Consider the following 415,085-nt stretch of genomic DNA (forward strand, 5'->3'; position numbering starts at 1 on the left):
GGGGGACCAGTGCACTAGAAATGCTGGCTCCTCCTACGTCCAAATGGCTTGTATTGAACGTTTTTGACATGGACGTCTTTGGTTTCAAAAATCGCCAAAAGTCAAAGATGTCCATGTCTAAGGACGTCCATCTCTAAGGACATCCAAATCCAAGGACATCCTTGGTATTTTTGAAATGAAAGATGACGTCCATCTTTTTTCGAAAATATGGTTTTCCCCGCCCCCGGATTTGGACGTTTTACAAAGACGTCTAAATCCCAACTTGGACGTTTCTTTTGAAAATGTCCCTCCACGGAACTTTGAAAATACACCGCCTGGTCTACTATGGTTTCAATTGCAACCTTGCTATTGGGATGGTCTACCTTCCCTGTTTTGATGATACCTTTTAAAGATACCTTGTTCTGAACCATACATTTTTGAGTGACTGTCGGTCTTTCCCCAGTTTCTAGTTTAAAAGCTGCTCTATCCCTCAGTTTCTAGTTTAGAAGCTGCTCTATCTCCTTTTTAAATGTAGATGCCAGCAGCCTGGTTCCATTCTGGTTAAGGTGGAGCCCATCCTTTCAGAACAGGCTCCTTCTACCCCAGAACGTTGCCCAGTTCCTAACAAATCTAAACCCCACATCCTTGCTCCATTGTCTCAACCACACATTGAGACTTCAGAGCTCTGCCTTCCTCTTGCGTCCTGCATATGGAATGGGGAGCATTTCTGAAAATGCTACCGTGAAGGATCTGGATTTCAGATTTCTATCTAGGAGCCTAAATTTGGCTTCCAGACCTCCCTACCACATTTTCCTATGTCATTGGTACCCTCCCCAGCACTATCTAAACTTATCTAGGTGATACATGAGGTCCACCACCTTTGTACCAGGCAGGCAAGTGACCAGGCAATCCCTCATGTCCATCAGCTATCTACATGCCTAATAATTGAATTCCCGGCAGAAGCTCCTGGAGACACATCCTCAGTGCAAGAGGATATTGCATTCCCTGGTGGGCTGGTCCTGACTACAGGATTACTTCCAACTTCATGAGGGTGATGCTGTTCTTTTAGGAGACCTCCTTCCTCCAAGGCAGCACAGGGGCTGCCAGACGGGAGGTGGGATTTCTCTACAATGTCCCTGTAGGCCTCCTCTATGTACCACTCTGTCTCCTTCAGCCCCTCCAAGTCTGCTACTTTAGCCCCAAGAGAACAAACTCATTCTCTGAGATCTAGGAGCTCCTTGCATTGAGCACACACATATAACCTCGCACCAACTCTGGTAAGGTTTGTCTCTTTGCGGATGATACCAAACTCTGCAACAGGGTGGACACACCGGAAGGTGTGGATGACATGAGGAAGGAAGGACATAGCAAAGCTTGAGGAATGGGCCAATATTTGGCAACTAAGATTTAACGCTAAAAAATGCATGGTCATGCACTTGGGTCACAAGAATCCGAGGGTACAGTACAATATAGGGAATGAAGTGCTTCTGTGTAAAAAGGAAGAGCAGGACATGAGGGTTATTGTGTCTGATCTTAAAGTTTCCAAACAGGTAGAAAAAGCAATGGTCATAGTCTGAAGGATGCTTGGATGCATACGGAGAGGGATGACCAGCAGGAACAAAGAGGTGATAGTGCCCTTGCATAAGTCTCTGGTAAGGCCCCATTTAGAGTACTATGTGCAATTCTGGAGACCGCACCTATGGAAGGATATAAACAGGATAGAGTCAGTCAGTGGTCTTGGACGTAAAACATATAGGGACAGGTTTATGAACCTCAACATGTATACGCTGGAAGAGAGGAGGGACAGAGGAGATATGATAGAGACATTTAAATATCGAAGGAGTATTAATGTACAAGAAGTGAGCCTTTTTCAAATGAAAGAAAACTCTGGAATAAGGGGGGCATATGATGAAGCTAAGAGGAAATAGGCTTAGGAGGAATCTAAGAAAGTATTCGTTCATGGAAAGGGTGGTGGAAGCGTGGAATGGCTTCCCGGTGGAGGTCGTGGAGATGAGGACTGTGTCAGAATTTAAGAAAGCATGGGACAGGCACATGGGAATCCTTAGGAAAAGGAAGTGGTTATGGAGGATTGGCAGACTAGATGGGTCATTTGGCCCTTATCTGCCATCATATTTATATGTTTCTACCAACTGGGAGATAATCATACATGTGACACTCAATGCAAAAGACTGGATAGCACCCCTTTTGCTGCTGGACTGCTGTCTGAATCTTAGTATTATAGAGTTGCTTAATTAAAACGTCTTAAGGTACTAAGGATATTAGATGAATATAAAGAGCTTTAAGATTATATGGTATAATGTGTAATTTTTTTTACTGTTTGCTTCTCAGAAACTAATTAAATGTAATTAAAACTCTAATGAAAACTCTCCTCTTGTTATCCTAATTAGAGTAACTGACTATAAATGAAGAGATGTGCTAGGGGTGGATGGGAATAAAGATTGAACTAGGCCCTGCTATGCCTTATAGAGGCTATCTGTTAATGTTGTGTGGCAGAAAGTTCAGGTTCTAAAACTATGGGGAAAATGGTATGGAGATTAGTTAATAAAGTTTGCTTTTTGTTGTTGTTGTTGTTGTTAAAATTCTGTCTTTATCAATAAACTGCCATTCCTGTTTTAAACCCTAATCTTTAAGTTACCAAAACACAGAACAAAATAATGTTCACTTACCCAGAGAAATGTCCTCTTCTCTTGGAACTTCTCAGCATTACCAACTTGACATTAAAAGCCAGACTCTGGCTAAATTCAACTTTCATGTAAAGGCCTGTTGCCCTTTAGGCCTCAGACTTGAATTCAGACAAGAAGGACACTGCCAGACATTGCCAAGGTTGCAGGTGGACAAGAAGAATAACATAGTAGATGACGGTAGAAAAAGACCTGCACAGTCCATCTAGTCAGCCCAACAAGATAAACTCATATGTGCTACTTCTTGTGTATACCTTACCTTGATTTGTATCTGCCATTTTCAGGGCACAGACCGTAGAAGTCTTGCCCAGCACTAGCCCTGCCTCCCAACCACCAGCCCCGCACATTGTTTGTTGCAACCAGGGGCTTATCTGAAGTTCGGCGGTAGGGGGGGTTTGGAGCCAGAGTGAGGGGGCACATTATAGCCCCCTGCCGCCGCCACCGCCGCCCCCCCGGCCACCACTGCCGACCCCCCCCTGCCGCCGTCACCTACCTTTGCTGGCGGGGGACCCCAACCCCGCCAGCCAAGCCAAGGTCTTAAGTTCTTCTTCGTCCTCCATGTCCGACCATGCTGTTCAAAGGAGCTGCTGAATCCAGTTCGGAGTCTGACGTCGCTGCACATTGTACGTGCAGGACGTCCTGCACGTACAACGTGCAGCGACGTCAGATTCCGAAACTGGATTCAGCAGCTCCTTTGAACAGCTCGGACACGGAGGACGAAGAAGAACTTAAAAGACCTCGGCTCGGCTGGCGGGGGTTGGGGTCCCCCGCCAGCTGAAGGAATATTTTTAAAAGCAGCCTCAGGAGGAAGCGGACCTCAGCTGGCGGGGGTTGGGGTCCCCCGCCAGCAAAGGTAGCCCAGGCGACGGCGAGGGAGGGTTGACAGCAGTAGGGGGGTCCAGGGCGAAATCTGCGGGGGCCCAGGCCCCGTGGCCCCACGCAGATACGCCCCTGGTTGCAACAATGACTTAATGGTTGAAATGACCCTGCAGCACGACGCAAGTGGCACAGTGCTTTGGTTCCCCCAAGTCATAACATCATGGATCAACAAACTTGTGCTAGACTTTAAGGCTCATTTTCACCCAAGAAATTGTATAAGAAGCCTCTGTAAACAAATGAAGTTATGTGGATGTTTTCTGGAGCGGTTATCCAAAGGGCTGCTGACAGGGGAACAGACCAGATCCCAGCTGCTGGGCCAAGGAGATATTTTAAGCTCATTAAACACAGCCCTGCCTGCACTTGTCCGCACTTTCTGTCAACATCCTGAAAGACAGCACTTGACAGCTCTTGAGCGTTTGTCTTCTCTTCAGCTCCAGTTTTCAGGAGAGAGAATAAGAGGGCCCTTCTTCATTGGTCAGGTTGTAAACTGTTTTTTATCATAGTACTGGGGAAGTTAGTGGCCCACACTTCAGGACCTAGGGTACTAAATTGTGCATTCTCTTCACCTCGTCTTGATAGGTACATAACTACTCATTGCTCTACCATCAGTTTAGGTATTTTAGCATCTGTGCATTATCTCTGACTTATACTGTTTAAACTGCTGCCAATAGTAAATTGTCTTTCATTTTTATAATATCTGAACCTGCTACAAGTATCACTAACAAGCTAAGTATATGTATTTTTGTATTAGAGAATACTTTAGTGAAATTGAGCATGTGCAAAGCTCGTGCATGCTCGATTTCACTAAAAACGACCATGCTCACGGGGGGGGGGGGGGGGGGGGGGGGGGGGAGGAGGAAAAGCAAGGCATGCAGTGTAGCAACAAATATCACCACAGGAAAGTTTCTGCTGGTGGGGCTTAAGGATCCCTGCCAGCTATACCAGCAGACTTTGGGTGGGCCATGAACCCAAACTGAGGGGGAGGGCACAGGCCCCCAAGGCTAGGCCACTGCTTTGAACACAGCTTCTGGAGGCATATTTTTGAAACCAACAAAGACATCATACACAGCACAAAGTGGGAAAGTTATGTGAAAGATAAACATAATGCTCAGATAACATCACAATTTTATTATTTTGAAAAGCATTCTCAACTCAGAAAGCCAGCTTCAGAGTTGCATCTGTTTAAAAGAAGGGCACATTTCAGCAGATATAAGAACTTAAAGCCATAAATCCAGTGTTTAAAAAAAATCACAGCAGAATCCAGTCAGCTAAATTCCGGTCGCCACCCGTACAGACCAGGCTTTGCTGGAAACATGTTCCTAAATATGACTACCCCCCTCCTCCCCCCCTAAACAAAATTGCCAGAATCAGTCGTCCTGAGCTGTTAACTTTAACACAATTCACAGTTTACAATATATTTAAGTAGCACTGGCTAGACAGAATTTCAGAAATTGTTCACTTTCTGGATGTGTTGTAGTGATGCTTTCATCACCGGTTACAGGATGATGGAAAAGACAGTCCTCAGGGTCCCTAGGAAAGCCTGTAGTGGGTTGGTCTGCCAGAGGTGCTGCCATAGCTGAGATGTTTGTTTCACTGTTTAACACCTGGCGTATGACAGCACTTGGTTTAAGCATTTACTGGCTAAGGCTAGGGGATGAGGGAGACTTACAGAGCTACATGGAAATTTATCTACTCCAAGACCCACCAGGACAGTTGTAGTACGGCAGCTGCTGTCTTCTGCATATATTAAATGCCTTGTGAAACTGAATAATTATTTCTTTGCAGACTGTCTTTTCCTACTAGTCCATTGTAATATATGGTTCCATCTGGTTGAATTGACATCTTAGGAAGGAATAAGAAACACCAAAGTGCTGGTTGGTCTAGCCTCAGTAGCTAGTGTTGAGGTTTGTCCTGGTCACAGCCTGGGTGGCTTGTTCTGGTACCAGAGTGGGATCAGATAGAATAGATGTGGAGGTGCTCAGCTGGCGAAGTGAACTCAAGACGGCTGAAACACAGAATAGATATTAGTAAGCATCTTTTCCCTTTTGGGCATGAATTACTAAGAATCATGCCTCGCCTGAGGATGAGTTCATATTTTCGTGTTCTTCTCTACAGTTTTAGGAGTCTGTGTGGTTTTTTTTTTCGAATGAGTTTCATTGTGTTTACAGAAAAATCTCCAGAAAACAATCTATTTTTTTTCTTATTTTATTTAAAAGATTTATATCCTACACGATCTAAAAAAAATCCTTATAGGGAATGAAATACAAGCACAATTCTCTTAAATGACACAATTCTCTTAAAAATAAAACAAAATACATTTAAGACAAATAAGAACATTATAAAACAAACAAAAAACAAAAAGCATTCTCTTCCCCCATCTCTTCCTCATTATCCTATCACTTCCTTAAAATCAAAACTCTTATATTACATATGATTTATTTCATCAAGCTTACTATGCACCAAAGGCTTGTTGGAAAAAGAATGTTTTTAGTTATTTTTTAAACTCTTCCAAATTCCATGTTACACATTATGGTTCCAGAGCTTTGGATCAGCAATCGTACGGATAATGGCATGACATTTAACAGAGGGAACTTCCTTCAAGGCTATACTTGATGATCACAGTGCCTTGAAGGTAGACACACTCTTAATTTTGAAAAAATCATAATGAATACATTATTATTTAAAACTTTGAAAACCAACAATAATACTTTGAATTTTATTTCTACTCAATTAGAAGCCAATGTAGTTATATCCAGATAGGTGACACATGGCCATAGCGAGATAAGCCAGCAGCAAGACTAATATTCAGAAAAAAAACGCTTCGAAAGTGCACAACCACTACTCCAAAAACTACATTGGCTCCCAGTCAAAGCATGGATATCCTTCAAGATATGCTCGCTCGCCTACAGAATAAACTTTGGCCTTGCACCAGAATACATGACAAACCTAATAGAACTACAGATACGCAACACAATCAAAGGTGCTAGAACCTATCTCACCCTGCACTTTCCTAAATGTCAACCAACTTCACATACATCTGTCCCAAAATATGGAGCACACTACCAAAGGCCCTCAAATGCATGAACAACTACTTAGCATTCCGAAAACACATGAAAACCCACTTCTTCAAACAATCCTTTTCTGATGACCCCTCATAAACTAACCGAGTCACGACAACACATGATGGTACCGGATCTCGAACAGGAACTGAACCAGACAAGCGCCAACACATAACAACTATGTAACTTGCATAAAAGTAACTTGTAAGCCACATTGAACTGATTCCCTATTGGAAAATGTGGGGTACAAATGCAAAAAATAAATAAATTAATTAATTAAATACACGTGCTGAGCATCCTGTGCAATTTGAAGTGACTTTAATAGACATGTTGGTAGCAGCAAAAACAGACTGTTACAGTAGCTGAAATGCGGAATATCTATACATTGAATGACAGTCCTGCAATTATCAGTAGTCAGTTAATCTCTAAAACATCTGACAATTCTCAGCTTATGAAATTTAATACTTATTACTTTCTGAACTTGAAATCTTAATGTCAGCATTGAGTCAAGAATAACTCAGAGATTTTGAATTTTCTCAACAATCGGAATTGAAAACGTTATCTATGACAAACTTTTTCTGAACATTAGTTGAAGAAAAGTCAGAAAGAAGTGAAATCTGTGTCTTGGACATATTCAGTGTCAGGTGATTTGCTTTCATTCTCTGGTTAACTATTTGCAAGCACAAGAAAAGAAAATCAAGGCATCCTATAACCAATTTACGTTAAAGAAGAATTGTATATCATCTGCATAAAGGGCTGAATTGAAGGTTGAAACAACTGAGTAATTCAAACAGCGGTAACAAGAAGATGTTAAGCATCGCAGAAAGAGTGGAACCCTGTGGAACATCAGTGGGAGCTTCACAAAACTGAGATTGTTGTAAATCCTTAAAAACACAAAACTTTCTACAAAACAAGAAAGCAGAATTTTATGTGTTGTAATCATAGGCATTGTTACAGGCAAGAGCCCCCCCCCCCCCCCCCCCGCAAAATAAAAAGCTTGCCACCCCAGTTTGACAGGTGCATAGATTGGGAGCAAAGTAGCAGAACAGGGTGCCTCACTCCTTGTCCAGCATCTTTCAAACTCTTCTCGCCCTGAGGTCTGCCAACTTTTTTTATTCCCTTCCTCTTCCCACCTGACGCTCTTCCAACCTTCTTATTCAGCACTGAAAGTGTCGGTGATCAAGGCACGTCAGTCCTGGAAGTTTTCTTTCTGCAACACCCAATAAGAACATAAGCATTGCTGTACTGGGATAGACCGAAGGTCCACCAAGCCCAGTATCCTGTTTCCAACAGTGGCCAATCCAGATCCCAGCTAGTCTGACACAACTTCCTTTCCCCGTGTAGGTGGGTGCTGCGGAAAAAAACTTCAGGGACTGGCCTTCCTTGATCACCGGTGCTGAATGAGAAGGTTGGAAGAGCATCAGGGAGGGGGGAGGGATGAGGAAGAGAATAAAAAGTTATTGGACCTTGGGAAGGGTACAGTGAATGATGCCAGCTCTCAAAGGGGTGGGGGTGGGGGGGTAGAAGGTGCCTGACCTTGTTGGTGGTGGGGAGCACAGTGGGGCAGGGTGGGAAACAAAGATGCATGACCATGGGGCAGGCAGGGGAGAGATGCTAGGGGGATTTGGCCTGGAGAGAAGAGAGAGATTAGATAAGGCAGTGGGGAAGACAGTGGGAGAGAGGCTGAAGTCATGAAGGGAATGGGAAAGAGAGATGCTGGGATGTGGTGGAGAGGGAGATGGGTAAGCAGAGGAAAGAGTGGGAAAGACACTAAACTCAAAGATGGAGAGAGAAAAAAATGAGAGAGATGCCTGCCCTGGGATGTGAAGTAAAAGCTGGCCATGAGAAGGGGCAGGGACCCAGGGGGAGGGATGGGGACACAGTGGGCAGGTGCTAGACAGGACAAATAGAGACAGAGGGAATTGATGGTGGACATGGAGAGAGAAGAAATGTCAAATGTAATAGAGACTCTATAAAGAGCAGACGATGGGACTCGGGTGGGGGAAAACAGTAGAAGATGGATGGAACTAGAGGAGGGGGCTAGGGGAACATAGTAGAAGATGACTGGGAATTAGTGATTGAGTTGGGGAGTGTTTGGGGGGAAGATGGATGGGAGAGATGGATAGAGACTTTTGAGGTGATACTGAGGATCTGGCAGTTAGTAAGTAAAAGTGGAAGTGTGTTGATGGGTTGGGAGAATGATGGCGTGAAATGGGGGGGGGGGGGGTAAGGAGAGGTGTAAGAGAGAGGGGAAGATGAGGGGGGGAAGGCTGACACACAATGTGAACGATGTGGTACACTAAAATGGATGAGAATGAGAGGCACTGAAAAGGGATGGGGGTCCTGAGGAGGTGTACTGGAGAATGGGGATAGGTCTCTGAAGGGGTTGAGTAAGGGTGGAAATGGGGATAAAAAGGAGATGAAAGAGAGGTAATATGAATAGGGTAGAGAGTAACAGATTAAAAGAACAGACTGGAGAGGCAAGGGAAGAACAGAGAGGCAGGAATGGAGCTGGAACTGATGAGGGGATGAGATGCAGTGCAAGGTAGGGAGAATATTTAGCAGACTGCATGGACCATTCATGTTTTTATCTGTCATCATCCACTATGTTACTACGAAATGGAGGCTTAGGAAGAGAGTCAGGAGCGAGGGGAGTACTGGAGAGGGAGATGGGAAAAGCCGGTAGGTAGATGAGAGGTAAAAAGGAGGAAATTAAAAAGAGGGTGAATCAGAGTAAAATCAAACTAGTGGATATAAAGGCAAAGAAGAGAAAAATGGACCCCCCCCCCCCCCCCCCATAGACGAATGTAGAAAAGGAAAAGAAGACACAAGAAGAGAAAAGAAATGGAAAGGCAAACCTGGGAAATAATTTAGGAGAAGACTGACAAAAGGAAAATGGAAGAGAGACTGGAATCAGCCCAATTAGAAATAAATGCCAGACAACAAGGTTAGAAAACACAAATATTTTAAAGTATTTTTTGAGGATTGGGATGTGTCCACTTTGGGAAATGTTCATCTTTTCTATTTCTGTATATTGCTGAGTACAAGAGAAAACGCATTTTTGTTTCTCTATTACCAGCATGACACTACTTATAGAATCTGGCTTTCTTGGGCAGAGGGAAGGGGGGTGGGTCTCCATTTCAGTTTTTGTGGTTCTCTATTCTGTATCAAGTAAAGGTGTGTCCATGTTCTGTATATGCGATTGAGTTGCTAGCAAGTAGTGTCTGGGTAAGAATCTGTAACAGTACAACTGATTTTAGTTGCCCAGTAGTAGGTTTATTGGTGTTCTAGGGCCAAGTGTAATATTACAGCACTGTCCTTTCTTAGGTGGGTTAGGGCTGTTGTGATTTGGTTAAGTTTGCTATATAGGTTTTAAATGTCGTTTTGCAGGACCACGATTTCCATATGTACCTACGACAGGAGTAGCTGGATTATGTGGCTGAGAATGATATTCAATCAGTGGGGTCTCGAATCTGAGGTAAAATCGTTGCCTACAATGCATCCATACACAAATGCAGAGAGCAAGACTTTTGTGACAGCAGTTCAACTGAGAGATTCGCGGAGACTATTTATTCTCAACCCCTCAGAGCACATATATAAGGCTCACTATGTATCGTTCCATGGTGCGACCGCACCTCGAATATTGTGTTCAATTCTGGTCGCCGCATCTCAAAAAAGATATAGTAGAATTAGAAAAGGTGCAGAGAAGGACGATGAAAATGATAAAGGGGATGGGACGACTTCCCTATGAGGAAAGGCTAAAGCGGCTAGGGCTCTTCAGCTTGAAGAAAAGGCGGCTGAGGGGAGATATGATAGAGGTCTATAAAATAATGAGTGGAGCTGAACGGGTAGATGTGAAGAATCTGTTTACGCTTTCCAAAAATACTAGGACTAGGGGGCATGCGATGAAGCTACAAAGTAATAAATTTAAAACGAATCGGAGAAAACGTTTCTTCACTCAACTTGTAATTAAACTCTGGAATTCGTTGCCAGAGAATGTGGTAAAAGCGGTTAGTTTAGCAAAGTTTAAAAAAGGTTTGGATGGTTTCCTAATGGAAAAGTCCATAGACCATTATTAAATTGGACTTGGGGAAAATCCACTATTTCTGGGATAAGCAGCATAAAATGTTTTGTACTTTTCTGGGATCTTGCCAGGTATTTGTGACCTGGATTGGCCACTGTTGGAAACAGGATGCTGGGCTTGATGGACCTTTGGTCTGTCCCAGTATGCCAATACTTTTGTACTTATGCAAGAGGCAAATGCAGAAACTGCTCGATGCCCGTGCACCATAGTGTTAAACTATATGAATATCATTTGTATCAATGGGGTAACAAGACTGGAAAGCTACTTGCTTCCTTGGAGAAACAAAGATCAGCAAAAAGTTACATTAGCAAAATTAGGGACGCTTCCGGGGTCTCACACACCTATACAGAGACGATAAAATGGGAATTTGTTCAATTCTAATCCTCTCTTTTTGACAGGGGATCTTTCTCCAACGCAGGCTGTGCAGAATTCTTTGCCAACTTAGATTTATCATTTGCCTTCCCTGACATCAGAACAGACGACACATCTCAATGCACCTTTGCAGGGGCGGGAAGTGCAGAGGGTTATTAGAAGGTTGAAACTGACTAAAGCGCTAGTACTGGACAGCCTGGGTACTTCCATGTGTGATGATCTGCGGGAGACCCAGGTCATGAGTCCCTCGTTGAACCATGTCTATTTCACAGTTCTCTTAAAGCCGGTGAAGGATGTGGAATTAGTGGGTTCCTACTGCCTGATCTAATTGCTCAATCAGGGTGTTAAAATCATGGCAGCAGTGTTGATATCTAGGCTAAACGAGTTTCTTCCCTGGCTAGTACACCAGGATCAGGTAGGCTTCGTACTGGGTAGATTCGCTTCTGCTAACACCCTAAAGTCGCATTCTTCACGAGGTGAGTAAGATTCAGGGGATAAGATTTTAGCAAGTCTGGAGACAGAGAAGGCCTTTGATAAAGTAGCGTGGGTACTGCATCAGTTTGGCATCTGGGGTGTATTTTTGTATTGGGATGAGCCCTTTTTTGACCCTGGTGGGTAATCCAAATTTCCCTGCTGGTTTGGAGTCTGTGGTATTCGGCCAGTGGAGAAGAGGAGGGTGTCGATATTTGGAACATCTGAGGATGTTGGGGATGAAGGCTTCCTATCCTTTAATCAAATCAGGCGTGCGTGGAATGTCCCCAACTCATCCTTTTTTGCCTACCTCCAAGCGAGAGACTATGTCTTTGCCTTCGAACGACGCTGGCTCAGGTTGTTTTCACACTGTTAGATCAGTTATTTTTTACACCTTCCTCCTACTCTGAATAAGTTATCCCAATGGTATCAGCTAATCTGAGACACTAGGAAAGCCCCATCTTTAAAACAACTAGCTAAGGAATGGAGTTTGGACTTGGAAGAGGATGTATCGGAGGTTCAGTTGGGGGGGGGGGGGGTATTTGAGGAACTTCACATAGTAACCCCTAACACAACCTTACAGGATATTCAATACAGAGTTTTGCACAGGGTGCGTATCACTAAACAGAGGGGTAAAGCTATATGAGCTTGTGGGATGATGATACATGTGTGAAATGCAAGGTGTTTTCAGGTTGTTTTCTCCACTCATTTATGGAATGCCCTGCCTTATCTGCCTTTTGGTCTCAGGATCGGGGGGGGTCATTGAGTACACCTTGCAGTGCATTTTTGATTGGTCCTATTCAGTCTTGCTACTGGGAAGTGCGGCTTCACTGCGGTGTCATGCAGTGCAAATTTATTTTATTGGCCACTTTTCTCATTAAAAATTGCATTTTCAAGTCTTGGGTTGATGCTGCATTTCCCTCACTCATTATCTAGCATAACTATATGTGTGAAATGGCAGGCTGGCTGCTCACTTCTCTTAAATTTTCAACTTCTCTGGGACATCGTCAATATCGTGATTTGTGGAACAGGTATATTTCATCGTATGTAGCAGTGGACAATGTTGGGGATGCTTCTCACTGAGTGTATTATGGATAGACAGAGGGGGAGGTTGGGGGTTCTTGCTATTCTATAAAAAATGGGTCAAGGGCGGGTTGTTTATGTACTGTTTGACTGAATACCTTTATATACTGTGCATAAGGGGTTGGTTGTTGTTACTCTTCGTGACAATTGCTCTGTTGTGTTATGGGGATATATTCTCTGCTTTTGTTGTGATCCTTACCCTGGCTCAATAAAGATATTACAAAAAGAAAAAAAAAAGAATATCAGTCTCTGGTTGATTGACGGGCAAGTGAAGGTAATAGTAAATAGAATTCACTCTGAGGAGAGAAAAGATGAGTAGTGGAGTCTTTCAGGGATCTACCCTGGGGCAGCTCTGTTTGATATCTTTGTGACTGATAATGCACAAGAAGAGTTAGAAGGAAACATTTATCTTTTTGCAGATGACACCTCTGAGGGAACAGGCAAAATGAGAAGTGATCTAGTCTAGAACAGTTGTTGAATGCTTGGCAGTTAAGCTTTGATGCAAAAAAAAGTGTGTGATGTATTTGGAATGCAGAATTCCAAATGAATGAATTTTATGTGATAGAGGGAGGAGCGTAACGACTGTGCAGGGATCAGGAGAGACAGCTCAGTGACAGTGTCTGATGATCTCAAAAGAGTGTTATAAAGTGGTAGCTACACTCAGAGGGATGCAGAAAGGAGGTGGGGATAATTTCCCTGTACAGACTGTTGGTAAGGCCTCACTCTCCTGGAATAGTATGTTATAATGCTGTTGTATCGCTCCATGGTGCGACCGCACCTTGAGTATTGTGTTCAATTCTGGTCGCCGCATCTCAAGAAAGATATAGTAGAATTGGAAAAGGTGCAGCGAAGGGCGACTAAAATGATAGCGGGGATGGGACGACTTCCCTATGAAGAAAGACTAAGGAGGCTAGGGCTATTCAGCTTGGAGAAGAGACGGCTGAGGGGAGACATGATAGAGGTATATAAAATAATGAGTGGAGTGGAACAGGTGGATGTGAAGCGTCTGTTCACACTTTCCAAAATACTAGGACTAGGGGGCATGCGATGAAACTACAGTGTAGTAAATTTAAAACAAATCGGAGAAAATTTTTCTTCACCCAACGTGTAATTAAACTCTGGAATTCGTTGCCGGAGAAAGTGGTGAAGGTGGTTAGCTTAGCAGAGTTTAAAAAGGGGTTGGACGGTTTCCTAAAGGACAAGTCCATAAACCGCTACTAAACGGACTTGGAAAAATCCAAAATTCTAGGAATAACATGTATAGAATGTTTGTACGTTTGGGAAGCTTGCCAGGTGCCCTTGGCCTGGATTGGCCGCTGTCGTGGACAGGATGCTGGGCTCGATGGACCCTTGGTCTTTTCCCAGTATGGCATTACTTATGTACTTATGTACTTATAGTATGTTCAGTTTAGGAAACTGTATTTCAGTATGGATATGAGTAAAGACCACTAGGCTTTCCCAGAAAGCTTTGGGTGGACTGGCACCAAGCAGAGTCAGTGAGCCAGCTTGTCTTCAGAGAAATTCATTTACCTCCATAAGGCTGACATGCGTGGGTTAACTATTTTTACCTGTACAAAAATGACAAAGAGCCTGATTCATTGAGATCTTCCGTATCCTAGTCCAATCCCTAGTCCTAACAAAATTTGATTACTGCAACTCTATTTATGCAGGGCTTAAAGGGGATCTCCTAAAAAAACTACAAACCGTTCAAAGCACTGCACTTCGCCAAAGCAACCTCCCTTGTGTATGATTTGCATTGACTGCCAATAAAAGATAGAATATCATTCAAGCTATGTACCTTCATTCACAAATCTACCTTTCTACCCCTGATATCTCACCTTGCATCGAAACCAAAGTTTCAGCGTGCTTGTCTGACATTGCTGCCTGGATGTCTCAACGCCACCTGAAATTAAATATGACCAAAACCGAGCTTCTCATTTTCCCCCCCAAACCCACCTCCCCGCTCCCCCCATTTTCTATTTCTGTTGATGGCTCTCTCATTCTCCCTGTCTCCTCAGCTCGAAACCTTGGGGTCATCTTTGACTCTTCTCTTTCCTTCTTTGCTCATATCCAGCAGACCGCCAAGACCTGTCGTTTCTTTCTTTACAACATTCGTAAAATCCGCCCCTTTCTTTCCGAGCACTCTACCAAAACCCTCATCCACACCCTTGTCACCTCTCGTTTAGACTACTGCAATCTGCTTCTTGCTGGCCTCCCACTTAGTCACCTCTCCCCTCTCCAGTCGGTTCAAAACTCTGCTGCCCGTCTCATCTTCCGCCAGGGTCGCTTTACTCATACTACCCCTCTCCTTAAGACCCTTCACTGGCTCCCTATCCGTTTTCGCATCCTGTTCAAACTTCTTCTACTAACCTATAAATGTATTCACTCTGCTGCTCCCCAGTATCTCTCCACACTTGTCCTTCCCTACACCCCTACCCGTGCACTCCGCTCCATGGATAAATCCTTCTTATCTGTTCCCTTCTCCACTACTGCCAACTCCAGACTTCGCGCCTTCTGTCTCGCTGCACCCTACGCCTGGAATAAACTTCCTGAGCCCCTACGTCTTGCCCCATCCTTGGCCACCTTTAAATCTAGACTGAAAGCCCACCTCTTTAACATTGCTTTTGACTCGTAACCACTTGTAACCACTCGCCTCCACCTACCCTCCTCTCTTCCTTCCCGTTCACATTAATTGATTTGATTACTTTATTTATTTTTTGTCTATTAGATTGTAAGATCTTTGAGCAGGGACTCTCTTTCTTTTATGTTTGTGCAGCGCTGCGTACGCCTTGTAGCGCTATAGAAGTGATAAATAGTAGTAGTAGTAGTCTCTTGTAACCAGAGCTAATATTGTGATGTCATAATGCCTCAGTCCACCAATAAGAGCCAACCTCATCAGTGATGTCACAATGGCTTGATTGTCCTATACTTGGCTCACTTTTATTACATAGCTCTTTGAGCAGGGACTGTCTTTCTTCTATGTTTGTGCAGCGCTGCGTACGCCTTGTAGCGCTATAGAAATGCTAAATAGTAGTAGTAGTAGTAGTATACACGAACAACCTCATTGAATTACCCTTACATAATGTCTCTAAATCATCTAGAGAATATCTTATCCTACGTTTCCTGAATTGTAAGAAAGTAACCTAAAAACAATCCATACTGCTAACTTTTCAAATCAAGGCACTAAAATTTGGAACTCCTTACCTAAAACCATCAAATGCACCGATGATTATTTGTTATTCTGAAATCTATTGAAAACTCACTTCTTCAGTCTAGCCTTTTAGGAAATAAGCACTCTTCTTAAATAAACTCACGGCATTAATTTTTACCTCAACCCGCCTCCCACTACTCCTGTCTATCCTAGCTCTTACCTTTTTCCTCCATATCTCAATTATCTAGCTTAAATCACTAAGTATTTCATTACATCTTCTTGTAACTCAAGTTTTACTGATCTAACATTATATGATGTATTTTACTTTCTGTTAATATATTTTGAACATGTTCATGCTTTGTTACGTAAGCCACATTGAGTCTGAGTTCTACTCAGGCTAATGTGGGACATACATGTCATAAATAAAATCTTTTCTGCTACCCACAGAATTGGAGCCTTAGTGAATATTTACCTGCCACTTTTCTACGAAACAAATGCTTCTCAAAACAAAATTTTTCAAACAAAACTTTCAATGCATTGTTGGCTAGGGGAGGCTCACCAAGACGATGGAGGAACTTAAAAGGGCAATTCTGTAAGTGCACATGGGCGCATAAAAGCAGCGTTAATTGGCACTTAAGCTCGTAAGTGACCTAGGTTCTATTCTATAAGGTTGTGAGTAAGTGCTACAGCGCATAAGTGCAAAGGGGGTGTACATGGGGGGTGGAGCATGAGTGGGACATGGGCCTGCGTCCCACATATACACCCAACTTAGAGAACTGTCAGTTGCACAGATTGCTTTCTGCACTAAGGTGTGCCCATCGATGCCTGCCAGTGACTGGGCAAACATGGGCATACCTATATTCAGGCATGTCAATGCAGGTTGTGACAAGGCAAGCCCAAGAGATTCCCCAGTGAAGCAGTTGAGCCCAGAACTAGAAGTCCTTGCAAGAATGAGAGAAGAGAGTAGTCCTAAAAAAATGGAATGGATTCCCAGCCCCAGCAGGGGGAGCAATGGCTCGAGGCAGGGTGAGCCTGTTACTCCCTTCCCCACTAGAGGGAGAGGGAAGGATGAAGCTCAGTTTCCCTGGCTTTGCCATCAGTATATCATTCCCCCCAGCTGTGAGAAGGGGAGAGCAGATTTCCTGGAGGCTCTCAGTCACCAGGAGAGCAGGGAGACGAATGGAAAGAGAGATTCCATGCAGTATGTGGAGGAAGGAAGTAGCCTGCCACTAGAGCTGCCTAAGGGAGAAGAGCCAGCTACCATGGAGGGGGAGAATTCAAAGGTTGCCCTGCCCAGCCCTTGAAATGTTTGTACGTTTGGGTAGCTTGCCAGGAGCCCTTGACCTGGATTGGCCGCTGTCGGGGGACAGGATGCTGGGCTCAATGGACCTTTGGTCTTTTCCCAGTATGGCATTACTTATGTACTTATGAAAACCCACCTTTTCACTGCTGCTTTTAGCCACAATTGCCCTCCCCTTGTCCCTTCCTCCCTTCTCACCCATTACTTCCCTCACCCGTAACTGTCTTGTTTGTCTGTATTACTTAGATTGTAAGCTCTTTTGAGCAGGGACTGTCTCTTTGTATCAGGTGTTCAGCGCTGCGTGCGTCTAGTAGCGCTATACAAATGTTAATAATAATAATAAATATTTATGAGGCCACACCGGGCGTGGTGCTGGGAGGTGGGAGAAACTGCCAACCCTGCTCCTTACAGGGTTCCCTCAGTGCTGTGAAAAGGCAGGTGATTTGTGGTATTGGTTTGATGTGCAAAGACTGAAGATTTGTTCTGAACTGTTGTGCTATATTGGAAGTGTGTTGAACTCTTACTAAACCCTTCTGAAGGAGGGGGAAGGGAAAGCTAATGCCCTAATAGAAGACCTGAACATTTGCTGAGGGATTTTGGGACCTGGACTGTACCTTTTATTTTTCTTTTGAAGATTATCTTATGAGGACTGTACCTTTTTCTTTTGAAGACTGTATTAAGAGGGCTGTACCTTTTGTTTTGAAGAATATATTATGATTTTTGGTATGAGATTGCCTTGATAATAAAATACTTTGGCCCTGAGTCCCAGTATCAGCAGCATTCTGTCCTGGAACCCTGGGAGCCCCGCAGGCTTGCTGGCTGTACCCAAGAGGAGGAAGCAGACCCCCCCTTTACAAGGTTTGTACTAGTATTGTAGAATGGAATTTGGGTGCCCCTTTACAGAATTGCCACCTAAGTGCTCACTGAATCCGGAAAAGTCAACATGAAATTCACTGTATAAGTCGTTGGTGAGGCCCCACCTGGAGTATTGTGTTCAGTTTTGGAGGCCGTATCTTGCTAAGGATGTAAAAAGAATTGAAGCGTTGCAAAGAAAAGCTACGAGAATGGTATGGGATTTGCATAGGCGCCCGGTATAAGAGGCTTGGGGAGGCTAAGCCTCCCCAGCCCAACCGCTGCCCCCACCCCGCAAGCTGCAGACTTCCCCGTCTGCCCTCAGCTGCCATTTCCTGCCTTCTTCCAGCCCCACCGATCCCCCGACCCCCCTGTCGCCGTCGTCAATCATCTGACATCAGCCCGATGGCCCTCGTTCCCGTCCTGCCCTCGCCCTACCTTAAAATAGTGTAATTCTCCTCGAGTGGGCGGTGCCAGCATTGCAAGCAGCAGCAGGCTCCAGTGTTCTCTCGCATTGCTCCACCCTCTTCTGATGTGTTTCCGCAAGGGCGGAGCCATGTGAGGGAACGCTGGAGCCTGCTGCTGCTTGCAATGCCGGCGCTGCCCACTTGAGGAGAATTACACTATTTTAAGGTAGGGCGAGGGCAGGACAGGAATGAGGGCCATCGGGCAGACATCAGATGATTGACGACGGCGACGGGGGGAGCAGGGGTTGGGGGATCGGTGGGGAGGGGGCTGGAAGAAGGCAGGAAATGGCTGGCAGAAGGGAGATGGGCTGCTGGATGCAGGGGAGGGCAGGGGAGAGAGGAGGGTTGCTGGACATGGGTGGATGGAAGGGAGAGGAGGGTTGCTGGACATGGGTGGATGGAAAGGAGGGAAGAGTGAGGAAGGAGATGAGACAAGGGAAAAGGAAGAGAGAAAAACTGCACATGGAGGAAGAAAATAGGCAGAAGCTGAGGACCAGAAATGAAGAAGAAAGGAGGAAAGGAAAGAAACAAATGGAAAGGAAGCCCTGGAAACGGAGTTAAGAGGACAGATAGCAGCAGAATCGGATACTAGGCCAGCATGATCAGAAAAACAAAGTCACCAGACAACAAAGGTAGAAAAGATCATTTTATTTTCATTATAGTGTTTGGAATATGTCCACTTTGAGAATCAGGTGCTCAACATTAAAAGTTTATATTTATTTACTTATGTATGGCATTTTATCCCACATTAAACATGAATTAGGATGTTTTGTGGCTCTACATGAGAATTGTGATATTATGATCCTTGTTTCATATTGTTGACGGTCTGCATTTTCCCTATGGGTGGTATATTGGTGTATTAGGTTCTGCCCAGTGTAATATGTATGGTACAGTAAGGTTCTGAGTGTGTTTTTGCACAAAGTTGTGCATAGTGTTTTGTAGTTATGATTGTGGTTAGTATATGCTTTGAGCAACCACTTTATTCTTTGACATATGATACATATCTAATATCTAAATTTAATAAAAGGTATTAATTGTGACTTTTTATTTATTTTTTTTTTCTGTGTGTTATCAGACAACTAGTAAAAAAGCCCCGTTTCTGATGCAAATGAAACGGGGCTAGCAAGGTTTTCTTCTGTGTGCATGTGGGAGTGTGTGTGTCCCTGCCCTCTGCCCTCTCTCCCTTCCCCTGTGCTGTCTGTCCTCTCTGTCCCCTCCCCCCCTCGGAGTCGAGTCCTTCAGTGTTAAGTTTCCTGCTGTGCTGTTTGTGTTACAGAGATAGTGAGGGCTTCTGCCCTCTCTCCCCTCCCCTCTCTGAGTCCTTCACTGTTACAGAGAGAGCGATTTGATTTCGTGCTTTGCTGTGTTTTCCTTCACTGTTTGTGTTACAGAGAGAGCGAGGGCGGGGCAGACACTCATGGGGAAACCGGATATCTCTCCCCCTTCACACTTCCGGCTGGAGGCTTCATTTAGAACGTTGGTGGTGCCTTTTATATATAGATTATGGATTTAAGCTCTTAAGGTTATCAATAGAAATCAAACAAAATAAAAAATGGAAAATAAGATGATACCTTTTTTATTGGACATAACTTAATACATTTCTTGATTAGCTTTCGAAGGTTGCTACAAAAAAACTACAAAAAAAGCAGTATGCAAAAACTTTTGATTTCCCTGTTCAGGGAGAAAGACGGCCATTAAGAGAAGTGCACTTTCGGAGAGAAAGACGGCTATTAAGGGAAGTGCACGTCAGGGACGGCCATCAAGGGAAAATGCAGGGCAGGGACTTTTTTCATTTGTATGAAGTCTTTCTTGAACATTTCTCAAAACAGTATCACAAAATACAGCACCCCTGAACAAGTAAGTCATAACATAACTGATCAGCAAGATCTAAACATCCAGAAGTACCAGTGCACTACGAATGCTGGCCCCTCCCACGGCCACATGCCTTGGATTTGGCCGGGTTTGAGATGGCCGGTTCCAGTTTCCATTATCGCTGAAAAACAAAGTCGGCCATCTCAAACCCGGCGATCTGTGGCATTTGGCCGGCCCCAACCGTATTATCGAAACAAAAGTTGGCCGGCCATCTTTTTCGATAATACGGTTCCAGCCAGCTGTTGCGGCGCCGCCAAAATAGATCGCCGGCGATCGATTTCGCCGCCACCGTTTGATTATGCCCCTCCACATTACTAAGTGAAACGTTAAGAGGAGAAGCTCAGATTGCATAAACCTAGTGGGAAAGACAGCATCAGACCAACTTTCCCCCACTTTTTTTTTGTTGTTGAAAAAGTAGCAAGTGATGGGTTAGTGAACTTACTGGGCCGAAGTGCTGGAAGGGAACAGTACTGCTCCAGCCAGTCCAGGGAAGTACGGCTCAAGTCGTCAATGCTGGCTGTGGAGACTATGCCATTGAAGGATTCAAACAGAGGTCGGATAATTATGCTGAACTGAGGGTGTCAGAATGGTTAAGGAAGACAAAGACAGGAACAGGAGATACACTCTGTGCATATCAAGCCATGAACTAGTACAGTTTTCGTGCATGCATGGGGGTGGGGGGGCTCCCCCACACATGCTCAGTTTCACAAAAAAACAAGTATTTGTGGGGGGAGTGGCTGGTGTGTCAGCAGCCCAGGAAAAGCACCACTATGCTAGGCTGCGGATGGTGGAGGGCTTCTGCTGGAGGAGATTGGAGACCCTACCAGCTCAGGTATGTGGGGTCATAGGGGGGGTGCGTGCGTGTATAGAGAGTAGCAGGGGCGGAGCTAAATGTTTTGCCCCCACCTACTTTGGCTCCGGACCCCCCAAAATCCGGGATCTGGTTTCCATTAACTTACTCTTCACTGATAGACTATCTGGGCCTATAGTTCCCAACCTCTTCCTTACTTCAGCTACTTGAGCATAGGCTTTCACTTTAACTTGTGCAGCAGTTGTATACCAGAGCAGAAAATTTAGAGGATTGTTGCTGTAACTACTAGTCTAACTGTGCAGGGAGAGTATATAAAATAGAGGAGAGGGTAGTTGCAATGAAGCCTCAGAGGGGCCTGTATTGACTGAGCTGGAACTGCAAAGCAGCAGAAGGAAACCTCTCAGCCAAGTAAAATAAATACATAAAAGAGACAGAAAGGATTGGCTTGAGTCGATTATTGTTGAAGGGAGGCGGCAGCTGTTAGATCAGAGAGGATACAACCCAAAACTTCCAGTTCTGTAGGGTGCGAGATTGGACATAATCATCAAACATTTTCCGCATCTGGTCGAAGCGCTGGCGTGTGATAGGAACTCCGGTGGCAGGCAGCTGTTGCTGGCACAGGCTGTAGAAAAGCGACAAAATAAAATGGATCAAGTTTTCGATTATTGTAGGAAGCAGCCTTTTGACTTTCATTGGATAAACCCATTTCTCTCCTCCCTTTCCCACCATCCTGTGGTCCTTTGTTTTTTCCTTTCTTCAGTTTCCTTCTTTCCTTAATTCTTCTCCACCACATCTTCACACACATCATCCCCTCTCCCTACCTTTTTCACCCTTTTGCCAGCCTTCCTCCTACAATGTATTCTCCCCCTTTTTCCTGCAATTCTCTTTTCTTTCCCAAATTCTCCTTTTTATTCCCCAAGCTTCTCTTTTCTCTCCCTCAGCTTTACTGCTGATATCATACTTGATTGTAACATTGAGCTCTTCAATCTCCTCTCGCAGTCGCTGGGCCTCGTCCTGCATCTGGGCCCTCTCTTGCTGCAGCTTTGAGATGTAGTCTGCCGTCTTCTGTAGCGTTGTGGCTTTGCTGACCTACATCCAGGAAATCGGTAAGAAACATTATATTCACTGCACTGCATAGTCTCTCTCCTCACTCTTTCCTATTCATCTGTCATAAAAGACCTGTCATACATTGCTTTTCACTATCAGCTTTTAGAAAAATTACAGAAATATAGTAGATGATTGCAGATTACAGAGAAATCACTAGAGATCTTTCTCTCTCAATCTCTTCCCATATACATGCAACAGTTCCTCTGTTTGCTGAGAGAACACAGGATAGTTTCATTCTACTGTCAGTAGGCAGTTCTGTAAAAGGAGGACTTGAAAATAATTTATTTGTAGCACTTGATACACTGCAATTGATCCCTGAGGTGATTATGTGGTTTACAATTTCTATTACAGGAACTCTGCACTGTCCCTAATGGGCTCATAATTTAAGTTATATATTGAACCTGGGGCAATGGAGGGCTAAGTGACTTGCCCAGGGTCACATGGAGCTGCAAAGGGAACTGAACCTGGTTCCCCAGGATCTTAACCCATTGCTGAGGTAGCAGTGGGAATCAAACCCAGTTCCCCAGGTCAGCAACCTGCTACACTGACCGTTAGGCCACTCCTTCACTCCCTGTATTGCTTATCTCCTAGGACAGGATTAGCAGGGTGATGTCATCTGATGAAGCTGAAGATTGAAGCAGTCTTTACAAAGATGTAGAACATTCTGGAGTGATCTACTTCGGAAAGTCCCACACAAGTGCAATCACCTGGGACCACCTCAGTTCATAATATAACTAAAACAAATAGAAGCAACTCCTTGGGAGGCATGTGGGTTTTGTGAGCATTGAGAACATTGATACAGAAAAATAACACACAAGTATTTCCTTATATATTAGCTGCACACTGCCTTTTAATAAATAAGGGGAAAACGAATGCCAATGGGTAAACATGTTTTTGTTGGTAACAGGCTATTTTAACATGCTATGTTTTTTTTTGTTTGTTTTTTTTAGAAGGCACCCAGAAACAGTAAAAAAAAATAAAAATTAAAAAAGTCTGTAGAGGGAATGGACTTGGATTCGTCTCTGCAACAAGACCTTGAAAGACAGCCTAACCAAACTTATTACCATGTCTGGAGTGCTTTTCTAAACGCAGAGATGTGAATATGCGGACAGATGGCAATCCTGCCTCTTTGCATATCTGTTCAATTGAGGTTCATCTCAGGTGAGCCACCGACTACCATGGCTCTAATACTGGAAGCCTTGACCAGTGAGACCAGTTTGAGCATAACAGAGAGTCATGTGATCTGGTATCCAATTAGACAATGTGGGGTAATTCTATAACCCTGAGCCTACTCTATGAAGGAAAGTAGACAGCTAATTTCATGGTATAAAACAGGCCACAAATTGGTTTATTGGTGATAACTATAGAACCCGAGTTAAAAAACAAGTGACATTTTATTTATTTAGAACCAACAACCTGACTACCTACTATTTCAAAGCAAGGAGTCATAGAGGGGCATAATCGAACAGAAACGCCTATCTCCATGGGCGTTAATCTCCGAGAACGGGTCCGTGAAGGGGTGGAGTGAACCGTATTTTCAAAAAAAAATAGACGCCCATGTTTTATTCGCCAAGGTGTGAGCTGGGCGTTTTTGCTTTTCAGCGATAATGGAAAATGAAATCGCCCAGCTCAAAAACGAATAAATCCAAGGCATTTGTTCGTGGGAGGGGCCAGGATTCATAGTGCACTGGTCCCCCTCACATGCCAGGACACCAACCGGGCACCCTAGGGGGCACTTTTACAAAAACAAAAAAAAAGGTAAAAGAGCTCCCAGGTGCATAGCACCCTTCCCTTGGGTGTTGAGCCCCCCAAATCCCCCTCAAAACCCACTGCCCACAAGTCTACACCATTACTATAGCCCTAAGAGGTGAAGGGGGGCACCTACATGTGGGTACAGTGGGTTTGGGGGGGGTTGGACGACTAAGCATTAAGCAGCACAATTGTAACAGGTAGGGGGGGATGGGCCTGGGTCCACCTGCCTGACGTCCACTGCACCCCCTAACAACTGCTCCAGGGACCTGCATACTGCTGCTTGGGAGGAGGGTATGACATTTGAGGGTGAAAGTAAAAAGTTGTGAAACATCATTTTTTTGTGGTGGGAGGGGGTTAGTGACCACTGGGGGAGTCAGGGGAGGTCATCCCCGACTCCCTCTGGGGGTCATCTGGTCATTTAGGGCACTTTTTGGGGCCTTATTCGTGAAAAAACAGGGTCCAGGAAAAGTGCCCTAAATTCTAGCTACAAACGCATCCATTATCGGCGAAAGGCGCCCATCTCTGTTCGGGTGATAACCACGCCCCAGTTCCGCCTTCACCACGCCTCCGACACGCCCCCGTCAACTTTGTCCGCATCCGCGACGGAGTGCAGTTGAAAGCGTCCAAAGTTCGGCTTTCGATTATACCGCTTTATTTGTTTTTGTGAGAAAAACGCCCATCTCCCGATTTAGGTCGGAACTTGGGCGTTTTTCTCGTTCGATTATAAGCTGGATAGCCAACTAATGTAAACACAATTTTTTTTACCCACCATAGTAGCAAGGCTAAAAATTCTAGATAAAGACCATCACCTCCTGGTGAACATTGAGGCCCTATCCACAAGGACCTCCTTCTGCACAGGTTCTAACTCAGGTACCCCCCCCCCCCAACTGTGACAAAGCAACTACTAATACCAGACAGAATAATAACGACAAGGGGTGAGGAAGGGCAGGTAAGCAAACCATCTCTGAGGAGCAGGAAGGATCCTGGTCCTTGGAGGGAGGGGAACAATAGGCCATAGCCTGCTGAAGCCACACCTTCCAACTCAGTTCCTTATATTGGCACCAATGCTTCTTCCCTTTATCCCCTGTTCAAATTGGAAGGCAGTTCCCGCTGAGCTAATTTTATGTTTAAACTAGGAAAAAATGCCCGTTTCTGAGTGCAATGAAACGGGCGCTAGCAAGGGGCCCCCTCCCTCCGTCCCTCGGAGCTACTTGCGTTACTTGTTCAGGGTTCGCGTTCGCCTCGCATTTCGGCCCTTGAGTGTTATAGCTCCGCCCTCGACGTCATGACGTTTTGACGCGAGGGCGGTGCAGACACTCCAGGGCACACCGGATATCTCGGGCGCCTCAACTTCCGTGGAGGCTTCAGAACATTGGGGTTGCCTTTTATATAGAGAGATCTTTTTTATTAATAGCAACAGAGCTTGTACAGATTATGCAATGAAAGGAGACCAATACAAATAATCAATGTTATAACTCAAATCACCATATAATTGTTAATGTTTTATCCCCCCCTCCTACCTCCCTCCCCTTACCCACCTCCCCCCTTAAGTTTATTAACGAGAACCATCTTTGTAGAATGCAACAACATGTATGATATGCTGTTCAGGGTATGTGATAATAAGAAAGTCTCATCAGAACAACCAACATCCTTTCTTATGAGGCAGTAGCTTAATGACACGACCTACTGCAAAGGGCCTTGTTTCTTATCCTTCATCTAATACCACCACCTCTTATATGAGTCTTACAGCTTTATTAATGATATCAACACCCTCAAGGAATAAAACAGACTCCACAATATCAGTTATCAGCGGTACTCATCTCAGAGTTAACCCCAAGCCTACCCCCTCTCACCCACCCCCTTCTCCCCCCCCCCCTCATTACTTCCCCCTGCCTCACCATTCACTCTAAACTCCACATTCATCCCCATTCACCCCAACTCATTCAACACCTGACTTCTAGCTCTGGGAGCTACTACATTCAAATATGCTGTCCATGTTTTAATAAAGTGCTTCCTCCGTTTCGGTGTAAATCGGGCACCCCTGGCCTCCCATATCATAAGCGCGTGCAACTTGTTCCTACAGTACCAGTAGGAGGGCGGTATGTCCATTAACCAATGATTCAATATGCATTTCTTCCCCAGAATGCAGGACTTACTCAGGAACAACTTCTCTTGTTCCCACCGCCCACACTCTTGGCGAGCTAAACATGACACGTTCAAATGTAAACTGTATTCTACAACCCAAGATCTTCGATACAAACCGGGCGAGAGCCGTCCAGAAACCCCGAATACGCTGACACTGCCACATCCCATGCTCCAAAGAAGGCATGCCCATTCCACACTTCCTGCATCTATCAGCCTCCACTATCCCTGCATGCCATGCTTGCTTACCCGAGAAGTATGCCCTGTGAATTGATCTAAAATCTGCATGTACTTTATGTGCAAACACTTATGCCAGCCATAGACCTAGTATACTGTATGTGCTCATACCTAAATGCCAGACATATGCACTTATGTCCTAAACCTATATATGGCACTTAAAATTGTATGTGCAAATAAGAGCACGTATCCAATTTGCACGTACAATTTAATTGATCAATGATTCAATTAGCACTGACAACTAGGTGCTAATAATCAGCTATCTGTGCTAATTGGCATTACTACTACTACTACTACTTAACATTTCTAGAGCGCTACTAGGGTTACGCAGCGCTGTACAATTTAACAAAGAGAGGCATTAATTGAAATTTGCACGTATATCTTTAGGCACCGGGATCTGTGTGTACATTTTATGAGTGGATCTGAAAAGGGGGCACAGCCTTGGGAAGGGCATAGGCGGATCAGGGGCATTCCTGGAATTTATGTGCAGTTTTGCTGAATAGGGGGAGATCTGCACATAATTTAGGCGCAAGAATTTACACCAAACACTGTTCTAAAAATGGTGCCCAATTCTGAGCGCTGTTTACAGAATAGGACTTAGCGCTAATTTTTATTGGCAATCCAGACGTGGCCGGTTCAAATCCCACTGCTACTCCTTGTGATCTTGGGCAAGTCACTTAACCCTCCATTGCCTCAGGTACAAACTTAGATTGTGAGCCCTCCTGGGACAGAGAAATATCCAGAGTACCTGAATGTAACTCACCTTGAGCTACTACTGAAAAAGGTATGAGCAAAATCTAAATAAATATTTGAGATTCTAGATGGAATGTTGCTACTATTGAGATTCTGTTGCTACTATTTGAGATTCTACATGGAATGTTGCTATTCCATGAGCAACATTCCATGTAGAAGCCTACCCTTGCAGATCAGCAACGCGGCTGCGCAGGCTTCTCTTTCATACGTGCAGGACGTCAGACTCACAGAAACAGAAGCCTGCGCAGCCGCATTGCTGATCTGCAAGGGCAGGCTTCTACATGGAACGTTGTTAGTGGAGGAGTAGCCAAGTTGAGTTTGATTCCCACTGCAGCTCCTTGTGACTCTGGGCAAGTCACTTAACCCTCCATTGCCTCAGGTACAAACTTAGATTGTGAGCCCTCCTGGGACAGAGAAATATCCAGAGTACCTGAATGTAACTCACCTTGAGCTACTACTGAAAAAGGTGTGAGCAAAATCTAAATAAATATATAATATATAGTATTCTATAATTTATGCATGTAAATCCTGCCCAGATTCCACCTACTTGTATATCCACATCTGCACATATTTACAGAGTAGCCCTTAGGTATATTTTTGGCATTTACAAATGTAAATGGTTTTTAATATCTTCTACATTTTATTCTCTAATCTTAGAAGCCACTATCTAATTTTCGAAGTTAGTGATGGTAGGTGATTTTAACTTACATTTAAAAGTTGATAAAGATAATACTGTTTGCTAGTTTTTATCCTTATTACAGTTTATAGAATTTAATCTGCAACCAATGACTCCTACTTGACTTATCTTTGATCCCTTTTTGTAAATGGGAACATGTGATCTGGTCTGATCATTACTGCTGTTACTTTATGTCGAATGTTAAAATTTTAAACATTAGGAGTATCTGTTTCAGGAACAATAGGTTAAGAAGGGGGAGAGTTGATAAATCTGATTACTGGTCTAGGGTTACTCCATTGTTCATGATGTCAAAAATAACACCTGATGTTTGTTAGGTTGATCGTGAGCCCTTGGACCTAGGCTGAGTCCTAGGACAGACCTAGGCCAAGGCCTAGGGCAGACCAAGCTCACGCTATACAGAAACAATGGGCTATGAGGCCCAGCACACTCAGGGAGACCAGCGAGCACCACTAGAAAGGGAACTAGACCATTCATACGGGCTGCAAGGCAGAAGTGGAACCCAAACACGCTAAAGGGAAGGGAAAAAGAACAGAGCGAAGTCCAGGAAGGGGCTGGCACTTGGGCCACCCACACTGTGCCACACACAGATACCAATGATAGGTCACCAGACCAAACACACAGATACAGACAATAACCAGAATAAGGGAACTCAAGCAGAGAGGCAACCCAAGCTGTGGCACACAGCTAAACGAAGGAGCGGCCTACACAGGATCCAAACAAGAGCTAAAGCAAGAATAGGGTAAAAGGGAAACCACACAAAAAGACTATAAGAGCAACACAGCTAGATAAGGAGCAGTCCTTAGTATAAGCAAACAGCAGGTAAAGGGTAAGGCAGACTACAGAGAGAGAGACTGCTTCAAGCTACACAGCTCAGACGAGGAGAAGTGAACATAAGAACCAAGCAATAGATACAGCAGGTAAAGGGTTAAGGCAAACTAGAGAGAGACTGCTTCTAGCTACACAGCTCAGACCAGGAGCAGAGATGACAGATACAGCAGGTAAAGAGTTAATAGGGAAACCCAAACAAAGGAAATAAGCTTCAACCAGGACTCACCCAGAACACACAGCAGTAAAGGGAAAGGCAAGGTAGCATACACAGAGAAGCTGAACAGCAGCAAGGCAATCAGAAAGGGAGCTAACTCATACAGATTCACAGAACAAACACAGACAAAGAGAGTAATGGCAACCATACAGCAAAGGATACACACTATGCGGAAGCAAGGTAAGCTCACAGCTGAAGGCGATAACACTAGAGCGTCCTGTGCAGGCAGACGTTTGCTTAAATAGGGTCTGGCATCTGACGTCAGCTGCCTCAGACGTCAGCCCAACCCCTGACATGGCCAATCAGGAGTCAGACCCACTGTCAGACTTGTGAGTTCTTGTACCAAGTAGAGCGCTGCTGAGCCCTGTACTCGGACCAGGTTCTGCTTGGCGGCTAGACAACCCTGGGATTCACCTGCACTGACCGCCGACCTGCGGGCGACCTGCAGGACTTACGAGACGGAGCTGGAAACGGGGTGATGAATGTATCGGCCAGGCAGGCAGCAGGTCAAGAGAGTAATCCAGGTACAGAAGAAAGTCAGTAGGTAGGCGGCAGGCAAGAGAGTAATCCAGGTACAGGCGAAAGTCAGTAGCCAGGCGGCAGGCAAGACAGTAATCCAGGTACAGGCGAAAGTCGGCAGGCAGGAGAGTAATCCAGGTACAGGCGAAAGTCTGAAGGCAGGTGGCAGGCAAGAGAGTAATCCAGATGCAGGCGAAAGTCAGTAGGCAGATGGCAGGCTAGAGAGTAATCCAGATGCAGGCGAAAGTCAGTAGGCAGGCGGCAGGCCAGAGAGTAATCCAGGTACAGGCGAAAGTCAACAGGCAGGCGGCAGGCAAGAGAGTAATCCAGATGCAGGTGAATGTCAGTAGGCAGGCAGCAGGCAGAAGGGTAATCCAGGTACAGGCAAAGTCAGCAACGAGGGACCAATAGATAAGAAATAGACTACAGAGTTAGAAACACCTATCAAAATAGAAGCCGAAGTATGGGGTCTAGGGAGAGCTCAGCTGATAAAGTGCTGGTGTCTGACATCAGTAGGGAGAAGGGGCACAGCCATAGGACAAGAGCAGGGGAAGGAGGAACCGGAAGACCAATAGGAGAGAAGCAATGGAAGCCAGGTAGAGGAAGAGCAGACCCAGGTGGGTGGAAGCAAAGCAATCAAGGAGCCTGGAAGCCAAGCAGAGAGAGTAGAAACAGGTGCATGGAAGCAAAGCAATTAAGGAGCCTGCAACCACCGCTCTGTGAACAAACCCAGCGAGGACTACACACACATGGCTCAGGCAGTACCAGTCAAGTGTGCGTATCCACGGGACCCCGCAGCCCGAGGACGCCGCTTGCGTTGAGGTAGGGGACATGACACCCAGTAGGATCATAACAATGTTTACTTTATCTAATTGGAATTGTGTAACTTTTAAAACATTAAATGAAATGGCTCCTGAAAATGAGGTTAAATCATCCAGGAAGAAGAGTTCTCCTTGGTGTTCAGAAGAATTGTTGGTGCTTAAAATGAGATTCAGGAGACTAGAACGTAGCTGGAGTAAATCCAAGAGTGAAGCTGAGAAGATGTGCTGGAAGAGTGCTCAATTTGAGTACAAAAGGAGTTTAGATTTTGCCAAAAAGACATTTTATTCTCAACTGGTGGGAATTGAGAGGCCAAATTTAAGAAGGTTATTTGGTTTAATAAAAGTCCTGAATATGACATCACTGGGGCCGACCGACACTGCCTCTCTCTGAGGAACTCCCAGCTGGGCCTCTCCAACTCACAGCTACAGCCACTGCTTCTCTCTCCCAACTCAGGGCAGGAGTGGCATGCTCATATGTGTCTTCAGCCAGCCCCGAATATGACGAATATGACGAAAATGATGTCACTGGGGTCGACCAACACTGCCTCTCTCTCAGGAACTCCCAGCCGGGCCTATCCAGCTCACGGGTACAACCACTGCTTCCTCTCCCCAATACAGGTTTATCATTAAGAAAATTCTCCAAATGCACAGGATTCAAAACAAAAAAAAAAACCTTATTATTTCCATATGTGATCAAACATGTACATGAAAAGCTGAGAAAAAAAAGAGGCACCCACAGCCAAGACTTTGGGCTTTAACAATTTAAGAGCCTTCTGTCTCCGCTGTGTCTACTACTACTACTATTTAGCATTTCTATAGCACTACAAGGCATACGCAGCGCTGCACAAACATAGAAGAAAGACAGTCCCTGCTCAAAGAGCTTACAATCTAATAGACAAAAAATAAATAACGTAAGCAAATCAAATCAATTAATGTGAACGGGAAGGAAGAGAGGAGGGTAGGTGGAGGCGAGTGGTTACGAGTCAAAAGCAATGTTAAAGAGGTGGGCTGCCTAGCTATATCAGGGAAAATGTTTATTGGTTGACCACAAAAGGAAACTTTTTTCTCTAAGGAAAATACAGTTTCAAAATTATTTTCTTTTCTACCTCAGTGCCAGGTGCACTAAACTTAACCAGCCCTGACCAATTTACTTCAATTCTTTGAAGGAGTAAACAAACATGTGGACAAAGGGGAGCCGGTTGATATTGTGTATCTGGATTTTCAAAAGGCGTTTGACAAGGTACCTCATGAAAGGCTACAGAGGAAATTGGAGGGTCATGGGATAGGAGGAAATGTCCTATTGTGGATTAAAAACTGGTTGAAGGATAGGAAACAGAGAGTGGGGTTAAATGGGCAGTATTCACAATGGAGAAGGGTAGTTAGTGGGGTTCCTCAGGGGTCCGTGCTAGGACCGCTGCTTTTTAATATATTTATAAATGATTTAGAGATGGGAGTAACTAGCGAGGTAATTAAATTTGCTGATGACACAAAGTTATTCAAAGTCGTTAAATCACGACAGGATTGTGAAAAATTACAAGAGGACCTTACGAGACTGGGAGGCTGGGCGGCTAAATGGCAGATGACGTTTAATGTGAGCAAGTGCAAGGTGATGCATGTGGGAAAAAAGAACCCGAATTATAGCTACGTCATGCAAGGTTCCACGTTAGGAGTTACGGACCAAGAAAGGGATCTGGGTGTCGTCGTCGATAACACACTGAAACCTTCTGCTCAGTGTGCTGCTGCGGCTAGGAAAGCGAATAGAATGTTGGGTATTATTAGGAAAGGTATGGAAAACAGGTGTGAGGATGTTATAATGCCTTTGTATCGCTCCATGGTGCGACCGCACCTTGAGTATTGTGTTCAATTCTGGTCGCCGCATCTCAAGAAAGATATAGTAGAATTGGAAAAGGTGCAGCGAAGGGCGACTAAAATGATAGCGGGGATGGGACGACTTCCCTATGAAGAAAGACTAAGGAGGCTAGGGCTATTCAGCTTGGAGAAGAGATGGCTGAGGGGAGACATGATAGAGGTATATAAAATAATGAGTGGAGTGGAACAGGTGGATGTGAAGCCTCTGTTCACGCTTTCCAAAAATACTAGGACTAGGGGGCATGCGATTAAACTACAGTGTAGTAAATTTAAAACAAATCGGAGAAAATGTTTCTTCACCCAACGTGTAATTAAACTCTGGAATTCATTGCCGGAAAATGTGGTGAAGGCGGTTAGCTTAGCAGAGTTTAAAAAGGGGTTGGACGGTTTCCTAAAGGACAAGTCCATAAACCGCTACTAAACGGACTTGGAAAAATCCAAAATTCCAGGAATAACATGTATAGAATGTTTGTACGTTTGGGAAGCTTGCCAGGTGCCCTTGGCCTGGATTGGCCGCTGTCGTGGACAAGATGCTGGGCTCGATGGACCCTTGGTCTTTTCCCAGTATGGCATTACTTATGTACTTATGTAAGCCCTTAACGAGCCATGAACGAGCAAGTAGTAAACCCTGGCATGCACTAAATACTTTTTTTGACGTAGCAGCTAACGAAAACGGAATGCAGATGAGCAAATTGTGTAGAAACCCCTATTGTGATAAGATGCACTAACCTTTTCCGATTGCCTTAATGTTGGAAAACGGTGGAAAACCTAACGAGAGGTCTGTACCTCTCTTTGGGGCTGCGCGGGATTGGAAAACTTCATAAAATGTAAAAAAAAAAAAATCGAGGGGGGGGGGGGGCAAAAACGGCCAAGTGCTCATCATGGACGGCCATTATGGGAGTGCTCCACCCGAAAAACAGCCCAAGTGCTCATCAGGAGCGTCCTTTATGGACGTTCTTCACTATATAAAAAAAAGAAATCAAACAGGCTCCGATGCTGCAGGCTCTTTTTTGGACCCCGGAATAATAAAAACGTCTTTTTTGGCTGTGCTTCACTCAGCTGAGAGTCTTGGAAATCTCTGAGCCAATCACAGCGTGTTTAACTCGGCTGAACGCGTTGTGATTGGCTCAGGGACTTCCAGGTCTCAGCTGAGCGACGCACTGCCAAAAAAGACGTTTTTATTATTAAGGGGGCCAAAACTGGCCTTTTGTTTTTGGATTGGCGCCCATTTTGGCCGCCTTCCCCCTTTGCAATAATAAAAACGTCTTTTTTGGCAGTGCTTCACTCAGCTGAGACCTGGAAGTCCCTGAGCCAATCACAACGCGTTCAGCCGAGCTAAACGCGCTGTGATTGGCTCAGAGACTTCCTGGTCTCTCAGCTGAGTGAAGCACGGCCAAAAAGGACATTTTTATTATTCCGGGGTTGAATGATGTCCAAAAAAGAGCCTGCAGCATCGGAGCCTGTTTGATTTTTTTTTTTTTATAAAGCTTCACTTAAAAAAAAAAACGTACATTTTGGGCGGCCTCGCCCACCCCACAATAATAAAAACGTCCTTTTTGGCCGTGCCTCGCTCAGCTGAGAGACCTGGAAATAAGGGAGGGACATCCAAGTAAGCAGAGTTGTGGCCGAGTGGGAGTGGTTAGAGCACTGGTCTTGTAATCCAGCGGTGGTGGGTTCAAATCCCACTAATAGTTTTGTTAAAAAAATTAAAAAGGACAAGCACTTGGATTTTTTTTTCCACTTTTTTAAGTTGTTTGAAGTCTTTATTGAACATTTATCAAAACAGCATAACAAAATGCAGCACTCCAGAACAAGTAAGTAATAGCATAACTGATCAGCTCCAGGTCTCTCTCAGCCAATCCCAGCGCGTTTAGCTGTTACCAGTATCAGCTAAATGCGCTGTGATTGGCTGAGAGAGACCTGGAGGGAGGGACGTCCAAAAGGTTTTGATTTGTGTCCTCTCATGTCCCGATCCTGGGGGCGCAAGCTGAAAACTGCTTAAGCGTCGCTTGCCTTTGTGTCAGGCTGAAAGAAAATAAAAAGCAGCTTTTCTGGGCTGGAAGGCTCCTCCGTATCGTCAGGTTAGTTTTTATTCTCTTGCCTCTGAACTGTACATTAGCTTGTAGCCTGTAAAAAGAACGTCTTTTAAGAGGGAGGTTTTTTTATAGTGAAGGACATCCATAAAGGACGTCCTTGGCATGCGCAGAACAGCAAGCATAATGCTTGGCTGCTCTGCGCATGCTCGACCGGCCGATTGTTTAACGATGGAATAGAGAATGCAAGTGAGCTACAACGAGCAGCTGATTTGCATTCCTATTCCTTGATGCATGCCCGTTCCTTACCGATTCGCTAAGGGAATCGGTAAGGGAAGGGCTCTAACGATTGATTAGTGCATCTAGCCCTTAGTCTGGAAAGTAACTAACAAGGTAGATTGTGAAGTGATAACATTTTATGAAGACCCAAGAAATTGAGAGATATCAAGGTTAAAGATTATCTGAGTCCCCCTAGGTAGACAGAATATATTAGCCAAAAGAGATAATATCAGCTTGAGGATATTGAAGGATATCCTTCAAGTATATTTTAAAAAGTTCCATCGGGGTCAAGTAGTGACTGATTGGAAAATTAAAAGCCTCATATTTCTTGCAAGTGAAAGATTTTCAATGGATTGCAAATGAGAATAAATCATGAAATTGTCCTTTACTTCTGATGTTACCACAGATTTAAAAATTGGTAACAGCCTTAGTAACCTGTGCATCAAGCTTAATTAACCTTTCCTCATGTTTATAGTTTAATAAAACTTGAAATACCACTCTAACAGCTGTGTCTTGAGAACATTTACCAAGTTCAGCTATATGAAAAACAGCTTGCTAAAAATGTTGTACAGTAGCTTGTCTTTTCTGAGAGGTAGAATCAGAATTAGACTGTGAAAAAAATCCCAGAATTGATTTGAACTCGAGTGGGAATATGAGCCTTAAAAGGGCTACTAGGTGGGAACTGAATTAGTACTCTTGTTCAAAAGCTCTGGAGAAGGTGGGTTAAACGGTAGGGAAGATGCCATACCATCCAGTAGAGTTTCCCCAGGTTGAGGAGGAGGAGTTGGTGTGTGAGGAGATAGGGAGAGTTTGGATGACAAGGTACTCACAGACATAGGGGAAGTAGCAGCTGATAATGGTCGCACTTGTTAATCCATTGGGCCCCTAACAGGTGGAATAGTGCATTTCCTTCCTTGTTTCTTCTTTCCCATAATAAAGTCAATAGAAGTTGATAATGGTCATGCCTGTTTGGTCACGCCCCTTCGGGCACATGCCCATGGCCACATGCCTGCAGCCGCATACTGTAGAAGAGCATCCACTAATGAAGCATCTTCAAGGACCACTCAGCTGGTGTCACACACCTCAAGGGTGTCTGTGGTAGTGCCTGCTCCACTCCAGCACACCAGGAAAACTAGCAGCAAGATGACTCCAGTCACACCGCGGAAGAGCGTCCACTAATGAAGCACCTCAGAGGGCCACTCAGCTGGTGACTCAAGGATGACTGCAGTAATGCCTGCTCTGCTCCAGCACAACAGGTGAACTTCACAGCAGCAAGATGACTCCAGATTATAGGATTTTGTAGTAAATATGCATCCTGTCCACGTTCCACCCATGTGAATACCCACCCACAAAGTTCACACTATCACATCTAGCTGTATACTTCTTAAATACCAGTATTTACGCACGTTATTCCCCCTTATCACGAGTCCATTCTTATCTCCCCCCTCTCCCCTATGGTCCTACAAACTTGTGTATGTGGAGGAGTGAACTCAGAACCAGGAGAACTGGGCTTGATCCCCAATGCAGTTCCTTGTGAACCTGGGCAAGTCACTTAACCCTCCACTGCCACAGGTACAAAATAAGTACCTGTGTATAATATGTAAACCAGTTTGATTGTAATCACAGAAAGGTGGTATAACTCACACACACACACTCTCTCACGGTATGGGGGGAGTGGAGAGATAGGAAGAAACAATGGATACACTGGACCCCTGAAAGGAGGGAGAAATAGGGGCAGAGCACAGAAAGGGAGAGGTATTGGTTAGGATGCAGGTGGAAGAGAAGAGAGGGGAGAAGCTGAACATGGGGAAAGAAAGACACAGAGAAGAGATGCTGGCAGAGAGGGCTCATTGAGACAAGGACACAGAGGAGCAATGCTGGGAAAAAAGGGGATAAGGACACAGAGGGGAAATGTGTAATGCAGAGGGGTGATAAGTACACCAAGGGGCAATGCTGAACATGGGGAGGAATACGGATGCTGAGAGTGCAGCTGCTGAATATGGGGGGAAGAGTTGGGACAGAGAACAGATGCTGAACATGGGGGGATTATATGGACAGGAACACAGAGGGGAGATGCTGGACAGAATGGATAGGAACACAGAGGGATGGATGGTGGACATGGAAAGAAAAGAAATGTGAAATGGACAGGAGACCCTGGAAAGGGAGTTAGGAGGAAAATGGAGAAAGTGAAAAAGAGATATTGGAACCAAAATGAATGGAAAAATAAAATTCTCAGAAAACAAAGGTAGAAAAAAGTATTTTATTCCTATTTATTAATTAGAATGTATCAGCTTTGGGGAGTATTTCAGTTTCTATGTCTCTACTATTGCTGTACATGCAGAGTCTGCTGCTAGAGGTTGCATATCCAGTTTGAGACCAGAGCTGCAATGGGCAGGAGTGAATGAGCATCAATCTTGCTCTTATGACCCCCTAGACCACCAGGACTAAAGAATATAGGCCTGGAGGAGCCTACAGAGGGTGAGGGGTGGAGTTCTAGTCAGGGCTTGTTATCTTTGGGGGATCAGGTGGGAGAGAGGGTATCTCCTTCCCCTTAAGCAGGGTCCGGCCGATATTCAGCCGGGGCCAACATAATTGTCTTATGTGGGTCCCAGCTGAATATTGGCTGGGACTGCATCCGATCCTGTGGCCAGCACATTTCGGCATAGCCCTGCATATTCAATGTCCTTTCTTGGACATGGCCCAGCATTGAATAGCGGGACTTAATTCTGCCTGTGGCAGTCAGCAGTTATAAAATGCAGACTGCAACATTCTTTTTTTCTAACTTTGGTTATGGTTTATTGATCTTAACATACTGCTTTTTCTAATACAATCAAAGCCACTTGACATTAGAACAGTTTCTGGTATACCACCAACTTAAATAACTACCCTCCCCACGGCAGACTATGGCCGTACAAAAAAGAAAAAAAATTCAAGAATCCTGCCAAACTCGATGGAAAACCTAAGCAATTTCTAAGTTGAAGAGGTTATCAATAGAAATCAAACAAAATAAAACATGGAAAAGAAAATAAGATGATACCTTTTTTATTGGACATAACTTAATACATTTCTTGATTAGCTTTCGAAGGTTGCCCTTCTTCCTCAGATCGGAAATAAGCAAATGTGCTAGCTGACAGTGTATATAAGTGAAAACATTCAAGCATTACTATGACAGTAAAATAGATACCATTGGAGATTCTACATGGAATGTTGCTACTATTGGAGATTCTACATGGATTGTTGATATTGGAGATTCTACATGGAATGTTGCTACTATTGGAGATTCTACATGGAATGTTGCTATTCCACTAGCAACATTCCATGTAGAAGGCTGCGCAGGCTTCTGTTTCTGTGAGTCTGACGTCCTGCACGTACGTGCAGGACGTCAGACTCACAGAAGCAGAAGCCTGCGCGGCCACATTGGTGATCCGCAAGGGCCGACTTCTACATGGAATGTTGCTAGTGGAATAGCAACATTCCATGTAGAATCTATAGAAATCAAACAAAATAAAACATGGAAAAGAAAATAAGATGATACCTTTTTTATTGGACATAACTTAATACATTTCTTGATTAGCTTTCGAAGGTTGCCCTTCTTCGTCAGATCGGGTTCTACATGGAACGTTGCTACTCTTTGAGATTCTGCTGTGGAATCTTGTCACTCTTTAGCATTCCGGAATCTTGCTATTCTTTGGGGTTCTACATGTAGAGAGGTGTGGTAGCCATGTTAGTCCACTCTTAAGGTTATCAATAGAAATCAAACAAAATAAAACATGGAAAAGAAAATAAGATGATACCTTTTTTATTGGACATAAGGTATCATCTTATTTTCTTTTCCATGTTTTATTTTGTTTGATTTCTATTGATAACCTTAAGAGTGGACTAACACGGCTACCACACTCCTCTACTTAAGTTGAAGAGGACATCAAACCAAGGTGGCAAAATGACAATATTTACAAATTTTAAAATACACACACACACATTCTGCAAAAAATTAGCAACCATTAGCCTCTACAGGAAAAAAAATGAGGTGGTCCCATGTGATTGTACCTGCATGGCATGTTCTGCTCATGCTTAGTAGAACACTCCAGAAAGCTCCATAACTTTGTCAGCCCTACTTCAGCTCCATTGTGTGTTATCACCCATATCATAGTAAGAACAATCAGATAACACTATTTGTACACCTTCAAAACCCATGAACTCAGAAGCAGCTAAACTGAGAATGAAACTCAAGTCTCTAGTTATGAGGCTGTCTCAAACTTCTGGACCTCAGATACAAACTAATTCTTCACCAAATCGTCTGTCTTACTAGAAAAGCTTTGCTATTTTTAAAGCTGACACCTGGATTACAATATGAGGGTTAGGGAGGAGTGGGTTGGATGGGTTGAAATTGGGATTTTAATGGGATTGGTGTTGGGCTGTGGTACATATTGCAATCTGCTCCATGCTGTTGAAAAACTGAAAGAGGTGGAATACACATTTGGAAGTTAAATTAAATTTGCCTTAAGTCTGGATGCACTGGGCAAGAGTATAACCTGGTCACTTGCATCTTGTTTCTCTCAGGAGCCCTTCATACAGGCTTCTCAGATGACTGTCCTTAGAAATGTCTCACTTTCTGCCTCTCAAGGGGGCTCTTCTTTTTCAGATCTCTCCATCAGTGTGGTGCATTGCCCTTATTTTCACATCCCCTATAATCCTCCATCTACTGCCTCTTCTTTTGGGTAATTTACTTATGTTATGATAGAGGTATATAAAATAATGAGTGGAGTGGAACAGGTGGATGTGAAGCGTCTGTTCACACTTTCCAAAAATACTAGGACTAGGGGGCATGCGATTAAACTACAGTGTAGTAAATTTAAAACAAATCGGAGAAAATTTTTCTTCACCCAACGTGTAATTAAACTCTGGAATTCATTGCCGGAAAATGTGGTGAAGGCGGTTAGCTTAGCAGAGTTTAAAAAGGGGTTGGACGGTTTCCTAAAGGACAAGTCCATAAACCGCTACTAAACGGACTTGGAAAAAATCCAAAATCCCAGGAATAACATGTATAGAATGTTTGTATGTTTGGGAAGCTTGCCAGGTGCCCTTGGCCTGGATTGGCCGCTGTCGTGGACAAGATGCTGGGCTCGATGGACCCTTGGTCTTTTCCCAGTATGGCATTACTTATGTACTTATGTTTTCCCTCCATGCTGGAGCCTTCCAGTTAGCCAAAGATTTGTGTTATCCACACAGTTTTATCCCTCCCCCCACTCCACCCCAGATACCGGGAGTTACCTTAATACTGGGTTGGGAACTCAGGGTAGTCACTAGGCTGTGCAATGTATCAAAGCCCAGTTTAATGTTGAATCGTCTCTTTTGCTCTGCTGAGATATGTGTGATCCGGCGGTTTTCCATCTAAAATGGTAATCAGAGACCATCCTTGACATCGCTATCTTTACCATAGACACAGCAAATACTATGCAGTTGTAATTCTATGCTGATTTCCAGGGCTTTATTTATAGTTAGAAAGGAAAAATTCTATGCACTGAATTATTGAAACATGGCTACTTCTTTGATCTGGAGAAGAAACAAGAGCACCTTCAGAACTTCAACCAAGGTTTCATCTAAATGACTCAACACAAATAATTTTATGACAACTAGAAAACTAGGTAAACATGATATATACAAATGGGAAACTTAAAGGGAACTGAAAGCCTGGTTAAGCATTATTAACCCCTTTTCACTGGTCTACTACTACTATAGCGCTACAAGGCGTACGCAGCGCTGCACAAACATAGAAGAAAGACAGTCCCTGCTCAAAGAGCTTACCTTTCTTGATTCTGGCCTGCCTCGGCTGGGCGTGGAGGGAGAGGGCCGACGCTGTGGGACCAGCCCCACAGCAGTGACTGGGGAGACTTTCCCACAATTTTGCCTCTCAATATCTGAAAAATAGGAAATATTACTGGAGGATTAGAGAGCAGGTATGAGTGAAGAGCTCATATCCCAGCTCTTCCACATCCCAGTTCAAACTAGATCCATCCTTTTCCCCAAATTGATATATATCCACTGCAGAAATCTTTTTTTTTTAAATCTATTAGCTCTATGACTGAATTCCTAAATGGAGGTGTGGTCATTCTCATCGAAAACGAAAGAGGGGCATAACCGAACGTCGCCGGTGAAATAGATCGCTGGTGATCTATTTTGGTGGTGGCGCAACAGCTGGCTGGAACCGTATTTTCGAAAAAGATGGCCGGCCATCTTTTTTTTTTCAATAATACGGTTTAGCCCAGCCAAATGCCAGAGTTCGCCTGGTTTGAGATCGCTGGTTTTGTTTTTCAGCGATAATGGAAAAAAAATGCCGGCCATCTCAAACCCAGCGAAACCCAAGGCATTTGGTCATGGGAGGAGCCAGCATTTATAGTGCACTGGTCCCCCTGACATGCCAGGACACCAACCGGGCACCCTAGGGGGCACTTCTAAAAATGTTTAAAAAATACACAAATAGCTCCCAGGTGTATAGCTCCCGTACCTTGGGTGCTGAGCCCCCCAAATCCCCACAACCCCCCTCCCCACAACTCTACACCATTACCATAGCCCTTATGAGTGAAGGGGGGCACCTACATGTGGGTACAGTGGGTTTTGGGGGGGGTTGGAGGGCTCAACTCTTAGCACCAAAAGTGTAACAGGTAGGGGAAGGGGATGGACCTGGGTCTGCCTGCCTGAAGTTCACTGCACCCATTAAAAACTGCTCCAGGGACGCATGAGCCTGCCATGAGTGGGAAAGCGCGGGGTACAAATGTAACAAAAAATAAAATACTGCTGTCAGGGAGCTGAGTATGACATTTGAGTCTGGCATACAGGCTGGTAAAAAAAAGGTTTTTATTTTTATTTTTTTAGTGTAGGAGGGGGTTGGTGACCACTGGGGGAGTAAGGGGAGGTCATCCCCTATTCCCTCTGGTGGTCATCTGGTCAGCTGGGGCACTTTTTTAAGGCTTGGTTGTGAAAATAAAAGGACCAAGTAAACCCGGCAAAATACTGATGAACGCCGCTTTTTTTTCCATTATCCGCAAAAGCCGGCCATCTGGTAGCCACGCCCATGCCCGCCCATGTCCCACCTTCGCTACGCCGCCAACACGCCCCCTTGAACTTTTGCCGGCGCGGTGACAGGAAAGCGGCGATGGTGTCAAAAAAGCCGCTGTCGATTATACCGATTTCGCCGCTTTTGAGAGATCGCCGGCCATCTCCTGATTTATGTCGGAAGATCGCCGGCGATCACTTTCGAAAATAAGCCTGATGATCATATTAGCTCATGCACTTAGATTTAGATTAGATATAGATATAGATTTATCATTTCTAATCCGCCTTTGCCCAAGTATATGCGACTTTATACTCTAAGTCGCATATATAATAAAACAAATAAAAACAATTAACAACTTCCAAGACTACTCATTGGGTAAATTAAAGCTAGGATTTGAACCTAAAATTATATGAGAGAATACAAAATAATACGTATTCTTCTTATCATTACAGGGGGTGTTCCTTGAGACAGCTCCATGGCGAAACATAGGCTATGTTGGACTAAATAATCCCCAGATTGGAGTACAGCCTAAGATGAGTACTATTTCATAAGTACATAAGTACATAAGTAATGCCATACTGGGAAAAGACCAAGGGTCCACGACAGCGGCCAATCCAGGCCAAGGGCACCTGGCAAGCTTCCCAAACGTACAAACATTCTATACATGTTATTCCTGGAATTGTGGATTTTTCCCAAGTCCATTTAGTAGCGGTTTATGGACTTGTCCTTTAGGAAACCGTCCAACCCCTTTTTAAACTCTGCTAAGCTAACTGCCTTCACCACCTTCTCCGGCAACAAATTCCAGAGTTTAATTATACGTTGGGTGAAGAAAATTTTTCTCCGATTTGTTTTAAATTTACTACACTGTAGTTTCATCGCATGCCCCCTAGTCCTAGTATTTTTGGAACGCGTGAACAGACGCTTCACATCCACCTGTTCCACTCCACTCATTATTTTATATACCTCTATCATGTCTCCCCTCAGCTGTCTCTTCTCCAAGCTGAATAGCCCTAGCCTCCTTAATCTTTCTTCATAGGGAAGTCGTCCCATCCCCGCTATCATTTTAGTCGCCTTCGCTGCACCTTTTCCAATTCTACTATATCTTTCTTGAGACGCGGCGACCAAAATTGAACACAATACTCAAGGTGCGGTCGCACCATGGAGCGATACAACGGCATTATAACATCCTCACACCTGTTTTCCATACCTTTCCTAATAATACCCAACATTCTATTCGCTTTCCTAGCCGCAGCAGCACACTGAGCAGAAGGTTTCAGTGTATTATCGACGACGACACCCAGATCCCTTTCTTGGTCCGTAACTCCTAACGTGGAACCTTGCATGACGTAGCTATAATTCGGGTTCTTTTTTCCCACATGCATCACCTTGCACTTGCTCACATTAAACGTCATCTGCCATTTAGCCGCCCAGTCTCCCAGTCTCGTAAGGTCCTCTTGTAATTTTTCACAATCCTGTCGCGATTTAACAACTTTGAATAACTTTGTGTCATCAGCAAATTTAATTACCTCGCTAGTTACTCCCATCTCTAAATCATTTATAAATATATTAAAAAGCAGCGGTCCTAGCACAGACCCCTGAGGAACCCCACTAACTACCCTTCTCCATTGTGAATACTGACCATTTAACCCCACTCTCTGTTTCCTATCCTTCAACCAGTTTTTAATCCACAATAGGACATTTCCTCCTATCCCATGACCCTCCAATTTCCTTTGTAGCCTTTCATGAGGTACCTTGTCAAACGCCTTTTGAAAATCCAGATACACAATATCAACCAGTTCCCCTTTGTCCACATGTTTGTTTACTCCTTCAAAGAATTGAAGTAAATTGGTCAGGCAAGATTTCCCCACACAAAAGCCGTGCTGACTCGGTCTCAGTAATCCATGTCCTCAGATGTGCTCTGTAATTTTGTTTTTAATAATAGCCTCTACCATTTTCCCCGGCACTGACGTCAGCCTCACCGGTCTATAATTTCCTGGATCTCCCCTGGAGCCTTTTTGAAAAATCGGCGTTACATTGGCCACCCTCCAATCTTCCGGTACCACACTCGATTTTCAGGATTAGTTGCATATCACTAGCAGTAGCTCCGCAAGCTCATTTTTCAGTTCTATCAGTACTCTAGGATGAATACCATCCAGTCCAGGAGATTTGCTACTCTTCAGTTTGCTGAACTGCCCCATTACGTCCTCCAGGTTTACCGTGAAGTCAGTAAGTTTCTCCGACTCGTCCACTTGAAATACCATTTCCGACACCGGTATCCCACCCAAATCTTCCTCGGTGAAGACCGAAGCAAAGAATTCATTCAGTCTCTCCGCTACGTCTTTGTCTTCCTTGATCGCACCTTTTACCCCTCAGTCATCCAGCAGCCCAACCGATTCTTTTGCTGGCTTCCTGCTTTTAATATACCGAAAAATTTTTTTACTATGTTTTTTTGCCTCTAATGCTATTTTTTTTTCGTAATCCCTCTTGGCCTTCTTTATCTGCGCCTTGCATTTGCTTTGACACTCCTTATGCTGCTTCTTGTTATTTTCAGACGGTTCCTTCTTCCATTTTCTGAAGGCATTTCTTTTAGCCCTAATAGCTTCCTTCACCTCACTTTTCAACCAGGCCGGCTGTCTTTTGGACTTCTGTCTTTCTTTTCGAATTTGCGGAATATGTATGGCCTGGGCCTCCAGGATGGTATTTTTGAACAGCGTCCACACCTGTTGTACAGTTCTTACTCTCTCAGTTGCCCCCCTAAGTTATTTTTTTACCATTCTTCTCATTTTATCATAGTCTCCTTTTTTAAAGTTAAACACTAACGTATTTGACTTTCTGTGTACAGTTACTTCAAGGTTGATATCAAAACTGATCATATTATGATCACTGTTATCAAGCGGCCCCAGTACCATAACGTCCCTCACCAGATCATGCGCTCCACTAAGGACCAAGTCTAGAATTTTTCCTTCTCTCGTCGGCTCCTGCACCAGCTGCTCCATAAAGCAGAGGAAGGAATTGTACCTCTGTAGCGTGTCCCGATGTTACATTTACCCAGCCTATATTTGGATAATTGAAGTCATCCATTATTATCACATTGCCCATTTTGTTCGCGTCTCTGATTTCTTTTATCATTTCTGTATTTACCTGCTCATCCTGGCGAGGCGGACGGTAGTACACTCCTATCACCGTTTTTTTCCCTTTTATACATGGAATTTCAACCCACAATGATTCAATGTGTCCTGCTGAATTTGTAATCTATCTGAGTCAAGGCTCTCGTTAATATACAATGCTACCCCTCCACCATTCCGGTCCACCCTATCACTACGATATACTTTGTACCCCGGTATGACAGTGTCCCACTGGTTATCCTCCTTCCACCAGGTCTCAGTAATGCCTATTATATCCAATTTTTCATTTAGTGCAATATATTCCAACTCTCCCATCTTATTTCTTAGACTCCTAGCATTTGCATATAGACATTTCAGAGTATGTTTGTTGTTCCTATTTGCATGATGCTTAGTACCTGACACTATTGATTTGCCATCTTTTGTCTGATCTTTAGTTGTATTTAAGAGCACCTGGCCTACCACGGTCTGTTGTGCAACCTCACTATCCAGAAACCCTATCTTCCCTGTTTGTGAGGTATCTTGGCAAGGTACCTTTTCCCCGACCCTCAAGTCACTTCATTGGCTCCCTATCAGTTTCCACATACAATTCAAACTCCTCTTATTGACTTACAAGTGCCTTTACTCTGCAGCTCCTCAGTATCTCTCCACTCTTATCTTTCTCTACACTCCTCCCCAAGAATTCCGTTCATTGGGTAACTCTCTCTTATCTGTACCCTTCTTCTTCACTGCCAACTCCAGACTCTATTCCTTTTTTTTTTTTTTTTTGAATACAAAATATCTTTATTAAACACGTGTGCTTCAAAACCTGCTCACGTGTATTTAAAACCTTTATTCACAAACAATATTCTCTTATATCTTTCATGCTCATTCACACCTTATAGTACCTGCATAGAAAATCTATAACTAGGAGGATTTATATATACATGACTTTCTTGAATATCATTACACACTGTGTCAAAGTTCATGATATCTTGTCTCTCAAAGAGGCATCACAGAATTAGAAAGAAGAAACCTTTGCATATGTCCATTCACTCTGCTCTTCCGGTTTCCAGTTTCACATGAAGTTTCATGAAAGTTCAAGACAAACCCTAACACACTTCTCTGGGGGTAAACAACTCCACTTGCAATAGATTTCAGGCACTACATTAGCGGGATGAGACTTTTCAATCTCATAACTGCTGTTACTCTAGTCCTTAAGCAAGCATCGGCTCCTCATTTTTAATCTAAACCAGCGTTTTTCAACCGGTGTGCCACAGCAATTGAGGGTCAATTATTAGTTTGGCCAGATTAATTTGGGCCGGAACGGAGTGTACCTTTTTTTTTTTTCAATTTTAAAGTTTTTATTGAGAGCTTAACAAGCATAACACCACAAAATACTGAACACGTATTACATTCCTTATTGAACATTATTCCTCCAAAGTCAACATTTACATATATGGGTGCATAGTTCTCTTTTCAACCTACCCACTCTCCGTTTTTGACTCTATTCCTTTTATCTTACTGTACCATATGCCTGCAATAGACTTCCTGAACTGAGGCTGTATTTAACTCCTAATTCCTATTCACTTGTTCAGTACCCATGTCTGTTTTATCATTCCCACCTTAAGTAATTCGCTTTATCCTTTATTTGTCCTGTTTGTCTGTCCTGATTAGATTGTAAGCTCTGTGTCAAACAGGGACTGTCTCTTCATGTTTGTTTTTTTCTTCAAATTTATATACCTTTACAAGTATTAACTTTTACAAGTATTGCACTTGTTACAAGCAATACAGATATAAGTGAAACGCATATACAAAATGAATCACATTCATAATTAAAGAAACAGTATTAAATCACCATATCTTCCTTAGACCACAACTAATGGGGAGGAATCTAAATGATTCAGGGAATCTAAATTAAAGACATTTGCAATAAGAAAGGCATAGCCCTGTCTACCACCCATTAATACACTAAACTGGATTCATGACTTGACAAGCTTTTTCATATTTATAAATTCTCTCAATTGAGTCGGAACAAAAAACACATACTTTGTACCTAAATATTTTACAACACACTTGCAAGGATAAGCAAGTAAGAATGTTGCCCCCAAAGACCTGGTTTCCTCTCTCATTTCCAGAAACTGCTTTCTCCTCTCCTGAGTGGTCTTAGTCACGTCCGGGAATATCCACAATTTTTGACCACAGAATGTTTGCTGAAAATTTTTAAAGTATAGTTTTAATACTGCATCAAAGTCTTGCTCAAATACAAAGGATCTTAGGAGAGTAGCCCTAACTGCTACCTCAGAAAGTGAGTCCTCTAATATCAATGAAATGTCCTTCAGTTCTTCAACTTTCTCCAAGTTTTCAGAAACACCTTCTCGATCCTTCCTTGTGGGTAAAAAGTAAATCTTGTTAATCGGCGGAATATTTTGTAGACTGTCTCTTCATGTTCAAGTGTACAGCGCTGCGTACGTCTAGTAGCATTGTAGAAATAATAAGTAGTAGTAGTAGGTGTAAGTCCAGCGCCTAACTGCTATTCTATATAAGGCATGCACCCTTTATAAATTTTTTAAGTGCTCAAATTTCAGCGTCATTTATAGAATTTTCCCCTAAATGAATTGGTACGCTAGATCACAAATAACGCTATCCTAACTACACCCTACAAAAACTTGACATCTTACCACAGTTGATACCAGGTCTAATCTGCCTTCAAAGGCTTCAGCAAATAGCACAGTTTAAGTTGTGGCTTGAATTGCACAGTGTCAGAAAGAAGTCTGAGATGCCTTGGAAGCTTGTACCATTTATAGGGATCAGCAATAGAAAAGTCTGAAGATCTTGGTTCAGTCAAATGTACATGACAGGTATGCCAATAGTACAATAGTTTTGTGTGAATGATGTGGAATAGGAGCCAACTTTTCAAAATTATTGGGGGTGCTAAACCCAATGAAAATAATCCCTCCGTGGACACATACAAGGAACTTTCTTAATATTGGGGGTGCTCAAGCACCCACAGAGTCGGCTCCAATGATTACCCAGATGGAGGATCTGCATTTTGATTTTAATAGGTTACTATCATGCACTGATAATTTGGAGAGTGAAATGGAATCTCTTTTGGGTAAAATTGAAGTCCTGGTAAACAGTTCCGGCTGGAATAACTAACGCATATGCGGTGTCCCAGAAGTGGAGGGGGCCAAAAAGTGATCTGAGTTGTTTCAAAAGATTTGCACCTCAAAACAAATCTTTAAAAATATTTTTTGCCAGCCTCAAATGCCATATTCAGGTCCATCGCAGCAGTATGCAGGTACCTGGAGCAGTTGTAGTGGGTACTGCAGTGTATTTCAGGCAGGCAGACCCAGGCCCATCCCCCCTACCTGTTACACTTGTGGTGGTAAATGTGAGCACTCCAAAACCCACCAGAAACCCACATGTAGGTGCCCCCCTTCATCCTTAAGGGCTATGGTAGTGGTGTACAGTGTGGGTTTTGGGGGGGGGGGGGTTGGGGGGCTCAGCACCCAAGGTAAGGGAGCTATACACCTGGGACCTTTTACTGAAGTCCACTGCAGTGTCCCCTAGGGTGCCCGGTTGGTGTCCTGGCATGTCAGGGGCACCAGTGCACTACGAAAGCTGGCTCCTCCCATGACCAAATAGCTTGGATTTGATCGTTTTTGAGATGGGCGTCCTCGGTTTCAATTATTGCCGAAAACCAGGGACAACCATCTCAAAAACGACCTAAGGACGACCATCTCTAAGGTCGACCTAAATTTCGTGATTTGGGCGTCCCCGACCGTATTATCGAAACGAAAGATGGACGCCCATCTTGTTTCAATAATACGGGTTGCCCCGCCCCTTTACGGGGCCGTCCTGCGATGATGCCCTCATGAAAACATGGGCGCCCCATTCGATTACGCCCCTCCACGGCAGATATTTTAGAAGCCCTATGCACAATTTGGATATGCAAAAACCTGCATTTAGATGGGTATATCCCACACATGTTTAAATCCCAATTTCACAAAGCTAAGCTATATTCATTCAAATCACAAATTTGTGCATATGTCAAGGGGGCATGGTCCGGGTGTGTTTTGGCAGGACTAGGGTGGGGAAAAAGTATGCATGCATTTTAGAAGAGGAACACACATTTATGTTCTCCAAGATCAATGTGGAGATCTACAGATCCCAGGGGTGTCTAGGTTGGGCCTGTGGCTATAGTGAGAGCTGGAGTGTGCGTTGGTGGCCTGTGGCATTGGTTGTGCCTCTTAATGTACATGAATGGCTGCCTGGGAGTACAGATGAATCCAGAAACTGATGGGTTGTGTCCATCTACCAGAAGGTGGAGATAGAGATTACCAAACTGAAGGCAGTGGTACCAGATGGCCAGCCCCTCCTTCACTCAGTATATGATGCAACACAAAGCAGAACCAGGCTTATTGATTACCAGTTGCATTGTTCTACACCTATATTTTGTGATTTCCAACTGTAAGTGTCAGACCTCTGAAGCAGACGATTGTTTAGTCGAAACACGGCCCCGTGTCAGGTCGAATACACATGTGGTGCTGAATAAAATAGTTTTTTATTGACTTCAGACTGTGAAGAGTTCTTGGTCCACCCCTACTTCTTGGATTTCTGCTTGGACTACACGTAGGGTTTTTTTTTAACCTTTACCTTTGGTTTGTCTCAGTGGCATAGCCAGACCTGACATTTTGGGTGGGCCCAGAGCTAATATGGGTGGGCACTATGTATACAGGTATGAATAGTGTTTCTTGGGATAATGCCTTTGAATGCACTTGATGATTGAATTACTACTACTACTTATTTCTATAGTGCTACTAGACGTACACAGCGCTGTACACTTGAACATGAAGAGACAGTCCTTGCTTGACAGAGCTTACAATCTAATTAGGATAGACAAGACAAACAAGAGATAAGAGAATATTAAAGTGAGGATGATAAACTATGGATTCTTAACAAGTGAATAAAGGTTAGGAGAGTTAAAAGCAGCATAAAAAAGGTGGGCTTTTAGCTTAGATTTGAAGACGGCCAGAGATGGAGCTTGACGTACCGGCTCAGGAAGTCTATTCCAGGCATAAGGTGCAGCAAGATAAAAGGAATGGAGTCTGGAGTTAGCAGTGAAGGAGAAGGGTGCAGATAAGAACGATTAACTCAGTGAACGGAGTTCCCGGGGAGGAATGTAGGGAGAGATGAGAGCGGAGAGGTACTGAGGAGCTGCAGAGTGAATGCACTTATAAGTCAATATACACACATATATTCAATCCTACTCTATTTCAGAGAACTCAGTTATGAATTTCATATAGAAAAGGAACAGCATAGTTACTCCCATCATCAAGGAATTCAACTTCTGAAGTCTAGGGACATGTAGAAAATCCTTTAATTTTCTATTTTGAAGAAATGTCTTTCCTTCCCTGTACGTTTTGTTTGATAGCATCATAGTCCCTGAATACATATGGTTTTGCTGACGTGATCTACAGTTATATCCAGGCATGGCATAATTTTACATTTTGACATCAGTTACCTCATTAAGCTTTGCACAAACCAGTTTTTTGGTTTAAAAGAACACCTGGAGAGCATCTGAATTTAGTACCCACACCAAAATAACCAAATAAAATCATTTTCCGCTGTATTTGTTTTTAATCATTTGCCCGTTTTCACGGTACAGAATCTTCTTTTGTATTTGAAACAAACTATTGGAAAACACTATGAACAAGTGACGTCCAGAGCCAAGTAAACAGGGCCTCTTTCCTGACCTGTTTCTCCCGGTACTTTCACCTCCACAACACCACATCGGTCCATCAAGCACCAAATAAAACAGTAACCGGGCCTGGAGATCCACGTGGAAACGCTTGACTCCCCCACCCCATCAAGAGCAGCACAACCCGGCGAGGCCTTACATTACAAATACGTCCATCACCCATTCTGCCCACTCCAGTCACTACTTACAGGGTCCGTATGCGCATCTTGGTGTCCCTCCTGCTGGCTGCTGCTTGTGCTTTTGCTGAGGTTCGACATGTTCGGCGGCTTTGGAGGGGAGACAGGGAGGGAGAGGAGGCGGCCGTGTACAAATCCGCGCGTCTTTTGAAAGGGAAAAGGACGGCGCTGAAGCCCAGGGAAGAAGAGGCGACGCGCTGCTGAGAAACCGTCCTGAGGACTGAGAGCGCCGCCTATGACAGTGAGTGCCGGTGCTGCGGGAGCAGAGCGGGCAGTGTTGAGGTGCGCGGCGCGGGGCCCTATGCGGCCCTTGGCCTAAGACCGGCCCTGTCCACCACAGCCCGCGATAGCAGCGATACTGCTCTGGCAGAAGCCGGAAGACTTTCCTGTGCGCCATGGTGGCGCCTTTCTGTGCATGGGGAGGGGGAGGGGGGTTCAGGCTGCATGTGGGTGAGCGAGTGAGCCACAGCAAGAAAAGCTGTGTACTCCCTCTGTTAACCTGCGCCTATCAGCATAAATTGGGCGGGCCTGAGCTCAGATTGGGTGGGCCTGGGCCCACCTAGGCCCACCCGTAGCTACGCCCCTGGTTTGTCTTTGATATAATATAATGCTCCAGATAGACAGAAAGCTGAGAAGCCACTATTCCCTCCATAAGCTTACAGAACAGAGTCACTGAGGCAATAGGTCTATAATGTGCTAATAAGTGGCTAAGCTCTTTATTATTCTTAATAAAGGGCATAATAATAATTTCTCCCAAAAAGAAGGGAAAGCTCCAGAATCTAAAGAAGACTATAACTAATTCAACAGCAGCACTTTGAATTTACTGGATGCTGTTTTTATGATATAGGGAGGACAAGAGTTGAAAGCACAATATGAAGTAACATATTTTTTAAACAACATATTTACTGAAGACCGTGAGACAATTGAAAACTCTTTCCAAATCCTATCTACGGAAACAGAGGTAGGAACAATACCCAGGAAATCCTGCTGTAATCTACTACTTTTGAATAAATCTCTAATAGTGGTAATTTCGACATTAAAATATGTTGTCAACTGAGAAGATGATGGTTTTTGAACATTAGAGGTTGTATATAATTCAGTATTTGTAAGTTTGCAAAGAATCTTAAAAAGCATCCTGGTATCCACAGTCTTACTATTAACCAATTTAGAATAATATTCCTCTCTCTTTTATTTTATTAAGGACTTGTAGTCCTTATTGACAGATTTACAGTTCTCCTTATTTTCCTTGCATGGATGTTTTTGCCAACTTCTTTCTAATGATCTACATTTTCACTTTAGTACAAACAACTCAGAGCCAAACCATTTATCAGAAGATCTGACTATTTTCACCTTCGTTTTTTGTAGGGCTAGATAATCCATAATTTCCTGGCTTACCTTTAGCCAGTTCTTAGCAAAATCTAGTGGAGGGGAGGGGAGGAAGAGATGGTAGACTGAGTGTGTGGGCAGAGAGGGAGGGCGATTAACCATTAATCATGATTAAATTTCTAAATCGCGATCAATGATAATGTGTTAATCGCAGCCCTAGTTTTTTGGCCCCTCTCTGAAAGCATTACTGGCAAACTGTAGTTTAGAGACCTGTAGATGTGCAGGGCCCTAAAATGACAGACATACATAGCTATGTGCCAGCACACAGATGTGAATCTTGCCCATTTGCCTCTGTTGATGTTGTAGGTGTATAGCTCTACATAGCTGGCAGAAACATGTGTATTCCTGTATGCTCACTAGTGTGAGCGAATTGGTGCTAGCATTCAGTTACGTGATACTGGTTTGTGTATAACGTGTATTAAACCTGTTGCTATACTTGGAAAGCTAGATTGTTTTCAAACATCCAGCAGAAGATTCCTGAAGCAGGCCACTGAGGCTGAAACACGAAGACCAAAAAATATTTTGCATATCGTCTAGCTTCCACTTTTTTGTCACCTTCGCTGTGTTTGGTGTGAATTTGTGACTGCGAGGGCTCCTGTTCTTCTGTTCACATTGTTGGTGTAGGAACAACCTCCATATCCCCTGAACAATATACGCTCTCTTTCCATGCAGATACCCTGTCACCTGTTCACAGTGCTTTTTTTGTACAAAAAAAGGTGCCGGTACTCATTATGGGCGGGATCACCATATATAACCCCACCCCTATGATAGCCACACCCACATTACCCACACCCCTTATACCAGCCATGGCACATATAAACAGACATAATTGAAAATATTATACCAGTATAGGAGAAAAAAAACAACATAATTTTTTTCATTATAAATAATTTCTGTAAGCTGTTACAGCTTCAGTATACCAAGTGCAAAATAATACAACAGATGTAAGTTCTCAAATTGGACATATTCCAAAAACTAAAATGAAAATAAAATTATTTTTTTCTACCTTTGTTGTCTGGTGACTTTGTTTTTCTATCCATATTGGTCCCAGTCTCTGATTCTGCTGCTCTCTATCTGTTCCCTTAACTCCATTTCCAGGGCTTCCTTTCCATTTATTTCTTACTTTCCTCCTTTCTTCTTCATTTCATGCCATACATCCATAAGTAAAAGCTGAGTCCTCCTCCGTGGAATTGACTGGAGGAGGTATAACGTGGATCCAGCTTTTGCCTATTTTCTCCATTCATGTGCAGTTTTTCTCCTCTCTTCCCTTTCCCTCATCTCCATCCATGTGCATCATCTTCTTTTTTCTTTCCTCCCCTCCATCCATGTCCAGCACTTCTCCTCTTTCCTCCCCTCCATCCATGTCCAGAATTTTTCCCTCCCCTGTATCCATATAAAGCAAAAATTCTCTCTCCCCTCTCCTCCATCCAAGTCCAACATTTCTCCTCTCTCCCCGCTAACCCCTCCATCCATCCATGTCCAGCAATTCTCCTCTATCTCCTGCTCACCTCTCCATCCATTTCCAGCAATTTTCCTCTCTTCCCTGCCCTCCCCTCCCATGTCCAGTGATTCTCCTCTCTCCCCTTCCCCCCCTCTCATCCATGTCCAATGATTCTCCTCTCTCCCCTGCCCTCCCCTTCCATCCATGTCCAGCGAATCTCTCTTCCCTGACCTCCCCTCCCATCCATGTCCAGTATGTCTCCTCCTTCCCCTGCCCTCCCCTCCCATCCTTGTCCAGCGATTCTTCTCTGCCCCTTGTCCTCCCCTGCCATCCATGCCCAGCGATTCTTCTCTGCCCCCTGTCCTCCCCTGTCATCCATGTCCAGTATGTCTCCTCCTTCCCCTGCCCTCCCCTCCCATCCTTGTCCAGCGATTGTTCTCTGCCCCTTTTCCTCCCCTACCATCCATGCCCAGCGATTCTCCTCTTTCCCCTGCCCTCCCCTCCCATCCATGTCCAGCGATTCTCCACTCTCCCATGTCCTCCCCTCCCATCCATGTCCAGCGATTCTCCTCTCTCCCATGCCCTCCCCTCCCATCCATGTCCAGCAATTCTCTCTTCCCTGCCCTCCCCTCCCATCCCATCCATGTCCAGCGATTCTCCTCTCTTCCCTCCATGTCCAGAAATTCTCTCATCCCTGCCCTCCCTTCCCATCGATGTCCAGCAATTCTCTCTTCCCTGCCAGGGCCACTGAGGGGGGGCAAGGGGGACAAAATTCCCCGGGCCCGGGCCTCCAAGGGGGGCCTGGCACCGCAGTGCTGTTCACCCACCCCTCCTCCGTCCACCACCGGGCCGGGCCCCCCTGAATTCAAATCATAGCGCCTCACCTCGACCTCGCTCCGTGTGAAAGAAGCGCAGCAGCAGCAGTCTGCAGATCGCCTCCCTTCGGGCCTTCCCTCCCTGTGTCCCGCCCTCATCTAAGTAACTTGCGCGAGGGCAGGACACAGGGAGGGAAGTGATCTGCAGACTGCCGCTGCTGCGCTTCTTTCACATGGCGCGAGGTCGAGGTGAGGCAGTATGATTTGAATTCAGGGGGGCCCAGCCCGGTGGTGGGCGGAGGGGGGTGGCGATGGCGATGACCTTGGGGGCCCCGGGGTTATCCTTGCCCCGGGCCCGGCCCATCTCTCGGCGGCCCTGTTCCCTGCCCTCCCCTCCCATCCATGTCCTGCGATTCTCCTCTCTTCCCTCCATGCCTAGCAATTCTCTCATCCCTGCCCTCCCCTCCCATCGATGTCCAGCAATTCTCTCTTCCCTGCCCTCCCCTCCCATCCATGTCCAGTGATTCTCCTCTCTCCACTGCCCTCCCCTCTCATCAATGCACAGCGATTCTCCTCTCTCCCCTGCCCTCCCCTCTCTCATGTCCAGCAATTCTTCTTCCCCCAGCCTGTCCTCCTTCTCCACTGCCTGCCACCGAAGCGATAGAAAGGCTGCCAGCGTCTGACTCGGCAGCGCGAACAGGGCAGCGATTGAGAGAGGCTGGCAGTGTCGGAGCTTCCCTCTACGAGTCCCGCCTATGTAGAAACAGGAAGTTGAAACAAAGTAGGCGGGACTCACAGAGGGAAGCTCCGATGCTGCCAGCCTCTCTCAATCGCTGCCTGCACCGTTTGCACTGCCGAGTCCTAGAAAAACAGTAAGTAGGGGAGTGAGAGGAAGGGTGCAGGACTCATGTGGGGGGGGGGAGGTGCTGGTACGCTGTACTGGTGCGTACCAGCACAAAAAAGCCCTGCCTGTTCTTCTGCGGCAGTGGCTGCACTTCAAGAAGAGGCAGTAGAAATGTGGAAGGAATGTGGAATATGCTAACAGGACATAAGGTTATTTATTTATTATTTATTTATCCTCAGTGCTCACTATACTGCAAGTTGTCCATGGAGGCAGCTATGCAGTTTACAATTCTAAAAACAGATGAGGGAATGACTAAGAAACATAAGGGAAGAGGTAACACAATCAGGAGGGAGTATTAAAAGCCTCTGTGAAAAGGAAGGATTTTAGCAAGGACTTACATTTCTGGTAAGATGTTTCAAGGCAAAGATGAGGTGGAAGACAGTTCCAGAGAGAAGGTCCCTGAAAACTGAAACTAGCCTCTCTAGAGATAGTAAGACGAAGCGAAGGAAGAGAGGAAACTAATAGAAAGTTTTCAGATGAAGAACAAAGAGAATAGAAGGGTGTGTAAGGGGTAAGCACAGATGAAAGATATTTGGGGGAGACTTAAAGACCAAACAAATCTCTTTAAATTTAATCCTGGAAGAGACTGGCAACCAGTTTTCAGTGCGGAGAAGGGGAGTAACGTGGTCAGAGCAGTGAGCTGAGTGAAGAACTTTGACAGCGGTTGATTGAACAAGTTGAAGACGCTTTAATGAGTAAACAGGAAAACCAATCAAGAGAGGATTATAGTAATTTGAACGAGAGACTACGAGAGAAAGAAGCAGAGTGCGCAAAAGAGAGGTGTCAAGAAAAGGACGCTCCGGACAACTGAATCAATTTGGGGCTTGAAGCTGAGGCGCGATTACTGAATGGTGTGGTTCAATATTAAAACAAAGGAGGAAAGGGCTTACTCAAGATTGAAGGTCCTAGATTTAAAAAAAAAAAAAAACTAACTTTGCCAAGATGGGAGAATTTCTCAAGGAAGAGTTAGCTGGATGGGAGCAGATGAAGGAAATAGATCAGCAGTGGGCAAAACTGAAAAGCTATTTTAATAATGAGGCTATAAAGGCACTTAGCATTGGTAAAGCCCCTGGTCCAGATGGATATCCCAGTGAATTTTTATAAAATCTTTCATGATGACTTAGTGAACCCTTTAATAATGTTCTATAAGGAGTTGGGAAAGAACATTAATTTTCCTAACAGATTTAATGAAGTTATTATTACAGTTCTGCCTAAACCAAATAAAGATTCAACAGAAGTATGCAATTACAGGCCCACTTCTCTATTAAATGTGGATTACAAAATCTTTGCAAAAATTCTTACCAAAAGGCTTACTAAAGTTGTTCCCACAATTATTCATCCTAACCAAGTGGACTTTATGCCTAACAGACTTATTTCGGACAATGCCCATCCCTTTCACCATATATCTAACCAGGCCAAGTTAAATCAGGATCCAGTTATTGCTGTGTCAATAGACGCCGAAAAAGCTTTTGACAGAGTGGAATGGTGGTTCCTTTTCCATACACTACAGTGGTTTGGGGCCCCTTTAGATTTCATTAACAAGGTTAAAATCTTATATAATAACCCAACAGCCCATATTCTTGTTAATAATACAGTTTCTGAAATAGTTTTTCTTCACAGAGGTACTAGGCAAGGGTGTCCCCTTTCCACTTTATTATTTAATATAGCTTTGGAATCTTTTTATTAACGGTTCGTTCTTCCCGGGATATATCAGGAATCAAATTTTCATCTCTAGAATTTAAAATCTCAGCTTATGCTGATGATATTATGCCTTTTTTTTTTTTATCTAACCTGAATCTTCTCTATCCCATTTTTTAAAATTAGTCGATTTGTATGCATCTTTCTCTGGATATAAAATCAATATCTTCTGAATATATTAGCTACTCCTGATATGATAGCTCCATTCGGTCTTGCCTGGTCATCCTGTAAAATAAGATACCTAGGAATAGATCTCGCTTCTTCCCTAAAGGACACCATGGAAATTAATTCAAAAAAATTGCTGGACATGGTTCAGGCCCTTCTTAAAACCTGGTCTCCTCTTTACCTGTCCTGGTGGGGTCGGCTGGAGTCAATAAAAATGATGATATCCCCAAAAATCACGTTCATTTAAAGTATGTTACCGATCTTATTTCCCCCTTACTTTTATAAAAGTATTGACAAAATTTTGAGTAAGTTCTTGTGGTCTGGGAAAACTCCCCAAATTGTGCTTTCTACTCTTAAATCCACTAAGGAGAAATCTGGGGTTTTATTCCCAGATTTTCTCACTTATCATAGAGCCTTCATATTACAGCAAGCATCCAAGTGGTTAGTAAGTGATCTGGCCTATTCCCCTTCATGGTTGCAAATTGAAAAAAGTAAATGGTTTCCCTTAGACCTTAATTCATATCTACCTTTAACGCTCATGGACAAATTAAAACAAGACCCCTTGATTTCCGCTGCGTTTTCATCTTTACTAAAACTAGATCATCTTATGCCCATTCCACCTGACACTTCATTGACGTCATCCTTATGGTATAACCCTAATATTCGCATAAATAATCATCCTCTCCAATGGAAAGAATGGTTTCACAGTAACATTTGGTCTGTTGAAGATATTTTTTTCAAATAACAAATTAAAACCGTTCTCAGCACTTCAAACTCAGTTCAATCTGCATTCTACCCAATATTTCCATTGGATTCAGCTGAAGCATTGTTTTGACTCCATCCAGACTTATCATCCTACGACTGGCTGCTCCTTCACATCAAAAGGTCATGTTGCCTCTAAATTTTATAAGTTCATGATTACTTCACTCAACAGTGGAAAAGCTAGTCTGGGACAAGAACATGGGATCCCTGGGAAAAGGAGGAGTTAGTGGTTACTGGGGATGAGCAGGCTGGATTGGCCATTTGGCCCTTATCTGCTGTCATGTTTCTATGTTTCTAAAGATAAAACTGAGAATTTTCATGGTTTCACGGTATGGAAGCTGGTGGCCATCAAGAATTGGAGGGGAAGGAGGCAAAGAAGATGAGGAAAGAGAAAAATGGATAGCCCACATTTTGAGGAACTAAGAAATAAGTGGTTTGATTCAAACCAGGAAGAGACATTAGATAGGTAAGAATTAATAGCAGCCTCTAAAGTGGTAGGATCTGTTGAGCGACAAAGAATTTGGATGTCGTCCGTGTAATAAAATGGGACACAATATTGCTCCTGAATGATTGTGAAGAGGGGGAGAAAGAAAAAGGTTAAAAGAGTGGGGGCAAGAATAGATCCTTGTGGCACAACTGGAGAACAAGAACTTTTGTGGAATAGTTGAAAGGTGCGATCTGTGAGATATCTGGTAAACCAGGCAAGGACCGTTCCTCGAATACCTAAGGAATGAAGGCGAGGAAGCAGAAGGGAGTGAGAGACAATATCAAAGGCTGTGGAAAGGTCAAGAGAAACAACTATAACAGAATAATGTTGGTCAAGAGAAGTTCAAATATAGTCATTCAGCGCTAAAAGAAGGGTTTCGGTACTGTGGCAGCGAAAAAGGAAAAACAGGGGCATGAAGATCTATAATCTTTTGAAGGGAAACATTGAGCTGTGTCGCTTGGGACATCAAATTGACTGAGGAAAAAGTGACTGCGAGATCAGAGCGAATCAGTTCTAGAGCAGAATTGGTAAAATAACGCATAGGGGGACATACTGATGGAGGGGCAGGGATAGTGATAGAAAAGGAAATAAAAATGTGATCAGATCAAGGGACAGGAAGAGCTGCTATTGTAGATGGCAACAGAGAAAGACATGGGTGTCACAACTGTCAGAAATGGTGAGCCCTTGGAGCAAAGCTGGAGCTTTGGCAGACAAATCACCTGGGCTGGCACAGGCAGGAATCAGAACAGACTGGACTAGGATAAACTAACAGACTCAACAAGGCAGGACACAGGTAACTAAACACAATGGACAACACAAGAATCAGAGCCAGACGACGCAAGAAAAGAAGGCAAAGGGTCAGAACTGGAACCCAGACAGGACAAGGCAAGACTCGGAACTAGATTAAAACTGGGACTGGGACCCAGAAATGCAAGACAAGGCAAAACACAGAAGTAGATTAAAACTGGGTCCAGAAAAGGGCAAGACAAGGACAAGGCAAGGACTGGATCCGGATAGGAATAGACTAAAAGAGACAAGGCAAAGCACAACTAGACAGGCAAGATAGGGTAGGAGCTAGGCAACAAGAATAACAGAAGCAAGACAATAAACAAGGATTCTCAAACAGGCTTGACTGGAACAGGATTCAAGATTCAGGACTCTCAAACAGGCTTGGCTGGAACAGGATTCAGGATTTTCAAACAGGCTTGGCTGGAACAGGATTCAGGATTCTTAAACAGGATTAAGGATTCTCAAACAGGATTCAGGCTTGGCTGGAACAGGCTTGGCTGGAACAGGATTCTGGAACGGGCTTGGCTGAAACTGGATTCTGGAACAGGATTCTGGAATGGGCTTGGCTTGGCTGAAACAAGCTTCTGGAATGGGCTTGGCTGGAACAGGCTTCTGGAACGGGCTTGGCTGGAACAGGCTGCTGGAACGGGCTTGGCTGGGCTTGATTGGAACAGGATTCTGGAACGGGCTTGGCTGGGCTTGACTTGGACAGGATTCTGGAACAGGCTTGGCTTGACTGGAATAGGATTCTGGAACGGGCTTGGCTTGAACAGAATTCTGGAATGGGCTTGGCTGGAACAGGATACTGAAAGGGACTTGGCTTAAGAGGGAACTGGTACAGAACTAGCTCAAACATAGAGCAGGAGCAGAACCTGGCTCAAACACAGACAGGAACAGAACTTGGCAGAAACAGAGCTCAAGAGCCAGGAAGCAAACATAGCAGGCAAAGGATTAAGGAGACTAGGGGAAGACAAACAAACAAAGAAGCAATGTGCTTAATAGCACCCACAGCTGGAAAGGGAAAGGCCAGGCAGACTGAGAGGCAGCAGACACAGGCGCATAACAGTGAAGTAATCAGGGACAATGCTGGCTTCTACAGACTCTCAGAATTAACAGACAAGAACTACACACACAGGAAACAGAACAGGGAAAACAGAAACAGAGCTTGGCTAAACACAGAGATTGGCTTAAACACAGAGCTTAACTATAGCAAGAGTCAAAAGCAGGACTAGACTAAAAGCAGGAGCCAAGGGTAGAGTCAAACAGATACAGACACCAAGGGCAGGGTGTGGCTCTAGAGCCAGGCTTTCAGGATCAAGGTACAAAAGTAAACACACAGAAACAAAGCAAAGCATTGAAACACAAGACTCAAAGAAACACAGAACAGACATTCAAGAGCAAGATTCTCAGGAACAAAGCCAAGCAGGGAAATGATCTAAACAGGTAACAGAAGATTAAGAGACCTCTTGCAAAGGCAACGTAGGAAAGCTCCCTGGGTCCTTATAAAGGAGTAGGCTGATGATGTTACAAGGGAAATGAAGCAGAAACAGGCAGACCAAAGCGAGGCTTGGCTTCAGGGACACCAAAGCGAGGCTTGGCTAACAGGAAGAACAACAACAGGAAATGAAGCAGAAGCAGGGAGACCAAAGCGAGGTTTGGCTTACAGGAAGAACAACAATAGGAAAAAAGGCAGACTGGAGAGGTCACAGAGCTAGATACAGAGAAACAGTAGGTCTGAACATAAGGGCATGGCCACAACTGTGACAATGGGTTAGTAAAGACTAACTCTTGGGTGATCCCAGCAGAATGTGTGGAAAACGTAATATGCCGTGTACGATCCAAAGCAGTGGTAAGAGAGAGAAACGAGTTGGCAGAATCAGAGGGCGGAAGGTTGAAGCCTCCCAGTAAAAGTAGTGGGGAATGGAGGGAAGTACATTTGGTGATAAAGGAGTGCAATTCATCCAGGGCTGTCACAGAGTAGGAGGGTGGATGATAAAGAAGAACTAAATAAAAAGAGGTACTAGAAGAAGAAACCTGAAGACTCAGAGCTTCAGAGAAAGCGAATTTCTTAACAGAACAGGCAACAACACAAAGGGAAGAGAAGAAAAAACAAGCAACACCTCCCCTGCGACGCACAGGATTCAAGGAAAGACATCAAAACACCAGCTCTTAGCCAGGTTTCAGTAATGCAAAAGATATCAATGGAATTTGTAGAGAACAAGTCAGCATTTAATGAGCCCTTGTGTCTGATTGATCGAGCATTAAAGAATCCAATTTTATGTTTAAACGTTTTTATTGGTGCTGCAGTAACTTACACAATGTTGTACAGATCTTGCATATGCATATAACATTCATCAACCTTGATGTAACTATACAACAAATTGCTAACTACGATTCAACATTGTAGAATCTTATATGTTAACATGTTAACATTTTCATTTTCCATTTTCTCCATCAGGTGTACCTATCCTCCCTCCCCCTCCCCCCACCCCTTCTTCTACCCCCCCCCCCCCAGACCTGGGAAATTATTCAGTAACAGCCTGTGGAGTTCATCCTGGATTTAGAAGTAAACTGCGACCTCTGTGGCTTAGGCTTCGCAGATAAGGGCCCCACATAGCCAAAAACGTGACTCTCTTTTTCTTTGAAAACCTGGATTCTCTAGCCTCCCAGGATACCAGCTGATGTAACTGGTTTCTCCAGTGCCAATATGCTGGAGGGTCCTTGACCATCCAATATTGTAAGATGCATTTCCTGGCCAATAAACTCATCTTATGAAGCAGTAGGGTTTCAAATCGATTCTGACCTCTAAATGACCCCGGGATATCTAAGACCAGTTGTTCTGCTGTGCCCAGGATCCGAAGCCCCAACTGCTCCCCCCAAAAACCTCGAACCTGCCTCCAAAATCTTTACAAAGTTGGGCAACTCCAGAACATATGCAGCATTGTACCAGGATTCTTCCCACATTTGAGACAGTCTGGATTGCTATCCCCTCCCATATGTGCTAACTGAGCTGTAGTTACATATCCCCTGTGAATACAACGATAGGCACATTCTCTCAAGTGAGCATCTGATACCAACAGGGGTATACGTGCTGTCGATTTAGTAATATCCCAGGATGCTATTACAAATCCCAATTCCTTTTCCCAAGCCCTTTTCAACTGGCTATAATCCCTGGGGGGGCCGCCATCCTGATATTGTCTTATGGAGTAAAGATATTGTGAGTTCACCCTCTCCCATAGAGTAAAAGAAATCCCGTACTTTATCCCCCACCTGAGTTCTCAGAGGGTCTCCAGGCAGAGATTTAACGTAGTGTTGCACTTGTCTGATAGCAAATCTATTACCCCAGGAGTCACCTGTCTTTCTCATTAGTTCCTCTTCCGTAAGGGGCTGCCCATCTCCACCCGCCAGGTGTGCCAGACTGAAAATCCCCCGTTTTGCCCATTCAGCAAAATATCGGCTTGACAAGCCCGGTAAAAATTCACAGTTCCCACGTATTGTTAACATATCTGTTGCTGCTGGGTCTCCCCCCAGCTGTCGTATAAGCACCCCCCACACCTGTCGGAGCGGACGCAACAGCACACTTTTGCCTAGCCCTTCTGGTAACCCACCTGTTTTGTGGTGCAAAAGCGAGAAAAAGGTTCCCAGAATGCCGCCTCTAGTGTCCTAGGTGTGTATCGTTGTGTACCCAAGCACCAATCTCCTAGGTAACGCAATTGCCATGCCTGGTTGTATAGCTCTAAATCTGACATACTCACCCCTCCCCGGCTCCAGCTTCCTATTAAGCGTGAGAAGCGGATCCTAGGCTTCTTGCCCCTCCAGCAAAACTTTGATGCTAATTTGTAAAAATGCTGCAAATCCTTCCGTCTTAGCCAAATCGGAATGGTCTGCAACACATAAAGCCACTTGGGGAATAACACCATTTTAATCAGGTTTACTCTGCCTAGCAATGATAACGGCAAATCCAACCATCCTTGTAGCACTGTTTGGGTCTCCTCTAGCAACCAGGTAATATTAATGTCATGCAGCCCCTCAGTATTCATAGGCATCAATATTCCTAGATACTTAAAGGAGGTTTGTGCCTTCCTCAGGGGAAACTCGCCCCTCCATTGTCTCCAAACTTCTTCCGAAGAGGCCAAGGCCTCCGACTTCTCTAAATTCAAACTTAGGCCTGCATAATCTCCGTATTCGGAGAAGATCTCCAGTAAAGCTTCCAAGGATTTTTGTGGGTCTGTCAGATGAACCAAAATATCGTCGGTAAAGGCCGCCACTTTAAAAACCTCTTTCCCTATTGCTATCCCTTTTACTGCCTGTTGTTCTTCAATATCTCTCAATAAGGGATCCAGCGTCAACACAAATAGTAAAGGCGACAGAGGACAACCTTGGCGGGTTCCCCTACTTATTTCAAAATCTTGTGTTAAGATCCCATTGACCGATATTCTGGCCTTCGGCTTTGAATACAATGTTTTTATCCCTGATAAAATCTGTCCGTGAACCCATACTTCTGAACAACATCATAAAGAAAATTCCGTTTTACTCTGTCAAAAGCTTTTCAGCATCAAAGCTTATTAACAAAGAAGTTTTATTCCTCCGACTTCTGGCTTCCAAGGAGGTCAGGACCCTGCGAACATTCTTAGTAATTGTCCGTCCCCTCACAAACCCCACTTGGGAGTCATGTATAAGCTTCGGCAGGATTCTCGCTAATCTGTTTGCTAAGATCTTAGCCATCAATTTTACTTCATAGTTTAAAAGTGAGATAGGTCTATATGATTCAGCTAATTCCGGATCCTTCCCTTTCTTGGGTAATACGATGATACAAGCGGTGTTTACATCCAAGGGCATCCTTTCCTGCTCTATTAAGGTGTTAAACAGTGCAGCTAGGGGCTCGGTGATCTCTTCCCCCATGATCTTATAAAATTCCGCTCGGTAACCATCTACTCCCGGTGCCTTAAACAGTGCACTCTGCTTAATAGCCAAAAATACCTCATCTGCAGTGATAGGGGTGTTAAGCCATTGCACCTCTTGCAGGGATAATTTCGGTAGTCTCATCTGATCTAAGTAAGAGTCTCCTGACAGACCCTCGTCGGGTGGGGCCTCATATAAACTTTTATAATACTGATAAAAATTCTCCCCAATTTCCTGATCCGTATACACTCGTTTTCCCTGCCTTGTCTTCATAGTCAGGATCCTGGCTTTACTTTGTTTAGTCACAATCAGACGTGCCATCAGTCGACCACCCTTATTCCCATGTTTATACAATTGGTATTTGTAATATGTTTGTGATTTCACTGCCTTATGGTGAAGAATTTCATTTAATGTCGTCTGCAGGAATATTAAGTGCTGTCTATTCTCTATAGAGGCCTGTTGTCCATATCTTCTCCTAGCTTTGCACACTAATTGACTCAGCCTCAATATCTCTCTATTCCTAGCCTTACATTTATGTGCCATGTAACTGATAATTTCTCCCCGAAATACAGCCTTAGCCGTCTCCCAATACAGAACCGGGTCTTCAACATGTATTGCATTGTGTAACCTATAGTCCCGCCAAGTCTGATGTATGGAGGCCCTAAAACCCTGATCCCGATATAATTCCACAGGGAACACCCAGCTCCTTACCCCTCCCCTCTCCCCTTTAGGCTCCCAGCTCATTTCTACCCAGGCATGATCTGAGATCACCGCGGCTCCTATGGCCGATTTCGTCACTGAACTGAATATCCGTTCCGAAATCAACAGATAGTCAATACGTGCCTGTGTACCGTGCGCACGCGAGAGGTATGTGTAGTCCTTCCCCTGTGGATTGAAAATCCTCCAAACGTCCACTAGCCCCACCTGTTGACAAAGATTAGGCAGCCCCCGTGACTCCTGTCTTAACTCGTGCCTCCGGGTCCCTGTACTATCGATCAAAGGGTCCATCACCATATTGAAGTCTCCCCCTACTATCATGGGCAAAGATTTACTTGTTATCAGCCTCGAGGTGATCATCTTATAGAACTTCCTTTCATATTGATTCGGGGCATATACATTTCCGAACAACAGGGCTTGGCGCTGTATATGGGCCTCACAAAGTAGGAATCTACCACCCGGATCAGTAAAATGCACCTCCAATTTATCCACTATCCCTTTTCGAAACAGGATGGCAACCCCCCCCCCCCCTTTTTTCCCCTGTGCTGCTGCGGATACACAGTTCCCCACCCACCAAGTTTTTAGTTTAGCATGTTCCCCAGCTGATAAATGGGTTTCCTGTAGCAGAGCTATGTCTACTCTGTGAAGTTGTAAGTGCTGCAGTATTTTAGAACATTTAATAGGGGACGTGATCCCTCCTACGTTCCATGTTACTACTTTCAGGGGTCCCAGTTCACATAGGGTATCCAGTCATAAGGTACATTCCGGTCTTTCAAGGAAGAGGGATGTCCCAGCCTCCACCCCTCCTCATATTTCAGCCTAGGCCACTTTGATTCCTTCCTAAACCCCACTAGCCATGTCCCCCAGGTCTCCATCCCCCCCACCCCCCTCCACCCCCCTACCAATCCTCTCTAACCCCATTACCCCAATCCTCCCTTCTACAAAACCCAGGTCTCTGAGTGAGACCATCACGTATAACACCTCTTACCCCCTTCCCTCTTGCAAATCTAATAGCACAAAACTGCTCTTCCTCTCCATTCCCCCCTTCAATGCCTCTCCGGCTTATAAATGCAAAAATTATCAAATTAGTCTAAACAACAACAATAATATACTTCAAAACAACCTGGTTCCAAAATCTTCAGTCGGTCTCTCTGGTCTGTAAAAGGGAATCTCCAAGTCCCTCTCTGGTGAAGTTTCTGAGGTGTCTCTAGCAATACCAATCTCGTATGTGTCCAGTCCGCTTTATCAAAATCAGCGTAGGTCCTTGAAACGAGATGTGCCTAGGTTCTCTGCAATATTCTGCCCAGTGATCCCATTCAGTCTCTAAGGTACACTTCACGACAGGCACTCCAGGGATTCACGTTGTCTGCCAATGCCTCCTGGGCTTTCTCCTGTCGTCATGACATCTTTGTCAGGTCCCCATCTCCAATTTAGCAATTGAATGTTGAGATCCTCAAACTTAAATTATAATCCAGTGTCTGCTGTAGCTATGCCTTCCTCGACCCCTCCTTCCATAGGCGTCTGGTCGATCAGCAGTGCTCCAGGGAATTCAAAAAGGCCTGGGCTTGTTCTGTCGTAGTGTAAACCTGCGTGGCCTCCTGATAGGTGACTCTTAACTTAGCGGGATATTGCAATGCAAAACGGATTTTCATTTCAAAAAGTTTTGTACATATCGGAGAAAACTTCCTTCTTTGCATCGCCACCCCTGCGGAGTAGTCTTGGAAACATAAAATCTTTTTATTCCTATAGTGCAGCTCCTGCTTCTTCCTCAATGCCTGCAGTATTGCCTCTTTGTGTGTAAAATTTAATATTCGGCAGATTACCACTCATGGGCGCGTGGTTTCTGTGCGCTTGGGGCCTACTCAGGGCGCTCTTTCTATTTGGAGGACTCCTAAGTCTTCTGGGAGTTGTAGTTGCTCTGGCAGCCATTTTTCCAAAAACGCTCGCAAATATGCAGTTTCCAGTGCCTCAGGCAATCCTACAAACCTTAGATTATTCCTCCAAGATCGATTCTCGAGGTCTTCAAGCTTTTCTTCATAGCCTTCCACCATGGTTTTAAGCTTGGTATTTTCCTCCTCTAATTTGTTCACTTTGTCTTCGAGGGCCCCATGGCGCTGCTGATATTCTGCCAGGTCTTTATTGAGCTGCCCCAAATTCTCTTGCTGTCAATAGGTCCCAATCGACGATCCAACAAAGGCTCCATGGCTGCCGTCACCTCCGCCGCCACCTCCGCCACCCACGCCGAGCTCAGGGTAGTTGCGGCTGGGCTCGGCGGGGCCGCCATTTTGTCTTCGCCAACTCGTGTCTTCTCTTTATCTCTGCGGATGCCCTTCGCCGCCATAGAGTTCCGCTGCAAGTACCTCAGATTTTGCGCCTTAACTTCTTGTGCTGGGATGGTGTTTCAGCGGTCTGTTTCCAGGGCGATATCCGCGATTTTGAGGGTTTTGCGGGTAAGTTGGCCAGAGCGGAGATCTCAACAACCGCTCCTGGTCATGGCATCATGTGATCTCTCAAGAAGAATCCAATTTTAAAAACAGGAACAGAGGATAACAAAATGGGAGCAAAAGTAGATACCAGAACATAGGAGAGAGTCCTGTGAACCGAGCAGGAATGAGAACAGGGTGGTAAACGAGGACGAATTAGAATATGAATATGTTGGGGAGAAGAAGGGACTTCAAGAGGAGAAAAAGAATCTGGGGACATCATGAATTGAAAAGCAAGATTAGAATTTAGAGTAAAAACAAGAAAGACAATAAAGAAGAAGTAGGGCAGCCGAGAACTGCACCAGGAGACGTCCCAAAGAGTGTAAAGAGCAAGACCTGCTCCTTGGTTGCACTCCTTCGGCGCAAGCGCCTGAGAGTGATGAAATTTAAGTCCTGGGCGGTTGACGATGTCACCTTGAGCGGGGCAGCACAGCAGGAGATCAGCACACAGAGCAAGAGTAGCAGGGAAACAGCCAGCAGGGTTAATGATCATACTAGCTGTTTTATAGCCCTGAACTAGACAAAGCCCATGTGGAATATTAATGTATGGATCTTTGTTGGAATTTCTCTATTAAAATCCTCATTTAAATAACAATACAATGCAATATTAATATTCTGCTGCATACCTATTAGGCTCTGCGTGGATAACAAAAACAATACTAGCCAATTCTAGTGAAATTACAGCAAACCCATGTTAAAAATTAATTTAAAATTTACTAAACAAAGAAAGTTTTCAAGTTTCCTGATCTCAGATAACACTGTTCACATTTACCCCTTCTATAAAAGTCGCCAAAAACTATGTGTGCAAATTTAGGCACAGTTCTGATTTTTATGTGCAATTTAATTGAATAACGAGCCAACTAGTACCAATAATTGGTTTTTTTTAACAAGCAATTATTGGCACTAATTAGATTTAATTGGGTGTTACATGCTTAAAGCTAGGCACAGGATCCGAGCCTAAAATTTACGTGCGGCCCGAGAAAGGGGGTGCAGAAATGGGTTCAGCCTGAATACTTTGGGAAATTTTATTGATGAAAAGACTCAACACGACACCATCTTCAATGTAGGTAGCTTATAGCAAAAGAACGTTAAGTAGAGGTCTATACAATACATGGGAACAAATATGCAATCTCTAATATATTGTAAGGATTATGGAGAAGAAGAAAGGCTAGGGATGAAGCCCAGCTCCAAAGGGCCGAAAGAAGCTCCTTTGAGGGCGCCAGGGGGGGAGAAAGAGGAACCTAGGAGGAGAAAACTACAACTCCCAGAAAGCCCCGGGAGAGCTAGGATAAGGAGGCGGAATAGGCTGCTCCCCCATGAAGCTCCAGTAGAGGGCCAACAGGGAAAAGAAAAGGTTGAGTCACCTCCCTGGTGGAAGAGGTGGTGGCACAAATGGGCGGGGAAAGAAAATTACCCAGGCCCATTTAAGGAGAGGGAAGTGATTCAACAAGAGGAAGGGGAAGGAGGAGAGAAAATGGACTGGGCTCCAGAGATAGAGGAGCCAGAGGGGATGGAAGTAGGAGAACCGGAACCCATCTCAGAGGAACCCATGGAACTCTTGGCTCTCAGCAGACCAGAGCAGGAGGTATAGTGGGGCTGCCCGGGTCAAGCGGGAGGAGGTCAGAAAGTAGAAGGCTGACCAAGAGGGTGGGACCTGAGGCTTTAAGCCAAGCAGTGCTGAACTGTGTTTAAAAGCTGGGCTAATTGAACTTTGCTAGGAGAAGCCAAGCAGTGCTGGACTATGGTTAAAAGCTTGGCTAATTGACCTTTGCTAGGAGAAGCCCAGCACTATTGGACTGTGTTTAAAAGCTGGGCTAATTGAACTTTGCTGGGAGAAGCCAAGCAGAGCTGGACTGTGTTTAAAAGCTTGGCTAATTGAACGTGGCTCTGAGAAGCCAAGTACTGCTAGACTGTGTTTAAAAGCTTGGCTAATTGAACTTTGCTAGGAGAAGCCAAGCAGCGCTGGACTGTGTTTAAAAGCTTGGCTAATTGAACGTGGCTCTGAGAAGCCAAGTACTGCTGGACTGTGTTTCAAAGCTGGGCTAATTGGCTAGGAGAAGCCAAGCAGTGCTGGACTGGGTTTAAAAGCTGGGATAATTGAACTTTGCTCTGAGAAGCCAAGCACTGCTGGACTGTGGTTAAAGGCTTGGCTGATTGAACTTTGCTGGGAGAAGCCAAGCAGTGCTGTACTGGGTTTAAAAGCTGGGATAATTGAACTTTGCTCTGAGAAGCCAAGCACTGCTGGACTGTGGTTAAAGGCTTGGCTAATTGAACTTTTCTAGGAGAAGCCGAGCTGGAAAGGACTGGTCTTAACACAGCCTGACTTTATTGAGCAGGGCGGAAACAGACCCGCTTGGCGGGGCCAAGTGGCTCGAGCGTTCCGCCCGGACTGATACGAAGATTATTACAATATAAAGCGGCAAATGTGTGTTCCAAAACACAATAAGTAATTGCAAACTCAAAATCTCTCTATATAAAAGGCAACACTAACGTTCTATGAAGCCTCCAACCGGAAGTGTGAAGAGGGAGAGATATCCGGTTTCCCCATGAGTGTCTGCTCCGCCCTCGCTCTCTCTCTAACACAAACAGTGAAGGAAAACAGCAAAGCAGGAAATCAAATCGCTCTCTCTGTAACAATGAAGGACTCAGAGGGGGGAGGGGAGAGAGGGCAGGAACACACACACTCCCACATGCACACAGAAGAAAACCTTGCTAGCCCCCGTTTCATTTGCATCAGAAACGGGGCTTTTTTACTAGTATAAAATAACAAGCATGTGTTATATTCCAAAGAAAAACATAACATCAATAATGTACTATGTATGAAAAAAGGAATGCAAGGGATAAAATACCATGTAGGTTATAGTACAAGGAATGTTAGATGCTCACCACAGGCTGAAGAAGGGGAGAGCCGCTCCGTCTTGGGGACCAGAAGGGAGTCAGGATGAGATGGGACACCGGGAGCCCCCACCAGAGGGAATGGAATGGAATTGGAGGGACTGGATCCCGGAGAAAGCAATGGGTTCACTAGCATCTGCTGTGGCATTCTGGGTGCAAAGCTTGATGAGAAGTTAGAAACTCCACCTTTCTGTCAATTAACAAACACATCGGAAATAAAGGCATTTCTTAGCAATTCTTTGCAAAAGAATCTCCTCTTATTTCAACCTCAGAGCCAGAAAATGAATCAGTGGAAGGGAGTGATCTTTAAAGGAACAAGCCAGCTATAAAAATCATTGATTTCACACACAGATCCCTGCCAATACAGTCCAGTCCTCACCTGCAGCAGCCCCTCGGATTCTAGTCCTGCAACCCCTGAAACATCTTTGCTGACTCTCATCAGTCATGACATACAGCATACTCTGCTATTCCAGTACTAAGACCCACGTTGTTACAAAAAAAGTGGGAGAGCGACCAAGGATGCCAGAAACTGGAGGATGTTGAATGATAAACAATTTTATTGATAAATTTGAAGACTCGACACGTCGTGTTTCGGCCGTCAGGCCTGCATCAGGAGTCTCTGGGACAAAATATTACAAAATAACGTTGAAAATAATTGTTCAGACGTTACGAACAGCGCACGCAGCGCATCAGACGGCCACTTTTTTCTAAACACAGTCTTTTTAAAGACTACAACGTTACGTCTGAACAATTGTTTATCATTCAACATCCTCCAGTTTCTGGCATCCTTGGTCGCTCTCCTACTTTTTTTGTAACATTGTTTTTACCGTGGGGTGTTTGAGTTCTCCGCTTTTCTGGCGGATCTTCTCCCACAGTACTAAGACCCACACCCATCTCTGCCACTGTACCCCAATCCTGCCTTGCAATACACCCTATTATTCCAGCACTGTAATCAAAATGACTCTACCAATTCACCTCAATCCTAATTTTCAGTTACAACTACCCCTCATATACCAGTATAGAGTCCTACTGATGGCCCCTAGTTCTCATGCACAGCCCTGGATACACTGCAGTCCTTAATCTGTAAATGCCTACCTCCTCCCTCTACTGCAGCACTGCCACATACTATGGGCTCACCTGTGCCCCCTTATTTTCTTGCACTTACCGGCGAATCTGGTGATCCTGGAATCATCGTATGAGTGTGAGCAGTGGACTCCAGCTCTGGCTCTGGTTTAGCTGCATAAAAAGGCAGGCGCAATTCAATTAAACAAGGGGATGAGACATCAATATCAACTACCATATTCCATGTCACCGAGCCTAGGTACTGACTGCATTCTCTCCGTTGCCCCGTTAAGTGCTCCAAAATCCACTGCATTAAATGGAAATACTCTTGCAGGAATCCATACAGACAAAACAAAGCGTCAACAGCATGGTAGAAAGGAAAAACCTGTCCAAACTGCCCGAGACCGACCCATACCTCCCCCAGAACCTGGCCAGAGCTGTCCCCAGTTCCAGGCTGGAGATTTTGGGAAACTCCTGGATTTCTGACCACTCCATCCTAGTGCATTATGGGATATGCAGCATGAGTTTCAATAGTCAGGATGAGTTCTCCATGGAAGTGGATGAACACAAAATCCCATGAGGTAAAAGTCCAGATAAAGAAGTGGGAAGTGGACCAATGACTTCAGGACACTGAGACTGCAGTGGCGTTCCTAGGGGGGCTGACACCCGGGGCGGATCGCCGATGCGCCCCGCCCCCCAGGTGCAGCGCCCCCCCCCGGATGCAGTGTGACCCCCCCCCCCCGGCGAAAGGACACCCCCCGCGAAAGAACCCCCCGCCCGGGTGCACGCCGCTGGGGGGGTGCCGCGCGCGCCTGTCCGTCGTTCGTTCCATGCTCCCTCTGCCCCGGAACAGGAAGTAACGCCGCTGGGGGGGATGCCGCGCGCGCCTGTCCGTCGTTCATTCCATGCTCCCTCTGCCCTGGAACAGGAAGTAACCTGTTCTGGGGCAGAGGGAGCATGGAACGAACGATGGACAGGTGCGCGCGGCACCCCCCCAGCGGTGTGCACCTGGGGCGGACCGCCCCCACCGCCCCCCCCCCCCTAGGAATGCCACTGTGAGACTGTGTTGGTATATACACAAGTAAACTTTACTTGTGTATATACCAACATAGTCTCAACATCCTGAAGTCATTGGTCCACTTTCCACTTCTTAATCTGGCATGGGTTTCAATAAGCAGGATCAGGCACTATAAATCCCACACTGCTTTGGAATGTAAGTGCAAACCCAGGACTGGCAAAAGGTTCCCAGCTTAGAGCTAGGTAACTTGGCATCTCTGCGTGGCATCAAGAGTGACCAGGGTATGATCAGTGCTTGGAGCCAATCAGAGCAGGAGTACACAGAATGACCAGTGTTTGCAACCTGTCCCATTCTGCCAGGTTGTACAATATGTAAGCCATGCTCAGTGAATAGCAAATAGCACAGATGAGAAGGAGTTGGATAAGCTGCATTCAGACTCTGTCAAAGACTACTACTACTACTACTACTTAACATTTCTAGAGCGCTAATAGGGTTACACAGCGCTGTACAAAATAAAAATAAACAAAGAAGGACGGTCCCTGCTCAAATGAGCTTACAATCTAAAGAACGAAATGTCAAGTTGGGCAGTCTAGATTTCCTGGGTAGAGGTGTAGAGGTTAGGTGCCGAAGGTGACATTGAAGAGGTGGGCTTTAATAAAAGATTTGAAGATGGGCAGGAAGGGGGCCTGGCATATGGGCTCAGGGAGTTTGTTCCACGCGTGGGGTGAGGCGAGGCAGAAAGGGCGGAGCCTGGAGTTGGCGGTGGTGGAGAAGGGTACTGAAAGGAGGGATTTGTCTTGAGAGCGGAGGTTACGGGTAGGAACGTAAGGGGAGATGAGGGTTGATAGGTAAGGAGGGGCTGCAGATCGAGTACATTTGTAGGTTAGTAGCAGAAGCTTGAATTGAATGCGGTACCTGATCGGAAGCCAATGAAGTGACTTGAGGAGAGGGGTGATATGAGTGTATCGGTTCAGGCGGAAGATAAGACGTGCAGCAGAGTTCTGAACGGACTGAAGGGGGGAAAGGTGGCTAAGTGGGAGACCAGTGAGGAGTAGGTTGCAGTAGTCAAGGCGAGAGGTAACGAGAGAGTGGATGAGAGTTCGGGTGGTGTGCTCAGAGAGAAAAGGGCGGATTTTGCTAATGTTATAGAGGAAGAAGTGACAGGTCTTGGCTATCTGCTAGATGTGCGCAGAGAAGGAGAGGGAGGAGTCGAAGATGACACCGAGGTTGCGGGCAGATGAGTCGGGGACGATGAGGGTGTTATCAACTGAGATAGAGAGTGGAGGTAGAGGAGAAGTGGGTTTGGGTGGGAAGACAAGAAGTTCGGTCTTGACTACTTCCTTAAACTGAGATCAAGGAATTCTAAATGATACGGATTGCTGAAGGGCAAAAATTATGTATCCCTGTTCCATAGTTCTGGCATCAAGGGCTCCAAGATCTTTTTAAACTGTGCTTGCTACTCCCAGGTAAATTCTGCATATGGATCTCTCTAACACACTGTCACACTTCCAGAAGAACACAAGCCTCTTTGGGTAAAACTGGATGTATGGTAACCCTAATCAGGCATGTCCTCTTTTTGAGGACACAGCGGGCAACCGGGCGGGTTTTGACAGCCTGCCTTTTTGTCCGGATCTGCGGACAAACGGGCAGGCTGGCGGGCAGACAGGTAGGCGGGCCTCAGGGTGCTCTATCCTCCCCTCTCCTCCTTTACCTTAGTGTAGTGCCCTGGTGGTCTAGTAACCTCTTCGGGGCCAATTCAAAATGGCTGCTGAGAGTTCAAGCGGCGGCCTCGCGAGACTTCCGCAGAAGTCTTGCAAGGTCATTGCTTGAACTCTCGGCAGCCATTTTGAATTGGTGACGGGAAAAAGACAGTCTGCAGATGCACTGGGCAGGAAAGAGGGGGCTCTTTCCTGCCCCAAAGAGTTCACTAGACCACCAGGACACCACACTAAGGTAAATGAGGGAAGGGGTAGTGAATGGAGTCATGTGGGTGGAGGGAGGCTGGAAAACTGGGGAGGGGATCTACATGGGGAAGAGAGAGGGAATCTGGCTTTCTTTGGAAGGGTCAAAGTGGCAGGAGGCAGGACGGGGTGTGACAGGGCGGGGTATGTGTTCTCTTTTTTTTTTTTTTAGGGCAAAGAGTCTTTGATATCACAGTGAAAATCATTTCTGTTATTTTGGACATTCACATCTATTTTACCTGACAATGAGCAGTGAGATATGGCGTTCTTCTGCATTTGGAATTCTGGGTAGGAAACCAGAAGCCACAGGGAGAGTACAGACATGTCTACAGCAACAAGTCAGTACACTGTGCAAGTAACTGCACAGATTTCAGGCAACACTACTGTCATGCGTGCAAACAGAGTTTGGATGGATCGATGTACTGGCACCGTTTTATAAAATAATAAACAGCACAGCATAGCAGTTAGAATAGCTAGCAAACACAAAACTTCTAGAACATACATCTCATTTAGTCCTGGCCAGGAAACAAAACTTGAAAGATGTGGCTTACCATTCATCAGGAGCTGTGAAAGGCAGTCACTGACAGCTGGCATGACCCCTGGCCTCTTCGACTTGGCAGTGCCAGGCTTTGTCCGTGGCCTGCAGCCAGATGACAGGGGCTGCACCTTGGGTACAGCAAACCTGGCACAATTTTGCTGCATGGTGAGTGGACGCTGGGTACTGGGGGGACCAGGATATCCTGTTGCCAGGAAGTCCATGGTATAGGCCAATCCTGCAGCCTGCTGGTTGAAGCATGGTGTAGATGGTGGTGCTGCAGTGTGAGCAATAACTGAAGATGTGGCAGCTCTGCTAGGATATTGAGGCACCGAAACCATTGGGTAAAGTGGAGCCGGGCCACTCATGGTGACATTGGGAAGTGGCCCTATGCTAGGAGGGTAGGGCGATGAGTCAAAGGCGCCCATATTCAAGCACTCACTGGGAGAGCTATAATGTAAGAGAGTTTTCTGCTTGGAGTCGATGCACAGACTTTCATGGGTGTAGGGTGTAGAGTCTAGTGGGAGCGTAGAGCTGGGGAAATCTGTGGCCAGGAACGAACTGGTTGGGCCATCCAAGTCGAGCCTGGGTGAGCAGCTGCTCCTAGTCTGAAATAAAAATACAAAATTAATGAAAAGAAAATGATAGAGGGTCCATAAGAAAACAGCGAAAGAAGGTGGAACTTAAGGAAAAAAATAGAAAAGGACAGCAAAGACAGAGAAAGGAAGATGGAGAGGTTCAATGACAAAGAGGAGGGAGAGAATAGAGGAAGGGCAGAAGAAGGAGAGAGAAGACAAGAGACAAAGTTGTAAGGAGGCACCAAAAAGAATGAAGGAAAGATAATGTCTTACATTTTGCACACACCCGATTCAGTATTTATTTATTATTTATTAAGATTTATTTACACCTTTTTGAAAGAATTCACTCAAGGTGATATACAGTAAAAATAAATCAAACACAAGCAATATTCAAATAACAATACAAAGTATGGCACGGTATATTACTTACATTCTCAACACAATACGTAATAGAACATTTTAATTGACAGTGAAGGGTATAAGCAAAGATGGAACATATAAATAGGTAAGAGAGTAAGAGGAGTTAGAAAATAAGGTGACTAAGAAAGTTGCACATGAGGTCAGAGAAATGGTTATGGGCTCTGTATACTAAGCTGTGCTGTAGGTGCGCAAACACCCAAAGGAATATAATGGTTGTCACTATCATTAACATGCACTAATTTTTAGCACACACTAAAAAGTTAGCGCGCCTACAGTGCGGCTTAGTAAACAGGGCCCTAAATGTTATCTCATTTAGGGTAGGAGTGGAATAACATGTCCTGCTGTAGTATGTGCAGCCTGTGTCACTGCTTGTGTGTGTGTGTGACTAAGAAGCAGTGCCGTAGCGAGGGCGGCTGACACATGGGGCGGGTCGCTGCTGCGCACCCCCCCCCCCCGGGTACAGCACGTCTCCCCCCCTCGGCGCGCACCCTCCCCCCTCCGGAGCGCATTCTTACGAGAATTAGGACGCGAGGGGTGGGCGAGAGGGCCGATCCGCCCCCGAGTGCACATCGCTGGGAGCTGCGTCGGCTCCGCTGGTTCCCTGCTCTCTCTGCCCCGGAACAGGAAGTAACCTGTTCTGGGGCAGAGGGAGCAGGGAACCAGCAGAGCCGACACCCCCCCCCCCCCCAGCGGCGTGCACCCTGGGCGGACCGCCCCACCCCCCCCCCTTCCTACGCCACTGCTAAGAAGTTAGTTACTTCTTCCATTAAAGGCTTGGTTTAAGAGCCAAACTTTCACATGCTTCCTGAAGTAGAGTCTTATGTTAAGCGAAGCCTTTATGTTCATTCCAGAGCGTGAGGACTACTCTGGAGAAGGCTCACTTGTGGGTATTACATCATGTAATATCTTTTGGAGAGGATGTGGTTAGGGAATACCCCTTGGGAGGACCTCAGTGTCCTTGGAGGTGTGTAGAGGGTCATCCTGTTCTTCAAGTACTTGGGGCCATTTCTTTTAAGGGCCTTCAAGATCAAACATAGAGTTTTAAATTTACTCTTGTACTGTACTGGTAGCCAATGAAGTTTTTGCAAAAATGGTGTGATGTGGTCACGTCACTTGCAACTTTCTATGAGTCTTGCTGCAGCATTCTGAATCAATAGGAGACTGTGCGGACCCTTTGTAGTCAGACCATTGTACAGTACATGCATTACAGTAATCCAGTCTTGATGTTATGGCATGCACAACTGGGATAAGATTTTCCTTCTTTACGTAAATTTCCTCTCTGAGAGGAAGGGGACAACCAGTGGTCAGCCGCCAATGGCCAGCGTTTTATCCCCTGAGCAGCAAGTGCGGGACCGCTGCGCGATGAACTGCCCATAGATGAAAGGGTTGGCGAGTCCTTTGATTAGCACCGGCGAAGGAGCGCTGATGCTCTTGGACCTGGGAAAAAACAACTCCATCGCTCCCGAATTATTCAACCACCATGTCCAAAGGAGTGGAGGAGTGAGTTAGAGGTATATGCTGAAACGGAGGACGTTTACATCAGAACCCGAATCAGTGGAACCACTCCTAAACACCTATGAGAAATCAACTTGGAGTTTTTGGCTCCCGTGGAGGTTACATTGAATACCATCTGGAAGGCGCTTCGGGACCTAACGGTGGCAGTAAATAATTTTGTTTCAGATATAATTTTATTAGAGAGTTACATGGACAATTCAACTGAACCCTTTGAGAGTAAAAAATTGATATAACAAATGATTCTACATGAGCAAGAAGTGGTTATGATTTTGAAAATGATAATAGACCAGAAATTTTGAATAATAAAATGAATATTATTATAGATGAGTAATATTATAGATGATTAATATCGAGATTATTGTTTTTCCCAGAGTTCCGGGTATGACTCCTAAAGTTTTCCTCAGAAATATTTCCTCAAATTATTACTTTAAAAGGAGTGAAGCCTGTGAAAACTGGGATTACTTTAATCAGTAGGATTTGAATTAGAGACTTAGTATATGTATTCTTAAACAACTTCTGGTTTTTAAAAGAGAAAGAATGTAATCAGATGTATTATTTCTAACTAATATTGGACAATGAGTATGTTTTCAATGAAATGATTTGACTATACACCATATTGGCCTTGAAGAAGCCAACCAGATGTTCAATGTGGAATAATGAATTAGACGAGTAATATCTGGGGATAATCAGGTTAAAACCACGTTTTTTTTGTCTGTTTACTGTTTAATTGATCTCCTTATCTTGTTTCACTCTCCCTATTTAGTGGTCTAAGGAAGACCTGCCTAGAATTACCTGCCTGAAATAATTCCTACATATTACTTTCTCTGTATTTCCAGCAAGTTGTTTTATTGCTTGTAAAAATTTAAATGGTTATAAATAAAAATTAAAAAAAAAAAAGATTTTCCTTCTCGATGTAAGGAGAGAGGCAGCGTAGTTGTCGCAAATAGTAGAAGCAGCTCTTGAAGGTTGCTTGGATTTGGAGAATCAGAATAAGTGTTGAATCTAACTGTATTCCAAGGTTCCTGACTTGTGATTTGAGGGGAGTTCGTACTTCCCAAAAGATGTTTTGATGTCAGGTACTTGTCAGGTATTTGTGTTAGGAAGCCAGAGAAGCTCAGTTTTACTTGGGTTCAGGCAATGTTTGTTGTGCTTAGCTCATTCTTCCTGTTACAGAAACTAATTCACTGAGAAGAGGAATGGCAAGGACCAATTGCAAGCTTCCAGCACATATGAAAGTCCCAATTACAAGTCTCCAGCCCATGTGCAGCACCTATGATTGGTCCAGGGTAGAGAAGAGATGGATGCTCACCACAGCCTATAAAACCACGCTGCAGACAAAGAAACTCTGAAATAGTCCGGATGGCAGGAGAGTTTCATATCCCTGCCAAAGCCTATTTCCAGGGGGGGGGGGTATTCTTCCCCCCCTGATAGAAACTAATTCTCTATAACTATGAATCTTTCATTTATTCTTTCCTTCTCTGCTTTCTCTCTGTTCTGTGACCTTTGTGTGAGGAACAAACTTTCATCTTCCTTTCTATCTAATTAGTCTAATTACTTATAATTACCAGAGGTACAGATGTTAGACTTTGTAAGTTTGTTATAACTTGAAACTGATGTCTGATGCTATGATGGTGGGTGAGTAATTAAAGACTTTCAATTCTCTCTCTAAGTCCTGTATAATGTTTTCTATAATATTTGATAGAATTCGTAAGTGTTTTAGCGAATAGCAAACCAAATTGTGCAGCCTAGAACAAAATGGTGACCCACGATGTCTACTAAAAATTCTATCAGCTCTTCAGAGAGAACATTGTAGTTTAATTTATAGAAATCTATTTTTAATGATTGTCCTAAGTACTGCAGTGGAGATCAGGAATTGTCCTGTGTATGAATATAAGAGAAGAGAAAAGAGTCTGATCAGCTCTATCCAAAGCCCAATTTTTCTCCTTATTGTCACCAAAATCCATAATTAAATAATTGCTATTCTGATACAGAATATATATTTTTATTTTATTTGAGCTCTTCTTTGTTCCTAACCATGCTTCCTTTTTCTGCTCTGAGTTTTCTGATTACTAAATCTACAGTCCTTTATAAAAAAAGAAAAAAAGGCACAGGATTGCTAGACAAAATTATTGTTGACCACAAGAAGCTTCTCTACATCCTTGGTTTTTTTTTTAAATGGTTGATTTCATAGCTTTAAAACACTGTAACTAGAAATATATTTTACTTAGTTATAGTCAGATACAACTATCTAAATTAGTAAAATTCTGTGACTCAGCATTGTTTCCTTTGTTCTGGACTGCATGGTTTGCCTAAATAAATTATAGGTGTCTCTGTTTGTCATGTTTACTTAGCAACATTCCTTTGTAAATAACTTTGTCTTCAGTTAAATGATAGACTGTTTTTTCCAGTCTTGTTATCTCCTTCTCTGTGTGAGCTCTGGAATCCTGCATTCCAGCAGTACTGGTAAGGATTAAATTACTTTTTGTATTTAGCCTGAAGCAATTAACTGAACACATTTGCTGACTTAGCACTAATTTTGCATCATAAAGGAGGAAAAAAAACCCAGTTTGCTAGGTTTACCCTAATCTTTTCAGTTTTAATTCTACTGGCTTAAATTTAATATTTATTTGATACAATTCTATGTTACTGTTTCCTTTGTGTATATGATTTCCAAATAGCAATTTTGTTTTCCTGATAAGTTTGCTAAGAATTCTACAGTTTTATTTTCAGGATATTTAAAACTAGTAAAAAAGGCCCGTTTCTGACAGAAATGAAATGGGCGCTAGCAAGGTTTTCCTCAGAGTGTGTATGTTTGAGAGAGAGTTTGTGTGTGAGAGATGGAGTGTGTGTGTCAGAGAGAGAATGAGAGAGGCAGAGACAGAGTGTGTGTGTGTGTTTGTGTGAGAGAGTGTGTTAGAGACAGAATGTCTGTGTGTGTGTGTGTGTGTGTGTGTGTGTGTGTGTGTGTGAGAGAGAGACAGACAGACAGAGAGACTGTGTGTGTGTGTGTGTGTGTGTGTGACAGAGAGATAGAGTGTGATAGGCAGAGTGGTCTGTGTGTGAAAGAAAGAGAGAGAGAGAGAGAGAGTGTGATACAGAGTTCACTCTCTGTGTGTTGTATTTTTTTTTCTGTTGTGTTGCACCCCGTTGTCCTTTGCCTCTCAGTCTTGATTGATGTCTCTTTCCGGCTCACGGGCTCCCTGCCATGTAATTTTCCTGAATTATAATAATGTCACTGTTTGTGTTTTTTTTCTATTCTGTTGTTTCCTGCTTTTGTGTGACATAGTGAGAGAAAGAGAGAGTGTGTAACACATTGTTTGTGTGTGTGAGTCACATTGTGTGTGTGTGTGACACAGAGACAGTGTCTGTGTGTGTGTGAGAGAAACAGTCTGTGTGTTTGTGAGAGACAGAGTGTGTGTGTGTGTGTGTGTGTGTTTGAGACTGGAAAAGAGAGTGTTTGTGTGTCTGACAGAGACACAGTGTGTGTCTGTGTGTGAGAAAGCAGTGTGATAATTACCTATTGATAGGATAACTGGACCATCGTCTGACGCAGGTTTAAAAAAATGTATGTCAATATTTTTACCTATTAAATAATTCTAACATTCTGCAGTGACAGAAATTAAACCTCAAACAGATTTATTAATTTCAGTCTACCCTGCAATGCTGGAGTGCTGTATAGCTGCAGCTCCACTTCCTGGTTGCCTATGATCAGCTGACTTTCAGTGACTCTGATCTCATGACCTGCTTCCCCACCTCTCTGTCTGAGTCTGGTTCCTTCAACCAATCTTATGAATCTTACAGCCGGTATGGTGGGGATGGAAGGAGCCAGCAAGGAAGTTTAAGCAAGGGTGTTGAATTCACCAGTAGCCGATGTCATAAAGCTGAAGCCAATTTGGTTAGTCACTGTTTCCCATTCCCCGCGTGCAGGCAGAGAAGGAAATCTTCTAGTTAAAATTAAATTAGAGGTGATGATATCTTTATTTACATAAGTACTCTCAGTTTTGAAACACGCAGTGTCTTTACCTGAAGACTTCAGTAAAGCTAATGGAGGCCGCTCCTTTTTCTTAATTGGGATTATGTAATTATGATCGTTGAAGTTATTGTGAGCTTTGGGGAAATGGAGAGGAAGGAGTGCCAATAAATACAGTAGCTGGGCAGCATTTGAAAGGAAAACCCTCTAAAACTCGTTTTATTATTTAGTGGTGGCTGTTTCTTAAAGTTTTTACCTGCTGCTGCGCCAGCAAAAGTGAAGGGGAGCATTGACGGACGCTGCTTCAGAGTGCCTTCCCTTTCGCTTCAGTGTCAGCTGTTTGAGGGGCTGAATCTCGAGTGCTGTAGTGGCGAGAGCAACGTCTTTGTTATTGTGGTCGCGCGCTTCCTGCCTCCCTGGTAGTCGCCTCCCTGCTGGACAGTGACGTCAGGAGTTGTCTTATTCGAACGTTGGAGGAGCATGACGTTGAGGGCGGAGCGATGCGATTGGTTGAATGTCATTGCTCCGCCCTCGACGTCATCACGTTTGACGCGTGGGCGGGGCAGACACAAAGCGATCTCACCCCCTTCACTTTTAGAATGTTGGGTAAGTGAGGCTTCATTAGAACGTTGGAGGTGCGTTTTATATAGAGAGATAGTAGGAATATTTGGTCCATATTCTAGTATGAAAATTTATGGTATTTTCCCTTGCTTCTTTTGAGAAACTATAATCAAACATGTACATGTGTATCCTAAAAATGACATAGCTAGACCAGTGGAATATAAAGAAATATTTTCTTTTTTAAAATCATTTCAATGCACTCCACCGAGATTTCTGATCAGCTGCAGAGATACAGAATCTCAATGGAGCATTTAAACAGTAGTATTGTACATTTTTTCCTACTTCTGGAGTAGCTATGCCATATTATTAAACATAAGAAGTACTTCTAGCCCTAGGACACTGTTTTGGTAAGTTATCATACATACTTGTGTGTAACACCATGTTTAATTTAAACGTTATGCCCAGTACTGAAATTCAATAGCATGATCTAATTATCAACCTCTTAATTCTTTGTCTTTTATTTGTTAGTCTATCTCTATGTTACCCCTTACATACAATCAGTATAAGTGATCACTTCTGAATTTTTTCAAATTTTGTGAGTAATACAATCAGTATATATAAAACGTTTCTCTCCTGAATACAAATCAGTTGTGTATGCAGTATATCATAAATCATACCAAATCATGCACACCTGGGCAGACTCATTCCAGCTAAAACTCAATGCAGAAAAAACTCAATGCAGAAAAAACTCAATGCCTAATACTTACCTCCCAGTACAACACAAGCAACTACTCCACCATAACCACACCATACTGCACTCTTCCCATTTTAGAAAATCTGAAGATTCTTGGAGTCACTATCGATCGAAACCTCACACTTGGTACTCACGTGAAGAACACGACAAAAAAGATGTTTTCCTCGATGTGGAAACTCAAAAGAGTGAAACCTTTCTTCCCGAGAAACATTTTCCGCACCCTGGTACAGACACTGGTAATAAGTAATTTGGACTACTGTAACACGTTGTACGCTGGCTGCAAAGAGCAGACTATTAAAAAACTCCAAACAGCTCAAACTCATATTTGGAAAAACTAAATATGAAAATGCAAAACCCTTAAGAGAGAAACTACACTGGCTCCCTCTCAAGGAACGCATTGAGTTTAAGATCTGCACGACCGTACACAAAATCATACACGCAGATGCCCCACTCTACATATTAAACCTAGTGGACCTGCCACCCAGAAATGCCAAAAGATCAGCCCGCAAATTCCTCAATCTGAACTTCCCCAGCTGTAAAGGGCTTAAATATAAGCAGGCATACGCTACTACCTTCTCGTACAGAAGTACACAGCTATGGAACGCACTACCCACAGCCTTGAAAACCATGGACAATCTAACCAACTTTCGCAAATCTTTGAAGACACATCTCTTCAACAAAGCTTACAAAAAGAACCCTTAATGACTTAATTCCACCCAACCCACTCAAGGATTAAAATACACCTCTTACACCACCCTACCTAATCACTTACCTCTCTAATTCTTCATACATCTTCTGATTACTACCGATTGTATCTTAGATCCTGTCATGACTTTGTCATAACAACACTCTGTAAGCCACATTGAGCCTGCAAATAGGTGGGATAATGTGGGGTACAAATGCAATAAATAATAATAATAATAATAATAATATATGTCTATAATTTTTAGCTATAAGCTATACAGTTTTATTTCAGGTATACTGCACTATTTCCCATCCCCATCTCTCTTTTTCCTTTCAGCCACATGAAGGAATTTCTGGCTGGTCACATCATGCTCTGATGGGGTCTCATGTTGCTAAGGCAACTCAGATACCTAGTATATCCTGTTAAAAAACTACTTCACTGAGAAAAGGAATGACAAGGACCAATTGCAAGCTTCCAGCACATATGAAAGTCCCAATTACAAGTCTCCAGCCCATGCGCAGCACCTATGAATGGTCCAGGGTAGAGGAGAGATGGATGCTCACCACAGCCTATAAAACCACGCTGCAGACTAAGAAACTCTGAAATAGTCCGGATGGCAGGAGAGTTTCATATCCCTGCCAAAGCCTATTTCCAGGGGGGGGGGGGGGGTATTCTTCCCCCCCTGATAGAAACTAATTCTCTATAACTATGAATCTTTCATTTATTCTTTCCTTCTCTGCTTTCTCTCTGTTCTGTGACCTTTGTGTGAGGAACAAACTTTCATCTTCCTTTCTCTCTTCTTTATCTAAGTTTGTTATAACTTGAAACTGATGTCTGATGCTGTGATGGTGGGTGAGTAATTAAAGACTTTTAATTCTCTCTAATTCTTGTATAATTTTTTCTATAATATTTGATAGAATTTGTAAGTCTTTTAGCGAATAGCAAACCAAATTGTGCAGCCTAGAACAATGTAGAACTGAGTATCCTAACATCCTATCATTATAACAGTCTTCACAATAAAGGTGAAATGATGGAGGTTTAATTGGGTTTCAGATTTATTAAATTTTGCTATATCACCCTAGAGAGGGGGATTCCTTCAGAGCAGTTTACAACCATTATTAAAATATATCAAAATAAAAATTGCGAATGACACAATAAAACAAAAATAAGAAGGGAAAGATGTTGGGTAAGATAAGAACTCCAATAGCATAAAGGAAAGAAGAAGAGGACATTTCAGGGGTAGGGTAGACTTGTAAACTTGTTTGGGGATCAAAGCTCAGTTGATCTCTGAGATAATGAAAAAAATTAAGGGTCATATTTGTCATGAAACAAAAAGGTTTTGAGAAGAGAGCAAAAAGATTGCCAGGATTGTTCATGGCAGAGGTGAGTAGGAAGGACATTTCAAAGGGATGGGACAGAAATACTGAATATCCTGGATCAAACTGAATCAAAACAAATTTGACAATGGGATGGAATGACTAAAGTATTTGTTTGGGAAGATCTAAGGGTTCTTGAGTGGTTGTAGGGGATGAAATATCAGAACAGATACAATGGAGTTCCAATGTGGCAAATTTTATGGACTAATGTAAGAATTTTGAATGTAATGAGATGAATAATGGGAGCCAATGTTCATCTTTGAGAAGCGGGGTTGTGTGGTCAAATTTCTTTGAACCTGTTAATAGCTTTATTGCCATATTTTGGACTAATTGTAAGCATTTATGACCATAAGTACATAAGTACATAAGTAGTGCCATACTGGGAAAGACCAAAGGTCCATCTAGCCCAGCATCCTGTCACCGACAGTGGCCAATCCAGGTCAAGGGCACCTGGCACGCTCCCCAAACGTAAAAACATTCCAGACAAGTTATACCTAAAAATGCGGAATTTTTCCAAGTCCATTTAATAGCGGTCTATGGACTTGTCCTTTAGGAATCTATCTAACCCCTTTTTAAACTCCGTCAAGCTAACCGCCCGTACCACGTTCTCCGGCAACGAATTCCAGAGTCTAATTACACGTTGGGTGAAGAAAAATTTTCTCTGATTCGTTTTAAATTTACCACACTGTAGCTTCAACTCATGCCCTCTAGTCCTAGTATTTTTGGATAGCGTGAACAGTCGCTTCACATCCACCCGATCCATTCCACTCATTATTTTATACACTTCTATCATATCTCCCCTCAGCCGTCTCTTCTCCAAGCTGAAAAGCCGTAGCCTTCTCAGCCTCTGTTCATAGGAAAGTCGTCCCATCCCCACTATCATTTTCGTCGCCCTTCGCTGTACCTTTTCCAATTCTACTATATCTTTTTTGAGATACGGAGACCAGTACTGAACACAATACTCCAGGTGCGGTCGCACCATGGAGCGATACAACGGCATTATAACATCCGCACACCTGGACTCCATACCCTTCCTAATAACACCCAACATTCTATTCGCTTTCCTAGCCGCAGCAGCACACTGAGCAGAAGGTTTCAGCGTATCATCGACGACGACACCCAGATCCCTTTCTTGATCCGTAACTCCTAACGCGGAACCTTGCAAGACTTAGCTATAATTCGGGTTCCTCTTACCCACATGCATCACTTTGCACTTGTCAACATTGAACTTCATCTGCCACTTGCACGCCCATTCTCCCAGTCTCGCAAGGTCCTCCTGTAATTGTTCACATTCCTCCTGCGACTTGACGACCCTGAATAATTTTGTGTCATCGGCGAATTTAATTACCTCACTAGTTATTCCCATCTCTAGGTCATTTATAAATACATTAAAAAGCAACGGACCCAGCACAGACCCCTGCGGGACCCCACTAACTACCCTCCTCCACTGAGAATACTGGCCACGCAATCCTACTCTCTGCTTCCTATCTTTCAACCAGTTCTTAATCCATAATAATACCCTACCTCCGATTCCATGACTCTGCAATTTCTTCAGGAGTCTTTCGTGCGGCACTTTGTCAAACGCCTTCTGAAAAACCAGATGGTTTTATTAAAAAGAAAAAGACTTACAATAGTCTAGATTGGTAATGACTAAGGAACGAACGAAGATACAGAGAGCATGCTTTGAAAATAATTGATACATTGAGGAAATCATTTTTAATTTATAAAAACATTGCTAAACAGTACTAGAAATGTGGAAATGAAAGAAGTTGAAAATGACACCTAAGATTTTCAAAGTTGATTCAAAACAAACTACAGACCCTGCAACAGTAATAGGACATTGGAGAGATAGAGAACCTGTCCTAGTAAGTAAGAGACCGCGTAGGGTTAAGTTTTACTGCCTCCGGTTTCTCAATTAATAAACAGAAAATAGCAACAAAAATATTGAAGTAAAGATCAACACAAGCCATAGGGAAGAACGTTTTGGGGCATGTTTGCTAAATGTTAGCATGTGCTAACAAGCTATTATGGCTGTGATATTCCTATGGGCATGTGTAATACATGGGATTGAAGGTCAGCTAGGGATGGAATGAGTGGAATGTTTTGGCTGTAATTATGTGTTGATATTCTCTGTTATGGGAAACAGGCTAGTTGTTTAAGGGATGCCAGCACCTTTGGGAAAGGCACCTTCAACCTGTGCAGGTCTGGGGGAGTTATTCTCTGTTATGGTGGTTGTTTAAGGGATGCCAGCACCTCTGGGAAAGGCACCTTCAACCTGTGCAGGTCTGGGGGAGTTATTCTCTGTTATAGTGGTTGTTTAAGGGATGCCAGCACATCTGGGAAAGGCACCTTCAACCTGTGCAGGTCTGGGGGAGTTATTCTCTGTTATGGGAAACAGGCTGGTTGTTTAAGGGATGCCAGCTTGTGCAAGTCTGGGAAAGGCACCTCTGTTTCACACTATAAAAGAGGCGAGAGCACCGGACTTGCTTTAGAAGCTTGCCTGAACGTAAGGGACGCCTGGTTCAGTGATGTCCCTGCAATCTCTGAGGAAGAGCTAGTGCTTCCCTGGTGGTCTTCCCAGATGCTGACTGAATTGCAGGTGCTGTAAGTATCTTGGTGTATGTGTTCACATATGTATCACCAATAAAAGCGATATACCGCATATTGTGTCTGGTGGCTTTTGTGTTGTCATAAGCACAGCGCCCCCTAGTGTTACAATTTGGCGTAGTCGGCAGGATATCGCATTGTTGTTACGGTGATTACATTTGTGAATATATACTTGTTTTATTGTTTTATTGTTTTGTGAATATGTTGAAGAAAGGGAAGAAGAGCAAATCTCATCAGGAGGCTGTGCAGGCACAGCTTCCGCAGCTGTTTGCAATTCCTGGATGGGATAAATACCCATATCAGGCATTGGCAACAGAATGGGCGACAGATACGGGGTTGAGTGAGAATTGGGAGGTATGTTTAGGAGAGGGAATGTGTGAGGATGTGTTGAAATGTTTACAAAATGCCCCTGTGGTTAAAGGGAAAGAGTTAAGAACTGTGGGTCGGAGAGGGTGGATTTTGTTGTCGGCATATCGCCTGATGCACCAGCAGAATCTGTTATTACAACAGAAGCTGTTGGAATCACAGGCTGAGATTCTGACATTGAAAAGCAACTTGGTAATGTCACAGTGTCAGGGCAAATTGATGATGGATAAGTGTACGGGGTACCAGCAAATTGCTGAGCGGGCGGCGGTGCGAGTAGCGCAGTATAAGTATCGGAAAAGGAGAGGGCGTGTGAGTAAGGTAAAGGTTGCAAAGGTGATGGCTACTGCCACACAGAATCCTAACGGATGGGATCCTGAGACGTGGGATGGGGATATCTGGTCTTCCACACCCGAGAGTGAGTCAGGGGGTGAGGAAAGTGCTGCTCTGGAAATGAAGCCGATAATTCGGCGACGAGCACAGTTGGGTGGGGCAGCGCCAGTGCGCATGGATTTAGCAGAAGACTATACGCAACAAGAAATTCTCAATATCATGCAGCAATTCCAGCAGCGTCCAAATGAATCCCTTATTGCTTGGTGTGTAAGGCTGCATGATACTGGGGCAATGGGGATACGGATGGACAATGAGGACTGTTTGAAATTTATACCTTTATCTCGAGATGCTATAATTCAAAGTGCATTTCGGGAACATAGTTTAGCAATGCCTGATGGGAATGGGTCAGAGGCTACTACTCTGATTGAGTTAGTGGGAACAGGGTGTCGTAGAAAGTACCCTTTAGAATCAGATTGGCCTGGGGATGACAAGCCTTGGTATACTTTGAAAGATTGTATCCAGCGATTAAAGGAAGAGGCAATGAAAGTGTGTATTGTCACAGGACAGATGGATACACTTACCCAAGTGCCTATGTCAGCGGCAATTAGAAACAAAGTAATTAAAGGGTCTCCTCCAATGTATAAACAAGTTATTTTGACACTGTTGATGAATGAAACAGATAACCCGTTGGAGGGCATTATGGATAAAATCAAGCAATTAGGAGATTTGGGGGATTGGAGTCTGAAGGTAACAGATAGGAAAAATAATGAGGGGCAGAGAAGTGGAGAAGGGCCGAAGGGGCAAGGTTCAGAGGTAGAGCGAGTATCTCGTAAGGATATGTTTGCCGCTCTACTACAAGCGGGGGTGGCTCGGGAGAAAATAGATGGAATTCCCACTGGAGAGTTATGGCAGCAATATAAAAAATTAGGATTGGATAAGAAAGGGATGAAACCGGTTCGGAAAACCCGGACAGTGGGAAAAGAAAAACTTCCTTCAGCCCCACCTGTGGAGGGTCCGGACTATTCAGATTTGTATCATGAGGTCCGTACTCTCCTGCAGAGAATGACACTTCCATCTACTACTACTCTGCCCCCATCTAAAGCAGAAACCAATCCGTTTAGAGAGGATTGACTAGTACGGGGATGCAATGTAAAAATTGATCCGCGTCCCTATATTGATGTTGTAATACAATGGAGTCCGGGAAATTTTCAACGAGCTTTGATAGATACCGGAGCAGAAGCAACGATTATAGCTGGTAACCCTTCTAAGTTTAAAGGACCAAAGTGTAATATTGTAGGACTAGGGGGGAAGAGTATTCCTGCAGTGGAAACACAACTGGCTATGCAAATTGGGGATTTACAGCTCCAAAAGTATGCTGTAATGATTACGCCAGTGCCAGAATATATAATTGGTATGGATATTCTGAGAGGTTTAAAACTTACTATTGAAGGGGGAAGTTGGCAATTTGGAACGTCTCCCGCAGTTCCCCGGCGTTTGAAGTATATTTCCACTTATAATATTCACGCAGTATTAGTGGGAAAAATTGTTGATGAGCCTCTCACCATACCAGCCGCCACTCAATTAGTTGCACAAAAGCAATATCGGATTCCTGGTGGTATTGCAGAAATTACGCGAACAATACAGGAATTACAAGAGGTAGGGGTTATTGTCCCAGTTACTACCAAATGGAATAATCCAGTATGGCCAGTGAAGAAATCTGATGGATCCTGGCGGATGACAGTAGATTACCGTCAATTGAATAAGGTTACACCCCCGTTGCATGCTGCAGTCCCCGACATTGTAACTTTAATTGAGAACATACAAAATAGAAAAGGAAAATGGTATGCAGTGATAGATTTAGCAAATGCCTTCTTTACAATAGCCTTAAAAGAGGAATTTTGGGAGCAATTTGCATTTACGTGGCAGGGAAGGCAGTACACTTTTACACGGTTGCCACAGGGATGGTTGCATAGTCCTACAATTTGTCATAGGGTGGTAGCGCAACATCTAGATGCACTATCGTTGCCACCAGGTCTAGAGTTAACCCACTATATTGATGACATACTAATCCAAGGGGATACAGAGGAGTTAGTGGCCTCTGGGCTAGAACAACTAGTACAACACATGAAGAATAAGGGTTGGGAAATTAACCCAGCAAAAATCCAGGGACCCGCCCAGACAGTGAAGTTTCTGGGAATTAATTGGAATAAGGGACACCAGGAAATTACTGAGAAAGCACTAAACAAAATAGCAGAATTTCCAGTACCGGTTACCAAACAGCAAACACAGAAATTTATTGGGTTGTTTGGATTTTGGCGTAAACATATCCCACACTTGGGGCAGGTGTTACAGCCATTATACAGAGTAACACGAAAGAAATGTGTATTTCAGTGGGGTGCTACAGAGCAACAGGCTTTTGACCAAGCCAAGTTAGTAGTACAACAAAGTGTCAGTCTGTGGCCAATACGTGCCAATGATCCAATTGAATTACAAGTATCAGTGCATGCAGAGTATGCCAATTGGAGCATGTGGCAGAAACAAGATGGGAAACGTTGTCCGTTAGGATTTTGGACACGTAGATTACCCGATGCAGCTCAACGATATATACCCTTTGAGAAACAATTGTTGGCTTGTTATTGGGCTCTTGTGGAAAGTGAACAACTAACTTTGGGGCATGAAGTAATTTTGAGACCAGAAATTCCAATTTTAACTTGGATTAATAGTGAACCACATACCCATAAAATTGGCCATGCACAGGAGGCATCTATTATATGTTTAAATCTGTTTATTAATTTAACACAGAGAATAAACAGCTTTCATCATCTTTCATTCATTAATAATACATCAATAACAGAACTAATGAAACAGGCATCTGTCGGTGTTCCTTCCGACGTCAAATTATTTTTGATTTTCTCCCCATGCCATCCCCCCCCCTCCCTCCCTTAATAAACATTTATCCATTCTGTAGTACAACATGGAGTATAACACTATTAGACTGACTTATAAACAGTGATGAATTCCAACCCCATTCCCCCTTTAAGACACCTTTGAACACATAACGCTACCGCTTACCCAATCATCCCGCCCCCTCCCATTGAGACAAGCTTCCTTAACAGATATTTATCCTACAGGCCCCATACCTTATCTTCCCACCCTTCCCTCCCTCCCCCTCCCCCCAAACCACCAATAACTAATGAAGCTAAAGTGAAAAAAAAAAAAAAAAAAAAACTTCAAAGGCGATTCAAAACAAAACTGCGAGCCTTGGCTGACAGAGTTTGAATATATTGCTCCCAGATCTTCAAGAACGCCTTCCGTCTTCTAGGGGAGCATCCCACCAGCCTACGTTCCTGCATCATCAGCTCATGTAAGCGGTTCCTCCAGTGCCAATAGTCCGGCAGCTCCTCCTGCATCCACGCCTCCATAATAAGTTTTTTCCCTATAATTCCCGCCTTGCGAATGAACTGCCGAGTCCCCCCCTTATACTGCCCAAAGACTTCATATCTATCAAGCAGGAATCCCTCTGGGGAAGAAAGAACACCTCCCTGTAACACTGATTCCAAATACTTAATTATATCCCCCCAATAACGTTTTATTTTTGGGCATTCCCATAGCGAGTGAAACCATGTACTCTCTCCCAGTCCACATTTCATACAGGTCGGATCTTGGACACCTCCAAATCGGAATACCTGACCCTTGGTCATGTATGCTCTATACGTGATTCTAAATTGACATTCACGCAGTGTCGCATTACCCGACAGCGTGGGAATGCGTGCAATTAATTTCTGAAAATCAAGACTCAAATTAGGTCGTTGCAGATCTTGGGCCCAGCGTTGCAGTATGTTCCCTGTATCCCTCCCCCTACTTTGCTCCCCCAAAGCTCTCTGAAGACCCGAAACTGATAGGTGATCCCCCGGCACTGATCGAAAAAATGCTCTAAGGCGCCGTCCATGTCCACCCCCCAACTTCCCAGGCTCCAGGGACCTAACATAATGTGCAAGTTGACAATGTGCAAACATGGAGCTGGTCTCTATTCCTAACCCCAAGGCCCCCAACTCCAGCATCTGACCTCTAGATCCCAAAACATGTTCTAGCCTTGTGATTCCCATTTCAGCCCACCTACGGAACACTATATTGTCCATCCCTGGTTTGAAGCTCAGATTGCCCTGAATGGGCAACAGGTCAGAGCTATCCACCGCCAGACCCCAACTATGAACTAAGTCCCGCCATGCCTCTCTCAATGGGCTCAACAGTACACTGCCTCTCATTGGGCTCGGCAACACTTTCTTTGGGCACTGTAGCAGGTAGTATAAGTGGTATGGTTTAAAATATTCCTGCTCTAATCTTCTGTACGTGAAATCCTGTCTGTCCATAAACCAGTCCCCTAAGTGCCTTAGTAAGCACGCTTGGTTATAGCGACGTATACCTGGGAGACCCATCCCCCCCTCCTTCCAGGGCCCCATCAGTAACTTTAACGGCAATTTAGGCTTCGAAGCTCTCCATATAAATTTCCTTATCCCCTTATTTATCAGATTTAAATCTTTGCCCCTCAACCGCAGTGGGAGGGTCTGCAACAAGTAGAGCCACCGCGGGAACTCCACCATCCTATACAGATGTATCCTCCCGTGCAAATTAAGTGGCAAGACTCTCCATGTTTTTAATTGCTCTTTCTGCGCCTCTAGTCTTCTACTAATATTTAACTGATAAAGTGCTGTGGTACGCATAGGGATTCGCACCCCTAAATACTGAAGGGATTCTGACGCCCATTTCAGAGGGAACGCATGCCCCCACAGGCCTCTCACTCGTGGATTCCCTGTTAAAGCCTGGGATTTGGGATAATTGATTTTTAGACCTGCGAAATCTCCATATTCCTGGAACAGCTCTAGCAGCGCATTTAACGATTGTTTAGGCTGAGTGATATGCACTAAAATGTCGTCCGCAAAAGCGGAGATCCTGAATGAGGAAGACCCCCATGTTATGCCCCCAATTTCTGGATGCGTCTCAATTTCCCTAATCAATGGGTCTAGGGCCAGTACAAACAGCAGGGGAGACAAAGGGCACCCCTGCCACGTGCCACGACGTATGGGAAATAGGCCCGACTGCTCCCCATTTATCCACATATAGGCCTGCGGGTTCCTATATAACGCCCCCACCGCACTCCTAAATAAACCCTCTATCCCCATCTGCTTCATCACAGCAAACATAAAACCCCAGACCACTCTATCAAAAGCCTTCTCCGCATCGAAGCTGACTAGCAGTGAAGGCTCTGCTCTCATCTCTACAGTCTCTAACGAAGCTAGGAGTGCTCTGATGTTCTTTGTCACTGATCTTCCTTTCACAAATCCCACCTGCGGAGTTGCTATCAAAGTGGGGAGCACCCTTGCTAATCTATTTGCCAGGATCTTCGCATATAACTTTATATCACAATTGAGTAGTGAAATGGGCCTATAAGACTCAACACTTAACTCGTCTTTACTAGGTTTTAATAGCACTATCACCTTCGCTAAATTCAATGCATCTGGCATTTCTCCTGATGTAGCCATAGCATTATATAGCTTCAGGAGTGGAGGTATAACTTGCTCCTGTAGCAGTTTATAAAAAGCTAGGCTGAACCCATCTGGCCCTGGAGCTTTATGTAATTGACTCTGCTGTATAGCCACCAATAATTCCCCCTCCTCTATTTGACTGTTAAGTGCTTCCCTCTGCGCCTCCGTTACCCTTGGCAGAACCTGATTCTTCAGGTAAACCTCACTTTCCTCCATAACTTCCACTGGATCCTTATACAGGTCTTCAAAATAGTCCCGAAAGCGCTTCAATATATGTGGAGTTTCCCGTAGGAGCTTGCCCCCTCGGTCCCTGATTTGTACTATCCTCACCGATTTCCTAGTTCCATTAATTAACCTCCCCATCAAGGCTCCTGCCTTATTCCCATACATGAAAAGTTGGTGTCTATAAAACGTGTGTGACTTCTGGGCCCTCTGATGAAGCAGCTCATTTAATTGTCTCTGGGTGGTTAACAATTCCTTTTTATTTTCTGCCGAAGTTACCTTTCCAAGTCGCCTCCTCTGTTTACAGACTTCTTTTTCAAGGCGAATAATTTCCTTATCTCTAATCTTGCTCGCTCGGGCTCTGTATGCAATGACTTCTCCCCTCATTACTGCTTTTGCTGTTTCCCAGTATAAACTTGCTTGTTCTGTATGAGCACTATTGTGAATTGCAAAGTCCTGCCATTTTTCCCCCATGTGTGCCTTAAAGTTCGGATCACGGTAAAGATCCATTGGGAATCTCCAGCCACCCCCCCCTTCTCCCCTCTCCCTGTAGCTGTATCTGCACCCAGATTATGGAGTGGTCCGAAATTTCGCACACATCTATCTCTGCCGCGTGGACTTTGGGAAACAGTTCCTGTGATATTAGAAAATAATCTATGCGGGACTGGGAGAGATGTGCCCTTGATACATGTGTATAATCCCTTTGCGTCGGGTGGAGCACCCTCCACACATCAATCAAAGTTAAGGTGTCACAAAGAAAAGCCAGCCCCCCCCGGGACTGATCCTCACTCCGTCTCGAGGTGCTGCTCCTGTCAACACTGGGATCATATGTCATATTGAAATCTCCTCCTAGTATGATGTTACCCCCTTGGTAGGGACTCAGCAGCTCAACCAGCGCAGCCATGAACTTGGGATCATATACATTGGGTGCATATATGTTACAGAAAATGTAAGTATTTCTGCCCCTCTCCACCTCCACTAATACAATCCTGCCCTCCGTACTTCTTTTAACTGTCTTTATGCCTACCTGTAGGCCCTTGCGGAACAGCATCAATACCCCCCCTTTTTTCCCCACCGCCGGAGACCCCTCTGCTATTTCTACCCAGCCTTTCTTAAATTTATTATGCTCCGCCGTTGTTAAATGCGTTTCTTGCAGGAATGCCACATCTACCTTATGCCTCCGCAGGGCCTGCAGTACTTTGGTACGCTTTATAGGCGAGGAGATACCCCCAACATTCCAAGAGATTAACTTAAGAGCACCTTACTCTTCAGTTTTACAATGATACTCCCCGACATATGTGTCCTTAAATGTGGGGTCCACTCCCCAGCCCCTGAATGGACCCCTCTTTTCCAATGCTCCACCAAGCTATCACGATATAGAAAAATAAAAAAACAATTATAATAAAAACACAAACCCTCAAAAATTTTAACACAATGTAGCAACCCCCCATCTCCCCCCCTCCCTCCCCCAATCCCCCCCCCCATTTCCTATCAATCGTTCTCACAAGAGTACCAGTCACGCCTCCGCTCCGCCCCTGCCTGTCCAGCACCCACCTATGTCGTATCCTAACAAACCCCCATTTCAATGGATGTAATTTCACTTAACATTAACAGCAGTGAACAAACTTTACAAACACATTTTTACTCCCTTTGGAACTTAAGCCCCCCAACTGATTCCTCCTCTCATACCTATAACCCTCCCTGTGGTGGAGCTATATACCTCTCCTTAATGAACTTTACTTTAGTCTTTTATGTCTTTGACCACTTCTACGCCTGACATCCCTCTTTTCTGGTCTTCATCTCTATTCCCTCTGCCGCTGGTCTTCTCAGGTTTGCTGCGGACTGTCTGCCCTTGCTCCCGTCTGTCCCGCCTCTGCGCTCCTGCCCATACGGTTTACATATTGTTGGGCTTCCTCATGTGATGTGAAGTAATGTTGTCTGCCTTCGTGTAGGATTCTCAGCTTAGCAGGGAACATCAAGGCAAAGCGCACTTTTTTGTCATACAGCAGCTTACATATCTCCGTGAACTGCCTGCGCTGGGCTGCTACTGCAGCCGAAAAGTCTTGAAAACATAAAATCGTATGTGCCTCATACTGCACCTTTCCCTTCAAGCGCCATTCTCGTAATATCTCCTGCTTGTGCTTATAGTTCAATATTTTACATATTACCACTCTTGGGTTTTCAGTCTCCTGTCTTGTTCGTCCCAATCTATGGGCCCTCTCAATTTGTAGGCTATTTTCCAGCCGTTTGAGGTTTAAAACTTTTGGCATCCAAGACTCTAAGAAGTCCCTCAGATCCACCTCACGAATGGCTTCCGGGAGACCGACGAGACGGAGATTGTTTCTTCGCGACCTGTTCTCTAGGTCTTCAACTTTTGCACTCAGCTCATCCAGTTTCCCCTGCATGGCTTTCTGACGGCTTTCATATTGCAGGCATTGATCTTCCATGTCTGAAAGCCGCTGTTGAAATACCGCCAAGTCCGCATGCAGTCCTTCAAATTTGCCATCAAGCTGCTCTATTTGATCCGATATTTTTTGTAGCTTCCTGTCCACTGATGTTTCAAGGAGAGCAGAGACCTCCGCCGCTATTTCGGCAGCCCAAGCCGAACTCACTGATTCTCCCGCGGGGCCGGCCTCCGCCATCTTGCCTTCGCCCACGCGGCTCCGCGCTCCCTCCTTACGGCTGGATTTTGTGGTCATAACTTGATTTTTCCTCCGTTTCCGTGCCAGCCGCTTTCGCTGGGGATCTTCCGCTAGCGATTACTGCTTTTGCGTGTTGTATACGCTAGCTGTTCTCGGCACTGCAGGCTAGATGTTGAATTGGGGCCTCGGAGCTGTCGGATGCGGCGTCCTTCTTTCAGCCAAGCATCACGTGACCCTAGGAGGCATCTATTATAAAGTGGAAGTGGTACATCCAAAATAGGCAGACTAAAAGTGGTCCCAATGGGGTCTCGCAATTACATGAACAAATTGCTCAGATTCCCGTAGGTGAGGGGGAGGAAGTATTAGTGTCTGGGAGTGGTAGTGGTAGTGCCACCCATCGTGTTGCTAAATGGGGAGTACCTTACGACCAATTAAATATTGACCAACGTCAGTATGCCTGGTTTACTGATGGTACAGCCAAGTATACTGATGGTAAGCGGGCATGGAAAAGTGTGGCCTACAATCCTCATACACAACAGATATTGCAGAGCACGGGCCCAGATGGGAGTAGTCAATATGCTGAATTATATGCAGTCTATCTGGTACTTAAACAAAATGCGCCAGAGGCATACATATATACTGATTCATGGGCTGTGGCAAATGGATTAACAACCTGGTTACCTACATGGAAACAGAATGATTGGTATATTCATACTAAACTGGTTTGGGGATCACAGTTATGGCAAGAAATTAGTGAATTTTTGCAATCTACTTCTGCCTATGTCTATCATGTTGATGCACATGTTTCCCCTATAACCTCTGATCATATTTTTAATCAGACAGCAGATTCCTTAGCTACTATTCACACGAATGTCATCTCTGGAACAGATGATTCTACTATTCATCGGGGTGAAGAACAGACCGGTATTGCAAGCTGGGCACATCAAAAAAATGTGGACATCTCGGAGAGCAAGCCACCTATCACTGGGCGCGGCAGCGTGGGTTAGCATTGTCTTTTTCTACCATTAAAAATGTTATTGCTCACTGTCCTGTTTGTCAACATTTGACTAAACGCCCTATACCACACCCAGTCAAAGGTACACTTGCTCGAGGTAAGTTACCTGGTCAAATTTGGCAACTAGATTATATTGGCCCTTTACCAATTTCGCAGGGATGTCAATATGTCTGTGTTGCCGTGGATACTTATTCCGGATTTTTGCTAGTCCACCCTTGTCGTAGAGCTACAGCTCAGCAGACTATTGTTCTTTTGGAATCCATATGTAGACATTATGGCGTTCCACTGCAAATTCAAAGTGATAATGGCTCTCATTTCAAAAATCATCCTGTTACTGCCTTTTGCGCCCAATTTAACATTGAATGGGTTTTCCAAATTCCCTATTATCCACAAGCTGCTGGTCTTGTGGAACGTATGAACGGTCTGTTGAAAACACAGATCCGGAAATTAACTCCTACTCACACTCTTGCGCAATGGCGCAAATATTTGTACCCAGCAGTTACTATCCTCAATAATCGTCCAATAGGGGAGAGTGAAACACCATTGATGCGTATGTTGACTCCTCATCTTCAAGTCTTGCCCAGTACACATGTCACCCTGGGAGTTAAGCTCTTACACCCGAAAGCTGTTATACCGCTCCGTCATACGATTGACGCTGCTGGTTTTGATCTTGTAGCCCTCTTTGACACTCTTTGTGCGTCCCGAGTGGTGACAAAATTTCCAGCCGGGTTTGCTTTATCTCTCCCAGCTGGCCATTATGCTCAGATTGTGGCCCGTTCCAGTTGGGCTCTTCGTGGCTTACTTCCTGTGGGAAGTGTCATTGACAGAGATTATCAGGGGGAGGTCATAGTCCTTCTGATGAATCACACTGAGGAGGATGTAATGGTGCAGGCTGGGGATAGGATAGCACAATTGTTGATAATTCCTGTCAATTCCTCCTCTTTTACTCAAATTTCTGATTTTGTGGGAGTCACTGAGCGAGGTACACAGGGGTTTGGATCTACTGGGAGGGGTGTGGGTGGTCGGGTATGGCATCAGGACCCTGCACACCCAGGTCCTCCTCAACCTGCTGAAATTATAGCCCGAGGGGAGGACAATACTGTTACAGTAGTTCAGCCAGGACAACAGAGTTGGACGAATGTTCCTGCTGATCATTGTTATTTAAGGGAATAGGATTTATATGTGTTTCTCCATTTCTTTTTGTTTCAGGGCATACTGTTTCTCTGTTTGGGTTGGGAACTCGATGCCCGTACTCCCGGCGAGCGGGTGCTGGGAGTGACCTCGCGTGTCCACTATTGGTGGAGCAACAAAAATAACTCGACCTTACAGCAAGATAATTATACATGTCATACTGCATGTCCGGTATTGAACGTAACTGCTTCCCAAGCTGTGTTTCATAAAACTGAACAGCGCTTTGTAGTCGTTTCATCCAGTTTTGTGAATGTGACTATCCATAATGCTACGTCCTGGGTTATGTGCATCCAGCCTATGGGATTCCGGGACCAGATATGGAGACTATGGAATCGGACACGCAAAATGCAGTTCCTCCAAACTTGTAACAGCTCTATAGTAAATATTACTTTGAATCGAACTGCTGAATGGATTTTCACTAATGCTACACCAATTGCAAACCGTTTTACACCCTGGATGGACTTCTTGCATGTGTTGCTTGCTGTTAGTAATATGACTAATCCTGCTCCACTGTCACGCATTCCCACTACATGCAAAAATATGTCTATGCAGTATAGAAAGACAGTATTAACTTACAATGTTACATTTCCACACTTGCCTCGCTGTACTAGGATACGGCGAGCATGGTATGATACTATTTTGGGGGGTGCGGGAACTGGACTGGGAATTCTGAATACTGTAGATACAGATACTCTGTTTAGTAAACTACACTATCTAGGTAAGGACTTGCATACTGAACTGAATATTTTAGCCAATTGGTTACCTGCCATTCCAGGAACAGGACAATTAATGGTGCCTGCGATAGCAGACATTAATAATTTATTAGCCCAAACTTTTAAGTTTGAAAATTATACTGACATTACTTTGACAAAAGCATTGAATTATACTTGGTGTTCATTACAGACGTTGTACGCTTTGCATCAGCGGGACAGAGTCCAGATGGCTCTACAATTGGGGATGCATACCCAGTTGCAGACCCTTTTCGCTGGATATATTCCGGTTGATGAGTGGTTGTTCCCACATTCAGAGAGTACAGTCTGTACTGATCGATTCTGTACAGGGGTTTTATCTTCATATAAGATTTTCCATACTCATATAGTATGTAAGTATTATATATCTCCAGTATTAGTGAATGTTTCTGGTATCGTAACCTTTTGGGCCCCGCATATGAATGGGGAGTATATAACTGTATATAATGAGACATATAAATTGGATATGTGTAATGAGCAGGGAAATCGCATGATTTGTCCTTTCCAGCCACCACAATTTGAACCTTGCTTATCCCCACGTTTTGGGGAATGCACATTTACTGTTTTCCCTGCCAACTATGAGTTCTTTGTAGAAATTAGTCCACGGACATTATGTATTTCCACTGCTAATTCACAACTTTGTCAAATAATACCTTCCTGACCGATCTGTCAGGAGTCAGTTCCTGTTTTACTAGCATATCAGTATTTTGGTGGAAAGGACAAAAATATGTATTATATCCAGATTTATTTAATTCTGCTTTCATACAGTACAATTATACCTTCTTTACGGAGCCAATTTTAGCTGTAAATTATAGTAAGTTGACCCACATGTTGCATATATCCTCTCTTATTAATGAGTATATTCAAGGTGTGAATCACACCTTAAGAGTCATGCAAGTAGATGCTAAATTTGACAATCACACTGTTCGTATAGTGGCAGAAAATATTCGAAGTAAATTACATCATAATTGGTGGGATCCATTATTGGGACATTCTCCTAGTGCAGATGCTTTCCTAAAATGGATCACTCATCCTTTACTTGTAGTACTATTAGTTAGCATCCTGCTAGTGATTTGGAATTGTATTTTGACTTGTAAAATTTGGAAACGACCTACGGTGGTCCATAATACTATGTATACTTCTGTCTCCTCATAAGCAGAGAATATCAAGGGGTGGAATGTAATACATGGGATTGAAGGTCAGCTAGGGATGGAATGAGTGGAATGTTTTGGCTGTAATTATGTGTTGATATTCTCTGTTATGGGAAACAGGCTAGTTGTTTAAGGGATGCCAGCACCTTTGGGAAAGGCACCTTCAACCTGTGCAGGTCTGGGGGAGTTATTCTCTGTTATGGTGGTTGTTTAAGGGATGCCAGCACCTCTGGGAAAGGCACCTTCAACCTGTGCAGGTCTGGGGGAGTTATTCTCTGTTATAGTGGTTGTTTAAGGGATGCCAGCACATCTGGGAAAGGCACCTTCAACCTGTGCAGGTCTGGGGGAGTTATTCTCTGTTATGGGAAACAGGCTGGTTGTTTAAGGGATGCCAGCTTGTGCAAGTCTGGGAAAGGCACCTCTGTTTCACACTATAAAAGAGGCGAGAGCACCGGACTTGCTTTAGAAGCTTGCCTGAACGTAAGGGACGCCTGGTTCAGTGATGTCCCTGCAATCTCTGAGGAAGAGCTAGTGCTTCCCTGGTGGTCTTCCCAGATGCTGACTGAATTGCAGGTGCTGTAAGTATCTTGGTGTATGTGTTCACATATGTATCACCAATAAAAGCGATATACCGCATATTGTGTCTGGTGGCTTTTGTGTTGTCATAAGCACAGCGCCCCCTAGTGTTACAGCATGGTGGCAGACAGTGCATACAATGTTTAGTAACAATGTCCCTTTATTGGACTAATTTAATATATCTGGCCCTGGGAGTTAAAATATGCACTAAACATTTCTGTAAATTTTACTTTATTCACAAAACCACATTAATGTCTGATGAAACAAGCTAGTAACATTCTAATGCATGGGGCTAATAAAAAAAGCACACTAAAAATGTGCTTTAAAACCAGAGATAAGATGATTGCTAAGCTTAGCATATATTTTTACAGTGGCCTGGTACAGTAAAGTTACTACCATTTTTAAATTTAAAAAATTGGAGGTGCAGATCCAGTTCAGGATCTCCACGCCACAGAGCAGATCAGGGGTGGGCAACCACAGTCCTCGAGGGCCATGACCCAGTCAGGTTTTCAAGATGTCTACAATAAATATTCATGAGATCTATTTGCATACAATGGAAGCAGTACATGCAAATCAATCTCATACATATTCAAATCTTAAAAACTCTTGGTTTTGGCCATTGAGGGCTGTGGTTGCCCACCCCTGGATTGGACAATGTCACAACCCCCTCCTTAACACATCCTGATAAGCCCAGCAGCCCACTTATCCTAATCCCTAATGCACCACACTAATTTGCCCACCCCTTAATGAACTCCTATAGGGGGTAAAAGTCCCTACCTCAATATAACTAATGTATTACAGAGATTGACCAAGCTATACCTGATATAGATCATCGAAAGTGCAGTGCTCTGTTCGCCAATAGAAAACCGTTTGCTATAATTAAAAATTGCATAGTCATGCCCTCAGTGAAGAGAGTACCTGTGACCCTAGCTGATACAAGACAAAAGAATGTGGGTACTGTGAAAGGACTCCTGGTCATATTGACCCCTGCCTGAAGCCTAAATTCAGAAAAACCTCCAGACATTCCTGTGGTTTTTCAAGCCATAACTTAAAGGGCACAGCCAATCACCTTGTACAATGCTATCATATCATCAGAAACACTGCTGATATCAAAATGATATGAAAGGGCATTTGCCATGACAAGAGATGAATATTCTTACCTTACCACTTAACTCATCAACTCATCTTATCAACTGATCATCAGAGTGAGCACTGCCTGGGATGACCACTTGCTGTTCCAGCCATTCCCAAGAAGGAGGAAACTTACATCACCTACTCAGGTTGTGTAAGTCAAACTCTGTGATCACTTTTGGGTAATGAACAGGAAGTGTTTTATCACAGGGAGTGTGTGTGTTTTCTGACAAGTGTTCATTTCTGGCATTTAAAATGCTTTTCTTTTGAACTTTATTCCGAATTTTATTCTGTCACATTTTGAACTTTTATACATCTTTTGAATCCTAATTGTTTCTATTTTCATTCTTGTTTCCATTTCATTTATGCAAATAAATATTTCATTGATATTGAACGATTGTACACAAAATCATTCACACAGATGCCCCAATATACATGCTAAACCTCGTGGACCTACCTCCTAGAAACGCCACAAGATCATCCCGCAAATTTCTCAACCTGCACTTCCCCAGCTGTAAAGGACTAAAATACAAGCTGATGCATGCCACTACCTTCTCTTACATGAGCACGCAGTTATGGAATGCACTACCTACAGACCTGAAAACAATCAACGAAATAACCATCTTTCGTAAAGCCTTGAAGACATACTTCTTCAACAAAGCCTACAATGAGAACCGATAACCTCACTAATCCACCTCACCAACCTACTCAGTTATGAAAACCCACCTTCTATAACTACCCTAATCACTCCCTTCCTCTTCTCTCTTCCCTACTTAATCTCGGTACAATACTAACTGTATGTGATACCCTAGAATGACAATGTTATTAAAACTATATAAGCCACATTGAGCCTGCAAATAGGTGGGAAAATGTGGGATACAAATGCAATAAATAAATAAATAAATAAAGTAATGTGTATTTTTGGAACTTTTCATTATATATTTTGGGGGGTTAGAGAACAAGGTCTGCCGAATAGGTGGCATGGTTTTTATCATTATTCCAGAGTATGAAACAGTTATTGTACTGTCTGTCTTAACACACTGGGTGGTGAATTACTGGTACTACACCCACACTTATATATAGAGAAATTATTTAAAAACCTTTCCACCAATTTACTATGGCAAAAACAAAAATGAAATTAGGAAGGATCAGTTTGTATAACAAGATCAAGCTTCTTAATTCAATACATTTTAAACACTACCTTTTAACTACATCAATTTCCACTACATAATGTGTAAGAGGGACATCAGAATGAATGTGCAGGGATTATAGGCCCTCTTATAGCCGTAGCTATTACAAGTCCAGACCTCAAATCAATGTCTCAATCACTTTTACCCCCACTAATAAAGTGATACACAACCACAAAATGTGCAAACATTCATTAATTCCTCAAATTCTGCTCATTTAATCTTCAGATTATAGCATATGGAAAAATGAATGATAACCTAACAATTTATTTTTATAGACTACAATACCTTGCAGTTCAATGTGGATTACAAACAAGAAGCTGGACAAACTAAAAATATATAATATAAAAACACTAAAAAAAATCAGTTAAAATCAATACATTCAATTCCTAACAAATTTGAAACTAGCATATCACTTATCTTGCTTATAATTTCCTCAGCACTGAGCCATTCAAATCACTCGATGCCCACCAGCCTCATACATTACTAATAACTGAACAAACTGTTCAGGCAATGGTGTTTCAGTAGCCATACAAGCCTGCTTCTGGGGTGATATCCATAAGTACATAAGTACATAAGTAATGCCATACTAGGAAAAGACCAAGGGTCCATCGAGCCCAGCATCCTGTCCACGATAGCGGCCAATCCAGGCCAAGGGCACCTGGTAAGCTTCCCAAACGTACAAACATTCTATACAATCAAGCCATTGTGACATCACTAATGAGGTTGGCTCTTATTGGTGGAATGAGCCACTATGACATCACAATAGGTTAAATCACTGCTCTATGTAATAAAAGTGAGCCAAGTAGAGGACATAAGTACATAAGTAATGCCATACTAGGAAAAGACCAAGGGTCCATCGAGCCCAGCATCCTGTCCACGACAGCGGCCAATCCAGGCCAAGGGCACCTGGCAAGCTTCCCAAACGTACAAACATTCTATACATGTTATTCCTGGAATTGTAGATTTTTCCAAGTCCGTTTAGTAGCGGTTTATGGACTTGTCCTTTAGGAAACCATCCCACACAAAGCACATTGATTCACATCTTCTATTTTTTTTTAAGTAACAGCAAAGGCATGTCCATTATTCAACACTTTCAGCTCCTATAACCTAATCCACTCACTCCGCCCCCCCAAACCACTATCACATCAAACTGACTCCCTAAACACTTTTTTGGGGGTGGGAGGAAGTGAAGTGTGTTAAGGATTTAGAGGTGTTAATGAGGTACAACAGTGTGCTTGGAGGGGGTCAGATTATGACCCCTTAAATCTGATTATGTAGTGCACTGACTCTCAAACCTAGAAACATATGAGATCCACTAACGTACCCCTCTTCTCCCTCATCTCAATTACTTAACCCATTGACCCCTAGACTAACTGATCTACCCTAGTATATAACCTGACCCACTACTGATCCCCATGTATATCCCTAACCTATTAACGCACCTCACTGAGCCCCTCTCCCCCAGGAGATTGGTTAAGAAGTCAATCTAGTATGGTAGTGGGTTGGGGGATCAGTGGTTAAGTATAATAGATGGAGGTGAAATAAGTGGATGGCTGGGCTGAGTAGGGTGCATTGAGGAGGAAGGCTTAGTAGGTCTGGAGGCTAGATTAAGAGGTTGAGACATGTTCTACTCCCTGGCTCAAAGATACTATGGCAGATATGGCAGATGGTCTCTGGCTGAGGAGTTCCCTGCCAGAGAACCTCTGGTTCAAGGCTCCGGGGTATTTGATGTTCCTAATTAGGGATCTTCTGTCCAGGGGTGCTCAAGTTGGGGAGCCCAGGCCTGTAGATGGTTTATTAATTTATAATAATTTCTTTCTATTTAAGACAATAGAAATTAAAAAAATTAACTTCATTTCTAGGACTACAGATGAAGTGAAAACAGTGTTTGAATCATGACACACTTTCCTGAAATGAACTTGATTCGATATGCAGGTCTTTTTGTATCATTTGCATGGCGAGTGCTTTAAAACTAATGCACATTTTAGAGTTCTAAATTCTTCCTGCATCAGAAATCATTTTAGCGTTAAGTATGTACTACTACTACTACTATTTAGCATTTCTATAGCGCTACAAGGCGTACGCAGCACTGCACAAACATAGAAGAAAGACAGTCCCTGCTCAAAGAGCTTACAATCTAATAGACAAAAAATAAATAAAGTAAGCAAATCAAATCAATTAATGTGAACGGGAAGGAAGAGAGGAGGGTAGGTGGAGGCGAGTGGTTACAAGTGGTTACGAGTCAAAAGCAATGTTAAAGAGGTGGGCTTTCAGTCTAGATTTAAAGGTGGCCAAGGATGGGGCAAGACGTAGGGGCTCAGGAAGTTTATTCCAGGTGTAGAGTGCAGCGAGACAGAAGGCGCGAAGTCTGGAGTTGGCAGTAGTGGAGAAGGGAACAGATAAGAAGGATTTATCCATGGAGCGGAGTGCACGGGAAGGGGTGTAGGGAAGGACGAGTGTGGAGAGATACTGGGGAGCAGCAGAGTGAGTACATTTATAGGTTAGTAGAAGAAGTTTGAACAGGATGCGAAAACGGATAGGGAGCCAGTGAAGCGACTTGAGGAGAGGGGTAGTATGAGTAAAGCGACCCTGGCGGAAGACGAGACGGGCAGCAGAGTTTTGAACCGATTGGAGAGGGGAGAGGTGACTAAGTGGGAGGCCAGCAAGAAGCAGATTGCAGTAGTCTAAACGAGAGGTGACAAGGGTGTGGATGAGGGTTTTGGTAGAGTGCTCGGAAAGAAAGGGGCGGATTTTACGGATGTTGTAAAGAAAGAAACGACAGGTCTTGGCAATCTGCTGGATATGAGCAGAGAAGGAGAGAGAAGAGTCAAAGATGACCCCAAGGTTTTGAGCTGAGGAGACAGGGAAAATGAGAGAGCCATCAATAGAAATAGAAAACGGGGGGAGCGGGGAGGTGGGTTTGGGGGGGAAAATGAGAAGCTCGGTTTGTATGTGTGCTAAAACTGTACATAAGTACATAAGTGTTGCCATACTGGGACAGACCGAAGGTCCATCAAGCCCAGTATCCTGTTTCCAACAGTGGCCAATCCAGGTCACAAGTACCTGGCAATATCCCAAAACAGTGCAATATATTTTATGCTGCTTATCCTACAAGATGTGGATTTTCCCACATCTTGGGGAAAATCCACTGCTTATCCTACAAATAAGCAGTGGATTTTCCCCAAGTCCATTTTAATAATACCTTATGGACTTTTCCTTTAGGAAGCTATTCAAACCTTTTTAAAACCCCACTAAGCTAACTGCTTTTACCACATTTTCTGGCAATGAATTCCAGAGTTTAATTACATGTTGATTGAAGAAATATTTTCTCCGATTTGTTTTAAATTTACTACTTTGTAGCTTCATTGCATGCCCTCTAGTATTTTTGGAAAGAGTAAACAAGCGATTCACATTTACCCATTCTACTCCACTCATTATTTTATAGACCTCTATCATATCTCCCCTCAGCCATCTTTTCTCCAAGCTGAAGAGCCCTAGCCGTTTCAGCCTTTCCTCATAGGGAAGTTGTCCCATCCCCTTTATCATTTTTGTCGCCTTTCTCTATACCTTTTCTAATTCCACTATATCTTTTTTGAGATGCAGTAACCAGAATTGCACACAATATTCAAGGTGTAGTCGCACCATGAGAGTGATACAAAGGCATTATAACATCCTCATTTTTATTTTCCATTCCTTTCCTAATAATAACTAACATTCTATTTGCTTTCTTTGCCACCGCAGCACACTGAGCAGAGAGTTTCAAAGTATCGTCAACAATAATTCCTAGATCCTTTTCCTGGTCGGTGACTCCTAATGCGGAACCTTGCATCTCATAGCTATAGCTTGGGTTCCTCTTTCCCAAATGTATCAGTTTGCACTTGCTCACATTAAACACCATCTGCCATTTGGATGCCCAGTCTCCCAGTCTCGTAAGGTTGTCTTGCAATTTTTCACAATCCTCTTGCGATTTAACAACTTTGAATAACTTTGTGTCGTCAGCAAATTAAATTACCTCACTAGTTATTCCCATATCTAGATCTTTTATAAATATGTTAAAAAGTAGCGGTCCCAACACAGACCCCTATGGAGCCCCATTATTTACCCTTCTCCATTGAGAATACTGACCATTTAACCCTACTCTCTGTTTTCTATCCTTTAACCAGTTTTTAATCCACAATAGAACACTACCTCCTATCTCATGACTTTCCAATTTCCTCTGGAGTCTTTCATGAGGTACTTTGTCAAATGCCTTTTGAAACCAGATACACAATATTGACTGGCTCACCTTTATTCACATGTTTGTTCACCCCTTCAAAGAAATGAAGTAGATTAATGAGGCAAGATTTCCCTTCACTAAATCCATGTTGGCTTTGTCTCATTATTCTATGCTTTTGACTATGATCTGTAATTTTGTTCTTTATAATAGTCTATACCATTTTGCCTGGCATGGAAGTCAGGCTCACCAGTCTGTAATTTCCTGGATCACCTCTGGAACCCTTTTTGAAAATCAGCACTACACTGGCCACCCTCCAATCTTCCAGTACCTTGCTTGATTTTAAAGATAAATTACATATTACTAACAATAGTTCTGCAAGTTCATTTTTCAATTCTATCAATACTCTGGGATGTATACCATCTGTTCCTGGCGATTTGCTACTCTTCAATTTGTCCAATTGCCCCATTACATCTTCCAGGTTTACAGAGACTTGATTCAGTTTCTCTGGCACCAGAATCTCCCACATTTTCCTCAGTGAAGACCAAAGCAAAAAATTCATTTAATATCTCCGCTATGGCCTTGTTTTACCTGAGTGCCCATTTTACCCCTCGGTCATCTAGCGGTCCAACCGATTCTTTTGCCAGCTTCTTGCTTTTAATATTGTAAAGAGTATGTAGGAAAGGCCCCAAAGGAACCCTGGGATAGGCCAGAATACCCCCGTTATAGGCAGGCATTCCCCAGGAAAAAACTAGAAATAAAGAACTACAACTCCCAGCATGCCCCAAGGGAGACCAGGGATAAGAGAAACTATGTGCATTCCCAGGGGTCTCCAGAGGAGGGCCGCAGGGGAAGGAATAAGGCTGATTCTCCAACCTGGTGGAAGAGGTGGTGGAACAGGTGGGTGGAGAAAGAGGAGCCACCAAAGAGCTTTAATGAAAGAAAGGGTGAGCAGCTGGGAGAAGGGCGGGGCGAGGAGAATATGGATTGGGCTCCTGAGGAGAGAGAGGGAGAGAGTGAGCCTTGCCCTATGGAGTTGACTGAACCGGAGAACACCCTGGAAGAGCCGATGGACTTTTCAGCTCTGGCTCAGCGAAAGCCAAGGAAGTAGCGGGGCCAAGCCGGGTCATGCGGGAGGAGGTCAGGTAGGAGTATGACTGACCAAGAGGGTGGGACCCTAGGCTTTGAGCCCGCGCAAAGCCATTACTGTGTGTTTTTGAAAGCCTGGCTAAACTGAGCTGTGTTTTGAAAGCTTGGCTAAAATTGAACTGTGTTTTGAAAGCTTGGCTAAAATTGAACTGTGTTTTGAAAGCCTAGCTGGACTGAGCTGTGTTTGGAAACTTGGCTAAAATTGAACTGTGTTTTTGAAAGCCTAGCTGGACTGAGCTGTGTTTTTGAAGCTTGGCTAAAATTGAACTGTGTTTTTTGAAACCAGGGCTGAATTGCACCGCGTGTTTTTTTTTCTTTACTGCTACTCTCCATGGGACCGGGAGAGAAAGCAGCGGTTGAAGCCTGCACGGTGTAGCATGGGTTGTTTTGGAGACGCAATTGAGAGAAGGAGGGACGACCCTCCTCTTCAATAAAAAGCTTCATTATTTTTGGTTGTTTGAGAAAAAGGGGAGCCATACAGGAGTGTGTTTTTTTTTTGTTTTTGTTTGGGGAAGAGCTGCAACCCCAGGAGAAAAGAGGATCCACTTTACAATATACTTAAAAAAGTTTTTACTAAGCTTTTTTACATCCAATGCAATCTTCTTTTCAAAGTCTCTCTTTGCCTTCCTTTTTTTTTTTTAAATATCTTTATTGAATCAGAGAAATGCATACAACAGAGTGCTGCAAGAGCACTACAACAGAGCACAGTACAAATCATAGCAGAATACACACAAGAAAAAGTTAAACTCAAGAATCACATTCCAGTCTTCCTAGTTGCCAAGATTAGAGTCAGCTCCCCCCTCTGATTCATGGTTTATTGATTTAAGACCCCCACCTCCTTTACCCTCTCCCCCTTCCCCCCTCCTTCCACAGGGACACTCAGAGAGTAATATCCGCAACAGAAGTCTCTGACACATATAAAGAAACATATCTGCTCCTTATATCACGGTACTGATGGTGCCCCATTGAGGCAGAAAACTTAAGAGAAGTAAGCAGCCAGTTTGCCATTTCCCGCATAAAACCATGCCAGGCAACTATTGATGGAGGGCCCAGATCAGCCCAGGAATGCAGGATGCATTTTTTGATAAGGAGGGTCGCCAATACCACAAATTTGCACAGCACCTCTCCGAGACCCTTCTATAATAACTGAGCCGCACTACCCATCAGCACTACCGAGTAGGACCAATCAAATGTACAACACAAAGTATGCTCAATGATTCCCAGTGCTCTGGTCCAAAATGAGGACAGCGCCGGACACTCCATAAAGGAATGCAGGAAGGTTCCAGCACTCTCCTTGCATTTACATAATAACATAGAGGGGCATAATCGAACGGTGCCGGAGAAATACATGGCCGGCGATGTATTTTGGCGGCGCCGCAAACAGCTGGCCAGACCCCGTATTTTCAAAAAAGATGGCCGGCCATCTTTTGTTTCGACAATACGGTTCTGGCCAGCCAAATGCCTTGGATTTGGCCGGGGTTTGAGATAGACGGCTTCGTTTTTTAGCGATAATGGAAAGTTATGTCGGCCATCTCAAACCCCGGACAAATCCAAGGCATTTGGCCGTGGGAGGAGCCAGCATTTTTAGTGCACTGGCCCCCCCTGACATGCCAGGACACCAACCACCCACCCTAGGGGTCACTGCGGTGGACTTCAGAAAAGCTCCCTCGTGCATAGCTCCCTTACTTTGGGAGCTGAGCCCCCCCAATCCCACTACCCACAAATGTACTACACCCACTAAAATTGCTCCAGGGACCTGCATACAGCCTCTAGGACTTATTGCTGCTGTATAACTTTGGCACACCAGTTCACACCTGAAGACTAATCGCTCTGAAAAAGTCCTTTCTTGAAATAAGCAGGTTTACTCACAGTTAACTGCAGATCAGAGGTTGTGACCCACTGGCAAAGAGTCCCCTGGTACTAAGATTAGCAGTAGGTCAGAGCTGGCACAATGGTGTACAATGCCCTCTTTCAGCACCATTCAAGGTAAGAACTACGTTCTCTAACGTGGGTAACACAGGAAAGGGAACTAAAACTGGCTTACAAAAATGGCCACTACCGCATGGACTACAACAGGAAACAAAACAGGGCACACTCTGACCTGGTTGGCAGGGGGGAAAAGCACCATGGGAGTAGAGCCCAGTACCTTACACCCAACACAATGCATTGGTAATGTGACTCTGCAGGGCACCTAACAGAAAAGGTGTCACACTCACCCGAAGCCACATCGCAACCAGGGAAAGGCTGTCGGAGGATACAACACATTTTGCTGTCATGGAGGTGGGTACGGCATTTGAGGCTGGCATACAGGCTGGAAAAAAAGGTTTTTAGTTTTATTTTTTAGTTTGGAAGGGGGTTGGTGACCACTGGGGGAGTATGGGGAGGTCATCCCCCATTCCCTCCAGTGGTCATCTGGTCAGTTGGGGCATCTTTTTGAGGCTTGGTCGTGAAAATGAAAGGACCAAGTAAAGCCGGCGAAATACTGCTTAACGCCGCTTTTTTTTTTTCCATTATCGGCGAAAGCCGGCCATCTTGTAGCCACGCCCATGCCCGCCCATGTCCCACCTTCGCTAATCTACCGACACGCCCCCTTGAACTTTCGCCGGCAAAGCGACGGGAAAGTGGCGATGCTTTCCATTATACCGATTTCGCCGCTTTTACGAAATCGCCGGCCATCTCCCGATTTATGTCGGGAAATGGCCGGCGATCACTTTCGAAAATAAGCTGGATAGCAACATAGTAGATGACGGCAGAAAAAGACCTGCACGGCCCATCCAGTCTGCCCGACAAGATAAACTCATATGTGCTACTTTTTGTGTATACCTTACCTTGATTTGTATCTGCCATTTTCAGGGCACAGACCGTAGAAGTCTGCCCAGCACTAGCCCTGCCTCCCAACCACCAGCCCTGCCTCCCCCCACCGGCTCTGCCACCCAATCTCGGCTAAGTTTCTGAGGATCCATTCCTTCTGAACAGGGTTCCTTTATGTTTATCCCACGCATGTTTGAATTCCGTTACCGTTTTCATCTCCACCACCTCCCGCGGGAGGGCATTCCAAGTATCCACCACTCTCTCCGTGAAAAAATACTTCCTGACATTTTTCTTGAGTCATTTAACACACAGATCACTCTCCCACAGCCCCATGGCTTTCCTTCTCTGCTTGGTAATATGCACTCTATGTAGAACCCTGAACTGGATGTCCTGAAATGACGCATTAGGTGTTACTGTGCTAACGCTTTCAAATGCAGCTCCCAGCTGTGCCTCTGAAACACATTCCACAACATCCCGGCTCCATTCCCCAGCTAATTTCGTCAAATAATGGGCCTTGCTGGAGTCCCGAATAAACTGGTACCACTGGGAAAGTGTATTTAACTTGGGTGGCAGGTTTAGAAAAAACATGTCCGCTGGTTGGAAAACCATGGGCATCCTGCAACGACGCTCAAAGGTCAGAACATAGTCCCGCACCTGGAGGTGAATCAATTTTTCACTCATTCAAAAAGTACAAAGACCAGGGGACACTCAATGAAATTGCATGGAAATACTTTAAAAACAAATAGGAGGAAATATTTTTTCACTCAAAGAATAGTTAAGCTCTTGAACTCATTGCCGGAGGACGTGGTAATGGCAGTTAGCGTATCTGGGTTTGAAAAAGGTTTGGACAAGTTCCTGGAGGAAAAGTCCATGGTCTGTTATTGAGATGGACATGAAGGAAGCTACTGCCTGCCCTGGGATTGGTAACATGGAATGATGCTACTAATTGGGTTTCTGCCAGGTACTTTTGACCTGGATTGGCCACTGCAGGAATCAGGATACTGGGCTAGATGGACCATTGGTCTGACCTACTATGGCTATTCTTATGTTCTTATGACTTTAGATTTGGAAAATGTAGAAACAAGTTTGTTCCAGTTAATGCGTTATGTAATTTTGTGTTTTATCATCAAGAGAGGCAGCCCAACAGGATTTTTGCATCAGTGAGGAATGAATGTTTGTGCTGATCAATTTTATCTTGATCTACCACTGGCCACAGTGATGGCGAGAGGAGGGCAATCATGATTTCGGCATGAGAGCTGTATGGACTCAGAGTAGCAGTGCTGAGCCGCACAGTTGCTACCAATCACCTATTGTCACAGCAGGGCCTGTTACACATAGCTTTCAAAGCAGCTTTTCCTGCTCCCCAGATTACAGTGTGGTAGGGGATTGCCTAACTGGATTAAAGGTTATACCATACCTGGACATAGATGTGGCAGGTGGAGGAAGCAAGATGGGCAAGTTCACAGACAGTTTGCTCAGACACTCTGATAACAACAACAAAAAAAATCTCCTGGGATTTGTGCCAATTGAGAAGGAAGTATCTGAGATAAAGGAAGCTTAATATTATCAGCAGGAACCAGGAACCCATATGAAATGAAACTTCACACAATTTGAGAAGAATATGACCAGCAGTAATTCTCATTTTCTAGTATTAGACATTCATAAGTACATAAGTAATGCCACACTGGGAAAAGACCAAGGGTCCATCGAGCCCAGCATCCTGTCCACGACAGCGGCCAATCCAGGCCAAGGGCACCTGGCAAGCTTCCCAAACGTACAAACATTCTATACAATCAAGCCATTGTGACATCACTAATGAGGTTGGCTCTTATTGGTGGAATGAGCCACTATGACATCACAATAGGTTAAATCACTGCTCTAAGTAATAAAGGTGAGCCAAGTAGAGGACATAAGTACATAAGTAATGCCACACTGGGAAAAGACCAAGGGTCCATCGAGCCCAGCATCCTGTCCACGACAGCGGCCAATCCAGGCCAAGGGCACCTGGCAAGCTTCCCAAACGTACAAACATTCTATACATGTTATTAAGGTGAAGGGAACGGGACTTGATATACTGCCTTTCTGTGGGTTTTTTGCAACTACATTCAAAGCAGTTTACATATTATATATTTTTGTACCTGGGGCAATGGAGGGTAAAGTGACTTGGCCAGCGACACAAGGAGCTGCAGTGGGAATCAAATCCAGTTCCCCAGGATCAAAGTCCACTGCACTAACGACTAGGCTATTCCTCCACTCCTTACTCTTTGGGATTCCAGAATCTTGCTATTCTTTGGGGTTCTACATGAAATGTTGCTACTCTTTCAGATTGTGCATGGAATCTTTTTAATGGAACTTGATATACTGCCATTTCTGGGGTTTTTTGCAACTACATTCAAAGCAGTTTACATATTATATATTTTTGTACCTGGGGCAATGGAGGGTAAAGTGACTTGGCCAGCGACACAAGGAGCTGCAGTGGGAATCAAATCCAGTTCCCCAGGATCAAAGTCCACTGCACTAACGACTAGGCTATTCCTCCACTCCTTACTCTTTGGGATTCCAGAATCTCAGTGGCGTAGGAAGGGGGTGTGGTGGGGCGGTCCGCCCCAGGTGCACGCCGCTGGGGGGTGTCGGCGCCTCGCTGGTTCCTTGCTCTCTTGCTCTATCAGTAACAAGGATCCAACAACCCAGAGTTACTCTGTCAAGAGGCAGAACCAGAGACAAAATCCTTCCCACAGAGTTTCCCTTTTATAACCTCTGAGCTCCTTCCAGGTCTTCTAGTCACTCCCCTAATGACCTGCTACCCAGGGCTCACTCTATCATGATGCCTAAACAACCATGGGTTATAATGACTGAACCACAGCCTCTGCTCTCACTAGACATGTGGCAGAATCTAATTCATAAAATATCATGAAACAGCATAACACAGTTTCAGTGTTTTCCAAATGGGCAACCTCTGGCCCAAGGGTCAAACGTAGCCATCAGATTTCTGAATGTGGCCATCCAGCAAGCACACTGATTTGAACTTTTTTTAACCATTTGCTCAATGGGTACATCAACACTGCATGAGCAACATCGGATTTTGTTCAACTCAACATGAGATGTGGTAAGATGCTATTGGCAATATTGCCACCTTGTGACATTTAAGGCAACGCAGATGAAGTTGCTTGTGATACTGTTCTTATGTTAAGTAAGACTGTAGATGACAAGGATAGACCATAAAAGAAGCAACCTAACATAATATTTGCCTTTCTTTGGTGCCTGCCTCTGAAAGGCTACAATGTATACCAGTTGCACTCCCTCAGTTGAGTCATCAATTTTCCCAAATGTCGCTGGACTCCCTCGCAATCTCTGGAGTACTTGGGAGTGATCTTCGACACGCACCTCCAGTTTCAGTTCATGCCCTTTGGGCTACTGACAACCCCAAGAACCTTCTCCAAGGTCATGGTTTTGGTTGCCGCTTATCTGACGAAGGAAGGCATACAGGTCCATCCTTACTTGGACTACTGGCTGATTCAGATGCCTTCTTACTTGGACAGCGAGCAGGCAACGGGGAAAGTGATCAACTTGTTGCAGTCCCTCAGTTGGGTCATCAATTTTCCCAAATGTCGCTGGACTCCCTCGCAATCTCTGGAGTATTGGGAGTGATCTTTTATACGCAAGAAGGGACAGTGTCCCTTTTACAGGATCGCAGGCTCCATCTCCAGAGTCAACTACAGAACATTATTTGCCAACAGGTATGGGACTACGTGTTTTGAGCTCCATGGCGGCCATGATAGAAGTCATGCCATGAACCAGGAACCACATGCGCCCGCTCCAGTTATCTCTGCTAAGTCGTTGGTCCCATGTTTCGGAGGATTACCTAATTCGTCTTCCATGGATATCGTCAACTTGAGCCACCATGCGTTGGTAGCTGGATGCGACCAATCTGGCCAAAGGTCTGCCCCTGGGAACACCGGCTTGCTGGTGGTGACTACGGATGCCACCCTTTCGGGCAGGGGGGCACACTGCATGGGACGGACAACTCAGGGCACTTTGTCCCAGGTAGAGGCCTCCTGGTCCATCAATCATCTGGAGCTTCATGTGATTCGATTGGCACTCTGGTACTTTCTCCCTTTGATCCAGGGCCATTCGGTTTGAGTCTTATGCGACGTGACATCAGTTGCACATGCAACAGGCAGGGGGCACCAGAAGTGCTCCTCTAGCAGGGGAAGTGGACCTTCTATGCATGCATGAGGTTGTCCTGTTTGGTTGTTTTGCATTGCACCTGGCATTTGATTTCTTCCCCTCCCCAAAAAAAAATAATATGAAGAAGTTGAATTCAATGTCTGTAGCTTCTGGCGCCTGCATGGCCTTTGCAGAGACAGGAGAGGAATTATCTGTTTCTTCCACTGCTTTGGTATCAACAATACTGAGGTTCTGGCAGCTGCACGTGACCATATATACCAAACCTCTGAAGTTCTCTCTATCTCCACCTGCTGGTAGAGGGACATAACCCACAAGCCTCTGGATTGATCTGTTGGGACTAATGGAAAGAAAATTATGAGGTAAGGACTAATTTTACCTTGAAGCAGCATTTGTTACAGCATGCAGCTTAGTGCTTCTGGAACAGTGATTGACCGCTTTCTGTGGGAATTGAATGGATGATGATTGACTTGCATGTATTTATTGATGGTCTGTTTGGCAACTATGAATGATAATATTGTATAGTTAAAGTTTTATGTAATTGTTTTGTATGTTTGTTTGTAATCCGCCCAGGATAAGGGTGGAATATAAATTTTAAAAAATGAAATGATATTGTATGATTTTTTGTTCTAGTATTATGTATGTTTATTTGTACTTTGCTCTGGATTAAAAAAAACAAAAAGAAAAATTTTTTCCTCTTTCACCCACAGTGGTGTCTGTCATTTACATCTCCAGTTTCCATCTTCATCTATACTTCCCGAAGCACAGTACTCTGATTGCTCCCTACTCTTCATGAAGAACAACTATTCTGACTTGGTTCTCTTGTAACAAGTATTGAAATTTGGATTTCGTAGCTCTTGGTATGCTGGACAACCAGTATGAAATGTGCCAGCATCTGATATGCAAACAATATATAGTTATCACCAAGGGCAAAGAAACATTTTTTTGTTTGGAGGGGGCCAACCCCCCCCCCCCCCCAACAATCTCTTGCCCTGTCACCAAGCTCTCTAATTGCTGATGATATGTCGGACAAAATATTGGTGGGGCCATCTAAAACTAAACATGACCAAGATTGAGTTTCTTATCTTTCTCCCTAAACTACTACTACTACTACTTAACATTTCTAAAGCGCTACTAGGGTTACGCAGCGCTGTACAATTTAACATAAAAGGACAGTCCCTGCTCAAAGAGCTTACAATCTAAAGGACAAATGTACAGTCAGTCAAGTAGGGGCAGTTAAATTGGGGCAGTCTAGATTTCCTGAAAGGTATAAAGGTTAGGTGCCACCTCTCCTCTTCCCCCATTCTCTATCTCTGTGGATAACACTCTCATCATCCCTCTCATCAGCTCGTAACCTTGGGGTCATCTTTGACTCCTCTCCAGTGGCGATCCTAGCCAGCATGACACCCGGGGCGGATCGCCGATGCGCCCCCCCTGGGTGCAGCGCGACCCCCCCTGGTGAAATGACACCTCTCCCCCCCCCCCGGCGAAATGACACCTGCCACTGGGGGGGGGGGGGGGTGCCGCGGCGCGCGCCTGTCAGCTGAGTTCGCTAACTTCGCTGCAGCTCCCTCTGCCCCGGCCGGAACAGGAAGTAACCTGTTCCGGGACAGAGCACAGAGGGAGCTGCAGCGAAGTTAGTGAACTTAGCTGACAGGCGCGTGCCACGGCACCCCCCAGCGGCATGCACCCGGGGCAGACCGCCCCCACCGCCCCCCCCTTGGTACGCCACTGCTCCTCTCTCTCTTTCTTGGCACATATCCAACAGACTGCTAAAACCTGTCGTTTCTTTCTCAATAATATCACCAAAATTTGTCCTTTCCTTTCTGAGCACACTACCAAAACCCTTTTCCACACTCTTGCTTAGACTACTGCAACTTGCTTCTCACAGGTCTCCCACTAAGCCACCTCTCTCCCCTTCAATCTGTTTAAAATTCTGATGCATGACTTATATTCTGCCAGTGTCACTATGCTCATATTAGCTCTCTCCTCAAGTCACTTCATTGGCTCCATATCCATTTCCACATACAGTTCAAACTCCTCTTATTGACTTACATGTGCATTCACTCTGCAGCTCCTCAGTACCTCTCCACTCTTATCTCTCTGTACACTCCTCCCTGGGAACTCCATTCATTGGGTCAATATCTCTGTACCCTTCTCTTCCACTGCCAACTCCAGAGTCCATTCCTTTTAACTTGCTGCACCATACGTCTGGAATAGACTTACTGAGCCAGTACATCAAGGTCCATCTCTGGCCATCTTCAATTCTAGGCTAAAAGCCCACCTTTTTTTATGCTGATTTTAACTCCTAACCCCTATTCACTTGTTCAGTACTCATGTCTGTTTTATCATTCCCACCTTAAGTAATTCCCTTATCCCTTGTTTGTCTGTCCTAATTAGATTGTAAGCTCTGTTGAATAGGGACTGTCTCTTCATGTTCAAGTGTACAGTGCTGCGTACGTCTAGTAGTGCTATAGAAATGATAAGTAGTAGTAGTAGTTTTCAAAATTAATTGGATATTATTATTACTGTGCTGGTTGGCTGACTTCAATCCTTGCCATTAACATCATTGGAGGGCTTTTTTGATATGGCATCCAAGTCGGACTTTGGCCGTTTTGCACTAAAAGTCCCAAATGATCATTTTTGAAACCGCAAAACGTCTATTTTTTTTTTTCAAAAATACCGTATGTAACAAGCTTTTGTGCTCCGTGTATTTATCTTTTAAGACCATTTTCGAAAAAATAAAAAAATGTACATGTGAAAAACGTAGAAGGTCAAGACATTAGAATGTAGGAGGAACCACCATTTTTAGTAGACTGGTCCCTGAGACATCCCAGGAGATCAGTGGGGCACTCTAGGGGCACTGCAGTGGACTTCATATAAATGCTCCCAAGTACACATCTCACTACTGCTCCCTTGTCTGCTGAGCCATCAAAAACTCACCCAAAACCCACTGCCCCAACTGTACATCACTATAATAACTCCTATGTGTGAAGGGGTCACATATATGTGGGTACAGTAGGTTTCTGGTGAGTTTTGAAGGGCTCACAGTTTCTACCAGAAGTCTAACAGACTGCACTGACCACTACACTACTCCAGTGACCTGCATGCTGCTCTAATAGACCTGGCTATAACATCTGAGGCTGTCACAGAGGCTAGTAAGTAATATTTTTATTCACCATTTTAGGGGGTGGGAGGGGGTCAGTGATCATTGGGGGGAGTAAGGGGGGGCCATCCCTGATTCCCTCCAGTGGTCATCTGGTCATTTAGGGCACCTTTCTGTGCCTTACTCGTTATAAAAACAGGTCTAGACCAAACCGTTTAGATTTTCGCCCTGGGTGTTTTAAATTTGTTTCATTATGACTGTAAAATGTCCAAGTATTAGGCATGCCCTAAGCCCACCTTTGAAATGTCCCTGACATGCCTCCTTGTAATTTGGATGCATTGCAGACGAATTGCAAAGATGGACATTTGCAAAACAGGTTTCGAAAATACCGATTTGGATGTTTTGAGAAGAATTTTGTCCAAATTTCTCTTTCAAAAATGAACCCCATAGTTACCTGGCAGTGTCCTCTTGCATTCCCAATTATCCTTCTCAGTTCAGATTTCTCAACTTTGCAAGTCCAGTTTTTTTACTCTCAGACAGCTAGGAATACTTTGACGGTATTTGGACCACGATTCCTTACATGCTTTGATCCTTTCCTTATTCACCTCCAAGCCAGACTATTGCAATATAGTCTACTTGGGCTGCAACCATATCCAATTAAAACAGATCCAAAAACACTGCTATGAGACTTCTGTGTAATGCCCATTGTACCGAACATATTTCTCCACTCTTTAAATCTCATTATTAGCTTCTTGTAGAACATATTAATTTTAAACTTCTTCTTCTTGCTTTCAGAGCCCTCCATATTGGCTTACCACTTTCTCTCTCATTTCTCACTATCCCTTTTTGCCACCCTCGTATGCTCCTTAATGACCATCGTCTTGTCCTCCCAAACCCAAAACAAGCCATCCAAGAATCAACCAGACGACAGGCATTTTTCTTTTCAGAACTAGCCTTTTGGAACTCCTTCAGAGCTGAAACATCCCTGAAAATCTTTGTCACTTCTTAAATCTTGGCTCTTCCAACAAGTCTTTAACTCTACTTAATTGACATTGCTCTTGGTCCCTTCACTGCGACCTAAGACCAAGTCCTTGTTGTCTCTAATCTATCGTCTCATCTTTATTGCTTCTTTTGAATGCATGGTCTTTTTCTTTACTATCAATAAATTGTAGTTCTTTTTCTATATGTTCTATGTTATTAACTTTTATTGTAAACCGCTGGAAATGGCGGTATAGCATGTCTCAATAAATAAATAAATATGAAATAAATATACCACCTAGCATACAGTATATTTCCTCAGGTTCTAGATGTAAATGATAAATTACTTCATAAAGCATTAATTTATGCAAGCAGTGCAGGACTTATGCACAGCACTGTATTTCTAGAGTTGTATATATTGTTATTAGTATATCTGTTTTAAGTTCTTTATAGGTTTTATAATACATTGTGTTTTATACACGCTGTGCACTTTTAGAGCAGTTATGATTTATATGTTATAGTATCTATATGTTGTGATATTATTTATCTCTCTATATAAAAAGCAACACCAATGTTCTATGAAGCCTCCAGCCGGAAGTGTGAAGGGGGCGAGATATCCGGTTTCCCTATGAGTGTCTGCCCCGCCCTCTCTGTAACACAGTCCGTGAAGGAAAACAGCAGAGCACGAAATCAAATCGCTGGCTCTGTAACAGTGAAGGACTCAGAGGGGGGAGGGGAGAGAGGCCAGAGGGCAGGGACACACACACTCCCACATGCACACAGAAGAAAACATTGCTAGCCCCCGTTTCATTTGCATCAGAAACGGGGCTTTTTTACTAGTTTGATACATTTATATTTTATTGATTTACTTTTTGAACAGTATTTTTAGCTCCTGAGGCAGCCCAGCAATGGTGAAACTTGGCCGAGTCAGGCGTACATATGTTTCCCCCTCCAGTGCTGTTGTTTGCTTGCTCAATAAAGTCTACCTTGGACTACCTTGGTTTGCATTTTGGTCTGCTCACCTGTTTGACTTTGTGGAGTGAGTGCCTGGCTTTTTCTGCAGTCCCCCAAACAGATTTACCCAAACAACTTGACCTACCATAAGCAAACATAAGCAACCCATCCATTTACCGGTTCATCTTATCATTAACGACGACTTAGAAATGACCTCCTACCAACCTTCTTACCCTCCATACTCTTCCCCTACCTCTTCTTTATCGCTCTACGTCCTTACCTATCCCTATCCTTTCTCTCATACCTCTTTTATCCCATTTACCCCTTGTTCATTTGTCCTACCTCATACTTCCTTTGTTGATTCTAATACTACAGATTGTATTCCCTTGTTACTATGTAAGCCGCATTGAGCCTGCGATGAGTAGGAAAGCGCGGGATACAAATGTAATAAATAAATAATATAGTGTCTTTCTATGGTTACAATCAAGGCAGTTTATATATTAAATACAAATACTTATTTTGTACCTAGGGCAATAGAGGGTTGAGGGGCCCTTATACAAAGCCACGGGAGGGCTAATGCTTCGGTAGCGCGTGCCATATCAGCACTACTGCCGAGATAGCGTTTGCCGGTTTGTAATTCCAAGTTTGCCGTGTGCAAAATCTCGCAGCAGAAAATATTTTTCTATTTTCTACCCGGGAGCATTCCCGGCGGTAATTGGCTACGTGACCACATTGGCGCATGCTGTATGGCTACTTTGTGGGTAGTGCTTGAGCCCTTACTGCTAAGTCAATGGTTGGTGGTGAGGGCTCAGGCCATAAATAGGCATGTGCTAGCTTTAATTTTTGCGCACACCCATTTCCCGGCCCAATAAAAAATGACCTTTTCTTCAGCCGCGGTAAAAAGTGGCCCAGTGCACGTCCAAAAGACGCGCCCACACTACCGCAGGCCACGTTTTACCACAGCTTTGTAAAAGGACCCCTAAGTGACTTCTCAGATACAAACTGAGATGTTCCATAGTGTGCTGTGTTCACAGCAGATACAAAGTATGGACCTCATTGTGTAAAAGAACAACAATCTGAGAAGTCCAAAAATGTTCCTCTACAAAACAGGCACCCAGAACCAGCCTCAATAACACAAAAATGTTAAAGAGGTTATAAATATACCACCTCTGGGAATATCTATACATAGTACAGGTAGTTATATTTCTGTATACCATGGCAGAAGTGTAGGCAGGTTGAAGGCGCAGGGGGAGTGGAGAGTGGACCTCCGATGGCGCCGGTGTGCATTTTAAATGCGACAGATCATGTGAAAAATAGACACCGTTGGAAGTCCGTTTGGGGAAGCGGCTGCTCCCCTGGAGACCCACCTAGCTAGGTTTCTGTACCATGGGCAAGTTCATAAAAGATCTTTTCAACACGTACAATCATTTACATAAGGAAAAAACAATACAAATCTTCCTACAAGAATGACAAGTTCACATGGGCATGAAATAGAGGCTGAGAGACTCAGAAATGAAGAGAAAACAAGATAGCTTAAGCTGAGGAGATGCCCTGCGATTCCGGCTTGCTGTCCTGCTCACCTGGAGATGCTCATTAGAATGGATGGGCACTTCATTATGGACGCTGGGCAGGGGGCTGGAGTATGGATTCTCTGCCATAGAGGGAAAACAGAGATGCTCTGGGTAACACAGATGAGATTGCGATGTCACAGGACGATGGGTGAATATATCTGCAAACAAGATAAACACAGGAATTAGATGACTCTAAGGTTTTGTAGAGTTGCAAGTAACATGATATGCTGATCAAGACTTCACTGTAAGTCAGAACTCCCAGTAACAGCTTTTCAGAAACATTTTAATACTGATACAATGCTTGTTTTATCACAATGCTGTCACATTCTTTCTGATGCAATTATATAAGTGCACAATTTATTGCTTTTTTGTTTTATTTCATTTTTATTCTTTCCAACCTAATGGAAGTTGGAAAGAATTATACAAAAGTGGGTTGAGAATGTCTGAGTCTATCTGGGGGCAAAATAACTCTCTGAAAATTGAATGGAATGGGACACAGCGCTTTAACACTATTCAACTGACCAGGAGTCATTCCTGGCTAGTTAAATATTTTTGAATATTGGGGGTATATGTTTCATCTTTGCTTAAATTTTATTGGATTTCAAGTTTTTATTGACATTTGATATACTATTCATCAAACATTTTCTTCTGGGCGGTTTGCAATATTCAATTGAGAAAGCATCTTGTGTTGACATTGTAAGTAGCATATACTATGCCATATTATGTCTTGTATTTTGAAAACACTTTTTTTAGTGCTGTAATTGTCTATTGTCTATGTCTGGCTTATTCTTGAGAGGACAACACCTTCAAAAAGGCAGTAAATAAATCCTAATAACTAAAAATAAATAATACATTGAAATGTTGTTCCATCTGTCTATTCTTTGAAGATTGTGATGTCTATTTCCCTTTAACCTCATGTAGAAGGGCATAAACGAAAGGGACACCCAAGTTTTGTTGAGGACGCCTCACAAAATGTCCCGATGAAGGGGCGGGGAAACCCATATTATCGAAACAAGATGGACGTCCATCTTTCATTTCGATAATATGATCGGGGACTCCCAAATCTTGAAATTTTGGTCGTCCTTAGAGATGGTCGTCCCTAGACTTGGTCATTTCTGATTTTCGGCGATAATAGAAACCAAGGACGCCCATCTCAGAAATGACCAAATGCAAGACCTTTGGTCATGGGAAGAGCCAGCATTTGTAGTGCACTGGTCCCCCTGACATGCCAGGACACCAACCGGGCACCCTAGGGGGCACTGCAGTGGACTTCATAAAATGCTCCCAGGAACATAGCTCCCTTACCTTGTATGCTAAAACCCACTACCCACAACTGTACACCACCACCATAGCCCTTACGGGTGAAGGGGGGCACCTAGATGTGGGTACAGTGGGTTTCTGGTGGGTTTTGGAGGGCTTGCTGTTTCCTCCACAAATGTAACAGGTAGGGAGAGGGATGGGCCTGGGTCCACCTGCCTGAAGTGCACTGCAGTACCCACTAAACCTGCTCCAGGTACCTGCATACTGCTGTGATGGACCTCAATATTACATCTGAGGCTGGTATAGAGGCTAGCAAAAAATATTTTGAAAGATGTTTTTTGAGGGTAGGAGGGGCTTAGTGACCACTGGGGGAGTAAGGGGAGGTCATCCCCGATTCTCTCCAGTTGTCATCTGGTCATTTCGGGCACCTTTTTGTGCCTTGGTCGTAAGAAAAACAGAACCAGGTAAAGTTGTCCAAGTGCTCATCAGGGACGCCCTTTCTTTTCCATTATGGGTCAAGGACGTTCATGTGTTAGGCATGCCCAAGTCCCGTCACTGCTACGCCTCCGATACACCCCCTTGAACTTTGGCTGTCCGTGCGACAGAAAGCAGTTGGGAACATGCAAAACTGGCTTTCGATTATACCGATTTGGACGACCCTGGGAGAAGGACGCCCATCTTCCGATTTGTGTCGAAAGACGGGCTTCCTTCTCTTTCAAAAATGAGCCCAATGGTGTCCTCTCTTTTGTTTGCTGACTTCAGGGTAAAATTATCACTTGCAGGTTCCACAGTTACATGTATAGAAATATAGACACAAATGATAGCTCAAGAAATCCAGTCCATCCAAGTTGCTCATTTCTCCATTCTATGAAATACCATCCTCTTGCTTCCCTGCTGCACGGGATCCTTCATGCTTCGCCCTGACTTTCCTGACTTCTCTTATTGTTTTTAAAAACCATCCCCTACTTCAATGGTCATTATAGTACTCCTAAATATGCTCCTTTTTCCAATAGATCTTTCATTCTAGAACTTCTATTGCACCCAAAACACTTTTATATTATTTCTACCCTTCAGGTATTAGAATGCCTCCATTATATTCCTATGCGGCAGACTTTGCACCACTTTGATGAATTACCTCTGGATGACTCTTTTCCATATGCATCAGAAATGAGCCCTTCAGAAATGGACACAGCATAGACATATTCAAAAATAACAAAGGCAGGCGGCACCTTATATACTAGACAATTTATTCAGACATGTGCTTTCGAGGACCAGAGTCCACTTCATCAGATGCACTATGGATATTTGTAAAGAGTACTTAAGTTCTCCCTCAATTAAGGCTTCCATGTAGGCGTAGGTAAAATAGGCAACCTGGCCTCTAAATTGCCTTAGAGTGCTTCAAAGAGGAAAAGGGAGGTCACCGTGGCACCCTGGAACTCCCTCTGCTTCTCTCCAGGGGATCCGCATATTGTCTGCTCCTGCCTGTGTGTACCAAAATTGAAAATCTGGCCTTGCCTCAAGAAAGCATCAACTTGTACACTGTTTCATTCTTGCTCAGAGACTTCACATCTCTATTATTATTATTATTATTAGCATTTGTATAGCGCTACCAGACGCACGCAGCGCTGAACATCTGATACAAAGAGACAGTCCCTGCTCAAAAGAGCTTACAATCTATGTAATACAGACAAACAAGACAGTTATGGGTGAGGGAAGTAATGGGTGAGAAGGGAGGAAGGGACAAGGGGAGGGCAATTGTGGCTAGGAGCCAAAAGCAGCAGTGAAAAGGTGGGTTTTCAGCATAGATTTGAAAACAGGTAGAGATGGAGCTAGACGTATAGGTCCAGGAAGTCTATTCCAGGCATAAGGTGCTGCGAGAGAAAAGGAGCGAATCCTGGAGTTAGCAGTGGAGGAGAAGGAGGACGACAAGAGAGATTTGTCAAGCGAGCGGAGTTCACGGGAAGGAATGTAGGGAGCGATGAGAGCGGAGAGGTAATGGGGGGCTGCAGAGTGGATGCATCGAGAAGTTTAAACTGAATGCGGAAGCGGACAGGGAGCCAGTGAAGTGACTTGAGGAGCGGGCTAGTATGGGTATTCTGGTGGAAAACAAGTCGTGCCGCAGAATTTTGGACAGATTGGAGAGGAGAGCAATGGCTGAGCGGAAGTTATATCCATGTTTCTTTACTCTAAGAGAGATCCATTGAATCCATTTTGTAATGGAACCCTCATCTCTTTGTATATTGTTGCATTCACTAGTGCTTTCTACATTGGACTACTGTAACTCCCTGCTTATTGGCCTCCAAAAAAACCATATATGGACCGGTCAGTATTCAGCCCACAGCCTCTCTATCTAAGGCTTCAGAAATCTCTTGCAAAGTTTAAATTAACATTGAAAGCATTCTATTTTTTCTTAGTTATTCCAACAACTTCCCGAGAGTTAAGCTCTTTATTGATTCCGTGTCTCTTTACATAGTAATAACCTAGCACTTTCAGGGAACCAGAGTTGCTGTGCTCCTCCTGTTATGTTTACCTTTCCACAGTCTGCTTGATTATACTGTAATCATTCCTTCCCCCTTTTCTCCTCTTGTGAACAACCTATAATATGCCTCATAAAGTGTTTTGTATTTACTTGTCTCTTTTGTGTATCATTTGTGAACACTTCCCTTCCCCATTTTATTAAGTATTGTTAAGCACTTAGGGGCCCTTTACGAAGTGACGGTAAGTCCAACGCGGGCTTAGCGCTCGCTAAAAGGGAAGTACCGCCAGGCTACCGCAGCAGCCCGGCGGTAATTCCCTCCCCCAGTGCACACCATTTCCGGCACTGCAAAAATATTTCAATGTTTGTAGCGCCAGTGTGTACCTGGCAGTAATCGGGCATGTTGAAAACTTCTGCTTGGTGTGCTGCGGCGGCTAAGAAAGCGCACAGAATGTTGAGTATTATTAGGAAAGGAATGGAAAACAAGCACCAGGATGTTATAATGCCTTTGTATTGCTCCATGGTGCGACCGCACCTCGAATATTGTGTCCAAGTCTGGTCGCCGCATCTCAAAAAAGATATAAAGGAATTGGAGAAGGTGCAGAGAAGGGCGACAAAAATGATAAAAGGGATGGAACGACTTCCCTATGAGGAAAGGCTGAGAAGGTTAGGGCTGTTCAGCTTGGAGAAAAGGCAGCTGAGGGGTGATATGATAGAAGTCTACAAGATAAATAGCAGAGTAAAGCGGACAGATGTGAAGCGGTTGTTTATACTTTCAAACAATAGAACCAGGGGACACAAGATGAAGCTAGAATATGGTACATTTAAAACAAATAGGAGAAAGTTTTTGTTTACTCAGCGTGTAGTTGGACTCTGGAACTTGTTGCCGGAGAATGTGGTGGCAGCGGCTGGACAGATTCCTGAAGGAAAAGTCCACTGAACATTATTAAAAAAAAAATTGGGGGGGGGGGTTGCCATGTTCTTGAAGCCTGGATTGGCCGCGATGCTGGGCTTGATGGACCCTTGGTCTTTTCCCAGTATGGCGGTGCTTATGTGCCTGGTTACTGCCGGGTTAGCACGGGAGCCCTTACCGCCACCTTAATGGGTGGCAGTAAGTGCTTCCCCCCAAAAAATGGCTGTGTGGTAGCCATTTCTTGAAAAATACAAAGACCTGCCTTTTACTCGCTGCAGTCCACAACCATATTTTTATGGACATCCCAGCACACCCATGCTCAGTGAGGTCAAAGACCTATATTTCCTCAGTAATATCACATCATGCCTGCATTCTTAATGAGGTCGGGATGCTTTGGATGTGGTTGTCATAGAAACAGAGAAAAGTGGAGGCAGATAAAGACCATATGGCCTATCCAATCTGCCCATCCATGTCATCTATTATCCCTTCCTCTCCCCTAGAGGTCCTATGTACTTGTCCCAAGCTCTCTTGAATTCAGATACTGTTTTCGTCTCCACCACTTTCACCAGGAGGCCGTTCCACAAATTCACCATCCTTTTCTGTGAAGAAGTATATCCTCTTTCACCTTCATCCTATGCCCCCTCATTCCAGAGCTTCCTTTCAATTGAAAGAGACTCACTTCCTGTGCATTTATGCCACATAGGTATTTAAACATCTCCATCATATCTCCCCTCTCCCATCTTTCTTCCAAAGTGTACACCAGTGGCGTAGCTAGGTGGGGCCATGGGGGCCTGCCCTCCCCCCAAATTTGCTCTGGGCCCCTGGTTTGCTGGCGGGGGTCCCCAACCCAGCAGTGCCGTCACATTGCCTGCCCTGCTCTTTCATCCTCTCACATCCAGCATGCTCCTCTTCACTAAAAGAAGCATGCCAGACGTCAGAGGAAGAGAGCATAGGCGGTTGGTGGCCCAACTGTTTGGGGAGGCTAAAGGGGGTGGGGCCAGGGGCGGGGTTTACATCCATAATTGTCTGACAACACACAGAAAAAAATAAGTACAAATAAAATAATCACAATTAATACCTTTTATTAAATTTAGATATTAGATATGTATCATATGTCAAAGAATAAAGTGGTTGCTCAAAGCATATACTAACCACAATCGCTCAACTGCAAAATACTATGCACAACTCAGAACCTTACAGTACTGAAAAGAGACAAGCTTTCTATTGTCTCCATAATTTATGTACCAATTCTATTAATTCCTGAGTTTAGCAGCTAAAAAGGTGGTAATTTAATTGCTCAGAAAGCTTGCTGGAAGCAGTACAGAATGTGAGAATCTGTGGCAGTGGAAAAATAAGACAAGTTTGGTGTATGTATGGGGGCAACAGAGACAAATATAGTGGGTGTGTTTGGAGTGGGGGGATCAGCAGAGAGATACTGGTATACTGAGTGTTTGTGAGGGGTGCATGCTGGCTGTGTGCTGGAAAAATCTGAACATGGTGCCTCTGTGGCTTTATTCATGGGTCACGTATAAGGCATCTCTACTTAAACGCTCTAGCTGCAGAAGCTGCTCAAAATCGTAGCTACTCGGTATTCCAGGCTACGAGTCTCATTTTCAAACATATCCCAACATAAACTGGATTTTAAAAAATAAAGTGCATTGACTTCCACTGGTTCATCCGCTTGAAATCCAGAGATCGAAAGTGAAAGCTGTGTGTGTGTATTCTTAGATTTAATTATCAAGATAACAGAATAGGTAAAAGAAAACAAAAACACCTTATATCTGCAAGAGAACTAGCTGTTGCTGATCGTCGTCAGAAGAGCAGATTATTAACAAAAAAAGTCAAATTTCAGTTCCTACTCACGCCAGCATCGTATTACAGCTTGCTTCGGGGCTTCGGCCTGACTGCATGACGTGCCCCGCCTCCTCTGACCAAACTGCTTCCGCGAGGGCTGGACGAATCAGAAGGAAGGCTGGTCAAAGGAGGCGGGGCACGTCATGCAGTCAGGCCGAAGCCCCGAAGCAAGTTGTAATACGATGCTGGCGTGCCGCTACCGGTGGCAGCGATGGGCGATCATCTGAATCACTTTGGAGGGAGTGAGAGGGATAGAGATGCTGCATCGAGGGGGGGGGTGAGAGAGTACTGTAGCGCCGGCGATCTAATCAAATTATAGGGACTGCAGGAAGGGAGTGTGAGAGATAAACAGTGCATCGGGGGTGGGGGGATGAGAGAGAGAGACGCTTGGGGCTTGCGGCTGGGGAGGCTTAGCCTCCCCAAGCCTCTTATACCGGGCGCCTATGGAAGAGAGAGTAGGGCAGGCAATGCGGCAGTGCCGGAGACCAGCACTGGACGAAGTCTTCAGCTGGCACGACCCCCGCCAGACAAGGTATTTACAGCAGCGGTGCTTCAGCTGGTGGGGGTTAGGGACCAAAATATGCCCCCCCACCTTGGGCTCTGGCCCCCTCCCACCTTGTGATCTGGCTACGCCCCTGCTGTACATATGGAACTGTGCTTATTTTTCTGGTGTTCAAATCCACCTCAAATTGCTTGAGTTTTGAAAGGGATCTTTATTCAGCCCATACATTTTATGATGAAAGGGAAACAAACCATTTATCTGAAGCAGAAACATTTCTGTTACTCAGCAGTGAAAAGTTGAAACAGTTTGTCAGTTCTGTCAGATTGTTTTTGTAGGCTGGAAAAAATGAGTCCAACCATGGTGTGGCTGGAGCATGTGGAATATAATACAGGTTTCAGCGTCATGTGACAGTGGAACTCCGAGCATCTATGGTGGGTTGGGCACAGGGTGGGTAGCATCAGTCTTAGGAAACAAGAGTTTCAGTTCATGTGATAGAAACAGCAGGCATCATCTCTTTTCACCCCAGCTCAGAAAAGAAACTCAAGTCCTTTTTCACTTGTTGGTAAATACTATTTTCTGATGCAACAGTGATTGCAAAACAGTGTAATTTCTTTATAAGTAGGAAGGGAAAGAGGACATGTAGAGGTCTGGACTGAGGGCAGCCAGAGTTAAAGGATAGAGAATGCAGTACTTAGTACAAAGGGAATGCTGTTCACAGCAACATCAGTACTGTTGCCCATAAACTTCCAGGAAATCTGTTTCTTGGATAAAAACAGAAGCCCCCAGCCAGAGATCAGAATATCGTCCTTTCTGGACTCTACTACGTCATCTAGGGTTTCTTTTCATTTGTTATTTTTTTCTAATTCTGGTATATTTACATGTTTATATATATCTTTTTGGACCCGTTGTTTTTAAAGATCTCCATTTCTGGCCAGCCTAGGGGCCAGTTTTCAATTTCCTAGGCCAGACAAAGATACTATGGCTACAGCATTCACAACACCCTGAGATGGGGCATACATTCCTGTTCTGGAGGGAGCCACAAGCTGTGGTCTCTGGTCAAGGACTGTGACATAATGGTTTGGCCACGTGAAGGAATATAAAATAGGACAATAATCCCAGGGTAAATGTGAATGAAGACCATATTCCAGTAATTAACTCTGAGGTCACACTATGGAGCTGATTATATAGAAGACCTAGAGGGGCATTTTTGAAAAAAAAAACTTCCAAGTCAGAATTGGGAAGTTAGCTCATTACATTAAAAAAAAAAAAAAAAAAAGTCCATCTTAGAGCCATTTTTGAACAGGAAAAATGTCTGGGTTTCCCTTTCGAAAATGGTTCAAGGATGAATGCTTTTGCACAGGAGACGTCTAAAAAGAAGCATTCAAAAGAATGCAGGATGTCAAGTCCGCATTAAAGGATATAGGGTTTATGGACAGAGGAGGGATTAAAACTTTGACATAATTTTGAAGACATTTTAGATTGGATTTAATAAATTGACATCTTGTATTTGTAGGGGTGCCTTGAAACAGCATAGGCGAAACACGTGTCGGCACATCAACCCTCGATTCATATATGAAGACAAGAGTATACAAATCCCTGATTAAAACAGATTGAAGTATGGATTGAAAAATGTAACCAATTAACAAAAGGTGATTTAAAAGAAGTTAAAAAAGAGACAAGATTTTTAAAGATTTTTTAAAAAGTTTCTTTAAAAAATTTATTATGGACCGATGACGAACTAGGTGTGTCACTTACTTCCTGCACAGTTGAGAGATTCGTCTCTTAAGGAAGTCCACCTCTGTCTGATGGTCCTTTACAAATTAAATAGTTCAAGATTGAATTGGAAGAAACTACAGGCATGGCATTGGTCTAAAAAGAAGAGCCATTTTCCAAACTGACACCTCCAACTTGTAAATGCCAAAATAACAGGCACAAGAATTTTTCTGGCATCATTTTGAGAGAAATGACCAACAGACGTCCCTGCAGATCAGAGGGGCAGCCTACTGATCAGTGCAGTGGACTTTAAACAATGGCACCCAGGTACAATTCCCACACTAACTCCTTTATTTTGTATTCTAAACCCTCCAGGGACAGAATAAAACCTACTATATGTAACTGTATACCATTACAATCGCCTTCCGGCTTGCAGGTGTCTCCTATATTTAGGTACAGTAGGTAATTTGGTGGATTTGGAGGGCTCACAATTTTCACCACAAATGTACTAGGTAGAGTGGAATTTGGACCTGGATCCCCTTGGTCACAGTCCATTGCACTGACCACTAGGCTACTCCTGGGAGCTGCTTGCTGCTTTGTTGGGTATGCCCATAATACCTGCAGCTGTAACAGAGCCTGGTATTCCCTTTCAGTTAAGGGGGTGGGAAGGGGACAGCCTCAACTGGGGGACTATGGAGGGGTGATGCCTTTTTAGTGGTCAGCTGGTCAATCAGAGCACCTTTTTGTTACTTGGACATGATTGAAACAGCTCTAAATACAAACGTCCCTCTTTTTTTATTTAGACATGTCTTCCTGTTCCATTACAGCTGAAAGACATCCTAATTTTGAGCCCACCTTAGTCCCACTCAAAACACACCCACAACACGCTCCCTTGCTATTTGGATAAACTCAGTGGAAATGTCCAAATTCTGCCTTTTTGACAATCATGATTTATATGTTTCCAGCAGATGGACATGTTTATGGCCATTTTTGAGATGTCTATCTGCTTCAAAAACGAGCTCCTTAGACATGTGAAACAATTAATATATATGTATGTTTCTATGAAGGAGGTATGTTCTTAGCATGGTTTGGGTGGTTCTTCTAATTAAATACAGCAGTACACATATCTAGAAGATTTCTCCATGGACATTTACACCTGCTTTAAGTCACATGTAACTTGGCTGTCTCTTGGCTGACCTAGATTTTGCAGGAGTGCTTGAGGGAGGAATTGTGCTTACTTTTCTGGTGTTCAAACCCACCTCAAAATTGCAAGAAGTCTGAGTTTTGAAAGATGGATCTTTATTCAGCCCCAAGTGGGCATGCAACTTTACAAAATCCACCACTGTTACAGTACGTGCAGATAGCATCACTTTCACATGTAGAGGGTAAGTTTATAATACAAGACCCATGTAAGAATCCCCAAAAGATGAGGGCAGTTGAACATTGTTTTGCTTGGGTGGGTTCATGGGTGTAGTTTGGGGGGGGGGGGAGAGGGGGGCTTTGCCCCCTCAACCGGCTTGCATGGCGGCATCTCTCTCTCTCCTTCCAACACCTTCCTGCAGGGTCCAGTGTCACTCCTCCTCCTCTCCGCTCTTCTCCCGCTGCAGCCTTTACATCTTCCAGGCTGCCAGCAGCGTTAGCAATGTAAACACACGCTTTTGCCTGGCCCGGAAGCCTTCTCTCTACTGAGGTGGAGAACTGACACCAGAGCTTGCAGGGGGGGAGGGTGGCGGGGGGGCTGGGAGAGAGCGAGTGAGCACACCGGACTTGTAGGGAGGGAGGGAGGAAGGGCAGGTGACATCGATCCTGTGGGGGGGGCAGGGAGGAAGATTGAGAGAGTGGCACCGAACTTGGGAGGGGGAGGGAGGCAAAGCGACACCAGACCTTGTGGGGAGGGGGAGAAGGAGGGAAAGCGATACCAGACTTTGTGGAGGGGGAGAGGGAGGAAAAGTGACACTGTACTTTAGAGGGAGGGAGGGGGAGGCTGTATCTTGGAGGGAGGGAGGGAGGGGGAGCGACACTGGAACTTGCAAGGGGGGAGAGGAAGGAAGGGCATGGGGTATAGGTTACGAGATATAAGAATGGCCTTGGAAGCAAGGGAATGAAAGAAAGACAGGGATGGAGCTGGGGGCTGATAGAGTGATGAGATCCAGTGGAGGGTAGATGAGGGCTAAGAGGATGGGAATGGAGGCTAAGGAAGTGGGTGAAAGACAGGGAAAGATAGGGGTTTAGGAGACATCCAGAGGGAGCAATGGTAAAAGCTAGTAGGCAGATAAGAAGTGAAACAGAGACTAAGGTGAGAGAAAGGGGGATAAACACAAATAAGGGGAGGGGGGCATGAAATGAAAGGTCATTGCCAGACAGATGTAGAGAAGGAAAGGAACAAGCCAAGAGGAAAGAGAAGAAATGGAAACATCAATGTGGAAAAGAAGTTAGAGAAGACTGACATGTGGAGTGGAGGAGTGGCCTAGTGGCCAGAGGTGGCCAGTTCAAATCCCACTGCTGCTCCTTGTGATCTTGGGCAAGTCATTTAACCCTCCATTGCCTCAGGTACAAGCTTAGATTGTGAGCCCTCCTGGGACAGAAAAATATCCAGTGTACCTGAATGTAACTCACCTTGAGCTACTACTGAAAAAGGCGTGAGCAAAATGGAAATAAAAATGTGGAAAGGGGAAAAGAGACTGGGACCAGCCCAATTAGAAAAATTGCTCGGACAACAAAGGTAGAAAAGAAATATTTTTATTTAATACTTTTTAAGGACTGAGATGTGCCTGCTTTGTGAAATGTAGATCTTTTCTATTTTTGTATTTTGCAGCATGCAGGAGAAAATAAATGTCTGTTTCTCTTTTACCAGTGTTTATACTGCTTACAGAGTCTGACTTTCTTGAGGGAGATCTCTATTTCAGTTTTTCTGTGGTTTCCCTCTTTTGTATAGTGATAAAAGCCACTGAGGTGGAGGAACAGAGGACCACTCTGAATAGTCTAGAAGGGAAAAGAGGGAGAGTAGTCGAAGCATCTTCCGACATAGGACACTAACACCCAGGTAATTGTTCAAGAGGCTTTATTGGCAATTACCTGCATGATAATCTCTCTATATAAAAGGCAACACCAACGTTCTATGAAGCCTCCAACCGGAAGTGTGAAGGGGGCGAGATATCCGGTTTCCCTATGAGTGTCTGCCCCGCCCTCTCTGTAACACAGTCAGTGAAGGAAAACAGCAGAGCACGAAATCAAATCGCTGGCTCTGTAACAGTGAAGGACTCAGAGGGGGGAGGGGAGAGAGGCCAGAGGGCAGGGACACACACACTCCCACATGCACACAGAAGAAAACATTGCTAGCCCCCGTTTCATTTGCATCAGAAACAGGGCTTTTTTACTATCTCTCTATATAAAAGGCACCACCAACGTTCTATGAAGCCTCCAACCGGAAGTGTGAAGGGGGCGAGATATCCGGTTTCCCTATGAGTGTCTGCCCCGCCCTCTCTGTAACACAGTCAGTGAAGGAAAACAGCAGAGCACGAAATCAAATCGCTGGCTCTGTAACAGTGAAGGACTCGGAGGGGGGAGGGGAGAGAGGCCAGAGGGCAGGGACACATACACTCCCACATGCACACAGAAGAAAACATTGCTAGCCCCCGTTTCATTTGCATCAGAAACGGGGCTTTTTTACTAGTGTCCTATATTGGACGATCCTTCCACTACTCTCCCTCTATTCCCTATTTTGCCCCCCCCCCCCCAAATGAAATGACCAAACTACACCCATGAGAGAGTTAAATAAACTAAAGTCAGTCACTGCTCATCATTGGCCACCACCCATCTCCATAGTTGCTGTACGAATTGGTAGGGCCATGACCCCTGTGGGCCATCCTGTTCCACTGCTTACACCAAAAGGCATCTGTTGTGTACAGCTACAAGTGCCTATCTGTCTTTATAAATATAGACTCCTGGAAGTAAGCCCTGAAACTTGTAAGTACCAATTGACACATTTACACCATGTACTCACATATTTTATAAAGTACACAAGTATATTTTAAATTATATATATAAAGTACACCTTTTCCAGAGACGGGAAGGTGGTAGCACTACAGGACATGAACTGAGGTTGCGGGGTGGGGGGGGGGGGGACTTAGGAATATTGTCAGGAAGTACTTTTTCATGGAGAGGGTGGTAGATACCTGGAATGTGCTCCTGTGGGAACGCTGACACACACCCTAACTTTGCCAGCCTCAGAGTAAACATCTTCAAAAAGAAGGGTCTTTAAGCCCAATTTAAACTTATCAAGGTTCCTTTCTGGTTATAGATAAAGTAGCAGTGAATTCCTAAATTTAGGTCCATAGACACTGAATAACCTTGAATGAATAGTATCAAAGTGTATCTGTTTAAATGATGGAACCAGTAATACATTTTGGGTTGAAGAGTGAAGACTTCTAACCTTAATAAATATAGCTGTTGTCCAGATTGGAATATCTTAAAGATCAGAAGTATCAATTTATAAGTGATGTGATGGGTAATTGATAACTAGGGTGTGACATGATAGTATTAACATGAACCTGGTAGCAACCGTACAGTGGAATTTTGTGAGTTGAAAATAACGAAGATTATGGACTGTAACTCCTTGAAGAATCAGGAATAGATAATAATCCTAAGCACAGAAACAGTGAAGAGATGATGGGTGGCATAAATCATGTGTAATTTATAGTAACAGGACCCTATGATAGTTCACATGTGTGCACTATGCGTGTTGTGTCTGTAGGGGGTAGTAGGGTGTGTTGGTGCAGTTTGCAGGGGGGTATTTTTTGAGAATTGGGGCAGTTTATCGGGGTATGGGGCATTAGTGGGGCTAATTTTGGGGAGCAGGACAGTTTACGGGATAATGGTAAGATTGCAGGGGGCAATTTGCACAGTTTTGGGCAAGTTGCAGGGGTAGTTTGTGAGGCATATGGCTTGAGTATTTTTTAGGGGTGGGACAATTTGCCGAGTACTGGGGCAGTTGGGTACAATAATTCTTGGGTATGGAGGCAATATGTGAGGTGTTAGGGTGACTGTAGGGTGCTAATTTAGGAGGGTGAAACAGCTTGGAAAGTGGCACCATTTTGTGGGGTGGTGATGCAGTTGGGGCAGTTTGTGCAGGTGCGATATTATTTGGGGAGGTGGTAGTTTAGGTGTTTGGAAGAGTCAAGAATGGGAACAGACAGTTTGAAAGGAGACATTCCCTAACTCCTATGTTTCACTGGATGTAAGTTTCTAAGCTACAGATGCTGGAACTACTCCCATAGAAATGCACCGGGCAATTTTTTTTTTTTTTAGGCCTTATTTCTCTGGAACCCTTGGTCCAATATGGGTTTTTTTGTTTGTTTGTTTTACTGGTTTTTTTCAACATGCCAAGATTTATTTTATTTTTATTTATTTGTTGCATTGGTATCCCACATTTTCCCACCTGTTTGCGGGCTCAGTGTGGCTTACAATACAGTGTGAATGATGGAAATACAATTTGTTACAGTACAGTTATGGGTTACATAGAGGGGCATAATCAAACGAAAACGTCTATCTCCGAGAACGGGTCCGTGAAGGGGCGGACCGAACCGTATTTTCGAAAAAAATAGACGTCCATGTTTTATTCGCCAAGTTGTGAGCTGGGCGTTTTTGCTTTTCAGCGATAATGGAAAATGAAATCGCCCAGCTCAAAAACGAATAAATCCAAGGCATTTGTTCGTGGGAGGGGCCAGGAGTTGTAGTGCACTGGTCCCCCTAACATGCCAGGACACCAACCGGGCACCCTAGGGGGCACTTTTACAAAAACAAAACAAAAGGTAAAAGAGCTCCCAGGTGCATAGCACCCTTCCCTTGTGTGTTGAGCCCCCCAAATCCCCCTCAAAACCCACTGCCCATAAGTCTACACCATTACTATAGCCCTAAGGGGTGAAGGGGGGCACCTACATGTGGGTACAGTGGGTTTGGGGGGGGGTTGGACGACTAAGCATTAAGCAGCACAATTGTAACAGGTAGGGGGGGGATGGGCCTGGGTCCACCTGCCTGAAGTCCACTGCACCCCCTAACAACTGCTCCAGGGACCTGCATACTGCTGCCAGGGAGGTGGGTATGACATTTGAGGGTGAAAATAAACAGTTGTGAAACATCATTTTTTGTGGGTGGGAGGGGGTTTGTGACCACTGGGGGAGTCAGGGGAGGTCATCCCCGATTCCCTCCAGTGGTCATCTGGTCATTTAGGGCACTTTTTGGGGCCTTATTCGTGGAAAAACAGGGTCCAGGAAAAGTGCCCTAAATACTTGCTAAAAACGCATATTTTTTTTCCATTATCGGCGAAAGGCGCCCCTCTCTGATCGCCCGATAACCACGCCCCAGTTCCGCCTTCACCACGCCTTCGACACGCCCCCATCAACTTTGTCCGCATCCGCGACGGAGTGCAGTTGAAATCGTCCAAATTCGGCTTTCGATTATACCGCTTTATTCGTTTTTGTGAGATAAACTTCCATCTCCCGATTTAGGTCGGAACTTGGGCGTTTTTCTCATTCGATTATAAGCAGGACAGTGAGGAGTTATGGGAAGACAAAGTCAAAATCAAAAAATCATTTGGGGAATAGAACAATGAAGTGTATCAATGGGGAAAGGATAGAGCGATAGAATGTCATTTGGGAAGTAGATTCGTTTCATTACATTTTTTGGAGAGTTATTTTGCCCCCAGTTAAATAGACAGACGGACAAAGTTCTCAACTTTTTTTTTAAATAATTTTTTTCAATTTCCAGACAAGAACAACAACAACAAAAGGCTTACACTAGCTTTCTGGTTTATTAGCTACTTCCTGAACTGCTTGTTCAACATCTTTCCTAACCTATTGTCCACCTTCCCTAAACGAGCTTTTCTCCAAGAAAAAGTGTTGGGAATCAGTTAAAGTACCCGGGATTGTGTATCTGGACAGGCTGATTTTAATACTGCCCCCTCCCCAAAAGACAAAGGGAGAATAGATAAGAGAAATCGAGAAAGGAAGATTAAGGGGGAGAATAAGTAGCAGATGGAGAAATCATCTGGAGGAGTGGAGGAGTGGCCTAGTGGTTAGGGTGCTGGACTTTGGTCCTGAGGAACTGAGTTGGATTCCCACTTCAGGCACAGGCAGCTCCTTGTGACTCTGGGCAAGTCACTTAACCCTCCATTGCCCCATGTAAGCCGCATTGAGCCTGCCATGAGTGGGAAAGTGCAGGGTACAAATGTAACAAAAATAAAATAGATACTATTGGAGATTCTACATGGAATGTTGCTACTATTGGAGATTCCACATGGAATGTTGCTATTATTGGAGATTCTACATGGAATGTTGCTATTCCACTAGCAACATTCCATGTAGAAGGCTGCGCAGGCTTCTGTTTCTGTGAGTCTGACGCCCTGCACGTACGTGCAGGACGTCAGACTCACAGAAGCAGAAGCCTGCGCGGCCACATTGGTGATCTGCAAGGGCCGACTTCTACATGGGATGTTGCTAACATTCCATGTAGAATCTCAAATAGTAGCAACAGTGGAGGAGTGGCCTAGTGGTTAGGGTGGTGGACTTTGGTCCTGAGGAACTGAGTTGGATTCCCACTTCAGGCACAGGCAGCTCCTTGTGACTCTGGGCAAGTCACTTAACCCTCCATTGCCCCATGTAAGCCGCATTGAGCCTGCCATGAGTGGGAAAGCGCAGGGTACAAATGTAACAAAAAAAAAAAAAAAAAAAATATTGGAGATTCTACATGGAATGTTGATATTGGAGATTCTACACGCAAACTATTGGAGATTCTACATGGAATGTTGCTACTATTGGAGATTCCACATGGAATGTTGCTATTATTGGAGATTCTACATGGAATGTTGCTATTCCACTAGCAACATTCCATGTAGAAGGCTGCGCAGGCTTCTGTTTCTGTGAGTCTGACGCCCTGCACGTACGTGCAGGACGTCAGACTCACAGAAGCAGAAGCCTGCGCGGCCACATTGGTGATCTGCAAGGGCCGACTTCTACATGGGATGTTGCTAACATTCCATGTAGAATCTCAAATAGTAGCAACAGTGGAGGAGTGGCCTAGTGGTTAGGGTGGTGGACTTTGGTCCTGAGGAACTGAGTTCGATTCCCACTTCAGGCACAGGCAGCTCCTTGTGACTCTGGGCAAGTCACTTAACCCTCCATTGCTCCATGTAAGCCGCTTTGAGCCTGCCATGAGTGGGAAAGCGCAGGGTACAAATGTAACAAAAATAAAATAGATACTATTGGAGAGTCTACATGGAATGTTGCTATTCCACTAGCAACATTCCATGTAGAAGCCTGCGCGGCCACATTGGTGTCTGCAAGGGCCGACTTCTACATGGAATGTTGATATTGGAGATTCTACACGCAAACTATTGGAGATTCTACATGGAATGTTGCTACTACTGGACATTCTACATGGAATGTTGCTATTCCACTAGCAACATTCCATGTAGAAGGCTGCGCAGGCTTCTGTTTCTGTAAGTCTGACGTCCTGCACGTACGTGCAGGTTGTCAGACTCACAGAAGCAGAAGCCTGCGCGGCCACATTGGTGATCTGCAAGGGCCGACTTCTACATGGAATGTTGTAACATTCCATGTAGAATCTCAAATAGTAGCAACAGTGGAGGAGTGGCCTAGTGGTTGGGGTGGTGGACTTTGGTCCTGGGGAACTGAGGAACTGAGTTCGATTCCCACTTCAGGCACAGGCAGCTCCTTGTGACTCTGGGCAAGTCACTTAACCCTCCATTGCCCCATGTAAGCCGCATTGAGCCTGCCATGAGTGGGAAAGCGCAGGGTACAAATGTAACAAAAATAAAATAGATACTATTGGAGATTCTACATGGAATGTTGCTACTATTGGAGATTCTACATGGAATGTTGATATTGGAGATTCTACACGCAAACTATTGGAGATTCTACATGGAATGTTGCTACTACTGGAGATTCTACATGGAATGTTGCTATTCCACTAGCAACATTCCATGTAGAAGCCTGCGCGGCCACATTGGTGATCTGCAAGGGCCGACTTCTACATGGAATGTTGCTAGTGGAATAGCAACATTCCATGTAGAATCTCAAATAGTAGCAACAGTGGAGGAGTGGCCTAGTGGTTAGGGTGGTGGACTTTGGTCCTGAGGAACTGAGTTCAATTCCCACTTCAGGCACAGGCAGCTCCTTGTGACTCTGGTCAAGTCACTTAACCCTCCATTGCCCCAGGTACAAATAAAGTACCTGTATACAATATGTAAGCCACATTGAGCCTGCCATGAGTGGGAAAGCGCGGGGTACAAATGTAACAAAAAAACAAAAAAAAAATTTGTTTTACTTGGTATTTACAGAAGGGGAAGGAAAAGAACATAAGGCAGGAAATGGCATTAACAAATGTGAAATTATCACAGACCCTTAGACAGAGGGGAAGTCCTTAAAATTCTTAAAACAAATGAGAGTGGATAAAGTCATAGGACACAACAGTGCATGCCCAGAATCCGATAAGTGTTATGAAGGGTCCAGGATGCACTTTTTAAAACTCTAATATCCTTTAAGACAGGAGATGTTCAAAGGGACTGAAGGAGAGTTTATGTGGTCACTCCGCATCGAAGTTAAGACAAATAAGAAATGGGCATTTACAGAGCCATAATCTAAATTCAAAAGTTGGCAAAACTACAGAGACAGCAGGAAAGAAAAAACACACAGATTACGGGACCCCAGACCACATGATTTCAAAAATGGAACATACTGACAGACAAACTTGGTTGCGTTCTTTAATGAGGTGATAAAAATAGTGAATTAGGGAAGTGCAGTGGATGTTGCCTCTGTAGACTTCAGTAAGACTTTTACCACAGAAGGGGGATGAATTAAAACAAGTATAAACCTCTGTCCAAGTTTCAACCCTGCTACTCTTCATCCACACATCTTTCATAGACAGACATGTAGGTCACCTTTAAGCAAATGGGGAAGTCATATAAATAGGAGGAGAAGGAACATTCTGCTGGTTTGGAAATAATAATACAATGACACCAAATGTGATAATATATCAAAACATTGCATGTCGCTGTCAATCATAGATGTTGCTATGGGGTATTTATTTATTTATTTATTGCATTTGTATCCCACATTTTCCCACCTATTTGCAGACTCAATGTGGCTTACAATGTATCGTTATGGCATTCGCCATACCAGATTAGATAACAGTTGTTATTAAATAGAGAACATGTCTGACATAGTAAGATTAAGCAAACAGATATGAGAGGAAAACAATTCCAAGTATAGGTAAAATGGAGAAGTGTTACATTTACAGTTATTAATCATTGTGGTATGCCTTGTTGAAGAGGTAGGTCTTCAGAGATTTGCGAAAGTTGGTTAGTTCGTGAATAGTTTTTAGGTTAAGCGGCAATGCATTCCATTGCTGCATGCTCAGGTAGGAAAAACTTGACGCATGCGTTAGTCTGTATTTTAGACCTTTACAGCTGGGGAAGTGAAGATTCAGGAATGTGCGGGATGATCTTTTAGTGTTCCTGGGGGGCAGGTCTACTAGGTCTAACATGTAGGCTGGAGCCTCTCCGTGAATGATTTTATGAATGAGTGCGCATACCTTGAACGCAATACGTTCTTTGAGTGGAAGCCAGTGTAGGTTTTCTCTTAGGGGTTTTGCACTTTCATATTTTATTTTCCAAATATGAGTCTGGCTGCAGTATTCTGGGCTGTTTGAAGTTTCTTGATGATTTGCTCTTTACAACCAACGTAGAGTGCATTGCAGTAGTCTAGTAAGGCAAAGATGCACAAAAGTCCCCGTTAGAGCTGTTCCGTACCGAATTCCATAACGAATCGGTACGGAACAGCTATGCACAAAGGAAAGGGAATGCAAATGAGCTGCTCGTTGCAGCTCACTTGCATTCACTAATCCTTCATTAAAAACGTCGGTAATTGGCCCGTAAAGCATGCGCAGAGCAGCCAAGCATTATGCTGGCTGCTCTGCGCATGCCACAAACGTCAAAAACCAAAAACAAACACGTCCTTTATGGACGGCCTTGCCCCCCGCCCTGCCCGAGGTTGCCGCTGCTCCCCGCTCCCCCCTGCATTAAGAAATCAACTTTAGGCAGCCCCGGCCCCCTCCCTTCCTCTCTTTCTCCTCAGCTCCGCCTCTCGCCATCCTCCGCCCCTGTGCCCCACCACCCCCCTGAGGTCGTCGCCGCCACTCCCCCCTCCATCTCAAACCGGGCCTGTGCAGCGCCTCTCACCTCTGTATGAAGGCGCTGCACGGGCAAGAACACCTGTAGACTTCCTCCGAAGTCTCTGACGTCCCTCCTTCCTCTTGGGCCCGCCCTTGTCTGACGTAAGTAACCTACGTCAGACGAGGGCGGGCTCAGGAGGAAGGAGGGACGTCGGAGACTTCGGCGGAGGCGATCAGCTGTTCTTGCCCGTGCAGGGCCTTCATACAGAGGTGAGAGGCACTGCACGGGCCCAGTTTGAGACGGAGGGGGGCCCGGTGGAGGGGAGAAGCAGCGGCGACGACCTCAGGGGGGGTGGTGGGGCACGGGGGCGGAGGATGGTGGGAGGCGGAGCTGAGGAGAAAGAGAGGAAGAGGGGAAGGGAGGGGGGCCGGGGCTGCCTAAAGTTGATTTCTTAATGCAGGGGGGAGCGGGAAGCAACGGCGACCTCGGGCAGGGCGGGGGGCAAGGCCGTCCATAAAGGACGCTCCCGAGCGTTTTTGCCCCCTCCCGATCCTTTTGGATGTGAAATGCTGTAATTGTTCCAGATTAAATGTTAGCTGTTTCTACACATGAATGATTGTAGTTTTCACCTTGATTAATTTCCAAGAATGCTTTTGGTAGTCAACAGAGACCCTGTATGCGTACACATTATTCTTCAGAGGTTTTGTTTTAGGAAGACGTTTTTCCTCCTGCTTTAGCATTGTTTTATTAAAGTGCCGGGCAGCCCTATTGAGAGGTACAGACTTCTCGTTAGCTTTCCCGGAGTTTTCCAGCTTTAGGGCAAGCGGTAAACTTTGATGCATCTCATTTCAATAGGGTTTCTACACAATTTGCTCATCTGCATTCCGTTTTCATTTGCTGCTACTGCCGTCCGAAATTGGGCTTTAGTACATGCCAGGGTTAAAAACTTATTCGTTAAAGTGTGGTCTTGTGGTGAGGAAGCATTTAAACCAATTAAGAACGTTACCTCCAACTCCGAAGTATTCTAGGATGTATAATAATATTCCATGATCAACCATGTCGAAAGCACTGGACATGTCGAATTGTAGGAGAAGTATGTTGTTGCCTGTTGCTATAGCTTGTTTAAATTTAGTCAGGACGTGAGCAAGTCAAACTCTTAGCTTATGCCGATGACCTACTCCTGGTGCTACAAGAGCCAGCACGATCTCTCCGGGGCATGCTGACTTGTCTGGAGACCTATGGACGCTACTCTGGATTTAAATTGAACTATGACAAATCCTGGGCACTCCCACTGATGCCTTCGGTAAAGAGCGCCTGGCGTGGACCTTTCCCTCTCAGGTGGGCGGAAGATTCCCTCAAATATTTGGGGATACAAGTACCAGCAGACTTGAAGAAGCTGCATGAACTTAATGTGACTGCTTTAATGTCAGATACTAAGTCGAAGCTGGAGGCGTGGGAGAACCTCCCAATATCCCTATTTGGGCAAGTGGCACTGTATAATATGTTTATTATCCCAAAATGGTTATATGTCTTTCAAACAGTGCCTCTTTACCTTTCCAAAACGGATGAACGACAACAGAACAGACTTTTAAATAAATTTCTGTGGAGAGGGAGGAAGCCACGGCTCCCGTTGATGATGATGTGCACCCCAGTGGAATATGGGGGGGTGGGCCTCATTAGCTTACGACATGTGACTGTCGCCTGCGGAATGCGGCATATCAATGACTGGCATAGACGAACCTCAGATTTTTCAAACACCCCCCTGGAGAGGCGGATATCCCCGGTTGCGGACTTGGGATGCCTCCTACACTTGCCAGATAAGGAGACCCCTGTGGAGCTGCACCAGTCAGGCATAATGCCAGCAGCGCGGGCCACATGGCGCTGGGTGTGCCGCCTACATCATTTCTCACCAAGGGTAACACCATTCTTACCTATATGTGGCAATCCGAGGTTTCCAGCGGGTAATTTGTACCCAACATTTGAACGCTGGGAGAGACAGGGACTCAAATATTTACTACAGGCAGTGACCGATGAAGGAAAAATTAAACCCTTTACGGAGCTACAAAGGGAGTATAATATCCCCAACAAAGACTATTGGCATTATTATCAACTGGCACATTATATTCGGGGTCTTCCTTGGGCGGACCTGACTGAAGATGTCAGAGAGGAACTATCGACGGCATTCTCCTTTGAAGCACAGCAACAAGTACCGCTGACCTTCTACCACAGACATATCAAAGACTCAGCCTCAGAATTGGATTATAAAAAATTGGCGGAGACCTGGACCACAGACCTTGGAACCCCTATTGTAGTAGAACACCTTAAATCCTTTATTTTGGGCATTCGTAAGAGGTCCAGGTTCACTGAACACTGGGAGATATGGTATAAATTTGCGCTCCGAATGTACATTTCACCGCGTAGAGCATTCCACATGGGGACCTCCCCCTGGGGAGAGTGCCCGAGATGTGGTGCGGAGGGCGTACTGATTGGACACATGTTCTGGGGATGCAGGAGAGTGGAGAAGTTGTGGAGGGAGGTACTGTTGCAGGTCTCCACTTGGTGGGGATCAAGGTGGTACTATGATGTATTATTACTGTTTGGCAGACCCCGCCTAGGACTACCAGCGCCTAGAGGCTATAAATCATTTGCCAATAAGGTGACTAACAGTACTGCAATCGCTCCTGGCAGGGTGGACAACCGGGCAGCGTCCGGGAATTCAACAATGGCGTGTCAAGTTGATTGTACTGATGAGACTTGAAAGGCTGGATATACGGGACTGGAACTCGGAAAGAGGTGTAGAATTCCAGGACTGTTGGAGCCCCTTCTGGAAATCGTTGTCACCTGGAGTTAGAAGCAGACTTTTAAATGTTTGAATGCTTGCCTGTTCTTCTGGGAAGGAGGGGGGAAGGGAGGGGACGGGGAGTTAATTTTGGGGGGGGAGAAAATAAAATGTTTGGTGACGCAGTTAGAGATGATGTTATGATACAGTTTCGCTTTATGTTCGTTTTGGAACATTGTATAAGTTGTGTTACCACTAATAAACAGAATTAAACATAAATTTAGTCAGGAGAGTAACTAGTCCTGTTTCGGTGCTGTGGTTAGATCAAAAACCTGATTGGGAGTCGTGAAGTATTGTAAATTTATTTAAGTAGTTGGTGAGTTGTTTGGTCACCATCCCTTCCGTTAGTTTGGTTATCAGAGGAATGGATGCTACTGGGCGGTAGCTGGTTACTTGTACTTTTCTTAGCGTCTTTGGGTATAGGGGTGAGTAGAATATTTCCTTTATCCTTTGGGAAGAGTCCATTTTGTAGCATATAGTTCAAGTGCTTCGTGAAGTTTGATATGAATTGTTGAGGAGCAAATTTTATAAGGTTGTTAGGCCATATGTCTAACTTGCAGTGTGACTTGGCGAACCTTTTAAGGGTTTGGAAGATGGTATCGTCCGATAATGTGTCGAAGTTGGTCCAGGTTCTGTCAGCTGGGTGTTCACCAGGGGTTGGGTCTAGGCAGTCGAGGAGTTTAACGTAGTTGGTGGTATTGACAGGTTTCGTGAGTCGTAACTTTACAATTTTCTCTTTGAAGTATTTCACAAGATTGTCAGCTGCTGGTGTGTCTGTGCTGTGTCGGTAGCGAGTGCCACCCCCCAAAATTGTTTTGCCACCACTTTAGCACCTGAAGCACAATCAGCACCTTCCATAGGCTGCAGAGATACCCAATCCAGCATATTCCCCCTCTCTCTCAGCACCTCCCTCCACCCTCCATCTGGCACCTCCCCCAATCTTTTAACCCCTCCCCTTCAATCAATTCAGCATCTCTTCTTCTGCTTTTGTGTCCCCCCCCCCCTCCGACCTTGTTTTTCCCCTCTTCTGGTTGTCAGCAGCAGTACTGAATCATATACCCTGCCTGCAACCTATGCACCTTCCGTCTACTATATCCTACACTCTCTGATGCACACCCTGGTTCCATGAGGGGTGAAGAAGCTGAACGGACTGGAAGGAACTCGGGGGGGGGGGCAGTGGGAGCAGAAGCTGAATGAGACTTGGAGAGGGGAAGGGGGAAGCAGAAACTGGATGTGACTTGGATGGGGGGAAGGGGAGCAGAAGCTGGAAGGGACTTGGTGGGGGGAAGGGGAAGGAACAGAGCAGAGACTGGATGGCACTGGGGAAAGGGAACAGAAGCTGGATGAGACTCCAGGGTGGAAGAAAGAGAGAGCAGAAGATTGATGGAACTTGGCGATTGAGCGAGAGAATGATGGGGGCAGAGTAGAGGGTACTGATAGGAATTTGGAAGGGATAGGTATGAATGTGGGTGGGAATATGATTGAAAATGCACAATGGGGTAAGTGAAAGGGAAGTCTTGTCTCACCAATTTGCTTCATTTCTTTGAAGGCGTGAATAAACATGTGGATAAAGGTGAGTCGGTTGATGTAGTGTACCTAGATTTTCAGAAACCTTTTGGTAACGTTTATTTATTTATTTATTTATTTAATTGCATTTGTATCCCACATTTTCCCACCTATTTGCGGGCTCAGTGTGGCTTACAATACATTGTAAATGATGGAAGTACAGTTTGTTACATTACGGTTATGGGTTACATAGTGAATAGTTGAGGAAGACAGAGTCAGATCAATCACCTTTGGGGCGTAGAAACTAAAGGATATGACGTTGGGGAATTACTACACTGATCGAATAATAGCAATATCAGACTCCTGAGCAAACTAAAGTGACTCTGGGCAAGTCACTTAACCCTCCATTGCCCCATGTAAGCCGCATTGAGCCTGCCATGAGTGGGAAAGTGTGGGGTACAAAAAAAAAAAGAGTCATGGGATAGGAGGCAAGGTTCTGGTGTGGATTAGGAATTGGTTACTGAACAGAAAACAGAGGGTAGGGTTAAATGGTCATTTCTCTTAATGGAGGAGGGTGAACAGTGGAGTGCCGCAGGGATCTGTACTGGGACCGGTGCTATTTAACATATTTATAAATGATATAGAAATTGGGACGATGAGTGAGGTGATCAAATTTGCAGATGATACAAAACTATTCAAGGTTGTTAAAACACGTGCAGACTGTGAAATATTGCAGTAAGACCTTAGGAAATTGGAAGACTGGGCATCCAAATGGCAGATGAAATTTAATGTGGACAAATGCAAGGTGATGCACATTGGAAACAATAATCTAAATCATAGTTACCTGATGTTATGGTCCACCTTGGGGGTCAGCGCTCAAGAAAAAGATCTGGGTGTCATTGTAGATAATACGCTGAAATCTTCTGCTCAGTGTGCGGTGGCAGCCAAAAAAGCAAACAAGATGCTATGAATTATTAAGAAAAGATTGGTAAATAAGACCAAAAATACTATAATGCCTTTGTATCACTCCATGGTGCATCCGTACCTTGAGTATTGCGTTCAGTTCTGGTCACTGTATCTCAAAAAAGATATAGTGGAATTAGAAAAGGTTCAAAGAAGCGTGACCAAAATGATAAAGGGGATGTAACTCCTCTCGTATGAGTAAAGAGGTTAGAGCTCTTCAGCTTGGAAAAGAGACAGATGAGGGGAGATATGATTGAGGTCTACAAAATCCTGAGTGGTGTAGAATGAGTAGAAGTAAATCAATTTTTTACTCGTTCCAAAAGTACAAAGACTAGGGGACACTCGAGGAAGTTACATGGAAATACTTTTAAAACAAATAGGAGGAAATATTTTTTCACTCAATAAATAGTTAAGCTATGGAACTCTTTGCTGGAGAATGTGGTAACAATGGTTAGTGCATCTGGGTTTAAAAAAGGTTGGGACAAATTCCTGAAGGCAAAGTCTATAGTCTGCTATTGAGACAGACATGGGAAGCAACTACTTGCCTTGGGATTTGTAATATGGAGTGTTGCCATGATTTGGGTTTCTGCCAAGTACTTGTGACCTGGCTTGGCCACCGTTTGGAAAACAGGATACTGGGCTAGATGGACCATTGGTCTGACCCAGTATGGCTACTCTCATGTTCTTATATGTTCTTATGTTATGGGATAATGTGTGGGAAGGTTGAGACATGGTGTGAGTAACCTGAAGGACTGGAAAACAAATGAGATGCCTTGAGAAAGGATGGGGTCATTGTGAAAGGGTATGAGAGAGGAAGGAGACAGGTCTTTGAAGGGGTTGAATGAAAGTGGATCTGGGAACATGAGTAATAAAATAGACTATCATTAAAAAAAAGTGGAAATGGATTTAAAAAGATGGTAAAGAAAAGACAATATTGGATGGGGTAGATTTTGAAAGACAGAGCGACCTGGAGACACGACAAAGAAGAGAGATAGGGATGGAGCTTGTGAGAGGATGAGAGGCAGTGGAGGGTAGATGAAGACTGAGAGGGTGAGTACAGAAGATGGAAATGGAGGACTAAGAGAGTGGGTGACAGAGGGGCATAGGAGACTGGGAAAGAAAAGAGAGGGGGCAATGAGAGATTTAAAACAAATAGGAGAAAGTTTTTCTTTACTCAGCATGTAGTTAGACTCTGGAACTCGTTGCCGGAGAATGTAGTGACAACAGCTGGCCTTATGGAATTTAAAGGGGGTTTGAACAAATTCCTGAGGGAAAAGTCCACTGAACATTTTTTTGTTTGGGGGGGGGGGGGGGGTTGCCGGGTTCTTGAAGCCTGGATTGACCGCTGTCGGAGACAGGATGCTGGGCTTGATGGACCCTTGGTCTTTTCCCAGTATGGCGGTGCTTATGTGCTTATGGGGATATGAAAAGGAGACTAAAGACTAGAGGGTGAGAGAAAGGGAAAATAAGTGGTAAAAATCATATGGGTGAATATAGAGGTAGAGAAGAGAAAAGAAATACAAAAAAGAAAGATCAGTGCCATATGGATATTGAGAAGGTAGGGAAGATGAACAAGAGAATAAAGAGAAAGGCAAATCTGGAATAGAATTTAGGAGAAGACTGACACAAAAAGTGAAACAGACTAGGACCAACACAATTAGAAAACTGCCCAGCCAACAAAGGTAGAAGAGAAAAAAAACCATTTTGTTTTTATTTAATAGATTTCAAGGATTGGTGTGTGTCTGCATTGGGAAATGTACATTTTTTCTATTTTTGTATTTTGCAGAGTACAGGAGAAAAACATTTCTGTTATCTGTTTCTCTTTTACCAGTATTGCTCTGCTTATAGAGCAGGGGTGTAGCTAGGTGGGGCCACGGGGGCATGGGCCCCCACAGATTTAGCCCAGGCCCCCTCTATTGACCCTCCCCTGCCGCCAGGTACCTTTGCTGTGGGGGTCCCCAACCCCCGCCAACCAAAGTCTTCTTCAGCGCCGGTCTACAGCGCATTCACTGATCTGTTTCTGTGAGTCCTGACTCCTGACATCCTGCGTGCACACGTGTAGGACGTCAGGACTGGAGTCAGGACTCACAGAAACAGATCAGCGAATGCGACGGAGACCGGTGCTGAAGAAGACTTCGGCTGGCGGGGGTTAGAGACCCCCTGCCAGCAAAGGTACCTGGCGAGGGTCATCGGTGGGTGGGGGGGTCGAAAGTGGCGGCAGGGTGGGCGGTGGGATAAACTGTGCCCTCCCCACCGAGGTCTGGCTATGCCCCTGTTATAGAGTCTGGCTTTCTTGGGGGTCTCCATTTCAGTTTTGTCTGCATGCTTTTTTTTTTGGTCCCCTATTTTGTATCAGAAGAAGGTTTGTCCATGTTCTGCATTTGTGATTGGAGGTGAAGAATTCTGCTAACATGAAGTCTGTGTTGGATATCAGGTCATCTACCTCATTTGGAATTAGTCCCACAATTGCTAGAGGGGAAAATCAATGTGTGATTCATTTTGTTATTTGGGGGTTATATTATTTATCTATTAGGATTTATTTACCACCATTTTTTAAGGAATTCACAAGAATAAGTCAAACATAAGCAATAGACAATTACAGCAGTAAAAATATTCAAACAACAATACAAAGTATAGCATAGTATGCTGCATTACAAAACCAACACAATAAAACATTTTAATAGTAAGCAAAGGCTTTAAGCAAAGATGGAACATATAGATAGATAAGATAGAGCAGGGGCGTAGCCAGACACCCAATTTTGGGTGGGCCTGGGCCCAAGATGGGTGGGCAGAAGAACCTCACCTCGTCCCACAGGTGATTTGGTCTCTCCTTCTCTCGCCTGCATGCCATAAGGTCTCTCAAACATCCCTCCTCTCCCGTATACCTTTTAAATATCAGATTTTCACCAGCAGTGAGCAGCAACTAATACACACTGCTCATGTTGGCCCCACAACCTTCCCTCTGATGCAACTTCCTGTTTCCGCCTAGGCAGAAATACATCAGAGGGAAGGCTGTGGGGCCGGTGCGAGCAGTATGTATGTCACTGCTCACTGCAGGCGAAGGTCTGCTACTTACAAGGTATGCAGGAGGGACACTTGTTGGGAGTTTTCGGCTGCTGGGGCTTGGGGATCCCTGCCAGCCACATCATAGGTATACTGCTACTGGGTGGGCCTGGGCCCACCCAAGCCCACCCTTGGCTATGCCACTGAGATAGAGTAACAGGAATAAGAAAATAAGGAACTAGTTAAGAGAGTTTCAAACGAGGTAGAAAGGTGCTTGAACATTATCTTGGCTAGGTAGGAGTGGATAAACATGTCCTGCTATAATATGTGCAGCCGGTGTCATTTACTTCTTCTGTTAAAGCCCTGGTTGAAGAGCCAAGCTGTCACCTGCTTCCTGAAGTAGAGATAGTCTTGTGTTATTTATGTATTAGGATTTATTTACCGCCTTTTTGAAGGAATTCACTCAAGGCGGTGTACAGTAAGACTAGATCAAACATGAGCAATAGGCAATTACAGCAGTAAAAATATTCAAGTAACAATACAAAGTATGGCATGGTATACTATTTACAATGTCAACACAATACGTAATAGAACATTATAATTGATAGTGAAGGGTAAGGCAAAGTTGGAACATATAGATGGGTAAGAAAGTAGGGAGAGTTAAAGTTGCACGATGGTTAATACTAGCTAGGAGTGGATAAACATGTCCTGCTGCAGTATGTGCAGCCCGAGTCACTCCTTGTGTGTGTGTGTGAGACTAACAAGTTAGTTACTTCTTAAAGGTCTGGTTGAAGAGCCAAGGTTTCACTTGCTTCCTGAAGTAGAGATAGTCTTGTGTTAAGCGAATCCTTTCAGGGAGTGCATTCCACAGCGTGGGAGCTATTCCGGAGAAGGGATGCTTGCAGGTATCATATCGTATGATGTCCTTTGGAGAGGGTGTGGTTAGGGGAAACTCCTTGGGAGGACCTTAGTGACCTAGTGGGTGTGTAGAGGGAGATCCTGTTCTTCAAGTACTCTGGGTCATTTCCTTTAAGGGCCTTGAAGGTCAAACAGAGAGTTTTAAATTTGGCTCTGTATTTTACTGATAGCCAGTGAAATTTATACAAAAATGCTGTGAAGTGGTCACGTCACTTACAGCCCTTTTTAGTCAGACCAGTATAGAGTGCATTACAATAATCCAGTCTTGATGTTATCATGGCGTGCACAACTGAGACCAGGCTTGCCTTCTCAATGTAAGGAGTCATAAGTACATAAGTAATGCCACACTGGGAAAAGACCAAGGGTCCATCAAGCTCAGCATCCTGTCCACGACAGCAGCCAATCCAGGCCAAGGGCACCTGGCAAGCTTCAGAGAGCACCTGCCAAGCATCCCAGCTTCTATCAACTGCGTATTTGTCGCAGTTGATAGAAGCTGCTCTTGAAGGTTGCTTGGATTTGGGGGATCAGAGTAAGTGTTGAATTGAGCTGTATTCCAAGGTTCCTTACTTGTGATTTGAGGGAGAGTTCATATTTCCCAACGGAGATTTTGATGTCAGGTATGCAGTGGTGATCCTAGATAGACTGCCACACAGGGCGGATTGCTGCTACGCACCCCCCCCCCAGGTGCAGCGGCATCTGTCCCCCAGGGTGCAGCATGACACCCCCCCCCCGGCACAATGAAACCCCCCCCGGAGCATCAAGCCCCCCTCCCCCGGGGTGCATTCTTAGCTGCTGGGAGCAGCCGCATAGCATAGGCTCCACTGGCTCCCTGCTCCCTCTGCCCCGGAACAGGAAGTAACCTTGTGCAGTATTTATAGCACTTTTCATAGGTTCTGTATAGGTTCTGAGTGTCTTTTTGCAGGGTCTTGTGTTATTTTGTAAAGTGTGTGACCTTATTTGAAAGCAGGCCCTTGGCACCTAAAATAAAAATGCTCAAGACTAGTGGTCTCCACATCCTGTGGAGCAGTGGACTTCACTAATTTTGAAGTCAGTGCCACTTTGGTTCTAAATGAGCTGAAGGAGAGCATCCAAATAACTTCCCTTGTGAGGCTGCAATGCTGTTGACCAATGACATCCATTCCCATTTTCAAACTTTTCATTGGGGGCATCCTCACAGAGGTGAGCATTTCCAAATGCATTCGCTTTGTCTATTGAAAAATGTCTTGTTCTTTAAGCATGTGGCTCTTCCCTCTTCCCCTTTTCTATCGTGGGCTTGGTTAGAGAGGCTAATAGTAGCAGAAAAAAAAAAACTACAGAAAGATGGTGGGGGCCACTGAGGTTTCCAGTGCCTCCTGGGCCTTGTATTGAAGAACACTCCTGTAGAGTCACCACCTAAACAAAACTCTGTCTGCTTTAAACAAATTGTCAGGCAGTGAGAGGAGCATGTGCGGTTCCTGAGGTGATAATCACAATTTGAATATTTTACGTATGGTGACTTGTAAGGGAGATAGCTTCCATGGTAGGAGAATATGAAGTTTTGATACAAAACTGGAGTTTCAGGGTCTATATTGAAATTCTGACCAATTCTGTAGAGACTCCAGACTCCCACACAGAAGAATTTGTTGAATGATGCTATCAACTGTAATGGGGGGTTTTACCACGTAGCTGAAACTGGCTGGAGGGGGAAAGGTTTCTTTATGCATAGAAGGCCATAGTGTCTTATATTACTAATTTAAAAGTGGGGGAAAGGAGGGATATGATGTGCCGAAATGTTACTTTGCCCCTCCCCCAACCTAGCTTGTTCCCCTGTTTTCACCTCAAATATTTCTGTCTAGAGATGTCAGTGCTTCACTACCAATAGTGGGCACCATACACAGCATATAGTAAACTACATGCTTCAGTTACTACTACTACTACTACTACTATTTAGCATTTCTATAGCGCTACAAAGCATACGCAGCGCTGCACAAACATAAAGAAAGACAGTCCCTGCTCAAAGAGCTTACAATCTAATAGACAAAAAATAAAGTAAGCAAATCAAATCAATTAATGTGAACGGGAAGGAAGAGAGGAGGGTAGGTGGAGGCGAGTGGTTACGAGTCAAAAGCAATGTTAAAGAGGTGGGCTTTCAGTCTAGATTTAAAGGTGGCCAAGGATGGGGCAAGACGTAGGGGCCCAGGAAGTTTATTCCAGGCGTAGGGTGCAGCGAGACAAAAGGCGCAAAGTCTGGAGTTGACAGTAGTGGAGAAGGGAACAGATAAGAAGGATTTATCCATGGAGCGGAGTGCATGGGAAGGGGTGTAGGGATGGACGAGTGTGGAGAGATACTGGGGAGCAGCAGAGTGAGTACATTTATAGGTTAGTAGAAGAAGTTTGAACAGGATGCGAAAACGGATAGGGAGCCAGTGAAGGGTCTTGAGGAGAGGGGTAGTATGAGTAAAGCGACCCTGGCGGAAGATGAGACGGGCAGCAGAGTTTTGAACCGACTGGAGAGGGGAGAGGTGACTAAGTGGAAGGCCAGCAAGAAGCAGATTGCAGTAGTCTAAACGAGAGGTGACAAGGGTGTGGATGAGGGTTTTGGTAGAGTGCTCGGAAAGAAAGGGGCGGATTTTACGGATGTTGTAAAGAAAGAAACGACAGGTCTTGGCAATCTGCTGGATATGAGCAGAGAAGGAGAGAGAAGAGTCAAAGATGACCCCAAGGTTTCGAGCTGAGGAGACAGGGAGAATGAGAGAGCCATCAACAGAAATAGAAAACGGGGGGAGCGGGGAGGTGGGTTTGGGGGGGAAAATGAGAAGCTTGGTTTTGGTCATATTTAATTTCAGGTGGCGTTGAGACAGCAATGTCAGACAAGCACGCTGAAACTTTGGTTTGGATGCAAGGTGAGATATCAGGGGTAGAAAGGTAGATTTGGGAGTCATCAGCATAGAGATGGTAGGAAAAGCCTTGGGATGAGATTAATGAACCAAGGGAAGAAGCTGTCACTGTACAGAGGAACCAATAAGAAATGTATATTGCTGAATCACACTCTCCTGGGGGAATTCTGCAGAAAACACTTGAAAATTCTGCATGTGTTATTTACATATTTTGTGTAGAAGTCTGTCATCATAAAGGCCTGGTCCTCCTTTCCCCGGATCCAACACTTTTCAGCTTTCTTCATGCTCAGGCTAGACGCCTGCCCAGTAGTCTCATTCCCCAACTTAGCTAGAAATCCATCCTTGGCTCGCTTGCTCTTCCCTCCTGGAGATTGATCCCCTAGTTTTTTTCTGCCCCACTCTAAAGGGTGGAAACTACCCAGATTAAATCTCCCTCTACCCATTCTCCAAGCAACACCCCCCCCCCCCCCCGGTTCTCTCTCCACCCTTCTCTTTCTCAAACTCCCCTCAGCACTCGCATCCTCAGAGCTCTCTCAACCCTCCCCCATACTCAGCCATAGCGCTTTCTCATAGTGTTCTGTCTCTCTCAAACCTCCCACCCCCTCTGATATACCCCCTATAGCCCTCTCTTAAAACCTCCCATTCCTGCACACATACATCCATAGTGCTCTCTCAAACCCTGCTTGAACACACACAACCACAGCTCTCACAACCTCTAAGGCATTGGCTTCACCAAAGCTCTTTCTTACCCCCCCACCCCCCACATAACTTGTTCTCCAGAATCCTGCTGCAGTTCTCTCTTTGCCCCTGCCACATACTCTGAGTTTGCTCTATATATCTAGCAGTGATTCAGTGGCTAAATGTATAGTTAAGCAATTTAATTCTATTTCAACACTCCAGTTCAGATTTCAGTCTCTGATCTGAAGTTCTGCTTCCAACAGCAACACACCAGTACTCCATTCCCTACCTCAACGTGCAAGTACCAATGCGGCTAACGAATCTGACAATTGGGCTGTCCTAGGAGAAAATAAAGGATAATTGGACTCTGTGGAAAAGAAGGTTCTTTAGTGGGGGATAAGAGGTAGGGGAGAGATCTTTCTACAGGAGGCAAAGGTTGTCTCACTCTAGGTTTGTCAAGACTCTTCTGCTCCACCAAGATGCTCTTACTATGCTGAGCCCATGACTGATGACCTATGGCAATGGAGTGGGTGCAGCAGCTGTCTGTAGTAATGTGCCACTCCCCTTCAGGAAACTGCTCCCAACCCACCTCCCTTGTGGCATGTGGCTAACCACATCCACCTTCCTTCCCGAATCAGGGCTCTGTGACTTACAAATGACTTCTCTCCTTTCCTGTCCCCTTTCCATAACCCCTGCTTCTTTGGCAGGGTTCAGACACAACCCAAGTTCTACATAGTGCTTCCAGGCTGAACATCTCACACAGTCCTGCCTCCCTAGCCCATTCTGTCCTCAGCTAGTCACTCATTGTCAGAACCTCCCCATCCACACATCCACTGTCCCAGTTCATTTCTCAGACGAGTTATACTGACAATAATGCAAACACTATTACAGATTTCTTTTTCAATACCAACCTTTCCTCATCTTTTGTTTTTAGCAGGAATGATGAATTTATTTGTCTATTAGACGGTTATATTCTGAATGGTCCAGTAATGGCCTTTTTTCTACTCATCAACAAAGGCCGTACTATGTTCTTATGGGTGCAATTCCAGATTAATGCACAAGCGATATTTGGGCTCTGATTAGGGGATTATGACTATTTAAAAACAGCCAGGGCTGTATTTTAATTTTTTTTTTGTTACATTTGTACCCCAGCGCTTTCCCACTCATGGCAGGCTCAATGCAGCTTACATGGGGCAATGGAGGGTTAAGTGACTTGCCCAGAGTCACAAGGAGCTGCCTGTGCCTGAAGTGGGAATTGAACTCAGTTCCTCAGGACCAAAGTCCACCACCCTAACCACTAGGCCACTCCTCCACTCCAAAAGGTCAATTCATTTTGTTTGGTGCAGTAACAATCTATAATTCGCTCAAAATTGGATTCTGATTGGTCCATCAAAAATCTTCTCTGCAAATGATTAATGTAATCTACTCTGCAAATGATTAGCATAATCTACTCTGCATATTGATTAAGGCAAATGATTAGTGTAATCAACTCTGCAAATGATTAGTGCAAATGATTAGTATAATCTGCTCTGCAAATGATTAGTGCAAATGATTAATGTAATCTACTCTGCAAATGATTAGTGTAATCTACTCTGCAAGTGATTAGTGCAAATGATTAGCGTAACCTACTCCACAAATGATTAGTATAACCTACTCTGCAAATGATTAGTGAAATCTACAATGCAAATGATTAGTGTAATCTACTCTGCAAGTGATTAGTGCAAATGATTAGCATAACCTACTCCACAACTGATTAGTATAACCTACTCTGCAAATGGTTAGTGTAATCTACTCTGCAAATGATTAGTGCATTGCCTTCTCTCCTCTCTTAAGCAACACTAAACTGTGACTGATATTTTAACAAATCTAGTTGCATTAGCCTGCAAAACTGAATTGATACAAATGTTCTGACTTGCACATTATAGGGTAAAAACAAGGGCTGCATTTCGATTAAAAATGTTAATTGTGATTAATCACACATTTAAAGGTATTTTATTCATTTATTTTCCATGGCAGCTCCTTGTAACTCTGGGCAAGTCACTTAACCCTCCATTGCCTCAGGTACAAAATAAGTACATACATAATATGTAAACTGCTTTGATTGTAGCCATAGCAAGGTGGTACATCAAATTTATCGTAAAAAAAAAAAAAAAACATACAACCTGACAACTGCGTTTCAGTGAATGCCTGCATCAAGGGTAAAGTAATATTTCAACTGGAACTTGTGCAAAAATGTAATCAATTAAATCTGCAATCAGTTCCCAACTAGGGGGGTCTTTTACTAAAGCTTAGCTTGACTTATCTGCAGCAGGGCCCATTTTATTCCTATGGGCCCTGCTGCAGATAACTTGAGCTAAGCTTTAATAAAAGACCCCCTCGATATGGTACTCTTGCCTGCTCCTGTGGTATATGGAACACTTTTCCATTAGAGATACATAGAGCTATACTGTTCAAAGTACTAGGTCAAGGTACTTATGTAAAAGTAAAACAAAAACTGTATATTTAATACTTAAGTAAAAGTGCAGTGAAAAACACATTAGAAAATGCACATAAGTGAAAGTAAAAAATGTATTGCCTAATATAATACTTTTTCGTTTTACTCGAAAAGTACTACATCTACAATGAATGCAACTATTGTTAACATTTTTATGCCAACAACTCTACAATTCAATCCACTTTGCTTTTAGTAAAACTACATTTTTGAAAATGACTGTCACTCATGCGAGTACGCTTGTAAGTCATTAATTCAGCACAGCTATAAAAGTTCAACAACTGCACTAGCAAAAAGTGAATTATTCAGTCTGATAAAATGTTCCTCTAAATCAGGCCAGGTTTTTTTTTTTGTTGTTACATTTGTACCCCGCGCTTTCCCACTTATGGCAGGCTCAATGCGGCAGGCAATGGAGGGTTAAGTGACTTGCCCAGAGTCACAAGGAGCTGCCTGTGCTGGGAATCGAACTCAGTTCCTCAGGACCAAAGTCCACCACCCTAACCACTAGGCCACTCCTCCACTGTTGCTACTATTGGAGATTCTACATGGAATGTTGCTATTCCACTAGCAACATTCCATGTAGAAGTCGGCCCTTGCAGATCACCAATGTGGCCGCGCAGGCTTCTGCTTCTGTGAGTCTGACGTCCTGCACGTACGTGCAGGACGTCAGACTCACAGAAACAGAAGCCTGCGCAGCCTTCTACATGGAATATTGCTAGTGGAATAGCAACATTCCATGTAGAATCTCCAATAGTAGCAACATTCCATGTAGAATCTCCAATAGTATCTATTTTATTTTTGTTACATTTGCACCCCGCGCTTTCCCACTTATGGCAGGCTCAATGCGGCAGGCAATGGAGGGTTAAGTGACTTGCCCAGAGTCACAAGGAGCTGCCTGTGCTGGGAATCGAACTCAGTTCCTCAGTTCCCCAGGACCAAAGTCCACCACCCTAACCACTAGGCCACTCCTCCACTAATGTCTTCTGACTGGGTCTGTAGGTTTTGATCAAGGGAATCTCTGAAATACTTGACTTCTGTACAGCAAAGAGTATTTTATCACTATTATTGTCATTATCATCGGCATTAGAAGTAGTGCTGTCGAATTCATCACTTGCATATTCATCTTCACCTTCATCATCATCGTCATGCTGTCCAGTTACAAAAAAAGGTTTCACAACGCTGGAATCATTGTCTGTTGTTCCAATAATTTTCTGATAGTGATCTGTAGGCTTGATGAGTCTAGGTAATCTTTCTGCTACATCTTGAACCTTGGCACCAGGCAGACAGCACACCTCCCTGGACAAAATGTCTGGTCTACAGATGGGTGCCTCAGTACCCCTCAGAAGAGAATCACCAACAACGACTACCTTTTGTTTCATGTTGGCCACTGATCCAGCGGCTTTAGGATTATTGATCATCGACTCCTCTTGTTCTTGATATGTTTTGAGCTCTTCTGCCTTCAGGGCTGCGAACCAATTCTTCAGTCCAGCCGAAGATGGAGTTGGGGAGTTGATTTATCAGGATCTGGTGACCTTTGTCCAGCTGTCCTCTTTCTGCACAAGATCTTCTCTCCCTTTGCTGGAGATCCCCAATGTTTCAACATGTATCTCCGGGTTGAATTTCTGGTTGTCACAGATTCTTCTTAGTTTTGCCACCTCCTCTCTTAATCCCTAAATATGCCCATGACACACCCCCTTGCTATTTGGATGAACTGCAGCGTAGCACGTACAAATTCTGCTTTTTGAAAATCATGATTTGGATGTTCAGATGTATATTTTTTGGGCCATTTTGAGACATCTATCTGCTTTGAAAATGAGTGCCATAGAGGGGCATAATCGAACACGAACGCCCATCTCCATGGGTGTCTATCTCCGAGAACGGGTACGTGAAGGGGAGGGACAGACCATATTTTCAAAAAAAAATGGGCATCCATCTTTTTTTTTTTCGATAATACAGTTTGTGCCGGGCAAATGCATCGGATTTGTGCAGATTTGAGCTGGGCGGTTTCGTTTTTTCAGCGATAATGCAAACCAAAGGCGCCCAGATCAAAAACGAACAATCCAAGGCATTGGGTCGTGGGAGGGGCCAAGATTCGTAGTGCACTGGTCCCCCTCACATGCCAGGACACCAACTGGGCACCCTAGGGGGCCCTTGTAACAATTAAAAAATAAAGTTAACTACCTCTGAAGTCCATAGCTCCCTTCCCTTGGCTGCTGAGCCCCCCAAATTCCCCCAAAACCCACTGCCCACAACTGTAGGGGGGCACCTAGATGTGGGTACACTGGTTTTGGGGGCGGTTTGGGAGGGCTCCTCACCACAAGTGTAACAGGTAAGGGGGTGGCCTGGGTCCACCTGGCTGACGTCACCTGCACCACTAACAACTGCTCCAGGGACCTGCATACTGCTGTGATGGAGCTGGGTATGGCATTTGAGGCTGGCATACAGGCTGGAAAAAAAAGTTGTTAAAGTTGTTTTTTTTGTGGGAGGGGGTTAGTGACCACTGGGGGAGTCAGGGGTGGTCATCCCCGATTCCCTCCGGTGGTCATCTGGTCATTTAGGGCACTTTTTTGGGACTTGTTTGTGGAAAAAAAGGGTCCAAAAAAGTGACCCGAATTCCGCGCTAAAACGCCTTTCTTTTTTCAATTATCGGCCGAAGGCGCCCATTTCTCCTCGGCCGATAACACGCCCAGTACCGCCTTCACCACGCCTCAGACACGGCCCCCATCAATTTTGCCCATTTCCGCGACAGATTGCAGTTGAAGACGCCCAAAATTGGCTTTTGGATTATACCGATTTGGGCGCCCACGGGAGAAAGACGCCCATCTCCCAAATTAGGGTCAAAATATGGGCGTCTTTCTATTTCGAAAATAAGGCTGATAGTGAACTACTGGTTAAGTACATTCAACCTATATTAATACTTTATCATATATTATTGCTATTTAACACAGGCCCTATATAGTTAATATAGAGTTTAGTAAACCCAGCCCTAATTACTCGTCTTTTTGAAAATCCCAGTTTCATGATAGAAATACTGATACAGAAACTGTAAGGAAAATTGGGATTTGTTTTTGTATGCATTTTAGGATATTGAGGGTGAAGGTGGAAGGTTGTGAGCATTTGCTGAGGGATGTGTTAAAGTGGGTACTTATTTTATGGTGGTAATGGTATGTTAAATATTTGGATTAATGGTACACTAGTCTGCTGTGGCATGTGAAAAGCAATCTATCAAACTCTTATTAAACTTGATGGTAGGGTATATCAGTGGCGTAGCCAAGGGTGGGCTTGGGTGGGCCCAGGCCCCCCACTTGGGTTCAGGCCCACCCAGTAGCAGTATACCTATGATGTGGCTGGCAGGGATCCCCAAGCCCCACCAGCCGAAAACTCCCAACAAGTGTCCCTCCTGCATACCTTGTAAGTAGCAGACCTTCGCTGCAGTGAGCAGTGACATACATACTGCTCGCACCGGCCCCACAGCCTTCCCTCTGATGTATTTCTGCCTAGGCGGAACAGGAAGTTGCATCAGAGGGAAGGCTGTGGGGCCAACATGAGCAGTGTGTATTAGTTGCTGCTCACTGCTGGTGAAATCTGATATTTAAAAGGTATACGGGAGAGGAGGGATGTTTGAGAGACCTTATGGCATGCAGGCGAGAGAAGGAGAGACCAAATCACCTGTGGGACGAGGCGAGGTTCTTCTGCCCACCCATCTTGGGCCCAGGCCCACCCAAAATTGGGTGTCTGGGCTACGCCCCTGGGGTATATACTTTTTATTTTATTAGGAATGTAACTCACAGCCTTTTCACTGGAAGCTTGGTAGGTATTCCCTTGTCTCCAGCGGGCTCACAAAGGCCCTATTCACTTTATCATGTGAACTTACCACAGGACGCAGCAAACTGTGGTATCGCAGTACTGCATATCAGTGAATTGTACAGCAAATTTTCTTTTACATCACTGAGGATAGGAACATTGCATGTTCTGGTTCCAGTAATGGCAGGTCTTGAAAAACCCATTACCACCATAAACTAACCTAACTACCCACTCAAAGCCCCCCTGCCTTCACACCTAATATCCTAAAACAGATACAGGATGTGTCAGATCACAGCTGCATAATGGAGCCCAGTGCACGATCAATTATGAAAAGTTGAGGAAGCTGCCGTGTTGCCAGTAAGTAGGCACTATGGAGCCAGGGCCCTGGCTGTGCTAGTGAATGCTTTCTCCAGCAGACATGGTCTCCTGGGAGGGAGGGAGGAATGCAGCAAACTGGCAAGCTGGCAGTTCTCAGGCACTGGGGTAAGCCACACTGAACAGACAACTCTGGTTGGAAAATGTGGGGTTACAAATGCAAAAATAAATAAATATTGGCTTTCCAGCACAGAACTGGCTATTTTGTGGGCTTTCACAACATAAAATGCTCCTCCAAATACTGTGATGAATAGCGTACTCTCTTTTCAAAAATCAAATTTTAACAAATGAAACCTCACGAGTCCAGGGTGCCTACAGAGATGGCCTCCCCTTTAGTGGACTCAACATCTCTGGTTTCATAGAAGCCTCCGAAACCAACCACAGAGTTAAAAACTCCCAACAGGGCTCTTATTGATTCAGACATTACAACAAAAATTACTATAGAAAAACCATTACTGGAAGAACGTAAGAAAGTCTTTTTTTCAGATGAAGGTTAGAAAGATCCTTAGAGGAATTCAATTCAAAGCTAGATAAATTTACGAAAGACCTTCAGATAAATAAACAAAAGAAACTATTATGGGATATAAATATGATTACTCAGAGGCTATATATACACTTGGATGTGGAGTCAAGATCCCAAACAGATGCCGTTTAAGCAATCAGGGGGACACCCGTCTTCAAGTTCATCTAGTGGTGAGGAAGATTCAGGTGAAAAACCAGGGGCGCTCAATGCCTGAGGGACAAGTCAAGGCAAAGGAATAGGCAGAAACCAGGGAAGATCCAAAGTGACATTCGAACAAGTCAAACCACGAGGGAGATGCCATCAGAGAGATGACTCCCTGTAATTTATTTATTGGATAAACAATTATCTCCAATACAGTTGCAAGTCCTGTCTAAAGGATTATCATTTGTTCCTTCCTATTGTCATGATCCGTTTCAAACACGAGTAGATTTGGCTACATTTATCAGAACTTTGCGTTTGCAACTTTATTTTTCAGATAGTGATGATACAAATCAACTTTTTCTGGTATCCGACAGAAAAGCAAATGGTCCCCTCGAGGCCTGGTAGACCACGTGATTGATGTGTTTTACCGTCAATGTTTATGTGACATCAATATTTTAGAACACAAACACCATCATTATGCCAGAATCTCACCACTTCTGAATGAGAAGCTTTGCAAATTTTTTTAAATGATCCTGAACTTATTATACGGCGTGGAGATAAAGGCGGTGCAGTGGTTCTTTTAAATAAACAGGACTACTTGAAAGAAACGCACCATCAATTATCAAATGCATCAGTCTATCAAAAACTAATGATTGACCCTACAGATGTTCTTCTGTACCAAGTGTTGCATATCACATCAGAGGCACTCCAACAAGGGTTCTTGACTAAAAGTGAATTTAATTTTTTAAATCACAAGTGGGAAAAATACCCAAATTTGTATTTATTGCCAAAAATACATAAGACCCTTATCCTGTCGCCAGGTCGTCCGATCATATCAGCCCGAGATTTTTGTTGGAAAGAATTGTAAGTACACAGATAGTTTTCTGGCACCTCTGGTTCCGGCTATTCCTTCTTACATAAAAGATACGACCTACTTTCTTACTAAAATTACAAATTTGCCACACATTCCAGAGCCTTGTAACACTCAATGTTCAGTCATTATATACAGCTATCCCTCAAAAGGAAGCGATAAAGTTTTGAAATAAGCTTTGAATCAACGTCAGAGACCTCTTACTGTACCAACCATGTTTCTGACTTCAATTGGTTCTTTATAATAATCATTTTTTGTTTAATGATCCGAATTTATATAGGCAACTTTCAGGTATTGCAATGGAGGCATCTTTTGCCCCATCAGTTGTGAATCTATTCATGGTGTATTTGAAGAAAAAATAATCTATACACTTCCACTGTTTCAACATACTTTTTGGCCGGTAGTGCTTCATGACGATATTTTTATGATTTGGGTGCAAGCCAACAGGATTTGAACCAGTTTACTGAAGCATTAATGCTTATCATCTGACGATTACATTTCAACATGAGGTTCATCCAACTGAAATTAGTTTTTTTGATGTCAAAGTTATATATGAGAATGGGTGTCTTCAAACGGACATCTACACTAAAAACACGGACAGGAATACTCTGCTATTGTATGATAGTATGCATCCTGTACATACACGTAACAGTCTTCCTTATGCCCAATTTTTTGTGCAAACAGATGCATTTGTGATTCTCCTAATAAATACAACCTTAGTGAAAACTAAAAGCAAGAGGATATCATAGGAAAATTATAAGAAATGACTACAAACGTGCCTTATTCAATCATCGGGATTGTTACTGGAAGAGAAATCATATAGACCTCCAAGCACTGATATTGCGTGTGTATTACAGTATACTTCTTTATCCCCACAAATAGCAAAAAGCATCAGGACCAACTGGAATATTTTACCCGCCACACAAAGTATTCGCACAAAGGAGATGCTTGATAGCTTATTCAAGACAAGCTAATTAGCAGATACACCATCAGGCTTATTTTCGAAAGAGACCTTTTCTCCCTATTGGGAGTTTTAACTCTGTGGTTGGTTTTCGGAGGCTTCTATGAAACCCGTGATGGTTGATTCCAGTAAAGGGAAGGCTACCTCTGTAGGCACCCTGGACTCGTGAGGCTTCATGTATATACAATTTGCAGGACAAGGAGTTGCTGTTGAAAAAAGCCAGATTCAAGGTGCATGGAGGGGCATAATCAAACGGGGTGCCAAAGTTTGCCTGGGGCCGTCCTCACAGGATGGCTCCGTAAAGGGGCAGGGGAAACCCGTTCTATCAAAATAATATGGGCGTCCATAGTTCGTTTTGATTACTATGGTCGGGGACGCCCAAATCTCAACATTTAGGTTGACCTAGAGATGGTCGTCCTTAGAGATGGTCGTTCCTGGTTTTCGGCGATAATGGAAACCGAGGTACGCCATCTCAGAAACGACCAAATCCCAGCCATTTGGTTATGGGAGGAGCCAGCATTCATAGTGCACTGGTCCCCCTCACATGCCAGGACACTAACCGGGCACCCTAGGGGGCACTGCAGTGGACTTCACAAATTGCTCCCAGGTGCATAGCTCCCTTACCTTGGGTGCTGAGCCCCACCAAACCCACTCCCCACAACTGTACAACACTACCATAGCCCGGTGGAAGGGGGGCACCTAGATGTGGGTACAGTGGGTTTGTGGTGGGTTTTGAAGGGCTCACATTTACCACCACAAGTGTAACAGGTAGGAGAAGTATAGGCCTGGGTCCACCTACCTGAAGTGCACTGCACCACTAAAACTGCTCCAGGGACCTGCATACTGCTGTCAGGGAGCTGGGTATGACATTTGAGGCTGGCAAAAATATTTTTTAAGGTTTTTTTTTTAGGGTGGGAGGGGGTTAGTGACCACTCGGGGAGTAAGGGGAGGTCAACCTGATTCCCTCCGGTGGTCATCTGATCAGTTTGGGCACTTTTTTGAGGCTTGGTCGCAAGAGAAAAAATGGACTAAGTAAAGTCGGCCAAGTGCTCGTCAGGGACGCCCTTCTTTTTTTCCATTATCAGTCGAGGACGCCCATGTGTTAGGCATGCAACAGTCACACCTTTGCTACGCTTCTGATACGCCCCTGTTGAAATTTGGTCGTCCCCGCGACGGAAAGCAGTTGAGGACGCCCAAAATCGGCTTTCGATTATGCCGATTTGGCGACCCTGGGAGAAGACGCCCATCTCCTGATTTGTGTCGAAAGATGGGCACCCTTCTCTTTCGAAAATAAGCCTGATAGTTTGTGATAACCATAGAATGAAATTTTTGGAGATCTATCGAATATCACCCTTCGAAAAGACGAATTTAAGAGGCTCTGGCAATCTGCTGTAAAGAAAATATCAGATACCACTGGTTGTTTCCCTTTGGGCTGATTGGTGCCTAATTGGGGGAGGGGGCATAACACGTTTACTGCAGTGGCGGAGTTATGGCAGATGCTGCAGAAGGAGGGGATAGTAGCCCTGGAGTAGGAGGTCACACATCACTGTGTCACAGAATATTAGCTAAATACCGCTAGCAAAAAGTGGGAAACTCCCAGGTGTCATCTTGACATACTTCGGTCGGTAGTGCAAAGGAACCATCAGAGGATTCAGCAGTGAGGCCATGATTCTGCTGGAGCCGGAAAAGCAAGTGGCTGCTACTGTCGGGAGGCCATGTGATCTTTCTGCAACTTGGATTTATTGCTGTGGTGCTGGTTAAATCTGCTCAAAACCTCTTAACATCTGGGGCGGCCATAATACCTCTCAGTGATTACCAAAGTGCAAACTGCCTGCAACCTCCCGGACTGGTCGCCACTGCAATCCCAATGGGAGATTGCAGGCAGTTTGCAATTTGGTAATCACTGAGAGGGATTATGGCCACACCTGATGTCAAGAGGGTTTCGAGTGGATTTTCACTGTGATGAACCACTATATTGTGAGCAACTTTTCTAGTATTTAATGTTGCTTGATTGACCCAGAGGCAGGCGTTGATTTACCCTGAAAACATGGCCCATCTCGGGTCATTAATAAAGAGTACTAGTTCCATTCTTGAGAACCCTTTGTGCTTCTTTCTGGACTGAACCCCACTATTTACTCTTCTCTGTTGAGAATATTGATCATTCTAACCCTACTCTCTGTTTTCTATCTTTAACCAGTTTTTTAATTCACAATAGGACATGCTTCCTATCTTGGGGTCTTTTTAATTTTCTCAGGATTCATTCATGAGGTACTTTATCAAATGCCTTCTGGAATGGAGGAGTGGCCTAGGGTTAGGGTGGTGGACTCTGGTCCTGAGGAACTGAGTTCAATTCCCACTTCAGGCAACAGGCAGCTCCTTGTGACTCTGGGCAAGTCACTTAACCCTCCATTGTCCATGTAAACCGCATTGAGCCTGCCATGAGTGGGAAAGCGCAGGGTACAAATGTAACAAAAAAAAAAATCCAGAAACACTTTCAGGGGAATTTTTGAAAGAGAAGGGCAGGCCGCCCAAATCGGCATAATTGAAAACCGATTTTTTGGGCGCCCTCAACTGCTTTCCGTCCCGAGGATGACCAAAGTTCAAGGGGGCGTGTCAGCACCATACCGAAGGCAGGACTGGGGCGTGATTAAGAGATGGGCGTCCTCGGCCGATAATGGAAAAAAAGAAGGGCGTACCTGACGAGCACTTGGCTGACTTAGTCCATTTTTTCTTGCGATCAAGCCTCAAAAAGATGCCCAAACTGATCAGATGACCACCGGAGGGAATCGGGGGTGGCCTCCCCTTACTCCCCCAGTTGGTTCCAACCCCCTCCCACCAAAAAAAATTTTTTTTTTAAACATTTTTGCCAGCCTTTAATGTCATACCAGCTCCATCACAGCATATGCATGTCCCTGAAGCAGTTTTTAGTGGGTGCAGTGCATCGTCAGGCAGGCGGACCCAGGCCCACCCCCCCCCTACCTTTTACAATTGCGGTGGTAAATGTGAGCCCTTCAAAACCCACCCTACACCCACTGTACCCCCATCTAGGTGCCCCCTTCACCCCTTAGGGCTATGGTAGTGGTGTACAGTTGTGGGGAGTGGGTTTTGGGGGGGGGTTGGGGGGCTCAGCACCCAAGTTAAGGGAGCTATGTACCTGGGAGCAATTTGTGAAGTCCACTGCAGTGCCCCCTAGGGTGCCCGGTTGGTGTCCTGGCATGTCAGGGGGACCAGTGCATACGAATGCTGGCTCCTCCCACACCCAAAAGGCTTAGATTTGATCGTTTTTGAGATGGGTATCCTTGGTTTCCATTATGGCTGAAAACCGGGGACGACCATCTCAACATTTAGGTCGACCATCTCTAAGGTCGGCCTAAATGTTGAGATTTGGGCATCCCCAACCGTATTATTGAAACGAAAGAGGGACGCCCATCTTGTTTCAATAATACGAGTTTCCCCGCCCCTTGACCGGGACGTCCTTAGAGATAGGCGCCCTTAGAGATGGGCGTCCCCGTTCGATTATGCCCCTCCACATCAACCAGCTCACCTTTATTCACATGTTTATTCACCCCTTCAAAGAAATGTAGCATATTGGTGAGTCAAGACTTCCCTTGGCTAAATGTATATTTGCTTTGTCTCATTAATCCATGCTTATGTATATGTTCAGTATTTTGTTCTTTGCAATAGTCTCTACCATTCTGTCCAACACTGACGTCATACTCACTGGTCTACAATTTCCTGAGTCACCTCTGAAGCGCTTTTTAAAAATTGGTGTTACATTTGCCACCCTTCAATCTTCTAGTACCTTGCTTGCAAGTTCATTTTTTAGTTGAATGAGTGCTCTGGGATGTATACCAACCCGTCCAGGTGATTTGCTACTCTTTAGTTTGTAGATTTACCCTATTACATCTTCCAGGTTTACATAGATTTGTTTCAGTACCTATGATGATCACCATTAAATACCACTTCTAGCATAGGTATCTTTCCCTACATCTCCCTCAGTAAAGACCACAGCAAAGAATTAACTGAATCTCTCCACTATGGCTTTGCCCTCTCTGAGTACCCCTTGTACCCCTCAATCATCTAGCGGTCCAACTGATTCTTTTACTAGCTTCTTGCTTCTAATATACCTAAAAAAGTTTTTATTATATGTTTTTGCTTCCATGGCAAGCTTCTTTTCAAAGTCTCTTTGCCTTCCTTATCAGCGCTTTACATTTGACTTGCCATTCCTTATGCTGTTTCCTATTATCTAAAGTCAGATCATTTTTTCATTTTCTTATAGTGCTAATAGCCTCCTCCTCACTTTTTATCCACCCTGGCTGTCATTTTGCCTTCCTTCTGCCTTTTTTTTTAATGTGCAGAATATCTCTGGTTTGGGCTTCCTGATGTTTATTGAACCGCAGAAACAAAAGGGGTTCGAAGCTTCCACAAAAGTTCAACAAAAAAGGAAAAAGTGGAAAAGCACAACTTCAAGAGATCAATCCGAGACAAGGGGTGAGATGCTCCAGGAAAGCTTTATTAGGGACCCTACACGGTCCGTGTTTCGGCTTTTAAAAAAGCCTTCATCAGGGGTCGATCTGTTGGTACGAGGCAGTACACTTTATTCTATTCAGAGACGACATTTCATGCGCTCCATTGTCAATCAGTATATATTTTGTGCATCCACTGATCGACCCCTGATGAAGGCTTTTTTAAAAGCCGAAACACGGACCGTGTAGGGTCCCTAATAAAGCTTTCCTGGAGCATCTCACCCCTTGTCTCGGATTGATCTCTTGAAGTTGTGCTTTTCCACTTTTTCCTTTTTTGATTTTATTGAACAACATCCACATCTGATATAAATTTTTGACCTTTGCAAATAAGTCCTCTAAGTTTTTTTGACCATGTTCTTCATTTTATCATAGTCTCGTTCTTGAAAGTTAAATGCTAACAGATTTCCTATATGTATTTACTTCAAGTGATCAGAAATCCTACCTGGGGTAACTAATGCGGAAAGAGGTTATGCGACAGTGAGACATGAAAAAAAAAGTCAAGTTACTATGAAGAGCACAGCAGGAGACATCCATTAGGATCTGTGGAATAAACAAGGCTGAAGAGGTCCCACATGACAGGGACAAGTGGAAAAGTATACGCATGTCAATGTTGCTTCTTTAAAACTTCTAGAACACTGGTTCTCAACCCAATCATTGTGACACATTCAGCCAGTCAGGTTTCAGGATTACATTACATTACATAAATTATATCCTGTAATTGTCTATTGCTTATGTTTGACTTATTCTTGCTGTACACTGCCTTGAGTGAATTCTTTCAAAAAGGCAATAAATAAATAAATTCTGCAATAGCCTTTACAGTTCAGTGTGGATAACACTCAAAGGCCCAGATGCACAAAAGGTAACGAGCCCACAACTTGCGTTTTAAACTGGTTCCAGCCAGTTTAAAACGCAAGTAGTTCACCCCGGGCATGCACTAAGGGCATTTTCCCTGCCACGGTAGCAGGCAACGAAAATGGAATGCAAATGTTTGAAAAGCTATTATAATGAGCTGCAGTACCGTTGCAGCCCATTATAATCAGATGCATTACCATTTTTCCGATTCCCTTACCATAGGAACCCTAACGAGATGTCTGACCTCTTGTTAGGGCTCCTGTGAGTGAGGGAATCGGAAAGGAAAAGGGCCCCCAAAAAAGGTAAAAAAGAAAAAAAGAAAAGCAGTGAGCGCATGTGAGGGGCGTCCTTTAAGGACGTACTCTCCCTGCGCTTCTGAGAGACTTTTTTTTTTTTTTGCAGTTTTTTTTGTTGCCGGCGCTCGTGTTTTTTTTCCCCTTCTTGAGAGTCTTCGCCGCGCCACTTACCCCTCCACAGTGAAATTTTTCTATTTCCTGGTTGTCGGAGAATCGGGACGCCCTTTAGATTAGGCTCCTTCTGGTCTCTCAGCCAATCAGCGCGTTTCGCTGAAACAGCCAGCTAAGAGCTTTTTGAGACCAGGAAGAGGAGCCTAATCTAAGGGACGTCCCGATTCTACTAGGCTGACCGAAGGACTAGAGAATGCAAGTGAGCTACAACGAGTAGCTCATTTGCATTCCCTATCGTTGATGCTTCCCGTTCCCTACCGATTCGCTATGGAATCGGTAGGGAACGGGAATTACCAATGTCTTTCATGCATCTGGGCCAAAGAATGCCAGTCCAGAACAATTTGTTATATTTTATGATTAATTTTTTTTTATCCAAGTCAATCCACATATTTCTTCAATAGAAAAGTTTTAATTTGCTTCAGAAAACTACGATAATCCCTTTGGGGCCACACAAGAGAAGAGAGTTCCAAACAGAGGTGACCTAACAAGGCAGAGATGATGATAACTGTCTAAAAATGTAATTACAGATAGAAAACTTAATATGAATTGGCCCCGTAAAAGCTGTTTGTCCAAAAGTGCACAAACATTAGATAAAAGGGACAAAAAAAACAGAGAGAGATTGAGAAACTAACATTAAGTTTAAAATTAGCCCTTACCATAATCCAGTGCACTTTTTCTAGTGAAAAAGGTGCTGGTACTCAAATGCTAGGCCACCCTTCAGGGGTGGGGGTAATCACTGAGGGACCCTCCCCACAATAGCCAGGCCCCCTGCAACCAGTCACAGAACCTATGACAAGGCAGAATTGGTGTGTAGAGTCTGAGTTCTTTCATTAAAACTTGGGGTCCATGGGTCAATTTTAGCAGACAATGGAAAAGGTGCTGGTACTCAGTACCCCCTCAAAAAAGCACTGCCGTAATCAGTAGCCAATTCAATAAAGACTTCTTAAAATTAAAAAAAATAAAATAAAATAAGGCTTAACTGAATCAACAGCCTTCAAAGAATACAAATGTGGGGTACAAATGTAACAAATAAATAAAATTATTCTTATGGCCAGATTTTAGACCGTCTGCAATTTTTTCACAATAGAATTAATACAACCTACATACACTACATTACAGTAACCAACTTTGAAAGTAATAGACTGAACTACAAGCTTAAAAGATGACAATTGAAAATATTTCTGCAATCTTTTAGTTTTCTTAATAGAAAAAAGGAACTCTTGACTATCTTATTTACCTGATTATGCATAGTGAGTTGACTATAAGGGGCATAATCGAACGGAAATGTCTATCTCCATGGGCGTTTATCTCCGAGAATGGGTCCATGAAGGGGCGGACCGAACCGTTTTCGAAAAACATGGACGTTTATCTTTTTTTGAGCTGGGCGTTTTTGTTTTTCAGCGATAATGGAAAATGAAAGCGCCCAGCTCAAAAACAAATAACTCCAAGACATTTATTCATGGGAGGGGCCAGGATTCGTAGTGCACTGGTCCCCCTCACATGCCAGGACACCAACCGGGCACCCTAGGGGGCACTTTTACAAAAAAAATAAAAGGTAAAACAGCTCCCAGGTGCATAGCACCCCTCCCTTGTGTGTTGAGCCCCCCAAATCCCCCTCAAAACCCACTGCCCACAAGTCTACACCATTACTATAGCCCTAAGGGGTGAAGGGGGGCAGTTTGGAGGGCTCCCATTTACCAGCACAAGTGTAACAGGTGGGGGGGGATGGGCCTGGGTCCACCTGCCTGAAGTCCACTGCACCCCCTAATAACTGCTCCAGTGACCTGCATACTGCTGCCAGGGAGGTGGGTATGACATTTGAGGGTGAAAATAAACAGTTGTGAAACGGCATATTTTGTGGTGGGAGGGGGTTAGTGACCACTGGGGGAGTCAGGGGAGGTCATCCCCGATTCCCTCCAGTGGTCATCTGGGCAGTTGGGGCACTTTTTGGGGGCTTATTCGTGGAAAAACAGGGTCCAGGAAAAGTGCCCTAAATTCTCGCTAAAAACGCATATTTTGTTTCCATTATCGGCGAAAGGCACCCATCTCTGATCGGCAGATAACCACGCCCCAGTTCCGCCTTCACCACGCCTTCGACACGCCCCCATCAACTTTGTCTGCATCCGCGACGGAGTGCAGTTGAAAACGTCCAAATTCGGATTTTGATTATACCGCTTTATTCGTTTTTGTGAGATAAACGTCTATCTCCCGATTTGGGTCACAATATAGGCGTTTTTCTATTTTGATTATAAGCAGGTATTTACCTCAACGCCCAGAATATGAGTGGAAAATTCAAAATTTAAATCCATTATTTCTAATAGTAAATCACTTTTCCCATAATATCCTTAACAGGACCTAATCATAACATTTGTTTTTTTCCTGATTAAGCTTTAGACGAAAACTCAATGCCCTATTCAATAGTCTTAATATATAATTGAATTTTCTGAATATTTTCTAGGGACAAATATAGTAATAGCATAAATAAAAGAGGGTAGCTGTAGACTATCAAGTATTTTTCCCAAAGGTTGCAAAAGAAGATTAAATAGAGTAGGCGAAAGGGGGGAACCTACGGGACTCCACAGACAGATGTCCAGATTTCCGATACGTCCTCCTGGTTCTTACTCTATAACTTATATTCTCCAAGAACCCCCTAAACCAATTTAACACTACCCCTCTTACACCAAAAATATCCAGATACAGTAATACTCATGATCAACAAGGTCAAATGCGCTTGATAAATCAAGAAGGTAGTGGATGCAAATTTTTTCACGCATATTCATTTTGGATATCCTGAAAACCGATTGGCTGGGTGTGTCCCAGAGACTGGATTGAGAACTCCTATTCTGGATAATTGAAGCTGTAGACGTTTCTCTGTGTGGGCTGTGTCAGATGTCACCCATATGTGAGGATCTTCTATCCCGCTTGTCCTCGGAGACAAATATATGCAGTGCTAGAAATGGGAGATATCTAGATCCTTAGGATCAACATACTGACATTTACTGATGTCCATCCTCTAATCAGAGCATATATGAACCCGACTTTAAATTAACACTGATTGTTTTTCAGAAAAGAACAAATAATTTGGGGTCTTGATCCAAGAGGGGGCGGCGAAAATAAGGACCCAGACCACACTCAAAACCTTTGCTCATGATCCTTCCTGAAGAATTTCTAGGATACAGGGCAAAAACTGTGAGCTCTCTCCTCAAAATACAAAGTGAAAATTGGGAAATGTAGGATTGTGTTCTAAGGGTTTATAGACAATAAAACAGTGTAAATATTCCTGGGGGTCACACCCCACATTACTTTGTACTCTAAAAGTACAGTAAGAAACGGTGGTGGAGGGAGTGAAGGACTTCATAGAGCATCCCTTTCTCCACTCACAGCACTGGGGAACATGGTCTGTTAAGAAGTATAGGGAATGAAGCACTGAATCCTGTCTCTACTTCCCCATGCACAGCACGAGGACAGTAGCACCGACACTCCATCCTTGCCTCCTTATACATAGAGGGAGCGGGTTCTGCCAGGGGAATGGGGAAAACAGCACTGATGTCCTTCCTTGCCTCCCTGCACACGGGAACAAAGTCTGTAAGACTAGAGAGCGACAGCACAGACACCCCTTTCCTGCCTACATAAAGTTCACAGGGACAGGGTATGCAGGAGGAAAGGACACAATACTGACACCCTTTTCCTGATCCCCACACGCAGCACTAGAAGCAGGATCTGCAGGCGGGATGGGAAAACTCACCATCGATACCTCAGTCCCTGCCTTCTATGTACAGTACATGGGGACGAGGTCTGTAAGAAGGAGGACACAGCTCTGACATCTATCTCTGCCTCTCCACACACAGCACATGGAGATAGACTGCAAGAAAGACACTGACACCCCATCCCTGCCTGCCTATGCCTAGCACATGGGGACAAGGTCTATAGAAAGGGCAGGAGTCATAGCACAGAAATTCCACCACCCATCCCCAGAAGCTGCAGGGGAGGGGGACACAGCATCTACACCCTGTCTCTGCCTTCATGCACACAGTGGACTTAATGATCACATTTTAATTGGCTAAGTTCGAGGCTATCACTGAAAATTCTCACTATGTTACTCCTAGTAGGATATTTGTATCCTCATTTTCCCCCTCGGATAAAATGCCGGTTAGATACAAGCCCTTCACTGGCCTGAGGGACTCCACTGTGGTGTATATCCCAGTCAGACTGGCACCCCAGTGGGACCGCAGCGCCTAAGCTCAGACACATGGCAGGACTCTCAGAGAACATTTTACTGAACTATACAAACATGGTCTGTACAATGTTTCCTATTAGACAGGGCAGATAAAGTTGGATAGATGGACACCAGGTCAACTCTATGGTATTCTGTGGTATAGATATTCCTTACTAGCCATAAGATTCCAGTACATATGGAACTTTAATCTCATAAATGCTCAAATCCCGCTTCCAAAAACTCATAAGAACATAAGAGTAGCCATACTGGGTTAGACCAATGGTCCATCTAGCCCAGTATCCTCTTTTCCAATAGTGGCCAAGCAGGTCATAAGTACCTGGCAGAAACCCAAATCATGTCAACACTCCATACTACAAATCCCAGGGCAAGCAGTTGCTTCCCATGTCTGCTATTGAGACACAGACTATGGCCTTTTCCTCCAGGAATTTGTCCAAACCTGTTACCACATCTTCCGGCAAAGAGTTCCACAGCTTAACTATTTGTCGAGTGAAAAATATTTCCTCCTATTTGTTTTAAAAGTATTTGCAATCACCCAGAAAACACTGCATAGCTGATCCGAGCCTTAAAGATGCACCCTTCTTACTTTCCCCTTCTCTCTCCCATTTTTCACATTGTAACCCAATTTACACTTTTTCTTTCCTCCCACAACTATCCCCTTCCCGCTGTCCCTGTGAAGCATAAATGGGACTGCTCAGAGAAATCTTTTATACATTTTTCCTCCACACCTCTCAGATACACTTCCCCAGAGAAAACACCAGTGTGAAGCCTCCAGAGATCATTATGGCATGCAGCTTTACCTCACGGGTCTAAAAAAGTTCAGTTTCCCAGAAACAAGTAAGAAAGGTGAGGTGATGATTCCTACCTGATGAACTGTGCCCTGCCAGAACCCCCAAGCACCATGGGCTGCCTGATACCATATCCACCTGATCCCTTGGCTCTGCCATCAGGACTTCTCCATCAGCCCGAATGTCACTTTCTGTATGTCAAACACATATATACCATTCAGTCCCATCCTTCACAACAGGGAACAAGGAGGTTCCTCATTCCTGTTAGCAGTCTGCATTGGCTGTCATGCTGTGATTGACAGGCAGAAAGCACCGTAACAAAGCTCCCACCTCATGCAGGGTCCAACTCCAGATTTCTGTGGTTTCTTTTTCTTGTGTTTTTTTTTCTTGTTCATGAATGCTGCTGCCTAAGTCTGTTCTATTTTGGTACCCAAAACAACCCTTGGCAGTGCCTGCAGAAAGCCCATTGCTACTGCTCAAAATGTGACAAACCTTTGCCATGTCACCAATTAATCAGGTTTCTCCAGGCCCAAAGCTCCAGACATATATCTAGACCAAGGTTTCTAAGCTCAGTCCTAGGGGCACACCCAGCAGTCAGGTTTTCAGGATATCCACAATGACCGATTCTGTTCAATATATTTGTGAGTGACATTGCCGAAGGGTTAGAAGGTAAAGTTTGCCTTTTTGCAGGACGATACTAAGATCTGTAACAGAGTGGACACCGGGGAGGGAGTGGAAAACATGAAAAAGGATCTGCGGAAACTAGAAGAATGGTCTAAGGCTTGGCAATTAAAATTCAATGCAAAGAAATGCAAAGTAATGCACTTAGGGAGTAGAAATCCACGGGAGAAGTATGTGTTAGGCGGGGAGAGTCTGATAGTTACGAACGGGAGAGGGATCTTGGGGTGATAGTATCTGAGGATCTGGCGACGAAACAGTGTGACAAGGCGGTGGCCGTAGCCAGAAGGTTGCTAGGCTGTATAGAGAGAGGTGTGACCAGCAGAAGAAAGAGGTGTTGATGCCCCTGTATAAGTCGTTGGTGAGGCCCCACCTGGAGTATTGGGTTCAGTTCTGGAGGCCGTATCTTGCTAAGGATGTAAAAAGAATTGAAGCGGTGCAAAGAAAAGCTACGAGAATGGTATGGGATTTGCGTTACAAGACGTATGAGGAGAGACTTGCGGACCTGAACATGTATCCCTGGAGGAAAGGAGAAACAGGGGTGATATGATACTGACGTTCAAATATTTGAAAGGTATTAATCCGCAAACGAACCTTTTCCGGAGATGGGAGGGCGGTTAGAACGAGAGGACATGATATGAGAGTGAAGGGGGGCAGACTCAAGAAAATGTCAGGAAGTATTTTTTCACAGAGAGAGTGGTAGATACTTGGAATGCCCTCCCGCGGGAGGTGGTGGAGATGAAAACGGTAGCGGAATTCAAGCATGCGTGGGATAAACATAAAGGAATCCTGTGCAGAAGGAATAGATCCTCAGAAGCTTAGCCGAGATTGGGAGGCGGGGCTGGTGCTTGGGTGGTGGGGCTAGTTCTGGGCAAGACTTCTACGGTCTGTGTCCTGAAAATGGGGCTAGTTCTGGGCAAGACTTCTACGGTCTGTGTCCTGAAAATGGCAGATACAAATCAAGGTAAGGTATACGTAAGAAGTAGCACATATGAGTTTATCTTGTTGGGCAGACTAGATGGACCGTGCAGGTCTTTTTCTGCTGTCATCTACTATGTTACTATGTAATATGCATGAGACAGATCTGAATACAATGGAAGTAGTACACGCATTTATCTCAGGCGTATTCACTGTGGATATCCTGAAAATCTGACTGGCTTGGAGTGTCCTGAGGACATGCTTGAGAACCCCTGACCTAGACTGCTGAACTGAGCTTTGGAGGGTGTGTGTGCCTGGATCAGTGATCTCACCTATGCAACCTGGTGTTCAGCAGGTTCCAGCCAATCACATAGCAGTCAACACAATTGTCATTCAAAAACAAACACATCCAAACTGATGACAAAGTACCAACCGCTGAAAGAAGAAATGCTTTCTCTTCTAGCTTACCATTTGCAAATTAAATGTGCTATGCAATTAAAAGTTATTTTGCAAAATTCAACATTTTTTTTACCACCAATAATAAACCAACACAACCAAAATGGTAAGCCATTTTAAGAGTGATGTGATAATAATAGGGCTGGTGTTAGGAAGTGGCAAACAGGCAACTGCCCTGGGCCCCCATTCCTAAAGAATGTAAAGTAAAACATAGATTTCATTGGCTGATGCACCAGTGAGACAGTGAATATCATTGATGACATCACTGGCGCACAAAATGGCTTTATGCATGCAAGTTTCACAGTCTATGAAGGTGTTCCATGCATCCTGATGGAGCATCTCACAGCCCACAGAAATGCAGTTCAGGATGAAGACGGTTGTTTAAACAGTAAGCATTAAACCAAGACGTAAAAAATGATGGTCAGCTGTGAAACACCTGTCTTAAAAATACATTAATTTATTTAGTATCAGGTTATTTTTTAATTAGGCCCAATGCCTACTGAGTTTGGGCTCCTGATTTGTTGCTGACATCCTATAGGGGCCCTTTTACTAAGCCACGTAAGCGTCTACGCACGCTAAAATGGAGTTTCCACGCGTGGCTCTTGCGGTAATTTCATTTTTGGCACACGTCCGACACGCGCGTCTGAAAAATATTTTTTTATTTTCGGGTTTATGTAACAGACACGCGCTAAGTGGCATTTGGCGTGCCTAGGTCATTACTGCCCGGTTACCGCTGGCGGTAAGGTCTCAGACCCAAAATGGACATACGGCATTGATTTTGCCACGTCCATTTTCGGCAAAAAAAAAAGGCCTTTTTTACAGGCGCGCTAAAAAATGGATCGGCACGCGCCCAAAACCAGCGCCTTTTTCAGCGTGCCTTTATAAAAAGGAACCCTCGGTCTCTACAATTAGAGAAAAAGGCTCTGGGTAGCTGTTTTACTCATCTGTGTACATGGCCTCTCCCGTGGCCAATGAATAATGGGACACTGTGAGCTAGGAGTACAGGAGGCACATTTCAAACAACCTTCACGGGCACTTGTGGGTGTCTGCATTTTCAAAAGGAAAGAAGTTTGTACTGTCTAGTTTTAAACGTGCCGTGTGTAATAAATACATGTGATCACTTGCCCTGGCTTTATCTGTGGTAGATATTTGCGGGAAAACGCCATCTGTGCACACAATCCTCCAGGAATGCTTCCTTTTACTGCAGCTAAATGTGCTTCATTCATATTGGATGAATAATGCAAATGCTAGGAAGGTAGTGGGGTTGATCCAGGGCCATTGTCCTGATGCCGCATGTGCTGAAACATGGCAATATTGGCTTAGGTCCTGAGACAGCTTTAATATAGAACAATTCAAGATAGGTTTCATGTGAGAGATTTTATAAGAATATAAAAATACTGTATTGATACGAATAATAAAATGTCTCTATGAAGTATTTTCAAAATATACCATACTTAAGGATCTGATGAATTACTGAGCGAGTCACTGGGCTGTGATCCTGTGTGTGAAACAAGTCACTGCAGAGGCTTCAGTATGGCAATAAGTTAAATTTTCACATATGATAGAAGTTGCATGAATGTCATTAGCGCTGGGTTTGTAATGAGATTTGCTAAATGTGCATGCAGCATGCAAGAATGAGTGGTCACATGGTGGGAGAGCATTTTCAGGTTGCTATTAGCATGTGGGGAAAAGGTTTTTTATTTGCACTTATTTATCGCTCTGACTTCCTTGTAGAGCCCATTGCAGACTCCATTACGCCGCATCTTGAAATTGCTTCTCTTCGAATCACTAGCAAACTCATCAGGCTTCCTCACCTGCATCCTATTGTACAGACCGCCAAACAACTGGAATGACGCACAGCCCATTTTTGCAGATTTCGTTTCTAACACGTGTTTGTCCAACCCCAATATACTCATTCTAGGAGACTAGAGGCTCATTTTCAAAGCACTAGCCCAAAGTTCCATAGAAACCAATGGAACTTAGCCTCCAAAGTGCTTTGAAAATATGCCTCAAATCTGCATTGAGAACTGCCTATCTACTCACACGCGAGATTGCTTGGACTTTCTCCACTCCTGGGACTTCGTCTGCTGGAATCATCAGGCAACACACTCAAAAGGACATACATTGACCTCCTCTCGCTCAAGACTGCTGATACACATTCCTGCAATTAACCAAAGTTCATTGGTCAGCTATCCCTTGGTCGGACCATTTTAAGCTCACATGTACCTTATTATGGCAGGTTAAAGGTTCATATCATACCAAACCCAGTCATCTTACAGCACAAGAGGTTTCATTGATCCCAAGGTATTCTGGCAGACCATCTATGAGACAGCATGGCCAGAGCCGGTGGATTCCGAGAACTTCCTCTTACACTGGGATGACCGATGTGGAGAGTACTGGATGCCCATAGCACCCATCGGAGCAAGGACCAGAAAGCGGCCGCCGCTGCCCCTTGGTTTAACGATGACCTTAAGAAACTAAAAACCATTAGCAGAAGACTTGAACGGGCATGGAGGAAAGTGTCAGGACACTCATCTCACTGCATGAAGCAATCGCAGAGAATGTACAAATATGCACTTAGGCGAGCTAGAAAACTTTACTACACAAACCAAGATTGGGCTGGACTACAAAGACCGAAAATACTATTCCATTTTGTCCACAATTATTAGATACCACTACACTCACATCACCAGTATAGACGTCCATCTGCTGCTAGCTTGGCCCAATATTTCAAGGAAAATTTGAAACTTACAGAGTTCCTTACCTCTGAAAAATTCTAGCGTAAGTGATTTCATCAATCGCCTGGATCCGGGTCCAGTAGAACACCCAGCTGACTGCTCTCTCTCAGACTTCAAACCACTTTCCGTGGATTCAGTCAAGCAGGAGCTCCACAGATTCTCCAGGAAGTTTTGCAAACTAGATATTTGCCCGACTTACTTGCTCCAATGTGCTCCTAATTGCTTCCTTGCAGATGTAACACTTCATATTAACTATATGCTAGGCAGTGGAAAGTTCCCGGAGAATTACGGAAATATCTTACTCACCCCGATTCCAAAGGATGCAAAGAAAAAATGCGACAATCTTACCAACTATCGGCCGATTGCTGCTATCCCGCTCTTCGTGAAATTAATGGAGAGCATGGTGAATAAGCAGCTCAATGAGTACCTGGACAAGTTCAATATTTTGCATGATTCGCAGACGGGATTCCATCCACTTCATAGCACTGAGTCCGTGCTCGTCACACTCCTGACCAACTTAAGCAGGAAATAGCAGTCGGGAAGAGCATTCTACTATTGCAATTTGACATGTCCAGCGCTTTTGACATGGTGAACCATCGCATCTTACTACAGTTACTCGATTACTTTGGCGCCAGTGGAAATGTATTAGCATGGTTGAAAGGTTTCTTAACATCAAGAACCTATCAAGTGCACTCCAGCTCAAGCTTATCTCCTATCTGGAAGGCAGCCAGCGGTGTGCCACAGGGCTCCCCACTTTCACCGACTCTCTTCAACATCATGCTGGTCCCTCTGGCCACTGCCCTATCCAAACTTGGTCTTAACCCATTTATTTATGCTGATGACATCAATCTCTATTCCTTTTAAAGCAGACCTTAGCGAGATCCATGAGGAACTACGACTTGGATTACACACCATGCTCGATTGGGCCAACTCCTCTCAGTTCAAGCTCAATACTGAGAAAACCCATTGCCTCATTCTTTCCTCCCCTTATAACAAATACGCACCGCAAGCCTTAATTACTACAACTACTACTACTTAACATTTCTAAAGCGCTACTAGGGTTACGCAGCGCTGTACAATTTAAACGAGGAAGGACTGTCCCTGCTCAAAGAGCTTACAATCTAAAGGACAGGTAAGCAGTCAGTCTAAAGGACAAGTAAGTCAATCAAATGGGGGAGTGTAGCTTACCCTCCCAATCTCTGAATCCCTGAAAATCCTAGGAATGACAGTCGATCGAAACTTAACGTTGGAGCAACATACGACTTCTACCGTCAGAAGCATGTTCTTCACTCTTTGGAAACTTAAACGCATAAAACCATATTTTCCTAGAGACGTCTTTCGCACTTTAGTGCAATCACTGGTCATTAGCCATCTTGATTATTGCAATGGCATCTACTCAGGGTGCAAAGATGTGCTTCTGAAAAAACTACAGACAGCTCAGAATACGGCTGCCAGGCTCATTTATGGTGCATCTAGATTTGAAAGTACAAGGCCTTTGCGAGAGAAACTGCACTGGCTTCCTGTCAAAGATCGTATCACTTTTAAAATTTGCGCTCTGGTACATTAAGAGGGGCATAATCGAACAGAAACGCCTATCTCCATGGGCGTTTATCTCCGAGAACGGGTCCGTGAAGGGGCGGACCCAAGCGTATTTTCGAAAAAATTAGACGTCCATGTTTTATTCGCCAAGTTGTGAGCTGGGCGTTTTTGCTTTTCAGCGATAATGGACAATGAAATCGCCCAGCTCAAAAACGAATAAATCCAAGGCATTTGTTCGTGGGAGGGGCCAGGAGTCGTAGTGCACTGGTCCCCCTAACATGCCAGGACACCAACCAGGCACCCTAGGGGGACTTTTACAAAAACAGAACAAAAGGTAAAAGAGCTCCCAGGTGCATAGCACCCTTCCCTTGTGTGTAGAGCCCCCCAAATCCCCCTCAAAACCCACTGCCCACAAGTCTACACCATTACTATAGCCCTAAGGAGTGAAGGGGGGCACCTACATGTGGGTACAGTGGGTTCGGGGGGGGTTGGACGACTAAGCATTAAGCAGCACAATTGTAACAGGTAGGGGGGGATGGGCCTGGGTCCACCTGCCTGAAGTCCACTGCACCCCCTAACAACTGCTCCAGGGACCTGCATACTGCTGCCAGGGAGGTGGGTATGACATTTGAGGGTCAAAATAAAAAGTTGTGAAACATCATTTTTTGTGGTGGGAGGGGGTTTATGACCACTGGGGGAGTCAGGGGAGGTCATCCCCGATTCCCTCCAGTGGTCATCTGGTCATTTAGGGCACTTTTTGGGGCCTTATTCGTGAAAAAACAGGGTCCAGGAAAGTGCCCTAAATTCTAGCTAAAACGCATACTTTTGTCCCATTATCTGTGAAATGCGCCCATCTCTGTTCGGCAGATAACCACGCCCCAGTTCCGCCTTCGCCACACCTCTGACACGCCCCCATCAACTTTGTCCGCATCCGCGACGGAGTGCAGTTGAAAACGTCCAAAAATCGGCTTTCGATTATACCGCTTTATTCGGTTTGTGAGATAAACGTCCATCTCCCGATTTAGGTCGAACTTGGGCGTTTTTCTCATTCGATTATAAGCAGGAAAATCATCTATGGTGAAAAACTCCCACAGATCCTCACGAACAAACTTAAACCTCCATTACCCAGTATATAATGGACTTAAATACAAAAGCACCTATGCATCAACTTTCTCCTACTCTAGCGCTCATCTCTGGAATGAACTGCCTAAACTTTGAAACTTACTACTGATCACCCTACTTTCAAAAAGCGCCTCAAGACCTTTCTATTTGGCAAAGCGTACGCATCACTCCCGCCAGGCATCTCTACCTTCTGATCTGTCTTACCCCGTGTCACATTACTCACCGCTCTCTCTCTCTTTTACTTTACCTGGCTTTGCCTTTTCCCCATTATACTTCTAGGACATTAATTGTTTGACCCCTGACATGCTGTGTTTTTATGTAGATTGTTGTAAGCCACATTGGGCCTGCCCATGGGTGGGAAATTGTGGGATATAAATGCTGTAAATAAAAAAATAAAATTTGCATAAATCACTCTGAAAATTGCCCTCACCAAGATAGATAACCAAATAATACATAAATCTTACCTCACAATAACTAACGAAATTGAGGAAGGCAGGTATTTGTTAGCTGAGCAAACCAACAGCTGAACTGAGGAGTCAGGCTCGGTTCTAAAAACCAAAACAGAGCCACAGACAAACTACTTACACAGAAAAATATAGGGGCCTGATGCATTAAATCAGTGAACCAAAATCAGTCTTTTGGTATCTCCCTTTTGTTCTCCTCTCTCTCTCTGCCCTCTCATTCCTGCTCCTTTTAAACTATTCACATTTTCTTCAGTTCTCTTTTGTTTTCTTTCTTCATACTTTTCTCCCTCTGGTGACTCACTTGGGTACAATGAAGCCCAGATGCGGATGGTGTGGAGGAAACTGGGCTGCACAGCCACAGACTGACTTTCTTTTCATTCTCTCTCTCTGTTCCTCTCCCCCCCCCGGAAACTACTCCATTATTACTTTTTGTTAGACAATACAATAGTTTATGATTTTCATGTCTCTGGCTTTTCTTTTTGGTTCAACTTCTTTTTTGACCTTCCTTTGACCTTGTCTCTATTTCACTTTTCATTCTGTCTCTCTGCCGTCTTCCTTCCTTTTTCTTTTCTGTTTCAGGGACTGATGATCAAATTCTCCATGCTGTTCTGAACAGCGCTGAAAAATTAGTGTCGGAACAGCGTGGGAAATTAAAGCCCCAATGATCAAAACTTATAGCATGCAAATTTATGAGCGCTATTAGTTTTGATCATGGCTGAACCTGACCTGTCAAAAAGGAGATCCCACCTAACTACCCCCCAAACAAGTTTCCCTGGTGGCCCAGTGGCATTCTCCCCTCCCCCCCCCCCCAGACACAAGGGGCTGGAGGCCTGGTAATATACTATCAGCTCGTTCCATCTGATGCACCCTAGTGGAAGCAGCCATGGTTCTAAGGCTGCTTCTGCTGATTCTGCAAAGGCATTGTGTTAGCTTAGTGTAGCGCCCAGATGAGTTTGATATCTCCTTAGCCTTCCTTACATAAAGTTGCCAAAAGCTTTATAAGTGGAATAATATAACCCCAATAGAGAAATATGGGCCTTGGTGTTGAAGGAGCATGAGTTCAGGTCTCCCACTAAGGTATCTGAAGATTAAACATAGCCCCCATTGACCATTTAGCTACCAGCCAGAAAAAAGGCCAACCAGACATCACAGGGAGGTCAAGACATATGTATTTAAGATCCAAGATGGCCGCGATCTGCTAGGACGTCCCATACCTCGTTCCTGTGATGCCGAAGCGAAGAGGAAAAGTAGCGGGCAGAGCTTCCCCGCTCTCGTCTCCTTTGCCGGGTCCAATTGACCGTTTTATGAGGCCGCGGACAATTGTGCAGCAAAGCAGCACTCCGCCGATTGGGAACGCCGGCGAACAGGAGAATTCGGCTTCCCCCGGCTTTGAAACAACGCTGAGTCCTGCAGCGCGAACTCCACCTCCCCAACCGCTCGGCGCAAGCTCCTTCCTCTTTGACCCTACAGGGTCCCCCTTGGAACAAGGCACGGGCCCAGAAGAGCGTTGGGGTGAAGCGTCATTACCAACTGAGGAAGGAATGGAGGGCATTTTGCCCAAAGAACCGCAGCAAAACGAGGGGAGAGAAACTGAGAGACGGAGTGCGGAAGATGAGCAGACTTCAATAAGGTTTGAATTACCTAAGGAACTAGTGGCCAAACCAAAGGAAGTAACTTTAGAAGTATTGTGGGACTTGATGTCTAATTTGGGACAAATTTTCCTTAAACAAACTAACGAACTTTTACCTAGGGTAAACATGTAGAAACTGATTTACAAAAAGAGGGAAAGATTAAAGCTTTAAATGAAAAAATTGAAAAAATTGATCAAAGGATTATGAAAGTTGAACATTACAAACTACAATTATAAAAGATGTGACAAATCTCAGACAAAAAAATGGAGGTTTTTGATAACTTTACTAAGAATTATAACCTGAGATTTGTCAACTTCCCAAGGATACAAACAGTTCTCCCTCTGGACATGCTGAAACGATATTTCCGTGAAGTTTTGAACATCTTGGAAAAGGATATTCCACCCTTTTCCCAAGTATATTATGTCCCAGAGAGGAACATTAATCCTGATAATGAAAAACCGTTGGATATTTCCCTTTTGCTTGAGACCTCTGACTCCCAGTTGGCGACTGCTGCTACATTAGTGGCGTCAGTCGCATTGATTCCTGATAAGAATTGGATCTTCCGCCTTTTTTCCGTAATAAAGATAAACCCTTTATGGGTTTTAAAATTATGCTATTTCCTGATGTCTCGAAAGAGACTAGACGACGGAGGAATAATTCTTGCTTCTCAAGCCCGAAGTCTTGCACTTGGGGGGTACCTTTTTTCTTAGATACCCCTGCAAGTGCATAATAAGGCTGGGAGGCAAGAAGTATATGTTTACTGAACCTGCTCATGTATCATCACTTTTAGCCTCAGTTAAATTGGAGAGGCAACATTAGAAGGTGCACAATTTCTTAGCAGAGATTAATTTCCTTTATTTTTCCTTTGTTATATTTCTCCTTTAGATTTCCTAAATCTTGGATCTCCCTTTATGGACTTGAGTGTCTTTGAATTTTGAAAGTGTAATGATTTAATTGCTCTTTCATTTCTTTATTTTCCTGTATAAAAGATTTTCTATTTGATTGACACTTTCCTAAACAAGAAGTTTCTTGTAAATTTTGATTAAATGATAAATAATAAATAAATAAAAAAAGACATATGTATTTAAAACAGTCAAGCTCCTAAAGAAAAATGGGGGAAGTTTTCAACGTGGCGCTCTCCATATAACTTTATAGAGACAAAGTGGTAGTGTCTGTATGAGTGCCGCCACTGAATGTATAATATATAACTTTAGATGGATGATCTGTATGAAGTTATAACAGGTATTTGTGTGTCGTTACATAGAAGGCAGCTGAATATTGCCACTATCTGTATAAGTATTTATAGCACCTCCAGCCATCTTCAAATCCTGCCCAATTTGAACTGTATAAAATATTGGTTGTATACAGTGCAATTTCTATAACTGGATGCCTCCATTTCAGTGTTTTGAGGGCACAGTAGGAGCCCGTTCTATAAAGAAGCCTAGGCACCCAAGTTGCCTCATAAAATAAGTGTAACTGGTAGAATATGTCAACATTGAGGTGCTAGTCCAAAAATCAGATCTAAAGGTTTTGCAAGAAAATGGTTCGACAAGGTCTATCGTGTAATATCTAGATATCGACAAGGTCTATCGTGTAATATCTAGATATCTGCTTGCTTATAATTCGTATTCTCTACCTTGTTATGGCTACACTGGTAATTGTGTATCTAAGAACCTCAGTTTGGGGGATTAAGCATACCAATTGCTTACGGTTATTGCTTAATTAAACAATGACTGCCAAGATGGATTGTTAAAAATGTTCTTGCTTCTGGCACAAATTGTTAACAGCAAAAACATTTGGTTGAATTGAGAGTAATTTAACATATTTTCATCCAGGGGGTATCCTTGAAAAAACCGTTTGATGGTGAAACATGACTCGTGTAGGAGCAACATCCCTCTGAAGCAGACATTACCTTTGCTGAAAAAGCTAAGTAAATTAGTATTATATTAATTGTAAAAGCAAACCACACTCATACCTTTACTCACAGAAAATGTATACCAAGTGTTTTCCTGTTATTATATATTGCCCCTTTTTGTCTCCCTTGTTTCCTTCCAATGTTTCAGTGCTTTTTCCATGATTATACTCCTTAACGATACTTTAACTTTGACTCAAATAACTCATCTCAATGTAATCCATAACCAAGTTGTAATAAATTGTATTTCCACGATTCATAATGTATTGTAAGCCACACTGAGCCCGCAAAAAGGTGGGAAAATGTGGGATACAAATGCAATAAATAAATAAATAAATAAATAAATAAATAAACAAAGATAAAGAAAAAATGAGATAGTATAAAAACTCTTTATTGAACGTAAGAGCAACTTTAGCGGACCAGTGACGAGCCGGGGTTTAATTAAGCAATAACCGTAAGCAACTGGTATGCTTAATCCCCCAAACTGAGGTCTACTACTACTACTACTACTATTTAGCATTTCTATAGCGCTACAAGGCATACGCAGCGCTGCACAAACATAGAAGAAAGACAGTCCCTGCTCAAAGAGCTTACAATCTAATAGACAAAAAATAAATAAAGTAAGCAAATCAAATCAATTAATGTGAACGGGAAGGAAGAGAGGAGGGTAGGTGGAGGCGAGTGGTTACAAGTGGTTACGAGTCAAAGCAATGTTAAAGAGGTGGGCTTTCAGTCTAGATTTAAAGGTGGCCAAGGATGGGGCAAGACGTAGGGCTCAGGAAGTTTATTCAGGTAGGGTGCAGCGAGACAGAAGGCGCGAAGTCTGGAGTTGGCAATAGTGGAGAAGGGAACAGATAAGAAGGATTTATCCATGGAGCGGAGTGCACGGGAAGGGGTGTAGGGAAGGACGAGTGTGGAGAGATACTGGGGAACAGCAGAGTGAGTACATTTATAGGTTAGTAGAAGAAGTTTGAACAGGATGCAAAAACGGACAGGGAGCCAGTGAAGGGACTTGAGGAGAGGGGTAGTATGAGTAAAGCGACCCTGGCGGAAGATGAGACGGGCAGCAGAGTTTTGAACCGACTGGAGAGGGGAGAGGTGACTAAGTGGGAGGCCAGCAAGAAGCAGATTGCAGTAGTCTAACGAGAGGTGACAAGGGTGTGGATGAGGGTTTTGGTAGAGTGCTCGGAAAGAAGGGGTGGATTTTACGGATGTTGTAAAGAAGGAACGACAGGTCTTGGCAATCTGCTGGATATGAGCAGAGAAGGAGAGAGAAGATCAAGATGACCCCAAGGTTTTGAGCTGAGGAGACAGGGAATGAGAGCCATCAACAGAAACAGAAAACGGGGGAGCGGGGAGGTGGTTTGGGGGGAAAATGAGAAGCTCGGTTTTGGTCATATTTAATTTCAGATGGCGTTGAGACATCCAGACAGCAATGTCAGACAAGCACGCTGAAACTTTGGTTTGGATGCAAGGTGAGATATCAGGGGTAGAAAGATAGATTTGGGGTCATCAGCATAGAGATGGTAGGAAAAGCCATGGGATGAGATTAATGAACCAAGGGAAGAAGTGTAGATAGAAAAGAAGAGGGGGACCAGAACAGAACCCTGAGGTACGCCGACAGGCAGAGGGATAGAAGTAGAAGAGGATCCACCAGAGTGAACACTAAAGGTGCGGAGGGAGTGGTAGGAAGAACCAGGAAAGGACAGAGCCCTGGAATCCAAGTGAGGACAGGGTATCAAGAAGTATGCTGTGATCGACAGTGTCAAAAGCAGTGGAAAGATCAAGAAGAATGAGGATGGAATATTGACCTCTGGATTTAGCCAGTAATAGGTCATTGGAGACTTTAGTAAGCGCAGTTTCGGTTGAGTGGAGAGGGCGAAAACCAGATTGTAGTGGGTCAAGAATAGCATGTGAGGAGAGAAAATCAAGGCAGCTGCTGGTGAACAGCAGACGCTCAAGTAATTTGAGAGGAAAAGAAGGAGGGAGCGATGGGTCGGGTAATTAAGGGACAAGTAGGGTCGAGTGAAGGCTTCTTAAGGTAGAGGTGTGACCACAGCATGTTTAAAGGCAGCAGGGACAGTCGCAGTTGAAAGTGAGAGGTTGAGAATGTGACAGATAAAAGGAATAAGAGCAGGAGAGATGGCATTAAGAAGGTGGGGTGGGACTGGGATCAGAGGAACAGGTGGTACATTTTGAGGAAGAAAGGAGAAGTGTAGTTTCCTCAATAGTAACTTCAGGAAAGGAGGAAAGGGAATGAGGGGAAGGAGAGAGAGGGGAACGGACTAATGGAGGGAGAGGTGGTGAGGTAGAGAAAGCAAGGTTTATCTTTTGAACCTGTTGTGAAAGAATTCAGCAAGGGTCTGAGGAGATAATGAAGGGGGAGTTGGGGGAGGGGCACCTTGAGGAGAGAGTTCAATGTGGTGAAGAGAAGTCGAGGATTAGAGCCAAGAGAGTTGGTCAGTTGGATATAATAATCCTGTTTGGCACGTAAAGAGCAGATTGGAAGGAGGTCAGCATGAACTTAAAGTGTAAGAAATCAGCAAGGGCCCGAGATTTCCGCCAGAGACGTTCGGCGGAGCGGGTACAGGAACGTAGGTAGCGGATATTAGAAGTCAGCCAAGGTTGGGGTTTTGTACGCCTTACAGGGCGGGTCATCAAAGGTGCAAGAGTGTCTAAGGCAGAGGATAGAGTATTGTTGTAAGAAGAAACAGCCTCGTTGACAGAGAGGAGGTTTGAAACATTGGAGGATAGAGATGAAGGGTCAATATCGTGAAGATTCCTAGATAAATTAGATAAGATAGGACAGGACTGGGAGGGAAGAGATTTAAGTGTGAAAGTTATAAGATGGTGATCAGAGGAGATCAGAGGCAAGGAAACTAGAAGGTGAACAGTTGGAGGAGAAGATGAGATCAAGACAGTGACCATTTTGATGAGTGGGGGAGGTGGAGCATAGTTGGAGATTAAAGGAAGTAACTTGGAAATATAAGAGTTGGAAGGATCATTAGCAGGAATATTAAAGTCACCAAGGATGAGAGAGGGGGAGGAAGGATCATGGAAGAAGGCAAGCCAGGCGTCAAAGTCACTGAGAAAGGATGAAAGGGACTTATCAGGGGGACTATAAATGACCGCTATTCGAAGAGGCAGAGGAGAGAAAAGGCGGATAGAGTGGACTTCAAAGGAGGAAAAACAGCGAGATTGAGGTGGAAGAAGGGGTTGAAATCTGGAGGAGGGAGAGAGAAGTAGTCCAACACCACCCCCACGGCCAGCAGGGCGAGGAGTATGTGAAAATAGATAACCGCCATGGCACAGGGCTGCGACTGAAGCAGAGTCATCAGGGCAGAGCCAGATTTCTGTTATGGTGAGCAGATGGAGGTGACGCGAGATAAAGAGGTCCTGGATATAGGCGAGTTTGTTGACAGGTAGAGCGGGCATTCCATAGGGCGCAAGAGAAGGGCAGAGAAGAGGAGGGGAGTAGAGAAATAGAGATGAGGTTAGAGAGGTCGCAGTGAGATCTGTAGAGTTGGGATAATAGTTGGTGAGGGGGGCCAGGATTGGGATTGATGTCACCAGCTGATAGTAAGAGAAGGAGTAAAAGAGAGCGGAGGAGAGTAGGAGAGGTGTGGCCACGAAGGCGTCGAAGGCGAGAGGTATTTAGGTGAATGGGGAAGGCAAATGGACGAAAGAAAGAGGCAGAGATTAAAAGCCAAGAGGGAGGAAAGAGGGTGGGAGAGAAGGTGAGGTGATGAAGTCGATGGATGGGCAGTGAGTTCCTGTAGCGGAGAGAGGTAGGGGTGAGGAAAAGATTAGGAAGGGACAGGGCTAGAAAGAGAATGTGAATAGGGGCCATAAATGACTGAGGTACTTTAGCAACTGGGAAGAGATTAGATGTAAAGAGAAAAATGCCCCGGTGCGCGCACCGAGAGCGGAGGCCCTGAGTGGATCGGAGTGGACCTGGGTGTCACCCCGGGAAGGCTGTAAGGATATGCAGATGAGCTGCAAGTCCTCCACAGCACCTGAAGGCAGCCGGTGGTAGAGCTGGGCACCTCTCAGCTGAGGAAAGGCTTACCAGGTGTTAGGCCGAAGCCAGCATTCCTCCCCCTGAGGGTCGCCTGATCCTTAGATAAAGAATTACTAGTGTAGCCATAACAAAGCAAGCTGATATTTAGATATTACACGATAGAACATTTAGGTGCCAGCATTTCTGCCAGCCGTAGAGCTGGCGTACGTGCAAGCATCTAAATGTGGCAGATACCCAGGTAAGTTATAGTATTCTGTAATTTACGAGTGTAAATGAAAACACCACCTGCATGCCCTTGCGTCTACCCTTTGCCAATGCATGCTCCCCTAGATTCTATATATCGCATCCAAATTTCTCTGCCCAACTTTGTGTGTGCATCAGAGATGCACACGCAAATAAATTGACCCATGAGCTCGGAAACATCAATAACTGGGTGCTAACAACCTACCACTGATGTTAATTGCGCATCTCGATGTGTGGTATTCTACAAAGAATGGTGCCCAATTTTGATCACATGTATCTGAAAAGGCGGCATGGCCAGGGGTGCGTCGAGGACATTTCAAAAAGTTGCATGCGGATTTATAGAACTTGCTCAAAGCATGCCTAAGTTGGACGCTAGCATTTACACCTGCTTTTAGTGCCGCATCTGCATGAACGCTATTCTATATAGAGTGCACTCCCATTATAGACTAGCACTTAGTCAAGTTTTTGCTGCCATTTCTTGAATTTCCTGCACTATGTAAGTTAAGCCAGTATTTCCAGAATAGTGCTTAGGCAAAATGTTTGCATTTACACACGTATGTGCACAGATATGCACATATATCATTATTCTTAACATTCACTTGTTTAACATGCATAAATGTAGGCACTTAGGTTATAGACCTGTGTTATACAGCCGAAATTTATACATTTACCTCTGGATTCTATATATGGCACTCTGAGTTGCATGTATAAATTTACGTGCCCAATTTGCATGCACAACTTAATTGAATAACAAGCCAATCAGCGCCGATAATTGGCCAACAAGCAATTATTGGCACTGTTTGACAATAATTAGAATTTACGCATGCATCTTTTTAGACATATTCTATAAAGAAGTGCCTGTAAATTCTAGTGCACGGACCCAAAAAGAGGGCAAGGCCAAGACAGGAGTATAGGTGGGTCATGGGTGATCCTGCAGTTTATGTGCGTGGTTACAGAATTAGGTGACCTGCGCCTAATTTACATGCAGGGATTTAAACCAGGTTTTCACTGGTGTAAGTGGTCACGCCTAAATGTAGTCGCAGTTCCCACTTATAGAATATCGCTAAGCACTATTTTTTCAGCGCCAATTTTTTGGGTGCCATTTATAGAAATTAGTCCTTAATGGGCCACAAACCTGAAAGCAACCCACTTATCTAATTGGCATCCGTTAGCCTGCCACATAAATGATTTTGAATATTGGCCTCATCAAAGAACTTCAGCAGGTTTTGATAAACTAAAAGTATCAGCCAAGATGTGCTAAACTCTCTCCGCTTCTTTGATAATAAGACACCAGCTTCTGCTCTTGCATCATCCGTCAGCCGAATGATGCAACCTGCTCTCATTTCCTCCTCAGCGAGAAATAATCTGACTTATAGATATTTCAGTCACATCCTCCCCACAAAAAGCACACACACTTCAGAGCCACTCTGGAACTGTAATCAAAGGCACTGAATACTACGGAACTGTACTCAGCTGGATGTACTTCATTAGGTATCACACAATGAAATGACATTGTAACATATAGGTCACTTTTCAAAGGGATATAGCCAGCAAACCTTCAAGAACTGAAGTACCAGCACAACTATTGCGAGGGGGGGGGGGGAGGGGTGGACAGGTGGAGTTTAGGAAGGATCAGTATTGAAGGGTGAGGTAGTGGTGTTAGGGTTGATGTAAGACACTCTGCCAACCCACAAAGTGCACTGGTACCTAGGGGCTGAGAATAGATGTGTTGAGGGAGGAGGGGGAGGAGGAGGAAAATTTGAATACAGGTAAGAATTCAGCAGTGAGTACTGGCATGTTGACCCAGTGCACATTATGTTTATTTTGACTTTTGCTCTTACTTCTCCATGCCGGGTGCTGTGTTTGTATAATTGTCAACTACCTTGTGGCTTATTTTCAAAGCACTTAGACGTACAAAGTTCCATAGTTTCCAAAGTGCTTTGAAAATACGCCTCCATACGTGTTTTCTCTTTAGGTGGTACAGCAAGAATTTTAATAAACAAGCATTTGTGTGCTATGTTTTCCATGAAATAAAGAGAGAGATTTTTTTTTAAGAACGTAGCTACTTCAAAGCCTTTAAAAGTTAATAGGCTAAAAGGCAATATTTAGCCACCTAGTTGTCAATAAGTGACTAAATTTAGCTGCTCAAATTTTGGCCAGCCTTCTTAACCTAGCTGGCTAAATCTAGCCATATCAGACTTAATGTAGCCAGTCAAATTTTGTCCTACTGAGCTGAAGAAATAGCTTCAGAAGGTGGTAGCAATCCCTCCTCTCTCTCAAAAGTAAAAGATGGGGAGTCAATAGCACCCCCCTTCCATGTTGCACCCCTTCCAGTGATCACCACATGGTGTGGTTCAATATTAAGACTATTTTTCCATACCTGAAGGATTCTCGAGCTGATCCTTCCGATCTTCTCAACTACCAACCTCTCTCTCAGCTCCCTTTTATCTCAAAGCTCACAGAGAAGGTTAATTAACTTCTTTCTGACCAAGGTCAATGCTATCCATCTATGACAGACTGGTTTTAGGGACCGCATCTCTTCTGAACACACCCTCTTAGCGCTTCATGACCACATACACGTTTCATTCAATCTAGTTGACCACGTCATCCTATGCCACCCTCTGGAGGAACTTAGCTGCCTGATATTGAGTCACTGATGGGCAGCATTTTTTTTAAATGCTGACATTAACCCAGGATATTCAGTTCCAGGTCCATACACTGAATATTTGGAACTAATTTGCCCAATGCTAGGAACCAGAGCTTATTCAGCCAGGAGTGGAGGAGTGGCCTAGTGGTTAGGGTGGTGGACTTTGGTCCTGGGGAACTGAGGAACTTTTGATTCCCACTTCAGGCACAGGCAGCTCCTTGTGACTCTGGGCAAGTCACTTAACCCTCCATTGCCCCATGTAAGCCGCATTGAGCCTGCCATGAGTGAGAAAGCGCGGGGTACAAATGTAACAAAAAAATAAAAATAGATAACGTAATATTGTCAAATGTCCCATGTCATCTCCTCTGCTCAGCAACATCTATTGGTCGTCCCTTCCCCTCTTCAAATCCAAATCTCACTCTGTTAGATCTTCTTGCTTTACAGTAAGAATCCCCACCTTGTAGAACTCCCTTCCCCTTGACCTACGCTTAGAACTTATTACTTCTCTAAAGCATTCCTCTCTTTGCTCCCACATCCTGGACTTGTGGTTCCCAAACCTGTCCTGGAGGAGCCCCAGCCAGTCAGGTTTTCAGGATACCCACAATGAATATTTATGAGTTAACTTTCCATTTTCCATGCACTTTCCAGGTTTGGAAATGACTGTCCAAGACGAAGTCGTATTTGTTTTTACTACCTGAGTCACCATAGCTCTCATGCCGTGTTGTGCTCTTTTCATTTCCTCCCCCATACTGTATCTTAGCTACAATTATTCCTTTCCTACCCTAACCTCTGTTATAACAACTGAACATAATTTAGGTCTCTTTTGTGTCATTTCCACCCCATATACTTAATTTATTTTACTGTAAACCAATTAACTACTTTTGTAATTTCTGGTATATCAAATAGAAGTGAAATGTGAAATGTTTAATATTCAAATGTGAAGGTTTTAGACTTCAAAAATACTGTCAAAATGGGGGAATACCTCAAGGAATTGTTAGCTGGATGTGCACATCTGGAAGATGTAGGAAAGCAGTGGGCAAAACTGTAAGGGGCTATTTTAAGGGTAACAAACCTTTTTTAAGGAAAGTAATTAAAATAATTTAAGGAGAGTGAATTAAAGGCCTGACATTTTAGTCAGGCCTATGATGATGGTAGACTAGGGTCTTGATAACAGTCCAGTTCTCCTCCTTTTCTACTGTCTGACCGTCCCACCCCTGCTTCTTTCCCTTTTCTTCTGTGTGACTGCTGTGCTGTCCTATTGATAATATTGTAGTTCCTTTTCTTTTATTGCTGTTATCTAGTCTGTACACCGCACTGCTCGTCAGTTACAGCGGTATAGCAAGTTTAATAAAACTATAAATAAAAGTAAGAGGAAAAGAAGGCCACTTTGATTCTGAAAAGTAGTAGCTGAAAAAGTAAGGTTATCAATAGAAATCAAACAAAATAAAACATGGGTCGGAGGTATGCATGGGGACATCAAAGCATATCATTGATATTCTAACAGGATGGGTGTGGATAGGTGAGGGGTGGGGTGATCAACAGAGACATACAGCTTTATGGTTTATGGTTTATAATGTCCCCATGCATACCTCCGACCCACCCCCATCCTCCCACCCTGTCAGACTGTCATAGTAATGATACCTTTTTTATTGGACATAACTTAATACATTTCTTGATTAGCTTTCGAAGGTTGCCCTTCTTCGTCAGATCGGAAATAAGCAAATGTGCTAGCTGACAGTGTATATAAGTGAAAACATTCAAGCATTACTATGACAGGGTGGGAGGATGGGGGTGGATCGGAGGTATGCATGGGGACATTATAAACCATAAAGCTGTATGTCTCTGTTGATCACCTCACCCCTCACCTATCCACACCCATCCTGTTAGAATATCAATGATATGCTTTGATGTCCTCATGCATACCTCCGACCCACCCCCATCCTCCCACCCTGTCATAGTAATGCTTGAATGTTTTCACTTATATACACTGTCAGCTAGCACATTTGCTTATTTCCGATCTGAGGAAGAAGGGCAACCTTCGAAAGCTAATCAAGAAATGTATTAAGTTATGTCCAATAAAAAAGGTATCATCTTATTTTCTTTTCCATGTTTTATTTTGTTTGATTTCTATTGATAACCTTAAGAGTGGACTAACACGGCTACCACACTCCTCTGAAAAAGTAAGGAAACAGAGGTTATCCTTTATAAACTACAAGAGATCACAGAAAGAGAAAGATGGGTGACAATATCTGGAAAAACTAAGAGAAGCTGGTAGAGTAGTCAATAAGGCAAAGATGCAAATGGAAGAAAAAAATAGCCAATACAGTAAAATGAGGGAACAAGACCTTTTTTTTTTTTAAGATATCAGGACGCTAGTCTACCATCATCATAGGAGAAAGTGCAAAAACTGACATTGTGAGGTTCAAGAGTGAAAGGGAGGAATAGGCAGAGATTAATAATGTTAAAGTGGAATTGCTTAACAAATATTTCTGTTCTATGTTCAAAGATGAAGGGCTGGGAGCAGACCCAGAGAAGACAAATGCAAACAGTGGCGTAGCTACGGGGGACCTTGGGGGACTGGGCCCCCCAAAATGGACCCAGGGCCCCCGGTTTGGCTAGCTGCCAGCTGAAGCGTTTCTCCAGCGCTGCTCTCCTTATGTTTCCTGCCCTGCTTCCCTCTCGTCATGAACAACAGGAGTAAGGGTCTTTGCTAAACTGGATATTGAGATCCATATCAATTCTAAAATTAGTTTACCGGGTTTCCGTAAAAGCGACTTTGGTAACTCACAAGCCTCTCATGGGACCACTGCCACACTAGTCTCTTCAGAATCTCGGTCAGATCCAAATAGCTGCTGTGCCAACTCCCCAAACCCTTTCCAATGTTCTGCAGCGACACCAACAGTGCTAGAACTTGCTGGCTTACTTCCTATTCTTCCAGCAGACCCTTGTGAAGTATTCAGTGTGGGCTGCTTATGGAGGACCAAAGAACTTGTCGCTATTGAGGAGGGGATGGCCTTTGATCTGGGCTCGGCGTGTGTGTTATATGTTCATTTTTAAATTTGTACACCGCTTTGAACTATACACTAGCAAAGGCGGTATAGTAAGTCTACATAAATAAATAAAATGCCCCAAGGAGTATTCCTGGCCTCCATCCACTAGGATAACTTCCAGTGAGGACCACATTGGATCTCAAATCAATCTCCCTAGCTTCAGCACATAGGAATCAATCAGTCTGGGAATATTGGTGGCTGAAGCAGGAGAATGAACTGATAATTCTGGCCACTGTTCCATTTCTCCATGATAAGTAGGTATAAACGTAGAGACGAAGAGCAAGAGTCAGTAGGTGGAGGCCATTTTGGATCCCCCAGGACTGATTTTTGTGTACCTCAGGAGGTTAGTGCGACCTGGAGGCTGCCTTCCTCTTAACATCTTGGTGTGAGGGACAGAGCCTTGAAGCATCTCAAGCACACAGGTGACTGAATATTTTGGTAACGTTTTGTCAGTGAGGAGTTTTGTGAGATTTGTTAATGGATTTTTTTGTCTATGTGGAAGCAATGTGCTTTTCTCTGTGTTGCTGTGCCTTCCCTAAAGGTACTATTTCTAAGAGTGGTTTTGGATTTTTATACAGTCCATGGCACACCACGGCAGTCTACTTAACAGAAGTACCACAGACATTTTGTGGTATTTTGAGAAAATATATCCCATTAAAAGTGTTTTCCAGTGAAAGAACTCTTCTTGAGCTACTGAAAAAGTTGTATGTTAAATTCAGATCCCTTTAAAGGACCACATTGAGGTCCAGACAAAGGAGGAGCTGACGAATATCAGGAGGGAAGATCTGCCTGGTGATGAAACAATGGATTTACATAGTAAATGACGGCAGAAAAAGACCTGCATGGTCCATCCAGTCTGCCCATGACAAACTCATATGTGTATACCTTACCTTGAATTTGTACCTGTCCTTTTCAGGACACAGACCATATAAGTCTGCCCAGCAGTATTTCCCGCCTCCCATCACCGGCTCTGTTACAGACCATATAAGTCTGCCCTCCCCTATCCTCGCCTCCCAACCACCACCCCCTCTTCCCCCCAACTGCTCCGCCACCCAATTTCAGCTAAGCTTCTGAGGATCCATTCCTTCTGCACAGGATTCCTCTATGCATATCCCACGCATGTTTGAACTCCGTTCCCGTTTTCATCTCCACCACCTCCCGCGGGAGGGCATTCCAAGCGTCTGCCACCCTCTCCGTGAAAAAATAACATAGTAACATAGTAGATGACGGCAGAAAAAGACCTGCATGGTCCATCCAGTCTGCCCAAGACAAACTCATATGTGTATACCTTACCTTGAATTGAATTTGTACCTGTCCTTTTCAGGGCACAGACCATATAAGTCTGCCCAGCAGTATTTCCCGCCTCCCAACCACCAGTCCCGCCTCCCATCACCGGCTCTGGTACAGACCGTATAAGTCTTCCCTCCCCTATCCTCGCCTCCCAACCACCACTCCCTCTTCCCCCCAACTGCTCCGCCACCCAATTTCAGCTAAGCTTCTGAGGATCTATTCCTTCTGCACAGGATTCCTCTATGCATTTCCCACGCATGTTTGAACTCCGTTCCCGTTTTCATCTCCACCACCTCCCGCGGGAGGGCATTCCAAGTGTCCACCACCCTCTCCGTGGTATTTGTAGAGAAGCCTGAAATACCTAACCTTCCATACTTTCTTTGAACTGTGCCACTCATTTTGCTGATTTTCCTTTCTTTGTTCTTCTGTAAATAATTTTCATTTGTGAACGCACTTAATAAAAGATGCTTTTAAGAAAATTTCCCCTGGATGTGTGGAACAGTGAGAAGTCTTTTTCAAAATGTTTAGTCTAGACCTTGGGGAATCTGCTTCCCCCTGCCCATTAGAACTCCCCTTTTTACTGGTTTTAACTAATTCATTGCGTAGGGACAACAAGTCAATACACTGCTCCAGCAGAATCCAAGTTACATCTGCACTTTTTATCTCTCTCATCTTCAAAGACCCTTTGAGGGGCATAATTGAACGAAAACGCCTATCTCCATGGGCGTTTATCTCCGAGAACGGGTCCATGAAGGGGCGGACCGAACCGTATTTTCGAAAAAAATAGACACCCATGTTTTATTCAACAATGTGTGAGCTGGGCGTTTTTGTTTTTCAGCGATAATAGAAAATGAAAGCGCCCAGCTCAAAAACGAATAAATCCAAGACATTTGTTCGTGGGAGGGGCCAGGATTCGTAGTGCACTGGTCCCCCTCACATGCCAGGACATCAATCGGGCACCCTAGGGGGCACTTTTACAAAAACAAAAAAACAGGTAAAAGAGCTCCCAGGTGCATAGCACCCTTCCCTTGGGTGTTGAGCCCCCCAAATCCCCCTCAAAACCCACTGCCCACAAGTCTACACCATTACTATAGCCCTAAGGGGTGAAGGGGGGCACCTACATGTGGGTACAGTGGGTTTGGGGGGGTTGGACGACTAATAAGCATTAAGCAGCACAACTGTAACAGGTAGGGGGAGATGGGCCTGGGTCCACCTGCCTGAAGTCCACTGCACCCCCTAACAACTCCTCCAGTGACCTGCATACTGCTGCCAGGGAGCTGGGTATGACATTTGAGGGTGAAAATAAAAAGTTGTGAAACATCATTGTTTTGTGGTGGGAGGGGGTTAGTGACCACTGGGGGAGTCAGGGGAGGTCATCCCCGATTCCCTCCAGTGGTCATCTGGTCATTTAGGGCACTTTTTGGGGCCTTATTCGTGAAAAAACAGGGTCCAGGAAAAGTGTCCTAAATTCTAGCTAAAAACGCATACTTTTTTCCCATTATCGGTGAAATGCGCCCATCTTTGTTCTGCAGATAACCACGCCCCAGTTCCGCCTTTGCCACACCTCTGACATGCCCCCATCAACTTTGTCCGCATCCGCGACGGAGTGCAGTTGAAAACGTCCAAAAATCGGCTTTCGATTATACCGCTTTATTCGTTTTTGTGAGATAAACGTCCATCTCCCGATTTAGGTCGGAACTTGGGCGTTTTTCTCGTTCAATTATAAGCAGGTTTGTCAATTGATCATTGTTTTTATTTTGGAATTGTGTCACATAGAGCTGGATTATCCAATGGCCACAATGTACAGTGCCAGGGGCCTATGAAAAAGTTTAAGGCTCAAAAAAAAAAAAAGTCAGGTGGCTTAAAAAACAAGAAATGAAAATTGCTAAATAGTTATCTTTATTATTTTGTATAAACAATTTGTAACCTGCCTTTTCACCAATGTCTGCAAAACAGCAAACAACAAAAATGAAGGCACAACAATGGCCTGCTGAAAAATATGAAAATCAAATCAATATAAAATTGTAAGAACGGTTCATAGAATCACCCAAATAGAAAACACACAGAAAATCCCACCTAGACTAGAGTATAGCAGTCAAAAATTCAATTGTAAACCAGATCCGGGGGGGGGGGGGGGGGGGGGACTGAGTTCACCTGCTAAGGATACACAATCTCAAATCGATATGCTTTCAAAAATCTACAAAAAGCAATGAAACCCGGTGAAAGGTGAAGCTCATATGGAAGCTTATTCTACACAATGGGAATTTGGAATTACTTTCCAAAAACATTTGTACATTACTAGAATAAAATATATTGAAATATATACACACAGGCAGGGTTATTTGATTAAATTCTTTGCCAAACATCGGACTAATATGATTGAAGTAATGAACTGAATCCCACACCTATATTTAGTATCTGGATTATAAGGATGTCCAGCAGAAATCTGATAACCTTACTGTAATTCTGTTGATCTGACCATAAGCAGTGTTTAGTCAGCGAAAGTTCTAGAAAAAAAAAGGAGACAGATCTATCTTGGGGGCTTTTGATGAGAGTACACAGGGCCTACAAAGACTGATTCAGCCCTGCTATGAAAATTATTTGAAAGTTTGGGACTATATCACACTTCATATAATTTATGTTATCTTAACATTTCAATAAAAAGATGTACAAGTAAGTTCTGGTGCCGGATATGGTAAAGGGGCTTAGAACAAAATATTAATCATTTCTTACATCTTTTCTGATAAAGTGTCACACAATCTAATAACACTGTAAAGTCACCAAACCCCAAAGAGTCAGATACAGTATCAGTAGCATCTAAAAACTTACTGACACAGAAGGAAGGACACAGGATCTGAGTTTAAATTATGGGTTTAATATCCAATTTTCCTTCAGAAGAGTATAGACAGGCAGGGACTGCTGGAGTAGCCATCTGGTTTTTTGGTTTTCTTCTTTAATAGAATTTCAGGACATCAGGAATGGCAAGCTTTGAATGTTGGGCTTTCAATTTTGATCTCAAAGCACTGACTGCCCTGTGTACTAAGCAGGGGCGTAGCCACGGGTGGGCCTGGACGGGCCCAGGCCCAGCCAGTTTCCCTCCAGGCCCGCCCAGCCCCGGGTGTCAGCAGGTGGGGAGGGGGGTGCTCTGCTGGCGCTGCAGTCCCCACCTGCCTACCAGCTCCACGATCAACGAGCAGACGACCCTCGTCTTCCATCCGGCATCGAGTCTTAAAAAAAAAAAAAAGCCCGGAGAAACGCCTCGCGTCTGCTGTGCACTGCTGTAAAGCCAGCAGCAAATCGTCTCGTCGGTCCTTCCTTCACTGTGCCCGCCCTTGCGGAAATAGGAAGTTACATCAGAGGGCGGGACACAGTGAAGGAAGGACCGACGAGACGATTTGCTGCTTGCTTTACAGCAGTGCACAGCAGACGCAAGGCGTTTCTCCGGGCTTTTTTTTTTTTTTTTTAAAGACTCGATGCCGGATGGAAGATGAGGGGTCGTCTGCTCGTTGATCGTGGAGCTGGTAGGCAGGTGGGGACTGGGTCGTGCAGGGGGGCTCAGATGGGATGTCGGGGTGGGGTGGGAAGGGGTTCAAATTTATAGTATTTAACTTTTAAAGTTCATGGGGGGGGGGGGGTAGAGAAGGGAAGAAGAAATGCATGCCCACCCAACCTACTCACTGGCCCACCCAAAAATTACATTCTGGCTACGCCACTGGTACTAAGTACTTTTCCCACAGACACAAAATGGGAGAAAGTCCTTTTACAAAGGTGTGCTGAAAAATGGCTTGCGGTAGTGTAGGCATGGGTTTTGGACACACGCTGATCCATTTTTCAGCACACCTGTAAAAACAGCCTTTTTAAAAATTTTTGCCAAAAATGGATGTGCAGGAAAATCAAAATTGCTGCATGTCCATTTTGGGTCTGAGACCTTACCGCCAGCCACTGACCTAGTGGTAAAGTCTCACGCGGTAACCGGGCGGTAATGACCTACGCGCGTCTGATACACGCAGCCGAAAATAAAAAGATTTTTTTCAGCTACACACCAAAAATGAAATTACTGCCAGAGCCATGCAGTAGCTGGGTGGTAACTCCATCTTGGCGTGCATTGGGTGCGCAAAGACGCTTACGTGGTTTAGTTAAAGGGCCCCTCGGTTCCTACAGAAGCAGGACTCCTATACCATTCTCTCCTGCTGAAAGAACTGTGAGCTCTCGCCACAGCCAGCTCACACCTGTGCCATTCCTTCCCAGGGCCTCCTGCTAACATCATCTTTGTGCTCTAACCAGCTTTCCTGAAACAGGATGATGGTCACTTGGGAAAGGATGCTCAATACAGTGTGAGGCATCATCCCTCTGGTTCTGGATGAAGTTCAAGCACTGTCATTGGAGCCGACTCTGTGGGTGCTTGAGCACCCCCAATATTGAGAAAATTCCTTGTATGTGTCCAGGGAGGTGTAATTTCCATTGGGTTTAGCACCCCCAATAATTTTGAAAAGTTGGCTCCTATGAGCACTGTTAATGAGCCTCTTGTTCTCCAGTGGCAAAGCGGGACATGATGTATGAGAAGCAGATTAGGACAAGACTTCTACAGTTTCCCTAAGGGGGCAGGACTTTTGCACTGCTGGGTATTCAGGTTCCTACCTGGTATATCCATAAAATCATCAAGGTTTGGCTGCAGCTGTGTCAGGTCCGGTTGGATCATATCTGCATTTCCAGCATAGTCTGAAAAAGCAAAGCACAAGTCAGTATTCTATGTTCTCATATCCGAAAACCGAACCAACAGCATTCTACCATTCTCATTCACAAACCAGGGATCCAGCTTTCTCTCATACACCCATAAACACCCATTCTCCCTCTAACAGTCCCCATTCAGTCACTATCTCTTATAAGCATGTGTACATGCAAATATTCTCTTATCCTGTGTACCCAATGGTCCATTTGTACGACCTGTTCATCGGGACACAACAAACCAGTCTGGGTTTCAAGATATCCGCATTGCATATTTATGACATAAATCTGCATACACTGCCTGCAATGGTATGCAAATCTATCTCACGCATATTCATTGTGGATAACTTGAAAACCAGACTGGCTTGCTGTGTCCCAAGGGGGAGTGGCCTAATGGTTACTGCAGCAGGCTTTGATCCTGGCAACCTGGGTTCGATTCCCACTGCAGCTCCTTGTGACCTTGGGCAAGTCACTCAACCCTCCATTGCCTCAAGTACAAAAAACTTAGATTGTGAGCCCTCTAGGGACAGAGAAAGTACCTGCATGTAATGTGTACAGCACTGCGTATGTCTAGTAGTGCTACGGAAATAACTAGCACTAGGAATAGTGGGTTGAGAACCTCTGTTCTACAGACACATGTGCTGATGTTCATCTATAAGCAACCCCACCACTACAATCTCCTCCGCAAACATGCTTGTGCTCCTCACCTGCAATACCCGCACTCACTCTCATGCACAAGCCTATGCCTGCTTTTTTTTCCCGACACAGTTACACTTTGCACACCTGTTTTTGCCCTCTTTTTTTCTACTACATTTAATCTATCGAGAGCGAGACATACCACAATCGGAGACCGTGGGGGGAGCACACATTCCCTGGGTCATGGTGAAGAGGGTATCTGAGATATCGGACAAAAAACAGTCCAGATCAAAAAGCTGCATTCTGTCTTCCTCTTCATTCTCCTCCATCATGGGGACTCCGGCACAGAAAAGCTGACTGCACCATTTCTCTGCTGACTGCCAAACATCTCCCTAAAAACAATACAGCAGTGAAGAGACACATCTAGAACTTTTTGTCATTTCCACTCTATTCCCGTTTATTTTGTGCTGCTATTACCCTTTCTCTATATCTTGCTACATGGACTCTGATCTAATTTTATTATACGTCTTGATTTTAAGCATGTTGATATAGAATATGCTTGGATTTTGAAGTGGAATGCTACTACTACTACTACTACTACTACTATTTAGCATTTCTATAGCGCTACAAGGCATACGCAGCGCTGCACAAACATAGAAGAAAAACAGTCCCTGCTCAAAGAGCTTACAATCTAATAGACAAGAAATAAATAAAGTAAGCAAATCAAATCAATTAATGTGAACGGGAAGGAAGAGAGGAGGGTAGGTGGAGGCGAGTGGTTATAAGTCAAAAGCAATGTTAAAGAGGTGGGCTTTCAGTCTAGATTTAAAGGTGGCCAAGGATGGGGCAAGACGTAGGGGCTCAGGAAGTTTATTCCAGGCGTAGGGTGCAGCGAGACAGAAGGCGCGAAGTCTGGAGTTGGCAGTAGTGGAGAAGGGAACAGATAAGAAGGATTTATCCATGGAGCGGAGTGCACGGGAAGGGGTGTAGGGAAGGACGAGTGTGGAGAGATACTGGGGAGCAACAGAGTGAATACATTTATAGGTTAGTAGAAGAAGTTTGAACAGGAAATGCTAGGCGTGCTATGTAGAATCTGGGGGTTAAGGGCTGAATATCGGCATTAAGGGCCTGATTCTATATATGGCACCTAAAATGAATGCGTGTTAGGCAATTACGCCTAAGCATATACTAAATACCACGTGTAGATTTACATGCGGTATTTAGAATACACTTAGGTGTAGTTCATGTGACTAGATCTACACACGTCCATTTACGCCAACGAAAAGCTGGTGTAAATCACTGAACGTTGATTTACGTGAACTGGCTCGCTTGTTATAACAACATGCATAAATTTTGGAAGGCCCACGAAATGCCCATTTCCGCGCCTCCTAACCATGCCCCTTTTTGCCTGCGTGTGTTAGAATTTAGGTGCAGTACATTACAGAATACGCTTAGCAACGTACACATGTAAATTCTAATTTTTGCCAATTAGTGCTCATTATTGCTTGTTAAGAGCTCTTAACAGCTTGTTAAAACAATTAGTCTACATGTGTAGTTATAGAATATACCTAGATTTACATACAGAACTGTGCATAACTAGGCACGCTATACAGAATCCGGGGGTAAGCGACCAAGTGCTGACTCCGCCCCTGGAACACCCTTAACATAGTGGGCTTTGAATTCAGCACTAACAGTGATAATCAGTGGCTCTTAGCTAGTTAAGTGCCACAGAGTAATAATGGTTAGATCCGACCAAGCGATTTAACTTGTCAGCGTCTGGCTAAATCGCTTTGAATACCGAGCCCTATTGTAGCTAAAATGTATTCAGTTTAGGGCAGGCCATGGATGGAGGAAAAGATTATGCAGAGAACAGCAAAATTCAACCACTCTCCATATAACTTACGTATTTCAATCTGAATGCACAAATACCAGGTGTAACTTTAAATAAATAATTAAGCTGTTTAAATTTTTATGTGGATTTTCAGCTGCCACGTGTTTGTTTACTGCTGAATGGATTGCCTATCCTTTCAAATGTAAGTGCTTGGTGGACTGCTGAAAATTGACCTCAGAAGATCTGAGTGTGAAGCATCTCAGGGTTGAATTGATAAGAAGTTCTATGAACAATATCAGATGACATCCTCTCCAGTTCTGCAAAGGTGAAAAGCCCATGCGTGGGGAAATATTAACCAAAAATACTCCCAAATACTAAGTACCAAAACAACCCCACAAATGATCTGTGCCAACATCTAACAATATTTAAAGATGGGGGAAGCTCTCATTCCAATTTTTTGGAGTCATCTATGCAGTCTAACAACTACTGTGTACACTCCTATCAGATCTAATCATTGAACTGCCTCTGTGAATTATAGTGAAAGTGCACTTATTAAGATCATCTCTTATTGACGAAAGCAAATAATTCAGGGGCCCTTTGACAGAGCAATGATAAGCCCAACCTTACCAGTCAGTCTTCCAGGACTACCGCCGGCCAGCAGTAGTCCAGCCCCGAGTGCACGCTATTTCCCAGGGATAAAGAAACCCCCTAGAAGTAGCTTGCTCGGTGATAACCTGGCATCACCATGCGCTGCCCAATTACTGCCAAGTTAGTGTGGGAGCCCCTTATCGCCACTTCAATGGGTGGCGGTAAGGGCTCCCTATTTCACTATCCTGCTTATAATCGAACGAGAAAAACGCCCAAGTTCCGACCTAAATTGGGAGATGGACGTTTATCTCACAAAAATGAATAACACGGTATAATCGAAAGCCAAACTTGGACGTTTTCAACTGCACTCCATCGCGGAAGCGTACAAAGTTGACGGGGGCGTGTCGGAGGCGTGGTGAAGGCGGGACTGGGGCATGGTTATCACCCGAACAGAGATGGGCGCCTTTCGTCGATAATGGAAAAAAGTATGCGTTTGTAGCTAGAATTTAGGGCACTTTTCCTGGACCCTGTTTTTTCACGAATAAGGCCCCAAAAAGTGCCCTAAATGACCAGATTACCACCAGAGGGAATCGGGGGTGACCTCCCCTGACTCCCCCAGTGGTCACTAACCCCCTCTCACCACAAAAAATGATGTTTCACAACTTTTTATTTTTACCCTCAAATGTCATACCCACCTCCCTGGCAGCAGTATGCAGGTCCCTGGAGCAGTTGTTAGGGGGGTGCAGTGGACTTCAGGCAGGTGGACCCAGGCCCATCCCCCCCCCACCTGTTACAATTGTGCTGCTTAATGCTTAGTCGTCCAACCCCCCCAAACCCACTGTACCCACACGTAGGTGCCCCCCTTCACCCCTTAGGGCTATAGTAACACACAAGGGAAGGATGCTATGCACCTGGGAGCTCTTTTACCTTTTTTTTTGTTTTTGTCGAAGTGCCCCCTAGGGTGCCCGGTTGGTGTCCTGGCATGTGAGGGGGACCAGTGCACTACGAATCCTGGCCCCTCCCACGAACAAATGCCTTGAATTTATTCGTTTTTGAGCCGGGCGCTTTCATTTTCCATTATCGCTGAAAAGCAAAAACACCCAGCTCACAAATTGTCGAATAAAACATGGACGTCTATTTTTTTTCAAAAATATGGTTCGGTCCGCCCCTTCACGGACCCGTTCTCGGAGATAAACGCCCATGGAGATAGACGTTTTCATTCGATTATGCCCCTCCATATGGCCTAATCAGGGCAAAATGTGCTCACATATATGCCGCTAGCTACTTTCATTTTTACCGGATGTTTCCTCTTTCTTTTTTTAGTCTACTTTCAGGCTTATTTTCAAAAGAGAAGGGTGCCCATCTTTCGACACAAATCTGGAGATGGGCATCCTTCTCTCAAGGTTCCCCAAATCGGCATAATCGAAAGCCGATTTTGGGCATCCCCAACTGTTTCCCGTCGCAGGGACAACCAACGTTCCCGGGGCGTGTCAGAGACGTAGCAAAGGCGGGACTGGGGAGTGCCTAACAGATGGGCGTCCTCCAGCGATAATGGAAAAAAGAAGGGCATCCCTTATGAGCACTTGGCCGACTTTACTTGGTCCATTTTTTATTACGACCAAGCCTCAAAAAGGTGCCCAAACTGACCAGATGACCACCGGAGGGAATCGGGGATGACCTCCCCTGACTCCCCCAGTGGTCACTAACCCCCTCCCACCCTGAAAAACAATAACTTTAAAAACTTTTTTCCAGCCTGAAATGTCATACTCAGATCCATCGCAGCAGTATGCAGATCCCTGGGGGTGGAGGTATGTGTGTGTCAGCAGAGGCATAGCAAAGGCATGGACATCCTTCTCACAGAAATATCCACATTTTGGAGGTCCTCAACTGCCATCGCATGGATGGAGGCATCCCTGATGAGCACTTGGACATTTTCACCTGGACTTGTATTATTCTAAGGTTGTAGACGGCAATTTATTTAAGGTTGTAGATGGCTATTATACACGCAGCTTGTCTGCATGTATGAAGCCATCTTTGGCATGCGCAGAGCAGCCACGCATAATGCTTGGCTTCTCTGCACTGGCTTCCCCTCCTTGGGAAGGAAATCGTGTGCAAATGAGCTAACAGCGAGCAGCTCATTTGCATGCGATTTCCTTCATGCATGCCCATTCCTTTCTGAATAGCTAAGGGATCGGTAAGGGAAGGGCTTTTTCCATTCAGTTAGTGCATCTGGCTGAAGGTAAGGGAGCTATGTACCTGGGAGCAATTTGTGAAGTCCACTGCAGTGCCCCTTAGGGTGCCCAGTTGGTGTCCTGGCATGTCAGGAGGACCAGTGCACTACAAATGCTGGCTCCTCCTACGACCAAATGGCTTGGATTTGGTCATTTTTGAGATGGGCGTCCTCGCTTTCTATTATTGCTGAAAATCAGAAACGACCAAGTCCTAGGGACGACCATCTCTAAGGTTGACCTAAATGTGATGATTTGGGCGTACCCAACCGTATTATCGAAACGAAAGATGGACGCCCATCTTGTTTCGATAATACGGGTTTCCCCGCCCCTTGCTGGAGCCGTCCTGCGAGGACGTCCCCAGGAAAACTTGGGCGTCCCTTTTGATTATGCCCCTCCACGTGTTTCACTTAAGGGCTCATTTTCAAAAGAGAAAAACATCCAAAAAGTGGCATAAATCTGCATTTGGACGCCTTTCCCACATTAAAATCGCCAAAACTTTGATTAATGATGTTTTCTATGTAAACTTTCCATGGTTTCATGGGTCACATAAAATTCAGTGGTGGGCGACAGGCTACCCACCTCTGCACTAGGGGTAAAATCTGCCAAATCAGGATGCTCCTTGAGATAAGAATGAAGAACCTGAATACATATACCCTAGAAAAGGAGAGACAGGTAGGATGCGATAGACATCTGAAACAATTGGAAACCCATTTTTCTATTTCCACCATCCTTCCAGTCTCTTCAATCCATAGTCTTGAAGTCGTATTGAACTCCGTTCTGTCCTTTACTTCACATCTTCAAAAATACTGCTAAATCCTGTCAAGGTTGATATTCAAAAGTATTTATGCTGCAGGCCGTGGACAGGTGCCAATGATACGTCCTTGTCTTTTTCCAATCTCTCTCTCCCCAAGGAACAGTTAACATTTGACTTGCTATATGACGAAAGGTGGCCATTTAATGAGGGCGGGCCAGAGGGGCAGCGATATTTAATCAAATACGCAGGTATGTGTGTAAAATAGCCGCACACATTTACACCAGCTTTTAGAAGTTATAAATCTGTATGTCGGCATTTGTGGATTAATGAGGCTGATCCTGGGAGCCTCTTTTTCAAAAAGGCACATAGATGCCTATTTTGCTGGTGCCTTTTTGGATTTCTCATAGGTGCAGAAACAGGTTACCTCATGACCGAGTTAAGACGTGGTGCAGTAGTTGGCCTGTTTCCATGGATTATATCACACTTTACTGTATTTTTCTGACAGGGGACATAGCATGGGTGGAGAGCAGACGTGGAAACAATGGCCAGCTAGTGCGTTGCGCTTACGGAGCATTAACTGGCTAACATATTGCTAATGTGGGAGCACTTAGTGCTTATTAAATATGAGGCAGTAAGTGTTTTTGTGCTAATTGGGGGCATGTTCATTTGAATCTTAATCCAGGACCTGCAAAAAAAAAAGTTGGACTGGTCCTTCTTGATACAAGGTTAATTTTTGGCTTGCTGCATGTTAAAATTCAGTGTCATGTGTTAAAGCCATTAATGCACTTTAGTAAACGGGCTTCTTTCTATGTATATTTAGCGGCAATGTTTAGATACCACAACTGAACACCACCAAAATCTACCCCCTTCTTTCTGAACACACTACCAAACCCTTATCCACATCCTCACTTCCTCCCTCTTAGACTACTGCAACCTGCTCCTCACAGGTGTTCCAATGAACCATCTCTCTCCTCTATAATCTGTTCAAAATTCAGCTGCATAGCTTTGGGGAGGGGTAGGATGGGACCGTAGTCCCCAGGCCCCCGACTGAGGAGGGTGCTTAAGGAGCAGCTGGGATATGAACCTACGGCATGAACCTAGAGCCCCCTCAAATATCATATAGAAGAGCTAAAAATTTGGGAGAGTTACTGTCTAGGAATAGAAATGCTACGCCTGGGGCACCCTGTAATGGTGGCCATTCCAGATATGAAAATTGCACATACTGTAAATATAGCATGTGCACTCATTGGGTTGCTTTGAGAAATGGTGAGCGTTACTTCCTGAGAAATCAAACAGATTGTAATTTGAGTAAAGTAGTATATGGTATAAATTGTCCCTGCGGTAAATGGTATATTGGGTACACTATTAGGAAGATCAAGGTGTGAGTGGGTGAACATCTGAGCAATATTAGTTTGCACAAATTGGAGGCACCTCTTGTAACCCATTGGGTAGAAACAGGACATGATCTGGAAGAGCTTAGATTTATTGTCTTATATCAGCTTCATAATAACCGTGGGGGCAATGAATCTCAGAAACTGCATAGAATTGAACAAAAAAATATTTTTCTATACAATACATTGGAACCTAAAGGTCTCAATCGTGAGATTGAACGGGACTTGGTAAGATAGAATGTGTAACCAAGTGCGTCATTTCCTCAAACCTCTCTGATTGGCTATGTGGTGCCATATATTGGGGCTCCATAATTATGTAGCGATATCCGGTTGAGTTGTTACAACGGAGCAGTTGGTCTGACTCTTTGATTCCCGGTAATGGCTTGCTATAGATACATATTTGTTTATGGTAAGTTGCTTGTATAAAATATATTTTTTGAGCGGGTATATTATGATAGTATTTGATAGTAGCGGTATTTTATATAAACCTTTTTACACAGAATAACAGCTCCTGAAGACGCCAAGTGAGTGGCAAAACACATGATTGAGACGCCAATTGTGCGGGACAAGTGGTTGTGTCGAGCTGAGAATGAGAGGCAAAGAGCATTGAAATTGACTATAATATTGATATGATATTTGATGTGGATTATGGAAATGAAATGAAAACCAGAAGGGACTGACCATCGAATTCCAATTTGTTGAGATTTGAACTCTTGTCCATGGAATAATAAGAACTGAAACATGGTGGTTGGATGTTGTTTAATACCGCCAGTATAATGAAGACAAAATAGCAGGAGGAATTCCACGTGTGGCTCCAGTGGTCCATTTCGGTTCTCTATTGATGGTCGTTCCCAGGGTTTAGAATTTGGATTTTAATTTTTGTGTGGAGTATGAATGGTGTTTAACATGCTATTTTAGATATGTTGCGATGTGTAAAGGATATTGATCATCGTATATTGATTTGTATTTGTTAATAAAGTTTTTGTAAATTGTATTGGAATTTATATTTTCCCGATTTGTTAGTAATGAACCTAGAGACAGCAGCTATGGGGGAGGGGCAGTGGTGACAGGAAGGAGGACACAAACCCCAATTTGTTTAGGTTTTTTTTCTAATTTGAGCTGACCTTCTTTCCCTGGGTTCCAGTAGCAAGTGACATTTAGTAATTAATTCAATTCTGAGGTGCAGCTTTTGTCTTGAGACTGCCTCCAGACACTGAAATATTTGCTAAACAGGCCTTGCTGCTGGGACCTAGGGAAGGAGCTCAGAATAAATTAGAGAAAAAAAGCCAGAGAGTGGGCTGCAGGGGAAAGTGATGCTGGACTACTTGGGGGAGGGGAGGGAAAGGGACATTCTGGGTATGGTGGCACAATATGGGAGAGACCGTATAGAGTGTATGGGGGGGGGGGACTAGCAATGAGATGAGTGAGATTGCAAATAAATAAAGCTGGTAATGGTAAAAGGGGGCAGTCAGAAACTGAATGGAGATAAGAGACAGAAGAAAGTTCCTGAAGATAATGATCGACAAGGAAGGCTCTAAGGCTGATGAGGGGGATGACAGACATAAGTAGATGAGGGCTGTGAAGGGAGTATGTACAGAAGATGGAAGCGGGAGAGGGAGTAGGTGAAAGACAGGGAATAAGAGGCTGGGAGGGATGGAAGGGCTAAGGAGAGGTTAGGATGAAGAGATGGACTGAGGAGATAGAAAGTAGAAAGGTAAAAAGAGGGAGCGTCAGGACCAGAATGAGAAGAAGGGTGCGATCTGCATGGATATACAAGAAAGAACTGAAGGAAAACGCCAAAAGGGAAAAAAATCAAATGGAAAAGAAACACATAAGGGGTGAATAGATGAAGAGAGGAGACGAGAAATGGCCCTGGAAAGGTTAGGAGAACACAGACAGAGGAAAACGAGAGAGACTGGAATCAACACAACTGGAAAATGAAAATGACCAAAAGGTAGAAAAAGTATTTGATTCTGAATGTATTCATTGGAATATATCAGGTTTGGACAGCATGCACCTCTTATGCCTTGGTATTTTGCAGAGTACAAGAGGAAATGCATTTCTGGTTCTATTTCTCCAGAGCTGCACTGCATTGTATTTCTAATTAGTGGTCCCTCATTCTGTATTTTCTAAGGGCACATTGGTATTTTGCATATGTGACTGAGAGGCAGTATTTTGCTGGCATGTAGTTTCTGTGTAGAGACCTGTAGCAGTCCTGTTTGTTCAGTTTTCCCAGTAGGAGACATTAAGGGGCATAATCGAACGGAAACGTCTATCTCCATGGGCGTTTATCTCCGAGAACGGGTCCGTGAAGGGGCGGACCGAACCGTATTGTCGGAAAAAAATAGACGTCCATGTTTTATTCGACAATTTGTGAGGTGGGCGTTTTTGTTTTTCAGCGATAATGGAAACCGAAAGCGCCCAGCTCAAAAACGAATAACTCCAAGACATTTATTCGTGGGAGGGGCCAGGATTCGTAGTGCACTGGTCCCCCTCACATGCCAGGACACCAACCGGGCACCCTAGGGGGCACTTCTACAAAAACAAAAAAAAAAGGTAAAAGAGCTCCCAGGTGCATAGCACCCTTCCCTTGGGTGTTGAGCCCCCCAAATCCCCCTCAAAACCCACTGCCCACAAGTCTACACCATTACTATAGCCCTAAGGGGTGAAGGGGGGCACCTACATGTGGGTACAGTGGGTTTGGGGGGGGCGGTTTGGAGGGCTCCCATTTACCAGCACAAGTGTAACAGGTGGGGAGGGGATGGGCCTGGGTCCACCTGCCTGAAGTCCACTGCACCCCCTAATAACTGCTCCAGTGACCTGCATACTGCTGCCAGGGAGGTGGGTATGACATTTGAGGGTGAAAATAAAAAGTTGTGAAACGGCATATTTTGTGGTGGAAGGGGGTTTGTGACCACTGGGGGAGTCAGGGAGGTCATCCCCGATTCCCTCCAGTGGTCATTTGGTCATTTAGGGCACTTATTGGGGCCTTATTCGTGGAAAAACAGGGTTCAGGAAAAGTGCCCTAAATTCTCGCTACAAACGCATATTTTTTTTCCATTATCGGCGAAAGGCGCCCATCTCTGATCGGCCGATAACCACGCCCCAGTTCCGGCTTCACCACGCCTTCGACACGCCCCCATCAACTTTGTCCGCATTGGCGACGGAGTGCAGTTGAAAACGTCCAAATTCGGCTTTCGATTATACCGCTTTATTCGTTTTTGGGAGATAAACGTCTATCTCCCGATTTGGGTCGCAATATAGGCGTTTTTCTATTTCAATTATAAGCAGGATTGTATATTGGTGTTCTAGATCCTGATATAATATTTGCAAGAGTTTACCGTTTATTGGATTTGTTATACCGCCATTGACTAACTGATCGATCATAGCAGTGTACAATTCTAAAAACAAAGTGAAAGACAGAAAAGAACTACAATAAATGTATAGGAAAGATTCAAATCACACAACCACAACCGAAAAGCGAGTTTGAGGAGGGAAGGGATGAAAGACTAGCAAAGTCTCATGTGGGTTCAAAAACTTGACAAAACAACCAGGTTTTTAAGGCTATTTTGAACTTTTTAAAAGACAGTTCAGCACGTAATGGAAGTGGCATGGATTTCCAAAGAGAGGGGGCTGCAAACTAGGCCTGATGGCAGGTACTGTTTGAGTCCCGGTGCTGACGATATGAAATGGTAGGTTTGCTTGAGGCTCCGAGTAGTCTTTTTGCAAGGTTTTATATTGCTTCACAACGTACTATGCGCTTGGCACTACAGGAAGTTGTGTTGCTATTACCGAAGTGATATCGAAATGAAATTCATTTAAAGCTTAATATTTAAAAGTATGATGTCACATTATGTGCTTTCACAATTCATTCTTAGAGGGAGTGGGGAGGTTTTGTTTATTACGATCATAATCAAAATTGCAAGGTTTCAAATTGCAATCCTGGAGGACCGCAAAACAATCTGGTTTTCATTATACCCCTAGTGAATATTGCTTACAAAGGAGGCAGTTCAAGCACATCTCTCAAATATTTACTAGGTGTAAGGCAGCTGGGTACCTGCTTAGATTCCCAGAGCCTCCTGCTATAAACAGTATAATTTTACCTTTTTCTGACTTCAGTAGTTGCTAATCAATTACATAAACCAGGCTTTTTTTTTAACTAACTAAGAGGTTAAGGGTAGACAGATTAATGCAAATAAAAGCAATATGAAAAAATGTTTGTCAAAAGGAGAAATTCTCAGAGTTAGAACTCACCCAAGCGGAATGCCACCTTAAGGTCAAAGGGTAGAGGGTGGACAAGTTTCTCTATCATTGTACAAGATTCTGATAGCTCCTAGGGCAACTCTCCCTCTCCTCTGCTAGTGCCTCAGAGGACCCTCTCAGGGGCTGGGAGCTCCAGGGAGCCATTCTCCCCAGGGTTTGTCATTCTTTTACACCGAGGCCTATATGCTCAAGAAAGCTCTCCCTCAACCTTTCCTGCAAGGTACCTCGGTGCTTGTGGGCGGATTTGGAGCAGGTAGGACTATCAGAAACTATCAGAATCTTGTGCGTTCTTCAATAATACTTTAACATCTCTCAGATAAGTACTAGCACAGTGTTAAGTGTTGTCAGCTGGCACCTCTTCGTGCTGTCCGCTCTTGGCTCGACACCTCTCAGTGCTGTCCGCTCTCCCCGCGACACCTCTCCGTGCTGTCCTTTTTCACCCACACAATTGGGGCTAATTCATCACCTTAGGGGAACTGCTTCTGCTTATTTGTAACAAGCGATTATTCACAGTACTATTTCCCCAACGGGATCAGAGAAACCCAGTCTGCCCGCTGTATTACAGCTGCTAGTCTCTGTGCACCTTGTTTCACTTCTCCCACACTCAAAAATCCATAACCGTTCAGTTTTAGAATTAGTTAATGACTTGGGATAAACCTGTGGTTCAGTCAATTCCTCTTCTCCTTTCTCTTACTGCCTAGGAGATAGAGGCATTTTCACCACCCTCACTTGTCAGACACCAACACTCTGACAACCTCCCACCAATGTTCAGACTGACCTCCTTCAGGTAATTAATTCCCACAGTCCCATGAAGCCAGACCGCATCTAGGCATTGTCACTGAGCGGCCCCAAATCTCTGGCTTCTCTCTGCAGTCTCTTCCTTTTTCATCTCCCTTTGTCCTGAGCAAAAGAATTCCATTTGCTCCACCTCAGCCTCCTTCATGACATTTTCACTTTTCTCTCCTAGTTCAATCTCCTCCCACTCCATGGAGTCTTCCCCCACCCTCTCTCCCAGGTGCTGCTCCTCCACCTGATTATCCTCCATCTCCCAAGCCCCTCCTGACTTTACTACCTGCTGGGAGTTGTAGTGCTGTTTCTCTTGTTCCCTCCTCCCTTGCAAGTGCTGCTGGGTTCTGTAGTTCTCTTCCCTTCTTGCAAGTCTCCTACCCCCTTTTCCTGTCAGAGGGTGCTCTTCCTTTCTTGGCTTACTGCCCCTGTCAGCTCTTCTCTGCTTTCCCTCTACCTCCTCCTTACAGTGTGCAAAGTGAACCAAGGCAATTTTGTTGTTTGATATAACAATTGGGATATTGCTGATGAACTATATTATTAGATATAACAAGATAATAAAATCCTGTTAGGGTTTCATTGAATGCATGACCACTCGAGTATCATCTAATGATTGATTTAATGTTCTCTGCCTTGAAATTACACTCTTTATAACACTGGCCATTTAAGTTATCTTGACTCATGGTATAAGACAGTGCCTACTTGGATGCATTGTGGTTTGAGAACACTGGAGTGGGATGATGGTCCTCTACTCGGCCAGTTACATTTATTGTGACTGATGTGTGAACTGAGCACTTCTTAAAAATGTATTATTACATTTATCACAGATTCTAGCTTAAATTTTCTTTAGTGCTATTTAGTTACCTATAATATTTATTTCAAAAAGAGGCACTATTTAATTTGATATTTTGCCTAAACTTTGTTGTAGTTAAAATTTAATGCCAAGAAGTGGAGGGTGATGCACTTGGGGTGCTGAAACCCAAAAGAGAGTTACCCGATAGGAGAAGAGAGATTAGTAAGCTCGACTCAGGAGAGGGACCTTGGGGTGATAGAGTCCGAGATTCTGAAGGTGAAGAAACAATGCGACAAGTGGCGGCCATGGCCAGAAGAACGATAGGCTGCATCGAGAGGGGTATAACCAGCAAAAGAAAAGAGGTGTTGATGCCCCTGTACAAGTCATCGGTGAGGCCCCACTTGTGTTCAGTTTTGGAGGCCATATCTTGTCAAGGATGTAAAAAGACTTGAGGCGGTGCAAAGAAGAGCTACAAAAATGGTATGGGATCTACGTTGCAAACTATATGAGGAGAGACTTGCCTACATAAACATGTATACCCTGGAGGAAAGGAGAAACAGGGATGACATGATACAGACGGTCAAATATTTGAAAGATATTAATCCACAAACAAACCTCTTTCAGAGATAAGAAGGATAGATCTAGAGGACATGAATTGAGGTTGAAGGGGGGCAGACTCAGCAATAATGTCAGGAAGTATTTGTTCACGGAGAGGGTGGTAGATGCTTGGAATGCCCTCCCGCAGGAGGTGGTGGAGATGAAAATGGTAACAGAATTCAAAAATGCGTAGGATAAACACAAAGGAATCCTGTTTAGAAGGAATGGATCCATGGAATCTTAACAGAGATTGGGTGGCAACACCAGTAACTGGGAAGCAAAGCCAGTGTAGCAGACTTCTAAGGTCTGTGCCCTGAAAATGGCAAGGGCAGATCAAGACAGATATAGATATGAAGTATCACATATCATGTGTAATGAGTTTATCATGTTGGGCAGACTGGATGGACAACACAGGTCTTTATCTGCAGTTATAGACTGTTACTATGTTCAGGGGCTTGTCCTATACAGAGGCCTTATAGAAATTAAGTATGGGAGGTACTGGTGTGAGGTACAATATGATCCTGGAATGAGGATTTAGGGACAGACTTGGACAAGGGTGACTGAGTTAATATCTGTAAATCAGCATGCAAAATTTAAATGTGCACGTGTAAGGTGGAGCAGATGATAAAGCTGCTGCTTAGGACGTACTGAATTTGTCATTTACTCCTGGATCAACACTGGGGTCTCTCCCTTTACTGGAGAGGTTGTTGGTGCAGGGGATCATGTCTGCATGCTTAGTGGAAATGGAGAGTTGTGCTTTTCTTCTGGAGCTGGGTAGATGGAAAAATAACCAAGCGATTCATGATCCCCTGCACATCATGCTAATACTGGCTGTTTTGGGTCGGAGGGCACGGATGTGACATACATGCATCAATGCATTTGTTTTTAGCTGCATGTTTTACAATCATAACTTTCTGGAAGGAGGTACCCAGTAAGAGTCACTGGGTGGGACAGGTCAAAATGCTCACAGAGATTTCATGTACAAGGTGTGGTAAAAGTGTTCTCTTGTTGATTTTCTAAATAAAGACAGTCCAAACAATTTATATAAATCATTTAATTCCAGCAGAGTTCTGAATTGTTGATCAGTACACCATGGAAACACAGGAGGGAGAGGGTGGGTAGGGGGCTAGGGTGGTTTGAAGGGAGAGGGTTTAGTAGTGTAGGGTTTGGTTTGAGACCCATTAGTTGATAGTGTCTGTTGGCCTCTCTTTAGTCGCCTCGCACTTAGCCAAAGAGATCTGGGAGGTTGATGTTTGGAAGTATTTATGAGGGATTGTCATTGACAGTGACTCAGATGTGCACCTGGAAATCTGGGATTAATGAACAGTGGCTCATATTTGTTTGAGATGTTGATCACTTACTGGGGGCCATAAGAGAACAGGCCCCAAGTGGGAGTTGAAGTCAGTGGGTGTCACTGCCAGATTTGGAGGATGTCCCAGAGGCTGAGTGCTGTAAAATTAAGCAGACTTAAACAAGAAATGTTATATTGTTCAATGTCGAACAGGGGGGAGGAAGGGGATGGGAGGGGAGTAACTCAGGGGGGAAAATGTTATGATGGTGTTGAACATCTTGACCTTGATTGTTTATTGAAACAAGTTTTTGATGCTTTGCCATGATGTAAGTGTTGTGTTTTGTACTTGCCATCAATAAAAAGGATTTAAACATAAATCATTTAGTTCATGGTTAAGAAAAAAATGAACCTATGACTAGTCAGACAGTAATACATGGCAACCCTCCTCCTCTTCTCATTCCCCTGCTCTGGAATTGAGAAGCTGTAATGTGTCAGTCCATCTTTGATGATGTCATCAAGTCAACTGACATTATAAGGGCACCATCATGAGATTTGTAATGTCTCTTGGAATAGCTGTGTCTACTCTGAATGTAAGGGTCCAAGGAAACAAAGGGGCAGACGATCTGCAAGCTCCAAGATGGAAAATATACAAAGCAGATCGTTGATGGATAAAAATGATTTTAATAATAAATTAGAATATGCATACAATAGCCCGACACAGGCCGTGTTTCGCCCTACTGGGCTGCTTCAGGGGCTCTTCAATGTTTCTCCACTACCAAAGGAGGAGTAAAATGATAAAAGCAACTGTGATATAATATACAGTTGATATCTTGAAAAAACGGCTCTCTCAGAGATGTTGAAACCAATGATCAATAGCATACAATCAATCAGACAGTCACTTATCTCCCAGTCTATTGATCATTGGTTTCAACATCTCTGAGAGAGCCGTTTTTTCAAGATATCAACTGTATATTATATCACAGTTGCTTTTATCATTTTACTCCTCCTTTGGTAGTGGAGAAACATTGAAGAGCCCCTGAAGCAGCCCAGTAGGGCGAAACACGGCCTGTGTCGGGCTATTGTATGCATATTCTAATTTATTATTAAAATCATTTTTTATCCATCAACGATCTGCTTTGTATATTTTCCTACTCTGAATGTAAGACACCATCACTCCAGAGTGGCCCTTCAGGGACTGGGGTAGCTCGCCTGTTAGGGCAGAAGGTATTTTCAGAAGTAACTGAACAACTGCAGCATTCACATGATTTTATTTACTCACAGCCAGGGAGAATAGCACTTCTATCACATTATAAGTTTCTGCTATTTTTCTCCTTTTATGACAGCTTCATTGTCATGCTCCTGTCCTAAGCATCCAGCAGTACTGAAATACAGCCCCAGTTGTGGCCAGATAGATTATCAGCCTCCAGGATGGTAATCTTATCCTTGGTCACTTTGCTGAGTTATCTGTCTCTTGCACACAGCCTGGTCTTGCAGTTCTGGGAGACATACAGGAAGTACACAAGACAGTCTCTGGCCAAGAAGACCTACAGGAAGTGCACAGGACCGTCCTGACAAAATGAACTATAGAGAAAGCTCACATGAATCTCTGGCACAAAAAGACATGAAGGAAGCATACAGGAGGGTCTCTGGTCCAAAGGCAGAGAGAGGAAACATACAGGATCATCAGCCATCTTGTCAGACATACAGGTGTATTCTGGATTCTCTTCTGGAACATATGCTTAAGACTTGCTACACTTCAAAGAGTAGAACTCAAAAATGGAATTGTGATGCGTAGGATGCCTTCACTGCCTGATTTGTAAAATACCAGCACTCAGTTCCAATCATTCCAAAAACTTGGTCCAGTCAGCGTGTGTGCCTTATGATAAAAATCACTTATTTCAGTGGACTCTCAAAACTTTGAAAGTGCAATCAAACAAAATGGGAAATGGTAAAAGTAACACAATTGACTTCCGTTACACAACAGGCCTTTTAACGACCACTTTACACAAAGAGTACTTCTTTCTCCTTTAGTGGTCAGGCTGACTACCCTCCTGAATCGTCAATATGCCAGCCTCCTCACAGACTGGAATATTCCTCTTCTTATGATATTCCAGGCAGAGTAACACAGACCTCTCCTCTTGGACAACCTGGCTGGAGGCCAGAAAATAGCCAAATAATAGCCAGTTTTCTGCTGGCCACTGATCACTCCCATCTCGCCCTACCTCCCATCTACCCTTCCTCTCTCCCCTCTTCCTTTACTCCCCCCTCCCCAACAGATCCAGTACCTCTATTCCTCCGCCTTATCCCACTGGTTCATGAAAACTTGCCTTTCCCTCTAGGGGTCACTGAAAGTAGCAGCAATTAACACAAAAAGTTAGAGGGACAGAGAGAGAGAGAGAGAGAGAGAGAGGTATGCTAGACTGCAGGGGATGGAAGGAAATGGGGGGGGGGGGGAGATATGCTAGAGGGGGTAGGGTAAGGCAGAACATGACTAACAAAAAACAATAAAATTTATAGTGAAATCTTAAGACAGCACAGCGAGTATGTGTCTTCACCGCACTGTGGAAGAAAGACAACTGAGGGAAGTCCCATATGATAGTGGACGTGGAAATTTTCAGGCATATGGGTGAGGGCTTCTCTCGAAAACCTCCAGCTTAATTTGAGCTGAGGAAAGCTTCTGGACTCCATTAGATATCACCATCTGGGAGGTTTTTCAGTCATATTTGTCTTCAAAGGGAAATTATGGGTCCAATATTCAAAGTGTTTATGCTCCTAACTTTGAGTTATGTTTAAGAAAAACATAAGAACATAAGTCAAGCCATACTGGGTCAGACCAATGGTCCATATAGCCCAGTATCCTATTTTCCAAACAATGGTCAAGTCAGGTCACAAATACCTGGCAGAAACCCAAATCGTGTCAACACTCCATACTACAAATCCCAGGGCAAGCAGTTGCTTCCCATGTCTGTCTCAGTAGCAGATTATGGACTTTTCCTCCAGGAATTTGTCCAAACCTTTTTTAAACCCAGATAAGCTAACTGCTGTTACCACATCCTCTGGCAAAGAGTTCCAGAGCTTAACTATTTGTTGAGTGAAAAAAATATTTCCTCCTATTTGTTTTAAAAGTATTTCCATGTAACTTCCTCAAATGTCCCCTAGTCTTTGTACTTTTGGAACGAGTAAAAAAATTGAATTACTTCTACTCGTTCTACACCACTCAGAATTTTGTAGACCACAATCATATCTCCCCTCATCTGTCTCTTTTCCAAGCTGAAGAGCCCAAACCTCTTTAGCCTTTCCTCATATGAGAGGAGTTCCATCCCCTTTATCATTTTGGTTGCTCTTCTTTGAACCTTTTCTAATTCTGCTATATATTTTTATGAGATACGGTGACCAGAACTGAACACAATACTCAAGATGCAGGTGCACCATGGAGTGATACAAAGGCATTACAGTATTTTCGGTCTCATTCATTATCCCTTTCCTAATAATTCCTAGCATCCTATTTGCTTTTTTGGCCTCCGCCGCACTCTGAGCAGAATATTTCAGTGTATTATCTACAATGACAATCAGATCTTTTTCTTGAGTGCTGACCCCCAAGGTGGACCCTAGCATCAGGTAACTATGATTCGAAGTATTCTTTCCAATGTGCATCACCTTGCATTTGTCCACATTAAATTTCATCTGCCATTTGGACGCCCAGTCTTCCTGCAATATTTCACAGTCTGCACGTGCTTTAACAACCTTGAATAGTTTTGTATCATCTGCAGATTTGATCACCTCACTCGTCGTTCCGATTTCCATATCATTTACAATATGTTAAATAGTACCGGTCCCAGTACAGACCCCTGCGGCACTCCACTGTTCACCCTTCTCCATTGAGAGAAATGACCATTTAACCCTACCCTCTGTTTTCTGTCCAATAACCAATTCCTAATCCACACCAGAACCTTGCCTCCTATTCCATGACTCTTTAATTTTCTCAGGAGTCTCTCATGAGGACGTTTATCACAAGCTTTCTGAAAATCTAGATACACTACATCAACCAGCTCACCTTTATCCACATGTTTATTCACGCCTTAAAAGAAATGAAGCAAATTGGTGAGGCAGTGGATTTTCCCCAAGTCCATCTTAATGGCTTATGGACTTTTCTTTTAGGAAGCTATCCAAACCTTTGTTAAACCCCACTAAGCTAATTGCTTTTACCACATTCTCTGGCAACGAATTCCAGAGTTTAATTACATGTTGAATGAAGAAATATTTTCTCTGATTTGTTTTAAATTTACTACTTTGTAGCTTAGTTGTGTGCTCCCTAGTCCTAGTATTTTTGGAAAGAGTAAACAACCCTCAGCTGTCTTTTCTCCAAGCTGAAGAGCCCTAACCACTTTAGCCTTTCCTCATAGGAAAGTCGTCTCAACTCCTTTATCATTTTCATCACTCTTCTCTGTTTATAATTCCACTATATTTTTTCTGAGATGCAGTGACCAGAATTGCACATAGTATTCAAGGTGCAGTTGCACCATGGAGCGATACAAAGGCATTATAACGTCCTCATTTTTGTTTTCCATTCCTTTCCTAATAATACCTAACATTCTATTTGCTTTCTTAGCTCCCGACGCACACTGAGCAGAGGGTTTCAACTTATCATCAACGATGACACCTAGATCCCTTTCCTGGTCAGTGACTCCTAACCTTGCATCACGTAACTATAGTTCGGGTTCCTCTTTCTCACATGCTCACATTAAGCGTCATCTGCCATTTGGATGCCCAGTCTCTCAGTCTCGTAAGATCCTCTTGTAATTTTTCACAATCGTCTTGTGATTTAACAACTTTGAATAACTTTGTGTCATCAGCAAATTTAATTACCTCACTAGTTACTCCCATCTCTAGATCAGTTATAAATATGTTAGAAAGCATTGGTCCCAAAACAGGGCCCTGGGGAACCCTACTATCTACCCTTCTCCATTGAGAATACTGACCATTTAACCCTAATCTCTGTTTTCTACCTGTTAACCAGTTTTTAGTCCTCCTATTCCATGACTTACCACATGCTAAAAGGTACAACCGCAGGATGCGCTCAGGCATTCTGCGGCAGTTCTGGGATCAGTGCTCGCCAATCCCAGTCTACAAAATATTAAATTATGTTTAGGCTGGGACTTGTTTGGGGACGGAGATTATGGGGGCGGAGATTAGGTGTGCCCTGTGCTAATCAGTTAGCACAGGCAAATTGCCGTGCACTGAGGATTAGTGCAGGTTTAGCGTGTGAGACCTTACCGCCTACAAAATAGGTAGAGGTAAGGGCTCACACGGTTATTGGGAAATTAGCGCATGGCCATTAATAGAAAAAAAAAGAAATTGCAGCCATTTTATAGCCATGCCAAAAATGGCCTCAGCGGGCGGCAAACTTATGCGCTAAGAAAAGCGCATGCCACTTTTTATTGCAGCTTTCTAAAAGGGCCCCTCAATTGGTTATCTTTAAATGATAACTGCAGCCCAGCATGTCTCTCATTCTTCAACAAGAAACCAGGATGAATTTTAACTGAACAACAAACTGCTGGATAAACTTGAACTAGTGACTAGGGTGGCAAATTTAAAAGTGAAGATCTGTGTGGTTAATTTCTGAATTAAATGGTTCCCACCCGTAACCTCCGCTCACAGGACAAATCCCTCCTCTCAGTACCCTTCTCCACCACCGCCAACTCCAGGCTCCGCTCATTCTGCCTCGCCTCACCCTATGCTTGGAATAAACTTCCTGAGCCCTTACGCCAAGCCCCCTCCCTACCCATCTTCAAATCCTTGCTCAAAGCCTACCTCTTCAATGTTGCTTTCGGCACCTAACCTTTATACCTTTCAGGAAATCTAGACTGCCCCTATTTGACTGACTGTACATTTGTCCTTTAGATTGTAAGCTCCTTTGAGCAGGGACTGTCCTTCTATGTTAAATTGTACAGCGCTGCGTAACCCTAGTAGCGCTTTAGAAATGTCAAGTAGTAGTAGTAGTAGTCAAATCCTTTGAGTGTTGGCTTCACTAGGCCCAAATGGTCAAACATGTTTGTTGTCAATGGTGGCACTCGACACAAGATTTTATTATTTTTATACATAATAAATGAAAAATTCTATAACTTAGACCCACATTTACACGGGTAATTACTAGCAGGCGGCAAAGCACTATTCTGCAAATACCCTCTTAGGGCTGGATTCAGTAAATGCGCTCAAAATTCAGCGCTGAAAAAAAAAATCGGTGCTGAACGATATTCTGTAATGAGTGTAACGAGATCGGCATGCTCATAGAACAGCACGAAGTGCCGGGGATCCACGCTCAACTTTGGCACAAGGAGTTATACCAACTGAAATTAGGTGAAAATCCTGGCAAGTTGGGCATGGATCCGCACTATACCAGGGGCATAGCTACGTGGGGCCATGGGCCCCCGTAGATTTGGGCCTGGCCCCCCTCCCGCCGTCAACCCTCCCCCGCCACCATCGGGTACCTTTGCTGGCGGGGGTCCCCAACCCTCGCCAGCCGAAGTCCTCTTCTCCGGCGTGGCCGCGTTGCTGATCTGCAAGGGCAGGCTTCTGTTTCTGTGAGTCTGTACATGCAGGACGTCAGACTCACAGAAACAGAAGCCTGCCCTTGCAGATCAGCAATGTGGCCGCGCCGGAGAAGAGGACTTCGGCTGGTGGGAGTTGGGGACCCCCACCAGCAAAGGTACCCGACGGTGGTGGCGGGGGAGGGTTGGCGCTGGGGGGGATCAAAGGTGGTGGTGGTGGTGGCGGTGAGGTAAAAAATGGCGGGGGGAGGGGGTAAAAATGGCAGAGGGGTCGGCAGCACCAGGGGTGGGGGGCTAAAATGTGCCCCCTCACCTCGCGCTCTGGACCCCCCCCTCCCGCCGAAGTCTGACTACGCCCCTGCACTATACTATAACACTGTGCACATTTTAAGGGAATGCGCCTGACCCACTCATCCCATTTCCAATGCCACACCCCCTTTGCAGATCCACACAAAAACGCTATTCGATAAATGGAAGTATGTTTTTGCATTAATCTTGTCAGTTCTGCCCCATTTTGGTGCATTGCATCCATTAGAACGCTTTTCACACTGAACATTTGGCACGGATGTAGTGCCTAACATTTGGTGCCATATATACAATTGCCCTGTTACTGTACACAGTGCATATTTGCAAGGGGGCGTACACGGGGAGGAGCTTGGGCAGAGCAGAGGCGGGGCTCCCACTTACACATGTAACTTATAGAACACTGTAAGCCAGGGATGCTCAATGTCGGTCCTTGAGGTCCACAACCCAGTCGGTTTTCAGGATTTCGAACGAATGAATATGCATAATAGTGACTATTAAGTAACTATTTATTTCTAGTCACATTACATAAGAAAATCCACTTTTACCTCAATTCTTTATGGTTCTCATGCACTCCATCCATTCATTACTCTCACACCTGATCCTCAATAGTCCCAGGGCTCCTGTAGGAGGTCGATCCTGTGGAAGCAGCCTGACCAGTTAAAAAAAGTTGTAGTTGAACCCTTGAAGACGCGGCAGTGTGAAACGCATCGATTGCGTAAGGTTTGACATCATGTGGTGCTGTTTATCTGTTCACATCAAGTGAAAATCAAGCTGGTGATTGGAATTGGAGTATGTAAGAATTCCATTGAGAACACCGAGGGAGAAGTATGATACAGTGACTGGAGGAATTTATCCGGCAATATGTATGATCTGCAGGAACATTATGCTCAGAGAATTCCTGCAACAAGTCTGAAGGAAGTACATGACATTTGAGGGTATTGTAGCACCTCAATCTGGAGAGTTCTGTTATAGAACATTGATTTTGAAGGACAGTAAGAAACTCTGTGTAACAGATATGAAAATTTAAAGTTTTGTATCGGACTATTCCCTAGGGCCCTGATGGCGAACCTATGACACGCGTGTCAGCACTGACACGCGTAGCCATTTTCGATGACACGCGGCACTGCCGCAGTATGGTCCGCCCTCCCTCCTCGCTCCCAGAAACTAACCTTAAAGCCTCCTTTCACGTCGCAGCAAGCAGCAGCAGGGCAGGCCACTCCTTCCTTCCGTGTCCTGACCTCGCCTGACGTAACGTCCGCGAGGGCGGAGCACAGAAGGAAGGAGGAGAGGTCTGCCCTGCTGCTGCTTGCTGCGACGTGAAAGGAGGCTTTAAGGTTAGTTCCAGGCCCAGTAGTGGGTGGAGGGGGGGGCCCAGTGACCTCGGGTGGGCAGCGATCTCAGGTAGGGGGGGCCCGGGGGCAGTCCTAGTAGCAGTGATTTTTCTTGAAGTGACACACCACCCGAGTTATGCTCGTTTTTTTGGTGAATTTTGACACACCAAGCTCAAAAGGTTGCCCATCACTGCCCTAGGGTAAAGTGGATGTCACAGAAGAAAAAAAGAGAGGTTGAATGTAATTAGAGTGCGGATCAGGTGTTAGAGTCATGAATGGATGGAGTGCATGAGAACCATAAAGAATTGAGGTAAAAGTGGATTTTCTTATGTAATGTGACTAGAAATAAATAGTTACTTAATAGTCACTATTATTCAAGTTGTGTAACTAGAAAGAAAGAGAGGGATCTATCTCATTTAAGGGATTAGCAATGAATATGCATGAGATCTATTTGCATGCATTGCCTTCATTGTGGAAATCCTTAAAACCTGACTGGGTTGTGAACCTCGAGGACCGATATTGAGCACCCCTGCAGCAAGCTATGTACCTCCCTGCCACATTTAGTGCCCAAATGTACATAAACTCTATGGCTGGTGTAACTGTGGGTATCTAAATGTTAGGTTTGCAGTCAGTGGCGTAGCTACAGGTGGGCTTGGGTGGGCATAGGCAAACCCATTTCTGGCTCAGGCCCACCCACTGGCAGTACCATACTTTGCCCTCTCCCTCTTCTCCACCGGCAACACAGTTTCTGTACCTGTCTCTGAACACCCTCCCCGGTGGCAGCCACAAATATTCACTTTCGCTGCCTGCAGCAGACTGGCAGGCTTCGCTCTGCCACATCCCACTCTTGCTGACATTACTTCCTGTTTACTTACTAGCAAAATGCAGGAGAGGGAAGCCTGCAAGGCTGGCGCAGGTAGGTAGTGAAAAGTGAATTATTGTGGCTGCCTCTAAGGTACATCAGGGAGGGGGTTCAGAAATGGGGGAACTTCTGGTCTCCGAGCAGGGCACTGAGGAGAAAGGGAAAGATTTGGATGCGAGGGGGGGGGGGGGGGGAGGGAGCTGAGGAGAAGGTAACATTTTTGTTTTATATATCTAGGGGGCGTGGAAGGACCCATCTGTTCATGGAGGCAAGTTGTTTATTTTTTATATGTATATCTTGGACATTGTTATATCAGATTGCATTGCCTGTGCCTTTAAGAAAGGCAGGAAGTGACTTTGGAATACAAATATTAGTCTTCCTGCCATGCTCTGTAATAGGCTTTTCCTGAGCACATGTCCCAGTTCCCTATACCTTGTGGGACTTTTCTTATTGGCTGGCCTTGTCCCTGTGTATGTGGGCTAGAGCCCACCCTTCTCTCCTTTTGGGGTTTGAGAGTATGGTTTTCTAAGGACTATAAGCTAACTTTGTTGTCCCTGTTGCATACTCCCCCTCTTTCAAGCTAGTGTAAGTAACCAGGATTTTACCATTTAAAAGTATTGACAGCATCTACTCATCAGCCAGTGCTGAGATTTCCTGGCTTCCCTGGTTACAGGGTGAGCTGGTAAGAACAGACTACCAGTTTGCAAGGCAGAGACTCTTGTTCAACATATCTAACTGTGAGTCATATTTCCTTTGTTTGATTTGCATTAAAGAAGATTTGTTTCAAGAGTTCTGAGTTTTCACAGTGATGTTCTATACTCTGGTTAACTGAATGCTAATCTCCTGAGTAGACAGAGCAGAACACCATCCAAGTTAACTCTGGGCCCACCCAAAATACCAGGTCTGGATATCAGGTTATGTTAGTGCTGTATAATGGAATTTAGTTGCCGAGATTCCATTCTAGAAGGCGCCTAAACGGAAGGGTTTACTTGTTGAATTACCTCCACGAGGAGTAATATTCAGTGCCAGCAGCAGCATTTAAATTTGTGTCAGTGCAGTGTGCTGAAAATTGCATATCCAATTAATGGAGGAATATCACCGCTATGGACTAGATTCTATATATGGCACCTTAAAAAATTGGTACCGAAAAAAATACACCTTAGGTGTGGTTTATAGAATATGCCTAGGGCCCACCCGCGTGACTAAATCTAGTTGCAGGAACGTATGTCAAGTAAAACTTGGTGTAAATGCCGGCAACTAAGGTAGGTTTGGACAGCGTGCATAATTTATGCATTAGAATTTGCGCGCATCACTTTATAGAATACACTTAGCAAGTTGTGCGTGTAAATTCTAATTAATTAGTGTCAATAATTGCTTGTTAATTGGCAATTATCAGCACTGATAATTAAGTTGTGCGTGCAATACAGAATATGACCAGAATTGGGGGTATATGGGTAATATTTGATTCCAGATCTTGCTCCACCCTCCCTCTGCCCCTTCTCTGAACGGACTGAGAAGGCCAGTTAGAGATAGTTTTTCCCTTTCTCATGTTTCTTCCCTTCCCTGTTATCCTTATGTAACAATTGTAAATACTTCTCTAAATACAATCTTTCCTCAATTCAACACTTATAAGCAGAAGTTAGTAGAACTGCCAAGGAGGCTTGATCTTTCAGAGGGAGATCTTAAGCCCCACCTCATTCTGCCTAGCCACACTTCCACCCCAACTCCGTCTAGCCACACCCCTATCCCCACCCTACTCCACCTCCTGACAGATCTGAATTTGGCAGCCTGGCACCAACAAGCCACCTCCCCTCTTGGGCAGCAGGAGATGCCTTACTGAAACATTTTTCTGCTGCTGCGGGACCAGTCTTGCGATAAGAGCTGTGAGTGTTAGGGCCGCTGCTTTTTTTTTTAACTTTAAATATTTATTTTTATTGACAAACGCAATGTTTTCCAACATTCAATCAATTTCAAAATCAACAATCCCTTCCCTCCCACCCCTAGGACCTCTGCTTTTTAATATATTTATAAATGATTTAGAGATGGGAGTAACTAGTGAGGTAATTAAATTTGCTGATGACACAAAGTTATTCAAAGTCGTTAACTCGCGACAGGATTGTGAAAAATTACAAGAGGACCTTACAAGACTGGGAGACTAGGCGGCTAAATGGCAGATGATGTTTAATGTGAGCAAGTGCAAGGTGATGCATGTGGGAAAAAAGAACCCGAATTATAGATACGTCATGCAAGGTTCCACGTTAGGTGTTACGGACCAAGAAAGGGATCTGGGTGTCGTCGTCAATAATACACTGAAACCTTCTGCTCAGTGTGCTGCTGCGGCTAGGAAAGCAAATAGAATGTTGGGTATTATTAGGAAAGGTATTGAAAACAGGTGTGAGGATGGTATAATGCCGTTGTATCGCTCCATGGTGCGACCGCACCTTGAGTATTGTGTTCAATTCTGGTCGCCGCATATAGTTGGTTAAAGGTGCATCGTTGGATTTGGATATATGGAAAACAATAAACATACTTTAAAAAAAAAAAAGGAAAAGGTGCAGCGAAGGGCGACTAAAATGATAGCGGAGATGGGACGACTTCCCTATGAAGAAAGACTAAGGAGGCTAGGGCTTTTCAGCTTGGAAAAGAGATGGCTGAGGGGAGACATGATAGAGGTATATAAAATAATGAGTGGAGTGGAACAGGTGGATGTGAAGCGTCTGTTAACGCTTTCCAAAAATACTAGGACTAGGGGGCATGCGATGAAACTACAGTGTAGTAAATTAAAAACAAATAGGAGACAAGTTTTCTTCACCCAACGCGTAATTAAACTCTGGAATTCGTTGCCGGAGAACGTAGTGAAGGCGGTTAGCTTGGCAGAGTTTAAAACGGGGTTGGATGGTTTCCTAAAGGACAAGTCCATAGACCGCTACTAAATGGACTTGGGAAAAATCCACAATTTCGGGAATAACTTGTATAAAATGTTTGTACATTTGGGTAGCTTGCCAGGTGCCCTTGACCTGGATTGGCCGCTGTCGGGGACAGGATGCTGGGCTCGATGGACCTTTGGTCTTTTCCAAGTGTGGCATTACTTATGTACTTATGAGATTTTGCAGCTCTTATTGCAAGACTGGTCCTGCAGCAGCAGGAGATGAAGTCTGCTGCCAATGGAGGGGGAGGCCAAGCGGGAGTCTCCATGCTCGGGGGGTCTTTTTCTAAGAGGCAGTAAGCCCAATGCGGTCTTACTGCTCACTAAAACAGAAGTATCGCCGGGCTACCGCAGCGTGTGCCATTTCCAGCACTACAAAAATATTTTGGCTTTTTCTTTAAAAAAAAAAAAAACAGCCTTTTATCTGCTGCAGTAAAAGGGGGTCTCGGCGCGCATCAAAAACGTGTGCTGACGCCATCGCAAGCCCCCTTTTGCCGCAGCTTAGTAAAACAACCCCTCAATGTGGGAGACTTTGCAGGTCTGAATTAGGCCAGCAACACAGAAGGCCTGTTCAGGGTATGAGTGGCAACATTGTCATCGCTATGACATCAGTGATTGGCTCATCTAAACAAAGTTCATTGCTAACGCTGGTATTGAAATTTGTGTGTCATATAGGCCAATTTAATCTCAAGTGCACCGATTTTAAGGTTTTGGAGGAAAGGGGTTCCCTATATTTAGGAACTGGGTAAAGAAAGAGATCCCTTTCCCTGGATGAAGTCAGTGTCGGGATACAAGAGGACACCTCTGGTATAAGGGTTCGCAAGGTACGCACCTGCTCCAAGATGTCATCCCCTTTGCTGGTTTTTCGCAGCTGTAAAAAAAGAAAATAATAATAATGAAAATTCTAATGATGGCTTATCTGCATCCCCACAAAAAGAGCAACAAGGAGTTACAGGGGCCTTTAATTTCCAAATCAAATACAAGGTTTGGTCTAAGGACTGTTTGTGAGGTTTAGTGAGGAGCTACAGCACAAAGGCAGAGTAGAAAAATCACAAAGATTCACCAATGTTTTTTGTTCTTTTTTTTTCAATAGTTTGCGTGTTATGTGTGGTTGGATTGTTTTTGTGTATATTATTGAAAAAGCTAAAGACCATAAGACCCATTTCCATCTCCTGCCCCAATTACAGCATATCTTAATCCTTAGTATTCCAATATTCCCCCTCTTCTAAAGATCCCAGGAGCTTGTCCCATGTTTCTTGAAACGTGACTTTTCTTTACCTCCTCTAATAGAAAACTATTCCATGGATCCACCACCCTTTGAGAAATAAATATTTCATCATCATGCCATGACCTCTCAGTCTCAAAACTTCCCTTTCTTTGATAAAGGCCTGCCTCTTGTATATTTATTCCTAAAGGCATTTGAAAGTTTCAGTCTTTTCTTTTCCCTGCCTCCAAGGTATGTGTGTTTGAAGACCTTTGTTCCCCTCAGCACTGTTCCTTCTAAGCTGAGCAGGAGCCTCTTCCTACAAATCCTGCCAGTGGGAGGTGCTGTTTCACTATCATATGTTCAATATTAGGGACAGACAAACTCTGCAGGACTCCAGAGAACCTGCCTGTCTCTAGCAATTGAAAACACAATATTGAGGCATCATCCCCCATTAGCAGCAATGCCGATGGAGGACTCCCGCTCAGCTTACAGGGAACAGTGCCCCTCAACAGCCTCCATGGTAGTGGAGGAGCAGCCTAATGGTTACAATAGCAGGCCGAGGAAGCCAGGGTTAAATCCCAGTGCTGATCCTGTGCCTCTGGTACAAACCTAGGGAACCTTTTTACCAAAGGGTGTTAAGCCCTAATGCGTGCTTAGAGCGTGAAAAACAGGCTACACAAAACACATTTTGCCTGTTAGGGAAAGGGGATGAGACTTGATATACTGTCTTTCTGTGGTTACAATCAAAGCCGTTTACATATTATATACAGATAATTATTTTGTACGTGGGGCAAAGGAGGGTTAAGTGACTTGCCCAGTTACAAAGTCCTGCAGTGGGAATTGAACCCAGCTCAGCAGGATCAAAGCCTGCTGCACTAACCACTAGGCTACTCCTTCACTCAGCACTGCTAGTGTGTGCTAAATTGTGTATTAGCTGTTTTTAAAAAAAATAATTTTTGGAAGGGGTGGATCATGGGCAGAGAGTGAGAGTAGAAGCATTCACCAGCTAGCACATTTGCATCAGCACGCTAACTGGTTAACACTGAGTTAATGCAAGAGCAACTTAGGGCCTACTAAATAGGAAGTGGTAAGTGCTTCCCTGTTAACTTCTTACAGGTAACGTGTGCTAATGCGAACATTAGCGCAAGACCTGAAAAAATAATTATTGAATGCCTTAAATTATACCATGTGAAATCTGGGCTTAGTGCATGGGAAAGTGCTTGTTAAGACATGCTAAGCATGGATTCTAACACCTTTTAGTAAAAGGGCCCCTTAGACTGCAAGCCCTCTGGAGTCAGGAACAATGCTTACTAGGGACAGGCCAAGACAATCTGCCGCCTAAGGCAAGAAATGAGCGGTCGTCCCAGTTCCTCCACATCTGTAGTCACCCCTGCCCTTCCTTTTTTTTTCTTGTTTTTCAAAAGAAGGCGGCAGCAGTGACTCCCATAAGCTGCCCCACTGCCGGTTCTGACCCTCTCTCTCTCTACTGTGGGCCTCTTTGAAGTAATTTCCTGTTTCCTTGGAGGTGGGCCACAGTAGAGAGAAGGGCTCATGACCAGTGGCAGGGCAGTCTATGGGAATCACTGCCACCGTCTTTTAAAAAACAGGAAAAGAAATAGGTAATTTCAGGGAAGAGGGTTGGGGACGGAAGGGTGGGGGGCAATTCCGCCTCACAAGAGTGCCACCTGAGGCCCCCGCCTCAGGTGGCCTAATGGTAGGGCCACCACTGACACCTACTGTACCTGAACGCAACTCACCTTGGCCTACTGAGAAAGGCATGAGCTAAATCTAAAACCCTTATATCCTTTATATAGGTTTTATGAATAAGACTCCTGATCATTTGAGTAACCACATTCTAGAATGATCCCATCCTATCTATTTTCCTTTCCAGCTGCAGCCTACCAAATTGGACACAGTACTCAACCTGAGGTCTCTCAGAAGAGATTCTCAACAGCATTATTACTGCTTATTCCTCTGCTTATACAACCTAGCATCCTTCAGGCTTTGTTGATGTACTGTAGGGGCAAACTGGGACACCAGGGAGGCTGGTGGGTTGCTAGAGGCTTAGGGCCAATAGAGGCAGCGGCCAATCAGCTTTCTAGAGATGGCTAAAGTTCTGCCTGTGCAGCAGTTCCAGTACTTTCACTATTCTACCAGAATAGACAGTTTTGACCTTTTACTACTCCCTGAACCTGAACATGGGCTGCACCTTCTCTGCCTGCCTGACAAAGTAAGAGGATCCTGCCCTTGGAGGGAAAATACAAGGCTTGTATAAATGCCTACACTAGTCTTTGGTTCAGCTCCACAGCCAGAGCATCATCTATGCATGGAGACCAGGGTTTGGCTTACTGACCCTAGCCCTAGCCAGAGCTGCCAAGGGGTCTCGATTTTTGAGAGGGAGATTTAAGTACCTGCCACCAGCCCTACCCCACTCTGCCTTTACCCGCCCACTGTACCTCATGGCTCCCACCCCTTCACACCCCTCAATTCCACAGCCATTCCAGAAAATATTTTTCTTACACCAGTGACAGCAGGGATGGTAAGAGGGTGTGTTTCAGTTCACTCTCTTACGCCCCCTATCCAGCATATATTCCTCCCAGGGACATAACCGCGAGGGGGTCTTGGCTCCCCCACCTTGAGTGTAAACCCACCCGAAAATTGTGGCCCAAGCCCCGCTAGCTGAAGAGGTCCACTGCATGAGCCTCCTACCAAGAAAAATGTCAGGAAGTATTTTTTCACACAGAGAGTGGTGGATGCTTGGAATGCCCTCCCGCGGGAGGTGGTGGAGATGAAAACGGTAACGGAATTCAAACATGCGTGGGATAAACATAAAGGAATCCTGTTCAGAAGAAATGGATCCTCAGGAGCTTAGCCGAGATTGGATAACAGAGCTGGTAGTGGGAGGCGGGGCTGGTGGTTGGGAGGTGGGGATAGTGCTGGGCAGACTTATAAGGTCTGTGCCAGAGCCGATGGTGGGAGGCGGGGGATAGTGCTGGGCAGACTTGTACAGTCTGTGCCCTGAAAAAAACAGGTACAAATCAAGGTAAGGTATACACAAAAAAGTGGCACATTTCTTGGGCAGACTGGAAAACTCTTTTTATTGGAAAAAACTAAAAACAAATAACATACAAATCAAAAACAAGCCCCTAGCTATACACAGTCCTCCTATCTATGTACACACCCTCCCCTCCTCAATACTACAGTGGAAACTGTGTATTAGAAAAACCCAAGAAAAAAAAAACCGGACATGCAAATCAAACCCCAGGCTCCTAGCTAGACATGGTCTGCCTATCTATGTACACCCCCTCCTCAATAATACAATGGATCAACCCCCCCCCCCCGACCCCCCACAACCCCTTCAGACAACTGGCACACAATCCCCTGGGAAGCATGTCCCCTCATGGTGGCTTAAGCCTCACGTGTCTCCACCACCTCGAAGCCACCCCCACCCCTTTTTCCACCCTTTCCCACTTTGCCGCTTCCTGCACCGCCCTTACCACATCCCAGCTGACTACCTCCGCCGGCCGGACCTCCTGGTACAGGGACACCCTGCAGCGCGCCATCCAGAGGCAGTACCGCAATATCACCGAAATCAGAAAGCGTGTTACCGGATCCCCGCGTCCCCCTCCACCCTCTGGGCCGTACACCCAGTCCGCATAGCTGTAGTTGCGGAAACTGGGGATCTGCAGCAACGAGGAAACCCGGTCAGAGACCTGGACTGTAAATGGGCACCTCACCAGGAAATGCTCCATCGTCTCTTCAGTTCCAGCACATTCCTCCCGTGGGCACCCTCTATCCCGCACATTGCGATATTTCAAATTTCCTCGGACGTACAGTCTACCGTGAAAGGACAGCCACGCCAGGTCTTTATACTTCACCGGGATGCGGTTCGAAGCAATCAACCGTAACCCCTGCTGCATCCGTGGGGCCGGCGCGTCCCTCAGCGCCAGAGGAGCTGAGAACACCTGCGCCCGTACTCTGTCCATCCAGACCCCCCGTTGTCCTGCCTTCACCTCCCCCACCGTCAGCCCCCACACCCTCACCAATTTCACTAGGGTCTTGCAATAACTCACCCCCCCGGGGCCCCCCTTCGCAGTGCCACTACCCTCCCCCCCTCCCGCCATAGGTCCCAATATCTCGGCCACCACTGCAGGACACTCCTAGCCCACCCCGGTGGCTCCCGCCCTACCGCCCTCCCCAGATTGAACTGCAGGAACAAAGCGCTGAAAAACAGGACTGGGTTTATCATGCCCACCCCCCCCTCCCTCCTAGGCAGATAGGTAACATTCCGTTTTACCGGATTCGTCCTGTTGCCCCAGAGCAGCCGGAAGAACACCCCATACAAGGCCGCGTACTGGCTCTCCGGCAGCAAGCAGATGTAACTGACGAACAGAAACAAAGGAACTAAGTGTGCCTTGATGAGCTGTACCCGCTCCCCCATGGTCATTTTCCACCCCTTCCATCTATCCACCCTCCCCTTCACTTCTTGGAGACACCTATCCCAGTTGTAGAGCCTATAATCCCCCTTCTCGAAATATATTCCCAAGACCCGTATACGTTCCACAGCTGTAGGAAACCTACCTCCCAACTCAAATTGCAGCCCCTGATCCCCAACCCACAGGCTATTGGACTTTTGAAAATTGACCTGCGACGCTGTTGCCTGCGAGTATTCCTGGATCAGGTTCTGCAATCTACCTCCCTCCCTCTGGTCCGCTACCCACACTGTAACGTCATCTGCATACGCCACGACCCTTAACTGGTTATTGTCCCCCACCTCCACCCCTTCCAGCCCCTCCGCCCCCCCCTTCTCCAGCCGTCTTATAAAAGGGTCGATGGCGTATGCATACAACAGCGGGCTGAGTGGGCACCCCTGTCGGACCCCTGCCCCTACCTCAAACCCCTGCCCTCTCCACCCGTTAACCAGGGGGAAACACCCCGCATGCCGATAAAGTAGCTGTAATTGCTCTATCCAGCCCTTCGGAAACCCATAGCGCTCCAAAATGCTCCATAGGACACCCCACTGCACTCTATCAAACGCTTTTTCCTGGTCGAGTGTTACCAACAGCCTACCATGCCCTCCCACTCTACTGCGTTCTACCCCCTCCCGCACCCACGCTGCCGCTTCCAAGACCCCTCTCCCTTTAACCCCACATGCTTGTGAGGCTGCCAGCAAATCCCCAGACACCTGCCTCATTCTCTGGAATAGCATTCGCGCAAAAATTTTCCGATCTGTATTAAGCAGTGCTATAGGCCGCCAGTTGGCCAGCATCGCCGGGTCCTTCCCCTTACTTAGTAGGATAAGAGCCGCCTCCGTCAGGGACCTAGGCAAGGAACCCTCCAACTGGGCTGCCCCCCATACCCTCACCAGGATCGGCACCAGCTGCTCCTTAAAGGCCTGGTAGAACTCAGTTGTTAGCCCATCCGGCCCCGGCGAAGTCTTCCTGTGGAGCGCCCCGATGGCTTCCTCCACCTCCTGTTCTGTCCACGGGTTCAAGAGGGCCTGAAGCTGGGGTCCCCCGTGACCTATCCCCGGGGTTTCTTCCACATAACACTCCATCTGCTCTATATCAATCTGCTGGGCTGAAAGGAACGCCGCAAAGTGGTCCCTCACTGCCCCCAGAATCCCCTCCCTGGTGTCCTGCAGGACCCCCTGTGCGTCCCGTACCCCCTCCATCACCCTGCGCGCCCTCCGCTCCCGGCAGCATGCGAAGGGGTCCGGGCTACACATTTTCCCGAAGTCCCGCTCATACACCAAGGAGGTGTAGCGGTTGTACTGTACCTGTTCCAGGAGTGCTTGGAGATCATGTATTTCTTCCTCCCTCCCCCCTTGTGAAATCAGTGTGTCCCTCTTTTTCTTTATCGCCATGCCCAACTTTGTCCTTTCCCTCCCCTCCCTTCTCGCCTGTCTGAGAAAGAATCCCCGCGTTCGTCTTTTCACTGTATCCCACCACTCCCCCAATGACTGAAATGCCCCCTGCACTGACACCTGATCTTCCAAAAACCGGCGGTACTCCTCCCGCACCTGCTCGCTACCTAACCACTTTAAATTTAGTCGCCATAGCCCCCTCCCTGGCCTCTGCGCTGCCGCCCCCCCCACCTGAAGGAGGACCATGTGGTGGTCTGAAAAGTCCACGTCCACGGTTCGTGGACCCCCCAGACAAACCCCCTTCTTTACCAGGAATCTATCGATTCTACTTTTACACTGCCCTCGAAAGAACGTGAACCCCTCCTGTTCCTCACAGAAGGCCACATGCGCGTCTACCAGCTCCGCCTCCCGCATGATCCCTGCCAGCCTCACCCCGTCATAGCCCACCTGTACCGATCGTCCCCCACTATCCTTTTTCCGCAATATGGTGTTAAAATCTCCCCCCCAGACTACTTGGCGCGAAGTGTATAGGTAGGGCTTGATCTTCCCAAAGAGGAGCACCCTTTCCTTCTTGCTTTGGGGCCCATACACATTCACCACCCTCAGTGCTCTATCCTCCCAAATCGCATCCACAACAAGACATCTCCCCACCCCCAGCTCCACCACTCGCTGAATATTCACCCGGTGGGACTTAAATAAGATCCCCACCCCACCATACCTCTCCCCCGCCAACCCCCACACCGAGGGACCCCACTTCCAGGCCCGCCTTGCCCGCCTGATCACCTCAATGGACCGCAGCCGAGTCTCCTGGAGCAGGAAGCAATCTGCTTGGACCCTCGCGAACCAGTCATACGCTAAACCCTGCTTCTTCGGAGAGGCGATGCTGGCCACATTCAGCGTGGCAAATGTCAACACTAAGCCTGCCATCCTCATTGCGAGTCACGGGTCTGCTCACTCCCAACTTCTTTCCTTATCTCCTGGGATACCCCCTTCTTACCCTGAAGCAGGTCCTCTGCTATGCGGTCTACATCATCCCCTGCCACATCCCCCTCCCCCCCCTGCAGCCGTCCTGTCTGCACCTTACCCCCACCTCCCCCTTTCTTCCTTCCTTTCTTCTTTGCTCTATCCGGACCCACCCCCTGATCCCTCCCTCTCCCCTCTTCACCCCCACCCCCTACCTCCTCCACCGAGTCCTCCACCTCCCCCAAGTCCTCCAAGTCCTCCAGATCCTCCTCTAGCTCCACTCTGTCCCCCCAAGCCTGCACTTGGGCCTTCACCACCTGCCCAGCCCCCTCAGCTTTCCTCTTACTCCCCTTTCCCCTCCCTCCCTCCCTTCCCTCTTCCTCCTCCCTCACCCCTCCCCCTTCCCCCAGAGCCTTCCCGCCCTTCTTCCTACCACCAGTACCCTCCTCCAGTGCTTCCTCATATTTCCGTTTGCCCTCTCCAATCCCCCCTGCCGCCCCCTCTTCCTCCATTAACTCCACCTCTTCTCCTTCCCCCTGTTCTTCCTCCTCCCTCCCAACCTCCCTATCCTCCTCCTCCTCCTCCAACACCTGAAATCTGTTCCCCCCCCTCTTCCCCTGCAGCGACCCCTCCCTGCCCACCCCTAGTTTCCCCCCCCTCCGAAACTTCCCTTTCCTCTGTGGCACTTGTACCCACTCCCCCTCTCCCCCCTGCTCCACTCCTGACCCAGCCCCCTGCCGCCCCCCCTCCTGCATCCCCTCCTTCTCCCCCCCTTGCCCCTCCCTGCCTATCACCCCCTTCCCTATCCCCTCCTCCATTACCCCCCCTCCCCGTCCCTTCCCCCACATATCCCACTCGTTATGGGCCGCCCTAGGGCAGTTCCGATATGCATGGCCTAACCCGCCGCAGAGGTTGCACCTGATCGCGGTGCAGTCCTCTGTGGCATGCTGATCCCCGCATCTTCCACACTTTACCACTGGGCATGACATGCTGAAGTGCCTAAACGAACCACATCTGAAGCACTGCCGCGGCTGCCCCTTGTAAAAGCACAGTATCCTGTCACGACCGATAAAGGCAGCCGAAGGAATGTGCTGGACCACATGGCTCTCCTGTCTCAATTTGACCAGGGCTCCCCAACCTCCTGCCCAAACCCTGCTTGGATCCGGTAACTTTGTAAGTGGGGATCTCAGCTCCGCGTACCTCTGTAGCCAGTAGGCTAAATCTGCCCCAGAGATAGACTCATTTCTCACGAGCAGGGTGATCTGCACCAGGTCCGGCTTGCTGACTGGAATGGCCCTGAGGTCCCGCCACTCCCCCTTTCCCCTCACCCCCTCGTACCTTTCCCAGAATATTTCCATCCCCCTCTGGGTCATGAAGCTCAAGTCATATTCTGGGATGTTGATGGGGTGTATACACGCGTAAAAGTCCTCGGGTATAAACCCCATCCCCATCACCAGCCTCAAGACCCGATCCCTGGAGGGCATTGCCCCCTCCCCTATCCATTTGAGCTGTACCACATTTCGCCGCTTAGGCAGCTGTCCACCCCCTGTCCCCGCTCCCCCCCAACCCCTCCCTGGGCCCTCAAAACCACCCGATCTCCCCCCCTCCCTCCTTCCCCCTCCCTGGACTACTGCTGCAAAGGACTTGGACCCCAGCCCCCACCGCCCCCCCTCCACACTTGTTCCAGCCCTTCCCTCTGCCTCCCCCCCCTTCTGTCCCTCTGCCCCTCCCCTCATCCCTCTCCCTTCCTCAATATCCACCGCCCCCTCCCCCTCCCGTTGTCCCCCGTCCCCTTCCCTCTCAGACAAACATCCAGCAACGTCCATAGTCAGTTCTGCGGCTTGGGCTGCCTCCAACTGATTGTCCTGCCCATCTCCACTTCCTGGAACGTCCCTGCTCGTCCCTGCCACTGCAGGCTCCAGCCTCTGGGCTAATCGCCTCCTCTCCTCTGTCTCCTGGCGATACTCTGGCACCTGCCCAGTCAGGTCTGCAGCTGGCGATACCAGACTCCCTGCTCGCTCTGCCCCCGAACTCCCTCCAACCTCCGGCACCAGGGGCGAAGCCTCCGGAACTCCGCCGCTCCCCTTGGCTCCTCGCTCCCAGCCGTCCTGCTGGCAGGTCTGCTCCACCACCCGCTGCACATCTGTTAGACTTGCCATGTCCACTTCTGTAGTCAACGAAAGTCTCTCAACAATTGGGTTACTTCCCCCTTGCTTCTGGTGCAGTCCCTCCTGCGTTCTCCCAATGGCTGGCGCTTCCCGGGGGCATGGCTTGTCTGTTCCTGATTCCGCCACAGGCTGGCTGTTAGCACCCCCCGATTTCACCTCTTGTAATGGACAGCTGGTCAAATGAGCTCCCAGCTGCTGCCCGCTCCTATTCCTCTCTCTCCGACCCCTCTCCTGTAAACCGCCAGCTACTCCATGCTCAGGGAAGACCTCCCCTGCTCCCGGACTTCGTGGGCGGGGCTTCTCCAGATGCCATGCTGCTTCGGTTTCCACTTCAGTCATTGCAGACCCGGCCAAAAATACCGGAGTCTGCCTCTGCTGACCCTTTTCCAACAGGGCCTCCTTCACGGCAACTGTCTCTGCTGTTTGCACAACTGCAGGTAAGCCCTCTGAGACTTCGACCACCACCTCTGTAGAAAACAGGCTGCTACCTGCGTCTCCCTCTGCTGCCTCCATTATCTGGAGTTTTGAAAAGTTACTGAGTTCTGTCCTCCCCTCCACAGGTAGGATCTCTACTCCAGCCCCCACCTCAGAGCCATGTCCTGCCGCTGCCTCCTTATCCTCTGGCTGCTGGGTAAGTGCTCTGGACTGTGTTGCCAACTGTCTCATGTATTTTAAAGTGGGGTCACCTCTGAACCCAGACAACTCTTTTGAGTCTAATGCTGCTGAAGACACTGAAGCTTGCTGCAACTGTAGTGTTCCTGAACCCCCAGACTGTGGTATTGAAGCCATCCTTTCTCGGTTAACATAGAGCTCCCTCAAAGGATTCACAGAGCCCTTTTTTAAACAGTTCAACAAGTGTTCTTTTTTCCCCAACAACTTTGATATCCGGGCTTCCTCTTTAACATACATTTGTCTGTGCTCCGCTGGGGCAAATTTACACATAGTTCTTGCCATTTTCAGACGTTTTCCTAGCTCCACTACTTCTTTTTCCACCAGCTTAATTCGTCTTACAATATTTACCACACTACTTGCTGGATCATCAGGGTCATAGCTCACTTCAAGGAACTCCTCATCTGACGATCCACTCTCCTCACTCTCACTCTCAGCTGCCTCCAGCAAAGGCTTCTGGCAAACTTCCATCGCCTCTTCCTTCTCCCTTCCTTGGAAGCGCCCTTCTGGGGCCTGTACTATCTTCCTCCCCCCTCCACTGTCTTCTCGCTTACCTTCCGCAAGCTGGGCCATGGAGGGGGAAATGCTCTGATGGCCTCCACTGGGCTGCTTCTCCCTTCGGTCCACTGGACTCCTTTCCCTTCTCCCGGTAGTCAAACCAGGGAGAGAGCCACTCCTTTCGGCCTTCTGGTCCCGGGCCCCAGGAGGCCCCATAGCCTGGGACTTTCCTGAGGCCTTCTCCCCAGGGACCCTCCTCATCTTTGGGGAGGGAGCTAGGTCTCACTCCCTTTCCACTGGAAGTCAGCAGAGCTCTCTAAAACACCTCCTTCCTCCTCAGCAGACTGGATGGACCGTGCAGGTCTTTTTCTGCTGTTATCTACTATGTTACTATGTTACCATGCTATCTGAGCAGTACAACAGTCGGCAGAGTGCTTCAGCTGCCGATGCCAGCCCATGCCCAGTTCAGGCACTTGAAAACAGAAAATAATAAGATACCTTTTTATTGTACTAGCCTAATACCTTTTTCAATTAGCTTTCAGAGGCCAAAACCTCCTGCTTCAGGTCAGGACAGGACAGTATACTGCTATGGTATCCTCTTCTGACCTAAGGAAAGAAATGTTGGTCTCTGAAGGCTGTTTCCTTGGAGGGGGACCACAGTAGAGAGAAGGGCCCATGACCAGTGGCAGGGCCTGCAAATAGGTGGGATAATGTGGGATACAAATGCTATAAATAAATAAAATAATCAAAAATGTATTAAAGTCAGTCCAATATAAAGGTATCATCTTATTTTCTATTTTGTGGGGGTTTTTTTTGCATTTATTAACCTTTATTAACACATCTACCACATTGCTTTATCCTAAATTAAAAATAAAATTAATTTTCTGTACCTTTGTTGTCTGGCCATTTACTTTTTCTAATTGTGTTGGTCCCAGTCTCTTGATTCTGCTTTCCTTAGTTTTCTCTTAACTCTCGTGCCAGGATTTCCTGTCCATTTGTCATTTTCTCTCCTTTTTCTTTGTTTTCTTCAATTTATTTTTCTGCCTTTCTGTCCTGATTTAATTCATTCTTACTATCCAGTCTTTAATTTCCCTCATTTTTACTTCATCTACCTATGGCTTTTCATCATTTCCTCACCCTTGTTCTTCCCGTGCCCCTTCCTCTTATTCTCCATTCTTTCACTATCTTCTCCCCCTTTCCATCCAGCGTCTTCCCTCTTTCTCTTCCCATCCTTCCACTCATCTACCCTCTCTCCTGATCCTTCCATCCAGTGTCTCCCTCTCTCCCCCTTCCTTCTATCCAGTGTCTATCTCTCTACCCTTTTCTGTTCAGCATGCCCCTTCTCTTTCTCCACATCCTTCCAGTGTCTCCCCCTTTCTCTCTGCATCCTTTCATCCATCTCCCCTTTTTCTCTTCCTATCCTTCTATCCAGCGTCTTCCCTCTAGTTCTCCCTTTCCTTCCATCCAGCATCTTTCTCTCCTTCTTCTTTCAATCCGTCTACCCCCTCTCCCAATCCTTCCATCCAGTGTCTCTCTCTCTACCCTTTTCCATTCATCATGTCCCCTCTCTCTCTTTCCCCATCCCTCCAGTGTCTCTCCAGTTTCTCTCCCTACCTGTCACGGTTGTGCCCATGTTTCGTGCTCTCCTTCTCGCCACCTGGTGGTCAGACCTGGTGGCTGCAATGGACTGTCTGGTTACTGTCACCCATTCCAGATTTCTGCCTAGTCCGGTCCGGATCTTCCAGACTGCCAGACTTGCTCTTTCTGTTTGAACCTACACAGCACCCGTAGTTTCCTAGTGATTGCTGCAGTGAGCCTCAGCTGCTGCTGGGCTTATTAGCTAGTTTGAAACCTTTCTGCCTTGCCTTTGCATCGCCTTAGGCCCTGGTATGTTGGTGCTTGTTGCACTTCTGTTTAAGTTCTTGCCTGAGATTCTTGTTTGTTTCTAGTTAGGCTGTGTGTAGTTTAGATTAGGTTGTTGTTTGTTTGCTAGTCCTGTCTCTGGGTTATAGTTTTGTGTTTAGTCTTTGTCTGTTTGTGTCTTTGTGGCTGCTCTTCAGCTTTCAGTTCTGTGTCTTGTTATCAGTGTTTTGCTCCCTGTTTTTGTGGCTGCTTGCAGCTTTCAGTCCTGCCCTTTAGCTTTCCCTCCCTTGCCCTGCTGCCACTGTATGTTCCTTTCCCCTCTGACCCTCAGTCCTGTCTCAGCCTAGTGGGTATCCAGTCCTGCCTTGCCCAGTAAGTCCTGCCGGCCACCTGCAGTCAGGGGCTCAACTCCTGGTGAAAGGCGGCCAAGTGCAGGTGAAGTTTAAGTGTGCCTGCTCTGCTTATTCCTGCTTGTTTGCCTCTGCTGCAACTCCAGTCCGGGGTTCCAGTCCTGTTCTGCCTAGTCTCCGGTGTGGGGTGGTTTTGCCTGCCACTGCTGCTCCTCGACAGTGGCCCAAGGGCTTACAAACCTAGTTCCAGCTTTGTAAACGTGACACTACCCTTACATCCAGCGTCTTCCCTCTTTCTGCTCCCATCCTTTCAGCGTCTTTCCCCTTTCTCTCCCTCCTTTCAGCCAGCATCTCCCGTCTTTCTCTTGCCATCTGTCCAGCCAGGTTCCCCCCTTTCTCCCTATCCTTCTCTCCAGAAGCTTCTCTCTCTCCAGCCCTTTTCCATGTCCCCTCCCCTCTTTCTCTCCCCATCTTTCCAGTCATCTCTCTCTCTCTGTACCTCTCTTCCATCCAGTGTCTTCACGCTATCATTTCCTCCCCACTCTCTCCATTCAGCACTTCCTGCCTCCCGCTCCCCCTTCTACCTGGTATCCGTTTCCTGGCCACTGTTGCTTCTCCTGTTGGGCAGCAGTGGCCACAACAAAACAAACAAACAAAAACACTAAACTAACAAAAAAAGCAAGTGCAGGGCCACAGCAGCCTTCAGGCATGTGCTGTTGGCTCTGCCATTCCTCTGCCCCCTGCTGACATCAACTTCCTGCTCCAGGGGCAGAGAGAGAGGAGAGAGACCAGTAGGGCTGACAGAGCATGCCTGAAGGCTGTTGCAGCCCTGCACTTGATTTTTTTGTTTGTTAGTTTTTGGGGGGTTTTGTCATGGCTGCTGCTGCCCAACAGGAGAAGCATCAGTGGTCAGGAACAGATACCAGGTGGAAGGGGGAGCGGGAGGCAGGAGTTGTTTTGCTGCTGCTCATTGGGAGAAGCAGCAGTGGTGGTGGCTGTGTAGGGAAAGAGCATCACCTGACCCAGTGTCTCAGCAGGAGACTTTCCCGCTTTGGCAGGAGTGCGGGAGATGACCCGCCAAAGTGGGAGTCTCCCGCTGAATGCGGAGACGTGGCAGGTCTGCCCTTAACATAAACCTCCAAGCTGCTACATTTTTCTAATCCTATACAGAAAGGTCTTTGACTAACACAGTCTTTGATCATAAGGAGCCAGGAGTGTGATTCAGTCTCAGAGCATATAAAGCTGCTGGACTGTTTCAAGGGGAACAAGTACGGGGCACCCTTTCTTCTACCACTGAGTGGAGCAGAGAGATGACAAGTAAAAGAAATGCTATGCTATCCAGCTGCAGCCATATTACAACCAAGTGAAAGCTCTCCATCTGGGGAAGAGTAACAGCTTTGTGTAGGAAGTGCTGCTAAATAAGGAGAGTGATGAAAGAGCATGCTGGAGAGTGTAGCAATTAATACATTTTGTTGAACTCATTTGACTTTGTACCCCTGTTGACTATCCAAGTTGCAATAAACCATTCACAGTTGGACAAAACCTTACTGTGTGGACTCCTTTATTGATAGAGTGTGGTGTATCTGTGCCAGCTGATCTTCTAGCTTAGATAGCTATGGCTCTGCCCTTAAGCAGCTCAATCCTAAGGACGCAAGAACTTAAAGCATGCACAACGTCGCCTGTCTCTGTGGCCTCCTCTTACTAGTGTGTTTCTGCTTTAAAAGAGGAAGTGCATCATAGGAGGGACAGTGGGGACCAGTAGCAGTGCAATGCTCCAAGACCCTGTGTTCTGCAGTGCCCAGAACACAGATGCAGGAGAGCTCTGCTCTGGCTTGTCCACTGCTGGCTGGTTCTGCCTCAGCCTTTGGGCATTAGTACTGAGATGCCTTAGGGAGAGGAGCCTTCAGCATTGACATGACTCCAGGAATGAAGAAAAAGAGAGATGGGGAAGGAGTGAAAGGAGAAAGATGGGAGATGCAGTGGATGACAGCAATGGGAAATGTTATATTATAGTCTTTTTACCACCGCCTCACATTATTATGTACCAGCCACTCACAATTTGGAGTGATAAAAGACAAAGGCCACGTATGAGAAAAGCAATTTTTATTACTTACCAAAGTACAGATACAATTGATAGTTTCTCATGGGAGGACAGCACTGCTACACATAGGTGTTATCTGTAACCGTCTCTCCAAAGTATTGTTCTGATTCAACTGCTTATATACCTTTATTTTAAACAACGCTTCACATAGGTTTAGCAAGTCATCTTCCTCAGAGATCATTCTGTTTTCTTTCAACACCATCTGTTTCCCCTCTGTTGCTAAGTAAACATGACAAACAGAAGCACCTATAATTTATTTAGACCAAGCCATTCAGTCCATAACAAAGGAAACAATTCATCTATGCTCTCAATAATATTCCCTCCAGGAAGAAAAAGAAAAATGTGTTTAAAAGAAAGACACTGCCTACAACTAAAATTAAATATATCCCTAGTTACAGTGCTTTAGAGCCATGAAATCAAACATTTAAAAAAAACAAGGATGTAGAGAAGTTTCTTGTGGCCACCAAGAATGTTCTCTAGTAATCCTGTGCCCTTTTCTTTTTATAAAGGACTATGGATTTGTAATCCAAGGACTCAGAGCAGAAAAAGGAAGCATGATTAGGAACAAAGAAAATTCAAAGAATGAGATTTGAACAGAATTCAAGTTACATAAAAATATATTTCTCTATAGCCCGATACCCTAAGCTTAACATGCATCTGAAAAGGAACTTATTGTTCCCCTCTGGAATGGATGGGACTAAAGCAAGAGTTCAAAAACAAATTAAGCCCTTACTCTCGAAAGCCTTCAAAGGGGGAGATGTAAATAATGAGCACAGGTCATGCACCATGGAACAGGGCCAAAGGGCAAAAACTGATAAGCATGTGAACCAGAAACTCATGATCTGATAAGACATTCCTGCGTGCAAACAGGCATGACAAAGGAAATGTGGTTTAGCAACAGAGGGGAAAAAGATGGTGTTGAAAGAAAACAGAATGATCTCTGAGGTAGATAACTTGCTAAACCTATGTGAAGCATTGTTTAAAATAAAGATATATAAGCAGTTGAATCAGAACAATACTTTGGAGAGACGGTTACAGATAACACCTATGTGTAGCAGTGCTGTCCTCCCATGAGAAACTATCAATTGTATCTGTACTTTGGTAAGTAATAAAAATTACTTTTCTCATACGTGGCCTTGGTCTTTTATCACTCCAAATTGTGGGTGGCTGGTACATAATAATTTGGGATGGTGGTAAAAAGACTATAATATAACAGAAGATGGCGAAAGATAGAGGACAATCAGAAGGCAGGAGGGTAGAGGTACACTGGAAGAAGAAACAGAGAAAAGGACATGAGAAGGAAGGTCTTATATGGGGAAGGGGAGGGAGGATTGCAGGGTAAAATAAGAAAGGAAGGAAAGTGAGGGGGGAGGGGAAATTATGAGAGATGAGAGACTGAGGAAGGAGGAGGTGAAATGAGATGGAAGAGGAGTAGAAAGATAAGCAGGAGAGGGTGTAAGAAGAGAGCTGATAAGAGAAAGAAGGGAGGAGGATGGTATGAGGTCAGGGATGTGAAAGAAGCAACAGAAAAGCGGTTTGCCATAGTTAAATATGCAAAGGAGTTTTGTCATCTAGTAACCAACTGTAGGCCAGTGGCTTCAATTCCATTATGTACAAAAACTACAGAGGGTCTGGTCTTTCTCCAGTTGAATGATTATTTAATAAAACAAAACATATTTACATTTTTTGCATCAGGGTTTACAGTACAGAAACAGTGTTAATTTCAATAGTGGATAAGGCCATATATATTTTAAGTAACAACAGGAAAGCCCTTTTATTACAATTTGATCTGTCATTAGCTTTCAATTTAATAGATCATGATAATTTGCTTTTTGAACTGATTAAAATCGGGATTGTTGATAATGTGTTAAATTAGTTTGGGGGGGGGGAGGGTGGAGGTTGGTTCACGCGATGTTCGTTTCCAGGCGGCAGCGGTGGCGTCTGACAGTCCGACTCCGTTTCCCTCTCTGTTCTGCCCTCTGACATCATGACGTCTTGACTCGAGGGCGGGACAGAGAGGGAAGTCTGTACTGCGCATTTGCAGGTGAGTCGGTCACTCGCCGTTTATATGTTTGATTACATTGGTTGCCAACAGAGACAAGGATTTTATTCAAATTTGCTTGTGTACTGTTTAAAATTTTAGCTGGGGATTGCCTAAATTATTTAATATCATTTGTAGAGTTTATGACTTATGATAGGAGTAGAAGATCTAATGACCCCTTACCTTTTTCACTTCCTTCTTCTAAGGGGATAAAAAGATTAAGGGGTCTTTTTTTAACTAAGCTGCGGGGAAAAGGACCCTGCAGTAGCAGCAGGAGCCATTTTCCCCCCACACCAGGGTCCTTTTTACAGCAGCAGAAAAATGGCCACACAGTAAGATAACACTTACCATGTGGCCATGTGGCAAAGAGCACTTACCGCCACCCACTGAGGTGGCAGTAAGGGCTCCCACGGTAACCCAGTGGTAACCGGGCAGTTCACAGCGATGCCCAATTATCGCCAGGTTAGTGCCGCGCTACAGAAAAAAATTTCCAGAGTGCCCGAAATGGCGCGTGCTCAGCCAGATCTACCGCCAACGGCCGCATTGGGCTTACTGCCGCTTTGTAAAACACCCCCCCTTAGTCTGTTTGAACAACTGTTGGTTTTTCAAGCTCTAAGAATCTGGAAAGATCTAGCATTAAGGCTAGATAATTTGCACAGTTATGCCCTTTTCTGGAAATATCTGAAAACTACTCTTTTTAAAAGATTTGCATGTAAATGACTTGTTTTTGCTGATGTTATGATGGTATTGTAACGCCTGAGTTTTTGTCTTGGTTTATTCTCTTTAAGTTTGTAAACCGCTTAGAACCTTGTGGTATAAGCAGTCAAGAAGTTCAATGAAAAGGAAAGGGTGAATGCGAGGAGAAGGACTGTGTTTGAGAGCAGTGGGAAAACACAGGTAGACCAAAGAGAAACAAAAGGGAAAAGAAAGAAATGGGATGGCAGAAGGGTGGAAAAATCTAGGCTGAGAGAACAGAATAGAGGAAAGTTAGAAATAAAAGGTGGAGAGAAAATGTCAAAATAAGGAATAAATAAGTAAAGGCTAAAGAAATGAAAATAAAACTAAATAAAAGAAAGAAAATAAGAAATGAATTGGATTATAATAAAGAAAGAAAGAGAAAACATAAGAACAGAAGATTAAGAAATATAAAGGTTTGATACCATGTTATTGAACATTGCTACATTACAAGACAAAGGTGCTAAAATCCTCTCCTCTCCACTCCAGAGATCCAAGTACATAAGTACATAAGTATTGCCACACTGGGACAGACCAAAGGCCAATCCAGGTCACAAATACCTGGCAAGATCCCCAAAAAGCTCAATAAATTTTATGCTGCTTATCCCAGAAATAGCAGTGGATTTTCCCCATGTCAATTTAATAATGGTCTATGGACTTTTCCTCTAGGAAACCGTCCAGACCCTTTTTAAACCCCACTAACTAACAGCCTTTTCCACATTCTCTGGCAATGAATTCCAGAGTTTAATTACACGTTGAGTGAAGAAAAATGTTCTACAATTTGTATTAAATTTACTACTTTGTAGCTTTATTGCATTCCCCCTAGTCCTAGTATTTTTGGAAAGAGTAAACAAATGATTCACATCTACCCGTTCCACTCCACTCATTATTTTATAGACCTTTATCATATCTCCACTCAGCCATCTCTTCTCCAAGCTGAAGAGCCCTAGTCACTTCAGCCTTTCCTCATAGGGAAGTCATCCCATCCCCTTTATCATTTTTGTCACCCTTCTCTGTATTTTTCTAATTCCACTATAACTTTTTTTGAGATGCGATGACCAGAATTGAACACAATATTCGAGGTGCGGTCGCACCATGGACTGATACAGAGGCATTATAACGTCATCATTTTTGTTTTCCATTCCTTTCCAAATAATACCTAACATTCGCCACCACAGCACACTGAGCAGAGGGTTTCAATGTATCATCAACGACGACACCTAGATCCCTTTCTTGGTCAGTGACTCCTAACGTGGAACCTTACATTACGTAGCTATAGTTCAGGTTCCTCTTTCCCACTTGCTCACATTAAACGTCATCTGCCCAGCTTCCCAGTCTCGTAAGGCTCTCTTGTAATTTTTCACAATCCTCTCCCTTTTTAACAACTCTGAATAACTTTCAGGCTTATTTTCAAATGAGAAGGATGCCCATCTTTCAACACAAATCGCAAGATGGCATCCTTCTCACAGGGTCACCCAAATCGACATAATCGAAAGCCGATTTTGGGCATCCCAACTGCTTTCCGTCACAGGGACGACCAAAGTTCCTGGGGGCGTGTCAGAGGTGTAGCGAAGGCGGGACTTGGGTGTGCCTAACACATGGGCGTCCTCGACCCATAATTGAAAAAAGAAAGGCGTCCCTGATGAGCACTTGGATGACTTGTCCTTTTTTTTGTTATGACCAAGCCACAAAAAGGTGCCCGAACTGACCAGATGACCACCGGAGGGAATCAGGGATGACCTCCCCTTACTCCCTCAGTGGTCACTAACCCCCTCCCACCCTAAAAAAATTCTTTAAAAATATTTTTTGCCAGTCTCAAATGTCATACTCAGGTCCATCGCAGCAGTATGCAGGTCCCTGGAGCAGTTTTAGTGGGTGCAGTGCACTTCAGACAGGCAGACCCAGGCCCATTCCCCCCCCCCCCCCCCCCACCTGTTACACTTGTGGTGATAAATGTGAGCCCTCCAAAACCCACCAGAAACGCACTGTTCTCACATCTAGCTGCCCCCCCCTTCACCCATAAGGACTATGGTTATGGTGTACAGTTGTGGGTAGTTTGTTTTGTGTGGGATTGGGGGGGCTTAGCACACAAGGTAAGGGAGCTATGTATCTAGGAGCTTTTTCTGAAGTCCACTGCAGTGCCCCCTAGGGTGCCCGGTTGGTGTCCTGGCATGTGAGGGGGACCAGTGCACTACGAATACTGGCTCGTCCCACGACCAAAGGGCTTGGATTTGGTCGTTTCTGAGATTGGCGTCCATTATCACTGAAAATCAGAAACGACCAAGTCTAAGGACGACCATCTCTAAGGTCGACCTACATTTCCAGATTTGGGCATCCCCAACCGTATTATCAAAACGAAAGATGGATGTCCATCTTGTTTCGATAATACGGGTTTCCCCGCCCCTTCACGGGACGTCCTGTGAGGATGTCCTCAGAAAAACTTGGGCATCCCCTTCGATTATGCCCCTCTTTGTGTCATCAACAAATTTAATAATTTAAATGTATTTACTTTTGCAGCGCCGGTGTGTACCTGGTGGCACTCAGCAAGGCCACATCACCACTCAGTGGGTGGCAGTAAGGGCTCCCCCCTGAAATGGCTGCATGGCAAGCACTTTACTTGCCGCACAGCCATTTCCTGCAGGAGAGACTTCCTTTTTAGCCGCTGCAGTAAAAGTGGGCCTCGGTGTGTATGAAAAAAAAAAAACACGCAGGCCCCCTTTTGCCACAGCTTGGTAAAAGGAGTTCTAAGTGTCTTAAGTAATCTCTGATGCTCATTTTTGTGTGGTTTATTAAGGTCATACTGTTACCATATCAGTAAAGTATAGATCTTAAATATTAACATTGCACCCCGGCTGTTAAGAAAGTCTTCTAATGAAGCTTTGTATCTAGTGTATGAAAATTCTAAGAAAATGTGTCAAATTTGTAAATAGATTTCATGGCATCATTTTTACCGTATTCCCCCAGTGAATTCAAGGAGAACCTGATAAACATTTTTTTAATTTATAGTTTTAAACATAAATTCACAAGTTCAGCCACTTGCAGAAGAAATATAGAGAAGATATCCTGTGGATTTATTTAAAAAGTTTATTCTTGAAAATGTAAAGATTTCTTCTGAAGCTATGAATAAGGTATATTATTTGCCTAAGGTGTCTAAGAATGCCACAGAGGTTCAGCCCTTGGAACATCAATTACTATCTGCTGTTCAAGGCGAATAATATCGCTGCTATTCTCGAAGCTTCCTTCTCAGATCGTGCTACTTTGATTATAAATTTTGTCTTTGAACAAGATTTAAACTGTATAATGAGTCTTTACTTTAGGAATTCTGGGTCTCCATTTTGTGGTCAGCGTGTTTAGCTAGATCCTGATGCGACAAAATTTACACAGGAGAGAAGAAAAGAATTTTTGGTTATGAGAGAAGAGAATAAGACCTTGGGGGCTATTTTACTCTTAATTTGTCCAGGTAAATGTGTTGTAAAATATCCGGGAACAACTTAGATCTTTTTGGACCTAAAGAGGTTGACCAGTGTTATATATTTTATTTATTCATACTTGTATCCTACAATTATCCAAAAATGAGTTTCGGTTCAGTGTAACTTACATTTAACAGTTGTTAGAGGTTACATTAATTCAAATAAATTTATAAGGTTGTACGATGCTGTGTTTTTAACTATTAAAAAATAACGATTGGCCTTATATATTTATTTATTTATTTTTATTTTAGTTACATTTGTACCCCGCACTTTCCCACTCATGGCAGGCTCAATGCGGCTTACATATACAGGTACTTATTTGTACCTGGGGCAATGGAGAGTTAAGTGACTTGCCCAGAGTCACAAGGAGCTGTGCCTGAATTGGGAATCGAAATATATATATATATATATATACAGGGGTGTGCTGGTAAATTTTTAACAACAGGCTCTTTCTCCGGACGTAGCGAGCTCTGCAGTTGGAAGGGCTAGGGGTGGCCGGGGTGGGGGGGAGCAACACTTGCCTCTCTCTCCTCCCTCCCTTTGTGCGGGCACACTAGGCATACCTTTGCTGGCAGCCAATAAATGGACTGCAACCACTCCCAACCTCTTGCTCTGAGCAGCATGCTGGAACTTCTCACACATGCTGGAGAAGTCCCAGCCTGCTGCTCAGAGCTGGAAACAAGGAGCGGGAAGCAGCAGCAGTCTATTTACTTGGCTGGCATGGCTCAGCATCCCCACCAGCAAAGTAAAAGAGAATTCAGCAGGGGGCCCAAGCCCACATGTTGGGTGCCAGTTGTTAAAGTAGCCATGGAGGGCCCTACTTTAACAACCGGCTCCCAAAATTCTTAAAAACTTAACAACCGGCTCTTGCGAGCCTGTGAGAGCCTGCTCCAGCACACCACTGTATATATATATATATATATATATATATACATACATATATAGTGGGATTTATTTATTTATTTTATTTATTTGTTACATTTGTATCCCACATTTTCCCACCTATTTGCAGGCTCAATGTGGCTTACATAGTACCGTAGAGGCGATCACCTATACTGGTTATAACAAATACAAAGTGAGGTTGTGGTAAATTAAAGTTCATGTGTGACAGACACATTGGGGAATCGTAAGAAGAAGAGTTAGGTAATGTCCAGTATGAGCTTTGGTTTTGTTGTGTTGCTGGATTAAGGCATTTAAGTTGGATCGTTAGGGTATGCCTTTTTGAACAAGTTAGTTTTTAGTAATTTCTGGAATTTCAGGTGGTTATATGCTGTTTTCACGGCTTTTGGTAATTTAAGTCCAGTTACGCCTTTCTTTTTTACCATATTGCTTGATGATCTCCTTTATCTTTCCCCCCCCCCCCCCCCCCCCCCCATCCCACTCCCCGCTATGGAAGATGTTTGGTTTACTTGTTTAATTTTTTCTTTTCCTTACTTTTCCTGCAATATATACCTTGTTTATTGTTATTACTTTGGAGTAAGCCTTCTCTGTATTTCTTGTGCGAGTGGTTGAACTTGTGAATTTAAGTTTAAATCTATTTACAAAAACAAAGAATCTGATAAACGAGAAAACAAGTTGAAAGACCTGAGATTGTTCCACCAAACCCAAGATGTGTGACCAAAGACCATGCAGGATATTCCCTTTATATCCACTGGGTGGCACTAGTGGGTTGTTGCAAGACAGGCAGCTCCTGTGACACATTCAGAGGTTCCAATTTGACTGTTCTGTGCTGTGAGGGAAGCTCAAACGCATAGCTCAGGTGGCATCTCCTCTCACTTCTACATTACGTATTTATTTGTACCCGAGGCAATGGAGGGTTCAGTGGCTTAACAGCTGAGAAGCAGCAGCAGGATTAACCACTGTTGGAAACAGGATACGGAGCTTGATGGACCTTTGGTCTATCCCTGTATAGAAATGCTTATATGCTTATGCTGAAATGGGCTTCTCTGGTTGTCAGCCTAATGCTCTAACCACTAGACTACTCCTCCACTCCACACTAGATCCTAAGCTTTCCCTCTTCCTCCCAAAAGCGTAGTATGAGAGAAGCCTTCCCTCCCTTTGTAGACATTTTATTTTCCCCAAAACAAAACAGCTTACCCGCTTCTTGTAGTAAATTCTCCATTTATGATACTCCTTCATCACCACCTCAATCTGCCTCTTCCAATAATTTCCTTCCAGCACAACAGCCTATTAAACAGAACACGGGTCATTATACGCTACAGAAGTATACACGGACACAAATGCTAATAATAAGCAAGATGGCTGCTGCTGAAAGATAAGGGGATGATGACTTGTCCGCTTACCTTTAAGCATATTTTCAGTCATGCTATTCATTTAAGCAGGATATCAAATATACAGTCCTAAACTTTTAAATGGATAAATTATCAGTTTAAGGGGTCCTTTTACTAAGGTGCGCTGAAAAATGGCCTGCGCTAGTGTAGACGTGTGTATTGGACACGCGGCAGGTTCATTTTTCAGCGCATCTGCAAAAAAGGCCTTTTTGTTTGGCTGAAAATGGACGTGTGGCAAAATAAAAATTGGCGCGCTTCCATTTTGGGCCCGAGATCTTACCGCCACCCATTGACTTAGTGGTAAGGTCTCACACGTTAACCGAGTGGTAATAGTCAGCGCCAATTACCACCCGGTTAGCGCCATGTGTCAGAAAGTTTCCAGTGCGCATACTGGACATGCGTAAAAGATGAAATTACCACCCAGGCCATGCGAAAGCCAGGAAGTAGTTCTGAATTGGTGTGCATTGAGCGTGTGAAGGCGCCTACGTGGCTTAGTAAATGGGCCCCTAAGTTAAGTGCTCCGTTTCCGACCTGGGCCAGTTCACTCCTCCTTAGACAACCTGGTGATCCCGAGCTACCTCGGGATCACCATATTGATGCCCACCTTAGTACTGGGACAGACCAAAGGTCCATCAAGCCCAGCATCCTGTTTCCAACAGTGGCCAATCCAGGTCACAAAAACCTGGCAAGATCCCAATAAAGTTCAACACATTTTATGCTGCTTATCCCAGAAATAAGCAGTGATTTTCCCCAAGTCCATTTTAATAATGGTCTATGGACTTTTCCTTTAGGAAGCTGTCCAAACCTTTTTGAAACTCAGCTAAACTAACTGCCTTTACCACATTCTCTGGCAACGAATTCCAGAGTTTAATGACACGTTGAGTGAAGAAACATATTCTCTGATTTATTTTAAATTTATTACTTTGTAGCTTCATCGCATGCCCCCTAGTCCTAGCAGATAGGAGTGATGTACGCTGAAGAGAGAAGCAAGTAGAGGTGTTTTTCACATTTTTTACTTTAAGGTGTTGTTTTAATTTAGGGTTCAGAGACCCCCAAGAAGGCTGGAGTGACCTTAAATCTGACTCCATCTCTAAATAGCACTAGGACTGGGGTAATCAAGGAGTTGAGAAGTTCTAAAAGGAATTGCCACTAAGAGAGATGTTAGGTCTAAGGAAAAGATACCAGCCTTATGACAAACTGGATTTAGATTACAAGTTATACAATGCAGCGAAAGATAGCCTGATACAGCAAAAGCATTTATACTTACAGCCTTTCATCATTAAGTGAAGCCCACAAATCATCATTTGGAATGAGGAGTTTATTTGCCAAGGTACAAGTCAAATCAGTGATTGACAACAGGCACGTACAATCAATTAATTATAGGAATATAATAATCCAGCTGCAAACAGGTGTTAATTAATTCCTAATCTTTTATAATTTCTTTTACCAATTAGAGGTTTTACAAGGGAAAGCAATTAGGTAATTTGTCAATTCTGCTGGTCACATTGGTTTCCCTTGGAGAGAGAGAGTGGCAACCCTTCTCTCTAACTTAAACCAGGAAATACCCTGATTTTTATAGGTGCCCTCAGGATATGGATAATATGACAGTAGATATACCTGATTGGATCTATGCTAATGTCATGGTTGTCACTGATTGGCTCATGCTAATGAGTAGCTTCTATCTTGCTAACATGGTTTTGTCTTTAGCTCACTTGACCACAAATCTTAAGCAAGACCCTGCATCCAGCTACACCTTTCCTCTCTCACACCATGGCTGACCACAATCCTGCTCACAGGAAAGTCTCCCTCCCCTCTTGGACAGCTAGTTCCCTATTTTCTTTGCACCTGGCATGACTCACTCATTTCTCAACTTGTTTTTCTAACTTACATTAGAGTACATAAGTACATAAGTACATAAGTAGTGCCATACTGGGAAAGACCAAAGGTCCATCTAGCCCAGCATCCTGTCACCGACAGTGGCCAATCCAGGTCAAGGGCACCTGGCACGCTCCCCAAACGTAAAAACATTCCAGACAAGTTATACCTAAAAATGCGGAATTTTTCCAAGTCCATTTAATAGCGGTCTATGGACTTGTCCTTTAGGAATCTATCTAACCCCTTTTTAAACTCCGTCAAGCTAACCGCCCGTACCACGTTCTCCGGCAACGAATTCCAGAGTCTAATTACACGTTGGGTGAAGAAAAATTTTCTCCGATTCGTTTTAAATTTACCACACTGTAGCTTCAACTCATGCCCTCTAGTCCTAGTATTTTTGGATAGCGTGAACAGTCGCTTCACATCCACTCGATCCATTCCACTCATTATTTTATACACTTCTATCATATCTCCCCTCAGCCGTCTCTTCTCCAAGCTGAAAAGCCCTAGCCTTCTCAGCCTCTCTTCATAGGAAAGTCGTCCCATCCCCACTATCATTTTCGTCGCCCTTCGCTGTACCTTTTCCAATTCTACTATATCTTTTTTGAGATACGGAGACCAGTACTGAACACAATACTCCAGGTGCGGTCGCACCATGGAGCGATACAACGGCATTATAACATCCGCACACCTGGACTCCATACCCTTCCTAATAACACCCAACATTCTATTCGCTTTCCTAGCCGCAGCAGCACACTGAGCAGAAGGTTTCAGCGTATCATCGACGACGACACCCAGATCCCTTTCTTGATCCGTAACTCCTAACGCGGAACCTTGCAAGATGTAGCTATAATTCGGGTTCCTCTTACCCACATGCATCACTTTGCACTTGTCAACATTGAACTTCATCTGCCACTTGCACGCCCATTCTCCCAGTCTCGCAAGGTCCTCCTGTAATCGTTCACATTCCTCCTGCGACTTGACGACCCTGAATAATTTTGTGTCATCGGTGAATTTAATTAGCTCACTAGTTATTCCCATCTCTAGGTCATTTATAAATACATTAAAAAGCAACGGACCCAGCACAGACCCCTGCGGGACCCCACTAACTACCCTCCTCCACTGAGAATACTGGCCACGCAATCCTACTCTCTGCTTCCTATCTTTCAACCAGTTCTTAATCCATAATAATACCCTACCTCCGATTCCATGGCTCTGCAATTTCTTCAGGAGTCTTTCGTGCGGCACTTTGTCAAACGCCTTCTGAAAATCCAGATATACAATATCAACCGGCTCCCCATTGTCCACATGTTTGCTTACCCCCTCAAAAAAATGCATTAGATTGGTGAGGCAAGACTTCCCTTCACTAAATCCGTGCTGACTTTGTCTCATCAGTCCATGTTTTTGTATATGCTCTGCAATTTTATTCTTAATAATAGCCTCCACCATCTTGCCCGGCACCGACGTCAGACTCACCGGTCTATAATTTCCCGGATCTCCTCTGGAACCCTTCTTAAAAATCGGAGTAACATTGGCTACCCTCCAGTCTTCCGGTACTACACTCGATTTTAGGGACAGATTGCATATTTCTAACAGTAGCTCCGCAAGTTCATTTTTTAGTTCTATTAATACTCTGGGATGAACACCATCAGGTCCCGGTGATTTACTACTCTTCAGCTTGCTGAACTGACCCATTACATCCTCCAAGGTTACAGAGAATTTGTTTAGTTTCTCCGACTCCCCCGCTTCAAATATTCTTTCCGGCACCGGTGTCCCCCCAAATCCTCCTCGGTGAAGACCGAAGCAAAGAATTCATTTAATTTCTCCGCTACGGCTTTGTCCTCCTTGATCGCCCCTTTAACACCATTTTCGTCCAGCGGCCCAACCGACTCTTTGGCCGGTTTCCTGCTTTTAATGTATCTAAAAAATTTTTTACTATGTATTTTTGCTTCCAACGCTAATTTCTTCTCAAAGTCCTTTTTTGCCCTCCTTATCTCCGCTTTGCATTTGGCTTGGCATTCCTTATGATCTATCCTGTTACTTTCAGTTGGTTCTCTTCTCCACTTTCTGAAGGATTGTTTTTTGGCTCTAATGATTTCCTTTATCTTACTGTTTAGAGAAAATTCCACTTTGTAACAGATACGGCTTCCATTTTGTGCTGAAATCCTCCATTTTGTTTCCATATCTATTGACCTAACTTTTCCTAATTTAGCTTATTTAGGCCTCAATCCGGGCTACAAACTAGGCCATACTTTTCCAGTGAGCTCCCAGTTATGTCAGCCATCAGATTTCTGACTCAGCCAAGGTCTGTAATGGCCTGAGCTCTATGACTGGGCCCGCCACCATTCCAGTGGGGGGGTCTCTGGCTGTACCATAATTATACAGTGTATATTTCATTATACCCATTTTAGTTCTACCTCTGACGCAGCCTGAGGGCGAAACGTGGCCACGTCGGGTATTGTTTTAATAAACTACTTTTTTTTTACCTAGTCTGCTTTCTTGTTTGATCATCTAACTTATGTGGTCCTGCTTAACTGGATTGCCACTGACTATAACCACAATCTAGTTAAGTTTAAGCCATGCCCCAGAATGCTTCTGATCCCTCTCTTGAGTTAATTTGCTTTACCTAATATTGTGCCTCTAGACAAACATCAAAACAGAATAAAATGAAGACAGAGAAACAAAATAACAAAACTGCATAAATAAAATAAAAATCATATAGCATAAAATTACAACAGTATAATAAAACAAACAAACAAAAAAAAACTTCTGTACATTGTAATTCTATTCCCAACCCAATGTTTTCAGGTTTATTAAAGCTTGATATAATCGCTCTAGAGGAGAGCTTTCAGAGCAGTTTACAATTGTGTTACGTGATTAAGAGGAATAGAACAGTAGAAAGGAACTACTTCAAAAAAGTGTCTAAGAAAAGAGCCACACTTTCGAAACCTTCCACAATTTAAAAAAAAAAATGAAGTTTTCTTCTCAGTTCTTCTGAGAGTTTAATCCCCAACTCCAACGTCTTCTAGCTGCACAACCTTTCAGTGGATAACAAGAGTTAACTCTACAAGGGGAAGCGGGTGAATCCATTGAGCTGCTGCTATTATGGTCAGACCATTTTCTAATTAAATTCTCCCTAAATGACCACCTGAAACAAATGGCACCTCCCAGAGTTTGGAAGGAGATCAGAGACAAAAATAAGCTGAGAATTTCCTAGAGGCCTTGGACTATCCACATGTAGATGAAAAGACAACAGTGTCAGAACAAGTTGACATCTGGAATACACACTTAGCCAAGACCTTAGAGAAAACAGCACCACTAAAAAAGGTCTTATGCCCCACTCACAAACGCTCACCTTGGCTTTCTCCAGAACTTCGGATCCTTCAACGCGAAGGACGAAAACTGGAAAGGAGATGGTGCAAATCTCACCTGGATGAAGACAGGCTAAACTGCGGGAAGCACATGGCAAAGTACCACCAAGCCTTAACAGCAACCAAACAACAGTATTTCTCTCAATGCATTGCACAGGTTGCCAATTCAACCAAGCAGCTGTTCAGTATAGTAAACAGCCTACTGCAACCCCCACAACAGAGCCAGCCTGCCCAGCTCAAGGGCTCACGCACGACCTGATTAACAGGGACTCAGACAGACCTTGGAACAACTAGGAATAGCTTATTCTTTGTTTCTTTGTAGACTGTCAGCTAAAGGACAACGTGCATGGACATGGGAATTAACGAGTGTAAGGAGGGAAAGGAAGTCAATATTCTAATACTCCTTTCTTTAAATGGAAATGATATGCTATCAATTCTACTTCAAAAGCATTAGGAATCATTCTAGATTCATGATTTCAAATAAATAATATGATCAAGAAATGCTTTTTTAAGATGAAGCAATTAAGATCTATGCATTCATATTTTGTTCCATGACAAACATTTTGCACTGTTGGTTCAAGCTACTGTCTTAGCTCATCTTGACTATTGAATTGCTGATCTTTTATTGAAAAAAAATTACAATTTATTCAAGATTAATTTTTAAAAAGAAAAAAATGTGATCATGTTTCTCCCCTTTTGATTGCACTTCATTGGCTTTCCCTTCTGGCCTGTTTTTTTTTTAAATATTTTAAAGGGAATTGTTCCTGTGGATGTCCTATGATTTGCAACTTTTCCCAGTGGCAGTAAGGTGGCGCTGTAAAAAGATCATTGTTATCGCCCGATATCACTCTTGAATCAGGATATAAAGCTTTTTGCGAATATCATGGCGCATAGGCTGGGAGCAGTCTTACCAGCATTAATACATACGGATCAAGCAGGCTTTGTGCCGGGGCGATACGCGTCATCCAACGTTCTTAGAGCCGTGTCGGTATTGCAGAAATGGGGGACGGTGCCGGGAGATGCCATTATCACCAGTTTAGATGCGGAGAAAGCCTTTGACAAGATCCTGTGGGATTACTTGTTCTGGGTGCTTCCCCAATTTGGCATCATGGGAGAGTTTCTAGGGGGCATACGAGCACTGTATAGTAACCCTACTGCCCAGATCTTAATTAACGGCACGCTGTCCCAGTCCTTCTCTCTAGAAAGGGGCACACGGCAGGGGTGCCCATTGTCGCCAATGCTGTTTGTGCTCTCGCTTGAACCCTTTGCCATTAAAATTAGACAGTCCAGGGAGATTACAGGAATCAAGATGGGTGTTCAAGAATTTAAAATAAATATGTTTGCGGACGACATGCTCATATACTTGGATAATGCCACCAAGAATGTACCTAGATTAATAACGTTGCTTTTGCAGTTTGGATCCTTCTCTGGGCTGCGTATAAACTTCGATAAGTCGGAGGCCCTGCCGGTGTCGTCGCCCTGTAAGTGCCAGCAGGTGCACTCTTTTCCCCTTGCGTGGTCCACGGGCACTCTAAAATATCTAGGAGTGTACCTACACAGAGACTTGAGAGTAATATACCGCAAAAATGTCCAGGACAAATTGGACAGTCTACGGAAGTTGTGTCATCAGTGGCGCGATCTCCCTCTCTCTTTACTAGGAAGGGCAGCACTGGTTAAAATGGTCATGTTGCCAAAAATATTATATCCTATACAGATGTTACCTTTATGGATCACGAGGAAGGATGAATCCTACTACAAAGGGTTCATTGGAACTTTTCTATGGGCAGGGAGACGAGCGCGGATAGGTTTTGCTAAACTGACACTGGATAGGGCAAAGGGAGGGATAAATTTGCCAGACTTGCGCTTATACAACGTGGCGGCTATGCTGCGCTGGATCCATGAATTGCATTCGGGGAACTCCAAATTTGCGCCGCAGGCTATATGGCAGGACGAGCAGCTTCAGCAGTCGGCATTCAATTTTTTGCAAGGGGGGAGGAACAGGAAAGGGGGTATCGGGTTTTTGCTCCACCCTTTGAGTCGGGCCTGGGCTTGGTGGAGAAGGGTATTGGGGGGAGCGGTGGGTGCGTCACCCTTCCTTGCAGCAATTGAAAACCCTCAATTCCCAGCAGGACAAGGAGGGTCGCGTTTCAAAATCTGGGCCAGCAATGGATGTAGATATGTGGGAGATTTTACAGCACTGGGAGGCGGGCTTTTCCCTACATTCGAGCAGGCAAGAGTTCAATGGAATTTGTCCCAAGCAGATGTTCTGCCCTTCTTACAATGGAGGCATTACTGTGCGTCCCTGACTTCGGTACGGTCCCAGGGGCCGACCTCCCGGCTAGACAAGTTATTTTGTCAAATGCCAGAAACGGCCAATAAACTGGCAGTGTGGTATGCGCTGGGGAGGGAACAGAAGGAAGCGCCCTTTTTTGCTGGCTTAGCACGATGGTGGAGCGAACAATTGGGGGAGGAAATTACTACGGGAATGCTATCCAAATGCTTCCAGGGGGCGTTTAGAATGACCTCCAGTGCAAACCTACAAGAAATGCAGTTTAGACTGCTCCATGGTGTTTTTATAACGAGGGAGAAAGGTAAGCGAATGGGATTATGGGAAGATGACACATGTGTGCGATGCAAACACAAAGTAGGGTCCCTTGTGCACACCTTCTTGGAGTGCTTGAAGTTGGGCACCTTCTGGACGGGGGTACTGGAGACATTGGGGCGTCTGTTGACAACGCAGGTGGAGTGGTATTATAGGGTGGTACTGCTGGGGGATGACGACACTTTGAGAGGGCAGGGATTATCTCCATCACAAGTGCGCTTTGCCTGTGTAGCGCTAATGCTGGCCAGGAAATCAATACTGGCAAACTGGGTCGGTGAAGCACCCCCAACTGTACAGCAGTGGAGGGGTAGGATGACGCAGATGGCGCACTGGGAAGAGGAGCGCACTAAATCTTCCGGCCAGAGGGGTCAAGCATATAGAGATATGTGGCGACTTTACGTGGCTATGAATCCAGGTTCACAAAGTTCTCCGGGAGAGGGCGGGGGGTTGGAGGGGGGAGGGAAGTAGCGGGGAAGGGGGGCTAATGTGGGGTGGAGGGAGATAATGAAAAAAACCGGGTGTATGGAACACTGACTGACTGATTACTGGCACATGCAGGGGCAGCTTAACGGAGGAGTAGGTGACAGCATATTAAACTGCTCTATGTACAAAAAACTTTGTTGCTGGTAGGGTTACCCTTGCTTTGGAATTATTTGCGTTGTAATGTAATGCTGTTGGTGTTCTGGTACCTTAATAAAAAATTACTTATAAAAAAAAAAAAAAAAAGATCATTGTTCTCTTTTATTCCCAACTTTTAAATATGTTCACAACAAAAGGCAATTAAAAGAGTCGTTTCCTATAAAGCAGTTCAGGAATGGAATGTCCTTCCCATCTTATTAAAGAAAATCTCTTTAAACTTTACTGTTCCAAAATATGATTGAGGTCTACAAAATCCTGAGTGGTGTAGAACGAGCAACGTAACATAATAAGTGACGGCAGATAAAGACCTGAATGGTCCATCCAGTCTGCCCAGCAGTCACATTCATTATCAAATCAAGATTAAATCAACAGTGAACATGATATTATATACTTGATCATGCTCTTTCTTTGCTGTTTCTGGAACATAGACCATAGAAGCTCGCCCAGCTCAGTCCTTTTGTTCCAACTACTGGAGTTGCCGTCAAAACCCACTCCAGTCTATCCAAATCCACCTTGTCATTTACAGGACAAAGACTGTAAAAGTCTGCCCAGCACTGTCATGTTCCAAACCACTGGATTGTCCTTCGAAGATCTCTCCAGCCCATCGTAAACCGGATCACTCAGACTGTACAAGCCAGCCCTGCACCTGCCTTAGTTGATGCAGCCAGAGTCGCCATCTAAGCACCACTTGACATGCAAACACATATGCAACCCTTTAAATTTTGTTTTTTATATCATTCATTTTCTAATTAAAGATCCTCTGTGTTCATCCCACACCTTTTTGAATTCCACCAGTTTTTGTTTATACCACCTCCCTCGGGAGGTCATTCCAGGCATTCACCACTCTCTCTGTGAAAAAGTTTTCTGACATTACTCCTAAGTCTACCACCCTGCAACCGCAATTCATGTCCTCTAGTTTTACCACTTTCCCTTCTCTGGAAAATATTTGTTTCTATATTAATACCTTTCAAGTATTTGAACATCTGTATCATATCTCCCCATCCTTCCTCTCCTCTTGGGTATACACAGTCAGGTCTTCCAGTCACTTCTCATATGTCCTTTACTGCAAGCCCCATATCATTCTTGTCGCCTTCCTCTGGATCACTTCAAGTCTTCTTACATCTTTAGCAAGATACGGCCTCCAAAACTGAACGCAATACTCCAGGTGGGGTCTCACCAATGGTTTGTTCAAGGGTATTAACACCTTCTTTCTTCTACTGGTTACTCCTCTTTCTATACAGCCTAGCATCCTTCTGGCTATGGCCACCACCTTGTCACACTGTTTCATCGCCTTCAGATCCTCAGATACTGTCAAGCCAAGATTCCTCTCCCTGTCTGTGCATGCCTCTCACCACCTAGCACATATGTCTCCCTTGGGTTTCTACTTTGTAGAAGTGAATCAATTTTTTTACTTGTTCCAAATCTACAAAGACTAGGGGACACTCAAGGAAGTTACATGGAAATACTTTTAAAACAAATAGGAGGACATATTTTTTCACTCAACAAATAGTTACGATCTGGATCTCTTTGCCAGAGGATGTAGTAACAGCAGTTAGCATACCCACTGGCATACCATTCTTCACTGGCGAACAAATCATTCACAACTTAAACAAGAACAAACAATGTACACCACGAGAGGCAGAATAGACCCACTAACGTTCTGGCAACAAATCTATGACAACGAATGGACAACACAAACAGACTTAACCCAATTTCTCCATGACTGGGACAACAGATGCAGAATCATATTAGACAACATAGCACCACTCCAAACCAGAACCTCACATAGAAAAAACTCAATACCATGGTTAACTGGAGAACTAAAGACACAAGTCAGAAGACTCGAACGTGCATGGAACAAGAAAAAAAGACGACTCTTCACTCAACGCCTGGAAACAACTACAGAGGAAATACAAATACACTATTAGACAGACCAAAAGATCACATTATAAAACTAAAATCGGTCCAGGCTACAAGGGTACACATAAACTCTTCCAACTCGTAAACAATCTACTAAATACCACACCGATCACCTCTAATAACATAAATACCCCATCAGCGAACAACCTGGCCAATTACTTCAAAGAGAAAATCATAAAGCTACGAACCACTATACCCAGCAACCCAATTGATTATGCAAACCTCATTGAATGCCTAGATCCAATACATGGAGAATACCCAGCAGACCGATTATGGACCAACTTTGACGCACTATCAATCGAAAATATCTCCCAACTACTCAAAAGATACGCCAAATCGCACTGCAGAGTAGACATTTGTCCTAGTAATCTGATAGGAAACGCCCCCCAACATTTTATAACAGACCTCACAAGACACTTGAACTACATGCTACAAAATGGTCTTTTCCCAAAGGATAAAGGAAATATTTTACTTACTCCATTACCTAAAGACACAAAGAAAAGTACAAACGACCAAACGACCTAACCAACTACTGCCCAGTAGCATCTATCCCTCTAATAACCAAATTAATGGAAGGGGCAGTGACGAAACAACTCAGCAACCACCTAAATAAACACTCAATCTTGCACGAATCCCAATCAGGATTCCGATCAAACCATAGCACAGAAACAGTACTAGTAACCCTAATGAACAAATTTAAACAAACAATTGCAACAGGCAATAACATACTTCTCCTACAATTTGACATGTCCAGTGCCTTCAACATGGTTAACCACCAAATATTACTACACATCCTGGAATACTTTGGAGTTGGAGGTAATGTTCTTAATTGGTTTAGAGGATTCCTGACAACTGGATCATACCAAGTAACAACTAACACGGTGATATCAGACCCATGGATACCTGAATGTGGAGTCCCCCAAGGATCCCCCCTCTCACCAACCCTCTTTAACCTAATGATGATACCACTAGCCAAGCTATTAGACAATCAAAACCTTAACCCATATATATATGCAGATGATGTCACAATCTACATCCCACTCAAACAAGACCTAAAGGAAATTACCAACGAAATCAACCAAAGCTTCCAAATCATGCACTCTTGGGCGGATGCATTCCAGCTAAAACTCAATGCAGAAAAACACAATGTCTTATATTAACCTCACAACATAACACAAATAAATTCACCACCATAACCACCCCTAACATTTCCCTCCCCATCTCAAACAATCTGAAAATTCTGGGAGTCACCATTGACCGAAACCTCACACTTGAAAACCACGTGAAGAATACAACAAAGAAAATGTTCCACTCCATGAGGAAACTCAAAAGAGTAAAACCTTTCTTCCCAAGAGCCATCTTTCGAAACCTAGTTCAATCCCTAGTACTAAGTCACCTGGACTATTGCAACTCACTCTATGCTGGCTGTAAAGAACAGAACATCAAGAAACTCCAAACAGTCCAGAATACCGCAGCCAGACTCATATTTGGAAAAACAAAATATGAAAGTGCAAAACCCCTAAGAAAGAACCTACACCGGCTCCCACTGAAAGAACGTACCACGTGCAAGATATGCACGATTGTTCATAAAATCATTCATGGAGATGCCCCGACCTACATGCTAGACCTAGTGGACCTTCCACCCAGAAATGCCAAACAATCTTCCCGCACCTTTCTCAACCTACACTTCCCCAGCTGTAAAGGGGTCAAGTACAAACTCACACATGCATCTAGCTTTTCCTATATGAGTACGAAGATATGGAATGCACTACCAACTCACCTGAAATCGATCAATGAATTAAATAGCTTCCGCAAAGCTCTGAAAACCTCTCTCTTTCTCAAAGCCTACCACGAGAACCCATAACGACTTGAACACAGCCCTTACATTCTGTTATTCAGAATTTCTCACTGTACAGCTGCTTAACCTCTTGTTTTCTGCTCTCTCTTTGCAACACCAATTGTATTTCCTCCCTGTTATGGCGATGCCAAAACAGATCTTTGTAAGCCACAATGAGCCTGCAAATAGGTGGGAAAATGTGGGATACAAGTGCAATAAATAAATAAATATCTGGGTTTAAAAAAGATTTGGACAAATTCCTGCAGAAAAAGCCCATAGTCTGTTTTTGAGACAGACATGGGAAGCCACTGTTTGCCCTGGAATTGGTAGCATGGTATGTGGCTATGATTTGGGTTTCTGCCAGGTACTAGTGACCTGGATTAGCCAGTGTTGGAAACAGGATACTGGGCTAGATGGACCACTGGTCTGACCCAGTGTGGCTATTCTTATGTTCGTATAGTTTTTAACAAAGTTGTGATGTGTGATGTTTGTTGTAAATATTTCCTTCTTTTGTTTATTTTTGTAAACTGCTTAGGGCTCAACTTTGTTGGGAAAAGACGGTATAGAAATATCAATATAAGATTAGATTACATGACGGCAACTTGTTTAACTAGAATGACGGATATGTGAGTACACCCTTGGGCTTACCTTAGAAACCCTAGTGGTCTAGTTGCTTGTTGGGGCAGGAACAATCTCCAGTCACTCCTGCCCCTGTCATCTCAACCATCAAAATGGCTGTTGCAAACCCCAGCTGAAGTCCCTTCAGTGGCTGAGACCCTCAATGGCAGTCTTCAGCTGGGGTTTGAGGCAGTCATTTTGACAGCAGAGATGACAAGGGCAGGAGTGACTGGGATTGCTTCTGCTCCAACTAGCCACTAGACCACCAGCGACTAAGTTTGGTCTGGTGGGAGGGGTGGGCTACATTTGTTCGGGAGGAGGGAGGGGGCTACCTTTGTTTGAAGGGGGAGGAGGAGGAGGGAAAGAGAGGAGGCTACTATGGTTTGGGGGTGGGACTTGTTTCAGCTTTGGCTGAAGCTGAAAAAAAGAGGTTTTGGTCAGCCTCTACTTAATTTTTCTCTCAGGTCATGATCAGAAAAACATCTGTACCTCCGGCTTCCGATGAGTATCAGCTTCAGAACCTTCCAGAGGAGTCACAAATCCACAAACTGGGTTCTTCCTCTTTTCAACATCTACAAGACAAAATGGAACCAAATTAGACCTATATACAACTTCCAACAGTACGTTTCAATCCAATCAGACTCAGAAGTCCAACATTGAACTATACTGGGCCCAGGAGTGGGAGTCAGTGACAGTGGATTACAAGGCCACCCTTGTGGTTCAGTACAGTTGTGTGCACTGTCTTACAGAAAACCTGTTTTTAATTCACAGACCTGACTTCTGCTCCCAGGACAGCTGGGTGAGGGAGGGGGGGGGGGATTCTATGTATGCAGTGTTCACAGCCCCCAGCACTCAACAGTGGCACCTAGTGGACAGGTGGGAACTGCTGGCCAACAAGAAATAACATTACAAAATCAGAATTCAGCTGTAGCTGTCAGTATTCTTTTTAAACTTTAGGTGTAGTGATTAAAAAAATATCTGGACATTCAGCGCTACTATCTAGACAGTGGATGGTGCCGAATATTGAGATAAGGCAGAGAGCACCAGAACTTATTCAGATAATGGCAAAATTCAGTCTATTTGCCAGATAATTTAGGACAGCCGTCTATCTGTCCTAAGTTATGCAGATAAGTTATCTGGATAGTAGACTGAACATTGCCACTCTCAAGAAGTTCCAGTATGACCCTGGGTCCTCCCAAGACCCGTCTCAAACTATCCACATAGTGCCAAGATTGTCTGTAAGAATATAGAGGCACCATCCGGGCAGTACCAGGATGTTTCTTTAAGGATATTCAGAAGCATTAGATGAATAACACAGGGAAAAGTGAAAGAGGGTGCAATTTGACATACTGCCTTTCTGTAGTCACAATCAAAATGATTTATACAAATTATATACCGGTACTTAATTTTTTTCCTGGGGTAATGGAGGGATAAATGAGTTCCCCAGAGCCACAGTGGGAACTGAACCTGGTTCCCCTGGTTCTCAGCCCACTGCAATAACCATTAGGCTACTCCTCCACTCTACAGGGGGTCTATAAGGATATTCAGAAGCACTATCCTAACAGAGAGGAGCGTCTGTAAAGATATTCAGAGGAATTTTCCAGACAGTGCAGAGGTGGTCTGTAAGGATATTCAGAGGTACCATCCAGATAGAGCCCCTGAATATCCCAGTCAGTAGCTCTTATCCAGATAACAGGTGCTGTTTTTCTGACATGTGCCTTTGAATATTGAGTTGCACATTACCAGGTCCATCAATTCTGTCACTGACACCAAATTATAATGGGTTCAACTGGAATTCATTGGTGGTTGATCACACCAGAGTTACCTATACCAAAGGTAATAGATTCCCCAAGGATTGTAACTTGAGTACTGCTTGTATTGGATACATCAGGCTCAGCCACGTCTCTCACCCCAGAGAGCCCAGGTTAGGCAAGGAGTGTTCGCCACAGTAGCTGCACCAGGTTCCACAGGGATGGACATTGTTTTCATCAGGTTTCAGAGGGAGGAATACGTACTATGTACTAGCCAGTGACACTTCACTTACACTGGATGTACCAGGCTCTCCAGATGGCATTATTCAGACGGATTTTTTCTCTGCACAAAAGTCGCAACCCTTTAAAATTCTTCCATTTTGGAGATACCAGCTTCCCACTACAAAAAAACAAAACAAGACATTAGAGAAATCCTCTCTGAATCAGCTCAGGGAAGAACATTAGTTATAGCTAATCCATTAAATTGAGAAAGAGAAGGGGAGGGAGAGATAATGAGAAATGGTCATTTTTCCCCTCTCTGTGCAGGGAGACTTACCACCTGATCTATTTAAGTTCCCCTCCTCATCCATTCTACTACTACTACTTATCACTTCTATAGCGCTACAAGGCATACGCAGCGCTGTACACCAAACATGAAAAGAAAGTCCCTGCTCAAAGAGCTCACAATCTAAATAGGACAGGCAAACAGACAGAACAACTAAGAGGTAAGGGAATTAAAGAGGTGGGGGTAAAAGGGTACAGGGCAAGTGAGTAGTGGTTAGTAGTCAAAAGCAGCAAGGTGGGCTTTTAGCCTGGATTTGAAAATGGCCAAAGATGGCGCTAAACGTACAGGCTCGGGAAGTCTATTCCAGGCGTGAGGAGCAGCGAGATAAAAGCGTTTAACTTTAAAAAAGGAGACTATGATAAAATGAGAAGAACGGTAAAAAAAAAACTTAGGGGGGCAACTGAGAGAGTAAAAACTGTACAACAGGCGTGGACGCTGTTCAAAAATACCATCCTGGAGGCCCAGGCCATACATATTCCGCAAATTAGAAAAGAAAGACGGAAGTCCAAAAGACACCCGGCCTGGTTGAAAAGTGAGGTGAAGGAAGCTATTAGGGCTAAAAGAAACGCCTTCAGAAAATGGAAGAAGGAACCGTCTGAAAATAACAAGAAACAGCATAAGGAGTGTCAAAGCAAATGCAAGGCGCAGATTAAGAAGGCCAAGAGGGAGTATGAAAAAAAGATAGCATTAGAGGCAAAAAAACATAGTAAAATTTTTTTTCGGTATATTAAAAGCAGGAAGCCGGCAAAAGAATCGGTTGGGCCGCTGGATGACCGAGGGGTAAAAGGGGCGATCAAGGAAGACAAAGACGTAGCGGAGAGACTGAATGAATTCTTTGCTTCAGTCTTCACCGAGGAAGATTTGGGTGGGATACCGGTGTCGGAAATGGTATTTCAAGCGGACGAGTCGGAGAACCTTACTGACTTCACGGTAAACCTGGAGGACGTAATGGGGCAGTTCGGCAAACTGAAGAGTAGCAAATCTCCTGGACCGGATGGTATTCATCCTAGAGTACTGATAGAACTGAAAAACGAGCTTGCGGAGCTACTGCTAGTGATATGCAACTTATCCTTAAAATCGAGCGTGGTACCAGAAGATTGGAGGGTGGCCAATGTAACGCCCATTTTTTAAAAAGGCTCCAGGGGAGATCCGGGAAATTATAGACCAGTGAGTCTGACGTCGGTGCCTGGGAAAATGGTAGAGGCTATTATTAAAAACAAAATTACAGAGCACATCCGAGGACATGGATTACTGAGACCAAGTCAGCATGGCTTTTGTGTGGGGAAATCTTGCCTGACCAATTTACTTCAATTCTTTGAAGGAGTGAACAAACATGTGGACAAAGGGGAGTCGGTTGATATTGTGTATCTGGATTTTCAAAAGGCGTTTGACAAGGTACCTCATGAAAGGCTACAGAGGAAATTGGAGGGTCATGGGATAGGAGGAAATGTCCTATTGTGGATTAAAAACTGGTTGAAGGATAGGAAACAGAGAGTGGGGTTAAATGGGCAGTATTCACAATGGAGAAGGGTAGTTAGTGGGGTTCCTCAGGGGTCCCGTGCTAGGACCGCTGCTTTTTAATATATTTATAAATGATTTAGAGATGGGAGTAACTAGCGAGGTAATTAAATTTGCTGATGACACAAAGTTATTCAAAGTCGTTAAATCACGACAGGATTGTGAAAAATTACAAGAGGACCTTACGAGACTGGGAGACTGGGCAGCTAAATGGCAGATGATGTTTAATGTGAGCAAGTGCAAGGTGATGCATGTGGGAAAAAAGAACCCGAATTATAGCTACGTCATGCAAGGTTCCACGTTAGGAGTTACGGACCAAGAAAGGGATCTGGGTGTCGTCGTCGATAAGACACTGAAACCTTCTGCTCAGTGTGCTGCTGCGGCTAAGAAAGCGAATAGAATGCTGGGTATTATTAGGAAAGGTATGGAAAACAGGTGTGAGGATGTTATAATGCCGTTGTATCGCTCCATGGTGCGACCGCACCTTGAGAATTGTGTTCAATTCTGGTCGCCGCATCTCAAGAAAGATATAGTAGAATTGGAAAAGGTGCAGCGAAGGGCGACTAAAATGATAGCGGGGATGGGACGACTTCCCTATGAAGAAAGACTAAGGAGGCTAGGGCTATACAGCTTGGAGAAGAGACGGCTGAGGGGAGACATGATAGAGGTATATAAAATAATGAGTGGAGTGGAACAGGTGGATGTGAAGCTTCTGTTCACGCTTTCCAAAAATACTAGGACTAGGGGGCATGCGATGAAACTACAGTGTAGTAAATTTAAAACAAATCGGAGAAACTTTTTCTTCACCCAACGTGTAATTAAACTCTGGAATTCGTTGCCGGAGAAAGTGGTGAAGGCGGTTAGCTTAGCAGAGTTTAAAAAGGGGTTGGACGGTTTCCTAAAGGACAAGTCCATAAACCGCTACTAAACGGACTTGGAAAAATCCAAAATTCCAGGAATAACATGTATAGAATGTTTGTACGTTTGGGAAGCTTGCCAGGTGCCCTTGGCCTGGATTGGCCGCTGTCGTGGACAGGATGCTGGGCTCGATAGACCCTTGGTCTTTTCCCAGTATGGCATTACTTATGTATATGTACTTAGGAACGGAATCTGGAATTAGTAGTAGAGGAGAAGGGGACAGACAAGAGAGATTTGTCCATAAAACGGAGTACCCGAGGGGGGGGGGCGTAGTGAGAGACAAGAGTGGAGAGGTACTGGGGAGCAGTAGAGTGAATGCACCTATAGGTCAGTAAGAGAAGTTTGAATTGAATGCGGAAACAGATAGGGAGCCAGTGAAGTGACTTGAGGAGAGGGCTAATGTGAGCATAGCGACTCTGGCGGAAAATGAGTCACGCAGCAGAGTTTTGGACTGATTGAAGAGGAGAGAGATGGCTAAGTGGGAGGCCGGTGAGAAGCAGGTTGCAATAATCTAGGCGAGAGGTGATAAGAGAGGTGGATAAGGGTTCTGGTAGAGTGCTCAGAGATGAAGGGATGGATTTTGCTGATGTTATAGAGAAAGAAACGACAGGTTTTGGCAATCTGCTGAATGTGAGCAGAGAAGGAGAGAGAGGAGTCGAAGATGACCCCAAGGTTACGAGCTGATGAGACAGGGAGAATGAGAGTGCCATCCACAGAAATAGAGAAAGGGGGGAGAGGATAGGTGGGTTTAGGGGGAAAGATGAGAAGCTCGGTTTTGGCCATGTTAAGTTTCAGATGACGTTGAGACATACAGGCATCAATATCAGATAGGCAGGCTGATACATTGGTCTGGATGCTGGTTGAGATTTCGGGGGTAGAGAGGTAGATCTGGGAGTCGTCAGTGTAGAGATGGTATTGAAAGCCATGGGATGATATCAGAGAGCCAAGAGAAGAAGTGTAGATGGAGAACAGGAGAGGACCAAGAACAGAACCCTGAGGTACACCGATTGGTAGTGGGATAGAAGTGGAAGAGGATCCACCAGAGTGTACACTAAAGGTGCGAAGCGAGAGGTAGGAGGAGAACCAGGAAAGAATCCAAGTGAAGACAACTTATCAAGGAGTAAGCTGTGATCAACAGTGTCAAAAGCGGTGGATAGATCGAGAAGGATGAGGATAGAATAGAGACCTTTGGATTTGGACAGTAACAGGTCGTTGAAAACTTTTGTAAGTGCAGTTTCATTTGAATAAAGAGGGCGAAAGCCAGATTGGAGTGGGTCAAGAACAGCTTGAGATGAAAGAAAGTCAAGACAGCGGCGGTGAACGGCACGTTCAAGTATCTTGGAGAGGAAAGAGAGGAAGGAGAGGAGGGAGATGGGTCGATAGTTGGAAGGACAGGTAGTGAAGGCTTCTTAAGGAGTGGTGTGACCACGGCATGTTTGAAGGCATCAGGAATGGTCGCAGTGGAAAGTGAAAGATTGAGGATATGACAGATAAAAGGGGTGAGAGTAGCAGAGATGGTGTTAAGAAGGTGGGTAGGAATGGGATCAGAGGAACAGGTAGTTCATTTTGAGGAGGAGAGAAGATGTGTTTCCTCATCAGTGATTTCGGGAAAGGAGGAAAAGGATGAAGGGGTTGGGGAGATAGGGGAACGGACAAGGGGAGCAGGGCCGTGCCAATACGGTAAGCGAGGTAAGCATGGCAGGGGGGCGCCGTCATTTGGGGGGCACCGCTGCACCATGCTTACCTCCTCGCCCTCCCACTCCCATTGCCCAACTGCCCGCGCTCTCTTCTCTCCTGCAGCAAGATCCCTTTTTCTTTTTTTAATACTTTTAATTTTACCTCCGTCCGGCAGCGCAGCATCAGTGCAGGAGGCGGTGCTCCCGGTCTAGCCTTCCCCTTCGCTCATGTTCCGCCTTCTTCTGACGTCATTTCCTTGACGTCAGAAGAAGGCGGAACATGAGCGAAGGGGAAGGCTAGACACGTCGGGAGCGCCACCTCCTGCACTGACGCTGCGCTGGCGGGTGGTCACGGAGGTAAAATTAAAAGAAAAAAAAAAAGAAAGGAAATAGTTGCCGGAGTGCAGGGGAGAGAGAGGAGCATGCAAGGGCAGGGTTCATGGAAGGGAGAGAGAGGAATTGCTGGATAGGTTCAGGGATGAATGGAGGGGGCAAGGGACAGAGGGGCATGGATGGATATGGATTGCAGGGCAGGGCTCAGGGAGAGAGGGGAATTGCTGGATAGGGTGAATGGAGGGGACAGAGGAGCATGGATGGGCATGGATTGGGAGGGCAGGGCTCAGGGAGAGAGGGGAATTGCTGGATAGGGTGAATGGAGGGGGCAGGGGACAGAGGAGCATGGATGGGCATGGATTGGGAGGGCAGGGCTCAGGGAGAGAGGGAAATTGCTGGATAGGGTCAGAGATGAATGGAGGGGGCAAGGGACAGATAGGCATGGATTGATGGGAGGGTAGGGCTCAGGGAGAGAAGGGAATTGTTGGATAGGGATGAATGGAGGGGGCAGGGGTCAGAGGGGCATGGATGGATATGGATTGCAGGGCAGGGCTCAGGGAGAGAGGGGAATTGCTGGATAGGGTGAATGGAGGGGGCAGGGGACAGAGGAGCATGGATGGGAGGGCAGGGCTCAGGGAGAGAGGAGAAACTGCTGGACATAAAGGGGAGGGAAGAGAGATGAAGGAGATGAAATGAGGGAAAAGGAAAAGAGGAGAAAAATTGCACATGGATGAAGAAAATAGGCAGAAGCTGAGGACCAGAAATGAAGAAGAAAGGAGGAAAGGAAAGAAATAAATGGAAAGGAAGCCCTGGAAACGGAGTTAAGAGGACAGATAGCCGCAGAATCAGATACTGAGCCAGCATGATCAGAAAAAGAAAGTCACCAGACAACAAAGGTAGAAAAAAAATCATTTTATTTTCATTTTAGTGTTTGGAATATGTCCACTTTGAGAATTTACATCTGCTATCTTATTTTGCAATGTATAGCAATTTGTTTCTAAGAATATTGCTGACAATTCCTGTCAGTGTGGTAAGTGGTGAGCGATCATTTTCACTGGGGGGGGGGGGGGCGCCAACTGATAGTCTGCAGGGGGGCGCCAGAGACCCTTGGCTCGGCCCTGAAGGGGAGGGAGAGGTGGGGGTGGCTTGGTTGAGAATTCGACGTTTATCTTCTGAACCTTGTCGTGGAAGAACTCAGCTAAGGTCTGAGGAGATAGTGAGGGGGGAGTTGGAGATGGAGGCACCTTGAGGAGAGAGTTCAGTGTGGCGAAGAGAAGTCGAGGGTTTCTCAAGCTTAAGAGGCAATATTCAAATATCCATATGCAGGTGAGGTGCTGCTAACCATGTAAGTATCAGCAAAAGGGATATTCAGCAACCCTAATCTGATGGTGCCGCTGAACATGTCTTATGACTGCTTCAACGTTATCCGAAAAATGCCACTAAACGTGTCCTCTGACTACTCAGCACTATCGGGAAAATGCCGCTGAAAGTGTCTGCTTCAGCGCTATCTGGATGGTGCTGGGGTGGTCTGTGGATGGAGCTTGGACAGAGCTGGAGGACATGCGGGGTAGTTCTCAACAGATCACCTGAAGACAGGTGCTGGGATGATGTGTGCTAAGTTCAACTTCTGTAATGGTGGTTGCATGCGTAGGTAGACGTAAGTACTTGAATCTTTCTGAGAAGTTCCGAGAGAAGAGAACATTTCTCTGGTAAGTGAACACTATTTTGCTTTGTGCTTTGGGAACTTAAAGATTGGGGTTTAAAGGAGGAACTTTAGTAACATAGTAGATGACGGCAGAAAAAGAACTGCACGGTCCATCCAGTCTGCCCAACAAGATAAACTCATATGTGCTAGTTTTTTGTGTATACCTTACCTTGATTTGTACCTGTCTTTTTCAGGGCACAGACTGTATAAGTCCGCCCAGTACTATCCCCCGCCTCCCAACCATCAGCCCCGCCTTCCACCACCGGCTCTGGCACAGACCGTATAAGTCTACCCAGCACTAGCCCCGCCTCCCAACCACCAGCCCTGGCACAGACCGTATAAGTCTGCCCAGCACTAGCCCCGCCTCCCAACCGTCTCTGCCACCCATTCAAGGCTAAGCTCCTGAGGATCCCTTTCTTCTGAACAGGATTCCTTTATGTTTATCCCCCGCATGTTTGAATTCCGTTACCGTTTTCCTCTCCACCACCTCCCGCGGGAGGGCATTCCAAGCATCCACCACCCTCTCTGTGAAAAAATACTTCCTGACATTTTTCTTAAGTCTGCCCCCCTTCAATCTCATTTCATGCCCTCTCGTTCAGGTTAGTGATAGGAAAAATAAAAATATAAAAAGCAAATTTTAACTAATCTCCATAGTCTTTTCCACTTAGTTTTAAAAACTTTGTACCACAGCATTAACAGATAGAATTTAGCAGGCACTGCAGGATCTAGTTTAGTCTTCCCACCCACCCCTAGGACAACTCTTCATTTATAGTCAGTTATTGTAATTAGGATAACAAGCAAGAAGTGCTCTTATAGAGTTTTAAATACATTTCATTACCATCTAAGAAGGAAACACTAAATAAATCATACAATATACTATCAGCCTTATTTTCAAAAGTGATGGGCGCCCATATTTTGACCCAAATCGGGAGATGGGCGCCCATCTCGCAAAGGCGCCCAAATCGGTATAATCAAAAGCCGATTTTAGGCGTCTTCAACTGCACTCCGTCGCAGGAATGAACAAAGTTGGCGGGGCCGTGTCGGAGGTGTGGTGAAGGCTAAGGAGAGATGGGCACCCTCGGCCGATAATCGAAAAAAGAAAGGCGTTTTTATTGCGAATTTGGGTCACTTTTTTTGGACCCTTTTTTTCATGAACAAGTCCCAAAAAAGTGCCCTAAATGACCAGATGACCACCGGAGGGAATCGAGGATCACCACCCCTAACTCCCCCAGTGGTCACTAACACCCTCCCACCAAAACAAAAAAACCAATAACAACTTTTTTTTCCAGCCTGTATGCCAGCCTCAAATGCCATACCCAGCTCCATCACAGACGTATGCAGGTCTCTGGAGCAGTTGTTAGTGGGTGCAGTGGACTTCACCCAGGTGGACCCAGGCCCATCCCCCCCTACCTTTTACACCTGTGATGGTAAATGGGAGCGCTCCAAACCGCCCCCAAAACCCACTGTACCCACATCTAGGTGCCCCCTTCAGTCATAAGTGCTATGGTAATGGTGTAGAGTTGTGGGCAGTGAGTTTGGGGGGGGGGATTTGGGGGGCTCAGCACCCAAGGGAAGGGTGCTATGGACTTGGGAGGTATTTAACTTTTTTTTTTTTGCTTGTTACAAGTGCCCCCTAGGGTGCCCGGTTGGTGTCCTGGCATGTGAGGGGGACCAGTGCACTACGAATCCTGGCCCCTCTCACGACCAAATGCCTTGGATTTGTTCGTTTTTGAGCTGGACGCCTTTAGTTTCCATTATCGCTGAAAAATGAAACTGCCCAGCTCAAATCCGATGCATTTGCCCGGCACACACCGTATTATCGAAAAAAAAGATGGACGCCCATTTTTTTTCGAAAATGCGGTCTGTCCCGCCCCTTCACGTACCCGTTGTCGGAGATAGACGCCCATGGAGATGGGCGTTCGCATTCGATTATGCCCCTCCACATAAACTAGAAGACACTTTTATATTAGGCTAATATCCTTAATAATGTAGCAAGTTTTAAATTATTGAAAAACTGAAAAACACTAAGATGGAGTCAGCAGTCCAGCAGTGAGAGGGGTGCTATCTAGTCTTTTGCATTGAGTGTCACATGTATGATTATCTCCCAGTTGGTGAGGTGTCCGTTCTCTTGAGGCTAGAGTAGCAGACTTGGTGGAGCTAAGGGAGACAGAGAGGTACATAGAGGAGATCTACAGGGATGTTGTAGAGAAGTCCCATCTCCAGTCTGGTAGCCCCTGTGCTACCTTGGAGGTCTCCTAGAAGGAGAGCATCACCCTGGTGAAGTAGGAAGTACTCCTGTAGCCAGGACCTGCCCACCAGGGGATGTACTATCCTCTCACACCGAGGGTATGTCTCCAAGTGCTGCCCAGGAGGGAAAGGTTAGGACTGCTGTTGTAGTTGGTGATTCGATCATTAGGCATATAGTTAGCTGGGTGGCTGGTGGACATGAGGATCGCCTGGTAACTTGCCTGCCTGGTGCGAAGGTGGCAGATCTCATGCGTCACCTAGATAGGATTTTAGATAGTGCTGGGGAGGAGCCGGCTGTCTTGGTACATGTAAGTACCAATGACATAGGAAAATGTGGGAGAGAGGTTCTGGAAGCCAAATTTAGGCTCTTAGGTAGAAAGCTCAAATCCAGATCCTCTAGGGTAGCATTTTCTGAAATGCTACCCGTTCCACACGCAGGGCCCAAGAGACAGGTAGAGCTCCGGAGTCTCAATGCGTGGATGAGACGATGGTGCAGGGAGGAGGGTTTTAGATTTGTTAGGAACTGGGCAACATTCTGGGGAAGGGGGAGCCTATTCTGAAAGGATGGGCTCCACCTTAACCAGGGTGGGACCAGGCTGCTGGCATCGGCATTTAAAAAGGAGATAAAGCAGCTTTTAAACTGGAAACGGGGGGGAAGGCCGACAGTCGCTCAAAAGCGCATGGTTCAGGATAAGGTATCTTTCAAAGATACCACCAAAACAGGGAAGATAGGGTATCCTGATAGTGAGGTTGCAAAAGAGACCGTAGTAGATCAGGTGTCCTTAAATAAAAATAATAATCAGACAAAAGATTGCAAATTAATACTGTCAAGTACTACTACTACTACTACTTGACATTTCTAAAGTGCTACTAGGGTTACGCAGTACTGAGCATGATGTAAATAGGAACAACAAACATAGTTTGAAATGTCTATATGCAAATGCCAGGAGCCTAAGAAATAAGATGGGAGAGTTAGAATATATTGCACTAAATGAAAAATTAGATATAATAGGCATCTCTGAGACCTGGTGGAAGGAGGATAACCAGTGGGACACTGTCATACCGGGGTACTAATTATATCGCAGTGATAGGGTGGATCGAATTGGTGGAGGGGTAGCATTGTATATTAACGAGCACCTTGAATCAAATTGCAAATTCTGCAGGAAACAAAACACTTATTGGAATCACTATGGATTGAAATTCCACGTGTAAAGGGTGAAAGGACAGTGATAGGAGTGTACTACCGTCCGCCTGGCCAGGATGAACAGACGGATGCAGAAATGTTAAAGAACATTAGGGACGCAAACAAACTGGGCAACACAATAATAATGGGTGATTTCAATTACCCTGATATTGACTGGGTAAATTGTAACATCAGGGCACGCTAGGGAGGTAAAATTCCTTGATGAAATCAAGGACAGCTTTATGAAGCAACTGCTACAGGAGCTGATGAGAAAAGGAAAAATTCTAGACCTAGTTCTTAGTGGAGCGCATGATCTGCTGCGGGAGGTAATGGTGCTGGGGTCGCTTGATAACAGTGATCATAATATGATCAGATTTGATATTAGCTTTGAAGTAAGTATACATAGGAAATCAAATACGTTAGCGTTTAACTTTAAAGAAGGAGACTATGATAAAATGAGAAGAACGGTGAAAAAAAACAAAAACAACAACAACAAAAAAACCTTAGAGGAGCGGCTGCGAGGGTCAAAAATTTACATCAGGCGTGGATGCTGTTCAAAAACACCATCCTGGAAGCCCAGGCCAAATATATTCTGCGTATTAAAAAAAGGAGGACGGAAGACCAAACAATAGCCAGCATGGTTAAAAAGTGAGGTGAAGGAAGCTATTAGAGCTAAAAGAAAATCCTTCAGAAAATGGAAGAAGGAACTGACTGAAAATAATAAGAAACAGCATAAGGAATGTCAAGTCAAACGCAAAGCGCTGATAAGGAAGGCTAAGAGGGACTTCAAAAAAAAGATTGCACTGGAGGCAAAAACATATAGTAAAATTTTTTTTAGGTATATTAAAAGCAGGAAGCCGGCAAAAGAATCGGTTGGACCACTAGATGACCCAGGAGTAAAAGGGGCGATCAGGGAAGACAAAGCCGTAGCGGAGAGATTAAATGAATTCTTTGCTTTGGTCTTCACCGAGGAAGATTTGGGTGGGATACCGGTGCCGAAAATGGTATTCGAAGCTGACGAGTCGGAGAAACTTAATGAATTCTCTGTAAACCTGGAGGATGTAATGGGGCAGTTCTACAAACTGAAGAGTAGCAAATCTCCTGGACCTGATGGTATTCATCCCAGAGTACTGACAGAACTGAAAAATGAGCTTGCGGAGCTATTGTTAGTAATATGTAATTTATCCTTAAAATCGAGTGTGGTACCAGAAGACTGGAGGGTGGCCAATGTAACGCCGATTTCTAAAAAAGGTTCCAGAGGAAATCCGGAAAATTATAGACCGGTGAGTCTGATCCATTGTTTTGATAAATGTTTACGCTCCAAAGGCAGACGATCCCACTTTTTTCAGCACCTTGAATGCGGCGGGGCACACTGCGCTTACTTGCACACTATAATAGGAGGCGATTTGAGCTTTCCAATTGATCCTGGTCTGGATAGGTCTTCAAGCTGTAGGCCGGCCAAACTCCGGGTTAGAGGCGCGCTGCATAATCTCATGCAATCCAATGGATGGGTTGATCTTTGGAGGTTGCTGTACCCGAAGTCCAGGGACTATACATTTTTCTTAGCGCCGCATTGCATTTACTCCAGGATCGATTATCTTTTGGGAACTAAAGATCTGATTGCTAGGTTGACAGGTCTTGGCAATCTGCTGGATATGAGCAGAGAAGGAGAGAGAAGAGTCAAAGATGACCCCAAAGTTTCGAGCTGAGGAGACAGGGAGAATGAGAGAGCCATCAACAGAAATAGAAAACGGGGGGAGTGGGGAGGTGGGTTTGGGGGGAAAAATGAGAAGGTCGGTTTTGGTCATGATTAATTTCAGGTGGTGTTGAGACATCTAGACAGCAATGTCAGACAAGCACGCTGAATCTTTGGTTTGGATGCAAGGTCATCAGGGGTAGAAAGGTAGATTTGGGAGTCATCAGCATAGAGATGGTAGAAAAAGCCATGGGATGAGATTAATGAACCAAGGGAAGAAGTGTAGATAGAAAAGAGGAGGGGACCAAGAACAGAACCCTATAGGCACGGGAAGTGTGGGCCGGCGCGTACTAACCTTGTCTGGGTGGTAGTGGTGGCTGCACTGCCGTGCCTGTATAGTGTAGGTCAGTGTCAGCTGGAGGAAGGGAAGTAGACGTTTGTCAGCGGTCGCGACATTGCTGTGTGATGGTGGGTCGCCAGAAGAAGCTGAAAATCCGGTTCGTGCCGGGTAACGTGGAAGTGGTGCAGACCCCTGACGCAGGTGCGGTAGCACCGAAACACGGCCCATGTTGGGTCTCTCTTCAATCAAAGTTCAGCATTAAAGGATTATTTTAATGAAAAAACTGTGTTCCCTCCTGTTTTTAAAGGCCCTTTGTGCTCTTTTTTTGTTTAATATTTTATAACCCGACATGCCCCTGACCCTCCCAGGTCCACACCCCCTCTGAAATAACAGCTAAGGGCAGTTATGTGTATAAACTGCCAAATAACACCAATTATAACAAAAAGGCAGGTCCTAACTTTATCTGCTTGTGGTGACTATGTTACTAACTGGATCACACTTCCGAGCTGGCGCTGAAACCAGATCTTGAGCACTGGCCAGGCTGCAGGAACTGGTGCTTGATATCCAGTTTCATTCTCAGTGCGGCAGCAGGTGTTTTGCTTAAACCACGACCACCACGGTTAAATATTGGCTCATTAGTAAATAAGGCCCAGCACCTCACTGTCCTTTACAGAAACACCACGGCTCAGCTGTGACGTTTATGTTAATTTCAAATTTGATATCCCACCAAATCTGAGAACAGGTCAAGCCGGCATACAATAAAATTAAATACAGTTATTAAAACATCAGAAAAAGACGCCAATAAAAAAATAGGAGAGAAAACAGGCAACCCAACTATTACACAAGAACCCAAATTACCTTAACCTCCCCCCTCCCAGCAGAAAAAAAACAACCCAAACATATATGTCAATATATAATTTGACTATTGACGACTACGCTGTATTCTTCCTGGGAAAGTACTGGTTAAAAAAAAATTAAAGTAAACTCTGAGCAGAATTAAACTTTACAAGGATGTAAAATGGTAATGCAGTGGCATCAGGTCCACAACAGAAAAACAGGAAGCAAACCCCTCCTTGTAAATCCAAAACAAGAGCAAAGCAAGAGTAGGGGTGGACCAAATGACCTCCAGAAACCAATTAAGTGAAAAAACAGTCCTTATTGGAGAAGCACCATACGTAAAGGACCTGACAAGGAACTGTATTTCAGTGGAAAGGACTGCCCGTCTCAGGGGTCACACTGTATGCGACAAAGAACGAACAGTAAAGGCAAGCTGTGAGGACGCTACAGTCCAAATTGTGGCTGTATTGCACCAGAGGTTTTGTTGTTGGATGTGTTGTATCTTCTGATGGAGTCAGGGGCAGCCCAAGGCAATCTGCTGCCTAAGGCGAAGGATGACATGCCCCCCCCCCCCCCCCACACACACACACACACACTTCCCCACTGCCCCCAGCTCATCATCAAACCTACAATCAGGGAGATCTGCATGAAAAAATATTTATTTTTATTTTGACTTATAAAACCACTTGTTCCTGAAACATGTTCAAAACAGAATAATCCATTTGTGCATCGAAAATTTAAACTTCTACAAAACAGATGCAGATGTGATTCCATGTGCCCCAATGAAAGGTGAATTTAATTTGACTTCCATTTAATTTCAGTATATTCCATCTTTATAACTGCAGACTTCCCAAGGCACATTACAACAGTTAAGATGAACCCATCAAGAAACAGGATATCCTCACTGAAATTTGGCCATCTGTATTGTATAGAACAGTGTAGAAAAATGAGCACAAAATACAGAGTTTATAAGATAGACTTACCCTGTTTCCTGTTTTATCTAACCTCTTTGCTCGTTTCCTGTTTTATCTAACCTCCTTGCCCCGAGCCCAACATCTCTCACACTCTCTCACCCACCCACCCACCCACAAGGCCAGCATCTCCCCTTTTCCTCCAGCAATCCTCTTCCCCCCGAGTCTACCTTTGTTTCAAAACTTGCCAGGCGGCGGCAGTGATTCACAGGTGCTGCCCTGCCGCCAGCCCGACATCTTCTCTCTCTATTGCATGGCCCACCCTAGAGGAAACAGGAAGCTACCACAGAGAGGGCGGGCCACTGCAGTAGGGAGAGAATGTCAGGCTGGCGGTAGGGCAGTGCCTGTGAAGTTTTGAAACAAATTAAAGGTAGACTTGGGGAAAGAGGGCTGAGGGAGGGAGGGAGGGCAGGAGGAAGGAGCAGCAGCAGCGGTGGTGGTGCAGTGAATAGGAAGGAAGGGAAGATAAGATGTACGAGGATGAGTGCTTCAGAGTCCTGGCTTGGCAGTAAGATGCCACTCCCTTGTAGCGTCACCTGAGGCCGGCACCTCACTTGGCCTCATTATAGGGCCGCAGTACCACTGCAGTATGGACTGCAGCCATCCTCACAGTTTGCCTTTACTGGTGCTTAATTGGTTTCTGGAGGTCATTTGGTCCAGTGCAGTAGGATCTACATTTTCCCTCCCAGGCGGCCTGCAGGGCTTATGAGATGGTGCAGGAAGCGGGGGTGATGAACATGACGGCCAGACAGGCAGCAGGCAAGTGAGTGATTCATGTACAGGCAGAGTCAGTAGGCAGGCAGCAGACACGAGAATAATCCAGGTACAGGCACGAGAATAATCCAGGTACAGGCAGAGTCAGTAGTCAGGCAGCAGTCACGAGAGTAATCCAGGTACAGGCAAGGTCAGTAGTCAGGCAACAGTCACAAGAGTAATCCAGGTACAGGCTAAGTCAGCAACGAAGAACAAAGTAGAGGAGAAGCACACTACTGAGCAAGTATGGAGTGGAGGAGTGGCCTAGTGGTTAGGGTGGTGGACTTTGGTCCTGGGGAACTGAGGAACTGAGTTCGATTCCCACTTCAGGCACAGGCAGCTCTTTGTGACTCTGGGCAAGTCACTTAACCCTCCATTGCCCCATGTAAGCCGCATTGAGCCTGCCATGAGTGGGAAAGCGCAGGGTACAAATGTAACAAAAATAAAATAGATACTATTGGAGATTCTACATGGAATGTTGCTACTATTAGAGATTCTACTTGGAACGTTGCTACTATTGGAGATTCTACATGGAATATTGGAGATTCTACATGGAATGTTGCTATTCCACTAGCAACATTCCATGTAGAAGGCTGCGCAGGCTTCTGTTTCTGTGAGTCTGACGTCCTGCACGTACGTGCAGGACGTCAGACTCACAGAAGCAGAAGCCTGCGCGGCCACATCGGTGATCTGCAAGGGCCGACTTCTACATGGAATGTTGCTAGTGGAACTCTGGGCAAGTCACTTAACCCTCCATTGCCCCATGTAAGCCGCATTGAGCCTGCCATGAGTGGGATGTAACAAAAAAAAAGTAACACCTACCAAAGTAGAAGCCGAAGCAAGGGGTCTAGGGAGAGCTCAGCTGATAAAGTGCTGGTGTCTGACAAGAGCAGGGGAAGGAGGAACCGGAAGACCAATAGGAGAGAAGCAATGGAAGCCAGGTAGAGGAAGAGCAGACCCAGGTGGGTAGAAGCAAAGCAATCAAGGAGCCTGCAGCCAGAGAAGAACTACACACACATGGCTCAGGGCTTGCGTTGAGGTACGGGACATGACATAATGCTACTTAGTAGTAAGTTTAAAACAAATCAGAGAAAATATGTCTTCATGCTACATGCAATTAAACTCTGGAATTGGCTGCCGGTAAATGAGGTAAAGACAGTTAGTTTAACAGGGTTTAAAAATGTTTGGACAAGTTCCTACAAGAAAAGTCCATAAACTATTATTAAGATGGACTTGGGACAATCCACTGCTTATTCCTGTGATAAGCAGCATTAAATCTATTTTACTCTTCCGGGATCCTGCCATGTAATTGTGACCTACATTTGCCACTTTGGAAACAGGATACTAGGCTTGATGGACCTTTTGTCTATCCTAGTACAGCAATACTTATGTGCTTAGACATCTCCCCCACCCACCTCCGCTCCTATAATCCCACTGACATTATACACGTGTCTAATCAAACACACCTGAGCCAGTAATCCCTCTGAATGCACTCCAAAGAAATCCATAATCCTTTGTGACAGATTTTCACTTTGCACTATATTCACTTTGGATTAACACTGTTACTTCAAGGATCAATTGTGGTTATGGTTGTAGTAGTCCATCCAGGCTTCATAACCAACGCTTAATGACAACCCTTCAATGAACTGAATATTATTTTTGTATAAATTCATATTGCTTTTGGTATTAGTGGGATCTCACTACCTTCCTTCTTTTTATTCCTGATTCTTTCTCCTTTGTTGTCGGTGGATCTGATACGCCAGGACCTAGTCTCCCTTCCCCCTCCCTGTAGGTGCGGATATAATATACCCAGGGCCCTCGGTATCCAGGCACCTTCCAAGTTCCCTGTTTGCTTTGCTGCTTGTTGTGTTGCCACACTGGCCCTTAATGGGAGACACAGTATTTAGAGGTGTGGATTCACAACCATTAGTCTAATCCAGCTCAGAGAAACACGGGCACAACAACTTCATTTACAGCTGCTTGCCCTGGTAAATACCATCTGGACATGCAGAACCTGTAGGAAGCACAAGCCAAACTCACGCTTTATACCATGTGCTGAAAAGGTTAGCTAAAGTTCAGGCTATAAACTTAAAAAAGCATGCATGTGTATACATGTACCCTGTTGATGGAGGTGTGTAACACAAAAAAATCATTGCAGGTTTGTATAAGGCACTGCTAATAAATGCCTTCTGCTGCCTAGTTGCAATCAGGTGCTTGCAAAAGATTTCTTGCATTCTGAAACCCTTTTCTAATACTGCCATCTGTTTTTAAGAGAAAAATAATCTATACAGAATAACTGTCATTCTACCTTACTTTGTACAATAAATGAATAAAAGAAAGTTGCATTCAATAACTGTAACTCTCATGACCCAAGCACAAGCAACGGGAGAAGAGACCCTAGAATGAGCACGTGGGACGGAATTTTGGGTGCCAGAGGCACCATTAAAAATAATTTCCAAGCACACCTGAATAAATTGGCAAATACACGTAACATTGTATGTTCTCCAGAAGAAAGCTCTCTTTGGCACAATGCAAGTATTTCAGCGAGCGTTAGAAGCAGGCTTGAGAAACAGGTCATACGCCACATACCCTGGCCTAAATAGGAGTGAGGTTCATTACCAGTGTGCGCAAAAATAACCCATTTGGAGAAACTGCCCCTGAGACACCCAACTACTAGAAAGAATGTACTGGGGGAACAAAAGAATAGCCATACTGGGTCAGAGCAATGGTCCATCAACTCTAGTAGCCTGTTTGAGAGGCGTAGCCACAGGTGGGCCTGGGCCCACCCACTTAGGGCTCAGGCCCACCCAACAGTACCACACGTTTAGTGGTAGCTGGTGGGGATCCCAAGCTCAGCCAGCTGAAGACTTCCCCCTAATGGTAACAAAAACACTGCTCTCCACAATACCAGCACATACGCATGCTCAGTTTTCAGTGCATGCGTACTGCAGAGTGCCATGGTGGAAAGAAGCATTTCCCCGCAAGCTGAGATATTTTTGGTGGTGGTGGTTGGGGGGGGGGGGGAAGAGCACTTGGTGCCCACCCACTTCTTGCCTAGGCCCCCCAAAATATGTAGTCTGGCTACGCCCCTGGCCTGTTTATAACAGTGGCCAGTCCAGGTCAGAGATCTTTTATGAAAACTAGCTACTTCTACAAAGAAAGGTGTTAACAGTCTGCTTTCTCTTTTCCAGACAAATCACCCCAAACACCTGAGTCCAGAAATTTCAAGCAGTGTCCAGGAAGGTAATTACTAATGTGTGTTAAGGGAATAATGCACAATTTTCTCCCCTTCACATGTGTTAAATGGCAAAATTGTGTATTATTTTACTGCAAAGGTTCTCAGTCCAGTCCTCGGGACAAATACCAAGTCAGTCAGGTTTTCAAGATATCAACAATGAATATGCACGAAACAGATCTGCCTTCAATGGAAGCAGTGCATGAAAATTTATCTTAAGCATATTCTTTGTGGGTATCTTGAAAAACTAACTGGCTGAGCGTGTCCAAGGATTGGGTTGAGAACCCCTATTTTATCGTAATGCAGGTTGGAGTAAATCACCACAGGCTGCATAATAATAAGATGCAAAGCACAGGGGTGATATGATACAGGCGTTCAAATATTTGAAAGGTATTAATCCGCAAACAAATCTTTTCTGGAGATGCGAAGGCGGTAGAACGAGAGGACATGAAATGAGATTGAAGGGGGGCAGACTCAGGAAAAATGTCAGGAAGTACTTTTTCACGGAGAGAGTAGTGGATGCTTGGAATGCCCTCCCGCGGGAGGTGGTGGAGATGAAAACGGTAACAGAATTCAAACATGCATGGGATAAACATAAAGGAATCCTGTTCAGAAGGAATGTATCCTTGGGAGCTTAGCCGAGTTTAGGTGACAGAGCCGGTGGTGGGAGGCGGGGCTAGTGGGAGGCGGAGATAGTGCTGGGCAGACTTATACAGTCTGTGCCAGAGCTGGTGGTGGAAGGCGGGACTGGTAGTTGGGAGGCGGGGATAGTGCTGGGCAGACTTATACGGTCTGTGCCCTGAAGAGGACAGGTACAAATAAAAAGTAGCACATATGAATTTATCTTGTTGGGCAGACTGACTGGGCTGTGCAGGTCTTTTTCTGCTGTCATCTACTATGTTACTATGTTACTATATTATGCAAATCAACTGGGGATTGCTCTTGCCCTAGACTCTCTAGACCATCAGGGATTCATAGAGACAGTTCTCTTACCCTCCCACAGGCCTATTTTGTTTTTAAGCTTCAGCCCCTTTAAGAAAGCTCAGCAGGAGCGCTGGGACATTGAGTTATTTTATTTATTTCTCATGTATAACCTGCTTATTAACTATGCGAGTAACAAAATTATTCACAACTAGAATTAACAGACATTTAACGAGCAACATTCAATACTGAGTCACAACTTTAGCGGCCCAGTGCTGCTGGGGAGCTGAATAACACGGCTTGTGAAGTTGATTGGCAGCGAAACAGTGTGACAAAGTGGTGGCTGTAGCCAGAAGGATGTTAGGCTGCATAGAGAGACATAACCAGCAAATTCAAGGAGGTGTTGATGTCCCTGTACGAGTCATTGGCAAGGCCCCACTTGGAGTATTGTGTTCAGTTTTGGAGGATGCATCTCACATATAAAAAGACTCAAGGTGGTTCAGAGGAAAGTGACAAAAATGGTATAAGGTTTGCACTAAAACACATATGAGAAGAGTCTGGAAGACTTGAATATGTGTACCCTAGAGAAAGGAGAGATAAGGAGATATTATACAAACATTTAAGGATTTGAAAGGTACTAATATACAAACAAACCTCTTCCAGAGACATGGAGGCAGTATAACTACAAGACATGAATTGAGGTTGAGGGCGGTAGACTTAACAGTAATGTCAGAAACTACTTAATAAAAATAATAACAACAAAATCAACCTTACAGTTCAGAGCGGATCAGAAAACAAGAAACTGGTCAAAACCAGGAATTACAAAAAACGTAACAAAAAATAACCTAATATTTAAAAGATCTTAACCAATAATCAAAATAAAAAAGTTTCAACATTTCGTCAAAATTCCATGTAAGAACCAATTACAGTTGGAATGTCTTTCCCAAGCTTAGCAGTCCGATAAGCCAAAAGGAACTCAAATTTTGTCAGTCTTTTAACGCCTTTAGGGGATGGGAACATTTTTTAAAATGTTATTTCCTTTCCTATAATTCTTCTTAGCTTCTACTATCTTGAAGTGGTCATAAAAATAAGAAGGAGCCAACCCAAATAAAAAAACTTTGTATAAAAAAACCAATGACAATTTAAATAAAATCCTCACCTCAGAGAGGATAGTGGATGCCTGGAACACCCTTCCAGGAGAGGTGGTAGAGTAAAAAATGATGAGGAAATTGAAAAATGCATGAGATACACACAGGGGATGCCTAAACAGAAAGAGGATGGAAACAAAACTTGACTTTGAGGTGTTATGTTAGGCAATAGCAGTTGGGAACTAAGGCCTGTGCCGGGCAGACTTCTATGGTCTGTGTCCCACAAATGGCAAAAGATGGATAAAAATAAGTCTGCGTATTGTATTTCACTTTATTATCATATGACGGTGGATCCCAAACCTGGTCCTGGAGGCAACCCAGGGAGTCATGTTTTCAGGATATCCACAATGAATATTCATGAGAGATTTGCAAGCAATGGAGGCAGTGCATGCAAATCTCTCTCATGAATATTCATTGTGGATATCATAAAGACCTGACTGGCTGGGGTGCCTCCAGGACCAGGTTTGGGAACCACTGTCATATGCTATAAGTGAGGTGCTGTGCATCTCGAGAGGGAGGGGAAAGACATCTTTAATAAGTTAACCAAAAATATTGCTAACAGTATTGATAACATATATCAGTGATGGTGAACCTTTCAGAGACCAAGTGCCCAAACAATTTAACAGCTGGTGCATTCCCCCCTCCCTCTCCCCCTGTCACCCCTCTCCCTGTCCCCCCCCTCATCCCCCTCCCTCTCCTTCCCCCCTCCCTCGTCCCTCCTCCACCTGCCTCCGAGTTCCAGGCCCCCCCTCCCTCCCTTCGAGTTCCAGGCCCCCTCCCTCCAAATTTTAAAAGTCATCTATCTTACCTCGTCGGTGTTAGGGCGGCAACAGCGGTAAAAAGCATGCAGGCTCGGTGCTTAGTTCAGTTTTCCCTTCTCTCTCAGCTCTGGTCCCGCCCTCATTTCCTGTTTCTGCAAGGGCAGGACCAGAGCTGAGAGAGAGAGAGAAAAGGGAAAACTGAACTAAGCACCGAGCCGAGCCTGCATGCTGCCGCCCTAACCCCGACGAGGTAAAATAGATGACTTTTAAAATTCGGAGGGAGGGGGCCTGGAACTCGAAGGGAGGAGGGAACGAACTTCCAGTGGGTGAGGTGACGGCACGCGTGCCCTCTCTGGCACGCGTGCCATAGGTTCGCCATCACTGACATATATTGTCCCAAGACTGCATCATATTTTTTTTTTTAATTATGTTTATTAAAGTTTTTGAATAACAATATATGACAATAGTCATGTCGCAATCACATAGCATATATGTAAAACTTACATAACAAATAACAGAAGAATGAACAGATTCCCTCCTTCCTCCTTACCCCTCTACCCTAACATAAACCTCTTACTCATTAATGAAGGTTAGTAGTACTAAGATCGATCATTCCACTTTCAGAGTCTAGGAACAATCAAGTGGGGTGCATCAAGATCTATCCCATTGTGCCCTCTCCATGTGCGGTATCGTTCCCATAGCAGATTAAATTTTGTTATATGTCCCGATTTCAAGGCTGTCAGTTTTGACATTTGGTAAAGATAGTCCATCTTATGTATCACCCGAATCACCGGTGGTGTCATTATACTTTTCCACGCTGCCGCCAATGCTATTTTCCCAGCTATAAACCATATGGACGTAAGTCGATGGTCGGAAAGTCGGACTCCATGTGGGCGAATATGTAGTAAGCATATCTCAGGTTTAGCTGGATATCGCACCCCGGTCACTTGGGCAAACGTATCAATCAGTTCCGCCCAATATAGTTGAATCTTAGGACAGAACCACCAAATATGGGGCATATCCCCCACCATTGCACACCCTCTCCAACATTGATCAGACCCCTTCCCATACATTTTTACCAATCTCTTTGGGGTATAATACCATTGATACAATATTTTATAGCTGTTTTCAGTGAGGGAACTGGAGACAGAGGCGTGTAACATTTGTTCTAAAGCTTTGTCCCATTGGGCATTATCTAGGGTTATTTGTAAATCCCGCTCCCATCGTTGTATATAATGTTGTATTGGGCCCTGATCAGCAAGCAGAGCCCCATATAGACGAGATACACATCCCCTATGACTGCCCGCCCTCATTGCTTTTTCTATATCTACCTCCTCCAAAACCAGTTCTGTCTTTGCCTTCCTATTTATGTAATCTCTAAAACGTTGATAATGAAACAGATGGGAGGATGGTAATCCATAGTCCTCCTGTAGCTCCTCAAATGGTATTACTTGATCATCTTCCCACAATTGACTTAGTGTGATAAGACCCCTCCTTTCCCATTGGCCATAAAGCGGATTGTCTATCCCCAGCGGGCTTCCCGGGGCAGTTTTTATTGTCATCTGTTGAAAGTGTAGTCTGTTGGGTAGAGTCCTTTGCCTGACCGCCCACCATGTCTGCAAGGGGTGTTGCACTGCCAGTGGGGCTTTCCTAATGTAAGACTGGAGTTGGCTCTTTGGTAGCCATAATATAGAGCGTAAGTTTGTTAGTCCCATCCAGTGTTGTTCTATTTGGACCCATGACTTAATACTACCAGTGCTCCACTCCACTAGTACTCGCAGCTGTGCTGCTTGGTGATATAAAGCAAAATTTGGGACCCCCATTCCTCCTCTTTTTTTTGATTGATACATAACAGCTGCACGCACCCGTGGCGGCTTATGTTGCCATATATATGCGAAAACCTTTCTGTTAAGCTGTCGAAAAAATCCCTTCGGTACTGGTAATGGTAGTGCAAGGAACAAGTACAAAAGCTTGGGCAAAATCATCATTTTTATGGCTGCCACCCGTCCCAACCAAGATAATTCTAACCCCTCCCATCTGTCAAGATCTCGAAAAAATTCTTTAAGCTTCTGGGGATAGTTAACTTGATGGAGGTCTGACATTTTGGGTGTTAATTGAATACCTAGATATCGGAGGGACCGCTGGACCCATTTGATCCGAAATTGCTGCCGCAGTGAGGCTTCCTCCTCTGTCGCCAGCCCCAATCCCAAGGCCTCAGACTTATCAATGTTTACCCGGAACCCAGACATATTGCCATATTGATTCAGTTCCTGTAATATATACGGCAAAGACTCGCCTGGGTTAGTCACTGTTAATAGGATATCATCGGCGAATAGCATGACTTTGTGTGTTAGATGCCCCACCTGAAGACCGTGTATGTGCGGGTGTTGACGTATGCATTGGGCCAAGGGCTCCATTGTTAAAGCGAACAGCAGCGGAGACAAGGCACAGCCCTGGCGGGTCCCACGTTCTAATGCTATCGGGTCAGAGTTGGATCCATTGATTCTCAATACTGCCAATGGCCGGGTATACAATAACTGGAGCCATATTATAAATCGACCTGTAAATCCCATTTGTTCTAGTACTGCAAACATAAAGGCCCAATTGACCCGATCAAATGCCTTTTCGGCGTCTAAAGAAAGAAGCAACATTGGCTGTCGGGTGTTGGTTGCCTCATAAATCAAGTGGAGTGCCCTGCGAATGTTATCTATTGCTTGCCTTCCCATGATGAATCCCGCCTGGTCTTCTTGTACCAGCTTCGGCATGAGCCTTTGCAGTCTCTTAGCCAGTATCTTAGTAAAAAGCTTATAATCCGATCCCAACAAGGAGATCGGACGGTAAGAATTACAATACTGTGGATTCTTTCCTGGTTTAGGCAAAACTACTACATTTGCTAATCGCCAAGTATAAAATAACTCCTCTTGGGTGTCAAGCTCATTGAATGCTCGGACCAGTAAAGGGATTAAAAGCTTGCTAAATCGTTTATAAAATTTGTTTGTGAATCCATCTGGGCCCGGGGATTTACCATTAGGCATATCGCTTATATGACTGGGTCTGTTAATAATTTATCACTAAAGCGCCACTGTGGTGTCTCAGGACTCATTACCTTCAATTTCAGCTCAAGTACAACTGGAGCATGGTCTGACCACGTCCTCGGATATATCTGAATATCAACAGCATTTGTCATTAATGTCGAGTGCCCCATCCAAAAGTCTATGCGGGAATGAGAGTTGTGTACAGCTGAATAAAATGTATAACTTCTGGTTTGGGGGTTTCTGTGTCGCCAAATGTCTAATAGTTGCCATTGTCTCATAAATTTATACAATTGGGATCGATCTGCTTGCGAGTAATGTATCCCTTGTGTAGAATTGTCTAGTGCTGGTTGTAGCGTGAGATTATAATCACCACCCATTAAAAGGGTCCCCTCAACATGCTTAGAGAGGAGCACTGATAGGTCCGAATAGAAGGCACCTTGCTGATCATTAGGAGTGTATATATTTAAGAGTGTCAGCAACTCCCCTTCTACTTTTACAATCAGCAATAGATATCTACCCCCTTTGTCCCTTACTACTCGTTGCACCTGCCAGGGATATTTATGAGATAATACTATCATGATTCCATTCTTTTTTCTTTCTGTTAGGCTTGATGCAAAAAATACTTGCTGCGATTTCATAGTACTACACAAACGCTCTGCCTTCTGGAGTAAATGGGTCTCTTGGATAAATGTTATATCTGCATGGAGACGTTTTATCTCCTGAAACATGAGGTGCCTCTTTCCTGGGGAATTAAGTCCCTTTACATTAAGGGTCATGCAATTTACAATACTCATCTCAATTGTGTGACAATCTCTTCTATCCCTCTTCCTTTCCCAATCCTCTGATCTATCCCCTCTTGAGAGTCCTGCTCCATAACCTTCAAGTAATATCGAATCTGAGCTAATCTCCCCCCAACTAGAAACTCCCTTGCCCTCCCATCCCCTTTTAAGACATCCCTGTAGCAAAAACATAAGGATGTCATAGAGGGAAGTGACCCACCCCCCAACACATTATCTATTAACAATTTGAGCCCCACTGCTTAGAGCAAATTAATGCTAGGTGCGCAACTGAAAGGCGCTTTTTATATAGCAAATGGTCATCACAGTACAAGATTCAATCTTACAGTCATTTTCTTGCAACTTATGGCTGGGATCAACCATTATTGTGTCTGTTCCTCTAGTCATTTCTTTGCTTTATCTTCAGGCCTTCTTAATTGAGTGTCAGAGTGCTGCCGCTGTAGTCGGCCTTTTCCCGCTGTGACCCGCTGCCATCTTGGTCTGTCTCCAATCGATGATACACGTTTCCTAGGAGTATTAATGTCTCCGCTGGGGCCTGCTTCCGGAAAGATGTGCGCTGCCTCTGCAATATCTCGTATTTGGCACTGCTTCCCCTCCTTGTAGAACCGCAACACAAAGGGGTGGCCCCATCGATATTTAATCCCCTTGTCTGCCAAAAATCTCGTGAAAGGCCGGAGCTCTGCCCTTCTTTTCAAGGTAGCCGCAGCCAGGTCTTGGTAGCATTCAATATGATATGAATCCCATTCAAATCCTGGCGTGGAGCGCGATGCCTGCATGATCTGTTCTTTTAATTTAAAATCGCTGAAACATGCGATAATATCCTTTGGGCGGTTTGATGTTATAGTTCCTAGGGCTCTGTGGGCACGCACCAGCTGGATTGTAGCAGGGTCTCTTGTAACTTGAATGTTCTGGAGCAGCGCACTCGCGATTTTTTGAACCGTCTGCTCAAAATCCGTGTAGTGTGGTGTGTCTAGGAGACCACGAAATCGCACGTTGCATCGGCGGCTCCGATTCTCAAGGTCTTCTATTTTATCCCAAACTTGTTGGGTGTCGTGCCGGGCCTCACGTTGTTGGGAATCGAGTGTCTGAATTAAGTCCGTTTGCTCATCCAGGCGGTCTTCTATCTCGGCTACTCGTAGGCCCAGCGCGCCTATTTCTCTGCGTAGCTCCGCCCCCATCGCAGCGATGTCCGCCCGCACTGCTGTAATTATCTCCGTTTTTATCTCTTGTAACCAACCCCGGATTTCTTGCATATTTGTGTCCTCCGGGACCCGTCCCTCCCCCGTAGCGAACAACGACGGGGAGAGCGGCGAGGGACTTCCCCCTCGAGATTCGGGCTGGCGATGTTCGGGGGCTGGTGTAGTTGAGCTCGCGGCTGGGCCCATATATGCAAAAGTTTGTAAATCGACCGCTGGGGCTTTCGAAGTCATCATATATCGCTTACCCCTAGCTTTAAACGCTGTTTTCATGCGTTTTTCAGTCTCACTTGCTAGATCTTTATGCAGTGGGTTTCCTGATTGCTTGGGGCTGATCGGAGCTCGTGGCTCAGGCAGCCATTTCAGGTGGTGACGTCACTTCCTCCTCCCAAGACTGCATCAAGTATCTATGGAGCTCATTTTCACAACAGAAAAATGTCAAAAAAGCGGCACAAAGAGGCAGATGGACCTTTTTTTTGCCAAAATGTCCAAATTGCTATTTTCAAAACCCATTTTAAAGATGGTTTTCTATGCAGTTCATTTAAATCTCAAGGGGGCATGCTGGAGGTGTGTTTTGGGTGGGACTAGGGTGAGCATATGATTTACATTTTTTATCAGCAACAATGGAACATTGTAAAAAATGTCCAGGGCAAAAAATATTATGTTTTAGGCTGCACATGTTTCAATAATAACTAAATGCCAAAAAGGTGCCCAAACTGACCACTGAAGGGACAAAGACATGACCCCCCCTCCCACTCCCCTAATTGGTGAAGGTGACAATACATACCAGGTTCTATCACAGCTTCACATATAGTGGCCATTCCTCTTAGAGCAGCAAACAAGTCCCTGGAGTAGCCTAGTGGTCAGTGCAATGGACTGTAGACAAGGGGGACCCAGGCCCACATCCCACTCTACCTGGTGTGAGCCCTCCAAAAACCATACAATATCTACTGTACCTACATAGGTGACGCCTGCAGGTTTAAGGGCTATTGTGGTGTACAGTTGGGTACAATACATTTTTTGCTATTCCTGGAGACAGTGGTGTGCTGGAGCAGGCTCTCACAGGCTCGCAAGAGCCGGTTGTTAAGTTTTTAAGAATTTTGGGAGCCGGTTGTTAAAGTAGAGCCCTCCATGGCTACTTTAACAACTGGCTCCCAAAATGTAGGCTTGTGCCCCCTGCTGAATTATCTTTTACTTTGCTGGTGGGGATGCTGAGCCCTGCCAGCCAGTAAATAGACTACTGCTGCTCCCCGCTCCTTGTTTCCAGCTCTGGGCAGCAGGCTGAGACTTCTCGAGCATGTGAGAGAAGTTCCAGCATGCTGCTCAGAGCAAGACGTTGCGAGTGGTGGCAGTCCATTTATTGGCTGCCAGCAAAGGAATGCCTAGCGTGCCCGCACGAAGGGCGGGAGGAGAGAGAGGCAAGTGTTGCTCCCCCCCGGCCACCCCTGGCCCTTCCAACTGCAGAGCTGGCTACGTCCGGAGAAAGAGCCTGTTGTTAAAAATTTACCAGCACACCCCTGCCTGGAGAGCTCACCATACAGTGTAAGGAAGTAATGGTGAGATGTGTACCTGGAACCTTGTATGTGAATTTCACTGCAGTGCCCCCCTAGGCTGCCCCACTGCTCTGCTGGGATATTTGTATGGCCACTCTACTAAGAATGCTGGCCCCCAGATATCCCAATGGCTTATTTCTGTGTCTGTGGGGTTTTTGTTTTTGTTTTTTTTTCAAAAATGGTACCAAAAGATAGGTGCACCGAGTACAAAAACATCTAGAAAACCACGATTTACTCAATTTTCGAACGTTTTCAGCAAAACGTCCTAAATCAGACTTAGACATCACATCGAAAATGCCCCTTCTGAGGGTGAGTGATAGTAGCAGGCATCCCTAGAAACACTCCCTCACTGAGGTTACAGTTCAGCCACCTTACAGCAGGTGGCGCTAGTCTGCTGAGACTGAGGCTATCAGAGGGGCGGGGCTCAGGTCGGGAGGGTGTTAAATGCCCTGAGTCAGTGAGAGGGAGGCCCTGAGAGCAGAGGATCCAAGGGTGGCAAGCAAGGCTGCAGTACCTGAGAAGAGCCTGGGGAAGAAGAGCGGTCTTAGCAGGGAGTGGTACAGTGTAAGTGACAGTAACATAGTAGATGACGGCAGAAAAAGACCTGCATGGTCCATCCAGTCTGCCCAAGACAAACTCATATGTGTATACCTTACCTTGAATTTGTACCTGTCCTTTTCAGGGCACAGACCATATAAGTCTGCCCAGCAGGATTTCCCGCCTCCCAACCACCAGTCCCGCCTCCCATCACCGGCTCTGGTACAGACCGTATAAGTCTGCCCTCCCCTATCCTCGCCTCCCAACCACCACCCCCTCTTCCCCCCACCTGCTCCGCCACCCAATTTCAGCTAAGCTTCTGAGGATCCATTCCTTCTGCACAGGATTCCTCTATGCATATCCCACGCATGTTTGAACTCCGTTACCGTTTTCATCTCCACCACCTCCCGCGGGAGGGCATTCCAAGCGTCCACCACCCTCTCCGTGAAAAAATACTTCCTGACATCTTTCCTGAGTCTGCCCCCCTTCAATCTCATTTCATGTCCTCTCGTTCTACCGCCTTCCCATCTCCGGAAAAGATTCGTTTGCGGATTAATACCTTTCAAATATTTGAACGTCTGTATCATATCACCCCTGTTCCTCCTTTCCTCCAGGGTGTACATGTTCAGGTCAGCAAGCCTCTCTTCATACGTCTTGGAACGTAAATCCCATACCATCCTCGTAGCTTTTCTTTGCACCGCTTCCATTTTTTTAACATCCTTCGCAAGATACGGCCTCCAAAACTGAACACAATACTCCAGGTGGGGCCTCACCAACGTCTTATACAGGGGCATTAAAACCTCCTTTCTTCTGCTGGTCACTCCTCTCTCTATACAGCCTAGCAATCTTCTAGCTACTGCCACCGCCTTGTCGCACTGTTTCGTCGCCTTCAGGTCCTCAGATACTATCACCCCAAGATCCCTCTCCCCGTCCGTGCCTATCAGACTCTCCCCGCCTAACACATACGTCTCCCTTGGATTTCTACTCCCTAAGTACATCACTTTGCATTTCTTCGCATTGAATTTTAATTGCCAAACGTTAGACCATTCTTCTAGCTTCTTCAGATCTTTTTTCATGTTTTCAGAGCAGAAGAGGATCGAGGTAGGGCAGACAGTGTGACTTGGGAAGTCAGTGAAAGTGGAAAGGTGGGGATTCCAGGAAGAAACAAGTTGGGTTGCCTGGTGGAGGGGTGACCATGTGTATGCAGTGGGCAAACAGGAGAAGGCCATGGGAGACAAAGCTTGTGATTATAAGAAGTGACTTATGTTTATTTACCTCTGGCCTGTGGAGAAAACAAGTTCCACATTTCTCTGCGTGTAAATACATATTTTCCTTTCACCTTTATCCCCTGACTGGCTGTAATTATTGAAGGCCTCCTGCACCAACTCGGCCCACGTCCTTCTACATGTGGTTGGCATGATGGCAAATTGCCAGCCAGTGTTTAAGCATGAATGCCATATTTTACCACAGCTTTGTAATTTCCTCCCTTAGTGTCAAGCACCCAGGACCACAAATATAAGGCAGAGCAACCCAAATAAATGTTGCTAGCCTGTGCTAAAGTAAAATATTTTGCTGTGATTTTCCTCAAATATAATGCAAACAGAAAAAGTAAGCGATCGCCAAATGTATTCACCAATAATTATCACCTCCTTCATATGTATGTGACTGAAATCTGGATCATGGCCCAGCAAGAATCTATTGGCACTGAAAAATAGCAGAACTCTTATAAAGGACAAGATTTCCCTTTCTGCCTTTGCTCTGAAGTGTACCTTGGGAAGTGCAGTATAGTCATTTAGGAGCCGATATTCAGACCATGGGAGGTGTACAGCGCTGCGTATGCCTTGAAGCGCTATATAAATGATGAGTAGTAGTAGTAGGTAGCCGGGCTGCCTCCTCCAATCAGCACTGAGCCCGGATATACAATGCTGGACTGTTTCCGGTGACTGGTATTGAATATCTGGTTTATTTTTGGCCGGTCAGAACTTAACCAGCCAAGCCGACATTCAGTGCTGGACAGCTAAGTTCAAACCAGCCAAAGATATTCCACCTATTCACGCGGCCAAATATGGCCCCCAAACTTAGCTGGCAATATGCCAAAATTGTAGATAGCTGGTTATACTGTGCGATATAACTAGTTATCTGCTAGGTGCTAACCGGCAATATTCAGAGGAAGATAACCGGCTATCCCCCACTGAATATTACCAGATAGCCGGCTAAGTACCATTTAACTGGCCAGGTGCCATTACTGGCCGGTTAAATGGGGAGTTAATAAGCATAAGCTTAAACCATCTTTAGTCCAATGGAAAGAAGCAGACTAATGAAGTTGATTACTGAACCAACAATGGGATCTTGCCAGGTATTTGTGACCTGGATTGGCCACTGTTGGAAACAGGATGCTGGGCTTGATGGACCTTTGGTCTGTCCCAGTATGGCAACACTTATGTACTCTCGTACATGTACTTCCCAGGAGCCAGGTCCTACAGAGACGTGAGCTCCACAGGACTGGTTCTTCTATTAGGCAGGTAAAGCTCCACAATCTCAGGGGCAGCGTCAGCACTGCAAAAGAAACTTATTGCCATTGTCGGTCCATAGCCAACTGCAAAGTGCTGCAGCACCAAGACTAAAACTGCAGCACAGCTCTTTCCAGTTTGGGGACAAGCACGTGCAGCTGCGCTTGCGCTATATGCTGTGTCAGCCTTGGTGCGTACTCGGCAGAAGACCACAAGTGATTCAAAGGGGGGTGAAGAGAGAGAGACAGAGATAGAGACAGAGACCCCAGGGAGGGTCTCATCAAGAAGGGAGAAGGTGAGAAAAAGAGAGAATGAGACACCCTGAGCCAAGGAGGGAGGGGGAGAGAGAGAAAGAAGAGATGCCAGACCATAGAGGAGGAAGGGGGGTCAGGGGTTGGGGGTACATGAGAAAGGGAAGAACAGAGAAAATGGACAAGGGGAGGGACAGGAAAGTGACAAGATGCTGGGCATGGTTGAAGCATAGAGATAGGGACACCAAGGGGCAATGCTGGATACAAGGGGAGGGATAGCAACACAGAGGGGGATGCTGGATAGAGTATGAGAGGGACACAGAGAAGAGATATTGTACATGGGGGGAGAATAGGGGTAGGGACACAGAGGGAGACACTGGACAGGACAGATAAGAATGAAGAGGAAAAATGGATAATGGACAGAGAGAAAGAAGAAATGTAAAAAGTTAAGAAAAAAAAGCAGGAGACACTGGGATCAAAACAATGCTCAAACAACGGGGAAAAAAAGTATATTTTTGTTTCTGAATTTATTAATTGTAGTATGTCAACTTTGGGACATATTTTGGATTTCAACTTCTATTACTGTGACAGGTTTTCTATATAGGTGTGGAATGTGTTTGCTTTTTGCAGGATTTGTTTACTGGAGGTCTGAAAGGTTCCTCCCCCTCCTTCCCTCCCTCCCACCACCTTGAAAGAGATGGTGTTATAAGGGGGGTCCATCTCCGTTTTTCTGCATGGGGTCCATTCAATGCTCCCCATGCATTCTCTTCTTCTTGGTTGCAGCACTGTGTGCCAAGAGGTGTGTTGCACAGATTGTGATTCCAGCTTGGTACACCAATGACTAAAATGTAGGTCAAGATGGAAATGCACTGCCAGCACTTCAGGTCATGTTACTGAAACCGGAGCTGCTGCACAGCAAGACTGAAGTGCATTGGCAGAAAAGATAGGCGCAGTGCCCCAGAAGTGCACGGAGCCGTAGCTAACCTGGCGCCGTGCACCGAGGGGCATGCGCGTTAATGCCAGCAGGGTGCCAGGAAGCGGAGTGGGCGCGTTCCCGCCGCAAATGGAGGCACCCCGCTGGCATGGGAGGAGAGAGAGCGGGGTTTAAAAACCCCGAGTTGGAGCTCAGACAGCCTCTTTTGCGTCCGGGCTCCAGGTGCACCCACCCCTCCCTCCACGAGCTATCCTTATGTTTACTTTGTTTTATACATTCTGTCGCAGCTTGGCGGGGTACCCAAGCCTGATGGTGTAAGCTAGGCAGCTGGGGCAGCTGCGCTTACGGTTGAGCTCCCTTGCTCGACGGCGGGAAGCTCAGGTGACGATTGGTCAGTCTTGCTATGACGGCGGACTGGGTTGGACAATGAGCCTGAGGCTGGATAGGCTTGGGTATACCCATGGTCGAGATGTTTTGTATCCAAAATAAAGCTGCGGCCGTGTTATGCCATATGCAATACTGTGTACGTGTAATTATTGTATTTCCTGTACTGTTTGTGAATTTGTAATCCGAGGTGTCTCGGCTGCCCATGTGCATGTGGGTCTCATTCTTGGAGTAGCAGGGGTGCTGCAGGGCAGGACTGAAGTAGATTTGTGGGCAGTTCAGTATTGACATAGTAGGTGTGCTGTAGACCAGGATTGAGGTGTCATTTCCCAAACTGTGTGAACAAATTTCAGTACAGAAATAAGAAGGGGTGCCAATGGCACAAACTGAGGTGCATTGCCAGAGCTAGGTGTAGGGGCTTCAGTGTTCAGAGATCACTGTCCTTAAATGTAGTGTTTCTGTGAAGAGAAAATGGCAGAATTTTCCCTGCTCCCAGGGCAAATCTTGCTCGTTTTTGATGCTTTCATTTCTTCTGTTTAATTTTGGAAGTGTGTAAATATTTGCTGTTGAAGGTTCAGTGACTGGCATAAATGGAAAGTGACGTTGAGCACACGCAAAGTATAATAAGCGTCTGGTACTGCAACAAGCTTCCTGCAACTGTCACCTATGCTCTGAGCTGTGCCACTTCCGTCCTGGGCCTCCTCCAGGCAGTAACAGCTACACTCACTCATTCTCTATGTGTGTTATGAAGCAGCAGGCACTCATTCCATGGCACAACACTTAGCTCTTAAGTGGTTGTACTTTAAACATCAGAATAATTTGATTAGAGCCCAAAATAAAAGCATGCGGAAGCAGGCTCTGGGAATGCTTTCCCACATAGATTTTCTAGAAGGAGTTTACTGAGTACTTACTATGCCTCAGTACGTTTCTCACAATGCAACAACTTGAAACCTTTGATATCATGCATACATACGTGAGTATATGACGGCAGATAAAGACCTGTACAGTCCATCCAGTCTGCCCAACAAGATAAACTCATTTCACATGATGATTACAAAGAAAAAAATGCTGACAGAAGGGTAAGGGATCTTTCAAAGTAAAACATAGTAAACAGCAGTAGAGAAAGTCCTGTATGGCCTATCTAGTCCGCCCCATAAGGTGGCTAGAATTTTAGGATGGTTCATGTCTGCAGCTGTGTAGAGTAGGGGGTGGGCAACCTTGGTCCTCGAGAGCCGCAACCCAGTTGAGATTTCAGGATCTATTTGCAAATAGACCCAATGCTACTACTACTACTACTTATCATTTCTATAGCGCTACCGGACGTACGGAGCGCTTCACACTTGAACATGGAGAGACAGTCCCTGCTCGATAGAGCTTACAATCTAATTATGACAGACGGACAGGACAAGTAAGGGATAAGGGTTAGGACAGACAGGACATCTCAGGGATAGGGGACAGTTGAAGGTTTTTTTTTTGTTACATTTGTACCCCGCGCTTTCCCACTCATGGCAGGCTCAATGCGGCTTACATGGGGCAATGGAGGGTTAAGTGACTTGCCCAGAGTCACAAGGAGCTGCCTGTGCCGGGAATCGAACTCAGTTCCTCAGGACCAAAGTCCACCACCCTAACCACTAGGCCACTCCTCCACTGTTGCTACTATTGGAGATTCTACATGGAATGTTGCTATTCCACTAGCAACATTCCATGTAGAAGTCGGCCCTTGCAGATCACCAATGTGGCCGCGCAGGCTTCTACATGGAATGTTGCTAGTGGAATAGCAACATTCCATGTAGAATCTCCAGTAGTAGCAACATTCCACGTAGAATCTCCAATAGTTTGCGTGTAGAATCTCCAATATCAACATTCCATGTAGAATCTCCAATAGTAGCAACATTCCATGTAGAATCTCCAATAGTATCTATTTTATTTTTGTTACATTTGTACCCTGCACTTTCCCAGTCATGGCAGGCTCAATGCGGCTTACATGGGGCAATGGAGGGTTAAGTGACTTGCCCAGAGTCACAAGGAGCTGCCTGTGCCTGAAGTGGGAATCGAACTCAGTTCCTCAGGACCAAAGTCCACCACCCTAACCACTAGGCCACTCCTCCATCCTAGCTCAATTCTCTTCCATTACCTTCTTGAGCAAAAAAGTAGTTTATCATTATATTTATTATTTATCTAATAGAGACATTAAGATACATGAGAATAAGGGGAAAGGGCAGTGCTAATATCCTTAGAATTTGTGGTTTCGGGAATCCTTCCACTGCTGTAGACCAGTATCCCAAAACACAATTATTGCATCTACAAATAAAATAATGAGTGTAACTACAAACATCAGAGAAAGCCCACTGAGCAAGACTTTGTACAGAACAAAACTTAGATTTAGGTTTAGGAGTTGTGTGGTAGCCGTTCACTTTTGTTTCTTTTTCCAAAAGTTTGTTCATTTGCTTTTTCATGCGGCTGTATGCGGTATCTTCCATCTTAAGTAGAGAGGTGTGGTAGCTACCACACCTCTCTACTTAAGATGGAAGATACCGCATACAGCCACATGACAAAGCAAATGAACAAACTTTTGGTTTAGGAGTTAAAAGCAGCATTGAAGAGGTGGGTTTTTAGCTTAGATTTGAAGAAGGCCAGAGATGAGGCTTGGCGTACCGGCTCAGGACGTTTATTCCAGGCATACGGTGCAGCAAGATAGAAGGAACGGAATCTGGAGTTAGCGATGGAGGAGAAGGGTGCAGATAAGAGAGGTCTGCCCAGTGAGCGGAGTTCCCGGGGAGGAATGTAGGGAGAGATAGGAGTGGAGAGGTACTGAGGAGCTGCAGAGTGAATGCATTTGTAAGTCAGTAAGAGGAGTTTGAACTGAATGCGGAAACGGATAGGGAGCCAATAAAGTGACTTGAGGAGAGGGCTAATATGAGCATAACGACACTGGCGGAATATTAGTCGTGCAGCAGAATTTTGAACAGATTGAAGAGGTAATTAAATTTGCTGATGACACAAAGTTATTCAAAGTCGTTAAATCGCGACAGGATTGTGAAAAATTACAAGAGGACCTTACGAGACTGGGAGACTGGGCGGCTAAATGGCAGATGACGTTTAATATGAGCAAGTGCAAGGTGATGCATGTGGGAAAAAAGAACCCGAATTATAGCTACGTCATGCAAGGTTCCACGTTAGGAGTTACGGACCAAGAAAGGGATCTGGGTGTCGTCATCGATAACACACTGAAACCTTCTGCTCAGTGTGCTGCTGCGGCTAAGAAAGCGAATAGAATGTTGGGTATTATTAGGAAAGGTATGGAAAACAGGTGTGAGGATGTTATAATGCCGTTGTATCGCTCCATGGTGCGACCGCACCTTGAGTATTGTGTTCAATTCTGGTCGCCGCATCTCAAGAAAGATATAGTAGAATTGGAAAAGGTGCAGCGAAGGGCGACTAAAATGATAGCGGGGATGGGACGACTTTCCTATGAAGAAAGACTAAGGAGGCTAGGGCTATACAGCTTGGAGAAGAGACGGCTGAGGGGAGACATGATAGAGGTATATAAAATAATGAGTGGAGTGGAACAGGTGGATGTGAAGCGTCTGTTCACGCTTTCCAAAAATACTAGGACTAGGGGGCATGCGATGAAACTACAGTGTAGTAAATTTAAAACAAATCGGAGAAACTTTTTCTTCACCCAATGTGTAATTAAACTCTGGAATTTGTTGCCGGAGAAAGTGGTGAAGGCGGTTAGCTTAGCAGAGTTTAAAAAGGGGTTGGACGGTTTCCTAAAGGACAAGTCCATAAACCGCTACTAAACGGACTTGGAAAAATCCAAAATTCCAGGAATAACATGTATAGAATGTTTGTACGTTTGGGAAGCTTGCCAGGTGCCCTTGGCCTGGATTGGCCGCTGTCGTGGACAGGATGCTGGGCTCGATGGACCCTTGGTCTTTTCCCAGTATGGCATTACTTATGTACTTATGTACTTAGGAGAGAGATGGCTCAGTGGGAGACCTGTGAGAAGCAAGTTGCAGTATTCATTAGAGGACCCTTTTACTAAGCTGCAATAAAAGAGAGCTTGCACTAGCATCAGCGCGTGTTTTGTTGTGCACTGAGGCCCCCTTTTACCGCAGGGGGTAAAAAGCTGGGTTTTTCTTTGAAAAGAAATGACCACACGGTAAGTGAATTACTTAAACGCACAGCCATTTTGGTGGGGAACCCTTACCACCACCCATCAAGATGGCGGTGAGGGCTCCCGTGCTAACCCGGCAATAACCGGGCAGCGTGGTGCTGCTCGATTACCGCCGGATAAGTTCTGGTGCCGCAAAAATAGAACATATTTTTGTAGTACCAGAAATGACGCAAGCTGGGGGGGGGGGGGGACTACTGCCAGGTTCCTGCGATAGCCCAGCGGGAGTCCCAGATAGGCACATTTCAAGCCCGCGGTGGGCTTACTGCTGCTTAGTAAAAGGGCCCCTAGGTAAAAAAACAAAAACCTGACTGGGTTGCGGTCCTTCGAAGGCCAAGATTGCCAACCTCTGGTGTAGGGTGATGTGTAGACTGTAAAGTGATAGAGGCCAAGGTTGCTGAGTGTTAGTGAGCACTCTTCCAAAAATCCTATCTCCCCTCTCTCATGACACTAGGTTGGCTCAGAGAAAGCCAGACAGAGAAGCATTATGGAGAGTCCCCCAGTGCTACTACTACTACTAATCATTTCTATAGCGCTACAAGGCATACGCAGCCAGGGCCGGTCTTAGCAAGTGCGGGGCCCTATGCAGACCAATTTGATGGGGCCCCACCCTAGCCCCGCCCCCACCCTAGCTCCAGGGCCCGCCACCCCTCCCTCCGAGCTCCAAGGCCCCCAGCTCCAGGGCTTGTCGATCCTGCAGTCAGTGCCAACTGAAAGCCATGTCTTTTTCACAAACACAGATACACCCTAATCCACTATAGAATAAGTAATCATAAACTTTCTATTTAGACAAAAAATAAAATGAAACCCCAAGATGCCAGACTCTGCATACAATGCAACACCACAGAAACAGAAAATGTCCCCTAGTACTGTGCAAAATATAAAGACAGCAGATGTAAATTTGAAAAAAACTAACAAATACCAATCACCACTTTACAAATTAACAAATAGAAATACTAGGACTAGAGGGCATGAGTTGAAGCTACAGTGTGGTAAATTTAAAACGAATCGGAGAAAATTTTTCTTCACCCAACGTGTAATTAGACTCTGGAATTCATTGCCGGAGAACGTGGTACGGGCGGTTAGCTTGACGGAGTTTAAAAAGGGGTTAGATAGATTCCTAAAGGACAAGTCCATAGACCGCTATTAAATGGACTGGAAAAATTCCTCATTTTTAGGTATAACTTGTCTGGAATGTTTTTACGTTTGGGGAGCGTGCCAGGTGCCCTTGACCTGGATTGGCCACTGTCGGTGACAGGATGCTGGGCTAGATGGACCTTTGGTCTTTCCCAGTATGGCACTACTTATGTACTTATGTAAATAAAACAAATATAGAAAATAAAATACCATTTTATTGAACTAATATATTTAACTTTCAGAGGCCAAAACATCCTTCCTCAGGTCAATACAGTATAGTACTGTTACAGTATCCTATCCTGACCTGAGGAAGGGGGTTTTGTTCTCCGAAAGTTAGCCAAAATGTATTAAAATTAGTCCAATAAAAAGATTACCTTGTTTGCATGTTCTATTATAAACATTTATTAACATATCTACAATACTACTTTATCCTAAAGCAAAAAAAATTTAAATATATATTTTATTTACAGTTTGTTGTCTCTGGTTTCTGCTTTCCTCATCTTTTCACTGTCTTCCTTCCATCCAGCATCTGTCTTCGGTCTCTCTCTGCCATCCAGTGTCTGCCTCTCTGCTGTCCCCTCCATCCAATGTCTGCCCTCTCTTCCTGCCCCTTCCATCCACATCTGCCCTCTAACTCTGCCCCTTCCATCCACCATCTGCCCCTGTCTGCCCTCTCTCTCTCCCCCATCCATTCACTGTCTGCCCTTTCTATCCCTTCCATCCACTGTCTGCCCTTTCTCTCTGCTCCTTCAATCCACCATTTGCCCTCCCTCTCCCATCCATCCAGGGTTTGCCCTCCCTCTTGCTCCCCCATCCAGGATCTGCCCCTCTCTCCGCCCCTTTTTTCAGCCCCAGTTCCAGCCCCACTATCCCACCAGTCCCCCATTTCAGCCACAGCCCTTTTCTCCCACCACTCCCGAGCTTTAGCCCCCCAGCCACTTCTCCCTGTCCCCTTTTCAGCCCCCAGTCCCCCGTTTCAGCCCCTGCCCTTTTTCAGTCTCCAGCCTCTTATCCCACCTAACCTCCTTTTCAGCCCCCAGTTCCAGCCCCCTTCATCCACATGCCTTGTATTAGGGCCCCCCTTTTCAGAACCATTCTCCCACCTGACCCACGCATACCCCATTTTCCCACCAGCCCCAGGCATGGCCCCCATTTTCCCATATTGCCCCTTCTCAGACCCAGTCCCCTTCTCCCATCCAAGAACCCCAGTCCCCTCCCCACCCGTCCCCTTCAACCATCCAAGAACCCCCTCTCCACCTCAGTCCCCTTCTCCCATCCAAGAACCCCAGTCTCCTCCCCACCCGTCCCCTTCTCCCATCTGAGAACCCCCTCCCCAGTCTCTCCCATCCAAGAACTCCAGTCCCCTCCCCACCCGTCCCCTTCAAGCATCCAAGAACCCCCTCCCCATCCCCTTCTCCCATCCTTGAACCCCCTCCCCACCTCAGTCCCCTTCTCCCATTCAAGAACCCCAGTCCTCTCCCCACCCATCCCCTTCTCCCATCCGAGAACCCCCTCCCCAGTCTCTCCCATCCAAAAACCCCAGTCCCCTCCCCACCCGTCCCCTTCAAGCATCCAAGAACCCCCTCCCCATCCCCTTCTCCCATCCGAGAACCCCCTCCCCAGTCTCTCCCATCCAAAAACCCCAGTCCCCTCCAAGTATCCAAGAACCCCCTCCCCATCCCCTTCTCCCATCCTTGAACCCCCTCCCCACCTCAGTCCCCTTCTCCCATTCAAGAACCCCAGTCCTCTCCCCATCCGTCCCCTTCTCCCATCCGAGAACCCCCTCCCCAGTCTCTCCCATCCAAGAACCCCAGTCCCCTCCCCACCCGTCCCCTTCAACTATCCAAGAACCCCCTCCCCACCCCCTTCTGCTTCTCCCATCCATGAACCCCTCCCACCTCAGTCTCCTTCCCATTTGAGAACCCCCTCCCCACCCCACCCTTCCCCCACCTGAGAGCCCCACACCCTTCTCCCATCTGAGTCCCTCCCCAACTACCAGCTCCATTCTCCTGCTGCCCAGGCCCACCACCCTCACTGCCTTTAAAAAAAACCCAATTTGAAGCGCTGGAGTAACAGGCAGCAGCGCCTCGCGTCTGCCCTTCTACTAAAAATCTCTTCGACGACGTCATTGGGCCTTCCCACATTGAGTCCCGCCCGCCCTCCCGGGGAGGAATGTAGGGAGAGATACTGAGGAGCTGCAGAGTGAATGCACTTATAGGTCAATAAGAGGAGTTTGAACTGTATGCGGAAACGGATAGGAAGCCAGTGAAGTGACTTGAGGAGAGGGCTAATATGAGCATAATGACACTGGCGGAATATTAGTCGTGCAGCAAAGGTTTGAACAGATTGAAGAGGAGAGAGATGGCTAAGTTGGAGGCCTGTGAGAAGCAAGTTGCAATAGTCTAAGCGAGAGGTGATAAGAGTGTGGATGAGGGTTCTGGTAGTGTGCTCAGAAAGGAAAGGGCGAATTTTGCTGACATTATAGAGAAAGAAATGACAGGTTTTAGCAGTCTGCTGAATATGTGCAGAGAAGGAGAGGGAGGAGTCGAAGATGACCCCAAGGTTACGAGCTGATGAGACAGGAAGGATGAGAGTGTTATCCACAGAAATAGAATGGAGGAGGAGGAGAGGTTGGTTTAGGGGGAAAGATGAGAAGCTCAGACTTGGTCATGTTTAGTTTCAGATGTCGCTGAGACATCCAGGCAGCAATGTCAGACAGGCAGGCTGATACTTTGGCCTGGATTTTGGCTGAGATTTCTGGTGTGGAGAGGTAGATCTGGGAGTCATCAGCATAAAGATGATACTGAAAACCATGGAATGAGATCAGAGTACCAAGGTAAGAAGTATAGATGGAGAAAAGATCCCTGAGGTACACCAACTGACAGTGGGATAGAAGTAGAGGAGGATCCACTAGAATATACACTAAAGGGACCCTGGGAGAGATAAGAAGAAAACCAGGAAAGAACAGAGCCCTGAAATCCAAGTGAGGACAGCGTATCAAGGAGTAGGCTGTGATCAACAGTGTCAAAAGCAGCAGATAGATCGAGAAGGATGAGGATAGAATAGAGACCTTTGGATCTGGCCAGGAACAGATCATTGGAGACTTTAGCAAGCGCTGTTTTAGTTGAAAAAAGGGGGCGAAAGCCAGATTGAAGTGGATCAAGACTAGCTTGAGATGAAAGAAAGTCAAGGCAACGGCGGTGAACAGCACATTCAAGTATCTTGGATAGTAAAGGGAGGAGGGAGATGGGGCAATAGTTGGAAGGACAGGTAGAGTCCAATGAAGGTTTTTTTAAGGAGTGATGAGACTAGGGCATGTTTGAAGGCATCAGGAACAGTCACAGTGGACAGTGAAAGATTGAGGATATGACAGATAAAAGGGATGACAGTAGGAGAGATAGTGGTAAGTATATGGGTGGGAATAGGATCAGAGGAACAGGTAGTTAGTTTCGAGGAGGAAATAAGATATGTAGTTTCCTTTCAGTGATTTCAGAAAAGGAGGCAGGGGTTGGAGGGTTGAGAGAATGGACTAAGGGAAGGAGAGGTGGAGGTGGCCTGGTTGAGAATTCAAGTTTAATCTTGTGAACCTTATCATGAAAGAACTCAGCCAGAGTCTGGGGGGAAAGTGAAGTGGGGGTTGGAGGTGAAGGCACTTTGAGGAGAGAGTTCAGTGTGGCAAAGAGACGTCGAGGACTTGAGCCAAGAGAATTTGTCAACTGGATGTAATAGTCCTGTTTGGCAAGTAAAAGAGCAGACTGGAAGGAGGTCAGCAAGAATTTGAAATGTATGAAGTCAGCATGGGCACGGGATTTCAGCCAAAGGCGTTCGGCAGAGCAGGCACAGGAACGTAGGTAGCGGATTCTAGAGGTCAGCCAAGGCTGGGGTTTGGTACGTTTTACAGAACGGGGAATGGGAGGAGCGAGGGTATCCAGAGCAGAGGAGAGAATAGTATTATAGGAAGAGACAGCCTCATTGACAGACTTGGATAACATAGTGGTAAAGAAGAAATTTGAAACATTGGAGGACAGAGTAGAAGGGTCAATAGCCTGAAGATTCCTAAATGAATTGGTTAAGATTGGACGGGACTGGGGAGGAGGAAGAAAGGGACTTATCAGGGGGTTGATAAATGACTGCTACTCGGAGAGGCAGAGGAGCAAATAGACGGATGGAGTGGACTTCGAAGGAAGAAAAACAGTGAGACTGAGGTACATGGAGGGGCATAATCGAACAAAAACGGCTATCTCCATGGGCGTTTATCTCCGAGAACGGGTCCGTGAAGGGGCGGACCGAACTGTATTTTCGAAAAAAATAGACGTCCATGTTTTATTCAACAATGTGTGAGCTGGGCGTTTTTGTTTTTCAGCGATAATGGAAAATGAAAGCGCCCAGCTCAAAAACGAATAAATCCAAGGCATTTGTTCGTGGGAGGGGCCAGGATTCGTAGTGCACTGGTCCCCCTCACATGCCAGGACACCAACCGGGCACCCTAGGGGGCACTTTTACAAAAACAAAAAAAAAAGGTAAAAGAGCTCCCAGGTGCATAGCACCCTTCCCTTGTGTGTTGAGCCCCCCAAATCCCCCTCAAAACTCACCGCCCACAAGTCTACATCATTACTATAGCCCTAAGGGGTGAAGGGGGGGCACCTACATGTGGGTACAGTGGGTTTGGGGGGGTTGGACGACTAATAAGCATTAAGCAGCACAATTGTAACAGGTAGGGGGGATGGCCTGGGTCCACCTGCCTGAAGTCCACTGCACCCCCTAACAACTGCTCCAGTGACCTGCATACTGCTGTCAGGGAGCTGGGTATGACATTTGAGGGTGAAAATAAAAAGTTGTGAAACTTCATTTTTGTGGTGGGAGGGGGTTAGTGACCACTGGGGGAGTCAGGGGAGGTCATCCCCGATTCCCTCCAGTGGTCATCTGGTCATTTAGGGCACTTTTTGGGGCCTTATTCGTGAAACAACAGGGTCCAGGAAAAGTGTCCTAAATTCTAGCTAAAAATGCATACTTTTTTCCCATTATCGGTGAAATGCGCCCATCTCTGTTCGGCAGATAACCACGCCCCAGTTCCGCCTTCGCCACACCTCTGACACGCCCCCATCAATTTTGTCCGCATCCGCGACGGAGTGCAGTTGAAAACGTCCAAAATCGGCTTTCGATTATACCGCTTTATTCGTTTTTGTGAGATAAACGTCCATCTCCTGATTTAGGTCGGAACTTGGGCGTTTTTCTCGTTCGATTATAAGCAGGTTAGTCTACTTTCTTTTATGTTATTCATATTTTAGTAAGCAGATTTGTGCCTCTTTTTTGTTCGTTTTTACAGTGGATGATGGCAACTTCTGCCAAAACCTCTCAAGCAGTAGATTAAGCTTTAGCACTCTGGACTGCAACAGCTTCCAGTATCAATTGCCCCAATATAAGCCTAATTTTGGGGGCTGGGAAAACTCATGGACTTTCCAAGGAGGTTTTATGACAGGAGACAGCATGACTTCAAAAAGTTGAAGCCATCTTTCCCCGCGCAACCACGATATTGTGTGACCCCAAACATTCACAGATGCTATTGAAAACAATAGCAAACTTGTGAGGTTCATGACTGCCTATGTGTGTGTGTGTTTTTTTTTATTTGACAGGAAAGAACACAACACAGTGGGGGGAAAAAAGCAGATTCTCTTAACTGAAGCCCCGTACCAATCCCTTCCATCTTGTACCAATAAAAAGCTATAAATCATTATACAAAGGAGAAAATAATAGCATTTTACGCCCTGAATTTCAATGCTAGTCTCAAGTATTGTGGTAGTGAATTTCACATCACAGGTGCTAGGTACAAAAAAAAAAAGTTTCTCACATGGTATCTAATCTTGCTTTTGGCAGAATTACAAGGGAATTTTGAAACTGAAACCATAACGCCTGAGGGAGAATTAGGAATGAATAAATCTGAAAGCTAAATGAGAAGTCCTTTGTAAAAAGCTTTATATGTCAAAGAAGTTTAAACTTAATACAATAAGCTATGGGTAATGATGTTCCTTAAGCAATGGAGTGACATGATCACACCTACGGGGAAAAAGTAACTAATTTTGTACTAGATGACAAACAATGAATCAATGGTAAAGAAATCTCATTAAATAATGAATTACAATAATCTAGCTGACTTATCAAAAGTACAAAGATCAGAGTAATAAACACCGACTATGAAGAAAATGGACAGACAGTTCTAATATTTCTCAGGGTCAAACTTGAAGGTCAAAGAAGAGTTGTGGGTCAAATATGACACTCAAGCAAGATGAAACCAAAATGTAGAGCCTGTCCAAGCAACATTGGTGAAATATCTGGAATCACAACCTGACCTATGATCCACATAGCTTTCAATTTTGATAACCTATTGCTGCCAAGCAGTTATTAGAGGAGTAAGATCAGGTCGAGATAAGCCTGTAAAGAAAAAAAGTTGTATGTAATCTGCAAACAAACGACAATAAATACCAGAGATTGAACTAAAAATGCAAGAGTTCAGGAAAAGGTTAAATAGGACAGGGGAAAGTACTGACCCCTGTGGGACACCACAGGTAAGAGAAAATAGCTCTCGGATGTTACCAAGTTGAAAGATACAGAACAGGTTTGATCAGATTAAAAACAAAAAAGAGAAGGAGAATCATTGCAACACAAGACCCTTGAGACCACACTCCTCCAGTCAAGCAAGTAAAGTGTGGTCCACTAAGTCATAAGCTGAACGGAGATCTAAAGATGCCATCGATGGAGCCTTAACCAGTCCAAATAACTGTGGATTTCAATAAGAAGGGCCACAAGAGATGTCTTTGCATTATGCCGCTTCCAGAATCCAAAATGACATGACAAAGAAGCTTGGCTTCCTTCACAAAATTTCCAAGCTCTATCAATTTAATTTAAAAAAAAAAAATTAGACGCTAGTCTGTAATTATCTGGGTGGGAGGGATCCAAACTACCTTTCTTCTAGAAAGGTTTAATGACTGCACTTTTTAAGCATGGGGGCTTACCCCTTAACGTGAACTAGTGTTCACCAGAGCTAAAACAAAAGCATGCAGTGAATGCAATGAGTCTTTGGATCAAGATCTGATATCATTGGACACAACAAAATAGATAATTTAGACAAACCAAAAGAAGAAATTGGGTGGAAGGAAGCCCAAACCAATGAATCTAGTGGGAGTGAATCTGTAGAAGCTGAAGACATGGCCAGAGTAGCAAAACAAAGTAGCATGATGGGTGTAGCATCATAGCAGAAGGAGTAAGCATGGGTTTTGGAGTCTCAACTAATGGTGACCTAATGGGAGCGGGGGTAGGAAAAGACTGATGTAGAACAGAGATCTTATTTGAAAAATACTCATCTAAAGAATTAGCTGAAGATAACAATGATGGATCTGCTAATTGTAAAACTATCTTTCCTAGAAAGATTATGCACAATATAAAAAGCTCTGTAGCCGGACAAAAGATATATTCAATCTGTTTAGAGAGAAAAAAAAAGAGTTCTTAGCATTTTGAACCATTTCCTTCTACTCTTGGAGCCAAGTCTATTTAAAATTTAAAGTATCTGATGTTTTAAAATTCCTCCACTGTCATTCAGTTCTTCTTACCTGCTGTTTTTGCAATGTCAACTCATCATGATTTCAGGGGACACAATGCTGACTAGGCATAATAGTTTCCCTAGCAGATATTAATTCATCTATAATGTGAAAAGTACGGAATTCCAAAGAGCCACCTGGCCATTTATTAATAGTGAAGAAAAAGCAGAAGGAAAACACACAATTTGCATAAAAGAAATGCTCATGATTTTTTTTGTTGAAATATGGTATTGTACACCATTTTGATAGTTTTTTGTTTTTTTTCAAGAAACCTGAATGATGGTTTAGTAAAATCTTATGAAGATTATAAAGTGTATATTTTGTGTGGTTTATTTTAATTTATTTTTAATGTTTGCTTGGTACCTGGGTTATAAATTAATAAAATAAATAAATCCCACATGTTTGATTTATATCTTCAGGTCGGTAACTATGATGTGTGCTGTATGATACGTAGTAGTAGTAGTAACATAACATAGTAGATGACGGCAGAAAAAGACCTGCATGGTCCATCTAGTCTGCCCAAGATAAACTCATATTTGCTGCTTTTTGTGTATACCCTACTTTGATTTGTACCTGTGCTCTTCAGGGCACAGACTGTATAAGTCTGCCCAGCACTATCCCCGCCTCCCAACCACCTGCCCCTCCTCCCAACCACCGGCTCTGGCACAGACCGTACAAGTCTGTCCAGCACTATCCACGCCTCCCAACCACCAGCCCCACCTCCCAACCACCAGCTCTGTCACAGGCCGTATAAGTCTGCCCAGCACTATCCCTGCCTCCCAACCACCAGCCCCGCCTCCCGACCACCGGCTCTGGCACAGACCGTATAAGTCTGCCCAGCACTATCCCTGCCTCCCAACCACCAGCCCTGCCTCCCGACCACCGGCTCTGGCACAGACCATATAAGTCTGCCCAGCACTATCCCTGCCTCCCAACCACCTGCCCCGCCTCCCGACCACCGGCTCTGGCACAGACCGTATAAGTCTGCCCAGCACTATCCTCGCCTCCCAACCACCAGTCCCGCTTCCCACCACCGGCTCTGGCACAGACCGTGTAAGTCTGCCCAGCACTATCCCCGCCTCCCAACCACCAGCCCCGCCTCCCAACCACCGGCTCCGGCACAGACCGCACAAGTCTGTCCAGCACTATCCCCGCCTCCCAACCACCAGCCCCGCCTCCCGATCCTGACTAAGCTCCTGAGTAGTAGTAGTAGTATATAATTTACTTGAATTTCAGCAACGTTTTTGATACTGCCTAGAAGACTCTTTAATAAAACTGAATATACTGGAGGTAGGGGGCTGGATTGGACACTGGTTAAGTGATAAAAGGCATATGGAATTACATTGAGTGGAAATGGGTGATCAGCGGAGTACCTCAGGGATTGGTCCTGGGGCCAGTTCTGTTCCATATTTTTGTTGCGATATAGCAGAGAAGTTAGATGGATCATTTTTTTATTTTTTTGTGGATGGCAAAGATCTGCAACAGGCTGGAAATTCCTGATCGGAGTACAAGTACCTGCAGGTGGTGGGAGGCTGAAGAGAAATAAGCCCTCTTCAAAACAAAATACCCCAATACATTTGTAAGAGAGAAGCAGTTCCAACAGCCTCAGCATACTTAACGCTGATTCACAGTAACACAATATTTAGGGCCCTTTTACTAAAGGGTTGCGCGTAGCAAATTGGAACTACCGCAGGCCAAAGAACATAAGTGTTGCCATACTGGGACAGGCCAAAGATCCATCAAGCCCAGCATCCTGTTTCCAACAGTGGCCAATCCAGGTCACAAGTACCTGGTAAGATCCCAAAACAGTTCAATACATTTTATGCTGCTTATCCTAGAAATGAGGAGGCATTGGGGGATCATGAGGGCACACCCTGTGTTCGATCGGCACCTTCGCATAGCATTCTCCCGTTCACGAAACCTCAAAGAGTTATTAAGTCCAGCATCGCTACCAGAAGCAAGGGCAGATATTACCATTGCACAGCAGTCTGTGGGTCATTTCAGGTGTCACAAATCAAGTTGTAAAATCTGACATAACTCTGGAGGCTGATAACTTTTTGAATTGGGTTGACAAGAAGAGATATTCTTTGATACATCACACAACCTGTTCAACTAATAATGCCATCTACATCATCAGGTGTCCTTGCCACAAGATTTACATAGGCAAAACCAGTAGGTCCCTACATGCACGGATGACAGAACACCGTTCTTGGATTATCCGAAAGCTCCTTGGGGCTCCATTGGTGCAACGAATTTGAGGATCTGGTGTGCATGATAATAGATCGCGTGGCGCCTTCCAGGCGGGGTGGCAATACCAACAGGATCCTTCTACAGACAGAACTTCGGTGGATGTATCATTTACGATGTTTAGAACCCACCGGTCTTAACACTAGCATGCACTGGGGTTGCTACATGTGAACCATCAGCTTTTGCTGCCCAAATATCGTCAGATCCGGTGACAGCCCGTCCAGGCTCCACAGTATAAAGAACTGCACCGCCATTGTAGCACAATCTCTGTGGACACTTGGACAGCTGATCACCAGAACATAAGTTGAAGCTGTACATGGGACAAGTTAGGTTCACTGTTTAGTCAGAATACTCACTGTCCGCTTTTCCCTGACAGGTTCATACAGGCCCAGATCTCTTGATAAAGCCCTAATGAAAACGGGTACCTGTCGAGGTCTGAGGAGCCATCAGAACACTAAAGCTAAGTGATTATACTCTACAGTTGATTTTCCGCCTTTAATCACATTCAGAACAACCACACTAAATATTGAAAAATTATAACAAAAAACATTGGAAAAAATATTTAAAGGAAAAAAACATCATTGTTGAATTTGGAGGAGGGGGTTGGGCCCGTGATTATAAGAAGTACAAAGGGGCAGTTATCCAGCAATTGAACGCCTCCTTTTGTGGAACTATGAGGCTTTTTCTCCCCCTCTTTTCAAATTCAATTTGATACATGTGTGGACCAGTATTGTCTATTCCCACTATTTGTTTATCCTTATGGACTTTTCTTTTTGGAAGCTATCCAAACCTTTTTTAAACCCCGCTAAGCTAACTGCTTTTACTATATTCTCTGGCAATGAAATCCAGAGTTTAATTACACGTTGAGTGAAGAAATATTTTCTCCAATTGTTTAAATTTACTACTTTGTAGCTTTATTGCGTGCTCCCTAGTCCTAGTATTTTGAAAAGAGTAAACAAGCAATTCATGTCTACCCATTCCACTCCACTCATTATTTTACAGACCTCTATCCTATCTCCCCTCAGCCACCTTTTCTCCAAACTGAAGAGCCCTAGCTGCTTTAGCCTTCCCACATAGGGAAGGTCATCTCATCCCTCCTTTATTATTTTCATCGCCCTTCTCTGTACCTTTCTAATTCCACTATATCTTTTTTGAGATGCGGGTGACCAGAATTGCACACAATGTTCGAGGTGCGGTCACACCACAGAGTGATACAAAGGCTTCATAACATCTTCATTTTGGTTTTCCATTCCTTTCCAAGAATAACGAAACATTCTATTTGCTTTCTTAGCTGCCACTGTACACTGAGCAGAGGGTTTCAAACATATTTGTTATTTATTATTTATTGCATTTGTATCCCACATTAATCCCACCTCTTTGCAGGCTCAATTTGGCTTAACATTCTTCATGGATGCTGGAGGTAGAAGAGAACATACAATTGGTTTTACAGAGGGTTTTGGGTTACATGGTGGTGAAATACATGAATGATTTTAAAAGCAAAAGACATTAAAGAGCATTTCTGGATATATTAGAGAGAGTGCAGTTACACGTGTTGATCTTTATTATATATTTGTCAAAGAGATAAGTTTTCAGTAGTTTGCGGAAGTTGGTCAATTCATAGACCGTTTTCAGTTGCATGGCAGCGCATTCCAGAGCTGTGTGCTTGTATACGAAAAGGTTGATGCATGCATTGATTTGTATTTCAAGCCTTTGCACTTGGGAGGATGAAGATTAAGGAATGTGCGAGAAGATTTTTTGCGTTCTGGGTGGTAGTTCTATTAGGTCTGACATATATGCTGGGGGCGTCACCATGGATGATTTTATGGATTAGGGTACAAAGTTTAAACGTGATGAATTCTTTGAGTGGGAGCCAGTGTAGTTTTGTCACATAGGGGTTTTGCGCTTTTGTATTTTGGTTTGCCGAATATTAGTCTGGTTGCCGTGTTCTGGCTGTCTGGAGTTTTTAAGTATTTGCTCTTTGCAGCCGGCGTAAAGTGAGTTGCAATAGTCCAGATGACTAAGTACCAATGATTGTACCAGGTTGCGGAGACACTCCATGTAAAAAATGGTCTGATTCTTTTAGTTTCCACATTGAATGAAACATCTTTTTAGTTATGTTTTTGCGTGATTCTCAAGTGTTAGGTGTTGGTCGATGGTGACTCCAAGAATTTTTAGGGTATCCGAACGGTAGACTATAGATGAGAGCACCTAGATCCCTTTAACACTCTGAATAACTTTGTGTCACAACAAATTATAATTACCGCTCACTAGTTACTCCCATCTCTAGATCATTTAGAAATATGTTACAAAGCAGCGGTCCCAGCACAGACCCCTGAGGAACCCCACTATCTACCCTTCTCCATTGAGAATACTGACCATTACCTTACTCTCTGTTTTCTATCTTTAACCAGTTTTTAATCCACAATAGAACACTACCTCCTATCCCATGATGCTCCAATTTCTTCTGGAGTCTTTCATGAGGTACTTTGTCAAATGCCTTTTGAAAATCCAGATACACAATATCAACTGGCTCATCTTTCTCCACAATGTTTGTTCACCCGTATAAAGAACAGATGTAATAGATTGGTGAAGCAGATTTCCTTCACTAAATCCATTGGTGGCTTTGTCTCATTAATCCATGCTTTTGAAAATGCTCTGTAATTTTGTTCTTTATAATAGTCTGTACCATTTGGCCCGGCACTGGAGGTCAGGCTCACAAGTCTCACCTCTGGAACCTTTAAAAATTGACAGTTATTGACCACCTCCAATCTTCTGATGCCATGTTTGAGATTTAAAATAAACTACGTACTACTAACAATAGTTCTGCAAGTTCTCCGGCAGTAGTTCTGCCCCCAGTGCATGGCATTTATGGCACTACTAGAAATTCAAGATAATATCACCTCAGAGAGTTACCCGGCAGTAATCAAACAGCACCGCATGCTGCCTGGTTACCACTGGGTTAGCACAGGAGCCCTTACCACCACCTCAATGGGTGGTGGTAAGTGCTCCTCCCAAAATGGCCACGGAATAAGTGCAAACTTACTGCATGGCCATTTCTTTGATCGAGCCTTTTACCTGCTGTGGTAAAAAGGCCTCAGTGCGCAGCCAAATGGCCACCTTTTACCACAACTTAATAAAAGGGCCCCTTAGTGAACTGAACATTTCAAACTGCTTTCCCCTCTTATCTCCTCTCCTGATCACAGACATAGAGAAAGCACACATACACACAAGCATGCGCATAACAACCAACCTAAGAATAAGAACATAAGAGTAGCCATACTGGGTCAGACCAATGGGCCATCTAGTCTAGTATCCTGTTTCCAATAGTGGCCAAGCCAGGTCACAAGTACCTAGCAGAAACCCAAATTGTGGCAATATTCCATGCTACCAATCCCAGGCAAGCAGTTGCTTCCCCATTCTGACTCAATAGCAGATTATGGACTTTTCCTCCAGGAACAACTCCAAACCTTTTAAAACCCAGATACGCTAACCGCTGTTACCACATCCTCTGGCAAAGACTTCCAGAGTTAACTATTTGCTGAGTGAAGCAATATTTCCTCATTTGCTTAAAAGCATTTCCATGTAACTTCCTCAAGTGTCCCCTTGTCTTTGTACTTTTGGAATGAGTAAAACATTGATTTACTTCTTCTCATTCTACAAAACTCAGGATTTGTAGACCTCAATCATATCTCCCTCATCCGTCTCTTCTCCAAACTGAAGAGCCCTAATCTCTTTCCGCCTTTCCTCATATGAGAGGAGTTCCATCCTCTTATCATTTTAGTCGCTTTTCTTTGAACTTTTCTAATTCCGCTATAGCTTTTTTGAGTTGTGTTAGGGGTGTTGTGAAGACTAAAAAGACCTGCTGGGGGGTGAGTGGGATTGAAGACTAAACTAGGTCCTGCTCTGCCTTCTAGAGGCTACCTGTTATGTTGTAGGCTGTGGAAGAAAGTTCAAGCTAACTCAGTAATCAGATTGCCCTTAATAAACTTTGCAAATATTCTACTTCATCACACCTTAATTAACACTGTATAATTATACTACAGCAAGATGCCCACCGGAAGGGTGGAAGGCCAGATTTTAGGGACTCAGGCTGTAAAAATACCAGCTAGGTTTAAAAATCTATGACTGGCTGAGCAAGGACTGGCTTTTCCTGTAAGTTAATATGTGTCCCCCGCTTGGGATCCATCCACCTGGAATAATGATGGGTCAATTTACTACCTTTAACAGCTAAAATAACTAAAGTACTGACTAGGCCAAAATATCTGTAAAAAGCAGGTCTGAACCATGAGTTCTGACCAAACAGGTACAACTGTCACTTTAAATCAGATGAACAAAATGGAGTCTATTAGTTTTTGTATAGAAGGCTACAGAGGTTATACAGGGTTCTTAGAGTGGCGTGAAAGTATTGCGACACAGACAGATGTGGAACTGTTATCTCAAAAGCTTCTCAAAACATGCTGATAGAACTGTGTGGGAAAGTATCATCTCAGAAATTTGAGAGCTAGGTATCTCACCATTGACTTCTATGGAGAGTTTGTGTATAAAAGAGGGGACAATTTGCCATAGCTTTGGACTCCTCCCCAACGCTTATCTCAGACGGCGAAGCTCTGTCCGGTTGTACCCAGAATCTGTCTGCTGAATGTACCTGATTAAAGTCTGTTGTGCAAATAAAATCCTTATTCCAAATGATGATTTGGTGGGCTTAACTTAATGATGAAAGGCTGTAAGTATAAATGCTTTTGTTGCATCCAGCAGCTATCTCTCGCTGCAGTATATAACTTGTAACCTAAATCCAGTTTGTCATAAGGCTGGTATCTATTCCTTGCCAGTGCTGAGAGGCGGACTAATGCGGGTCTCTTAGATCTAACGTCTCTCTCAGTGGCAACTCCTCTTAGAACTTCACAACCCCCTGATTGCCCCAGTTCTAGGGCTATTTAGAGATGGAGTCAGATTAAGGTCATTTAAGCCTTCTTGGGGGGGGCTTGGGACCCCTTAATTCTCAACAACACCTAATTCAGGTAAGGGAGCAGTTTTACCTCTCCAGCAGCCAAAGAACAGAAAATAACTGCCTTTAGAACAAAACTTGAGTCTTGCTACTAACCATATTAATATTCTTTGGCTGCTAATTTTCTACCTCTAGAGAAAGTTTCAGTTTAAAGCTATAGGAAAAAGGTTTACAACTATGGAAACTACTTAATAATGCTTGTTTCTCTCTTTTTTTTTTTTCTCTTAAGACTGAACTAGGCCCTGTTGTACCTGCTAGAGGCTATCTGATACTGTTATGGTACAAAGTTTTCAAGTTTTAAAACTAGGGAGGAAAGGGTATGGAGACTAGTTTATAAGTTAGATTTTTTTTTTTACTCTGCCTATCAATAACCTACAATTCCTCCTTTAAACCCCAATCTTTAAGTTCCCAAGGCACAGAGCAAAATAATATTCACTTACCAATGACCTATTCTCTCAGACAGGGGCATAGCCAGCCTTCCGTGGGGGAGGGGTCCAGAGCCCGGGGGGAGGGGGCACATTTTAGCCCTCCCCCCGGCACCGCCCCCACCACCGCCGACATTGCCGCCCCCGCCCTCCCGCAGCGAACACCCGCCCGCTGCAGCCTACCTTTACTTTTGCTGCGGGGGATCCCACTCCCCGCCAGCCGACGTCTTCTTCTTAGTCGCTTCCTGCTCTTCAATTGTTTGCTGACGTCCTGCACCGTACAATTACGTGCAGGACGTCAGCAAACAAATTGAAGAGTCAGGAAGGACTGAGAAGACTTCGGCTGGCGGGGAGTGGGATCCCCCGCCGCAAAAGTAAAGCTAGGCGGCGGCGGGGGCGGGTTCGCGCCGGGAGGGGGGTCCTGGGGTGAATCTGGCGGGGGCCCCGGCCCCCCAGGCCCCACGTAGCTACGCCACTGCTCTCAGAACTCCTCTTCCTCCCCTCCCTCCTCACACACACTCACCCATATGTATCTATATGCAGAGGGGCTTGGAAATAATTCCAAGTAACTAACATACTAGATACACACACAAGAAGTGACACCAGCTGTGCGTGTTTATTCACGCCTACCTAGCTAAGATAATATTCAAAGCACCCTTCTTTAATGTCTTTAAATTAGTCCCCTTATTTTCTTACTCCTGTTACACTGTCTTATTTATCTATATGTTCCATCTTTGCTTACACTCTATGTTGTCTGTTAAAATGTTCTATTACGTATTGTGTTGATATTGTAAGTAGTATACTATACTATACTTTGTATTAGTATTTAATATTTTACTTCTGTAATTGTTGTTGCTTATGTTTGACGTATTCTTGCAGTACAAACCGCCTTGAGGTGAATTCCAAAAGCAGTAAATAAACAAAATAAATAATAAAAATAATATTAATAATAGAGCCATGCTTAGCTTTAAATTTCCTTCAATTCTTTCCTCCACTGGTTTGGTAAGATACTGTTTATTCACATCAATAGTATAACACTAAGTACTGTACATAACACAATCCTAAAAGAACAGTCAGTAAAACACCAGCATTTACATAAGCACCTATTACAAATAATATGGATTTCTAAATTCATAAAATTAACTAACAAAAAAAATCCAGGTATCAGAGTCTGCATAAACTCACTCACTAAAACAAAACAATCTAAAGCTTGTTTGTAAAGCCAAGATGTAACATGAGCTCTAAAAGCAGAATAACGTAAACCTACTCATAAGCCATAAGAAAGGGAATCCCATAGCGCTGGAGTCTGAAACCTAAATGCAATTTTGTTGTGTTTTGTCCAAATGGATCTCACAGGAGATGGAAGAGTCAGCTGGTACATGCTGGTAGATCTCTGTCACACACCACCCACCCGAAGGTGTGGGCCACCACCGTGAATTCCACAGCAACACGAAAATCCAGGGTCAAAGTAGGTCCACAAGCCCTTGGCAAAAGTCAAAAGCAAAAGGTTGTATCTCAAGCAAAACAGTAGTCCACAAGAGGTCCATCCACAATCCTCCACAGCATCAATAGTCCAAAAGAGGTCCATCACTGGGGTTGTCAGGTGACCAAAATATTTTTAAGCCCAATCGTGCCAAAAAAGTAGCCTCAAAATAACTGAAAATATTGAGCACAACATAGGCCAGCTTAAAGCAGAGTACATAAGTACATAAGTAATGCCACACTGGGAAAAGACCAAGGGTCCATTGAGCCCAGCATCCTGTCCACGACAGCGGCCAATCCAGGCCAAGGGCACCTGGCAAGCTTCCAAACGTACAGACATTCTATATCATAGTTATTCCTGGAATTGTGGATTTTTCCCAAGTCCATTTAGTAGCGGTCTATGGACTTGTCCTTTAGGAAACCGTCCAACCCCTTTTTAAACTCTGCCAAGCTAAACCGCCTTCACCACGTTCTCTGGCAACGAATTCCAGAGTTTAATTACGCGTTGGGTGAAGAAACATTTTCTCTCCGATTTGTTTTAAATTACTACACTGTAGTTTCATCGCATGCCCCCTAGTCCTAGTATTTTGGAAAGCGTGAACAGACACTTCACATCCACCTGTTCCACTCCACTCATTATTCCTATATACCTGTATCATGTCCTCCCCTCAGCCATCTCTTCTCCAAGCTGAAAAGCCCTAGCCTCCTTAGTCTTTCTTTCATAGGGAAGTTGTCCCATCCCCGCTATCATTTTAGTCGCCCTTCGCTGCACCTTTTCCAATTCCACTATATCTTTCTTGAGATGCGGCGACCAGACTTGAACACAATACTCAAGATGCGGTCACACCATGGAGCGATATAATGGCATTATAACATCCTCACACCTGTTTTCCATACCTTTCCTAATAATACCCAACATTCTATTTGCTTTCCCGAGCCGCAGCAGCACACTGAGCAGAAGGTTTCAGTGTATTGTCAACGACGACACCCAGATCCCTTCTTGGTCCGTAACTCCTAACGTGGATCCTTGCATGACGTAGCTATAATTCGGGTTCTTTTTTCCTCACAATGCATCACCTTGCACTTGCTCACATTAAACGTCATCTGCCATTTAGGCCGCCCAGCCTCCCAGTCTCGTAAGGTCCTCTGTAATTTTTCACAATCCTGTCGCGAGTTTAACGACTTTGAATAACTTTGTGTCATCAGCAAATTTAATTACCTCGCTAGTTACTCCCATCTCTAAATCATTTATAAGTATATTAAAAGCAGCGGTTCTAGCACAGACCCCTGAAGGAACCCCACGAACTACTACCCTTCTCCATTGGAATACTGCCCATTTAACCCCACTCTCTGTGGGACCTAAATGAAGACTGCTAGCATGAATGATTAACAGCTGAGTGCTGATGTCATTGCCCATCTCACTTACTATTGGTTGCTTTAAATGAAGCTTGAATTTGAAAGAACGCAAGGAAGTTTCAAATTCAAACCTCATCTGGCTCCTCCAATAGCAACACGAATGCCAGTGACATCAGTAGCAGGGGGCAGGAATCACTAGCCTTAGTTTTATTTAAGTCATATGAGTGTGTGATTGTGACTGTGTGCATTCCCTGTAGGGGCAGACACAGGCATTTTTAAAATTTAAAATATGTGCATGGGCATGGCGAACATGTAGACATCAGAGGGACAGCTCAGCTGGGACACATACAGCAGCAGTTCACTGGCACAGGTCACCCAACATCCGGGAAGCAGCCCAAGCACCCCCTATTACCATTTTTGAGGTAGCGGGGAAGGTAAAAATATTGCTGAACTCCATGGTAAAATTGCAGTGTCGGCAACGCTGTCATCCACGATCCTCCACAGCAATCAATAGTCCAGATAGAGATCCACCCACAATCCTCCACAACAATCCTCTTCCAGCAGAAGGCTCTCACCCCTGCAGATTCACCAGCCACAGGGTCCTGACTTGGCTTCCCCCATGTAGGTCAGGGTGAGTTTACACTCTACCAAAGTCTATCCCCTGTTTGCCCTAAAGTCCTTAGAAGAACAGATCTTTCCCTTTGAACCTAACAGGAGCCTTTCCTCCCTTCATTGGTCCTATGTTTAAGGACTATTCACAGTTCATTCCATCTAATGGCAAACCGTATGCACATAAAGGTACTTGCCCAGTCACTAGGCACCTATCTCTCATTCCCAGCTGTAAGAAAATTATGTCACTAGCCCCCAGAAGGGTTAGTTCCCCATCTCACCTCCCTTGTAGCTTCCCTGATAGCTACTCCTCCCACACAGGCGGCCCAAGTCTTCATCTTAACTGCAAGGGTGTGCCATGGATCTAACCTCAGATATCAAGGTAGTGACTCAAAGTACAAGAGGGCAAATAGGATAAGATGAGGCAGGCGAACTGATTGTTTGGTTAACATAATTTTAAAAACAATTACTAACAATTTAAATTAAATCCTGAATCTGATTGGTACTAATGATATTCGCTCAGGAGAGGAGTAATGTGATCAACCTCCTAGCAAGCCACACCAACTATATTGCCGTATATCTGACCATTATAGACATTAAGTAGACCAACTGAACATCATCTGCGTAATAGAATGTAGAGGTAGAATGTTTGATTGTTTTATGAGCTATACAGTGTGTTTAAGTCTTGGATCTATGTGATATATAAAAACAAAACATAGTCTATTTATGTAAGTTTTGATATAATTCGACTAAACCCAAGCAGAGTATATAAGTACATAATAAAGATAAAAGATAATATGGAAAGATAGGAGGCCCTGATTCCAAAGTCTGAATCAAAATACTAACAATGCCAAGTACATATTAAATAAAGCTAGTGCCAAGATACAGCCCTACTGCACCCACACATCAATGCCTAGGAGAAGAGCAACTGATATGTCCCAGTGCACCTGAAAAATTCTTCCTGATAAATAAGAATAGAACCTCTTAAGCACCATTCTCTTACGCCTAAATCATACAAACATGATAGTAGAATTGGTGATCTATTAGGTCAAAGGCTGCATTTAAATCCAAAGCAACAGGCACTTCTGATCTTCTGATGGTTGCCATCTCCTTAGTGACTTAAAGTAAATCAAGTTCAGTAAGATGGGTTTTCCTGAAGCTAGACTGTCTAGGGTTAAATGCATTAATCTTAGCCAGAAAGGCAGACGTAATAAAGCTTCTTTTTGAAGAACTTTACAAAGGAATGGCTGGTTTGATACTGGTCAAGAGTTGGCTAGGTCTGATAGTTCAGCCTGATTGTTCTTGCTGACCTGAACATGTATACCCTGGAGGAAAGGAGAAACAGGGGTGATAATGATACAGACGTTCAAATATTTGAAAGGTATTAATCCGCAAACGAACCTTTTCCGTAGATGGGAAGGCGGTAGAACTAGAGGACATGAAATGAGATTGAAGTGGGGGCAGACTCAAGAAAATGTCAGGAAGTATTTTTCACGGGAGAGAGTGGTGGATCCTTGGAATGCCCTCCCGCGGGAGGTGGTGGAGATGAAAACGGTAACGAATTCAACACTCGTGGGATAAACATAAAGGAATTCTGTTCAGAAGGAATGGATCCTCAAAAGCTTAGCCGAGATTGGGTGGCAGAGCCGGTGGTGGGAGGCAGGGCTGGTGGTTGGGAGGCGATGCTAGTGCTGGGCAGACTTCTACGGACTGTGCCTGAAAATGGCAGATACAAATCAACGTAAGGTATACACAAAAAGTAGCACATATGAGTTTATCTTGTTGGGCAGACTGGATGACAATGCGGGTCTTTTTCTGCCGTCATCTACTATGTTAAGTATTTTTCTTACATGGGCCTCCTTCCAAGTTGTAGGGACAATCCCCTCAATAAGAATCTTAATATATGTGTGTTATGATTAATGAGTCGATTAGGCTTGGGAAGCTTTAATCAGCAATTCAGGGATAGGATCATATGAGGCACAGGAAGTATTTAAAGAGGACAATATTTTACTATTACTAACTGATGTTACTGGAGTAAAAGCTTTCAGGACGCTCTAAGGGCCAGAGGCATAAATAGTGTCCAAAGTAAGGCACGGTTAAGATTTGCTTTCAGCGCCATTCTAGAAAGGTTGCTTAGCACTAACAAAACATTTCGGGCCCTTTTATAAAGCGGCGGGAGGGCTACCCCTCCAGTTAGCATGCCCACTTGGCGGTAATGTTGAAGTTGGCGCACGCTGTTTCCCACAGTAAAAAATATTTTCTATTTCTACCACGGGGGCGGAGGGGAGGGGGTGTTCCTGTGGGTTAAAAGTACAGCCAAGTGGCGTAGCTACGTGGGGCCGGGGTGGGCTTGGGCCCCCGTAGATTTGGCCCTGGACCCCCCTGCCGATGACCCTTTCGACCCCTCCTCCCGCCGCCAACCCGCCATCACCGTCGCCTGCCTTTGCTGGCGGGGGACCCTAACCCCCGCCAGCCGAGGTCCTCTTCATCTCGCAAAAGGGGTCCCCTGCCAGCAAAGCTAGGCGACGGCGGGTTGGCGGTGAGAGAGGGGGGTCGAGAGGGTCGTCGGCGGGGGGGGGGGCAAAGTTGGTGGTGGTGGCGGCGGGGTCGGCAATGGTGGGGGGGGTGCGTGTCGGCAATAGCGGGGAGGGGCTAAAATGTGCCCCCTCACCTCAGGTTCTGGACCCCCCCTCCCGCCGAAGTCTGGCTACGCCCCTGGTACAGCAACATTGGCACATGCTGCATGAGTACCGCGCGTGCAGTGCATGAGCCCTCACCATTCGTTCAATGGATGCCAGTAAGGACTCAGGAAGTAAATTGCTGTGCACTACTTTTAATTCTAGCACACGGTCATTTATTGTCTCCATTGAAAAGAGCCTTTTTTCCTAGCCACGGTAAAGAAAATGGCCCAGCGAAAAACCAAAAACACACGCCCACACTACCGTAGACCACTTTTTTTTTACTGCAGTTTAGTAAAAGGAACCCTTATAGAATCGCGCTTAGTGCAGATTCCTGCAGCCAACTTTGGGTGTGAGGACTTGCACCTGCTGAAACCTGGTAAATCTTCATGTCCAGGTGGTGGCAGTTTGGCGCCTACATTTATTTATTGATTTATTAGGATTTATTTACCGCCTTTTGAAGGAATTCACTCAAAGCGGTGTACAGTAAGAATAAATCAAAAAAAAGCAACAGGCAATTACAACAGTAAAAATAGTCAAATAACAATACAAAGTATGGCATAGTACACTACTTACAATATCAACACAATAAGTAATAGAACATTTTAATTGATAGTGAAGGATAAAGCAAAAATGGATCATATAGATAGGCAGGAGATTAAGTTAGAAATTAAGGTGACTAATTTCAAGAAAGTTGCACATAAGGTCAGAGAGATGGTTAAATATTAGCTCAGCTAGGGTAGGAGTGGATTCTATAACATTGCACCACATTTCTGGGAACTCCCCTGACCCACTCACGCCCTTCCCATGGCTACGCCCCCTTTTGAGTTCCACAGTATGAAATTTAGGTGTGAATGTTATGGAATAGGGTATAGGGTAAATATGCTTGTAATTCCTAATTACTGCCATTAAGTGCCAATTAACTCCAATTAACGTCAGTAATTGGTTGTTAGCGCCTATCCCCCCAGATTCTATATATGGCTCCAGAGTCTCAATGCGTGGATGAGACGATGGTGCAGGGGAGGAGGGCTTTAGATTTGTTAGGAACTGGGCACATTCTGGGGAAGGGGGAGCCTATTCCGAAAGGGTGGGCTCCATCTTAACCAGAGTGGGACCAGGCTGCTGGCATCGGCGTTTAAGAAGGAGATAGAGCAGCTTTTAAAACTAGAAATGGGGGGAAGGCCGACAGTCGCTCAAAAGAGCAGGGTTCGGGATAGGTATCTTTCAAAGATATCACCATAACAGGGAAGATAGAGTATCCTGATAGTGAGGTTGCAAAAGAGATTGTAGTAGATCGGTATCTTTAAAATAACAATAAAAATCAGACAAAAGATTGCCAATTAATACTGTCCAAGTACTAAGCATGATGTACTTAGGAACAACAAACATAGTTTGAAATGTCTATATGCGAATGCCAGGAGCCTAAGAAATAAGATTGGGGAGTTGGAATATATTGCACTAAATGAAAATTAGATATAATAGGCATCTCTGAGACCTGGTGGAAGGAGGATAACCAGTGGACACTGTCATACCGGGGTACAAATTATATCGTAGTGATAGGGTGAATCGGATTGGTGGAGGGGTAGCATTGTATATTAACGAGAGCCTTGAATCAAATAGATTGAAAATTCTGCAGGAAACAAAACACTCCTTGGAATCACTGTGGATTGAAATTCCATGTGCAAAGGGGGAAAAGGATAGTGATAGGAGTGTACTACCGTCCGCCTGGCCAGGACGAACAGACGGATGCGGAAATGTTAAAGGAAATCAGGGACGCAAACAAACTGGCAACACAATAATAATGGGGGATTTCAATTACCCGCATATAGACTGGTTAATGTAACATCTGTACACGCAAGGGACATAAGATTTCTTGATGAAATCAAGGACAGCTTCATGGAACAGCTAGTTCAGGAGCCGACAAGAGAAGGAAAAATACTAGACTTAGTCCTTAGTGGTGCTCATGATCTAGTGCAGGGGGGTAACGATACGAGGGCCGCTTGATAACAGTGATCATAATATGATCGGTTTTGATATTGGCATTGAAGGAAGTGAAACTAGGAAATCAAGTACGCTAGCGTTTAACTATAGAAAAGGTGATTACGACAAAATGAGAAAAATGGTTAAAAAAAGACTGAAAGGAGCAGCTCGCAGAGTAAAAAAACTTGCATCATGCGTGGATGCTGTTTAAAAACACCATCCTGGAGGTTCAGGACAAATATATTCCACGTATTAGAAAAAAGGGAAAAAAGACTAAACGTCAGCCGGCGTGGCTAAACAGTAAGATAAAGGAAATCATTAGAGCCAAAAAACAATCCTTCAGAAAGTGGAGAAGAGAACCAACTGAAAGTAACAGGATAGATCATAAGGAATGCCAAGCCAAATGCAAAGCGGAGATAAGGAGGGCAAAAAAGGACTTTGAGAAGAAATTAGCGTTGGAAGCAAAAATACATAGTAAAAATTTTTTTAGATACATTAAAAGCAGGAAACCGGCCAAAGAGTCGGTTGGGCCGCTGGACGAAAAAGGTGTTAAAGGGGCGATCAAGGAGGACAAAGCCGTAGCGGAGAAATTAATGATTCTTTGCTTCGGTCTTCACCGAGGAGGATTTGGGGGGACACCGTGCCGGAAAGAATATTTGAAGCGGGGGAGTCGGAGAAACTAAACAAATTCTCTGTAACCTTGGAGGATGTAATGGGTCAGTTCAGCAAGCTGAAGAGTAGTAAATCACCGGGACCTGATGGTATTCATCCCAGAGTATTAATAGAACTAAAAAATGAACTTGCGGAGCTACTGTTAGAAATATGCAATCTGTCCCTAAAATCGAGTGTAGTACCGGAAGACTGGAGGGTAGCCAATGTTACTCCGATTTTTAAGAAGGGTTCCAGAGGAGATCCGGGAAATTATAGACCGGTGAGTCTGACGTCGGTGCCGGGCAAGATGGTGGAGGCTATTATTAAGAATAAAATTGCAGAGCATATACAAAACATGGACTGATGAGACAAAGTCAGCACGGATTTAGTGAAGGGAAGTCTTGCCTCACCAATCTAATGCATTTTTTTGAGGGGGTAAGCAAACATGTGGACAATGGGGAGCCGGTTGATATTGTATATCTGGATTTTCAGAAGGCGTTTGACAAAGTGCCGCACGAAAGACTCCTGAAGAAATTGCTGAGTCATGGAATCGGAGGTAGGGTATTATTATGGATTAAGAACTGGTTGAAAGATAGGAAGCAGAGAGTAGGATTGCGTGGCCAGTATTCTCAGTGGAGGAGGGTAGTTAGTGGGGTCCCGCAGGGGTCTGTGCTGGGTCCGTTGCTTTTTAATGTATTTATAAATGACCTAGAGATGGGAAATAACTAGTGAGGTAATTAAATTCGCCGATGACACAAAATTATTCAGGGTCGTCAAGTCGCAGGAGGAATGTGAACGATTACAGGAGGACCTTGCGAGACTGGGAGAATGGGCGTGCAAGTGGTAGATGAAGTTCAATGTTGACAAGTGCAAAGTGATGCATGTGGGTAAGAGGAACCCGAATTATAGCTACGTCTTGCAAGGTTCCGCGTTAGGAGTTACGGATCAAGAAAGGGATCTGGGTGTCGTCGTCGATGATACGCTGAAACCTTCTGCTCAGTGTGCTGCTGCGGCTAGGAAAGCGAATAGAATGTTGGGTGTTATTAGGAAGGGTATGGAGTCCAGGTGTGCGGATGTTATAATGCCGTTGTATCGCTCCATGGTGCGACCGCACCTGGAGTATTGTGTTCAGTACTGGTCTCCGTATCTCAAAAAAGATATAGTAGAATTGGAAAAGGTACAGCGAAGGGCGACGAAAATGATAGTGGGGATGGGACGACTTTCCTATGAAGAGAGGCTGAGAAGGCTAGGGCTTTTCAGCTTGGAGAAGAGACGGCTGAGGGGAGATATGATAGAAGTGTATAAAATAATGAGTGGAATGGATCGGGTGGATGTGAAGCGACTGTTCACGCTATCCAAAAATACTAGGACTAGAGGGCATGAGTTGAAGCTACAGTGTGGTAAATTTAAAACGAATCGGAGAAAATTTTTCTTCACCCAACATGTAATTAGACTCTGGAATTCGTTGCCGGAGAACGTGGTACGGGCGGTTAGCTTGACGGAGTTTAAAAAGGGGTTAGATAGATTCCTAAAGGACAAGTCCATAGACCGCTATTAAATGGACTTGGAAAAATTCCGCATTTTTAGGTATAACTTGTCTGGAATGTTTTTACGTTTGGGGAGCGTGCCAGGTGCCCTTGACCTGGATTGGCCACTGTCGGTGACAGGATGCTGGGCTAGATGGACCTTTGGTCTTTCCCAGTATGGCACTACTTATGTACTTATGTACTTATGTACTTATGATTTCCTGCAGCCTGAAAGAGACTATTGCCTGATGTGGGGGTGCAGAAACTGGACAAGGGGATCCGGAGGAGGGACAGGCACAGGAGGGCTGTCTCTGTTTTTCTCCTGGCAAGAGAACTGCTCAGCTGGTAGGCTCAAGGAATTATGGTGTCCTGTGGATTATAAACCTGTGAAGGCCCCATGGGGGTTACAAAATTTAGATTTGTAGAAGTCTAGTCCATAATTCAGAAGTACAATAAACGCTTAGGTTGACATATTAGCATATTGTGAGAGAGGTTAATATTATTGTTTTCCATTTCTGAACTTTTCGTGATGTATGGTGGTGTGGGATTAGGCAGATCCAGGGGGGAAAGACTTCTTGAAAAGATGTGTTTTCAGGTTTTTTCTGAATTGTAGGTAGTTTTCTGTGAGTTTCAGGTCTTTGGGTAGTGAGTTCCAAAGTTGTGTGCCTATAAATGAGAGGCTGGCGGCATGTGAAGATTTGTATTTTATACCTTTGCAATTGGGGTAGTGAACGGTTAGGTAGGTTCTTGCTGTTCTCGTCACGTTTCTTATTGCTAGATCGATAAGTTCCGTCATGTAATCTGGTGCGAGTCCATAGATGATTCTGTGGACTATTATGCATATTTTGAAAGTTATGCAAGCGTTAATAGGAAGCCAATGTAAGCTTCTTAGGAGGGGTTTTGCACTTTCAAAGTGTGTTTTTCCGAAGATGAGTCTGGAAGCCATGTTTTGTGCTGTCTGTAGTTTTCTTATGATTTGATCTTTGCAGCCTACGTAAATACTATTGCAGTAGTCTACATGGGTTAGCACTATGGTTTGGATTATGTTGCGGAATGAATCCCTGGGAAAGTAAGGTTTTATACGTTTGAGCTTCCACATAGTGTGGAACATTTTCTTGGTCGTGTTCTTAGCTTGGCTTTCTAGCGTTAGGTTGCGGTCAATTGTTATGCCTAAGATTTTCAAGTTGGGAGGGATGAACCCTGTGCGTTAATTGCTGAGGGAGGAACATTATTGTATTGGGACGAGAGAATGAGACATTGGGTTTTATCTCTATTGAGTTTTAACTTGAATGCCGATGCCCAGGCTTTCCATGATGGTCATGCTGTTTATTATTTGCTTGGTGATTTCTGTGGGGTTCTGTTTGAAGGGAATATAGATGGTGATGTCATCTGCTTAGAGAAATGGATTGAGGCCTTGTTTGGTTAGAGATTTAGCCAGTGGTGTCATCATTAGGTTGAATAATATAGGTGAGAGCAGTGATCCTTGTGGTACTCCACATTCCGCTTTCCAAGGTAGAGATATATCTGAGTTTGATTTGACTTGGTATGTTCTGGATGTCAGAAATCCCTTGATCCAGCAGAGTACTTTTCCTGTAATTCCTATCTGTCGAGGATTCTCAGTAGTATATGGTGGTCGACCACATCAAATGCGCTTGATAGGTCAAATTGGAGTAGGAGGATGTTTTCACCCTTTGCTATTTCCTGCTTGAATCTGGTCAGGAGTATGGTTAGTATTGTTTCTGTACTGTGCTGAGGTCTGAAGCCAGATTGAGATTCGTGCAGTATGTTGAAATTAGTGAGGTATTGTGTTAGTTGTTTGGCGACTATGCCTTCTGTCAATTTGGTTGTTAGGGGTATGGATGCTATCGGTCTGTAATTCAAGATGTGTTCTACTTTTTTGGGGGTGTCTTTTGGGATGGGAGTTAGTAGGATATATCCTCTGTCCTATGGAATAGACCTTTTTTGAATAGATAATTAAGGTGATCTGTGAGTTCTGTGACATATTGATTAGGGTTTTTTTTCATTATATAGTTGGGGCAGGTGTCTAGTTGGCAGTGAGCGGAGGAGAATTTTCTGAGTGCGTGAGCTATTACTTCGGTGCTTAGATGAGTGAAGTTATTCCAAATACGGTCTGCCAGGTATTCCCTTGGGTTCGGATCTAGTTCGTTTATGAAGGTTTCTGGATTAATATTTCCCGATGCAGATTCTTGCGTAGATTGGTAATTTTTTCCTCAAAGTATTTGGCAAGTTTGTCTGCATGTAGGAGGTTTGCATTCGGTGTAGTTACCGTTTTGGTGTTAAGTTGTTTATTAGTTTGTATCATTTCTTTGTGTCTTTGTAATCTGTGCCTATTTGTTCTCTGTAGAAGTTTCTTTTGGATTGTTTTATTTTATATTTGTATTTTGTTTGACTTTCTTTCCAGGCCTTTAATGATTGTTCATTTTTGGATTTTTTTCCAGTTTCGTTCTAAATTACTAGTTTGTGTTTTTAGAATTTTTAGTTCTTCGTTAAACCAGAGTATTTTATTGCATTTTTGTGCTGATTTTGTACGTATGGGCGCTTTTTTGTTGAGGATTACATTGCATCGCTCGTCCCAAACAGTGAAGAAGTCAGAATCGGTTTTTGGTGCCCAGTTGTTATCGTATATTTCTTGCCAAAATGTTTTGGGGGCTATTTTACCTCTTGTTTTATATAAGACCCGTTGATGCATTTGGGGAAGACCTTTCTTCTTCCAGCATAAGGTCATAGTTAATTTAAAGTGCTCGGACTAAGGTATGCTTTTGTATTGCTGTTCCATTACCGAAAAGGTTCAGTCACTGGATAGTTTGTATGTTAATAGATCCAGTGCATGGCCTTTTGTGTGTGTAGGGTTGACTTGTGGCTAGTGGAAGTCCCACATTTGTAAGAACTCTTTGCATTCTAGTGTGTCATTTGAGGTTATGTCCTCTAGGTGAAGGTTTATATCTCCTATTATTATTACGTTAGGATTTGCGAGGCATGTGTTTGATGTAAAGTCCATGAGAGTTGGTTGGGCATCTTTCCAGTTTCCTGGTGGTCGATATAATATGATGCAAGTCAGGTGAGCTGGGAGGGATTTTTTTTGTAACCTGATTGTGGCAATTTCAAATTGTGTATTAATGGATTCCGCAATGGGTTCTGAAATAAATTTCTCTTTGTAAGATTAGGGCTATGACTCCTCCTCTATTACCTGTTCTAGTCCAATGGTTGATTTTGAGGGGCATAATTAAACGCAAACGCCCATCTCCATGGGCTATCTCCAACAACGGGTACGTGAAGGGGCGGGACAAACCGTATTTTCAAAAAAAATGGGCGTCCATCTTTTTTCCGATAATATGGTTTGTGCCAGCCAAATGCATCGGATATGTGCGGATTTGAGCTGGGCGATTTCGTTTTTCAGCGATAATGGAAACCGAAGGCGCCCAGCTCAAAAACTAACAAATCCAAGGCATTGGGTTGTGGGAGGGGCCAGGATTCGTAGTGCACTGGTCCCCCTCATAAGCCAGGACACCAACCGGGCACCCTAGGGGGCACGTGTAACAATTAAAAAAAAAAGTTAACTACCTTTGAAGTCCATAGCTCCCTTCCCTTGGGTGCTGAGCCCCCCAAATCCCCCCCAAAACCCACTGCCCACAACTCTACACCATTACCATAGTACTTATGGCTGAAGGGGAGGCACCTACATGTGGGTACAGTGGGTTTTGGGGGCAGTTTGGAGCGCTCCCATTTACCACCACAAGTGTGACAGGTAGGGGGGGATGGGCCTGGGTCCACCTGCCTGAAGTGCACTGCACCCACTAACAACTGCTCCAGGGACCTGCATACTGCTGTGATGGAGCTGGGTATGACATTTGAGGCTGGCACACAGGCTGGAAAAAAAAGTTATTAAAGTTGTTTTTTTTGGGTAGGAGGGGGTTAGTGACTACTAGGGGAGTCAGGGGAGGTCATCCCCAATTCCCTCCGGTGATCATCTGGTCATTTAGGGCACTTTTTTGGGACTTGTTCGTGAAAAAAAAGGGTCCAAAAAAAAGTGACCCAAATTCGCGCTAAAAATGCCTTTCTTTTTTCGATTATTGGCCGAGGACGCCCATCTCTCCTTGGCCGATAACCACGCCCCAGTCCCGCCTTCACCATGCCTCCGACACGCCCCTGTCAACTTTGGCCATTTCTGCGACAGATTGCAGTTGAAGTCGCCCAAAATCGGCTTTCGATTATACCGATTTGGGCACCCACGGGAGAAAGACGCCCATCTCCCGATTTGGGTCAAAATATGGGCGTCTTTCTCTTTCGAAAATAAGTTGGTTTGTATCCTGTAGGGCAGATGTCAAGGATTATGGGGTCATCTTGGTTATGAATCCAAGTTTCAACTCATTAAGTGTATTCTATAATGTAGTGCTCCTAAATTCTAAGTTGCAGAGTTGAAAAGGGGCATGACCATTGGCGGGTCATGGGCCTTTCTAATATCTATGCACATTATTATAGAATACACCCGACCTGCGCCTAATTTAGGCATTGGCATTTAAACTTAGTAAAACGTGGCCTAAATGGACATGAACAAATTTAGCCATGTGGTGAGCTGCTCGGCATATGCCATATACAATGCTAAAATTTATGTCTATTCTATAAAATTTAGGCATACTTTAGAGAATATGCCTAGGCGTAATTTGCGCAGATTGTTTTTGTTACATTTGTACTCCGCGCTTTCCCACTCATGGCAGGCTCAATGCGGCTTACATGGGGCAATGGAGGGTTAAGTGACTTGCCCAGAGTCACAAGGAGCTGCCTGTGCCTGAAGTGGGAATTGAACTCAGTTCCTCAGTTCCCCAGGTCCAAAGTCCACCACCCTAACCACTAGGCCACTCCTCCACACCATACAAAATCTAGCCTTAATTGACTCATTTACTTGCATCTGAGATCTACGCCTAAATCTGGGCACCCTATGTAGAATCCCGGGGTAAATATATAAAACACCTGACCAGTGGCGTAGGAAGGGCGGGGCGGTGGGGGCGGTCCGCCCCGGGTGTCAGCGGGTGGGGGGGGGTGCTCCGGACAGCCCTCGTCTCCTGCCTTCACCCTTCGTTTCTTTTTTAATCCATTGCAGTGACGCAGGCAGCGCTTCGCGTCTGCCCTGCGTGTGCTGTGAAGAGAGAAAATCACTTCGCTGGCGTCGGGCCTTCCCCCGTTGTGTCCCGGCCTCTTCTGAGGTAACTTCCTATTTCCTCGAGGGCGGGACACAACGCGGGAAGGCCCGACGCCAGTGAGGTGATTTTCTCTCTTCACAGCACACGCAGGGCAGACGCAAAGCGCTGCCTGCGTCACTGCAATGGATTTTTAAAAAAACGAAGGGTGATGGCAGGAGACGAGGGCTCTGTTGGCTCTCCACGAGGGGAGACGGGACCGGGTCGGGGGGGGTCAGAGGGGAGAAGGGGAGTGCTCAGATGGGAGAAGGGGTGGGGGTGTTCAGAGGGGAGAAGGGGGTGGGGGAGGGTGGGGGAGCCCAGAGGGGAGAAGGGGATTGGGGAGGGAGGGTGGGGGAGCCCAGATGGGTGCTCGGAGGGGAGAAGGGGATTGGGAAGGGGTGGGGGAGCTCAGAGGGGTGCTCAGAGGGGAGAAGGGGATTGGGAAGGGGTGGGGGAGCTCAGAGGGGTGCTCAGAGGGGAGAAGGGGATTGGGGAGGGAGGGTGGGGGAGCCCAGAGGGGTGCTCAGAGGGAAAGAAGGGGATTGGGGAGGGGTGGGGGTGCTCAGATGGGCGAAGGGGTCTGAAGCTGGAACTGGGGTCTGACAAGGGGCAAGAGGGAAAATGGGTCCATGCCTGGGGCAGGTGGGAGAATGGGTCTGGGGCTGAAAGGCATGTGGTGGATGAAGGGGGCTGGAACTGGGGGCTGAAAAGGGGATAGGGAGAAGTGGCTGGGGGCTGAAGCTCGGGACTAATTGAAGAAAAGAGCTGGGGACTGGTGGGATAGTGGGGCTGAAAAGGGGGGCAGGTGGGAGATGTGGGCTGGGGCTGGAACTGGTGGCTGAAAAGGACAAACCCTGGATGGAACGGGGGAGTGTGAGGGAGGGCAGACCCTGGATGGATGGGAGACCCTGGATGGATGGGAGAGGGAGGGCAGATGGATTGAAGAGGCAGAGAGAAAGGGCAGATGGTGGGTGGAAGGGGGAGAGAGAAAGAGGGCAGACGGGGGCAAATGGTAGATGGAAGGGGCAGAGATAGAGGGCAGATGTGGATGGAAGGGAGAGAGAGGGCAGATGTTGATGGAAGGGGGAGAGAGAGATGGCAGACGGAAGGGGCAGAGAGAGAGGGCAGACAGTGGATGGAAGGGATATTAGAGAGGGCAGACACTGGAGGGCAGAGAGAGAGAGAGAGTGAAGACAGATGCTGGATGGAAAGAAGACTGTGAAAAGAAGATGAGGAAAGCAGAAACCAAAGACAACAAACTGTAAATAAAAAACATATTTTTATTTTTTTGCTTTAACATATAAATAAGGTAATCTTTTTATTGGACTAATTTTAATACATTTTGACTTAACTTTCAGAGAACAAAACCCCCTTCCTCAGGTCAGGATAGGATACTGTAACAGCACTATACTGTATTCACCTGAGGAAGGAGATTTTGGCCTCTGGAAGCTAAATGTAGTAATCCAATAAAATGGTATTTTATTTTCTGTATTTGTTTTATTTCTATTTGTTAATTTGTAGTGGTGATTGGTATGTGTTAGTTTTTTCAAATTTACATCTGCTTTCTTTATATTTTGCACAGTACTAGGGGACATTTTCTGTTTCTGTGGTGTTGCATTGTATGCAGAGTCTGGCATCGGGGGTTCAGTTTAATTTTGTCTAAATAGAAAGTTTATTATTACTTTTTCTATAGTGGATTAGGGTGTATCTGTGTTTGTGAAAAAGACATGGCTTTCGGTTGGCATTGACTGTGCAGGATCGACGATCTGTACTAATCTGTCTGTTTTCGTTTTACAATAGGTGAATTGATGTTCTAGTGTTCACTGTAGTGTTTAAGATGCTTTCCTTTTCCTTGTGTGACTCGTACAAATTACTGCTTATGGTATGGTATAATTGCTCTATATATAGGTCCTGAGTGTTTTGTATTCTCGGTATGCCTAGTACTGGATTTGGGGGGGTGTTAAAAAATGACCGGCCCCGGGTGTCAACTACCCTAGCTACGCCACTGGACCTGCATACTGCTGTCAGGGAGCTGGGTATGACATTTCAGGCTGGAATACAGGCTGGCAAAAAATTTTTTTTTTTTTTTTTTTTTGGGTGGGAGGGGGTTGGTGACCACTGGGGGATTAAGGGGAGGTGATCTCCGATTCCCTCCGGTGGTCAGTTGGGGCACTTTTTTGTGACTTGGTCCTAAAAATAAATGGACCAAGTCCAGTCAGCGAAATGCTCGTCTGAGCCGGCCATCTTTTTTCCATTATGGGGTGAAGCCGGCCATCTCGTAACCACGCCCCTGTCCAGCCCCCACTCCGCCTCCCGTCCCACCTTCTGTACCCTCCCTTGAAAGTTGGCTTTCGATTATACCGATTTGGAGATGGCCGGCGATCTCTTTCGAAAATGAGCTGGATAGTAACATAGTAGATGACGGCAGAGAAAGACCTGTACAGTCCATCTAGTCTGCCCAACAAGTTACACTCATATGTGCTACTTTCTGTGTATACCTGACTTTGATTTGTATCTGCCATTTTCATGGCACAGACCGTAGAAGTCTGCCCAGCTCTAGCCCCTCCTCTAAACCACTAGCCCCGCCTCCCACCACCGGCTCTGCCACCCAATCTCCGCTAAGCTTCTGAGGATCCATTCCTTCTGAACAGGATTCCTTTATGTTTATCCCACGCATTTTTTAATTCCGTTACCGTTTTCCTCCCCACCACCTCCCGCGGGAGGGCATTCCAAGCATCCACCACTCTCTCCGTGAAAAAATACTTCCTGACATTTTTCTTGAGTCTGCCCCCCTTCAATCTCATTTCATGTCCTCTAGTGAATCCAGACTGCCCCAATTTGACTGCCCCTATCGGACCGACCGTTCACTTGTCTATTAGATTGTAAGCTCTTTGAGCAGGGACTGTCTCTCTTTGTTAAATTGTACAGCGCTGCGTAACCCTAGTAGCGCTCTAGAAATGTTAAGTAGTAGTAGTAGTAGTAGTTCTACTGCCTTCCCATCTACGGAAAAGGTTCGTTTGCGGATTAATACCTTTCAAATATTTGAACATCTGTATCATATCACCCCTGTTTCTCCTTTCCTCCAGGGTATACGTGTTCAGGTCAGCAAGTCTCTCCTCATACGTCTTGTAACGCAAATCCCATACCATTTTTGTAGCTTTTCTTTGCACCGCTTCAATTCTTTTTACATCCTTAGCAAGATACGGCCTCCAAAACTGAACACAATACTCCAGGTGGAGCCTCACCAACAACTTATACAGGGGCATCAACACCTCCTTTCTTCTGCTGGTCACACCTCTCTCTATACAGCCTAGCAACCTTCTAGCTACAGCCATCACCGTAGCTAGAACATAGTCTCTATGTTAAATGAGGACGGAAACCAGATTGTCTAGGGTGAAGTGCTAAGGAGTTCTCTACAAAGATGAAAGCTGGGTGAAGACGATGGATGGTAATACGATGGTATATGAGGGTCTAAAGCTGATTTCTTGAGGATAGGGTGCACTACTGCACATTTCCAAGAAGGAGGAACTATTCCAGTCAAAAGGCTATTTTTAATAACAGATAGGTAAAATTAGCTCAGAGACCTACAGCCAGGCAGATGGAAAGAAGTCTAATTCATAAAAGCTCCCAGGATTCAAATACAGTCGCCCAACATGGTCATGTTTCGCTAAAATCTGGCTGCGTCAGGGGCAGAACAACCAGCTGGTGTGGAACCTCAAACATAGCTTGCTGTGGCAGCCTAACTTGTATGTTTTAGTTATGTCACCCATGGCAATTAACTTCCAGTTTTGGTGAAGTTTGAGGTTCCACACCAGCTGGTTGTTCTGCCCCTGACGCAGCCAGAGTTTGGCGAAACATGGCCATGTTGGGTGACTGTATTTCAATCCTGGGAACTTTTATGAATTAATAAAGACTGTTTTTCTTCACAAGGTCTGCTTCCCATTTTAATAGAGTATATACACAATTCCAGGAATTCAAGAGTCTTACTAAAAGATTTGTCAGTTGGAATTTAAAAAAAACACCTGTAAGTCATCTGCATAAAGATAATTAAAAGAAACCAAGAGAGGCTGGTGCATTATAACAATATGAAAAAATATATAAGTACATAGAAAAGATTAAAAAAGGGAAAACAATGATGCTCAGTTACTATAAAAAAATTATGTTATTCTGTGATTTTGAACCAATGTGGTTTACATATGGGAAGAAAGTTTGATATATGAACCCCTGATGAAGCCTGGTGATGAAACATGTTGGGTCGTTTGATGTATATGTCTGATGCATGAATAAAGGATTTTTCATTTAGAAACACAGAACTTTATATGGTTTTCCTTTTTTAATTTTTTAAAGATAATTGAATCCAAGACATACTAATAGTCTGCAAATAGGAGTAGATGGAATACTGGAGAGAAAAAAAAACAGTGAGGTGATGACGGCAACTTTATTCAACATCTGTGGCACATACTACTACTACTACTACTTAGCATTTCTATAGCGCTACTAGGGTTACGCAGCGCTGTACAAGTTAAAACATGGGGAAGGACAGTCCCTGCTCAAGAGAGCTTACAATCTAAAGGTAACAAACTATGTAGTCAGTGTATCATGAATGGGGAAGGTGGTTAGGCGCCAAAAGCAAGGGAGAAGAGATGGGTTTTGAGTAAGGACTTAAAGATGGGCAGGGAGGGCGCATGGCGTATGGGCTCGGGGAGTCTGTTCCAGGCATAAGGTGATGCGAGGCAGAAGGGACGGAGTCTGGAGTTAGCGGTGGTGGAGAAGGGTACAGATAGGAGTGATTTGTCCTGAGAGCGGAGGTTACAGGTGGGGACATAGGGGGAGAGGAGGGTAGAGAGGTAATGGGGGGGCTGCAGATTGAGTGCATTTGAAGGTCGTTAGGAGAAGCTTGAATTGAATACGGTAGTGAATCGGGAGCCAGTGAAGCGACTTGAGGAGAGGGGTGATATGAGAGTATCGGTTCACGCGGTAGACAAGACGTGCAGCGGTAGATAAGACGTGCACATACAGAAAGAACTGACATGACCGTGTTTCAGCAAACAATGCCTGCCTCAGGGGTCAAACATGACGTGTCACCGATGTAAGTAGGTAGGAGGCAGCAATCATAAAACCTTGGTGAACTGGCAAAGGGCAGGTACGATCGCTCATATGTTTAAGACTTCAAATCAGAGATCCACTGAAAACAAGTTTCAGCCATGTCGGATCTTCCCGTGTGTGTCACAGATGTTGAATAAAGTGGCCTTGTTTCTTCAAGTTTGTCTCATCACCTCACTGTTTTTTCTACCTGCAAATAGGGGCAACATAAACATTAAATAGCAAAGCTGATAATGCTGAGACCTTGGGGCACTCCAGAAGTCATCGCCATCCAACTAGAGTGATCTTTTCCCTGACTGACTTGGTAAACATGGTCATTTAAGAAAGAGGTAAACCATTTCGACCACAGAACCTTCAATGCACAAAAGCATGTAATCTGTTCACAAGAACTGTGTGATCTATGGTATCAAATGCCAGAGAGATATCCAATAATACCACCAAGTATTGTTCAAATCCATCATGACCAGAATCAAAACCAGAAAGCAAATGTCTCAGTGCCAAATTTTGGGCGAAATCCAAATGGAAAATTATCAAGACCTTCATTTATTTTTATTAATTTATATTTTTATTTTAATCAAATTAAACTATTGTTACATTTGACAGGAAATACAGACAGAATTATATTATATGAGAAACAATATCCCTTCCCATAAAATAAATCAAAGGAAAAAAATTTTTTTATCTTCTTTTACCTGATCTGAAGACTGAAATTAAAGAAATATTCATTATTACCTTTAACATGAAATACAAACAGAATTATATTATATGAGAAAGACATCCCTTCCCTAAAGTAAATCAAAGGAAAAGATTTTTATCTTCTTTAGACCACAAATAGGGGGGGATCTACCACATCTGAAGACTAAAATTAAAGAAACAATCGTAAAGTAGAAATTTGCTTAACATGCTGACCTATCTAATACATACAATTATAATTATCTTCAATAGGTTAACGGTTGGTCAATTTCTTCGTATTCAGAAAAACTTTAAGTTGCTCGGGTTGGTAAAAAATGTATTTCAATCCCTGGTATTTTATAACACATTTGCAGGGGTAATTAAGATAGAAGGAGGCCCCTAAAGATATAACTTCTGATCTTAAAGTTAAAAACAACTTCCTCCTTTCTTGAGTATGTTTTGTTACATCAGGATATATCCAGATTCTTTTACCCCTAAACATTGTTTGCATTTTTTTAAAGTATAATCGTAATACTGCATCTAAATCTTGCTGAAAAACAAAAGAAACAATTAGAGTAGACCTTTCAGAGTTCACATTTAAAGTAGTCTCTAATATGTTAGTAATATTCAAAGATTCTTCCTGAATTTCCTTTGGAGTTGCTTGTATAGTTGGTGGGGGTATTTTTTTTGAAGTAATATAATATGCTTTATTCAAAGGTGGAATAGAGTCTTGGGGAAAATTTAAAACCTCCTGCAAGTATAATTTAAATGCATCCAAGGGGTTAATACCCATTTCTTTCGGGAAATTCAAGAGTCTAAGATTTAATTTCCGATTGAAGTTTTCTAACAATTCTAATCTTCGTTGTGTCGCCATATTTTCTTTAGCAAGTGTTACGGAGACTTCTTTCATATTTTTTACTTCCAATTTAAGGCCCTCCATTTGTTCTCTTGTTTCCTGCTGTGCTATTGTAAAAGTCTGGGATAGCGTTGCAACAGTACTTACTAAATCTTTGATTTCCTTAGCGGAATTGGCCACCGTTAACTCTACTCTCTGAAGAGCCGTCCAAATGCTCTCGAGAGTCACAGCCGTATTCTCCCTACAAATCGGGGTAAGATGTTTAGCCGTTGCCATCAGGCTGCCTTCAGAAACCGCCGCATCTGTTCCTCTATTCGAAACCGCATCGACCTCTTCCGGGTCAGATAGGGTTCGCCAGAGTAGGCGTTCTTCGGGAATCGGCGGTGGATGAAGATCTGGAGGGGAGAGTGTAACCTCAAGCCCCAAGTCGCCAAAGGAGTCTTCACCGATGGAAACAGCAGGGCCCCTTCCAGGCTCCAAGGTAGGTTGCTTCGTGGTATATCTCTCAATAGACTGTTGAACCGGAGAAGAGGTTTTAGTAGCCGAGGTTGCTACTTTCCCCTTACGTTTAGTATGAGGCATTTTTTTTTAAAGGAAAATAGGTTAAGCTCAACAGGTTAGCAGAGAGCTCCAACGTTAGCATTCAGCATGTCGCCATCTTGGACCCGACCTTCATTTATTTTTAAACATAAATCTGTTAACTGCTCTAATACAAGCTTTATTTCAAAGAAAAAAAGAGTAGAGGGACAAGTGTAAATAAAAAAAAAAAACGTTATACTTAAGTACATGAGTCGGATGATAATATAATCTGAGAAGTTGGAAGAGATCAGTTTGAGTAATGAGATTGAAGCCAATGCTGAATGTTTGTACATTTGGGAAGCTCACCAGGTGCCCTTGGCCTGGATTGGCCGCTGTCGTGGACAGGATGCTGGGCTCGATGGACCCTTGGTCTTTTCCCAGTGTGGCATTACTTATGTACTTATGTTGTTTATTTTAGTTAGTTTTAATATTATGGTGGTTTGATGAAAGCTGTTTGATTTTATAATTTATTTTGTCACCTCTCGTTTAGACTGCTTCTTGCTGGCCTCCCACTTAGTCGCCTCTCCCCTCTCCAATCGGTTCAAAACTCTGCTGCCCGTCTCGTCTTCCACCAGGGTCGCTTTACTCACACTACCCCTCTCTTCAAGTCGATTCACTGGCTCCCTATCCGTTTTCGCATCCTGTTCAAACTTCTTCTACTAACCTATAAATGTACTCACTCTGCTGCTCCCCAGTATCTCTCCGCACTCGTCCTTCCCTACACCCCTTCCCGTGCACTCCGCTCCATGGATAAATCCTTCTTATCTGTTCCCTTCTCCACTACTGCCAACTCCAGACTTCGCGCCTTCTGTCTCGCTGCACCCTACGACTTGAATAAACTTCCTGAGCCCCTATGTCTTGCCCCATCCTTGGCCACCTTTAAATCTAGACTGAAAGCCCACCTCTTTAACATTGCTTTTGACTTGTACCCACTTGTAACCATTCACCTCCACCTACCCTCCTCTCCTCCTTCCTGTACACATTAATTGATTTGATTACTTTATGTTTTGTCTATTAGATTGTAAGCTCTTTGAGCAGGGACTGTCTTTCTTCTATGTTTGTGCAGCACTGCGTACGCCTTGTAGCGCTATAGAAATGCTAAATAGTAGTAGTAGTAGTAGTTACATTTGTATCCCACATTTTCCCACCTATTTGCAGGCTCAATGTGGTTTACGCATTCGCCAATTCTGGTATGAACAAATACCGTAATGTTGTGGTAGAATAAGGTTCGTGTGTACAGACACATTAGGGAATCGTAGAGAGGAAGAGTTATTATATATGTATATTATGTGAGAACATTTGGATTGCACGGTATAAAAATGTTTTAAATAAAGTTGATTCTTAAGCACTTCATATAAAAAGGACCCAACATGGCACCATGTTTCGGCAATGAAACACCTCCCTCAAGGGTCATATCAGCTATGCCTCTACAGTGAACAATTCTTGCAAAAAAGGGTAGCTCTGAGCCAAACAATAAGAGGTGCTTTCCTGAAACACTGGCCTCTGCTCTCCTGTCCGCTTTTGATTGCAGAGAACCAATTACCGTGAGACAGTCGGGTCGGTTCCTTTTCACGTGAGGTGCTTAAGAAATGTTTTTAATATGATTATTATGTAATTATTAACTGAGATGTTTTAAATGTTATATTATATTTTTCTTCTGTTTGTAATCTGTTTATGTATATTATTTTGTAACCCGTTCTGTGTAGAAGTGTGTAGGAATAGAAGAAACAAAGAGAGCTTAATGGCTGAACTATTTCTTGTTTTAATGTAGAAGATACTAAGCATTCTTGTAGTGATGTAGTTACAAATCACTGCAAAATGGCTTGTACTATTGTCCCCTAAATGCTTTAAAACTGAAGCAGAACATTTGTCCAAAACATGAGTTGGTTAATGATTTTATAGCTGCTAAGAGATACTGGAGAAAATCTTTCCATTAAAGGTGACTCATCAGATGCAACAGTAATTTCCTCTCACTGGTGTTCAGTGTTGCCAGATGGGTGGGTTTCCAACCCAATTGGGCTGGTTTTAAACCAGGATGCTGGAAATTTTCGAAGGCTGCGGGCTGCGGGAAATTGGGCTTCTTTTTCGTTGCAGCTGTGCGGGGTTTGCGCTTTTTTCGGGGGCTTCTATTGGTCCAATTTGGTCCAATAGAAGCTTTTCCGGGGTAGGGTTGACATCAGGTCGGGGTTAATGACATCAGAGGTGACGTCAGGGGCGGGGTTAACGACGTCAGAGGTGCAGTCAGGGGCGGGGTCGGGGACGTTGGGGGCGGGGGCGGTGACATTGGAGGCGGGGTCGGTGACGGAGGCGGGGTTTGACTTTGGGTGGGTTTTGGGCTGGTTTAGGGCCGATTTGGGGTGGGGAAAATTTTTCCCATCTGCCCACGCTGCTGGTGTTTCCCTGGGCACATGATCCCTGCTCCCAGTATCACATGGCCTTAGTTTCTGCCCTGCTGTCTCCGGAGTAAGCTCTCCTATTGTGTGATGGCAAGAAGAAAGGGCTGAAGGCTACATCTGAGCTCTGATGAACAGCTGCAGCCATCTTCGCCTCCCCTTGTCATAGTACCTTCTTTTTACCTGCCTTACCAACTCTCCACCGCAGTTCCAGCATCAACTGCAGTAACAGTAGCAGACCCACTGCTCACAGTTTGAGCTAATTTCATCTTCCTCCACCCCAGGCTGTATACTGTTAAGTGGCCTGTTTTCATTTACATGTTGCAATAAACTGTTAGAATTTTACACATAGTCCCCCAGATATTCAAAATCATTTAACTGGCCAGCAACGGCAGCTATCTCCCACTGAATATCAGTGGCTAGTAGATAGCTGGTTATATCGCCCAATATAACCGGCTATTTGCTGATTTTCAGTGTGGGCTTGGCAGCCATATTTGGCCTTGTGAATACCTGGAATATCTTTGGCCAGTTTAAACATAATCAGCCAGTGCTGAATATCAGCTTCGCTGGTTATGTTTAAACTGGCCCAAAATAAAATCAGATATTCAATGCCGGTCACCGAAACAGTATTGAATATCCGGGCTCAGCGCAGACTGAGAGAGGCAGCTCGGCTACCTCCTGCAGTCTGAATACTAGGCCCAGTGCCTTAATTTGGAGATTGGTTCAGGTTTATCAGATTAATTTATCAAGTTTACCTTGTTGTATTTATGCTTATACTAGCCGTTAAGCCCATTAAAATGGGCGAGTATTTTGATGTGTAACTCCCTCCCCCCTTCCCTCCCAGCTGCAAGGCCCGCAGCCCTCCCTCCTTCCCTGCCAGTTCCAAGGCCCCCCTCCTCCCAGCTCCAAGGCCACAGTCCCTCCCCCCTCCCCTCCCAGCTCCAAGGCCCCCCTCCCCTCCCAGTTCCAAGGGCCCCCCTCCGTCCCTCCCTCCCAGCCAGCTCCAAGGCCCCCCTCTGTCCATCCCTCCCAGCTCCAAGGCCCCCCTCTTTCTGACCTTCCATGTCCAGCATCCTCCCTGCTTCCCTCCAAGCTCCAAGGCCCCCTCCCCTCCCCCTCTCCCCTCCCCGAGGTCGCCGCCACTACCCCCCCCCCCCCGGAGTCGCCGCCACCCCCCCCTCCACCCGGGCCGGGCCCCTCTCTTCTCCATTGAACTTACAGCACCGAAACCGCAGCAGGCAGATCGCCTCCCATCGGCCTTCCTTCCCTGCCTGTGTCCCGCCCTTGTGTAACATAATGTCAGCGAGGGCGGGACACAGGCAGGGAAGGAAGGCTGACGGGAGCTGATCTGCGTGCTTCGGTTTCGGCGCTGTAAGTTCAATAGAGAAGAGAGAGCCCGGCCCAGGTGGAGGGGGTCCGGCGGCGACCCGGGGGAGCGGTAGCGGCGACCTCGGGGGGAGGGGAGCGGTAGCGACCTCGGCAGTTCCCTCCTCAGCGCAGTTTCCCTCTCTGTTCCTTCATCACGTCTTGACGTGGGGGCGGGACAGAGAGGGAAGTCTCTACTGCGCATTTGCAAGTGAGTTGGTCACTTCCCATTTATAAGTTTGATTTGGTCATTTTACTATCGTTATCCTATTAAATTGTACCTTATGTACATTGCCTTGGGTGAGTCTCTACATAAACGCATTTAATAAATCCCAATACAGAAATAAATTGATTCATCAGTAATGTGCGGGTGCTGCAAATCAGTACAAATAGCTTTATTATAAAATGCTTTTTCACTAATACACTTGTTTCCTGGTACTGATCAGAGGAATCTCTATACATTTTTAAATTCTGATGTAGATGTTTGCCATAAATGTTCTTAACAGCGCAAAGATTGTTTTACTTCTTGGTTACAGTTAAACAAAGGGCTCTATGACAGCACATAATCATCACTTTTTATCAGAGCTATTTTGTCTACGACTTGTTCTACCAAAGATCTACTGCATGAAGCAGAGACGTGGAGAGGCATTTTTGATATAATGTCTAAGTCCGACTTTGGATGTTTTGCACAATTAACAGTACTAATAATAAATTTGGTAAGAGAGTGGGGTTAAATGGGCAGTATTCACAATGGAGAAGGGTAGTTAGTGGGGTTCCTCAGGGGTCCGTGCTAGGACCACTGCTTTTTAATATATTTATAAATGATTTAGAGATGGGAGTAACTAGCGAGGTAATTAAATTTGCTGATGACACAAAGTTATTCAAAGTCGTTAACTCGCGACAGGATTGTGAAAAATTACAGAAGGACCTTACGAGACTGGGAGACTGGGCGGCTAAATGGCAGATGACGTTTAATGTGAGCAAGTGCAAGGTGATACATGTGGGGAAAAAAGAACCCGAATTATAGCTACGTCATGCAAGGTTCCACGTTAGGAGTTACGGACCAAGAAAGGGATCTGGGTTCGATAATACGCTGAAACCTTCTGCTCAGTGTGCTGCTGCGGCTCGGAAAGCGAATAGAATGTTGGGTATTATTAGGAAAGGTATGGAAAACAGGTGTGAGGATGTTATAATGCCGTTATATCGCTCCATGATGCGACCGTACCTTGAGAATTGTGTTCAATTCTGGTTGCCGCATCTCAAGAAAGATATAGTGGAATTGGAAAGGGTGCAGCGAAGGGCAACTAAAATGATAGCGGGGATGGGACGACTTCCCTATGAAGAAAGACTAAGGAGGCTAGGGCTTTTCAGCTTGGAGAAGCGCGCAGTCCACAGCCGCTGCCTTGATTTTCTCTCCTCTCATGCCATCCTTGATCCGCTTCAATCCGGTTTTCGCCCTCTTCACTCGACAGAAACAGCACTTTCTAAAGTCTGTAATGACCTGTTCCTTGCCAAATCCAGAGGCCACTACTCCATCCTCATCCTCCTGGATCTATCCGCCGCTTTTGACACTGTCAATCATGACTTACTTCTTGCCACACTGTCCTCATTTGGGTTCCAGGGCTCTGTCCTCTCCTGGTTCTCCTCCTATCTCTCCCACCGCACCTTCAAAGTTCACTCTCATGGATCTTCCTCCACCCCCATCCCCTTATCTGTTGGTGCTCCCCAGGGATCGGTCCTTGGACCCCTTCTCTTCTCAATCTACACCTCTTCCCTGGGCTCCCTGATCTCATCTCATGGTTTCCAGTATCATCTCTATGCTGATGACACCCAACTGTATCTCTCCACACCAGACATCACCGCGGAGACCCAGGCAAAGGTATCAGCCTGCTTATCCGACATTGCTGCCTGGATGTCCAACCGCCACCTGAAACTGAACATGTCCAAGACCGAGCTTATCGTCTTTCCACCAAAACCCACTTCTCCTCTTCCTCCACTTTCTATCTCAGTTGATAACACCCTCATCCTCCCCGTCTCATCTGCCCGCAACCTCGGAGTCATCTTTGACTCCTCTCTCTCCTTCTCTGCGCATATCCAGCAGATAGCCAAGACCTGTCGCTTCTTCCTCTTTAACATCAGCAAAATTCGCCCTTTCCTCTCTGAACACACCACCCGAACTCTCGTCCACGCTCTCATTACCTCTCGCCTGGACTACTGCAACTTACTCCTCACCGGCCTCCCACTTAGCCATCTATCCCCCCTTCAGTCTGTTCAGAACTCTTCTGCACGTCTCATATTCCGCCAGAACCGATATACTCATATCACCCCTCTCCTCAGGTCACTTCACTGGCTTCCGATCAGATACCGCATTCAATTCAAGCTTCTCCTTCTTACTACAAATGCACTCAGTCTGCTGCCCCTCACTACCTCTCTACCCTCATCTCCCCTTACGTTCCCGCCCGTAACCTCCGTTCACAGGATAAATCCCTCCTCTCAGTACCCTTCTCCACCACCGCCAACTCCAGGCTCCGCTCATTCTGCCTCGCCTCACCCTATGCTTGGAACAACCTTCCTGAACCCTTACGCCAAGCCCCCTCCCTGCCCGTCTTCAAGTCTTTGCTTAAAGCCCACCTCTTCAATGCTGCGTTCGGCACCTAACCCTTACCGTTCAGTGAATCCAGACTGCCCCAATTTGACTGCCCCTATCGGACCGACCGTTCACTTGTCTATTAGATTGTAAGCTCTTTGAGCAGGGACTGTCTCTCTTTGTTAAATTGTACAGCGCTGCGTAACCCTAGTAGCGCTCTAGAAATGTTAAGTAGTAGTAGTAGTAGACATGATAGAGGTATATAAAATAATGAGTGGAGTGGAACAGGTGGATGTGAAGTGTCTGTTCACGCTTTCCAAAAATACTAGGACTAGGGGACATGCGATGAAACTACAGTGTAGTAAATTTAAAACAAATCTGAGAAAATGTTTCTTCACCCAACGCGTAATTAAACTTTGGAATTCGTTGCCGGAGAATGTGGTGAAGGCGGTTAGCTTGGCAGAGTTTAAAAAGGGGTTAGACGGGTTCCTAAAGGACAAGTCCATAAACCGCTACTAAATGGACTTGGGAAAAATCCACAATTCCAGGAATAACATGTATAGAATGTTTGTACGTTTGGGAAGCTTGCCAGGTGCCCTTGGCCTGGATTGGCTGCTGTCGTGGACAGGATGCTGGGCTCGATGGACCCTTGGTCTTTCCCAGTGTGGCATTACTTATGTACTTATGCACTTAAGATGTCACTCCAGGTCATTTTTCTAAGTTAGCTCAGTCAGGTTTCTACCATTTGCTTAAAATGTGTCAAATCTGGCCATTACTATAGAGCAGTTGGAAACAGCTGCACTAAAACACAATTCAATTCTTCTATACTACAAACACCAACAGAATGGCTGACATTGGGTACAAAAAGGAAACTGGACATTACTATGAATTACAATATATCAACCTCATATACATAAAAACAACAGATAATATTCAGGAAAAAAAGGAAAATAATTATCATTCAACCCCTAAATATTTCTGAAACAAATAAGTTTTTAATTGTTTTTGAAAAAACCATAAGATCCAGCAATAACCTAATATTAGGACAAGATCATAAAAATCTTTTTATATTTCAACCCTTTTGGAGTTGGAAAATGTAACCCTAGCTATCTTCTAAATTTTGCTAGATTTCCCACCAGTGAGAATTCCAGTAACTAACTCATACAGAATGAAGCCTAGCCATGAAACATTTTATGGACCAGTGTACAAAATTTAAAAATAATACATGCTCCAATCAAAGGTCAGTGGGAGGGAAGAAGAGCAGACCAAAGCGCAGGTGGCAAGGAGAATAGAAGCATGCATGCTCATTTCTCTGCCTCTAAATACAGAGCTAAACTAGAGAGTGAGAAAATTAAAAGAGCTGAGGAATTAAGGATCAGATTTGGAGGGGTGAGGGGAACAAGGAGATAGGGAGAAAATGACATTTGAATGGACAAGAAAAGAGTGTAGCATACACATGGGAAGGGAGAACTGGACTGCAAAAAACGCGGCACCGCAGGCAGCTTCGACGCATTGGCTGCTGGCTCTGCAGGCTCCTCCCGTCTCTTACGTCACTGCCCCTGTTTCGCTCCAGGGGCAGTGACGTAAGAGACGGGAGGAGCCTGCAGAGCCAGCAGCCAATGCTTCGAGGCTGCCTGCGTTGCCGCGTTTTTTTAAAAACATTTTTTCTCATCGAGTCTTAGCTTTGGCGCTCAGCTCAGTCAGCTGAGCGCTTCTTCTTTTTGTAGCGCCGGCCCTGCTGCTCATCAGGAAAAGCAGCAGTGGCCGGCAATGGGAGCTGGGGCTGGGCGGGCCTGGGCTGAAATTGGGTGGGCCTGGGCCCACCCAGGCCCACCCGTAGCTACGCCCCTGCCAGGGGCGTAGCCAGACAACAGATTTTGGATGGGCCTAGGCAAGAAGTGGGTGAGCACCAAGTGTTCTCCCTTCCCCCAAACTACCACCAAAAAATATTCCATCTAGCAGGAAAACCTTCTTTCCACCTTGGCAATCTACAGCAGGCATGTGCTGAATGGGTTGCAGAGGGAGGGTTAAAAGATTGGTAGGGATATGCTTGAGTTAGAGGGAGAAGAGACTACTGGGGTTTTCAGTGCCCACAATCAAGAAGGTGCCCCTTATCACTTCCATTGTTCAAAAGCTCCATATGAGCAAAGCAAAAACAAAAGCCCTGAGAGATTATCCAAGTCTTCACTTATACACATGGGGACAGAGACCAAAGAACTGGCATTAGCTACCAAGTTCATTAAACTGAGCAGATGTCCAGAGAGCACTTGTGACGTGGATATGATATTTTAACAGAAATTAGAGACACTGAGGAGTCACTGCCAGCTCCAACTGGGCCACCTCATGTTGCAAACACTGGGCAGTAAGCCACTCTAACAGGTCAAGGTTATGCTCCTCTGACATAGCCCTTAGGAAAAGCTGCTGGAATGTATGAGCTCAGACCGTTTACATGGCCCATGGCCAAAGCAGTCTTCAGGACATCATGGCTGAGTGCATCTTACAGTGGCATATTTTCTCTGGGGGAATTCTGTGTATAATATCTTAAACTCCCTCATCACAAGGCCTGTCTCCTCCCTGCCCCAGTCTTAACACCCTCCTCCTCCCCCAGCCTTTTCCCTCCTCAGGCTTAACCATTCCCCAGCATTCTCTTTCCACCATTCCCAGCTGTCTCCTCAACCTAGCTTGAACCTCTCCCTAGAGTTGACCCTCGTTCCCCACCCAGCAGGTTCCACCCTCTGTTTTCTCTGCCCTTTTTCCAGAGAGAAGGCCTCCCAGCTTTCTCTCTTGTACCTGTTCTGCCTCCCTATACCCCATCTTTCTTTTTGCTCCCTTGTTGTCTCTCCTTACCCCCAAAATTAGATATTTAGCTCTTCCTATCCCCTAGCTTTCCTTTTCCCACCCAGCCCTCTATACTTTCCAGTTTCTCTAACTTCTCCAAGGTCTCTCTCTCCCCCGCCCCAGCACATACCCCTAACTCTCTCTCATCCTCTCCGCACTGATCACACAGCAAGAGAAGGAGATGAGCAGTTGAACATCATGCCATGTCCTACTCTGCTTCCCAGTTTCTACTGCTCATTTGAAACCACACAGCTGTACAGTATCCCATGAAGTTTAAATCGGCAGCTGGGCCAAGAACAGCAGAAGTGGAAAATGTGGCCCAACATAGAGCTGCTCTCCCCGTCCCAGGGTAGAAGAGAGATTCATGCAAGCTGCCAAGTCTGCTGCTCTTGCCTCCTGCTCCCTGTGCATACGTGGGGAACTCTCTGCATCGTTCAGAATTCCCCCAGGAGTGCATACTGCATGTTTAAACACAGAGTTGCTGAGAGACAGAAACACGTTTATATTGTACCACACCCTACTGATTACATCTCACACAAATTCAAACATAATCCTACAGGTATTTCATGGAAACCAGCATATACTTCGCCATCCCCAGTACTGCCCCTCTTTCTGTGCCTGTGTGTTTGCACCATATTCTACATATCCAGGGAGACCTATAGGCCCTCCATTGCCTACTAGGGATCCAAAAGTATCCATATCCTGCATATGGGTATTGCGGGGGTACAGGGGGGTGCTAGAGATGCGCCCCCTGTAAATAATTCCTGGCTACGCCACTGACAAGCACTGTTTGCTATAGCACCTGAGTTCTGAGCATCGGCCCATCAGAGAACACTGCATTCTACTGTAAATCAGGAAATCTCATCTAAGCATCCTCGTTCCCCCTAATGAAAGCCAGGAAACCCCACACATAGCTTCTCCTCATCTAAGAAACCCCACAGATGCCTCCCACTACCACCACCCCCCCTCCACACACACACACACACACACACACACTATTCCTACCTCTGTTCTCTCTCTTCTGGTATTATATGAAGTGTTACAATGGCAGCTTCAGAGATCAACAGGAGAGTTTACCTTTAGGGGAAGAATCACGCTTACAGGTTCTCCAGATTATGCATGTCTGTCTCGCTCGCTCCTCCTTTGGGTACTATAAAAGCCCTTCATGAGAACTGCGGGGCCCTTAATAAATCTGAAACAATCCTTGTAGGAAACTGCACATTAGAGCCATGTGCCAATGGCTGAGCACACGACTTCTAACATGATCTTAGGGGCCCATGCAGAAACATTCACAGTAGCTGTACCACACGGATTACTGCATAAAGTACCACAGAATGCAATTTTCAATGAGCATGCAAATTTCCTTTACTCTATCTCTTCTATTCTTTGATATACTTCACTGTCCTTTAATATACTGGACGTTTAGACTATATACCACTTTGATTTGATTTGAAAGGCGATTTAGCCAGAATCTAAGCTAGGCCCTTGGGGGGGGGGGGCAGTGGCGTAGCCACAGGCGGGCCTGGGTGGGCCAGAGCCCACCCACTTAGGGCTCAGGCCCACCCAACAGTAGCACATGTTTAGCGGTAGTTGATGGGGATCCCAAGCTCTGCCAGCTGAAGACTTCCCCCTAATGGTAGCGAAAATGCTACTCTCCACTATACTGGCACCTTTGCATGCTCAGTTTTCAGCACATGCCTGCTGTAGACTGCCAAGGTGGAAAGAAGGTTTTCCTGCTAGATGGAATATTTTTTGGTGGTAGTTTGGGGGAAGGGAGAACACTTGGTGCTCACCCACTTCTTGCCTAGGCCCATCCAAAATCTGTTGTCTGGCAGGGGCGTAGCTATGGGTGGGCCTGGGTGGCCCCAGGCCCACCCAATTTCAACCCAGGCCCGCCCAGCCCCAGCTCCCATTGCCAGCCACTGCTGCTTTTCCTGATGAGCAGCAGGGCCGGCGCTACAAAAAGAAGAAGCGCTAAGCTGACTGAGCTGAGCGCCAATGCTAAGACTCGACGAGAAAAAATGTTTTTTAAAAAATGCGGCAACGCAGGCAGCCTCGAAGCATTGGCTGCTGGCTCTGCAGGCTCCTCCCGTCTCTTACGTCACTGCCCCTGGAGCGAAACAGGGGCAGTGACGTAAGAGACGGGAGGAGCCTGCAGAGCCAGCAGCCAATGCTTCGAAGCTGCTTGCGGTGCCGCGTTTTTTTAAAAACATTTTATCTCGTCGGGTCTTAGCGTTGGCGCTCAGCTCAGTCAGCTGAGCGCTTCTTCTTTTTGTAGCGCCGGCCCTGCTGCTCATCACCTTGTCACACTGTTTCATCGCCTTCAAATCCTCAGATACTATTACCCCAAGATCCCTCTCTCCGCCCGTACCTATCAGACTCTCCCCGCCTAACACATACGTCTCCCGTGGATTTCTATTCCCTAAGTGCATCACTTTGCATTTCTTCGCATTGAATTTTAATTGCCAAACCTTAGACCATTCTTCTAGCTTCCTCAGATCCTTTTTCACGTTTTCCACTCCCTCCCAGGTGTCCACTCTGTTACAGATCTTAGTATCATCCGCAAATAGGCAAACTTTACCTTCTAACCCTTCGGCAATGTCACTCACAAATATATTGAATAGAATCGGCCCCAGCACCGATCCCTGAGGCACTCCACTACTCACCTTTCCCTCCTCTGAGCGAACTCCATTTACCACCACCCTCTGGCGTCTGTCCGTTAACCAGTTCCTAATCCAGTTCACCACTTCAGGTCCTATCTTCAGCCCCTCCAGTTTATTTAAGAGCCTCCTGTGTCAAAAGCTTTGCTGAAATCTAAGTAGATTAAAGACCTATGTTTAGGAGTCCCGCTTCGGTTTCTAAATTTATGCACTCTGAAAGCTGCTGCACAAAATTCCTCCTGCTCCATAGCAGGCATTACTGCGTTCGTGCCAGTAGATGGACTGGGCACCATGTACTGAATCTAGCCCAAAGTTAGGCGCTGTTAAAATCTGCACTAACTTAAGCACCAACTCTATAAAGATCATTTAGCGCTAAGCAACCCACGGATTCTGGCCCCAACTTTAGGCTCAAGGACTTATGCCTCCCAAAAGCTGGTGTAAAACCTTGCACTCAACTGGTGGCAGTTGGGCACAAATCCAAGTATTCCATAATATCGCACTTAATTTCTGGGAACGCTCCCAACCTGCCCATATCCTTACCCCCTTTTGACACCCAGTATTATGAATAACACTTAGGCAGATCCACAGGCAAGCCCTAATTAGTCCCAATTAATGTCAATAATTAACAGCCTATTTACTAATTAGTGTGCACAGACATGGAATCTGTACCCAAATTTGGGTGACCTTTATGAATCCGGGTGATACTGTATTAGCCCACATCTATGCATCTGATAAAATACATGACCAAGTGTGGATCACGCTTCCCCTCTGCCCAGTCTCCATCCCCAGGAATGCTTACAAACAAGTGGGAAAAGCACGTAAAGCAAGCTCACGAAATTCTTGAGGGGAGAAAGGAAGGATAATTACTACTACTACTACTTATCATTTCTATAGCGCTACTAGATGTACGCAGTGCTGTACACTGGACATGGTGAAATGCTACCTGTTCCACGCGCAGGGCCAAAGAGACAGACAGAGCTCCAGAGTCTCAATGCGTGGATGAGACGATGGTGCAGGGATGAGGGTTTTAGATTTGTTAGGAACTGGGCAACATTCTGGGGAAGGGGGAGCCTATTCCGAAAGGATGGGCTCCACCTTCAATTCTTTGAAGGAGTAAACAAACATGTGGACAAAGGGGAGCCGGTTAATATTGTGTATCTGGATTTTCAAAAGGCGTTTGACAAGGTACCTCATGAAAGGCTACAGAGGAAATTGGAGGGTCATGGGATAGGAGGAAAAGTCCTATTGTGGATTAAAAACTGGTTGAAGGATAGGAAACAGAGAGTGGGGTTAAATGGGCAGTATTCACAATGGAAAAGGGTAGTTAGTGGGGTTCCTCAGGGGTCTGTACTAGGACCGCTGCTTTTTAATATATTTATAAATGATTTAGAGATGGGAGTAACTAGCGAGGTAATTAAATTTGCTGATGACACAAAGTTATTCAAAGTCGTTAACTCGCGACAGGATTGTGAAAAATTACAGAAGGACCTTACAAGACTGGGAGACTGGGCGGCTAGATAGCAGATGACGTTTAATGTGAGCAAGTGCAAGGTGATGCATGTGGGAAAAAAGAACCCGAATTATAGCTACGTCATGCAAGGTTCCATGTTAGGAGTTACGGACCAAGAAAGGGATCTGGGTGTCGTCGTCAATAATACACTGAAACCTTCTGCTCAGTGTGCTGCTGCAGCTCGGAAAGCGAATAGAATGTTGGGTATTATTAGGAAAGGTATGGAAAACAGGTGCGAGGATGTTATACAGTAATGCCGTTATATCGCTCCATGGTGCGACCGCACCTTGAGTATTGTGTTCAATTCTGGTCGCCGCATCTCAAGAAAGATATAGTGGAACTGGAAAAGGTGCAGCAAAGGGCAACTAAAATGATAGCGGGGATGGGACGACTTCCCTATGAAGAAAGACTAAGGAGGCTAGGGCTTTCAGCTTGGAGAAGAGACGGCTGAGGGGAGACATGATAGAGGTATATAGAATAATGAGTGGAATGGAACAGTTGGATGTGAAGCGTCTGTTCACGCTTTCCAAAAATACTAGGACTAGGGGGCATGCGATGAAACTACAGTGTAGTAAATTTAAAACAAATTGGAGAAAATGTTTCTTCACCCAACGCATAATTAAACTCTGGAATTCATTGCCAGAGAACGTGGTGAAGGCGGTTAGCTTGGCAGAGTTTAAAAAGGGGTTAGACGGTTTCCTAAAGGACAAGTCCATAAACCGCTACTAAATGGACTTGGGAAAAATCCACAATTCCAGGAATAGCATGTATAGAATGTTTGTACGTTTGGGAAGCTTGCCAGGTGCCCTTGGCCTGGATTGACCGCTGTTGTGGTCAGGATGCTGGGCTCGATGGGCCCTTGGTCTTTTCCCAGTGTGGCATTACTTATGTACTTATGATGAGCATGTTATCCACAGAGATAGAGAATTAGAATAGAGAGATATCCAACCACTGTGTTGATTTAGACACAATAATAAATTAAACCAAGTATGATGGCATATCAAAGCATTAGGTTTGTCTCAGACTTTTTTTTTATTATTGCTTTTCACTTTGCCCTTATCTTTTCTATTTGAAATGGCATTCTTTTCTGTTTATATTACTACTACTACTACTTAGCATTTCTATAGCGCTGCTAGGGTTACGCAGCGCTGTACAATTTTAAACAAGGGGAAGGACAGTCCCTACTCAAGAGAGCTTACAATCTAAAGGTAGTAAAACTATGTAGTCAGTGTAGGTATCATGAATGGGGAAGGTGATTAGGCGCCAAAAGCAAGGGAGAAGAGATGGGCTTTGAGTAAGGACTTGAAGATGGGCAGGGAGGGCGCATGGCGTATGGGTTCGGGAAGTCTGTTCCAGGCATAAGGTGATGCAAGGCAGAAGGGGTGGAGTCTGGAGTTAGCGGTGGTGGAGAAGGGTACAGATAGGAGTGATTTGTCCTGAGAGCGGAGGTTACGGGTGGGGACATACGGGGAAAGGAGGGTGGAGAGGTAATGGGGGGCTGCAGATTGAGTGCACTTGAAGGTCAGTAGGAGAAGCTTGAACTGTATACGGTAGCGGATCGGGAGCCAGTGAAGCGACTTGAGGAGAGGGGTGATATGAGAGTATCAGTTCACGTGGTAGATAAGACGTGCGGTGGAATTTTGGACAGATTGGAGGGGGGATAGGTGGCTAATCGGAGACCAGCGAGGAGAAGGTTGCAATAGTCAAGACGAGAGGTAACGAGTGAGTGGACGAGGGTTCGGGTGGTCTGTTCAGAGAGGAATGGGCGAATTTTGCTAATATTATAGAGGAAGAAACGACAGGTCTTAGCTGTCTGCTGGATATGGGCAGAGAAGGAGAGGGAGGAGTCGAAAATGACTCCGAGATTGCGGGCTGAGGAGACGGGGAGGATGAGGGCGTTGTCCACAGAGACAGAAAGTGGACAGAAAGTAATATATCTATTACTGATTTGTAAACTGCTCTGCTATGCTCTTTTGAAGTGGCGATATATTAGCCTAATAAACTATAAACCATTAGAAGTCACTATCAGATAAGTATGGATTTTATAATTTAACCAGAGAGTGCCACTGTTCCATGGCAACCAGTATTGCTGTTCTGCCCCTAATGTTGTGTATTGCATATTTGCATTTTGTATCTGTACTAGCAGCATGTAAATCAAAGCTAGTTGTGACTTGTAATTTCTGTTCTCGTCAGTCAAATGTTGTATGTCATCCATTTTCTCAGGTCACTGAAAGATTGGCCAAGTTCAGGCATCAGCCTAAGGTGCATCCTCTGACCCCAACTGTCCGTCCAAAGCACTCGAGCCTTTTGGATATTCTTTGCATCTCTTCCTGCAGGGCAAAATTCTCCATCTTGGAATTAGGAGTAAAAACCTATGGCCTTTCTTTCTTCCTCTCCACCCTTGGAAATGCTTCCTCCTAAGTCCAGCATCCAACTTCCACTGAAGCTGAACATCACATCCATCCTGAAGTCAACATCCATCTCTGCAGTAAGAATCCAGAAATTCAACCCCCATCAATTCAGTCTGACAGCTAACTCCATATCCAATTACAAAGACTCATCCTACCAGAGCAGAATTTTTGTTTCAACTCATGCAGTAAAATACTGGTTTATTTATTTGTAATCAATAGATGGAAGTCAAGAAAAGCACGTCTTCCTTATGGATATTGGGGGCTGGTTTAGCTATTTAATAATGCATGGAATAGGCGTTATGAGAATGGTACAATGGTTTTGCTTCTCAGTCATCTCAAGGCACACTGAGAAGGCGCAAATATTGTTAAGGCACATTATCAGTTTTTTAAGAACATATATGTTATTTAATAAACAAGTATTAAGATTAAAAATTCAATAATTACATTTTTAATCATTGTGTTATCTTTATAGTTGAATATTTTTATTGAAGACACAAGTTGGCAAAAAGGCAACCATACACTTCAAAGACAACGAAATTAGCCACAAATAGCATGCATTAAAAAAACATGAAAGGCACCATTCAAAAATATTCTTATTCTCATGTCATCTGAATTATAGCAAAATAAAAAAAGAACTCTCCACCACTAAGCACATTGGAAAGCACAAAACCTGAAAAAAATCCTAACATTCATGCACAAATATGTCCTACAACAGTTGCACTACTTCTTATGATTCAAATAGTATTCCTGCTGGAATTCTGCACCAAAAAAAAATTAAAATTCTGTGCAAAAAAATGTAAAATTCTGCACACAAAATTAAAAAAAATTTTTGCAGCCTCCTCCCTCCCATCCACAGCATCCCTTTTTTTAAAGCCACCCACAGCATTTTTTTCTTATGGCAACTCCCTTCCAACACCCCCGCACTCACCTGAGGTAGGAGGAGTAGGAGCTGCAGCGGGATGGCTACCGAGACTTCAAGAGGTAGTCTCACGAGATTACCGCTTGAAGTCTCTGCAGCCATTTTGAAAAAGCACGGCACCAGCAAGAGAGCAGTGGCACTGGGGCAGGAAAAAGTGGGGTTCTTTCCTGCCCCCAGAAGAGGCCACTAGATCACCAGGGAATGCACAGGTAGGCCAGGTGGCAGCAGGGAGCGGGTGGAGGGGGTTCAGCTGAGTGGCAGGGAGGGGTCTATCCTTTCACAGATTCTGAACAGAAATGTTGAATTCTGCACAAATTCTATGTTCCACAGTCGTGCAGAATTCTGGCATGAGCAAAATAGCAAGAACCCTACATATGAATAGGCAGCACTACAAATATTACACAGAGCCCAAAAACACCAATACATCTCCTTCTACTGGTAAAACAGAACAAGTGAGATGTGGAGGAGCATAATCGAAAGGGACGCCCAAGCTTTTCTGAGGACGTCCCCGTGAAGGGGCGGGGAAACCCGTATTATCGAAACAAGATGGACATCCATCTTTCGTTTCGATAATACGGTCGGGGACGCACAAATCTGGAAATTTAGGTCGACCTTAGAGATGGTCTTCCTTAGACTTGGTCATTTCTGATTTTTGGCGATAATGGAAACTGAGGACGCCCATCTCAGAAACAACCAAATCCAAGCCCTTTGGTCATGGGAGGAGCCAGCATTTGTAGTGCACTGGTCACCATCACATTCCAGGACACCAACCGGGCACCCTAGGGAGCACTGCAGTGGATTTCATAAATTGCTCCCAGGTGCATAGCTCCCTTACCGGTGTGTGATGAGCCCCCCATACCCCCCAAAACCCACTACCCACAACTGTACACCACAACCATAGCCCTTATGGGTGAAGGGGGGCACCTAGATGTGGGTACAGTGGGTTTTGGAGGGCTCACATTTACCACTACAAGTGTAACAGGTAGGGGGGATGGGCCTGGGTCCGCCTGTCTGAAGTGCACTGCACCCACTAAAACTGCTCCAGGGACCTGCATACTGCTGCGATGGACCTGAGTATGACATTTGAGGCTGGCAAAAAATATTTTTAAAGAATTTTTTTGAGGGTGGGAGGGGGTTAGTGACCACTGGGGGAGTAAGGGGAGGTCATCCCCGATTCCCTCCGGTGGTCACCTGGTCAGTTCGGGCACCTTTTCGTGGCTTGGTCATAACAAAAAAAGGACCAAGTAAAGTCGTCCAAGTGCTCGTCAGGGACACCCTTCTTTTTTCGATTATGGGTCGAGGACACCCATGTGCTAGGCACGCCCAAGTCCTGCCTTCGCTATGTCTCCGACACGCCCCCAGGAACTTTGGTCATCCCTGCGACAGAAAGCAGTTGAGGACGCCCAAAATCAGCTTTCAATTATGCCAATTTGGGCGACCCTGGGAGAAGGACGCCCATCTTCCGATTTGTGTCGAAAGATGGGCATCCTTCTCTTTCGAAAATAAGCCTGATAGTAACATAGTAAATGATGGCAGATAAAGACCTGTACGGTCCATCCAGTCTGCCCAACAAGATAAACTCATTTTACATGGTATGTGATATTTTATATGTATACCCGAGTTTGATTTGTCCTTGCCTTTCTCAGGGCACAGACTGTAGAAGTCTGCCCAGTACTGTTCTTGTACTAAGTTCTGAAGCTAATGTCGAAGCCCTTAAAATGTACACTCCAGTCCATCTCTATCTATTCAGTCACAATCAGGGCGTAGACCGTAGAAGTCTGCCCAGTTCCCATTTTGTTTCCCAATTACCGGCATCACCACCCAATCTCCGCTAAGATTCCATGGAACCGTTCCTTCTAAATAGGATTCGTTTGTGTTTATCCCACGCATGTTTGAATTCCATTACTGGTTTCATCTCCACCACCTCCCGTGGGAGGGCATTCCAAGCATCTACCACCCTCTCCGTGAACAAATACTTCCTGACATTATTGCTGAGTCTGCCCCCCTTAAACCTCAATTCATGTCCTCTAGATCTATCCTTCTCATCTCTGAAAGAGGTTTGTTTGTGGATTAATATCTTTCAAATATTTGAACATTTGTATCATGTCACCCCTGTTTCTCCTTTCCTCCAAGGTATACATATTCAGCTCAGAAAGTCTCTCCTTGTATGGTTTGCAACGCAAATTCCTTACCATTTTTGTAGCTTTTCTTTGCACCGCTTCCAGTCTTTTTATATCTTTAGTAAAATATGGCCTCCAAAACTGAACAATACTCCAAGTGGGGCCTCACCAACAACTTGTAGAGGGCCATCAACACCTCCTTTCTTCTGCTGGTTACACCCCTCTCTATGCAGCCTAGCATCCTTCTGGCCAAGGCTGTCGCCTTGTCGCATTGTTTCTTCACCTTTAGATCCTCAGACACCAACACCCCAAGGTCTCTCCTGAGTCGAGCTTACTAATCTCTCCCCTCCTATTCGGTATCTCTCTTTTGGGTTTTTGCACCCCAAGGGCATCACTCTACACTTCTTGGCATTAAATGTTAACTGAATAAACCAAAATAGAAACCTATTATATTACTACTTATGGTGACTAAGAAAACCCCCTTCCTACTTAGTATCAAACAACATAGCTGTGTAACTATATAAAATATATTTAAACAGTGCTCAGAACTGGGTGCGTGAGTGAAGCTAAAACCAGCTTTATGGGCATAACACCACTTCCTGCATCATCGCACCATCAGCCCTCCCTTCCTACCACAATTGCATGCAAAATCCAATAGTATTGATTATTTCAGTAGGAAAAACATATAGTCCAATACACCAATGTTTGTACCGAGCTTGGGTTGGCTGGGTACCTATATTAAGGTACCAGGTGATGTAATATTACTACTTCTTCCTTTTTTTTATCCTTTTTTGTTATGCAGTGTTTGAACTCAAATAGTGTAGCCACATTATCTTCTCTTTCACGCTCTCTCGGGGTGAACCCATTCCAGGGAACATGTAGTCACATGTTTCGCCAAACAGGCGTCCTCAGGAGAACGGAATTAAACCGAAGAGACTGCCAGATAGAAAACAGTCAACCATTCTTCTAACGTTCGGAGATCCCTTCTCATCATTTCTATTCCCTCCAGGGTATCCACTCTATTGGCTATCTTCGTGTCATCTGCAAAAAGGCACACCTTTCCTTCCAACCCTTCAGCAATATCTCCCACAAATATATTAACCCTTTAGTGTCCAATGTTCTTATCAATCTGTTCCCGTATGGCTTATTACGGGAACATTGGACACTAAAGGGTTAAACAGAATAGGCCCCAGCACCGACCCCTGAGAAACTCCACTGCTCACCTTCCTTTCCTCCGAGTGGATTCCATTTGCCACCACCCTCTGCCACCTGCCTGTCAACCAATTTCTTATCCAGTTCACCACTTTCGGTCCTAAGTTCAACCCTTTCAGCTTATTCACGAGTCTTCTGTGGGGGACCATATCAAAGGCTTTGCTGAAGTCCAAGTAGATTACATCTAGCGCATGTCCTACATCCAAGTCTTTGGTCACCCAGTCAAAGAAGTCAATAAGATTTGTTTGGCAGGATTTTCCTTTGGTAAAGTCATATTGCCTCAGGTCCTGTAACCCGTCAGCTTCTAGAAAGTTAACTATCCTTTGTTTCAGCAGCGATTCCGTTATTTTTCCTACCACCAACGTGAGACTTACCGGTCTGTAGTTTCCAACTTCTTCCCTGTCTCCACTTTTGTGAAGAGGGACCACATCCGTTTGTCTCCAAACTCGCGGAACCTCTCCCGTCTCTAAAGATCTATTTAATAAATCTTTGAGGTCCCGCCAGGACCTCTCTGAGCTCCTTCACTATCCTGGGATGTATCTCATCCGGCCCCATAGCTTTGTCCACCTTCAGATTCTCCAGCTGTTTATAAACTCTTTCTTCCATAAACGGCACAGTATCCACTCCATTCCCAGATGTTCCCTCGGCAGCCGACCGCGGTCCTTCTCCAGACAGTTACAGATCCCTACACAGCAACTACATGCCCAGAGAATACCGTCCCTCAGTCACACACAAAACAGACACACCCTCACCAAATAAAGAACAGGATAACAAATTAGAAGTAGAGAAATAAAGACAAAAATTGAACTGTGAACCCCAAGAAGTGAAACTAGGCATGTACCACAACATGGTGGAAATAAAAACAGAAATGCATTTCCTCTTATACCCCCTGTTTACAAAGCCACGTAGCATAGCCGACACAGCCCATCAAAGTGAATGGGCTGTGTCAGCATTACCGTACAGGCAGCCACTAGCACGGCTTTGTAAACAGGGGAGATACTGAATATAATGCAGAGACATCCACGAGAAACATTTCCTAAACTAACATAGTTAATAAATACAAAATAAAACACTTTTTTCTACCTTTGTTATATGAACATTTTTCCCATCATGTCAATCCTAATTTTTCTTTTCTGCTTTCCTGTCTGTCTTCTGCTCTTTCCGGGGCTGCTGTCCATTTCTCATTTATCTTTTCTCCTCCTCTCTTGTTCCATTCCCTTTACATCTGTCTCTGACATATTGATTTGTTTTAACTCTTTCCTCCCTTTCTTTTTCTACCTCTCTGTCAACTCAGGTTTCAACCACTTTCTCACTCCGTAGTCCTCTATCTACTTCTTTTTACTTTTCAACTACCTTTCAACTTTCCATCTCCTTCTCTCACCCCCTATCTCTTCCACTTCCCATCTCATTCCTTCCCCTGCTTCCTAATCCCTTCTATCTTTCCTCTACTCTCCATTATCATATTTTTACCCTCTGTACATATTATCCTCCTCTCACTCATCTCCTTGACAACCCCCCATGACTTCTCCCTCATGGTTCACCTATTCCCAGTTTCTCCCCTCCCTCTTCCTCCCTCCATTCCCCATTTGTTGTCCCCCCCCCCCCAATCCCACCTCACCCTCCCTTGTAGTCTGACATCTGCATGCTTCTTCCCTCCACCCATCAACCCCATTCCTCCCTGGCCCTATGGCCCAACATGGCTGGCAGCAGCGACTCAGGGACAGTGCTGGTAGCCGTCCAAGAAGTAAGCTCGTTTGGTGGGAAGGAAGTCTTCAGCTGGTGGAACTTGGGGATCCCCGCCAGCCACACTAAGGGAGATGAAATTTTGAGTGGGTTTGAGCCCAAACTGGGTGAGCTGGGGCCCACCCATGACTAAGCCACAGGTGTGCACATATATCCGTGTCTGTGACAAACAAAAAAGGAAAGAGGTTTGTATGAAAAATCAGTTCCTTTTCTGCTGTGTTTTAATGTATAAAAGATTTGATGCTGCCGAACCTAGAACTGCTTCTCCCATAGAAATGTATTAGGCTATTTTTGGGGTGCTTACTTCTCTGGAAACCCCCTGGTCTTATTTCCCCGTTTTATGTACCTTCACCGGTTCCCCTTCCCCCATGCCAACACAGACATTTTCAATACTTTAATGTAACCAACCCTTTAATGAACTGAATCTTTCTTACTCTTTACCTTCTCTTTGTAGTCTCAACTCTGACCGAATACCTGACAGTAAATGTGAGTAACTATAGAAGAGTACTAAACACATCTAGACACTTCAAAAAGTAACTGGAGCAAAATAAGCTAATTGTAGTTTGTTATGACTGCGGATGTGAGCCCTTGTGCCCCGACTGAGCACGGCGAAGATGGAGTGCACCGCACTCGGTCAGGCAGCCAGACAACCCCTAGCTTCACCTGCACTTAGCCACTATTCCCCAGGAGTTGAGCCCCTGGGTTCAAGCGGCCGGCAGGACTTCCGGAACCAGCAGGGTTGCAGGACCACCGACCAGACAGGTAGCCAACAGACACAGTCCAAGAGCCAGGAAAACAGTAGAGCTGAGAATAGTCAAAACACAGTCCAGAGTCAGAGGCAGGCAGCAACACAACGCATGGTCAGGAAACAAGCCAAGGTCTGGAACACCGAAAATACTGGAAATAGGAACCGACAAGGACCACGGATGTGGACCACGACCTCTATGCAGCAGAAGCTGAAGCAACGAAGGGCTGGAGGCAGTGCCTTAAGTACGGAAGGAATAAGGCTCAAGCATGAGCAGCTGATCCAAGATGGCTGCCCCCATCAGCAGAGTAGCACAACACCCAAATATGGGCTTCCTTCCTGTTTTCGTATACAAGATGGCTGCCCCCTCCTGAGCTAGCCAAGATGGCTGCTGTCCTTGATCCAACCAAGATGACGGCTGCCAGAAATAGGAAACAGAAACAGACCCATCCTGGAGAAACCACATCCAAAATAGCCGGCTATCTCTGCCGGACCGCGTCTCGCTGGCGAATCGGCCGCGCAGGCTTGGAACCAGGTGAGGAACGTAACATAGTTATAGATAATTAAAAATCTCTCATTAAGATTAGTAATACAGATGACTCAAAAATTTTATTGCACATAAGAAACTGTTATTCTAATGTTAAAATCAATGAAAATTAAGATCACAAATTTTTTAAAATTCTAAAACAGAGGCATTCAATTTTTGAAAATATTTTAAGAATTTCAGCTGAATTTTTACAGTTTAAGACTGTCGAGGGGGGGGGGGGAGTTTCAGTGAGTGTGTGTGGTGTGCGAGTATTTGTTTTCTGTGTTTCTGTTGGTTGCTCTTTCCTATCAATTATGGAGTTCATTTCTCTCTCTCGTTTACTATACTGTTTTTAAACGATTGCAAACCGTTTCAACTTACTTCAATTAAAGGTGGTATATTAAGTCAACATAACCATAAATGACAAACATGTTACTGTTAAGATGGGTTATTTTACTGTTAACCACGCATTTTTAATGCACGTCAAACGCTAACACGTCTATAGGAATGTATTGGCAAGTTAGCGTTTTAACATGCCTTAACTTTAAAGGCAAGTTAGCATTTTTAACGCACCAATACTTAGTAAACATACCCATAGGTCTCATTGCATAAAATGGGACCTGTGCTAAAATAGCATGAGTTAGTGGTAAAACAACATCCTAATGGTAGCCCGTGTTGATAACTTCCCCCCTCAGTGTACACTTTCCAGTGGTGAGCTAAGACTGAACAGGCCTCTATAACACCATCTTTCCCAGAGTACTAGGGACTGAGGAGAGGGGGGGGTGGGGAGGCAGAATCAGGTAACTAAACTCTGCCAAAAACAAAAACATATTCCAGACATAAGTACATAAGTATTGCCACACTGGGACAGACCAAAGGTCCATCAAGCCCAGTATCCTCTTTCCAACAGTGGCCAATCCAGGTCAAAAATACCTGGCAAGGTCCCAGAAAAGCTCAATACATTTTATGATGCTTATCCCAGAAATAAGCAGTGGATTTTCCCAAGTCAATTTAATAATGGTCTATGGACTTTTCCTTTAGGAAACCGTGCAGACCCTTTTTAAACCCCACTAAGCCAACCGCCTTTACCACATTCTATGGCAATGAATTCCAGAGTTTAATTACATGCTGAGTGAAGAAAACTTTTCTCCTATTCTTATTAAATTTAAATTCACATCTACCCATTCCACTCCACTCATTATTTTATAGACCTCCATCATATCTCCCCTCAGCCGTCTCTTCTCCAAGCTGAAGAGCCCTAGATGCTTCAGCCTTTCCTATAGAAAACCTGTCATAATAAAGCAATGTCCAGGACTCATATAGCAACAACCCTACCTACCAATACACTTCCTTCTGGGGGGGGAGGAACAGAAGTCATCAGAGGCTACAGATCCCTACACAGACCCTTAAAAAATAGGAAAAAAGAAACTATCAGTAAGAAATGAAAACTTCAAGAAGTCAGACTCTGCATGTACAGCAATACTAGACAAATAGAAACTGAAATGCAAGATACCAGAAATGTACATTTTCCAAAGCTAAAAGTATATAAATTCGTGGTACAGAAACTGTACTTATTCCAGGAGTTGAAAGATAAATGCTAACAATATTACTCCTCTAGGTTCAATCACATTTATGACAGTTGGACCATCAGATAACAATCACGGTAGTAATGGACCTGTTGTCACGTCTGTGGCCGTGACCACCCTCAGACTTACCCTGTTTCTGGGAGTCAGTGGCTGTGCTGGCTTCTGCTTGTCTCTGTGTCTGTGTCTTTCTTAGTTTCTCTCTGGCTCTGTGTGCTGATTGCCTTACTGGACCTCACCTGTGTGGGCTATGCCTCTTCCAAGATGGCTGCCGCCGCCTCCTCCTCTATGCCAGTATCCAAGATGGCTCCTGCTTGTCCTTCCTGTGGGCTCACTTCCTCTGTGTGTCAAGCCTCTGTTTGGAGGCAAGGAACTTCCTGCTTCTGTCCTGCTGGTGGTGACTCATCAGCAGGGGCGTATCTGGACTCCGGCGGTAGGGGGGGCCAGAGCCAGAGGGAGGGGGCACATTTTAGCGCCCCCCCCCGCCCCCCCCGCCGCCGCCCCCCCCAATAACTTAGTCTCTCCACCCCCCTCCCGCCGCCAACCCTCCCCCGCTGCCGTTCTTACTTTTGCTGGCGGGGGACCCCAACCCCCGCCAGCCGAGGTCTGCTTCCACCTGCCGCTGCCTTCAAAACTTCTTCTTCAGCCGGCGGGGGACCCCAAACCCCCGCCAGCCGCCCCGCGCTGTTTAAAATTCATCTTCGGCCTCCGTGGCCGTGCTGCTGGGATAGGCGGCGCTGTTGAAATCCACTTCGGAGTCTGACGTCGCAGCACGTACAACGTACAACGACGTCAGACTCCGAAGTGGATTTCAACAGCGCCGCCTATCCCAGCAGCACGGCCACGGAGGCCGAAGATGAATTATAAACAGCGCGGGGCGGCTGGCGGGGGTTTGGGGTCCCCCGCCGGCTGAAGAAGAAGTTGTGAAGGCAGCGGCAGGTGGAAGCAGACCTCGGCTGGCGGGGGTTGGGGTCCCCCGCCAGCAAAAGTAAGAACGGCAGCGGGGGAGGGTTGATGGCGGTAGGGGGGGCCAGGGCAAAATCTGCGGGGGCCCAGGCCCCTGAGGCCCCACGCAGATACGCCCCTGCTCATCAGTAAGTTCCTTTATAAGGAAGGCCCGTGCTTGCAGTCAGGGCCTTCGCATGGTGTCATTGTCTGGTGTCATGCCCAGAGGCCGACAGGTTAGTTAGTGTGTTGCTGCGCTGCTTCTAAACCTGTCTTGTGTGTGGGCTTCTTGCCCTTCTGTGTGGGCTTGCCCTTCTGTCTGGTACCTGTGGGCTTCTTGCCTTTCTGTGTGGGCTTGCCCTTCTGTCTGGTACCTGTGGGCTTCTCGCCTTTCTGTGTGGGCTTGCCCTTCTGCTTAGTACCTGTGGGCTTCTTGCCCTTCTGTGTGGGCTTGCCCTTCTGCCTAGTACCTGTGGGCTTCTTGCCCTTCTGTGTGGGCTAGTGCCCTTCGGTTCCCAGTACCTGTGGGCTGCTTGCCCTTCTGCGTGGGCTGCTAGCCTTCTGCCTTTAGTCTGTTTGCAGCCTGCCCTACTCCTTGCTTGTATATTCTGTGTGCACATCCTGATCCTTGTATATCCTGTGTGCACATCCTGAACCTTGTATATCCTGTGTGCACATCCTGGCTGCTAGCCTTCTGTCTTTAGTCTATGTTTAGAGCCTGCTGTTCAGGCCTGGTTTCCCCGTCTGTGTTTGCAGCCTGCCCTACTCCCTGCTTGTATATCCTGTGTGCACATCCTGAACCTTGTATATCCTGTGTGCACATCCTGATCCTTGTATATCCTGTGTGCTCATCCTGGTCCCTGCTTGTTCGTCCTGAGTCCTGGTTTTGGCTAGCTAGTGTTATCCAGTTTTCCGCTCTGCCTAGCTACCTTCTGTCCCATGTGTCTACCTTGTACCTTGCTTGTATATCCTGTGTGCTTATCCGGATCCCTGCTTATGTATCCTGATTCCTGTATCTGTCTAGCTAGCGTGCATCTTCTGGGGGATTTATCCTGTTACCTGCCTCGACCTAGCTAGTGGGTTTGCCCAGGGGGTATTCCCAGTCTCCCCTTCTTCCTTGCTTGCATGTCTGTCCTAGTTCCTGCTCCTGATAAGCTTCTGTCTGTCTAGTCTGTCTGGTGTGTCTGGCTTAGCGGCTGTGTGCAGCGCTTAGTGCAGTCTAGTATTGTTCTCCTGTGTTTCCTAGACCCGAGGTGGGTCCTCTGGATCTTCAGTTCCGGCCTTGCCCTACAAGTCCTGTCGGCCGCCCGCACGCTAGAGCTCAACTCTAGCGGAAAGGTGGCTAAGTACAGGTGAAGCGGTTCCTGTTCTGCCGGTTCAGTTGCCTACTTCCAGTCCAGAGTTTCCGGTCCTTCCGGACGTCCAGTTCCAAGATGGTCTTGCCTGCCTCTTACGATTCCCAGTGCTGTCTTGAGGACCTGACAGTATGCCAAGGCCCTCGAGAACGCGACACCTGTGAAGATTTGGGAATCTTCCAGGAGCAGTTTGAAGTTGAGTTCAGCTACCCTGATTGTTATCTGATGGTCCAACTGTCAAAAATGTGTTTGAACCTGAAAAGTATTATTGTTGGCATTTTCCAAAGGCGACATATTCCAATGCATAAAATCAGAATAAATATTTTTTTTTGTCATCTGTCATTTTAGTTTTCCCCATTTGCTTTGATCCCAGTTCTTTTCTGTTTTGTCCTGTCCCTCCAGGAGCTCAGGTCCATTTGACATTTCTTCTCTCTCCATGGTTACCATCCACCTTCCCTCAGTGTCCCCATTCCTCCCCCCATATCCAGCATCAACCTTCAGTGTCCCTGTCCGCTATGCCCAGCATCTGTGTCCTTGTCCCTCCCCTTGTTCAGCTTGTGCCCTCTCTCTTCCCCTGCTCCTGCACCCCCCACCTTTGGGTCAGCATCTCTCTCTCTCTCTTCCCTACCCCCTGTAGTCTAGCATCCTTCTCTCCCTCCATTTGGTTATAGCACCTCTCCCCTTTTCTTCCCACCCCTGAGGGTCTGGCATCTCTCACTACTTCCCCCCCCCCCCCCCCCCCCCCCAACGGTTCTGCAAACTTGCAGTGGGTCACCGACAGTGACAGTGACAGTGATGCAGACATGATGTTTCTGACTGGCCAGCCTCTCAATCTTACCTCTTCTACATCCCACCCACAGGAAGTTGTTAGTACATGGCAGCAGGAAGACTGGCTAGCCGGAAACTGAGTGTCTTTACGTCACTGCCAGTGCTGGCAATCCTCTAACTTTGCAGGATCTTGTGGGCTATAGAAGAGGTAGAGGGAAAGATGTAAGACCTGCAGGAGGCGCAGGGAAGGGAGAAAGTGCAAGATACACAGGGCCTGTGAGCCCCTGCCACTGAGTTTTGCAGTGCTCACTGCATGGTAGCATCACCCCTGACACTTTCTTTCTCATGTTACTGTAGCTTTACACCTTTACAGTTACTTCACTAACATCAATATTTTTCTTTTCTCAGCTTTGAACCTTTTACTAGGAAGATCTTATTTATTTAACTTTCAAAAATGTAATATTTCCCCAGAACTGTGCCACTTTACTATGTTCCAGTAAATCTAAAGTAGCTCTGAAAAAAAAAAAACACAGGACATCCCTCTGGGTAAGTGAACATTTTGCTGTGCTTTGGTGATTTAAAGATTGGGATAGAAGAGAATTTGTAGGTTTGTTGATAAAAACAGTTTGAAATTCATAAAAAAGTAAACCTTATTTACCACCACCCCCCTTTTTTTACAAAGCTGCACTGTACTGCCGACACAGCCCATTGGGCTGAGTCGGCATTACTGCGAGGCTTTGTAAAAAGAGGGTGGGGCAGTTTAAATAATGAGAAAAAGATTAAGGCCCCTGTTTACAAAGCCGCACTGGTGGCTGGTAGTGCAGTACTGCCGACACAGCCCATCCACTTTGAACGGGCTGTGTCGGCATTGGCACGCAATTTTGTAAACAGGGGATTAAGGCTGTGGCAACCTGTAGCATTAATATAGAGCACGGTCTAGTTCGGTCTTCTTTCCCACCTAACCCTGGCACATTTCAATCAAGTGAACAAAAGAGAGGTTTGTCATTAGAGTATTTGCAACTGTAAGCAATTTGCCCTCAACAATATGTCAATAAAGTTTGTAGCTGCAAACACTGAAGACCAGCCTGTTCAACAAGGCATACTACAACGATCCATCCTAATTCCCAAACAATGAAACTCAAGCCTGAACTGGATAAAACCTAAATCTCTATACTCAACTACTAAGGTCTACTCTACCACGAATGAACTTTAACGCAATATCACTTTATCTCTTATTCTGAATATGAACTCTTTATACTTGACTGCTTAATCTACTATGTTAATCATGATCTTTAATGTAATGTAATACTACTTGTATCTCTCAATCCGGAAATGGCGATCGCCATGACGGAACAATGTAAGCCACATTGAGCCTGCAAATAGGTGGGAAAATGTGGGATACAAATGCAAGAGGGAGTAAATCCGCCAGAAAAGCGGAGAACTCAAACGCCCCACGGTAAAAACAATAGTGTAAAAGAAGTGGGAGAGCGACCAAGGATACCAGAAACTGGAGGATGTTCGATAATAAACAATTTTGTTAATAATTTGAAGACTCGACACAACGTCGTGTTTCGGCCGTCAGGCCTGCATCAGGAGTCTGCTTTGCGCAGTGCTGCGTAGCAATGGTGACGACAGACCTTTTCAAATTTTACAGCTGACTCTAGGGCAAAATATTGCAAAATAACGTTGAAGATAATCCTTCGGACGTAACGTTGTAGTCTTTTCACAGCACAGAGGGAACCCTGTAAGGAGCAGGGTTGGCAGTTTCTCCCACCTCTCAGCACCACGCCCATATTTAACGTTGAAGATAATCCTTCGGACGTAACGTTGTAGTCTTTTCACAGCACAGAGGGAACCCTGTAAGGAGCAAGGTTGGCAAAGCAGACTCCTGATGCAGGCCTGACGGCCGAAACACGACGTTGTGTCGAGTCTTCAAATTATTAATAAAATTGTTTATTATCGAACATCCTCCAGTTTCTGGTATCCTTGGTCGCTCTCCCACTTCTTTTACACTACGGATACAAATGCAACAAATACATAAATCATACAATATACCATATAATCTCAAGACTCTTTATAGTAGTCTAATATCTCTGCTACCTTAACAAGTTTTAAATAATTAAGCATGGAGTGATGAGAGTTAATATATGTGCTCAGTACAAAGGGATCCTTTCAAAGAATGAGTCCTATCCCTTGAGGCCAGAGTAGCAGATTAGAGGAGCTGAGGCAGACAGAGAAGAATTCCACCTCCAGTCTGGCAGCCTCATGCGAGGAAAGCCTTAAGAGGTTAGGGCTCTTCAGTTTGGAGAAGAGGCAGCTGAGTGGGGGATATGATAGAGGTCTACAAAATCCTGAGTGGAGTAGAACAGGTAAACATGAATCAATTGTTTACTCTTTCAAGAAGTACAAAGACTAAGGGACATTTCATGAAGTTACACGGTAATACTTCTAAAATAAACAGGATAAAATATTTTTTTAACTCAGCAAATAGTTAAGCTCTGAAACTCATTGCTAGAGGATGTGGTGACAACAGATCTGGGTTTTAAAAAAGGTTTGAACATGTTCCTGGAGGAAAAGTCCATAATCTGCTATTAAAATATATGTGTGGGAAGCCACTACTTGTCGCTGGGGTCGATAATATGGAATCTCGCTACTATTTGGAGTTCTGCCAAGTACTTGTGACCTGGGATTGGCGAGAGTTGGAATCAGGATCCTGGACTAGATGGACCATTGGTCTGACCCAATATGGCTATTCTTATGTTCACTTAAGTCTCTCTTGGAGTTTTCTGTTTTGTGCAGGAGATCTTTGCCTTTCTTGTGGAGGATGCTCTTTTCCGGCTGCAGGTTCAATAACTGTTTCTTCTTTTGTGCAGTACTGGGAGTACCTACTACCTATTTGTAAGAACTCAATAATTCAAACTGTTTTAAATTTAGGGGTCCAGAGACCCCCAAGAAGGCTGGAGTGACCTTAAATCTGACTCCATCTCTAAATAGCACTAGTACTGGGGTAATCAAGAAGTTGTGAAGTTCTAAAAGGAATTGCCACTAAGAGAGACGTTAGGTCTAAGGAAAAGATACCAGCGTTATGACAAATTGGATTTATGTCACAGGTTATACAATGCAGCGAAAGATAGCCTGATACAGCAAAAGCATTTATACTTACAGCCTTTCATCATTAAGTGAAGCCCACAGAACATCATTTGGGATGAGGAGTTTATTTGCCAAGATACAAGTCAAATCAGTGATTGACAACAGGCACGTACAATCAATTAGTTAGAGGAATATAATAATCCAGCTGCAAACAGGTGTTAATTAGTTCCTAATCTTTTATAATTTCTCTTACCAATTAAAGGTTTTACAAGGGAAAGCAATTAGGTAATTTGTCAGTTCTGCTGGACACATTGGTTTCCCTTGGAGAGAGAGAGTGGCAACCCTTCTCTCTAACTTAAACCAGGAAATACCCTGATTTTATAGGTGCCCTCAGGATATGGATAATATGACAATAGATATACCTGATTGGATCTATGCTAATGTCATGGTTGTCACTGATTGGCTCATGCTAATGAGTAGCTTCTATTTTGCTAATATGGTTTTGTCTTTAGCTCGCTTGACCACAAATCTTAAGCAAGACCCTGCATCCAGCTACACCTTTCCTCTCTCACACCATGGCTGACCACAATCCTGCTCACAGGAAAGTCTCCCTCCCCTCTTGGACAGCTAGTTCCCTATTTTCTTTGCACCTGGCATGACTCACTCATTTCTCAACTTGTTTTTCTAACTTACATTAGAGAAAATTCCACTTTGTAACAGATACGGCTTCCATTTTGTGCTGAAATCCTCCATTTTGTTTCCATATCTATTGACCTAACTTTTCCTAATTTAGCTTATTTAGGCCTCAATCTGGGCTACAAACTAGGCCATACTTTTCCAGTAAGCTCCCAGTTATGTCAGCCATCAGATTTCTGACTCAGCCAAGGTCTGTAATGGCCTGAGCTCTATGACTGGGCCCGCCACCATTCCAGTGGGGGGGTCTCTGGCTGTACCATAATTATACAAAACCTAACTCCCTTTCTGAGGGATTGATGCAGAAAGCCACACTGTAGAACCACACACTGATGGCTGAGTACATGGCTGCTACCACAAAATTTGTGAGAAAAACTGTGGCCATGCAGTACACTATTAAAATGTAAATTCAGAGTGCACAGAACGTGAATACTAATTAGGAAAAGACTGCTGGACACTGAGCTTATGGGTTATATGGTAAAGACAGCTTTACTGTGCGTACATCCGAAAAAAACAAAATTCCAGCACACATCTGCACAGGAACCAGAATGTTGCTCTCTGCAGATGTGCTCTGCCATTTTTGTTTTCTTTGGTTATGAAGTTACCTCCCATTCTGTCTTTTAAAGTTGTAGGTACTTGTTATGGTCACAGAAAATAAAATACTGGCATTAAATCCTCTCTACTAAACCTTCTACCTTGCCCAGGACCTGGTGGTAAATTTCTTGCATCGTGCATGCTATAAAATCCCGTTTACTTCTGTGCATTGCAACAGAATACATAGAGGGGCATAATTGAATGAAAACGTCTATCTCCATGGGCGTTTATCTCCGAGAACGGGTCCGTGAAGGGGCGGACCGAACCGTATTTTCGAAAAAAATAGACGTCCATGTTTTATTCGACAATTTGTGAGCTGGGCGTTTTTGTTTTTCAGTGATAATGGAAAATGAAAGCGCCCAGCTCAAAAACGAATAAATCCAAGGCATTTGTTCGTGGGAGGGGCCAGGATTTGTAGTGCACTGGTCCCCCTCACATGCCAGGACACCAACCGGGCACCCTAGGGGGCACTTTTACAAAAACAAAAAAAAGGTAAAAGAGCTCCCAGGTGCATAGCACCCTTCCCTTGTGTGTTGAGCCCCCCAAATCCCCCTCAAAACCCACTGCCCACAAGTCTACACCATTACTATAGCCCTAAGGGGTGAAGGGGGGCACCTACATGTGGGTACAGTGGGTTTGGGGGGCGGTTCGGAAGGCTCCCATTTACCAGCACAAGTGTAACAGGTGGGGGGGGATGGGCCTGGGTCCAACTGCCTGAAGTCCACTGCACCCCCTAATAACTGCTCCAGTGACCTGCATACTGCTGCCAGGGAGGTGGGTATGACATTTGAGGGTGAAAATAAAAAGTTGTGAAACGGCATATTTTGTGGTGAGAGGGGGTTTGTGACCACTGGGGGAATCAGGGGAGGTCATCCCCGATTCCCTCCAGTGGTCATCTGGTCATTTAGGGCACTTTTTGGGGCCTTATTCGTGGAAAAACAGGGTCCAGGAAAAGTGCCCTAAATTCTCGCTAAAAACACATATTTTTTTTCCATTATCGGCGAAAGGCGCCCATCTCTGATCGGCCGATAACCACGCCCCAGTTCCACCTTCACCACGCCTTCGACACGCCCCCATCAACTTTGTCCGCATCCGCGACGGAGTGCAGTTGAAAACGTCCAAATTCGGCTTTCGATTATACCGCTTTATTTCTTTTTGTGAGATAAACGTCTATCTCCCGATTTGGGTCACAATATAGGCGTTTTTCTTTTTCAATTATAAGCTGGATAGTATATTAAAATGCATGGTAATCCTATGCACCCATGTGTATCATGTGAGTTAACATCTTTGCTGAACCCTTTTCTGCAGAGGAAAGCCCACGCAATTCTGTAAGCGCCGGTACTGAGAAAAAGAAATGTGCACGAGTCCAAGCAAACCTTAAAGTGAAAGCACACACTAGCGCCTGTTTTCTGCACTTAAATATAAGCCTTAGAAGTTTAAAAACATTTTGGAACAGCTTCTGTTTAAAGGCGCAGAAGAGCAGCACCGATATGTGCTTATTTTGGGGGTTTGCTTGGTGCACGCGCACGAGAGCTGTGCTTACTACAAAACTCTTCTGTGTATGTGCTGCCAAGCACTCCCCTCCCCCCCACACACTGATTTTGCTGTGCACATATAATTTGAGTACCATTTCCTTTAAATCACTGGCGAGATAGTTTTCTGCACTGTTATGGCAGAATGTGTTGTGCGCTGATGTTTTAGCATGGGAGTTTTGAGCATTAGCCCCCAAGTTCTAATTATCACTCATATCAGTGGGACAGCACTTCACAGAACCAGGACACTGTACCAGTGATTTCACAGTGAGAATACTGAAAGGTAACTTTAAAACCATACAAGAACGTAAGACCTTTGAAGTCAGAATGATTTAATATTTTAACACCCAACAGAAAGGACTTAACAAGGACCTGGGGTTCCTAGCCCATTATAAACCATAAAGCTGGATGGAAGGAAAAGGGGATAGAATACCTATATCATGTGCTCACAGACGAAGGGCGTATCAGAACGTTTCCAGAACTGAGAGCTCAGTACAAAATAAATTCAGCGGACTATTTCCATTATTACCAGCTGAGGCACTATGTGTCCAGTCTGACTTGGACAGACCTCACCAAGGACGTGAGGGAAGAACTGGCTGCTGCTATGTCGCTGGGGGCGCAATTGAAAGTGCCCATGGCCTACCATCATCGCCACATCCGAGATACAATGCCAGAATTGGATTACATGGGCTACGCGGCAAAATGGAGCCAAGATCTGGGAAGCCAGATAACTGAGACTATGTTTAAGGACCATGTGCGGTTGCTCTGGCAGAAAATTGGCAGAGCTCTGGGAAATACAATATAAATTCGCACTAAGGATATATGTGGCGCCTAGAAGAGCTTTCCATATGGGAGCATCACCGGATTGAGCATGTGGGAAATGCCATCAAGAAGGGGCTACATTGGTTCATATGTTTTGGACATGCCCAAGAGTGGTTTGGTTTTGGAAAAGTATACTACAACAAGTGACAGAACTCTGGTCCCGAAGATGGACATATGATCCAAAGTTGCTTTTTGGACACCCAAGGCTAAGCAAGCCAACGCCGAAGGGATTCACAGACTTTGTAAAAAGAGCTACAGTAGTAGCGAAAAAAGCAATCCTGCAGGAGTGGCTGGGGAACAAACCACCATCACTGCAATATTGGCGAACTCAAATGCTTATACTTTTACGTAGAGAACATCTGGCAATGCGGAACCAGCCACAGATAAGAAGACAACAATTTGAATGCAGATGGGCACCCTTTTGGGAAACCTTGACCCCAATGGTCCGGAGCCAGATATTGAACCTATAATCCCCGTTGCTGCTGCTCCTGTAACCTCTGCTTGTTATTGGATATATAAGGGAAAAAAGGGGGGGGGAGGCTTTGGGGAGGGAAGGGGGGTAGGGAACAGGGAGGGGAGGGAGAGTAGTTTAGGGGGGGAAATACTAATATCAATAAAAATACAAAATGTGAAGATATGCCAATTGCTGTTATGGAACTTGCTTATGTAATGTGAAATGTTACAGCTGGTTATGTTCACTTAATAAAAATGATTGAAACATAAACCATAAAGCTGTATGTCTCTGTTGATCACCCCACCCCTCACCTATCCACACCCATCCTGTTAGAATATCAATGATATGCTTTGATGTCCCCATGCATACCTCCGACCCACCCCCATCCTCCCACCCTGTCAGACTGTCATAGTAATGCTTGAAGGTTTTCACTTATATACACTGTCAGCTAGCACATTTGCTTATTTCCGATCTGACGAAGAAGGGCAACCTTCGAAAGCTAATCAAGAAATGTATTAAGTTATGTCCAATAAAAAAGGTATCATCTTATTTTCTTTTCCATGTTTTATTTTGTTTGATTTCTATAGATTCTACATGGAATGTTGCTATTCCACTAGCAACATTCCATGTAGAAATCGGCCCTTGCGGATCACCAATGTGGCCGCGCAGGCTTCTACATAGAATGTTGCTAGTGGAATAGCAACATTCCATGTAGAATCTCCAATAGTAGCAACATTCCATGTAGAAGTCGGCCCTTGCAGATCACCAATGTGGCCGCGCAGGCTTCTGCTTCTGTGAGTCTGACGTCCTGCACGTACGTGCAGAACGTCAGACTCACAGAAACAGAAGCCTGCGCAGCCTTCTACATGGAATGTTGCTAGTGGAATAGCAACATTCCATGTAGAATCTCCAATAGTAGCAACATTCCACGTAGAATCTCCAATAGTATCTATTTTACTGTCATAGTAATGCTTGAATGTTTTCACTTATATACACTGTCAGCTAGCACATTTGCTTATTTCCGATCTGAGGAAGAAGGGCAACCTTCGAAAGCTAATCAAGAAATGTATTAAGTTATGTCCAATAAAAAAGGTATCATCTTATTTTCTTTTCCATGTTTTATTTTGTTTGATTTCTATAGATTCTACATGGAATGTTGCTATTCCACTAGCAACATTCCATGTAGAAATCGGCCCTTGCGGATCACCAATGTGGCCACGCAGGCTTCTACATAGAATGTTGCTAGTGGAATAGCAACATTCCATGTAGAATCTCCAATAGTAGCAACATTCCATGTAGAAGTCGGCCCTTGCAGATCACCAATGTGGCCGCGCAGGCTTCTGCTTCTGTGAGTCTGACGTCCTGCACGTACGTGCAGGACGTCAGACTCACAGAAACAGAAGCCTGCGCAGCCTTCTACATGGAATGTTGCTAGTGGAATAGCAACATTCCATGTAGAATCTCCAATAGTAGCAACATTCCACGTAGAATCTCCAATAGTATCTATTTTACTGTCATAGTAATGCTTGAATGTTTTCACTTATATACACTGTCAGCTAGCACATTTGCTTATTTCCGATCTGACGAAGAAGGGCAACCTTCGAAAGCTAATCAAGAAATGTATTAAGTTATGTCCAATAAAAAAGGTATCGTCTTATTTTCTTTTCCATGTTTTATTTTGTTTGATTTCTATTGATAACCTTAAGAGTGGACTAACACGGCTACCACACTCCTCCACTCATATCATATTCCCAGCAGCACACTGTCAGATCAAGCTTGTCAAATATTACAAAGGCACTCTTCCCACTGCTTCTCTGGGCCTTTGCTCCATCCGATACCCACTCTACACATGTACAAGTACACTCTCGTGCATGCGTAAGCGGAGGATCAGTGTCTCAACACCCAGCTCCAATAGCCAGCTCCCTCACTAAAAGGGCTGCTTTACTTCCAGCCAGCCTCTACGTGGCACTCCGGCTCTGTTGTACCCACACTTGCACAAATACTTTTTGCCTCTGATGCTTCTGTCCACAACACACAGCAGCAGCCTGACACTCTACACTGACACAACCCAGCCTCCCAGGTAATAAAATTTGTTTTAATCCATAGGTTACTTATGTATAATTTCTTTCCAACATCTGGTGGGATTGGAAAGAAGAAAAACCAAAAACACAAGCACAGGGCATAGACAGTAGAAGTCTGCCCAACATTGGCTTTGCTTCCCAATTGCCAATGTGGCCACCCAATCTCCACTAAACTTCTGTGGATCCATTCCTTCTAAACAGAATTCTCCTTTGTGTTTCTCCCACGTATTTTTGAATTCCATTACCATGAGTGGAGGAGTGGCCTAGTGGTTAGGGTGGTGGACTTTGGTCCTGAGGAACTGAGTTCGATTCCCACCTCAGGCACAGGCAGCTCCTTGTGACTCTGGGCAAGTCACTTAACCCTCCATTGCCCCATGTAAGCCGCATTGAGCCTGCCATGAGTGGGAAAGCGCTGGGTACAAATGTAACAAAAATAAAATAGATACTATTGGAGATTCTACATGGAATGTTGCTATTCCACTAGCAACATTCCATGCAGAAGCCTGCGCGGCCACATTGGTGATCTGCAAGGGCCGACTTCTAGTGGAATAGCAACATTCCATGTACAATCTCAAATAGTAGCAACAGTGGAGGAGTGGCCTAGTGGTTTTGGTCCTGAGGAACTGAGTTCGATTCCCACCTCAGGCACAGGCAGCTCCTTGTGACTCTGGGCAAGTCACTTAACCCTCCATTGCCCCATGTAAGCCGCATTGAGCCTGCCATGAGTGGGAAAGCGCAGGGTACAAATGTAACAAAAATAAAATAGATACTATTGGAGATTCTACATGGAATGTTGCTATTCCACTAGCAACATTCCATGTAGAAGGCTGCACAGGCTTCTGTTTCTGTGAGTCTGACGTCCTGCACGTACGTGCAGGACGTCAGACTCACAGAAGCAGAAGCCTGCGCGGCCACATTGGTGATCTGCAAGGGCCGACTTCTACATGGAATGTTGCTAGTGGAATAGCAACATTCCATGTAGAATCTCAAATAGTAGCAACAGTGGAGGAGTGGCCTAGTGGTTAGGGTGGTGGACTTTGGTCCTGAGGAACTGAGTTCGATTCCCACCTCAGGCACAGGCAGCTCCTTGTGACTCTGGGCAAGTCACTTAACCCTCCATTGCCCCATGTAAGCCGCATTGAGCCTGCCATGAGTGGGAAAGCGCTGGGTACAAATGTAACAAAAATAAAATAGATACTATTGGAGATTCTACATGGAATGTTGCTATTCCACTAGCAACATTCCATGCAGAAGCCTGCGCGGCCACATTGGTGATCTGCAAGGGCCGACTTCTAGTGGAATAGCAACATTCCATGTACAATCTCAAATAGTAGCAACAGTGGAGGAGTGGCCTAGTGGTTTTTGGTCCTGAGGAACTGAGTTCGATTCCCACCTCAGGCACAGGCAGCTCCTTGTGACTCTGGGCAAGTCACTTAACCCTCCATTGCCCCATGTAAGCCGCATTGAGCCTGCCATGAGTGGGAAAGCGCTGGGTACAAATGTAACAAAAATAAAATAGATACTATTGGAGATTCTACATGGAATGTTGCTATTCCACTAGCAACATTCCATGTAGAAGGCTGCGCAGGCTTCCGTTTCTGTGAGTCTGACGTCCTGCACGTACGTGCAGGACGTCAGACTCACAGAAGCAGAAGCCTGCGCGGCCACATTGGTGATCTGCAAGGGCCGACTTCTACATGGAATGTTGCCAGTGGAATAGCAACATTCCATGTAGAATCTCCAATAGTAGCAACAGTGGAGGAGTGGCCTAGTGGTTAGGGTGGTGGACTTTGGTCCTGAGGAACTGAGTTTGATTCCCACTTCAGGCACAGGCAACTCCATGTAACTCTGGGCAAGTCACTTAACCCTCCATTGCCCCATGTAAGCCGCATTGAGCCTGCCATGAGTGGGAAAGCACAGGGTACAAATATAACAAAAATAAAATAGATACTATTGGAGATTCTACATGGAATGTTGCTATTCCACTAGCAACATTCCATGTAGAAGGCTGCGCAGGCTTCTGTTTCTGTGAGTCTGACGTCCTGCACATACGTGCAGGACGTCAGACTCACAGAAGCAGAAGCAGAAGCCTGCGCGGCCACATTGGTGATCTGCAAGGGCCGACTTCTAGTGGAATAGCAACATTCCATGTACAATCTCAAATAGTAGCAATAGTGGAGGAGTGGCCTAGTGGTTTTTGGTCCTGAGGAACTGAGTTCGATTCCCACCTCAGGCACAGGCAGCTCCTTGTGACTCTGGGCAAGTCACTTAAACCTCCATTGCCCCATGTAAGCCGCATTGAGCCTGCCATGAGTGGGAAAGCGTGGGGTACAAATGTAACAAAAATAAAATAGATACTATTGGAGATTCTACATGGAATGTTGCTACTATTGGAGATTCTACATGGAATGTTGCTATTCCACTAGCAACATTCCATGTAGAAGGCTGCACAGGCTTCTGTTTCTGTGAGTCTGATGTCCTGCGCAGGACGTCAGACTCACAGAAGCAGAAGCCTGCGCAGCCACATTGGTGATCTGCAAGGGCCGACTTCTACATGGAATGTTGCTAGTGGAATAGCAACATTCCATGTAGAATCTCAAATAGTAGCAACAGTGGAGGAGTGGCCTAGTGGTTAGGGTGGTGGACTTTGGTCCTGGGGAATTGAGTTCAATTCCCACTTCAGGCACAGGCAGCTCCTTGTGACTCTGGGCAAGTCACTTAACCCTCCATTGCCCCATGTAAGCCGCATTGAGCCTGCCATGAGTGGGAAAGCATGGGGTACAAATGTAACAAAAATAAAAATGTTATCTCCACCACGACCTGTGGGAGGGCATTCCAGGTATCTACCCACCTTCTTGGTGAAAAAATACTTCCTGACATTATTCCTGAGTTGGCTCTCTTTGAACCTCAATTCATGTCCTCTAATTCTACCACCTTCCCATCTCAGGAAAAAGTTTGATTGAGGATTAATACCTTTCAAATATTTGAACATCTGTATCATATCACCCCTGTTTCTCCTTTCCCCCAGGGTATACATGTTCAGGCCAGCAAGTCTCTATTCGTATGTCTTGCAATGCAAATTCCATACCATTTTTGTAGATTTTCTTGGAACCATTTCTTTTTACATCCTTGGCAAGATACGGCCTCCAAAACTGAACACAAGTGGGGCCCCAGCAATGACTTGTAGAGGGGCATCAACAACTCCTTTCTTTTGTTGGTTATACCTTTCTTTTGGGAAATTATCCAAACCTTTTTTTTTAAACCCTGCTAAGCTAACTACTTTTGCCACATTCTCTGGCAACAAATTCCAGATTTTAATTACACGGTATAAGAAATATTTTATCTGATTTGTTTTAAATTTGGTACTTAGTAGCATTTTTGGAAGGAGTAAACAAGCGATTCTCGTCTACCTGTTCCATTCCATTCATTATTTTATAGACTTCTATCATATCTCCCCTCAGCCGTCTCTTCTCCAAGCTGAAGAGCCATAGCTGCTTTAGCCTATCCTCATAGGGAAGTCGTCCCATCCCCTTTATCATTCTCTTCACCCTTCTCTGTATATTTTCTTATTCCACTATATCTTTTTTTAGAAGCAGTGACCAGAATTGCACACAGTATTGAACCATTGAGCAATATAAAGGCATTATAACATTCTCATTTTTGTTTTCAATTCCTTTCCTAATAATACCTAACATTCTATTTGCTTTTTTAGCTGCCGCTGCACACTGAGCATCAACGATAACACCTAGATCCTTTTCCTGGGCAGTAACTCCTAATGTGGAACCTTGCATCTTGTAACTATAGTTTGGGTTCCTCTTTCCCACACGCATCACTTTGCACTTGCTCACATTAAACACCCAGTCTCGTAAGGTCCTCTTGCAATTTTTCACAATCCTCGTATGATTTAACAACTTTGAATAACTTTGCGTCACCAGCAAATTTAATTACCTCACTATTTATTCCCATCTCTAGATCATTTATAAATATGTTAAAAAGCAGCGGTCCCAGCACAGACCCCTGGGGAACCCCACTAACTACCCTTCTCCATTGAGAATACTGACCAATTAACCCTACTCTCTGTTTTCTATCTTTTAACCAGTTCATAATCCGCAATAGGACACTACCTCCTACCCCGTGACTTTTTAATTTCCTCAGGAGTCTTTCATGAGGTACTTTGTCAAATGTCTTTTGAAAATCCATATATACAATATTGAGTGTTTCACCTTTATCCAGTGGTGTGCTGGAGCAGGCTCTCACAGGCTCGCAAGAGCCGGTTGTTAAGTTTTTAAGAATTTTGGGAGCCGGTTGTTAAAGTAGGGCCCTCCATGGCTACTTTAACAACTGGCTCCCAAAATGTGGGCTTGGGCCCCCTGCTGAATTATCTTTTACTTTGCTGGTGGGGATGCTGAGCCCTGCAAGCCAAGTAAATAGACTACTGCTGCTCCCCGCTCTTTGTTTCCAGCTCTGAGCAGCAGGCTGGGACTTCTCCAGCATGTGAAAGAAGTTCCAGCATGCTGCTCAGAGCAAGATGTTGGGAGTGGTGGCAGTCCATTTATTGGCTGCCAGCAAAGGTATGCCTAGCGTGCCCGCACAAATGGAGGGAGGAGAGAGAGGCAAGTGTTGCTCTTCCCCCCCCCCCCCCCGGCCACCCCTGGCCCTTCCAAATGCAGAGCTGGCTACGTCCGGAGAAAGAGCCTGTTGTTAAAAATTTACCAGCACACCCCTGCCTTTATCCACATGTTTGTTCACTCCTTCAAATGTAGTACTGGTTAGTTTGGTAGAGTTTGTTAAACCTGAAGTACAGTAGATGTGCTGTTCAAACACACAGGGATGGGGTTAGGACAGGGACTGCTAGCTATATTGCCCTTGATCTAGTAGAAGACATTTTGTTGTAAGACATATGCATTATAGCTAACTGCTTAGGTTGGTAGGATTTCTAGTTCTACAATTAGTTAAACCAAACCAATTCTTACGCCTTGCAATTCAGGATGCAGAAGAAGGTTCATGGAGGCCAGACTGCCTCTTGTCCAGACCAGATTATATTTCTATTGGGAAATGTGTTGCAAACAAGCTTAAAGATTTTTTCATTTATGTTAGTCAAACCTTTGGACAGAGCTGGAAGGGTGTCTGGGAAGAATGAATGCTGTAAGAAAGTCATACCATCTCTGTATGCAAGTCCTTCTCTGTGTCACTGCACGTCTAATTATACCTAGAGCTAGATAAAGTGCAATGTTAATTTCTACACATTATAGGAATGGCTAAAGGGTTTTATACTTTCCAAAGCTACAACATTTTTACAACATTTTAAATGCTGTTAATTGTATTTGGAAGGCTCTCAGATTATGTGTATACTGCTCACAGACAGAGAAACTAACAGCAGAGACGATGAAGATTTGGGCTAAACAGACATGGTTCTGTCCAGAACCTAACACATGTGCTTCTGAGTTTGGCTATCTGGAGCCACATTATACCACCCCATGGGGCTGTGAATGCGTCACAGCAGAAACCCTAAGAGGCAGATGCACTAAAGCTTAATGAGCCTTTAATGACCCTCCAACGAGGAAAATTTGATCCGTTGCATGCATCAAAGGGCTTTTACCGAGGAAGCTAGCAGCTAACGAAAACGGAATGGAGATGAGCAATTAGTGTGAAAACCCCATTGAAACGAGATGCACTAACCTTTTCCGATTGCCTTTACGCAGGAAAAAGGCAGGAAATCTAACGAGAGATCTGGACCTCTCGTTAGGACAGCTCTGTGCCAGGAAAAATTGTAAAGTGAAAAAACAAACAAACTGTGAGCCAATCCCAGCGCAGTAGCAGAGCTAATAGCGCTGTGATTGGTCAAAAGGAAACTGAAAGGCACAATCCATAAACAGAAGCCTCTACAAACCCCAAGGAGTTCAAAAATATTTCCTAAATAAGCTTTCAAAATGTCCCCATGGAAGAGAAATCCAGAGGTAACAAAGAGAAGTCTTTGCACATAAGTTTGGTTTTGTTATTCCATATGTGTAGAAAAGTCGACATGCTTCCTTTTAGGTTTTATTTTCATGGCAATAAATCCAGGGGCAGGAGGAAGAAATGGTCCCCAGAACTTCATGCCACTCTTTGCAAGATCTTTCAACCCTGTTTTCGCACAGCCCCGGCCCCCCTCCCTTCCTCACTACTCTGTCTCCCCTCAGCTCCGCCTCCCGACATCCTCCGCCCTGTGCCCCACCCCCTCTTGGGGTCGTCGCCGCCATTCCCCCCCCCTCCACCGGGCCCCCCTCCCTGTTACCGGGCCCATGCAGCACCTCTCTTCTCTGTCCGAAGGCGCTGCACGGGCAAGAAGAAAAGCTGATGCCTGTCTTTGCACAGCTTCGGTCGCGCGTCTCTCTCCTCCTGGGCCCACCCCTGTCTGACGTCGGTAACCTACGTAATGCCATATTACCTGTGTTTTAGTTAAATTAGATACCCATTATAACAAGCAAATGAGATTTTTAACCTTTCCCTTTTTTTTATCCTGTTCCTTCTATCCTATCTAATTTGATTGTAATTGTATAACAACTGGTCTGGCGTTAGCCTCATCAATACATTGTAAGCCACTTTGTGCCTGCAAAACTGTGGGAAAAAGTGGGATATAAATGTGCTAAATAAATAAATACATTTTAAATCTGAAACCAAGTTTTCCCAACTTGAATAGCAAATACATTCTATCAAGCATCATCTTTGGATCATTCCTCTGTTGATGCAATAAAAAGTTTCACAACCTTCTAAATATCTGTGGGCTGAAACACCAAGGGATACTGTATTTCCGGGGAGGTGGGGAGAGGAATTGTACCTAAACATATTGAAACATTTTTCAGAAAAGAATGATCTGTAGGATGATAAAGGCTTGCACAGTACAGTTGTGAACACCAAAGTTAAGTTTTGTTGTACTTATACTGTTTTTTTGTAAAATGTAAAACACGTAGAAACTGTTGACAGACAGACACCAGAGGGTGATGGTTAATAGAATTTAATTGGAGGAAGAAAAGGTGAGTAGTGGAGTGCCTCATGGATCGACCCTGAGACTGATTCTGTTCAATATATTTGTGAGCGACATAGTCGAAAGGTTACAAGGTAAGGTTTGACTTTTTACAGATGATACCAAGATTTGTAATAGAGTGGACACCCCGGAGCAAGTGGAAAACATGAAAAAGGATCTGCAAAAGTTAGAAGAATGGTCTAATGTTTGGCAGTTAAAATGTAATACAAAGAAGTGCAGAGTGATGCATTTGGGGAGAAGAAATCCAAGGGAGCAGTATGTCCTAGGAGGTGACAGGCTGATATACACAGACGGGGAGAGGGACCTTGGGGTGATGGTATCTGAGGATCTTAAAGTACCAAAACAGTGTGACAAGGCGGAGGCCATAGCAAGAAGGTTGCTAGGCTGCTTCGAGAGAGGCATAACCAGCAGAAGAAAGGAGGTGTTGATGCCCCAGTACAAGTCATCGGTGAGGTCCCACCTAGAGTATTGTGTTCAGTTTTGGAGGTCGTATCTTGCTAAGGATGTAAAAAGACTAGAAGTGGTCCAGAGAAGGCAACAAAAATGGTATGGGGTTTGCGCCAAAAGATGTAAGAAAAGAGAGTGGAAGAGGAGGGACAGGGGAGATATACAGTGGGGGAAATAAGTATTTGATCCCTTGCTGATTTTGTAAGTTTGCCCACTGACAAAGACATGAGCAGCCCATAATTGAAGGGTAGGTTATTGGTAACAGTGAGAGATAGCACATCACAAATTAAATCCGGAAAATCACATTGTAGAAAGTATATGAATTATTTGCATTCTGCAGAGGGAAATAAGTATTTGATCCCCCACCAACCAGTAAGAGATCTGGCCCCTACAGACCAGGTAGATGCTCCAAATCAACTCGTTACCTGCATGACAGACAGCTGTCGGCAATGGTCACCTGTATGAAAGACACCTGTCCACAGACTCAGTGAATCAGTCAGACTCTAACCTCTACAAAATGGCCAAGAGCAAGGAGCTGTCTAAGGATGTCAGGGACAAGATCATACACCTGCACAAGGCTGGAATGGGCTACAAAACCATCAGTAAGACGCTGGGCGAGAAGGAGACAACTGTTGGTGCCATAGTAAGAAAATGGAAGAAGTACAAAATGACTGTCAATCGACAAAGATCTGGGGCTCCACGCAAAATCTCACCTCGTGGGGTATCCTTGATCATGAGGAAGGTTAGAAATCAGCCTACAACTACAAGGGGGGAACTTGTCAATGATCTCAAGGCAGCTGGGACCACTGTCACCACGAAAACCATTGGTAACACATTACGACATAGCGGATTGCAATCCTGCAGTGCCCGCAAGGTCCCCCTGCTCCGGAAGGCACATGTGACGGCCCGTCTGAAGTTTGCCAGTGAACACCTGGATGATGCCGAGAGTGATTGGGAGAAGGTGCTGTGGTCAGATGAGACAAAAATTGAGCTCTTTGGCATGAACTCAACTCGCCGTGTTTGGAGGAAGAGAAATGCTGCCTATGACCCAAAGAACACCGTCCCCACTGTCAAGCATGGAGGTGGAAATGTTATGTTTTGGGGGTGTTTCTCTGCTAAGGGCACAGGACTACTTCACCGCATCAATGGGAGAATGGATGGGGCCATGTACCGTACAATTCTGAGTGACAACCTCCTTCCCTCCGCCAGGGCCTTAAAAATGGGTCGTGGCTGGGTCTTCCAGCACGACAATGACCCAAAACATACAGCCAAGGCAACAAAGGAGTGGCTCAGGAAGAAGCACATTAGGGTCATGGAGTGGCCTAGCCAGTCACCAGACCTTAATCCCATTGAAAACTTATGGAGGGAGCTGAAGCTGCGAGTTGCCAAGCGACAGCCCAGAACTCTTAATGATTTAGAGATGATCTGCAAAGAGGAGTGGACCAAAATTCCTCCTGACATGTGTGCAAACCTCATCATCAACTACAGAAGACGTCTGACCGCTGTGCTTGCCAACAAGGGTTTTGCCACCAAGTATTAGGTCTTGTTTGCCAGAGGGATTAAATACTTATTTCCCTCTGCAGAATGCAAATAAATTCATATACTTTCCACAATGTGATTTTCCGGATTTAATTTGTGATGTGCTATCTCTCACTGTTACCAATAACCTACCCTTCAATTATGGGCTGCTCATGTCTTTGTCAGTGGGCAAACTTACAAAATCAGCAAGGGATCAAATACTTATTTCCCCCACTGTAATACAGATGCTTGAATACTTGAAAGGTATTAATATAGAAACAAATCTTTTCCAGAGAAGGGGAAATGGTAAAACTAGAGGACATGAGCTGAGATTGTGGGGTGGTAGACTCAGGAGTAAAGTCAGGAAATTCTTTTTTACAGAGATGGTGATCAATGCCTGGAATGCCCTTACGAGGGAGGTGGTAGAGACAAAAACAGTGACAAATTAATACAGGGCTAAATTTAAAACTATGTCTGATCTTCAAGGCCCTGAGTATCTGACCATTAGGATGATCCTCCACACACCGCCAAGGACACTAAGGTCCTCCCAAGGACTTTCACTAACTACACCCTCTCCAAAAGAGATTACACGATGTGATACCCGCAAGCAAGCCTTCTCCGGAGTAGCTCCCACACTCTGGAATGCATTGCCTGAAAGGCTTCACTTAACACAAGACTATCTCTACTTCAGGAAGCAGGTGAAAGCTTGGCTCTTCAACCAAGCCTTTAATGGAAGAAGTTACTAACTTGTTAGTCTCACTCACACACACAAGGATTGACTTGGGCTGCACATACTGCAGCAGGACATGTTTATCCACTCCTACCCTAGCTGAGATAATATTTAACCATCTCTCTGACCTCACGTGCAACTTTCTTCAAATCAATCACCTTACTTTCTAATTCTTCCTACTTTCTTACTCATCTATATGTTACAACTTCGCCTTACCCCTCATTACCAATTATAATGTTCTATTACGTATTGTGTTGTAATTGTAAGTAGTATACCATGCCATACTTTGTATTGTTGTTCGAATATTTTTACTGCTGTAATTGCCTATTGCTCATGTTTGATCTATTCTTACTGTACACTGCCTTGAGTGAATCCCTTCAAAAAGGCGGTAAATAAATCCTATATAATAAAACACACCTCCAACATTCTGAAGCTGACTGCATGGCTAAGGCATTCCTGCTCTCTGTATCCATCTTCTGAATTGACATCACATACTTCTGGGTTCATCACAAGCAGAAGTGACCAACCACACGAGGTTTCTCGGCTTCAGAATGTTGGAGGTGCATTCTATTAAATAGGATTGGTCAGTTCCTTGAAGCACAGCCAGAGCTCAGCGTCCTGCATAGTAATGCTCAGACACCAGAGAGAGAGGGGGGGCTGACACCAGAGAGGGGGGGAGGTATCTCTGTCACACACACTCTCTCTCTCACACACACTGTCTCTCACACTGTATCACATTCACTCTCTGTGTCACACAGTCACTCACACACTCTCCTGGTCTCATACACTCAGTCTCACAGAGAGTCTGTGTCTCACACACACTCTCGCACACACTGTATCTGTGTAAAACACACTCTCTCTCACACTGTGTCTCACATACGCACTTGCACACACTCTCATTCTCACACACACACACACTCTCTCTCACAGACACACTCGCACCCAGACTCACTCTCTCTCACACACACTCGCACATTCACTCTCTCTGTCACACACAGTCACTCTCACATACACTCTCTAAAACATACACACCCCGAGGAAAACCTTGCTAGCTAGCGCCTGTTTCATTTGTGTCAGAAACGGGCCTTTTTTACTAGTAATAAATAAATTCAAAAAGGTGTGGGATGAACACAGAGAATCTCTAATTAGAAAATGAATGGTATAAAAAAACAAACCAAAGAAACCTAAACTTAAATGGCTACATATGTGTGGATGTGGCAACTCTGGTTGTGATGAACTAAGGCTGGTGCTGGGCAAGCTTGTATGGTCTGTGTCCCATATAGAGCAATCCAGTTTAGGATGGACTGGAAGAGACTTTGACAGCCATTTCAGTGGCTGGAACCCAAGGACAGTGCTGGGCAGATTTTTACTATAGGCTGAAGTGGGCTTCGACAGCAATTCCAGTTGTCGGAATGTAAGGACAGAGCTGGGTGGACTTCTAAGGTCTATGTCCCAGAAATACCAAAGAAAGACCATGATCTACAGTAGAGGCCCTGTAAGTTTAGGCAGGATTATGGTGGAGACATTCAACTACCTCCAAGATATAAAGGAATGCTCAAGATTTAAGAAGTGGTCAGAGTGTAAAGCTCCAAGCAACCTCAGAAAACATTTCCTCCCAGGCCCCGATGTTCAAAGCTTATCATGCTTGTAACGTTTGATTTAGCCAGTCTAGCATGCACGTTATTCAGCGTCTAATGCACAAAGAGGTTCTATGTTGCTTTTACCATTTGTGGTTGCAGATACCGATAATCCTATGGAAATGTATTACAATGAGCTTATTAGTATTAAAATGAGCATTCCATGCGATGCACAGAAAGGAGCGCCTACCTTTAATGTTCAAAATGTTCTAGCAGGTCTGGAGCTGCTGTTGCATGATGGTGACTTTTCAGTGGAGCAATCTGTTAGCATTTTTTAATCTGCACATGTGTGGGAAATGTGCCATGTGCATTTATTATGTGTGTTTGTGTGTGTCCCACACATAACAATACTGTCAAAAAGTTTTCGTGGAACAATAAAAAATAAAAAAAAACTTCCAAACTTCTACCATAGCAAGAGGCTTCAGATGCAACTCTCTGCAGGGTGTTTTTTTTTTTTTTTAATTATTATTTATTTACTTTGCCCTTGTGTACTGCTTCTGCCTTATTGTTCGGAGCTCCAGAGACCACAGCCATACCCTCTACTGAACATGCGCACAAGAGCTATGCCTACCACTCCTTTACGCCTATGTTTACTAAGCGGCGCTATGGGCGCGTTAGTGTTTTTAACACATGTAAATATTTTACACACATTAAACGCTAATGTGCCCATAGAAATGTATAGGCATGTTAGCGTTTAACATGCCTTAAATGTACAGGTGATTTTAAAACTCTAACGCACCTTAGTAAACATACCCTTAATGTCCAATGCTCAACACCAACAGCGTGCATATAACTTGTGTGCTGTTAACGTGGAGCATCAGTCGATAATTTAGATTTGCTGTTTCCTACAGCGCATCTCCCTCCTAGAAAGGGTGTTGGAAGCTTGGCACCATTTCCAAGTAGAGGTGACCAAGAAACAGTAACACGAGTCAAGAAAGCTTAGGATAAGCACAGAAGATCCTTAGCTGAAAAGCAGTGAGAGGTCCGTCTGATCGAGTGGGATCTATGCCACTGCACTAGAAATGAAATTGGGTCCGACTGTCCTTATTTGCCGTCATATTCTATGTTTCGAAATAAAACCAACAATTCTGTAACCTACTAATAAGCCAAGTAGTGCACAAGACAGAGGCATGTGGTAAATTGGTTGCAACAAACCCCCCTCCCTCTCCCCATGTGTGTCTACCCGTGCACTGATTTTGTATCTTTGCATGACCTTCACACTTAAATACACAGGCAATCTGCCACATACCACAATTGAAATAGTCAGTGCAACACACTTTCTTTTCAACACAGTAATATTAGGGAGTTCTACGGCAGCAGTAGGACACAGATTATCCAGACTAATCTCTGCAGAGAGCAGCTTGGATAATAGAAAATCCGGATGATCGGACATCCTTTTTGAAAAGAGACCACACTTGAAAGTTACATGTTGAGCATTTTTTTGTTTTCAGTAATAAATGGGGGGGGGGGGGGGGGGAAATACCAAACTATTTGTGATGTTATAATTTTATTCACTATATATCAGGCATAACGCGTTAACTATAATACAGAGATTACATTTTAAAAAATGGAAGCTGTCCAGGCCAGATAATTGGAGTTCACATAATGTATCCTACTATATTTGTAAGGAAACTATTTAAAAATTCGAAATGTTTTCCCAGTCATTGTCCCCTCTATACCCTAGTTCACACCCACCTGTTCCCTCACTTCCCTCCATCCAAGTCACCTGTCCCCTTCACTGGCTCATACATACATCCAGACAAGTTGATTAACAGGACTAGTTCCCATTTAGAGATTAAGGTAAAAAAAAAAACATGCACATCCCTCTGCCCCCCCCCCCCCTTCCCCTAGTCCTTTCACTCACCCTCCTCCTCCCTCCTCTCATATTCTCTCTCCTCCTCCCTCACTTCGTTGCCCCTCTGTTCCCCTCGCCCTCCTATCCCCTGGCTCACACTCCTCTCTGTCCCTGCACCACGTCGCTTCTTCCTCACCTCGCTCACCTGTCCCCCGGGTCCCTCTCCCCCTTCTCGCTCACCTGTAAGCCAGGCTCATGCACTCGAAGAGGCGGGTCAGGGTGGGGTCGATGTTCCTGGGTCCAAAACCGCTCTCACCCTGGCTGAAGGGTTCGGGTCCCCGGGTGCGGGGGTCGTTGTGCGGACAGGACACCATGAAGTGGCCGCTGTGTATCACCTGCGCGCCGGGCATTGCACGGGAGCCCGATCCGGAGCCCGGCAGCGAACTGTCTGAGTCCGTACCCGAGTCCGAACCCCCCACTGCGCGTGTAAAACGCCCGGACAAAGCGATCGCCTGCACCCCAGCCATAGGGAACTTGAGCGATCTGCGCCCAGTGCCAGGCAGGCTGTCAGAAACACTAACCCCGCCCACTAAACGTTATCTGCATAATATATGCAGCCTCTACCAGCCACCTCCCCTCCAACGCCCCCAGAGCCTGCCTACCACTCCTCATCTGCATAACTTATGCAGCCCCTCCCCCAGAGCCAGCCTGTCAGGTGCAGACCCCGCCCACCACGCCTCATTAGAAACCCGATCCGGCTCGAGTGTCAAGCGCAGAGAGCCCACCCACTGAACCTCACTTGCCTGGATAAGGGTGGGTTTAGAAATAATTAATTTCAATTTGCATAATTATTCATTCAGCCTCAACCAGGTCTACATAAACAGCTGAGCCTGAGGAAGTAACCTGAAGTGCCCCAAGAGCTCCATGCCAATTTGCAGAACGCTAATCTCTTGCATAAATTATACTGTAGCTGACACCTATTTGCATGATATTTTGAGCCTTTAGGCTACTGCAGATGCAGTGGCAAAATGCTGAAAGGGTGGGTGATAGGTAGCCTAGCTTAGTACTCAGTAACCCCTGTGAACTTCTGTGCCTAAAATGACATTTCTCTACGTTGTGTTAATATAATCATTGTCCTTGACTATTTTTTTTTTTGGCACAGAATTCCCCAAGGAGTACTGTAATCAAACGTCAGTGGACCTCGTCTTTCCCCTCCCCTCCCTCCCCGTTCCCTTCTCTCACTCTTTCTATCCCTTCACCCAAACCCACTATCTCCTTTCACACACAGGAGGATGAACACTTTTGCTCTCCGACTCAGTGCAATGGGATCCCCATCAGCAGGGCCGGTCTTAGGCAGAGGCGACCAAGGCGACCGCATAGGGCCCCGCGCCTAAGGGGGCCCCGCGCAGCGCCTCAACTCTGCCTCGCTCGTGCCTCCACTCCGACCTCCGCCGCTGCTCGCCTTAGTCACCTGAGATGATCCCCATTCCCGCGGCTTGGCCACTCCGCTCCCGCCACCACCAGCGCGGCATCCACCCCCCGGCTTGGGCCCGCTACTAATTGTAGTGGACTTGAACTGAATAATTTCTGGGGAGGTGAGGTTTCATGATAGCATTGTGCTTTTTATTTCAATCAGTTTTTTTTGTACAAGTTTAGCTTCATTTGTCTTTATTTGAAATTTCGTAAATAAAAAAATGTTCTAAAAATGGAATAATCTTATCAATGGGGTGGAGCTAGGGTGGGGGCGGAGCTAGGGTAGGCGGGGCTAGGATGGGGCCCCACCAAATTGGTCTGCATAGGGCCCCGCACTTGCTAAGAGCGGCCCTGCCCATCAGACACTAATCCTGACATCTCTAAAGCTGTGACTGCCCTAGGCTGCATCTTAGTTCACAGGGACATAGGAGCCAACTTTTCGTAATTATTGGGGGTGCTAAGCCCAATGGAAATAACCCCTCCCTGGACACATACAAGGAATTTTCTCAATATTGGGGGTGCTCAAGCACCCACAGAGTCGGCTCCTATTAACAGGGACCAATGCAGCAGTCACTGATTTCGCTTTCTTGTTGCCAAAATAGCCCAATTCAACCAAAACCTGCCTCCACTTTATACCAAGTATAACCAGTACAATTGCACCTCCTCCAGGCTCCTTTCAGCCCTCCAATTCAGTTGGCATCACCTTCTTTTTGTTTGGTTTGAGTTCGTCCTTCGCTTCCCTGCCTTCTCTGCGTCCCGCCTTCCTGTGATGTCATTTCCTTTCAGGCGGGCGGGACGCAGAGAAGGCAGGGAAGCGAAGGACGAACTCAAACCTGCCGGCTTGCTGTTTTTACTACTTGAGCATAGCGCCTGCCCGCCAGTTCACCGCTGCGGGCGAGGATTCGAAGATACGGACGGACGGACGGGGATGGACTCGGACTCTGGGTGGGTGGGCGGGCGGGCCTGAGGCTAAATTGGGTGGGCCTGGGCCCATCCAGGCCCACCCGTAGCTACGCCCCTGATCCTGACATCTCTAAAGCTGTGACTGCCCTAGGCTGCATCTTAGTTCACAGGGTCCCTACATAGGAGCCAACTTTTCGTAATTATTGGGGGTGCTAAGCCCAATGGAAATAACCCCTCCCTGGACACATACAAGGAATTTTCTCAATATTGGGGGTGCTCAAGCACCCACAGCACCCACAGAGTCGGCTCCTATTAACAGGGACCAATGCAGCAGTCACTGATTTCGCTTTCTTGTTGCCAAAATAGCCCAATTCAACCAAAACCTGCCTCCACTTTATACCAAGTATAACCAGTACAATTGCACCTCCTCCAGGCTCCTTTCAGCCCTCCAATTCAGTTGGCATCACCTTCTTTTTGTTTTTTTTTTACTGCCTACACAGCTGATACCATCTCTTCCATTTGGTTGTGGCAAGCAGATAATGCCCCTCCATGCCAAAATCTATGCAACATTCTGCAAAATCAGGGGAATTCTGCCAGTGGTGATAACAGGACAGGGGCAAGTGAGGCCATTGTCCAGGTGCAGACCTGGAAGGGCAGAATGGGATTCAGTTTGTCACAGAAACATTAATATCAAGGCATAATTTGTGAAACTTGCCTTAGAAGCAGGGGCGTATCTGGACTCTGGTGGTAGGGGGGTCCAGAGCCAGAGGGAGGGGGCACATTTTAGCCCCGCCCCCGGCACCACCGATCCCCCCCCCCCGCCATTTCCGGACACCCCCCCGCCACTGCCAGACCCCCCCTCGCTACCAATGACACTCTCCACCCCCTCCCGCCGCCGCCAACCCTCCCCCGCTGCTCTCACTTACCTTTGCTGGCGGGGGACCCCAACCCCCCGCCAGCCGAGGTCCTCTCTTCCATGCAGGCTGCAAGTTGCAATGCTTCCTGTTCTTCTGAGTCTGACGTCCTGCACGTACAATGCGCAGGATGTCAGACTGAGTTCCAAATTCTGAGTCTGACGTCCTGCACGTTGTACGTGCAGGACGTCAGACTCAGAAGAACAGGAAGTGTTGCAACTTGCATCCTGCATGGAAGAGAGGACTTCGGCTGGCAGGGGCTTGGGGTCCCCCGCCAGCAAAGATCGGCGACGGGTTGGTGGCGGGCGTGCGGGAGGGGGGGGGAGGTGGAGAGGGTCGATGGTAGGGGGATCCAGGGCGAAATCTGTGGGGGCCCAGGCCCCTGTGGCCCCACGTAGATACGCCCCTGCTTAGAAGTAAAAAATATCTCGTTATGCTACAGCCCAGAAGAGTGACTGGCAGAACTAGCAAGTTAGGCAGGAGATTTTAGGCCAGTCTTGGATGTCTGCCCTGTTGCATTCTGGTACTTGCAGCACTGATTTCATTAGGTAGACTAAGGAGGTTTAATTGACAGGAGACGGCATCACTTATAGCTGCCATCTTGATACACTCAACACAAAACAAACTATTGGTCTATGCCTAGATACACATAGCCAGTCCTTATTTCAAATAAGCATTTGCTATTGTTTTAGGTGACTCAATATGGCAGCAAGCTCTGGCTACTGGCTTCAGGCCAGATAATGGGCCAAGCACGCTCCCACCATCTCCTGACAATTAAACCTCCTTGAGGTATACACTGAAGAATAAAAAATATCACGTTACGATCTCTACTCTTATATTTATGCTTATTTGCCCTGGTGTGTTTAATATTGTTTGTTTGATTTTGTGTTTTCTTTTTTGTTGTATGTTTTGAAATACCTTCAATAAATATATGAAAAAAAATATCACATTACTTAGAATTAAGTTCAGACTAGAGACTTGCACGGGAACGAATATTTGAAGCGGGGGAGTCGGAGAAACTAAACAAATTCTCTGTAACCTTGGAGGATGTAATGGGTCAGTTCAGCAAGCTGAAGAGTAGTAAATCACCGGGACCTGATGGTATTCATCCCAGAGTATTAATAGAACTAAAAAATGAACTTGCGGAGCTACTGTTAGAAATATGCAATCTGTCCCTAAATCGAGTGTAGTACCGGAAGACTGGAGGGTAGCCAATGTTACTCCGATTTTTAAGAAGGGTTCCAGAGGAGATCCGGGAAATTATAGACCGGTGAGTCTGACGTCGGTGCCGGGCAAGATGGTGGAGGCTATTTTTAAGAATAAAATTGCAGAGCATATACAAAAACATGGACTGATGAGACAAAGTCAGCACGGATTTAGTGAAGGGAAGTCTTGCCTCACCAATCTAATGCATTTTTTTTGAGGGGGTAAGCAAACATGTGGACAATGGGGAGCCGGTTGATATTGTATATCTGGATTTTCAGAAGGCGTTTGACAAAGTGCCGCACGAAAGACTCCTGAAGAAATTGCAGAGTCATGGAATCGGAGGTAGGGTATTATTATGGATTAAGAACTGGTTGAAAGATAGGAAGCAGAGAGTAGGATTGCGTGGCCAGTATTCTCAGTGGAGGAGGGTAGTTAGTGGGGTCCCGCAGGGGTCTGTGCTGGGTCCGTTGCTTTTTAATGTATTTATAAATGACCTAGAGATGGGAATAACTAGTGAGGTAATTAAATTCGCCGATGACACAAAATTATTCAGGGTCGTCAAGTCGCAGGAGGAATGTGAACGATTACAGGAGGACCTTGCGAGACTGGGAGAATGGGCGTGCAAGTGGCAGATGAAGTTCAATGTTGACAAGTGCAAAGTGATGCATGTGGGTAAGAGGAACCCGAATTATAGCTACGTCTTGCAAGGTTCCGCGTTAGAAGTTACGGATCAAGAAAGGGATCTGGGTGTCGTCGTCGATGATACGCTGAAACCTTCTGCTCAGTGTGCTGCTGCGGCTAGGAAAGCGAATAGAATGTTGGGTGTTATTAGGAAGGGTATGGAGTCCAGGTGTGCGGATGTTATAATGCCGTTGTATCGCTCCATGGTGCGACCGCACCTGGAGTATTGTGTTCAGTACTGGTCTCCGTATCTCAAAAAAGATATAGTAGAATTGGAAAAGGTACAGCGAAGGGCGACGAAAATGATAGTGGGGATGGGACGACTTTCCTATGAAGAGAGGCTGAGAAGGCTAGGGCTTTTCAGCTTGGAGAAGAGACGGCTGAGGGGAGATATGATAGAAGTGTATAAAATAATGAGTGGAATGGATCGGGTGGATGTGAAGCGACTGTTCACGCTATCCAAAAATACTAGGACTAGAGGGCATGAGTTGAAGCTACAGTGTGGTAAATTTAAAACGAATCGGAGAAAATTTTTCTTCACCCAACGTGTAATTAGACTCTGGAATTCGTTGCCGGAGAACGTGGTACGGGCGGTTAGCTTGACGGAGTTTAAAAAGGGGTTAGATAGATTCCTAAAGGACAAGTCCATAGACCGCTATTAAATGGACTTGGAAAAATTCCGCATTTTTAGGTATAACTTGTCTGGAATGTTTTTACGTTTGGGGAGCGTGCCAGGTGCCCTTGACCTGGATTGGCCACTGTCGGTGACAGGATGCTGGGCTAGATGGACCTTTGGTCTTTCCCAGTATGGCACTACTTATGTACTTATGTACTTATGTACAGTTCCTGTGGGGTTCCCGTGGAAGTGTATGCTGCACTTGTGCCAGCCTCTCACCTACCGAATACCAAGTTCTTTGAGTGCTCTCTCCTCCTCCTATTCCTCCTCCTCCTCCTTGCTTTAACAGCACAGATATGGAAAGCCTCCATTAAGGAGGTGGTAGAGATACAAATGGTGATGAAATTCAAAAAGGCATAGGGTGAACACAGAGGATCTCTATTTAGAAAATGGAAGTTATAAAAAACCTAAACTGAAATGGCTGCTTGTGTGTGGATGTGTCGCGTGAGACACTTACCTGGTGACTCTGGCTGTGATGAACTAGGGTCGATACTGGGAGACCTGTACGGTCTGTGTCTCATAAATGGCAATCTGGTTTTGAATGGGCTGGAAAGGGTTTAGACAGCAACTTTAGTGGCTGGAACATGAGGACAGTTCTGGACAGACTTTTGCGGTCTGTGTCCTACAAATGAGAAGATGAATAGGCTGGAGTGGGCTTTGAGGGCAACTCCAGCAGTTGGAACATAAGGATAGGGCCAGGCGGACTTCTGTGGTCTGTGTTCCAGAAACGCCACAGAAAGACCATAATCAAGTACATAATATCACATTCATTGTTGATTTAATCATGAATTGATAATGATTGTGACTATTGGGCAGACTGGATGGACCGATCCGGTTTTTATCTGCTGTCATTTACTCTGCTTCCGGTCTGATGTGCAGACCTCAGCTCTGACATAAGCATGAGCATCAGATGTCACTGACCTACTGGCACGTGCATGTGGTGATCTCTTAGCACACAGTGCCAGTGAATCAAAGAAGTCTTATATGTGCGCACCAGAGTGTTCCAACTTCCGTTCCTTCCTTGCCTGCAGTGCTGTAGCTCAAACCCAGAGACTGAGAGAGCTGACAGGAATTTTTTTTAATGTATCGTTAAATTCTTGTGGGTGAGGACAGGTTAAATTATTGGGGGGACGGGCGGGGATGGGTAAGATTCCCCGTGGGGACGGGCGGGAATGGGTTAGATTCCCTACGGGGACGAATGGGGACGGGTTGGATTCCAGTGGGGACGGGTGGGGACAGGTTGGATTTCTGTCCCCGTGCAACTCTCTAGTTCAAACCCAGGACTGTCAAAAAAGTCTCTTTCCTGGAACCATTGGAATAACTAGATTTACTATTTTGGATGGGCCCAGAGTTAACTTGGGTGGTCCCTTCCAACTCCCCCCCTCCCCCTTAGCTCAGCATTTCCTCTGTCCTTCCCAACCCCCCCCCCCCCAAAAAAAAAAAAAAAAAAAGACTAGCATCTGCCATCTCTCTGAATCTCCCCAGTGTACCTCAGAGGCATCCCAGCAGCCGCAGCGATTCATATTTGCTGCCTGCGCTGGCCTCCCACGGTCTTCCTTCTGCAATGTCCCATCAGTGAGGAAACAGGAAGTGACATCAGCGAGGGCAAGACGTGGCAGAGCGAATCCTGCGGGGACTGGCGCAGGCAGCAAAGATGAATTATTGCAGTCACCAGGATGCTTCTTAGGTACACCAGGGAGATTCCGAGGGGGGAGGTTGCTGATGGAGGAGAGAAAGAGAGTGAAGTGAGGCGCTGCTGTTGGATGGGCCTGAGCCAAGAATGGGTGGGCCTGTGCCCACCCAGGCTCACCCGTAGCTACACCACTGCCTGGAACTGGATAACTTTGCAGCTCTGTGAGATTCTGATTTGGCCCAAAATACTAATACTATGTAGACCAAATTTCCTTCCTCTTACAGATGTCTCCTGCACTGAAACCCAGTCTGCTAGGTGGGACCTAGGCAATTCCATGAGAGCAGATCACCCTAGGGTAGGAGGGGAAAAGTGCAGGGACAGGGCACATGGGCACAAACCCTGCTCTGTAAAACCCTAAGAATGGCTAAGCTGCAGCAGCTGGTTGAAGACATGCACAGCCTGACTGGGCCCGTGTGCAACTTCACTGGCCTGAGAAATAAGTTGCCTGGGATAAAAGGCAAGAGATAGAAGGGGAGGAAGAGTTAATCTGTTAAATATTTGAATGTTATCATATCCTCCTTTCCCTACTTTCTGTCATCAAACAGGAGACACGAAAAGAGAGGTTTTGGAACAGAAAAAGAGAAGATAGTGAGCTCACAAGAAAAGGACAGTAGAACATGAAAGGAGCATAAGAGAAGGAAGGAACAATGATGATATAAGAGACAGAAGGGGTAAATGAGAAGGGAATGGCAGACAGGGCAAAAGAGGAGGAAGAAGAGGAGACACACGGTTAAAGAGCAAGGAAGATGATAGGGTGTGCAATGAAACATTTTTCACTGGGTTTAATATTCTTGTTTCAGGTTCTTATATTATTGTTTGTACCCTATTTTGTTTTTTTATTTTAAAAACAAACCAAAACACTCACATTCATCCATCCAGTGTATGCAATAAGTTGATTTAGGTTTCTGGCTAGTCCCCCACCCCCTCACCTACCTTCTGTCACGACTCCCTCTCTGACTCACCTTCTGTCCTGATGGTCAGCTGCTGTGCTGGCTACTGTCTGAAGGGTTTCTTTCCTATGTGTTTCAAGCCTCACTTTGGGTTCTGTGTATTTCCTGTCTTTGTCCTGTAGGGTCTCCACTTCCTCTGTGTTTCAAGCCTCACTTTGGTGTTCAGTGTGTATTTTATGCCTCTGTCCTGTTTATAAGAAAGTGGTGCACTTTCATTCAGGGCCTTTGCAATGCCAAAGGTCTCGTCCGTGTGCAGTGTAGGACTTCTGCCTTGTTTGTAGTCTGTGTGCCTGTGGACACTTCTGCCTTGATTTCTTGTTGCTTTGTTCATAGCCTGTGTGCCCGTGGGCACTTCTGTCTTGATTCCTTGTTTAGGGTGCCTGTGTGCACTTCTGCTTCTGTTCTTCTTGGTCTGTTTGTGTGCTAGGTTAAGCCTTCAGCCATAGTTCTGTTGTTTGTCAGCTTTGTGTCCTGCCTAGTCTGCCGTGCTTGTCTTCAGCTCCAGTCCCCTTCCTGCTTGTCTCTGCCCTGTTTGCTTTCAGCTTCTGTTCCGGCCTAGCTTGTTTGAAAATCCTGAATCCTGCTTGAGTATCTTGAATCATGTTCCTGCCAAGCTTGTTCCAGTATCCTGAATCCTGTTCCAGTCAAGCCAAGTCCGTCCCAGCATCCGGTTCCAGCCAAGCTTGTTAGTCCAGTCCTGCTTGGGGGGTTTTGCCTCCTGCTGCTGCTCGACGACAGTAGGCCAAGGGCTCACGTTGTTCCAGAGTTCGAGACTGTTTGTTTAAAGCCTGGGACCGTGACACCTTCCTGTTCTCCACTCTTGACCCTTGATTACCTCCCTATGCAGGTCTCTAATCTGAGTTGGCAGCAGTGGCGTATCGAGGGTGGGGCGGTGGGGGCAGTCTGCCCCAGGTGCATGCTGCTGGAGGGGTGCAGAGAGCAGCCATGCGGCTGTCGGCTCCGCTGGTTCCTGCTCCCTCTGCTCAAGGCAAGGCAAGACACGGAACTAGTCTAAAACTGGGTCCAGACAGGCAAGATGAGGGCAAGTCAAGAACTGGATCCGGATGGGAGCGGACGAGACAACGAGCTATCATGACAATAACCGCCAGGTGGTGACGATGATATTTAAGTGAGGTGGCTGGTGCAAGTGTAGGCTTAGTGCACATTTATTCAGAATGATATATTGTGAAGAGGAGGATGAGGGGGTGGATAAAATGGAAGTGGAAGAGGAAGAAGTGAGGAGGGTCAAGAGAAAAGGGAGACAGAACAGAGCCTTGCCCTTGCTACTTCCACAGAGAGAGAAAAGAAAAGGGTTTCTCCCCTCGGGAAAATGGAGGGGGGAGAAAGACTACACTACCCAGCAGCCACGGGGAAAACCCTGGTACAGAAACTATTTCCCCCAGCAGCCTCTAGGGGAGAACCTGGACAAGGCTAGGGAGTTGTCCTCAGAGAGTAATCAGGAAAAGGAGGAACAGCTGAATAGTGGGTGGGACGAGGAACCCATGGAGTGGCAAGAGGAGGGCCTGGAGGAACCAATGAACATAGCAGCATGGGCTCAATCACTGGGGAAAAAGCTGAGGAAGCAGGTGACCTCTTGGTATGGCAGCTGGGCTGAAAGGGGAAAGAAGAAGGGTCATGCGGGAGAAGGGTCAGTGATATTGAAGGTGTGACCCAGAAAGGGTGGGTCCCTTGCATCTCCCCAGAGAGAGTTCAGGCTGTTTTTTTGAACTGTGGATTACTGAACTATTCAGAGTAAAAAGTGTGTTGTTTTGAGGAGGGATTATTGTTTCCCCCTGTGTGAACTGCTCACAGCGAAAGGAAGCTTTGTTTGCCAGTGCACCGGGAGAAGACAGGTAGCAGTCTGCAGACCTCTCCCCCCAGAGGGGGGAGGGGACCACTGAGCTGTAGGACTGTTTAAGGTGGAACAAACTGAGTTTTGGAAGCAGTGAGGGATTTACAGTATGTTGTTTTTTACTCTGCTGTGCTTATGCCCCTGAGAAGGGAAAACAGTGGGGCTGTGTTTTGGATTCCTGTTTTGTTTGGAACTGCTGAACTGTGCACCCCAAGGAAATAAAAACTTGCTGGTTTCTTTTGGAGTCTTGATTACCTGAAGTCAGGCCCTGTGGATTACAATGGGGCTATGAGGCTGGGCATGAATACTGGTCCATAGCTGGAGTCTCCAAGGCAGAACGGCACAGATCTTTCACAATATCCAAAATTTTACAAAGTAGTAAATTTAAAACAAAATCAGAGAAAATATATTTCTTCACTCAACGTGTAATTAAACTCTGGAATTCGTTGCCAATGAATGTAGTAAAAGCAGCTTAGCGGGGTTTTACAAAGGTTTGGATAGCTTTCTAAAGGAAAATTCCATAAGCCACTTAACCCTCCATTGCCCCATGTAAGCCGCATTGAGCCTGCCACGAGTGGGAAAGCGCGGGGTACAAATGTAACAAAAAAAATTAAGATCCACTGCTTATTTCTAGAATAAGCAGCATAAAATGTATTGTACTGTTTTGGAATCTTGCCAGGTACTTGTAACCTGGATTGGCCATTGTTGGAAACAGGATGCTGGGCTTGATGGACTTTCAGTCTGTCCCAGTATGGCAACACTTATGTACAGTGATACCTTGGTTTTCGTCGATAATCCGTCCAAAAACAATTGGCGAAATCCGAAACCGACAAAAACCGAGGCAAAGATTAATGTAAAGAATAAATGAACACGTAACATGGAATTGTTTGGCTAGACCAGAAACAATGCCACACTGAGCAGGAGAATGCGTGGGTCGCCCTTTGTTTTTGCAAAATTAGCAGCGAAGCCACGTGGGCACGCCGACGAAATCTGAGGCAACCGACGAAATCTGAGACAAATTTTTCGCAAAAAAATCGACGAAAACCAAAAACGACGATAACCAAAGTCAACGAAACCGAGGTATTATTGTACTTATGTAGGGGCTGATGCAGAGAGCCATATAATACAGCCATGGGTGGATAGCAGCTGTACTGCATAATTAGTGAGAAAATATTCTGCAGCATGCAGGAAGCTAATACGATGCAAATTTTAGGCCCAGCTAAATCATGCTGTTACCAGGAGACTGTACGTATGCTCATTTGTTTTGCCTAGTAATGGCGGCCATGTTGTGTGGGCAATGAAAAAAAATTTGTACCTTTCTGCACATGTGCAGTTAATCATAGTGGATCAGCACATTTAAAAAAAGATGTCTAGAAGAGGCACCTATCAATCAGCGCATAAGTAACAGAAGTCAAGGTCACGTGATGCCGAGCTAGGAAGTGGCTGTGATTGAGGAGAGCTCCCGGTTCGACCCTCGAACTAACAATTTAACAGAGCTTTTACCACAAGACTTTGGTTCTGCCGATTGAGGACTGATCTCTGGAAAGCAGCTGAAACATAGCGGGCTTCTTCGAGTGCGATGGCCCTTCGTGCGCCGCAAAAAGATAAAGATAAAGCGCGCCAGAGTGAACATAAAATGGCGGACGACGGCGAATCGGGCCAAGCCACGATCAGCTCGGCTTGGGTGGCGGAGGTGCGGAAAGTCATTGACGCCTCCTTAGATCAGCGGCTGCAGAAAGTGGCAGATAAGCTCGACACCGTGGACGGAAGGCTGGAGGACTTGAAAGGTGAATTCTCAGCCCAATGCCAAAGAGTATCTGACTTGGAAGATAAGGTGCAGCAGCTGACGGCTGGGAAGGAGGACCTGCAAAAACGTGTGCGTTCGCTGGAGGATCAGATTGACGACATCGAAAACCGCTCTAGGCGAGCTAATTTGCGGCTGGTGGGTCTCCCAGAGAAGATCGCCGATTCGGAGCTTCGCGGATTTTTGGAATCCTGGTTGAGTCTTCAATTGAAATCAGAAGCAGAAGAACTCCGCATTGAACGCGCCCATTGTTTGGGCCCGCTGAGGGCCGCGGAGGCCAGGCCGCGAGTGGTTATCTTCAAGCTCTTAAATTATGTCCACAAGACCGAAATACTTAGAGCTATTCGAAGTAGGGGCACTTTAACCTTTGAAAATCAACCTGTACTTTGCTTTCAGGACTACTCTTCTAGGGTGGCCCTGTTGCGCAAGGCCTACGCTCCTATTTGTGGAGAACTGCATCGGCGGAACATTCAATTTGCGTTGCTGTATCCTGCGCGGCTCAAAGTATTCACCGAAGGGAAGCCACAGCTGTTTGAGACAACCGATGGAGCCAAAGCTTTTCTGCAAACGCTACCGCCGTTGTAAGCGCAATCACCTGGAGCGGTGGACGATAAGTATGGTAATTCTGGATGGTGGTGGTTGCATGAGAAGGGACTTTGCAGCTCTCACAGTATTCTTTCTTTAATGTTTGTTCTTTTTGTAAAAAGAAGCTTGCTGTCCATATCTGAAAAACCATATGGGATGGTGCATGGGGTATCTTAGATTTGAAACAGTATGACTGCCCAATAGTTTGCTGATAACAGTTGTTTTTTTGGATATTGGATGCTTGTAATGGGGTGACTTCAGTTGGATGTATAGGATCTGAGTTATGTTGAATTTGAAGCCCTGAGGGGTATGAAAGGGTAATTGCTTTGGGTGAGGCCTGAGTGACTCGGATGGAGGGAGGTAGGGAAATGCTCAGAGGATGCATGATGCGAGTGTGTGGGGCATGGACAGGGGTGTGCTGGTACATTTTTAACAACAGGCTCTTTCTCCTGACGTACCCAGCTCTGCAGTTGGAAGGGTCAGGGGTGGCCGAGTGGGGGTAGGGGGGAGCAACACTTGCCTCTCTCTCCTCCCTCCCTTCGTGTGGGCACGCTAGGCATACCTTTGCTGGCAACCAATAATGGACTGCCACCACTCCCAACGCCTTGCTCTGAGCAGCATGCTGGAAACAAGGAGCGGGGAGCAGCAGTAGTCTATTTACTTGGCTGGCAGGGCTCAGCATCCCCACCAGCAAAGTAAAAGAGAATTCAGCAGGGGGCCCAAACCCACATTTTGGGTGCCAGTTGTTAAAATAGCCATGGAGGGCCCTTCTTTAACAACCGGCTCCCAAAAGTCTTAAAAACTTAACACCCGGCTCTTGCGAGCCTGTGAGAGCCTGCTCCAGCACACCACTGGGCATGGATGATGTTTTGGAGGATGAAAAAGTAGAGACATGCACTAGTTATCTCTGACTGGGTGGTGGGCAATGATAACTTAGCCTTCTTGATTAGCAGAGGGGGACCAGGGTAGTGCTTCTCCTACGGGGCCTACTTAGTGGGGGATGGTGGAGTTGGGAACTTCAAACCAAGGGAGGGAAGGGGAAGTGCAAGCGGTCGAGGGGGGAGTTTGGTTGGGTTAGGGGGGGGAGATGTTTCATTTGTTATGTTTTGTTTATTTATTTTTTTTCTTGCTTTAATTTTTGTGATGGTTTTATTGCCCGGGTGGCTCCCCCAGTCTGTGGGGCGGTGCGGGCACACTGGAGTAGAGTGGGAGAAGTGGGGGGCTGGAAGGGTTATTGCTGGGGTAGCCCTGAGGCCTACTTTAAAGAGTTGGATATTTGGAATTACTTGCATTCTATTCCTCCATGACTACACTCAAATTGATATCATGGAATGTGAATGGGGTTTCTTCACCCATAAAACGACAACAAATTATGCAGGCCTTAAATCGGCAGAGGGCAGACATAGTTTTTTTTACAGGAGACTCATCTGCCCACTTCAGAACACCTTAAATTTAAGAAATGGTGGGTGGCAGACTTGGTGGAAGCGCCGGCGATAAACCGTAAGGCAGGACTGCTGATCCTATTCCGGAGGGGACTGGAAGTTCAAAAGATGCAAATTTGGAGAGATCCCAAGGGTCGTTTTCTAATTGCCAGGGTGATATTGGATAAGCAAGAGTATTTTATGTAATGTTTATGGTCCCAACAACTATGATAGTAGCTTTATACATGCCCTTACTCGTAGATTGCTAGAAATGCCAGATATACCTATACTGATGGGAGGGGATTTCAATTTAGTCATACCCAACTGTGGATAGTTCTTCAGGAACCCCGGAGGGCGGGAAATTCTAATAAGGTATTCCATTAATCTGCACTACGCTACATGTGCTAGATGTGTGGCGCACGTTACAACCCATGGAGAAGGATTTCCACCCACCTTTCGAGAGCCCATGGAACTCAGTCACGGATTGACTATTGGTTAATATCAACATCCTTGTTCTCGAAGGTAAAAGAGGCTGGGATTGGGGCTTATAGTGTGTCGGACCATGCATGGGTGTGGTGCACACTTGCAATAGGTTCAGCGGAGACAAGGGCATTTAGGTGGAGGTTTCCATTGCAATTGTATTGGGATGTTGAGTTCCGAAACTACTTGTTAAAAAAAATGGGCTGAGTATCAGGAAGATAATGCTGCACACAGGAACAACCCAGTCCTTTTCTGGGAGACGGCTAAGGCAGTGTTGCGCGGAGAAATTATAGCATACACGGCGTTTAAAAAGAAGGCAAGAGACCGGTGAAATTTTGAGGCTAGAGGAAGCAATTGATTAAGGAGCGGATTCTTTATGGGAAATACCAGTCGGAAGATAGGCGGAGTGCTTTGATGGCTGTACAGACCTCATTGGGGGAGTTACTTCATGCGCGGGCGGTTAAATCCATGCAATATTTTAAGTACCAGTTATATAGGCATGGGAACAAATCTGGGAAGCTAATGGCCCGACTGGTTCGAGGAGCTAGAGGTTCGTCTAGAATATCTCAAATTGATAGAGGGGATGGTGTGTTAGTGAGAGAAGACTCTGAAATTTTGGATGTTTTCTTGAAATACTATAAACAGTTATATGCAACTTCAGAGGGGGAGTTATTGGAGGGTGATACTTACTTGCATAGTGTAGATCTTCCTTGTGTGCATGATAAAGACCGGTAGAATGCTTGATGGCAGACATAACAGAGGACGAGGTGGGCGTAGCCATAGCAGCAGAGCACTGTGGGTAAGGTACCGGGGCCAGATGGCCTGAGAGCTGAATTTTATAAGCTCCTTTGATCATCTCTTGTACCAACTACTACATTCGGTGTTACAGCAATTTATTTGTGATGGGGCTCTCCCTTCATCACTCTAGGTGGCTCAGATTAGTCTGCTGCTGAATCCTGGGAAGGATCCTACGAAACCGTCTTCATATAGACCCATAGTCCTTATTAAATACTGAGGCTAGAGTTGTTTGCCAAGGTGTTGCGAATCGGCTGTCGCGGGTTCTGCCCTCTGTGATAGGCCGATCCACAGGGCGGAATTTGTCAGGGGTAGAACCATCGTGAAAAATGTAAGGAAGACATGATATCTCTGGAACAAGTAGAACGCACACAGACACTAGTCCCTTGTGGTTAGCTTCGACGCTGAAAAAGCGTTCGACCGGGTGAGTTGGGGATATTGTGTTGCGGTCCTGCGGAAATAGTGGAGTGGGAGAGTCTTTTCCTTCAGGCTGTACAAGTACTTTATACGTCTCCATTAGCCATGATTGGCTTGAACGGGGGGTTCACGCCCCCCTTGCGATTCACAGGGGTACACGTCAGGGGTGTCCTCTTTCTCCCTTGCTTTTTGTTCTTTCACTTGACCCTCTGGTGAGGGAAGTGGTGAGTAATCCAGAAATAAAAGGGTGCAGGTTGGGAGTCAAGAATTCAAACTGTCGCATTTGCAGATGACCTGCTGATTCATATTGTTGAGCCCCAAGGTTCGTTAACAACTTTAATGGAGAGCTTTCGGGAGTATGGGGAATTTTCAGGTTTTAAGCTCAATCTGGACAAGTCTTTGGCACTACCCACATGCGAGTCTGTACGACGAAAATGGGTGGGTGGATTTCCTTTAAAATGGGGACTAATTCTTTAGATATTTAGGCATTCAGCTCTGTACGAGAGCATCACGGCTGTATAGGTGTAATGTTGAGAGGTTGCTGAATTCCATGAGAGACTGGCTGCAGAAGTGGATACATTTACCACTCTCACTTCATGGCCGAATACAGCTCTTCAATATGGTTCTTTTTCCAAGATGGTTGTATGTACTCCAGGTCTTACCGCTGCGGTTATTGAAGCGGGATCTGGGTGTGATGAGAGGATTGTTATCTAAATTTTGTTGGGTGGGGAAAAAGCCCAAAATGGCCTTTAGATACCTCTTAGGAGCTTGGAAGCATGGTGGTTTTGGATTGCCAGATCTGAGAGCGTATAATCACGCATGTCTAATGCGGCATCTAGGAGACTGGTATTTGAATGAACAGACTTTTACACCAGTAGAGCTGAAAGAGAATACTATGCACCTTGGCATATTAACTATTTGATGCAGGAGGTAGGTAAACAGCTGCCCAAAGAGTTGAGAAGTAGCATAGTATTGCAATCGGTGCGAGAGGCCTGGAGATATTAGTCCCGCTATTGGGGGGGACCCTGGGGTATCATAGTACATAAGTAATCCCATACTGGGAAAAGACCAAGGGTCCATTGAGCCCAGCATCCTGTCCACGACAGCGGCCAATCCAGGCCAAGGGCGCCTGGCAAGCTTCCCAAACGTACAAACATTCTATACATGTTATTCCTGGAATTTTGGATTTTTCCAAGTCCGTTTAGTAGCGGTTTATGGACTTGTCCTTTAGGAAACCGTCCAACCCCTTTTAAACTCTGCTAAGCTACCGCCTTCACCACTTTCTCCGGCAACGAATTCCAGATTAATTACACGTTGGGTGAAGAAAAAGTTTCTCCGATTTGTTTTAAATTTAACACTGTAGTTTCATCGCATGCCCCCTAGTCCTAGTATTTTTGGAAAGCGTGAACAGACGCTTCACATCCACCTGTTCCACTCCACTCATTATTTTATATACCTCTATCATGTCTCCCTCAGCCGTCTCTTCTCCAAGCTGAATAGCCCTAGCCTCCTTAGTCTTTCTTCATAGGGAAGTCGTCCCATCCCCGCTATCATTTTAGTCGCCCTTCGCTGCACCTTTTCCAATTCTACTATATCTTTCTTGAGATGCGGCGACCAGAATTGAACACAATACTCAAGGTGCGGTCGCACCATGGAGCGATACAACGGCATTATAACATCCTCACACCTGTTTTCCATACCTTTCCTAATTATACCCAACATTCTATTCGCTTTCTTAGCCGCAGCACACTGAGCAGAAGGTTTCAGTGTGTTATCGACGACGACACCCAGATCCCTTTTCTTGGTCCGTAACCTAACGTGGAACTTTGCATGACGTAGCTATAATTCGGGTTCTTTTTTCCCACATGCATCACCTTGCACTTGCTCACATTAACTCATCTGCCATTTAGCCGCCCAGTCTCCCAGTCTCGTAAGGTCCTCTTGTAATTTTTCACAATCCTGTCGCAATTTAACAACTTTGAATAACTTTGTGTCATCAGCAAATTTAATTACCTCGCTAGTTACTCCATCTCTAATCATTTATAATATTAAAAAGCAGCGGTCCTAGCACGGATCCTTGAGGAACCCAACTACTACCCTTCTCCATTGTGAATACTGCCCATTAACCCCACTCTCTGTTTCCTATGAGATGTGCTAGCCTATTTACAATTACAGCATTATTATAATCTTTGGATAGGAGAGCATTAGGGACCCGGATGGGAACCTGTTTAGATGAATTTTTGGGGCAGTTTTCTGAGAGGGGACTGTCGATTTCGTCTCTCCATAAGGAGGTGCAAAAACGGGGTGAGTCGGTCCAGAGCGGCGATTTTACGTCATGGAATCAGATTTAGGGGAACATCTGACGGAGATCGATCTCTCAGTTTTTGATTCGGAAGATCCCCGAGGTGTCTACTAGTGCAGAGTGAGAGAGTGCCAATATAGGGTCTTACACCGAGCGTATATGACACAGGAGCAGTATTTTGATTTGGAGGAGTGGAGACACTGGTATGGCCCCAAATGTAAACAAGGAAATAATTCATTTTATCATGGCTTTTGGGACTGTCCAGAGGGTACATTGTTTTGGGTAGAAATCTTGAACTATGTGGGGGGTCTCTGGAAACGCCCTCTGCCGATAGTGCCTGCTGGAGTGTTGCTAGATAAATATGAGAGTTTGGGGTAACTAAACGGGAAACAATATTGTTTATAAGGAAAGCAATAGTGGTAGGGAAGCGGATTATCTTGAGAGAATGGATTGGAACTGAGAGCCCCTCGTTTTGGGCTTGGAGGAATCGTTTGCATGTATTGTTATTGGAGAACGAAAGAGATGTGGGGTACACCAAAGAGGAAAAAACAATCCTTGTTGATTTGGGACCCATATTTGCAATCACTCCCGCATAGAGCGAGGAGCCTCATTCTAAATACGATCTAAGATTGACCTTTTGTTCAGGGTAATAGACTATGAGTAAATAGGATAAAGGAGTTCTTGTCAGGGTGCCCGTGCTGAACCCATGGGGGGAAGGGGGGAGCACCGGGTGGAATAAGGAAAGGAGAAAGAAGCACGGAGGGAAGGTAGGAGGGGGGACCAAAAAGAGGGTTTTTTTTTTTTTTTTAAGGGTGGGTTAAGTGTGTGGAGAGGTGCCATAGGGAGGGGGTTGGGGATAATGGGGGATTTGTTTGTTCTTTCTCACCGCCTTTGGGGGGCTATCAGATCACAAGCTCCCAAGGGGCAGTGCTGAGGGGAATTCTTTTCGTCTGTGTATGGGAGGAGGGGAGGGAGGGAGTTGGGAGTTATCGGTTTCAATGGTAGGCATCGAGACTGTATTATCTCTAGATATGTGATGTGAAATGATATTCCCGTGTATATAATTGTTGTTCTATGAGTTGGATGAAGGGGGTGGTTTGGGGGAAGGAGGTAGGGGTTAGGTGGAGGGGATGGAAGGGAAAGGGGGAGGGGGGAGGGGGGGAAGGGAGTTTGAAGAATGTAGTAGATTGGTCTGGAATAGATTTGGGTTGTTACATCACACTGCTGTTATTTGTGCACAAAACTGTATTGTTTTGATTTGTGTGAAAACTCAATAAACCGTTTAAACACAAAGTAACAGAAGTCAAATTAATCCCAGCATAATTTTACCTGACAGATATATTTGTATTCGAAGATTAAGGGAGGGCAGTTATAAATGTGTGCCTATTGTTCAGAGACATAGACCAATAAAAAAGATTTCATGAGTGCACAATTACATTTAGTGGATTGGTGCACTAAAAAATATATTTTGTAAAAGGGTGTACCTGTTCATCTGCGCATGAGATAGATTTGAATACAACGGAAGTAGTACATATTCTGAAAACCTAACTGGCTTTAAAATTTTTGCCTTCCAAAGTTCCATAGGTTTCTATGGAACTTTGGAAGGCTAAGTGCTTTGAAAATATGCCTATAAGTGTGTCCTGAGGACTGAGTTCAGAACTCCTGTTCTACAGGCTGTGCAAACTTAGAAAGTCAAAAGTTAAGAAGTACTTTTCTGGTAGAGCCGCTGAATGTCTCTGCTGATTGCCGAGGGAGCAGAACCTGTCAATTTCATCCAGTTGCTACAAGCCCTTGGGTGGAATCTGGGCAAGCAGATGACCAGCTCCCTGGGTGGAGCACACCTGTCATGGGCACAGGGGACTGGGCAAGACAAGCCTAGCAGGGCAAGGCAGAACTAGACAAGATTAGGCAAGGCTAAGCAAGATACAACTAGACAAGACAAGACAGGAACCGGATCCAGATGAGACAAGGAAAAGCAAGGCAGCAGGGCTAGAACTGGAACTCAGACAGGACAAGGCAAGACACGGAACTAGTCTAAAAACTGGGTCTAGACAGGCAAGATGAGGGCAAGGCAAGAACTGGATCCGGACAGGAGCAGACAAGACAACGAGCTATCATGACAGGTGGTGACGATGACATTTAAGTGAAGTGGCTGGTGCAAGTGTAGGCTTAATGCACATTTATTCAGAATGATATATCCAAAATTTTATTGAAATTGGTCAAGTTTTGACAGTTATGCAGAGAACAAGCTTTCTATAGGTTTTTTTCCTCCGAGGACAAGCAGGCTGCTTGTTCTCACTGATGGGTGACGTCCACGGCAGCCCCTCCAATCCGGAAACTTCACTAGCAAAGGCCTTTGCTAGCTCTCTCGCGCGCCCATGCGCACCGCGCAATGCGCGGGCCGTCTTCCCGCCCGAAACCGGCTCGTGCCGGCCAGTCTTCTTTGTCCGCGCTCGGTACGGTCGTGTTTTCGCCGTGTCGTGCCCCGCAAGTCGACCTCGCGCGTAGCCTTTTTCGCTTGTTAAAAAAAAAAAAAAAAAAAAAAATCTTCTGTGTGGGAAGGAGACTCGTCATGTCTCTTTTTTCCTATATTTCCAGTGTTTCTCGCCCCGCTAAGTTTTCTTTCGTTGTCGGGTAGGCCGCAGTTTTAGGCCTCGGTCGAAGTTTTCTTCCCCTTGTTTTTCTGGTGCTCTTCCGCCATTTCGTCTTTGATTTCGCCGGCGTGATTTTTCCGCCCTGACATCGAAGTCTTCCAGCGGCTTCAAGAAGTGCACCCAGTGCGCCCGGATCATTCTCGCTCACTGACAGGCACGCGTCGTGTCTTCAGTGCTTGGGCCTGAGCACCGCCCGCAGGCCTGTAGTCTGGGCTCCCTTTTACAGGAGACGGACTCGGTAGCGAGATTGGCCCAGTGAACGTTTTGTTCTACGGGCTCATTCGTCGGCAATCGGGCACCGGGGGTACGAGTGCATCGAAGTGTTCAGCGTCCAGACCTTCTTCCTCGGCCGCCAGTGCATCGAGGCATCGGCCCTCTGCATCGGCGCTGAGACATCGGACAGCTGCATCGACGTCGGTGGTACCGGGACCTCGTCTGCTGATGTCGTCGGACGGTGGTGCTTCGTCTGGAGTGCAGGTGAGGCTGTCCATTCCCCTGCTGGTGGCGGTGAGCCTTCGGGTGGTCTCCCCCTACCCTGAGGGCTCCTGCAGTACAGCCCCCCAGAGACCGACCTCCTTCGGCCTCGGCCCCGAGGAAGCGACGGCTGGATTCTACGTCCTCCTCGTCGGTGCCGGGAAGCTCCGGTGACATGCTTCGATCCAAGAAGTCGAAGAAGCATCGTCACCGGTCCCCTTCCCGTGTCGGCACCGAGAGCTCTGGGTCGCCGAGGGCGGCACCCAGCAAGCATCGGCACCGAGAGGACCGCTCACCCTCTGTCCAAGAGGTGTCGATG

General features: G+C 44.9%; 1 protein-coding gene across 1 annotated transcript; it reads right to left on the reverse strand.

Moving 5' to 3' along the window:
* Positions 1 to 4,668: 4,668 nt before the first annotated feature.
* MLXIPL (MLX interacting protein like) lies at positions 4,669 to 394,036 on the reverse strand. Its single transcript, XM_030185603.1, has 17 exons — positions 393,727 to 394,036; positions 268,406 to 268,512; positions 266,851 to 266,933; positions 253,306 to 253,395; positions 230,110 to 230,148; positions 202,985 to 203,171; positions 202,057 to 202,137; positions 121,997 to 122,145; positions 74,465 to 75,056; positions 71,038 to 71,108; positions 69,864 to 70,062; positions 40,139 to 40,251; positions 39,605 to 39,724; positions 22,044 to 22,171; positions 21,581 to 21,704; positions 20,714 to 20,843; positions 4,669 to 5,565 (listed from the first exon to the last, which is right to left on the reverse strand). Exons 1-17 carry the CDS (start codon positions 394,011 to 394,013, stop codon positions 5,447 to 5,449), a joined length of 2,619 nt encoding a protein of 872 aa, XP_030041463.1. The 5' UTR covers positions 394,014 to 394,036; the 3' UTR covers positions 4,669 to 5,446.
* Positions 394,037 to 415,085: the final 21,049 nt, after the last annotated feature.

Source organism: Microcaecilia unicolor, chromosome 13, assembly GCF_901765095.1.
Source record: "Microcaecilia unicolor chromosome 13, aMicUni1.1, whole genome shotgun sequence".
Lineage (NCBI taxonomy): Eukaryota > Metazoa > Chordata > Amphibia > Gymnophiona > Siphonopidae > Microcaecilia > Microcaecilia unicolor.

Coding starts and splice junctions, on each gene's coding strand:
- MLXIPL (XM_030185603.1), bottom strand. CDS start 394,013: ATGGCTGGGGTGCAGGCGATCGCTTTGTCCGGGCGTTTTACACGCGCA. Junction 75,057..121,996: donor ATTCTAATGAGCATCTCCAG/GTGAGCAGGACA, acceptor TTTTTATTTCAG/ACTAGGAGCAGCTGCTCACC. Junction 70,063..71,037: donor CAGGATCACCAGATTCGCCG/GTAAGTGCAAGA, acceptor GTTAATTGACAG/AAAGGTGGAGTTTCTAACTT.